A 529,051-nucleotide genomic window follows, 5' to 3' on the forward strand; every position below is an offset into this window, starting at 1 on the left:
TAACAGTCTACACTGCGTCACTAGATCCTTATACAGGGGTATAATGAGGCCTCACTGTACAGGAGAGACCGGAGCGAGGAGCAGGGGCCTGATCACAAGAGCTGACAATCTGAGGAGACAGCAATGCTGAATAACAGTCTACACTGCGTCACTAGATCCTTATACAGGGGTATAATGAGGCCTCACTGTACAGGAGAGACCGGAGCGAGGAGCAGGGGCCTGATCACAAGAGCTGACAATCTGAGGAAACAGCAATGCTGAATAACAGTCTACACTGCGTCACTAGATCCTTATACAGGGGTATAATGAGGCCTCACTGTACAGGAGAGACCGGAGTGAGGAGCCGGGACCTGATCACAAGAGCTGACAATCTGAGGAGACAGCAATGCTGAATAATAGTCTACACTGTGTCACTAGATCCTTATACAGGGGTATAATGAGGCCTCACTGTACAGGAGAGACCGGAGCGAGGAGCAGGGGCCTGATCACAAGAGCTGACAATCTGAGGAAGCAGCAATGCCGAATAACAGTCTACACTGCGTCACTAGATCCTTATACAGGGGTATAATGAGGCCTCACTGTACAGGAGAGACCGGAGCGAGGAGCAGGGGCCTGATCACAAGAGCTGACAATCTGAGGAGACAGCAATGCTGAATAACAGTCTACACTGCGTCACACAGGGGGAGAATGAGGCTCTCACTTCACAGGCAAAGACCTAGAACGAGGACTGTGGAAAACGGATTTCTATTTAAAAAAAGAGCCGTTTAAAGAGCTAAAAGAGCCGGCTCTTTATGGTGAGCGGAGCCGAATGAGCCGAATCACCAAAAAGAGCCGAACTTCCTATCAGTAGCAACCCAGGACCCCAGCGCTGCAGTGCTAACCACTGAGCCACCGTGTCGGGGGTGCTGTGAGGGGCATGATGATGTTGGTGGGCACCATACAGGTTCTGCTGGCATAGTTTGGGTGTCACTCTACATTTAGGCGTCGTGGGGGTGTAAACACTAACCAGCGCCACTAGGGGCGCTTCTTCTGGATTGGGACGTTGGCTCAGCGAAATACGGCCCTCTTTCCGGCTTGGAGGACTGCAAATACTACTCCTACCATGCTTTGCCAGCGACTCGCTGGTAGTTGTACTAACAGATGCAGCTTCACCCCTGGTGTATTGTGGCAGGGTGAAGTGTAGCCTTGTCCAGCAGGACCAGGGACATAATGTAGCCTAGTAAACTGAACTGCAGTGTGCATTAACAGCCCCCATTCCAAGACTGGCGCCTGCGCAGTATGAAAACGGGAAAGTAGGAGGAAGCGGGACTGACACCTGCGCAGTAAGGTCAGTCACTGCGCCTGCGCAGTAAGTCGGTAAGTGTGGCGGAGACTGGCGCCTGCGCAGTAAGTACTATGTCGTCGGTTGTGTGGGACTTGTAGTTGGTGTACTGCCTGTCTGTCCACACTGATGGTGGACGTTGTGATGTAGGTGGTCAGGAGGGAGCAGCTGGGGGTTATTGTACATGACAAGTTGGGCGCAGCATATGCGGACTATCTTTACAGGGGCACATGGTGGTATTGAGGGGCCCGCACACAGTTCAGTGTCTTGCAGTATTGGGGTGCACTGCACGCAGATCGGTGCCTTGTAGTATTGGGGTGCACTGCACACAGATCGGTGTCTTGCAGTATTGGGGTGCACAGCACACAGATCAGTGTCTTGTAGTATTGGGGTGCACAGCACACAGATCAGTGTCTTGTAGTATTGGGGTGCACAGCACGCAGATCGGTGCCTTGTAGTATTGGGGTGCACAGCACGCAGATCGGTGCCTTGTAGTATTGGGGTGCACAGCACACAGATCAGTGTCTTGTAGTATTGAGGGGCCCCGCACACAGTTCAGTGTCTTGCAGTATTGGGGTGCACTGCACGCAGATCGGTGCCTTGTAGTATTGGGGTGCACTGCACACAGATCGGTGTCTTGCAGTATTGGGGTGCACAGCACACAGATCAGTGTCTTGTAGTATTGGGGTGCACAGCACACAGATCAGTGTCTTGTAGTATTGGGGTGCACAGCACGCAGATCGGTGCCTTGTAGTATTGGGGTGCACAGCACGCAGATCGGTGCCTTGTAGTATTGGGGTGCACAGCACACAGATCAGTGTCTTGTAGTATTGAGGGGCCCCGCACACAGTTCAGTGTCTTGCAGTATTGGGGTGCACAGCACGCAGATCGGTGCCTTGTAGTATTGGGGTGCACTGCACGCAGATCGGTGCCTTGTAGTATTGGGGTGCACTGCACGCAGATCGGTGCCTTGTAGTATTGGGGTGCACTGCACACAGATCAGTGTCTTGCAGTATTGGGGTGCACAGCACACAGATCAGTGTCTTGTAGTATTGGGGTGCACAGCACACAGATCAGTGTCTTGTAGTATTGGGGTGCACAGCACACAGATCAGTGTCTTGTAGTATTGAGGGGCCCCGCACACAGTTCAGTGTCTTGCAGTATTGGGGTGCACAGCACGCAGATCGGTGCCTTGTAGTATTGGGGTGCACTGCACACAGATCAGTGTCTTGCAGTATTGGGGTGCACTGCACGCAGATCAGTGTCTTGCAGTATTGGGGTGCACTGCACGCAGATCGGTGCCTTGTAGTATTGGGGTGCACTGCACGCAGATCGGTGCCTTGTAGTATTGGGGTGCACTGCACGCAGATCGGTGCCTTGTAGTATTGGGGTGCACTGCACACAGATCGGTGCCTTGTAGTATTGGGGTGCACCGCACGCAGATCGGTGCCTTGTAGTATTGGGGTGCACCGCACGCAGATCGGTGCCTTGTAGTATTGGGGTGCACCGCACGCAGATCAGTGTCTTGCAGTATTGGGGTGCACTGCACGCAGATCGGTGCCTTGTAGTATTGGGGTGCACTGCACGCAGATCGGTGCCTTGTAGTATTGGGGTGCACTGCACACAGATCGGTGCCTTGTAGTATTGGGGTGCACTGCACGCAGATCGGTGCCTTGTAGTATTGGGGTGCACCGCACAAAGATCGGTGCCTTGTAGTATTGGGGTGCACCGCACGCAGATCGGTGCCTTGTAGTATTGGGGTGCACCGCACGCAGATCGGTGCCTTGTAGTATTGGGGTGCACAGCACGCAGATCAGTGCCTTGTATTGGGGTGCACAGCACGCAGATCGGTGCCTTGTAGTATTGGGGTGCACCGCACGCAGATCGGTGCCTTGTAGTATTGGGGTGCACAGCACGCAGATCGGTGCCTTGTAGTATTGGGGTGCACAGCACGCAGATCGGTGCCTTGTAGTATTGGGGTGCACCGCACGCAGATTGGTGCCTTGAAGTATTGGGGTGCACCGCACGCAGATCGGTGCCTTGCAGTATTGGGGTGCACAGCACGCAGATCGGTGCCTTGTAGTATTGGGGTGCACAGCACGCAGATCGGTGCCTTGTAGTATTGGGGTGCACAGCACGCAGATCGGTGCCTTGTAGTATTGGGGTGCACCGCACGCAGATCGGTGCCTTGTAGTATTGAGGTGCACTGCACGCAGATCGGTGCCTTGTAGTATTGAGGTGCACTGCACGCAGATTGGTGCCTTGCAGTATTGGGGTGCACCGCACGCAGATCGGTGCCTTGCAGTATTGGGGTGCACCGCACGCAGATTGGTGTCTTGCGGTATTGGGGTGCGCTTAATACTAGATACTGATGTACTGTTTGGGGTGTGCTATGTATAAGCCATACATTTGGGCTTGCTGTGTTTTGGGGTGCATTGTTATTAACCTATAGGGAGCGCTGTTTGATGATGAGCGCTCAGACACAACGAATGATTTATAGAAATAAAATTTATTACAGTTTTGCACCATTCTACTATTCCTTGTGTTTCACTCCCTGGTCATCTGCATGGTCTCTGCAGTCAGAGAGAAGAAACATTCTTGTTACCATCCATGACCTGTACAAAGCTGGTACTTGCCACAGCTGAGGGTCTGCTACAGTGTGCACCAACAAGAAACCGGCATTTACTGACTCCTGAAGAATGGGGGATCTCTGCCCAGCTCTGCTCTTTTCATTGTGTATGGCAATGGGGGGATGTCTGCCCCCCCTCTGCTCCACTCATTGCGTATGGGACTGGGGGATCTCTTCCCCCCTCCGCTCCATTCATTGCGTATGGGATTGGGGGATCTCTGCCCCCCTCCGCTCCATTCATTGCGTATGGGATTGGGGGATCTCTGCCCCCCTCCGCTCCATTCATTGCGTATGGGAATGGGGGATCTCTGCCCCCCTCCGCTCCATTCATTGCGTATGGGATTGGGGGATCTCTGCCCCCCTCCGCTCCATTCATTGTGTATGGGACTGGGCGATCTCTGCCCCCCTCCGCTCCATTCATTGTGTATGGGACTGAGGGATCTCTGCCCCCCCTCTGCTCCACTCATTGCGTATGGGACTGGGGGATCTCTGCCCCCCTCCGCTCCATTCATTGTGTATGGGAATGGGGGATCTCTGCCCCCCTCCGCTCCATTCATTGCGTATGGGATTGGGGGATCTCTGCCCCCCTCCGCTCCATTCATTGCGTATGGGATTGGGGGATCTCTGCCCCCCTCCGCTCCATTCATTGCGTATGGGATTGGGGGATCTCTGCCCCCCTCCGCTCCATTCATTGTGTATGGGACTGAGCGATCTCTGCCCCCCTCCGCTCCATTCATTGTGTATGGGACTGGGGGATCTCTGCCCCCCTCCGCTCCATTCATTGCGTATGGGATTGGGGGATCTCTGCCCCCCTCCGCTTTATTCATTGTGTATGGGACTGGGGGATCTCTGCCCCCTTCCGCTCCATTCATTGTGTATGGGACTGCACATGCCCACCTGCTGCTCCATTCTTTCCCCATGGGGATTGTGGGTGCTGCACACTTTGCTTTTTATGGCAGACGCATAGAGAATAGAATAAACGGAGCGGCGTGCAGCAGGGAGACAATCACACGACTGAGCTCAATATATGCAGGTTATGCGCCCGGATAATATGGATTGGGTGACAGTGCTGGGGCTTGTGACTTCCCTATATATATAATGTATGTATATGTCTCCTTTGCAGCACTTCTTAGTGCAGACTCCTCATCAGTTTCTTCTTGGAGCTTTCCTGCTGCAGGGCGAGCCAGCCGGGCAGTGCATTGTGGGTAATTCATGCTAATGAATGCAGATGGCAGGCCGCCCCTCCTCCAGCCGCACATTGCCAAGAGCTCTCGTTTGCTTCCTGCAATTTGCATACGGTGGCCCAGAATGCATCTCTGCTTCCCTTACAGTGAGAGAAGGTCCGTGTGTCAGGAAGCCTGCAGCTCGCTGAGCTCCAGCACCATGTCCGGGGCTGAAGACTTGGATGCAGCCAGAGACCAGATCCAGAGGGAAATCGAAGCCCTGGAAAGAAGTTTGGGTCCAGACGTTTCATCCATCGATGTGATCGTGTCCGGCAGTGACGACTCCGACGACGGTAGGCGGCTCGTATACTTTGTAGTCTCCTTTGTATAGAAAATCCCAAATAACCACCGATACTATTATATAATTATCCTTCGAACTTCCAGGGGCCATACGGCTGTGTATATATATGAGACCACCCCCCAGTGCGGACCTGCTGGGGCAGGAATGGGGGGCACCAAGGCATGGTTATGGTGATACCAAACTGATGTTTTTTTTCTCTTTTTTTTTTTTTTGTTCTACTAATTTAAAAGTAAAAATGTCGCAAAAATAATAACTCGCTTCAGTTGCCGTATTCTGAGAGCTATAACGTAGGTTTTTTTTTGTTTTCTTGTCTTTGTTTTTTTGGCCAATAACAATTTATCACTGCTGTTATTTGCAGTATGAGCTGTAATTTTTGTAATTAAAGTTTTGGAGTCCGTACAACTTTTTTTTATTTTTTTTTTTTACCATTTTTGGGATGCAAAGTGATTTAAAACAGCGATTCTGTCGGTTTACTTTTTTTTTTCTTTTTGCATTTTTGACAATCGCCGTATGGGATAAAATAAGAAAATAATTTAACGGTTTGGACAATTATGCATGCGGCGAATATTAAATAGTTCCTTTTTTCTCTTCAATATTTGCAATTTGAAAAAAGCAGAGTGAATTTTTTTTTTAAGTCCTGTTTGGGGGAGGGTCTATGGTATTTTTTCTTTTTTCATTTATTTTTTAGCAGTCCCCTTAGGGAACACTTGACCTCCCATATAATCCGCTGGTATTGCCGTCTGTTGTATCATCGCCAGTCTCCTGTATAGGTGGGCTCCATAATGGGCTAACATGACAGACATAGGGGCCTTCATTAGTGTGCAGGGCAATCATGTGGCATGTGTCAGAGCATCAATGATGGTGTTTTATAAAGTGATCCAACCAAATTTTTTTTTCTTTTTTTCTAGACTATTCTGACACTTTGGATGACGACTTTGAAGCTGTAAGTTTGCATTTTGGACCTGACCTATCTGATCAGCAAGTTAAACTTCGCTTGCACGTTACATTTTTTTTGCTATACTTGTTAATGATGATTTGTTTGATTTTATTTTTTATTTTTATTTGTATTTTTTTTCTGTAATTTTAGGATGAGTTGGTCCTGGAGGATGGCAGTCACAGAGCAGAGATGTGTCTGCAGATGAACCTGGTGTATCAGGCAGTTTTACAGGAGAAGCTCCAGGAGGTGGAACTTCTCATCTCCCAGAATAAAGTGCAGCAGGTACAGGGGAGGGGGTGACATTTACATCCCACCTCCCTGTAGTTCGGCAGGTTGGGGATGGTCACTTTCACCATTCTCATCTTTTTTAGGAAGAATTGCTCTGGGAACTTGCTGGTCGGAAAACTCAGCGGCTCGGATGCACAAAACCTTACCCTTCAAATCTGTCCACTGGCCATTTCTACAAGCCGTACTTTAAAGATAAAGTCACCGGAGTTGTAAGGGATTTTTCATTTTCAAAAAATAATTTCCACAATTTTGGGACACAGCCGCTTGGTATTGTTTTTCTGACCTTTTTATCTATTTATTTATTTTTTTTAGCTTTGTAATATTCCAAAAGTTTTTTCTATATATATATATATATATATATATATATATATATATATATATATATATATATTCACGTCCTCATTTAGTCGTCCCAGACGGAGCATGACACAAGGAAGTAGTCCCGGAGCTCCTGTGCGGTTGTTGTGACATGTGACCCCGGCGCTCAATCAGCGCTGGCGTCACTGTCTCCGCCTTCGGACAAATTGAACAGGAAGAGGAAGTCAGAGATCAGCTGCAGCCGGGACATTTTTTTTGACAGAAGGTGGAGACAGTGACGCCAGAGATGATTGGGCGCCGGGGTCATGTGTCATAATACCGCTTCACAGCCCCTAGGAGGGCGAGTGCCGACACCGCGGGAATGGCACCAGCATGGGAGCCAAGCGTGTGGTACGAGGAGTTGTCCAAGTTGGCATAACCTTTGGATTCAGAAGGGTTTTCCTAGTAGTGGACATCCCTATTAAGGAACACGAGACAGTTGTCATGCTGCCCCTCTTCAGGTTCACTGTTTGTTCCTTCCCTAGAGGGCTCCTTTAAACAGATCCAAAGTTCCCATCACTGTGAAACTAAAGGTCTGAATCTAGAGAACATGGTAAAAATATTGAGAATTCCTTTTTTTTTTTTTTTTTTTTGCAGGGGCCTCCAGCTAATCCGGAGATGATAGAGCGATCCTCTCATATTGTGAAAAGCTTTAAAGAATTAGCCAGTAGAAAATGTAAGTTGTCTGTGTCCAGTATATGGAAATATACAAACCTGGGCGAGTCTGATTCTAGTTTTCCTCCATCCTAGAGGCCACAGTGTCATTTGCCTCATGGATTACATTGTTGGCTATTTCTGTGGCTTCCACATACTGCTCTGCCGCTTCTCGGCCTTTTGGCTAACATCAGTTGTAGTATCTATTCTTATTGTCAGGTTTGGCTCTGCCTGCAGATTGTGGGGGCAAATGTACTAATGCACACTGAGTGGAAAATTTGGGGTGTACATAGGGTGGATCCTATTGTCATTCCATCAGGTGACCCCCAGGATTGGAGCCATTGAGCTAGTTTGAGAGCCAGGGGTGCAGAAGTGCTCTGGAGTGCCCTGAGGACTACTCGGGATGCAATTTCCTGAATGGTTTAGGAGGTGTTTGGGGTCATGAGGTCGTGCCTGCACCTGTGACCCCCTCACATGGACTAGACTGGCTGTCTGTTCCACTGCTTGGAGCAAGATGGACTTTCCAGAAACTTCAACAATCCCTGTCTCCCACCTTCTGTGCTGGGGGGACAAAAGGAGGGAGATTAAGGGATCATATTAAGGGCTTCTGTCCTTTTGGATCTCCTCTTTGTGCACTGTTTTTGTGTGGCAGCATAATCTCAATGTATAGGTGCATACCCTGCAGCCTGTCAATCACCGGCGTATAGGACGAGGGAGGCAGGTGGCGCGCTCTATAATATACAGTGTGTGTGTGTGTGTGTATATACATATATACAGCCTCGTACAGCGTCGGACTGGAGCACCTTGGGCCCACCAGAGAAAATCATTCTCGGGGCCCACTATGTAGCTGCATAGAAATAAATACAAGGCCACCAACTATGCGATATAACACGCGAATATCAGGGTATAACATAAGGTAGTACACGTCTTAATGATATAGCAGGGGTTGGCGCCCACATTTTGGTTCAAACGCAATGATAAATGTTCCCTGGTGTTTATTAACCACTAGGCCAATGTGCTATAGCACCAGTGTAGTGGAGGGGATTTTATGACATCTCATCTCATCTATACACTGAGAAAATCCACAGTGGGAATTGACCGATGCAGTTTTAAAGGGGATCTGTCACCCCATTTTAGCCCTATCAGCTGCCGGCCCGCCATCAGGGGCTTATCTACAGCATTCTGTAATGCTGTAGATAAGCCCCCGATGTAACATGAAAGATAAGAAAAAAGAGTTAGATTATACTCACCCTGGCGTTCGGTCCGGTCTGATGGGTGTCGCGGTCCGGTCCGGCGCCTCCCCATCTTCATACGATGATGTCCTCCTCCTTGCTTCTCCCTCGGCTCCTGCGCAGGCATACTTTCCCTGTTGATGGCAGAGCAGAATACTGCAGTGTGCAGGCGCTGGAACTCTCTGACCTTTCCCGCGGCCTGCGTACTGCAGTACTTTACTCTGCCCTCAACAGGGCAGATATAGTACGCCTGCGCAGGAGCCGAGGGAGAAGCAAGAAGGAGGACATCATCGTATGAAGATGGCGAGACGCCGGACCGCGACACCCACTGCCCCCGCCCCCCGGTGAGTATAATCTAACGTGTTTTTCTTATCTTTCAGGTTACATCGGGGGCTTATCTACAGCATTACAGAGTGCATTACAGAATGCTGTAGATAATCCCCTGATGGCGGTGGCCGCAGTTTAGCATTAAAGGGAATCTGTCACCCCATTTTAACAAATTCACCACCGATTTCATCCTTTGCAATACAAAGAATCAGGTCAGTGGTAAAGGTGCGACATTACATAGTAGTAAATGTAGCAATATCTGCACAATGTCTGTGTAGATGGTTTTGCTGTTAATTTGCTGTTTGATTTCTGCAGCAAATACATTATGTGAATGCCCCTTCTTCTAGTGGTGGGGGGTCCTAAATCACTTATATCTGACATTGGAGTAATATCAAAAGAGTTTTCCCTCACATCCCCCCATTTACTTTTTACAGAAATCTCTCTGCCACCTATAAGACCATAACGTTTTATGAAGAGCCTCAGTTTGTTAGTAGTAGGGAAAGAAAAGTTTTAGTCAGGGGTGATAAAGGAGGAGAGGGGCTCAATCAGGGTAATACAGGGGGAGCTGGCGCAGTCAGGGGTGATAAAGGGGGAGAGGGGCTCAATCAGGGTAATACAGGGGGAGGTGGCGCAGTCAGGGGTGATAAAGGGGGAGAGGGGCTCAATCAGGGTAATACAGGGGGAGGTGGCGCAGTCAGGGGTGATAAAGGGGGAGAGGGGCTCAATCAGGGTGATACAGGGGGAGGTGGTGCAGTCAGTCAGGGGTAATATAGTGAGAGGGGCTCAGTCAGGGTGATACAGAGTGAGGTGGTGCAGTCAGGGTGATATAAGGGGAGGTGGCGCAGTCAGGGTGATACAGAGGGAGGTGGCGCAGTCAGGGTGATACAGAGGGAGGTCGTGCAGTCAGGGTGATACAGAGGGAGGTGGCGCAGTCAGGGTGATACAGAGGGAGGTGGCGCAGTCAGGGTGATACAGAGGGAGGTCGTGCAGTCCGGGTGATACAGGGGGAGGTGGCGTAGTCAGAGTGATACAGGGGGAGGTGGTGCAGTCATGGTGATACAGGGGGAGGTGGTGCAGTCATGGTGATACAGAGGGAGGTGGTGCAGTCAAGGTGATACAGAGGGAGGTCGTGCAGTCCGGGTGATACAGGGGGAGGTGGCGTAGTCAGAGTGATACAGGGGGAGGTGGCGTAGTCAGAGTGATACAGGGGGAGGTGGCGCAGTCATGGTGATACAGAGGGAGGTGGTGCAGTCAGGAGTAATACAGTGAGTGAAAGCCTCAGTCAGTGTGATACAGGGGAGATGGTGCAGTCAGGGTGATACAGGGGGAGGTGGTGCAATCAGGATGATACAGGGGAAGGTGGCACAGTCAGGGTGATACAGGGGGAGGTGGCGCATACAGGGGGAGGTGGCGCATACAGGGAGATACAGGGGGAGGTGGCGCAGTCAGGGTGATACAGGGGGAGGTGGCGCAGTCAGGGTGATACAGGGGGAGGTGGCGCAGTCAGGGTGATACAGGGGGAGGTGGCGCAGTCAGGGTGATACAGAAGGAGGTGGCGCAGTCAGGGTGAGACAGAGGGATATGGCGCAGTCAGGGATATACAGGGGCGAGTGGGTGCAGTCAGGGGTGATTCCGGGGCGAGGGGATGCAGTCAGTGGTGATTTTGGGGCGAGGGGCTGCAGTCAGGGGTGGTTCCAGAGGAGGGGGTACAGTCAAGGTGATTCAGGGGTGATTCCGGGGCGAGGGGTGCAGTCGGGTGATTCCAGGGCGAGGGAGTGCAGTCAGGGGTGATTCCGGGGCAAGGGAGTGCAGTCAGGGGTGATTCCGTGGAGAGGGGGTACAGTCAGGGTGATTCAGGGGCGAGGGGGTGCAGTCATAGGTGATTCCGGGGCGAGGGGGTGCAGTCAGGGGTGATTTCGGGGAGAGGGGCTGCAGTCAGGGGTGATTCCGGGGGAGGGGGTACAGTCAAGGTGATTCAGGAGTGATTCTGGGGCGAGGGGGTGCAGTCAGGGTGATTTAGGGGCGAGGGGGTGCAGTCAGGGGTGATTCCGGGGTGAGGGGGTGCAGTCAGGGGTGATTCCGGGGTGAGGGGGTGCAGTCAGGGGTGATTCTGGGGCGAGAGGGTGCAGTCAGGGGTGATTCCGGGGAGAGGGGGTGCAGTCAGGGGTGATTCCGGGGGAGGAGGCACAGTCAGGGTGATTCAGGGGCGAGGGGGTGCAGTCAGGGGTGATTCCGGGGCAAGGGGGTGCAGTCAGGGGTGGTATAGAGTGAGGGGTGCAGTCAGTCAGGAGTGAAAGGAGAGATGATGTAATGGGGACCTGATTTATCCCTAAGTAACTTAGCCCATCCCCCTCTCTCTCCCCAGACTATCGGCCCCCCATTTACACTTACTTTTAGGCTGGCAGGGGGCCCTCATTCAACCATTGCAGCTGTAGTAGGGAGTCATCTATCTCCCTCTGCTGCTTACACTGTGGGGGAGGGGTGTTATTGATTACAGCAGCTCATTACCTGAGCTGTGCTGTACGGCTGGGGAGAAGAGGACACAAACTTAAGCTAACACTGATTAGCTGTGCTGCAGCCAATCAGTGTCAGCCTTGCCAAGAGCTGCTCCACTCTCTCTGCTTGCTCATCGCAGCGAAGAGCAGTAACACAAAAAGTCATCAGGACACAAGAGCGCTTACTACTTACAAATAGTGCTCCCCAGTCTGCAGCAGCCGAACATGTGACCCCGCCCGCACTGGTCTCTGAGCAGCTCTGAGCAGTGAGCTGGGAGTAGTGGTGGTGACGTCACGCTGGGAGGAGTCCTGCTCTGGGCTCCTCCCACAGAGCAGTGAATATTAATTTTTCTTTAGTAGCGGGGACAGCAGAAGCCGCCTTCTGATTCCTGGCACCCCCCGCTGCTCCGCTGGCACCGGGGGGGCCCCCATAGCAGCTGCCCACTGGCTGGGGGCCCCTGGACAACTGCTGGCCTGTATGCCAGCAGCTGCCTATGCTTGGGCCAGTCCGACCCTGGCCTCGTATACTATGTGTCCAGTCTATTCTTTGCACCTGTTAGCCAAATGTCTCAACATTTCTTTATTTTCTGCAATGTGACGTCGGAAAGATTTCTGTGTTTAATGCAGGACCCTAATCTAATATTTTGCCCACCATACAGGGAGGAGTACAGATCATGAAGAGTTAAGAAAAGCAGTTTTGAGTGATAGTTTAGAAAAGATCCTTCATCCCAAATTGTCCAAGTAAGTTCCTTCAGCTCTAGCCATCAAGTGTGCGAATTTCAGACCCATGTTGACTGTACGTGTAAAGGGGATTGTCCCATAAAAAACTTGGATTACTAGATGTATGACTAATTGGGGGTCCGACCCCAGGGACCCTCACTATTCACAAGAACAGTTCCAAAGCAGCCTGTATGTTTGGAAGGGTAATGACCATGTGTGACTGTCCATTCACTTTCTGTAGGAGTGGTGCTCGCACTTGCTCACTACTCCAAGCACTTCATGTGGATCGGTGGGGGTCCCAGTGCTTCGTCCATTGATCATACAGTCATCACCTTTCCTGTGGATTTTATGTAAGAGACAAATTATTTTTGTTTTCCTCACGCACTGACAGATATCGTCTCCAATCCCATTTATGATAATGTCCGTTTATGACTGTTCTGATTGGATTCTGATTAGCTGAAGGATTGAGGATTTGGGAATCCAAACTCATTTTTACAGCATGTTTTGTTACTTTATGTAACTGTTTCCTTTTAGGCTGGCATATCTGCAGCACAAGTGTGACACCGCAAAATGTGACACGGACAAAAAAATGATTACAAAGCAGATCCGGGAGGTGGAGCAGGAGATCAGTGCTGTCCAGTAAGTTACTTATTTTGCTAACATTTTTAGAGTTGCACAACTCTACATTTGTTTCGATTTTATACAAAATTCTACAACTCATCCAGCAAAAAACAAGGAATATAGATGTAAAAAATATACACATTATGACTGTCAGAATGCAGATTAGCTCGTCTTTATACAACTATTGAGGCTGCTCCAAAGGAACTGCACAATATGGAAAAAAGGATTAGTTATTGAGTTTGTTTTTTATTTGGCCCCATTGCCACCAGTGTATAACATCCGGTCCCTCGCCCCTGGTGTATAACCTCCGGCCCCCGCCATGCCGTCTGCCTTTACTAACATGTGACAGAATGGCTGGTGGTGCAGAGCTTACTGCTACCAGCGCGGTCCTGTAACAAGTCCGATCATGACATTTCTTTCGCCTAAATCTCCCCCATCACCTGTGAGTTCAAATTTCCTCTGGTATTAACATCAACATGAACACAGCGCCCCCATCGGGAGCTTCTTGGCAGAGCAGCTGCATGCAGCTTTACATCACCAAGCTCAATGCCAAGTGTCGGATGGAGTGGTATAAAGCTGCTACCAATGGACTCTGGACGAGACTTGTTCTGTACAATGACTGATCACACTTCTTTATCTGACGTCTGATGGACGAGTCTGTGTTTGGAGAATACTTTACAGATGGTGGAGGAGGATAACTCTAGGAGATTGTATTCAGGGGGCGGCCTCGGCCCCTTAGTTCCAGTCATAGGAAATCTTAATTCTTCAGCACAAGACACAAGGCTTCAGCTTTGTGGGAACAGTTTGGAGAAGACTCTTTTCTGTCCCCCATGACTGTGCCCAGTGCACAAGCTCCATACAGACATGGAGGGGGGAGTTTGGTGGAAGAACATGAGCGGCCGCACAGAGCCCGGACCTCATCCCCATCCAAGAGCAGAGATTGTGACCCTGGCCTCTCCCCCAACATCAGGGTCTGACCCCACAAATGCCCTTCTGGATGAAGGAGCAAAAATGCCCACAGACTCCTCCAATATCTTGTAGAAATCCTTCCCAGAAGAGCGGAAGCCGTTATACCTGCAGAGGGGCGACTCCATATTATATCTATGGATGTAGGAGGTGAGAAAAGCCCCTGTAGGTGCACAATATGGATTATAGGTGAAGGTGGGATGTGGGGGGCACTTTTTTTTCCATATAGTTATATGCAGTCAGTCACAACTTTGCTTTTTGAAACATTTTTAGGCACAGATGACTGAGCTGCTTTTCTGAACATAGCCTATGGGCAGTAGTGGCGCTGTTTCTGACTTAAAATATTCAAAAAGATTGTGTTCTGTGGTTTTCCGGCTCTGAGTCAGAGCTACCAGAGATGCCATACAAAGCCGGATCTTCAATGATAGGAAGCGTCAAACATTGCAAATTCCTTACATAGTGCTGTATTGGCGACATAGATATGTATTCCAAAATCCTTTTTTCTTTTGAGATCTTTTTTTATTAGATAAAAAAATTTTTCTTTTTTTTCAGCCAACTTCCAGAGGAAACGCTGATAGGGGAGAGAACCGACGATCACGACTGGGAGAAGATTTCTAATGTCAATGTAAGCGAGCCTGAGGCTTCTGTCCTTAGATGACCATCTTGGTAGTCGGTAAACCCTATTATACGCCTACGTCAGAGGAGAGATGGGTATATGTCAGAGTTGCCTGCTTGTGGGGACACATGAAACGGAGGCTAATAGGGAGGCAGACCTGTGAAGGGGGTTTCATCAGTGCTGGATGGGAATATACATCTGGGAATACCTTGTATTACTGCTTGTGATGGAGCACACTGAACTGTTTTGTTCTGTTGGACATTTGTGTAATCCAGGAGAATGAACGTGTCCGTCTTATAATTGGGGCACGTGGAGATCCAGTCACTTGTGTGGGCGACCGATTACTGCTCCGCAGTAGTGATGATCTGACATTATAACATCTCTCTTCTCAGTTTGAAGGCGTCCACAATGCGGATAGGCTTAGTAAGATGTGGAAGAACGATCTGCACCCACACATTAACAAGGCGGACTGGGGAGAAGTGGAAATAAAAAAGTTACAAGAAATTGCACAGGAACACAAATTTGTCCACTGGGAAGTAATAGCCGAGGAGCTCAGGGTGAGTGTGTTACCATCACATCCGGGTATGAGTCCAACATCTACAGTAGGTGCCTGCGTTCCCAGAAATGCGATAAAGCCCCATAGTACATGGACTGAACTTACATCGCAATACCTGACTCCACTGGCATATATATGTATAACTCTTTACATCCAAGAGGATAAATTTCAATGCTTGATTAGCAGTCCGTCAGACTGTTTAAAAAAAAAAAAAAAAAAGATTTAGGTTTTAGAAGTTGTCTGGTGTCTTTCACTGCCGCACAAATAGGTGAGGGACTCTGATGACATCACATTTGCACTCGCCTGCAGGGACGTATAGATGATCACCAGGTATCATGCAGCCATCCTATTCACTAGTACAAGACGTGCACAATACCTGGCGATCGTCCATATGTCACTGCAGGTACGCACTGACGTGACGTCATCAGAACCCTTCACCACCTGGTGCGGAAGTGATAACACCTGTAAAGTTACATAGACTACAAGTTTTTTTCTGATGCCTCATGTGTAACTTCTTGCAGACAGGGAGAACTGCCTTCCAGTGTCTACAGCAGTTCCAGCTCAACAATAAAGATTTCAAAAGGAAAGAGTTCATTAAGGAAGAAGATGAGGTGCTGACACATCTGGTGCAGAGGATGAGGGTGGGAACGCACATCCCTTACCACAAGAGTGAGTGTTTTACTCCTTTATCTCCATAAAGCCATGTAAACTCCAGTAATCTGGCATCCTTTGGGGTTCCAGGTTATCGGATATTCCTAATATACATAGTCAGTGGTGTGGTAGTATGGCTTCTGAAGAACATGCTGCTGGTTTTGATCACCATTAAACAAGCTGACCATCTAAACTCTATGGGGGGGGAGTTCCTGACTCTCTGAAGGAGCGGGATCTGGCATGCTTATATACAATACCATCCATTTGCTTTCCGAGGGTTCTGGCAGTGTTGGCGAGCCTTTTGTGCTTGTTTGCAGGGAAGCTGTATGGGCACATTAACATTAGAATGTGTGTATATTAATAATATGGGCATTCCTACCTTACATTGACCATAGGCATTAGATGGTTATTGTACAGCCAACAGCGATTTCTCCAAACTCCATCGTGTACAGGAACATTTGGCTTGACTAAGTGTTTTCAACAAAAAAAAGGAAAATGCCACTGCCATACGGCTGTAGGAGCTGCTTATCGCGCCTAAAAATAAAGTGATCTGGGATTCTTCCCTTCCTTACCTCCCGACATCATCTCTAGGGGTATAGTCATAAGGCTACATTGGATGGTCACCCCCAACTAATGTGTATAGAGGTCCTCTAGGCGGTAATTGGTATCTGATGATGTATTTTTTTTCAGTTGCCTATTTCATGGAAGGCAGGAACTCCATGCAGCTCCTTCATCGCTGGTCAAAATGTCTGGATCCCTCTCTGAAGAAGGGATACTGGAATAGAGAAGAGGATAAGGTGAGGCTCAAAACCTGGAAAAAGCTGGTTACAGCTTGAATATGTGAGATTGGCACCAAGGAGCCAGTATTTTATGCAGCATTACATCATTTATGAAATCTTTTCTGGTCTTAATATATTGACATTGGTTCCCACCATTGGAACCTGTCCTGGGCACGGGGTCCCATGGCGAGTTGCTCAACAGTGCAAAGGTGGCCGGGAATCCCATGCAAAAACGAGACCACCTCTCCACCGACAGAAGCACTTTTCAGAGCCCCATTCTTGAGATAGATGTTTGGATCCACATCTACTGTACATTGTCAGCATACCCCGTGGGTATGCCATTAATGTACGAGATGGGAATGCCTCGTTAATAATAATTTTCAATGGCTGGAAAACAGATATGCCACAACATTAGATGAGAATATAGGCTATGCTGTAACATGAGTATGGGGGGATCCCACCTAAGAGGCCCCTGAGACTCAAGGGGCTGAAATCTCGGAAGTAATTTAACTCCTTTTTATATTTACAATTTCTTTAGTTGTTATTAAAAGCTGTGGAGAAATATGGAGCGAAGGATTGGTACAAGATTCAACTAGAAGTTCCTGGAAGGAGTGATACTCAGTGTCGGGAAAGGTCAGTGTTCCTTTTTTTTAAAAAAACCCAAAATGAATTTTCCAATTGTTCGTTGAGAGGGTTCACAAATCTGTCTCTCATGGGTGGGATTGTGATATCTAAGAAGCATCTTCAATTGATGGACTGATCAGTAATAACCAGTCGTGGGTCTTGACCTGAGCTCATCAGCCCCATAGGTCCTAACAGATACTGGGTGGAAGCCACGAACAATAATACATTGGTGGTAACCTAGACCAATGATGTGAGCTCAATGGTGGTCCAGCGGGTCCCTTCACATCATGAGTTCTGGTTATCTGATTGTTCTTTCAGGTACGTTAAGACTCTTCGTAAAGATGTCAAAAAAGGCCATTGGAGCGAGGAAGAAAAGCAAAAACTCATTGAGTTGATTGAGAAGTACGGCGTAGGTGAGTTAGTGACCCTAACGGTCATACACTTGTATCTGCACCCGAACTTCATTTATTTATGTTTCTTTTTTTTGTCCTACAGGTCATTGGTCTAAAGTAAGCAAAGAGTTACACACTAACCGGACCGGGGCCCAGTGTCTGAGCAAATGGAAGTCTCTTACGGGGTATTTCAAGGTATTATATTTATAGGTCATTGAACCCCTTAGGTCTCCTCTGTTTTTTTTTTTTTCCCTCTCCTGACTACTGCTTATAAAAGCCTGTGGTTGTCACAGTGTGTCAGAAAGTTAAATGCTGCTGGCAGCAGTTCTTCCGTGCGAATCGTGGTTGCTGGCTTTAATAATTACACCCTTGAGGTTTTTTTCTTTTACTTTGGTATCAATTATTTACGTGCCTTTATGACTTTTTTTTTTTTCAGAGACTAAGACGAAAAAGACAGCAAAATAGAACAACACCAAAAAGAACAGCACCGCGGAAAAGGCCACAGAAAAAACCACAGGAAAGGCTGCAGAGTATGATTCAGCATGAAAGACCACAGTATACAGCACCAGAACAAAGACCACAGTACACGACACCAGAACAAATACCACAAATCATAACTCCTAAGATAAAAGAAGAGGAACTGAGTGAAGATGACTTCAGTGATATCAGCAGTGACACTATCAGCAGCTACATTAGCAGTAGTAATAGTAATACCACCAGCAGTAGTAGTAATGTTAGCAGCAGCGGGAGTAGTATTACCACCAGTAGTAGTAGTGAAGACGACGATGACTTGAACGACATGTCTGACGAGTCTGACATTGAAGAGCGAAGAGCAGCCACCAGATTTCTAGAGTCGATGCCTGATTTGGAATTATGGGTTCCCAGGAAAGAGAACCAAGACTTGCTTCCAAAAAAAGCCGCTCCCCATTCTGCTACTTCAAACTGTTTTAGAATACCCCGGTCTGCAATGCGTGGAAAACGAGGAAAATATCAGTTCAACACTATACTGAAGGGTATCGCTTACCCGCCATCCACAGACACCATCACAGAAAATCCTCAGAACATCCTCTTAGAGGTAGGTTTTTTATGGAAAGGCAATGTGGCCAGAAGGTTATTATTGAGCCAATAGTCCCAGCAGGGATCAACCAAATCCACCGCAATCTCATTGTATATTGTATTGGTGCAGTACACTATGGGTGTCAAATGCAGAGTCTGCTCCTGACACTTGCTACATCTTTCCCTCCACATCAGCCCTGATAAGTCTTTCTTTACTTGGCTGCAGAGCTGACGTGCCATCTACACGTGACCGCTGCAGGCAATCATATCAGCAATCTATCTCATGTAGACTGCACATCATCGCTGTGGCCATGATTGTGCACGCTTGTCATCTAGCACGTAACGTAACGTAGCGTCATCAGCACCGGATACGTTTTTGAACACTTGCTGCCTGGTCTTCATCTACAGACTGTAGTTTATTTCTTGGGGCTCCCAGCAGTTGTTTTTAGTGGAAACACAAAAATAATTTTCCATAACAGAGAGTGCTGCGGGGACACCAGGCGCTGGAGCATTGGGGGATATAAGTAGGTGCATATTTGTATTCTGCTCCATTTGAGACCTCTTAAAGAAAATGGAGACCTGGAAAATCCTTTGCACTTGTCTCCTGCTCACCACTGATTAGGTGATTATTGTAACCTCTCTGTGTGTCCGTGGGTCACTTAGCCCGTGATCGGTGAGTTTCATTGAGCCTCTCGTCTGCTTCCTTTTTCCTCAGGCGAAGAAGAGTGGCCACCACATACTGCAGATCAGCGAGGACGACGTCCGCCGAATTCTCCGATGGAATACCATACTCTGCCAAGGAAAACAGGTGCCAGATTCATTCATGGAAAGGATTGGCACGATAGGTGTAGAGCAATGCAGCTTAAAAAGGGTTGACCCAAAGTCTGAAAGTGTAATCTGTTATCAGCCACTTGAAGCTGGGGATCAAGCTAGCTGTAGTGTTCTTCTATGTAACTCCACATGCAAAATGTGATGAAGCCATTAATGCTGCTTGTATTGTGAGTAACTACTGGGACTTCCATGTGTACATAAAGAATACTATGTCTGGCCAGTAAATGCCTTCTCTCCTGCACCAGTTTTCCCCTGCAAGCTCTATCTCTGATTATCGGTTATCTCTGAACTGGTGGGTAGAGACTAGTTGCTATGATGTTTCCCATATACAGCACACACGGACATGAGGGATTCCTGTTCAGAAGTAGCAGCATGGAGGACATTATTTAGCAGTACTGAGCAGTGTAGCTGTAAATCCAGTAAGATAATAAGATAAACACCATAAAGCAGCAGCACCATCTGTTTCGATCACTTACTGTGACCCGAGTATCATTTAATTGGTACCTATGATTTTAATAAACTAATAAGCTTCTGACATGGTGGAAATGCAGTCACTGGGATCACTACCGATCATTAAAAAGAAGGGTTGGAAGTTATTTGCTAACCATTCATTTTGCTCTTGCTTGGCCATCCATAATTCAATGCATCTTCCCTTTTATTTGCAATCAGTCTGGCTCTCAGCGCCCAGATCTCCACACCAACGACAGACATTTGTTACATTCAGATATATCATGTAACTCTATGGCTGATGACTTAAGACCATTTCAATGTGTCATAGTCAATGGTTCCCATGCTTTGTGAGTGGTCTGATTAGATCTATAGTTAATGCTTCTTATCTTTCTAGGCTCAGCAGATAACGTCGAAGGGCGACATCTCAGAGAAATTACCTCTAAGGTCAAAACTGAGGAGGAAGCGTACCCCGGTGGACAGAAGCCTGCTGATCGCTGTTACTCCCTGGGTGGGCAATGTCTTTCTTCCTATACAAGTCCGCTACAAGTCACCGTGGGAAAATCAAATTTATGGTAAATTACGTTCGAGCGTCTGCTGTACTGACAGTGAATTATATGTGATGTATGGTCTAAAAAGTGATTTGCACAGGAAACTCACACAATGTAGGTGAGAAATATCCATATCCATCCAAACAATTGGGTGTGTTGTGCTCCACCATGGCCAATCATTGTTTCATCTGGCACCTGTCTTCCGGGGCCGCGTCGGGTGTCCCCCATGCAAGTTATATTTTTGGCTGATCCTGGTGGGGTTTGATATAATAATTGTGATCAAGTGTGAGTTGCTTATTACTGTGTTGAGGCTAATAAGTTTTTTCCCTTGTTTCTAGCTGATGTGATGACAAAGAAGATTTCTGCTCTGATTATAACCAGCACCCCCATTTTTACTTTGCTTATCCAGGTAATATGGCCAGTATTGCATTTTTTCAAACTGCTAAAAATGGGTTAAAAAAACATTTTAAGACTTTTTTTTTCCTTTCCCACATGACAGCACCACTGGATAGAGTACGCCCATCAGGGACAGGAACCTACTGAATTAAAGGGTGGAACCTCTCCGCCCCCATCAGTTGGTTTCCTGTCCTTGAGGGAACCTGTATTTGAAGAATCAGGTGCAGAAAGGAACTGAATAGCTTACCTGACTTGGCCCGGTTGCCTAAAAGAACAGTTTCTTGCTTGTAGCGCCGGTGTTGGGTTCTGGAGGGGCCGCCAGAAGTCCAGTGTGAGCTTGTGCGGACGCGAGCGGCAGAGGCTTTTCATGTGTCTGCCGGCTGCTGTGTCATCCAGTGTCTGCGCATGCGCTGGGAGTGGCGCGCCCTGATGACGAGTGTGTTGCTGACTTCTGACCCTGAACTGGTAACTTTACTTCCAGTGGTCCAGAGGAAGCACCAAGTGGGAGGAGATGCTGTGGCCGGTCCCTCATTTAAAATCGGGTCTGACCACCAAATAGAGAGTTTTCTCCAGATTTCCTTTCCACTGTGATTATGGAGGAGCATCAGGAACAAGTGCAGCACCAGCGTCAGAGTGGGCACAACAGTGGATGTCACATGAGTAACAGAAGAAGCAACCGTAAGGCCAGCCAGAGAAGCAGAGTGAACCGTGGATCCACAGCCTTAGGGGATAACAATTGTGTAATTTGATCCAGCCTCTTAATTTGGTACCCTTACTAAAGGAATGAGTGATCTTTATGAAAGTTCACCAGGATAATTAGGTCTTTTTTCTTGTTGTTTTAATTGCTAGGAAAGACCTAAGAAATGAGATGCAAAGCTTAAAAGTAAGGAGTGTGTGCTTTGAAGGCATATGTAACTCTGCTCATGGCAGAAGAATCTCTGCTCCGCATGTATCCAGAGAATATTTGTGAGGAATCCCCATGGTGAAATTTGAATTTAAGATCGGTTATTAGGGCAAAAGTTCAAGATTCCGTAAAGGCTCTAATCTGTAAAGTGATAGGAAGGGGAGAATGAAAACCAGAATGTTATCATTTGATTCGGATGAATCGGTTAAGATAGGAGGTGAATGTGGATCTGGTTATTCGTCCTCTTCGTACTTTAATGGCTGTACAAAAGATACACCATGTTTCCCTGTAGAAGGTCAGAGAAAAGAGGGAGACACAAAAGCGCAAATAGGGTCTTATCAAACGTTACACAGAGTTGCCCACCAAGAGAACTACTCACCTGGTGAGAGTGAAGGAAAGACATATATTAATGGTGGCTGCTGCAGGACCTGGTTGAAGCATACACTTAGGTAGGAAGGGAGGATCATCCCCGCGCTGCCGCAAGAAGAATTCCAAAAATTGTAGAGGTTTCAGTGTGGTTTATTCTACGCGTTTCAGGGTTCAGGTGACCCCTTCATCAGGACATACCACAAATATTGTACCAATATGGTACAATATTTGTGGTATGTCCTGATGAAGGGGTCACCTGAACCCTGAAACGCGTAGAATAAGCCACGCTGAAACCTCTACAATTTTTGGAATTCTTCTTGCGGCAGCGCGGGGATGATCCTTCTTTCCTACCTAAGTGTATCCCTGTAGAAGGCACAGACAGATTGGTCAAGGCTGTCATCATGGATGCTAAAACTCCCAAATCAACACAAGCTATTATGTTTGGAGGGATAGAGCAGAATAGGAGTACATTTCAGTTAAATGATAAAATTCAAGCTCATGTAAAAAAAAACCCCAGAAATTAAAGGTTCACTACCCTCGTCTTCAAAGAGAAGGTAGGTCTTTGATGAGTAGACAGCCCTGGGAGATAAATTTCCAAAGATAGATGTAGCAGTGGCCAAACTTGTCCACAAAATCTACTTTTCCCTTTGAAGTCAGGCGTATCCTGAAAGACCCTCTGGATATGAAGGCTGATGGATACCTAAGGCATATCTGGGAATCCTCGTTGGGAGCCCTGAAACCGGCTATCTCGGCAACCTGTATAGCCAGATCTATGATGACCTGGATGGACCTGGATGGAACAACTGGAAGGTCAACTTAGATAATGTTCAGAGAGAAAAGATTCTGGCCAATCTATCATTTATGTAGGGAGCAGAAGCCTTTCTTGCAGATGCCTCAGCAGACTCTCTGATATTGGCAGCCTGGTCCCCAGAACTCTCTAATGCCACTTGTAGGGCGCTATGTCTCAAATGTTGGCCTGGGAGATGACCAGTCTAAAACCAAGATATGTTCCATTCTGTGTGATGGAGAGTATTTCTATGGTCATGTTCTGGATGACATTCTGGACAAAGCTGGTGATAGTAGAAATGTCCCACTTTTTCCATCCTGGAGTATAAAAGGTCCTTTTGAAAGAAAAGTTATGGCTGAAAAATACCTCCCAGGTATCAAGAAAAATGGGAAGAATTAAAAGGGAAAAAAATAGAGGATTCATGTTTGGGGGTCCCTCCTTGGGAGGAAGGAAGTCTTTCCAGTGACACCATTCCCCAGGGAGGGGGAAAGCTTTCCCTTTTCCTCCATGCCTGGGCAATAATTTCATCCAATAGCTGGATTCTAGGCATAGTGGAATCAGGCCTGAGGTTGGAATTTCGGGCTGTTTCTCCATGAACATTCACAGTAACATCCCCCTGGAAAAGTTGGGAGGAACAGTTAGCTTTAGAAGCAGCAGTTTTGAATCTGGTTCAGAAACATGTTCTCATGGAGGTACCAGTGGAAGAAGAAAAAAGGTTATTCTACTCTCCCCTTTTCTTGACAAAGAAGCCAGATGGCACCTTCCAAACCATCGTCAGTTTGAAGAATCTGAACAAAATCCTGATTATATTCACCTTTCAAAATGGAGTCTGTAAAATCGGCTATAAAACTTCTGTTTCCAGAATGTTATTTGAGTGTGCTGGACCTGAAAGATGCATACTACCATGTTCTGGTCCAAGCAAAAGACCAGGGATTTCTAAGGGTGTCCTTATTCATAAACACAAAGGTCAGTTTCAGTTCAGGATCCTGCCCTTCTGTCTGTTCATGGCCCCGAGAGTATTTATGAAAATTATAGTGGAGACGATAGTGCATCTTCTGGAGGGGTATCCGCTAATAATTCCATACTTGGGATATTTCCTGATTGTTGACACATCGGTAGAACACTGCAACTTCCAGCAGAGGGGTCAGAGCCATCTTGGAGGACTTGGATTAGCTCCTGAACCTACAAAAATCAAAGCGAATTCCATCAAAAGTTCTAGTTTTATGTCTTACCTTAGATTCAGTGAGATAGACTTGTTTCCTACCAGAAGAGAAAATGCTCAAAGTGTCTGCCTTGGTAATATCGGAGGATCAAACAACAGTGGCTTACATCAACCATCAGGGGAAAACAAGATCTCACTCCCTGATTGCAGCAACTGAGGAAATTTTCCAGTTGGCAGAAAAGCATTTTGTCATTCCACACGCTGGATGTTAGGAGGTCATTAATAAATTACATGTCAGTAATGAAAAAATGGAGGAAGAGCCAGTCGTTTGTTGTCATTCCAGGAATCTAGGAAAGGCTTTAAAGTCTGGAGGGTCACCATAGGTAGATGGATTAGGGAAGCCATATCGTTGGCCTACTCCTCTAGCGGTGTATCGGTCCCAGAGAGTATAAAAGCTCATTCGACTCTTGCTATCGCATTCTCTATGGCAGAGAAGGTGGAGGTGTCTAATGACCAGATATGGAATGCAGCAACATGGTCCTCTCCTTCTATAAGCACTATAGGCTTGATCTGACTTCTCTGCTGATCTGTCCTTTGTGAGAAGAGTTCTACAAGAGGTAGTCCTCCTTAGGGTGTGTGCGCACGCTGCAGATTCTGCTACGGATCCGCAGCGGATTTGGCCCTGCGGATCTGCTGCGGTGTAAAGTACCATTAAAATCAATGAAAAACAAAAAACGCTGTGCACATGCTGCGGATTTTTCCGCACGGATTTGCTGCGGTTTCAAATCCACAGCATGTCACTTCTTTGTGCGGAATCCGCAGCGGTTTTACACCTGCTCCATGGTACAGGTGTCAAACCACAGGCTAATCCGCAGATAAACCGTAGGTCTTTTAACCTGGGGATTTATCTGCAGATTTTGCCAAATCCGCGCGGAAAAATCCGCAGCACAATCCGCAACGTGTGCACTTACCCTTAAGGTGGTTTTGGTTTCTCTGTAAGTCTCTCGTGTGGTGCTGTCATGGAACGGAAAGGACTAAATTTACTTACTGATAATGTTATTTTCCAGAGCCCATGAAAGTTCCTTTTATATTCCCGCAATTATGTTGCGCTAATAAATATTTAGGTGTATAGTCTAGAGGGTGTTGTAGTTGTCTGGTGACAGTATGTACATTTCTCATTCTCTGCAACCCTACTGATGCGGGGGGAGAGGTTCTGCTCTTTTATTCAGAAGGTTCCTATCCTTGATAGACGGATCCCCTCATATGGTCCTGTTATGGGCTCTGAAAATTACATTACCGGTAAGTAGTTTAGTCATTTTCATCTGTCTGTGGACTCAACCAGATTTGGCAGGTCCACCATTGGTGCTCGGTTCTCTTACTAGGTGAGAACAGGTTCAACGTGAGCAGATGTGAGAGAGTCTGGAGCTGCCGTGGTGAATGTTATATTGCCTGCAACCTCCTACATCATGGCTGGTCGGTCAGTGGATCAGTGATGGTGTAGGGAGACACATCCTTGTAGGGTTGCACAAACCTTCACGTGATAGTAAACGACACACCGACTGCTGTTGGGTACCAGGATTAAATCCTCATATGAAGAGATTACGTTGCTGCTGTAAGTCCTGGGATCCACCTGATGCAAGACCATGCCCGGCCTCATGTGGGCAGAGTGTTCAGACAGTTCCTGGTGATTAAAGCATTGATGTCATTGACAGTCCTTTATATTCCCCAGACCAGAGACCAAGTGAGAACCTCTGTGACAATCTGTATCCGTGCATCCAATGCCTCTTAAATAAATCAAATGATCAAAATCCAAAATGAAGAAAAAACGGATGGCACTCACCGGTAAAATTCACCTTTTTATTTCAATGATTAAAACATGTTTGTCGGGAGAATGGGAGCGGGAGTGCAGGAGACGACAGCCGTTTCGCGCTAGAGTTGCGCTTCTATGTGTGACCCGTAGAAGTGCAACGCCAACGCGAAACGGCCTTCGTCTCCTGCACTCCCATTCACCCGACGAACATGTTTTAATCTTTGAAATAAAAAAGTGATTTTTACTGGTGAGTGTCATCCGTTTTTTCTTCATTTTGGATTTTAGTCACGTAAATTAGACTAACTTATGATTTTAACGATCCCTCTGAGTCGATTGGACTGTAAATGAGCGCTGATCGGCTGGTCGATGTTCACTGGGCAGAAATCACTTTCTGTAACTTGGCCTTTACTCTGCAGACTATGATTGATTTTGGGTGTCTTTCTGTTGTTTTACTATTACTTTTTATACCATATTATTTTATTTCTTTTCCTTATTTTAGTTCTTTCAGATCAACACGGCAGGTTGTCTACAAATGATACGGCTACGAAAAGCGAGAGAATCCCAGCGCCTCCAAAATCGCAAACAGACGGTAGAACAGACCAAAGCCGTAAGAAAATATTGTTAAACCTACCAGTCCACCCACATGACGAATGCCTGAATATAGTTGCCTTTGATTACTTTATTCAGGTTTTTCTCCTTCATTGGGAATTAAAGAGGTTGTGCCAAGATTGGAAGTCTTAATTTCCTGATCGCTAGCGGTCTGAGTGCTGGGACCTCCTTCTATCCTGAGAATAGAGCTCTAAAGAGCCCGGAGTGAAGGTCGAGCATAAGCCACCTATGCTCTATTCATTTAATTTTTCATTTTATATTTAACTTGATCCAAATTTTGAGCCCACCCATGCACATGATGACCAGGGTGTGGGGTAGCTGAGCAAGCTAGGAGGTGGGGAAGAAGAAAGGGAGCAAGAAGAGCACATTACAATATGGGAATTGTAGTTTTGGGCTGAGGAAGTGTGAAAGTGCATCAAGCAGTGCCCACAGCAAATATTAGGCTCCAGTATAAAAAATAAAACTATTTAAGCCATTGCATGCGGGTGCTTTTTATTTCCTCCCTACAAGTATAATTTACTGTTTACTTCTTTATTTTATATACATAGGTTACTACGTCCTTGAAAAGAGTTCATGGTATGTATATATCATTATGGATATAAAAGTATAGCGTAAGCTCCTAGGATCCTATAGTGGTGGATGCAGGTAGCCGGAAATGGCTATGAAAGGGATTTTTGTTGTTGTTTTTTTTTGCCCTAAAATATTATGTTAAAGGGTTAGTGGTAGGGGTATCACTTGTCTCCTTCCCAACTTCTACAGTACATGTTGCCCTTGTATAAAGTCATCTTGGGAGCGGTGTTATACAACCTCCATCAGACTGTGACAGAGACAATCAGAGCTAGCTCCGATCACTGCTGTTTAACCACTCCAATGCTGCTGACCGCAGAATTTCAGTGGTGAGATACGATGTGGATATGTGTTCCACTGCCTATTGAACCCTTTCCATGACGTGACTGCAAGGTGCTGATGTGTTGCCTACAGAAGGTCTCTCCGCCCATCGCCTCCATCTTCTAGCAAGGTTGATCATTAGAGAGATCATTAATTTTGCTGTGTATTTTTGTGTGTTTAGCATAGTGTAAAAAAAAAAAAAAAAATGGTAAAGCTTAAAAAAAGTTTTTAAAAGCATAAGTTTGAATATCTTCCCTTTTGCAGATCTATGAAAATATTTATCTAATTAACCCGGCAAGAAAATAAATCGAAAATCCAGAATTGACATTTTTAAATAACTGCACCTTCTCCCAAAAATGCAATAAAGTAAAAAATCCATTGTATGTACCCCAAAATAATATCAATAAAAGCTACAGATCAACACATACCAAACAACAAATCTGCTGGAAAATTAGAAAGTTACAAATGTCAGAAAATGGCTTTTTTTGTTTTACAAGTACTTTTATTTTATAGTATTGAAGTATAAAAAAAATAATGTATAATTTCGGTATAGGAGTAATTGTACTGATAGGGAGGGTCATTTTTACTGCATAGCAAATGCCATAAAAATAAAAACTGGCAGAACTGTTTTTTTTTTGTTTTTTTTTTTCATCGTTTCACCACACAATTTTTTATTTCTATTTGTCAGTACATTTTGTGGTCAAATAAGTGCTGCCATTCAACACTACATCTTGTCTTGCAAAAAAATAAGTCCTCAAATGTCTAGATCGACAGAAGAAATAAAAAAATGTTGTGGCTCTTGGCAGAAAGGGAAGAAAAAACAAAACTGCAGAATGAGACTTGCAGGAAGTGGTAAAGTTTATGTGACATAAAGCAGGAGATTCAGAGGATGATCTGTACCATTTGACTTTAGAATAAATCGTAACATGGGTTAAGACCCATGTTACGATTTATTCTAAAGTCAAATGGTACAGATTATTTTTTTTGCCTAAAAATGAAATGTTTTAATAACTTTCCTCTTTCTGCAGCACCAGTCTCTAATGCTGGGCTATCACAACCAGCTAGTAGAGAGGATAAAACCAACAATGGACCTGGACCACAAGCCAAACATCCGTGCCCTCCAAGAGTCTTTGCACCAGTTTCAAAGCCGAAAACAGTATTTGAGTTGCTGAAAGAAAAAAGACTGAAGGAATCGAAAGCCCGTCGCGCTGCGGCCCAAAAGTCTGTCGTCGTTGCACCAAGCATTCTGATTTCCTCCCAGATAGTGGTCAACCAGACCCCTATGCCGGCAGGCGAGCCTGAAAATCCAGCCCCTCCTGTAGCCTCTAGCACTTCACAAAATAGTTTCTTACAAACTTTACCCTTTGTGGCATTGGCAACATGCCAAGGTATACCAACAAGCAGCATTGCTAGTGACCAGTTATCAACAGCGAGCAGCAGCCAGCAAGGAGCAGATACGGATCAGTCTGTAACCCCCACACAGGATGCAGAAGCCACCGATAAATGCAACAGTACATCAGCTGCTGCGTGCACTGTGCAGCCTACGCCAGGCATGGCTTCACCACAACTGCCGATACAGCAGTTGAGCACCCAGCAGTTGCTCAGTGCACTGAGCCCATTGGGTAACTCCACTACTTGGATTCTTACTCCACAAGGCTTGATCCAAATTCCAGTCCAAGCGTTGTTTCCTACTGCAACCCAGGCACTTGGGAATCAAGACCCAGGCAGTGTAAAAGCTGTGAACCCGTCAACAAATGAAGCCTTCAATATAGTCCCTGAAGTACCAAGTAGTACCGTGGTGCACCCACCAGTGCCCGAGCTTAGCAGGTCATCACCATCAGAAAATGCTGAAGATGAAGCGGTGCCGTGCGTTTCGCCTGCTCCTAGTCCACCCAACAAGTCTGTGCAAGTTACCCTTACACCCCCCAAAAAATATCCTGTTGTGAAAATAGCAAAAATCTTACCTCCCAATCAGATTAATGAAGATACATGCAATAGAGAAAATACTGAGACCCCTGCCCAAACCTCCACGAGTATCCCTAAGAGGAATTTTGGTGACCTGAGCCTTATCTCTTTGGAAGATGAGACCAGTGTGAAAGACTGGATGAAGGGTAAAGGCAGCGGGGAAACGCTGAAGAGAAGCATGGCTTATTTGCCACCATCTGCTTGCACCCTAAAGACCTTTTCACGGATCCTGTTGCAGAAGAAAAATTTAGAAGAGCGAGCTTTTAAGCTGGTACCTCCTGAAGCAGCAGGCGAGGGGGACACCAGTAAGAAGCAGGAGATCCTGAATGACCTGGTGGAGAAGAAGCTTGAAAACAATCCGGCATACAACCTCCTCAAGAAGCGATTCCTCTCCGCATTCACATTCTCGGGGTTACTTGCTGTTTTTCCAGCCCCAAATAGTGAGGGAACAAAGCCCTTGGTGAAGAGCGAGGTCAAAGATGAGGACAAGATGATGGAAATTAACATGTATAATAAGAATACAGATGACCGCACAGAAGGCGAATCCCCCGCAGAGTTACATCTACATGAGGTGAGAATGGGAAGCATATGTATATCTCACATCCAGAGCTGCACTCACAATCCTGCTACTTCATCGTCTGTATATGATCTGACATGCTGCAGTGTATCAAGCATTTATATAATTCACTGTGGAGTGATGAATGTAGGTACATCTGTCAAGAGAGATACTGGGGTCCTCGCCAATCGCCAGAATAAAGAGGTAGTAGCCACTTCGCCTTTTTTGTGCAGGAAAATGCAGCACCACTCAAAACGGGTGAACGGGGAGGTCTGATCTGTGCAGACCCCTTATTGCGAGGACCCCCATCAATCAGAAAGCGATTGCAGATACTAGTACAATGTTAGGCTGATTTTCAGGGACATGTTTCCGTCTTTAACTTTTTTGTACTGCTTTTTGTAAGGGAGAAATGATGGATCCTGACAACCACTGCTCTCCAATAACTTCTGAATGTGGCAGTGAAGCTGGGGCGTTTGGGATGCGACTAAGGAGCAAAAAGGTGTATAATCTCTGCGAGACATGAACAAACGGTATGTACGGCCAATAACTAGGGATCCTTCCATTCCTTCACACCTTCCTACAGTCATCCTGTTATCAGAGATCCATGGTCATAGTCACGGCTTTTGCTGCAAAGGACATAATGGCACTGTTACATAGGATTTCTGTGGTGATCTCCAAGTTCAGCATTACTAATATTAAAAGGGTTTTCTCATTGTATAAAGTGATGATATTTTATATTTAGAAAAGTATTGGACACGCATCATAGTCATTGAATTCTGGTTTGTCATTCAGCCCCACGTTCCCTGGTGTATAACATCTTGCTCCTCACCCCCAATGTATAAAATCCAACCCTTCACTCCTGGTTTATAACATCTGGCCCCTCACCCCCAGTGTATAACATCCTGCCCCTCAACCCCAGTGTATAACATCCATCCGCTCACCCTCAGTGTATACCATCTGGCCCATCACCCTCGGTGTCTAACATCCAGCCCTTCACTCCTAGTGTATAACATCCAGCCCCTCATCCCCCCAGTGTATAACATCCGGCCCCTCACCCCCCAGTGTATAACATCTGGCCGTTCACTCCCCAGTGGATAACACCCGGCCCCTCACCCCCAGTGTATAACACCCAGCCCATCTCCCCCCATTGTGTAACATCTGGCCCATTACCCCCAGTGTATAACATCCGGCCCCTCACCTCCAGTGTATAACACCCGGCCCATCTCCCCCCAGTTTGTAACATCTGGCCCATCACCCCCAGTGTATAACATCTGACACCTCACCCTAAGTTTATAGGTGAAATGTTGATGGGGAGAGGTGTGTTTCCAATAAAAAGCTATTAAACATCTTGCAGCCGTCAATATGTGTAGAAGAAGTGTAATAGTTCTGGAGGTTCTAGTGATGGGTCCAGATCAAAGACCTGTTTAATCAGAGTTTGTGCATTTGTCCAGGAGCAGTTCCTGAATGGGTGAAAGATAGATCCTCTGGACAAGGCACATCGCCAACACAAGGGAGAAATGAGTGGATCTAATGTATGTAGAAACTACAACATTTCGTCCATACTTAGCAATATCAAGCATTAGTCCGATTCTCCATAGGTTTGACGCTACATTTCTGTGTACTCGTGCAGCATTAATATATCTGTCCAACCAGGGCTGCCATAGTCTAGAATAAATCAAGCTTGTTTCTCTTAGTGTAGATACTCTTTTCAATTTGAATTACAGTGGAACTTTTCAACCTTTTCCCACATATCATGCTTCAAACATAAAGATACCATATGTAAATTTTTGGTGAAGAATCATCAACAAGTGGGACACAATTGTGAAGATGAACAAAATTTATTGGTTATTTTAAATTTTTGTGGAAATTCAAAAACTGAAAAGTGGGGCGTGCAATATTATTTGGCCCCTTTAACTTAATACTTTGTTGCGCCACCTTTTGCTGGGATTACAGCTGCAAGTCTACTTGTTGATTCTTCACCAAAAATTTACATTTGGTATCTTTATGTTTGAAGCATGATATGTGGGAAAAGGTTGAAAAGTTCCAGGGGACCGAATACTTTCGCAAGGCATTGTATATGGTCCATTTAGGCAATAAATTCACGCCTGGACGGAGGCTCCTCTCTAATCCAATGTTTTGCAATCAATTTCCTTGCAATAAACAATAATCTTGCAATTACTATTTTGGTTGTGTTGTCGGTTATTAGTTCTTCCACATACCCTAATATACATACCAGCGGATCCCTATTGACGACACACCCATACACCACACCAATACTGTTCAGCACTACAATCCAAAAGGATGACAAACTGGGACAATGCCAGAGCATATGTAGTATACCTGCCTGAGATTGTGAACATCTTGGGCAGTCGGAGTTGGACTTCATCCCGGCTTTAAATATCATATCCGGGTTTCTGTGCACCCTATGAATCACATGCAGTTGTGACATTCTCCCAGGTTCACTCATTTATATCTTAGATACATACTCTAGAATAGACTCCCACCTATCATCGTTTATCTCTCCCAAATCTGCCTCCCACTTCCTTCTAGCTTTGATAGGGTGATACCCCAGGAAAACGCGTAACAGGTCACTGCATTCTTCCGATATTGCCCTCTTTGTTCCATTGTTTTTAACTATAAAATCTAACATGAGATCCGTTTGAATTTCTATGGGCCCTCCTCTGTTGTGACTGAAATGCATGTTGAACCCATCTATACTAATAAAGATTTAGTCCTGTAGACTGAAATTCCTCCTGTAACATTTCGTACAATTTGAGCTTTCTCCGGTAAATCAACGGACCAATCAAAACAATGCTCACCTCCTTCCACACACCCTATCCCTTCATGTTACTGAACTCCTGAAAATAAATGTTATCCCAGATAGGCATAAACCTGGTGAAACATGTTACCCCCCCCCCCCCAATCTGTTTAATTTTCTGCCATACCTTGTGGATTAAATTAATAATATGGTACTGAGATCCCCATTTTTTGAACAGTCCGGCCTCCAGACCCATATTCAGCGGTAAAGTCCTTATTAAATACTCCAAACTACTAGGCAGCCATCCTTTCGCCGACGTCTCCCCCCAGCCTTTGAGGTGTTGGCATTGTGCAGATAAGAAATATATCCAGGGATTAAGGAGTGCATAACCTCCCTACTCCTTCGGCCTCTACAGTATTTCCTGTTTGAGTCTCGCGCTCTTCCTGCCCCTAGTTCACCAAATTTTTTATTATTATTATTCATTTTTATGGCGCCATTTATTCCATGGCGTTTTATATGTGAAAAAGGGGCATAGATAGACAGGTACAATAAACATGAGCAATACACGGCACACACAAGTACAGAGGGAGAGAGGGGACCCTGCCCGCGAGGGCTCACAGTCTACAGGGATGGGTGAGGATACACTAGGAGAGGGTAGAGCTGGTCGTGCGGCGGTTCAGTAGACTGAGGATCACTGCAGGCTGTAGACTTTCCAGAAGAGGTTGGTCTTCGGGGTCTTTTTGAAGGTTTCCGTGGTAGGGGAAAGACTGATGTGTTGGGGTAAAGAGTGCCAGAGTATGGGGGAAATACAGGAGAAGTCTTGTATGTGATTGTGGGAAGAGGAGATAAGAGGGAAGGAGATCTTGAGAGAGGATTGAAGGTTGCGTGTAGGTAAGTACCGAGAGACCATGTCACAGATGTATGGTGGAGACAGGTTGTGGATGGCTTTGTATGTCATAGTGAGGGTTTTGAACTGGAGCCTCTGGACAATAGGAAGCCAGTGAAGGGCTTGGCAGAGAGGAGAGGCTGGGGGAATAACGGGGAGATAGGTGGATTAGTCGGGCAGCAGAGTTTAGGATAGATTGGAGTGGTGCAAGTGATTTTATCTTGTGGAACTTACACAGTGGGAGCCAAACAGGGGAGTTATGCAGCACATATAGTGGCTGCGGCATCACAATCATTTTGAGGAGATTCACTCTGCCTACCACCTATAAATGTAACTTATTCCACACCGCAATTTTTGTATGTAATCTTTGTAGTGACGGGCCTAAGTTGAGTTCCTCAAGTCTCGTCAATGGGGAATACTTTAAATTGTTGGACCACCTTTAATTTAATATACACTTCCACCTCCCTGATATAGTCATTGTCTCAATCTGTCTGCAAAACACACGACTTATCCCAATTAATCTTCAGTCCCAAAATCTGTCCAAAACCCTCAATTATTGCCACTACATTTCTCAAAGTCTCCCTAGGATCCTCCAAGAAAAGCAAAATATCGTCAGCATATAGAGCCACCTTCTCCTCCATTGTTCCGTGCACAAATCCCTTCACCTTCTGTGGCCTTCTTATTCTAGCAACCAGTGGCTCCACAGCCAGGGCAAAAAGCAATGGAGACAACGGACACCCCTGTCTCATACTCCTAAACAGCGGAAAACTCTCCAACAGTTTATTCACTGTAATTTTAGCTGTTGAAGATGAGTACAGCAATTTTACCCACAAGATAAACACTGGCCCAAATCCAAAGCGATCCAGCACCGACCACAGGTAATTCCATTCCACACTGTCAAAGGCTTTGTGTGCATCTAAGGATAACACCACTCTCGTACCCGCATTTTCAGCTGGGATTTGTATATTCAAATACAGCCTCCTTAAATTGACAGCAGTGAATTTATTAGGCATGAAGCCAGATTGGTCAGAATGAACCATTTTATCTATTACCCAGATTAGTTTGTTCGCCAGGGCCTTTGCCAGTATCTTAAGGGGGTTTTACACATAGCGATATCACTATAACGTCACCGATTTTGTGACGTTATAGTGATATCGCTATGTGTGATACTTACCTCCGACCGGCTCCCCCGCTGTCCATCGCTGATCGCGCGAGAATGTCCGGCTCCATTTCTCGTCGGGTGCTTCCTGCTGGGCTTTCTGCTGGCGCCGACGAGCGACGCGTGGAGGCAGATGGGAGGACGTCAGGATCGCTGTGTGTGAATGGTAAGTATCGTGCGCTGCGTCGCTGCTGCATCGCTGTGAGGTCTGCCTGTGTGACAGCTCGCTAGCGATCATTTAGCGATGCACCAGCGATCCTGACCGGGTCGGATCGCTGGTGCATCGCTAAATGTAAAGGGGCCTTTAATGTCTGCTGTCAGGTGTGATATTGGTCTATATGACTTCGGCAGCTGTGGGTCTTTTTCCGCCTTCGGGATAACCATGACAATGGCCTCTCTCACAGATGCAATCAATACTCCCCTCTCCAACAATTCCTTGAATACCCCTAACAATTTAGTTATTAATTCCTCATTGAGGTTTTTGTATACCTCAGCTGGGATGTCATCTGCCCCCGGAGCCCTGTCCCCCGCCATGGACGCCAAAGCCACCCTCATTTCTTCCTCCAAGAGCATTTCATCCAACCAGTCCCTTTCTTCATTACTTAGTTTAGGTAAGTCATCCCCCCCCCTAGAAACCTATCCGTCTCTCCCGCCGTCTGCTGCACCTGCGAGGAGTATAAATTGCTGTTGAAACCCCCCAAAAATTCTAAAAATTTGTTCCCCTTGTGTGACTACATTATTATTTCTCTTTATAAGCGGTACAGGATGCCGACATGGCTGCTCTTCACCATACATATCTGCGATCAGCGTCACTCAGCGTTCTACCCAGATAACCTTCCCACTTGAGCATATACAGATTTCTAATCTGAGAATTTCAATCAGGGTTGTATATGATATTATATACATCAGAGATTTTACCTTTCATTGAGGGACCGTTTCGGCAGAACCTTTCAGAAGGTGTTGGGAGAGAAACCTGTAAACTCTGGAATAGGCGTGAGGCAAATGCCTGATCTTAATGTATTGGAATAACGAGAAAATAGGAACGGATCATTTAGATTTAATCTCACCATAAAGGAGAAAAGTTCTTTTATAGTTAGTTATGTTGGCAAAATGAAACGGACCAGTGTGAGTCTGTCAGTGAGGGAGTTGCACTTCCAGGGAAATTTGGCTGGAATAGGAAGGATGTAAGGGGGAAGTTGTGGATAATCACTTACATTTATTAGAGCAAGGCTTCCACATGTCTCTAGTGAGATTCACTGGGACCCAGCGTTTGTTTGCAGGGGGACTGGAAGACCCGTTCCATAGCAGGGTGGGCTGCAGCGAGCCAAAGTTTTTCAATTTCCATCCAATTTCCAGGTTTAGATGTCCAAGCTCGGATTCTGCGTAGGTGCGTAGCCCAGTAATAATAGATGAAGTGAGGGGCTCCCGGATCTTGCGTGTTTTCTCCATCCAGCAGGATGGGCTTTGAGATCCTGTGGCGTTTCTCTGCCCATATGAATTTCAGAGTGGCCAACTGCAGTGACCCCAAATCTCTAAATGGGATATGTATGGTAGGGTTTCAAACAATAGAAGAATGGTCCTTTTTGTTGCTAACATACTACCAAATAGAGATGGGGTAGAGACATCCATCTCATCAAGACGGAGCACATTTCTTTATATAGTGATGGGAAATTATTCTTAGAGAGTTGAAAATGAAGATGTGAGATTAATTCTGAAATATTTAAGAGTAATGTCTCTCCATTGGTATTTATAGTTATTACAGGGAAGATTCAACTGGGTATCTGGTATATTTATTGGAAAATCTTCTGTTTAGTTGTATTTGTTCTGTAATCTGTCCAGGTGCCAAACTCTGATAAAATGTACATTAGGGAGAGAAAGGTGAGGGTTGGCGAGAGTTAGAAGAATAGCACCTGCAAAAAGGGAAAGTATGAATTCTCTATCTTTGACCTGGACTCCTTTGATAAATAACTGGTAAATGAGCCACCAAAGTATTTTATTCTTATTTGTAGTATCCCTCCCCCCCAAAATACAATAATGTAATCCTATAAAAAAAAAAAACAGAGAACGCGACTTTAAAATAAATCAAACTTTATTGAGACAAAAAAAACAATACATAATAAAATCAAGTGTCATGATCCATGTTGGATCAGGACAGATAAAAAGCACAGGTAACCTTTTTTTTCCCTAAGCTGTGCTTAAGGTTGTTTTTTGCCCCCGGTGGCCATTAGGATTATTGCACTGTGGTGTCGTTTGTTCTAAGTTTGCCCCCGGTGGTGGTGAGCGTCTTTGCGCTCTAGTTTCGTTAGTTAAGTGCACATTATTATAATGCAGGTGTGATTGCTGGCTCTGCTATAAGAGTCACAGGTGATGCAATCAGTGTTGGTGATAGTGTTCATTTCAACCATCCTTGGTGGAGGAAGGAGCTGGAGAGCGTTCCTTGCAGCATTGTCTTAGCCCTGGTGTGGAAGGAATCATAGGGGATTTCCTTGTAGCTCTGACAGAGCTTGGTGGCAGCGATTCAGGAGGAGAGCTGCATGCTGGTGGTGGACTCTGTTGCCAGGAGCAAGTGCAACAGAGTAAAGCTAAGTGGTGTTTCCCTGTTTGTGTTTTTCCTTAGTGTGTATTAGTACAGAGATGGGGCCAGTGCATGCGCCACCCAGCTCCCTAGCAAGGGATAGGTGTAGGGTGTGCTAGGGCGACAGGTTCCTGATCGGCGCCCGATGCAGAACCGGCATAGGGAACATTAGGAGTGTTAGGGACACTGACTCAGGGGAGTGCAGGAGGTCTCCACGTCCCCTTTCCCTATCACAGGGCCCACCATTGTAACTGTTTCCCTTCCCTTTGTCTTGTTGTTTTAGTTACCGGCCTGTGAGCCATGTCACACAGCACAGTATCACATGCCACGTCTTGTTTTAGTTATCGGCCTGCTGGTCACGTCACACAGGACGGGTCCACGTGACATCAAGGCTACAAAGTGGTGCAATTCAGAATCATATTATGCTGCATGGCTGTAGATGAATGTAGTAGAGCTTCAATATATATCAATGATCATATATGAAATTTCATATAACATTATTAATAAAAAAGTGTGTATATATATATATATATATATATATATATATATATAATGGTAAACAAAATAAAAAGTGGAGTAACCATAAACCACCAAAATAGAGTAAAATACAAATTTGATCAGGAAAACATAATGAAAGAACGAAATCACAGTACAAAAGAGGTCTTTTGTAAAGGGAGGAACAACAAGAAGGAGGTGTTTCCTGTCCATCTAGAATGTCATCCATGGGGACATACTGTATGTCACCAAGTACCAAGTAAATACATAAGTAGTAAGTGACAAGTGTAGATGATGGTTGAATGTTTAACTACTAAGACATATGGATATTGTATTTCACAAAAGAGATCAAGAAAGTGGGGAAAAAAAAACATCAGAGACGGTAGCCATAGATGTACCTGTGTGCATAGAAACTACAAACTACTTAGGTTTTGTGAATTCACAATTAAATTTCAGACAGTGAAAAGGCAGAAGTGGCATCCATAGAAAGCAATCATAAATGTACCAGTGTCACTAAAAGCTGCAAATCAATAGTATAATCCAAAATTTACCCATGGTGTATGGAGATGGAATTCCCCACGCTGCCCCGACACGCGTTTCGCTTTCTCTTGGGTAATTTTAAACCCAAATGCAAAATGTAAAGCATGAAATTTAAAGCCTTTAGAAGAGTGTAGATTTTGTATGCAGGTGCCCCTGAACTCAAAAATTTGTTTAAAATTAATGGAGAAATGGATATCTGCACATTTACCTGTTTATATTAAAACATAGTGGGTAGTGGCTTATCCTGGAAGGTTTTGGTAGACCATCCGGTCACTGTGTTTCCCTATTTGGTAGATGGTGTATTATATCTTTGTGATATATCTGTGATATGAGCATTTAACGATGTAATTGTCTCTGTACGGAGCGTGGGTAAGTGGCAAGAATCCAGAAAGGAACTAATGAGATGATCCCTTATGGGGAAGTTAGATGGGGAAAGTAAAGTTGTGAGAAGTACTAGTGGTAATATCTGCTATCTCTTCTGTATCAGACATTATTTGTTTCCTTTTTTTTGTTACATAGAACATAGGGAGAAGACTTGTGATTTCAAAGTTGCTTAGGTGTTGGCTCTTTCATAGTACTGCTGGCATGTGTAAAGAAGTACCGTATGCGTGTGTAAAGAATTTGTCTATCTATTTGCTTTAGTGTCTTGCTTTTTAGCTGAGCTGTAACTTCTATGCATTTTCTAAGAATCTGTTTGGAAGCTCTGGAGAGCTTATTTTTTTAAGCTTATTGCCTATATTGTAGGGAAATCTTAATTCTTAAGCACAAGACATTGTGGATAATTGTAGCCTCCAGCTTTGTGGGAACAGTTTGGAGAAGATCCTTTATGTCCCCCATGACTGTGCCCAGTGCACAAGGACCATACAGACATGGAGGGAGAGTTTGATGGAAGCACACGAGAGGCCGCACAGAGCCCGGACCCCAACCTCATACAAGAACAGTGATTGTGACCCCGGCCTCTCCCCCAACATCAGGGTCTGACCCCGCAAATGTTCTTCTGGATGTAGGGGTTAAAATTCCCACAGACTCCTCCATAATCTTGTAGAAATCCTTCCCAGAAGAGCGGGAGCCGTTATACCTGCAGAGGGGCGACCCCATATTATGTCTATGGATGTAGGTGGTGAGGTGAGAAAAGCTCCAGAAGGTGGGATGTGGGGGGCACATACTTTTCTCCATATAGTGTCATTTCTCTAATGTATGGCATCTCTTTATCATTCTTTAGTCTGTTGTATAAACCAGTCGGATATTGGAAGTGACTTTAGTGCAGATTGAGCAGTGTGATCCCTTTATATATTTTTCCTGTCCCTCTTCCTGTGCCAAGCAGACTCCGTATTCCCAGCCGTGATGCACATGGCCGTATTACAGCTCCTGCTGACTCCTTAGGGTCTGTGAATAACCCATAACCCCAGCACTCAGGAAGACTTGCTGACTTACTAGCTGGGCAGGGGCTCCACCTATCGATTTATGTTTGGTTGAATGACCCCCATGAAGGACAGAATGCTTTTCTGTGTGCCAGTATTGGTTCCTCCATTGGTTTTTTTTTGATCCTATTTCATATCTGGGATCTATTATGTCTTATACAAATATACTCTTTTTTACTTCCTTTTGTTTTTTTGCATTGCAGACCGGTCGTGATGAAGTGTCCCGCTGCTGAAGCTTATGAAGAACATCACAAGCGCGTCAGACAGGAGCACACGGATCACACTGTTGCTAACCCGTCCAGTTAACTGATTGATTTGCGGGCCCGTATCACGTACTCCTAGTGGAGGGGACACATTTTTGGGACTAAAACTGTACCAAGAAGTATCCCTCCAAGTCATGTATAGATAACCTGCATCAGGTACATGTAAAAGTTGGAGCACAAACCGGACTGCAGGGGCATACCGGGTCTGGTGAATCGTGCATATATGGACTCTTCTACCATATTTTGTGATGTCACTTCCTAATATTTAAATTCCTTTTGTTTTCTGTATATGTCTATGCTCTTGTCTAATCTTGTACTCATCAATAGAGCCGGACCCCCTGGGCTGTGTTCTTAGAGTGTCAATGTAAATCTTCATCTCCATTAATCAGATAAAGTTTTGTTATGTGCACGGATGGCAGATGGACAAACCTATTTGAAACTATTCTTTAAAGAGAATTTAAAGATTTAAAATTACTATAGATGTGTAGGTGCTTGTCCCCCAATAAAAACGATACCTTTCATGTAGAGATCCGATGTACCAGTCCTGAGTAATGTAGTGTAGAAGCCATATTCAGATCAGGCTGAAAGTGCACTGTGGGCGTGTCAATGCTTTTTCCAAGTACATGGACATGCCCCCAGTGCACTTGCAGCCAGATTTGCATATGACTTCTACACTAGATTTCTCATGACTGAGATCATCTGATCTGTACAAGTGAGGTATCCTTTTTATTAGGAAACCAGTGCCTAGATCGCCATGCCGCTACTAATATACGTACAAATTTGCTTATGGGTTCCCTTAAATCAGGTTAGATTTTATTGTAGAGGAAGAAGGAAAATAAAAGCTGGTACAGTATGACTTATAGTCACCATGTATAGCCAGGTGTTCTGATTTAAAAGGGTTGTCCAATAAACATTTATCACCAATCCTCGATTACGGGGGGGGGGCCGACTGATCACAAGGACGGGGATCCCCATGTTTCGAGGGTGAATGGAGTGGTGTTGCACATGCATAACTACTGCACCACTCACTGTCTAGGAGAGTGGTAATCGCTCCATTACTATATACTAGAGCAGGGTCCCCCGTTATTATGATCAATGCTGGTCCCAGCACTTGGACTCTCATCGATCAACTCCTTTCATATAAAAGCTGCAGATCCTGAGACCCCCTGCTGGCAGCTGATTCTACAGAAGGAAGTTGCCATCTCTTTATTATTTCCTCGACAGCGACCTCTGCAGGGGAAAGTTAGTATGGCATGTGCCCTGTCAGAGGAGTCCACCAGGTGCTGCTCCTAGTTACCAACTTTCCACCCACATAGACTTGGTTCACAGGACGAGACCTTTTCTATGCTGTCTTTAGCCCCTAGTTGGGCTGTAGACCCCATAGCAATGCAATGTGTGCTCCCAGCCCATAGCACAGCTCGTCTGTCTATGTTAATATATTGTAAGTGTGGCCGGCGTCACCGAGCTGAAGATTTCTATATTTATTTTGTACACTTTTATATATATTTTTTTTTTTACCTGGAAAATGATATGATTAAAGGAGTCATTCTATTTTCTCACTTCCTCTCTGTTTTGCTTTTCATGTTCCCTTTTTCTTTTCCTGTTTCTCCCTTGCGTTAGTCCTTGTATTGCAGGTCTGGGAAAGTGATTTCCCGAACGTCACATCTGTTCGCCACCTTTTAGGATGAAGAGATTTAGGAGTGATTTCTTTTTTTTTTTTTTTTCTATAGGAAATGATGAGCGCTGGATGATTAATAAGGCTATGTGCACACTTAGTTTTAGAGCTGCTGATTTTTCCGCACGGATTTGTAAAATCCCACAGGTCAAAAGACCTGTGGTTTACCTGCGGATTAGCCTGCGGTTTCACACCTCTACAATGGAGAAGGTGTGAAACCGCAGCGGATTCCGCACAAAGAATTGACATGCTGCAGATTGTAACCCGCAGCAAATCAGCGCAGAAAAATCCGCAGCATGTGCACAGCGTATTTCATTTTACCATTGAAAACAATGGTACTGTACAACGCACCTAAATCTGCTGCGGGTCCGCAGAGCCTGATACGCTGCAGATCCGCAGCAGAATCCACAACGTGTGCACATGGCCTAAAGGTGAATGCATTCTATGTATATGGCTCACACACGCTGGCCGCCATGGTCTCAGATGGAGAAGGTAAAGCTGGATATGGACATGGGTTCTTTAAGGGGAACTCCACATAAAGGCATATTCACATCTCTATAATATGACTTCATATGGGAACGCTATATGTATCTCAGAACTTTTCCAAACTTTTCAGTGATTGCTTTCACCTACCTTCTGCAAGAAATGATTTGTTGTTGCATCCACCTGTTTTTTTTCCTATGAAAATCTCATCTGGGCTGTCACAATGCCGTCCATTGATAAAATATATGCTGCCATAAATAGCACCTGTATTGTGCCGAGGATGCCTGCTGGGCAGTGCGGCAGAGAGGAATTTCCATCTGGCTCTAGATGGCAAATTCCAACCAAGTAATTATAAGCAGACGCAATGAACCTCAAAACCATGGGATTATGAAAGGGATATTCCCATTACAGAAAGTGACGACATGCTGTTAGGATATGCCATCATTTTCGTTTTTTTTTTTGAGGCTCTGACACTTAGCTTAGATGAAAAGTGCAGGAAACTATTGGCAATGAAAGGGTTAATAGAGGGGACATGGTAAAAAAATAAATATATATGTATACCTAGAAGAAGAAAAGAACAGCAAATTTTAAGTGCTTTCCGTTCATACTTTATTGGGGGACGAAGGAATCATGGGTGACACTGAGATGGCACAAAGTCAGCTTCTCCTCCACAAGCTGCACCAAGCTAACACCACTTTAGTGTCACATAGGAGACACACAGATTAGTGTCACGTAGGAGGCAGACACAGATTTGGGTTTTTCAGATCTGTATTTACCTAGCATATATTTTTTTTTTCCTTTTATACCTCCCTTTAGGCTGCGAAACCGAGCAGGACGTCTCCATTTTGTTACCCCCCACTACAGAGAAGGGGAGCAGTGCTGAGTTAAACGGTCCCCCTCTAGTTTGAGTGGTAGGACCATAACCCTTGTCATTACATGTTTTTGCCTCTGCTCCTGCCTGCGCCCCGGAGTGTGAAACATGGCAGAGGGTGAAGACGTAGCTGCCAGTGTTCCAGCCTTCAGGACAGATGAGCATTCTTCCCTGCTGAGCGCCTTCACCTGCCCGCCTTCCTTCTAGCTGGGGCATCGGGACTGATTCCCTGTCTCCCAGGTGGTAATGTTAGGAGGGTTAAAGCGAACCTGTCATCTGTTTTGGCCGCTATAAGATGCGGCCACTGCCTTTCAGGGCTTATCTACAGCATTCTGTAATGCTGTTGATAAGCCCCTAATCAGACCCGAAAGATAAGATAAAAATAACTTTTATTATACTCACCCTGGGAGGGGGTTCCGGTCCGGTCTAATGGGTGTCACAGGTCCAGGTCCGGCGCCTCCCATCTTCTTGCAACGACGTCCTCCAGTTTGCTTCATCTCTCCCCAGCATCGCGCTCCTGCGCAGGCATACTTCTCTTCCCTGTTGAAGGCAGAGTAAAGTAGTACAGTGCGCAGGCGCTGGGCCTCTCTGACCTTTCCCGGCGCCTGCACACTGCAGTACTTTGATTCCTTGGTAACACTTTGTCCTTCCTTGCATTTTCCCTTCTCTTACATTGCTTCTCAGGCTTCTCAAGGCAGAAGGGTTTCCAGTCATCCTCATGGCTCCGTATTGGCCCAGAAGGTTCAACCTTCACAGATTGTCACAGATGTCTCCCAGATGGGTCAGACCTGATTTCCTAGAGTCTTCCCTTTCACTTGAGTTCACAGTCGCCAAATTCAATGGTTTACGGTGACTACTAAAAATCAGATCGCACGATACGATGCATATAATGGATGTGCCAGAGGCACAATAATACTATATTGGTTCCTGCACACATCACTGTGAATGCCACACTATATTTAGCTTTAAAACCACCTTTTCGTTTGTCTGCACATTAATCCGGCCAAGGGAAAACTGCTTAAGCTGTCTAAGAAGTTTCTTTTTTTAAATACCTTATTCTATTTTTAGTTGCAATAGTTTTTTTATCTGTTGCAGAATGTGGCATTGTTTCCATTAAAACTGATATTTTCAGCCTTTCTGCTTGACAATTGTGTCTAATTTTACACCTTTTGTCACAGGTTAACCACGACAGAGAGAGCCAGAAGACCGCAGCGTCTGATTTCTCATACTTCTGCATTGATTAGAAGCACTTCACCTTCATATTAAACGGTGCAAGTTTATTTTAGCAGTGCAGGGGTTAATCTCAGTTGAGAGCTCCTGGAAGCTTTCCTGCATTAAGGCTCTCAGCTGTGCACTGTTGGCCACTCCCATCTATATAATCTGGGAACTGGCTAGCACTCATTGTCAGAGCTAGCTTTTCCTTCTTGGCTGGAGGTTGTTAGTGGTTATTATTGGAGAAGGCGTTTGGTGGTTTTATCTGTGACTGTTGGTAGGTTTTGAGTGTGATAATCCCCTTTCCTTCTCCTAATTTGGTTTAACCCCATCCTCCACTCCCCGTTGCACTTCTCTGTTGTACAGTATGTGTGAGTATATTTGATTGAATGTTTGGTATTTTTCGTTATCCCTGTTCGTATTACCTTGTTAGTCTGGCAGGTTGATTACGGTACACTACTACTCCCCTCTTCCCTGGGTGGGAGAATGGTACAGACTGGGGGCGGATTCAGGAGCTAAAGCAAGGTACGTGGCCCCGGCACCTTCACCATCAGAAGTAATCTGGGGAACAACGCGAGCTAGGACACCCCTAGCATTAGGGATAGGGAGGGAGCATCTGGTCCCGGGACATCGGACAACAGAGTCGTGACACCTTTGGTGACCAAAGAGCCTTCCTTGCATAACTGTGGCAGTAGAACCCATAAGAGGCTGTGGTGTATACTGACGGCGGCATCTGAGGTATTACCAGTGTAAAACACTCACAGACTATAATGCTTTATCCCAATCACATTCTTCCTTCTTATAGATCCCCTCATAAGCAGATTTTAACTTGCTCCTAGTTTCAAAAATGGCACATGTGAGGGTGCCTCTCATACCCAGGAGCAGTATGCTATCAATAGTATCAGGACAGCCAGCTATGTAAAAGAATTGCACAGATTTACAGCAGCAACATCATGAAAATGTTAATGAAGACTTTTTTTTTCTTTTCTTTTTTTTTTTTGCATTTATGAATGGAAAAAAAACAATAAAAATGTAATATTCCATTTAAAAATGACAAACTTAAATTAGACATTAATTGTTAACTATTTTGGGTAGCATAATTGTCTGTTTTAAGGGTAGTTTTTTTGGGGGGTCAAATATTCTATAAATTAAAATTTTGTCATAAAAATAAACTCAATATATAGCAATAATATACAATGTGTTACAAAGGTATTAGCCGATGTACAATACAAAATAATATTGTGGTACCGTGTTAGCCAGAAAAATTGATGTAAATACTTATGTCCCAAAATATTGAGAAAAGTATTCAAGCAGTGATACCTTTATTGGCAAACCAGAGAAATTATATTTGCAAGCTTGCAGGGCTCAGGCGGCCCCTTCATCAGGCAATTACTGAGAAGAGATGGCATTTAAATAGGAATTATACAAGGACATGAGATGATGCCGGCTAGAGATAGGCCAAGGAAATCAAATTAAGGTTTTTGTTATATATGTAGATGAGGTGCAAGTGTTCTATTAGACATCTGAAGATCTTGTAGAGGTGTGAACTGGAAGTGTTCTGTTAGACATCTGGAGACCTTTTTGTGGAGGTGTGAACTGTGTCCATGTAGTGAGTCATGAATCCAGGTGTCAAGTTTAGTCCTATTGTTAGAGATTACAATTCTTATGGAACTAATTTATGGACTTCCATGCGCTGCTTGACAAAATACAGGATTCCAATTATGGTGGAAGATTAATCATTTATCCCAACGCGTTTCGAAGTAAGAACTACTTCTTCCTCAGGGGATGACATGTCATCCCCTGAGGAAGAAGTAGTTCTTACTTCGAAACGCGTTGGGAATAAATGATTAATCTTCCACTATAATTGGAATCCTGTATTTTGTCAAGCAGCGCATGGAAGTCCATAAATTAGTTCCATAAGAATTGTTTCATCAGCGGTCACTTTTTTGACCTTTGGACGTGCAGCAGCTGACTACTAATTGTACATGCCTGATCTCTCCTGCAATAGGTGACTGAATTTCTTTTATATTTTTTAATATTAACCCGGATAAGACCCTATTTGCGCTTTTTTGTTCCTACAGTGTACTATATTGTTAGAGATTTAAATATATTTATCAACTTGAACTCCCATATTTTTCTTTCTATGTCACTGTTAAAATACCCTTTCAATATTAGGACTTTTAGATCTGCCAAGCTGTGTCCAGGTCTAGAGTGTATCCATACAGGCGTGTCCAGCTCATTTTTTATTGCAATGTATGTCTATGCAGATTCATCCTTTGTTTGTAGTTTTTGCTTAGTTTCCCCGATGTATGTCCCTGCATTGCACCTTGTACACTGTATCATGTACACCACATGGGAGGATGTACATGAAAAAGTCCATGATCTTATAGTCCTGATTTGTGTTGGGTATGGGGACTTTATCTATTGGTGATATGTGGGTGCAGGTCTTGCATTTCTTACTGTTAGGCTGGAGTCACACTGCCGAATTTCTCGTGCGGGAATCGCATCACACTGCACGGACTGGCCGGCACCTCTCCTGACCTGAGCATGATCGTGTGATGGAACTATGCAGCTGTCAAGCTCAGGTCAGGAGAGCCGACAGCCAGTGTGAGTTTTACAATGCGATTCTCGCACGAGAAATGCGGCAGTGTGTCTCTGCCCTTACAGGGGACTTCAACAGATTTGGTGGATTACTGCGATCACAATTTTGGGGGTGGGGGGTGTCGGTAGGTTGCAAGTCCCTTTTGTCTCTGTCATTTTGTTCCTCCTATGAGTCCCTATGGAGACTAAAAAGAAGGCAAAATAGTAATGTAAGGAAGAGTTTTACAAAGTATAAAAAACACAAAATTTCCAACTTACCCACCATTTACCAAAAGAAATAAGAAAATATAACAATACTTAACCAGTGGAGTAAACAATAAAAAATAAATAAAAAAAACACCAAAATTACATATATATATATATATATATATATATATATATATATATATATATATATATATATATATATATAATATATATAGCATTTTTTTCTTTTTTTTTTTTTTTTTTTAAATAAGCAGTTAAAAAAAAATTTCAAGATGCCATATATAGCTCAAAGTGGCAACGATGAAAACTAGAGCTCACCCTGCAAAAATAATTCTCACGCAGTCGTGTCTCGGAAAATGGCGACACAAGCCAAATAGTTTTTTACACCATTCTGAAAGTTTTCTTATACGGCTGAAATGTAAAAAAAAAAAACAAAAAACTATACAAGTTTGGGAAGTTTCCCCAATCAGACTGACATGTAGAATCATGTTGTCAGGTCATTTTTACTGCACAATTAACACAGACACAAAAGAAAGCAAAAATAAAAGTAGGGATTAAATCTCCCCCACCCCCATCGTACTTGGAATTTTAAATTCACTTTTTTCAGCGCATAATATGGTAAAGTAAATGCTGTCATTCAAAACTCCAACTTGTCTTGCAAAGAAAACATCCTAATATGGCTGTGTACACAGAAAAGTAAAAACAAAGTTCTGGAAGAAGAGGTGGAGAGAAGGTAGGGGGGTCAAATGCAAAAATAAAAATTGATCCCATCAGTAAGGTGTTAAAGGAAGTGATCCAGAGGGCCTGATACAATGTGTTCAGGTTATTCCTATCTTGTCTGGTGCTTTTCTTTTCATGACTCAGGATGTAACCTGTATCGAACTATAGATAGCGTAAGACCGTATTCACACTGCAACATTATGGTAGCAGATCTGCTGCTTGCGCCCCAATCTGGATGATGCATTGCTCGGGTTGGTACTCCATAGGCCTGTGACTGCATGTTGTGTCCGTAGTGCCGCCGACAGAGGCTCAGTGTATTATGATGGCGGCGCTGTAAGAACGTGTACCGGTTATACAGGACTGACCTATTACTGTATGTGCAGGATAAGAACATCACACCCTTGTCTTTATGCCTTCCCTACAGATTATACTCATCTGTACCCTGTCCTGAATATGAAAGGTATTTATGTACAATGCTGTTCTTCTTTCTGGTGTTAAACATGACTGTCCTTCAAAAAACAGCGCCACACCTATCCACAGGCTGTGTCTGGTACTGCATTGTACGATTTGAGGTGTAATACCACGCACATCCCGTAGTCTGGAGTAGAGGGTTTTTTGGAAAAAAGGAAAAAAACAAACAGCCATGTTTTTTTCTAATCTTGGCCAACCCCTTTGTCAGAAAGAGATAATTGTCAATTAATTAAAGGGATTGTCCCCAAATGATTGTACACTTGTAGAATAACATACTATTAGGATACTCTCCCTCCTCTGGTCCAGTGCCAGCTCTTTCCTGCTGCTCCGGTCTCTTTGGCTGCAGTGATGATGTCATCTTGACAGCACACTTCACTGCTGCAGCCAATCACTGAGCTCAATGAAGTGCACTGTCCATGAGACGGCACGTGCCGCTGAGTTTGGCGATTGGCTGCAGCGGTGAGGTGCACAGTTGACGAGACAGCATGAGCCGCAGAGTTCGGCGACTGACAGCAGCGGTGAACTGTGCAGTCAACATGACGTAATCACTGCAGTCAAAACAATGAGAATGGGGACGGATCGGGGAAGGGTGAGTAGTACCTGAGGCTGCTGCTTGCAGAAGTGAGTGCTTCAGAACCGCGTAGTAAGTGAACAGTGGAGGTCTCAGGTCCTGGACCCCCACTCATTGATAGCACGTATAAGTATGTAGAATATATTTATAAATATACCCAAATGATAGGCACCCTTTTGAGGGAATTAGTGTGGGGGGGTTGCAGCTACCATATGTATGACCTATTAAAACTTTAACTATTTAAGGGGCTTTTTATTTTAAGTGGTCCCCTAAAGATTGCTGTTTGAAAACATGCCAGAAGAAGGTGGTAGTCCGGCGAAACGTGCTTTGTGAGTACATCCTGACCTATAGAATTATAAGGGCGGGATAGGATAACAACTACATTGTGCTGATACAGTGAGGGCAGATCCTGTAGGTCAGGATGTACTGCCAACGCACGTTTCGCCAGACTACTGACTTCTAGGTAGTCTGGCGAAACCTGCGCAATTACACTGTTACTTCTACAGTGTTCCTGTAGCGGTGAAGCAAAGAGCGTAGATGTGAAGTGATATAATACATGTTGGAATGCCAGTGGTATTGGTATAACGAGCACCGATCTTCTGTACATACGGGTAATGTTAGTGCCGCGTCTACAGTGCAGCATGTATGGTAATAGTGAATGGGACCTTGAAGCACAAACTGGGTGGTCATTGAATGAGGCCCGCTTGCCGTGTCGGCGTGCTGTTTATGCCGCCGTCAGTGTTTGTCAGTAGTATTTAACAGGCGATCATTCGCAGTCGGAGCTTCTGTCCAGCCACGGCTGTTGGGGGCAGATCCTGGCCATTTTCCGCCCGATATGGGGCAGACTCATCCCATGACCCCGCTCCATACACCCGCTAGCGACTTACGCCGTAAATGTACGTCAGATGTCGTTAAGGGGTTCAACTGCCCGATTGGCTTCCACTTACTAAGGTATTGTCTGGATGTAATACTGCATCACGGCCAGCTGTACCCGACACTATGGCCCCGACAACCCAAAGAAACGACACTATGGCCCCGACAACCCAAAGAAATGACACTATGGCCCTGACAACCCAAAGAAACGACACTATGGTCCTGCATTGAGCAGCGGCGCCTCGTGGCCGGTCCTGTGCCGTGAGCTTGTTGTTGTAGCGGGTCTCGGTAGAAAGTTTTCTAAGATCCCTTTGTTATTTCAGCCGCCGCTCACACTGCACATTGTCTTTATGGCCGCTGTGATAGAGAACATGAAAAACCTGTCTCTATTGATTCATTTTAGCTCACATTTTTTAGATTCTTGCTTTCGAGTGAATGCAGCAGTAAAGCCCATAAATTGGTGCTCGTGCATTATGGCTCCATACACGTCATAGGACGGCACCTATAGATTCCTACTGTGTCCCACAAGTCAACTATTTGCTCCATTGTCCGCATTATTACAGGGCACAGTATGGCGGCACGAGCAGACTCTCCCCAGGTCTCTGAGCTAACAGATATTTTTGTGTGTCCACTATTTAGTCGCTGATGACTTATTCTTTACCATAGGCCATCGATATCAGATTGGTGGGTGTCCAACACACAACTCCCCTACCCATCAGCTGTAATCCTCTCCTGCGGTGGCTGGATGCAAATGGCATAGACAGCTGTATACACTATAATATACAATCTGGGGTATGCTCATTAGTTCTGGAGCTTGTTGGACCCCCACTGATCTGATATCCCAGGCAGCAGTCTGCACTGTATAACTATTCCTTCCATCCCTCCATAGTTGTGCACACTTAGCTTGGTCTTTGCAATGGGGAGAGGGGTAGAAGTCACCGAAAGACGCTTCTGCTGGTGGCTTATCTCTTAAAAAAAAAAGGAAAAAAAGATCGGGCATGTAAAAGATTAACATGACCCATCCTGCCATAAAATGCCTTTGAGGGAAAGTCAGGAGACCCCCATACACATTAGATTGTCAAGTGATCCTATCGCAATCTGTACAGCCACCTGACAGGCCTCCATACACATTATAGCTGTCGATTATTTGGCAGGCAGCCATTGTTCCCAACTTTGCAATAAACGGGAACGCCCAGCCAGGTAGGCCTCTCCAGACTCCTCTAGCGGCAGTTTATCTCCTGAGATACAAAAGGATCCGCCATTGAAATACCAACAACCTGAGCCTTCTCTCCCCAACATCATCTGTGGTGGGAGATCCGGGCGGCCCGTGTACACATTCGATGCTGGGACGACACCAGCTCCTTGCTGAAAACATAACTAACCATGTTGTGCCCAATCCAATGATCTCAACACAACCTGGGTCCACGTTCCTTCCAACCTGTAACCCTGACATTTTGTGGCCTCCTTTGTTTGCAGAATTGTATCTGTACAGGCTTTTTGTAAATCGTAAGATCTCTGGAACAGAGGGAGAAACATCAGGGAGGTTCCTCTGGGATCCATGTAATCCACAGGTCTGAACTTGTCCCTATGTGTTTTTGCCTGTATTAGTCATTCCCATCATATTTTCCACCTCATTTTAGAAATGTGACTACTGCCATGACTAAGGGTGAGCAGAACCAGTCGTTCTTGATTCTGCATGTTCTGTTCAGGTTAAAGTCTAAATTATCTGGGGCGGATCTTACTAATGCCATCCACTAATTAGATAAACTTTAGACTAGACAGTCTGAAAATGTGCCATTTGTATCCTGGATGTCCAACATTGCACCATGTTACCTTACTATCGGCAACTTTTTTGCTCCTAAAGTTGTGTTTAAGCCACACCCATTTCCCTCTAAGCCACACCCCCTTGAAAAAAAATAAGATGCAAATGAGTCTAAAAATGAAATAAATCGAGGCGGAAATGTCGTTTGCAAGATCGGAATCTGGATGCTGGGCCTGCCGACAAGCAGTATATCATCACGGTGGTCTGGAAGTGGTCATTAATAATATTAAGCATCGTATTAAGTAGCGCTAACACTGTGGCGATGGCAGGAGTGGATTAAGCAAAAATGTGTAAGGTCTACCATCCATTATGTGAAGTAAAAATCAGAGTAATGCTGCAATAATGCCACTTATCTGATGTAATATGGAACCCAAAATAATACCGCCATACAGTGCCAACGTAATACAGTTGCTATACAGCATTCTACAGAAAAGTCATTTAATAATGGCCATATATTAAATATTACATGATTGTCCACGACTTGACACAAAAGTCTGCACACTTCTGAATTGTGACAAGTATGGACACACTGTCTAGATTCCTTGGTATTGTGGGTGTGAGTGAGTGGTCACCTGACTGCACGTATACACTTTGCATACACGGTCACATGCCGACTAGACGTGACTTGCTCAGCCTCCCAATAGAAGTGCATTGAGAGAAGCCAGATACGTCTAGTTGACTCTAGGAGAACAGGAAACGACAACAGTTGATGCTTTTCAAATTCTATGAAGAAGCTAGAGGTAGGCACAGATATTTTGCTCCCAGTTCTCCTGAAGCGACAGTTTCTGTTCTCCATAGAACTTTATGAGCACCAACTGTCTTTTCTTTCTAGGAAGACTGTTGGTTCGTGCATACATCAGGGATCTACTTTCAAAAATCCTCCCTTGTCTGTATGTCATCGTTATTAGTAGAAAATCTCACGCAGATGACTATACAGCTGAAAGAATTTATGTATGAAGTAACTTAATCTTATTTTGTAACTTTGTCGTCTTCCAAAAAATAGGGAAGAAGAAAGAGGATCTAAGATGATATGAGGACATCCGATATCCTGTGCTGGTCATGTCGGATTTGTCACCACGGATAAATATTTTGGTTTTGCGATGCCAATAGAGTCTGAATCTGCAAAGGCAGCCCTCCCCCCCCCCCCCCCACTGTGGTATGTAAGGCCAGGGTCAGACAGACCTATTTCATGGTCCATGTAGGGACTGCGCAGACCGTGGGCCCGCAGTCAGACTTGCGCATTGAAGCCCTGAGTAATAAACAACAGTTCTGTGTATAAAGCCGACACCTAGCGATCACCAGGATTGATACAGAAAGCTTCACTGGTGCGTCTTGCATTATATATACACCGCTTTGTGTTAGGGAGGGTCGCATGATGATCAGATGATTGCTGAGATCACAATGATCACGTGAAACCTGCCATCAAGTGTTCAATTTCCCTGCAGTGCCCCCACAGGGGATATGAAGTATTACACCCTTCTGATTGATCTCATTACTGTGTCTGTCTAATGAATAGGCATGATGGGCTCTACATTAGGAGACTTTGTAGCTGCTCTGATCAATTGATGACGGATCTCAGTGGGTTTTCTTACTAAATAATTAGGCCAGGTTCACATAGCGTAAATGCAGTCCGTTCAACGCATAGCGTTGGCAGACTGCGCTAACGCTACTCCCCTAATGTAATCGTGTTATGCGATCCCGCTAGCACAGATGCTCCATCTGCATTAGCAGTGACGGACCCTCGGACGCTGCAGACCGCGTCCGAGGGTCCGTCACAGAATGACGGCACATCGCTAGCGCATGCCGATTATGACATGCGTTAGCGATGCGCTCATCTATAGCATTCTATGGGTGCGTTAACACATCCGTTACATAGCGTTAATGCTGCTGTGTAACGGATGTGTTAAACGCACCCCCCTAATGCAATGTGAACCCTTAGAGTTAGGGATGTCATCCGGTCATCATCTTGTTGGACAAACCTGTGTGGGATCCTTTACAACCCTTCCTGACGCCCCCATACACTGCACACTTAGCCCGGCCAAGCGTGCATGTGTTTTCCATAGGTAGAGGAGAATAAGACGTTGACATGTCTGGCAGCAGATCAAGCACTTAAACTCAACATGCCCGATCCTCCTTTGCCCCAATATCCTCGCTAGCTGCACCTCTCATGGTGCCAGCGGGTACTTTTGTTTTCCTACTTTTTTTTTCTATTTTGTTCTGTTTTTGAGAGACAGATGATCCAGCTGCTGTGTGGAATGTGACCGCCTACAAGGAAGTGTGTGTGAGACTGCGCCAGCCCTGTCTATAACCTAACACCAAACTCTTCAGCTTCTCACATGGAAGAAGAGCGAACGTCTCTGAGCCCTACACCCTAAAGTCCATCAGGTCAGTCCCCAGCTCATTTCATACTCGCAGCACAATGCCTGAAGGTGAAATGCAGGTACCAGCACAGCAGAGCTCAGCTTGGCATTGGGCACTGCACCATATGGCCAGGTGTATTACCTGTGGTTTGTTATGTGGCTGCAGCTAAACCTGCTCCCATTATCTGCTTACCTGTGCCGGGAGGGAAAGAACACTTTCAGCTCTGCTACATCTAGATGATCCATCACACATTTCTTCCACTATGTTTCTGACTTATTTATAACTGACCCCCCGCGCCGGTCCCAGGCTAATGAGACCGTGAGACCCTCTTCACTTCCCATTTTATATCTCCGTCTATAGACCTCCTAGGGTCTATAACTTTTTCTTTATTTTCTGTTATTTTTATTTTAGGCTTTTTTTTTTTAATTTTCTAGCATTGCCATTTTAGGTTCCTTACAACTTTCTGATCTCTTATTGTTATAAATTTTTGTTATTTTTTGGGGGGTTGTGGGGGGGTTCAAAGTGACCCTAAAATGGTGATTCTGTCTTTGCATTTTTTTTTAAATTATTTTTTGAATTGTAGATATATTCTGATATTGTATTGACAGTTCCACGTGCGGCGACACTGCATATGTGAATTTTATTTTTATTCTTTTAGATAGTTTTTTAATCCTCCAGGTGATAGGAAAATCTTATTTGTTTTTCTTTTTATCGTTGTTTTTTCAACATTTTTGTTTGTCCCCCTCTGTATTATTGCAGTGTATTGTAAAATTACCAGTCTCTGAAGCCTCCTACCATTTAGGTGTACAAACATGGCAGTCACGGGGGACCTTCATCAGGCCCCTGGCTGCAGCACCCTACAGGCATGTTGCTGGGGGAAACGATGGGTGTCACTTCCCATTTCCAACCTCTTAATTGCCGCTGTCACAATGAGTGACACAGAAAAGTGCAACTTTATCTTCTGAGGCTACTGTACAAACATGAGCAGAGGATATATGATACGTCGCGGAGCTGCGGCTGTGAACGCCTCCGGTGATGGCACCTAGTTATGTAATAGTAGAGGCGTCACTTCCAGCGTCTGCTTTCTTCAGATCAGACACTGTTCACATTTACCCTGGAGTATGCGTAGGAAAATTGTGAACAAAATAATGCAGCAGGCTGGGCTATATGTAACGGTAAAATTGCATTTGCCGGAAAAAAAAACAAAGGATCCAATATGGAAGTTATAGGGAGGACTCTGGGATCACCCATTTTGGTTTTTCTGTTAAAGGGTCGATTAATGATAAGTTGCATTCGGACCGCGACTTGTGGACTGACCGAGGGTCTCCTGACCCAAAGTCAAGAGTTTCATAGGACGGCATTTCACAGATGAATTCAGCCTAATAGGGAAATGAACAGGTGGAAATGTGCAATTGCGGGGGGTCCGACTGCTGACCATCAATTCAAGAAAGTGAGAACGAGGGTCCTAAAATGATTGGTGAACATACATGACCTTGCCTCCGTCCACCTCATTAGAACCAATCCCTGCCAGTCCCAAAGAAGTGGACCGGTGATCATGTAAAGAGATGGACATACTGCCCACGTTCCCCCTTGAAAAAACAAGTTTATTGTTGCAACTGTTGCAATATGTTGTGTTCTGTAATGTGAATTGAGATATAAGTTAAAGGTGTTTGTAATGTTGATAGTGTGAGTAGTTTGACAGTAGGCATAGTGAGACTTAATGTTTGAGACTAGCCCAGACTGGGAAGGGATTTGTTGAAGGGAAAGTGACGGTTTCCTGTAGGAAGGCAGATAGGGCCTGGAGTGCATAGAAAAAGGAGCTAAGGTCTAATGTGAGCAGTACCGCATTCTGGGGTGTCTCAAAAGTGAGAGGAGACTGAAGGAAAGGGATAGCGAGATCCAAAGCCGAAGTGACTGAGAGACAGAGTAACCTTCCGGAGCTGGGTCATGGGAGAAGACACTTTTCGGCAAGACCCAGAGTTTATAACTCTTGAAGGTAACGGGCCTAAACAGGACTGAGTACAGGAGACGAGTAAACTGTCCAGGGCGAGCGTTCCAGAGCAGTCAGCATTAGAGGAGATAAGAAATTCCATACTGGCACCATAAGGGGAAAGGAGACGCAGGCCGAGTACATGACTCTTGCTAAGCAGGACTGTAGTGTCAAGATGGTTGTGGTGAAGTAGTGAGCAACAAGAACTGAAGAGGACAACTATAGAGAAAGCACAGAAAAGCTTACAGTTGTAGAAGCGTCCATAGACGGTGTACTCAATATCTCTTGTATATAATCCTTATCAAGTTCCCGTTTAGTAATAAATGTATTTATGGCTGATGGTCTCCCTCCATGAACTGTGAAACATCCGGTCCTGGCAACCTGCACAAGCATAGCGCCCTCACAGCACAAGTCCTCACACCCAGCCAGGACCTCCACCTTCATGCCGCGGGGCATATGAGAAGAGCCCCTCTCCCATGGCTACCGCACTGTGCCACGTTACATTCACGCAAGCACCCACCGTTCCATTCACACTAGGGCCTGTAGGATCCCTGTTCTTGTGATCGTTGATGGTCCCAGAAGTCGTGTGGGAGGTAAGAAATGCAGTCTGACCATCCACCGCGGTGCGATGATCCTGCACGATGGGTGGTACTTCTCACAGACAATAAATGGAACAGAGGCCGAGGTTGCGCACATCCACTCCGCAGAGCCAGTTTCCTGAGCTCTGTTATCGAAGTCGCTCGAGTTATTTCGTATTCCAGGCTTTTGCTAAAACCAGCTTGGGTCTAGACTAATACCGTGAGCAATCTGGGATGGGCGGATGACACATTGGGGGCCGCTTTGGGGGCCGCTTTGTTCGTACGAGAGCCCAAACTGTCAGGCTGTCACCATAGCTTGCAGTGATGTTGCTGCACCCTCCCATCTCGTGAGTACGCTCAGCAAATGTTTTCATAGCTGGTTTGTGCAGTGGCATCATACCCAGCAAAGGCTTTTTTTCGAATGATAAGTGCAAGTTGCATTATTCTCATGCATTGCAAAGGGTTAAATCGGTAGCATAATGTGACCTGACGCAGGTTTAATATCGGCTCCGCAGGTTGATTTCCGCAGCAGATTTTTTTTCTGATACTTGGTAAATATTGCTGCTAGATGGGATGGACAATCCGCGATGTATCCGGCCCGTGGGATCAGACTAGGAGGGCAGCCATGAATTTTTTGGGGGAAATTCTGGTGTTATGTCTAATGTCGAATTGCCATAATCGCCAGTGGAAGCCCATTTGGCTGTAAAGCACAGACACGGAGACGTGCACACGCTGGGATTTACGCTCGCTCCACTATTTGCCATTATCTCGAATTCCAGTCAATGTTATGAGAAATAACAATCTCGCCCCGGTGACCGCACTACATCTCCTCTTCAGATCTTCCATGCTGGAATGTAGCAGAATTAAGGATGTGTTATTGCTATACAGTGCACTTTGCATAGGACTGCACATATTGGGATGTGTATTAGACATTCCAAGTTCTGAGCACTTGAAGGGTATATTGGTGGGGTTCCGACTCCTAGTGTAAGGGGGTGAGATATGATCAGGGCCGGACTGGGACTAAAATTCAGCCCTGGCATTTGAAGTTACACAGGCCCACTAGTCACATGGTGACTATATAATATCTTTGTACACTTGTAGTTTACAAGAAGTGAGAAGAGATTAACACGACTATATAACATGTAGTCACAGCTGTGCCCAGTATTTCAGCTCAGTCCTATTTATTGCTTTTAGGTACAGTACTCCTCCCAAAGCTCTGTCCCCTTTTGTATGCATGATTACAGAATTCCTGGCAGAACTGCTCTCTATTGGGCAACCAGACCCCCTGGTTATAGCTGCCCCTATCATACCTCCCAACTTTTGAAGAAGGGAAAGATGGACAAAGACAGCAAATTTTGGCCACACCCGGCCACACCCATTTCGCAACTAGTCACACCCATGTCCACACCTAATCGCACCCATTTAGCACTGCTGATCACACTGACTGGTACTGAGGGCACAGTGGCTGGCATTATGGGCAAACTGACTGGCACTAAGGAAGAGAGAAAACAGAGAGAGAGGAAAGAAAGAACAGTGAGAGACAGAGAAAGAACAGTGAGAGACAGAGAAAGAACAGTGAGAGACAGAGAAAGAACAGAGAGAGAAAGAAAGAGGGGAAAGAAAGAAAGAACAGAGAGAGAAAGAAAGAAGTAAAGAAAAGAAAGAAAGAACAGAGACAGAGAGGAGAGAAAAAGAAAGAAAGAGGGGAAACAAAGAACAGAGAGAGAAAGAAAAAAGAAAGATTAGAGAGAGAAAGAAAGAACAGAGAGAGAAAGAAAATGAGGGAAAGACAAAACAGAGAATGAGAAAGAAAGAACAGAGAAAGAAAGAAAGATTCTATAAAGATACTATAGCAGCCCGGCTCACATTGTAGTGCCCACCTGAGCCTCCCGGTGCAGGACCTATCATGATCCGCTCACATGGCCGGCATCCCCGATTCCAAGGTGATCCTGCTGTCTGCGCTGTCGGAGGAGGACACGGTGATGGATCTGAAGCATTCCTGGTTCCGTCACAATCTCCTCAAGAAATTATCTCATTTCCGGTCAGCTTCCAGCACATCACTTCAGGTGGAACGTCATGTGTGTGTTTTAAAATGCTCCTCGGGGCTCCGCCGTGTACTCCTGTGTCCGTGGGAAAAGCCCGCTTTGTATGCTTTGTACACACTTGGCTCCGCTCCGTACATCCCGTACACATATGGCTCCACTCCGTACACACACGGCTCCACTCCGTCCACCTCATACACGCGCGGCTCCTCTCCGTACACCTCGTACACGCGCGGCTCCTCTCCGTACACCTTGTACACACACGGCTCCGCTCCGTACACCTCGTACACGCACGGCTCCTCTCCGTACACCTCGTACACGCACGGCTCCTCTCCGTACACCTCGTACATGCGCGGCTCCTCTCCGTACACCTCGTACACACGCGGCTCCGCTCCGTACACCTCGTACACGCACGGCTCTTCTCCGTACACCTCGTACACGCACGGCTCCTCTCCGTACACCTCGTACACGCGCGGCTCCTCTCCATACACCTCGTACACGCGCGGCTCCTCTCCGTACACCTCGTACACGCGCGGCTCCTCTCCGTACACCTCGTACACGCGCGGCTCCTCTCCGTACACCTCGTACACGCGCGGCTCCTCTCCGTACACCTCGTACACGCGCGGCTCCTCTCCGTAGACCTCGTACACGCGCGACTCCTCTCCGTAGACCTCGTACACGCGCGACTCCTCTCCGTAGACCTCGTACACGCGCGACTCCTCTCCGTACACCTCGTACACGCGCGACTCCTCTCCGTACACCTCGTACACGCGCGGCTCCTCTCCGTACACCTCGTACACGCGCGGCTCCGCTCCGTACACACGGCTCCGCTCCGTACACCTCGTACACACGACTCCGCTCCGTTCACCTCGTACACACGGCTCCGCTCCGTACACTTCGTACACGGCTCCGCTCCGTACACCTCGTACACACACGGCTCTGCTACATCCACACTGTAAATCCTGACCCCACACATACTTACCTCAACCAGCACCATGACAACAGCAAAGCAGAGTCTTGCAGACGCCAAGAGGCAAGCCTGAGCGCACAGGACCTGTGATGAGGTCACAGGGAGGGGCGGAGTCAGGGGTGACATGTCAGGGGTATGGACAAAGGATCCTGATCATTTGACCCCTGACTCCTCCCCTCCTGTGACCTCATCACAGGTCCTGCGAACAGAGAGAGCAGGCAAGCGAGTGCGACACTCTGAGTGGCTGCGGGGGGGAGGGGGTCTCATGCTAAGGCGAGGATGGGGTGCGTGGCAGCTTATCTCCCTGCAGTGCGGGAGGAACTTGAAAGTATCACCGCCGTGCTGCAGAGGGCCAGCGGCAGGAGCAACAGTGGCCGCAGCAGCTGGCAAGCGGCCAGATGATCGGGCGCTGCCGCCCGCGGCCCAAGTGACAGCGGCCCAGCGGGAAAATGCCCGGTTGGTTATATTGCCAATCCGGGCCTGGATATGATGTCTTTCATGTTTCCCTTCCCTCTGATTGTCTTCAGGTTCTTAATGTTTACAAATGTGTTTTATGATAATTGCCTACGGTACTGCTACATGTGTAACTGTATTACCGCTCATTGTTTATGGTATTTGCCACATTAATGTGTTACCATTTTATAGAATACTGTAATATATTGCTTTGTATTCCTGTATTATAGTATTACAGATATTATATGCCTTTTGTACATATACAGTTTGGGAAAGTTAGTGCATCCTTTCTTGGGAAATCAGAGGAGGGCACTCTTAATATGTAGTTTCCCCATAGACCTGGTAGATGTAATTATGTTGCGGGCCACTAGATGGGGGTATACTAGTGGGGCCAGATAGGAGGTTCATAAAGGGTTAATTGTAGGAAGGGCTGCTGTGAGATAAGGTTAGTGCTGAAGAGTAGTTTGGTCAAAAGGGGCCAGGGTGCCCAAGAGCCCACATGGGCTATTGGCCCGGACAGCTCGGCAGCCACGCAATGTTAAGCTGTTATAGCCCACGTTACCCTCGGCCACTGCGGATCTTAGCAGTGGGTCAGTACAGTAAAGGAAGATGTGGTGCCTTACCGCCTGGCCCAGTGCTTTTAGGGCAGAAGTTGGCTAGACTCAGGAGATGAAGGAAGTTGGAGCTTCGACGAGATCGGTACAGATGGGCCGGATGCTTCACCAGGGGCCACCAAACGTAGTGACTGATGAATTGTGTCTGTGGTGAAACAGGCTGAAGGAAATGTCTTTATAGTGAGGTCAGGCATGGAAGGAACTGGGGAGCAGTCTAGGGCGGTCCAGTCCGGGCGTGTACTGCACAGAAGTGACAACAAACAAGGGAAAGATGAGGAAACAAGCAAATGTTATACTGTACCAACTGTGGATGTAACGTGCGAAATCCTAAGTAAAGAAAGTGTTAAAGTTGTCTCGGCCTGTGTCTCCATTGATGGGGGTCGCCTAGAGGAGGGACCGTTATGGCCTGGGAAGTGCCCGAGTGAAGCTGAATCTGGAGGTGCAGGTATGCCGAGGAGAAGAGTATTGTTTGATGTAGGGGAAAGACTGGACACAGCGGCTACAGTAATACAGGTCACGACTACAGTCCTGTCCCTCCCTTACACTAGCATCCCCACCAGTCAGCTGTTATCTCTATCAGCTGATGTACACAGGGTATGGAGCCGGTACAGCACTGCTCTATACACCATGTAGTGGCCGTTCTTGGGTATTACAGCCCAGATCCTATAACAATGAATGTGATGTGAGCTGCAGTACCTGAGAACGACCACTACATGGCGTATAGAGCGGTGTTGTGGAACAGAGGACTCTTCTTTATTAACTTCCCCATTAGGGCATACAAACATAAGGTTCTAACCCCTTTAAAGGAACATTTGTCTACCTAGAAAATGTATCAGTAATTGATTGTGGATGGATTGGAATGATGGACTGGTTTCCTGGAGGTTCAACTAATGCCCTCCAGCGATCAGTTGTAAATGCTAGGGGGACATTGGCAGCAAGTATTCAATTTCCCTGCAGTGCCTCCAGAGGAGGAATAAGGAATTACAGCTTCCATTTGAAGTAGTGGGCTGTCTATGTCATGCGTAAACGTACTAAGTGCTAAACGGGATGGGATTCCTTCCAATAACCCGAGCTCTTTTCAGACAACCCTGTAATGTAAACTTTAAAAAAAAGATCATTACTTAAAATTTTTTTTACAATCCTCAAACCAGCGCATCGCGTTGTTAACCCTCTGCATTTCAGCCTCTGTAGATATGGCGGTTTGTAGTTTTGACATGCTGAGTGCAGCCCATGCTGGGCATATCTATGGCCGTGGTGTTTACCCAGTGCCGGCCGATGACGTAAAACACGTGCCTCCTGCTTCCCACAATAAAACTGTAATGACGTCTGCGGGTAAAGTCTGCAGAGGACGCTTTCATGAATGATAAGTAGATAGCGCAGGTGCACGGGAAACGATTACACCGTATTATTAATTAACTGCCCCGGCCGATAGAAGGTCAATGGCTGCAGCTCCGTATTTAAAGGGATTGTACATAAAGGCTTAGGACTCGGGGTATAGCAATGACGTGCATTACAATATACAGCACATGTGTCAACGTACCCTAAAATGGCCATAGGCTTGTTCTGTGGACAGCCATGCCCTTTCCCCATATGCATGCACGCGCCTCAAGTGCAATCGTTTGCACTTTTCTTTTTTCTCTTCCAAGAGCTAGAACTTTTTTAGTTTTTCCCCAGACACAGCTGCACAAGGGCTTGTTTTTTTTTTCTTCTCTTTTTTTGAAGGGTGGGTGGAGGGCGTACAAATTATCAAATGGAAAGAACATTTTTTACATTTATTATATGGACTAAATAATTGACAGTGTATTTTTATACATTGGACTTTTATAAACACAGTGGTATACAAAATGCTTGTTATTTTTTTAATTTTGGATGGATAAAATGGATTCAGGCTTTAATGATTTTTCTTTTGCCCTTTTTATCTACTTTTGAAAACATTTTTTATATTTTTTTACGTATTCCTAGTGAGCTTGCGATTGTTTGCTTGCTATATTACAGTTCATAGATCAAGCTGCATTTTTTTTTTGTTTTATGTGGGGTGTGGTGACGGCATAGATGCGCTACCAGGATTGTACCAATTTAATGCCACTACCACAGATTGGAAGTGGCGTTTAAGGGGTTAAACAGAGATAATCAGAGCTCGCTTCAGTACCTGCTGATAGGATCAGGTGCTGGGTAACACAACTGGCAGCGTCCCTGTGTGGAGCAGGTTCAGCTCCTGAGCCCGCTTTTTCGCCACAGCCTCCCCACCAATGTACTGTTACATCCTTGGAAGAGAAGGTGTGAAAGGGGAGGTAGCAAGGAGTCCTGCTTAAAAAAATAAAACGTAGTGCCCCCTTCACTTTCCATGGTCAACTGAGGCCCCTCTATTGTGTGCCCACCTTTAAGAAAAGATGCTCGAAAACCTCTGTGGGACTCATCATGGAGGTTGCGATGGTAAAACTACATCTTAAAGAGAAACAAGGATCATAAAATGAGCTATTGTTTAATTCAGGTTTTTATGATGCATGTATTTAAAAAAAATGCATTTTTTATATCCTGATCTTTTAAAAAAATAATAATTTTTAAATTTTCACAATACCAAGTGGGTTTTTGTTGCTTACATTTCCTGTACTTTCAGGAACATTTTTCAGCAGGCTCATTATCATCAGAGGCAGTATTACAATAAGTAACACAGCAGGTAAAACAGTATAAACTAATCACAATAAATAATGTCACAGCTCACCTCCTCCCTCTACTGCACAATGACTGATAACACACCATTCACAATAGATGTCACAGCTCATCTCCTCCTGTACAATGACTGTTAACACCTCCAAATACAGTAGATGACACAGGATCCACCATTCACAATAGATGATGTCACAGCTCACGTTCTCCTCCTGTACAATGACTGGTAACACCTCTATATACAGTAGATGACACAGGATCCACCATTCACAATAGGTGATGTCACAGCTCACCTCCTCCTGTACAATGACTGGTAACACCTCTATATACAGTAGATAACACAGAATCCACCATTCACAATAGGTGATGTCACAGCTCACCTCCTCCTGTACAATGACTGGTAACACCTCTATATACAGTAGATGACACCGGATGCACCATTCACAATAGGTGATGTCACAACTCACCTCCTCCTGTACAATAACTGATGACACCTCTATATACAGTAGATGACACAGGATCCCCTATTCACAATAGGTGATGACACAGCTCACCTCCTCCCATCACAATGACCTTTGTGGATAATCATTAATGTATTGGTGGATTTCTTGAAACAATCGGAAGTTATTGGTCTAAAAAAGCAAAAAAGCCCCACTGGCCAGTGTGAGAATTGCAAAATTTCTAATTTTTATTTCAATGCCTCCCTCCTTAAAAAAAAAATAATAATTTAACAAAAATATCTGATATAAACAATGTCATTCACTGATGATATATTCCCTTTAATGACTAATATATTTGAATGAAGGATGACTGCAACGGGCACATGCTTTGTAGAGTATCGCCCTCGATGTCATAGTAAAAGTGAGTCACCCTGATAACATCGTTATTATCGGATAATTGCTAATAATTCTAATCTTTACTACAAAGCTCCGGAGGTCATGTCCTCATAGTCTTTACAAGGAGGCAAAATCAGGAATATGGAAAAAGTCCCTAATTGCAAAACTGATCAAACCGAAACCGAGGTTCTTATTTGCTTGTTGGATTCTTTTTTTTGTTGCAGCATCTGAAGGTAGATAATCATGCTGAGGTTTGTGCATTTTGCCCTTTAGTTTGCAGAAGTCCGAGAAAGTTCAGTTTTTGTATCACAATTTTAGAATTTTAGTTTTATTCTCCGTTCTGATGAGTTTGATCTTTGTTTTTCCTGAAATGAAGCTGCAAACATTGCATGGACATACCGTAAAATCGTAAATGACAAAATTCTGACTGCCAGGAGCAGCCACTAGGGGGAGCATGTCAGATAACCGTTATTCTTATGCGCCCTGATTTTTGCTATAAACTGTAATAATGTAGATAGAACAAGATCATAGATCACAGATTCAAGAACCCTAAGGGGGACTAAAAAATAAACAAAAAAAGTTACAAAAAAAAAAGTTGCCAAGAGATTTAATAAAATAATTCTAATTGCCCAACTTTTTGTCCTTTAAAAATTAATTAAAAAAAAATTCAGTTTCACCACGTCTAAAAAAGTTAAATCTGTCCAAATACATAATTATTTATCTCCTACAGGAAAAACTGCAAAGCAAAACAATCTGAAACGCCCAAATTTCCTTTTTTTTTTTAGGTTACCACCCCTTCCTAAAAAATGCAATGAAAGAGATAAAACATTGTGTGTACCCCAAAATGGTACCAATAAAAACTGAAGCTTGGCACAAAAAAAAAAGCCCAAACTTAGGCCAATTAAGGAAATTAAAAAAAAAAATTCTGGCTCTTCAAACACAAGGAAATTGTAAATTTATTGATTTTATTTATTTATTTTTTTTTAGAATTTCTGATTTTTTTTTTCACCTCCTGAATAAAAAAAAATACAAGTTTTGGTATTGCCAAGTCATTTTTACTTCACAAATTAAAAAAAAAATGGCAAAATGTAAGTTGATTTTTTTTACCATTTCATCGTACTTGAAATATTTTCCCCGTTTTTTTTGTTTTTTTTCAGTACAAAATATGATAAAAATTAATAGCACTCGGCCTGCAAAAAAAAAACAAGCAAAAAAAAAAGAAGTTGCGGCTCTGACAAGAAGGAGAGGAAAAAATGAAATGGGAAAAGATGAAAAGGCTTAAACATGACTGGACGACCGCAGAATAATCTTTTTATTTTTCCTTTTATTTTTTTTAGTTTTTTGTTGCTTTTGACCTATTCCCATCATGTCTGAAGATGAAGATGAGGAGTGCTGGAATAAACTGGATTGTTACCGGGTTAAGCTGATTTCCATTATAGATCCTAACCGGATCACCCCATACCTGCGCCAGTGCCGCGTCATTAGCAGCGACGACGAAGAGAATGTGTTCAATGACCCCAACCTGGTCATCCGCAAGAGGAAAGTGGGTGAGTTTCAAGTCTATAACGAATCCTTTCCATCCCAGTGACTGTGGCGGGACAACTTGTGTTGAATAGTCTGATTTTAGCAAATTAATGCTTATTCATATTTGTCAAGACCTCTGCTTGCTGTCAATGAAAAATGAGGATGAATGACCTCATGGAGATCAACATCCAACACTGCGGAGACACCATCACGTTTCTCAAAGCAGTGATTCTAGAGCACTGCCCCCATCCCTTATGGGAAATATGTAAAATATGCAAAACAGAAGCCGCGGAGACACCATCACATGTGTCTCAACGCAAGCAATGACTAGCCAGGTCTTTCCCCGGGAAGGAACAACTACGGGAAGGGCAGTCTCCAATGAAGGTGGTGGTGTCTCCGCAGTGTTGGATGTTGATCTCCATGAGGTCATTCATCCTCATTTTTTCATAGTCTTTTACTAGGCATTGCTCCTACTGGCCAGTTTCCTACTCCACACTGATGAGGGGCAATACCCCGAAACAGCTGTCTGTGGATGGATACCATGTTTTGGCATAGGTGGTCTCCTTCATTGAAGACTGCCCTTCCCGTGGTTGTTCCTTCCCGGGGGAAAGACCTGGCTAGTCATTGCTTGCGTTGAGAAACATGTGATGGTGTCTCCGCGGCTTGTGTTTTGCTGTCAATGAAAGGCGTAATTTTCCCATCATGGTCATATGATGCTCATTACAAGATACAGCTCTAATGACTGTGCGCCTGACCATCATGTGACAAGGAGCGCATCGCTTCCTCTAGAAGGAAACAATGGAGTTTCTCCTTGAATAACTGCAAGCAGAGATCTTAAAGGATTATCTCCCATTTTAATTCATGGATATTGTTGGATAGAGCTTGTAAAAACAAGCAATTTTGCAATTTACTGCATCTTAAAATTTTCAGTACTTTTTAAGATACTAAGGGTGTGTGCACACGCTGCGGATTCTGCTGCGGTTCCGCAGCGGATTTGGCCACTGCGGATCCGCAGCAGTTTTTGCTGCGGTGTACAGTACCATAATATCCTATGGATATTAAAAACCGCAGTGCAGACGGTGCGGATTTTTCCGCGCGGTTTTCCTGCGGTTTCTAAACCACAGAAAGAATTGACATGTCAATTCTTTCTGCGGATTCCCCTGCGGTTTGCCATCTCTTCCATTGTGGAGATGAAAAACCGCAGGGCAAAACCGCAGCATATGCACATACCCTAACACTTTTCTTTTGTTTACAACTCGTCGCCTTAGAAACCGACCACCGCTGTCAGACAGCAGAACATGTGCAGCGCTTACAAGCTCTTCTCTATTGAGCTTACAAGCACAATTTTGAACATTGGAGAGTGATGTTGCCTTCAAATCCCAGACAGTTGCAGCGCAGAGCTTACAACTAGACTGCAGCGGTGGTTGGTCTCCTAGACAATGAGCTATAAACAAAAGAAAAATGTTAATATCTCAAGAACGGCTGCAAATTTTAACAATCAGTAAATTGCAAAAGTGCTCGTTTTTACAATCTCCATGCAACAATATCCAGCTATGACAGGAATAACCCTTTTAATTAAATGGGGAATTGATATTTAATGTTTATTAGAAAATTGTATAACTTTTTAAAACTTTTATTTGCTGCCTAAGGCACTTTGACAAGACACAGATCTGCACGCCAAATAGCCCCATTAAAAATAGTACAATACGTCATGTGTACCCCAAAATAGTACCAGTAAAACAACACAAATGAGCCCTTGTACAGCCCCAATGGTAGAACCATAAAACATTAGGGGTATTGTTATAAAGTTTTCCCATAGATGTGCCTGTATTACTAAGTCCGCACGTTTTCTCCGTACAGGCGTGTTGCTGGACATCCTCCAGAGAACCGGATATAAAGGATACGTCGCTTTCCTGGAAAGCCTAGAACTGTATTACCCTCACTTGTACAGGAAGATAACTGGAAAAGAGCCCACCCGCGTCTTCTCCATGATCATAGGTAGCGCTCGTGTCTCTGCTTGCCTTTTTTGTTGGCGTTCGTTCTGAGCCTCTTTTACAGAAACTGCGGCACTTGGCACACCCTAAATTACTAAGATTGCAAGCTCGATTTAAACTGTAAGGTAGTCATGGAGAGCCATGGTTTAGGCTGGGGCTTATTGGAAATTTGTGGTCGTGTAACATCAAGCTCATAAATATCGCAAAGAATGAAAGTCTATGTGGTCAAGCAGTGGTTCTAGTAGGGCTGAATTTCTGCTGACTGTCAGGACGCAGTGACGGCCACATTCACTATCATTAATTGCAATGTGACGGCGTCAGAAAGTTGCCTCATCTCCAAAGCCTAAAATATTTGGATCAAGATGGCACACGTGCAATGGGAACACTGCGCGGCAATAGATGTGTGACACATTCTGTCATTGCAGTTTTGTTGAAAACAGCTTAAAAGTATGAAGAGTGACGTATTACATATAAATTATATGTTTATTACAGCTGGGTATGATCAGGGACGTATTTTACAGTAGTCACCCGAAAACCGGTGCCTAGGGCGGCAGGTTGCCGTGGCGCCACCATGAATGAAGATTTAAAAAAAAATATATATATATTTTCTTAAATCTCCCTCTTTTTCTTACATCCACTGGACTGGGGAGGAAAACCACCATCTTTATTTTTTTGTTCCGGGGTGGAGGGGGGTGCATGGGCAGAGGAGCACCGATCAGCTCCTTTCCCCGATGGAAGAAGAAAAGTCATACGAGTGAAGGACTAGTGATGATATCATGTCCATGTGACTTAAAAGCAGAGCCATGCTTCAGATTAGTGATTTAGTGTTTTCCCGGGTAGGAAGAGACACTGGTGACAGGTAATTCGAGAACAGGGGTACATCATGGGATTGCAGGCTGTGTGTGGGGGTACATGAGGTGCAGGGTGCATATGCTGGTGCAGGCTATATGTGGCTGTACATGTTGGGGTGCAGGGGACATATAGTGGTGCAGGATACTTATGCTTATGTTACGTGCACACCGCTAGGTTCAGATAGGGGCGGAACAGGTCTCATGAATTCTTTGGAACTCTGGGGGCACCGTTACTCAGGGTGACCATGTACCGCAGCTTCCTCAGGCACAAGATGGATCCACTTGCTCACACAGATACAACTTATAGAGTCCTCATGAACATGAACAGTATAGTTTATTGTCACAGCACATTCAGTAGAATTCAAGTCTCTTAAGCACAGGCTTTATAACAGTACAGCTGCTTCTTAGAGGCACATTGACTAAAGGTACTGTGACACTTAGCGATACACCAGCAATCCCGACCAGTGATATGACGCGGTCAGGATCGCTGGTGCATCGCTAATTGATCGCTAGTGAGCTGCCACACAGGCAGATCTCACCAGCGAAATCGCTGGGGACGGGCGTCGCTACTTAGGCTTCTTTCACACTTCAGTTTTTTGTGTCAGTTAAAATCCGCCAAAAAGGAGGAAAAGCGGATCTGTTCCTAACTGATGCGAACGGATGGCACAGGATCCGTTTTGTGACGGAACCGCAGAATGAAGAATTTTAAAGGAACCGCTGTCCGGGAAGGAGAGAGAGAGAAAGATATCGCTTAGTGTGACAGTACCTTTACAGTCTTTTTTCTTAGCACAGTTCAAGACTCTACAAAGGCACAGCAGTACACAGCATTTCTTCTGGCACAGTGATATGGAGGGGGGGAGGGTTTGCTGAGGGAGATTATCCCTGTAACACAACTTCTTATCATGATAGACTTTCTCCAGTAGCAGTATAGGGATTTAAGCCCCCATTACACACTGCGATATCGCTAGCAATATCGCTGTAAAGTCACCGATTTTGTGACGTTGCAGCGATATTGCTAGCGATATCGCTGCATGTGATACTTACCTCCGACCGGCTCCCCCGCTGATTATAGCTGATCGCGCGAGAAGCTCCTGGACTGTTTCTCGTCGGCCACTTCCTGCGGCGCTTCCTGCTGTGACGACGAGTGACGCGTGGAGCCGGGCGGGAGGATGCAGGATCGCCTAGTGTGACAGGTAAGTAGCGATCCCCGTCCCCAGCGATGTCGCTGGTGAGATCTGCCTGTGTGGCAGCACACTAGCGACCACCTAGCGATGCACCAGCGATCCTGACCGCGTCATATCGCTGGTCGGGATCGCTGGTGCATCGCTAGGTGTGACGGTACCCTAAGGGATATAGTAATAGATTCATGCACATATAACCTCTAAATAATGAGGAGACAAAAAAAGGTGTCAAACTAAAACCTTGATACTTAAAGGTACAGTTACATCCAGACCATAATAATTAAAGTTATAAAAATACAAGAAAGCACAATTGCAGTAGTCCACAATAAATATTGCACTTAGCCCAACTGGTATTTAGGTGCTACCAGTGGTGGATTATAATGAGGTCAATCTGGGCAGTAGCCCAGGGCCCTGTGGTGTGGGGGTGGCCCACCAGCCCAGGGTAAATTGCCCCATTATAATCCGCCACTGGCTTCAGGACGTGCAACTTTACCGCTGACCTATACTGGTTACCTGGGACGCTGTCTCTTTAAATGAAAAAGCTGACACATTTAATCAAGCTGCACACTTTACGCATGCGTTGTTCCACACTGCCCAATTGCATTGCGGGAATTGTAGTCTCCTCTGCCTTGGAACCTTACTGCTTGGGACGTTCTGGGACACTACCGTTCCCATAGTGCTTTGCATCTCAGGTGGGCGGACCGTTGCTGTAGACAGTAGATACTAAACTTGAATGCAGCGGCGGGAAGGGATTGTAGTAATCGGGGAGGGAGATGTGTGATACTCAGTAGCTGCTCCGCACCCTTCACCGGCGCTCAGCGGAAGTGTAAGTATCTCACTGTGTCCATTGCTGGGGCTGTGGCTGCATGGCAGTCATCCTGTGTGATTGGGGTACATGGCCGCTTACTAGCGCTCTGCTGTGTGTCATAAGCCTGGTAAAGTTAGTGTATACAGTCACTGTGGTGTAATGCACACATTGCAGCTCTGGCTTCCATTTATTGCGAATACATGTGGTGCTGTATACCATGTGCCGCTGTCTGTATACCATGTGCCGCTGCCTGTATACCATGTGGTGCTGTATACCATTAGCCGCTGCCTGCATACCATGTGTTGCTGCCTGCATACCATGTGGTGCTGTATACCATTAGCCACTGCCTGCATACCATGTGCCACTGCCTGTATACCATGTGGTGCTGTGCTGTATACCATGAGGCTGTGTTATATACCATGGGGGGTACATTATGTTCTATGGGGGAGGCTGTGTTATTTAATATGGGGGGCTACATTATATTCTATTGGGAGGTGGGTTGTATTATATTCTATTCGGGGCTACATTATATTCTAATGGTGGCTGTTTTATATTTATTATATTCTATAGGGGGTAATTGCATCATACTCTATGAGAGGGCTACATTATATTCTGGGGGGGCTAGATTATATTGTATGGGGGCTTCATTATATGAGGAGGGCTACATTGTATTCTATGGAGGGGCTACATTATACTATATAAGGGGCTGCATTTTATTCTATGGGGGGGCTGTATTAACCTCTATGAGGAGGCTGCATTATATTCTATGGGGGGGTTACATTATATTCTGTGGGGTGGATGCATTATACTATAAGGGGTGGCTGCATTACACTATAAGAGGGGGTCTGCATTATATTCTATGGGGGTTACACTATATTGTATGGTTGGGCTGCATTATACTCTGTGGGGTAGCTGCATTATGCTCTATGGGGTGGCTGCATTATACTATATGTTGGCTGCATTATACTGTAATGAGGACTATGGGAAATACATTATACTATGTGAAGAACTATGGAAAGTGAATTCTACTACATGGATGACTGGTGGTGTATTATACTATAAGGAGTGTATTATTCTATATGGAGGACTGAGCAGTGTATTTTAACATATGGAGGACTATGAGGAGTATATTATACAATATGGAGCACATTTTATATGGAGGACTATAGGGAGTGTATTATACTATATGGAGGACTATGAGGAGTGTATTATACTATATGGAGGACTATGGAGCACATTATATTATATGGAGGACTATGGGGTGTAAACTGTTGATGTGCTGCTGATAACATGATACTGTATGGGGACAGATTGATCCATTAGTGATCATTCTGTCCCCATCATTCTTTCTCAGACGGTGGAAAGAGGCCAGGAAACAAGTGTTGAACGATTTCCTTATTGTCGATCACACTCGTTTAGCGGCCTGAACTCAGCGCTTGTAAATACAACTGAAATGCTTCTGTGTGATGTGCAATATGTTAGCATTTGGGGCCCCATTTTAAACTTTGCCTAAAACTGGCCCTGATTGTGATTTAGAGGAACCTGTTTTACCTTTATTGATTTATTGGGCTACTGGACCCCCATGTACTGGAAGAGACGCAGCTGATTGGGGGAGGGGTGGAGCCTTGCACATTGGAACAGGCTAATCCGATCGAGTGGGTGGCACCTGGTGCAATTTTTTTTTTTCTTCCTAACTGAAGGGTAAATTGACTAGATCAATGGATGTTTGACAGGTTATAGTTTCACTCACCAACTATTTTTCTGGAATAATCTGTTTCAGGTATATGATGACCCCGTCACATGACCGGGGGGCCCACAGAGTCTGAACAGCCTGGGGCCCTGGCTACCCTTAATCCACCCCTGGGTGCTACAGACAAAAAACAATAGAGGCAGGTGAATACCCAAATAGTAAATAATGCAATTGCACCAAATCTGCAAGGCCCTGTGCAATTGGCCCAGGAACACACTGAGGCTGTGTGCACACGATGCAGATTTGCTGCGGTTCCGCAGCGGATTTTACCGCACAGAAATGTTGCATATCCGCATTGTGATGTACAGTAGCCTTAAAATCAATGTAAAAAAAAACCACTGTGCAGACGCTGCGGATTTTTCCGCACGGTTTTCCCGCGGTACAAAATCCGCAGCAGGTTACTTCTTTTGTGCGGTTTTCTATCTCCCCTGTCACCAAATCCGCAGGGGGGAAACCGCGATGGAAAACCACACAAAAACCGCATGAAAACCGCGTGAAAAATGGAAGAAATCCGCAGGAAAAATGCAGGTCATTTGACCTGCGGATTTCTTCCATTCTGCGCGGAAAAATCCGCAGGGCCAAAGAGTACGTCTGCACTCAGCCTGAAGGTTTCAAGCACAAATATAGCTGAAAGAGAAAAATATTTGCTGGTTGTGAAACTAGTAACCACACCTAAAGAGAAAAACTGTGGAAAAAAGGAAAGAGGTTTGATTAGTGCTGAAGAATCTTAAATATTTCAATTGAGCAGTTCCTGTAAAAAAATGCCTATGAATGGTATTGAGTTAGTATATGAAAAAGGCAAACATAAGAAGAAAAGCCCGCTTAGATACAGGTGGTTCTGAATAACCCTTGTTCCTGTATGTAACAGGTGAATAGTTTCAGAATGGTAGGAGAAGAAGGGATTTAGTTCTAAAGTCTCATGAAACCTGCCCCGGCCGGTGGCAGTTCCTTCATATAAAACGGAATTGGCCCGTCAAGGACCTGTTGGTTAGGGTGGTTACCTTGTGCAATGTCAAAGGAAAAAGTCCACTCCTGTGGTAGTACAGACGACAATGAAGCCAGCTGGCGGTGGAGGAATCCCGGTAGCCGCGGTCGGTAACTGCGTCCTCGCTGTGTGCGATGGTAGGAGCAGGACCCGGCGTGACGCAGGGAGTCACTTGGTAACACGTGACCCAAGCTTGCTGCTGGCTGCAGGAAGGTACGGATAGCAGAAAGGACCCAGAAACATCCTACGCGTTTTGAAAACACGGTTTCCTTCGTCAGGCAGTTACCGACTGCGGCTTCTAGGATTCCTCCACCGCCAGCTGGCTTCATTGTCGTCTGTACTACCACAGAGAGCGGACTTTTTTCCTTTGACATTGCACAAGGTAACCATCCTAACCAACAGGTCCTTGACCGTGCCAATTCCGTTTTATATGAAGGAACTGCCACCGGCCGGGGCAGGTTCCATGAGCTTTTAGAACTAAATCCGTTCTACTCCTACCATTCTGAGACTATTCACCTGTTACATACAGGAACAAGGGTTATTCAGAACCACCTGTATCTATGTGGGCTTTTCTTCTTATGTTTGCCTTTTTCATATACTAACTCAATACCATTCATAGGCGTTTTTTACAGGAGCTGCTCAATTGAAATATTTAAGATTCTTCAGCACTAATCAAACCGCTTTCCTTTTTTCCACAGTTTTTCTCTTTAGGTGTGGTTACTAGTTTCACAACCAGCAAATATTTTTCTCTTTCAGCTATATTGTGCTTGAAGCCTTCAGTGTGGTCCTGGGCCAGTTGCACACGGCCTTGCGGATTTCGTGCAATTGCATTATTTACTCTTTAGGCATTTTCTCACCTGCCTCTATTGTTTTTTTGTCTGTAGCACCTAAATACCATTTGGGCTAATTGCAATATTTATTATGGGTTAATGCAATTGTGCTGTCTTGTATTCATATAACTTCAATTATTATGGTCTGGATGCAACTGTACCTTTAAGTATCAAGGTTTTAGATTGACACCTTTTCTTGTCTCCTCATTATTTAGAGGTTATATGTGTGCGAATCTATTACTATATCCCATATACCTTTGACAAACTTGTGGTCTTTGTCTAGCTTCGCTGCACTTGTACACCTCACTCCAGCGACGCTGAACTTCCTATCAGTGCAGGGATTAGCCCAGCTCCACTCTGTAATGAAAACCTGTGTCCCTATGGTTCACTTGCGTTAAGGTATTTTAGAGACAGATCATACACAACTCATCTTTGTTGCTGCCAGAATGTAAACAAGTTTCCCACAATCCCCCTGGGGCTCAGCTAACTACTCCATGTCTCCTGTGACTGTGTTAACCCCTCTAAATGCTGGATGCTTTTGAAGCAACAGCAGTTAGCACTATTTCTGCAATTCACACTTATGCAAGCTGTATGTGGGTACATATGTTGGTTCATGCTATATGTGGGAGTACATATGGGCATTCAGGGGACATATAGTGGTGCAGGATACATACAGTTGTTCTCAAAAGTTTACATACCCCAGCAGAATTGTTACTTTCTTGGCCTTTTTTCAGAGAATATGAATGATGACACCAAAACTTTTTCCCCACTCATGGTTAGTGATTGCGTGAAGTCATTTATTGTCAAACTACTGTGCTTTCTCTTTTTAAGGCTGGGTTCACACGTAGCGGAACTCTCGCGGAAATTACCGCGAGAATTCCGGAATTCCTTTCCGCGGAAAAATCGCATTTTAAATTCCCGCGATTTTCCCGCGGAAAAACTAGCATTTTGCAAGCGTAATTAGCTTGCAGAATTGCTAGCGTTTTCCAAGCGATCTGGAGTATCGCTTGGAGAACTGATTGCCAGGTTGGTCACACTCGTCAAACATAGTGTTTGACGAGTGTGACCAACTTTTTACTATTGAGGCCGCCTATGCGGCATCAATAGTAAAGATAGAATGTAAAAAATAATAATGAAAAGAAAAATATTGTTATTCTCACCTTCCGACGTCCTGCGCAGCCTTCCCGCCTCTCTCCACGCTCCTGGTCCCAGTAATCCTTTGCGACAATTACCACGATGACGTCTGTTCTCGCGTGATCGTGACATCTCGCGGTCATTTGCAATGACGCTGTGTGAATGAGCGCGAGACTTCGCGATCCCGCGAGAACGGACGTCATCGCTCGCAAAGGCATACTGGGACCGGGAGCGTGGAGAGAGGCGGGAAGGCTGCGCGGGACGCTGGAAGGTAAGAATAACAATATTTTTTATTTGAAATTCTATTTTTTACAGGGATATGGTACCCAAAGCCCGGAGGACAGTCTCCTCTCCTCCGGACCGTGGGTACCATCCACAAATGTTCTGCATACTTTTCGCATGGTGGGCACAGCCACATGCGGAAAGTAAGCAGAACAATGCATTCCTATGGGTGCGGGATCGCCGTGATTCCGCGAAATTAATGAGCATGCTGCGTTTTTTACCGCGAAGCGATTCCGCCGCGGTAAAAACCGCAGCATTGCGGAATCCCATAGGAATGCATGGGATGCTTATTTTTCGCGTTTTCGCGGCAAAATCGTACGGTTAAAACCGCTGCGGAAACGCAAAAAAAACGCCACATGTGAACTCAGCCTAAATCATAATGACAACCCAAAACATCCAAATAACACTGATCAAAGGTTCACATACCCGATTACTTAATATCGTGTATTGCCCCCTCTAACTTCAATGACAGCTTGATGTCTTTTATGAAAGTTGTGGATGAGGTTCTTTGTTTTCTCAGATGGTAAAGCTGCTCAATCTTCTTGGCTAAAAGCCTCCAGTTCCTGTAAATTCCTGGGCTTAGAGTGCCTAGGGCAACATAACCACCAAATACTGCCCTGCACTTCTGTATGACACACCAACTCCTCTAGGTGAAATTGCTGACTCTTAATGTAGTTACTCAGGATAAAAAAATTCTTCCAAAAACAGCACCACACCAGCTTACAGGTTGTATCTGGTATTACAGCACAGATTTTCATTTTTGTTTCTCATTTAGACACAGCAGGGGAATCCAGCCTGACCCAGCTCCTCATGAACGAAATGCTAAAACTTCAGCAGACTATTCAGGAGGAGAGACGAAAATACAAAGAGCTGCATACTTTAGCCCAGGAGAAAGATGATAACATTCGGCAAATGCAGGTCAAGGACAGCGAGCTGAAGAAACACCAGGAGAGGGTTCTTAAGATGAAAGAGGAGGTAGACAATTTAAACAAAGAACTTAAGAAGTGCAAGGATGAGAACTACGAACTGGCCATGAAGTATGCCCGGCAGAGTGACGAGAAAAACACTGCACTCATGAAAAACAGAGAGTTGCAGCTCGAGGTTGGTAGTAGTGTGCTAGTAGTAAACCATGTAGACATTATCTGCTTATATTTGTTGCTTGTTGTTTTTTTAAGTGCCCTCTGGCGGCTGGTTGTATTGTCTAGAACCCTCTGGCGGTTGGTTGTATTGTCCAGTGCCCTCTGGCGGCTGGTTGTATTGTCGCTTGCCCTCTGGCTGTTGGTTGTATTTTCCAGTGCCCTCTGGCGGCTGGTTGTATTTTCGCTTGCCCTCTGGCTGCTGGTTGTATTTTCCAGTGCCCTCTGGCGGCTGGTTGTATTGTCGAGTGCCCTCTGGCAGCTGCTTGTATTGTTGAGTGTCCTCTGGCGGCTGATTGCAGAGGATAGCACATTCTGGCAGATGATTGTATTTTTGGGTGCTCTGGTTGCAGAGGAGAGTGCCCTCTGGTGGCTGATTGTATTATCCAGTGCTCCCTGGTGGCTGCTTGCATTGTCGAGCATACTCAGGTGGCTGGTTGCAGAGGAGAACGCCCTCATGTGCCTGATTGTGTAGATTTGCTCTTGATCTATGTCCCTCTTGCAGAAAAGTATCTAAATAGTAGATGCGTATCTCAAAGAGAATTCTAGGTGGTCTCTCAATACAATCCTCAAACTATTTGTTCCCTTTTTTACCTGAACCACAGATCGAGAAACTGAAACACAACCTGATGAAGGCAGAGGATGACTGCAATCTGGTGAGGAAACAGACAATGAAGCTAAAGAACGCCATGAAAAAGCAGCCGAGTCAGGATATCATCTATGAGCTGCAGAGAGAAAACTATGTTCTAAAAGCCAGACTTCAGGAACAAGATAACACTCCTCTGCAGGTGGGGTGGACCTGATTGCTACACCTCCTTCATTAAGAGTCAGACAGGATGCCTTGTAGGATTTGTGATGTTTTGCTTTATGTGATGTTCGTCTTTGTGATGTTACTATTTTAGAATTCGTTGAAAGATGTGACGGTGGAGAAAACAAAGTTATACATCCAGGATCTAGAGAATGACCGCAGGCAGGCCTTGGAGCAGCATCAGGACTTGGTCAATAGCATCTACACCCTGAAGATGAGCCTGAGACAAGCTGAGGACCTCCGAGATAAGGTGGCTGATCGCTACATGTGAGCTCTACCCATCACACAGTACCCGACTGAAAGATCCCCTATCATAGGAATGATGCACTGTGTACAGGGGCATTTATACCGGTGGTGATTATGAAAAGGAAACTGCATATTGTGCTTACAGGCTGGCCAACAATATCTTCCCTTGCAGCTGAAGATATAATTTCTGCTGTGAAATAACAGCTATAGAGCTGTGATCTAGTAATCCATACAGTTTTAAAACTCCCCTGACTCACACAGTCCATACTATTTGTAAGTGTTGTGTCCCGAACCTTCAGATTTTGCCTGTCTCTGCCTCCTGCTTGTAAGAGCTGACCAAGGAAAACCTATCGCAAGCAGGAGGAAGAAGAGAGAGTTAAAAAATGCATCATATAGGATATAATGAAAACCTGTATGAAGATACATCACATAGGATAATATGAGATTCTGCAAGTGCAATCTGATGAGTACAAAGCTGAAGGCTGCATGAGAAATGTAGGTAGCTTTTGGTGAAGGGAAAATAAATACCATAACAAAACAAAATAGCTGGAGTGCTGCCTTCACTTTTTCTGCAAAGTGAGAACCATCCAATATATCCTTAGAGGGGAATCAAAAAATTGAGATATGAATGTATCTTGTATTCTCAGTACTTGGAAGAGAAGGAAGTTCTAGATCTGCAGTGTACCACACTAAAGAAAGACTCAAAGATGTACAAAGAACGCATAGAGGCCATACTACAGCAGCTGGAGGAGGTGTGCAGTGAGCGCAACCAGGTAAGAAGCTATCCCAGATCACACTCTCTTGTACTGTACTGATGGGGAACTATATAAAGCTATAGATGGGCCTGCGACTCCTGTGCCTGTTGCCTCTTCTAGATTGCATGATATTGAATCATTTTTTTAAAAGGATTTGTCATAATTTCATCATTAAATAAAGACGTGGTTGTAAAGCTGAGATATGGCAGCTGAAACCCTTGATGATCATTTGTTTATCTCCAGTAAGCAGCTGCATTATTCTTCTGCAGTGGCCACTACAGGAGAAATGTTGTATTACATGGCGCCTATTCAAATGACTGGTAATACATAGTCATATTGAGTCCTCCAGAGCAAAAATAAACTTACTTTGCAGCTGTATTCCACTATAAATTATTATAGGAGGGAGTCCTGGGAAATGGATCCTCTTGCATGACATCCATTTCTCCTGATGGGACATATGGGTGTTGGTTGTCCTATTAATGGTTCGGCAAGATGAAGTTGGTGTACTCTCTCTCTGCATTCGATCATATAAAGTCCATAATTTTCTGCTGCTGTTTTTTTTTGTCTTGTGTTAGGCCATTGCCACAAGAGAGCAGTTCTACGGGCAGTACACCAAGTGTCTTACAGAGAAAGACTTGTACAGAAAGCAGATCCGAGAACTAGGGGAGAAGTACGACGACCTTCAGATCCAGCTGTTCAGGAGCGAGGGGAGTCTGTTAGCTCTGGAAACTAAGCTGAAAAGGACAGATTCGCCAGCACTGGTACAGAATACCTAAACCTTCAGTAAAATTATTAGCATTTATTGGGGTCCATTATTTCAGTCTATTATTGCATTAATACTACAGCGGGTGGAAAGATGCAAATACCTGACTCGAAGGCACCTGACATATAAGGGTTACTTGCTAAGGACTGTGCAAAATACTGAGCATCCCTGATGCGGCTCCTGCGCTCCCTCTGCTCTTTCGGTACATGCTATTGCTCTTCTCTCCCCTGGCTGTGGATGGACAGACTGGGAGGTCTGGCCAGGGTGGAGCAGATGCAGCGTCTTGGGGGTCCTGGTGACCAGAGAGGAGTGGGGGCGACCAGTACGTTGACATCCTGACTAGGCTGTCTCACGATGTGATGTGCGGTGGCCGCCAGAACCAAAGGAGCGAGGAGAGGTGAGTAGTAATTAGTATTGGCCACTACCTATGGGTTGATTCAATGGGTGGTGGTCGATTTAAGACAGTCACGATCGAATATGAGACAGTTCCTTCTCTTATGACAACTAATGCACTTGCAGAACTTCCCCTAAAAAAGAGGTTCATCAGCAGCTGCCGTATGTATTATAAACACCAGTATAGCTAAGCAAGAGAATTATCACTCCTGCAGTATCCAAGACCCCCCACATTGGGAGATTGGAATATGTAGTCAGAGGATGACACCTGGCCCTGTACGTATATATCATTTATTACTAATGCAAATTTACTCTTGCTCCTCCTTGAAAACTATCAGCAAGCAGAACAGAATTCTAGAAATGTCCTATTCCTAGTATGTTTAGTACTTTGAGTTCCCAGGGGTGTTGTATTGTGGGGGTGATGTGGTTCATTACCCGCTGGTAATAAATACGTACCCATTGCTTATGTATGTTCATCCGAGCATTAGGATGCTAATGGGTTAATGAGCTAAGCCATAAGTTCTTTTTGCCGACTGTTTCCAGCAGGTAATTACAGATTTGTTAAACTGGAGAATAAGGTAATGGATACATTACTTTATAAGCACGTGATGTCTGAATACGGGTAGATTTCTGATATATAAGGTTGTCATCCATGTGATTCAGGGCTTTAGAGTTTTACTGTCCCGTGCTTTTTTTGCTTTATGATGTGAACTATTTTTACAAAGAGATGAATAAATGACTTTTTCCATATGTAGCACTACACATTACTTTCTTTTGTAAAGGCTACTTCTCTTGGTCCCATCTCTCAATAAAAAGAGAATATGTGCGCATCCCAAAAATATCAAGGGAAACCGTCAGTAAGTTTGGAGGCCGGAGCCCATCAGCAAGTCCTTATGTAATTGGGGTTTAGCTTTCCAGTCATGCCCATGTAAAAATGGCTTCAACATAACAAGTTCAGTTTTTATCTACCAAAAAGTTTTTACCATGGGCACGTTTAAAAAGTGAAATGTCCACTACATAACACGCTGATGGGAGATACTGCAGATCTGACCTGTGTATCTACGCAGGTAAAATCTGCTTAAAGAACTAGCCTGGTGGATGAGCAGAGATCTCCATATCCGCAGCATGACCATTTCGATTGCGGATTTTACCTCCTTTCAATGTTGCAGCGCTAAAATCCATCACGTCAGACATGTGGATTTTGCTGCGGAGCAGAGAAATGCTTCCCGTTCAGTCCTGGCCATACACTGCAGGGCGGCGAGCCGAGGATCAAACTGGAAAATCAAATCTGTGTCCGTAGAGGGAAATGGCAATAAAAAAAGCTGGTAAATTCTTAATTTCTCACCATGCACATCAATAGGGCACCGCTGGGAAATCAGCACAACTGTAAATGCAGCTCTGGTGGTGAGTGGTGTATAAACTGGGCATGGTATTCATGAGCCGACGAACTACGGGAGTGATAATCTGGTTGTACATGGGGCTGCGGATACAGCAAAATATCCCATATAATGGTACGTAATTAGGGGGATTTAGGAAACCTGGGCGTCTGCCACCAATATGGCTTTAGTGGCTGGACAGAAGCGGACATATACATATGTAGGTAATGACGGGAGGCTCTGCCATACTGTGGCTCCTAATGGTGAAGGTTTGGTATCTAGTAATAGGCCTATACACTGTATACAGGGTCCTATGTACTAACACATATGTCCGCACGGTCTACCACTACGCAGTCCTCCAGGCGTTATGTCTGCGTGCAGACACCAGGATGGCGCTGCTTTCATTAGATGCATTCCTGTGTGCAGACGATAGGGTGTTTATGGCTGCAGACGAGAAATAACTTGTCTCTTTCTGTCCCCTCCAGTCCTCTGATGCAGATGAACTTTCCTCGCGCAGTTCCCAGGAAGTAAGTAAACCCCATAGGGCATGTATAATGGAGGGGAGGCAGTTAGACTGGTTTCACATTACGTTAGGGGCAATGCGCTGACGGGATCCGTTACATAGCGGCACTACCACTATGCAACGGATGCGTTAACGCACCCATTTCCCGCAATGACAGTAGCGCATCCTAACGCATGCCAAAGTTGCATGTGTTAGCGATGATGCGTTACTTCATGACGCACCCTCGAACGTGGTCTTACAGCGTTTGGGGGTGCGTCGGGTCTGGCGCACAGTGAACAGACACGTTCGCTCTGCATAGAACTGTATGGCTAACACATGGTAGCGCATGGTAACAAACTGCTACCATGCGTTAGCGCATACGTTAGCGCTAGGGCACAAAAGATATCAAAATTGACATCAGCGTTAGCGCAGCCGTTAAACGGATGCCACTAAAGCAATGTGAACCTAGTCTTATTGGACATGCTTTTAAAGACCCCCTGCAACATGGGGATAATATCTCCCTTCTTACAGTCTCTCTCTTTGTACTTTATGAATGTGATCTGATGGCGACATATATACAGTCATGGCAGAAAGTGTTGGCACCCTTGATATTGTTCCAGAAAATGAAGTATCTCTCCCAGAAAATTACTACAATTACACATGTTTTCTTATACACATGTTTATTTCCTTGGTGTGTATTGCAACAACACAAAAAACAGTGAAAAAAAAGGTAAATTGGACATAATTTCACACATAACCTCCCAAAATGGGCTAAACAAAATTGTAATATTTCTTCAATCAATCAATCAATCAATCAATCAAATTTATTATCGCCAAGTACATATTACATATATACAAGGAATTCTTTGTGGCAAAGAGGCAACATAATATATAACAACAGATACAACAAGTAACATCTAACAAGACAGATACAGTATATAGTCTACACATGACGATTTAATTGTTGAAATTGTTTAATTTCTTATCAGGAATCTGCTTCTTTATCCTGGACTGATTTTTTATTCTCAATTCAGGAGTAAAATCTGTATTTAGTGAAGAGAGGTTATCACATTACTGAGATAGGAGATGACAGTTGGTGCTTATAAAGTTCTATGGAGCGTGGAGTAGCTCGAGGCTGATGCAGACATTCTGCTGCAATATTAAACGTGTCCCTGGCAGAGATTGTCCCCGTGCAGAACAGGCAGGTAGATAGAATCAAGAATGTTAGAGTTGGAAAAGACCTCCAGGGTCATCGTGTCCAACCCTCTGCTCAATGCAGGATTCACTAAACCATCTCAGACAGATGTCTGTCCAGCCTCTGATTGAAAACTTCAAGCCTTCTTAGCCCCATGCACAAAAATAATAACAGTCCTGAATAGCCCCTTTAGTGGGGCGTATCCGCGCTTAGAGCCTGGGTCTGCGTGAGCGATCAATATGGCCTTGTTTGTGACCACAGGAATGTGGAGATCCGGCATTGTTACCTATTTGGCCGCTGCTCAGTAACCGCAGGAAGAAATGATTTATTACGGCCCTAATGAAAATAATGTAGGAAATGATATATATAACAAAAAAAATCCATGTGGTGCCAAAACCGCTGCAGTGTAATAGCAGGTGAAGGGTATGACGGCTGTAACATGACACATATTTACTACAGGAACTGTTGGTAGAAATCTGAGGCTGGCATTAGGGTTCCTGCTGCAGGGTATGAGCGCCGCGGGGCATACCTGTGTGTTATAAGATGGCCGTCTCTCGGTGCCTTCTTAGGATAGGCAGCGACTTGTTTAGGACAGCCCTGTAACGGGGACAGTGAATCACTAATGTTCTTCTTTGTCTTTAAGATTAAGGTTTTCCAAGACGAGCAGCCGTCACCAACCGATCATAGTAAGTAGCGACGTCAAATTGGATGAATTGTGGACCTGGTGAAACAAAAATGACTCGACTTTTTAGCAGGATGTGTGTTTTATAAGGGTTGGGGGTGGTGCTCAAGTAGGGTCCCTAGCCGGTAATAGTGAAAAAGAGACTCGGCACCCAACTTTTATGACGAAATGAGAGATATTTTTAATGCAGCCAAATAAATTGTACAAAATCAAGACGTTTTGGTCTAATAATGACCTTCATCAGTGTACTGACAATAGAAATAAAATGCAATGCAAATTTAGAGAAAATACAAATTAAAGACATTCCAAAAGAAAACAATGTAAATCAATTTCCAATAGGAAACCAAAGGATACATAATATCTAAATTTGCATGGTCATCATTTCTGCACTTTACAGCAGACGGGTAGGTTCCCTCCCTTTGTTTCCTATCCCCCCTTTGTCTTAACCACCATATATACCATCTGTTTTTTTTCCCCAAAAAATTTATTTAACATTAAGTCACATGTGCTTGAGGGATAAGTATCCCCCATGTAATTAATTGATTTACATTGTTTTGTTTTGGAATGTCTTTGATTTGTATTTTCTCTAAATTTGCGTTGCATTTTATTTCTATTGTCAGTACACTGATGAAGGTCACTATCAGACTGAAACATCTGGATTTTGTACCACAATTTAGTTGGCTGCATTAAAAATGTCTCGCATTTCTTCATAAAAGTTGAGTGCCAAGGTTCTTTTTCACTGTTTTATAAGGGTTGTCATTTTGAATAAAGCCAGAGTTCACAAACCAGCGAAGTTAGGCTAAGTGCACACGTAGCAGAAAATTTCTGCTGAAAAACCTGACTCCCTTCCCAGAAACCGCACGTTTTTTTTCTGCGCGTTTTTTTGCGCAGAAAACGTGCGGTTTTTATGCTTTTTTTCCCGAGTGTTTTCAAAACGCATAGAAATAGCCAGAAACGCAGAAAAATCAATGAGCATGCTGCGTTTTTACCGCGGTAAAAAACGCATCAGTATGCATAAAAAGTGCAAAATGCATAGAAATGAATGGGAAGCTAATTTTTAGCGGTTTTATAGTGGTTTTAGGCTGTGTTCACACACAGCGGTTTTTTTAGCGGTATTTTTAGCGTTTTTCCTATAAAACCGCTAAAAATAAGCTTCCCATTCATTTCTATGCATTTTGCACTTTTTATGCATACTGATGCATTTTTTACCGCGGTAAAAACGCAGCATGCTCATTAATTTCGCTGATTTTTCTATGCGTTTTGAAAACGCGCGGAAAAAAACGCATAAAAACTGCACGTTTTCTGCACAAAAACCATGCAGAAAAAAACGCGCGATTTCTGGGAAGGGAGTCAGGTTTTTCAGCAGAAATTTTCTGCTGCATGTGCACTTAGCCTTATTGGAAAAACCGCTAAAAAAAGTGTGTGTGAACACAGCCTTAGACCGCTGCGCAGTTTGGCCACGACAAAGCTAGTGGCTGTCAGGGCATGCTTGGGGTTGTAGTTTTCCAGCAGCTGATGAGCCGCAGGTTGGTGACCACCGATTTATACATTGAGACTATTGAGTGCTGTTTTGAGTTTTCCCTTGGGGGTGGACTTAAAGGGGTTTTCTCAGCTTCTATCTTCTGGAGCGCACAACTTCCATGCCGCCCGGCTTCCCACTTTTCTGGGGGGCGGGGCGCTCCTGAAGATCTGACCGTGTGCTCTGTCCTATGCAGTAAGTCTACGCAACTTCAGAGAAGTGCTTGAAAACCCATACACTTAGGCTACTTTCACACTTGCGTTTTTTTTGCGGTGCGCTTTTTGCGTACACAAACGCATGAAAAAAAACGCGTCATGAGTTTGTGTGCGTTTTTTTGCGGGTTTTGGTGCGTTTTTTTGTATGTGCACCCATAGACTATAATGGGTGTTTTGCTGTAAAAAAAACGCATTGCGTGCGCATGCGTTTTTTGGGGGCAAGTCGGACTCACAAAAAATGCAACAGGATGCATTTTGTGCGCCCGAGCACACACTACAAAAAAAACGCATGCACATACAAACGCGTACAAACGCATGTGTATGCGCACCTAAAAGATAGGGGAAAAAACGCATGCTTTTTTTGCGCTAAAAAACAGCGCAAAAAAACGCAAATGTGAAACCAGCCTAACATAGGAAACCAACCACCTTTGATATACTGCAGAGGTGGCAGATTATCTCTGGTACATGCAGTTGATAATATAATTAAATATCTTAGGTTCTTGAGAACAAAGAGGAACTTTAATGACATGTAAACTGCATAATTACAATGCTACAATTTTACCCATTTAGGAAGATGAGATAACCCTTTTAAAATATTTGGAACAGTGTGCGCAATAATTGCCCCCCATCCTCACTAGGGCCCCTGCCAAGCGTTATTACGTTATCTGCATCATGTATTATCTCTTGTGTGCACACAGAAGGTCCACCCGGAGAGGGCCACCATAAGGAAGACCGTGATGAATCCTCGCTGACACAGGATGAGGTAAGTCCTGGTTTGCAGGTATCTAAAGGTACTGTCACACTTAGCGATGTACCAGCGATCCCGACCAGCGATATGACGCGGTCAGGATCACTGGTACATTGCTAAGTGGTCGCTAGTGAGCTGCCACACAGGCAGATCTCACCAGCGACATCGCTGGGGACGGGGATCGCTACTTACCTGTCACACTAGGCGATCCTGCGTCCTCCTGCCCGGCTCCACGCGTCGCTCGTCTCTCCACAGGAAGCCCAGCAGGAAGCTGACGACGAGAAACGGTCCAGGACGTTCTCGCACGATCAGCGATTACCAGCGGGGGAGCCGGTCGGAGGTAAGTATCACACACAGAGATATCGCTAGCAATATCGCTATAACGTCACAAGTTATAGCGATATTGCTAGCGATATCTCTTAGTGTGACAGTACCTTAAGTTTTTCATCAGGAATGTATAAAAGGCGCAAACACTGTGTGCACAGAGCTGTAGACACTGCAGTCTCCAGGATAAACACCAAAGAAACAACAAAGTATATTTCCAAATAAAAAATCAAAAATTTATTGAACATTTTTCCTTTAAAATTATGATAGTACAGAGTCTACTAAGCACAACAAGTGGAACACAATGACTGAGATAAATAACACTGATCTAAAAGAATGCCAGATTATAAAAATCACTTTAAGTACAAAAAAGCCTAATTTACATACTCTGAATAGTTCAGTATAAACAATGGCCATACAAAAGGTGACAAGTGATCACGATTACGGTAATTCTAAAAGGCATTAAACTGACCTACAACTAATCAGTGCATATTCATAGACGCCAAAATTGCATATAGAAAAGCGAACATAATACTTACAAAATTTAACAACTCAATCAGAGTGCTCGACCTCACCTCAACGCATGTTTCGTTAGCTACTTCATCAGGAGGTATATGGGAGGTGAAGGAGAGATTGGTGTCAAACGAAGCGCCCAGACAGCGCGCCTGCTGCCGGGGTGCTATTATGGTGCCACCCACGGAGAGGGAAATGTCAGGTTTGGGGAGGTTAGTAGATGGCGGCAGCAAAAGAAGTTCAGTTTTGGAGAGGTTGAGTTTCAGATAGAGAGCGGACATGATGTTAGAGACTGCGGACAGACAGTCACTGGCGTTCTGAAGTACAGCGGGGGTAAGGTCGGGGATTGACGTTTATATAGTTTCGTGTCATCAGCATAAAGATGGTACTGAAAGCCAAATCTGCTGATGGTCTGTCCAATTGGGGCCGTGTAGAGAGAGAAGAGAAGGGGGCCAAGGACTGAGCCCTGAGGTACCCCGACAGTGAGAGGAGGAGGAGATGAAGTGGAGCCAGCAAACATAACACTGAAGGGGTGGTCAGAAAGATAGGAAGAGAACCAGGAGAGGGCAGTGTCCTTAATGCCTAGTGACTGGAGCCTAGAAAGTAGGAGACAGTGGTCAACAGTGTCGAAAGCTGCAGAGAGGTCGAGAAGAATGAGCAGAGAGTGGTCACCGTTACACTTTGCTGTCGGAAGGTCATTGGTCACTTTGATGAGTGCAGTTTCTGTCGAATGTAGGGGGCGGAAGGGCGGAAGCCGGACTCTAAATGAGTGGAGAGGTAATGGGTAAGGCGGGAGTAAACCAGTCACTCCAAGAGTTTAGAGATGAAGGGGAGATTGGAGACTGGTCTGTAGTTGTTTGTGCAGGATGGGTTGAGGGCGGGTTTCTTTAATAATGGAGTAATAATGGCGTGTTTGAAGGAGGATGGGAAAATGCAAGAGGTGAGGGACAAATTAAAGATTGTAGTTAGGTGAGTTGTGATGACTGGAGAGAGAGACTGGTGAAGATGTGAGAGAATGGGGTCAGTAGTGCATGTAGTCGGACAAGAAGAAAAGAGGAGCCTGGAGACTTCTTCTTCTGTGATGGGAACAAATATGGAGCGTGAGCCAGGGGAAATGCAGGGAGGGATGGGAGTCACTGCACTTGGTGGCTGGGAGGGGATTTCCTGACGGATACTATTTTCTCTATAAAGTGGGAGGCCAGATCATCAGCACAAATGTCTGTGATAGGGGCTTGTGCTTTTGGCCTGAGGAGGGAGTGATAGGTGTTGAAAGTTTCTTGGGGTTGTTGGACAGTGAAGAGATCAGGGTGGTGTAGTAGGTCTGTTTGGCAAGGTAGAGGGCAGAGTTATAGGTTCTTAACATAAATTTGAAGTGAGTGAAGTCTTCTGGTGTGCGAGTTTTCTTTCATAAGTGTTCAGCAGTCCTAGAGAATCGCTGGAAAAGTTGAGTTTGCAATGTGAGCCAGGGCTGTTTTACTCTGTGCTGGGAGGTTCTGAGGGTGAGGGGAGCTACTTGGTCAAGGGTGTTTCTGAGAGTGTCATTGTAGTGGTGTACAAGTCAGATCAGGACAGGAAAAAGAGGAGATTGGGGACAGTGATGAGTGTAAGGAGTCTGAAAATGTTTGAGGGTTAATGTCATGTAGATTTCTGAATGTGTGCTAGGTAGGCATGTGCTGGGGTAGGTGAAGAATTGTGAGCGTGAAGGAGAGCATTTTGTGTTCAGAGAGGGGAAGCAGTGAGCTATCTAGGTAGGAGATTGAACAGAGACGCACAAAGACCAGGTCAATGGTGTAACTATCCTTTTGTGTCACAGAGGTTGAGAGCTGTGAGAGGCCTAGAGAAGTGGTTAGTGATGGAAGCTGGGATGCAGATGTGGAAGTGGGGCTGTTAATGGGGATGTTGAAGTCTTCCAGGATAAGGGTTGGTAGTTCTGAGGCCATGAAGTGCGGCAGCCAGGCCGAGAAATGATTAAGAAATTGGGTGGGTGAGCCTGGGGGCTGATATATGACCGCTACTTTGAGGGAGAGGGGAAGGAAGAGCCTGATGGTGTGGACCTCAAAAGAAGGGAATGAGAGTGATGGACCTGGGGGGATGACCTGGAAGGTGCATTGTGGGTACAGTAGTATGCCAACTCCACCACCTGGTCTGTTTGTGGGTCTTGGGGAATGGGAGAATTGTAAGCCACCATGGGAAATGGCAGCAGGGGAGACAGAATCCTGAATCCAGGTTTCAGTGAGGGCCAACAGATTAAGAGAGTTGGTCATAAAGTAGTTGTGCTAGAAAGGAAGTTTGTTACATACAGTCCGTGGATTCCAGAGGGCACAGTTAAAAGAAGGAAATGGAGTGCAACAAATGTTAATTAGGTTAGTAAGGTTTCGATGTGAGGTAGGGTAGGGGTTGAGGTTGGGGGATGGTGGGCCAGGGTTGGGGGAGATGTCCCCTGAAATCAGTAGGAGTAGGAAGATAAAGAGCAAGTAGTTTTTGGAATTTTGAGAAGTTTTTTTTGTACAATGTGTTTGGGCAAGATGGGCTGAGATTTTTCAGGAAGGTGAGAAGTGCATGGGAGCTGTACATGGGAGAGGGAAGTATAGAGGGGCTGATGTGTAGTAGTGATGTTGGAGGGGGGATGGGGCGGTGAATGTGTATGGCAAGGGAACACAGGAGGATAGAAATAACGCACATGGCTAAAAGGGCGAGCAAAGTGTGGGTTACCTGTCTCCCGCCCAGATTAACTGCCATGGCTTAACTGCTTTTCTTGATTTTTCTTAACTTAGGCCACTTTTCTGTGTTTTCTAAATTTGCCAGGCCACTTTTGACCACACCCTCCACTTAGCTCTGCCCACTTACCCAAAAATTACTGGAGCCGATGTAAAAACACCAAAGGACACAAAATTTGTGCATAGCAACGTTGCAACATTTCACATAATTTACTCCAGATTTCTGGCTCTGTTTGATGAATTAGCCCTTAAGAATTAGCTAAAATGGAGGTTTAATGCATATAGAATCTAGAACAATGAAGGGAGGATGTATAAAGAATCCAGAATGATGGTGGGCAGAAGCATGGATCTAGAACAATGGAGGAAGGATGCATAAATCTGAAAGGATGGTGGGCAGGTACATAAAAGATTTAGAACAATGGAAGGAGGATACAAAAAAGATCTAGAATGATGATAGGCTGATGCATAAAACATCTAGAACAATGGAGGAGGATGTATAAAGGTTATAAAACAATTGTGGTCGGATGTATAAAAAAAAATCTAGAATGAAGGTGGATGGATGCATAAAGCATATCGTACAATGGTAGGCGGATGCATGAGAGTCTAGAACTATGGTAAAATGCCTGAGAAATCTAAAATGATGGTGGTCAGATGTATAAAGGATCTAGAACCACAATGGTGTTTTGATACATGCAAAATCTAGAACCATAGTATTACAATACATGCATAATTTTAGAACAATAAAGAGTCTCTCATACATAGAGAATCTAGAACGCTGGCTGGAGACTTCCAGATCTTAGCATAGTATCTCCCAGGCAGTTGTTGAGCGTAGACCCGTAGCATTATTATCCTGCTCTGATCTCTTCACTTCCATTGTTCTGGAATGGAAGCCTCGTTGAGCCGCCACTGCTCCTCTAAGTAGTGAGTAATGCTGATGAAGACGATCTGGCTACAGGACACATTTCCCACCATGACAATATCCTCCCATATGGGGGCTGTTTCTTCTGCTTTTATATTTACGGAACACTGAGATCCTTTTGATAGATTTTGGGGCTTTGATTGGAAACCTTTGATTTAGAATGCATCTCCTTAATCATAAAATGTCCGGACATGTTCCTCTAACGCCCTCCCATCCTGTCCAGGCGCACGGTCTTGTGAACGGAGAGTTGGCTCTCAAAGCAAAAAGGAAAGTGTATACCAGCACGGATCGAAGCCGCAGGTAACTTATAGTACCCGTCTGCCCTGTGTGCTGTATATTAGTCACCCTTGCACGGTGATATGGCAGCCTTTCATTTTTATCTTTCAGACAAGGTGCCCTGAGGATAAAGAAATCACACCCAGAAGTAGAAGACTACACCTCAGGAAGTGAGACAGACGGGACGCCATAGCACCCGCTCCACCCTCAGTATATAGCATGATTCTTGGATGAAGGACAATGGTGTCAGATCTGTTTGGAGGCTACCAAATCTTGTTTTCCTCCTGACTTGTGCCACTAGGAAAAGTGGCAGGACCAGGATAACGCATGGTTCAAATATGTGTGGAAAGCTTCCCACCCAACCAATGCCATCATCTCCTCGGAGAGAAACCTACACATTATCCCGATACCTCATTGTGATTCACTGCCAGACTGTCACTTGAACAGTCATGCATGAGAGCCTAGGGCACAGCTGCCATAATTGCCCGCTATTTGGTTCCCACATACTGATCGAAGACTATTTTAAAACTTTTTCCATGCTATATTTCTGTAGGACCTCAGTTACATAAGGGCCCATTTCTATATATTTGGACAGTTTTGTTTTTTTTTTGTCCCTTCTGGCATCATAGTGAAATGTCATAACCGATTCCATAAATTTCCTTTGTGCACCAGTCATCACCTAAGGATCAAAAAATGTTGCATGTGCCACTTTTAAGCCAGTTATGGACCTGTCAGACCAGTGTACTTACTATGAGGCTGTAACTTCAATAGTCAGGAGCCCCGCTGTCAGTCTAGGCATGGAGTTATTTATAGGGTCTGTCTGAACCTGGCCTATATGTGTTTTTACAAAAATCTGGTGAGGTGGTTAGACCACTGAGTTTGGTGGGATCTGTCAACTCTCTTATATTTATAGAGCTCTCTTGCAGTTGTTGGGGGAAGGAGTATTGGACATGTTGGATTTCAACATGCCTGATCATTTGTTTTCTTCAGAGGTGTGTAGCAGCGGCTTATTCCTCTATTCTCATTAAAAAAATACATGTACAGTCAACCAATCTGAGCAGGCATGTGTATGGGGGTCAGGAGTAAGAGCTCGCAGTTAAATGGTATGGTCATTTTTTTTGAGAAAAGCTTCATTTGTGTGTTACTTAGCCCCCTTGCCCTCAGGTCAGTGGTAATTCTGCCTCGCTTGCTGCAGGTCGCAATGCAACACCAGGATCCCAATGTCGTGTGATACATGATATTGTGGGATCCAGCCTTAGGCCAGGTTTGAAGTGGCTATATTGGAAATCGGTCTTGTCGCTGGGGCCTCGTCAGCATTGTAGTCTGGTGCTGGATCTGCCGTTACATTATTCTGGTCCATAAAACAGATGTTAGATGGTGCATGCTGCAATCAGCCATGTGGCTATCATGAGTCCATGGCGCACACGGAGCCATTTTACGATCGTCAGAACGAGCCCTTAAATGAATGTCCATCCATGTAACATACGGACGCCAGAGACTGTTCTAACTCAAAGAGGGTGGTCCGGAGCCGGGGATCGCCCGTCTGTTTGTAAGGTCTAGCACTCCTAATGGTGTCCTGGGAGATAGGTCACTTTTTCATTATTTGCCTGTTTTTACATCACATATTATGACCTGGAGTATTATGGGGGCGACACATGGTTGGGGGGTAGGAACATAAGTGTTATGAGTGTGCTTTTTTTGGGACAGTGGCAGATCCTCTGTACAGGACCTGGACACCGATGTCCTGGTCGTATAAAGTGTTTCATATTTTTATACTCTATTTTTATAGTAAAACTAATCTGTACTACAGAGAATAAATCCTTCCTTATGCAGCCGTGTTCTGGAGCTTCACACCACAAATGGGAAAATAAACTGTACCATAAAGGAACACTCTGACTACTGCAGGCAATGAGGGGGTGAAGCACCAGATGAGTGTCCGAGAGAAGCCTTGTATACAGGTCATCTTCCCCGAACAACCTGCTTATTATATATGTCCCTATATCAGGCCTGCATAAAGGGGGTATTCCATATCTTGGATAGGTGATAAGTGTTTGGTGCAGGACCCCACTAAGCGCCAGTGGGAAGAGTGACCCGACCAGGAGGACTTTATAGGGCAGCCGAGGTCATATATGCCCCTATGGCGCTGATGTCCAAGCGCAGAGCTGTACAGTCCTGGATGGCTAGAAGATTCAGTCCAGTAATCATCACATCTCAGTGTTCTTGATGGAGAGTGGGGTGGTCCCTGATGTATTGCTGCCATATACGAGGGTGCAGTGCATTGTCACACACCATGGTCATTGACTCCAGTTATGGGTGCACTGTTATACGACCACTTTGGCCGGGACACAGGTCAAATTACATAAAATGGCTACATATCTGAACATAATACAATTGAATGAGTGTGTCAGAGGGCAACCAGAAAAAAATCAAAGTGGCCCTGAGACGCTGCTCACCTGCATTACGCTGCAATATTTGGCCGGGTGACAGGTGTAGTACCAACCGTAAGAAGCGTTACCCGGGGGGGCGCCATCTGTGACATGGGCACTTCATGCTCTCCAGACCATAGGGGGCAGGAGTCTGCTGGGGGTCCTGATGTATCAGTGCATGGTATGGTGGGTGTTAGGGCAGGGCGGCTGCTTCTGGAGGCTCTGGGACAACGCTGTCACCTCTATATGTCCTCACCACTTTATCTGTCATTTATGGGAAATTATACGGATGCTGTTACTTACAAGAGGATCCCGGCTGTCAGCGAAATCACGCGTGATTGTGTAAGCAGGTTGCGGGATGCAGTGATGCAAGAGAGGCAGAGCAAGGGTTAGCAGTTTAATTGGAACAATAAAGGAACTCCTTGCAGGGAGAGAACAGAGAACAGTTAATTTGAAAAGAGAAATAGCAATGTAACAACAGTCCAGTTATCAAACTTATCATGTCTTTAGGTTCCTCAGCCGCCGATGATCCGTTGGGTGTTGCAGTCCCGGCAACCGCCAGTGTAGTATCCTCAGATGGGGTCCCACAACTAACGGTCCAACTTTTGGCTGCAACAGGCGGTCTCCGGTTTTGCCCGCTGAGCCCTTGGTCCATAAGCTCGTGCAGCTAAAGTAAAGAGAGCTGCAGAAATCCCGGTATCAAGCGTGGGCTGATGCGCACTGGCCAGCAGAGGACACTGCAACCTAGTATCCTGTAGCCGGCCCAAGTCTCCCTGCACAAGCGCACTTACTTTTAGCTGGGCGCACGGCGCCCTCCACTCTCACAGTCCTGCTGGAGTGCTCAGGAGATGTCGGCCGCAGTACATTGTGGTGCTGATGCTCGGGGTGCGGAGCGCGCTGTTCAACCTCCTGTACTCTCCCTGAAACTCACTGCTTTGCGCGCTTTCGTCTCTGTTTCCAGTTTAAACATGCCCCTGCTTCCGGGTCATGGGTCTGTCCGGTCCACTATTCCTTCCCCCGGGCAACATGGGATGCAGCCTCGACAGTTCCGGACCCGGCTCAATACAGGTACCCACAGCCCGGTCCTCCTCATTACACTCCTCCTCTCCTTTAGGTCGCCATTCCACGGGCGAGAGTTCCTTCAGCAGACGTTGACACACTTTCATTTCTCTGACAATTCGCTGCCAAAGAAACTGGTCTTGTTCATAACGAGTGGGAGTTATTCCAGCTGTCGTCCACTCAGTGTGGCATAGTTCAGGTAGAGTCGGGTTGGGTGGTAGAAGATGGGATCATGTCCGGGTCCAATGGAGCAGCCATCTCTGGAGTTTCAGGACTACGTACTTCCCTTGGACTGGCAGACTTTAAGATTTTTGGCAGACTGACAGATTTTAAGGGATTCAGAAAGAGAATTGGAGGGATCCAATGGCTGGATATCTTTAAAGACAAAAATGTCCAGGAAGGATGGGAAATCTTGAAAAATGAAATTCTCAAAGCACAGTTGTTAACAATTCCGAAAAGAGGGAAGAATAGGAAGCATTTAAGGAAACCAGGATGGATGAACACAGAACTTAAGCACATGCTAAAAAGGAAGAAAAAAATGTTTATAAAATGGAAAGAGGGAGGCATATCTAAAGAAGAATATAATGCTGTCTGCAGAACCTGCAGGGCACAAATCAGATTATCTAAAGCTGAAAATGAATTGAGGCTTGCAAGAGATGTCAAAAGAAATAATAAAGGATTTTGGGGATATGTCAAAAGTAAAAGAAAAGTCAAAGATGCTATAGGATTTTTACAGGATGAAAATGATGAAATGGTAAGACAGGATGTTGAGAAGGCTGAACTTTTAAATTCCTATTTTGCATCTGTTTTCTCTCAGAAAGGAAATGTAACATCAACTGTTATTCACTGTCCTATTAAGGGAATAGAAGAATCCAGGATATCTATAAACAGAAAGATAGTGAGGAAACACTTAGCTAACCTAAATGAATTCAAGTCTCCAGGTCCAGATGAATTACACCCCAGAGTACTGAAGGAGATAGCAGAAGAAATTTTTGAACCCCTCTCCATAATCTTTGAAAATTCTTGGAGAACTGGAGAAGTGCCAGAAGACTGGAGAAGAGCAAATGTTGTTCCTATCTTCAAAAAGGGGAAGAAGGTGGACCCAGGCAACTATAGGCCGGTGAGTCTGACTTCTATACCAGGAAAGATCTTTGAACAAATTATTAAACAACATGTATGTCAATACCTGGATAAGAATGAAGTGATTAAACAGAGTCAGCATGGGTTTGTAACTAATAAGTCATGTCAGACTAACTTAATTTCCTTCTATGATGGTATCACTGATTGGGTGGATCAAGGAAATGCTGTAGATATAGTATATCTTGACTTCAGCAAAGCATTTGACAAAGTCTCTCATACAATCCTTATTGAAAAAATGACTAAGTATGGAATGGACAAGGCAACTGTTAGGTGGATTCATAACTGGCTTAGTGATCGGACCCAAAGAGTGGTCGTAAATGGCTGCACATCCAGTTGGAAGAATGTCTCAAGTGGGGTACCACAGGGCTCTGTCCTGGGCCCTGTATTGTTCAACATCTTTATCAATGATTTAGATGAAGGAATTGAGGGTAAACTGATTAAATTTGCTGATGACACAAAGCTAGGAGGGATAGCTAATACTAGAGAAGAGAGAGAGAGGATTCAAAAAGATTTAAATAAACTGGAGAAGTGGGCAGCAACTAACAGAATGGTTTTTAACAGGGAGAAATGCAAAGTACTACATCTGGGCAATAAAAATGAAAAAAGCAAATATAGAATGGGAGGAATAGGGCTAAGTGACAGCACATGTGAAAAAGACTTGGGTATACTAACAGATCACAGACTGAATATGAGTCAACAGTGTGATGCAGCAGCAAAAAAGGCAAATGCAATTCTAGGATGTATTAACAGAAGCATACAGACTAGATCATGTGAAGTCATTATTTCCCTCTACTCCTCTTTGGTCAGACCTCATCTGGAATATTGTGTCCAGTTTTGGGCACCACATTTTAAAAAAGACATCAACAAACTGGAGCAAGTTCAGAAAAGAGCGACCAGAATGGTGACCGGTCTGCATACCCTGTCTTATGAGGAAAGGTTGCAGGATTTGGGAATGTTTAGTTTGCAAAAGAGAAGACTGAGAGGAGACTTAATAGCTGTCTACAAATATCTAAAGGGCTGTCACATTGTAGAAGGATCAACTTTATTCTCATTTGCACAAGGAAAGACTAGAAGCAATGGGATGAAACTGAATGGGAGGAGACACAGATTAGATATTAGAAAAAACTTTTTGACAGTTAGAGTGATCAATGAGTGGAACAGGCTGCCACGAGAAGTGGTGAGTTCTCCTTCAATGGAAGTCTTCAAACAGAGGCTGGACAGACATCTGACTGGGATGATTTAGCGAATCCTGCTTTGAGCAGGGGGTTGGACCAGATGGCCCAGGAGGTCCCTTCCAACTCTACGATTCTATGATTCTATGACTATCCAAGTCTGAGAATTTGGCCAGTGGTTCTTCATCATCACAGTCGAGAACCGTGGGAGTAAGCGTTTCGGTGGCTCCTGACTCTCTCTCTTCCTCCCGTGACAGACAAGGACGCAACATGTTACAGTGGACTATTCGGGTAGGCGATCCTTCTCCTTCGGGTTGAACTTCATACACTGGCTCATTGGCTCTAACTCAGCGCTTTACCCAATACCGAGTTTTTTCCCATCAATGTTCTAACTTGCCCCGAGGTTGCTTGTCTCGGACGAACACTCGATCTCCGGCCTTGAGAGCTGTACCTCGAATGGGTGTCGCTTCATGATGTTCGCTTTCCCAGAACTTAGTCTGCACCAGCCGGTGGAGCGTGTGCAGCCAATGTCGATGTTCGCTGACCCAGGAAGGCACCACCATCCGTGGGTAGTCTTCTTCTGGATCCAATTCCAGCTCTGTAATCTCCCGTCCTTTTCGCCCGAACAGCAAGGTATCCGTATACCTTGCTGTACGGAGTGTATAAGGTTGTACTGTGCACTCGCTTGTTGTACACCCAGACCAATTCAGCCACGTACTCAGGCCATCGTACTTTCCGATCTTCTTCCAGTGTTCTTAGCATCTGAATTAGCATCCAGTTGAAAGTTCACAGGCTCCATCCCCCTGAGGATGATAGGGCGTCGTTCTTGATTTCTCAGTCTGGTACAGACGGTGTAACTCCTCCATCACTCGACCTTGAAAACAAGCGCCTTGGTCGGAATGGATCCTCTTCGGCAACCATGCACCCGGATGAAGTCTCGGCAGATAGCCTGCGCAGCTGACTCAGCAGTCTGATCCTGAGTCGGAGTCACCACAGAGAACTTGGTAAAGTGGTCGGTCATCCCCAGACAATGTTTGTACCCGAGATGAGCTGGACCCATGGTCAAGTAGTCGATCATCAATAACTCAAATGAGGCAGAAGTCACGATGGTCTGTGTGGGGGCTCTCTGCTCTGGAGGTTTAGCCAGTTCACAGCTCCGACATCGTTGACAGGCCTCCTCTACTGCAGTCTTCAATCGAGGGTGATATGTCAGCTTCTGTAATCACTGGAACGTCTTCTCCTGACCAAAGTGCACTTCTCATTGGCCTCTGTAACCTCTGCACAGATCAACTTCTCTGGGAGCACCACTTGCCAGGTGATCCCCAACTCCCGTACCAACTGCACTTTTCCATACAGCAAGCCGTCCTTTAATTGGAGCCCTTCCCACTGCCTGAGAATCTGCAGAGTCCCCGGGGACAGAGCATCTCTTTCACTCCGGCTGGGTAGTCGCTTCAACAATACGCACTGTCTCATTTGGGCAAGTTCCTAATCTTCCGGTTGGAGTTGCACTCAGTCACCCGAGGTTGTCCCAGCACCTGATCTCCAGACGCGTCTCCGATCTGTCCCTGCATCGCCGTCAACGACCTGGCGAGGTCCTGGAAGCCAGGAATCTCTTCTGCCTCCAATTCTTCATCTCGTTCGCATCCAGGTCGCTCATGGGTCACTCTGGACAGAGCATCAGCATGCGTGTTCTCGGCTCCTGCCCGATATGCGATCTTGTATCAATACTTCAGCATGCGGGCCACCCATCTTTGCTCCAAGGCCCCAAGTTTCACATTTTCCAGGTAAGCCAGGGGATTGTTGTCGGTGCGCACTAAGACTTCGGACCCTGACAAGTATTCGGTGAACTTTTCGGTCATCGCCCACACTAATGCCAGCAAATCCAACTTGAAGGAACTGTAATTGTCTGGGTTCTGTTCCGAGTCGTGGAGGGACCGGCTCGCGTAGGCAATCATTCGTTCTTTCCCTTCCTGCATTTGCGACAGCACGGCCCCCACACCATGGAGACTTCCATCAGTGTGTAGAATGAAGGGCTGGAAGAAGTCTGCGTAGGCAAGTATTGGGGCCTCATACAAGGCCATCTTCAAGGCTCAGAAGGCTTCCTCTTGGCTATTTCCCCACTAAATAGTCCATTTTTTTGCACCAGATGGCACTCCTTTTAATAGTTCCAGCAGCAGATTAGCGATGCGAGTGAAAATCTTCACGAACCTTCGGTAGTATCCAGTAAGCCCCAGAAAGGCCCGAACGTCCTTCACTGTCTTCAGGGTGGGCCAGTCCTGTACCGCCGCTATCTTCTCACGTGCAGATCTCACCCCTTCAGCAGATACAATGTGTCCCAGGTACTCAATATGCTTAAGGAAAAGGTGACATTTTTGGGGCTTCTCTTTCAGGCCATGCTTCTGTAGTCCACTCAACACTTGCTCCAATAGCTGGAGGTATTCTTTAAAGGTGGCTTCATAGACAATGATATCGTCCAAATAGATGAGTGTAGCTTCAAAGTTCAGATCCCCCGAACATCTTTCCATCAATCGCTGAAATGTCCCAGGAGCATTAGTCAGGCCGAAGGGCATCCGATTGAATTAAAATAACTCCATGGCCAGTATGAAAGCTGTCTTCGGCCAATCATGTTCAGCCATGGGCACCTGCCAATATCCGCTGGCCAGATCCAGAGATGAGAAATACTTTGCCTTCACCAAGGCAGACAATGACTCCTCAATTCTAGGTAGGGCGTAGGAGTCTTGCACTGTACAGGCATTCAGTCGCCTATAGTCGACACAAAAATGCAGGGTCTCGTCCTTCTTTCGAACTAGAACGATGGTAGCTGCCCACAGGCTCTGACTCTCCCGTATGACTCTACTCTGCAGCATGTATTCCAACATCTCTTTCACCTCCTTGTACATCTGAGGCAGGATCTGCCGATGTCTTCCGGATCGGTGCGGTGCTTCCTGTAGGTATCTCGTGGGTTATGGCTGTAGTGCACCCGAAGTCATCTTCATGACAGGCAAAGACATCCTGGTAACGATCCAATACAGTTCCCACCTGTTGCGGTGAGAGTCCCGTCAATTCAGCCCGCATCTGTTCCAAGATTCAACGCCCCTCCTTTATGCTTCTAGATGGGTGCTCCGGGGTCATGGTAATGGCTACAGTCCATGAGTCTCCTTGTTTTATTGCTAATTGGACAGCCTCCGGTGTTAGGCGTCGGGTTCCTGCCTCTGCACAGGAGGAATCTCGAGCCTTGCCTTCTGCGGTCTCCCATTCCTCGTTCCTGGCGTCTTGCTCAGTCAACTACTGTTGGCTTGGTTACTGCTGCCAATCAGGGTTCAGCTATAGTAACCTGCAATAGCTAGCAGCGAGCAGCTCTTGGGAATAAGTCCTTCTTTCGGCCTACTGAGCTTGCCCGTGGGAAGTCCTCTCATTGGAGGTCTGAGGTCACATGCTCAGGTCCTATTGCTGCTCCCATTGGACCACTAGGATGGTCCCGGAAGGACGCTGCTATAAAAGAGTCACATGGCCACACGGCCATGCCCTAGTATAGACTCTTATAGTATAAAGTTGTGGTATGTGTGATGATGGATGCATGAAACTGGTGAATGACTTATTAGGAAACTCCTATCCTTGGTACGCATGTGTTGTGTAGCCTAGCCTGTCCAGCGCCCAGGCTTAGGGTAGGTAGTTGGTGGAGTCAGTGCCGAGGGGTGGCACTGCATAGCGCCGCAGTGCTCCCAACTCCTCTCACACGTTATGCCAGAGAGTGTCATCTGCAAGAGACAACTCTGTGCCGCATACGCCGCAGTGTCCGTCTCAGCGGTGCCGTGCGCAGTTACTGCGCTTTCCAGCGCTAAGCTTAGGCTGGCTAGTGGCATCCGCCAGGGCGGCGCTGTATGCACGCAGTGCGGTAACACAACTGTCGGCTGCACCCTGTGACTGCTAACGGCACAGCGTTTCTCTAGGGTTAATCCCTGGCGCCGCAGTAGCGGTTCCCTAAGCTGTAGTCTGTGAGGTAACAGGCTTCGGAGTCTACTTCTGTGGCTCTGTGCTGTAACAGAGTTTGCTCCTGCGCACACCGGGTCAGCGGTTACCCCGCTGGTGTTCAGTTAATGTCCGCCATTACCGAGCAGCAGTTTACCATCTCTGCACGGTGGACTCCGGATTGCGATCGCACTTCCTTATATTTTATATTTAGCGCGATCCGCAACCCTAACATCCGGTTGCATCAATTCTTCCGGCGTGCTCAGCACCTGTGACACTTCACTCTTGGGCGAGAGAGTAAGATGGTCCTCTCCCAGGTTGTCGAACCGCACCACTACGTTACCGTCATGGACGGTGGCTAATGTCCGGGCAACGAGGAGTCCCGAGGGCATTTGGTCCGTTGGGATTGGCTCCACCTGGATTTCCACCTCTTCAAGTGGCGTACAAACTTGTACAGGCAGCATGAGCACAGTCTGACCAGGTGGTAGAACGAGTTTAGCAGCGGCAGGGACTATCACTTTTCGCAAACTTTCCTTTTACTCGACGTTTCTTGAGCCTGGGCAACTCGTATCAATTGTTGAAACACCTTCCTCTGGGGGGTTCGTGGCTTCATCGGTCCAGAAAAGCATCTGGTGACTCGCTGATCAAGAGAGTACATTCATCCCCAAAGTCACTGCTGGGCCGTTGCGAGCATCTCTGGCGATCAACATGACTCTTTTCCGGCCCACATCTTTGCCACACACTGTAATTTGCATCCAGACCACACCGGCTGTTAACTTAATCACTGGTCCCCACTCTGGCCACATCGTCTCAGGAAAATTACGTCTAAAATACGTTTCTGGCATGGTGGTCACCTAAGAACCGTTATCAACTAGGCAGTGGATGTCTCAACCATCCATTTCAGCCCATATGAGGGGGCTCACAGAAATTAAACTTTCTCTCCTCCTTGTCTTCTTAGGCTCCGAGCGACGTCCCCAGCCACAGAGCCCACTAGTTTAACGGCTGCCGGGTAAGAGGCCACCCCGCCTTGCACATCCTCAGGCAAAGTGTCCAATGTCCCCACACTTGAAGCAAGTCAGATGTCTCTCTGCTCGGGATTGCCCTGACGGTGGGAAACGCACTGCTGCTTTGAGCGCTTCCGGCTCTGTTTCCGGTTTAAACACACCCCCTCTTCCCGGGTCATGGAGTCTGTCCGGTCGCTTATTCCTTCCCCCCGGGCAACATGGGATGCAGCCTCGACAGTTCCAGACCCGGCTCAATACAGGTATCCGCAGCCCGGGCCTCCTCCTTGCAATCGCATCCGAATTAGAAGACAATTCCAGTTAGTGGTCGTGTGTCATCACACGTTACTGCCATAGCATAATTAGAGTTGTAGCATAGCTCCCAAGTGTCCCGGATATGGCCGGACAGTCCCGTTTTTAACTGTCTTTCCCGCTGTCCCGAGCGGGACTTTTTTTCCTGCACTGCACTGAGCCGTCACGCCCCCCCATGCAGCGACCCCATCCTCACGCTTCACGCTCAGAGAAACCCCCCGCAGTGCCCCCCACAGCCAGCGATTACATGCTAGTCTGTTGCTTCTGTGGGGCACAGGACCTGTGATGAGGTCACAGGAGGGGAGGAGTCAGTGGTCACATGATCAGGGGCTCGGTCTTGGTGTGTGCAGGACTCTGCTGTGCTGGTTGTCATGATGCTGGTGAGGTCAGGAGGGGTTTACAGGGTGGATGTAGCAGACCTGTGTGTGTATGAGGTGTACAGAGCGGAGCCGTGTGTGTACGAGGTATACGGAGCGGAGCCTTGTGTGTACGAGGTGTACGGAGCGGAGCCATGTGTGTGTACGAGGTATACGGAGCGGAGCCACGTGTGTATGGTGCGGAGCCATGTGTATGTATGAGGTATACGGAGCGGAGCCACGTGTGTATGGTGTGGAGCCGTGTGTGTGTACGAGGTATACGGAGCGGAGCCACGTGTGTATGGTGCGGAGCCATGTGTGTGTGCGCGCGAGGTATACGGAGCGGAGCCACGTGTGTATGGTGCGGAGCCATGTGTGTGTGCGAGGTATGTGTTAGGAGTGGCGGAAGGCACTAAATAAAAATATAAATAAAGTGCCTTCGCCACTCGGGGTCCACCGTGCAGAGGATGTAATAACTGCTGCTAGGTGACGACAGAGCAATCTGGCGGTAGTGTGCACAGGGTTAACTGCACCCAATGTGCACTGCACAGACTCTGTTGTACTCAGAGTCCTAGAAACAACAATAAACGCAAAAATGCTGAGTCTGTTTAGGACACAGAACTACAGCGCTGCACCCGCGGTATCTGGTCACAGGAGTAGCACTAGATGGCGGTACTTACTCCGTCTAGACCTACCGACAAGGATCGGGTGTAGAGCGTCGCAACCGCGAATGCAGGCAGAGCTGCAACTGCAGCGCGGCAAGAACAGAGCCGCTGCAAAGACACTGCTAACTAGCAGGCGCAATGCTGATACTAGGCTGCTGAGGCAATGGAGCAAAAGCGCGCTGGCGCTGATACTGGCAATAACTCAGGCACTCTCACAGACGTAGTATCAGAGGGTAGGAGTTTCCAATGAGTCATTCACCAGTCCATGCATCCATCAACAAACATACAGCAGCAGTATGGCTATAATAGCGCATGGCGGAACAGCCATGCGCGCTATTTATAGCGACCGGGACCTTCCGCAAATCTCCAGGTCTCCAAGAGGAGCCAATGGGATCCGACACAGGACCTGAACACCTGACTCCCGAACTCCAATGGGAGTTCGTCCCATGAGCATGCTCAGTCGCAGGAGTAGAGGACTTAGCCTCTGGAGAGAGTTGCCGCAAGGCAATCTCCTCTGCAGTCTCCTCTACAGCAGATGAGGAGCAGGAGACTGCAGAATGTGAGGATCTAGATTTCAGCAAAGGAGAGGCAGAAATCTGACTCCTAACAGTATGAGGTATATGGAGCGGAGCCGTGTGTGTATGAGGTGTTACAGAGCGGAGCCGTGTGTGTGTGTGTACCCTCCATACACCTCGTACACACACGGCTCCGCTCTGTACACCTCATACACACACGGCTCCGCTCCGTACACCATACACACGTGGTTCCGCTCCGTATACCTCGGAGCCGCGTGTGCATGAGGTGTATGGAGCGGAGCCGCGAGTGTACGAGGTGTATGGAGCGGAGCCGCGCGTGTACGAGGTGTATGGAGCGGAGCCGCGCGTGTACGAGGTGTATGGAGCGGAGCCGCGCGTGTACGAGGTGTATGGAGCGGAGCCGCGCGTGTACGAGGTGTATGGAGCGGAGCCGCGCGTGTACGAGCTGTATGGAGCGGAGCCGCGCGTGTACGAGGTGTACCGAGCGGAGCCCTGTGTGTGTATGAGGTGTGCGGAGCGGAGCCGTGTGCGTACGTGGTGTACGGAGCAGAGCCATGTGTGTACGAGGTGTATGGAGCAAAGCCGCTTGTGTACAAGGTTTACGGAGTGGAGACATTTGTGTACAGAGCCTGGCCGCCTGTGTATGAGGTTTACGGAGTGGAGCCATGTGTGTGTGAGGTGTACGGAGCGGAGCCGTGTGTGTATGAGGTGTGCGGAGCCATGCATCTACAAGGTGTATGGTGGGGAGCATTCATACCTCCCAACCATTCCGGATCCAGCAGGACAGTCCCGATTTTGAGAGAGAGAGTCTGTCCCGGCCGGGAGCTTACTTTTCCTGCGGACACAGGAGTACACAGCGGAGCCCCAAGGAGCACTTTAAAATTCGCATGTGATGTTCCACCGGAAGTGACGTGCTAGAAGCTGACCGGAAATGAGGTAATTTCGGGAGGAGGTTGTGAGGGAACCATGGAGGCACTTCAGGGAATGCTTCAGATCCATTACAGTGTCCTCCTCCGACACCGCGGACAGCGGGATCGCCTTGGAATCGGGGATGCCAGCCATATGAGCGGATCATGATATGTCCTGCATCGGGAGGTTTAGGTGGGCATTACAATGGGAGCCGGGCTGCTATAGTATCTTTATAGAATCTTTCTTTCTCTCTTTGTTTCTTTCTCTCTCTCTGTTCTTTCTTTCTTTCTCTCACTCTCTAATCTTTCTTTTTTTTCTCTCTCTGTTCTTTCTTTCCTCTCTTTCTCTCTTCTTTCTTTCTTTCCCCTCTTTCTTTCTCTCTCTGTTCTTTCTTTCTCTCTTATTTCTTTTTCTTTCTTTCTCTCACTCTCTTCTATCTTTATTTCCCATCTTTCTTTCTCTCTCTGTTCTTTCTTTCCCTCTCTGTTCTTTCTTTCCCCTCTTTCTTTCTCTCTCTGTTCTTTCTTTCTCTCTTATTTCTTTTTCTCTTTCTTTCTCTCACTCTCTTCTATCTTTATTTCCCATCTTTCTTTCTCTCTCTGTTCTTTCTTTCCCTCTCTGTTCTTTCTTTCCCCTCTTTCTTTCTCTCTCTGTTCTTTATTTCTTTCCCCTCTTTCTTTCTTTCTCTCTCCCTCTCTGTTCTTTGCTTCCCCTCTTTGTTTTTTTTTCTCTCTCTGTTCTTTTTTTCTGTCTACTCTTTCTTTCCCCTCTTTCTTTTTCTTTCTCTGTTCTTTATTTCTTTTCTTTCTTTCTTTCTCTTTTCTTTTTCTCTGTTCTTTCTTTTTTCCCCTCTTTCTCTATGTTCTTTCTTTACCCTTTCTTTCTCTCTGTTCTTTCATTCCCCTTTCTTTCTCTGTCTCCTTTCTTTCTTTCTTTTGCTCTGTTCTTTCTTTCCCCTCTTTCTTTCTTTTCTTTCTCTCTGTTCTTTTTTCTTTCCCCTTTCTCTCTCTCCGTTCTTTCTTTCTGTTCTTTCTTTTGTTCTCTTCTTTCTTTCTTTTTCTTTCTCTAATCTTTCTTTCCCCTCTTTCTTTTTCTTTCCCATCTTTCTTTCTCTCTATCCTTTCTTTCCCCTCTTTCTTTCTTTCCCATCTTTCTTTCTAGGCTCATTCACATGTCAGTATTTGGTCAGTATTTTGCATCAGTGTTTGTATGCCAAAGCCAGAAATGGAACCTACCAAGAAAAAAATATAATTGAAAGACTGATGTCTGTTCTTTGTTTTGGAGACACTCCTGGTTTTGGCATACAAATACTGATGAAATACTGATCAAAAATACTGATGTGTGAAAGAGGCCTCTTTCTGTTCTTTATTTCTTTCCCCTCATTCTTTCTTTTTATCGCTGTTCTTTCTCTTTTTCGTTCTTTCCCCTCTTTCTTTCTCTGTTCTTTCTTTCCCCTTTCTTTCTCTGTTCTTTCTTTCCACTTTCTTTCTCTCTCCCTCTCTGTTCTTTCTTTCTTTCTTTCTTTCTTTCTAGGTTCTCTCTTTCTTTCCCCGCTTTCTTTCTAGGTTCTCGCTTTCTTTCTCTCTCTGTTCTTTCTTTCTTTCCACGCTTTTTTTCTATCTCCTTTTTTTTCTCTCTTTCTCTCTGTTCTTTCTTTTTTTCCCCTATTTCTCTGGGTGTGGTTGGGGCATGGACATGGGTGTGACTAGTTCTGAAATGGGTGTGGTCACGGCGTGACCTAAAATTAGCTCTGCTGTAAATGCCCAGTTATAGCTTGTCTATACATAGAACATTATTATTATAGACACAGAGCAATTCTCTACAGCATAAACATGGGACTGTCCAGCCAGGGAAGGGTTAAGCGACTAAGGATTCTGTGCCCTTGACAAAGATGGCGTATTTGTACTTCCGCCCATAGAGCGGCAACATCCGGTCACGTGCTGATAACATTGCTAGAGTCATGCTGACAGCCAGAAGTTGGAACTTGGTGGTCGGCTGCGGAGTGGCAGCTACCCGTGTCGGGAGGAGGCTGGGGCGGACATTCATGGGGGCGCGCACAGGAAAGTGTCTCCTCCGCCCTCCATTACCTGTCTACGGGCACCGCCAGGCTGCAACATGGAGAAGTCTCTGTACTCAGGGAGCTGCCCCCGGCGCCCAGTGTGTGGGGAGAGTCCAGATCTCCCATTATCAGCTAGTATACACCTGCAAGGTAGGTACAGAGCGCCCCCTGTAGAAAGGGGCCTAACAGAGAGCGCCACTGCAAAATAATACCACACGAACAGCGTTGCCCAATGGGAGGTGCTCTCTCCCCTTTAGGCACTCATCTGCAGAGGGCGCCCCTACAGGAAGGTGGCGGATAGACTGCACACCCCCCCTCACACACACAGGACGGTGGTGGATAGACTGCGCCCAGACAGGATGGTGGCGGATAGGCTGCGCCCCCCCCCCCACACACACACACACACACACAGGACGGTGTCGGATAGACTGCACACCCCCCTCACACACACAGGACGGTGGTGGATAGACTGCGCCCAGACAGGATGGTGGCGGATAGGCTGCGCCCCCCCCCCCCCCCACACACACACACAGGACGGTGTTGGATAGACTGCACACCCCCTCACACACACACACACACAGGACGGTGGTGGATAGACTGCACCCAGACAGGATGGTGGCGGATAGGCTGCGCCCCCCCCACACACACACACACACACACACACACACACACACACACGACGGTGTCGGATAGACTGCACACCCCCCTCACACACAGGACGGTGGTGGATAGACTGCGCCCAGACAGGATGGTGGCGGATAGGCTGCGCCACACACACACACACACACACACACACACGATGGTGGCGGATAGGCTGCGCCCCCCCCACCCACACACACACAGGACGGTGGTGGATAGACTGTGCCCAGACAGGATGGTGGCGGATAGGCTGCGCGCACACACACACACACACACACACCGGTGTCGGATAGACTGCACACCTCCTCACACACAGGACGGTGGTGAATAGACTGCGCCCACACAGGACGGTGGTGGATAGGCTGCGTCTTACACACACATACACACACACACACACACACGACGATGGCCGATAGACTGCGCTCACACAGGACGATGGCGGATAGGCTGCCCCCCCCACACACACACACACACACACACACACACACAGGACGGTGTCGGATAGACTGCACACCCCCTCACACACACACAGGACGGTGGTGGATAGACTGCGCCCAGACAGGATGGTGGCGGATAGGCTGCGCGCCCCCCCCCCACACACACACAGGACGGTGTCGGATAGACTGCACACCCCCTCACACACAGGACGGTGGTGGATAGACTGCGCCCAGACAGGATGGTGGCGGATAGGCTGCGCCCCCCCCCCACACACACACAGGACGGTGTCGGATAGACTGCACACCCCCCTCACACACACAGGACGGTGGTGGATAGACTGCGCCCAGACAGGATGGTGGCGGATAGGCTGCGCCCCCCCCCCCACAGACACACACACACAGGACGGTGTTGGATAGACTGCACACCCCCTCACACACACACACACACACACACACAGGACGGTGGTGGATAGACTGCACCCAGACAGGATGGTGGCGGATAGGCTGCGCCCCCCCCCACACACACACACACACACACACACCGGTGTCGGATAGACTGCACACCCCCCTCACACACACAGGACGGTGGTGGATAGACTGCGCCCAGACAGGATGGTGGCGGTTAGGCTGCGCCCCACACACACACACACACACACACACACACAACGGTGTCGGATAGACTGCACACCCCCCTCACACACACAGGACGGTACACACACACAGGACGGTGGTGGATAGACTGTGCCCAGACAGGATGGTGGCGGATAGGCTGCGCACACACACACACACCGGTGTCGGATAGACTGCACACCTCCTCACACACAGGACGGTGGTGAATAGACTGCGCCCACACAGGACGGTGGCGGATAGGCTGCGTCTTACACACACACACACACGACGATGGCCGATAGACTGCGCTCACACAGGACGATGGCGGATAGGCTGCGCCCCCCCCACACACACACACACACACACACACACACACAGGACGGTGTCGGATAGACTGCACACCCCCTCACACACACACAGGACGGTGGTGGATAGACTGCGCCCAGACAGGATGGTGGCGGATAGGCTGCGCGCCCCCCCCCACACACACACACACAGGACGGTGTCGGATAGACTGCACACCCCCTCACACACACACACAGGACGGTGGTGGATAGACTGCGCCCAGACAGGATGGTGGCGGATAGGCTGCGCCCCCCCCCCCCCACACACACACACACACACACACGACGGTGTCGTATAGACTGCACACCTCCTCACACACACAGGACGGTGGTGAATAGACTGCACCCACACAGGACGGTGGCGGATAGACTGCACGCGCCCCCTTCCCCATACACAGGACGGTGGCGGATAGACTGCGCGCCCCCCCCACCACCACCACACAGGACGGTGGCGGATAGACTGCGCGCCCCCCCACCACCACCACACAGGACGGTGGTTGATAGACTGCACGCCCCCCCACCACACAGGACGGTGGTGGATAGACTGCGCCCCCCCCCCCCCCACCACACAGGACGGTGGTGGATAGACTGCGCCCCCCCCCCCCACACACACAGGACGGTGGTGGATAGACTGCGCGCCCCCCCCCACACACAGGACGGTGGTGGATAGACTGCGCGCGCCCCCCCCCCCACACAGGACGGTGGTGGATAGACTGCGCGCGCCCCCCCCCCCCACACAGGACGGTGGTGGATAGACTGCGCGCGCCCCCCCCCCCCACACAGGACGGTGGTGGATAGACTGCGCGCGCCCCCCCCCCCCCACACAGGACGGTGGTGGATAGACTGCGCGCGCCCCCCCCCCCCCACACAGGACGGTGGTGGATAGACTGCGCGCGCCCCCCCCCCCCCCCACACAGGACGGTGGTGGATAGACTGCGCGCGCCCCCCCCCCCACACAGGACGGTGGTGGATAGACTGCGCGCGCCCCCCCCCCCACACAGGACGGTGGTGGATAGACTGCGCGCGCCCCCCCCCCCACACAGGACGGTGGTGGATAGACTGCGCGCGCCCCCCCCCCACACAGGACGGTGGTGGATAGACTGCGCGCGCCCCCCCCCCCACACAGGACGGTGGTGGATAGACTGCGCGCCCCCCCACACAGGACGGTGGTGGATAGACTGCGCGCCCCCCCACACAGGACGGTGGTGGATAGACTGCGCGCCCCCCCCCCCCCACACAGGACGGTGGTGGATAGACTGCGCGCCCCCCCCCCCCCACACAGGACGGTGGTGGATAGACTGCGCGCCCCCCCCCACACAGGACGGTGGTGGATAGACTGCGCGCCCCCCCCCCACACAGGACGGTGGTGGATAGACTGCGCGCCCCCCCCCACACAGGACGGTGGTGGATAGACTGCGCGCCCCCCCCCACACAGGACGGTGGTGGATAGACTGCGCGCCCCCCCCCACACAGGACGGTGGTGGATAGACTGCGCGCCCCCCCCCCCACACAGGACGGTGGTGGATAGACTGCGCGCCCCCCCCCACACAGGACGGTGGTGGATAGACTGCGCGCCCCCCCCCACACAGGACGGTGGTGGATAGACTGCGCGCCCCCCCCCACACAGGACGGTGGTGGGTAGACTGCGCGCCCCCCCCCCACACAGGACGGTGGTGGGTAGACTGCGCGCCCCCCCCCACACAGGACGGTGGTGGATAGACTGCGCGCCCCCCCCCAACCCGGACGGTGGTGGATAGACTGCGCGCCCCCCCCCAACCCGGACGGTGGTGGATAGACTGCGCGCCCCCACACACACGACGGTGGTGGATAGACTGCGCGCCCCCACACACACAGGACGGTGGTGGATAGACTGCTCGCCCCCACACACACAGGACGGTGGTGGATAGACTGCTCCCCCCCCCACACACACAGGACGGTGGTGGATAGACTGCGCGCCCCCCCACACACAGGGCGGTGGCGGATAGACTGCGCCCCCCCCCCACACACACACACAGGGCGGTGGCGGATAGACTGCGTGCCCCCCCTACCCACACACAGGGCGGTGGCGGATAGACTGCGTGCCCCCCCTACCCACACACAGAATGGTGGCGGATAGACTGCGCGCCCCCCTCCCCATACACACAGGACGGTGGCGGATAGACTGCGCGCCCCCCTCCCCACACACACAGGACGGTGGTGGATAGACTGCGCCCCCCCATCACATAGGATGGTGCATTATGAACAACTCCCCCTCCCCACAGGACAGTGGTAGACTGTGCACACCCTGCAGTACAGATCTTGTCTATTATTTTTTTTATTCAGGTTTGTTCAACAAGATCCATGAAACAGATCTCGAAGTTGGCGTATCAGAGTGGCGTGGTGATTGTGAGGTGCCCCGGCTGCCAGAACCACCACATCATCGCTGATAATCTAGGCTGGTTCTCCGACCTGGACGGGAAGAGGTAAGTTGTGTGGTGCCTCATATTACTGCACATAAACAGGGTTCCCACCTAGGGTATTAGTCACATTGCCCCCTATTATAGGGGTTTTTCCACTTTTAGATGTGCGCATCCCAACCGTCCTGAGTATTTAAAAATTAAATTATCTCTTGCTGGGTTGAGCGCTGGTTCTTCCCCACTGCTCCAGTCTAATTTTTTTTGGCTGCATTTTTTTTTTTAGGTTTTAAAGTGGAACACCCCCCCCCCCCCCCCCCTCCCCTCTGTTAAAGTCTTACTTCTATGTCCGTGTGTTAATTGTGCTGTGATAATGCACTGGATTTACCACAAAGGCCTCGGAGCCCGGACAAAATAATTGACATACAGAACTAAAATATGATTTCTCCACAAGACCGAATGATGAGGCATACAGGTAGAGCTAGTGTAACATTTCTATCACCTGTATGCCCTTAATAGGTTATACACTTGCCGAGGCGTGACAGATTCCCTCTAAAGGGAATCTGTCACCCATTTTTAGTGATATTATGTAAAGATATCACCCAATTGTGCGTCCCATAAGGATTCTATTAGGACTTTTGATTCCCCCCGACCCCGCACCTTTGATGCATAAATACCTTTTTTTTATCTTGGTGGAGATGTATGGAAATCGCCGCGGTCCGCTTCAATGGGCGGGGCTTATTCGCCGCCTTCACCCCCCCCCCACTCGACTTGCTGAACGTAATCTTCATCTGTGAATATCACATACCGTAGTTTTTCGCGCTTCCGCACTGAAAAGGCCACCGGCACTTGCGCAGTATGCTTTGCCCAACTGTGGGCAAAGCATATAATCGGTACTGCGCATGCGCCGGTATTTTTCAGCGTGGTCTATGCCCCAGAAGTGTGTCCTGCATGCGAAGACTTTCGGGGCATAGACCGCGCTGAAAAATACTGGCGCATGCGCAGTACCAAATATATGCTTTGCCCATGGTTGGGCAAAGCATACTGCGCAAGCGCCAGATGCCTTTTCAATGCGCAAGTGCGGAAAACTACAGTATCTGTGATATTCACAGATGAAGATTACGTTCAGCAAGCCGAGGAGGGGGGGAGAAGGCGAATAAGCCCCGCCCATCGGACCGGACCACGGCGATTTCCATACATCTCCACCAAGATAAAAAAAAAAAAAGGTATTTATGCATTAAAGGTGCGGGGTTGGGGGGAATCAAAAGTCCTAATATGATCCTTATGGGACGCACAATTGGGTGATATCTTTACATGATATCACTAAAAATGGGTGACAGATTCCCTTTAAACTGTTAGTATGTTTATTTGCAGACACTATGGTTATTTTTTATAGACAACAGCACCACCTAGAGGATAAAATGTGAAATGACTACTGCTAATACTATGTAAAGCAGGGGTGCATAGCCCATTAGTCTGAGGTCTCACACTCTTAGATAATCACAAGGGCCACAGTAAAATTAAATTTACATATACATGTGCCCTGAATATTGGGCCCCTTATTGCATATGGTGTGGCAGGAGCTTTCTTGTGATGTGTTCTTTTTAGCTCATGTTAATATGTATTCATCATTCTGCACTGAAGGAATATTGAGGAAATCTTGGCAGCAAAAGGAGAGAAGGTTCGTCGGCTGGTCGGTGAAGAGTCGCTGGAACTAGTGCTGGACGATGGTATAACGGGATGACACAGGCCTGTCTGAGGATCAGGACAAATCGGCGTCTCCTGCTCCCTGCGAGAAGACAGTGACTTGACAACGAGGAGGCTGTAGACATTTATTTTTATATAGACACACTATAATATGGTATCATGGCAGAGAAGATATTGCTTCTGTACACGTCATTTCTCACATTACTGCACAATGACAGTCTCTGCCGCAAGACTACAAGCTGTATTATCCGGATACACTTTTTTTGTAATGTTACATGGGAACTGATTCTTACAATCTTGCTGGCCCCCCTATGTCTCTATATGAAGCTGGAATTTGTGAGAGGTGCTACACCAGAATACCACTGGGGGGGGGCACTGTAATAAAGTGATAATTAAGTTTTATCAATTAGCAAAGTGAATGAACAAAAGAGGAATCTAAATCCCTTCAATGTTTGGTGTCTGCACTTTGCCTTCATCACTTTTTCTTGGTCACTTATGCATGGTCTTTGAAGGAACTCAGCAGGAGATTGTTCCCAACATCTTGGAGAACTGACCCCAGATCTTCTGTGGATGTCACTTGTGGAAATCCTTCTGTCTCTTCATGTGATCCCAGACAGACTGGATGATGTGAAAATGTGAGATCAGGGGGCTGGATTATTACTTCCTGTAATCCTTGATCTTAATGACATTGGCTGGATGTTTGAGGTCGTCCTGCTGCAGAAAAAAATTGGAGCCAATAATCTACTACGATTAGTGAGGTGTCAGGCTGCAAATTTATTCCACAGCAGAACCCAAACATCGAGCCAATGTCATTAAGAACGAGAAGTCCTGGAAGTGTTGGAGCCCTGATCTCGCATCATCCAGTCTGTCTGGGATCACATGAAGAAGACACGAGAATTTGCATAAGTGACATCCACAGAAGATCTGTGGTCAGTTCTCTAAGATGTTTGGAAAACCTCCTGCCGAGTTCCTTCAAAACCTGTGCTCATGTCTACATAGAAGAAATAGAAATCTGGAAGGAGATGGCACTCATGCGCTGCTGAGCATGTATCCACGAGACATCAAACAGAAGGAAGATTATGACATTACTGGTTGACACAGTCAATGCGTTTTGAGGCCACGCAGGACCTCTTCATCAGGGTAGAAACCTCTGACGCTTCTGTCCTGATAACGAGGTCCTGCGTGGCCTCAAAACGCATTGACTGTGTCAACCAGTAATGTCATAATCTTCCTTCTGTTTGATGTCTCGTGGATACATGCTCAGCAGCGCATGAGTGACATCTCTTTCCAGATTTCTACTGTTCTGTCTTTCCAATGACTGGTGTCCTTGCAGCGGCTGACATATATTTAATTCTATTCTAGTTACAAGTTTCTTTTAACAACCAAACCAGGTGAGTGGATTCTGTCCCTGTCATTTCCATTTTTATCATTTTAGACCCTATTTCGCTTTCTTTTGTTCCCAGTCTCATCTGCATGTTCCTAGAAGAAATAACACTTCTATTTTGGAAAACATTCTTGCGTTTCAGCATTTCTTTTACAATGGTCTAAAACGTTTGTACAGTACTATATTATACATATATTTATTATATTCCCTTTAATGTCATGTAATAAAAGGTTGATTATTCAAATAAAGGTTTTGTTAAGTCATTTTTTACAGGATGGTAATTACCTATTGTCTATTCCTGGCTGTTAGTGGGTTATACAGTCAGGACTTACTGTATTAATAATAATAATAATCTTTATTTATATAGCGCCAACATATTCCGCAGCGCTTTACAGTTTAACAGTTTCAAAACACAAGTCATAAGTAACAACGCTAACAATGCAATAATTAAAGCAAAATAAGACGAAATAAGACGACCTTGCTCGTGAGAGCGTACAATCTACAATGAGGTGAGGGAGATACAGAGTACAGGTGTGTATTTACAATGGTGTATTTACAATGAAGGTCCATCCATCTTGCAGGAGTGAAGGATGGATGGAGATAGTGAATGGGCTACGCACTCACACTTACACAGAGAATGACTTTGATTAGTGAATGTGATAGGCCGCTCTGAACAGGTGTGTTTTGAGGGAGCGCCTAAAACTATGCAAATTGTGGATAGTCCTGATTTCTTGGGGTAGAGCATTCCAGAGGATAGGAGCAGCACGGGAGAAGTCTTGGAGTCGGGAGTGGGAGGTACGGATTAGTGCAGAGGTTAGTCGAAAGTCGTTTGCAGAGCGCAGCGATCGGCTAGGCCGATAGACAGAAATGAGAGAAGAGATGTAAGGGGGTGCCGCACTGTGGAGAGCTTTGTGGGTGAGAACAAGTAACAAGTATTAGTGACATTTCCACGTGATGGGTCGCCAATATCAGGTTGGTGCGGTCAGACCTCCTGCATCTTCACTCATCAGCTGTGGCCACAGACCCCTCTCATGGAATGGGCTGTGCTAATAGATGTTTCTCATTTCATGACCTTTCTCATAAGTTATCTCTATGTTCTATTCTGGCCAACTGCTATAGAAGGGTTGTTCAAGTTTTCTAATGTTTGGTGTTAAAACAATTTTTGTAATTGGGTTTCTATTAAAAAAAAAAAAAAAGTGTCCCTGTTTGCCTTTTATAAGCTCTTTGTTGCACTGTCTATTGTAGGCTGCAGATAAGATTTCCTGTGATTCCGTCAGTGAGCTCATATCTGACCGTCTGACTGGGAGTCTATAACTCTTGTCAGATTTTTTTTTTTCTGAGCTCTCCTTAGGCTGTGTGCCCACGTAAGCGTTTTTACCAGCAAAAAACGCTTACAAGAAGCATCCCATTCATTTTAATGAATTCTGCACTTTTTGTGCATATTAATGCATTTTTTTTCCGCGGAAAAATCCGCATTTCTATCTATTTGCTATGAGACTGGGGACGCTCCGGAAAAAAACGCATAAATGCGCGTTTTCTGGGATGGAGTCCGGTTTTCAGTAAGGAATTTTCTGCATACGTGTGCACATACCCTTACGTGATTTATGACCACAGACCACATGAAAGTTAAATGAGCAGGAAAACAAAACGCCTGTAGAAACCAGACAGTGGAAAATATTCAATGACACACAATTGTAAAAATCACTTTTGTAAGCTCCAAATACATGCAGTTTAAAAAAAAGTCTGTAAAAGTGGACAAAACATTTTAAGTGTCAGTATGAGAAAGGTGAGGGCTCTGTTCACATCATATATACTTGTGGTGTATTTATAAAGGCTCCATTCATCCAATGGAGGCCAAAATGGAGCCCTTTGTCAGTCCAGTTATACTTTGTGCCCTTTTTTCACCTTCCGATGCACTTACGTGTGTATATATTAATATGAATGAGCCTACAGATGACTGTACCTCAGGATACCCACTGGAAATAAGGGGTCCGCACTGCTGTAAAGTGAGTGCCCAGAAGGATAATAGATTAGCCACTTATCTGGTGCCAGATAGACACCAGTGTTTCGGCTCTTTTGGCCTTTATCAAGGTTATCTGTACAAAACCTGAAAAATGTGAAAACTAAATGTAATGAAAAATAACATATGTCTCCGAATTGGAAACAGGATGACAAATGACATATAACAAAAATATAGATGGCACAAACACTGTTTCTTGTTTATAGGAAACTCAGGTAAATTTCGACAGTGGGATAATTAATCTCAAGTAAATATACCCTGTAAAACAAGAGAAAATGTCTGGAGTGATACTCAATATATGAAGCGATACATACACATCTGTGTGTATACACTCGCTAAGTAACGGTCAGATTACCACTGATATCAGGGAGCATACATCTCAATTCAGGAAAAAACATACAGGATACTCCGGAGAGCTAAGGAGAGACAAAAGCAAGTTACAGAAAGGCCTGTGCAGCCTATGTGAAATGTATCATTCAGGAGTGAATTACCTGTCCGAGTGCTCATCAGCGGGTAAGGGATGTCTGTGGAGATGGATATAAGAGAGTCAAAGAGGGAAGGGAAAGAGTTTTACAAACCACAAGATGCAACAAAGTCTGAAAGTATATGTGGAAACATCCACAGTAAATGCCTAGAGTTACGTGTCCTATTATTTATCAAGTGTATGGGGAACCAGTGTGACATAGCACGCTATTGTGTGTCTCTGGGGATAGAGGCTGCGGTATAATAGGATGGGGTGGGGAATAGGGCACGTCAACCATCGAGATCAGCTTTGCGATGGTGACACGCTGAGCATGCGGCATGCATGTGTGGATTCGCTCACGGCGAGGAACCAGCGTCATGTGAAGTACTGCGCATAAAAGACACTCAGGGCGTATGCGCCGGGGTTCAACAGGACCGAGAAGGCAATAGAGAACAAACAGCAAAGGAGACATGCGCATTGGAGTATATGGAGAAAACAGAAATGGACAGGCTACAAAACATCCACAGAACAAAAAATAGGAATACTAACGGAATGAATGAAATTGAAAGCCAATAATAAAGAAAGGGAAGGGGGTAGTGGAGAAGCATAAGAGAATTGAAAAATCCTGGCCCCAGTGTTGTTCAACATTTTTATAAATGATCTAGATAAGGGAACTGAAGTTAAACTGATCAAATTTGCAGACTATTCAAAGCCAGGAAGGGTAGCTAACATGAGAGAGGATTCAGAAGGATCTAGATAAGCTTGAACAATGGGCAGCAACTAATAAAATGATATTTAACGGAGAAATGCAAGATTCTACATCTGGGGAAGAAAAATGAAAATTACATCTACAGAATGGGAGGAATAGAACTAAGCAACAGCACGTGTGAAAAAGACTTGGGTATACTAATAGATAACAGACTGCATGAGTCAACAGTGTGATGCAGCAGCAAAAAAGGCAAACAATTCTAGGATGTATTAAGAGAAGCATACAGTCTAGATCACATGAAGTAATTACCCTGCTCTACTCGTTGGTCAGGTCGCATCTGGAATACTGTGTCCAGGTCTGGGCACCACGTTTTAAAAAAACATTGAAAACCTGGAGCACGTTCAGAGAAAATCTACCAGGATAATGAGCGGATTGCAAAGTATGTCCTACAAGGAACGGTTAAAGGATCTGGGAATGTTTAGCTTGCAAAAAAGAAGGATAAGAGGAGACTTAATAGCTGTCTACAAATATCTGAAGGGATGTCACAGTGTAGAGGGAGCATCATTCTCATTTGCACATGGAAACAAGAAGCAATGGAATTAAATTGAAAGGGAGAGGATACTGATTAGATTAAAACTTTTTGGCTGGGAGGGTGATCAATGAGTGGAACAGGCTGCCATGAAAGGTGGTGGGTTCTCCTTCAATGGAAGTCTCAAACAGAGGCTGGACAGACATCTGTCTGAGATGGTTTAGTGAATCGTGCATTGAGCAGGGGGTTGGACACAATGACCCTGGAGGTCCCATCCAACTCTAACATTCTATGGTTCTATGAAAAGGAAGGAGAAAAGGAACAAAGAAGGAAGAAGAGGGAAAATTATTTGAGTTATGTTCAAAACCTGGTGGAACCCTAGGTGACCTGTAACAGCAAGATGTAAATAAAAATGAGCAGGTGAATCACTGGTATTGGTAAGACACAGTAGGTACAGTGGATACAGAGGAAACCAGACATACTCAAAATCACAGTAATAATAAAGATTTCAATCAATAAAAGATTTCATTCTCTGTTAAAGGGAACCGGTCAGGTCCTCAGTGCCCCCAGTACCACCAACAGTTGTCTGGTTGTTGTGATGCCATTTTCCTGGGGATAAATTGAAAGTGCAAGACCTTTTAATTGTAACCAAAATGATTTTATAATATAGGTATGATCATTTAATGACAGAAAACTGACTGCCAAAATTAATTGCTTACAGTGCCATAACTTAGTATTTTGTAGCATAACCTCAAGCTTTAATTACTGGACCACACCGAACATGCATTGAAACCGCTTGGGTATAAGACATCCTGAGTGATCTTGCTCCATTCTGTTTGCAAATCTGAAAACAATTCATCTTTATTGCTATGGGTACGGGCCCCAACTCGTCACCCTAACTCACCCGAAAGGTGCTCTATAGGGTGTAAATCAGGTGATTGGCTTGGCCATTGCAATAGGCGAACATTTTTCTTTGCTATCCAATATTTTACTAAATTGGATGTGTGCTTAGGTCATTGTCTTGCTGCACTTTCCAGCCCCTTCCTATTTTGGTTTCACCATGTGGCATCATTACATTCTCCAGTATATCCTTGTACATGGTAGCATTCATATTTCCATCAGTTCTATGAAAAGGGCCAATGACGCATGCAGAAAACCAGCCCCAAAGCATGACATTGCCACCACCATGTTGCACAGTAGGTGTTTGGTACCTTACATCATTACGTTTTTGAAGTGGGCGGTATATATAGTACTTGCTATCACTACCAAACAGATTGAACTTGCATTCATCCAACCAAAACACCTTAGACCAGTCAATTTCTTTCCATAGGACGTGTTCTTTGGTAAACTCAATCGGACCTTCTGAATGTTTGCAGAGATGAAAGGCTTCTTGACTGGAACTCGTGCATTGAACCCTACTACTCTTACCTGTCGCCCCATAGTTTGGTGACTCACTTTGACTCCATATTCTTTGTTCATTTTGCTCCAAATCTGTACAGCACTTCTATGGATATCAGATACTGTTTCTTAAAGGGAACTTGCCAGCAGTTTTGGCCGATCTAAGATACGGCCACCACCTTTCAGGGCTTATCTACAGCATTCTATGATGCTGTAGATAAGCCCCTGGCCTGAAAGATAATAACAATAAGTTTTATTATACATACCCGGGGGGCAGTCCGGTCCGATGGGTGTCGCAGGTCTGGGTCCGGCGCCTTCCATCTTCTTGCAATGCCGCCCTCCTGCTTGCTTCATGGCTCCCAGGCATCGCGCTCCTGCGCAGGCGTACTTCTCTGCCCTGTTGAGGGCAGAGCAGATTCCTGCAGTGTGCAGGTGCCGGGAAATGTCAGAGAGGCTCAGCGCCTGCGCACTGCAGTAATTTGCTCTGCCCTCAACAGGGCAGAGAAGTACGCCTGCGCAGAAGCGAGATGCCGATAAAGCAAGCAGGAGGGCGACATCGCAAGAAGATGGGACGCACCGGACCCGGATCTTTCAGGTCGGATCGGGGGTTTTAACTACAGCATTATAGAATCCTGAAGATAAGCCCTTATATCGGCCAAACCTGATGACAGGTTCCCTTTAATGTGATCAATTTTGGAGGGAGTTTTCTGTGGACACCTCTAGGTTTGTCAGCTGTTCCATAACCTTCTTTTTCTCTGTTTATTATACGTGACACTTGACTCTGAGAGCAGGTGAATTCCATAGCTTCCTCTTTTTGGATTTTGCCTGACAAATTTAGTTTTGTCTTTGCCATGTTTTAACCTCAAATACCAAAAAAAAATACAAATTTTAGGTAAAATTCGACTACCCATGAAAAAATATGCAAATCATTTGGCCCAGCAAATGTTGAAACCTAACACTAAAGGGATTAAACCATGTTAAACACCATTCTCATCCATATAGCTGACAACCATTTGCCTCCAGTTTACTAAAATCACCAGGAAAATGGCATCACAACAACCAGACAGATGTAATCACACGTTAAAAAAAAAAAGCAAAACTTTTGATCCCTACTGTATGTAAATGAGGCTTTTAACTAGTTGATGGGACATTAGTGTCCCCAGACTAGTCGGCCCACTTAGATGTTATAACACGCCCCTATGGGCATGAAAACGTAACTTACAAGCGTAGGCATCATCGCTAGTGCTGTACTTACGTTGCACATGTGCATGCCTTCTTTCCCTCACTGCATTCATTCTCTATAGCCGGGTGCATGCGTGCTGTCTTTAGAGAGGCGCACTGCGTATGACTGGCAGTTTTCTGCATTTCTTATCATCTGCAGAGTGACTATGCGTGTCTATGAAGACGACACGCATGAACCCGGCTATTTTGTGCTATTTTTGATCAAAAACAGTGTTTCTAAAAACCCTATGTTATTTAAATGCTCTTTTGCTTTTTACTTACTTAGTTACAGCAGAGTTTATGTTCATTTTGTTCTTGTAGGTTTTGTCTCTTTCATGGCCAATGTGAACATGCGTTTAAATGTTGCATGTATTCCAACTCAAACTCCATCTCAATGTGTGTTTTTTCTTAGATTTTTGCATTTTGTGCAAGTGACGGTGTGGCCTCCCCTCCTTCAACAGGACATGACATTTATAAAGCTTCCCAAGGCTGAGATGTCCAGAGTTCGAGACCCAGTCCTTTGTCTGACCTTATTCACACAGGTCACTTCTGACACATGGTAAGGTTTTTAATATTAGACAGTGTAGGACTTTCTCAAATAAGGTCACCTTGCCATGGTGGCATGGCTTTTATGCTATTTTTGATCAAAAACTGTTACTAAGGCTGGTTTCACACTTGCGTTTTTTTGTGGGTTTTTTTGCGCAAAAAAACGCATGCGTTTTTTTTCCTATACTTTACATGGGTGCGCATACACTTGCGTTTGTACACGTTTGTATGCGCATGCGTTTTTTTGTAGTGTGCGCTCGGGCGCACAAAATGCATCCTGTTGCATTTTTTGTGCGTTTGACTTGTCCCAAAAAAACGCATTCAAACGCAATGCGTTTTGTTTTCACCCAGCCACCCATTATAGTCTATGGGTGCGCTGACGTGCGCATGGTAATGCGCACGTCAGCGCAAAAAAAGCATACTTTTTAAAAAAAAAACGCGCACAAAAACGCATGATGCGTTTGTTATGTGCGTTTGCACTGTGCACAGTGCGCAGCGCAAAAAAACGCAAGTGTGAAAGTAGCCTAAGAGCCCTATGTCATTTAAATGCACTTTTGCTTTTTACTTATTAAGTTTTGAATGTTCAAATATAACAAAGGATGATTATTTCACACATCCCAGGTCAGGCAAGAAGTTCCCCATCAAGTGTTACTTCACGTGCGACTCCTTACATGTGATTTATCTGACCAAGTGCCCATGTGGTCTCGGATATGTTGGTGAAACCACTACAACAATCCAAGGAAAAAAGACCATGCTGTCCATTCCGTAACACTTTGTCTGCAGGACATAGCGTGACAACTCCGATTCCAGGTTTTAGACTCAATCCTGTTGACCAGACGAGGCGGCAATACAGTCCTTAAGTAAAAAGAGAGAGGCCTCCTGGATTTATAGGCTACAAACTTTAGACCCTTTTGGGCTCAACAGAGTATTAAATCTTTTATTGATTGAAATCATTTATTGATTGTATTATTACTGTGATTTTAAGTAGGTTTTGGTCTCCTCTGTATTCACTGTACCTACTGTGTCTTACCATTACCAGTGATTCACCTACTCATTTTTATGTGTTGTTACAGGTCACCTCGGGTCCCACCAGGTATCGAGCATTTCAACTCAAATAATTTTCCCTCTTCTTCCTTCTTTGTTCTCTTTTTATTTCTTTTCTCCTTCCTTTTCATTTTATTTTTTTTTTTTAAATTGCCCCTTCATTCCCCCTTCTCTTATGCTTCTCCACTACCCACTGCTTCCTTTCTTTATTATTGGATTTTAATTTAATTCATCCCTTTATTATTTCACACTTTGTTGCATCTTGTGGTTTGTAAAACTCTTTCCCTTCCCTCTTTGACTCTCTTATATCCATCTCCACAGACATCCCTTACCCGCTGATGAGCACTCGGACAGGTAATTCACTCCTGAATGATACGTTTCACATAGGCTGCACAGGCCTTTCTGTAACTTGCTTTTGTCTCTCCTTAGCGCTCCGGAGTATCCTGTATGTTTTTCCCTGAATTGAGATGTATGCTCCCTGATACCAGTGGTAATCTGACCGTTAATGGATGCGTATGTATCGCTTCATATATTGAGTATCACTCCAGACATTTTCTCTTGTTTTACAGGTGTACATGTCCTTCAAATAATATAGCATCCCACTGTTTACATTTCCTTGAGTTTCCTATGAACAAGAAATGGCATTTGTGCCATCTTTATTTTTTGCTATATTCCTATATATAATTTGTCGTCCTGTTTCCAATTCTGAGACGTATCTGTTATTTTTCATTATATTTGTTTTTCACATATTTCATGTTTTGTACAGATAACCTTGATAAAGGCCAAAAAAGCCGAAACGTTGGTTGCAATCTGTGTCACAAGAGTTGGCTTTATTAATATAGATATTCAACATTCAGTTCTTATGTGGTGCCAAAGGTTTTTTCTATATGTACCTCACGCTACTTTACAGCCGTCTGTCATCGGTATATATTTGGAGATCCTCCGGGCATGGCTCTAAACGTGATGTGAACAGAGCCCGAGTGTTTCGCCTCCCTGAGAATCATTACGGAAGGTGTCTCCTGCCCCACCTAATTGTGATCTGTACATGTTCATACTCTCGTTTCATGGCCCATAAACCAGGGACCGCTCGCTGACCAGTACTAACACCAATATAACGTAACAGAGGGACAGCTTGGGTGCCATTATCGCTTAGTAATGACAGATTTGTCAATCAGGGTTCCTGGACAGCTGGTTGGGAGCTCTTGGGCAGCCTTATTGTTGCTCATCTGGCTTTCTATGGTATAGAAATAAGAAAAAAAAAACAGTGCAACAACCCCAGAAAGTATATGTAATGTAACCTTATCTGCGATCTAGTATTGGAAGCAAGGCCTAATATGAGAACATCAAGCAGACTTGGGGTAGATCTGTTGCCCATGGCAACCAATCAGGTCACTGCTTTCATTTTCCAAAGGGCCTGTGAAAAATGAGAGCTGGAATCTCTGATTGGTTGCCGTGGACATCTCTTATCCCCTAGGAATTAGAATATGTCCAACACTATTGTCTCTATGGTAGTGATTACACAGGAAAAGTAATGTTCTGGCAATTGGAGTTGTAGAAAATGGAGATGGGGGCTACGGGCAGCTGTATATATGTAGCACACAAAAGCATTAGCCTCCCCTGTATGTTACATGTCAGGGCTGGAGTATAATAGCCCCATGTGTCTCATATAATAAGATCACTTAGTCCTGCTGACAGTCAAACCGTCTAAATCCGTAAGAGACTCATGAAAAAGAGATGGTGGAAATGGAAGCGGCGAATGCTGTGTCAGCACCCCACCGCTCTCATCTTGCGTCTTGTAAACCTCCTGAGTGGAAGACCACGTTAAAAACGTCCTGGAAGTGTATCTTTAATGGAGGTGGACACCCCACCAGCATCTCATTATTTCATTTACTAATCCCAGCAGCCTCCTAAGGATCAATGAGCGAGAGACGGACAGCATTCTGGACAGAGGTGGAAAGATGGCCGCCTGCGGAGGAAGGGCATCTCCATCTTGGCCTCATTGACCCTTACTTAGGTAGGAAGAGAGCAGGATCAGGCTGCACAGAGACGTAAGATAATATATACACCAGCTCATCCATCTACGGCTATGGGCTCCACGGTAATGGCAATCCAAAGATCAGCGGTCAGACCACACTTTGGTAAAAGCAGGCTTATCTGACATAGCAAGATCTGAGGAAAACATCCCACAAAACACTGTTCTGGTTGACACATTTCGAAGTAACACTCCTTAGGCCTGTTTCACACTTCCGTTTGTCACCATCAGTCAAAATCCGCTGTTTTGCCAAAAAAAAGGATTTGCCATTTTTCTTTGCGGATCCGTTTTTTTACCTATTGACTTGCATTGTCGGCGGATTTTGACTGATGATCGTCCGTTGTGTCCGTATTTGTGCGGATCCGCCAAAATTTTGGTGTCCGCTGAGATCACAGAACGGAGCCTGTAACGTTTTTTTGCTCTGCGGATCCACATTTTCCCTTTTTAACCCTGAATCTTGTCTGGCTGCTGGAAGAAAATCTCTCTCTCTCTCCGATACCTGCGGGAATGTCGTCCACCAGGTATACACCGATACCTCCGTGCGAAATCCCGCGATGATACCTGCGGGAATTACGCTCTCCCTACTCCCGCGATGACGCTCCCGGGATCCCGCGATAGAGGCAGCGATGGATGACGTCTCGGCTCCTTTAAATTTTTCAGGCCGCGGATCTGTGAACCATAGCGGACCGGTGGCACACAATGTAATCCGCACCCAGGCGGATCCGTTTTCCGCCATTTTAGCTGATTTCAACGGCCACCAAAAAGGTAAGTGTGAAACAGGCCTTAGTCGTAATCTCAGGCCAAAGGGAAATCTCAGCATGATAAAAAGGAGGTCCTGCTGTTGTGGAAATCTTAATATATTAATCTTTGAAAGCTTAATATAATAGAATCTTCTATAAAGTCTATATTCATTATTTTACTGACATGTAAGATAACCTTGTGTGGTGATGTATTTTTCCAGAATGTCTGTGTGGGATGTTCAAGGCCAGGAAATGTTCTTACTCCAAGACGTGGATGGTTTATTAAAACAATGTACTCATTGAAAATATAATTAACTTGTGAGGAAAAGTTTCCCTTGTAGAAATGTTTCAAATGTATGTAACTTGCATAACAACGTCCTTCAATGTTGATTATAACAATAGATGTAACCCCAGAAGAGGGAGACACTCTGCCTTATCCTTTCTGAGGTGATTTTTTAAACTGTCCCCTCATATATGAGAAATAAACCTGGGTGTTGATTCGACCTCAGCCGTCTCCGGCCATTTCATTCCAGAGAAAGGAGACTTTCCTGATACCTGCCATCTTTGGATTTGAGAGAAACCTAGGCCTGCATGGGACCGTAAACAAAGAAACGGCAGATTTTTTTTTTTTAAAGCCAATGCATTTACAGAGTTGAATCTAATTATTACTACAATAAGTCATAGTGAACCTTTACTACAACTTCCATCATGCTGTGACAGCCTGCATCTCTCACGACGTGCTGGCTGGTAGCTTGCTGATCTCTGCTACTGATGGTGCACTAACCCTGCTCTACAGATGAGCGACTTGTAGCCTCCATAGACATCATCTTCACTCGGGCTGTGTTTTTTTTCTCTTTTTGTTTTCTTTTTCCTGATTTCCCTTGATGTTGGCGGCGTCGGTGTGCCCTGAAGTGCTGCCCGTAATAAGTTGAGCATGGCAGTCACCCCTTGAGTGGCGGAGACGGCCGTCAAGTGTTTACATTCAGTGCTTCAGGTGCGGAGTGGACCCGTCAGCACCAGATACTTCTGTGTATGGAGAAGGGGACACTGATCTTCAGTCTTAGTCATTGAATGTAATGTTTATTATCCGATTATTTTCGTGCAATTAAACAGGCTTTTTTTAATATTTTAAGAATATAATATGCAACCAGAAACTGATGAGGTGATTCTGGGGTCCTGCAGCTCCTGGAGACCCCAGCAATCTGCAATCCTTAGTCATCATTTCATACTTTATGATTTTATATCCAGTGAGTGGAAATTTCTGAATTGCAAGACAGATTTTATTGTACATAACCCATTCACTGTGCAAAACTCATATTTGATGGCAGCGTTTTTCTACCCAGTAATGAAGTGTGATTTTATCAGTGATGATTCGGCAGCAGCAGAATGATGGGGGTTTGAATACACAGAGAGGCAAAGACAATGGTGTCTGGTTTAAGGGGGAACGTAAGTAAAAATGTATTGTAATCTGTCATTAGAGATTCTTCCAGATTCTCCATATCGGCTTGAGACATTTTCCTTGTTGTCCTTGGAGGCAGTCAGCAGTCAGACTATAACTACATGGTGGCGTCTCGTAGTGAGAAATTCTTGCCATGGGTTTGTGGTAAGATGGGACCAGCACTGAAACAAGGAACATAAGGTGACTAACGTTTTTGTTTTATGTTTTTTTTTGTATGATTTATTATTATTACTATTATTATTTTATTTGGAAAACATGAGCAAGCTGCTGTTGTTGGATCTGCTTCCTCCGTTTAGTAATGTAAGGCCGGGGTCACACTAACCGACACAAAATACGGTCCGTAGTTTACATGCGTAATACGGATGAATGACCCCTAAATAGTGCTCCGTATGTAATCCGTAAGCAAGGTGTGGTTGCGTATTTTGCGCATGTCAGCATCCGTATGGCATCCGTATGGCGAGATTTTCTCGCCGCCTTGCAAAATGGACATATAATGGAGCCCTATGACAGGGTTTATAACAGAAACCAAAGAATAGATATAGACACATAGAATGCATATATATATATATACACACAAATCATTGAGATAAACATATACATATATTTCGCAGAGTTCTTCATAGCAGAATAGCCGCTATTTCAATTGTCGGCTTCTATCAAATCCTTCCCCAACCCGACATGAAATGACACATGGTTTACATTCAGTAAAGCATTTCATTTCATGTTTTTTTATATGTCCTTGACTAATAATTAGATGAGGGTTTGTGTGCACAATTTGGGAGTTGTAGTTGTTATTTTAAGGGATTAATTCGTTGTTAAAAAATGCGTGGGCTTCCCATTGCCCTGTAGTGGTGGCGAATGGGTTAATCTTACAAAGGGTTAATGTCACCTTACAATCGAATGGTGACATTAACCCTTTGTTAGATTAACCCAAATCAAACAATAACAAAAAAAAATAACAACTACAATTCCCAAATTTTGCACACAAACACTCATCTAATTATTAGTCAAGGACATATAAAAAAACATGAAATGAAATGCTTTACTGAATGTAAACCATGTGTCATTTCATGTCGGGTTGGGGAATAATTTGATAGAAGCCGGCAATTGAAATAGCGGCTATTCTGCTATGAAGAACTCTGTGAAATATAAATATATATATATGTTTGTCACAATGACATGTATGTATATATATATATGTATATTCTATGTGTATATATCTATTGTTTCGTTTCTTTATTAACCCCTTAACGACCGCCGATACGCCTTTTAACGGCGGTAATTAAGGGTACTAAAACCACAGCGCCGTTAATTCACGGCGCTGTGATTTAAGTGAATAGCGCCCCCCAGTGTCGGATTTTCTCCGGGGTCTCGGCTGCCAGGGGTAGCCGAGACCCCAGAGAACATGAATCGGTCGGTTTTTACCGACCCCCGCTTTTGCGATCGCCGTTATTAACCCTATAACGGCGACCGCAAAAAAAAAAAAGCCTACGATAAACGATCATAGTGATCAAAATAAAAAAAATAGTACATAACCCCCCCGTTTATCACTCCCTTATATAGGCCAATATAATGAAATAAAGAAAATATTTTTCTTTTCAGTTTTCCATTAGGGTTAGGGTTAGGGTTGGGCTAGGGCTAGGGTAGGGTTAGGGTAGGGTTAGGGCTAGGGTTAGGGCTAGGGTTAGGGTAGGGTTAGGGTTGGGCTAGGGTTAGGGTTGGGCTAGGGTTAGGGTTGGGCTAGGGTTAGGGCTAGGGTTAGGCTAGGGTTAGGCTAGGGTTAGGGTTAGGGTTGTGCTAGGGCTAGGGGGTTAGGGCTCGGGTCACGACTAGGGTTAGAATTAGGGTTAGGGCGAACTAGAATTAGGGTTAGGATTAGGGTTGGGATTAGGGTTAGGGTTGGGATTAGGGGTGTGTTGGGGTTAGGGTTGGAGCAAGAATTGAGGGGTTTCCACTATTTGCCAACTTTGGGGGGTCTAAAAATTGGGGTCTAAAAAAATCACTTTTGTGGAAATAAAAAAAGACTTTTTATTTTCACGGCTCTGCGTTTATAAACTTTTGTGAAGCGCTTGGGGGTTCAAAGTGCTCACCACACATCTAGATAAGTTCCTTAGGGGGTCTAATTTCCAAAATGGGGTCACTTGTGGGGGGTTTCCACTGTTTAGGCCCATCAGGGGATCTGCAAGCGCAACATGATGCCCGCAGACCATTCCATCAAAGTCTGCATTCCAAAATGGCACTCCTTCCCTTCCGAGCTCTCCCATGCGCCCAAACAGTGGTTCCCCCCCACATATGGGGTATCGGCGTACTCAGGACAAATCGCATAACAACTGTGCGGGTATGATTTCTCCTGTTACCCTTGTAAAAATAAAAATTTGGGGGCGAAAAGATCATTTTTGTGGAAAAAAAATGGATTTTTTATTTTCACGGCTCTACGTTATAAACTTCTGTGAAGCACTTGAAGGTTCAAAGTGCTCACCACACATCTAGATAAGTTCCTTAATGGGTCTAGTTTCCAAAATGGGGTCACTTGTGGGGGGGTTTCCACTGTTTAGGCCCATCAGGGGCTCCGCAAGCGCAACATGATGCCCGCAGACCATTCCATCAAAGTCTGCATTCCAAAATGGCACTCCTTCCCTTCCGAGCTCTCCCATGCGCCCAAACAGTGGTTCCCCCCCACATATGGGGTATCGGCGTACTCAGGACAAATCGCATAACAACTGTGCCGGTATGATTTCTCCTGTTACTCTTGTAAAAATAAAAATTTGGGGGCGAAAAGATCATTTTTGTGGAAAAAAATGGATTTTTTATTTTCACAGCTCTACGTTATAAACTTCTGTGAAGCACTTGAAGGTTCAAAGTGCTCACCACACATCTAGATAAGTTCCTTAATGGGTCTAGTTTCCAAAATGGGGTCATTTGTGGGGGGTTTCCACTGTTTAGGCCCATCAGGGGCTATGCAAGCGCAACATACACAGTCACTGTAAACAATGTTTCTGTTAGTTTTCATTTTTACCCCAATAATCCTTCACTTTCTGCTAATTCCCCTAATCCCTACTCCTAGTAAGGAACTGTTCATCTCTTCTTCAATCCTCCCCATCCACCTCACCTCCGCCTCAAAACTGTTCCTTAACATACAATCCTCTGTCTCCAAACACAGACAGCCCCCTCATGCCCTCTCCTGCTCCCACCTGCTAACACTTTCTCTGCTCCTTCTCACTGCTGGTGATATCTCTCCAAATCCTGGTCCTCCTCACCACATTCCCACAGTCATTTCTACCTCCCATCCACGCTCTATCACAACCTTCCGTAACCTCTCCAACCTTATACCCATTCACCCAGCCCCCGCTTCCCCAGTCCCATTAACAGGAGCTCTGTGGAACGCTCGCTCTGTCTGCAACAAGCTTTCCTACATCCATGATCTTTTTGTCACTACCAAACTTTCCTTCCTCGCCATCACCGAAACCTGGCTCACCCCTTCTGACACAGCCTCTCCTGCTGCACTTTCGTATGGCGGCTTCCACCTTTCTCACACCCCCCGCCCCAGCAGCAAACATGGTGGAGGAGTTGGTTTTCTCCTGTCAGATACCTGCTCCTTCACCCCAATCCCACTGCCACCCTCTGTTACCCTCCCTTCCTTTGAAGTGCACTCTGTGCGCATCTACTCCCCCTCCAACCTCCAACTGGCTGTCATCTACCGCCCCCCAGGGCCAGCCACCACCTTCTTTGACCACTTCACCACCTGGTTACTTCATTTCCTTTCCGCGGACATCCCTACTATCATCATGGGCGACTTCAACATCCCCATTGACACTTCCCTCTCAGCTGCCACTAAACTTCTATCTCTCACTTCCTCCTTCGGCCTCACTCAATGGTCTTCTACATCCACCCATAAAGATGGCCACACACTGGACCTCATCTTCACCCGCCTCTGCTCCCTATCTAACCTCTCTAACTCACCTCTTCCTCTCTCTGACCACAACCTGCTCACATTCTCTTCCCTCTTCACTCCATGTCTACAATCCCCACCCCACAAACTTTCACACCCTCGCAGGAATCTTAAACACCTTGACCTACACTCATTCTCTGAATCCCTCCTCCCTCTCACAGATATAAGTTCCTTACACAATGCAGATGACGCTGCTGCTCTATATAACACCACAATAGCTGTAGCTTTGGAATCCGCTGTCCCACTTACACATACCAAAACTCGCAAAATCAACAGACAGCCCTGGCACACCAGCCTGACCAAAGAGCTGAGGCGAGCTTCCAGGGCTGCTGAGCGCAGATGGAAAAGATCCCACTCCAACGAGCACTTCATCGCATTCAAACAGTCCCTCACTACTTTCAAGACCACACTCGCCACAGCCAAACAAACCTACTTCTCATCTCACATATCCTCCCTGTCTCACAACCCTAAACAGTTATTCAACACCTTCAATTCTCTCCTCCGCCCCCCAGCACCTCCTCCCTCCCCACTCATCTCAGCTGAAGACTTTGCCTCATTTTTCAAGCAGAAAATTGATAACATCAGGGACAGTTTTGGTCAACAACCCCCAGAGCCCTTCCTCCTGACTTCCCAGCCCTCCACCTTCAAAACCAACTTCTCCACCATTACAGAAGATCGACTCTCCACTCTACTCTCAAGATCACATCTCACCACCTGTGCACTCGACCCGATCCCATCCCACTTCATACCAAACCTCACCACAGTCTTCATCCCAACCCTAACCCATCTCTTCAACCTATCACTAACAACTGGTGTTTTCCCCTCAAGCTTTAAACATGCCTCCATCACACCTATCCTCAAAAAGCCCTCTCTTGACCCATCCTCTGTATCTAGCTATCGCCCTATATCACTTCTCCCCTACGCCTCCAAGCTACTGGAACAACACGTCTACCTTGAACTGTCCTCCCATCTCTCTTCTTGCTCCCTCTTCGACCGCTTACAATCTGGCTTCCGGTCACACCACTCCACTGAAACTGCCCTTACTAAGGTCACCAATGACTTCTTAACCGCCAAGAGCAAGCGACACTACTCTGTCCTCCTCCTCCTGGACCTGTCGGCTGCCTTTGACACAGTTGACCATTCCCTATTATTACAGACCCTCTCATCCCTCGGCATCACAGACTTGGCCCTATCCTGGATCTCATCATACCTAACAGACCGGACATTCAGCGTCTCCCACTCACACACCACCTCCTCACCTCGCCCCCTATCTGTCGGAGTCCCACAAGGTTCAGTTCTTGGGCCCCTGCTGTTCTCCATTTACACCTTTGGCCTGGGACAGCTCATAGAATCTCATGGCTTTCAGTATCATCTTTACGCTGATGACACACAGATCTACATCTCTGGACCAGATATCACCTCCCTACTAAACAGAATCCCTCAATGTCTGTACACTATTTCATCCTTCTTCTCCGCTAGATTTCTGAAACTCAACATGGACAAAACAGAATTCATCATCTTTCCCCCATCTCACGTGACCCCCCCTACGAACCTATCAATTACAGTAAATGACTGCCCACTCTCCCCAGTCACACAAGCTCGCTGCCTCGGAGTAATCCTTGACGCTGATCTCTCCTTCAAACCACATATCCAAGCCCTTTCCACTTCCTGCCGACTTCAACTCAAAAATATTTCACGAATCCGTTCATTCCTCACCCAAGAATCTGCAAAAACCCTAGTCCATGTCCTCATCATCTCTCGCCTTGACTACTGCAACCTCATGCTCTGTGGCCTCCCCTCAAACACTCTCGCACCCCTCCAATCTATTCTAAACTCTGCTGCCCGACTAATCCACCTGTCCCCCCGCTATTCCCCAGCTTCTCCCCTCTGTCAATCCCTTCACTGGCTCCCAATTGCCCAGAGACTCCATTACAAAACCCTAACCATGACATACAAAGCCATCCACAACCTGTCTCCTCCATACATCTGTGACCTCGTCTCCCGGTACTTTCCCGCACGCAACCTCCGATCCTCACAAGATCTCCTTCTCTACTCCCCTCTTATCTCCTCTTCCCACAATCGCATACAAGATTTCTCTCGCGCATCACCCCTACTCTGGAACTCTCTACCACAACATATCAGACTCTCACCTACCATCGAAACCTTCAAAAAGAGCCTGAAGACCCACCTCTCCCGACAAGCCTACAACCTGCAGTAACCACCGATCGACCAAACCGCTGCACGACCAGCTCTACCCTCGCCTACTGTATTATCACCCATCCCTTGAAGATTGTGAGCCCTCGCGGGCAGGGTCCTCTCTCCTCCTGTACCAGTTATGACTTGTATTGTTTAAGATTATTGTACTTGTTTTTATGTATACTCCTTACATGTAAAGCGCCATGCAATAAATGGCGCTATAACAATAAATAATAATAATAATAATATGATGTCCGCAGACCATTCCATCAAAGTCTGCATTCCAAAATGGCACTCCTTCCCTTCCGAGCTCTCCCATGCGCCCAAACAGTGGTTCCCCCCCACATATGGGGTATCGGCGTACTCAGGACAAATCGCATAACAACTGTGCGGGTATGATTTCTCCTGTTACCCTTGTAAAAAATAAAAATTTGGGGGCGAAAAGATCATCTTTGTGGAAAAAAATAGATTTCTTATTTTCACGGCTCTACGTTATAAACTTCTGTGAAGCCCTTGGGGGTTCAAAGTGCTCACCACACATCTAGATAAGTTCCTTAATGGGTCTAGTTTCCAAAATGGGGTCACTTGTTGGAGGTTTCCACTGTTTAGGCACATTAAGGGCTCTCCGAGCGCAACATGGCATCCGATCTCAATTCCAGCCAATTCTGCGTTAAAAAAGTCAAACGGCGCTCCATCCCTTGCAAGCTCTGCCGTGTGCTGAAATAGTGGTTTACCCCCACATATAGGGTATCGGCGTATTCAGGAGAAATTGTACAACAAATTTTGTGGTTGATTTTCTCTTTTAACACTTGTGAAAATAAAAAAAATTGGTTCTGAAGTAAATTTTTTGCAAAAAAAGTTAAATATTAATTTTTTCCTTCCACATTGCTTTAGTTCCTGTGAAGCACTTAAAGGGTTAATAAACTTCTTGAATGTGGTTTTGAGCACCTTGAGGGGTCTAGTGTTTAGAATGGTGCCACTTTTGGGTATTTTCTGTCATGTACACCCCTCAAAATGACTTTAAATATGATGTGGTCCCTAAAAAAAATGGTTTTGTAAATTTTGTTGTAAAAATGAGAAATCGCTGGTCAACTTTTAACCCTTATAACTTCCTAACAAAAAAAAATGTTGCTTCCAAAATTGTGCTGATGTAAAGTAGACATGTGGGAAATGTTATTTATTAAGAAATTTGTGTGACACATCTCTCTGATTTGAGGGCATAAAAATTTAAAGTTTTAAAATTGCAAAATTTTCAAAATTTTCGCCATATTTCCATTTTTTTCATAAATAAACACAAGACTTATCGAAGAAATGTTACCACTAACATGAAGTACAATATGTCACGAAAAAACAGTCTTAGAATCAGCGGGATCCATTAAAGCGTTCCAGAGTTATAACCTCATAAAGGGACAGTGGTCAGAATTGTAAAAATTGGCCTGGTCATTAAGCTGCAAACTGGCTCTGTCGCTAAGGGGTTAAACCTGTCAGTGTGAGTTTACCGTATAGCGCACTGAATTGCCGGCTTTTCTAAAAGACACCGGGTGCGTATTTCTCGCAAGTCACATGTGTGGTCCGTGTGTAATGCGTATTTTTAGAGCAACCATAGACTTGCATTGGCGGATTACGGGCGTAGTACACTGACAATCGCAGCATGCTGCGATTGGCACGGACCATAGAATACGGACGAGAAATATACGGCTGTTGGGAGCAAACCCATAGAGAATCATTGGTCCGTGTGTAATGCGTGATTTTAACGCCTCTCACTCGTCCGTATTCCTCTCTAGTGTGACCCTGGCCATAGTTGCTGAGTTTTCGGAGCAGCTTTGCGTCTAATTGGACCAGGTGCGATGGCGAATGGGCACGTGCACAAGTTTGCCGGTAAAACACATGATATTGACTTGGATGCCGCCTCTGGAGATCGCAGCATGGTTGTATACATGTGAGTGTCAGTGATGGGCAGGCATGAGAACATTGTCTAGGACTGTGTGATGGCCATAGAGGAGATGTGTAGGATGATGATTGTACATGGGCGCCACAGCCTGTCCTATAAAACCCACACAGCCGTCACATATGGCTCAATTACAAACCAGCGCGGGATTTAATAACATTTACAAATGGCCCCCAGCCTTCCCGCCCGCACATAATACATTTCTGACACCAAGTTTTCTGGCACTTGTAATGAAAACGATCTCTCGCTGACATTGAAGTTCAACCAGCTGAAGCAGGAAGATTAATACTGCTTGACAGAGCGTCCTCTGCCCTTTATCAGAGAATACAATTCTGCAGAAACTTCAAGGTAAATCCCTGGATAGAGGACGAGGTTAACCCCTTCACAGCATATTCAATATAGCAGTGCAAGCCGTAACCAACTTTACCAGGTTGGGGTATCTGGTGTCAATTGGTTATGGGGTGTCTCATAGAAGTAGCATCCTCTGGTCCCTGGTTTCAGTAGATGTAGTGTCCTCCGATACCTGGTGTCAGTAGATGTAGCATCCTCTGGTCCCTAGTATCAGTAGATGTAGTGTCATCTGGTCCCTGGTGTCAGTAGATGTAGCGTCCTCTGGTCCCTAGTATCAGTAGATGTGTCATCTGGTCCCTGGTGTCAGTAGATATAGCGTCCTCTGGTCCCTAGTATCAGTAGATGTAGTGTCATCTGGTCCCTGGTGTCAGTAGATGTAGCATCCTCTGGTCCCTAGTATCAGTAGATGTAGTGTCATCTGGTCCCTGGTGTCAGTAGATGTAGTGTCATCTGGTTCCTGGTGTCAGTAGATGTAGTGTCATCTGGTCCCTGGTGTCAGTAGATGTAGGGTCCACTGGTCCCTGTTATCTAGTGGATGTAACGTCCTCTGGTCCATAGTGTCTAGTGTATTTAGTGTCCCCCTGTACCTGGTGTCTAGTGAATGTAGCGTCCTCCGGTCCTTGGTGTCTAGTGGAAGTAGCGTCCTCCGGTCCCTGGTGTCAGTAGATGTAGTATCTTCTGGTCCCTGGTTTCTTTCTAGTGGATATAGCGTCTTCTGGTGTCTAGTGGATGAAGCGTCCTCTGGTCAATAGTGTCTAATGTATGTAGTGTTCCCCTGTACCTGGTGTTTAGTGAATGTAGCATCCTTTAGTTCTTGTTGTCTAGTGGATGTAGGGTCCTCCGGTCCTTGGTGTCTAGTGGATGTGGCGTCCTTGGTGTCTAGTGAATGTAAGGTCCTTGGTGTTTAGTGGATGTAGCTTCCTCAGTGTCTAGTGGATGTAGCGTCCTAGGTGTCTAGTGGATGTAGCATTCTCCAGTCCCTGGTGTCTGGTGGATGTAGGGTCCTCCGATCCCTGATGTCTAGTGGGTGTAGTGTCCTCCGGTCCTTGGTGTCTAGTGGATGTAGCGTCCTTGGTGTCTAGTGAATGTAAGGTCCTTGGTGTTTAGTGGATGTAGCTTCCTCAGTGTCTAGTGGATGTAGCGTCCTTGGTGTCTAGTGGATGTAGCATTCTCCAGTCCCTGGTGTCTGGTGGATGTAGGGTCCTCCGGTCCCTGGTGTCTAGTGGGTGTAGTGTCCTCCGGTCCTTGGTGTCTAGTGGATGTAGCGTCCTTGGTGTCTAGTGGATGTAGCGTCCTTCGGTCCTTGGTGTCTAGTGGATGTAAGGTCCTCCGGTCCATAGTGTCTAGTGCAGATTTCCCCAAACTTTCTGACCTTGAGAGTCATATTCATCTATGAAAAAGGGTCATGAGCCACATTTTGCCCTACTCACAGCAGTGACAACCAGAGCCCCCATTACTGGTATAATTACAGTCAAAGCTTTTCCACTGAAATCACACCAAGGCAGAATGCCAAGCTTCAGGGTTTCCTATCTTACCCCCACTCAGATCTGTGCTTCTGTGCAGGGCTACACACAAAAGTTACCATCTGGAGATCTGCTCTTAACAGCTGTTTGCTACACCTGGTGATAGTGCACCAAGCTGGCAGACAGTCGCGAGCCACACATCACGGACCTGCGAGCCACATGTGGCTCCTGAGCTACGGGTTGGGGACCCCTGCCCTAGGGTCTAGTGGTTGTAGCACATCCTAGTTCCTGGAGTCTAGTGGATGTAGGGCATCCTAGTCCTTGGCGTCTAGTTGGGTGTAGGGCATCCTAGTCCCTGGCGGCTAGTGGTTGTAGCACCCTTCCAAGGCCCAAGTGGGTGAAGCGCAATGTAGTGCCTGGTATCTAGTGGGTGTAGCATATCCTAGTCCTTGGTTGTAGCCCCCTTTAGTCCCTGGCGGCTAGTGGGTGTGGCACCCCCTTAGTCCTTTGCGGCTAGTGGGTGTAGCACCCCCCTTGTCCCTGACAGGTGTAGCATCATTTGCTCTCTGGTATCTAGTGGGTATAGCGCTCCCTTGCCACTGGTGCCTGCTAGTCCCTAGTGGGTAACACAGCCACCAAACTCTGTTGCATCCAGTAGGTAAAGGGCGACTATCTCTGAAGTGGGTATAGGGACTTCCATCCAGTCGCTGCCAATTTGTGGGTGCAATACTCCCAAGTCTTTCGTTGAATGGTCCCCAGTTTTTTTGGGGGGTGAGTAGTTGGAGTACTACCAGATCTCTAATAGATTTTGTCATCTGAGCTTTCCCGCCTCATGACCTTTCTGCAGCCCCAAAGCTTCTTGGAGTCAGTCAGAACCTGATGCAGGGAATGAAGCCGCTGTAATGTGACAGACGTTTTCCTCTGATCTGTGTCTGTATATACATGGACTGTGTCGGGGACTGGGGGGGTACTTGGTTAATGCCACTCTGTATAGCTTGGCACCACTTTACAGACAGCGCTATGATTAGGCAGCCATTGCCCGGCAGGGTACAGCTTCAATAGATAGTCTCTATTATAGTGGAAGATAACATCTTTCGAATATTGTATAGACTTTATATACAGTAAGAAATGGAGTCCAGTGAAGGAACGTGAGTGTGGCGCACCTGGGGGGCGATGAGTAGAGGCACAAGGTAAAACTGACCATATGTTCTGGGCTTTATTCAGCTGCCTGATGCATGTCCTACTTTTAATTTTGCAATTTATGGTAATTTTCTGTATGTTCATCCTACAAGAGTTTTTCTAATGTTCCCTAGACTGAATATATGTATACAAATATCCAGAGCTGAGTGTATCACCGAGCTCTGGGTGAGTAGCCCCAAAATGTCATCAATTCAGGGATCACGTAGCGATCTGCTAGGCATAGGTGATTAATACAAACGACTGGCACACAATGTATTAATTACAAAGAAACAGAACATTCTTTACATGTGGATGTAAAGTGATTCTGGCATCTAAATAGGAAAGGGTTTTTTACAGTTAGAGCAGTCAGACTGTGGAATGCCGCCCACAAGAGGTAGTAATGGCAGATCTTATATCAGCATTTATAAAAGGGCTGACTGCTTTTCTTACCACAGATAGCATTGTGGGTTATAAATGATGCAGCGATAGAGAATGTAGAACTGGTGGAGAAAGCGGATAAAGGGAAGCCCAGTGTCCGCCCCATGGTACAGCGCCAGCAGTGATCTGTTTTGGTGCCGTCTCATGGTCAGTTGCAGGTATATGAGAACGTGTACAGGACACAATGATGATTGCATGCTCCAAGACCCACTATCACTGCACCACGTAAGCTCTCTGACATGAAGCACACAGTCCACGCCATTAGACCACAAAATATGTTTTATTAATTAAGCATAAAAGAACAAAGTCTTTAGATATTTGGCAGATGTCAGGAAAAAGTCAAGTACCGTAATATTATTTAATTCTTGTTACAAATCAAACTTTGAAAAAAAAACCTCTGCAAATGCACATTGGAAAATAAATAGCTTTATTACATTCAAGTATGTGGCATTTCCGCTGTATTTAGAGTCCAGCGCCTACTTCCAGTTTTGGACTGAGTGCTCGCCTACTGCCCCTCATGTCATTTAGCAGAGGCTACTCTGGTTTATTGCAATCTGTCTCGTGTGTTGCAGTGTTTGGTCTCGTACCATAGACAGAGAAGGGGCTCGTGTGTGGGACGTGGTCACCTTCTGTACTGATTGCCTGGCCCGGTCGATGGTAGCTTACGCTTTACTGTGCTTGTCTTAACATAATCGACTTCAGTGACGTCTCGTGGGCTATAGAGAGATGGTGCTGTGCCTCTCATTCCCACATGGAGAGCTGAGAGACACTGCTGAATGCTGGCTTCCATAATTGCAGAGGTCACCGTTTAATACCTGGGGGTAAATCATGCACACATCCTATTAATTAAAATATGGTGCATGCATGATACCCGCCAGGTGTCCAGTGGTTGCCTCTGCAATGTTCTTGCTCAGCGATCACTATCCCTGTAACCTGCACACATTGAGGCCTATTTAAAGTTTTTAGTTTCAAGGCCTTTTCCTTTTCTCTATTATGGGGATATTAAAGAGCGCCGTTCTCCACTAGGGACGCTCCTCCTCGCTAAGAGCCAATCATTGGGATGGCCAACATCTAATGCTACATGTATAGAAATGTGCTGCCTAATTTGGCCCAAACCTTGGCGTAGCCTGGAATATTCTGCTATATTACTACCAACCAGTAAATGTTATTGTGTTCGACCCAAACATAAGCGCAAATCACAGAGGACGTGGCTCCTTACATATAATGGCTCTGTGCTATAGAATACACCAGGACCTTGGAAATCTATATTCCCAGTCTGGTAGAAGGGACGACCGCTCACAATCACAGGAACCGGAAATATTTTTGCTCAACTCTAAATCCATCTCATGATGTAATAATTGAACGTGATACTTGCATGGTAATGGACTGAATATTATATGTTTATAACCAGAGAATTGTGACCTCATGTCAATATTATTGTGATTAAACTGTAAGGCCGGCGGCCGTCTTTGTAGAACACTACAAAACTCTTTAGTGGACGTTATAGGGGTCTTCTGATATTGGATGGGATCGTCCATAAATGTCTGATAGGCGAGGAGCCCTGTGATAAAGGGTGATGGGCAGATGGCTTCCAGTACCATTCGCAGCGACTGCACAATATACAGTGGCTGTCCCAGGGTTGGGGCACCTGTAATCAGCTGATCCTTACCAGAAGTCAGACTCCCAGCAATACGTTTTTTTTTTTTTTTTTTAAACTGCTTTGTTAGTGAATAGAAACATTCGTGTTTATGCAGGAACCCTGTCCAGGCCCGCTACTTCTCACAGCTGAGGGGTTGCTACAATAGATACTGCTTATCCTCTGCAATCTGAATCCATCCACAGTGGAGATGGAAGCAATTCTGACCCCTTTATTCTGTGTGTGTCCTGTTGTCATCAATTTAGAACACATCCAGTATAAAAGAAAGATCTGTTTACAAGTTGAGCAAAAATGGATGCCTGATTTAGTTTTACTTTTGCATCTGTTTTTCTTCTGTTTCACTGATCACCTCCAGTACCCCAGGCGTACGGATGTGTTAACAGTTGATAACACATGACAATCCGTTTCCCATAGACTGATGTAAAAAAAAAAAAAAACAAATCTGATCCAGTAGTTGATCTTTTTTTTTGGCTGAACAGAAGACAATTCAGGACACTTCTGTTCCTGTTCACATGAATGGATCCTGGACTGGAATATTTTTTTCCATTTTTTGTCATCCCAAAACAAATAGAACTATTGGACATTTCCTAAAATCAGGGATGGGGAGTCTTTTCTTCTGCTCTTTGGATAGTTATACCATCCTTCCGGGGGGGGCAGACAAATTGTGCACTAATTCCACCCACAAAGTACGTCCTGGCACTGGTGTCAGGTTGTAATCTTTCATTGCATTCGCCTCCGCTCTCAGTAGTGAACACTGCATGCTCACAGAGAAGGAAGGAATTAATGGGCTGATGATCACCATACAGCTGCCTGCGGGCGTGAGGTTCCCCACCCCTGCCTTAAATTAAGGATGGCTCTAATAAATAACTAGGATGCTAAAAATCAAGAGTAAAGAAGCATCAAAAATACTTGATATAAATATTCACGATTAATGCTTAATGCCAACCTAGTAAAGTAGATACGGATTAGATATTCGTCCCTTAGTGGGTCAGTGATCATGGCCTCCAACCGTTAAGAGATTGGGGACACAACAGAAGTAAAATGAGTCTGGGCAAAGTATTGGGTCTGCACAGGTCTTCAGCCCCCTGACATAAACTGGAATGTTTCCGTTCACTGTGAGAAAGCAGAGGTTTTGAACATTTTCAGTTGATCAGTTCTGTAATACCCTGTGAATGAAAAGCAGATCTTTTGCTCTAGGGTGCACAAGGCGGCATAGCGCAGACCCCTGATTTCCTAGCGTTGTGAATAGAGGAGACCCTGTGGGACAGACAGATTGCTCCAGTGTGCTGGCAGTTTGTAGCTTGTGATCTCTAGGCCTCATTCACTGAAGGGCAGTAAATCTAGGTCAGCGCCTGCCAGCTGCCTGGGGTATTGTTGCTAGAACGCTCACAGTAGTACCTGCTAACCTGGTCCCTGCCAGGTTCAACCCACACGTTCTAGGTTTTACGCTCTCGTTCCTTACGGGCGTCACGTACAGGTTTTTGTTCTTTAAAATCCATAAATAATATATTACAAAAAAAAAAAATCTGAACTCTACAAAATCTAATTATTGCCATTTAGTGAATAAGGCCCTTGTGAGCTGGTCCGGAGTAACCCTTGCTGTGATTCTTACCCGCGTACAATATACAGTAGTAACACCATCATCTCCCATTAGACTCCTGTCGGGGGTCTTGGCTGCAACACCCCCCATCTGTGACACTTGCACAGAAGTCTGCGTGTGCTGTAAATATCGTCCATCTTAAATCCGCACCTCTGTTACTACTTTTCCTGCTTTTGGCAGATTCTGCCTGGTGCTGCCTACTACAAATAAAAAAGTCCTAGAAAAATGGAAGGTCCTTGTCATTTACTAATTGTCCGAAGACACTCGGATATGTCACATACGGTAACGATGCGCCTCAGCTATGCAAATACACGGGTTTCTAATTCAAAAGTCGTTGTTCTCTGCTTTCAGATACTACGTGGAGTCGCATCCTCAGGGGCTCACCTCCTAAAGGCAGGCTTTTCTATGGGCAGAAGAGCTAATACTTAGCTATTGTTTGGCCTCTGTTGATTACTATGATGTTCACCATCTTCTTGGCTGGACCCGATATCTACTCGCTGTTCATCCATCCTCTTAGCCTGGACTCTCTGGATGAGGCTGAAGAAGTCTTCGTCTGGCATTGTGGGTCCTCTGGGCGTAGGGTCCGGCGGGGCGCATCTTTGGTCGTCTATCCGTGAAGACTACAGAAAAAGGTGAACAACAAAATGTGAACTTAGAAAGAACTTACAATGACAAGGTTCAAGAAAGTGTTCCAAGCCCTTGGGCGCAGCACAGAGATTTCTGAAAATCTCACAATATTATAAGTAAACTGGCTCGGTGGGCAGAAGATACTCTGCTAACACCCTGCTAGATTCTGCTAATACCCTGCTTAGGCTCTTACCAAGTGTCAATATTGTAGTGTAAATCATTAATAAATGTGCTTTCTTGTAAGACTCCACATTTCTAGTCACTTTTAACATTTCACCAAGTCTGCCCCAATGTGTCTAGATGGCGGTAAGAGAAATCTCGGCACAGTATTTGCTAGATCAGTGTCCGGCAAACATCCTCAAACCTACGTGCATCCCCGGTGCCTCTTCTGATTACTTTGCACAGCGTAATGTCATGTTCACGTCGGTGTATGGGGCCTACTAATCAGATGCTGTCGGCAGGTACTGTAAGGTTCGTAGGGCTCGGGTCTGAGATGCTTGACCAGGATCCTGCAAATCTTTTGCTCTACTCTTATCCCTTTTTTTTAAATCTTAGTTGCCAGCATTGACCTTAAAAAATTGAGGACTATCATCATTTTTTTCTGGAGGGGACACCTACATTAATCAGAAATGGCTGCTGCACTGTCTTTGCACGGCTCAATCCGCATACACTGCCTGAATATAGGAACATCAAAATGGAAGGAAGGCAAATGTGAGGTCATCGAAAAGGACAACAAGTTCACCCTTGTCATAAATTTCAATGCCGGTGGGGTGCCATCCAAATTTCAGCTTAATCAAAACCTCAAAAATATTGTCCTGCGGCCAGTGGGGGGAAAACAGTCACGACTTCTGCTTACTATGAAAGATTCCAGTTCTCTCACTATTGACAAGGTCCCAAGCAAAGAGGCCGAGCAGCTGAAGCATCTCTTGGAGTTCATCAACCATGAAAAGCCACAAACTGTGAAACCCACACAAGGGTCTGCAAGCTTTGGGGGCATCCTGGTTAACAGAAGTATTCACAGAGAGAGCATCAGATCACTGACTAACAACAGAAGCCAGACTCCAACCAAGAGAGTGAGCTTTGATGGCAAAGATGAAACTCTAGTAAAAAAGCCGCTCAACAGTAATGGAAGAATCCCAGGAAAAACCTCACCAAAGAGCATAACTCCGAGCCGAAATACGCCCATGACCTCGACTCCACACAGGACAGGCTTAATGGAAACCAGGAAACAAAGCCTTAAATCCACAAGCAACATCACCATTTACTTAGATTCTGAGAGTGAGGACGAGGTCCTGAAGAGAAGCGTCATAAACCAGAGAGCAATAAGCTGTGCAGTTAAAGATCAGTCGTCTGAAGACCCAGACAAGAAATCAAACTTGGAAAATCTGAAGTGTCCGGATCTGTCCGATATAAGCTTTGACGAAATGAATGATGATGAAATGATGGCGGCCGTGCTGGAAATGACCAGAAAGGAGGAATCTCTCCATGTGCACAATGAGCATGAAGAGGAGAAGCTTGCCAGCAGCCCAGATACTGGGTTTGGTGGGGATGATGACATGCACGAAACTGCGGAGACTATAGAGGAAGAGAAATCAAAGGCAGCGAAGGAATCCGGTGCCGGGCAGTATAGTCACCTGACCAAAGACTTTGATGAAAACAAAGAAAATAAGACCCCAAATGGCTCCCAGAACGACACAGATTGGATGCAGTATGAGCTGGAGAGGGAACGTGAGGAGCAGGAGCTGCAGCAAGCTTTGGCTCAGTCGCTCCAAGAACACGAGGCTCGAGAATTATCGGAAGATGACGACCTGAAAAGAGCAACAGAGCTTAGCTTGCAAGAGTTTAACAGCTCATTTTTGGACGGAGCGATGTCTGATGAGGATTCTGGAAATGAAGATATGCTAGACATGGAGTATACAGAGGAGGAAGCCGAGGAGCTGAAGAAGAATGCGGAGAGCGGCGAGCTGCCGCACTCCTATCGCCTGGTCAGTGTCGTCAGCCATATTGGAAGCTCTTCCTCCTCTGGCCACTATATCAGCGATGCGTACGATACCAAGAAGCAATCGTGGTTTACGTATAATGACCTGGCGGTGTCGCGGACACACGAGACCACTGTTCAGAATGAGCGGGATCGTAGCGGTTACATATTTTTCTACATGCACAAAGAGATATTTGATGAAATGATTGAAGAGGAGAAAAAAGCACAAACCACAAGCAATGACCCAAACAGATCGTCATCCAGACCCCAAATGTGACTTTCCACCTCCCTGGTGCCCAGGCTTCCTTAGTCTTGAACTGAACGTGGATACTTTTGCCTTTGTGAGGGGTTTCCTGCAGCCGATTTGTAGTCAGCGCAATAGCAGGTTTTCGTTGCAAGTTCTGTAGGTTGCTGCCATGCAATCCTGGGATCTTGGCACAAACTGAAAACTGCCGACGTCACCGCTTCTAAATTTATTTTTTTTTTTAACATTTGTCGACGGGATGGCAAAGCTTTCGTCACCTTGTCATTTTCTTGCAGCAATAAGCTTTTTCTGTCCGAGTAGGACCTAAAGGCCTGAGTGACACTACATAACTGCAGTTCTTCTTGCTTAATATGAAGGCTACTGGACTTTTTGGACTTGTATTTTTTTTTTCCATTTGCATACTGGTAATTTGGTTAGAAAACCAATGTTGATCATATCCCAATCTAAAGACAGCGTCTGTCTAAATTCCTGATGGCTCTGACCACTATCGATCCTAATAATGGGACTGTCTGAAGCATGTGCAGCTCCTCTCCTTTCATAGTCTATGCTGGAGGAAGCTGAGTATAAGGCTCCATTATTTCCAGCAGTCCCATAGACAACAATGGAGATGACTGAGCATGTGCACCTTCACTCAAAGCCCCCAGTTCCTGGATTGGCTGTGGTTTCCAGCAAGTTAAAGGATGATTTGCAATTATTGGAATACCTTGCTTTAGTTCAAAGGGGCACTATATTGTTTTCTGTTGTTCAGTTACCAGCTATTTCAGGCTGTTTGTAACGAAACAAATTGCTAGAAATCTCAAAATCTCTCCATCACCATAAATGCAGCATATCTGCATCCAGATTTGTCGCTCCTCTTTATAAGCTACATTACATTTTTTGGGTTTGGTGGCCCTTTATGGCTGCATTTTTTTTTTTTGGGGGGGGCGACTTTATAGGGGAGCTCTAGCCTTTGCTAATACTTTGTACAGGGGCATCGCTTATTTCCCTGATCCTGCAGGATCATAGCAATACGATGGTGCGGTAAAACACAGAAGGACATGCACGCTGTCCCGGGAAGGTGTACGTGGCACGGATGCCGGGCACTGACGACAATCAGCCGCGGAGGTGACAATACTTTTTAACAGTTTCTATGTAAGCATATCTGGTCCATGACTACTTCTTTTTATATACGTGGGCATTTATTCTGGGGTTTTTTTTGTTTGTTTGGTTTTTTTTTGGAGCTTGGATCCATTTTTCTCATTTTTGAAGGTTTATTTCTCGATTTTCGTTTACCATCAGGACTGAAAACACTTTACTTGTTGTCCCGGCCTGGGCGGTTTGCAGCCGGTAATTTGGGCCCTCATGTTGCCATTTTCGCCTTCCAAAATGCAGTTTTGTGTAAAATTTTTTGTACCATCGTATCCAATTATCTCCCGCATTCCTGATATGTCAGGTAAAGTGTATTTTGATTTTGTTGTATATATTCTATGGTATTTAAGTATTTTAGGCTTTTGTTTTTATGTTTAGTCTTTGTTCTGTATGAAAAAAGACATAAAGAAGTTCAATAAGTAAAAAAAAAAAAAAATTGGGGACTATCTTGGCAAATTCAGGACCATTGCCAACTACACATCAGGTATTTTACTGGGTTCTTGTGGTGGGTGATGCAAGAGCTCCATGCGTCTCCACAATCTCCTGTATGCATTTTATAGAGTTATTCCAGAATTAGAAAAAAAAAAAAAAAAACTTGGACATAATATATACTCTTCCATTCTAGCATCTCCGGCTATAACAGTAGTCACCTCTAATAGAGTGCAATAATGAAAACCTGCGTGTGCTCTGGATCCAACACTTACTGGAAAATGATCCTTCCTGGGCAGTAATGTGAGGATTTCACAGAAATCCTCACAATGCAGGAACCCGATCATTAGATGGCAAAGGAAAATCTGTGCGAAGAGTACGACTTATACCAAACAAGTGTGGACACTAGAGGGCGCTGTCCAATAGGAATCTATGTCATATGCCCTATAGGAGAAAAGTATCGGACACACGTCTTAATTATTGAGTTCAAATTTTCACTCAGGGGGATAACACTATGGGATTGTTATCAGAGGTCGGCCTCGGCCCCTTAGTCCCAGTGAAGGGAAATCTTAACTCTTCTGCACAAGACATTGTGGACAATTGTAGCCTTCAGCTTTGTGGGAACAGTTTGGGGAAGATCCTTTTCTGTTCCCCATGACTGTGACCAGTGCACAAGGACCATACAGACATGAAGGTGAGTTTGGTGGAAGAAACATGAGCGGCCGCACAGAGCCTGGATCTCAGCCCCATCCAAGAGCAAAGTTTTTAACCCCGGCCTCCCCCCAACATCAGGGTCTGACCCCACAAATGCTTTTTTGGATGAAAGGAGCAAAAATGCCCACAGACTCCTCCAAAATCTTGTAGAACTCCTTCCCAGAAGAGCAGGAGCCGTTATACCTGCATATTATGTCTTTGGATGTAGGAGGGGAGCTGAGAACGTTTCTGAAGAGTAATGTGGAGGGCACATACTTCTCTACATATAGTGTGTGTTCGTTGGCTGCTGACTTTCATATTGACAGGTTAAAGTGTCCTCTCAGACCTTAATACCACAGTAAACCTCCCAGTACCAAGTTGTTTTGCAGACACCCACCTGGCATTTCATCAGCATGTTAAAGAACTCGTCCCCGGGCTCGTGTTGGTCTCCTTCTACTCTCAGATGTCCCATGTTGTTGTGCGTTAATCGTAGCCCGGGCAGATTGCCCACACTCGCCCGCTGGTCGTCCAGACGTCTGCTCTGTGAGCTGGCTATCAGGTCAAAAAATTCTTCTGTCTGAGGTGAGGCCATTAATGACGATGCAGCTGGAAAGGTAAAGGAATAAGGGGTTAACGATGCTGCAGTTTCCTGTACTATGGAGGGGATCAGTATTTATCTGCGAGGCAGTCTCGTCATCTCTTCACCACAGAAGTGTTGGGAGAATGTGGCGTCACGTTTGTAAAAGTCATTTAGATGGGCAGAAAATTGGGAAATGAGAGTTTGTAGTAATGCTTGTTCCCTAGTATTGGACCGTGTAAACAGGCCGGCAACAAACAAACGTAAAAATCTTCGCTCTCGGCAGCACAGTGACCTGTGTAAACAGGAGATGTGCTGCCGATAACATTATATACTATGCGTGCAGAATGATCGAACTACGCACTTGGGAGTGCGGCTGATCGCCTATTTAGTGGCTGTGCTAGCCCGCCATTATCACCCTCTGCCGGTGTCGGTACAGGCCGTACAATGCTTCGTTGTTGCATGCTCTCGCAATCCCCTGGTGCGGCTTCTTCTATATCCTCTCATTAGTTTTGTGAGTGATGTAAACTGCTCCTGTCCCACATAATGACGCCCCACGGCTGAGCGATCGTGTGAAGGGCATAATTGGAGCGGCCCTCCTCCCGGCTGTATATGGCGATGTGTGACACATAACACCAATGATTACTACTCAGTACGCTGCTCTCTAATGGCGGTATTGCCGGGCAGTGACCGGTACTAACACGTTCAGATGCCGTCACTGCAGTATAATCACACATTACAGCACAACCTCTAATAATCCGCTACTGAGGTGACAACATGAAACCTTACATTATAGGAAGGTGGATAATGATGGGAATAGCACAATGGTGCCTATAATTTATCCTGTAGGTGGCGCTATAACTTCCCCATGGTGGAGCTCAGATCTCCATATGTGCTTCTTCTCTTTGCTACACGGCCATAGAGGGGCAGAGAAGAAGAGTCTGCTTCTACCATCCAGACTAATGTGTCCCATCTGCCAGGATACTGGCTGCGACAGGGACGTTCAAATCTACAGATTTTGCTGCTAACCTGCTGCTAAATGTGCACGAGGATTTGCTGCTATCGATCGTGATGACAGGATATCATGGTGACCCCCCAAAAAAGTTATGGCTCTTGAAAAGCATGGAGATTCTAACGAAAAGTGGGGTTATTACTTCTGGTGCCTTATATGACAGGGTCTTTGTACCCCCACAGGCAGCAAGGCTCCGGTGTGTAACAGCTACTTTTCCACCTCCTCTGGTGTCACACTTCACTGTAACCAGGGGAAGAGTCTTGAGGAGATCATTTGCATATTCCCAGTGCTTTCTGGGATAAGTGAAGAGTCTCCGCGAGCTCAACGATCACTGGGTTTTGGCCGTTGCAGCTGAAAAGAGGAAATCGGAAAAACTTTGGCTCATCTTTCATCGTTTTTAAGAAATCTCAAGATGGAAGAGGCCAGGAGCCATTTGGTGAGCTGCATTTCTTGCTACATGTTCACAGATTTACCAGTGGAAAAGCCAAACTTCACATGCCACAAATGCAAGCTTGTGTCCCTGTTGGAGGAAAAGTTGCAAAATCTCGAAGAGAGGTTAGCTACATTGAAGATCATTAAGGAAGGTGAAGAGTTCTTGGACAGAGCAGAATTATCTCTTCATGTTACAGAAAGAGAAGAAATTCGAAGTGCACCTGAAGAAACAGAGGAATGGAGACATGTGACCCAGAGAAGCAGGAGGATCAGGAGGCAGTCAGCACCCATACTGCTCAGAAACCAGTACCAGGCTCTCACGCAGGAAAACGATGAAGAAATACATCATGATAAGACTTTGCCAACAAACAGCAACCTTGTACGCCCTCAGAGTCCTCCTGGATGGAGAAAGAAAAATGTTGTGAAGAAGAAACGGAGAGTGGTGGTCATGGGGGATTCCCTGCTGAGAGGAACAGAGGCCGCTATCTGCAGACCGGATATAACTACAAGAGAAATGTGCTGTCTTCCAGGTGCAAAAATTAAAGATGTGTCTGACAGGATATCAGGACTCTTCAGACCTACAGATGACTACCCATTCCTGCTACTACATGTGGGGACAAATGACACCGCAAGAAACGACCTGGAAATCATCTGCAGAGACTTTGAAGACTTAGGCAAGAAAGTGAAAGAACTGGGAGCGCAGGTGGTCTTCTCTTCCATCCTCCCAGTGGATGGCCATGGAACAAGGAGGTGGAATAAGATTCTGCAGGTGAACAACTGGCTACGTCGATGGTGCCGTCAGCAACGATTTGGATTTCTGGATCACGGAGTGAACTACTTATACGATGGACTACTTGCTAGAGATGGGGTGCACCTTACGAAGACTGGAAAGCATGTATTTGGAAGTCGCCTTGCTACACTTGTAAGGAGAGCTTTAAACTAGAACAACATGGGAAGGGAAGCAAAAGACCAGAAAAAGCCATACACCTGACAAATGCTATTGAGAACTCTGCTATTAGAAGTGGAAAGGAAGAACAAAGACGAAAGAATCTAATTAATAAAAATATTGGAGAAAGAGAAACCAATCACAAACTAAAATGTTTCTATACTAATGCACAAAGCATGGGCAACAAACAAGGAGAATTGGAACTACTAACACAGGAAAAGAAATATGATGTAATTGGAATCACTGAAACTTGGTGGGACAATACACATGATTGGAATACAAGACTAGAAGGATACAACTTATTTGCAAGAAACAGACTTGATAAACGAGGAGGGGGTGTCGCATTGTATGTTCGAAACGTGTATATCTGCACAGAGATTGAAGCTTCAGAGACTGGGAGTTCTGTGGAAACTGTTTGGGTAAGAATACAAGGACAGAACAATGGAAAGGACACCATTGTAGGCATTTACTACAGGCCGCCTGTGCAAGCCGAAGATATAGATGAACTCTTTATGCATCAGATGGCCAAGTTCTCCAAAAAATATGACATAGTTGTCATGGGAGATTTCAACTATCCAGACATTTGTTGGGAATCTCTCTCAGGCAAAACTAACAGGTCAAGGAAATTCTTATCCTCTCTTGCTGACAACTTTATCTTCCAAAAGGTAAGGGAGAAAACAAGGGGAACTGCTACCTTGGATCTAATCCTTATAAACAGGGAGGAAATGGTTGAGGTGGTAAAAGTGGCTGGGACCCTAGGAGGTAGCGACCATGCTATTTTAGAATTTTGGATAACTAGAGGTGGAAGACCTGTGAAGACTCAGACGTCAAGGTTAGATTTCAGAAAGGCAGATTTTAAGGGATTCAGAAAGAGAATTGGAGGGATCCAATGGCTGGATATCCTTAAAGACAAAAATGTCCAGGAAGGATGGGAAATCTTGAAAAATGAAATTCTCAAAGCACAGTTGTTAACAATTCCGAAAAGAGGGAAGAATAGGAAGCATTTAAGGAAACCAGGATGGATGAACACAGAACTTAAGCACATGCTAAAAAGGAAGAAAAAAATGTTTATAAAATGGAAAGAGGGAGGCATATCTAAAGAAGAATATAATGCTGTCTGCAGAACCTGCAGGGCACAAATCAGATTAGCTAAAGCTGAAAATGAACTGAGGCTTGCAAGAGATGTCAAAAGCAATAATAAAGGATTTTGGGGATATGTCAAAAGTAAAAGAAAAGTCAAAGATGCTATAGGATTTTTACAGGATGAAAATGATGAAATGGTAAGACAGGATGTTGAGAAGGCTGAACTTTTAAATTCCTATTTTGCATCTGTTTTCTCTCAGAAAGGAAATGCAACATCAACTGTTATTCACTGTCCTATTAAGGGAATAGAAGAATCCAGGATATCTATAAACAGAAAGATAGTGAGGAAACACTTAGCTAACCTAAATGAATTCAAGTCTCCAGGTCCAGATGAATTACACCCCAGAGTACTGAAGGAGATAGCAGAAGAAATTTTTGAACCCCTCTCCATAATCTTTGAAAATTCTTGGAGAACAGGAGAAGTGCCAGAAGACTGGAGAAGAGCAAATGTTGTTCCTATCTTCAAAAAGGGGAAGAAGGTGGACCCAGGCAACTATAGGCCGGTGAGTCTGACTTCTATACCAGGAAAGATCTTTGAACAAATTATTAAACAACATGTATGTCAATACCTGGATAAGAATGAAGTGATTAAACAGAGTCAGCATGGGTTTCTAACTAATAAGTCATGTCAGACTAACTTAATTTCCTTCTATGACGGTATCACTGATTGGGTGGATCAAGGAAATGCTGTAGATATAGTATATCTTGACTTCAGCAAAGCATTTGACAAAGTCTCTCATACAATCCTTATTGAAAAAATGACTAAGTATGGAATGGACAAGGCAACTGTTAGGTGGATTCATAACTGGCTTAGTGATCGGACCCAAAGAGTGGTCGTAAATGGCTGCACATCCAGTTGGAAGAATGTCTCAAGTGGGGTACCACAGGGCTCTGTCCTGGGCCCTGTATTGTTCAACATCTTTATCAACGATTTAGATGAAGGAATTGAGGGTAAACTGATTAAATTTGCTGATGACACAAAGCTAGGAGGGATAGCTAATACTAGAGAAGAGAGAGAGAGGATTCAAAAAGATTTAAATAAACTGGAGAAGTGGGCAGCAACTAACAGAATGGTTTTTAACAGGGAGAAATGCAAAGTACTACATCTGGGCAATAAAAATGAAAAAAGCATATATAGAATGGGAGGAATAGGGCTAAGTGACAGCACATGTGAAAAAGACTTGGGTATACTAATAGATCACAGACTGAATATGAGTCAACAGTGTGATGCAGCAGCAAAAAAGGCAAATGCAATTCTAGGATGTATTAACAGAAGCATACAGTCTAGATCACGTGAAGTCATTATTTCCCTCTACTCCTCTTTGGTCAGACCTCATCTGGAATATTGTGTCCAGTTTTGGGCACCACATTTTAAAAAAGACATCAACAAACTGGAGCAAGTTCAGAAAAGAGCGACCAGAATGGTGACCGGTCTGCAAACCCTGTCTTATGAGGAAAGGTTGCAGGATTTGGGAATGTTTAGTTTGCAAAAGAGAAGACTGAGAGGAGACTTAATAGCTGTCTACAAATATCTAAAGGGCTGTCACATTGTAGAAGGATCAACTTTATTCTCATTTGCACAAGGAAAGACTAGAAGCAATGGGATGAAACTGAATGGGAAGAGACACAGATTAGATATTAGAAAAAACTTTTTGACAGTTAGAGTGATCAATGAGTGGAACAGGCTGCCACGAGAAGTGGTGAGTTCTCCTTCAATGGAAGTCTTCAAACAGAGGCTGGACAGACATCTGACTGGGATGATTTAGCGAATCCTGCTTTGAGCAGGGGGTTGGACCAGATGGCCCAGGAGGTCCCTTCCAACTCTACGATTCTATGATTCTATGATTCTATGATAACCCCTTCTTGGTGTCCACCTCTCCCTTGTTTCAGTAGTTAAGGGGTTAAGCTAACCAAATGGTATAATTGTGGGAGAATGGGGGCAAACGTGACAATAGCCAGAGCAGCCATTACAATTGCCCTTTACAGTGATACAAAACCATTGCTGGGCTGGGGAATGTAATATATTGTCCCACTTTTGTCTAAAGATGAAAGAACCAGTCCCCAACATTGGGATTCATTGAGTGAATTGGATTGTCACTGGCGGCTGAAGGGATAATAGTGCACTACTACTTTCTATTAACTTTTCCAAACATTTTATTAGGATATTATAATAATAACATAGCAGACTCATTGCCTGCATAATGTGGGAGAGGTGTGTTGGGGGGGGAAGGGAAGGGATGGAGGAAAGAGGGATACTACTTTCTATTAACAACATTTTATTTGGTAAATAGTAAAATTAATACTCATTGTAAAAGTCACAAAACAGAGATAGACGGTGCAAAAAATAGCTACCAGCGATAGGTCACTCAGAACAAGACTTTGGGAAAAGAGTGCAATAGTTAGGTGCACTAGATATACATCCTCATTTCATATGCAGTTACAATGACATCATATCTATTATCTTGAGTAGCTGTGCACTACTCAAAAATAAAGATGATTAAAATTATTGCCAAGTTTGTGAATATCTGTCTTGGTTGGTTGCCAGACAAAGGGCTAAATGAGAATAGGCTGCCACAAAGAAAAATTTTTTTTAATAGTCTCTATTTATTGTCCAAAATGCACAAGAACATAAACGGAATATAAGGCTTAAAAATGGATGTCAAATATATGCAGACCCTAAAGTGCAAAGTGCAGAGTGTATGCAAATATATGTCTCTTACAGGGGTAATTATATCTCCATATGAGAAATTAATACAAAGACTATATATATATTGTGGTGTAGTTACCACTATGTCAGCTAGGGGGCGCTGTGTGGGTGTCCCAGGAAGGGTGTACAGGCACATTCAGTGTGGTAACAGGAGCAGGGTCCTAAATGACCATTATGGGTCTCAAGGTGGGTGGCCTTGGGATGCAGGCTCCAGGGTGTATTGATCAGCAGAGGTACTGCTGATCTTTGTGTTACACTGTGTCAGGAAAGCCTGTGTGTGTCTATACAACCTTTAGTGATGTCATAGCCATGTGATCACCTGTGGGTGTGGTTACAGGGCTATGTAATTGAGGTGTTTGGCACATGTGAGAGAGTGTGAGAGTGAGTCTGTCTGAGTGTGGACAGACTTCCATGTGTCCAGGTGGGACACTACAGAGAGTGTATATGGGGAGGACTACAGCTCCCAGCATGTGCTGAGACTCTCAGTCCGAGTCTGAAGCCACGGACGTTTATGTTCTTTTGTGCCTAAGCTAGAGGCTATTTTGGTGATACGCTGATTTATGGTTTATGGAGCAAATAAACCTCATGAACTTTGGGAAGAACCTGCCTCATAATTGTCTCCCGCTGCACCTGAGCGAGTCACATCCCTACAATTGGTGACAGACTGCGGGCAGCGACTCCCAGAAGCACGTGTGGCAGCGCTGGCGGTTCTGAGCCAGGAGAGCAGACTGTCTGACAACCATGAGTAATACTGACCGAGGTCAGAGAAAGTGACTGTATTAATATTTGTGGGATACCTCTGAGGAGAAGAGGCGTCCAGGAACCTGTGTGGCCGACACAGGTAACAGACAGGAGTCTGTGTTGCACTGACCAGGGTCAGTGAGAGACTGTGTTCCTGGATTGGTTCAGTGAGCAAGGTCCTGGAGGGTCAGTGTTGGGAGGTTCTGGGAGAGGAATCGGATCCCTGGAACACGTGATATGACCTTGGACCTGGTGAGGCGTGTGTTGGGCAGTCTCAGGCGGAGACGGATGTCCTGAAGAGCACCCGCTGAGCCCCTGGACCTGGTGAGGCCAGTGTGTTGGGAGACCCTGGGAGGAGGGCTGCTCCCTGAATAGCACCCGGTGCGCCCTGTGTGGTGGACGGTCTCAGGCGGAGACGGTACGTCCTGAGTGGCACACGAACAGGACACGTGAGAGACTGTGCATGTGTTTTTTTTTTCCTTTTCCTCGTTTTCTCTGCAAAAACCTGAAAGTGCTTGCTGTGGCTCAGTGGGGTCATGAAGGTCTCGCAGCACAGGGACCTGGTGTTTTTCCTGGGAGCATTGGTAGCAGACGCTGTCTGTCTACACCATCCTGCTGCAGCTTTAATGCATGTGACTAAGCGGATACAGTAGTTGTGGCTTTACACAACTATTAAGGGTGAGTACCCTGTATTATTGCTTCATAACCCATTATACCTGCACTGGTAAGGCCCTATGGACGCACTTTTGTGGTTTTTATCTTTGAGGGTGACAAGCGGTTTCCGGTAACCCGGCGGGGTTAAGAAGGGGACAAGCGGCTTCTGGTGGATCGGTGGGTCCACGAAGACTGCGCAGCAGGAGCTGCAGTGACACCAGCCGCTGTGCGTGTGTGAACAGCAGCCGGAGGTGCCGGTGATCAGTGACAGCAGGAGCTGTGGTGGTGCCAACAAAGACTTGTGTGGTATCGTTAAAAGACAAACTGTACTGTGTGAACTGTGGCATAAGAAGTTCTGCAGAACGGACATGGGGAAATCCCAAAAGGGGGCGGTGACCCAAAAGGGAGTGGTAACCAAAAAAGGGGTGGAGTCCCAAAAGGGGGCGGTGACACAAAGTGGAGTGGTAACCCAAAAAGGGGTGGAGTCACAAAAGGGGGCGGTGACCCAAATTGGAGTGGTAACCCAAAAAGGGGTGGGGTCCCAAAAGGGGGCGGTGACCCAAATTGGAGTGGCAACCCAAAGTGGGGTGGTGGTCCAGAAAGTGGCCAAGTGTGAAGAAGTGACAGCACTGGGTGACTCAGTAGGTATGTCTGGAGTACCGCAGTGTATGTGCAGGTCTTTTTCAGAATGTGGAATATTCTTTCCGGGTAGTAATGATGGGCCACAGATGTGTACAGTGATGCTGCACCGGGAAGGAGCCTTTGGTGGGCTGGAATCAGAGAGTCAGGTGACTCTGACAGGAACTCCTCTCGTTTTCTCTCTGACCGAGAAAAACATCAGGGTTCGCTGTAAACATGGGGTCACGGTGAACTACGCAGTAGACAGAGTAGTGTTTGAGGGGACCAAAGGTGGTGAGTGCCAAGGTAGAGGGATACCACGGGACTTAATCTATGCCTGGGAGAGGGGCCGGGACTTTCTTTTGTTTGATGACATTTGGTCGGATGATGGAGATGCTTCGACTGTGGGGCCAGCGGACACTGAGACAGTGACGGCTCCTGACATGGACAGGTCAGAGGTAGAACTGACCAGAGGAAGAAGTACATCTGCCCAACTGACGGACCTGACGTCTCGTGATAAGACAGATGGTGGGCTGGGAGATAAGACGACTGGACTAGACACATTGGTGCTGGACGGTAACTGGAGGGTTCACTCGACTGGGGTGACTGACCCAGTGGTACCCTTTAACGATATAATTAAAGAGGTAGTAGTGAGACACGTGATGGACAAAAGAGAGCAGGATCGTGAGATACAGCTGATAAAGGAGACTGTAACAGAACATGTCGAACGGGAAAGAGTCCTAAGCAGGCCCGGATTGGTAATATACCGAACCGGGCAGATTCCCGGTGGGCCGGTGGCTCTGAACTAGGAAATGGGCCGCTGGCCCTTTAAAACCTTTGACTAGGCTCTGTGTGCGCGCTCCCTCTCATCGCATGCGCTGACAAGGGCCGCATCTGCCGGCGTCAGTGCGTGAGCGTGCCCCACGTCCGTGACTGTGCGCCGCTGCTGCCCTCCTCAGTGCAGGCAAGCGGGAGAGCTCGCTCCGCACACTGGACATTGTCAGAAGTTTGAAAAGGCCGCCGCAGCAGCAGCACGCACAGGACTCCTGCCTCTCTGTCTGATGCTGGAAAGTACCAGCATCAGAGAACAGTGGAGAGAGCCAGCAGCACGCAGGATTAAAGGTAGTACCTGCCTGTGAGTGCTGTGCTTCCAGGGAGAGCTAGGGAAGCAGCTCAAGCCAGCACGGTGACATCGTCTTCTGCTCTGATCTGCATCGGGGGAGGTGAGGGGACAGAGCTGCTGTGAGCACTAGAACCTGAGGAGCTGCATATGGACATCAGCCTCCTCTGCACCACAGAAGAGAGAGTGTGTGTAAGTAATACTTGTGTGTGGTATCTGTAGTATGTAAGTGTGTAATGCTTGTCTGTGCGGTATCTGTAGTGTGTGTGTGTGTGCTGTAGCTGTAGTGTGTGTGTGCGGTATCTGTAGTGTGTGTGTGTGTGTGTGCGGTATCTGTAGTGTGTGTGTGTGTGTGTGCGGTATCTGTAGTGTGTGTGTGTGTGTGTGTGTGCGGTATCTGTAGTGTGTGTGTGTGCGGTATCTGTAGTGTGTGTGTGTGCGGTATCTGTAGTGTGTGTGTGTGTGCGGTATCTGTAGTGTGTGTGTGTGCGGTATCTGTAGTGTGTGTGTGTGTGCGGTATCTGTAGTGTGTGTGTGTGTGTGTGTGTGTGTGTGTGTGTGTGTGTGTGTGTGTGCGGTATCTGTAGTGTGTGTGTGTGTGTGTGTGTGTGCGGTATCTGTAGTGTGTGTGTGTGTGTGCGGTATCTGTAGTGTGTGTGTGTGTGTGCGGTATCTGTAGTGTGTGTGTGTGTGTGCGGTATCTGTAGTGTGTGTGTGTGTGTGCGGTATCTGTAGTGTGTGTGTGTGTGTGTGTGCGGTATCTGTAGTGTGTGTGTGTGTGTGTGTGCGGTATCTGTAGTGTGTGCGGTATCTGTAGTGTGTGCGGTATCTGTAGTGTGTGTGTGTGTGCGGTATCTGTAGTGTGTGTGTGTGTGTGTGTGCGGTATCTGTAGTGTGTGTGTGTGTGTGCGGTATCTGTAGTGTGTGTGTGTGTGTGTGTGTGTGGTATCTGTAGTGTGTGTGTGTGTGCGGTATCTGTAGTGTGTGTGTGTGTGTGTGTGTGCGGTATCTGTAGTGTGTGTGTGTGTGTGTGTGGTATCTGTAGTGTGTGTGTGTGCGGTATCTCGTGTGTGCGCAGTAGCTGTAGTGTGTGTGTGTGTGCGGTATCTGTAGTGTGTGTGCGCGGTAGCTGTAGTGTGTGTGTGTGTGTGTGCTGTAACTGTAGTGTGTGTGTGTGTGTGCGCGGTAGCTGTAGTGTGTGTGTGCTGTAACTGTAGTGTGTGTGTGTGTGTGTGCTGTAACTGTAGTGTGTGTGTGTGTGTGTGTGTGCTGTAACTGTAGTGTGTGTGTGTGTGTGCTGTAACTGTAGTGTGTGTGTGTGTGTGTGCGGTAGCTGTAGTGTGTGTGTGTGTGTGCGGTAGCTGTAGTGTGTGTGTGTGTGCGGTAGCTGTAGTGTGTGTGTGTGTGCGGTAGCTGTAGTGTGTGTGTGTGTGCGGTAGCTGTAGTGTGTGTGTGTGTGTGTGCGGTAGCTGTAGTGTGTGTGTGTGTGTGTGCGGTAGCTGTAGTGTGTGTGTGTGTGTGTGTGCGGTAGCTGTAGTGTGTGTGTGTGTGTGTGCGGTAGCTGTAGTGTGTGTGTGTGTGCGGTAGCTGTAGTGTGTGTGTGTGTGTGCGGTAGCTGTAGTGTGTGTGTGTGTGTGTGTGCGGTAGCTGTAGTGTGTGTGTGTGTGTGTGTGCGGTAGCTGTAGTGTGTGTGTGTGTGCGGTAGCTGTAGTGTGTGTGTGTGTGCGGTAGCTGTAGTGTGTGTGCGGTAGCTGTAGTGTGTGTGTGTGTGTGTGCGGTAGCTGTAGTGTGTGTGCGGTAGCTGTAGTGTGTGTGTGTGCGGTATCTGTAGTGTGTGTGTGCGGTATCTGTAGTGTGTGTGTGTGTGTGCGGTATCTGTAGTGTGTGTGTGTGTGTGTGTGCGGTATCTGTAGTGTGTGTGTGTGTGTGCGGTATCTGTAGTGTGTGTGTGTGTGTGTGTGCGGTATCTGTAGTGTGTGTGTGTGCGCGGTATCTGTAGTGTGTGTGTGTGTGGTATCTGTAGTGTGTGTGTGTGTGCGGTATCTGTAGTGTGTGTGTGTGCGGTATCTGTAGTGTGTGTGTGTGTGTGCGGTATCTGTAGTGTGTGTGTGTGTGTGTGCGGTATCTGTAGTGTGTGTGTGTGTGTGCGGTATCTGTAGTGTGTGTGTGTGTGTGTGTGCGGTATCTGTAGTGTGTGTGTGTGTGTGTGTGTGTGCTGTAACTGTAGTGTGTGTGTGTGTTGTAACTGTAGTGTGTGTGTGTGTGCTGTAACTGTAGTGTGTGTGTGTGTGCTGTAACTGTAGTGTGTGTGTGTGCTGTAACTGTAGTGTGTGTGTGTGTGGTATCTGTAGTGTGTGTGTGTGTGTGTGTGCGGTATCTGTAGTGTGTGTGTGTGTGTGTGTGTGCTGTAACTGTAGTGTGTGTGTGTGTGCTGTAACTGTAGTGTGTGTGTGTGTGCTGTAACTGTAGTGTGTGTGTGTGTGTGTGCTGTAACTGTAGTGTGTGTGTGTGCTGTAACTGTAGTGTGTGTGTGTGTGTGTGTGTGCTGTAACTGTAGTGTGTGTGTGTGTGCTGTAACTGTAGTGTGTGTGTGTGTGTGCTGTAACTGTAGTGTGTGTGCGCTGTAACTGTAGTGTGTGTGCGCTGTAACTGTAGTGTGTGTGCGCTGTAACTGTAGTGTGTGTGCGTGTGCGGTATCTGTAGTGTGTGTGCGTGTGCGGTATCTGTAGTGTGTGTGTGTGTGCGGTATCTGTAGTGTGTGTGTGTGTGTGCGGTATCTGTAGTGTGTGTGTGCTGTAACTGTAGTGTGTGTGCGTGTGCGGTATCTGTAGTGTGTGTGCAGTATCTGTAGTGTGTGTGTGTGCGCGGTATCTGTAGTGTGTGTGTGTGTGTGTGTGTGTGTGTGTGTGCGCGGTATCTGTAGTGTGTGTGTGCGGTATCTGTAGTGTGTGTGTGCGGTATCTGTAGTGTGTGTGTGCGGTATCTGTAGTGTGTGTGTGCGGTATCTGTAGTGTGTGTGTGCGGTATCTGTAGTGTGTGTGTGTGTGTGCGGTATCTGTAGTGTGTGTGTGTGTGTGCGGTATCTGTAGTGTGTGTGTGTGCGGTATCTGTAGTGTGTGTGTGTGTGTGCGGTATCTGTAGTGTGTGTGTGTGTGTGCGGTATCTGTAGTGTGTGTGTGTGTGTGCGGTATCTGTAGTGTGTGTGTGTGTGTGTGTGTGCGGTATCTGTAGTGTGTGTGTGTGCGCGGTATCTGTAGTGTGTGTGTGTGCGCGGTATCTGTAGTGTGTGTGTGTGCGCGGTATCTGTAGTGTGTGTGTGTGCGGTATCTGTAGTGTGTGTGTGTGTGCGGTATCTGTAGTGTGTGTGTGTGCGGTATCTGTAGTGTGTGTGTGTGTGTGTGCGGTATCTGTAGTGTGTGTGTGTGTGTGCGGTATCTGTAGTGTGTGTGTGTGTGTGCGGTATCTGTAGTGTGTGTGTGTGTGTGCGGTATCTGTAGTGTGTGTGTGTGTGTGCGGTATCTGTAGTGTGTGTGTGTGTGTGCGGTATCTGTAGTGTGTGTGTGTGCGGTATCTGTAGTGTGTGTGTGTGCGGTATCTGTAGTGTGTGTGTGTGTGTGTGTGTGCTGTAACTGTAGTGTGTGTGTGTGCTGTAACTGTAGTGTGTGTGTGTGTGCTGTAACTGTAGTGTGTGTGTGTGTGCTGTAACTGTAGTGTGTGTGTGTGTGCTGTAACTGTAGTGTGTGTGTGTGCTGTAACTGTAGTGTGTGTGTGTGTGTGTGTGCTGTAACTGTAGTGTGTGTGTGTGTGCGGTATCTGTAGTGTGTGTGTGTGTGTGTGTGCTGTAACTGTAGTGTGTGTGTGTGTGCGGTATCTGTAGTGTGTGTGTGTGTGTGTGTGTGTGCTGTAACTGTAGTGTGTGTGTGTGTGCTGTAACTGTAGTGTGTGTGTGTGTGCTGTAACTGTAGTGTGTGTGTGTGTGTGTGTGTGTGTGCTGTAACTGTAGTGTGTGTGTGTGTGCGGTATCTGTAGTGTGTGTGTGTGTGTGCTGTAACTGTAGTGTGTGTGTGTGTGCTGTAACTGTAGTGTGTGTGTGTGTGCTGTAACTGTAGTGTGTGTGTGCTGTAACTGTAGTGTGTGTGCGCTGTAACTGTAGTGTGTGTGCGCTGTAACTGTAGTGTGTGTGCGTGTGCGGTATCTGTAGTGCGTGTGCGGTATCTGTAGTGTGTGTGCGGTATCTGTAGTGTGTGTGTGCTGTAACTGTAGTGTGTGTGCGTGTGCGGTATCTGTAGTGTGTGTGCAGTATCTGTAGTGTGAGTGTGCGCGGTATCTGTAGTGTGTGTGTGTGTGTGTGTGTGTGTGTGTGCGCGGTATCTGTAGTGTGTGTGTGTGTGTGTGTGTGTGTGCGCTGTAGCTGTAGTGTGTGTGTGTGCGGTAGTGTGTGTGTGCGCTGTAGCTGTAGTGTGTGTGTGTGCGGTAGTGTGTGTGTGCGGTATCTGTAGTGTGTGAGTGTGTAATGTGTGTGCAGTGAGGACATTCATTGTATGTGGGCTGGTGAATTTTTTTCGTGCCAGGGCTGCTTTTTGGTCCCAGTCCGGCCCTGGTCCTAAGGCAAGCAGCTGAGCTCAGAGGTCACCTGTCAGCGTGTAAAACCATGAACAAGACCCTGTTGGAAGATATGGAGGTGCTCAGAGAGGCCCAAGAGAAGCATCAACAGGAGATTCTCAGGAGAGAGGATGAGCGTCGCTACCTGGCAGAGGAGAAAGATAAAGTTCTGCAAGAACTCAGTGGAGTAGTAAAAGGTCTTCTGCAGGAGAAGTGGATGGGCGAAGACGTACAGCGGCCTTGCCCGACTGATAGCAAGGCAGAACTGCCAAAGCCCATCTTGGAAAAGGGTCCTGAAGACTGTAAATCTCAGGAAGATGGTGAGCCAAGAGCTGCACAAGACAGTCACCCGGTCTTGGCAGATACCTTGAGGGAAGTGTCCGTGGGGAACCCAGAGCCATCTGTCCAGGATGAGAGCAAGTCCATGACCTTCAAGTGCGTGATGGAGGTACCCGAAGACGTGCGAGAAGCGTGTGCCAGCGAAGGTGTGCATGAGACCTTTAAAAAGGCAGTAAAGGCCTATAGTGTGAGCTGGGCACCAGAAACAGACCAGTTGGTGATACTGGCAGAAACGGAAGACACAGAGAGAAGGGTGGCTGTCCTGAAGGAGATGCACCTACAATGTCTCCGCACGAAACAGATGCTCGTGGAGCATAATAGGAAAGCCGATCGACGTCTGGAGCTTGCAAGGGAAGCGCAAAGTCGGCTGGGCTTTGTGGAAGACATAATTCCGGTACCCAAAAATCTGGTGGGGAAAGTTGTTGGCAGACTTGGAAAGGTAATGCAGGAGATGGTGAATCGATCCAGTGTGAAGAGAGTGAGGATCCCACCTGCTGCTGAAATCCAAGTCGCTGTTGAAGATGACATGGTTCCTGTCATTGTGGTTGGTTCGGTGGAAAGCATTGGGAAGCTTCGCATGCTCCTGGAATATCGGGTAGCGTACCTGAAGGAGATTGAGCAGCTAAGACAGGATCGACTGCAGGTGAATAAGCATATACAGAATGTCAGGTGGCGTCCCCCTCCAACCCAAGGTGTAAGGACCCGAAGGGATCCTCCAAGGAATGAAAGGACAGGTAGTCGAAGGCAAGAACGTCGAGAGTCCGCAAGTGGCCGTTCTAATCTTAGTAACATAGGCACGAGACTCGGTGGTGGACATAGCGACAGAGGGTCAGACTCAGACCAGCCAGTTGGCCCAGCTGGACGTGGGACTCATGACCGTGCGAACTGGGAGAGCCAGCCAGTGAGAGAAAGGTCGCGTGATGAAGCACACTGCAGACAGGTGGAGACTAAAGAGTGTCTGGTCACACTGACGGACGTTGACGGGAAGGCCAAAGCCCAAGGCCGAGATACTGACCGCTGGGGGCAGGGGAGGCCTAACGTAAATATGCAGTATGACTACCGAAACAGACGGAGATGGTCCTCCCGACTGGTAGGGCAAGGTGACATGGGTGCCAGGTCTCAAGATCCCTGGGTGATGTCATGTGTTCAACCCCACAAGTTTGAACAGAGGGGGGAGGTATGTGGTGTAGTTACCACTATGTCAGCTAGGGGGCGCTGTGTGGGTGTCCCAGGATGGGTGTACAGGCACATTCAGTGTGGTAACAGGAGCAGGGTCCTAAATGACCATTATGGGTCTCAAGGTGGGTGGCCTTGGGATGCAGGCTCCAGGGTGTATTGATCAGCAGAGGTACTGCTGATCTTTCTGTTACACTGTGTCAGGGAAGCCTGTGTGTGTCTATACAACCTTTAGTGATGTCATAGCCATGTGATCACCTGTGGGTGTGGTTACAGGGCTATGTAATTGAGGTGTTTGGCACATGTGAGAGAGTGTGGAGGGAGTCTGTCTGAGTGTGGACAGACTTCCATGTGTCCAGGGGGGACACTACAGAGAGTGTATATGGGGAGGACTACAGCTCCCAGCATGTGCTGAGACTCTCAGTCCGAGTCTGAAGCCACGGACGTTTATGTTCTTTTGTGCCTAAGCTAGAGGCTATTTTGGTGATACGCTGATTTATGGTTTATGGAGCAAATAAACCTCATGAACTTTGGGAAGAACCTGCCTCATAATTGTCTCCCGCTGCACCTGAGCGAGTCACATCCCTACAATATATATACACTCACTGGCCACTTTATTAGGTACACCTGTCCAACTGTGTGTTAAGACTTAATTTCTAATCAGCCAATCACATGGCGGCAACTCAGTGCATTTAGGCATGTAGACATGGTCAAGACAATCTCCTGCAGTTCAAACCGAGCATCAGTATGGGGAAGAAAGGTGATTTGAGTGCCTTTGAACGTGGCATGATTGTTGGTGCCAGAAGGGCTGGTCTGAGTATTTCAGAAACTGCTGATCTACTGGGATTTTCACGCACAACCATCTCTAGGGTTTACAGAGAATGGTCCGAAAAAGAAAAAAAATCCAGTGAGCGGCAGTTCTGTGGCCGGAAATGCCTTGTTGATGCCAGAGGTCAGAGGAGAATGGGCATACTGGTTCGAGCTGATAGAAAGGCAACAGTGACTCAAATTGCCACCCGTTACAACCAAGGTAGGCAGAAGAGCATCTCTGAACGCACAGTGCGTCGAACTTTGAGGCAGATGGGCTACAGCAGCAGAAGACCACACTGGGTACCACTCCTCTCAGCTAAGAACAGGCATCTGATGGCTACTTTCAGCAGGATAATGCGCCATGTCATAAAGCTCGAATCATCTCAGATTGGTTTCTTGAACATGACAATGAGTTCACTGTACTCAAATGGCCTCCTCAGTCACCAGATCTCAATCCAATAGAGCATCTTTGGGATGTGGTGGAACGGGAGATTCGCATCAGGGATGTGCAGCCGACAAATCTGCGCCAACTGTGTGATGCCATCATGTCAATATGGTCCAAAATCTCTGAGGAATGCTTCCAGCACCTTGTTGAATCTCTGCCACGAAGAATTGAGGCAGTTCTGAAGGCAAAAGGGGGTCCAACCCGTTACTAGCATGGTGTACCTAATAAAGTGGCCAGTGAGTGTATATATATATATATATATATATATATATTACCATGTGGTAGACATGTGTATAGAGCCCTAGATTTGGGTAACTGAGTCACATCCGTATATTAGCAATAGTGCTTGTTGTGCAGAGTAGACCCCCTATTGAAGAAGCTTACGCGAAACGTGCATCGGGGAGCCTTTGCCACCAGCAGGTCAGGTACCTTTGATTCAGCCGCCATGTTTACTTTCAGTTTTGGTTTCTCTTTCTACTAATGGGTCTTCACTGCACAACAAGCACTATTGCTAATATACTGATGTGACTCAGTTACCAAAATCTAGGGCTTTATACACATGTCTACCACATGGTAATATATACAGTCATATGTTAAAGTTTGGGCACCCCTATTAATGTTAACCTTTTTTCTTTATAACAATTTTGGTTTTTACAACAGCTATTTCAGTTTCATATATCTAATAACTGATGGACTCAGTTATATTTCTGGATTCAAATGAGGTTTATTGTACTAACAGAAAATGTGCAATCTGCATTTAAACAAAATTTGACCGGTGCAAAAGTATGGGCACCCTTATCATTTTCTTGATTTGAACACTCCTAACTACTTTTTACTGACTTCCTGAAGCACTAAATTGGTTTTGTAACCTCATTGAGCTTTGAACTTCATAGCCAGGTGTATCAAATCATGAGAAAAGGTATTTAAGGTGGCCACTTGCAAGTAGTTCTCCTATTTGATTCTCCTATGAAGAGTGGCATCATGGGCTCCTCAAAACAACTCTCAAATGATCTGAAAACAAAGATTATTCAACATAGCTTTTCAGGGGAAGGATACAAAAAGTTGTCTCGGATTTAACCTGTCAGTTTCCACTGTGAGGAACATAGTAAGGAAATGGAAGAACACAGGTACAGTTCTTAAGCCCAGAAGTGGGAGGCCAAGAAAAATATCAGAAAGGCAGAGAAGAATGGTGAGAACAGTCAAGGACAATCCACAGACCACCTCCAAAGACCTGCAGCATCATCTTGCTGCAGATGGTGTCACTGTGCATCGGTCAACAATACAGCGCACTTTGCACAATGAGAAGCGGTATGGGAGAGTGATGCGAAAGAAGCGGTTTCTGCAAGCACGCCACAAACAGTCGCCTGAGGTATGCAAAAGCACATTTGGACAAGCCAGTTACATTTTGGAAGAAGGTCCTGTGGACTGATGAAACAAAGATTGAGTTGTTTGGTCATACAAAAAGGCGTTATGCATGGAGGCTAAAAAACACAGCATTCCAAGAAAAACACTTGCTACCCACAGTAAAATTTGGTGGAGGTTCCATCATGCTTTGGGGCTGTGTGGCCAATGCCGGCACCGGGAATCTTGTTAAAGTTGAGGGTCGCATGGATTCAACTCAGTATCAGCAGATTCTTGACAATAATGTGCAAGAATCAGTGACGAACTCGAAGTTACGCAGGGGATGGATATTTCAGCAAGACAATGATCCAAAACACCGCTCCAAATCTACTCAGGCATTCATGCAGAGGAACAATTACAATGTTCTGGAATGGCCATCCCAGTCCCCAGACCTGAATATCATTGAACATCTGTGGTATGATTTGAAGCGGGCTCTCCATGCTCGGCGACCATCAAACTTAACTGAACTGGAATTGTTTTGTAAACAGGAATAGTCACAAATACCTTCATCCAGGATCCAGGAACTCATTAATAGCTACAGGAAGCAACTAGAGGCTGTTATTTTTGCAAAAGGAGGATCTACAAAATATTAATGTCACTTTTATGTTGAGGTGCCCATACTTTTGCACCAGTCAAATTTTGTTTAAATGCAGATTGCACATTTTCTGTTAGAACAATAAACCTCATTTGAATCCAGAAATATAACTGAGTCCATCAGTTATTAGATATATGAAACTGAAATAGCTGTTGCAAAAACCAAAATAGTTATAAAGAAAAAAGGTTAACATTAATAGGGGTGCCCAAACTTTAACATATGACTGTATATGTATGTATATATATATATATATATATATTCTTTGTATTAATTTCACATATGGAGATATAATTACCCCTGTAAGAGACATATATTTGCATACACTCTGCACTTTGCACTTTAGGGTCTGCATATATTTTACAGCCATTTTTAAGCCTTATATTCTGTTTATGTTCTTGTGCATTTTGGACAATAAATAGAGACTATTAAAAAAAATTTTCTTTGTGGCAGCCTATTCTCAGTTAGCCCTTTGTCTGGCAACCAACCAAGACAGATATTCACAAACTTGGGAATAATTTTAATCATCTTTATTTTTGAGTAGTGCACAGCTACTCAAGATAATAGATATGATGTCATTGTAACTGCATATGAAATGAGGGTGTATATCTAGTGCACCTAACTATTGCACTCTTTTCCCAAAGTCTTGTTCTGAGTGACCTATCGCTGGTAGCTATTTTTTGCACCGTGTATCTCTGTTTTGTGACTTTTACAATGAGTATTAATTTTACTATTTACCAAATAAAATGTTGGTTTTAACAAAATAAAATGTCTATCATTCATATGGTATATACTTCCCCCCTTCTTTGTTTGAATTTGCTGTTGATAGTAAGTAATTATTAGGCCTTAGTGCATGGTTTACTTTCTATTAACCCCCAGCGTTGGCTTCCTCTGTGAGGCCGAGGGACCCAATGATACCCTGGTCACTGCTGCAGAATGTGACAGCCGGTGGTAGGTCTCAGCTGGTCGTGTCTCTGCCGCCTCGGGGCCCCACGCTGCGTAAGGTTTATTAGTGATTAGACTGCTTTGTCCCCAGACATGACAGAGGAGTGAGCTGGTGGGGAAGAGACACCCGGCCATGTCTCTGTGGTAAGCTAATGATCTGCTCTGATGTGACAGTCACCGCTGGTGCGAATACATCGCTGGAATCCCCCAAATGGCTGTCACATAGCGGCATCTGATCACACGAAGCCTGCGGGAGAAAAGCTGACAAGTAATACTGAGAAGTGCTGTGCCTGTGGCCATTGTCCAGCACCAACCCCCGTGGGCTTATATACCTGGGAGTGGGCACTTACTTCAATGGAAACTTTCTGTGACCAGTATACTTTATGTTCAAGATCTCTGTTTGCTGTAAAAAAAAATGAATATTCTTGTCTGCATCTAAAAGCAGAATCCCACACAGCCCCTGGTACCCAATGTACGCGCTACAATAGTTTCTAGACCGTCCTCTGCAAGCCCGACAGACTGCACAGAGATACATCAGGAGAGTGGTCACGGAGGATTGTCTGAAGCGGTGTCAGTGGTGAGGCGGACAAGGTGCATTCAGCCTCTGGATGGAAGAATGCACCTATTTACCAACAACAAGCAGATATTTATAGGTGTATAAGCTCCATTCGTTTTCCTTATACATTTATTAAAGGGGTATTTCCATCTTACAAAGTGATAGAATATGTTGTGATCATTGTGGTCTGACACTTGAGACCCTCAAAGTTCCTAAGAATGAAGGAGTTGTAGAGCTGACGCAGTGCTACGTACTCGTCCATTGTTTTCCACTGTGTGGCGGTGCGCCTGAACACCTGATGTGCAGTCAGTTGCCAATAAACGGAATGGTGATATGTTGCAGTTCCCTGCACAGCCAAGTGTCGGGAGGACCACCGCACAGGGAAACACAGCGACGAGTATGTACAGTGGGTACGGAAAGTATTCAGACCCCTTTAAATTTTTCACTCTTTGTTTCATTGCAGCCATTTGGTACATTGAAAAAAGTTCATTTTTTTCCTCCTTAATGTACACTCTGCACCCCATTTTGACTGAAAAAAAAACAAATGTAGAAATTTTTGCAAATATATTAAAAAATAAAAACTGAAATATCACATGGTCATAAGTATTCAGACCCTTTGCTCAGACACTCTTATTTAAGTCACATGCTGTCTATTTCCTTGTGATCCTCCTTGAGATGGTTCTACTCCTTCACTGGAGTCCAGCTGTGTTTAATTAAACAGATAGGACTTGATTTGTAAAGGCACACACCTGTCTATATAAGACCTCACAGCTCACAGTGCATGTCAGACCAAATGAGAATCATGAGGTCAAAGGAACTGGTCAAGGAGCTCAGAGACAGAATTGTGGCAAGACACACATCTGGCCAAGGTTACAAAAGAATTTCTGCAATACTCAAGGTTCCTAAGAGCACAGTGGCCTCCATAATCCTTAAATGGAAGAAGTTTGGGACCACCAGAAGTCTTCCTAGACCTGGCCGTCCAGCCAAACTGAGCATTCGTGGGAGAAGAGCCTTGGTGAGAGAGGTAAAGAAGAAACCCAAGATCACTGTGGCTGAGCTCCACAGATGCAGTAGGGAGATGGGAGAAAGTTCCACAAAGTCAACTATCACTGCAGCCCGCCACCAGTCGGGCCTTTATGGCAGAGTGGCCTGACGGAAGCCTCTCCTCAGTGCTAGACATATGAAAGCCTGCATAGAGCTTGCTAAAAAACACATGAAGGACTCCCAGACTATGAGAAATAAGATTCTCTGGTCTGATGAAACGAAGATAGAACTTTTTGCTCATCACCTGCGCAATACAATCCCAATAGTGAAACATGGTGGTGGCAGCATCATGCTATGGGGGTGTTTTTCAGCTGCAGGGACAGGATGACTGGTTGCAATTGAAGGAAACATGAATGCGGGCAAGTACAGAGAAATCTTGGATGAAACTTCTTCCAGAGTGCTCTGGACCTCAGACTTGGCCGAAGGTTCACCTTCCAACAAGACAATAACCCTAAACACACAGCTAAAATAACAAAGGAGTGGCTTCAGAACAACTCTGTGACCATTCTTGATTGGCCCAGCCAGAGCCCTGACCTAACCCCAATTGAGCATCTCTGGAGAGACCTGAAAATGGCTGTCCACCAACGTTCACCATCCAACCTGAAGGAACTGGAGGATCTGTAAGGAAGAGTGGCAGAGGATCTCTAAATCCAGGTGTGAAAAACTTGTTGCATTATTCCCAAGAAGACTCATGGCTGTACTAGCTCAAAAAGATGCTTCTACTCAATACTGAGGAAAGAGTCTGAATACTTATGACCATGTGATATTTCAGTTTTTCTTTTTTAATACATTTGCAAAAATTTCTGTTTTTTTTCAGTCAAGATGGGGTGCAGAGTGTACATTAATGAGAAAAAAATGAACTTTTTTGAATTTACCAAATGGCTGCAATGAAACAAAAAGTGAAAAATGTAATCAATAGATCTTGGAATAATAATTTCCACAATTGGATGTGTTTAAATAAAATGTTCTTGTGCTGAGATAATCTTATATATGTGCCCCTGCTGTGTATGAAGTAATGGCTGTGTCTGACTGTACAGGAACATGGTCTGATCATACCACATCTCCTAGGCAGGAGAGGAATGAACTGAGTATACAGACAGTATTATTGTTATTATTTTGCTTTCTCCCCTGCCCAGGAGCTGTGGTATGATCAGACCATGTCCCTGTACGGTCAGACACAGCAGGGGCACATATATATGATTTTCTCAGCACAGGAACATTTTATTTAAACAGATACAATTGTGGAAATTATTATTATTCCAAGATCTATTGATTAAAATGCACTGTTGTTCATGGGAAAACTCCTTTAAGCTTTATTTATGTAAATCACTTTTGGTAGTCTTCCTGCAGAGCAGTAGTTTTCCTCGTGGTCGGCAACCAGTGGCTTTACCACAAATTACTAAAAAAAATTTTTTATAAGTGGCTGGACGGTTCTAGATTACAGAATTGGTGTATTTGCCTCACTCCGTCTAAATCAGGTGATTTCTCTGCTTTGTGGCAACTCACAGAACATCTCGTCTCTAGAAGAACATTTTTGTCTTCCTAATGACAGAACATTAGTTGTGACTTTTGCGCGGCAGAACAATGGCAGCGCTGTGCTTCTGACTCACATATCCGGTCATCCAGTGCGGGCACAGGTGTCTCTGTCGGCTCCGGTCCTCCGCTCTGACTTTCTTCTAACGTACACCTTTGATCATCCATCCGGTTACTCTGAAATTTACTTAAGAGGTCAAAGAAGCATTCTTCATCAGAAGGAGCCCGATTGATTTTCTGCAAAACAATCCAGAGAAGCTAATTTAATACGGATTTCCTTGGCACTTCCAGCTTCTTGGGGCTATTTCTACAGCGATCAAGTCCGCGTGCGACTTTCCCTTACAGTAACTATTGATTGGAGACGGGCGTGCACCTCACATTAGTCTATGGCACACAGGACCACTTCATTAAAAAAATAAAACATAAAACAAAAAAAAAACCCACACTTTTTTCATGCAATGACCAATACTTCTCTCTCTCCCCCCCGCCCCCATCCAAATCAGCTGTCAGGGGAGAGTAGATACAACCCAAACACATCAGTTATCTGCTGTGATTGGTAGGATGGGCCGACGTCTGTGAAATGTGTGCGGCCTATCCTATGATTGTGCAGTAAGCGGACAGACCTAAAACCTTCAGATGCGGATGGCAGATCATTTTCTGACCTGTACACGGTGGATTAACAGAACTCAGATCTAATGTCGGTTCTCTGACATCCCCTCATGTTAGTAGATGTCATAAATCTCATCTGTTTACCGGAGATCTCACCACGTACACATTTATTACGGATTTATCTTATAGGTTCCTGTTTCTCTCCCAAGTGACGAATGTACCAGTGAATTATCTGAGCACAGTCCGTAATCTGATTACGTTTTCACTCCACCTGGAGATGCCCATGTCGGAGACACTTCTGCATGAAACACCTAAAATACTGGAATACTTTCCCTGCACCCAGTGGGGTAACAAGACTGTGGACTGTGCTGATGAGAAATGGATGCCTACAGCCAAAGATGGCTGAACATTTGCTCAGCTGAAAACTACCGGTATTCCTCATAGAATGAATAGGTAGAAGACATATTAATGTGGAGGCCGGATAATCAGTGATTAAACGGCCATGGAAAAATGATCAATAATATATATTGTATATCATGATCCACATATTTAAGACTAAACAATGTAAGGAACACTGCACATTTAATAGAAACTACCCAAACAGAAAACAGCAGTCAAAATTCCATAAAATACAACATTTATTGGATAATATTTAAAAAAATTATTATAGTAAAGGACATACAGTGCATGGCTGGGGAGAGACAGAAAATATGACATCATGGTCAAAAGGACCAGCCAAACTGCGAGCACCGCATCAGGGAGTAAAAATGTGTAGGATGTAAGCAGATTACCGATAATCAGTCAGGGAAGAAATAACAACCATTTATGGCAAGGAGTGTACAAAGACATCACTATGTAGCCAAAGGCTACTGCCCTTTCAAATAAAAGAATACCCTGACCATAGAGTGTACTCAACATACATAACCGATGCTATGTAAAGCATCAAAGATGGAAGCTAATAGCTACATTCCTGTACCTGGAAGCAGTGGTGGCAGTGAGGTCGATCCAGTCCCTGACGCGCGTTTCGGAGCCTCTGAAACGCGCGTCGGGGACTGGATCGACCTCACTGCCACCACTGCTTCCAGGTACAGGAATGTAGCTATTAGCTTCCATCTTTGATGCTTTACATAGCATCGGTTATGTATGTTGAGTACACTCTATGGTCAGGGTATTCTTTTATTTGAAAGGGCAGTAGCCTTTGGCTACATAGTGATGTCTTTGTACACTCCTTGCCATAAATGGTTGTTATTTCTTCCCTGACTGATTATCGGTAATCTGCTTACATCCTACACATTTTTACTCCCTGATGCGGTGCTCGCAGTTTGGCTGGTCCTTTTGACCATGATGTCATATTTTCTGTCTCTCCCCAGCCATGCACTGTATGTCCTTTACTATAATAATTTTTTTAAATATTATCCAATAAATTTTGTATTTTATGGAATTTTGACTGCTGTTTTCTGTTTGGGCGGTATTCCTCATGACTACTCTACACATGAATGTCTGACTTGTCCTCCTGTTCAGTGCATGTTTCCAATGTGGAATGAGAAGTAACCCTCTCTCAGATGCCTCTAGCAGCGGTCCAGGCAGCATTCATCCCCTGTGTATGTGCAGGAGCACCTGGGGCCTGTGCAGCAGAGCATTAGGCACTCCATGTGCCAATGGTGTAATTTATTCGCACCGTCCCTTGTGAGACCGGGATTCACACATCTGACTTTCGAAGTACAAGTTTACATATCGATGTCCAGAGTTGCTGCGCGTCACATATGAAGCTGCCAAGTTCAGCTGGGCCTTACTCTTATCGAGAAAGTCAAAGATATAAACCCAGCCCTACGGGGTTCTTTCCTGGAAGCAATACTGCTGAAGGAGAATATCTAATTAATGTGGCATCTAATAGAAGACGAAGATATATGAAATTGAAGGTAGCTGCAGTTGTGCCCCCAAAACCCACATGATTCATTCACCGTATCCTAGTAAAAAACAACTTCCTGATATATGGCAGCCATACGTATTGGAAATATTCATCCCATGTTATAAGAAGAGAAATATTTATTCTGAGTCCTCCATAAATATGGACTCCTTGTCAGCTGCTCTCTGGGCCCCTCTAATTCTCAATTTGAAGGGTCCTTCGGGCAAATTACCACACCCCTTATATAAGAGACAAGATCCATCTGAGCAAAACAAGACGTTTCCTTCTCATGTTATACTTTGCAGGAGACCTAATGCCTGCACAATTTGGCTCCTGGTGGTGCGGCCACTCTTCATTACATGGGCTGAATTGGAAGCTGCTGATCCACACAAATGTAGGATTGTACAGTCATCCCCCATCTACTAAGCACATGATGAATTGGTAATGAGAGCCTTGGGATGGTGTCCTCCGGGGAGTCATGTACAAGTCATGTCTGTATGGAGGATGCAGAGGTAGCCACCTCCACCTAAAAGTGGCCATACACCTTAGAGTACAAATATACGGTACTTCCTCAGTATGTGAATTTTACTGCATAGGATATGGGGGTCAAACATAGGTAATAGCAGCAAAGTGTGAACGGAACCTTACTGGGAGGTGACGGCCAGCTCCAACAGTATTCTTCTGAATCCCCAGTTGACATACGGCAGATGGACACAGCTCCCCTACATTGTACCGTATACAGTTTTCTGGTATGTTTTTACATTGCACTTTTTTTTTTTTTTACAGGTGAAAAGCATAAAATGAAGAAAAAAAACAGCTCCATGTTCACCACCAGTATAGGTGAATACATGGAAGTTTCTGCAGACGCTGGAGGCTTTTATTGGTTCTCCACCATATACAGTATATCTAGTGTACCTGGAATAAAGGTGGTTTGTTTTCCTTTTTTTAGTAAATTACCAAATTTTACAAAAAGTCTCTCAGCTCTTGACATACAGGTGTGTGAAAAAGTATTTGCCCCCTTCCTGATTTCCTATTCTTTTGCATGTTTGTCACACTGAAATGCTTCCTATCACCAAGCAAATGTAAATATTAGACAACGATAACACAAGTAATCACAAAACGCAGTTTATAAATGAAGGTCTTTATTATTAAAGAAAAAAGAAATCCAAACCTACATGGCCCTGTGTGAGAAAGTGATTGCCCCTTTCCCTTAAAACATAGATTAACTGTTGCTTGTCATATCTTTGGGAAGCTGAGTTATCATTCCCTAGCCACACTCAGGCCTGATTAGACCTGTTCTCAATCAAGAAATCACTTAAATATACCATGCCTGACAAAGTGAAATGGACCAAAAGACCTCAAAAGCTAGACATCATGCCACGATCCAAAGAAATTCTGGAACAAATGAGAAACAAAGTAATTGAGAGCTATCAGTCTGGAGAAGGTTATAGAGCCATTTCTCAAGCTTTGGGGCTCCAGTGAACCACAGTGAGAGCCATTATCCACAAATGGCAAAAACATGGAACAGTGGAGTGGACGACAGACCAAAATTACCCCAAGAGTGCAAAGATGACTCATCCAAGAGGTCACAAGAGACCCCACAACAACATCCAAAGAACTGCAGGCCTCACTTGCCTCAGTTAAGGTCAGTGTTCATGACTCCACCATAAGAAAGAGACTGGGCAAAATGACTCGCATGAGAGTTCCAAGACTAAAACTACTGCTGAGCAATAAGAACATAAAGGCTCATCTCAGTTTTGCCAGAAAACATTTTGATGATCCCCAAGACTTTTGGGAGAATATTCTGTGGACTGATGAGACAAACGTTGATCTTTTTGGAAGGTGAATGTCCCATTACATCTGGTATAGAAGTAACACAGCATTTCAGAAACGGAACATCATACCAACAGTAAAATATGGTGGTAGTAGTGTGATGGTCTGGGCCTGTTTTACTGCTTCAGGACCTGGAAGACTTGCTTTTGTAAATGAAACCAAGAATTCTGTCTACCAAAAAATCCCGAAGAAGAATGTATGGCCATCAGTTTGTAACCTCAAACTGAAGCGCATTTGGATCATTGCCCTGCTGCATAACCCAAAACAAACATGCAAGTCCACCTATGAATGGCTTAAGAAAAACAAAATTAAGACTTTGGCAAGGCTTAGTCAAAGTCCTGAACTTAATCTGATTGAGATGCTGTGGCATGACCTTAAAAAGGTGGTTCATGCTTGGAAACTCTCCAATGTGGATGAATTAAAACAATTCTGCAAATATGAGTGGGCCAAAACTCCTTCAGTGCATTGTAAAAAGCTCATTTCCAATTATCCCAAATGCTTGATTGCAGCAGTTGCTGCTAAGAGCGGTCCAACCAGTTTTTTGGTTTTGGGGGCAATCACTTTTTCACACAGGACCCTATAGGGTTGGATTTCTTTTTCCTTTAATAATAAAGACCTTCATTTAAAAACTGCATTTTGTGTTTACTTGTGTTATCTGTGTCTAATATTTAAATGTTGTTTGGTGATCTGAAACATTTAAGTGTGACACACATGCAAAAGAACAAGAAATCAGGAAGGGGCAACCACTTTTTCCCACAACTGTATGTCTGTAGCACTACAGGCTGTGCCATAACAGGTATTGTTTCAGGTCTGACATGTTATCCTCACTATCCAAGTCAGTATGAAAAATGACATTCGCTGTTCTAAGACGTTTAGAAATATCTTGCATGATGGCGCTGAAAATAAATCCAAGTGTCAAGAAATGTTTCATATTTGTCAAATGGCAGAGATGAGAGCCTACAAGGGACTCTCCTTCCTATCACTGGTAAATCTGCCCCAGTGTCCCCTTCTGCTATTCATAGATACAAGGGGACTGAATCATTGGTGACGCTAGCGTATTATTGACATAGCACCAGGACTCTTGTAAAGTTCAACGTTTGGTTCGCAGGAAACTGAGACCATAATACAGACACCATTATGAAGCCCCATTACAACAAAGAGGAACCAGTCTTCCCAAAAAGGGTGAAAAAAAATACATTAATATTCTATATAACCCATTTGATTAATGCACCTAGGGTAGCCATATTCGTTTCCCCCAAATTGGGTGGAAATGGCTGACGACCCTCTGTGTGTGGATGCCTCCACTCATCTCACTCTCAGGAAAGAAGGATCGGGCTGTTGGATTTAAATATGTCCAATCTTTTGTTCTCAAGGGAGATACGTTTCTACAATATACCTATAGCAGAAGCCCCCAACTGAGAAGACATGGACCATGTGCAAACCCATTTACACTGGCTGATTTCTGCCCATAAATGTGCTTTGATCAAGTATAAATAATTAGATCTGCGCTTGTTTAATGGCCGGTACAACAATATGGAGACAGAAAGGTCATGAATATGATTGTTCTGCTCCCATATAGCGTGCATGTTGTCGGCAGCACATCCCTTGATCAGATCGGCCGATGGGCTGCTAACAATATTCTAATGGTCTGCATGAACGAGCATTTTGAGGGGTAACATGTTTACATGGGGAGATGATCAAATGTGGCTGGATGTAATTCCTGCGGTTTGACGTTGTCCCTGGCACAATCTCGGTCGGTACAATGGCGATCAGCCACGTTACATCACACAAATGGAGGACACTGATGGGCGACAGCGCTCATAACCCACACACCACGTCCTTTACCCCAAACAAATGTGTACCAAGGAAAATCATACAATTCCACTACTAGAAGTGGAAATGGAGAGAGAAGAAGTGAACATTGCTGGTTCCTGACCACGGATGGCGGCATTTTCAGGTTGCTTGGAGGCTGAAGGTTTGAAAATATATAAGAATCTCACTGATGAAATGTAAACCATAGCCGTGTGAGCGGTATAATGAGGGATAGATACAGAACTCATTTCTGCATCTCTGGGCGGTGGGAGGGTCACATGGTCAGGTTGGCAGCGGTAATCACCAGTCCTCTGTGCCACTGACATCCCGTCCCTCAATCTTCCCTGTGTGACTGATGGCAGCTCTCTGTTACCAGTGTTTTTTCATGGAAAGAGATGTTCCTCCTGGCTGCGATGCGCTGCTAGCATTTGGCTGCAATTTCATGTGAGCATAGCTGACTTTCCACCGGGATGCACGGCCAATTACCGTAAAAGAAAAACTTGGGTTTTGTTTCAAGGCAAAGCATTAATCCTTTGTTCTTCCGAAATGAACCATCTACAGCAGGGTTCCCCAACTCCAGTCCTCAAGGCCCACCAACAGATCATGTTTTCCGGATTTCCTTAGTATTGCTCAGGTGATAATTGCTTCACCTGTACAATACAAGGGAAATCCTGAAAACATGATCTGTTGGTGGGCCTGGAGGACTGGAGTTGGGGAACCCTGATCTAGAGATATGTGGCGGCCTCCATATTGGCGCAGGCGGCATCAGAGGAGCAGCCGCCACCAAAGAAAGCAGATAATAATCAGCCCCCCCTGCAACGTGTCATCTGCTGGTAACGTCTGGGCCTTCGCTAACATTGGGAATCAGTTTTTGTAGATATTTCTTCCTATTTTCTTCACCCGTACACATTAGTGGTCGCCCTTGTAAACAGAAATTAATTAGAGGGGGTTGTCCATCTTTGGGGCACTTGTTATGACAAATGCATGTATTTTGGGCCAAAATTCATTTTTGCAATTGAGTCTCATTAAATATTTTCACCGTTTGTTTTTTACAAACACATAGTTTCCCGACCCATCCAACTTTGATGTGATATGTGGCCATAAATCAGCTGAGGAGAGCTCAGAGAAAGATAGATAATGGGGTTAGAAACACTCCCTTCAGACCAACAGAAGGAGCTCACTGACGGATTCTCAGTTATCTCATTCTGCAGCCAGTAATTGACAGTGCAATGCAGAGGCCATGTAAGGCAAATGGAGCAAAGTTTTAACTGAAATGTAACTGCAAAAAAATATTTTAGCCCCACCAAATTCATGCATTAAAGTTTAAAAAAAAAAAGAATAAATTGGCCTCAAAGGTGGACAAGTCCTTTAAGATGTACCCCAGTATAAGAAATGTGACCACTGAATCAGTTATTATTGTCTGAGATGTTATGTTACCAGGACAGAGACCAGATAGCTCACTGACCTGATGAAATAATAGCTGCGGAGCTCCTTTTCTTACAGCACTTTGCTGTGCTGATCCTCTGTTATTCCCACTAGAAATGTATAAATGAATGGACAACTGGAAGGTCCTTGTGGGGGCTGTTCAATCAGCGCAGACTATGTATGGACACATCGCTTTGGAAAGGGGAAGGGTAATGCCTAGTTATTAGTTGATCCATACAATTCCAGAAGACAAAATAGAAGAATGATATAATGCAAAGTCATGAAGAAGACATCAGTGTTTGGTTAAATTTGTGGGTGGCTCAACACTCCGATGCAAATTTCCCCAGTGTACCCCCAAACAAATCATCTATAGTGTTGGTGAACATAGAGTCACAACAGTCCTCATGTGCCTGAGACTCCTGTAATAGGGCCTCATCTTACATGGGCCAGAGAGAGGAAGGAACCTGTCGACACCTTTTCATATGTTAGTAGTGGTACGTCTTTAAAGGTGCTTGTCCCCCAAAATAAATGATGCCATTTCTGTAAAGAACCAATGTACCAGTCATGAGAAATCGAGTGTAGAAGTCATATGCAAATCAGTCTGGAAGCGTACTGGGGCCGTGTCAATGCGCTTCGAATGTTTCTTCCAAGTGCATTGACATGCCCCACTGCACTTCCACTCTGATTTGCATATGACTGCTACACTCGATTTCTCATGACGGATACCTTTATTCTTTTTTGTAGACATCCAGCGTATCATTATTATTGAGGGAAAAGCACCTACACAGTCATACTACTACTGCCATGTGTACTAACCTGCCTTTAAGTTCCATCTTACTTTAAGGGTAAAGCAGACCTCGCTGTAAAGGACTCCTGTCTTTTGTATCCACTCCTTTGTTTGCCTACAAAAAGGCATCAAAAACTGTACATGTAAATCCAGTCTTATGGTTGTAGATTAGCAAGTGCAACACTCTAACGTATTTCCATGATTTCTTTATCATTGCATTAAATAGTTTTGTAGGGGGTCATTCCTTGCCAAGAACTGAATTACATTTTGACTTTGAGAGACGATGCTTCCTTCTGATTTGTGTGCACTTGGACTAGTCCTCCCCCCCTTGAGTTTGCTGTGTGTTGGTTTGAACTAGAAGCAGGAAGTGAAGGGGCAGACTGGTGCCTGTGAGAGAGACAGGACAATAAGTGTGTTCAAACACTGAGAGTCTGGAAAATGAACTATCAGGTTCAAGGGACAAGCTATTGCCTGGTTACCACAGGCTCAATCACCAGGACCTTGTCAGAAGGAAAGAGTCGCATTGCACAGCCAAAGTGGTTTTTCCTGAGCACCTGTAACCTGAAAGAGAAAACAATGCTGTGGTACCTGTAATCCCTCAACATTGAAAGTGGAAGCAAAACTTGCCTGAATCTGGAAGAAGACTTATCTGGTAATCGGAAGGAAGAGCTCAACACAACAAACTCTACTCTACTACATCAGGACCAAGCAGCAGCTACTAAACTTTCTCCTAAGAGCTACAGAACTGAGTGAGACACCGATGTTCAACTGTGTTAGGGTGTAGAGCAGGTTTCTTTAGCTAGGGCACTGTAGCAGCGCGGCCCAAATATCGGAAGCCAGGTAGGACATTAGAAGAGAGTAGTTTGAAGAAATTGTTTATACTATTTGTATTGCACTTTGCATTGCCACAGCTTGTGTGACACGTTCCAGCTATTTCTCCTTGTATCTATTATTTGCTATTATCATTGTTGGCCTTATTTTCCAGCAAATAATCCTGTGTCTTTCAATAAAGTCGATGTTTTGTTTCTGCCTCGTCTACTGTACCGTATTTTATCCCTGTCATTCAGGCACCGCTAGTTTCTCAATTATTCCTCTTGGAAATGTATAATTGAACTGACAACTCCTCGTTAAAGGGATATTCACAATCACAGCACTGTTCTGCTAGTGTCAGACTTTATGAAAACGCCCTGAACTAGTACCTCCTAGTGGTCATTTTGCGCCTAAATTTCCAAAAAGAGTAACATAGGGAGAGAGATATCATGTCCTCTTTAAAAGTAAAGAAAAAAAGGCTCCATTCTTGCATCACTAGCCGGTTTTATTAATTTGGTGCCTTAACATTCTCTAAAAAATATTCGGTGTCCATCATCAAACACGTTTACACCCCAGACCTGGTAATTTCTTCATATTTGATACAGTATATCTGGGAATTCCATATCTCCGAGTCCCAGGAATACATTTACTGTTAGATATCATTACCAGGAATACAGGCCCCTCAGCAGCGTTGGCAAACAGCCACATGAGAGGTCTTCATGGCTTATAAGGGTGAACCGATCTGTAATATGTAGATTTATCTATCAGGAGACGTGAATGATCTGCAGATCTCTGGAGACAATGACGAGCCATTTCAGGAGGAGTCTATACATTCTAGAAATACTCACACATCACAAATAAGTGGGAAATAGATTTCTACTCATCCTGCTGCCTCTGGTGCATGGAAAGTCACTGATTTAAATCTATCAGATAACGAGGGCTGTTATAGCGGAGTCCCAGGAGCACCGAGTTGGCGCAAGTCGGTAGGGCATGTGACGGGCAGACAGTATAAGACCGCATGTAGAAGTGATGCCATACTGGACATTTTCTTCAGAACTGTTGCGCTCCTTGTTAACAGGTCAGAACCTTTAATTAGAGGCGGCGGTGGCTGATGCTCTGAGAAGGTTGCAATAAATGTTAAATGAAGAATGAAGGGGCAATGAAGCTTGGAAGTGCCGGGCCCCAGATACGAGCTGCAGACAAAGAACATGTACTTCAATTTGACAAACATCCCAGAAGGATTTTAATTTGCTCATGGCGATCAGACAGCGGCTTTCAGAGCTTCAAAATCCACAGGCAGAACACAGACCACTGCCCGCCCTGAGCTGTCATTGGTATCACAGGCGAGGGAGGGCAAGGGCACATGGATACGGCCATTATGTACTTCAACCCTCCAGAACTAGCTGCACAAGAAGACACCCAACCACACGACCTCCTACAGACTGGAGTCACCTTCCACTGTCAATATTAAATATTTTATCCCATGGTTTCCTGGAGAAACTGACAACCAATATGGCTGCTATTACAGCTTCTACAGTGCAGCTATGACTGTTAATAGAATATATATTGTGGCTGCAACGCTGTCATTGAAGAAAACTCTTTAAAGGGGTTGTTCAGTTAACACAGAGTATCACCTATGCACAGCACTGGCGGGGGTCTGGGGCAACTTTTCCCTGTTAGAATGGAGCGGCAGTGAATGTGCTCAACCGCTGCTCCAATCATTCCCCATGGGGCTGGCGACTGCTGTACTTGCTGTTTCTGGCAGCCCCACAGAGCATAAATGGAGTCTGCTGTGCCACCTGGTAACAGTGAGAAAAGTTCCCTGATTTACCGATTAGTGTGAGGTCATGTCGTGGAACCCCCAAGGATCAGCAAGTTATCTCCTATTCTGTGGACAGGCGATTACTTATTTTAACCAGACATCTCCTTCAGGACTGGTTTTATGAGCAGCATTTTTCTGAAAAATTATACTTTTGTCAGAGTTTTTAACCTTTTTTTTCTGATGTTGCACGTGTTTTGTTTTTGTGGCATCTTTACAGCCAGTGGCCTTTTTTGTTCTGTATATGGCTTTTTTTTTTTTTGCCCATTTTTATATATAAAAAAAAAACACATTCATGTTACAAGTGTGACAAAACATAAACTGCTACCATAAAGGCTTATAAGAACACTACGAAAAATACTTGAAACACACAGTGCTCATCACAAATGCTGGGAAATAAAGTCTGTAAAGGAGACCTAAAAGGGTTACATAGGATTAGTGAAAAAGGATTATTTTTTTTTCCAGAAACAGCACCACACTTGGTGCTGTAATTCTAACTTATTCACCTCCATGTGGATGAGTGGGAGTATCAGGCCATGTGCACACGCTGCAGTTTTGCTGCGGTTCTGCTGCGGTTTTGGCCCTGCAGAACTGCAGCAGTTCCGCAGACATGGTACTTCACCACGTTAGCCTATGGGTTTTCAAAACCGCAGTGCTCACGCTGCGGTTTTTTACCTGCGGAAAAGCTGTGGGGTTTTTTCCGCAGCATGTCAATTGTTTCTGCGGATTCTGCTGCGGTTTCACACCTTTAACATAGTAGAGGTGTGAAACCGCAGGGCAAAACCGCAGGCCAAACCGCAGCAAAACCGCAGGTCACTTTACCTGCGGTTTTACCTGCGTTTCCGCGGGGAAAAAACCCGCAGGTGAATCCGCAGCGTGTGCACATAGCCTCACACGGTTTCTGGACAAGAGTGGGAACCTCAGGTGAAATATTGTCTATTGGGGTCTACACACCGCTCTCCTAACCCTATGAACATGTTCGCTTGGGCAAGTGTTCAAGGAAGAGTGTGGAGTAACACTAACAGACTCTTCTGGTGGCGACTTCTCTTGGCTGGGAAGTAAAACGTTGTTGCAATTTTACGATATGTCAGATCTTGCTCTTCTCTAATATTATCGGTTGGGAGGCTGCTGTAGATGGTTGGCCGGTCCAATCAAAATAATTTGTTATCTAGCGTGAAAGAGCCTATAGATGTGGGTGACCATTGTCTATCAGAGCCGCTGATAGCGCCTTAGTACTGGCTCGTAGGGGGGAAAATTGCACCCTATGGGTACATGCACACGCTGCGGAATGCTCTGCGGATTTGGCAGCGCGGATTTTGTAAAATCCGCAGGTAAATCTGCAGGTCAAAAGACCTGCGGTTTTACCTGCGGATTAGCCTGCGGTTTAGCCCTGCGGATCCGCAGCAGAATCCGCAGCGTGTGCACATAGCCTATATCAGATTTGTATTCTCAGTTTGACCACTAGGCCTCTTTGTAAGAGCAGACCAAAGCTCATTTTAGGTTTAGGGAGTTCATCTCTTCTTTTCTGCCAGCAATTATTAAAATCAATGGGCGTCTCAAAGTTTGAATGGATGGCTCCAGTCTCTGCCATCTAGCTGATGGAGAAAGAGGTTCTGCGGATCACATGGAGAGGGGTGGTCTTCCACACAGGGATCTGCAGGTCGGACTGCTCGGTAATGTAATGATTAGATGCCACTTACAGATGATCACTTCAGTTGCTCTAGTTGTGTCTCCCCATCCAGTGCAAGCCATTTAATATCTCGGCCCAGCGGCTGTATCTTCCCACAATTCAAACACATAATATCAGTTCAGCTCAGCTGGATGAGGAAACTGCCTGGAAAAGACTTGTGTAAATCAGTAAGTGCTGCACAAGAAATAATGACTGCAGCAGCAGGAAGGAGCGAACGTGGCCATTTCCCAATCTCCTGCCAGGCTTCATGCCCCAGAAATAAGCAGGGCATGACCAAGGCTGCCTTGTAATTGGGAGACTCTGTACAGGCTGCCGGGTGACTGATTATAATAACAGGGACGGCTAATTAACAAGGAATCTCACAAAGAGAGAAATAAAGGTTGACAGAGACAATATAAGAAGCAGACGATGACCTTGACAATGTTCTGCTGGGAGATTGATGACTTGTAGAGAGACTTTCCTGAACATACAAGGCTCCATTATGATCATCAGTACAGATTCTGCAGCTCTGGAAGGGAATGAGGTTTCCATTCACTGACAAGAAGCTGAAATATTGAAAATGGCAAGAAGATCTCAGCAGGTAACTCTTCTATTTATCATAGAACAGGCAATATTTCCAGACGTATGAAGGATATGAATATGGAACTTGTAATTTCTCATAAGAGACACTTGTCTGCACAATCAATCACACTCCAACCTCTTCAGCATGGCCAAAGAGCTGTCTAAGGACACCAGGGACAAAACTGTATACCTGCACAAGGTTGGGATGGGCTACAAGGCAATAGGCAAGCAGCTTGGTGAGAAGGCAACAACTGTTGGCACAATTATTAGAAAATGGAAGAAACACAAAATGACGGTCAATCTTCTTCGGTCTGGGGCTCCATGCAGGATCTCGCCTCGTGGAGTAAAGATGATTCTGAGAGAGGTCAGGAATCAGTCCAGGGCTACACAGGAGGACCCGGGTCAATAACCTGAAGAAAGCTGGGACCACATTACCGTTAGTAACACACTACACTGTCATGGATTAAAATCCTGCAAGGTACGCAAGGTCCTCCTGCTCACACCAGCTCATGGACAAGGCCCGTTTGAAGTTCAATGACCATCTGGATGATCCAAAGGAGGCATGGGAGAAGGTCATGTAGTCAGATGAGACCAAAATAGAACCTTTTAATATTGACTCCACTTGCCATGTTTGGAGGAAGAAGAAGGATGACTACAACCCCAAGAACACTGTTCCAACCGTGAAGCATGGTGAAGGAAACATCATACTTTTGGGGTGCTTTTATGCAAAGGTGACGACTGCATCATATTGAAGGCAGGATGAATGGAGTCATGTACTGTGACAATTTGATAAGTAAGATCAATGAAGATGGGTCGTGGCTGAGACTGCCACCATGACAATGACCCGAAACACAGCCAGGGCAACTAAAAAGTGGCTCCATAAAAAGCATTTCAAGGTTCTGGAGTGGTCTAGCCAGTCTCCAGACCCAAACAAAATAGAAGATCTTTGGAGGGAGCTGAAATTCAATGTTGCCCTGCGACAGCCCTGAAACCTCAAAGATGATCTGGATAAGGTCTGTATGGAGGAGTAGCCCAAAATCCCTGTTGCAAAATCTTTGGAGGGAGTTGAAATTCAATGTTGCCCTCTGGCAGCCCTGGAACCTGAAAGATCAGGAGGAGTGGGCCAAAATCCCTGCTGCAGTGTGTGCAACTTTGGTCAAGGAAACAGGAAATGTCTAACCTCTGTAATTGCAAACAAAGGTTTCTGTACCAAATATTCAGTTCTGTTTTTCTATTGTATCAAATTGTTATTTTGTGGAATAAAATGCAAATTAATTAGGTGAAAATCCTACATTATAATTTTCTTTATTTTTTTTTTAAGATTCTGTCTCTCACAGTCTCACAGTTTTGTATCAACAAAAAAAATTACAGATCTCTCCATTCTTTGTAGGTGGGAAAACTTGCAAAATCGATTGGGAACCCTTGGAGATGTGTGCTCAGACCATTTTGACCAAGTTTTCAGGCCTTAATTAACCTGTTAGGGTTACAGCTTGTTCACCATCATCATTAGGAAAGGCCAGGTGACGCAAATTTCCTAGATTTATAGAAATCCAGCCTCCTCTAACCTTGTGCCAAAAACAGCTGCCATGGCTTCTTCTAAGCAGCTGCCTAGCACTCTAAGGCTCTGTGCCCACTTTGCATTTTTGTAAGCGTTTCCGCAGCGTTTGTGCCGGATCAGACGCTGCAGAAACGCTTACAAGATGCTTCCAATTAATTTGCATGCATTTTTGGCTTTTTGTGCCAATGCATGCGTTTTTAACCGCTCAGGAATCACTTAGCGGCTAAAAACGCAGCATGCTCATTAATTTCCGCATAGCTGAGCGTTTTTAGCATTCCCCCAATGTTTCCAGAAAACGCGTGTCAAAAAACGCGTCAAAAACGCGCGGCTTTTTGGCAAAAACGGCACAAGAATCGCACAGAAAAAGATGTGCGTTTTCTGGGAAAGGGGATGCGATTCCTGAGCGTTTAAAAACGCTAGCGTGGGCACATAGCCTTAAAATAAAAATAGTGAAGGCTCACAAAGCAGGAGAAGGCTATAAGAAGATAGCAACACGTTTTCAAGTTGCCCTTTCCTCAGTTCGAAATATAAGACATTCCAATTAACAGGAATAGTGGAGGTCAAGATAAAGTCTGGAAGACCAAGCAAAATTTCAGTGAGATCTGCTCATAGGATTGCTAGAGAGGGCAATCAGAACCTACACTTGAATGCAAAAGAACTTCAGAAAGATTTAGCAGACTCTGGAGTTGTGGTTGTTCTACTGTTCAGAGACACCTGCACAAATATGGCCTTCATAGAAGAGTCATCAAAAGAAAACCTCTCCTGCGTCCTCACCATAAAATTCAGTGCCAGAAGTATACAAAAGAACATCTAAACAAGCCTGATGCATTTTGGAAACAAGACTGGACTGATGAGGATCAAATAAAACTCTTTAGCCACAATGATCAAAGGTATGTATGAAGAAAAAAAGGGCACAGAATTTCAGGAAAAAAACATCTCGCCACCCATTAAGCATGGGGGAGAATCAGTCATGCTTTAAGGTTGTGTTGCAGCCAATGGCAAGGGGAACAATTCGCAAGTAGAGTGAAGAATAGATTCAATGCCAATTTCAACAAATTCTTGATGCAAATATAACACCATCTGTAAAAAAGCTGAAGTTGAAAAGACGATGGCTTCTATGAAATGGATAACGATCCTAACACTATTAAAATCAACAATAGATTACCTCAGAAGGCGCAAGCTGAAGGTTTTAAGGATTTTACAATGGCCTTCACAGTTCCTTGATCTCTACATCATTGAAAATCTGTGGAGAGACCTCAAAATAGCAGTGCATACAAGACAACCCAGGAATCTCTCACAGAACTGAACGAATTTTCCAAGGAAGAATGGATGAAAATCCCTCAAAGAAGAATTGAAAGACTCATGGCTGGCTACAAAAAGCGTTTACAAAATAAAAAGTATAGGACACACGTCGTAATCACTGAATTCAGGTTACTCAATCAGCCACTCACTCCCAATGTATAATATTTGACCCATTGCACCACAATATATAATATCAGGCCCCATTGCCTCCTGGTGTATAATATCTGACCCACTACACCCCAGTGTAAAACATCTGGCCCTTCGCCTCCCTAGTGTATAATATCCGAGCCACCAGGGTAACAAGCGCGTTCATGATGTTTCTTTCTCTTAAATCTTCTACCACCACCTATCAGTGATATTATTGTGAAATGGAAAGAACCCCAGCAACTCAGCCACAGTGGAGACCCCATAACGTTGCAGAGTGGGGTCACTGAGTGATGAGGAGCAGAGGACAGAAAAGTCCATAACTCCATAAAGCGCAAAATTCGCCCCCGCCGGGAGCTTCATGACCGAGCAGCTGCATGCAGCCTTAAATTACCGAGCACAATGCTGAGCGTTGGATGGAGTGGTGTAAAGCCGCCACCACTGGACTCTGGAGGAGACGTGTTCTGTGCGGTGACGGATCACACTTCTCTGTCCGGCGTCTGATGGAGGAGTCTGGGTTTGGTGAATGCCAGGAAAATGTTTCCCCCTGACTGCATTGTGCCCGCTGTACAGATGGTGGAGGAGGATAATGCTATGGGCTTGCCATCAAGGGGCGGCCTCGACCTCTTAGTTACAGTTAAAGGAAATCTCAATACTTCAGCACAAGACATTGTGGACAATTGTAGCTTCCAGCTTTGTGGGAACAGTTTGAGGAAGGCCCTTTTCTGTCCCCCATGACTGTGCTCAGTGCAGAGGGTCAATAAAGAAATAGTTTGGAGTTTCGTTTGGAAGAGTATGAGTGAACGCACAGAGCCCAGTCCCATCCAAGAACAGAGATTGTGAGCCCGGCCTCTCCCCAACTTCAGGGTCTGATGGCACAAATGCTGTTCTGGATGAAGGGGCAAAAATTCCCACAGACACAGCTAAAATCTTGAGAAATCCTTCCCAGAAGAGCGGAAGCTTTTTTTTTTTTTAAGCTACAAAGGGGGGGACTAACTCCATATTAATGTCTATGGATGTACAATTGTAGGTCAGAAACGCCCTTTTGTGTATTATGTGGAGGGAGGTATAACAACACTTTATTCCATATACATAAACTGCTCCCGACATGGTAACACACAACTGATCATTTTGCGCCATATGGGAACTTTCTAGTCAAGTGGAGAGGTAAAGGAGGACATATCTGTACATGGTTTAGGACCACCATCATAGTGAACCCCGTAAATATAAAAGCCGCTGCTCCAATAGGTCTGGCTGCTGAGACTTTCTATAGATATTCCTATTTACCCAGCATAGGCCAAGAGAGTATCGTTTTGACGTCCATTTTAACTTGGGCCTTACTTGGATAGACAGTGTCCTCCAGGGCAGAAGCCGCATCATTGTAGCATCTCTCTGATCTAACATAAAGATCCCCCTCAGAGACATCCATTTGCTTTGATAGATGAGCGTCAGGACATAAGAGAGCACTCTGGGACTGTGTTCAGGCTGTAGTTTGTCTCCATTTTGTTCCCCCTTGCAGAGGCAGCAGTTCTTTTAATATAATGTAATATGTTGGCGCTATAGAAATAAAATTATTACTCACTGAATTGTCCCCAAATCTTATCAATGTAGAAACAAATCCTCTTCTTCGTGGTCACTATTCCTCTTCCTAAGCTGGGAGTAGATGAGGAGAGGAAGTTACTTTGATATAGTCACAGAGTCAGCACATGCACTGCCGACATAGCTGGAGGCAACGGGACCCAAAACAACAAGCCAACAATAGCCGGCTCCAGGGAATCCACAGATCCGCTCCTGCTACAGAACAAGGAACTGTGTATGGAAAAGCCACGGAAAAGTTACATAAGCAATGAGGACGTTTTCACAGTCAGAAATAGACAAGTGCCGTACGCAGTCCGCACATTCACAAGGGACTGAATTTAATTCTCAGAAAACATTTTCCCCTAGAAGTAAAAATTCCGACGGTAATAATAAAGACGCTCTCTTCTGTTCAGTCACAACGCTGTACAGCTGTACTGTTCAGGCGTCTACAACCAACATGGCAGTCATTGCATCCCCCCGTAGATATACTGCTTATCTGGACAAGTCTAAGAATCCAAGCACCTCGCTGAGCAGCTCAGAAGATTGCGTTAAATGGGTCTTTGGAATGACGATAAATATGTATGTTTTTACCTGGTGTAATTGTTGCCGTTCTCCTGGATGGCCTCATCTTCTCTTCATATCAAGTGAATGCTTTTATCTAAGTGGGGGTCAGCTTGAGGACCACACCCACTTGGATAATAAGGGCTTTATTTACACAAAAGAAAGAGAGGGCCATACCTTAGGACCAAAAGGGAGCAGGACAAAAGAAAAACAATGCTGGATTCAGGAGAACAGCGCCATTTACACCAAGCAAAAACACATATTTATGGCAAGTGACAGGTCCCCTTTAATATTGTTAGGATAGCACATCCATACCAGCTTGAGGGGGGCTTAACCCCTGTAAACCCATTCTTCAGCTGACTGAAGGGTCCCTGGTGCACCAGAATTGGCACAGACAGTACTACAGTTCTCTCATATGCACCTGATCCTCTGGATGCAAATCGTACACAACTTTGCCCCCATAGAATTGAATGAAAAAGTGTGGGATTGCAAGGTAACGGTATATGATTTGGCTATTTTTTTTTGCCAGTTTTATAAGAATGGTTACCCAGCAAGTCACAGGACCAAAGTCGTAATGTAGCCCTAGGCTTAAGTCAAAAGTAAGAGTACCGCTTTAATCAATGTACAACCCTATACAATCAGAGCTTCAGTTTTATATGAATCAGTAAATAATGTGTGATGATCATTTTTAACCATTTCATACACTTTGGGGGGGACATTTACATAAGGCTAGTTTCACATTAGCGCTTTTGAGCGCAGCCATGGCCTGCGCACGGCCGCCGCTAAGCCCCGCCCCATGCCGCGCCTCCGCCGCTGCATGCGTCCTGCGTCCCCTATCTTTATCACTGGGGGCGCAGGCCGTGCGCAGTATGCGTTTGGCGGCGCATGCATCCTTTTGACGGTGCGCCGACCTGCGCCAAACGCAACCTGCTGCTGCAGTCAAAAAGGCGCATGCGCCGCCAAACGCATACTGCGCACGGCCTGCGCCCCCAGTGATAAAGATAGGGGACTCAGGACGCATGCAGCGTCATGCGCTGGTAGGCGGAGCTACCGGCGGAGGCGCGGCAGGGGGCGGGGCTTAGCGGCGGCCGTGCGCAGGCCGTCGCTGCGCTCAAAAGCGCTAGTGTGAAACTAGCAAAAGACCGACATTCCAAATACCAATCAATGTAACCAGCGCTGGAGTGAGATATACCAAACTTAGTAAGAAGCACCGACTTTCTGACGCATTTTATGTAGCCTGTGCACCACAGTCCAAAATCGACGCCAGCTATGAACTGGTTGACACTTCCGCTATAAATCAGTTTTTAGTGAAAATTATGAAATTAAGGAAAGAGAGCGCACATAGGGCGATAAAAGTGATATTTTGGGAGACAATACACAGTTAGGCTGTGTGCCCACGATGCGATTTTTAAGCGTTTTGCCGCAATTTTCGGCGCGAAAACGCTGCCAGAACGTTTAAAAAACTCATACAGAATGCACCCTATGCATTCCTATGGCATTCCGCACATGCTGTGCTAATGCTGCGCTTTTTTCCGGGGCGGAATCACATCACGGAAAAAAACGCAGCATGCTCATTCTTTTTTGCGGAATCGCAAAGAATTGCCGCGATTCCGCACCCATAGGAATGCATGAAAACCGCTTACTTCCCGCATGTGGCTCTGCCCACCATGCGGGAAGTTAAGCGTCTCATGTGCGGTTGGTACCCACGGTGTGGAGGAGACTGTCCTCCAGGTCCTGGGTACCATCCCCCTGTAAAAAAAAGAATAAAAAATAAAAAATCGGGGTATATTTACCTTCCGACGTCCTGCGCTGCATTCCCGGGCCTCAGCGTTCCCAGTAATGCCTTGCGGCAAGGTCCTGTGATGACGTAGTCTCGCGTGACTCTAGCGGTCTCGCGAGATCGCTATGGCAACGCGAGACCAACATCATCACAGGTCTCGCAATGTATCGCTGGGAACGGGAGCATCGCTGAGACTGCGCGGGACGTCGGAAGGTAAATATACCCCGATTTTTTATTTTTTTATCATTTTTAACACTCTATCTTTTACTATTGAGGCCGCATAGGCGGCCTCAATAGTAAAAAGCTGCTCACACTTGCCAAACACTATGTTTGACGAGTGTGACCAACCTGTCAATCACTTTCCAAGCGATGCTTCAAATCGCTTGGAAAGTGCTTGAATATCGCACGTGAAAATCTCGAACATAAACGCAGTAAAATAGCGCGGAAAAAAACGCGCGATTTCTGGGAAGGAGTCCGGTTTTGAGTGTCCAGATTAAAGCGCAACGTGGGCCCATAGCCTTAGTGCACTCACCTTTACAGGTTGTGAACAGTCACAACCCCTTGCAGAATGTAAAAGGAACCAGTGGTCGCTGCAGACTCCCGTAGATACCAATGTCACAAAGTAGGAAAGAAAAAGACCTGGTTTTTCATTGTATCCGCGCTGACCACACAAGGACAGAAATATTCTTCAAAGCTTTATTGTGCCGACGCGTTTCCTGGCAAATCTGCCACTTCCTCAGGGCCAAAAAAGGTGGCAGATTTGCCACGAAACGCGTCGGCACAATAAAGCTTTGAAGAATAATCCTGTCCTTGTGTGGTCAGCGCGGATACATTGAAAAACCAGGTCTTTTTCTTTCCTCATTTGTGACATTAGTGAAAATTATAGTATATTTGTCAGGCAGTGGACGGACCTACATTCTCTGGCTAAACCATGCCCACTTTAGAAAAGTGTTGCGGGAATGGGTCAAAAAGTTGGACATTTTAGTGCAATCTACTTTTTAATGCCACACAACGGCTGCAAGGCCTTTCATACTTTTTTTTGTTTCCATTTCTTGCCCAAATTTCTGCTTGCTGTCAGTGGATTAAACATTTTTTCCCAGCAGAGCCTGAAATCTGCATATGTGAGGCTGGCGATGTTGGGCCAGGAGATCTATTGCCGATCTGGATAGCACGGTTGGTACTTGACCCGTGAATGATGGAAGCGTGATACCAACCGTAGCTGGACAGCCAGGACTCCAGACTGATTGATAAATTCGTCTGCGCTGATACACTGCAACAAAACCTTAGGACAGCCGAGATTCACAATACTTCACACCTGAAAAAGGAGTAGTTACTGAAAACGCAGACCCAAAGTCCACTACTTTACAGAAAGCTCCATATTCATCAGCAGATGAGCAGGACCCCGTCCCCCCTCCATTCTCCGGAAGCAAGGACAGAGAGGAGCAGGTGAAAGTCAAGCGTTCCTATAGATCCTGAATCAATTCCAGCTCCAGATAATGGACAGCGGGGGTTAATTTATCCTGATGGATTAGTGATTGGCCTTTAATCTGGCAGCGTTATGTACAAGACAGATCGAGTGCAGAATTATTAAAGCAAACATAATCCACAATCTCTGCACCTAATGAAGCAGCTGCACAAAGCAACAAGACTAAAGTGTAACCTTGTAACCAATTATTAATGTACAGGCAAAAGAATAACAATATTTTATCTAAATGTGCAAAAAAAAAGAAACAAACAAAACACAATTGAAAATGTCAAGATTATAGCTGTCATTTAAAGGGACAGTAACATAGCTTGGGTGGCTATCAAAATGAATAGCAAAACAGATTTCACAAGGTTTTTTTCTGGACTTCTGAATGCAGCGATGTTGGGGGGCGGGTATCTGCACAGATTTGCCATTCTGGGGTCTGGGAAAGCAGAGTACTGAATCCTGAGAGATGAGTAATTCAAGCAGCTGAATAGAAATATTTCACAAGAAGAAGCTGTCTAGTGTTCTCTGTTGTCACCCATCTGAGACGAGACTATAGCCCAGATAATGCCCTATATGCAACTAGTTCATCTCATGTCAGAGTTTTGCCCATATGTACTCTATACTTTAGGTGCAATGGTCCCTTTAAATCCCTACATGAAAAGTCTTTCAATGAAGCAATCGATGCTCCCTACAAAACGCCATGTGGCAGCCGCAATAGGTGAGAATTAAATATCTATCCGGTGGACTCTCACAGACACACACTGATCTCGTCGCCATCGGCTGAACTTGTCCTCGGTGATAAATTGTCCATTACCGCTCAGCAGAATACTTGAGTTGCCGGAGACAGGCATTTCATGTTCAGTCAAATCTCCGTCAAGTCATGCAAGAAGCGCAGAGCCGGCTAGCGCTAAAATAAAAGTCCCTTTCTTAAAAGATTTAGTAGTATGTTAACCCATTGCTGCCTGCTTCCATCTGCCTCCAATCGACGTCCGTATTAGCTTGAAGTGCAAAGTTTAATTTACCATTTTCTCCCCCCCCAAATATAAAATAAATTAAAATACATAATAATACTAATTAAAATGCAAAGCAAAAACCCAAATGTGACATCCAAGAGGAGGCTAAGGATGCGCAATTCTTAAAGATCTCATCTTGTGCTGTAAAAGTGGGCTAATAAGTGGTACTTACATTATTAGGGGCTTCCAGAGTCTTGGGGTGAGAAGTAGAGAATGTCCCCTGTGATGTGCAGCTCTGCACAGGGACACTCAGCTCCTGCTATATTCCTCTGCAGCAGCATCCAGCCATGTGGAAAACACAGACAGTGACCTGCTATATACCCAGCCTGGGCTTAAAGAGACGGCCTCCGCTGTACAGGCTGTGGGGATGAGGAGGATACCACAACTTAAGGGAGAAAATAATACAAGGATATTGGTGGCTGAGGTACCAACCCACCAAGTAAATAATCCACACACCCTCCGGCACTCCTACTCCTGGCTGGCAGGCTGGGCAAAGAAAAGAAGCCACATGCAGGGTTTATATAGAGCAGGTAGGAGGTTTAGCCCCTTTAGGAAAGGAATAAGTGGCAGAGACATAAAGTGAGCTATATATTATATATATTCATCCTCCCTCTACTGGGTTGTATTGTGGGAAACACTGTATCCTTAAACTACTAAAGAAGGCCACCATCATCATGGTCAGTGGTCAGACCCCCAGTGATCCCAAAAATGGGGCACTGAAATGCCTGGTTGGCATGGAGCGGTGGTCACGCATGTGCATGAACGGTCCACTCGTGAGGCTGCCAGCGAAAGCCGAGTACAAAGCTGTAATAGGGGCATCTCGCACCCGGGCAGAATCCCATCCTCTGAAAATAAACACTGGAGGTCCCGTCAATGCCAGAAAATTTTTCTCACGTCACAAAACGTAACTAATTATTTAATAAACGTGTCTTCTCTGCCAGTGACAGACACTTATGGAAGTTACCCTTTAAAATGAATCTGTTACCAGATTTCACAATACAATCTGCATAGATTATTAAATAGATATTTGAGTCCTATTTAGGCTACTGTACTTTAAAATTTAGGTCAAAATGGTTGCCTAAACGTTTATAAAGGTTTATCTCAATCTTCACACTCCTTGCATGATTGAAGATTCCTCAGTGTCCCTCCTCCATGCTGCTGAACCTTCACCCACCTATTCTGATTAAGAGCTCAACAATGTCTTTGCTGCTAAAGAATCTCTGCAGCCTAGCCGCATTATCTGCTCAGTATTCATCCTATCTGCTGCTGCTAAATCTCTGCACTAGCATCATTATCTGCTCAGTATTCCCCCTCTCTGCTGTTGCTGAGTCTCTGCAGCTTAGCCTCACTGTCTGCTCAGTATTCCTCCTCTCTGCTGCTGCTGAATCTCTGCAGCCTAGCCTCATTGTCTGCTCAATATTCCTCCTCTCCGCTGCTGCTGAATCTCTGCAGCCTAGCCTCACTATCTGCCCAATATTACACCTCACTGCTGCTGAATCTCTGCAGCTTAGCCTCATTGTCTGCTATCAATATTCCTCCTCTCCACTGCTGCTGAATCTCTGCAGCCTAGCCTTATTGTCTGCTCAGTATTCCCCCTCTCTGCTGTTGCTGAATATCTGCAGCCTAGCCTCACTATCTGCCCAATATTACACCTCACTGCTGCTGAATCTCTGCAGCTTAGCCTCATTGTCTGCTATCAATATTCCTCCTCTCCACTGCTGCTGAATCTCTGCAGCCTAGCCTCATTGTCTGCTCAGTATTCCCCCTCTCTGCTGTTGCTGAATATCTGCAGCCTAGCCTCATTATCTGCCCAATATTACACCTCACTGCTGCTGAATCTCTGCAGCCTAGCCTCATTGTCTGCTCAATATTCTTCCTCCCTGCTGCTGCTGAGTCTCTGCAGCTTAGCCTCATTGTCTGCTCAGTATTCCTTCTCTCTGCTGCTGCTGAATCTCTGCAGCCTAGCCTCATTGTCTGCTCAATATTCCTCCTCTCCGCTACTGCTGAATCTCTGTAGCCTAGCCTCATTGTCTGCTCAGTATTCCCCCTCTCTGCTGTTGCTGAATATCTGCAGCCTAGCCTCATTATCTGCCCAATATTACACCTCACTGCTGCTGAATCTCTGCAGCCTAGCCTCATTGTCTGCTCAATATTCCTCCTCCCTGCTGCTGCTGAGTCTCTGCAGCTTAGCCTCATTGTCTGCTCAGTATTCCTCCTCTCTGATGCTGCTGAATCTCTGCAGCCTAGCCTCATTATCTGCTCAATATTACCCCTCACTGCTGCTGAATCTCTGCAGCTTAGCCTCATTTTCTGCCCACTATTACTCCTCACTGCTGCTGAATCTCTGCTGCCTAGCATCATTGTCTGCTCAATATTCCTCCTCTATGCTGCTGAATCTCTGCAGCCTAGCCTCATTGTCTGCTCAGTATTCCTCCTCTCTGCTGCTGTTGAATCTCTGCAGCCTAGCCTCATTGTCTGCTCAGTATTCCTCCTCTCTGCTGCGGAATCTCTGCAGCCTAGCCTCATTGTCTACTTAGTATTCCTCCTCTCTGCTGCTGCTGAATCTCTGCAGCCGAGCGTCATTATCTGCCCAATATTACACCTCACTGCTGCTGAATCTCTGCAGCTTAGCCTCATTTTCTGCCCACTATTACTCCTCACTGCTGCTGAATCTCTGCTGCCTAGCATCATTGTCTGCTCAATATTCCTCCTCTATGCTGCTGAATCTCTGCAGCCTAGCCTCATTGTCTGCTCAGTATTCCTCCTCTCTGCTGCTGTTGAATCTCTGCAGCCTAGCCTCATTGTCTGCTCAGTATTCCTCCTCTCTGCTGCGGAATCTCTGCAGCCTAGCCTCATTGTCTACTTAGTATTCCTCCTCTCTGCTGCTGCTGAATCTCTGCAGCCTAGCGTCATTATCTGCCCAATATTACACCTCACTGCTGCTGAATCTCTGCAGCCTAGCCTCATTATCTGCCCAATATAACTCCTCACTGCTGCTGAATCTCTGCAGCCAAGCCTCATTGTCTGCTGAATCTCTGCAGCCTAGCCTGATTATCTGCTCAGTATTCCCACTCTCTGCTGCTGCTGCTGCTGCTGAATCTCTGCAGCCTAGCCTCATTATCTGCCCAGTATTCCCCCTCTCTGCTGCTGCTGAATCTCTGCTGCATAGCCTCATTATCTGCCCAATATTACACCTCACTGCTGCTGAATCTCTGCAGCCTAGCCTCATTGTCTGCTCAATGTTCTTCCTCTCTGCTGCTGCTGAGTCTCTGCAGCTTAGCCTCATTATCTGCTCAATATTCCCACTCTCTGCTCCTGCTGAATCTCTGCAGCGTAGCCTCATTATCTGCTCAGTATTCCCCCTCTCTGCTGCTGCTGCTGAATCTCTGCTGCCTAGCCTCATTATCTGCCCAATATTACACCTCACTGCTGCTGAATCTCTGCAGCCTAGCCTCATTGTCTGCTCAATGTTCTTCCTCTCTGCTGCTGCTGAGTCTCTGCAGTTTAGCCTCATTGTCTGCTCAGTATTCCTCCTCTCTGCTGCTGCTGAGTCTCTGCAGCTTAGCCTCATTGTCTGTTCAGTATTCCTCCTCTCTGCTGCTGCCGAATCTCTGCAGCCTAGCCTCATTGTCTGCTCAGTATTCCTCCTCTCTGTTGCTGAATCTCTGCAGCCTAGCCTCATTGTCTGCTCAGTATTCCTCCTCTCTGCAGCTGCTCAATCTCTGCAGCCTAGCCTTATTATCTGGCCAATATTACACCTCACTGCTGCTCAATCTCTGCAACCTAGCCTCATTATCCGCCCAATATTACACCTCACTGCTGCTCAATCTCTGCAGCCTAGCCTCATTATCTGCCCAATATTACTCCTCACTGCTGCTGAATCTCTGCAGTCTACCCTCATTATCTGCTTAATATTCCTCCTCTCTGCTGCTGCTGAATCTCTGCAGCCTAGCCTCATTGTCTGCTCAGTATTCCTCCTCTCTGCTGCTGCTGAATCTCTGCATCCTAGCTTCATTATCTGCTCAGTATTCCCACTCTCTGCTGCCTAGCCTCATTATCTGCTCAATATTACACCTCACTGCTGCTGAATCTCTGCAGCCTAGCCTCATTGTCTGCTCAATGTTCTTCCTCTATGCTGCTGAGTCTCTGCAGCTTAGCCTCATTATCTGCTCAGTATTCCTCCTCTCTGCTGCTGAATCTCTGCAGCCTAGCCTCATTGTCTGCTCAGTATTCCTCCTCTCTGCTGCTGAATCTCTGCAGCCTAGCCTCATTGTCTGGTCAGTAATCCTCCTCTCTGCTGCTGCTGAATCTCTGCAGCCAAGCCTCATTATCTGCCCAATATTACAACTCACTGCTGCTGAATCTCTGCAGCCTAGCCTCATTGTCTGCTCAATATTCCTCCTCTCTGCTGCTGAGTCTCTGCAGCTTAGCCTCATTATCTGCTCAGTATTCCTCCTCTCTGCTGCTGCTGAGTCTCTGCAGCTTAGCCTCATTGTCTGCTCAGTATTCCTCCTCTCTGCTGCTGCTGAATCTCTGCAGACTAGCCTAATTGTCTGCTCAGTATTCCTCCTCTCTGCTGCTGCTGAATCTCTGCAGCCTAGCCTCATTATCTGCCCAATATTACACCTCACTGCTGCTGAATCTCTGCAGCCTAGCCTCATTGTCTGCTTAATATTCCTCCTCTCTGCAGCTTAGCCTCGTTATCTGCTCAGTATTCCTCCTCTCTGCTGCTGCTGCTGAATCTCTGCAGCCTAGCCTCATTGTCAGCTCAGTATTCCTCCTCTCTGCTGCTGCTGAATCCCTGCAGCCTAGCCTCATTATCTGCCCAATATTACACCTCACTGCTGCTGAATCTCTGCAGCCTAGCCTCATTGTCTACTTAATATTCCTCCTCTCTGCTGCTGAGTCTCTGCAGCTTAGCCTCATTATCTGCTCAGTATTCATCCTCTCTGCTGCTGCTGAATCTCTGCAGCCTAGCCTCATTGTCTGCTCAGTATTCCTCCTCTCTGCTGCTGCTGAATCTCTGCAGCCTAGCCTCATTATCTGCCCAATATTACACCTCACTGCTGCTGAATCTCTGCAGCCTAGCCTCATTGTCTGCTCAGTATTCCTCCTCTCTGCTGCTGAGTCTCTGCAGCTTAGCCTCATTATCTGCTCAGTATTCCTCCTCTCTGCTGCTGCTGAATCTCTGCAGCCTAGTCTCATTGTCTGCTCAGTATTCCTCCTCTCTGCTGCTGCTGAATCTCTGCAGCCTAGCCTCATTATCTGCTCAGTATTCCTCCTCTCTGCTGCTGCTGAATCTCTGCAGCCTAGCCTCATTGTCTGCTCAGTATTCTTCCTCTCTGCTGCTGAATCTCTGCAGCCTAGCCTCATTATCTGCTCAATATTCCTCTTCTCTGCTGCTGAGTCTCTGCAGCTTAGCCTCATTGTCTGCTCAGTATTCCTCCTCCCTGCTGCTGAATCTCTGCAGCCTAGCCTCATTATCTGCTCAATATTCCTCTTCTCTGCTGCTGAGTCTCTGCAGCTTAGCCTCATTGTCTGCTCAGTATTCCTCCTCCCTGCTGCTGATGCTGAATCTCTGCAGCCTAGCCTCATTGTCTGCTCAGTATTCCTCCTGTCTGCTGCTGCTGAATCTCTGCAGCCTAGCCTCATTGTCTGCTCAGTATTCCTCCTCTCTGCTGCTGCTCAATCTCTGCAGCTTAGCCTCATTGTCTGCTCAATATTCCTCTTCTTTGCTGATGCTGAATCTCTGCAGCCTAGCCTCGTTTTCTGCTCAGTGTTCCTCCTCTCTGCTGCTGAGTCTCTGCAGCTTAGCCTCATTGTCTGCTCAGTATTCCTCCTTCCTGCTGCTGATGCTGAATCTCTGCAGCCTAGCCTCATTGTCTGCTCAGTATTCCTCCTCTCTGCTGCTGCTGAATCTCTGCAGCCTAGCCTCATTGTCTGCTCAGTATTCCTCCTCTCTGCTGCTGCTGAATCTCTGCAGCCTAGCCTTATTATCTGCCCAATATTACACCTCACTGCTGCTGAATCTCTGCAGCCTAGCCTCATTGTCTGCTTAATATTCCTCCTCTCTGCTGCTGAGTCTCTGCAGCTTAGCCTCATTATCTGCTCAGTATTCCTCCTCTCTGCTGCTGCTGAATCTCTGCAGCCTAGCCTCATTGTCTGCTCAGTATTCCTCCTCTCTGCTGCTGCTGAATCTCTGCAGCCTAGCCTTATTATCTGCCCAATATTACACCTCACTGCTGCTGTATCTCTGCGGCCTAGCCTCATTATCTGCTCAATATTCCTCTTCTCTGCTGCTGAGTCTCTGCAGCTTAGCCTCATTGTCTGCTCAGTATTCCTCCTCCCTGCTGCTGATGCTAAATCTCTGCAGCCCAGCCTCATTGTCTGCTTAGTATTCCTCCTGTCTGCTGCTGCTGAATTTCTGCAGCCTAGCCTCACTATCTGCCCAATATTACACCTCACTGCTGCTGAATCTCTGCAGCCTAGCCTCATTGTCTGCTTAATATTCCTCCTCTCTGCTGCTGAATCTCTGCAGCCTAGCCTCATTGTCTGCTCAGTATTCCTCCTCTCTGCTGCTGCTGCTGCTGAATCTCTGCAGCCTAGCCTCATTATCTGCTCAGTATTCCTCCTCTCTGCTGCTGCTGAATCTCTGCAGCCTAGCCTCATTGTCTGCTCAGTATTCCTCCTCTCTGCTGCTGAATCTCTGCAGCCTAGCCTCATTATCTGCTCAATATTCCTCTTCTCTGCTGCTGAGTCTCTGCAGCTTAGCCTCATTGTCTGCTCAGTATTCCTCCTCCCTGCTGCTGATGCTGAATCTCTGCAGCCTAGCCTCATTGTCTGCTCAGGTATTCCTCCTCTCTGCTGCTGCTGAATCTCTGCAGCCCAGCCTCATTGTCTGCTCAGTATTCCTCCTGTCTGCTGCTGCTGAATTTCTGCAGCCTAGCTTCATTGTCTGCTCAGTATTCCTCCTCTCTGCTGCTGCTCAATCTCTGCAGCTTAGCCTCATTGTCTGCTCAATATTCCTCTTCTTTGCTGATGCTGAATCTCTGCAGCCTAGCCTCATTTTCTGCTCAGTGTTCCTCCTCTCTGCTGCTGAGTTTCTGCAGCTTAGCCTCATTGTCTGCTCAGTATTCCTCCTCCCTGCTGCTGATGCTGAATCTCTGCAGCCTAGCCTCATTGTCTGCTCATTATTCCTCCTCTCTGCTGCTGAATCTCTGCAGCTTAGCCTGGTTATCTGCTCACTACAGCCTCTCTCATACTACTTAAAACACTGATGAAAAGAAACAATAACTGTGTCACTATTTCTAATACGACGTCATTATGTAGCCAAATATTGCTAAGGTTATTGTAATTAAATCTTTAAATTCTCCTCCGATAGCCATACAGAATCATCCTTAGGTTATGTTCACACGTTGCGTTTTTGTTGCATTTTTTTTCCATATGCAAAACCTGCTCTTTTGGCAGGTGCATGTTTTTTTCAGCGTCTTTCTTCTCTTGAGCATGCTGATAAAGTTTAGTGCCCCCCTAAAAAAAATCATGATTCAACTTCCTAAAAATTTTTGCACCAATAACACAGCAAACCCTGATACCTGCGTTTTTTGCTTGCGCTTTTGTACTTACCTAGTACCCAGTGAAAAAAGCACTGCAAAAATGCTGAAATAAGTGAATTACTGCAGTTTGCAAAAACTCAGCATTTTTCCTTAATCAGTCAGGAAAAAAAACAATATGTTTGCAAAAGATTTCTGAAATCTAACAGCTTTTGCTGGTATTGTAAAACGCAGTTCAAAATTTGCATTAAAAAAGGGCAGCAAAAATGCAACGTCTGAACATAGCTTTAGGCCAAACTAAAACTATCACCCCCCATTCCCTGTAGTTTCTCAAAAACGACATCATCTTACAGCGCTCTTAAAGGTGCCCATACACCGTAGAAAGTGGTGTCAGCCAAACAAGCCCTCTCTTGGCTACCCTCCATACACACATCTGACTTACATGAGCGCGCATATGTTTTCAGATAGGAAAGGAGAGTAGGCTCGAGGGATACAAATTTCAGGCCCCCGATTCATCAGTTTTTGTCGGAATTAGAAAGAAAAATGGTTTGAAAATGATTTATGCTAGAATTTAGCAACTTTTAGCGTTTGTACACTAATCCATGACAACTCCAACAACTTTTTCAAAAGTAGATGGAGCTGAGCTGAGAGGTGGAGGGGAATTTGGTCCAAGATAGCCGACAGATTCACTAAAATTTACATTTCATATGCAGTTGAAAGATGCGCCAAATTCATTAAAAGGAGTACAGCCCTTGATGAATTTTGTGCAAAGTTCTCCAGTGTGTTCCTCAAAACATCATTCTTAGACATAGTGGAGGCATAGTTTGGACTTTCCTTGTTTGCCCATGCCTCTGTGATGACCATTTTGGAGAAAAAGACGAGCTGCCTATATTACAGAGAGGCAGCGGCCGCAGAACAGGCATAGTATTTAGGTTCAGGGATGGAGGGTAGCCAAGTTCAGCTCTGAGAATCCATGCATTTCAATCATAAATCAGACCCTAGAATGTGGACACGTTTCTTCTGGTCATAGGCTGGTGTGGTACACAGCGTTGATATCCATCAGGACTGCGCTGGTCCAAATGTCCTACCCTTGAGCTGCTGTATTCCATACATTTGGTCTGTTAGATATTAACATGAAACACGTAATTATTCTCTCCACACAAGGTCAGGGGCAGAGAAACGAGAACATACAGCTCGGCGGTGAGGCCTCACTGACTAATGAAATGTAATTTATCTAATTAAAACACTTATTATATCACTCAGACACCAGGAGGTAAGAAATTAGCAGCATTCCCAACACTATCCCGAGAGCTAGAACTCCAAGGCAGGCTAATGTCTATATATATATAAGATAATTGCCTACTTCCCGGCCATAAATTAAATTAACTGTTTAGAACCAGGTACCTCACCTGCTAAGCATGTAGTAATGCTATAGAGGAAACCATTAAGTCTTCACATCGGCAATTTAAACATTTCTCTTTTGTTGCCCACCTCTCATAGTAATCTTTTTTCCCTATTAGAGGTTTATTTATTTCTTCCGCATTGAAAGAAAAACCCAGGTGTAAAATAAGCTGCTAGACCTGAGAGATTCCTGCTTTCCTGTCTTATATAATGTCCTCCATGCTTCCGAACACAGCGGTACTGAGCAATGTAGCTGTTAATCCAGCACTGAGGTGAGATAAATCACTTACTAGAAAGTTGCACACGGCCTGCACCACTAGAAAACGGTCTCCCTCTTCTCTCTCCTTCCTCTAGTCTTCGACAGTCTGATCCCTCAGTGAGTTGACAGTACATCTTGCTTTGATCACGACATTTTTTAGCTGTTTTCTGATCAGATAAATGACCAATTTTCCTGTGCTCGCTTGTATTATTGATTTATGCAAATTATGCTGAAAGCACAGAGACCCTGTAAGCAGGTCATGTATCCTGCTTGCCTCATTCACTTGTTTGGATATATAATACCTCTTCCTTCCTGAGCAACTGATTTCTGAAGCACTTGTTGTTTGAGGGTGGTCTCTGATGGCTGTCGGGTTGGACGACTATGCCATAAGTAAGGCTACAGATCAGGTCCATGATCTGTGTCCTGGTCTTGTCATAAGAATCAAAACAACACGGAAAATCAACTTCTCTTCAGGATTCTCTCAAATCAGCATTGTATGGTCACAAAGGTGGACAATGATGCTGACCGTCCCATAAATTGAGAAAAGTAGGTGGAGCTTCCACAGAAGTGCATTTCTATGTTACTGCTGGTCCCCAGAGCCGGGGTATGGGTATATACCAGTATGGGAATGCGGTAGTGACTTGTAACATGGCCGTCTAACAACCCTGTTCCCCTTAGGAAAAGAAGCCCCTGGGGATTTTATCATCGAGTACCCCAAATACTCTATTGTCACATTTTAGTTCCTAACATAAAATATTCAGGGCATATAAAGTATAGAAGGAATAGAGAATCCCAGATAGTAGAATAGTAATCCTGCCCTGTAATTATGAGCCACTCAGAGGCTTGTACAATGGTATAATCAGCCGAGAAGCCAGGTATTAAGCTTGCCTCTGCGAGTGAGCGTCTCTGTGCAGTGACAGCGCAGGATCTGCTCAGATTACAATGGTTAACTTGCTTTTATTCTTAAGAGTCAATTATCTGCTCCTGTGAAGTGTTGACAATATCGCTCTGGGGATGGGATTAGCCACCAATAACCAGAGAGCGAATCGTCCCCCACCGACAAAACAACACAATGGAAATGGTAAATAATGTGCAACTACAAGGAGTCGTAACAAAAGACATGTACTTGGGGGATAAAGACATATGTGCTCAATATTATAAATCATATTTACTGACTAATGACACGGTCCCTAGCAGGGCCGGACTGGCCATCTGGCAATTCTGGCAAATACCAGAAGGGCCTGCCTGGTCGTGGACTGCCTTGTCTGCTACATTGTTAACAGAATCCATGTTCTCAAGACACCCATACTGTTAAGAGTTGTGACGGAGTACAAAGTTGATGACTCTGTCACTTACCCCAGCAGATCACGGGTATCATTAGAAATATTGGTCTTGTAGAAAATCTTCCTTTCCTCCATCCAGGGTAATATTAGTAATATATCCCCATCTGGTTCATGGGGACGGGGACAACATGGGCCTGTGTGATTTCAAATGCCAGGGCTGAATTTCAGCCCCAGTCCGTACTTGTTCCCTAGTATATGGCATGGTAACACTTCCCAACCCTAGCCATGGTTGCCTTCTCAATGACAACGTAACTTGTAGCAGTGCAGATCTGCTCACTGCAAAAATTGAAAGCCAGAAGCCTCTGAAGCCAATAAACAGCTTAGAAAGGAGCTCAAACCCTTTATAAAAAGCGGAGCAACTTTAAGTTAAGGCCTGCTTTATAATCCAGAGCTATATTCATAATCCTTGCTGGATGAGTGTCTGCGTAGTAATCTGTGTGGACTGGCCCACCAGAGAACCGGCGAATGGGCCCTAGCTTCCTCTTTAGGAGAGTTCATAGTGCAAACCTTGCAGCTGCCATGGGACTCTTGAGTGGGGGAGAAAGGTGGGCCCCTGGAATCAAATCCTTTGGTGGGCCCAATGTTTTTCAGTCTGACACTGTGTGTGACCTGTTCCCTGCATTAAAAAGATATCAACCATCCATGTCACCACCAGTCACTGCAGCGGCTTATAGGCACGGAGCCTTGCAGGTAACGTTAAGGGGATGGACATGGAAGAAGGAGAAGCCACAAATGATTGAATGCAGAACATAGACCAAGGAAGAGACAACAAGATCCAGAAGACAGAGCAATGACTATCGTAATTATAAGCTTTCCATTTCCTAAAAGCGAATATGTCAGAAGAATTACACCCCAAAATTATTTATATGCCCATGTAGCTCTTTCAAAGACAAGTCCAGCAATAAATTTACATGGTGAGTCCATTCCTCCATCACGGAGAAATCAGCGTTTGAATATGTAAATGAGGCTGAAAGGCTATTGTAAATCTGAAGCCTCTGTAACTCCAGCTCTACTTCCTGCCCAGCGCCACCTACTCCTGCTTGATGGGTAGCCTCTACTCTACTGTGTAACTTCAGGCAAGCAGAGGGATGCAGCGTTGAGCGGGAAATAGAGCTGGGCTGACAGAGGCTTCAGATCTATCATAGCTCTTCATCCTCGTTTGCATTCCAATTCAAATGCTGATTTCTTAGTAATGGTGGAACAGACTGAACATGTAAAGGTATTGCTGGACTTGCATTCACATAAAAATAGTTTAGGGTGTGAAAATCCTGCTGACAGATTCACTTTAAACATGAGTGCAGCTCTGTAGTATAATACAGGAGGTAACTCAGGATCAGTACAGGATTAGTAATGTAATGTATGTACACAGTGTCTGCACCAGCAGAATAGTGAGTGCAGCTCTGGAGTATAATACAGGATGTAACTCAGGATCAGTACAGGATCAGTAATGTAATGTATGTACACTGTGACAGCACCAGCAGAATAGTGAGTGCAGCTCTGGAGTATAATACAGGACGTAACTCAGGATCACTAATGTAATTTATGTACACGGTGACTGCACCAGCAGAATAGTGAGTGTAGCTCTGGAGTATAATACAGGATGTAACTCAGGATCAGTACAGGATCAGTAATGTAATGTATGTACACAGTGACTGCACCAGCAGAATAGTGAGTGCAGCTCTGGGGTATAATACAGGATGTAACTCAGGATCAGTACAGGATCAGTAATGTAATGTATGTACACAGTGACTGTACCAGCAGAATAGTGAGTGCAGCTCTGGAGTATAATACAGGATGTAACTCAGGATCAGTAATGTAATGTATGTACACAGTGACTGCACCAGCAGAATAGTGAGTGCAGCTCTGGAGTATAATACAGGATGTAACTCAGGATCAGTACAGGATCAGTAATGTAATGTATGTACACTGTGACAGCACCAGCAGAATAGTGAGTGCAGCTCTGGAGTATAATACAGGACGTAACTCAGGATCACTAATGTAATTTATGTACACGGTGACTGCACCAGCAGAATAGTGAGTGTAGCTCTGGAGTATAATACAGGATGTAACTCAGGATCAGTACAGGATCAGTAATGTAATGTATGTACACAGTGACTGTACCAGCAGAATAGTGAGTGCAGCTCTGGAGTATAATACAGGATGTAACTCAGGATCAGTACAGGATCAGTAATGTAATGTATGTACACAGTGATTGCACCAGCAGAATAGTGAGTGCAGCTCTGGAGTATAATACAGAATGTAACTCAGGATCAGTACAGGATCAGTAATGTAATGTATGTACACAGTGATTGCACCAGCAGAATAGTGAGTGCAGCTCTGGAGTATAATACAAGATATAACTCAGGATCAGTAATGTAATGTACAGCAGAATAGTGAGTGCAGCTCTGGCGTATAATACAGGATGTAATTGAGGATTTGTATGGGATAATCCAATATACTTACAAGGTTACTCAGGTCTTTACACAGATTATTTCTGAGCGTAGTTTAAAGCCTACGGGCACTCAATATTGCCAGACTGTGTTTATGAATAGAGTTAGCAACATAAAATCCGGTACCTCCCCTATTTCTACAAATGCGGCTCTTGTAATATATTTCATGATGTGTCGGTGACACAATCCCCAGACAGAAATATACTATAAACTGTGAGTAATTCAGTGCCGGCAATCTGTGGTTTATAAAGTGATGGGACTTGCACGCAGCTCTGTCTATTTTATTGGTGTTGACACCCTACAGGCACTTTCACTTGTATCACCATTAATGGAGCAGATTAACCCTTGCAATGAATTGTGGTTGGTCTGACTGAGCGGCGCTGACAGCATCCTCGCTTTACAAGGTGCTTACAGGAACAGCTGCGTTCAAGTAAAAGGATCCGTCATTTAATGTGGTGGCAAAAACACGACAAGGTTCATATTTCCCATGAGTATTCGTCCCTGTTTTATGTCATAAGGATCACATTCCCCCATCAGTCAAATTATACAAACAGACGAGACGAGAAAGGGAAGAAGCTTGGAAATTATCAGTGACCTTGAGAAATGTAATGTTCCAAGGTCGTCTCCCATAAAAATGCAGAGGAGGCTGCGGCTGTCACGTGGCCTCCATCTGAACATTATCATACATTATTATGGACAATGGTGCTGGATCTGAGCAATGCGTTACCCCCGCCTCACAGCTACTCACACAGGACATTAGGGAACTGCGTAAGGAGCAATTTCCCATTATATTTCTATTAGCAGCACCGTTCCAGATTTACAAATGCTTCTCCTTGTTCTCAGATCACTTCTACGACTGATATTAACATTTCTTCTATTTTCAATGTGATTATACAGTTTGTGCTTTATCTAAATTGGTTGAAAATTTGGGCAGATTAAATTTTGATAAAGCACCAAATCCCTTGTGTAGATGTGTCACTTTATATGTGTCACCTTCTCTGCAGGAGCAAGCAGGTTATAGAGCGGGAGAAGAGGACCAGATTGATAGTTTTATCGTTAAAGATTCAGTACAACTGGTATTTTATTAATTGAAATACCTTCATTTTCTGTCTTAAGAGTCCAGTGGGAGGTCCTAATCACTGATTGACAGGATCAGTAAGAACAGATGCTTCAGAAGTGGCTGGATAAAGAATTGGGTCCCACATCTTAACGGAATTTAGGTTTTTCATTAAGCCCCTTGCACCCAGTGTATAACAAACATTAGGCCTGGTTGTAGGTCTTGAGAAGAAGAGAAAGTTGAACCTCCAGGTTTGGAGCCTGGAAGGTGTCACATGAGGTCCTGCTCTGGGTCACATCTTGAACCAAACTCCTCAGGGAACCTTCCAGAACCCTGTCTTGTCTCCATAGAGACTGGAGATAGCTCCTCCCATTGAACCTTGGTGACAGGGTCACCGACCAATAGGATAACTCTCAATTCTTGGGTCAGGCTTCACATTGTGAGATTAATATATAAATCTTGAATATATGAGATTAGTGAGTAATGGATTCATTTAAACCATATAACAGTAAAAGGATTACTTAGGGGTGAGCTGAAGTGTACAAAAGCTACTCACGGTCCAGAGTTACTTAAAGAGACATACCCAGTCTGGACCAGGTCACTACAGGAGAGTCCGGGAAGTATTGACCCAGTGAGACTGGATCATAAGGCTTGTAGGGAAGTATATGTGTATTTTGATGGGCCGTTGGGTTGCCATTTAAAACCGGAGGTGAAGGAGAAGATATGGAGGGATGAATATGTGGAGATTTTTTTCCGTTTTTGCCATTGGAGAAGTTTAATTTAGACAGGGTGAAGTTGACGGAGAGTAAAAAAGAGGAAGAGGAAAGGCGTAGGTATCGGTTGATTCCACGAACTTTTGGGCTGCAAGTGTTCTCTATATTGGCTAGTGTGGTGGGGTAAAAGGCCCCGGAAAAGTGTTCTTCTCTTTTTTGCTATCAGGATAGCATCGGGGAGCAATGTCGTACGTATGGTGAAAATGGGTGGTTGCGATATGACGAACAGTTTAGGTAAAGAAGGCGGTTTGTCCTAGTTTGCGGTGGGATAATAAGGACATAAGTTTGTGGATGCGTTTAATGTCGGCACCAAGAGCGTCATCGTCTTCCTTTCTTGGGGTCATCGGGGTACTTGCTAGTTCAGGGGCACCACCGGCGGGAACAAAGAAGAGTTTGTGTTGGAGCTTTAATGAGAAGGAATGTACTTTTACGTCCTGTAGGTTTAAGCACGAATGTTCCGGTTGTGGGGGGACACCACAGCTTCACAAAGTGTTTTAAGAGAGGAAAGGGAAAGCCTGGGGAAGCTGTGGGTAAGAGGGACGACTCCGGTGAGGGTAGAGCGGATGGAGCAGTATTTAGATAATTACCCTAATAGGGAGGCAGCATGTTTGTTGGAGAAGAGTTTTCATTTTGGTTTCAAGATCCCTTCGGTTGTGAAGCAAGTATCGGTTTTGGATCCGAATTTGAGGTCTGCTATGGAGCAACCGGAGTTAGTTGGTCAAAAATTGGGTAAAGAAGTGGAGATGAGAAGGATGGCTGGTGCATTTTGGAAATTACCATTACTGTGTTTAGCCCCTTAAGCCCCAAGGGTGGTTTGCACGTTCATGACCGGGCCAATTTTTACAAATCTGACCACTGTCCCTTTATGAGGTAATAACTCTGAAACGCTTCCATGGATCCTGGTGATTCTGACAATGTTTTCTCGTGACATATTGTACTTCAAGTTAGTGTGTAAAAATTTCATTCAAATAACTTGCGTTTATTTGTGAAAAAAACGGAAATTTGGCGAAAATTTTGAAAATTTCGCAATTTTCCAACTTTGAATTTTTATGCCCTTAAATCACAGAGATACGGCACACAAAAAACTTGATAAGTAACATTTCCCACATGTTTACTTTACATCAGCACAATTTTGGAACCAAAATTTTTTTATGCTAGGAAGGTGTAAGGGTTAAAAATTGACCAGCGATTTCTCATTTTTGCAACACCATTTTATTTTTACGGACCACATCACATTTGAAGCCACTTTGAGGGGTCTATATGATAGAAAATACCCAAAAGTGACACCATTCTAAAAACTGCACCCCTTAAGGTGCTCAAAACCACATTCAAGAAGTTTATTAACCCTTTAGGTGTGTCACAGGAATTTTTTGAATATTTAAAAAAATGAACATTTAACTTTTTTTCACAAAAAAAATAGTTCAAGTTCAATTTTTTTTATTTTACCAAGGGTAACAGGAGAAATTGGACTACAAAAGTTATTGTGCAATTTGTCCTGAGTACGCCGATACCTAATATGTGGGGGGGAACCACTGTTTCGGCGCATGGCAGAGCTCAGAAGGGAGGGAGCGCCGTTTGACTTTTTCAATGCAAAATTGGCTGGAATTCAGATCGGACGCCATGTCGCGTTTGGAGAGCCCCTGATGTACCTAAACAGTGGAAACCCCCCACAAGTGACCCCATTTTGGAAACTAGACCCCCCAAGAAACTTATCTAGATATGTGATGAGAACTTTGAACCCACAAGGGCTTCACAGAAGTTTATAACGTACAGCGGTACAATTAAAAAATCATATTTTTTCCACAAAAATGATCTTTTCACCCCCAATTTTTATTTTCCCAAGGGTAACAGGACACTAAAAGTTATTGTGCAATTTGTCCTGAGTACGCTGATACCCCACATGTGGGGGTAAACCACTATTTGGGCGCATGGCAGAGCTCGGAAAGGAAGCAGCGCCATTTGACGTTTTTGGCTGGAATTGAGATCGGACACTATGTCGCGATTGGAAAACCCCTGATGTACCAAAACAGTGGAAACCCCCCACAAATGACACCATTTTGGAAACTAGACCCCCCAAGGAACTTATCTAGATGTGTGGTGAGAACTTTGAACCCCCAAGGGCTTCACAGAAGTTTATAATGCCTGGGCGTGAAAATAAAAATATCGTATTTTTTCCACAAACATGATCTTTTAGTCACCAATTTTTTTATTTTCCCAAGGATACCAGGAGAAATTGGACCCCAAAAGTTGTTGTCCAATTTGTCCTGAGTACGCTGATACCCCATATGTGGGAGAAAACTACTGTATGGGCCCACGTCGGGGCTCGGAAGGGAAGTAGTGACGTTTTCGAATGCAGACTTTGATGGAATGGTCTGCGGGTGTCATGTGCGTTTGGAGAGCCCCTGATGTACCTAAACTATTGAAACGTCCCACAAGTGACCCCATTTTGGAAACTAGACCCCCCACGGAACTTATCTAGATGTGTGGTGAGCACTTTGAACCCCCAAGTGCTTCACAGAAGTTTATAACGCCCGGGCGTGAAAATAAAAAAAATCATTTTTTTTCCACAAAAATGATATTTTTGCCCCCAATTTTTTATTTTCCTAAGGGTAACAGGAGAAATTGTACCCCAAAAGTTGTTTTACAATTTGTCCTGAGTTGGCTGATACCCCATATGTGGGGCTAAAACACTGTTTGGGCGCATGGCAGAGCTTGGAAGGGAAGGAGCACCATTTGACTTTTTCAATGCAGAATTGGCTGAAATTGAGATCCGACGCCATGTTGCATTTGGAGAGCCCCTGATGTGCCCAAAGAGTGGAAACCCCCAATTCTAACTCCAATCCTAACCCCAACACACCCCTAACCCTAATCTCAGCCCTAACCCTAGCCCTAACCAGAAAATGGAAATAAATACATTTTCTTTTAATTTTATTATTTTTCCCTAACTAAGGGGGTGATAACGGGGGGTTTGATTTACTATTTATGGCGGGTTTTTTTTTTGGCAGCTGTCACACGCTAAAAGACCCTTTTTATTGTAAAAAGTTTTTGCATCACCACATATTGAGAGCTATAATTTTTCCATATTTTGACCCACCGAGTCATGTTAGGTCTTATTTTTTGCGGGACAAGTTGACGTTTTTATTGGTACCATTTTCGGGCACGTAACATTTTTTGATCGCTTTTTATTCTGATTTTTGGGACGCAGAATCAACAAAAACCAGCGTTTCATGAATTTCTTTTGGGGGGTGCGTTTACACTGTTCCACGTGCGGTAAAATTGATAAAGCGCTTTTATTCTTCGGGTCAGTACGGTTACAGCGATACCTCATTTATGTCTTTTTATGTTTTGGCGGTTTTATGCAATGAAAACTATTTTATATAAAAAATAATTATTTTTGCATCGCTTTATTCTGCGAGCTATAACTTTTTTATTCTTTCGCTGATGATGCTGTATGGCAGCTCGTTTTTTGCGGGACAAGATGACGTTTTCAGCGGTACCATGGATATTTATATGCGTCTTTTTGATCGCGCGTTATTGCCCTTTTTGTTCGGCGGTATGATAATAAATCATTATTTTTTGCTTCGTTTTTTATTTTTATTTTTTAAGGGGTTCGCTAAAGGGGTTATCTAATGGGACAGTTTTATAGGGCGGGTCATTACGGACGCGGCAATACCAAATATGCGTACTTTATAGTTTTTTTCATTTTTTATTTCTAAAAAATTAATTTATTGGGGAATATTTTTTTTTCTAATTTATTTAGCGATTTTTTAAAAATTATTTTTACACTTTTTTTTTAGCTTTATTAGGTTGTCCCAGGGGGGACATCACTGTCCTGTGACAGATCGCTGATCTGTCACATCACAGATCACTGTGACAGATCAGCGATCTGTCACAGGCATAGAAGCAGACTTCCTCATGCCTGCGCAGGCACTGAGGAAGTCAGCTCCCTACAGGCTCCCGAAGGTCTCCGTCGCCATCTTGGATCCCGGGACCTGTAGGGAAAGAGACCCCAGCAGCAGCGCTGCACATTGCGCTGCTGTGGAGGGCTCAGGGAAGCACGGAGGAAGCCCCCTCCCTGCCGATGCTTCCCTTTAACCCCCGGTACACCGCGATCGTGTTTGATTGCGGTGTGCAAGGGGTTAACATGTCGGGGGCGGTCCGTGACCGCCCCTGACACATTGTGCCGGGTGTCAGCTGTGATAATTAGCTGACACCCGGCCGCGATCAGCGGCGCTCACCACGTGGGCGCCGCTGATCGCTATGACGTACTATCCCGTCCCTAGGAATTAAGTCCCAGGGCACATGGATGGGATAGTACGTCATATGCGATTAAGGGGTTAAAGACTTCTCTGTTGGGTTTGGTCCCAAAGAAGGAACCAAATAAGTATCAGTTGATACACCATTTATCGTACCCAGAGGGGGATTCGGTCAATGATGGCACTGATCCAGAGTCGGTCTCAATGTATTACGTGTCATTCGATAAGGCAGTGGAGTGGGTAAGGGGCAGCGTGGTCATGGTGCACTGTTGGCCAAGCTCGACATAGAGGCGTTACCTTTCCACGCAGGACTCCAGTTTTTATGATACAAGCTTAACATAGTAATAATATTGTAAAAATTAAACTGTATGTTATGATGTATGACAAGTATGTATAAGACTTTATACAACTTAATTTTGATTTGTTTGTTTGTTTTTTGCAAAGAATGTTCGTATCAAAATTTTTCAGATTACAAAAACACATAACGTATCTAAACAACGAAAATAGAGTAATAAATGGTTGGACAAAAAACCCTAAACTCTCGAGTGGTGCTTTAACAGTGACGTCAAATGAGTGGCAATAACAACGAGAATTATAGTGATTGCAAAGGAACTAGTAGTAGAGAATCTTTAATTTTTTTATTTTATTCTAGAGAGTCATCTCTGATAAATACTTATGTGTAGGTCTACAAGTTGTAAAATTAGGGGATTCTTGTCCGCAAAACTGACAACTACACTTTCACTGACACCCCTCACTAAGCTTTCTGTACCTATGAACATTACTCAGCATAATTAAGGCTCAGATCAGTAATTATTGCACTTTCCACCCCGTGTCTCATGAAAGGATGGACACTAACTCCAGGGAGGGTCAGTATGGGAAGAACACAAGATATATTACATAGGTGGCAGGTTACACTCCACCCTATGACACAGAAGAAGAAGAAAAAGATAAATGGCTGCCCCACTCCAGCCAAATTATAAGAAGGATGCCGGCAGCATATCGGTGTGAGAATACACAGACATAAGGAGCTGATCTATATCTGCAGAAATACCACCCCGGGCTATAGCAGTCTGAGTCTAGGAGCACCCATCTGATGCTGCAGGGTATTTTCCAGGGCAGATGCCTTAGCAGACCCTTATGCAGCGTCATACGGAGAATTGCTGGAAGTCAAAGTTATGCCTCGAGCCCCCCATTAGCACAGTGCACGTTGTTTAATGCTTCTAAGAAATCCCAGCTAACATAATCCAAACATAAGGGATCAGATGAAACATTCAGAAGAGAAGGGGTTGCTGAAATTAGACAACAAAAAAAGAACAACCTGAAAACATTGTTCCCCCAATAAATGTCCGCTCCCCAATAATCTATTGTTTTTATGTGAAGAGGTGATGTAGTACAATATATATGGTGACAGCCATAGCCAATCACAGACTTCAGCATAAGTGTCACTAGACTGCTTTTGCTAGTGATGTATGTGAGGTCATCACTGCAGCAATCTCAATAACGACCCTCTGGGACCACAATAGTGGTTGAAGTCATGATTCCTCCTGCTCTCATCCTAGACGTTCATGGCTATGCACAGAATATGTCATATGTCTGGTAGATGTATGTCCATTGCCAGTAGAGAGGTGACCGCGCATGCACAGCTCTCTCCATTAGTTTCTATGAGACAAGGCACATTTGCCTTGTCCCATAGAGTCAGTGCAGAGAGCAGTGCATGTGCAGCTGCGGTACCAGGAAAGGGGACCTCGGTCACAACATAAGCACAGATCCTATTGTTGGGACACGCATCGATCAGACGTTTATGGCATATCCTCAGGAGTAGCACATGCACAGTACAGTTCTAAAAAAATATATTTCGTGGGCGATATATGTATCCGCTCAGAAAGACGTATCAGCAGAGCCAACAGGTCCGACCATAAACACGAGGTGGCCATTTTTGCAGGCATAACAAGTTCCCACCTGCTGAGCACTTACAGTCTCTTGTCAGTCTTCTGAAATGATCGTGATAGATTGGGGTCTGGAGACCTCGGCGATATTTATGGCGTGTTCTGAATGTACCCAGATGGTATAATCAGAGGCACATAACAAAACACTGGCCAATTTCTTACAAAGATAGTCATAAACTCGTTAGAAAAAAAAGGACAGGCTTATCAGCAGACAGCAGATTATATTCACGCTCAGCCAAAAAAAGAAAAAAAAAAAGTAACCAAGAAGAAAATTGCTAGAAAAACGGAGATAAACACAGGTCTGAGCTAAGAATAAGCCATTAATGTACAAAATGGGCAGACGGCATGTATCAATTAGCCTTTATCTGCCAACAACATTCAGACTTTCTGTATAACAAATGGACTGACTGGATGAGACGTTCTTGTTATCAACTTACCAAACGGCAATTTCTGAATATTTACTGTGAAGAATGTGTGGCCATTGCCTAATTTAATATTTATGGATATTTTGCCTTAAATATCTAGCATTATTTTTATATTTCCTATACTCCAGTCACATCCAGGGCTGCATTTTGGAATGTTCCTGTCTTTCTGTTAGCGCTCAGGCTGCATACACTGAAATAGGACAGCAGCCACTAACAAGTGCAACGTCTCCAGAAGGCATCGTCTACGCTCCATCCACAGTTATAGATGCTGTACGAGTTCTTAGGAGCATTGGATTTTTAGACTAAGAAGCGATAGGTGTGCAAGTGGCGATGAGCTCCGGGGCGAATTAGATCAATAGTTCTGACCTTGGGTGAGCAGCAGGAAAGCATTGATCCCATGGGACACTCTGCATATTCACAATAGATAAACAAGATGCAATTACTGATGGAGGCTCTGAAAGCCAAACCAGGCTGATCTTTAATTGTTATAGCCCCAACCTTTCCCTTTCTGAGCTCTCTCCGGGTTATGCCAAGGATGAACAGTAGATACACAGGCAGAGTAGTCCTCATAGATGACTGTGTAATTTCCACATGTGACTGTGTAGAGATCTATTGCCTTATGCACACAGCAGAGCCATGGGCAAGAAGTTCCTTTTGCCACCTAATTGCCACTGTACCCATGAACGTCCGTTACGCAGTGTATTGAGCGGTGCTATTGTGGCTCCATATAAGGTTTACATTCAGCTAACACGAGAGCTGAAAACCTCTGATCACCAGAGATAAAAGCTCTGGCACCCCACCAATCTGATAGGTAATCAAAATTATAAGTCTGGAAAACATCTTTACTGGGGAAAGGGTTAAAAGCTGCTGCCAAACATCTTTTATTTCATAGGATGAGGCATGTTGATATTTACCAGTCCCATCCCTTCCCTCCTTCTGCCACCAGGCATTCCACAAAAGACAAAAATGGTTTTGGTACAGTTTTAGCCAATTTAAAAAAAAGATTGAATGCCCCTGATAAGAAAAACAAAATGATAATCTTCTAGGTATGATATCAAAAGGTTTGATATCTCCAAGATTATCATTTTGAATGAAAATTTATTTCATGATAACCTTCAGTGGACAGGATAAATCACAAAACATCGGGTGAAATTATCTTTTGTGCTGCACAGAAGATCATAGTCTTTGGCAGAACATCGAACTGTGTAAACAGGACCTGCGTTACCAACCACGATGACAGCCTACGAGCAGTGAACGATCTATCACATATCGTCCAGTGCGAATTGATAAAGAGGTCCGCCTGAGTAACTAAGCTATTAAACGACAGACAATCAAAAGCAGTTTATCGCCGCCAATTATTGTAGTTTGTTTTTTACCGAGAGCAATCAAGAAATCCTTGTTCTCATTAGATGGACTGCAGGTTCAGCCAAATTGAAAGTGTTTGGCCAACGTTTGTCTACTATATATTGTCACCTTAGGCCGAGTTCATATGAGCGAATGAAAAATTGCCTATTTTTCGTTCAACGGATTATGTGGTTTTCCACATTTGTAACTCATTTTCACAACTGTACTTGATGAAAAGCAATGATCTACAAGGCATATTCCTGTGTTGGGCACAGTGGAGAAACGTTGACCACTGGGAGCTTCTATCGAGCTACATTGTCCCCATGCAAAGAACTGAGCGCTTTGGACTCCACATCTTGCGTTGACATCTTTCTGTCCATTTCTATGCACCATGACTGATCCTTGATATGCTTTTTGTACAGCGTCCAAAAGATGATGGAACTCGCCCGTTTCGAGCATCATCTTTGAGATTTGGTTTTTCCTGTATTGCGTTTCTAGTGACTGTTTATATCTTGTGAATAAGAAATCAATAAAACGCCGGACCGCCACACATTAGCACTCCCACATTCAGGGGAGATTTTCCTTTCAAGAGTCGTTGAGTTTTTGTTCTATTTTTTGACCACTTCCTGGAGCAATGAGCAGAAATGTAAATGCTGACATACAGATGAGCGGAGAGAAGGATACATCTCAAAGTTTCAGAGCAGCTGAGGAGGGATTACGGTACAATCTTCTGCATTATATAATTTTGCTCTAAAAGTTCTACATAAAGTTTGAATGTCTTTGTGAACATCTTTGTGAATACATCGTTTAGCTTAATTGCTAGTGATTCTGAGTTGCAGGACTAACATGAAACCTAATGCTTTAAATTCATATTTTATTTAAATCATTAAAAATCAACACATCAACAAATACTAATTTATGCCTACAACCGTCAGATCAGTCAACACACAAGATAGTGGTGAAGATTACAAAAATTCCCTATATGACCCTAATACACCCTTAGTGCATCCCTTCCTTGCCGCGGAGGTTGGCACCCTAACTTGGACGCAATGTGGCGCCTCCGCTCACCATCGGCTCTCCCTGGATCCCAGTTAGAAGACCCTAGCTACATAAGTGAACCCCATAAATGACAACAGCAACCAGTGCTCAAGAATGTGTCGCGGTGTCAGGAAGGAAGACACAGGTATTCTTCAAGGGTAGATTAATCATCAATGATATTTGTGAAAAAAACATGGTGGTCTCAGATGAAACAACCATTGGTTAGTTGTTCATTTAACCCCCTAGGGGGCTACTGACTCTATTCCAAAAATCCACTGAGATTCCTTTTGTAATAGTAGCCTATCCCAGTCACCTTGTCTACCATTCTGTTTGACAACTTCCAAAACACAGAAATTAAGGACATCTCCATTTCCCTGATGGCAATCCCAAACATGTCTAGCTACGATGGTGTCCATTCCTCACATCACCCAAGTGCTTGCCTATCCTTTTCCTTAAATCCCTTCTGTTTTTTCCTATATAATTCTTAGGGCACAAACACGTTGCCATATAGATAACCCCTGTTGTTTTACAGTTGGCCAAGTCCCTTAAGAAAAACCGTTTGCCAGCTGAGGCACTATGAAAGCTTTTACAAGGTGCAATCGTTTTGCAAAATGAACAATTGCCAGGTTCCTTCTGGTCTTGGTCTCGTGTAGTGACTATGCACTAAATGGTCCTTAAGGGATCTTCCCTTGCAAAAGGTAATTCGCAGTTGGTTGGGAATTATACCTTCAAGTATATTGTCTGTCTCTAGGATTCGCCAGTGTTTTTAAGGATCCTAAAAACTTGAAGTGCTTGAATGTCAAAGGTCCCGATAACCTTTGAGACTCTTCACATTACTACAATTTCTGATAAGTTTGAGCCGTCTTCACCACCTCCTACTATCCTCATTCTACATTGCGTAATAGAGAGCTGGAAGGGTTAGCGTTGAGGGGAAGCGAGGGTTAGCCGAAGTTGAGCGGGGGGGCGCCACTTTGCGTACTAATTTAGGGTGCCAACCTCTGTGGCAAGGTAGGAACAACTGACCAGGGTGATTGGAGGGTGAGTTATCTAAGCACAAACCCTGTCATCAACCCCCTACGCATATTTTATTAATTCTTGTTATCGCTTTTGCATTTGTCTGGGTATCCGGTGGATAATTCAGAATTTGATATTTTGTTATTTGGATGGAGTTGATTACACGGGCTCCTAAGGGGTTAAGTTTTGTGTTTTTGGCTATTGCTGTTGCTTAGACTACCCTCTTTTTTGATCCAGTCTTATTTATTGGTGTTTAAACATGACAAACAAAAACTGACATAAAAAACATCAGTGCTACAACATTAGCACATAATATGACAGAAGAAGACATAAGCATTAACATACAGTAAATGTCTTGCATTAGGCCGCGGTCACACTGGCGAGGAATACGGCCGAGTGAGAGGCGCTAAAAGCACGCATTAGATACGGACAAATGATTCTCTATGGGGTCCCTCGCACCAGGCGTATATTTCTCATCCGTATTCGCATGCTGCGATTGTCAGCGTACTACGGCCGTAGTACGCCAATGCAAGTCTATGGGTGCGCAAAAAATACGGATTACACACGGACCACACGTGTGACCTGCGAGCAATACGCACCAGGTGTCTTTTAGCAAAGCCGGCAATTCAGTGCGTTATACAGTAAACTCACACTGACAGGTTTAATAAAGAAAGAATAGATATATACACATAGAATACATATATATATATATATATATATATGCATTCTATGTGTCTATATCTATTCTTTGGTTTCTGTTAGAAACCCTGTCATAGGGCTCCATTATATGTCCATTTTGCAAGCCTGCGAGAAAATCTCACTATACGGATGCCATACGGATAATTACATGCGCAAAATACGCGACCACACCTTGATTACGGATGACATACGGAGCACTGTTTAGGGGCCATTCATCCGTATTACGCATGTAAAATACTGACCGTATTTTGCGTTGGTTAGTGTGACCCCGGCCTTAAAATTAAAACAGGAAGAAAAAAAAAACTCAGGCTTATCTCCCGGAATGATAGTGTAATAAGTCTCTTGCCATCGGATGTTTTTCAAAGGTAGGACCCAAACTCCACACACAAACAGTAGAACCAGTTTTCAAACGTATGTTATACATCACATGACCTCGACACATTTGAATACCGGCTTTGCAGCCAGGGATCCCATATACACTGAGTCTTCTTTTTTGCAGAGGCTGTTTGTGTAAGGGCTAATTCATGCTCACAGTGAAAGTTAATTTTTTCAACTACTTCTGTAATGGTCGGAACTGTAGCACATTTCCATTTAGCCGCCACTAGCAATCTAACTGCTATCAGTATGTGAGATAAGGCCCCCTTAATCATATGCGGAAAACTCCTCTGTTCCAATATGTAAAATTACCAGGCTAGGAGACAGCATCAGGCCTACCCCAAGGACTTCTAGTATTAATCTGGCAATGTCCTTCCATAGATTATTCAGAGCTGGACAGTCCCACCACATGTGTTCTAGTGTCCCCGGAAGCCCACATCTCCTCCAACATAATGGCGATTGGTCCGGGCCAAAGTGAGCCACTTGTACCGGAAACCTATACCAATGAAGATGAATTTTTTTCAATTGTTCAAGATGGTTAAGACATGATGAGACCCGTAACACCTCTCCCAGTGCATCTCTCCAAGCCCCTGGCTCCAGGGATATACCCAGTGAACGATCCCAGAGAGACATATAAGTAAGTTTTGTATCCACATCTGGATCATTCAGAGTCTTGTATAAGATGGACAATCCTTTGGGGCTGGATTCTGATGTTAAGAAATATCCATTAGCTCTGCGATCTATTTTGGAGTTAAAAAAAAGGGTGATTCCGGTGAAGTTGACAAAAGATGGCGTATCTGTAAGTACTGATAGAAATATCTGCGTATACCTGGGTGTTTGGATGCTAAGTGATCAAAGGGCAGAATCCCCGAGCTCCCCATCAAGTCCTGAAGGTTCCTAATCCCCGCCGTTATCCAGACTTGTAAGTCTATATATGGAATATGTGCCTCAACAGCTCTCTGAGACACAATACTTAGGGGAATTTTAATTAGGGACGGGGCTAATTTTCTCCAATACTGTAATGCGGCTACCATTGTTGGCAAACCTGGTGTATACTGGCTAATCTTAATAGCTTCAGCTTTCAAAACTAGGCGAAGAGAGTTCCTTTTAGCATAGAATATTTCAATTTGAAGCCATCTGTGGTCCCTGTCCATATACCACCAGTCCCTGAGTCCAGTTAGAACAGATGCTCTGTGATATGCCAAGAGGTTCGGCATGCCCATCCCTCCAAGATCATATGGATAATATAATAGGTTACTCGCTATCCTTGGCTGTTTATGTGCCCAGATATAACGAGTGGCCATTCGTTGAAGTAACAGGATATTCCTATTAGGGATTTTAAAAGGGATGCACCTAAAGAAATAGATAATTTTGGGAAGTATTATCATTTTAAAAATATTGATTCTCCCCATCCATGAGGTCATAATATTATGAAGTTTATCTAACTCTGATTTAATAGGTTTAGCTAGATTAGAGAAGTTATTATCCACTCATTTTGGGAGCTTGTTAGTGTAATTCCTAAGTATGGGATACCGTCTGGCATCCACTTAAAGGGGAATCTATTCTCAAAAGATCTGCGCAGTGCATCTGGGACTGCAACTGGATATATCAAGGATTTCGTAGGGTTTAGTTTGTAATATATTTTACCAAATTCCTCCAGCACGGACATGACAGCTGAGAACGATGGCCCAATATTCACACACGAGATTATGACATCGTCTGCATAAAGTCCCACTTTATGTGTTACCGGGCCCACTGTGATCCCCGAGATATTGGAATGTAATCTTATGAGCTCAGCCAACGGTTCCATACATAGTGCATATATAATGGGGGATAGGGGGCAGCCTTGTCGTGTTCCGTTTGTTATTTGGAAAATTCCAGACAAGAAACCCGACGACAGTACCCTAGCACAGGGAGGCGAATACATTGAACTAATTGCTGAAAAGTTGGGACCCACAAAGCCAAATTTAGTCAAGACAGCCCGTAAATATCCCCAGTGCACCCTGTCAAACGCTTTTTCAGCATCCAGTGACAGGAATGCACTGGGGACACCAGAAAGCTCCGCTACCCCTATCAAATCCAGCATTCTCCTTGTACCATCTTTTGCTTCGTGTCCAACCACAAACCCTACCTGGTCCGGAGAGATCAGTGATAGAATAATCAATTTCAAACGTGACGCTAGAATCTTTGTGAATAGCTTGACATCACAGTTCAAAAGTGCTATAGCTCTAAAATTGCCTGGGACTGTGGGGGACTTCCCCGGTTTAGGGAGGGTAGTGATCGTAGCCTCCAACCCGGGCGTAGACACTTTGCCCGTTTCTCTCCACGCTGTAAATAGACGTAATAGAAAGGGAATCAAATTTTGTTGAAAACATCGGTAATAGACATTTGAGAATCCATCAGGACCAGGGGCCCCATATCGTTTAGTATGGTTTATAGCGAACTGAACTTCTTCCTCAGTGAAAGGGGCATTCAAAAGCGTTAATTGATCTGGGGAAATATGGGGCAGATTGATTGATTGAAGATATTTGTCTATTTCTTGTTGATCAGTTTGCGGAGAAGATGTATCGTCTTTTAACCCCTTCACCCCCAAGGGTGGTTTGCACGTTCATGACCGGGCCAATTTTTACAATTCTGACCACTGTACCTTTATGAGGTCATAACTCTGGAACGCTTCCATGGATCCCGGTGATTCTGACATTGTTTTCTCGTGACATATTGTACTTCATGTTAGTGGTAAAATTTCATTCAAATAACTTGCGTTTATTTGTGAGAAAAACGGAAATTTGGCGAAAATTTTGAATTTTTATGCCCTTAAATCACAGAGATACGGCACACAAAAAACTTGATAACTAACATTTCCCACATGTTTACTTTACATTAGCACAATTTTGGAACCAAAATTTTTTTTTGTTAGGAAGTTATAAGGGTTAAAAGTTGACCAGCGATTTCTCATTTTTACAACACCATTTTATTTTTAGGACCACATCACATTTGAAGCCACTTTGAGGGGTCTATATGATAGAAAATACCCAAAAGTGACACCATTCTAAAAACTGCACCCCTTAAGGTGCTCAAAACCACATTCAAGAAGTTTAGTAACCCTTTAGGTGCGTCACAGGAATTTTTTTGAATATTTAGAAAAAAAATGAACATCTAACTTTTTTTCATAAAAAAAATACTTCAGGTTCAATTTTTTTTATTTTACCAAGGGTAGCAGGAGAAATTGGACTGCAAAAGTTATTGTGCAATTTGTCCTGAGTACGCTGATACCTGATATGTGGGGGGGAACGACTGTTTCGGCGCATGGCAGAGCTCAGAATGGAAGGAGCGCCGTTTGACTTTTTCAATGCAAAATTGGCTGGAATTCAGATTGGACGCCATGTCACGTTTGGAGAGTCCCTGATGTACCTAATCAGTGGAAACCCCCTACAAGTGACCCCATTTTGGAAACTAGACCCCCAAGGAACTTATCTAGATATGTGGTGAGAACTTTGAACCCACAAGGGCTTTACAGAAGTTTATAACGTACAGCGGTACAATTAAAAAATCATATTTTTTCCACAAAAATGATCTTTTCACCCCAATTTTTATTTTCCCAAGGGTAACAGGACCCTAAAAGTTATTGTGCAATTTGTCCTGAGTACGCTGATACCCCACATGTGGGGGTAAACCACTATTTGGGCGCATGGCAGAGCTCGGAAGGGAAGCAGCGCCATTTGACGTTTTTGGCTGGAATTGAGATCGGACATCATGTCGCGATTGGAAAACCCCTGATGTACCAAAACAGTGGAAACCCCCCACAAATGACACCATTTTGGAAACTAGACTCCCTAAGGAACTTATCTAGATGTGTGGTGAGCACTTTGAACCCCCCAGTGCTTCACAGAAGTTTATAACGCCCGGGCGTGAAAATAAAAAATTTGTATTTTTTCCACAAACATGATTTTTAGTCACCATTTTTTTATTTTCCCAAGGGTACCAGGAGAAATTGGACCCCAAAAGTTGTTGTCCAATTTGTCCTGAGTATGCTGATACCCCATATGTGGGAGAAAACTACTGTATGGGCACACGTCGGGGCTCGGAAGGGAAGTAGTGACGTTTTGGAATGCAGACTTTGATGGAATGGTCTGCGGGTGTCATGTTGCCTTTGGAGAGCCCCTAATGTACCTAAACAGTGGAAACCCCCACAAATGACCCCATTTTGGAAACGAGACCCCCTAAGGAACTTATCTAGATGTGTGGTGAGCACTTTGAACCCCCCAAGGGCTTCACAGAAGTTTATAATGCCCGGGCATGAAAATAAAAAAATCGTATTTTTTCCACAAACATGATCAATTAGTCCCCAATTTTTTCATTTTCCCAAGGGTAACAGGAGAAATTGGACCCCAAAAGTTGTTGTCCAATTTGTCCTGAGTACGTTGACACCCCATATGTGGGAGAAAACTACTGTATGGACACACGTCGGGGCTCAGAAGGGAAGCAGTGACGTTTTGGAATGCAGACTTTGATGGAATGGTCTGCGGGTGTCATGTGCGTTTGGAGAGCCCCTGATGTACCTAAACTATTGAAACTCCCCACAAGTGACCCCATTTTGGACACTAGACCCCCCACGGAACTTATCTAGATGTGTGGTGAGCACTTTGAACCCCCAAGTGCTTCACAGAAGTTTATAACACTCGGACGTGAAAATAAAAAAATCATTTTTTTCCACAAAAATGATATTTTTGCCCCCAATTTTTTATTTTCCTAAGGGTAACAGGAGAAATTGGACCCCAAAAATTGTTTTGCAATTTGTCCTGAGTAGGCTTATACCCTACATGTGGGGGTAAAACACTGTTTGAGCGCATGGCAGAGCTTGGAAGGGAAGGAGCACCATTTGACTTTTTCAACTCAGAATTGGCTGGAATTGAGATCAGACGCCATGTTGCATTTGGAGAGCCCCTGATGTGCCCAAGCAGTGGAAACCCCCAATTCTAACTCCAACCCGAACCCCAACACACCCCTAACCCTAATCTCAGCCCTAACCCTAACCCTAGCCCTAACCGTAACCCTAGCCCTAACCCTAGCCCTAATGGAAAAATGGAAATAAATACATTTTTTTTATTTTATTATTTTTCCCTAACTAAGAGGGTGATAACGGGGGGTTTGATTTACTATTTATGGCGGTTTTTATGTTTGGCAGCTGTCGCACGCTAAAAGACGCTTTTTATTGTAAAAATAGTTTTTGCATCACCACATATTGAGAGCTATAATTTTTCCGTATTTTGACACACCAAGTCATGTGAGGTCTTATTTTTTGCGGGACGAGTTGACGTTTTTATTGGTACCATTTTCGGGCACGTGACATTTTTTGATCGCTTTTTATTTCGATTTTTGGGACGCAGAATGAACAAAAACCAGCGTTTCATGAATTTCTTTTGGGGGGGGTGCGTTTACACCGTTCCGCGTGCGGTAAAATTGATAAAGCACTTTTATTCTTCGGGTCAGTACGGTTACAGTGATACCTCATTTAGGTCGTTTTTTTATGTTTTGTCGGTTTTATGCAATGAAAACTATTTTATATAAAAAATAATTATTTTTGCATCGCTTTATTCTGCGAGCTATAATTTTTTTATTTTTTAGCTGATGATGCTGTATGGCGGCTCTTATTTTCGGGACAAGATGACGTTTTCAGCGGTACCATGGATATTTATATATGTCTTTTTGATCGCGCATTATTACACTTTTTGTTTGGCGGTATGATAATAAATCATTATTTTTTGCTTCTTTTTTTATTTTTATTTTTTAAGGGGTTCGCTAAAGGGGTTAACTAATGGGACAGTTTTATAGGGCGGGTCGTTGCGGACGCGGCGATACCTAATACGTGTACTTTTATTGTTTTGGGGGTTTTTTCCAAAAAATGGATTTATTGGGGGAATTTTTTTTTTTTTTTTCTAATTTATTTGGCGATTTTTTTTTAATTATTTTAACACTTTTTTTTATTTTTTTTTTAACTTTATTAAATAGTCCCAGGTGGGACATCACTGTCCTGTGACAGATCGCTGATCTGTCACATCACAGATCACTGTGACAGATCAGCGATCTGTCACAGGCAGTGCAGAAGGCTTCCTCATGCCTGCGCTTTGCAGGCACTGAGGAAGCCAGCTTCCTGCAGGCCCCCGTCGCCATCTTGGATTCGGGGGCCTGCAGGAAAGGAGCCCCCCGCAGCAGCGCTGCACATTGCGCTGCCGTGGGGGGCTCAGGGAAGCACGGAGGGAGCCCCCTCCCTGCCGATGCTTCCCTTTAACCCCCGGTACACCGCGATCATGTTTGATCGCGGTGTGCAAGGGGTTAACGTGTCGGGGGCGGTCCGTGACCGCCCCTGACACATTGTGCCGGGTGTCAACTGTGATAATCAGCTGACACCCGGCCGCGATCAGCGGCGCTCACCACGTGGGCGCCGCTGATCGCAGTAGACGTACTATCCCGTCCATGGGCATAGGGGCCTGTGTCCCATGGACGGGATAGTATGTCGGATGGCAGGAAGGGGTTAAATTCTAAAGATGGGTATAGTATTTGGAAAATACTTCTACAATTTCAATCGGATTTCTAATAAGCCGTCCGTCAGAATCCACTAAATATTCCACTCTAGATTTCACTTCCCTATGGCGAACTCTACGAGCTAGCAGAGCACCCGCCCTATCACCTGTGCCATATAATTTAGTTCTAAATTTCTTTCGATTCTGGGCATATATAGACATAAAAGTTTCACATAGTTTAAATCTAATCTGGAAAATTTCTTTTGAAACAGCAAGAGAAGGATTAGACTTATTTGTGGACTCTAAATGGTGTAAGCGGGATATAAGGTCATTTCTGCTTTTTTCCCTTTTACGTTTTAAAAAGGACGCCTGTTGTAAAATTCCCCTAATCACCGCTTTGTGAGCGGCCCATAGCCTCATCAGTGATCTCTTTGGAGTCATTTGTCTGGAAGTAGTGCTTCAGTTCAGATTTAACCTTTGCAACTACCCCATCATTCAGTAATAACGACTCATTCAATCGCCACCTGAAGGCTGAGCTAACCTGATGAGAGAGTGCTAGTTGTAGAGAAATAGGCGCGTGGTCAGACCATGTGATTAGGCCTATGTCTGCAGATATACACCTCCTGAGGACAACACTGTCTATCAAGAAATGATCAATCCTGCTGTATGTACGATGTCGGAAGGAATAGAATGTATAGTCCCTTTCACTCGCATGGGAGTATCTCCAGAAATCGTGATAGTGATATTCATGTGCTAGCAATCTTAGCTCCCTCCGACTTCGCCTTTTTCCTTGTGAACAATCCAAATTTTTATCCATAGGGAGATTAAAATCCCCACATACTATTTTCCCCCCTTGTTCCAATTCGGAAATTTTTTTTTAAACTTTCCTCAGAAAAGAATGTTGTCCCTCATTAGGAGCATAAACAGCCGTTATAGTGTGAGGTTCACCATTAAGGTGCATACAAAAATCAGAAATCTACCCGCCGGGTCTGCACATCTCTGCATGCATTTAAAGGCCACTGTATGTTTCACCATAATACACCCCCCCGCCTTCTTATTAGAGTTATTGGTGAAAAATATATTTGTGGGAAATGAGGATGTGAACCCTACAATTATCCTTCTCTACCAAATGTGTCTCCTGCAGACAAACGATGTAAGCCCGAGATTTCCTTACTTCCCTCCACAACATGGATCGTTTACCAGGGGCGTTTAGCCCTTTAACATTTAACGATAAGAGCTGCACACTCATGGTTGTAAACGTGGGTGAAATACTTTTGCATAAATGTATATATTAATTTTGCCTCAGAGGGGTATATACTGGCTGTCACATAATTATATCCTATAAGCATATATTCCATCACACATAAGCTACCAAAGTAGACGCGCCTGAAAAAAACCCAAAAAAAACATAGACAAATAAAAAGAGAAAAAAGGAAAAAATTGTAACACATAACCATGAACCGGGTCCTGGCGGACACTGGGTAATGACCGACATAGGTCGGATGTGGCGCAGAATCAAAATCTGCAAAGGGCAATGTGAAACAGTCACAGTCCAGGAGTCCAAACAGAGAAAAGACCCATCAGTGAGCTCCGGTCATCCCGACCACGACCCTTCCCTCATTTGAAGCCGGAGTCCAGTCTGGAACAATTCTTTTCTCCCCTGCAGGCGGCTGTCTAGGTGGCAGTGGAATCTTCCAACTTGTCAGCTTATCATCTGCTTGTTTAGGAGATGAACATGTCACCGTGTGACCTCCATACATGATGATCAATTTTACAGGATTAAATCCCCATTTATACTTAATGTTGCCATCTCTGAGGGTCTTGCATATATAAGCGTATTCCCGTCTTTTGGCCAAAGTTGCTGCTGATAGATCTGGGAATACCTGCAGATTGTTTAGTTCAGTAGGTAATTCAGGAGGTTTCCTCATCTGCTGTATAAATGCATCCTTAGTAGAGAAGAAATGGATACGGGCTAAGGTGTCTCTAGGCAGAGCATGATCTATGTGCCTGGGTTGTAGAATTCTATGAATCCTGTCAATCAGGAGATCCCTTGGAGACAGTGTGGGAAGTACAGCTTGTATAAACTTATGCATGAAGGCGGCTAGGTCTTTATCAGCTACCTCTTCTGGTATACCCCATATACGAACGTTATTTCTCCTGGATCTGTCTTCCAGGTCATGCAATTTGTCAAGCACATGAACTAGTTCCCCCTTAAGTGCCTCATTTTCATCCACCAGGGCATTAATGGATGTAGCATATTCCACCATTTTGTTTTCAACATGTGAAGTACGTTCTCCCAGGGAGCGTATGTCCCGTCTTATTTCTTTTAACGTGGAGTGCATGTCCTCTTTTAGGGAGGAACGGATGGAGGCTAAGAATTCCCTCATATCCCCTTTAGTCATTGGGGTAGAGCTGCTATGCCTGTCCCCCTCTGCGTTCATACCTCTTCCAGAGCCTTGTGAGGACATGGAGGACCCGGAGGGGGATGCAGCCACCATCTTCCCTGAAGCATGTGCAGTCTGTTCCTTAGGAAATAAATCGGGCAGCCGTAGCGGGGAGCTTCTTTTCTGCGTCCTACCGCGTGTCATCATGAGCCCAGATATGTGAGGCAGCCGGCAGTTACTTTTTTGAAGGTCGGGTGCACCGTGGAGAGCTGATATGTGCTGCTTTCTGTCGGTAGGTGCTGGAGCTCTGGCTCTAAGCAGCCATCACAGTCTGCATGTAGGCCACGCCCCCCATAGACTACCCTCTTGAAGGTTGTACTCCCCTTAGGTTCACCTAATTGATTCATTACCCATACCCTCCTCTCTTCCTGGCACCTTGGCACATTCTTGAGCACTGGTTGCTGTTATCATTTATGGTGTTCACTTATATAGCTATGGTCCTATAGTTGGGATCCAGGGAGAGCCGACGGTCAGCGGGGGAGACACATTGCATCCAAATTAGGGCACCAACCTCCGCGGCAAGGAAGGGGTGCACTAGGGTGTATTAGGGTCATATAGGGTATTTTTGTAATCCTCACCACTATCTAGTGTGTTGACTGATCTGCCGGTGATAGGCATAAATTACTATATGTTGATGTGTTGATTTTTAATGATTTAAATAAGATATAATTTTAAGGTATTAGGTTTCATGTTAGCCCTTTGAGTTACTATACCCTAGTATCTTTAGTTTATTCTCTGATTCTGGGTTGCAGCCTGTATTATACTCCAGCACTGCATTCATAATGCTGGTCTAATACAAAATATCCAGCAGTTATCTAACCAAACTTAAGGGCCTGTCACACTAAAGGTACTGTCACACTTAGCGATGTACCAGCGATCCAGACCAGCGATATGACGCGGTCAGGATCGCTGGTGCATCGCTAAGTGGTCGCTAGTGAGCTGCCACACAGGCAGATCTCACTAGCGACATCGCTGGGGACGGGGGTCGCCACTTACCTGTCAGACCAGGCGATCCTGACGTCCTCCCGCCCGGCTCCACGCGTCGCTCGTCGTCACAGCAGGAAGCGCCGCAGGAAGCTGACGACGAAAAACAGTCCTGGACGTTCTCGCGCGATCAGCGATAACCAGCGGGGGAGCGGGTTGTAGGTAAGTATCACACACAGAGATATCGCTAGCAATATCGCTATAACGTCACAAGTTATAGCGATATTGCTAGCGATATCACTTAGTGTGACAGGCCCTTAAGCGATATCGCTAGCAATATCGCTATATCGTCACTGTTTTTTGTGATGTAGCAGCGATATTGCTAGCGATATCGCTATGTCTGATACTTACCTCCGACCGGCTCCCCCGCTGGCTATCGCTGATCGCGCGAGAACGTCCTGGATCGTTTCTCGTCGTCAGCTTCCTGCTGGGCTTCCTGTGGTGCAGACGAGCGACGCGTGGACGCAGGCGGGAGGACGTCAGGATCGCCTCGTCTGACAGGTAAGTAGTGACCCCCGACCGCTGCGATGTCGCTGGTGAGATCTGCCTGTGTGGCAGCTCACTAGCGACCACTTAGCGATGCACCAGCGATCCTGACCGCGTCATATCGCTGGTTGGGATCGCTGGTGCATCGCTAAGTGTGACAGTACCTTTACTGTATCTAAATATCTTGACCAGTGGCTTTTTGGCACCCCCTGGCACTAAGCACTTAGGACACCTGCCCTGACTGTCTCCCTCTGGTATTGCCCTGAGGGTGATGTACAGCTGCATACCAAACTTTAAGATTGAGTTAGTTTGCTAAGAACAAATGCTGCCCGGCCAAAGTTCACTGTAGGATAATGCTACCACGCCATAATTAAAGTGAATGTGGTCAAGTTGCCACCCACCAGTTGCACGAAATTGGGTTTAGGGTTCTTTTCAAACTTGTGTTGTGACCAAAGTCGCCATGTAGCCCCAGCAACTAATGAAAAAAAGATACTTGCATGATCCTGGAGATCGTGCCGCTATGTGTGGGTTCGTAACATCAGTGGCATCAATGTGGACGTGAGCAGCTCGGAATGGGGCCACTTTAATCTCCTAAGTCTTGCATCATAAAGTTAATTTGCCATTCGCAGGTCAGGGACAGCCAGCTCATAGCCTGTCCATAATCCTTAATGGTGGTCAGATTGGTTGTCACTGAGCTACTCCCAAACAATAATAACATAAAAGTGAACATGACAAATTTATAGGAGAATTGTTTGATTTCAGGGGAAAATGACGTATAAGAAAAGCAGTTACCTGCCAATAACACCACAAACAGCAGAAGGTCACATTGACAACGCTGAAAGCAACAAGCAATGAGGGATACGATATAATGAAACATGGCATGTCAGTCCGTCCTTGGCAACCACTTCCAATTTGCAAAACATATTCAGGAGCCGCGAATGAATGATAATAGAAGAACTGCTGGAGGTTGGGATGTCAGGAGAAAGTTTATATTTTAAATTGGTCGGCACTGGTGTTTTATTTATTGCCTTTTTTGTGCGTTTTTTTTTTTTTTTTGCATCTTTTGTCGTTGTTTTCAATACTCACACAATTGCATAATTTTACTCTTCATCTCGGACCCCCTTTGCCTGCCCAAAGTGGTACTTTTGATTTATTTGCAATTGAGTTTTTTTTTTTACCTTTTCCCATCAATTTCTGTTATACAAAGCAAGGCATAATTCTTAACTTACACAATGCACTAAAGCACAAAACTGCATGGGGGCAGCAGTTTGTTTTTTTTTAAAGTCGGTCTCCAGCTTTATGGAAATTAGAATTGGTAATACAGATGAAAAGTTATGCAATTTTCTAAAATATTCATCCTTAATTTTAAGATCACTGTATTCTTCCTGCATTCACTGTCCTGATGATACCCTGCGGGAGTTCTAAAACTATGTTAGCGCGTTGCGAAAATACAGTGGATTTTCCACTGTGTAATCATTCGTGGAAGGTTCCCTGTGTTTTACAACACCAGCATAGTGCATGTCATTTTAAGTAAACTCATGCGCATGCTGAAAAAAATACCAATAAGTATAAACGGGCAAGAGCTGTAGATCAACATAAAATCACCAAAATCCTTCCATCCACTTAGGTCGTATCATGTAACCAGATTATTTTGTTTTTTTGCTGACCTTATTACCCTTTGCTTCCTAGAGTCCTGCACTACCACCATCCTAACATGCTACTATCACAGTACATTACCCCCTCTAGTGATTTCACTGACGGCCTGTAAACACAGGAATTTCTGCGGATCATTACACAATTACAATGCGAATCCTCCCCATGGAACTTACCGAGGTGAGAGTACTACTACTCACATCATCTGTGTTCTTCCTTCCTTGGTTTAATCCACCTGGGCAGCCCAACCCTTGTCGTACAGTAAAGAAGGAAGATGATGCAGATGGTGGTCTCGTTGCTATGGCAGCTAGCTAGGAGGTAGCCTAGGAGAAGGCCCCTATATGTCTCAGAATGTAGAGACTTATTTTCGTCCATTCGCCTGTGAATTTAATAAGTCAATACAATAGGAGGAAAATCTGCCTCATTCACCACGGTAATGTGAAATTCATTCGGCTCCAAAACCTCCACACAAAAAAACGCTTCAAAAATGCTTGGAAAACTCTTCCTATTTACTGGACATACGAGGAGCTTTTCGAGCGCTTTTATTTTCCCTGAAAATGTTTTGAATAATGCCTAGTGGAAAGAATAAAAACCCACATGTCATGTGTTTGCAGCCGATCCTAATGGATTCTGGTCCAAATTAACCACTGTACAATCAGAAGGCTACAAAGAATATTTTAGGGGAAAAAAATATAAAATATGTCATTACGCGTGTATCCGGTGACCGTAATGATAGAATTGGCATTGTCTGCTACTTTGCAGACCGGTCCTCTTTGTCCTTCACACCCCTGAATCCACAGTATGTTTACTTCCCTCCTTACACACAGGAACGATAATTGTTGTCTTTGATAGAGATCTGACAATAATCGTCTCATTTTCTGAATAATTAAGGCTGCGTTCACACGTAGCGGTTTTTTGCGTTTTCGCGGCGTTTTTTAACTCGCGATTTTGCCGCAAAAACACAAAAAAAAGCATCCCATGCAATCCTATGGCATTCCGCACATGCTGTGCTGCTAATGCTGTGTATTTTTCCACGGCGGAATCGCATCGTGGAAAAATATGCAGCAGGCTCATTCTTTGTGCAGAATCGCGGGAATTCCGCACACATAGGAAAGCATTGTTCCGCTTACTTTCCGTATGTGGCTATGGCCACCATGTGCAAAGTAAGCGGAAAATGTGCGGATGGTACCCAGGGTCTGGAGGAGAGGAGACTGTCCTCCAGGCTCTGGGTACCATAATCCTGTAAAAAATAGAATTAAAATAAAAAATGGTGTTTTTCTCTCACCTTCCGGCGTCCCCGCAGCGTCCTCAGTGATGCTCCAGGCAACTCCCGTTCCCAGTGATGCCTTGCGACAATGACCTGTGATGACGTAGCATCTCGCAAGACCACTACGTCATCAAAGGTCATTGTCGCAAGGCATCGCTGGGAACGGGAGTTGCCTGGAGCTTCGCTGAGGCCTGAGGACGCTGCGGGGACGCCGGAAGGTGAGAAAAACACCATTTTTTATTTTTTTAATTATTTTTAACTTTATATCTTTTTACTACTGATGCTGCATAGGCAGCCTCATAATAAAAATTGGGTCACACTAGTCAAACATTATGTTTGACGAGTGTGACCAACCTGTCAATCAGTTTTCCAAGCGCTGCTACAGATCGCTTGGAAAGCGTTAGTTAAAACACGGGAAATACGCGGAATTACAAATGCGGAAGGGATTTTGAACAGGACAAAGATCCGGACAGTGAGAACAAAGAGTTGGACCAAGAGGGCAATGATTAGGAGACCTGCTGTGAAAACCGGTGATTTATAACTGCATCTCTTCAGAAGATGAGAGGGAGAAGGAAGGAGGTGAGCTGCTGTAACTTCTGTATAGAAATCAATGGGCTTAGAGAGGTGACTGTGATGTTAAAGGGAATCTGTCACCCCTTTTTTGAGATATCATATAATGATATCATTCAATTGTGTGTGACATAAGGATTCTCTTAGTACTTTTGCTTCCCCCTGACCCCGCACCTTTCATGTATAAATACCTTTTTTATATCGGTTCAGATGTATGTAAACTGCCACAGTCCGGTCCGGTGGGCGGGGCTTATTCAACTGCTCCTCCCCTGTCTTGCTCTACACAAGAAGAAATGAGTAGAGCAAGACAGGGAGGAGGGGGCAGGTGAATAAGCCCCGCCCAGCGGACCGGACAGCGGCAGTTTACCAGCCGTAAACTGAACCACAAAAACAACTAAATTGGAGATAGGACAACTTAGAGCCTTAACATCCTACAATCACGTCCCCTCCTGTATAGGGCACAAAGGCGAGCTGCTCTGTACAAGCCAATTGCCCCAGGGGTTGCATGGCCTTTAGGACAACACCTCTTTAACTTGTAAGAAGGAGCAAAACTAGACGTCACTGCACCCTCTCCAGCCTAGAAGAGTTACAGTTCCCCAAAAAGACATTGACAAAATCTGGAAAACTTGAGCTCTATTCACATTGTCAGATTTATAAACCCTCCTTTTCTAGCCCATCCGGGCTGGTGTCAGTACTTGAACTTTGCTTTTACTCTGTCAAAAGAAGTATCTAGTTTCTGTGAGGCCAACACACAAACCGGTCACTATGGTGGCTCTTGGTTCAGGTCCTCAACTATCGCTGAGGCTTCTCGCACTCATCTGGACAGTCCACTTCTGAAGACTCGGTTGACCAGACCCTCTGTCACAGATCCCGCAGCTGGTACCCTGCCGATTCATTCATATCACACATTTCTAATTTAGGTCATGTACTAATTTAGTGCCCGAGGGTAAACCTCAAGGACGATGGCTACCCATTGTTATTTGCATGTGCTTTGTTTAAAGACACAAGCCTTTTATTAGGTACTGAAGCCGTACATGATACAGGTATATACATAACAGTCATTATACATTTATATAACAAGTCACATCTGCTGCACAAAGACGTGGTTTAGGCTTCGACCTCACATGACCCCCAATATTCACCTATAATCGGTCTGTTAGCTCACAAGCAACTGTGCAATTTCCTGCAGCGCCAGCACATATGAAGTGAAGCATTACACCTTTCTCATTGAAAGCAACCAGCTGTCTGTGTAATGCATGGATGTGCCGGGTCATCCACAGTAAGAGGTGTTCTTTTTAGCTAATGGATGTGATTCCTAGACAGGGACTCCCCTATTCTAGAAAAACTAAAAATGCCTTGAAAGAGCACTTAAAAGAGAATCCCACAATTGAAATATTTCTACAAAGCACAGTATCTGCATAACAAATGTTAATATACAGTACAACTCAACACCTTTGTATCTTATTTTTATCTCCTTCTGACCTTCCATGCATTCAACTTCATAGAGCAGAAGTCATATTTATATCTGTGGAAACTACATTTCCGAGCAGCACCGCTCCCTCTGGTCACTTTGTGCTTTCTGATAGACATACATCTCAACCGTGGCAATTTTTATTTATATGGATGAAGTGACCATTGATGCTTATGAATGTAGTGACCGAAACCAATCATTAATATTTACAAACTTCACATTAAATCGGTGGTTAATGGGGATCTTTAGATCATGATTTCCGCTGCGGTTACAGCAGAGCTGAGTATAGAATAGCTGAGCCATACTACAACATGGCTGCCAGGGCAATGAGGATGCCATGAAAGTATCTTGGGATGTTTTATAAAACAGGGACATAGGTGCATTTGTTTTTCATGAATTACACCCGGTCATTAGGTATAAATGCAGCTGGTATCTGTGGAATCCTCAGCATAGCTTAGCTGTGCCATGTTGCAAGCCAGCAGTCAGATGTTTTTTTTACACAGGGTCATGAGGTGCATTGAGCATGCTCAACCGACAGCATTAGAGCTGCTGGAGGATCTATCAAGTGGGAGGGTAAAGAGAACCCTGGAGGTGACGGAGGGTAAAGAGCCCTGGGGGGACCTAGGGTAAAGCGAGCAATGGTGGGGGGGATGGAGGGTAAAGAGAGCCCTGGTGGGGACAGAGGGTAAAGAGAGCCCTGGTGGAGATAGAGAGTAAAGAGAGCCCTGGTGGGGACAAAGAGTAAAGAGAGCCCTGATGGGGACAAAGGGTAAAGAGAGCCCTGATGGGGACAAAGGGTAAAGAGAGCCCTGGTGGGGACAGAGGGCAAAGAGAGCCCTAGTGGGGACAGAGGGTGAGGAGAGCCCTGGGGAGAGGGAGGGTGAAGAGAGCCCTGGGGAGAGGGAGGGTGAAGAGAGCCCTGGGGAGACGGAGGGTGAAGAAAGTCCTGGGGAGACGGAGGGTAAAGAGAGTTCCAGGGGGACTTAGGGTAAAGAAAGCCCTGGGGGGATGGAGGGTAAAAAAAAAACCCTGAGGTGAGGGAACAGAGAGTAGAGAGAGCCCTGAGGGGGGACGGAGTGTAAAAAGAACCTTGGGGGGACGGAGGGAAACGAGAAATCTAGAGGAACATAAGGTAAAGAGAGGCTATTGGCATACATGATTAATTCTGTATTTACAGAAAGTTGAGACCACATTATGATTTTGCGAATAACTCTTTCAAAATCAGTTTTCTGGATCAGATAACCCTATGATTAGGCAAAGTAAAGCGCCACTAAAAAGAGCAGCCCTTTATCGGCGGGACCTGTCGCCTGTGTGTACTACAGAGAAACCCCCATTATATTAACCAATTTGCAATAAATGGTATATAAACCCCATAACAATAATCTCATCATGTTAGGAACATGCCAGTATGCCATCATAGCATACACTTGAAACATGAGGCCGCGCACAGCTCCCCATTTACCCAATGAAAATGTAATCTCACCTAATCACACCAAGTTCTGCTTAACTGACAGCTATAAAAGCTTAAAAGCTGTTTACACCTGCACACATAATTTATGTATTGTTCATGTGCTTCCTTAATTAAGTTAAGCAAGTTTCTAAATGGTCTAAATATTTCCAGCAGAGTGTCTGTAAGTCCTTTATCTAATCGGACAGAACACTAGTTTCTGACAGCTCTCTGCTCCCCTACCTTCTCTTAGTGTTAGATATAACAGCAGGGAGAGGAGGGGGCAAGCACAGACTTTCCCTCTGTGAAAAGGGAGAAAAGTATCTACAGTTTCATGGAGAGCAGAAAAAAACCACAGGTTATAAACAAGGAGGAAATCGCATGGACAGAAAATAAGTGCAGGATAGAAGCTGTGCTGATATATTATCTAATGAAGACAGCAACACCCTGGATACACACAGACATCACATCCAGCACGTATTGCTAGGATAATCACTCCTAAAAGAGAAAACTCTGAAACTTGGATTAGGCTAATCAAAAAAATATGAGGGGCTTTAAAACAACAGGGTCACAACTAAAGTAGGTCTTTAATAGCATTAATAGTATTGGCTATGCCACATGGGTCAAAGGGAGCGTTTGGGTCCTCATGATCCCAGGTTTAACCTCAGCCTTTGCACCCACTAAATTTTTCCCCTGAAAACACCAACCGTGAGATGGACATGTTTGCAGAATTAATCAACCATCGCATCAGCAAGAACCGTATATCTCTGTATATGTCGAAAGTCATCTGTAATCATCTAAACCCAACTCCTGTTTTTTTCCATCACCCCTACAGCCATGTCAGACCATTTTCCTTGCATTACATTACATCTATTTCTGTTTATGCCCTTGCAGGAGCATTCAAATCCACCAATATCCAATGGTGTTGGCTTAAGGGAAAAGTGACCAAGGCCTGCAGGATGTGATTGATTTGACATCTCGTCCACAGGCAAAGCTGAGGGCACATGGGCCAAGGATAGAAGAGGTGAAAGTAATTCTAACTCTATCTGCTATTAAACAAATCAAAAATGTAAAAAAATTATGTTTACACCGTAATATGCAAGATAAAATACATATGTCATCTATAGAGATCAAGGAGTTATGTCATAATAATAAGAACAATAAATGTTATTTCTATAGCGCCGACATATTCCGCAGCACTTTACATTTCAGAGGGGGTTTGTACAGACAATAGACATTACAGCATAACAATAATCACATAGATCATAACAGATACCAAGAGGAATGAGGGCCCTGCTCGCAAGCTTACAGTCTATGAGGAAAGAGGTAGACACGAAAGGTGGGTGGTAACAGTTACCCTGATTGTATGGACAGCCATAATGTTAAGTGTGTAACAGTACGGACACAGAGGGCTAAAGGATGCATAAAGCATGTGGGAGAATGATGCGGGGAACATGATTATGGTAAAACTTTTGGCTGTGCCACACAGGGATAGATTAGGTTAATGTGTTGAGGCGATAGGCCAGTCTGAATAAATGCGTTTTCAGGGCACACTTAAAATTTCCATGTCATCAATTCTTGTGGCCAGCAAAGCATCACTAAATGTGGCGGTGATCTAAGGGCTTGTGGACGGTCAAGTGCAGGGGTCCAATTGGACAGATTTCCATTGGCAAACTTTTTATAAAAGTTCAACTCACCCCCCAACACTTTTTTTTTGCAGAACGTAAACAAAATAGAAATAATTGACTTATCTAGTATTGCCACATGGGCAATAAAGAAAATAACAGAATATTTAGCTCTTACCTTCAGTAAGGGTACCGTTACACCTAGCGATGCACCAGCGATCCCGACCAGCGATATGACGCGGTCAGGATCGCTGGTGCATCGCTAAGTGGTCGCTAGTGAGCTGCCACACTGGCAGATCTCACCAGCGACATCGAAGTGGTCGGGTGTCGCTCCTTACCTGTCAGACGCGGCGATCCTGCGTCCTCCCGCCCGGCTCCACGCGTCGCTCGTCAGCGCCACAGGAAGCCCAGCAGGAAGTGACCGACGAGGAATGGTCCAGGACGTTCTCGCGCGATCAGCGATAACCAGCGGGGGAGCCGGTCGGAGGTAAGTATCACATGTAGCGATATCGCTAGCAGTATCACTGCAACGTCACAAAATCGGTGACTTTACAGTGTGTAACGGGGGCTTTAGTAGTAAAACAAAGAAATCGCATAAATGTGGTATTACCATAATCTTAGTGTCAGATAAAACAAAGCTATCAGCTAGTTTATAAAAACAGTGGAATTTTTTCCTGTTTTTCAGTACATTATACCAGGGTTCCCCAACTCCAGTCCTCAAGGCCCACCAACAGATCATGTTTTCAGGATTTCCTTTGTATTGCACAGGTGAAGCAATTATCACCTGAGCAATACTAAGGAAATCCTGAAAACATGATCTGTTGGTGGGCCTTGAGGACTGGAGTTGGGGAACCCTGCATTATACAATCAAATGAATAGTGTCCCTAGAAACTGAAAAAAATCAAAAGTGAAGAGGGGTTGATTGAGACTGTTGTCCACATAAACGTGGAGCCTGTATGGGTTAATATTATGCCTTAAAGTTTGAGATCTTGTTTTAAATATTTATCTGGCAATTACTGTTATGATTTCTAAGGCGCCACCTCCAGATGGAGCCGAGAGGCTGCCCTAATGTAAACCCCTTTAAAAAGTGCCACTGACCCCTTCAAAGCTATCCAAATTAATGGGGGCTGTGAGGAGCTACATCATTACTGCTCAGAAATTAGTACAAGTAGTGAGAGGATGTGGATATTAATGTGGATGCTTATTTGGATCCATATATAATCACTAGGGCAATAAAGTAACTTTTTAAACTCAGTTGATACTTGATTTACCGGTATATTACAGAATATAATTAGTTTCAACTTGAAGGCAGATTGTGGCATTCAATTACATATACAGTGGGTACGGAAAGTATTCAGACCCCTTTAAATTGTTTACTCTTTGTTTCATTGCAGCCATTTGGTACATTAAAAAAAAGTTCATTTTTTTTCTCATTAATGTACACTAGGGTGACCGGATCTCATATGGGGGGGAAAAAATGTCAGAATCTTGTTCGTCTGGACCCCACAAAACGATTCCCCTTTCCAGATATTGAGATAGCCAAAATTTGAGCTCGATCAAACGACGTTAACCCGTGCCGCTCGTCGCTCAAAGTTTGAAAAAATCCAAATTGAGGTATTTTAAGATTTAGGTATTTTGCATAGTCTGTTAGACTATAAAGAATGTGACAACAACATTGCAGAAATAGCCCTGACCAAATTTTCCAACCATTTGTGGTATTTGAATGCAGAGTTGGTGGGATTATCGTTTTTTGATCCCACCATTACAGACAATGAAAAGTTGTTAATGGCTAATAAATTGCTCAGTAGCACAGATGAACCATCAGAGCACGCTAACCTACATGAGTTGATAATTTTACATAGATATCTAACCTATTCTAGAGCTTTTGTTAAAGTAGTTTTTGAAACGTTAGAATATAATGCTCGGCATTTGCTTACAACTTGCAGGACATATTGCTTTTGTTCTTCATCTTTTGTCAGAAGGTCGTTAAAGTCGGTTACTTCCTACCTCTTTTAATTTTTCTTTCCTAACTTTTGGATTTACAACCCTAGCGTGCTCTGATGGTTCATCTGTGCTACTGAGCAATTTATTAGCCATTAACAACTTTTCATTGTCTGTAATGGTGGGATCAAAAAACGATAATCCCACCAACTCTGCATTCAAATACCACAAATGGTTGGAAAATTTGGTCAGGGCTATTTCTGCAATGTTGTTGTCACATTCTTTATAGTCTAACAGACTATGCAAAATACCTAAATCTTAAAATACCTCAATTTGGATTTTTTCAAACTTTGAGCGACGAGCGGCACGGGTTAACGTCGTTTGATCGAGCTCAAATTTTGGCTCTCTCAATATTTGGAAAGGGGAATCGTTTTGTGGGGTCCAGACAGACAAAATTCCGACATCGATTTTTTTGCGGTCACCCTAATGTACACTCTGCACCCCATCTTGACTGAAAAACAGAAATGTAGAAATTTGTGCAAATTTATCAAAATAGAAAAACTGAAATATCACATGGTTATATATATATATATATATATATATATATATATAGTTGAGTGTATGTGTGTGGGTGTGCCAAGCCATTCCCATTCCACATAGCCCCACCCACTCTGCATAGCCACACTCAAAGCCCTGTATAATAAATATCTAATATTTATACATATTATAGATAGATAGATAGATAGATAGATAGATAGATAGATAGATATTTCATAGGCACATCTTCTTGGCCACAACAGGTTTCATTGCCTGTGTTGCCCATAGCAACCAATCACTAAGCATCTTTCATTTCACCAGAGCTGTTTGAAAGATGAAAGCTGAGCTGTGATTGGTTGCTATGAGCAACAGTTTTCCTGCTCCACAACACCTCAGCAGACACTGACATGGTGGGAGAAATCCTGCATCCCTAGGAACATAAGCTTCCAGCCATTGTCTGCCCCCCAGAAAGGAGCAGAGAGCACATGACCGAAATGAATCACCCCCTCCTCTATTACTGCCAGGTTCTATTATTACCAGCGTAGAAAATTGCATTATCAGCAGCCGCACACAGAGCCACACTGCCAGGTTACTTAATAGCACATCTCCAAGAACTTCCTGCTCAGCGCCACCAGGCTTGAACTATGTGATAGAGGATGTGTGATAGGTATATGGGCACGGGACTATGGGATGGAGGATAAGTATGATAGGTATATGGGCACGGGACTATGGGATGGAGGATGTGTTATGGGTATATGGGCACAGGACTATGGGATAGAGGATGGGTGATGGTACATGGGCACTGGACTATGGGATGGAGGATGTGTGATGGGTATATGGGCACTGGACTGGGTGGTAGAAATCTAGCATCCCCGGGAACATAAGCTCCCAGCCATTGTCTGCCCCCCAGAAAGGAGCAGAGAGCACATGACAGAAATGAATCACCCCCTCCTCTATTACTGCCAGGTTCTATTATTACCAGCGTAAGAAAATCGCATCATCAGCGGCTGCACAGAGAGCCGCACACAGAGCCACACTGCCAGGTTACATAACAGCACATCTCCAGGAACTTCCTGCTCAGTGCCACCAGGCTCGGGACTATGGGATAGAGGATGTGTGATGGGTATATGGGCACGGGACTATGGGATAGAGGATATGTGTGATGGGTATATGGGCACGGGACCATGGGATGGAGGATATGTATGATGGGTATATGGGCAAGGGACCATGGGATAGAGGATGTGTGATGGGTATATGGGCACTGAACTTTGAGATAGAGGATGTGTGATGGGTATATGGGCACTGGACTATGGGATGATGTGTGATAGGTATATGGGCACTGGACTATGGGATGGAGGATATGTGATGGGTATATGGGCACGGGACTATGGGAAGGAGCATATGAATGATGGGTATATGGGCACTGGACTACGGGATGGAGGATAATCATTATAATTTGTTATAACTAACCACAGTTAGTTACTATGCCCGGGCAACGCCGGGCTCTTCAGCTAGTATATATACACACAGACACCCTACTTAACATTGAAATTGCAACACCAGGAAGGAAAAGTCGTGGAGTTATGAAAATCACATGGTCGACATTTCTCCAAAGTGTCCCAGAAGCCTTTTTTCAATACGACAACACCAGGCAGCATGTTGCTTGTGCTACTATGAGCTGCATGAGTCGCCTAAACGAGGCTGTGTCATCTCCGGACTTGGCTCCCATTAAGCACATTTGGGACGTCAGTGCACAGGAGATACGAGCAGCGGATCTTGATGATTTTCGTGCCAAGTGTATTCAGCTGTAGAGCAGCCCTCAGAAGACTTAGTAAGCTCACTGATAGCAGCCATGGCTGTAAGTGCTGGGCTTTCTGCATGTGGTGCTTATACTCCAGACTGAATACATCAAGATTTTTGAACATTTTGTTTCCATATTTTCATCATTTGCATATCATTACAATGTGTACCCATCCTATGATTTCCATAACTCCTCGACTTTTCCTTTTTTTGTTGTTGCAATTTCAGTCCTGAGGAGTGTAGATATTATATGCATACACACATTTATTTTTTAATTGACACCCTGATGACATGCCACGATATGGCACAGTGTCATACTTCAGGCCCTTACATTTGCTGTGAGATTTCCTCAGCATATACTTGGATTATAAAAGGCAAAACATGACGAGAACACAGAAGGGAAATAAATATGCAGGATGGAAATAACGCCTGAGACAATATATTTGCATTGATAGCAATCTAACAAATTAGTATTACACATGAATATCATAATATAAAATCTGTTTTCTAAACTATACCAACAAAAATAAAAACAGACAGTCACTGACATTTAAAAAAAACAAAACAAAAAACAATCCAAATGTACAGTGGAATGTAAAAGTCTTGGCACCCCTGGTCAAAATTCCTGTTATTGAGAACAGTTAAGCAAGTTGAAAATGAAATGTTCTCTAAAAGTCCTAAAGTTAAAGATGACACATTTCCATTATATTTTAGGCAAAAAAAAAAAATAAAAATCAATATTTTCCTCTTTTACATTATAAAAATTACAAAAAAGAGACTGGGCCGGTGCAAAAGTTTGGGCACCCAGCATGGTTAGTACCTAGTAGCACCTCCTTTTGAAAGTATCACAGCTCCAAAATGCTTTTTGTAGCCAGCCAAGAGTCTTTCAATTCTTGTTCGAGGAAGTTTCATCCATTCTTCCTTGGAAAGTTCTTTCCAGTTCTGTGAGCTTCCTGGGTCATCTTGCATACTCTGCTATTTTGAGGTCTAGCAACAGATTTTCAATGATGTTCATATCAGGGGACTGTGAGGTCCATTGTAAAACATTCAGCCTGCATCTTTTGAGGTCATCCATTGTGAATTTTGACGTGTTGTTAGGATCATTATCCATTTGTAGAAGCCATCCTCTTTTCTACTTCAGCTTTTTTACAGATGGTGTTATGTTTACATCAAGAATTTGTTAGAATTTCATTGAATCCATTCTTCCCTCTACCCTTGAAATGTTCCTCATGCCATTGCCTGCAACACAACCACTTAGCATGATTGATCTACCCCCATGCTTATTGGTTGTGAGATGTTCTTTTCCTGAAATTCTGTGCCATTTTTCTCAACACACACCTTTGATCATTGTGGCCACAAAGTTCTATTTTATCCTCATTGGTCCACAAGACTTGTCTCTAAAACGCATCAGCTTGTTTAGATGTTCTTTTGCATACTTCTGACTCTGAATTTTATGGTGAGGACACAGGAGAGGTTTTCTTTTGATGACTCTTCCATGAAGGCCATATTTGCGCAGGTGTCTCTGAACAGAAGAACAATGTACCACAACTCCAGATTCTGCTAAATCTTTCTGAAGGTCCTTTTCAGTCAAGAGGCACCGTGGGCAGCACGATGGCTCAGTGGATAGCACTGCAGCCTTGCAGTGCTGGAGTCCTGGGTTCAAATCCCATCAAGGACAACATCTGCAAGGAGTTTGAATGTTATCCCCGTGTTTGTGTGGGTTTCCTCTGGGTACTCCGGTTTCCTCCCACATTCCAAAGACATACTAATAGAGAATTTAGATTGTGAGCCCCATCGTGGATGATGATGTGTGCAAACTGTAAAGCGCTGCGGAATATGTTAGTGCTATATAAAAATAAAGATTATTATTATTATTATTAAGCGGGGGTTCCAATTTGCCTCTCTAGCAATCCTACGAGCAACTCTCACTGAAATTTTGCTTGGTCTTCCAGATGTTATCTTGACCTCCACTGTTCTTGTTAACTGGCATCTCTTAATTACATTTCGAACTGAGGATATTATAAATTGAAAAAACGCTTTGCTATTTTCTAACAGTCTTCTCCTGCTTTGTGAGTCTCCATCATTTTCATTTTCAGAGTGCTAGTCAGCAGCTTAGAAGAACCCATGACTGCTGTTTTTTTGGCACAAAGTTAGAGGAGGCTGGGTTTTTATAAAGCTGGGAAATTTGCATCACCTGGCCTTTCCTAACAATTATAGTGAACAAGCCATAATCCTAACAGGTTAATTAAGGTCTGAAACCTTGGTCAAATTTATCTGATCAGACAAGGGTGCCTAAATTTTTGCATTGGACCATTTTCCTTTATGTAATTTTTAAAACTGAAAAAATGACAATATGTATACTTTTTTTGCCCAAAATACAAAGGAAATGCACCATCTTTAACATAAGGCCTTTTTAGAGATCATTTCATCTTCAACTTGCTTAACTGTTCACAATAACAGTAATTTTGACCAAGGGTAGCCAATTTTGCATGCCACTGTATGAGCAACCAACTAGTATACAGCACATTGGTTTTATGAGCATAGCATATTCTGTACTTGGACAATATTACTGCCATTACCCCCTACCATCATGTTACTGACAGACATGTTGTCGCTGTGAAAGTAATGTCACCGGCAGCTACAGATTGTTTGACCCTTTATAATTTATTGTTAAATTGTGTTATTCCCGATACCTTCACCTTCTATTACAGTTCCTTTCACTATCCGTGTTCATCGCGTAATCTGGAATTTTATACTTTTTTCTAATTTTACAGTAGATAATTATTTGTAATAATGGTTTCTTACCAGATGAGGCATTTGGACTCTAACATCCAGTCCATCTACCGGGGTCCCCTCCTGTGTTTTGGAGTCTGCAGAACACTGATTTTCTTTGTATTTTTTACTCCTCGCAGGTTTTGTAGAGAAGTCCTTTTTTACACCTGGGGTGTGATGACTGTCACCATTTTGCGTCTAAGAAAAAAAATATATTTCTTAAGCCTCAATTTACATAAACCTCTTCACACAAATGTTATACAAAGATTTCTGAAAGCAGAATAAGCAGCTAGCAGATATCTCTGACAGCAATTTCTCTCCTTTGGGAACAAAGGATTGTGCATGTTGAAATCCAACATGCCCGATTCCTCTTTTCCCCGTCTCCCCCTAACATCTCTGTGCTGCTTTGGATGTCAGTAGGCTCACCTTTTCTGAAGGAAACTTTATTAGGTCTAAGCTGTCCATACTTGTCCGATGCTGCCTTTTAGGTCTGGCTCCTACAATGAAAAATGAAAAGGCACATTACACTTTGCTTGGTATCTCATCAGACACCTTATTTTCATTATATTATTTCAGAACATATATAAATTTCAACAGTGTTAGCAGTGACAGACCAGGAACATTTTTTGAAGGTTTATTGCTTCACATTCGGAAAATGGAGACCTGTTAAGGATCCTTTTGATCCTCAAAGAAAGTCTGTAATTTTTGCTTCAAAGTCCTTGTGAGTCGCCCTCCCAGGGCTGTGGGGTACTCGGTACTGGGCCGGTGTCAGCGGGATGTGTCACGGCGGCTTTGACCCGGTCCGTGGCCCTGGGCGCCCAAATCAATGGTGGTTTGTGATATAGTTTATGTGATAGTTCGTGACGCCACCTGTGATGTTTGGCAAGCAAGATGTTAAGCCAACGCTGCGTGCAGATCCTCTGGGGCTGATGATGTGCTGCAGCATAGATGGTGCAGCTCCCCACAGGTGAAGCTGTAACCCCAGGGCAGTGAATAGGCGCAGGCGGTGTGAGGAATGTTGGTACCCAGATGTAGCAGTGCTGACGGTGCTGGCGCACAAATGAATGGAAGACACCAGGACTTGCAGTTCCAAAGCTTTACTCACAGTTCGTGGTACACACTGGTGCCTGCCTCCGTGCCGTGTCCTCCAGGGCAGAGACTCAATCAACCTCCCGGGCAAGTCAGAATTCTCCTCTCCAACACTCCGCCAACATGTGCCTTTCCTGAACGACTCCTCTATTGCGCCTTTTAGTGTGAAGAACTCCAGTACCGTTTTTACTCTGAAGTTCCTCCTGTCAGATGTTCCTAACAACTCTACTTGTATGACAGACAGCTGTTGCCTCTCTCGGGGACTCCCTTCTCCGGAGTCCTGGCTCTCTATTCAGTTGCTGTTGTGCCCCAAGTCTTAGATGGGAGTAGTGCATTTACAGCCAACTACTACACCGGTGTCTGCTGCAGAACCATACGTGTCCATACAACCTCGGGGACCGGGCCCCGGCCTTGCGCTGAGAACCTATAAGCAGGGTTCCTCTTCCAACCCACAACTCCTCTCTGTTCTCCTACTCCTTCGTTCCGCACTATTCCTTCTCTCTTATGGAAGCTTAGGTTGCAGTTCTACGTCTTTCTCCTTCTGTTCCTTTCCCGTGCCAGCTGGCTCAGGTCACTGAGGCAGCTGCAGCACTCATTCCTCCATCCCTTCCTCCAGGGATCCCCACTCCTCCCGAGTGGCTTCCTTCCTCTCTGACCCTCTGTCAGACTGAACCTCGACTGACCTGAACTTCTACACTTTCCCACTCTTTTATATATCTCAACTCCACCCACCTCCCAGCACATCTCGTGTTACGAAGCAAGGACCCACGAAAGGTGCTCTGCTACCCTCTAAGCATGGAGCCGCAATGGGGTCCTGCTGAACTATCCTGCGTGTGGGGTGCAGGTTTTGGAGTGTGGAAAGGAGTTCCCAACTTACCTAGGTGGTGGTGCACTACACCTTAGGAGAAGGTGCAGTACCTCTGTGGCGACTGAGCCTCAGGGGCGCCACACTTGTAGGGCACTCTGTACTAAGCAAAACTTTGGGTCTCTTTTAAAAAGCTGCAAGATCGTTTTTGCAAACATTTTCTTTTTGTCCATATGCAAATGAGGAATTAAGTGCATTGTGGGCAGGGCCACACAATTCGATGCACCATCTCTGCGAATGTTTTACTGACTTTTTATTACCCCCTCCTCCTAATGTATTGATTGAAAACATTTGATTCACTCGAGTCTCTGCGGCCTCCTCTGAAATCCTGCACAGGCATCGATCACGTATCATTGTTAAAAACAATCCTGCCAAATCTTAAAAGGTTTCTATTGCAAGGTTTCCTACAAGGACCTGTGCTTACTTTGATTCCGGTTTTGGAGATAAAAGACTCCTTTTTAGTAGTGCATGTTCAACTAAATATTTCATACAGTTTGGTAATGCTTTATCATTTTTTAATTTCATGAAAATGTATAAAAAATGGAGGAAGACTGTGTAATGATTAGTGAGGGGGCCATGACATTGTTCCCTTAGGCCTTGCATTAGATATACCATGTCACGATGGACATGTGTAATATGGGAAGATTTATACATGATCTTGTGAGAACTTGTAATCTCAGCATATATAATACCTCCATATAGTCCTAAAATTAGAGTGCTGTATAATCAGTATCCAATTAACACTCCTTCACATATTCCTACAATTCACTTTCTAAATGCCAACATAATTGATCACTAAATAATATTGGTTGTTCCTGGATATATCAATCTCTGGGCCTCAGGCATTTGCCCAGGTTGCCTAAACTTTGCCTACTCAGTGGATGACAACTATCCATATATACCAACTCTTATAAAGAAGGCTGTCAGTCATGGACTCCCTCCACCTAATGGTACTCACTTCCACCATAGTGATACATGCAGAGCGGTTTCTGACTGCTGAAAAGCATGTTTTTTTTTCTAGGACACTTTTACAGCATGTTTTTTTTGCAGTGCATGAATTAAAATGTTACACACTGCTTGCTATGATGAAGCTTTCTGGCATATTACTTTTGTAGCTTGGTGTAGCCATTTTTTTAAAGACTTGCAATATAGACTTTGATCCGACACATGGATCAAGTTTTGGTCATGTTTCCGTGATTTTGCACGAAAATAAAAATGGGATGATAAAAATACTAGATGCAAGTTCTATCCATGAAAAACAAGAATACAGCTTGAACACAAAAAACGGACATCTGATCCAGCCCTTATAGACATTGAGCACAAACACATGCTTGCCAAAAACCCTAATTTTGCTCCCCCGAACAGTCTGGCAAAGTGGACCAAAAGAAGAAAAAAATGGATGTGGTTTGGCAAATCCATACCCAAAAATGAGTGCGGGCCTTAAAATATAAGTAAACTTGTAAACATTTTTTCATATGTTACAGGTCCTTATGAGTCAAGTTGATAATGGGGGCCCCGACCCGGAGACCCCATCTGATTGCTCAATATATGAGTGCACCTACAGCATTGTACTGATGACTGGCCGTCTTTTAATCCCTTACATCGCTATGTGTTCACTAATGTCATATCTAGGTGCTTCTACCTTTAATTTGAACAATAATGGGGGTCTCAGGACTCTCCCCTATAAACAAGACATAGAAAGAGCATTATACGTTTAGCTGCCTTTTAAATGTATTGAAATTTATGTTGTACATGTTGGCAAATACTAACCATAAGATATACAAGCAATATGGCCACCACTGCTTCGATTAGGATGCTCACCAACATCTTATCCAACAACACAAGAGAGGTGTAACTGGAGAGATCTGCCATTTATTAAAATAATAAAAAAGCTGGGTGACATCGCTTACAGGATCTGTAATGGCAGCCATATTGGTTGTCACCAGATTTCCATATAAAGAAATTTAAAAAAATTGCTAAATAGGTTATTTTTTAACAACTTGACAGATTTGTGGGAGAACACTAAATGTAATAACCAGTCTTTAGTCTACAAATTAGGTTTATATACTCCTTTAAGAGAACATTAAACTCATTAACAACGGACATGGAAAAAAGGAAGCCTACAATAAGGTCCTGTATCTTCCAGATGATGAGATAGTCTAGACAGCCGCCCATCCACCATTAAATAGCCTTAGATCAAAGTCTTTGGAGAAGTATGACATCCGTTGATGAAAACTTTGCTCTACAGGCCAGGAAATGCGCTCATCTAATATTTTGCTTAGGGCTTTCATGCTCTTAGGCTCTTGTATGTGATTTACGGCACCTTTCTTGTGAACCGAAAAAAGGTATTGGCCCACATTTTATAATGATCGTAGAGGATAGCTATTAATGAGCACTCAAGATATTTTGCCGATGCTTAGGTAATTATCTCAGGATATAAAGCCGTTGTGAAAAATGACTCGGCGACTGTCCTTCTCATCCAAACAGCCAATGCTTTATATAGGGCGAGTCTAAAGTCAGAAGAAGACCTACTTACAATCTAAAATATTTACAACCTAGTCAAGATGGGGACTTTCGAGCCGGTGAACAAATGGGCTCCCACACAACAGATTGCTGCTGGCCAAAGGTCCCCGACACCCCCACCCCTGTAATTGTGACCGCTCATGTGTTTTCAACTGGGAGAGGGGAGAAAGCCGCTGTCACAATCCATGTCCACTGGCTTATCTCCTCGGAAAGGAAAAGGATTGGCTGAAATTCCTACAAGTCGAATTCTTCTCTTCTCCGATATCATCTGTAGGGAAGAGGCCCCCACACATCAACTGGAGGGTCAACCCAACTGTTATTTAATGTGCATGAGGACCTTTAGGCGCAGGAGGGAAGCTATTTGGAAAATTTGGCTGTGACACACCTTGCATGGCCAAAGATCACGCTTTACAGATGCTACGTCACACAATAATGAAAGAGAACATGGTTTGGTTACTAATCTCAAGGTAGCACTACCATACTGTAGAGTTTTTCCATGTGTTCTCTGTAGCCCTGGCTTTAGGGTACAAAAATGGCATAAACACACCAAAAAGGGTTTTTTTTAGAGAACATTAACCTGTTTTGCCATTTTAAGACAGTTTTTTTCTAGTTTCACCTTGTCGTGCCAAGGTAATGCTGCCATACAGTGTTCTAATAATAATCACCTTAATAACAATGCCCAATGAAAATACTGAATTGTGTTAAGGTCCCCATATTTGGCTGACAGCTATCTCCCCCGACTCCTCCATACACAGCAATGCTCTGCTCAGGGATGAAAACGTTTGGCTATTGGATATCCAACAGGCCAGATGCTTCCCTCCCAAGACATCATGTGATGGGGAGAGTCGGGAGGCCCCAGAAAAATCAGACTGTAAGCCAATCCTGCCGTTATAGGCAAGTTCAATCATCTGTAGCCTCATGTGTATGGGGGCGATTAGCAAGAAAAAGCTACATAAGGTTAAATACACGTGTGAAAAAAAGACAATGTATAACTGGACTTACACCTTTATTGCCGAATGACAAAAATGACAATTGCAAACTTTCAGAGGCCCCTTCATATTGTCATATATTTGCCACATTATACTAGTAAAAGAAGCACAAGGTCGTCTTATGACCTCTTAAAAGAAAAAAAAAAGTTAACTTTCGTTTTTTCTAAGTTCCATTTCATTGTAGGCATTAAATCCTTGTTTTAAATAAAAAAAAAATGCCATTTAGCCTTTTCTTTAGCATGTTAATAGTTTTGGCCCCCATCATGCCCCATTCTGTGTTTCAGAATTGAGTCGCTACTAATGAGAAAGGGTCATCTTATACCCCCCTGCAGATTTAATTAGAATACTTACAGTTTTAACTACTTAGGCCCATGTTAATAGTCACATTTAGGGTAAGTTGTTGCCTGACGGAGCCTGGTGCTAATGGTGGTGAATGAAGGAGCTGGTGGCGCTGCAGTGTCCTGTCATCCGTTGCCCGTTCTCCTTCCAGCTCGCAGCAGCTTCTGAATCTAAATTCTGTCTTGGATACTTTGCAATGCATCCACCCTCCCTTAAAGTATTTATTGCAGCGATTGCCAAGCTGAGAGTAGACTAACGGAAATCCTCGGGGTATTTCTAAATGCTCTCTCTGTCTAAATGCGCTCTCTGTCTTGTAGTTTTTTTACAGTGATCTCAGAAAAAGGTTTTTTATTTGCATTGAAAGAACTGGCCAAGATTTCAGGAGACGATCCACTGTCGGGGCGTGTTTCTGAAGAAAAGATCCTTGGCAAGAGGTTAAAAAATAAAAGTGAACAGTCACCAAGCTTGGATGGTTTGGATTCCGGATGCTTGGAGCTTTCGCCGTGTGGTTTACATAGAAATTATTTTAGATACATTTAACATTCACTGAACTGCTCCCATTTTAGTTCATTGGCTCTGCACAGCAAAAAAAACAAGAGAGGAGCTGCATGTGGGTCAAGTGGATTGGCACAATGAGTGGTGCGCCGTTTACCCAAGGGGTCTGAAACCACGAAGAATGGCACTGCAGACCTAGATGGCCAAAAGACTTTTTAATTCCTTTTTAATACAGTGCAAGAGATTAAAAGAAAAAAGTTTGCACTCCTGAGGTTAGATTACTTTGAACCTTAGAGAATCACTAAATCCGAGGCAAAATTTTATTGCTCATGCTTTATAATACCTAATTTATGATCCTGAATTTGCACCCACCATAGGTGATATTAGTAAAGTATTTAAATATTGATTATTATGCTGACTGATGAGAATAGGGGGTATATATGGTATATATGTAAGTACCCGGCCACGGTCATTATGGAGTTGATAGAGCTGTGTAGCTCTGTGACCGAGCACTTGCACCCAATATCAGTACCAGGAACAGTTGATTGCCTGGGGTATTGCACCTTCATCAATCAGATATTAATCATATATCGGAAGGATGGGCCATCAACGTAAAAGTCCAGTATAATCATGATAACCTGAATTACTTCTGCTGCAAGTGCCAAAGTCCTTCAGCAGAATGTGGCCAGCTCCAGTCCGCTATAAAGCCAGTCAGCGGAACCTGGGCCGCCTGTGTCTGAACTGCATTTTCAATCATACTTGACACGTTTTTAAGATGGATATTAAGTGCGGCACACATCCTTTTTGAAGGTCTTATCACCTTCCATAACCCAATTAACACCTTGTTCGAAAGCTCGATTGAATTCCTGGGTTTCATCTAACCACAGTTCATCCCAATGTCAGGCACAGTACACCATTCTTGAACATTTCCAGGAGGAAGAGGTTAGGTATTGCCAGGAAAATTTGCCAACCTCCCCGGGAGCCTCCCAGATGTTTCAAGAGAGTTGGCAAATATGTCTTAAATAAAAAAACAAACTAAAAGATGGATAAAAACTAATGTAAAAAACACTCTTAACAACCAAACCCCACTCCTTCACTCATTTGCACCAGCTTTGATATAGCACAATATCTTGCTGAGGGGTCTTGGAAGACTAGAAAAGGAGGACCTCAAATTCCCTAAAAGGAATTAATCAAATAATTAAATTGTATTGGGAATTTCATCGGATCGTTGGATTATTTTTCCATGTAAATAGAGAGCGATCATTGTTCTCTCTAAAATATAATTCCAGAATTGGGTCATTGCCTAATTTAATATTTATAATAATAAATAATAATAAAAATCATAATAATAAAATGTCCCTTTGTATAACTTTACTCCTAAAAATGACTGCTCCACAATGGCCACTTGCAGCAAACACATTTCCAATTTAGTATCCCATATAACAATAGCTGTATTCAGACAGTAGGAAAGCTTCCTCCATATCTATATATAATGGTCAACATTCCTTCAGCTACTAGTACATGTCTTCCACCTGCTGAGAGTAATTACTGTCAAGTCTCCTGTGGTCATTAAATCCTGTATCTCTGGAAGTTCAAAGCCTGTTCCTCAGCAATGTTCTTCCTTCAGGATCAAGAGAACTGCCTTGTTTCTAGGCCTCTATGATAAGCATACACCAAGAAGCTGAGAGAAGCCTCACACGGGCTGAGGAAGATGGCGAACAATACTCCGCGGCCGGGATTAGATGCCTCTGGAGAAATAACTAGGGCACTGTAAGTGATCATGTAAAAGATTTCTTTGGCCTGCTCATTTGGCCAGCTGTGTTGGTATTGAAGAGGGGCGGGCGTGCGGTTTATATGTGCCCATGCTGGTGAACCTTTTCAGGTAATGAGATACCTTGAATATACTACAGTGCTGATCTGTATTGTACAATTTTTCATTAGCTTGGTATGCACTTATTGATTTCAGCCGATAGGTACCGTATATGAATATTTCCTCACTAGTATCTCATCCTGACACCATATTGAAGGTGGTCTCTCATGTAACCTTCATTTAGGATTATACCTATATTTAGAAAAGATGGTGCACGTTAGGTTAACCGTATGGGATACCATCAGCTCATATTGTCTGATGCGCTCCATGCATACAAAGCAGTGTGCTTGTCCACATGTTCTTTACCCACGCCTATTCATGCCTGATAAAAATATTTACTTTTTCGCTCACTATACTATGGACTTTGTGATGATTTTTGGGGTCTTTTCCCTCCCTTTCGTTGGTATTTAAGAGGTTGAACCCTTTGGACAGTCCCTATTTGTTAGGCTGGTCTCACATTTGCGTATCTGTGCGCAGTGTTTGGTCAGCATAGATCCGCATGCGTACATGTCTTTAATATGGTGTACGCAGGAACAAGCGTTTGCATGTGTTCGATTGCGGATGTGTACACATGCGCCGTTTCGAGGTGTGCGGCGAACACAACATGTTGCATTTTTTTGAGGCGTCAAATATGCGCAGCCATACGCATGCGGATGATTGCGGATGAAGTGCACCAAAACAACTCATTACTGTCTATGGGAACACATTGGTACGCAAGGAAATGCGTACGCATGCGTTCTTCAGAATGAGCAGGTCCAGGAAGTGTTAAATTAAACATAATTTTTAGTAACAAAAATAAAAACTTTTTTCACAATCCCTGTCTCCCTGTGTTTTCTTTATCTCTTTATTTAGACATGTGTGTATTGTTGAGTGAAGTATTAACGGGTGTTACAGTCAAGGTGTTTAGTATTTAAGTTACAGTGAAGGTGTTATTAAAGTCAAACATTACAGGTACATTTTACTTATTAGCGGCTTAAACCATTTCGTCTTGCCATGCCACATGTCCAATATCAGAAGCAAAGTAGGCAGCAAATTTATCCCTCATTTGGGCAACGTCCACTGTAGTCTTCAGTGGGTGATCTTGGTAATCTTGCAATGTGGTAGCAATAGGTTTATCAAGTTCTAAGCTGGGTCGCTCTTTTGCCAGGATGTAATTGTACAGAACAACACACGCTTTCACAACCTCATCAACTGTATACATTTTAAGATTGATGGGTGTTCCCAAAATGCGCCATTTAGATACCAGCAATCCAAAGGCACACTCCACAGTTCTTTATGCCCTTGTCAGTCGGTAGTTGTAAATCCTTTTGGTGTGATTCAAGTCCCGAGTACGGTTTTATGAGGTTGGCACACATTTGAACACCTCATCCTCAACCACAACAAATGGCATTGGCGGTCCTTCAGTGTTCGAAAGAGGTCATGTCAGAGTTTTTGAAAGTCTGTGAGTTATTTCCTCGTCCAAATGAGCCAACGTCCACGGCGACAAATTGACAGTCAGCATCTGCAATCGCCATGAGAACAATAGAAAAATATTTTTTGTAATTGAAATACTCGGATCTACTTCCAGCAGGTTTCAGAATCCAAATGTGTTTGCCGTCCACAGCCCCAAACAGTTAGGAAAATTACAAATGTCGTGGAATTTTGCAGCATTTTCCAGCCAGAGTTCAGTTGTGGGTTGGGGTAGGAATTCTTCACGCAGGACGTCAAATAAAGCACGGCCGGTGTCTCCAACAATCCCAGAAAGCGTGGACACTCCAATCTGGAATTGAAAATGTAGAAATGATAAGGTCTCTCCGGTAGCCAAGAATCTACAGAACAGAAAATGGGAAAAAAAAAAATCAGTACATGGCTTTTATAACATTAATGACTGGTGTTTTCAAAATTACGTACTTTAGGGTTGCTCAGCAGAGTTGCTCGACGTAGCTGTGTGTCCTGCCTGGTGATGGATCCTTGGACACGTTGCAGAAAGTAATTGAAGCTCTGTTCTGACATCCTTGTGTAGTCGAAAAGCTTCTGAGGGTTTGCACGCAGCTCAGTGTACAACAAGTGGTAGGCTCCATGGCTCTCTCATTCTTCAACGATGGGGTGTTGCCAGTAGCGACGACAACGTCTTCTCCATCTTTCTCTTATTCTTTCTTCTTCACAAGCCACAGCAAAGGCAACAGCCAATTTCAAGTCCAAATCCAGATTATGATAGACGCTCTCCATGCAAAGATCCATCTTTCAGCTGGATACAGCAGCAAACATTGAGGATTTCATGAGGATTTCATCTGTACAAGGGTCTATATACAGAACTTCCATGAGACACGCCCATTGGACGTGGCTTGTGTCAAGGAAATTCTCCTGGAAAAGAATTGTCCTATCGAACGCATGAGCATAAATAACGCAAACGCAGCATAAACACATGCAAACACCGCGTTTTTTGGTGTCATGCGTAAGCTGATGCGGATAAAAAAAAGCTGTGTTAGCATGCATTTTGGCATGCGTTTGCGCATGCAGATGATACGCTGCGCACATATACGCAAATATGAACTTAGCCTTAGACGGGTCCTTTGACAATGAGCTGATCACAGATTATTTGACTTCTGTGATTCCCAGGGAAGCTGTCATCTGGGTCACGCACAGCATGAAAACTACTCGAGTTCCCAAATTTATATAAAAAAATGTTTTATAGTGAAATGTTCTGAAGGAAAAAATAGCTTGAAAAACAAGCCGGGCTAGATGAGAAATGTCTGCAGAGTGGCTTTCTGCTTCTGCGACTTCATCCTGCCCAGCTCGGTTTGACTGACAGGTCTCCTATTCCCTGGGAAACGCAGAAGAGAGCTGCCCTAAGAACTTTTCTCCCCTCCAAGAAAGTCCGTCTGTATTTCATACCACCAGTGATTTGGGCAGCATGAAAAATCCAACGGCTTTCCTTTGATCCCGAGGGAAACTAGTCAATAAATATCCAAACATCACCCTCGCTGGAGGTCACATCTACTGCTACAGCTAAGCTATCATAAGAAAATGATCTAGTGTTAAAATTAGATTTGTTTGTTACATTTTTTGGGGCAATTTTTAAAAAAAAAATTTCATAGACCACAATCTAGGAAATTTTCACATGGCCACTTTTTTTTTTTTTTTTTTTTTTTAGACAATTTTACAACACAGATACGTAGCCACAATAATCAGACCTCAACTCTATCTTTTTTAATGAAGTGTTTAATGAACATGTGCAAGGTCACTGTACAGGGAGGCGGAGCCGGGTCAGCTGTGACATCAGCTGTGTGAAGAGGTAATACCTGTCATTGTAATACTACCTCTGATAATTTGGAACAATGCTGTAAACTTTTCTTGAAAGGACAGAAAGTATGAGTCTAAAAAAGACTTAGTGGCCAGTGTGAAAATTACAAGATTACCTTTGTTTTCCATGATATGAAAAAAATAAAAAATAATATGTTAACACAAAAGACTGATTTTAAACAGATTATTTTCTGATGATAGCTTCCTTTTAAAAATGTCCTGTTGCATACTCCATAAAGCAGGGTTCTATGAGGGGACGTTTCTTCTCTTAGAGAGTGCCAAGCGTAAGGAGACTTATAGGCCATTCAATGCTCCTTTGCGAATTTAAATAGCCTCTTCAGAGAGGAAGAGGACTTGAGCTTTAGTGCCACCTATTGGATGTAGCAATCCTAAAAGTCAATATTGACACTTTAACCGGCCTAGAAACAGGATAAGAAGCCAAACCAGAAACTCCATTTTAAAACACACGTTTCAGGACGTTTGCCGCTCCTTAGTGCAAAGCACAAAATGTGATTTGGCTGCAAGAGACGCCTCTGACTGGGGTTCTAAAGGGAACCTATCTCCTTTCAGAGAACGCTAAGCCGCCGTAAGGAGACTTATAGGCCATGCAATACTCCCCGTGGAATTTAACCAGCACAAGTCTATTCTCCTTTGTATTCAATTTCTGCTTTGACTAATATAATTGAGAATCCTGATAAAAATCCCTCAGTTTTTGGCCTATTTATATGGCACAATATTACTCCTGTTATAAAGTTGCCCATAATTTTTGCAATGATGAAAAATTGTCCCAGGATGGAGAGGGATAACTCCATTTAACTTTTGCTACGCGGTTCCACGCTTATATATACTCACAAAGGCATTATAGACTTTACAGCAAATCTTGAGTAAAACATGGCGCAACTGAAGCTGCCAGTTTGATATTCAACTTCGAATGACATTTACATTTGAAAAACAAAACTTATTTTGCAAACTTTCACTGAGAAAGCAGCTGAAAGAAAATATGTATTCAACAATACATCTCTCTTTAAACTCATGCATGCGACTTAAAGACACAATGAAAGAATACCATGTGTCAACAGATCGGATAATGAGTCTGCTTTCAGAACTCGGCTTGAATGGGAAAGCAGAAATGTTTTGTAACAGATGTATTTCTTCAGCCGACTATTGTAAAATTTCGCTGAGCGTTTCTCGCTGTAGACCATTCTGAATCTCTCGGCAGCCTACACGCTCCTTTGTGCTGGATTCGATCCTCGTGACTTTCGGATTCAGATAGCCGCTGAAGATTTTTTTTTCCATTTTACAACCTGGCAGTAAGTTTTCAACCGCCTTGAGTCACAATAATAAGGGGAAAAGGATCTAAGGTTTACAAAAACCGCCTTAATATATCTCCAAAAACCTCCACACAAATCCCACAAAATAGTGCTATTCAGAACCCAAATATTACCATAGTACAATGCACAAATAATACCGCCAGTAATCCCATATAACACTTTTGTATATTTTCCACATAATAAACAGTATCACCGTACAATGCCCAAATATGAGAGCTCTGTGCGGCGGGCAACCAAAATGGTAAGTAATGCATATTAAATATAGTCTTTTCGCCATATCGCTGTTCCCCTTCTAAATTTAGCTGATGCATGTGAGACATTTCTGAAGGGACCGCCACTGATGTTACAGACCGCTTCTCTCCAAATGGAGTATTTTATATACTTTAATGCATCTTATTACTGGCCTGAACAAATTGATACAAAGAGGAAGTAGTATAGAATATATATGTATATATTGTATATACAGTAGGAGCAGCATTATAGTAATTATATTCTTTTACATTGGGGCAGTAGTAGTTATATTGTTTTACATAAGAGTAGTATTATAGTAGTCATATCCTTGTACATTGGGGCAGTATTATAGTAGTTATATTCTTGTACATAGGAGCAGTATTATAGTAGTTATATTCTTGTACATTGGGGCAGCAGTATTATAGTAGTTATATTCTTGTACATAGGAGCAGTATTATAGTAGTTATATTCTTGTACATTGGGGCAGCAGTATTATAGTAGTTATATTCTTGTACATAGGAGCAGTATTATAGTAGTTATATTCTTTTACATAGGGGCAGTATTATTAGTAGCTATATTGTTTTACATAAGAGCAGTATTATATTAGTTATGTTTTTGTACATAGGAGCAGTATTATAGTAGTTATATCCTTGTACATTGGGGCAGTATTATAGTAGTTACTGTATATTCTTGTACATAGGAGGAAGTATTATAGTAGTTATATTCTTGTACATGGGGGGGGCAGTATTATAGCCATGGGCGGACACACCGCATGTGCAGCTGCACTGGGCCCAGAGGCTCCAGGGACCCCTACAGGGCGGCTAATAATGAGGGCAATCTGGCCTGTTCATCCAGCCCCGAGGCTCCGCCCTCATGTGCGGCAGGCAGGGAGAGATCCCTGCAGCTCCGCTGCCTACAAGAGAAAATGGCAGCAGAGATGCAGCGATACGTCCTGCTCATTGGCCGCGCTTCCTGTCTCACAGCAGTCGGCGCGGCTGGATGACGTAATCAATCAGCGCGCGGCTGACGACTGTGCCAGAGCGGAAGATGCCGGCGAAGGTGACGCTGCGGGAGAGCGTGCAGAGAGGTGTGTATGTGTGTGTGGAGGAGAGGGGAATGATGGGGTGTGTGTGTGTAGGAGATGGTAATGATGGGGGTGAGGAGAAGGCAATAATGGGGGTGGTGGGGAGAAAGCAATGATGCAGGTGGTGGAAAGGACAATGATGGGGGTGGTGATTGCTAAGAAGGCAATGATGCAGGTGGTGGAAAGGACAATGATGGGGTGGTGATTGCGGAGAAGGCAATGATAGGGGTGGTGGGGGAGAAAGCAATGATGCAGGTGGTGGAAAGGACAATGATGGGGTGGTGATTGCGGAGAAGGCAATGATGGGGGTGGTGGGAGAAAAAGCAATGATGCAGGTGGTGGAAAGGACAATAATGGAGGTGGTTGAAAGGGTAATAATGGGGATGGTGGGGAGGAGGAAATGATGGAGGTGGAATGAGCAATGATGGGGTGGTGGGGAAAAGGCAATGATGGTTGTGGTGGAAGGGCAATATTTGGGGTGGTGGGGAGCTATAAATGTTGGAATTGGTGGAATGGGCAATGATGGGGGTGGTGGGGAAAAGGCAATGATGGTGGTAGTGGAAAGGACAATGATGGTGGAAAGGGCAATGATGGGGGTTTAGGGGAGGAGGAAATGATGGAGGTGGTAGAAAGGACAATGATGGGGGTGGGGGAGAGGACAATAATGGGATGCAGGGTAGGAGGACAATGAGGGGTGTGGGGGATTGGGATGGGAGGAAGGGGGATTTATAATGGATTTAGGAACAGAGGGAGGTGGAGGAAGACGTTATTATCGCTTATTATTTTTAAAGGGAACCTGTCATCTGTTTTGGCCGCTATAAGATGTGTCCGCTGCCTTTCAGGGCTTATCTACAGCATTCTGTAATGTGGTAGATAAGCCCCCATCCCACCTGCAAGATAAGAAAAATAAGATTTATTATACTCACCAAGGGGGGCGGTCCGATCCGGTCCGGTCCGAAGGGTGTCGCAGGTCCGGCACCTCTCATCTTCCTGCGATACATAGTCTGCTCTCTTTTTAGATATAAAATGACTGCTGATGGAGGAGTCGGTGACCAGACTACCAGTCCATTATCTCCTCCATTAGAAAAGTAGCTTTCCCATGCTCCATCAGCCATCATTGCATTATATATCTAACGAGAGAGGACAGAATGTAATGTAATAAAAAAACAGGGCTCTATATAATTCAGTATGTAAGGGACAGTGCTGTACATGGCAAGAGAGGGCACTGTATAAGGGACGGCAATATACATAATAAAGGAATATAAAGGAGACTATGTAATAAATATACATGTATGTGTGGCTATATATATATATATATATATATATATATATATATATATAATATCTTGTCGCCATAAGTAGCCATAAATGGAGGGAGGCCCAGACATTTCTTGTGCAGGGGCCCCAAGGTGTCAGTATCCGCCCCTGATTATAGTAGTTATATTCTTGTACATAGGGGGCAGTAATATAGTAGTTATATTCTTTTACATAGGGGCAGTAATATTCGTAGTTATATTCTTGTATGTAGGGGCAGTATTAGAGTAGTTACATTCTTGTATATAGGGAGCAGTATTATTTGTAGTTAACTTCTTTTACATAGGGGCAGTATTATTGTAGTTATATTCTTGTACAGAGAAGCAGTATTATAGTAGTTCTAGTCTTGTATATAGGGGCAGTATTATAGTAGTATCATAGAATCGTAAAGTTGGAAGGGACCTCCTGGGCCATCTGGTCCAACCCCCTGCTCAAAGCAGGATTCGCTAAATCATCCCAGACAGATGTCTGTCCAGCCTTTGTTTGAAGACTTCTATTGAAGGAGAACTCACCACTTCTCGTGGCAGCCTGTTCCACTCATTGATCACTCTGTCAAAAAGTTTTTTCTAATATCCAATCTGTGTCTCCTCCTATTCAGTTTCATCCCATTGCTTCTAGTCATTCCTTGTACAAATGACTAGTTATATTCTTGTACATAGGAACAATATAGTAGTTATATTCTTGTACACAGGGGGGGAGAATTATAGTAGTTATACTGTAGATGGGGCAGTATTATAGTAGTTCTATTCTTGCACATACGGGGCAGTATTATAGTAGTTGTATTCTTGTACATAGGGGGCAGTATTATAGTAGTTATATTCTTGTACATAGGGGCAGTATTATAGTAGTTCTATTCTTGCACATACGGGGCAGTATTATAGTAGTTATATTCTTGTAAATAGGGGCAGTATTATAGTAGTTATATTCTTGTACATAGGGGCAGTATTATAGTAGTTATATTCTTGTACATAGGGGCAGTATTATAGTAGTTGTAATCTTGTACATGAGGGCAGTATTATAGTAATTATATTCTTGTACATAGGGGGCAGTATTATAGTAGTTGTAATCTTGTACATGAGGGCAGTATTATAGTAGTTATATTCTTGTACATAGGGGCAGTATTATAGTAGTTATATTCTTGTACATAGGGGCAGTATTATAGTAGTTATATTCTTGTACATAGGGGCAGTATTATAGTAGTTGTAATCTTGTACATGAGGGCAGTATTATAGTAATTATACTCTTGTACATAGGGGCAGTATTATAGTAGTTCTATTCTTGCACATACGGGGCAGTATTATAGTAGTTCTATTCTTGCACATACGGGGCAGTATTATAGTAGTTATATTCTTGTACATAGGGGCAGTATTATAGTAGTTATATTCTTGTACATAGGGGCAGTATTATAGTAGTTGTAATCTTGTACATGAGGGCAGTATTATAGTAATTATATTCTTGTACATAGGGGCAGTATTATAATAGTTCTATTTTTGTACATGGAGGTTACAGTATTTTAGCTATATTTTTGTCCATTGGAGACTAAGTAAAAGTAGTTGTATTTGTGCATGTAGGGAGCGTTAGTTTTATATTTTTCTATGTAAAAAAAGCAGTAGCATAGTAATATTATAGTAGTTGTTATGGCTAGGCAGGTCAATCAGAATGATGAGTTTATCTATTATTCTTATATACACGCATTTAAAGTTGGTGACTAAAAATTTATTCGGCTCCTATATTTTAATCTGAAATATTGCCAAACAGCTTGTTTATCGGGAGAGGGGCAGAAGTTTAGACCCTAAGCAACTGCTAAACTTGCAATCCCCTGAAACCTGTATAACACTACAAGATACGATTCCCCTATATGAATGAATAAAACTTGCATTTTATGATACAATATAAAATGTGAAGCATGTATTTTTTTCCACATAATAAATTATATATTCTCATGAAATAAGCTCAAAGGTTAATGATAATTATTTTTGTAAACTCCAGACTATATACAATGTGTCTCAGGAATCATTTTCCATCAACATGTTTCCATAAATCAACCATACGGCGGAATGCAGTGATTTAACGCGGATCCGTTCACCTTCCCAAGTGTTTGTTGTGAAAGGTAAATACATTTTCATGATATAATTTGTGCACCGTCACTTTCTTTGCATTTATTTAATGAAACCTGAGAGCAAAGTTACACTAAGAAACCCATTGGACAACCATGTACAGACTGGCTTGACTAGTTCAGGGTTAAACCGCTTTGGCTCAATGTAGCCTGTGCATCATAAATTTAAAGGGGGGGAAATAAGAAAAGCTGAAAGTTGAGATAAATAACGGTGTTTGTGAGTTAATGCTGCGGACGAAAAGCACTGATCACATTATAACTCATTATTTTTTGACTGTGAGAGCAGCACATAACAAATTAATAACCTATATGGTGACATTACAGGGCTGGTAAAGGGTTCTCGGTGGCCATGAACCCAATTAAAACTCCAGTGAATAAATCAATGTAAGTATATTAGCCATGGACAGTTTCCATGGAGTGTTTTATACCAGCTCTGGGTAGCATTTGTAACACTGTCAGAGATTTAGCAAATACCTATGAAACGCAGACACTGTCGCTGGCTAATAGTGGACATTAAGAATAAATAAAGAAATAAATACAGAAGAAAAGGAAATAAATACCCTATACAATCTTGGAACAACATACATTCGGGCAGCAGGCTGTCTTGGTGGGTATTTTTGCATGATATCTCCACCATGCTTGCTTTCATTTCCTTTAAGACCACCAGAGGAGATGAGACCCAGTTACACAGAACAGGTGCGTGACCCCACTGGACCTCACAGGTTCTTTGGTAATGAAACTTATAATTATTTGAGGACTTGGATTCTCCTCAGTCCAGTCCAATGATTGGTCAGTCCAAACTTGGCTCCAAAACTCTGAAAATAAAGCCAATTGGCTTCCTATTACATTGGCTTCTGTGCATTTGTATATTTGCATCTGTATGATTTCTTACTAGTGTGCACAACGTACTAACGAGCCCTTGAAATCACAAATGCGTCTAGATATTTTTTTAAGCTCCTGGAGGTGAACAGAGAAGTGGTCTGCACCTACGGAAATTCTCTGCATAGTGTACAGAGCTATCTCTTAGACCTATTGAGGCTGGTGTACCTACAGTTAAAACCTGAAGTTTCCATACACTATATAAAAAGACACATCTGCATGTTTTTCTCAATCTCTGACATGGAAATCAGAATAAACCTTTCCCGTTTTAGGTCAATTAGGATTACCATAATTATTTGTCAAATGCCACAATAATGAGAGAGAGAGAGAATGTTTTAAGGCATTTTTATTACTTACTGAAAAGTCAAAAGTTTACATACACTAAGATTACTAATACTATGACTTTTAACAATTCTGGACCGCCCATATGATGATGTCATGTGTTTGGAGACTTCGCATAGGTTTTTTGGCGACATCTGAGGTAACTAGAGACACACCTGTGGATGTATTTTAATGCACACCTGAAACACACTGCTTTGTGTAGCATCATGGGAAAGTGTAAAGAAATCAGCCAAGATATCAGGAAGTGAATTGTGGACTTGTACAAGTCTGGCTCACCCTTGAATACAATTTCAAGATACCCAAAGGTGCCTCGTTCATCTTTGCAAACAATTATAAGCAAGTACAAACAAGATGGGAATGTCCAGCCATCATACCGCTCAGGAAGGAGATGGGTTCTGCGTCCCAGAGATGAACATGCTTTGGTCCGACATGTGCATATCAACCCAAGGACAAAAGCAAAAGACCTTGTGAAGATGATGGTGGAAGCTGGTAGGATTGTGTCAGTATCCACAGTGAAAAAAGTACTGTATCAACATGAGTTGAAAAGCCACTCTGCCAGGAAGAAGCCATTACTCCAAAGAAACATAAAAAAATCCTGATTAATGTTTGCAAATGCACACAGGAACAAAGACCTTAATTTTTGGATACATGTCTTGTGGTCTGATGAAATTAAAAGTGAACTTTTTGGGCATAATGAGCATTGGTGCATTTGGAGGAAAAAGGGAGAAGCTTGGAAGCCTTAGAACACCATCCCAACTGTGAAACACGGCGGTGGCAGCATCATTTTGTGGGGTTGTTTTGCTGTAGATGGGAATGGTGCACGTCACAAAATAGATGGCATCATGAGAAAAGAAGATTATGTGGCAATACTGAAGCAACATCTCAAGACATCAGGAAGTTAAAGCTTGGGCTGAAATGGATCTTCCAAATGGACAATGACCTGAAACATACTGCCATAATAAGAATAACAAAGTCAATGTTTTGGAGCGGCCATCACAAAGTCCTGATCTCAATCCTATTGAAAATTTATGGGCAAAGCTGAAAAGGCAGGTGCGAGCAAGGAGACCTGCAAACCTGGATCAGTTACCCCAGTTTTGTCAGGAGGAATGGATCCAAATTCTGACCAACTATTGTGAGAAGCTTGTGGAAGGAGATCCTAAACGTTTCACCCAAGTCACTCAGTTTAAGAGCAATGGTACCAAATACTAATGAAATGTATGTCAACTTTTGACTTTGCAGTAAGTAATAAACATGCCTTCAAACATTCTCTCTCTCATTATTCTGGCATTTGGCAAATATTAATCACTAGCTGAAGAGCCCGGCGCTGCCCGGGCATAGTAACAAGCTACGGTTAGTTATAACAAATTATAATGATTATTTCTATATATATATATAAAGCTGAGTGTACAGCCCCGCCCATTCCGCATAGCCATATTCACTATAATATGTGGGATATTATCATCATTATCATTATTATCATCCCATCAGCCAGAGCCACCGGACAACTACCACTAATATCCCACATCATTCCATCAGCCAGAGCTACCGGACCACTACCCATTATATCCTACATCATCCCGTCAGCCAGAGCCACCGGACAACTACCACTAATATCCCACATCATCCCGTCAGCCAGAGCTACTGGACTATTACCCATAATATCCCACATCATCCCGTCAGCCAGAGCCACTGGACTACTACTCCTAATATTCCACATCATTCCATCAGCCAGAGCCACCGTACAACTACCACCAATATCCCACATCATCCCGTCAGCCTGGAGTCAGAACCAGAGCGCTGAGTGGAACGGTCCTAACTTCCATACTGGGGATCCCTTTAAGAGAGGCCTGCCATCAGAACCAGAGCGCTGAGTGGATTTGCCCTGACTGCCATACCAATGATCCCTTTAATAGAAGCCTGGGGTGAGAATCAGAGCGCTGAGGGATTTACCCTAACTTCCATACTGGAGATCCCTTTAAGAGAGGCCTGGGGTCAGTATCAAAGCGCAGAGTGGATTTTCCCTCACTTCCGCACCGAGGATCCCTTTAAGAGGGGACTTGGCTCAGAACCAGAGCGCTGAGTGGATTTGCCCTAACTTCCATACCGGGGTTCCCTTTAAGAGAGCCTGGGATCAGAACCAGAGCGCTGAGTGGATTTGTCCTGACTTGCATACCAATGATCCCTTTAATAGAACACTGGGGTCAGAATCAGTGCACCAAGGGATTTGCTCTAACTTCCATACAGGAGATCCCTTTAAGAGAGCCTGGGGTCAGTACCAGAGCATTTGAAGGCAATTGCCCTGACTTCCATACCGGAGATCCCTTTAAGAAAGGCCTGGGGTCAGTACCAAAGCGCAGAGTGGATTTGCCCTAAATTCCATTCCAATGATCCCTTTAAGAGACCCTGGGGTCAGAATCACAGAGCTGAGTGGAACTGTCCTAACTTCCATACCGGGGATCCCTTTAAGAGAGGCCTGGGGTCAAAACCAAAGCGCTGGATGGATTTGCTCTGACTTCCATACCAATTATCCCTTTAAGAGGGAAGATGTGCCTACGGGATGGAGCATGTGTGATGTGTATATGGGCACGGGAGGGGGGATTCATTTCTGTCATGTGCTCTCTGCTCCTTTCAGGGGGGCAGACATTGGCTGGGAGCTTATGTTCCCAGGGATGCTATATTTCTCCCACCATGTCAGTGTCTGCTGAGGTGTTGTCAAGTGGGAAAACTGTTGGTCATAGCAACCAATCACAGCTCAGCTTCTTTTAACCAGCTCTGGTGAAATGAGAGATGCTTGGTGATTGTTTGCAAGGAAAACTGTTGCTCATAGCAACCAATCACAGCTCAGCTTCTTTTGAACAGCTCTGTTGAAATGAAAGATGCTTTGTGATTGGTTGGTGATACACACACATTCATTTTTATATATATAGAGATTATGGTAATCCTAATTGACCTAAAACGGGAAAGGTTTTTCTGATTTCATGTCAGATAGTGAGAAAACATGCAGATGTGTCTTTTGATATAGTGTATGGAAACTTCTGGTTTCAACTGTATATTGGAAATCCATGTCAGTATTAATTATTGGACATTTTATAAGTCATCTAAAGAGTGGGAGAACTCATGTATTCAGTCACCATACATCCTGACTGACAGCTGCAGCATGTACTGAGCTGTGTGAAAGGTCAGTATGAAGGAGGGACCATGAGGAAATGGCAATGAGGCTAAGAGAGCAAATATTCAAAAGCAGCAGGGAGGAGGAACGCTGAGAAGCTGTAAATATCACTAGGTCAGCAAAAATTCAAAAGAAACAGGGAGGAGGGACACTGATGAATTGTCAATCAGGCTAGAAGCAGCAGGGACGAGGAATGCTGAGATGTCAATATGGCTAGGTGAGCGAAAATTCAGAAGCAGCAGGGAGGAGGGACACTGGGGAACTGTCAATATGGCTAGGTGAGCGAAAGTTCAGAAGCACAGTGGAAAGACACTGAGGAGTTGTCAATATGGCTAGGTCAGCAGAGATTCAGAAGCAGCAGGGAGGAGGGACATTGAGGAGTTGTCAAACAGGCTAGGTGGGCAGAAATGAGTTTACACTTTTTTCAGTTGAATTATACAGCCATTCTGACATGAATCTTCAAAGTAACTACACCAGCTTCATAAGAATTGTGAAATCTAGACAGATTCACTTTTAATAAATTTTTCGGGGTTAACAATAAACTACCCATGCAATTTTCATCTAATACTGTACACTTCTGGGCTGTTATCTCGGACTCTGATTCAGTTTCACAGATTTAGAAATTTCTTCCTGTTTTGCTGCTTCACACCAGACTTAACACTTAATTTTTCTATCATAATTTGAAAAGAAAAAAAAATTCTTACACCTTATAATACTGAATCTCAGCTCGCAGGCATCTCTTGAGAAGCAGCACTTCACTTATTCTGATGTGCGTCTCCTAAAAATCTCCATGTAAATTGTCATTCCATGGCCCAATTCAGCACATTAGTCTACGTAGACATGATAAATGGAAGCAGCAGAAGACTAGTGCTCGGAAGAGCAACCATGGACATCACTATCATTACGGAATAGAAAATGTGGCATGCATAGGTTTCTATAATTTCAAGGTAAACTCACAGCAACATAACTTTGGCACCTCTAGACACATTGAGGCCTTTAGTTAGTGTCTTAGGACTCGATTTTGTTGCAGGGGGATCAGAGTTCTGCCCACAGTTTCTAAGAGATGAGCTCCTCCTTGCCCCAGATTACTCAGCCATACTGATAGGACACACTAACTGAAGGGCCCCATAGACAAGACCTAGCTGCTGGCTGAACGATCGATCGACTGATAGCTACCATCCCATACACAGGAGCGATCCGATGGTTGAGCGCTTGTGAACTGAAATTCAACAAACCAGATCCCAACATCATTATCAGTGCAGAGTTGGGAGGCCTCCGTTCAAATTAGATGATTTTAGGGTTCACATGACTTTTTACCTAATCTGTATGTGGGAATGCTTAGAGCTGGAATAAGGATTGCCATAAGTAGTCACTGGGTATCCAATACCAACACTTTCCGTTCTTGAGCCACAATCAGTTCTCTTCCTTGTCAGATAAAAATACCGTACATAAAAGTCTGAGTTTTCCGATTAACTTCAGCTGATGGGCAATTAGTTTGAAGCAGTATCATTTCTTTTTTTTTTCTCTGCAAATGAAAAGCACACTTGACCTTCATGGTTGCAATTAACAGCTACTGGCAGAAAACTACATCTGATGTCAATGGTACTCAGTGTTCGTGTCTTTTCCATCTTTTACAAGGGAAAAAACAAACAAAAACCGTTCGAAGGAAAGTCATAGCAAATATATAAAGCATAATGGAGTGTAGAGCCTGCATGCTCCTGTCTATGGCAGAGATGAAGATAGCCAAGCAATGTTTCCCTTCTAGAGAGAGAACAGAGGACAGAAGTTATCTACTGTATTCTGATGATCTTTAGGGTCCCAAAAGGGGCATCCACCCTGATCACTAATCCTGAGATAGATGATATCTTGTTTAGCCTGGTATACCCCTTTGAACATTGCTTTGTGGTAGCCTGACAACAATCCATGGTACAGCCGAGTTTCCTTGGTGCATCACATTAACATAGCCCTTTTTACCCAATTCTGGCAGTACAGTGTGCAAGCTCTTCCAATACAGTGTGCTGCACGGTTGTAAGTCCTAAGAATCCTGCAGAAGACAACCCTATTTAAGGTTGATTTGGATCCCGATCACTATATTGTCTTGCAATATATTCACATGCAGCAGATTTTTTGCAGAAATTTCTGCACCTGTCCCAGTAATCTGAATACAGCTTGCAGAACTGTATGCACTTGCTCATTAAACAAGAATTTATAGACCGACCCCAAATACAAAGCTTCATTGTTAGCTACAGTTTACGCTTAGCCAAGAGCAGATACATCATCTACTTCCGTGGCATGGAACATTTTCTCGAAGCTTGGTGTCCTGCAACTCTTGACTGGCACATTATTTTGCAATTTCAGGAAGGTCCAGTAATTGGAAAAGTAGGCATTACCCAATACTGGTTTTATTCCACCGTCCTTTCCTGAATGCTGGAAGAATCTGCGTGCGTCTCTCGCTTCCTGGGCTGATCCTAGGGATCTGTATTAATTGGCATGCAGCAAGGACTCGGCTGAGTAAATATCGTTGAACGTAATAAGAAAATGTAAAAAAATCTGCCCAGTTTAACCTGTTTATTTTCTCTGGAAACTTTCTGGCTGTGCAGGACCCATCTGAAAAGTTTTCTTTTCTAGAAACTTACTGGACTGGTCTGAGAAGCAAAAGTAGAATTATGATCATAAGGTTGGTTAGAGGCATATCTGCCTCTTCTATCTGCACGAATTGTGTGCTCCCAACTAAGGCCTCATTCAGACTTTGGTTTCAAGTAAATGTTTTAACTATGTGTTTTGCAAGTAGAACAAATACCCATTATAGTCTATAAGCATGTTCACATGTACTTGTAAAAATAAAAAAAAATGTTCACTTTTTATTGGATTCAAGGATCAAACTAACCAACACAAGTCAATTGGTCTTTGGCAAAAAAAAAAAAATAAGCAACACATTGAAAGGTGTTTTGCATCTGGGTACAAACCCTTGAGAATGTGGTTTGTGGTCAACTTCTCTGTCAGCCAAGCCACAGCAGATACACCTTTTCTCCAGGTATTTAGTTTCAGTTATCCTTGCTTCAGTCTTTTTAGAGCAACAGGTGTTTTCATTCACTAATTTGTCTGCCCTATCACCTTTCAGGTGAGGCTTTATATTCTTTTCCCTGCTGGTATTTGCTCCTGGTAATAGTCTAATTAGGATGTCCAGACATACTGCTGTAGTTTATTCAATGTTAGTGAAGGACCAGCTAGAGTTTATCTCTCTGCTGTTTATGTTATTTACCCCGCACCTATCTTCTGTTTCTTTTCAGGAAGTAGGCGGCATATTTTCTAAGCCTTTATTTTGTATTTTGTGGTTTGTTTTATTCATTCTGGAATCTCTTTCTTTTTCAGCACACTTTCCCTTCTGTATGAAATGTGCACTCTGCTCTTCCCTCTGATTCTTTAGTAGGAACATGAAGCGCCTGACAACCTTTCAGGCAACATAGGTCCGAGTTGCCATCACCTAGTCTGTGGATAGGGCTAGCTCAGCTCACATAGGAACCATTAGAGACTGCAGGGTCAGGATCTCTAGTCTGTGCAGGAATCAGCAGGGGCAGTTGCAGTTTTTAGCCTGTTATCTATTTTCCCAAGTGATTTGCTACACTATCATAACACCAGGTTTGAACTATGTGCTGTCCACTTGTTTACTGTTTAATGGAAAGTCTTGAAAAATGTTTTTATTTGTTTTTTAGTGTATAAGAAATGAATGCCGCGTTGATGGAAAAACGAATGGACGGACCAAAAATGGGTGAAAATTGCAGACAGTGGACACAGCAGATTGATGAAAAGCGGTAAAAAAACCCGTAAATAACATACATAATGTGAGATATCCACAACCTTAGATATTAGAATTTCAGATACACACATGGATTAGCCCCATTCAAAACGGATAACCCAAGCGTAGCAAACCTACTTAATAATTGATCTGTCACAAATATTTTTTTTATAATTTGAGCCCAAAGAATAAGCATCGTGTCAATAAGAGGTGGATTTTAAGAACGAAATCTGCAGGAAATATTTATCTTGCATCACTAACCAGTTTCCTCCATAAGAGTAGACTATAATGTCATAACGGATAGGACGAAAGTAAATATGATAATTGAAGGAATGACATTGGTCTGTCTGCACATAATGCCCACCATCCCCACCATCACTGAGCCTGTGCGCTTATCTGGATGCGGCTACACGGCACACATTATGTGTGGCTGAAGCCGTCTTGATAAAACTAATTAAAGAATGTTTTAAGAAGATGACTAATTCCCTTTATCTTATCCGGCTCTGTTAATTGGACGTATATCACAGGCTGTTTACTTTATCACAGAAAGGTGGAGCTGGCTATGCTGGAAGGATAAGGTCATTTGGTGTGGTCTGGTCGGGAGCAGTTAAACGTTAAACAAATATTCTTCTATGTTAAAAGAACCTCAATTACAAACAAGCGGCTAAGCCGCAAAGGAAAAAAAAACATTAAATGAAGCTACTTTTGTCTGATACATTATCCAGACTACTCTTATGGTGTGTCTGAAGTACAATAATTAAAGGGAAGGAATATGTGACCATGATTATGTTCATGTCCAGGTGATCGCGGCCAGAAAACAAGTGTGAAATTAAGATAAAGAGGGTTTAATTCACCGCCGATCAATGAGATAAAAGTCAAGAGCTGTGTTTCTGAAATTGGGGAAGATGGAAAGTGGGCAAAAGAGGATGAAGGCTGGTTTAGGACATTTTGACACACAAGATGCTTCATTCCAAAAGGAACCATTCTACACGTTTGATACATTAGATAAGTCAAACACTTATCTCCATGAGGCTAAGGTGACCTAAGGAAGCCACTATTTCACCAGCCTGAAGATAGCAGATTGCCCTCTCTCCTATTCAATATTTTATCCAAACTTGGGAGAACTCACAGATTTTTGCAAGAGGAGGCAAATCTTCTGGGCGCCAACAAAACTTTCTAGAAATCAGTGTTTCTACATGGCATCTTGGGTGTGACACTGGATGCTTCTTTATTAAATTGGAGCCATGGAATCCAATGGCACATCAGGGAGTGAGAAATAGGATGTGAAGGGTGAATGAAGGGGCATTGCATATGGGAAAAATGTTCAACGGTGTGCTATGCACTAGCAGGGCCTCTTGGAGAACCATCTGTAATGGTTGCAGCCTGGCTGTACATGTGGTGGCACCTAGCGGTCTTTTTTACCAGCTGTATACCGTATATAACTAGGGTACTGATCCTTTGGTTTTCCTCTCTCAATGCAACGTAAAGATAAGAGTCTAAAAGATAAACCTTTCTCTGCTTACATTAATTTCTACAAAAGTCCTGCAGTTTAAAGAAAGAAAGAAAGAAGCATGGTGTACGTATTGTCAAGAAACCATGACCATGTAACAATGCCAATTCAAGTTTTGTGACACAACAGCGATCTCACCAGCGAGATCGCTGTGTGTGACAGCGATCAGCGACCGGCCCCCCTGCCGGTATCGCTGATCACTGCAGGAAAGCCTAGGACATTTCTTTGGTCGCTGGGCTCCCGCTGGCCAGCACGCATCGCTGCGTGTGACCGGCGGGAGCCCAGCGATCAGCTGGTAACTAATGTACACATCGGGTATCCAAGGGACGTGCGTCCCTTGGACACCCGATGTGTACATTAGTTACCAAGCGTGCTGATGCAGTCCTGGCGGGCAGGTTATGACTTCTGTTCCCTCTGCAGTGCGCGGAGGATTGTGGGAGGATCGTTCAGTTAGTTACCAAGCGCACTGATGCAGGTACCTGGTAACTAACGTACACATCGGGTATCCAAGGGATGCACGTCCCTTGGATACCCGATGTGTACGTTAGTTACCAGCTGCCTGCATCAGCGCGCTGGTAACTAACAGAACACAGCGATGCCGCGCGCTCTGCATCGCTGTGCTAATCGCTGGTGAAGCTGTCTGTTCGACAGCTCACCAGCGATCACATAGCGACTTACCAGCGATCCTGACACGTTGATATCGTTGTTGGGATTGCTGGTAAATCGTCATGTGTGACGGGGCCTTTACCTAGGCTGTAGTCCCAAGTAAATGCACTACCCGACAACCAGTGTGAGAAAGGAATCACCATACAGGGAGAAATAGTACAATTTCAGTAAGACACCTGCCTATTCTCAGTAGTGAACATGACTTTAAACGAAGACTGGATATATGATTAAAGGGGTCTTTTCATCTCGTTAAACTGGTAACACCGTAAAGTGCTTTTAAAAATAGGCAACTTTGCAATCTACATCTTATTAAAAATCTTCTCTGCTCTCAAGAAAGGAGGGATTTTTTTCATCCTTTAGTTTTCTGCACATTACCTGAATTACCGGCCACCTCTGCAGGCTATCAGTAGAGGCTGGTTTCCTAAGCAAGTGCTGCTCTGTATCGGTTGGATAACTGGATATTGGTTAAGCTTCTCTGATGCTGTAGAGGCAAAGCTACATCTTTGTGCAGCATGGGAGAGTACACAGTTCGGGCTAGTGGAGTAATCAATCCACCGGCCCAAACTGTCAAGCATTACTTGGCAATGCCACCCCCCCTTCCCCACACACGCAAACATACACACCAGCACCAGCAAAGGTAAATGCCAAAAAGTCAGGTACTTGTTTAGTGGCTAAATGAGAGGCCTTTCTAAGTGTGCATCCTATCACCAGTACTGGAAAAGCAGGCTATAAATACCTCCAGAAATCATGCCAAAATGTCAGATTGATAAAATTGCACTTAACTCTTGGGCTCTTATCGGGTTTTGTTTGTATTGTTATAGTTAAAATGCCTTGAAACTAACTTTATCAGAATCCCATGTCCTTGGAAGCTGATGAACCGTGTTCCCGAAACACAGAACAAGGGCACATTCATTCCACAAGTGGATGAGCCGAAAGGTCCAGCCTTGTCCTCAGGATCCCCACCTACACCATTAGCCGAGCCAGTAACACTGATACTGCTGCTTATTACAAACCCATCTACATGCTTCAACCAGACATAGGTGCTGGAGCGCTTGGACTTATTTTAGTTTTGTTTAGTGTGGGAGGTCCAATTCAAAAATTATGTTTACATGTGGCAAAAGTATAAATATATAAAACTTACTGGTAAGTTTGAAAAGAGTTTGTCAGCACAAAATGACGGTTCAAACCAAGCACAGGCGCTCAGTGCACCCTTGGCATGACAAAAAAGTTCAGTTCATTCGTCTCCACCCTCCTTTTCCTTGATTGACATCTCTGGATTTTTCAGGAGTCAAAAGAGGGCAGATATTGATTGAAGACAATAGGTGGGAAGGAACACCAAACTGGTTGGCCATGCCAACGGTGCACTGACAGCCTGTGCGTGGTTTGAAAAGTAATTTCCAATAAACAGATATCAGCAGCTGTCCTGGCAGCTCCACATCTGACTTGGGCTCGACTCAGGAGACAATTTCTTGTGTTGGAACGTGACCAGTCTTGTACTGAACATAATATTTTGCAAGACCACAAAAACGAGGCGCTGAATAGCGCACCTAGTTGGACATGAGCAGTGCCATCCAATGTACTCCCATAGACAATGAATGGATCAGGGTGAATGTGGAACTGGTGGATTAATTCAGCTCCTCCTTGCCATGGTCCTATGGCCAGTGGAGAAAATAGGACACAAGTGTCTTTGGCTATAGTGATCAACGGGGGTCCTTCTCACATGAATACAACCTGCCCAATGGATAGGTGGTCCTTTTTGCAGACTAGAATACTCCTTTAATGACCGGGCTTGCTGCCTTTATCCTATTTGATCATGCTTAAAGTGAGTGTTAAAGTTTATCTGAAGGAAACCACCAAGATAACATAGGGAGATTTATAGGCCATGCAATACTTCCTGGGAAAAAAAGTATGCAAATAGCCTCTTCAAAGAGGAAGAGAACAGGTTCTCTTGTGCCACCAACTGGAAGTAACAATCCTAGAAGTCAATATCGACCCTTTAAAATAGCTTTGCCATATGACCTGGGATAAAAACCAAACCAGAATCTTCTGTAAAATGAAAAGACCTCCAATTGCAGAGAGCTGTTTTGGAGGTTATTACCCCTCATCAGTGCAAAGTTGGACAAAGCTGTACAGTGCAAAGTTGGCTGGGTGTGAATCCTTTAAAGGAAGATCTAGTAGGTGGATATAGAGACCTCGTTCTCTTCCCCTGAGAAGAGGCTAGAAACAGAGAGGCCAACAATATTTGCCCATCAGGCACCGCAATTAATAAATTGGAGATCTTAAGGTCACAAAATAATTGAAGCGATGTAATTCGGTTCTCTGCTTGTAGATATTGTTGACAAAGATAGGCAAGTCTGATCTCAAAATTTTTCGCATGACCCAGCACTACAACCCCACTTGCCTTTACAGACAGTCAAGGGTTAATCTCAATCCTTTCACTGTTTATGGAACACCAAGAAACTAGAAAGCATCTGTATGAAGCACAGTAATTTTCCATTGTCACGGGTCTACTTTGTTTCAATATGCAGCGTTTCTGATTATATGGAACGCAAACAGCTTGTAGTTTTGCAAATTAAGCTTTCTTCAATCCTTCCACCTCCCCTTTCCAGCCTCTGATTTGTCTTATTCTTTCCATGTCAGCGCTCATCCACACTTGCTTCCTTCGTCTTCTATTCCTGTCTTGTAAATGTTTATTTTCTGCCAAACTGTTTTCTCCATCAAAATGACATTTGTGGCCTTTTTGCTTTGTCGGAAAGACTTTTTTCTCCCCCTCCCCAGTATAGCACGTGAGTATTTTCTTCATGCGTGCAATAGTTGGGCATCGTGCTTAAACTACGTCCGTTTTCATAATATTTTGACACAGGGCACTATCGTGTGGTCTTCTATGTAATGCACAATGTCACCAACTAGTGGCTAAAGTATTAGGAAACGTAGAAAAAAATGCTAACACTTCTAAAGATGCAATTGTTTAGTGTTCAGAATGTGAATATGTCAAAAATGTATAACTCTTGCCTATAAAATAAAAAACCCTGACCGGTGAATAGTATTCTTTTACAACAATTTCTGCATCTGTCAAAGATTTATTATTATTATTATTATTATTGAAGACAATTGGGTAAATGGCCAGATAGCAAGGAGACTGGGTCCAAGAATCTCCAAAATGGCCAGTTCTTGAGGGGTGTTCCTGATATACAACGGGTCTGGTGGGGTGTTTCTAGGATACAAAGGGTCTATTGAGTTGTTGCTAGTATACAGTAGATCTAGTGGTGTGCTACTGTCTTATGGCACGTGTTATTGGAGTGTTTCTGGAATGCTGTAGGGCTTGTCTGGGGTTCCGAGTATACAGCAAGTCTTATGGGGTGTTCCTTGTATAAGGTGAGTCATGTGGGGTTTTCCTGACATATGACGGGTCTGGTGAGATGTTCCTGGCATATGACAGGTACGGTGAGGTGTTACTGGCATTTGATGGGTCTGGTGAGGTGTTGCTGTCATTTGTCAGGTCTGGGAAGGTGTTGCTGGCATATAACAGGTCTGTTGAGGTGTTGCTGGCATATAACGGGTCTGGTGAGGTGTCACTGGGATTTGACAGGTCTGGTGAGGTGTTGCTGGCATATGACGGGTCTGGTGAGGTGTTGCTGGCATATGACAGGTCTGGTGAGGTGTTGCTGGCATATGACGGGTCTGTTGAGGTGTTGCTGGCATATAACGGGTCTGGTGAGGTGTCACTTGGATTTGACAGGTCTGTTGAGGTGTTGCTGGCATATAACGGGTCTGGTGAGGTGTCACTTGGATTTGACAGGTCTGGTGAGGTGTTGCTGGCATATGACGGGTCTGGTGAGGTGTTGCTGGTATACTACAGGTCTGGTGAGGTGTTACCGGCATATGACGGGTCTGGTGAGGTGTTGCTAATATACTACGGGTAGAGATGGGCGAACTCGAACAGTAAAGTTCGATGTCTGTACCGAACACCTACTATTCGGGCACCGAACACAGACTTCTCCAGAAGTTCATGTTACTGTTCGGGTTCGGCTACCCAAACACCGGGTGTTAGTTGCCCTGTCATGTGCTTGGCAGCGCGGCAAACACTGCTTCTGATCGGCGGTGAAATCATCCCTGCCAGTCAGAAAGCCTCCATTCCCACGCTGTCAAATAAATAATTAAAAAAAAAACGTTGTGGGTTCCCCTGTAAATAACCAGCGAGGCAAAACTCAAATCTGGGGGCTGCAACCCTCAGTTGTCAGCTTTAACAAGGCGGGTTATCAAGAATAAAGGGGTCCCCACGCATTTGTTGTTTTTTTTATTTTATTTAAATAAATAATTAAAAAAAAATGTCGTGGGGTCCCCACCGTTTTGACATCCAGCCTTGCCAAAGCAGACAGCCGGGGGCTGGTATTCTCAGGATGGTAAGACACCTATCCATTAAGACACCTATCCATTGCTAATCCTATAGTTGTATGGTATATAAAGACATGGCCAGAATAAAGTCCTTTATTAGAAATAAAACAAAATATAGTTTTCCATTTTGTTTAAAAATAACAAACACAGTTATACTCACCAAACGCATATTCCACCGAAGCCCTCATTCTCCTGTAATAAAAATAAAATAAAAAACAACAATATACCATACCTTATTACAAGAAAACGAGGGCTTCAGTGGCATAGGCGTTTGGTGAGTATAAAGGCCCCGTCACACTAAGCGATATCGCTAGCAATATCGCTATAGCGTCACTGGTTTTTGTGACGCAGCAGCGATATCGCTAGCGATATCGCTATGTGTGATACTTACCTCCGACCGGCTCCCCCGCTGGTTATCGCTGATCGTGCGAGAACGTCCTGGACCGTTTCTCGTCGTCAGCTTCCTGCTGGGCTTCCTGCTGTGGAGACGAGCGACGCGTGGACGCGGGCGGGAGGAAGTCTTCATCGCCTCGTCTGACAGGTAAGTAGTGACCGCTGCTATGTCGCTGGTGAGATCTGCCTGTGTGGCAGCTCACTAGCAACCACTTAGCAATGCACCAGCGATCCTGACCTGATCATATAGTTGTCGGGATCGCTGCTGCATCACTAAGTGTGACGGTACCTTAACTGTGTTTGTTGTTTTTAAATAAAAAAGTAAAAGTGTGTTTGGTTTTATTTCTAATAAAGGAATTTATTCTGGCTGTGTGTGTATTTACCATGCAACTATAGGATTAGTAATGGATAGGTGTCATATAGACGCCTCTCCATTACTAAGCCGTGGGCTTGATGTCACCTGACAATACAAAGGTGACATCAACCCCACAAATATGAACCCCACTTGCCACTGCTACAGGGCAAAGTGTCAGAATTGGCGCATCTAATTGACGTGCCTTTTCTGGGCAGCTGCGTGCTGCTATTTTTAGGCTGGGGGGGCAATATCTATGGCCCCTTACCAGCCTTAGAATACCAGCCCTCAGCTGTCTGCTTTAGCAAGGCTGGTTGTCAAAAATGGGGGGGAACCCACGCTGGTTTTTTTTTAATTATTCATTTAAATAATTAAAAAAACAGTGTGGGGACCCGTCTATTCTTCATAACCAGCCTTGTTGAAGCTGACAGCTGAGGGTTGCAGCCTCCAGCTGTGAGCTTTGCCTGGCTGGTTATCAAAAACACAGGGGAACCCATGCTGTTTTTTTTTTTAAATTATTTATTTATAGCATAGAAGCCAGCTAATGAATACATCCATCAGCCGCTCCTGCCCTCACTGTTATTAGTGGCAGCATGCGTCGGATGATGAGATCAGCCTTGAGGTGTTGCTGGTATATGATTGGTCTTATTGGGTGGTCCCAGTATGCAGTGGTTACTACCTACCAAAAGTGGTTCATAGAAGAATAACTCGGAAACAGGGTCATGGGTATTCAAGGGTTATTGATGAACGTAAAAGAAATAATTATCTACAGTTTTATCCAATCCCACAGAAAAGCTACTGTAGCCCAAAGTGTCAGAACACACAGAGCATGGGAGCTTTCTCTCTATAGATTTTTGTAGCAGCAGACTGGTGAGGTCGCCCATGCTGACCCAAGACGACCACAAAAGCAACTATAATGCGCAAGTGAGCATCAAAACTGGAACAGGTTATCAGGAATGGAGAAAGGTTTGAGGAACCTGAAAAAGATAAAGGTGATGACTTGTCTCCAAATTTTTCAGATCTCAATTCAATCAATCGCCTGTAGGATGTTTTGAAAAACAAGCGAGATCCATGGAGGCCTCACAAAGCATATGACAGGACGTAAAGAGACCTGCCTGTGCTTGATTTGAAAAGTCATTTTGTGTTGACAGACTCCCTTTACCAGAAATGTCCCTATCTCCAGATATCCCAGACAGTCCTACCACCCCTCCACTTGGTGCCAGGTACCATGGGGCACCTTCAGGTCTTAGAAGTCCATGACTCAATGGGTCAGAGAGATATGTATTTGCCATCAGATGTTCTCAAATGTGATATCTCTGTCAGTCCTGTAGGGAATATATGAAGTCGAGGTGTGCACGCTCGACCATAGCTCCATTCAGACAGCGCTCTATAGCATCAGTAGTCGAACCTCCCACGAACAATTAGTTAAGCCTTACTGTATGTTATTGATGAGGGATGTCAAACCCTTTAAAAGTGGGGTGCATGGTTCGTGGGAGTCAAACAACACCAAAAAGAGTTTTACTTTCTCATGTTCGGCCCCCTTGGGCCTAGCATCTGGAAATAATTCTGCTCAGTGTGTTGCAGAATTTTTACTTAGCCAAGTATCACACTGTGATGGTGTGCCAGGGGGAATAAAGACTCTCTCCTTTCAAACCTTTGTGGTGAGAAAGTTGATGTTCTTGCTCCGGTAATAGGCATTCACAATAGACAGCCAATGCACATGCCGGAGGAAAGACGACTGCGCAGCAGTGTTAAGCCCTGACAGCTTGCTTAATTATGTCACTGAAGTAAAACGAGAGCGGGGACATGTTGTTGTTGTTGTCCACCCGTGCAGAGCCTGATAATTTAGTTTGCCGCGCAGCCTCCTCTGTGTCAGTGTCATTTTGTCGTCTATGATAAACACGTTCCGCCGGCAGCGCTTTTTACCCTTAAGGTTTCTCGGTTGTTATTGGCCTTCATCTCGGGGCTGAGATGTGGAATTAGTAAAATATTTTTCCATGCTGCAGAACATGTCTGTGTCATCGCTTAAGTCAGTCCTGACACTTCCTAAGGTAGGGGGGACAATAAACTGATGGAGGTAGCGTCTGCCTTTCCTTGGGGAAAATGTCATAAATCACACACTACACAATATTTCGCGTGAAGCTTTGATTTAACGCTTTATTTTTGTCAGTGATACTTTTCGGAGAATATTACCTCCCAGTCTTTAAGCCGGGGATTCATTAGAAAGTGTAGCAAGTCCTTCTGGAGGAGAGAGGGGGAAATGTTCTGGGTGGGAAAACGACAATTATACATTTCAAAATGCAAGTATAAAAAAAAAGAGAATCCCGTTCTACAGCTTTGGTCAACCATCGGCCATACAACGGCTCTGTGTAGCTGGACGCATTAGGGAAAATATCTGCAGATGGCCCAAAATATAGAATGGGGACCAATGTTACATCCCACTCATTCTCAAGATCTAGCAGTGTCCCAGAAATCGGACCTCCACCTATCATAAAGTGATGGCATATCCTAGCCATGTATATTATCAATTTGCAATAATAATCCTTTAAATGGCGTCTGTCAGTTTTTTTATGCTATGTAACCAGCATGATGTAGGGGTCAAGCGCCTAATTCCAGTGATGTGTTACTTAATAGTCTATGTGTTTCAATAAATTCGGTCTAATATTAGCAGGAGATTATTACTACAGGATTAGGTGTCTTGTGTCTCCTGGTCTCCCTACTCTGTGTAACTCCGCTCCGACCACTGATTAGCATCTTTATGCCTATGCACAGTGTACAGAGAAATCAGTGGTGTGAGCACGATTATACAGGGCTCAGCATTCCAAGCTCTGCTAGATCTGCACTGTGATTGTATCAACATGACAGCAAGAACAGTAAGTGACACATTGCTGGAATGAGGATCTCTGCCCCTACATCATGCAATGCTCAGATTACATAGCAAAATCCTCTAGATTCCCTTTAATGCTTGACCATTGGTGACACATTGTCCAAGATAATATTCATCATTTATAGATAAACACATTTTTTGTCATATGTCAATATTAACGAAAAATGTGTAGAATAGAAGAAGGAAACAAGAGCAAAGAACAACATTTAGACAATTATAAGCCATTTCCAATCTTCTTGGGAAAGAAAACGAGTTGGAAGGATTCACCTCTATTCTACATCTCCGCTGACTTTGAATGCCTTCTATGACTCTCAGCCACATTCCGGGCACAGCAGAGAGAGGCCATTAATTATCCTACAAGTGGCGGCTGTCCAACCCTGGTAAAAGCTCCAAGAACCCCATCAGGCAGGAAGAGCGAGGGGTGCCTCGGAGCACTGAATGTCATTGGCTCGCTGGCAGATGACACATTCACATGTAAATTTTTTCGGCTAACTTTGAGAAGTTGGATGTGCTTAGTCAAAGAGGGAAAAATATTCTACAGCCTTCTATTTAAAGAAAAATGAGTGTTTATATGAACACCAAGAAGAAGAGACAGTTTTGGAATTTTCCTTTGTGTATAAAAAAAATAAATAAATAAAAACAAGAAAAAAAATTAAAACAAAGAAATATTTCCTTCATCACCCGAAAAGAAAATGTAATAAGACTTTACCTCTCCACTTTAAATGGAACTTGACAGCTGATATAAAGTGCCCGATCCACATGCAGCATGTATCAGACACTGGCCGCATGCTTCCAGCCGCGTACACTTGACTCTGAAATGCTGCAGCGTTTCAGAGTAAAACATACTTTAAAAGCCGGGGCTGAGCCACACAGGAGACTAGTCGGACATGCGAGTCCCCGCGGCTTCTCTCCACCCAATGCCACTGACTGACATGTCTCTCCCTATACATATACGCAGAGAGAGACCGGTCACTCCAGGGCAGCGGCTGGTGAGACACTACCGGCGACCCACCTGTCCGACTTGTCTCCTGTGTGGCTCCGTCCCCAGCAAGTTTGAAAGTATGACTTTCTCTGAAATGCCGCAGAGTTAAACATGGCCGGAAACATGAAGTGTATGAGGCATCGTGCCCATGTATCCTTTTAATATCTGCTTTCCTATTGCATGGCCAGTTTTACATTTCAGCTGAAAAATGTTTAATGAATGGACTGGCCAGTCCTACTGATAAAATGGTGGACTTGTGTTGGGCTTGAATGGAGCAACAGTCACATGAGCACTGTGGCTCCATTCATTCTCTATAGGATTTGCTAAAATTATATCCAAGACATATGCCAAACTTGCGTGCTTGACTTTAACCTTGTATATAAGACTACACTCTGAAAGCATGCACAAGACATAGTGTCTTTAAGGCCACAATCACATGTTCAGTATTTGGTCAATATTTTACATCAGTATCTGTAAGCCAAAACCAAGACAGGAACAATCAGAGGAAAAGTATAATAGAAACACGTCACCACTTCTGTATTTTTACCCCACTCCTGGTTTTGGCATACAAGTGGCAATTTTACTCAGCAACAACATATTTACAGTCATTTTGTAGAAACTTTTCCAAAGCAGACCTAATCTGATAATTTCACCATATCAGGACTCCTAACCATGGGACCCCTAACTGTGGGCTGGGTCCTCCGCTAGAAGTGAGACTCTGTCTCACAATCATCTTCTTCTGGGCTTTGACTAGTCCACTCCAAAACATTTACTTAGATTCCTCTTAAACCACTCAAGTGTTGCTTTAGCAGTATGCTTTGGGTCATTGTCTTGTTGGAAGGTGAACCTCCATCCCAGTCTCAATTCACTGATAGACTGAAACAGGTTTTTGCTCAAGAATATCCCTGTATTTCACATCATCCATCCTTCCCTTGATTAGGACCATTGTCCATGCCCCTGCTACTGAAAAACATCCCCACAGCATGATGCTGCCACCAACATGTTTCACTGTGGGGATAGTGTTCATGGGGTGATGAGCTTTGTTGGTTTGGTGCCAAGCATAGCGTTTACCTCAGTGACCAAAAAGATCAATTTTGGTCTTATCTAACCAGATCAACTTGATCCATACATTTAAGGAGTCTCTCATAGGTCTTTTGGCAAACTCCAAACGAGCCTTACAATTTTTGTTCTTAAATAAAGGCATCTTTCTTCAAACTCTTCCATAAGGCCACCTCTATGGAGTGTATGTCTTATTGTGGTTGTATGGATAGATACTCCAGTCTCTGCTAGGGAGAACTGCAGCTCCTTCAGTGTTACCTCTGGTCTCTGTGCTGCCTCTCCAATTAATGCCCTCCTTGCCTGAGCTGAGAATTTTGGTGGATGGCCCCTGTCCATTCCATTTGATGATAATGGATTTGATGGGGATCAGCAGAGAATGGGAATATTTTAATAACCAAACCCTGACTTGTACTTCTCAGTAACTTTGTCCCTGACTTGTTTGGCGATCTCCTTGGTCTTCATGGTGTTTGGTTAGTGGAGCCTCTTGTTAACGGTGTTGCAGCCTCTGTGGCCTTTCAGAAAAGGTAAAGTGTATATACTGACAGACATGTGACACTTAGATTGCACACAGGTGGACGACCTGTCACTAAGCATGTTACTTATGAAGGAAATTGCTTGCGCCAGAATTTTTAGGGCTTCATAGCAAAGAGGTGAATATATATCCACACGCCAATTTTTAGCTATTTGATCCCATAAATTTAATTTCTGCCCATATTTTTCTCACTTCACCAACTTAGACTATTTAGTGCTGAGGCATTATGTAAAAAGCCAAGAGGGGTAAATACTTTTGCAAGCCTCTGTACACCTAATTGCTCTTATCCCTTCAGTAGCTATCTTGTCACTCACACTAAGGTCACTCCTGAGCTGCAACTCTTCTTGTCACTTTCACTCCTTTGCTCCTCCATTCGCCACACTCTCCTTGCGACTACACATCCCTGCCTCCTCATAAGTCAGCTTCTCCTCACCCTATCTCAATGCTTCAACTCTCTACCACCAGGACACAACTGCAGGCATCTATTCTCCCATGACAATGGACGGGATACCAGGGATGTCTCGTAATGACCACCTCTGCCCAGTACTATCACCGACAATCTTCTCTCCATAACCTTGGGTGACACACAACTCCTTCAGATAATCCATCATCTCATTTACAAGGCTCAGGCTGTATTGGGCACTATTGCTACTACCTCTGCAAATGACCCCAATTGGAGGGACGCTTGTCCTTCAATAACCTCTCCTACTATCGCTCGCACAACAATCTTAAAGGGGTTGTCCGGTGTACACTCAGTCTAATCCACACAACGAATTGCAGACGCAGGTCGGATGCCCGAGAGCAGCTCCATTCATTCTTTTATTAGACTGCCAGAAAAAGCCAAGCGCAGCTTTCGGCAGCCCCATAGGAAATGAAAGTAGCAGCGATCCAGCGTTTGTACTGCTTGCTCCATGCTGACGGGGATAAAGATGTCTAGTTCTGCCAATCGGCGTGAGTCCTGAAGGTTGCACCACCGCCAAACAACAAGTTATTACCTTCCTGTGAATAACTCCTTTAGCTCCTAACCTACTGGGCTGTTGTCGTGTCAGCAAGACTCAACACTTTCCAAAGACGAAAATGAACAGACAGTAAAACATAAACAAGTGCACTGAGCATGAGACCAGGTAGGGAGATCATAGCACACAAACTAAAAGGGGGTTGAACAGTCATTTTCATCCTCATACCTATAGGTACTGAATGAAGAGGCAGCGTACATGTTCAACCACTGCAGTAAAACAGGGGAGACACAAGCCCTCAAGTTTGGCAATCAGTGGGTGGTTTCAGATTTGGAGCCCCACTGATCTACTAATAATGACCTATCCTATGGATAGCTAATATCTGGCTATAATAACCCTATTCAATCACTAGATGTCCATGTACAAATAATCTAATCACTGGTATAAGAAACAGCAGTCATCCTGGACACAGGGCTTCTCAGTGTGAGGCTGCGATGCCCACAGTGCTCCGTCTGTTACTCCCCGGTTCGTACTAGGGCACTGTAAATAAAGACACATTTACCTGACGGACGTGGTGATCAATGTCACAAAGTTCTAAGCCCGGGAACGATGTGAAATCTTCAGTACAGATGTATGATAAAAACCTAACAAATTGCTCTATTTTGCAGAGAGTCCTGTGATGTGTAATTGGATCAAGTAATGTCTTTAAATACAGTGAAAAGAGCAAGCGACCTATCCGCACACCAAGCAAAACTACATAATAGCGGCTCTCACTTCAAGGACACAACAATAAAGGTAGGTTCATTTATCACTAAGGCTTCTGTAGGACAGACACAAAGTAAAAGGAATGTATCTCCAGAAAATAACCTAATTATTTATGCAAAATATATTTATTAAGAATTATTGGTGATTAAATTTTGAGCAATATAGAATATATACAGAGCCATATAATGGGCTGTCATTTTCTATCCTGTACAGATCACTTCTCAGCAGTCTCATTATCACAGACAGGATAACATTTACTGAAAAGCAACACACAGAAGAGAGAGAAAGAAACCACAATTAACAATAGGTGATTTCACAGCTCACCTCCTCCCCCTCTTGTACAATGACTGATAACCCTTCTATTTACAGCAGATAACACAGGATCCACCATTCTTACTAGGAGATATCCCAGGTCAACTCCTCCTGTATAATGACTGATAACCTCTATATACAGCAGATAACACAGGATCAACCATTCTCACTAGGAGGTATCACAGTCCACCTCTTCCCTCTCCTGTACAATGACAGATAACACTTCTATATAGAGTAGATACACAGGATTCACCATTCACAATAGGTGATGCCACAACTCACCTCCTCCCCTGTACAATGGCTGTTGTATATTTGTATAAAGAAGTGATATCACAGTATATGCCATTCACAATATGAGAGATCACAACTCCTGTCCTCACCCTCCTGCACAATGACTGATAACTTAGAATCTATCATTCACAATAGGTGATGCCACAGTTCACCTCCTCCCCCTGTACAATGACTGATAACACCTCTATATACAGCAAACAACACAGAATCCACCATTCACAATAGGTGATATCACAGCTCACCTCCTCCCTCTTCTGCACAATGACTGATAACACCTCTGTATTCAGTAGATAACACAGGATCTACCATTCACATTAAGTGATATTACAGCTCACCTCCTCCCTCTCCTGCACAATGACTGATAACACAGGACCCATCATTCACAATATGAGCTTGGCTCTAATGACAGTATTTACTAGGGTCTGAATCATTCTATTGCTATAAATCTCCATGTGCTCAACAAGAAGTAAGAGTCTAATAATAGTCATAGTGGCCAATGTGAAAATCGCAAGATTTTAGATATTTTTTTATGTTTTGATGACACATTCCCTAAAAGCATGTAAGACAGTGAAGGCTCAACTGGTGAAATACAGATCCATAGTCGAGGCTTTATGGGTTGATGCGGAAATTCACCAAAAGAACAAATTTTTCCAGACTGACTTATCTTCGTTTGCAAGTTATTTTCCATGCTCCTGACTGGTGCCCTGAAGGCTGTTTACTTCCAAACTGACCACTATCTCATTCTCCATTTATTGGGAAGATTTTGGTTGTACGTAGAAAGAAATATATGAAATGTACTACAGTCGGCATGGGTAGTTTTGTTTCATACTTTCGGTATTTATTTTTCTATATGTAGCCTGTTGTATGTACAGTGTTTTTTTTCTTGTATTTTATGGCAGGCTTCTCTATAAATGCCTGCATAACAATCATGTTTGTTTAACAGTGGCATAGTGGGGCCACAGAGGTGGTTGCCCTGGGTGTAAGGCTGTGTGCACACGTTGCAGATTCTGCTGTGGAATTTTCCGCGCAGATTTTGCTAAATCCACAGGTAAAATGACCTGCGTTTTACCTGCAGATTTAGTGCAGTTTTTGTGCGGATTTCCCCTGCAGTTTTCCACCTGCGGATTTCTACCATGGAGCAGATGTAAAACTACAGCAGAACTGCACAAAAGAAGTGACATGCTGCAGTTTTAAATCCGCACCAAATCTGCGCAGAAAAATCTGCAGCATGCGCACAACGTTTTTGTTTTGCATAGCCTTAAATGGTACTGTACATCACTTGCAGTTCTGCAGGGACAAATCTGCTGCAGAAGAATCCGCACCGTGTGCACATACCCTAAAATTGTTAGGGTCCCAAATTTCAAAAGAAAAAAAAAAAAGTACTATTTTTTTTTTATATTGAAATATTGTGCCCCTAAGTAGTGGTGAAGATCTTGGTGGCCGAGTACCCTGGATTCTCTACAGGCGAGGATGCTATGGACCCCCAATCATCAACAGGCCACTTGTGTCATCCTGCTGGTAACTCAGGCAGCACAAATGGTTTAATTAAAAAAAAAGTAATGAAAGTTTGTAAAAAATGCACAAAAATTATTTTTCCTTTTATAATTAAGAAGAAGAAAAAAAAAAGAGTGGCTGCGATAATAAAAGAAGGTTGTACATCCAAGACGAAACATACTGATTAACAATGTCTGGGTATTAGATAAAGGGGTTTTTTTAAGTTGAGAAATATCCTGGCCTCAGCAGGTCTTGTGGCTGTACAGTGCTCTGGCGATAATCAATGTATATAAATAAAAACAGATCCCATTTGGAAATTGCACAATTTCCAGTCCATCAAAAGTGGAGGTAACTTGGTTATATTAATAAACTGAATTTTTTTCGATTTTTCTGACACTACAGCTCTGCACATTTCATATAAATCTGCTCACACATAAATCACGCCGTAAGGATAGAGAAAAGCACAAATACCCACAGATTCATCCATCCCTTCCATAAAGCAAACACGGGATTTACCTTTATTCCCAGCCATGTCTATGCAGAACCCTCTTTCTCGAGAGCACTTTTTATGCAGTTTTCCCCGAGAAATGGAATGTAATAAGGGATGTCTTCCCTTCTCAGGCTGGATAAACACTCCGCAATGAGAACACGCTGTACTTGTGTTTAGAGCAACCAAGACCTTGGAAACCCTGTCAATGCTGAAAGCTAATCAATGAGGTCATTATAAAAGGTGTACGAAGCAAACACACCCTGGAAATTATCACATTATGTATGCCACACTACTTGCTGCAGAATGAGTAAAGGTGCTGTCACACTTAGTGATGCACCAGCGATCCCGGCCAGCGATATGACGCGGTCAGGATCGCTGGTACATCGCTAAGTGGTCGCTAGTGAGCTGCCACACAGGCAGATCTCACCAGCGACATCGCTGGGGACGGGGGTCGCTACTTACCTGTCACACTAGGCGATCCTGACGTCCTCCCGCCCGGCTCCACGCGTCGCTCATCTCCACAGCAGGAAGCTGACGACGAGAAACGGTCCAGCGATCACCAGCGGGGGAGCGGTCGGAGGTAAGTATCAGACATAGCGATATCGCTAGCAATATCGCTGCTGCGTCACAAAACCAGTGACGTTATAGCGATATTGCTAGCGATATCGCTTAGTGTGACAGGCCCTTTAACTAAGACCTGTTTCACACTTCAGTTGTATGACGTCAGTTGCAAACCATCAAAATGTGAAATAACGGATCCGTTTCTGCTTTGCAAAATAACGGATGCACCCGATCCGTTTTCTGGACGGATCAGCTGTAGCCGCTAAGTGCATGAAATTTAAAGGGACAGAGGTCTGGAAAAGGGGAGAGAGAGAAGAGAAGAAAAGAGAGAGAGAGAGAGAGAATTTTTTCGCCGCTTCCAGAACGCTGTATAGGGTTAAAATGCATGAAAGGAAACATCTTCCGGGCATGTGTAGTTTAAAATAGCGGTCCGAGATGAAAAAAAACATTCCTTTCTCCATCTATTCCAGCTGGCGAACGCTAAAATTCAAACGGATCCGTCAAAAAACGGATGCAACGGACGACCATCAGTCATAATCCGCCAGCAAATGCAAGTCTATGGGTAAAAATACCCGGCGGATCTGCTTTTTTATAAAAACGGCGGATTTTGACTGAAGTCAACAACTGAATTGTGAAAGAGGCCTAAGGAACCCATCAGTCAGCTTGTTCGGACAAGAAAACGTTGCAACTCTTATCTATCTATCTATTTTTTAGCTCCTTTCTGCTGTTTTATGACACAGACCGCCCGTATGACAGTTGATTGCTCAAGGAAAGAGAATGCTTGTAAAAGTAAGACAGCAAAAAATTGTTATTAGAACCCAACAGCAAATATTAATTTTAGCCCGAAATATATTAAAATAAAAAACTGTCCCCAAAATGAGGACAATCTCTTTAAAAAGCTTCCTGGCTCCTTTGGTTTATTCTGTTACGGTCTCGACCCTATACACATTAGTCATTTTGTTTGGGGGCCTCCCGACTGTTCCCCAGTGACAGATCATGTTGGTGGTAAAAGAAATGTCAACACTCAATTCTTTTTTTTCACGAGAGATAAGCCTCTGACAGAAGAGTTCGGCTGCGGCTTTCACCTCTCTGCCCATTGAAAACGAATGAATACAGGACACAGTGCGTATCATGGGATTAGAGCAGTCATAGACTAGCGCTAAAGCATGAGGTTTTCAGCTTATTAATGTACACAATGTTATAAAAACTGGGCACTTTTCAGCTTAATTACCTAAAAAATATTTTTGTTATTAAAGCACATAAAGGACAAGGAAAGGAAATAGATAAATGAAGAGTAAGAACTTGGCTGCAGAAGGAACAGGATCTGTGATGTGCTTGGATGATTCTAGGTCAAGATCTCCCCAAAGCAATCTATATTCCCTGTCTCCCAAGGGGGAAGAATGGATACGAACATGAAAACCCTCATTATGGCCTTTAACCCCCTCTACATTTTGCGGTTTGCCTTCCTTACCCGTGCTATCTTAACATGTCATAAAATGCTGAACAAGACCTGACTATTTACCTACCTCTCACCAAAGTAGAGCAATGCTGCAACATAATATTACTTACTACATACTGATTTAGCGTTACCTCCTGTATTAGCTTATTTTCACACTGGACATTTTTGCAGCTTTTCATGCTAATTTTCAGCTGCATTTGACAGTACCAGCTATGTGTATGAGATTTCAGATATCTCATGCACACAGCTTGAATTTTGTAACCAGGATTTTGTGCTTTGCTGCATTTTTTGGACATAGAGCATGTCACTTCTTTCAGCGTTATTCACCCATTGAATTGAACAGTAAAAACACATGAAAAAACGCACCAAAAACGCAGCAAAACCTGTCTTTTGCCACAGCTTCTTTCCTGCCAAGCACTCAGCAGAAAAAATGCCCAGTGTGAACTTAGCCTTATACTCCAGAGCTGAACTCACTATTCTGCTGGTACGGTCACTCTGTACATACATTACTGATCCTGTACTGATCCTGAGTTACATCCTGTATTATACTCCAGAGCTGCACTCACTATTCTGCTGGTGCAGTCAGTGTGTACATACATTACATTACTGATCCTGTACTGATCCTGAGTTACATCCTATATTATACTCCAGAGCTTCACTCACTATTCTGCTAGTGCAGTCACTGTGTACATACATTACTGATCCTGAGTCACCTCCTGTATTATACCCCAGAGCTGCACTCACTATTCTGCTGGTGCAGTCACTGTGTACATACATTACATTACTGATCCTGTACTGATCCTAAGTTACATCCTGTATTATACCCCAGAGCTACACTCACTATTCTGCAGGTGCAGTCACTGTGTACATACATTACATTACTGATCCTGAGTTACATCCTGTATTATCCTCCAGAGTTGCACTCACTATTCTGCTGGTGCAGTCAGTGTGTACATACATTACATTACTGATCCTGTACTGATCCTGAGTTACATCCTGTATTATACTCCAGAGCTGCACTCACTATTCTGCTGGTGCAGTCACTGTGTACATACACTACATTACTTATCCTGTACTGATCCTGAGTTCCATCCTGTATTATACTCCAGAGCTGCACTCACTATTCTGCTGGTGCAGTCACTGTGTACATACATTACATGACTGACCCTGTACTGATCCTGAGTTACATCCTGTATTATACTCCAGAGCTGCACTCACTATTCTGCTGGTGCCCTGTGTACACACATTACATTACTTATTCTGTACTGACCACCACTCCCTGAGGAAGCATTGGGAATCCTGTCTTGGAGGGTGAGGTGGAGAACAAGAAGTGCACTTTGATGTTATGGGTTTGTTAATCCTTTTATTATTCTTATATTTATGTGATCCCTCATCTATGAACTTTTTATACCTTTAGGTGATTTTTTTTTTGGTATTCCATAATTCATTACGATTTGAACTCTACATTACTATGAATTAAATGGTGCATGATTTTATTGTGCACTGGCACTTTATTTTTTGTATTTATACATTCATATTTTTGCACTCTGCACTTTCTTTGACTACTATATTCATACAGCTGTGGCCAAAAGTATTGACACCCCTACAATTCTGTCAGATAATACTCAGTTTCTTCCTGAAAATGATTGCAAACACAAATTCTTTGTTATTATTATCTTCATTTAATTTGTCTTAAATGAAAAAACACAAAAAATTCCACACTAAACATAAAAAGAGGGTGGACAAAAGTATTGGCACTGTTCGAAAAATCATGTGATGCTTCTCTAATTTGTGTAATTAACAGCACCTGTAACTTACCTGTGGCACCTAACAGGTGTTGGCAATAACTAAATCACACTTGCAGCCAGTTGACATGGATTAAAGTTGACTCAACCTCTGTCCTGTGTCCTTGTGTGTACCACATTGAGCATGGAGAAAATAAAGAAGACCAAAGAACTGTCTGAGGACTTGAGAAACCAAATTGTGAGGAAGCATGAGCAATCTCAAGGCTACAAGTCCATCTCCAAAGACCTGAATGCTCCTGTGTCTACCGTGCGCAGTGTCATCAAGACGTTTAAAGCCCATGGCACTGTGGCTAACCTCCCTAGATGTGGACGGAAAAGAAAAATTGACAAGAGATTTCAACGCAAGATTGTGCGGATGTTGGATAAAGAACCTCGACTAACATCCAAACAAGTTCAAGCTGCCCTGCAGTCCGAGGGTACAACAGTGTCAACCCGTACTATCCGTCAGCGTCTGAATGAAAAGGGACTGTATGGTAGGAGACCCAGGAAGACCCCACTTCTTACCCCGAGACATAAAAAAGCCAGGCTGGAGTTTGCCAAAACTTACCTGAAAAGCCTAAAACATTTTGGAAGAATGTTCTCTGGTCAGATGAGACAAAAGTAGAGCTTTTTGGGCAAAGGCATCAACATAGAGTTTACAGGAGAAAAAAAGAGGCATTCAAAGAAAAAAACACGGTCCCTACAGTCAAACATGGCGGAGGATCCCTGATGTTTTGGGGTTGCTTTGCTGCCTCTGGCACTGGACTGCTTGACCGTGTGCATGGCATTATGAAGTCTGAAGACTACCAACAAATTTTGCAGCATAATGTAGGGCCCAGTGTGAGAAAGCTGGGTCTCCCTCAGAGGTCATGGGTCTTCCAGCAGGACAATGACCCAAAACACACTTCAAAAAGCACTAGAAAATGGTTTGAGAGAAAGCACTGGAGACTTCTAAGGTGGCCAGCAATGAGTCCAGACCTGAATCCCATAGAACACCTGTGGAGAGATCTAAAAATGGCAGTTTGGAGAAGGCACCCTTCTAATATCAGGGACCTGGAGCAGTTTGCCAAAGAAGAATGGTCTAAAATTCCAGCAGAGCATTGTAAGAAACTCATTGATAGTTACCGGAAGCGGTTGGTCGCAGTTATTTTGGCTAAAGGTTGTGCAATCAAGTATTAGGCTGAGGGTGCCAATACTTTTGTCTGGCCCATTTTTGGAGTTTTGTGCAAAATGATCAATGTTTTGCTTTTTGCTTCATTCTCTTTTGTGTTTTTCCATTTAAGACAAATTAAATGAAGACAATAATACCAAAGAAATTGTGTTTGCAATCATCTTCAGGAAGAAACTGAGTATTATCTCACAGAATTGCAGTGGTGTCAATACTTTTGGCCACAACTGTAGATAGGGATATCAAGAACCAAGCACTTTTCGCTTCTGTAGGTGTTACTATATCCTGTATTATACTACAGAGCTGCACTCACTATTCTGCTGGCTGCCATTGATGACAATCTTGTCGACGCAGTCTGTCGTAAAGATGGATATTCCCAGAATGCAAATTATTCCTGTGAATTATGTAAAATATGCCCTTTATATATCAGTTCTGTTCTGGTACCCATCAGGAGTTTTTTTACTTTATTACTTAGAAAGCAAAGACTTCAATAATCAAGAAATAAATAAAAAAAAAAGGCACAAGATAAAGAAGCCTAGAGGTAAATCTGTATGAGTGCACAGGACTTCACCATGAATAATTCACAGCATGTGATCCATATATTGTGTTATTCTGATATTTACATTACATGAACATACTTTGCATTATTTAACATCATGCTTGTACTTTTCTTACAGCGCATTTTGCTTCTGATTAGAAATCATAATGTAAAGGCAATGGCTGATTTCCTTACATAAGTGACAGGTTTATGCAACCATTGTGTAAATTAAGGCCGGGATCACACTACCATGCAGCCGCAGCTCCGGTCCCGAGTGCCGGCGGCAGTGCCAGGTGTTGATGCGAGAGACTCGTGCGAGTTTCTTGCATCACACACGGTAGTGTGATCCCAGCCTCATCCCCCCCAGCTCCTGTCCGACCCTTCACGGTCAGTACCGGTCTCTAATTCTTGTTTCTATTTTAATACACTGGAAACAGGTAGTAATACCTGCTCAGCCAATCAGTGGTCACAACAGCTACCCGCCCTAGCCAGTGAATGGCTGAGCCAACATTTCCACACCCTTTCTGGAGGGACCAGAAAGCAGAGACCAGAGGGGAACAGGTAAGCACCAAAACAGGAACATTGAGGGCAAATATCTCATCCTTTATTCATATTAATCAGTCTAGGCACACTTTTAAAATAATAGTTTTTCTGTTTTGTTTTTTTTTGCAGTAAAATTGTTTAAAATAAGAATTAGAAATGTGCACATTTTTACAACAGTCTCTGTACAGAGCTATCTACAGTTTCCTGGCCACTAACAGAAGCATATTTCACACCACCTTAGGGCACAATTTATGGAGTAATTGGCAGATTCCCTGTCGTGGGAGCGTTCTGTTCTGAGCCATAGTGGACAATCACCAGTAGGTTTGTCCCCCTACATAAGTTCAGGACTTAGACGGCATACAGGGCATATTATACTACTAGACGCTCTGTTGTGGAGGTAAATACACATTTAAAGGAGAATGCCTGGACTATGGCGAGAATTCGAGCACCATATGGCGGCATTCAGAGACTCAATACCTCCGTAACACAGAGGGAAACCGTGTAAACTTTGTAAAGATGCTGTGAAGAACAATCGATGCCCCTGAGGACTTATAGAAGCGTGGGATATATAAACTGTCTCATTATTATAAATTCTGCCACCCTTAACTCTGACGGAGATGTTTATTTCTATGCAGATAGGATCTCGGTGTTACATTCAGGAACCTGGCACATCTAATATTTACCCAGTTACACCCTAAAGATCAACACGTCTTGTCAATATATACACACGTAGTGTTACTTTCCTCAAACGGTGACGATTATCTACTGATTAGCAGCAAAGCTGCACTTCCCAAACACTGCAAAAGCGATCATGCCTGATTTCCATCATCGGTCACATTTATGAACAATGTGCGGTGAAATACAGCAAAACATAAACCCGCCGGGTGCTGGTGATTTATCGCACTCGTATCAGTTTTCCTTATGCTATTTTGGGGACAGGGAAACATAAACTTTAATGATAATGCACAAGATCCTGGAAAGATCCTGGACAATTAAGGCTATGTGCCCACGTAGCGATTCTGAAGCAGAATATTCCTGAGCAGAATCGCACACCCTGCTCCCGGGAAAACGCGCTTTTGTAAGCGTTTGTCAAGCGTTTTGCATGCGTTTTCCTAAGCGTTTTTGGCCATATAATTGATGGTATGAGGAATCACGTGCGATTCCGCAAAATTAATGAACATGCTGCGTTTTTAATCGCTAAGCAATTCCGCAGCGGTTAAAAACGTACCATTGGCACAACATGTGCGTTTTTCATAAAAAATCCATTGGATGCTTTTCTTAAGCGTTTCTGCAGCAGAATCGCTTGTCTAAAAGCGCTGCAGAAACGCTTAAAAAACTCTATGTGGGCACACAGCCTAAAGAGCAATTCCAGTTTTAGGTTAATAATTATATAATTTGGAGTTTAGTGACTTTTTAATATATTTTGTTTTTCAACTGATTGCAGTTTTAGAAGATCTCTGCTTGCGGGCATTGAATAGGACCACTACCATACATCCAGAGGTTGAAAATCTAATATTGCTCATCACTGCCTGTTTATTATAATGTGCCAAGCAGTCTAGATAGCAGACTTCAAGCTTAGGCTCTGTTCACATTGGTACCTTTGCATCTGTCCATTCAGCATGAATGGTTGAGTTTTCTAATAACCCTTTAAAATGGACCCCCGAAAAAAAGAGGGGACGCTACAAACTGCAGCATACCTTGTGCTTCATATCCATCGCATTGAGAAGAGTCTCCGTCATCTTCCCCGACCCCGATGCCGAGTGCAGACTGCAGCTGTGTTACATTCATACGAGCCGTCAGCTCTCCATTTCGGTCACCAATCTACAATAGCAAACAGGGAGATTCAGTAATAAAAAATATATATATACGTCGCCAAGTCCCAGGTTCAATAGCTACCTCTGAAACCCCCATTAGTTATGTGCTGGAGACCACAAACACGAGAGGGGATAATTTATCAACAAAAAAAATTATAAGTCTTGTTATCCACTGGCTGCAACACCGCAGCAAGAAGGAGTTGAATGAGCGGCTGGTACACGAATAGAATCATAGAATCATAGAATCGTAGAGTTGGAAGGGACCTCCTGGGCCATCTGGTCCAACCCCCTGCTCAAAGCAGGATTCGCTAAATCATCCCAGTCAGATGTCTGTCCAGCCTCTGTTTGAAGACTTCCATTGACGGAGAACTCACCACTTCTCGTGGCAGCTTGTTTCACTCATTGATCACTCTAACTGTCAAAAAGTTTTTTCTAATATCTAATCTGTGTCTCCTCCCATTCAGTTTCATCCCATTGCTTCTAGTCTTTCCTTGTGCAAATGAGAAAAAAGTTGATCCTTCTACAATGTGACAGCCCTTTAGATATTTGTAGACAGCTATTAAGTCTCCTCTCAGTCTTCTCTTTTGCAAACTAAACATTCCCAAATCCTGCAACCTTTCCTCATAAGACAGGGTATGCAGACCGGTCACCATTCTGGTCGCTCTTTTCTGAACTTGCTCTAGTTTGTTGATGTCTTTTTTAAAATGTGGTGCCCAAAACTGGACGCAATATTCCAGATGAGGTCTGACCAAAGAGGAGTAGAGGGAAATAATGACTTCACGTGATCTAGACTGTATGCTTCTGTTAATACATCCTAGAATTGCATTTGCCTTTTTTGCTGCTGCATCACACTGTTGACTCATATTCAGTCTGTGATCTATTAGTATACCCAAGTCTTTTTCACATGTGCTGTTGCTTAGCCCTATTCCTCCCATTCTGTATATGCTTTTTTCATTTTTATTGCCCAGATGTAGTACTTTGCATTTTTCCCTGTTAAAAACCATTCTGTTATTTGCTGCCCACTTCTCCAGTTTATTTATATCTTTTTGAATCCTCTCTCTCTCTTCTCTAGTATTAGCTATCCCTCCTAGCTTTGTGTCATCAGCAAATTTAATCAGTTTACCCGCAATTCCTTCATCTAAATCATTGATAAAGATGTTTAACAATACAGAGCCCAGGACAGAGCCCTGTGGTACCCCACTTGAGACATTCTTCCAACTGGATGTGCAGCCATTTACGACCACTCTTTGGGTCCGATCACTAAGCCAGTTATGAATCCACCTAACAGTTGCCTTGTCCATTCCATACTTAGTCATTTTTTCAATAAGGATTGTATGAGATACTTTGTCAAATGCTTTGCTGAAGTCAAGATATACTATATCTACCGCATTTCCTTGATCCACCCAATCAGTGATTCCGTCATAGAAGGAAATTAAGTTAGTCTGACATGACTTATTAGTTACAAACCCATGCTGACTCTGTTTAATCACTTCATTCTTATCCAGGTACTGACATACATGTTGTTTAATAATTTGTTCAAAGATCTTTCCTGGTATAGAAGTCAGACTCACCGGCCTATAGTTGCCTGGGTCCACCTTCTTCCCCTTTTTGAAGATAGGAACAACATTTGCTCTTCTCCAGTCTTCTGGGACTTCTCATGTTCTCCAAGAATTTTCAAAGATTATGGAGAGGGGTTCAAAAATTTCTTCTGCTATCTCCTTCAGTACTCTGGGGTGTAATTCATCTGGACCTGGAGACTTGAATTCATTTAGGTTAGCTAAGTGTTTCCTCACTATCTTTCTGTTTATAGATATCCTGGATTCTTCTATACCCTTAATAGGACAGTGAAGAACAGTTGATGTTACGTTTCCTTTCTGAGAGAAAACAGATGCAAAATAGGAATTTAAAAGTTCGGCCTTCTCAACATCCTGTCTTACCATTTCATCATTTTCATCCTCTAAAAATCCTATAGCATCTTTGATTTTTCTTTTACTTTTGACATATCCCCAAAATCCTTTATTATTGCTCTTGACATCTCTTGTAAGCCTCAATTCATTTTCAGCTTTAGATAATCTGATTTGTGCCCTGCAGGTTCTGCAGACAGCATTATACTCTTCTTTAGATATGCCTCCCTCTTTCCATTTTATAAACATTTTTTTCTTCCTTTTTAGCATGTGCTTAAGTTCTGTGTTCATCCATCCTGGTTTCCTTAAATGCTTCCTATTCTTCCCTCTTTTCGGAATTGTTAACAATTGTGCTTTGAGAATTTCATTTTTCAAGATTTCCCATCCTTCCTGGACATTTTTGTATTTAAGGATATCCAGCCATTGGATCCCTCCAATTCTCTTTCTAAATCCCTTAAAATCTGCCTTTCTGAAATCTAACCTTGACGTCTGAGTCTTCACAGGTCTTCCTCCTCTAGTTATCCAAAATTCTAAAATAGCATGGTCGCTACCTCCTAGGGTCCCAGCCACTTTTACCTCCTCAACCATTTCCTCCCTGTTTATAAGGATTAGATCCAAGGTAGCAGTTCCCCTTGTTTTCTCCCCTACCTTTTGGAAGATAAAGTTGTCAGCAAGAGAGGATAAGAATTTCCTTGACCTGTTAGTTTTGCCTGAGAGAGATTCCCAACAAATGTCTGGATAGTTGAAATCTCCCATGACAACTATGTCATATTTTTTGGAGAACTTGGCCATTTGATGCATAAAGAGTTCATCCATATCTTCAGCTTGCACAGACGGCCTGTAGTAAATGCCTACAATCGTGTCCTTTCCATTGTTCTGTCCTTGTATTCTTACCCAAACAGTTTCCACAGAACTCCCAGTCTCTGAAGCTTCAATCTCTGTGCAGATATACACTTTTCTAACATACAATGAGACACCTCCTCCTCGTTTATCAAGTCTGTTTCTTGCAAATAAGTTGTATCCTTCTAGTCTTGTATTCCAATCATGTGTATCGTCCCACCAAATTTCAGTGATTCCAGTGACATCATATTTCTTTTCCTGTGTTAGTAGTTCCAATTCTCCTTGTTTGTTGCCCATGCTTTGTGCATTAGTATAGAAACATTTTAGTTTGTGATTGGTTTCTCTTTCTCCAATTTTTTTATTAATTAGATTCTTTTGTCTTTGTTCTTCCTTTCCATTTCTAATAGCAGAGTTCTCAATAGCATTTGTCAGGTGTATGGCTTTTTCTGGTCTTTTGCTTCCCTTCCCACGTTGTTCTAGTTTAAAGCTCTCCTTACAAGTGTAGCAAGGCGACTTCAAAATACATGTTTTCCAGTCTTCGTAAGGTGCACCCCATCTCTAGCAAGTAGTCCATCGTAAAGGTAATTCACTCCGTGATCCATGAATCCAAATCGTTGCTGACGGCACCATCGACGTAGCCAGTTGTTCACCTGCAGAATCTTATTCCACCTCCTTGTTCCATGGCCATCCACTGGGAGGATGGAAGAGAAGACCACCTGCGCTCCCAGTTCTTTCACTTTCTTGCCTAAGTCTTCAAAGTCTCTGCAGATGGTTTCCAGGTCGTTTCTTGCGGTGTCATTTGTCCCCTCATGTAGTAGCAGGAATGGGTAGTCATCTGCAGGTCTGAAGAGTCCTGATATCCTGTCAGACACATCTTTAATTTTTGCACCTGGAAGACAGCACATTTCTCTTGAAGTTATATCCAGTCTGCAGATGGCGGCCTCTGTTCCTCTCAACAGGGAATCCCCCATGACCACCACTCTCCGTTTCTTCTTCACAACATTTTTCTTTCTCCATCCAGGAGGACTCTGAAGGCGTACAAGGTTGCTGTTTGTGGGCAAAGTCTTATCCTGATGTATTTCTTTATCGTTTTCTTACGAGTGATATATACGCAGTGGGAGATCCCAAGGATTGCCCTGCAGATCCACTTTCAGCTTAGGTTTGTCACAGTAGAGAGTGAATGATGTTAGTAAGTCATCAGTGCAGTTTGTGAAGGGGGCTGGCTCCGGCTGACTGGGACATTTTAATAGGCAAGGTATAACCCTTCTCCATCTATGTATCAGCCATCTATTGAAATGAAATGGTCAGCCAATCCCCTTCACACACAGAAAGATCTCTCGTGTTGAACCCTAGCCAAAAGAGGAGCTGCCGAGACTGGCGCTGATATCTTAAGGTTTCCTTACACAATTTATGCAATGCAACCTTCTTACCTCACACGAGATTTCCATGTGCTTCCTTGCATAGCGCAGGGCTTCCTCATGGTTTCCTAAAGACACATAAGCATTTCCCAAACTCCAGCACGCCCTCCCTTCTCCAACCCTGCAAGAAAAAAACAAAAAGTGGTCAATAGGTGATGTACACTGTCACAACACACAAGAGAAAGCAAGTTATGCGTAAAGAAACCAATCATTTTGACCAATTGATATTTTTATTTTTGCTAAGAACTCAGAACAAACAGGAGCATATCCAATCAAAACAAAGTGGGAAATGCAAAGAAGAAATGCCCCCTAAGCATGGTCCAAAACAGGCTACGTGACCCCTCCTAAAAAACCTGACATCCACAGATAGAGTCTTTGTGATGTAGACATGACTTCATACACAAGACACAAATACATACAGTATAGTGGTTCAGGCTGACAAGAATAACCTGAGGAGGTGGAAAGTGAAGATATGCCTCAGAACCTAGGATGAGGAGATGTAGAAGGTGTGAATAATGGAGTAATGACTGGGATTCAGGCAGAGACTGGTGAGCAGCCGAGGGTTTCATCTAAAGTGTCACATGGCGGAAACTGTATAGATAGGGGAATTATCCTCCTTGCCGTAGACGAGGCACGATTGTTGTGGAGCATGAATGAACACTTTACCAAAGGAAAAAAAAAATAATGGATTTTCAAAATGATATTGACATAATTATCAAGAAGAATAAATTGCAGTCATCGACTTGATGAATGGGGACAGCATAAGAATATCAAGACAATATCATAGGTGTGAGGTGTTGCAGGCTGTCAGGAAAGTGCTAGAGCTGGCAGCCTCCATCATGCGAAAGCCTGGGCTGACAGCTGCCATCCTTGAAGCCCTGGGGCTGGCAGGTGCCATCCTTGGAGACCTGGGGCTGGCAGGTGCCATCCTTGGAGCCCTGGGGCTGGCAGTTACCATCCTTGGAGCCCTGGGGCTGGCAGGTGTAGAGATGGGCGAACCTGAATAGTAAAGTTTGGAGTTCATATGCAACACCTACTATTTGGGCATGGACACCGAATACAGACGTCACCAGGATGTCCACGTTACTGTTCAGGTTCACCCCCAAAAACATCAGGTGGCAAACACTGCTTCTGATCGGTGATAAAATCATTACCGCCAAGTCAAAAAGCCACGGTTCCCATGCTGTCAAATGATAGCATGAGCCCGCAGCTGTAATCGGAGGTATAAACTTTACCTCCAGTCACTGGCGGCTGATGGGATTACTGATCCCATTAGCCTACGCCTGCTAGAGCAGGTGGGGGCTGTTGGGAGTATTCATCAGCCGGCGCTCTAAATAAATAAGTGGAAAAAAAAAAACAACATGGTTTCCCTGTATTTTTGAAAACTAGCCAGGAAAAACTGAACAGCTGTGGGCTGCAACCCTCAGATATCAGCTTGAGCAAGGCTCGTTATCAAGAATAGAGGGGTCCTCATGCTGTTTTTTTTTTAATTCTTTAGTTAAATAATTTAATAAAACTGTGTGGGGTCCCCCCTCTTTTTGACTACCAGCCTTGCTAAAGCAGACAGCTGGGGGCTAGTATACTCAGGCTGGTAAGGGGCCATAGATATTGCACCCCCCAGACTAAAAATAGCAGCCCGCAGCCACCCAGAAAAGGCGCATCTATTAGATGACCCAATTCTGGCACTTTGCCCAGCTCTTCCCACTTGTCCTGTAGCGGTGGCAAGTGAGGTTTATATTTGTGGGATTGATATCACCTTTGTATTGTCTATAAAACGCTTATGCATTATTAATCCTATAGTTATATTGTAAATAAACACACAGCAAGAATAAGGTCTTTTATTTTAAATAAAAACAAAACACACTTTTCCTTTTTTTATTTAAAATAACATGTCTAGGGATTAATAGTTTTCAACCTGGACAGTGCCAAGATGGGACTGTCCAGGCTGAGAACCACTGATGAATGAGCTGCTGCGAACGACATGGGCGTTAGATGAGTATAACTGTGTTTGTTATTTTTAAATAAAAAAAGGAAAAGTGTTTTCTGCTTTTATTTCAAATAAAAGATTTTATACTTGCTGTGTGTTTATTAACAATATAATAGGATTAGTAATGGATAGGTGTCTTATATACGCCTCAACATTATTTATCAATGGGCTTGATGTCATCGGACAATACAAAGGTGACATCAACCCTACAAATATGAACCACTCTTGCCACCGCCACATGGCAAGTGGGAAGAGCTGGACAAAGCGCAATAATTGGCATATCTAATAGCTGTGCATTTTCTGGGCGACTGCAGCCTGCTGTTTTTAGGCTGGGGGCAGCAGTACTCCCATCAGCTGACGCCAGTGTCTGGAGGTAAACTTTTTACCTCTGATCACAGCTGCATTTGACAGCATGGGAACTGCGGCTGTCTGACCAGCGGTAATGATTTTACCGCTGATCAGAAGCTGTGTTTGCCACGATGCCTCATTTTTCAAGCAGAAGATTGATAACATCAGAGACAGTTTTGGTCAACAACCCCCAGAGCCCTTCCTCCCGACTTCCCAGCCCTCCACCTTCAAAACCAACTTCTCCACCATTACAGAAGATCGACTCTCCACTCTACTCTCAAGATCACATCTCACCACCTGTGCACTCGACCCGATCCCATCCCACTTCATACCAAACCTCACCACAGTCTTCATCCCAACCCTAACCCATCTCTTCAACCTATCACTAACAACTGGTGTTTTCCCCTCAAGCTTTAAACATGCCTCCATCACACCTATCCTCAAAAAGCCCTCTCTTGACCCATCCTCTGTATCTAGCTATCGCCCTATATCACTTCTCCCCTATGCCTCCAAGCTCCTGGAACAACACGTCTTGAACTGTCCTCCCATCTCTCTTCTTGCTCCCTCTTCGACCGCTTACAATCTGGCTTACGGTCACACCACTCCACTGAAACTGCCCTTACTAAGGTCACCAATGACCTCTTAACCGCCAAGAGCAAGCGACACTACTCTGTCCTCCTCCTCCTGGACCTGTCGGCTGCCTTTGACACAGTGGACCATTCCCTATTATTACAGACTCTCTCATCCCTCGGCATCACAGACTTGGCCCTATGCTGGATCTCCTTATACCTAACAGACCGGAAATTCAGCGTCTACCACTCACACACCACCTCCCCACCTCGCCCCCTATCTGTCGGAGTCCCACAAGGTTCAGTCCTTGGGCCCCTGCTGTTCTCTATTTACACCTTTGGCCTGGGACAGCTCATAGAATCTCATGGCTTTCAGTATCATCTCTACGCTGATGACACACAGATCTACATCTCTGGACCAGATATCACCTCCCTACTAACCAGAATCCCTCAATGTCTGTCCACTATTTCATCCTTCTTCTCCGCTAGATTTCTGAAACTCAACATGGACAAAACAGAGTTCATCATCTTTCCCCCATCTCACGTGACCCCCCCCAACGAACCTATCCATTACAGTAAATGGCTGCCCACTCTCCCCAGTCCCACAAGCTCGCTGCCTCGGGGTAAGGAATGAATGGATTCGTGAAATATTTATCCTTGACGCTGATCTCTCCTTCAAACCACATATCCAAGCCCTTTCCACTTCCTGCCGACTTCAACTCAAAAATATTTCACGAATCCATTCATTCCTCACCCAAGAATCTGCAAAAACCCTAGTCCATGCCCTCATCATCTCTCGCCTTGACTACTGCAACCTCCTGCTCTGTGGCCTCCCCTCAAACACTCTCGCACCCCTCCAATCTATTCTTAACTCTGCTGCCCGACTAATCCACCTGTCCCCCCGCTATTCCCCAGCTTCTACCCTCTGTCAATCCCTTCACTGGCTCCCCATTGCCCAGAGACTCCATTACAAAACCCTAACCATGACATACAAAGCCATCCACAACCTGTCTCCTCCATACATCTGTGACCTCGTCTCCCGGTACTTTCCCGCATGTAACCTCCGATCCTCACAAGATCTCCTTCTCTACTCCCCTCTTATCTCCTCTTCCCACAATCGCATACAAGATTTCTCTCGCGCATCACCCCTACTCTGGAACTCTCTACCACAACATATCAGACTCTCACCTACCATCGAAACCTTCAAAAAGAGCCTGAAGTCCCACCTCTTCCGACAAGCCTATAACCTGCAGTAACCACCAATCGACCAAACCGCTGCACGACCAGCTCTACCCTCGCCTACTGTATTATCACCCATCCCTTGTAGATTGTGAGCCTTCGCGGGCAGGGTCCTCTCTCCTCCTGTACCAGTTATGACTTGTATTGTTTAAGATTATTGTGCTTGTTTTTATTATGTATACCCCTCCTTACATGTAAAGCTCCATGGAATAAATGGCGCTATAACAATAAATAATAATAATAATGTCATGCACAAGTATGGATCGAAATATCGGGGACCACCTGCGCATCTCCTGACCTGAACTCAATAGCCTGGTATATGCCTATGAATCTGCTTACATTGGCTCAGAAAATTCACAGCTGGTCCAGACACTGCACTTCGACTGTGAATATCAAATGCTTTAAATCGGCCTAAGGTGTATGGTCAGCTAAAGACTATCTCATATACAACAATGCTATGTAACTCTTGATAAAACGAGCTTTAGATCTATGAATATTTTAATGATCTGCCCGTTAAACGTGAGACTACGCAAGTCAAAAACCAATGCAGCTTGACAAGCATATTGAACATTTTCGTTAGCTAGATAATCTGTGGATGTCACATAGACCTGCACTCGCATGTACAGTATGTTACTATCATCAGTCTGACTCCGGTTTTCTTTTATATGGTGAATGTGATGTTATAGCGCCCTCCAGTGGCTACACGAGGCATAACATCAGCTGAAGATGAACATTAGAAATACATCTGCCAAACTGGCCGACTTCAGTACAAGCTTCCGACCTTCTGATCTAATGTATGTCGTGGTGGTGTCACCACTATTCCCTCTGGCAACAGATATCAGGTTGACAGGTATAGGGCAATTGGATTTCAACCATCTTACCCTTTTATTCCTGTGGAGGAAAGTGAACGCCAGAAGTGTCTGGCAGTTGCTTCAGGCCCCCATATACAGAAAAGTCATGTGAACCCTCCAATTTCAGCAGGAACAGACGACCATCTAAAAGAAGGATCCAGATGTTGGTATTTCAATGGCCGATCCTTTTGTTTGGCATGTAGACAAGCCAGGTGATTCTGGCAGCAGCTCTCATGTATAAAGTAAGGACAGGCATGTTCTGCTAAGTGTTCTTGTGTATGGGAGAGTCAGGAGAAATAGCTGTAGACTGAACGATCGATCAGCCAACAGCTTTCTAATATATATGGCCAGCTGTATTCTGCTCTTCCTACAGAAAACACATCAGGTTTACAATGACACCCTGACAATATGAAAAAAGAAGAATGTTCTTGGTAGCAGAAGCAGCCAAAAAAAATGCAACAAGTTCAGAATCATCCATAGGCACTTACCGGTCACCTAGTTCCTGGGCGATAGACAGATGCTTAAGATGGTATTCTATAGCTCGTTCATAGTCCTGGAGTAGTGTGAACGTGTTCCCTAGACTGTAACAAGCCTGTGCTTCCACCGCCTGATCCTTCAGCTGTCGGGAGAGTTGCAGCGTCTTCCTGGAATAAAAAAGAAAATTCAAGTTAGTGATATAGATTTCTATTATATTTGTCAGTCTTTGTATAGAAATTAATTCTTATTTCTGGACATTAATGCAAAGCAATAGATTCAAGATGGGATTTATGAAGTGTGGTTTATGAACTGAACAAGGTAGTGGATCTGTCAGGGGGACAATGGAATTTAGGAGATATAGTCCATGTATATAGAATGGTAAAATATAAATTAATAGAGCATATATAAAATACACATTAATAAGATAGACAGATAGATTGACAGATAGAAAAGACAAAAACAGCATCGGCAATTGTAGGGTGCAGAGCCTCCGAGGTAAATACCAGTCCTTTAAATACAATCCCCAAACAAATAGAGGCAGCACACCAAATAGGTAGCTAGATATGCTCTATTAATGTTTTCATACTTCATGTAAACTCAAATATAACTTACAGCATAAGGTTGAGATCAAAAAAGTTTTAAGGATATAAAAAGTTTGGGCAGAACACATTCTAGAGGTCTCAAAATTTGTTTCAGTCACTAGGTGGCAGCATAGAGCCTTCTATCCATAATGGCATTGTGCAGTGGCCTCCAATAGTCGGGGGTTGTAGATCAATACTCTGTATCAGGGCTGGACTGGACATGATGGAAGTTTAACATTAGTCCTACAAGGGGATTTACAAGCCTACATAATACAAATGCAGTCTACATGCTTCCTCATAGGCTTCCATACATGGCTGACGGGGAGACCATCTCTGGCCGGCATGGCATCCCATCATCACATCACAATGGGGGCGATCACTGCAGTCACTATTGACTGTAAATGACCTGGATCGTTGGATTCTCTGATTTTGGTCATTACACAGCCAAGGACCTCCATACCTGGTACATAAGTCCAAACAGATGTTTATTAGAGGAGAGGTCTATTCCTAATACAGTCTAACAATGTGTGACTAGTGAGGGTCGTATCACTTTAATGGGGCAACACCAGATCACTGTAGCCCTTTTGAACAGCGGATTGGACCCACACTAATAGCCTAGATATCTAAAGCATAGTGCATCAATGTTACATGGCATGAAGTTGATAAATATGGAGATACTGTACATGACTGATGTAAATTGGCATGAAAATAAGAGGATCCCTACATATATAAACCCTTCCCCTTTCTATATGCACCCATACAATGAACTTCTACTGCTTTTCACTCTCTTAGGAATTCATTAGTTTTGCCTGAGTTGCTCCATTATTTATTGTCATGATCCAGCGTGGATCTGACAGATTAAATGGATAAGTGAACTTTTTTTCCTTTGGCTAGGTGCCAAAGTGATGTGATTGCCCCCGGTGGCCATTAGAATTAATACACGTGGTGTCGTTCATTCTAAGTTGCCCCGGTGGTGGTGAGCGGTAGTGCACTTTAGTTTCTTTGGTTTAGTGCATGTAATTATAAATCAGGTGTGAGGCTCTATAAAAGAGAGCCAGGTGTGTTCAATCACTGTGGGTGATATTGTGTGTTAGTCATTCACAAGGAAGCCTGGGTGAAAGAAGGAGCTGAACATGAGTCCTGCGCAGCCCAGCCAGAGGGGACGAGTGGCAGCTATGTGGTCTGCAGGAAGGACTGGCATGGCGTGGTGGAGTCGCAGTTTACGGTGTGAGCAGGAGGTGATTGCATGGCTTGGTGGAGTGGCGACGATGGTGAGAGTTGCACTCAGCATCCTGGACTTGGTTGCTGAAAACTGGACTCAAGCATTCTGGACTTTTTGGCAGAAGCTGGACTCATCTTTGGGACTCTGTTTACTGGGCAGCTGCAACTGGTGGTGGACTCTGCTCCAAGGCTGCACCATGGTGAAGGATCCAGTTATGGTGATGGAACCAGGTGGAGGAGAAGATGCACACTGGTGGTGGGCTCTGTTGCTAGGAGCGTACGCAACAGAGCAAAGCTAAGTGGTGTTTCCCCTGTATTGTCATTTTCCCTCATGTGTGTTTAGTGCAGTGGTGGGATTAGTTTCCGCACCGACCAATTCCCTAGGGAGGGTTTAGGTCCAGGGCGAGCTAGGGTTTTTAGGTTTCTGTGCGTCGCCCGGTGCGGAACCGGCATAGGGAACACGTTAGGAGTGCAGGGACACTGGCTCAGGGGAGTACAGGAGGTCTCCACTTCCCCATTCCCTATTGCAGGGCCCACCATTGTTAATGTTACCCAGGTTCCCCTTTATTATTTAAATTCGCCTTACTGGAGGCGGGGTTTCCAGACTACTTTATATATACGTGTAATACCTAAATTCGCCAGTCGGAGGCAGCGTATCCAGCTGCACGTGTTATTATTTAAATTCGCCCCACTGGAGGCGGTGTATCCAGGGTCACGTGTGTCGTATGGATTCGCCTTGCGGTACTCGCTGCGTCCAGACACACGTGACCGTGACATTTATATTTTGTGATACATAAGATATGAGTTTATTCAATTAGATGGATCTGTCCAACCAAAAACACATCAGTATCTGTCCCAAACATCCCTCTGATGTTAAGAAACCCCTGTGGGGCACGTCAGCAGACTTAGGCTCAAATCAGATAATATAGGGGCTATAGTTTACTTAACAGGATGCTCCACGGAGTGCGTTCCTATCTTGTACATTTGTGACATATCCACGGGACAGGTCAATGGGACCTGCATCTATTTCGAGAATGGGGCCCTGACGCATGCCGCAGTCGGTGGAAAGGTAGATTTACTCTTCACTATAATAGAAACACGTCACCACTTCTGTATTATCACCCACTCCTGGTTTTGGCTTACTAATACTGATGTAAAATACTGACCAAACACTGAACATGTGAACGTGGCCTAAAAGTCAGTCTCGACCCTTTAACAAGCTTTGCTACATAATTTAGGATAAAAATCAAACCAGAATCGTAATTTGCAGACACGTGTTTTCAGATGTTGCCCCTATCAGTGCAAAGCACGAGATCTGATTTCTTTGAATCAGAGGCCTCTGACTAGAGTCTGAGGGGGAACATCTTTCTTTGTGGAGAGTGACATGCCTGAAATGCCAGTGTAAGAAGACTTATAGGCCATGCAGTGGTCCTCTGGGACATTAAATATGCATACAGCCATATTTCGTAAGGAGAATAATGTTACACAGGTTCTTACCACCCAGGTGCAGAAGACCCCATGGCAAGCACAATCTTTGCATTTCTATTACCTACTCTCTTGCAGATCAGTGTCAGACTGGCAATAGAAGATATAGCTTTGATCCAAACAATAATTTGACAGGCTGCCATCTCTCTCGTCTCTCCCATACATGAGCGCTTGGCTCAACTCAGAGGAAAAAAACGCAGCTAGACACCTCCAACAGTGGCTTTTCTCCTCTGAAGACAAGAACGTCTGGCTTTGAAATTTTAATGGACGGATAGTTCTCTCCACGTTTACACCAACAGTCTGGGGAGATTGAGGAGGCCCCCATACACATCAGATGGCCTAAATCTATCTTTAAGTAGTAGAGAAAGGCATTTTAAATGGATAGGAGGTATTAGCTTTTTTCATTTCTCTCCCCAAACCGCAGCATGACCTTTCCTTAGCATATTGAGAACATGTGTGGTATTTTTCCTTAATGATTTCAATATGGAAACATTCTGTAATCTGCTTTTTTTTTTTTTTTTTTACAGGTGACTGTTCAATTGTGGTTTTCCAAAAACCGCTATTAATGTGGTTTATACACTGTATATTTCTGTACTACAGGTGTGGTGGTCTCTTGCCAAACATAAATGTGGTGTGTATATTCCAAATATCTGTGCAGTAACCAGTGTGCAAATCCATGGCGCTCATCAGCCCCAACTGCAGAGCAATCTCCAGGACTGCGTAATGCACATCGACATCAGAGTTAAATCAATCTAATTACAGATCAGTCGGCAGAAATGAACTAGAAAATAATGCAGCTGTGCAGAGGCGACAGTGCAGCTGAGAAATGCTATATCAGGCAGACCTAGGAGGAATGAGGCCGGCACATGCGGCCCTGATGTAAAATAAGGGCAATGGGAAGAAGGACTGAAGACTGGACCAAGATCTGAAAAACAGATAAATGAGGAGTGGATCTGTATAGCATTAACCAATTGATGGTATGGTTGGAAAATGCTGAATGGGGGAAAGAATAGTAAAAGTAAAGGAAAAAAACATAAAAGTGGTAATCCCATCCAGGGATATGTCCACCCTTCGGGAGCTTCACCAGTCCTGAGAAGGTCCGGGACGCAGTGCTGTTCACTGCATGGCCGGGTGGTCTCTGTGCAGATTACACATCGGCCCCTTCGTGCTCAGGACCAATAGTGTCCCAGTGACAACAAAGAGATGGCATAACCCTAGCAATAGGTCATGATTTTTAAGCTTCAATAAATATTTGATAGATGTCTAGGATAAAGTGACAGCGGCACTAAACAGGTTGTGCCAGTTTAGTCCACGAGACCTGTCAAAAAAAAAAAAGGAGAGCAGGACCTGAAATGACACATTGCTTTATTAGTTCACCTAACACTCAGTTTTAGCGAAAAGTCGGGACCCCCAAAGATTGGACACGTATGGCTTACACTAGCAATATGTCATGAATACCCAAGAAAGTGGGAATTTCCTATGACACTGATTAAAAAAATATCGGTTCTAAATGGATCCTGTAGATCTGCGGGTGATGTCATGTATATGGCGGATATTGAGGGGTCCAGTTTAGTTAGCCACAGACATGAGATAGTTGTCTGCCGAATGAACATTCAGCCTACAGCTACCTCTCCCAGGTTGAACAGCATCAATACATTCTCACCAGAGAGAGGTAAAACCTTCTGCAGACTCCTCCGGAGGCAGCATTTCTTTCCAGAAAACAATAGGATTTACTATTGAAGTTCGATACTTCTCTTACCCGACATCATCTGTGAGGAAAAAGCTGGGAGGCCCCCATACACATCAGAAGGTCAACTAGTTGCACCAAAATCATTACGTTCAACTGACTTTCATCTAATATATATGGGGGCCTTTAGAAACGCACACAGTGGGTTGTATTGTGCTGTGTAAAAAAAAATTATGTTACAAGATTCTGAGCCTCAAACAAATCTAGACTAAAATAAAAGACAATGAAGAGCCTTATGGCACTCACTTGTAATACTCTGCCGAAGCATCGAACTTGCCGAGGAATATGTGAGCATTGCCCAGGTTGCTGTAGGCTCTTCGCTCAGCGGCTTTATCGCCAAACTCCTTAGCAATGGATAATCGCTGAGGAAAAGGACAAGATTAAGCCAATGTACCTGACATACTCGAGTCAATAAGTTTTTCCAGTTTTCCGTGGCAAAATTAGGTGCCTCGGCTTATAATCGGGTCAGCTTATACACGAGTATATACAGTATTTAGGTGTCAAGCAAAAACTAATATAATTTGCCTTACCTCTTTATGAAAAGCAATGGCCTCATTAAAGTTGCCTAAGAGGTAGTGTGTGTTACCAAGATTTCCGTAAGCTCGGCCCTGAGCAGCCCTGTCTCCCAGCTCTTTTACCAGGGCTAAATTTCTCCTAGAAGATAAGAAGGTCGGCGGTTATCAAAATGTCATGGTTTCTCTGGCATCTTTAAGCTAATATCTAAGCCAGAATTCATACATGGCCAACTACAGACTGCGTTTTCAGTACTGACTGTGGATCTCCTTAACCAATCTCAATAGACTCATAGGCATCCACGATGATGTTGAGTTAGGCCCACGACCATTCCTGAAGTTGTGATCCGTGCTTGGACTATGATATATGGACATCTGAATTTGGTCTAATGTGTATAAGGAGTTTCTTGATAGAGGTCAGAAGCTGTGTTTCAACATGCCCTATCATATTCTTCTTAATCTTCAAATCATCAGGATCCTCCTGCTGCCAGCACCCTGTGCAACTGAAAACAAATTATGTTCCAGATGTGGTCGATGGGAAAAGAGTCCAAAGATGCTGCAGGCCATGGGAGCACGTTTAGGTCACACAGGCTGCTCAAAGTAACACAAACAACATGTGTCTTGGACAAGTCTTGTTGATAAATAGCTCCTGGGATACTTTGATGTTCCCTTGTGAAGGCCTCTTTATGGCATTGCCTTTGGAACACATCTGGAATGTCATTGGTCGGTGATTACACAGGAGATGCCATCAGCGGATCTTGATGATTTGCCCAAGTGCATTCAGTGGCAGAATCTTCCTCAGACAACCATTATTAGCCTCAGTGATAGTAGCCACGGCTATAAGTGCAGGGATTTCTGCACGTGGTGCTCATGCTCCAGATTGAATAAATCGAGATGTTTTCAAAAAATGTTTTCCATTTTTTCACCATTCACAGATCAGTAGCCTGTCTATCCATCCTGCCATTTCCATAACTCCATGACTTTTCCTACTTAGTGCTGCAGTTTCAATGTTCAGGAGTGTAGATTGTCATTTATGGGCACAATGGGACAATCGGATGGTTCAATACTCACTCATAATAGTTGGTGGCGTTCAGCAGGGTTTCTTTGACTTCCTCCGACAGATCTCCTGGGATTTGAGGCATGTTCCATGACAACTGCTTTCCTTTTGCATGGTAAACATTTCCAGCATTGTACAGCGCCCGAGCTTCACCCACCTGCAGTCATGGGGAAAAGTGCCATTAATTGGTTGACTCTAAGGCCAGCCATACACAATAGATAGATTGTTTGTCTGACAGCTATCTCCCAACTCCTCCATACATAGGAACTTAGTGCTACTATGTTCTCTATCAGTTTGCCAATCCAACACTCCTCTGGCAATGACTTATTTCCCCGCTAGAGAGAAGGATTGGCTATTAAAATTATGGTAAACAGGCAGGATCCACCTGTCAAGGGAGAGTCGGGATGTCCTCATACACATTAGATGATTGGCCAATTACGCCAAAATTCTGGTTTACTGTATATAGAGGCCTTAAGTCTAATCTATAAACTAGTAAGGTGTTCCAGCATCCAATATAACTAGAAGCCAGAACGTTGATGTGAACAGAGACTTGGATCAATACCAAAATTAGGGAATATAAATCCTCAATAAGCGTAAGCCAAAAATACACTACTTTGTACCTTGTCTGCCTGCTCCAGAGAAATGTCCAGATGCCTCTGACAGCAAGCAATGGCTTCATCATACTGACCAAGTATTTTCAGCGTGTTCCCAAGATTCCCACTTGCTTTTGCTTCCCCAATGCGATCTCCAATGGACCTGCAAATAGCAAAGACTGCATTGTACCGGGACGGTGTATGTGGTCAATAAACCACGGACAATTTTGAGAAAAAAATGCTATAAAATGACCACGTAACTGGGATCTATTCACACTGCAATTGTAGTGTATCTCGGAGGTATACACTGGGTGGATTTCCTGATATATCCCTCCAATGAACATTTCCGTCACATGCCACTGTAAAGGCATACGTCACCCAGAGGCTCCCATGTTGGATAGGTGAGAACAGTTAATGTTGGGAAGAAGACTTAAAATAATAATGTTGCACATTTACATAGATAATTGATGAACATATAGTCAGGCTATAGTTCCATACGCATTCATGTTATAAGTCTAGGATAAAATCTAATATTTTTTAACCAATCAGCAGTTTGTTAATGTAAAAAACTGATTCCAAGTGTGATAGTGGTAGTAGTGTCAGGTCGGTGCATTTATACTAATTACAATGCTACCTGGATGATGAAATCAGTCTTGTGGTTGTTGTTTAATCTTTATTTTCAGTTTTGAGTTAATGATATGCTCGTGTTTCGTGGCGGCCTGGGGGGGGACTTCATGTGGAGCTCTGATTAGGTATTCCTGTGTATGGCTGAACCCTCACTAACCTGCCCCCTTGTTTACATTATGAATATTATATGTACATACTGAAAAAAAAACCTTCTGCAGGCAGGCGCCAGCTATGACACCTTCGCTGCAGCATAAAGGGCATATGTACTGTGTTTATAATAAATGTAGTTGAGATTATCCTGATTTAAAAAAAATAATAATTTGAAAATGGTGCTCCTGTGCAGTAGCAGCTATCAGTGTATATAGAGGTGATCCAATAGCTGCTATTGTGCAGGCAGCACCATCTTGGTGGAGAAAAAAAAAATCCTCCTCCAAGATGGCACCGCAGGCGCCAGCGCAATAGCAGCTAATGGCGATCGCCAATAGCCGGTATTGTGCAGGCGCCAGCGGCGCGTTCTTAGAGGACTTTTTTTTTCTCTATCAAAATGGCCCAACTGGCGCCAGCACAATAGAAGCTAACGGATCATTTTCAAATGGATATATATATATATATATATATATATATGTATATATATATATTTATTTTTTAAATATCAGTATAACCTCAACCACATTTATTATTAACACAGTAAACTTGTGATTATGCTTCAGCGAAGGAGCTACGGCTGGCACCTGCCGGCAGAAGGGTTTTTTTCCCCAGTATCTACTACTGTATATAATCGTCTTATTCTTTCTGTCTGTCTGTCTGTAACCGAAATCCCACGTCGCTGATCGCAGGCCGCGACCAATCAGCGACAGGCGCAGATGTTTGTAACGGTAAGCTGCTCCTGTCGCTGATTGGTCACGGCCGACCAATCAGCGACAGGCGCAGTCGGGAGCAGCGCTCAATGTGCGGATGGTACCCAGGGTCCAGAGGAGAGGAGACTCTCCTCCAGGCCCTGGGTAGCATAAACCTGTAAAAAATAGAATTAAAATAAAAAATAGTGATATACTCACCTTCCGAAGGCCCCCGGACTCTTTCCCTCCTCTCACCACGTGCCCGGCACCTTCCGATCCCAGTAATGCTTTGCGCGAAACAGGAGAGCACGACGTCATTAGCGGTGTTTCGCACACAGCATTACTGGGACCGGAAGATGCTGGGCGCGTGGAGTGGAGATTGGGGGCCGTCGGAAGGTGAGAATATGTAAAAAAATAGAACTAAAATAAAAAATAGTTATATACTCACCTTCCGACGCCCCCGATCTCTGCTCCACGCGCCCGGCACCTTCCGGTCCCAGTAATGCTTTGCGCGAAGGGCCAGAGATGACGTCACTCTCGCGAGAGTGCAACGTCATCAGCGGTGTTTCGCACAAAGCATTACTGGGACCGGAAGATGCCGGGCACGTGGAGCGTGGAGTGGAGATCGGGGGCAGTCGGAAGGTGAGTATATAACTTTTTTTTTATTGTAACAGAGACTCTAGAATATCCGATGCGATAAAATTGGGCCACCATCTACACTCCCTGACAGAAGTTTTGTCGCTTATCCATGTTATGTAAATAAAAGCTTATAACCTGATGTTAAATTCATCCATTGGTTGTATAAATTATTCTTTTGAAAGCTGAAACCCTCCGAAATGTGGCTTAGGTTAAGAAAATAAATTGTCATCAATGCAGAAATATTGATCATTTATTGGACACAGAATGGTCAGATTTTTGTCAAGTTTTGTCGCCTGGTCATATAATGCACCCAATCCTAGTTTACATCCTCACCTGTGCTCAGTAAATGATTGGTTAAATAGTGGGTGTGTATAAAAAGAAACCCAGTACTCCAGACCTTCACTTGAGCTGCAACTTGAGCTCTGACAACATGCCAAAAATCCACCCTGCAACCAAAGCCTGGATTATCAAGAGGCTGAAGACCAGATCCACTACAGAGGTGGCTAGCACCTTTTAATGTGTCTCAGCGTCAAGTAGAAAGTATTAAAAAAAGAATCGAAGAGACTGGAGATGTGTTTGACAAGCCCAGGTCCGGCAGTCCCCACAAGACAACTGCTCAGGAGGAACGTTTGTTGGTTAAGAAATCCAAAACAAGCCCCTCTTCCACTGCAGCAGAGCTCCAACAGGCCTGGTCACCTCAAGTCCCTGTGTCAACTAGAACAGTTTGTAGGATTCTGTCTCGAAATGGCCTCCATGGTCGAATCAGTGCCCAGAAGCCAGCACTAAACGAAAGTCAAATAAAAAAACGTGTGGCATTTGCAAAGTTCCACAGCCTGCTAAACAGATGGACGCTGGAAAAATGGCAGAAGGTGGATTTCTCTGACTGATGAATCTTCAGTAGAATTGCACCAATGCCGCTGAAAAAACTGCAGGAGACCTACTTTAGCCCGTATGGATCCAAAATACACCCAGAAAACAGTTAAATTTGGTGGTGGAAAGATCATGGTCTGGGGTTACATTCAGTATGGGGGTGTGCAAAACATTTGCAAGGTGGAAGACAATATCAATAGCCTAAAATATCAAGAAGTATTAACTACCTCTTATATTCCAAATCATAAAAGGGGTCAAATTCTGCAGCAGGATGGTGCTCCATCTCATACATCCATCTCTACAACAAAGTTCCTCCAGGCAGAAAAGATCAAGGTGCTCAAGGACTGGCCAGCCCAGTCACCAGACATGAACATCATTGAGCATGTTTGGGGTAGGATGAAAGAGGAAGCTTGGAAGACAAAACCAAAGAATCTAGAACTCTGGGAGGCATGTAAGACTGCATTCTTTGCTATCCTGATGACTTCATTAATAAATTGTATGAATCATTGTTGAACCGCATGGATGCAGTCCTTCAAGCTCATGGAAGTCACACAATATATTAAATATGACTTTAATAGCACCACACCTTCATTCACCAATGTTATGCAACACATATTTGTATTTTAAGTTAATTATTTGTTTGAATATCACATTACTTTCTGTGGCCGACAAAACTTTTGTCTTGCCAAAATCTGACCATTCTGTGTCCATTACATGATCAATATTTCTACATTGATGGCAATTTATTTTCTTAACCTAAACCACATTTCGGAGGGTTTCAGCTTTCAAAAGAATAATTTATACAACCAATGGATGAATTTAACATCAGATTATAAGCTTTTATTTACATAACATGGATAAGCGACATAACTTCTGTCAGGGAGTGTAGTGTACGTATAATATTCAGTATGTAAACTAGGGGGCAGGTCAGTAAGGAATCAGTGACCTGTCAGTAGTCTTTATTATGAATACCTAATCAGAGCACCACATGAAGACCCCCACAGGCCGCCCTGGAGCACGAGCATATCAATAACTCAAAACTTAAAATAAAGATTAAACAAGAACAACAAGGTGGATTTCATCACCCAAGGTATCATTTTAATCAGTATAAAGGCACCGACCTGACACTCTGTGTAGGTTAATGTGTACAATCCTGCTGACAAGCTCCCTTTAAATGTTTCAGATCACCAAACAAATGTAAATATAAGGGTACGTGCCCACGGTCAGTAAACGCTGCGGGTTGGATGCTGCGCACATCCTCAGCGTCCAACCCGCAGCGTTCAGATGTTACAGCATATTAGATGGGATTTCAAGAAAGCTCATGCCTACTATGCGTGCACCGACGCCTGCGGATTACTTGCGGAGACAGACATGCATTGCATCTTTCCAGACCGCAGCATGTCTATTTATCTTGCAGAGACGCAAGTCTCCGCAAGATAAATTTCACCCATACAATGTATTGGACGCGGTGATTCCGCACGGTTCAATGAACACCTGCATTCAAAAGTCAGCAGCGCTTTGGACACAAAGGACATGTGCTGCTGCCAAAGCGCTGCCAATTACTGACCGTGTGCCCCCGGCCTTAGACAAAGATAACACAAGTAAACACAAAATGCAGTTTTTAAATGAAGGTCTTTATTATTAAGGAAAAAATAAATCCAATCTTAAAGGGCCATATGTGAAAAAGTGATTGCCTCCTAAATCTAATAACTAGTTGGGCCACCCTGAGCAGCAACAACTGTAATCAAGCGTTTGCGATAACTGGCAATGAGTCTTTTACAACGCTCTGGAGGAATTTTGGCCCACTCATCTCTGCAGAATTGTTGTAATTCAGCAATATTGGAGAGTTTCCAAGCATGAACCACCTTTATAAGGTCATGCCACATCATCTCAATCGAATTAAAGTCAGTACTTTGCCTTGGCCACTCCAAAGTCTTAATTTCATTTTTCTTAAGCCATTCAGAGGTGGACTTGCTGGTGTGTTTTGGTTCATTGTCCTGCTGCATAACCCAAGTACGCTTCAGCTTGAGGTTACAAACAGATAGCCAGACATTCCCCTTCAGCATTTTTTGGTAGACAGCAGAATTCATGGTTTAATTATCCACAGCAAGTCTTCCAGGTCCTGAAGCAGCAAAAGAGACTATTACTGTTAGGAATCTGGGTTCTATAATGCCTATGCGGGAATCCAGATTCACACATTTGTCTCCAGAGGCTAAGTCCTTTGTCCCAGCTTCTGAGCATGCTCACGGGACTAGCTCTCATTGGAGTTCAGGAGTCAGGTGCTCAGGTCCTGCTCCTGATTTGATTGGTTATGCTCAGGGCTCTGGAGATTCCCGGCAGGTCCCGTACGCTATAAAAAGTGCGCATGGCCGCTATGCCATGCGCTAGTATTTTCATACTGCTGCTGTATGTATGGTGATGGATGCTTGGACCGGTGACTGACTTATTATGAAACCCCTTTCCTCTGATATTACGATTGTGTGAGTGATTGGGCAGCCGCCAGTAGCAGCGCTAGCGTCAGCGCGCTCCAGCTATACTTTTCCAGCAGCTAGCGTCCTGCATCGCGCCAGCGAGTTTGCGGTGTCTCCTCTGTGGCTCCGTGCACACCGCGCTGCGGTTGCAGTCTGTCGGACGTTTGCAGTTGCGACGTTCTGCATCTTTTGTTACGGTAGGTCTAGACGGAGTAGTCCTGCGGTTTAAGGCTACTCCTGTGACCTTAAATACCGTATCTGTGTTGCTGTCAGTCTGTGACATAGAACAGACTCAGCGTTATTGTATACTCTGTGCGTGCAGCTCTTTGTGTGAACAGAGCTTGCCTCAGTGCATATTGGGTGCAGTTATACCCAGTGCACACTACCGCCGTAGTGCTCTGCCTCTGTTAGCAGCGGTCTTTCCATCTGCCGCACGGTGGACCCCGGGCGGCGAGCACGCTTATTTATATTTTTTTTAAGCTTGTTCCGCCGCCGTAACAATTACACTACCACCATATTTTACTGTTGGTATGATGTTCCTTTTCTAAAATGTGCTGTGTTACTTCTACGCCAGATGTAATGGGACATACATATACCTTCTAAAAAGTTCAACTTTGTCTTGTCAGTCCACAGAGTATTCTCCCAAAAGTCGTAGGTCATCAAAATGTTTTCTAGCAAAACTTAGATGAGCCTTTATGTTCTTATTGCTCAGCAGTAGTTTTTGTCTTGGAACTCTACCATGAAGGTCATTTTTGCCCAGTCTCTTTATCTTATGGTGCAGTTATGAACACTGACCTTAACTGAGGCAATTGAGGCCTGCAGGTCTTTGGATGTTGTTGTGGGGTCTTTTATGACCTCTTGGATGGGTTGTCTCTGTGGTCTTGGAGCAATTTTGGTCAGCCAGTCACTCCTGGGAAAGTTCACCATTGTTCAATGATTTCGCATTTGTGGATAATGGCTTTCATTGTGGTTCACTGGAGTCCCAAAAGCTTTATAATTAGTTTTATAACATTTTCCAGAGTGATAGATTTAAATTACTTTGTTTCTCATTTGTTCCAGAATTTCTTTGGATTGCGGCATTATTTCTAGCTTTTGAGATTCTTTTTTGGTCTACTTCACTTTGTCAGGCAGATTCTATTTAAGTGATTTCTTGATTGAGACCAGGTGTGGCAGTAATCAAGGCTGAGTGTGGCTAGGGAATGTTAACTAAGCTTTCTAAAGATGTGATAAACCACAATTAATTTATGTTTTAAAGGGGGTCAGGCAATCACTTTTTCACATAGGACCCTGTAGGTTTGGATTTCTTTTTCCCTTAATAATAATAAAGACCTTCAATTAAAGACTGAATTTTTTGATTACTTATGTTATCTTCGTCTTATGTTGAAATCTGTATGGTGATCTGAAACATTTAAGTGTGACAAACATTCAAAAGAACAGGAAATTAGGAAGGGGGTTTACACTTTTTCACACAACTGGACATTACATTTTACACACACATATACACACAATGGCTTGCTAGTCACCCCTCCTTGGCATGTGTCCTGTTTTGCTACCTTACAACATGGAATTTCACTGTTTATTTTTTAGGGCTTGGATCAGTTCATTTAAAGAACATGCCTACAACCAGGGTCGGACTGGCCTGGCGGGGTGACAAGGAAATCCCCAGTGGGCCCTTTGCTGTGTGAAGGAGAGGAGATGGAAAAAAAGTCTGCAGATTTTAGGGGGTCGGGCCCTTTAAAAGCGCAAGCAGAGTATGGTATGTGCAGGGATGCGTGCACGCAGCGGTCATCACCTGAACTGCCGCGGTGCACGTCCTGGTCCATACTGAAGAGTGTGCGCTCGTTGTCACCGGCATATGATGTCAGTGTCATGCGCCGAATGCGACAGGCGCACACATTCACCGACGGCCTCTGCTATGTCGGCAGCCGGACCTGCAGAGGAGGAGGAGAAAGCCGCCGGGAGCGCAGGCACGTAAGAGGAATCTTTTTTTTTCACCTCTCTGTGTGTGTGTGCATGAAGTCAGGACAAGGGGCCTGGATGGATACACATGGGGGCCTGGATGGATACACATGGGGGGGCCTGGATGGATACACATGGGGGGCCAGGATGGATACACATGGGGGGCCAGGATGGACACACATGTGGGGCAGGATAGATACACATGGGGGGCGTGGATGGATACACATCGGGGGGGCAGGATGGATACACATGGGGGACCAGGATGGATACACATGGGGACCAGGATGGATACACATGGGGGACCAGGATGGATACACATGGGGGACAGGATAGATGCACATGGTGGGGCAGGATAGATACACATGGTGGGGCAGGATAGATACACATGGGGGGCCAGGATAGATACACATGGGGGGCCAGGAGATACACATGGGGGGCCTGGATGGATGCACATCGGGGGGCAGGATGGATACACATGGGGGGCCAGGATGGGTACACATGGGGGGCTAGGATGGATACACATGGGGGCCAGGATAGATACAGATGGGGGGCTAGGATGGATACACATGGGGGCCAGGATAGATACAGATGGGGGGCCAGGATAGATACCCATGGGGTGGGCTAGGATGGATACATATGGGGGAACAGGATGGATACATATGGGGGGCCAGGATGGATATATGGGGGGGGCAGGACAAGGGGCCAGGAAGGATATGTGGGGGAGGACAAAGGGCCAGGATGGATACATATGGGGGGCCAGGATGGATATATGGGGGGCAGGACAAGGGGCCAGGATGGATACATATGGGAGTCCAAGATGGATACATATGGGGGGGAAAAATGGATATATGGGGGTGGCAGGACAAGGGACCAGGGTGGATATATGGGGTGTCAAGATGGATATATGGGGGATCCAGGATGCATATGTATGGAGGAGCCAGGATGCATATATATGGGGTGCCAGGATGGATTTATGGGGGGCAGGACAAGGGACCAGAATGCATATATATGGGGGGCAGGATGCATATATATGGCGTATATGAGGCGGCCAGAATGGATATATGCGGAGGCAGAATGGATATATAAGGGGGGCCAGGATGGATATATGGGGGGGGCAGGACAAGGGACCAGGATGGATATGTGGGGAGCCAGGATGCATATATATGGTACAGCCAGGATACATATATATATGGGGGGGTAAGGTGGATTTATGAGGGAGGGGGACAGGGCAAGAAATCAAGATGCATATATATGGCGGGACAGGATGCATATATGGGGAGGGGCCAGAATGGATATATATGGGGGGCAGGTTGCATACATGTGGGGCAAGGATGGATATATGGGGGGTGGGCAGGACAAGAAACCAGGAAGCATATATATGGGGGGGCAGGATGCATAAATATGGGGGGAGCAGGACAAGGGACCAGGAGGGATATATGGGGGTTGAGGAGAGACATATAGGGGGCAGGACAAGGGACATATCAGGGCCAGTATGTATAGCTGGGGGGGGGCAGGATGAATATCTGGGGGCAAGGCTGGGGCATATTATAAAATAAAGGGGGCCAGGCTGGGCGAGATTATTAAATAACGGGGGCCAGGATGAGGGACTTAATTACTGTTAGAGGGCCAAAATGAGGAACATGCTATATTAGTTTGTGGTGACAAGTGGGAAACATAATTTCTTTAGGGCCCAATTAGGGACATTATTACGACAGTAATATACCGGTTATTTACTTTTTAGGAAACGGTGTTCCATGGAGGGAACAAAAGGGTGGTCCTGTTACTGTGCAGGGCGGCACTACGTCGTTTTTTTTCTTCATATGACGTAGTGTAGAAGTCAGAGAAAGAGTGGTGAAAGTGCTCTGGAAGCGATCAGCTATTGATGACTGTGTGTTATTTTTTGCAGAGACGAGTCCTGGCTGGAAGAAGTGATGGCGGTCTGTGATGGTTGAAGAAGAAAAGTGAAGACAAAGGACTTTAACTACAGATGTCACTGGTGAGTCAATGTATCACATGTACACGCACACTATACACTATATACTGTGTACAGAACTCCTGGGTATAATGTCACTGGTGATCCCTGTATTTCCTGTACACTGACACTATATACAGAGCTCCTGTGTATAATGTCACTAGTGATCACTGTATTATCTGTACACCGACACTATATACCGAGCTCCGTTGTATAATGTCACTGCCACTGGTGATCCTTGCATTACCTGTACATTGACACTATATACAGTTCCTGAGTATAATGTCACTGGTAATCATTGTATTACCTGTACACTGACATTATATACAGAGTTCTTGTGTATAATGTCACTGGTGATCACTGTATTACCTGTACACTGACAGTGTTGTTAGTATTGTGGTTTGTATTCATGATCAGTATTGTAGTATTCAGTCACTATGGTGGTAATTTGTGGTCTGGTCATGGTGTGGCAGTATTTCTCCTTGCATGTGTATTATTTTGTCCCTATATGCCGGAAATATGTCATTTTATTCGGTCACTATGCGGTGGTAATATGTGGTCTGGTCATTGTGTGGCAGAATCTGTCCCTTGTATGTAGTATTATTCGGTCACTATGTGGTCTGGTCATGGTGTGGTGGTATTTCTTCCCTGTATGTGGAAGTATTGGTCTTGGTATAGGGGATTGTGTTGTGTATGGTGGTCATTTCTTCTGGCGGGGGTCTGTACGGGCCTGCCGGGGGCTTGTGCCAGCTGCCGGGGGTCTGTACGGGCCTGCCGGGGGCTTGTGCCGGCTGCCGGGGGTCTGTACGGGCCTGCCCGGGGCTTGTGCCGGCTGCCGGGGGTCTGTACGGGCCTGCCGGGTGCCTGTGCCGTCTGGCGGGGGTCTGTACGGGCCTACCGGGGCTTGTGCCGGCTGCCGGGGGCTTGTGCCGGCTGCGGGTGGTCTGTGCGGGCCTGCTGGGGGTCTTGTGTGTGTGCAGGCATCGTCCGATGGGACTACAACTCCCATCGGGCGATGCCTGCTACAATGACAGTGATTGACACATTAGCCAATGATGGGACAGTATCCGGCTAATGTGTTGAATGTAAAAAAATAAATAAATAAATATATATATATATATATATATACATACATACTACATTCATACAACATACATACTACATATATACTACATTCATACATACTACATACTTACTACATACATCATGCTACAGACTTACAACATACATACTACATTCATACAACATACATATTACATACATATATACTACATTCATACAACATACATACTACATACTACATATATACTACATTCGTACAACATACATACTTACTACATACATACAACATGCTACAGACATACAACATACATACTACATTCATACTTCATATATACTACATTCATACAACATACATACTGTGAGGTGCCAAGGGGAGAGGTACTAGAAAACAGGTATATTTCTCCCCGTTTCATTTCATATGTCTCCCTGTACTGATGATGAAGCCAGTTTATTTCACTGTAATCCAGTCCGGGTTTCCTTAGTGATCAGCATGGAAAGGACTGGTAGTTCCCCCTCCACTTATTCAATCCAGGTTTTGCTTCCTGACTGGTCCAGCTGATATAATCAGGAGGAGCTGGGATCTCTCAGTCTGTCTGCTGAGCTGGGAGCTGACACAGTAAGATTACATGGACTTGTTTGCTGTTATATAGGTTTATTTTGTAGTTAGCCTGCTACTGTTAAGGCCCCGTCTCACTAAGCAATCTCGGTAGCGAGATCGCTGCTGAGTCACAACTTTTGTGACGTAACAGCGATCTCACCAGCGAGATCACTATGTGTGACAGCGATCAGCGAGCGGCCCCCCTGCCGGTATCGCTGATCGCTGCAAGAAACCTCTGGACATTTCTTTGGTCGCTGGTCTCCCGCTGGCCAGCACGCATCGCTGTGTGTGACAGGCGGGAGACCAGCGATCAGGTGTAAAAAATAATAAAAAAAATATAGTTATTCTCACCTTCCGACGTCCCGTTTAGCCATCCTGCCTCTCTCCACGCTCCGGTCCCAGTGATCCTTTGCATGAATGACCGCGAGACTTTGTTATCCCGCGAGACTGTGACATCTCGCGGTCATTCGTGCAAAGGATCACTGGGACCGGAGCGTGGAGAGAGGCAGGATGGCTGAACGGGACGTCGGAAGGTGAGAATAATATATTTTTTATTTTGATTCTATTTTTTACAGGATGGCCAGCGATGCCGGGCGCTCGGCATCGCTGTGCTGATCGCTGGTGAAGCTGTCTGTGTGACAGCTCACCAGCAATCACATAGCGACTTACTAGCGATCCTGACACCTTGATATCGGTGTCGGGATCGCTGGTAAGTCGCTAAGTGTGACGGGGCCTTTAGTTAGTGGCCAGACGGCCTAAGATGTTTTATTTCATGTTTGGCATGTGTAACATTGAATAACAAGTGTGCACAATAAATATGCCGTGTCCATATTCATGTGGAAATTGCTAGTCTGCTGAAGTGACTTCAGAGCCACACGCTTGAGCCAAAGCAAAGATCCCAGCTGAGCTATCTATCCCCACAATACATACTACATATATACTACATTCATACAACATACATACATACTACATATATACTACATACATACAACATGCTACATACAACATATATACTACATTCATACAACATACATACTACATACTTACTACATACAACATGCAACAGACATACAACATACATACACGATACATACTACATTCATACTTCATATATACTACATTGATACAACATACATTCATACATACATTCATACATACATACTACATACATACTACATACATACTACATTCATACAACATACATACATACTACATGCTACAGACATACAACATACATACTACATTCATACTACATATATACTACATTCATACAACATACATACTACATACTTACTACATACATCATGCTAAAGACTTACAACATACATACTACATTCATACAACATATATACTACATTCATACAACATATATACTACATTCATACAACATACATACTTACTATATACATACAACATACATACATACAACATACTACATTCATACTTCATATATACTACATTCATACAACATACATACATACTACATATATACTACATATTGTAGGGATTTGACTCGCTTAGGTGCAGCGGGAGACAAACATGAGGCACGTTCCTTTAAAATTTCACCAGGTTTATTACTCCATAAACCATAGACAGCATAACACTGAAATGTAACCTTCACTTCAGGCAAAGGAACAGAAATGTCCGTGGCTTCAGACTCGGACTGAGAGTCTCAGCACATGCTGGGAGATGTAGTCCTCCACATATACACTCTCTGTAGTGTCCCACCTGGACACCTGGAAGTCTGTCCACACTCAGACAGACTCCCTCCACTCTCTCTCACATGTGCCAAACACCTCAATTACATAGCCCTGTAACCACACCCACAGGTGATCACATGGCTATGACATCACTAAAGGTTGTATAGACACACACAGGTTTCCCTGACACAGTGTAACAGAAAGATCAGCAGTACCTCTGCTGATCAATACACCCTGGAGCCTGCATCCCAAGGCCACCCACCTTGAGACCCATAATGGTCATTTAGGACCCTGCTCCTGTTGCCACACTGAATGTGCCTGTACACCCGTCCTGGGACACCCACACAGCGCCCCCTAGCTGACATAGTGGTAACTACACCACATACCTCCCCCCTCTGTTCAAACTTGTGGGGTTGAACACATGACATCACCCAGGGATCTTGAGACCGGGCACTCATGTCACCTTGCCCTACCAATCGAGAGGACCGTCTCCATCTGTTTCGGCAGTCATACTGCATCATATTTACGTTAGGCCTCCCCCGCCCCCAGCGGTCAGTATCTCGGCCTTGGGCTTTGGCCTTCCCGTCAAAGTCCGTCAGGGTGACCAGGCACTCTTTAGTCTCCATCTGTCTGCAGTGCGCTCCATCACCCGACCTTTCTCTCACTAGCTGACTCTCCCGGCTCATACGGTCATGAGTCCCACGTCCAGTTGAGCTAACTGACTGGTATGAGTCTGACCCTCTGTCGCTACGTCCACCACCGGGTCTCGTGCCTATGCTACAAAGATTAGAACTGCCACTTGCGGACTCTCGACGTTCTTGTCTTCGACTACCTGTCCTTTCATTCTTTGGAGGATCCCTTCGGGTCTTTACAACTTGGGTTGGAGGTGGACGCCACCTGACGTTCTGTATCTGCTTATTCATCTGCAGCCGATCCTGACTTAGCTGCTCAATCTCCTTCAGGTACGCTACCCGATATTCCAGGAGCAAGCGAAGCTTCCCAATGCTTTCCACCGAACCAACCACAATGACAGGAACCATGTCATCTTCAATAACGACTTGGATTTCACCAGCAGGTGGGATCCTCACTCTCTTCACACAGGATCGATTCACCATCTCCTGCATCACCTTTCCAAGTCTGCCAACGACTTTCCCCACCAGATTTCTGGGTACCGGAATTATGTCTTCCACAAAGCCCAGCCGACTTTGTGCTTCCCTTGCAAGCTCCAGACGTCGAGCGGCTTTCCTATTACGCTCCACGAGCATCTGTTTCGTGCGGAGACATTGTAGGTGCATCTCCTTCAGGATAGCCACCCTTCTCTCTGTGTCTTCCGTTTCTGCCAGTATCACCAACTGGTCTGTTTCTGGTGCCCAGCTCACACTATAGGCCTTTACTGCCTTTTTAAAGGTCTCATGCACACCTTCGCTGGCACACGCTTCTCGCACGTCTTCGGGTACCTCCATCACGCACTTGAAGGTCATGGACTTGCTCTCATCCTGGACAGATGGCTCTGGGTTCCCCACGGACACTTCCCTCAAGGTATCTGCCAAGACCGGGTGACTGTCTTGTGCAGCTCTTGGCTCACCATCTTCCTGAGATTTACAGTCTTCAGGACCCTTTTCCAAGATGGGCTTTGGCAGTTCTGCCTTGCTATCAGTTGGGCACGGCCGCTGTACGTCTTCGCCCATCCACTTCTTCTGCAGAAGACCTTTTACTACTCCACTGAGTTCTTGCAGAACTTTATCTCGCTCCTCTGCCAGGTAGCGATGCTGATCCTCTCTCCTGAGAATCTCCTGTTGATGCTTCTCTTGGGCCTCTCTGAGCACCTCCATATCTTCCAACAGGGTCTTGTTCATGGTTTTACATGCTGACAGGTGACCTCTGAGCTCAGAGACTTCCTTCTCCAGCTCATCCACTCTGTGCTCAGCTGCTTGCCTTAGGACTCTTTCCCGTTCGACATGTTCTGTTACAGTCTCCTTTATCAGCTGTATCTCATGATCTTGTTCTCTTTTGGCCAGCACGTGTCTCACCACTACCTCTTTAATTATATCATCAAAGGGTACCACTGGGTCAGTCACACCAGTCGAGTGAACCCTCCAGTTACCGTCCAGCACCAATGTGTCTAGTCCAGTAGTCTCATCTCCCAGCCCACCATCTGTCTTATCACGAGACGTCAGGTCCGTCAGTTGGGCAGATGTACTTCTTCCTCTGGTCAGTTCTACCTCTGACCTGTCCATGTCAGGAGCCGTCACTGTCTCAGTGTCCGCTGGCCCCACAGTCGAAGCATCTCCATCATCCGACCAAATGTCATCAAACAAAAGAAAGTCCCGGCCCCTCTCCCAGGCATAGACTAAGTCCCGTGCTATTCCTCTACCTTGGCACTCACCACCTTTGGTCCCCTCAAACACTACTGTGTCTACTGCGTAGTTCACCGTGACCCCGTGTTTACAGCGAACCCTGACGTTTTTCTCGGTCAGAGAGAAAACGAGAGGCGTTCCTGTCAGAGTCACCTGACTCTCTGAGTCCAGCCGACCAAAGGCTCCTTCCCGGTGCAGCATCACTGTACACATCTGTGGCCCGTCATTACAACCTGGAAAGGATATTCCACATTCTGAAAAAGACCTGCACATACACTGCGGTACTCCAGACGTACCTACTGAGTCACCTAGTGCTGTCACTTCTTCAAACTTGGCCCCTTTCTGGACCACCACCCCGCTTTGGGTTGCCACTCCAATTTGGGTCACCGCCCCCTTTTGGGACTCCACCCCCTTTTGGGTTACCACTCCAATTTGGGTCACCTCCCCCTTTTGTGACTCCACCCCTTTTTGGGTTACCACTCTAATTTGGGTCACCGCCCCCTTTTGGGACTCCACCCCTTTTTTGGTTACCACTCCCTTTTGGGTCACCGCCCCCTTTTGGGATTTCCCCATGTCCGTTCTGCAGAACTTCTTATGCCACAGTTCACACAGTACAGTTTGTCTCTCACGATACCACACAAGTCTTTGTTGGCACCACCACAGCTCCTGCTGTCACTGATCACCGGCACCTCCGGCTGCTGTTCACACACACACACACACAGCGGCTGGTGTCACTGCAGCTCCTGCTGCGCCATCTTCGTGGACACGCCGATCCACCGGAAGCCGCTTGTCACCTTCATAACCCCGCCGGGTTACTGGAAGCGGCTTGTCACCCTCAAAGATAAAAAAGCCACAAAAGTGCGCCCATAGGGCCTTACCAGTGCAGGTATAATGGGTTATGCAGCAATAATACAGGGTACTCACCCTTAATAGTTGTGTAAAGCCACAACTGCTGTATCCGCTTAGTCACATGCAATAAAGCTGCAGCAGGATGGCGTAGACAGACAGCGTCTGCTACCAATGCTCCCAGGGCAGATCCCTTAAAGAAAACACCAGGTCCCTGTGCTGCGAGACCTTCGTGAGCGTACTGAGCCACAGCAAGCACTTTCAGGTTTTGCAGAGGAAAAGAAAAAAAAAAAAAAAAAAAAACACATGCACAGTCTCTCACATGTCCTGTTCGTGTGCCACTCAGGACGTACCGTCTCCACCTGAGACCGTCCAACACACAGGGCACACCGGGTGCTATTCAGGGAGCCGACCCTCCTCCCAGGGTCTCCCAACACACCAGCCTCACCAGGTCCAGGGGCTCAGCGGGTGCTCTTCAGGACATCCGTCTCCGCCTGAGACTGCCCAACACACGCCTCACCAGGTCCAAGGTCATATCATGTGTTCCAGGGATCCGATTCCTCTCCCAGAACCTCCCAACACTGACCCTCCAGGACCTTGCTCACTGACCCCTCCAGGAACACAGTCTCTCACTGACCCTGGTCAGTGCAACACAGACTCCTGTCTGTTATCTGTGTTGGCCACACAGGTTCCTGGACGCCTCTTCTCCTCAGAGGTATCCCACAAATATTAATACAGTCACTTTCTCTGACCTCGGTCAGTATTACTCACGGTTGTCAGACCGTCTGCTCTCCTGGCTCAGAATCGCCAGCGCTGCCACACGTGCTTCTGGGAACCTCTGCCCGCAGTCTGTCACCAATTGTAGGGATGTGACTCGCTTAGGTGCAGCGGGAGACAAACATGAGGCACGTTCCTTTAAAATTTCACCAGGTTTATTACTCCATAAACCATAGACAGCATAACACTGAAATGTAACCTTCACTTCAGGCAAAGGAACAGAAATGTCCGTGGCTTCAGACTCAGACTGAGAGTCTCAGCACATGCTGGGAGATGTAGTCCTCCCCATATACACTCTCTGTAGTGTCCCACCTGGACACATGGAAGTCTGTCCACACTCAGACAGACTCCCTCCACTCTCTCTCACATGTGCCAAACACCTCAATTACATAGCCCTGTAACCACACCCAAAGGGGATCACATGGCTATGACATCACCAAAGGTTGTATAGACACACAGGCTTCCCTGATACAGTGTAACAGAAAGATCAGCAGTACCTCTGCTGATCAATACACCCTGGAGCCTGCATCCCAAGGCCACCCACCTTGAGACCCACAATGGTCATTTAGGACCCTGCTCCTGTTGCCACACTGAATGTGCCTGTACACCCGTCCTGGGACACCCACACAGCGCCCCCTAGCTGACATAGTGGTAACTACACCACAATATATACTACATTCATACAACATACATACATACTACATATATACTACATTCATACAACATACATACATACAACATACAACATACATACAACATGCAACAGACATACACTATACATACTACATTCATACTTCATATATACTACATTGATACAACATACATACTACATACATACTACATATATACTAAATTCATACAACATACATACATACTACATGCTACAGACATACAACATTCATACTACATATATACTACATTCATACAACATACATACTTACTACATACATACAACATGCTACATACATACAACATACATACAACATATATACTACATTCATACAACATACATACATACTACATATATACTACATTCATACAACATACATACTACATATATACAACATACATACTACATACTTACTACATACATACAACATACTACATACATACAACATACATACTACATATATACTACATTCATACATACATACATACATACATACAACATGCAACAGACATACTACATTCATACTTCATATATACTACATTGATACTACATACATATATACTACATTCATACAACATACATACAGTACATACTACATACATACATACTATATATATATTACATTCATACAACATACATACATACTACATACTTATGCTATAGACATACAACATACATACTACATTCATACTACATATATACTACTTTCATACAACATACATACATACATACTACATACATATATACTACATTCATAGTCTCATAGTCTAGTCTCACTTTTGGCATTGCTGTGTGAAAAAGTTCCCATGCAGCTTTTGCCATAAAGTGAGACCAGGGACTATTTTTTTACAGTGGCGGAGGAATACAGTGCGGAAGGATACCTACCTCCCGTCATTGGATTCCTGGAGCCCCGTAGAGAGCGGTCGCATCAGCTGATGCTGCTGTTCTCCACGGGAAATCGGCGTGGGACACGTGGATTTCTGCGGATCAGGGAGTATATGACTTGTTTGTTATTTTCATATTTTTTCATAGATGACACTGGCTTCGGGGAACAATGTGACAAATGATGGTGAGTATGTACTCTATGTTATATGTACTGTTCGCTTCTTTCCTCTCCTATGTATAGCACTCATGCTCTTTTCACATTGTTAAATTGCACAGATCCAGCCAGTCCCACCATTCAACACCAGAGACGCTCTCACAAATCACTTAACCATCTGCTCACTCTTTCTATCCTCCTTCTCCTAGTTGCAGGAGACATTGCTCCCAACCCTGGTCCCCCATGTTATAGAAAGTCAAACCCCCCCCCACTGCTACACTCAGAAACCCCTCTAATCTTATTAATATTCCCTGCATGCCATCTGTCTCTCTTAATTGTGCACTTTGGAATTCTCGCTCAGTGTGTAACAAACTCTCCTTCATTCATGACTTCTTCCTTTCTAATTCTCTTAACCTCCTGGCTCTTACTGAAACCTGGATCCAGCAGTCAGATACTACCGCTGCTGCTGCTCTTTCATACGGGGGGCTACACTTCTCTCATACCCCAAGATCAGACAAGAGAGTAGGTGGAGGCGTTGGTCTGCTCCTATCACCAAAATGTGCCTTTCAGGTTATCCCTCAAGTACCCTCACTTGTCTTCCCTTCTTTTGAGGTCCATGCCGTCAGACTCTACACCCCCTTCTCCATGCGAGTGGCGGTGGTGTATCGTCCTCCCGGCCCCTCCCATCAGTTCCTGGATCATTTTGCCACTTGGCTTCCACATTTTCTCTCCTGTGACATCCCTACCCTCATCATGGGAGATTTCAACATCCCCATTGCTCTTCCCCTCTCCCCATCTGCTACTCACCTTTTATCTCTAACCTCCTCATTTGGCCTTTCGCAGCTTACTAATTCTCCAACGCATGAAGACGGAAACTCCCTCGACTTGGTCTTCTCTCGGCTTTGTGCAGTGGATGATTTTGCAAACTCCCCTCTCCCGCTCTCTGACCACAATCTTCTTTCATTCTCTATAAAGAACTGCCAGGCTGCTCAGGTCACCCCCACTGTCCAGACTTATAGAAACATACAGGCCATTAACACCCAGAAACTTCTGAAGAACTTGCAGTCTTCATTGGCCCCTATCTCCTCCCTCTCATGTCCTGATTCTGCATTGAAGCATTACAATGAAACACTTCAAAGTGCCCTGGATGAATTTGCACCCCCTATAAATAGAACACCACAACGCAGACGGCGACAACCCTGGCACACGGTGCAAACACGTTTCCTGCAGCGGTGCTCCAGGTGCGCCGAACGTCTGTGGAGAAAATCCAATCTACACGAAGATTTCATCCATTTTAAGTTTATGCTTAGAACATACAACACTGCCCTTCACCTCTCCAAACAAACCTATTTCAACACCCTCATCATCTCACTGTCCAATAACCCGAAACGTCTCTTTGACACTTTTCATTCTCTACTCAATCCAAGAGTACAGGCCCCAACCACGGAGCTCCGAGCTGACGATCTGGCCAATTACTTCAAAGAAAAAATTGACCAGATCCGACAGGAAATTATCTCCAAATCCCCTCATACCATGCACTGTCCTCCCTCCCCCACTGCATCTAACTCACTCTCTGATTTTGAACCAGTCACAGAAGAAGAAGTAAGCAGGCTCCTTGCATCTTCTCGCCCAACTACTTGCACCAGTGACCCATTTCCGTCACATCTCCTCCAGTCCCTTTCCCCTGCTGTCACCCCTCACATAACTAAAATATTTAACCTCTCTCTCTCTTCTGGTATTTTTCCCTCCTCATTTAAGCATGCCATCATACATCCACTACTTAAAAAACCATCCCTCGACCAAAACTGTGCCGCTAACTATAGACCTGTCTCTAATCTTCCCTTCATCTCTAAACTCCTGGAACGCCTGGTCCACTCCCGTCTTATCCGCTATCTCTCAGAAAACTCTGTTCTCGACCCTCTCCAATCCGGTTTCCGCTCTTTACACTCCACTGAAACTGCCCTCACTAAAGTCTCTAATGATCTGCTAACAGCTAAATCAAATGGTCATTACTCCATGCTAATTCTCTTGGATCTCTCTGCAGCATTCGACACTGTGGATCATCAGCTCCTCCTCACTATGCTCCATTCCATTGGCCTCAAGGACACCGTTCTCTCCTGGTTCTCCTCCTATCTCTCCGACCGCTCCTTTACTGTTTCTTTTGCCGGTTCCTCCTCCTCTCACCTTCCCCTTACTGTTGGGGTTCCTCAAGGATCGGTTCTAGGCCCCCTCCTCTTCTCCTTGTACACTGCCCCTATTGGTCAAACAATCAGTAGATTTGGTTTCCAGAACCATCTCTATGCTGATGACACCCAATTATACGCTTCTTCTCCTGACATCACGCCAGCCTTTCTAGAAAACACAGGCGATTGTCTAAACGCTGTGTCTAATATCATGTCCTCACTATATCTGAAACTGAACCTGTCAAAGACTGAACTCCTTGTGTTTCCTCCCGCTACTAATGTACCTACACCCGACATTGCCATTTCCGTCTGTGGTTCCACTATTACTCCCCAGCAACATGCCCGCTGTCTTGGGGTCATACTTGATTCCGAGCTTTCCTTTGCCCCCCACATTCGATCACTGGCTCGCTCTTGTCATCTGCACCTCAAAAACATTTCTAGAATTCGACCTTTTCTTACTTTTGACTCTGCAAAAACTCTTACTGTTTCTCTTATTCATTCTCGTCTCGACTATTGTAACTCTCTTCTAATCGGTCTCCCTCTTACAAAACTCTCCCCTCTCCAATCTGTCTTGAATGCTGCAGCCAGGATCATATTCCTCACCAATCGTTACACCGATGCCTCTACCTTGTGCCAGTCATTACACTGGCTACCCATCCACTCCAGAATTCAGTATAAACTTATTACCCTCACCCACAAAGCCCTCCATGGCTCAGCACCACCCTACATCTCCTCCCTTGTTTCAGTATACCACCCTACCCGCGCCCTCCGTTCTGCTGATGACCTGAGGTTAGTATCCTCAATAGTCAGAACCTCCCACTCCCGTCTCCAAGACTTTACACGTGCCGCGCCAATTCTTTGGAATGCACTTCCCAGGTCAATACGATTAGTCCCCAATCCCCACAATTTTAAGCGTGTCCTGAAAACGCATTTATTCAGACTGGCCTATCGCCTCAACACATTAACCTAACCTATCCCTGTGTGGCAGAGCCAAAAGTTTTACCATAACCAGGTTCCCAGCATCATGTTCCCACATGCTTTATGCATCCATTAGCCCTCTGTGTCTGTACTGTTACACACTTAACATTATGGCTGGTCCATACAATCAGGGCAACTGTTACCACCCACCTTTCGTGTCTACCTCTTTCCTCATAGACTGTAAGCTTGCGAGCAGGGCCCTCACTCCTCTTGGTATTTGTTATAATCTACTGTATGTGATTATTGTTATGCTGTAATGTCTATTGTCTGTACAAATCCCCTCTGAAATGTAAAGTGCTGCGGAATATGTCGGCGCTATAAAAATAAAATTTATTATTATACTGTATGTCTATGTGTATGTATTGTATGAATGTATTGTATGTAGTATGTATGTATTTATTGTATGAATGTATGTATGTTGTATGTATGTTGTATGTTATGAATGTAGTATATATGTAGTATGTATGTAGTATGTACTGTAAGTCTGTAGCATGTTGTATGTATGTAGTATGTATGCAGTATGAATGTAGTATATATGTAGTATGTATGTTGTATGAATGTAGTGTATATGCAGCATGTATGTAGCATGAATGTAGTATGAATGTAGTATGTATGTATGTATGTTGTAAGTATGTAGTATGTATTTATGTATGTAGTATGAATGTAGTATATATGTAGTATGTACTGTATGTATGTAGTATGTATGTATTATATATAGCATGTATGTAGTATGTATATATATATATTTTTTTGTTTTACATTCAACACATTAGCCAGATGATGGGACTACTACTGTCCCATCATTGGCTAATGTGTCAATCAGTGTCATTGTAGCAGGCAGGCCCGCACAGACCCCCTGCAGGCCCGCACAGACCCCCTGCAGGCCCGCACAGACCCCCGGCAGCCGGCACAAGCCCCCGGCAGGCCCGTACAGACCCCCGGCAGCCGACACAGGCCCCCGGCAGGCCCGTACAGACCCCCGGCAGCCGACACAGGCCCCCGGCAGGCCCGTACAGAACCCCGACAGCCGGCCCAAGCCCCCGGCAGGCCCATACAGACCCCCAGCAGCCGGCACAAGCCCCTGGCAGGCCCGTAAAGACCCCCGACAGCTGGCACAGGCCCCCGGCAGGCCCGTACAGGCCCCCGCAGTCGGTACAGACCCCCGGCAGGCCCGCACAGACCGCGCATCATGAGGACATCATTTCAGCAGCCAATCACAGCCACAACAGTGGCTCATTACATTATGGGGACTTCCGATTCCGGTATCCGATATTGAAAAAATAATCGGTACTCGGTATCGGAATTCCGATACAGCGAATATCGGCCGATACCCGATATTTGCAGTATCGGAATGCTCAACACTAGTAATCACCTATCCACAGGATAAGTGATAACGTATTGATTGGTGGTAGTCTGACTACTTGAACCCATTCAGCAAAATGAGGAACTTTTTATCCCCATTAGACTGGAGTGGCATGTCCAAATTGACCAGTGATCCATTCATTCCCTCAGTGGCTGCACTTGGTTTTTTTTTGGAAGCCACAAAGAAAATGAATGGAGTTGCGGTCAGACATCCCACCTGCCACTCCATTTTAAAATGGGGATAAGTGCCCTATCAAAGATAAAACTTCCTCATTCTTCTGATCAGTGTAGTTTCTAATGGTAGGACATAAGTGATCACCTATCCTGTGGAGCACATGGATCGGTGATAAATTGTTTTAACCAAAGAACCCCATTAATATAAACTACCGTAATTATACATCCCAGTTGTTTTACAGCCGATGCTCCACTATAATGGGGATAATGACTGACAGATAATTGCATATAGCTGTAGGGTGGGCCTCTAAAGTCCATTCCCCCTGTGGGACCCAGACACACCAGTCTGACCCTCCCTACAACTGAGAACATTTGGATTTGTTTTTGTTTTTATTGCTTTTAAAATAACTGAAAACTTCAGTGTGCATGATCTTTCACAACCTAAAGTCAGTACTTTGTAGAGCCTCCTTTTGCCGCAATTACAGCTGCAAGTCGCTTTGGATAAGTCTTTATGAGCTTTTCACATCTTGCCCCTGGGATTTTTGCCTATTCCTCAAGGCAAAACTGTTTCAGCACCTTCAAGTTAGATGGTTTCCTCTGATGAACAGCAATCTTCAAGTCTGACCAAAGATTCTCAATTGGATTAAGGTCTGGGCTATGACTAGGCAACTCCAAAACATTTACATGTTTCCCCTTAAATCACTAGAATGTTGCTTTAGCAGTATGCTTTGGGTCATTGTCTTAATAGAAGGTGAACCTCCGTCCCCGTTTCAAATCACTGACAGACTGAAACAGGTTTTACTCAATTATTAACAAATTGGAGAGAACCCCAAATAAACCCTCACTATCAAGCCTTAAAATGTAACTTTTATTATTATATTAATGTTAAAAATTACTTTCGGGTATAAAAAATTAGGTCCCTAATCTGCCTAAATTTATTGTCATTAAAGTGCTCGATGCTCAATTTCTTATACTTAATGGGTAACACCTATTTGGCAGAATAGGACATACAAATTTATCGCCCTAGTCACCCCCAACATGTTTCACCGCATTTGTGGCGTCATCAGGGGATAGGAAACTGGCTTGAATCAAGGTTTTGCTCAAGAAAATCCCTGTATTTCGCACAATACCACGTCCTGTCGACTCTGACAATTTTCCCTTTCGCTGCTGCTTAAAAACATCCCCACAGCATATTGCTGCCACCACGTTGTTTCACTGTGGGGATGGTGTTTTTGGGGTGATGATCTGTGTTGTTTTGGTGCCAGAGATAGCGTTTTCCTTGGTGGCCAAAAAGTTTCATTTTGGTCTCATATGACCACAGCACCTTCCTCCATACATTTGGGGAATCTCCCACATGTTTTTTGGCAAACTCAAAATCTGACATACAAATTTTTGTGAAAGTAAAGGCTTTTTAATGCCCACTCTTCCATGAAGGTGTTGTTTGGTTAGTGGTGCCTCTTGCTCAATGGTGTTGCAGCCTCTTTGGCCTTTCAGAAAAGGTAAAGTTTATATAATGACAGATATGTAGACTGTGAGCCCTCGCGGGCAGGGTCCTCTCTCCTTCTGTACTTGTATGTCCCTTGTCTTAGACATGTTTATTGTACTTATCTATATTTACCTTTTCATATGTAAAGCACCATGGAATAAATGAAGCTATATAAATGTATAATAATAATATGTGACAATTAGATTGCACACAGGTGGACGTCCTGTCACTAACATTTTGACTTATGAAGGAAATAGCTTGCCCCAGAAATTTTTACTGGCTTCATCGCAAAAGGGGTGAATACATATACACATGCCAATTTTTAGTTATTTGATCCCATAAATTTAATTTATGCCTATATTTTCTTACTTCACCAATTTAGACTACGTAAGGCTGATGCATCACACACAAATCAGATTACAAAAATAATTAAACACAGGTTGTATTGGAAAAAAATATGGTAGGTAAAGTGTGAATACTTTCACAAGCCACTGTATACATATATATCACTAAAAACTATTCTCACCTGGCAAGTGTAAGGTCATGCTTGTGATATTCCAGAGCCTTTGAGTATTCCTTCAGATAGAAATATGCATTTCCCAGCTGACTGTAGATGGCACTAAGTGTCTTCAGATCCTCGGTCCCGACCTGTACAGCAGCTTCAAAGAAGGCAGTACCAGCCTTGAAATCCCCGGCTTTGCAGAGTCTTTCCCCCTCAAGTGCTAGCTCCAGACAGGAGGCTTCCATCCTACAACACACAGACAAATACCACAAAGTGCATCAAGATTTTCTTCATTTTCAAGTTCAATGCCATTTTTGCTACTTATTTTAAATATATGAAAAAGTTTGGAAAACTTAAAGGTAATATAACATTATCACATCTCCCTGCTAGGGTCAGTAGAGAAAGCTCATCCTTTGTCGCAGTAGAATCAGTTGTCGATACTGCAATCCTCTCACTCTGTGGCATAGTGTAAGTGATCCGCACTTACACTAGATTGACCCTTTTGGATATTGATCAAGTCTTGTATTGTTAATGTCTGTAAATTACATCCAGATATTTTATTGAATTCCCTCAATTGAATAAGATTAATCATACCCATCTATTCCTGACGATCGAGTCTAAGTTTACGCCATCTATACGCAAACTTGCCAAATCTCTTTGGGTGCAACTTAGATGTCGCAGTGGCTTTGGTAACACTAAAAACAGATATTGACTTCGCATCGGCGCAATATGGAGGAAGAGTGACCACAAAATGCAGTGGCTACAAAGAAAAACTTTTCAGCAGAGAGAGAACCGTGACACGATCCATTTACTCCCAAAGTTGGCAAGCAAATATCTATAAGAAATGTAAACCAAAAAGTTTAAAGGACAATGTAACTTCCCTCGCCCTCACTTCAGACGTGAACGTCCCTCTTTTAATGACCATTATGCTTGAAATTTGGCTTAGATAAAACATGTTTAATGGTATTCCAAAAACACAACATAAAACAGCTTTGGAGTGAAGGCACACAGTAATCACACATATAGCACTGGCCAGTGTGAAATGCATAGAAAACTGGACCCGAATGTAACCTGAAAGATAAAAAAAACGAGTTATATTATACTCACCCAGGGGCTGTCCGATTTTGGTCCGATGGGTGTCACGGTCCAGTCGGGCGCCTCCCATCTTCTAATGATGACGTCCTCTTCTTTGCTTCCCGTCACGGCTCCTGCGCAATCGCACTGCTCTGCCCTGTTGAGGGCAGAGCAGAGTCCTGCAGTGCGCAGGCGCCGGGAAAGGTCAAAGAGGTCCAGCGCACACTGTGAAGCACTTGAAGGGTTAATAAACTTCTTGAATGTGGTTTTGAGCACCTTGAGGGGTGCAGTTTTTAGAATGGTGTCACTTTGGGGTATTTTCTATCATATAGACCCCTCAAAGTGACTTCAAATATGATGTGGTTCCTAAAAAAAAAAAAAATGGTGTTGCAAAAAGAGAAATTGCTGGTCAAGTTTTAACCCTTATAATTTCCTAACAAAAATAAATTTTGGTTCCAAAATTGTGCTAATGTAAAGTAGACATGTGGGAAATGTTATTTATTAAAAAATTCAAAGTTGGAAAATTGCTAAATTTTTGCCAATTTACTTTTTTTTTCACAAATAAACGCAAGTCATATCGAAGAAATTTTACCACTATCATGAAGTACAACATGTCACGAGAAAACAATTTAAGAATCACCGGGATCCATGTAAGCATTCAAGAGTTATTACCTCATAAAGGGACAGTGGTCAGAATCTACTATATAATTGTCTAACTCTGTCTGCAACGGAAATCCCGCTGGCTGATTGGTCGCGCCCGTCGGGGCGCGATCAATCAGCACATTCAAACGACACACGCCTCCATCGGGAGGCGCGGGGGAGAGAGAGACTAGAATACCCGATGCCTTAGAATCAGGCCACCATCTAGTTGTAAATATTGGCCTGGTCATTAATATGCAAACCACCCTTGGGGGTAAAGGGGTTAAGCTGCCCTAATCTCAGTAATTAAGAAATGCCAGAAAACAAGAACAGTGGAAGTCAATCTAAGGTCTGGGAGACCAAGGGAAATTTCAGTGAGAACTGCTGGTAGAACTGCTAAAGAGGCAAATCAAAACCATCGCTTGACTGTAAAAGACCTGCAGAAAGATTTATCAGATTCTGGAGTTGTGGTATATTGTTCTACTGTTCAGAGATACCTGTGTTCTCACCATAAAAATCAACGTCATAAGTAAGCAAAAGAACATCTAAACAAGCCTGCTGCATTTTGGAAACAAATCCTGTTGATCGATGAAGTTAAAATAGAACACTTTGGCCACAATTATCAAAGGTATGTGTGGACAAATAGGGCACAGAATTTCAGGAAAAGAACATCTCGCTAACCATTAAGCATGGGGGAAGATCAGTCATGCTTTGGGGCTGTGTTGCAGCCAATGGCACGGGGAACATTTCATGGGTAGAGGGAAAACATTTATTCAATTAAATTTCAACAAATTCTTGATGCAAACAAAACACCATCTGTAAAAAATATGAAGTAGAAAAGAGGATGGCTTCTACAAATGGATAATTATCCTAAACACACGTCAAAATCCACAATAGACTACGACAAAATGTGCAAGCTGAAGGTTTTACAATGGCCCTCACAGTTCCCTGATCTGTATATCATTGAAAATCTGTGACTAGACCTCAAAATAGCAGAGGATGAAAGATGGCCCAGAAATCTCACATAACTGAAAGAATTTTCCATGGAAGAATGGATGAAAATCTCTCAAACAAGAATTGAAAGACTCTTGTCAGGCTACAAAAAGCATTTACAAGTTGTGATACTTTCAAAAAGCGAGTGCTACTAGGCACTAACTATACAGGGTGCTGAAACTTTTGCATGGGCCCATTTTCCTTTTTGTAAGTTTTAAGATATAAAAGATGACAGTATATATTTTTATCCTAAAATACAAAGGAAATGTGTCATCTTTAACTTTAGGACTTTTAGAGATAATTTAATCTTCAGCTTGCTTAACTGTTCACAATAACAGGAATTTTGACAACGGGTGCCCAAACTTTTAAATACCAGTAAAATTTTTTTTATTTTTTTTTTTGGTCAATGCAGCTGCTAAATTGTACAATACAACTGAAGCTCACTTCCAGAGCGAGGTTCCCATTATATTATGCTTGAGCTCCATTTACCTGACAGAGCAGGGGCGGACAGACAGAAGAGACTCCTGTGCAAGAACAGTATATGGCCCTTTGCAGCCCAAGAGCTTTGTAGGTGGATGTGGTCCCCAGGTTGCATCAAAGGCATGTCCTGTGACAGAGGCTTAAAGAACGTCTTTTATCAAAACATTGAAGTGACAGATTCCAATTCTTTTATTTGACTACACCCTGATGCTGAGTCATAAGCCACTGTTTGCCTATACATTACCATATGCTCCAAGCCCTTTCCACTTCCTTCCGACTTCAACTCAAAAATATTTCATGGATTCCCAAATTCCTCAACCTAGAATCTGCAAAAACTCTAGTGCATGCCCTCATCATCTCCCGCCTTGACTACTGCAACCTCCTGCTCTATGGCCTCCACTCTAACACTTTCAAGCCCTTTTAATCTATCCTAGACTCTGCTGCCCGACTAATCCATCTGTCCCCCCTCTATTCCCCAGCCTCTCCTCTCTGTCAATCCCTTCCCTGGCTCCCCAATACCCAGAGACTCCATTTCAAAACCCTAGCCATGGCATACAGAGCCATTCACAACCTGTCTCCTCCATACATCTGTGACCTTGTCTCCCAATACTTACCTGCACGTAACCTCCGATCCTTACAAGATCTCCTTCTCTATTCCCTTCATTTTCTCTTCCCACAATCGCATACAAGCTTTCTCCCACTCATCCCCCATTCATCCTACTCTCTACCCCAACATATCAGATTTTTGCCTAGCCTTGGAAACCTTCAAAAAGGAACCTGAAGACCTACCTCTTCTGACAAGCCTACAACCTGCAGTAGCCACGATCCACCAAACCACTGCACGATCAGCTCTGCCCTCACCTACTGTGTCCTCACCCATCCCTTGTAGATTGTGAGCCCTTGCGGGCAGGGTCTTCTCTCATCCTGTACCAGTCGTGACTTGTAATGCTTAAGATTATTGTACTTGTTTTTTTAAATTATGGGTACCCCTTTTCACATGTAATGCTCCATGGAATAAATGGCGCTATAAAATAAATAATACTATCAATATGTCAGTCTTCTGTCAAAAGTACACATTGGCAATGATATGTAGAAGTGACTTATAGAAGCTGGGTAATAGTCAAAGTGCTGAGGATTGATTACAGTAAAGCTATGATTTGCCTTATTGGTCAGTTAAGGGTCAAGAAGTGAGGTATTGTCCAGTGTGTGGGCTGTTTTGTATTTTTCATGCTACTTAAATGCTGAATAAAGTAATCTTCTTTGGCTTGCCATTAGCTTATACACCATCTATTTCACACTAAGCACCACAAACTACTCTGAAGTTCAGAAGGTGCTACCTTTAATGCAAATTTGACTGACCAAATAGTGGAAAATGCGGGCATAATAGGATTCAGTTAAATCCTGGAAATCAAACAAATGTGGAATGGGGCCAGCAGCTGGAACATGAGTCTGATTTCAAGACAAAAACCCAAGGAAGGATTTGGTTAAGTCCTTTTCAACCCTGGTTTTGAGTTGCTCCCCAGTACCCTCGAGCTTTATACCCTTTCTGGACTTTGGTTAATCACATCCCAGTCATGAACTGCCCTAGTCAGGTGCTGCTGTGGTTTTCAAATTGTTTATTAAACAATTATTTGATTTTGCAGAGGGAGATTTTGCAGAGGGAGATTTGGCAGAAGGGGCAGCTGTTTCACTCACAAAACTATATATTATAATAATCGGCCACAGTTTTGGGGGCAGTTTTGACTATAAAATCAAATGATTGTTTAATATGCAATTTAAAAATCAATGGCACATGGCCACATCAAAGTCACATCATGAATTGGTTGTATCCTTTTAGTACCTGTTACCAATTAGCAATCAGCTGCAATAGTAAGAAATTCATATAGGATGCTAAATTAAACCAGATAGATTTAAAACACTGGTTAACCATCTAGAATAAGAAAGCTCCACTATAAACTACTCCTCATTAGCGAATGTAATAATGCTCTGTCACTAATAAATCTTCACTTTTTTTTTAAGCTACAAGACCCTGTAATTGAGCACAAAGGAAGCCTGGGACAAAATGCCAAGATCCATTTATAAAACATCTTTCTGAGACCATAGATTTAAGAAGACATCGTTCTGTAAGGTGTATTATTGTAACCGTGGCTGATCCAGAGGCCAAAGCTGTAAACTGCTATCTGCTCTGCTCACATGGATTAAAGAGAATTTTCCATAAATTTGCATGGACTTATTACATTCCTGTTTGTTGGCTAGCCACCAAAATGACTGATTACACTTAAGTCGCGGCTTGATTACATTTAGAATTAGGAAGTCCTCAAATAAATAAGTCTCTGGACGCACATTCAATGTACGACAATAGTATAAGGCACAGTTACATTGCCATGAATTGTGCTTTAGTGTTCACTTTTATTTATAATAGGTATGTCCAACTATAGGTAAAATGCCACCATTTTTCACCTTCATATTGTGTTTTGCTCATGTGCTCAGTTACCGTGGGTGACTGCAGTGCTGTGTACGCTGTAGGTGCCAGTCTCTTGAGCTGCTCTGGCTCTGCTTGTCCGTGTTGCCTCCCACAGATGGAGCACCGCATAGCTGACTGCTTTGTCCTCTAACACACACCAGACTGACTCTGGCCCTGACACACACAAACTCTATACTGCAGGGTATTTGGTCAGATGTTATCGCTGTTTATTAGTATAAAGGGAGAACAATATAAAGTTTCATTTCATAATAAAATCCAGTCTCGGCTGGACAAGTCGTGCTCATTTAAATTACATGGCTAATACGTCTGCTGTGACAGCACCAATGTGGTCAAGAAGGTTTGCTTTTCACTGCAAGGACAGAAGAGGTACAAACTAATATAGAGAAAAAAAACATTACAAATGTGGGACTAAGGCTAGTTTCACACTAGTGTTTTTTAGCGCTGCGCTTCGTGCGCAATAGAATCACATGCAAAAAAAAGCATCATGTGTTTTGAAAGTGTTTGCTTTTTTTCAGGCGCATGCGTTTTAACCAGTTTCTAGCCATGTTAACTCTTAAAACGCATGCGATTTTAAACGCAGGTGTGCGCATGCCTGCGTTCCCATAGACTGTAATGTGATTTTTTTTGCGCATTCTGTGCGCAAGCGTTTTTTTGAGACAGGTCGGACCGACCAAAAATGTAACAGGTTGCGTCCGGCGCGCCTAGGCGCACACTACAAAAAAAAGCATGCGAACGAAAACGCATACGAACGCATGCATACGCTAGACCATACGCCCCAATGTTAAAGATAGGAGCGCAGGACGCATGCGCATGGAGGCACACGAAGTGCAGCACTAAAAAACGCTAGTGTGAAACCAGCTTTACAAACAAAGAATAAATACCTTGAAATTATATGATAAGAATTTTACTAGATAATTCATTGTATAGGGCTAAATTGTCCCTACCTAATCCTATTGATAAATCCTGTCTAGCAGCGGAGGATGGCACCCTATTAAGTAATGATAATCGCTTCCCCGCTCCTCTATGGCTATCCCTAAAGTTCCCTGTGTCACTAACATTTGAGATATACGGTATAAGACAGTAAGTGTCTATAACATCATGCGACCTATACAGGGGCGTAACTAGAACTGATTGGGCCCCATAGCAAACTTTGGGCCCCCTCAAAGACATCCCCCCTTCAAGACATCCCCCCTTCAAGACACCCCCCCTTCAAGACACCCCCCCTTCAAGACACCCCCCCTTCAAGACACACCCCCTTCAAGACACACCCCCTTCAAGACACACCCCCTTCAAGACACACCCCCTTCAAGACACAGTGTGAAATCATTCATAGTGTACATTTTTTTCCGCTGGGGCCCCAGATCCCCTACACCAGTGGCCCCCAACCTTTTTTGCACCAGGGACTGGCTTCAAGCAAGACCATTCTTCCATGGCCCAGCAGGGCAGGGATGGAGGTGTGACAGGGGCGGGGCTTTGGTCATAAGGGGGTGGGGCTATGGACGCGGTTGTAGTTTAGCTGTGCATACTTACAGTCATATGTAAAAGTTTGGGCACCCCTATTAATGTTAACCTTTTTTCTTTATAACAATTTTGTTTTTTGCAACAGCTATTTCAGTTTCATATATCTAATAACTGATGGACTCAGTTATATTTCTGGATTCAAATGAGGTTTATTGTACTAACAGAAAATGTGCAATCTGCATTTAAACAAAATTTGACCGGTGCAAAAGTATGGGCACCCTTATCATTTTCTTGATTTGAACACTCCTAACTACTTTTTACTGACTTCCTGAAGCACTAAATTGGTTTTGTAACCTCATTGAGCTTTGAACTTCATAGCCAGGTATATCAAATCATGAGAAAAGGTATTTAAAGTGGCCACTTGCAAGTAGTTCTCCTATTTGATTCTCCTATGAAGAGTGGCATCATGGGCTCCTCAAATCAACTCTCAAATGATCTGAAAACAAAGATTATTCAACATAGCTTTTCAGGGGAAGGATACAAAAAGTTGTCTCAGAGATTTAACCTGTCAGTTTCCACTGTGAGGAACATAGTAAGGAAATGGAAGAACACAGGTACAGTTCTTGTTAAGCCCAGAAGTGGCAGGCCAAGAAAAATATCAGAAAGGCAGAGAAGAAGAATGGTGAGAACAGTCAAGGACAATCCACAGACCACCTCCAAAGACCTGCATCATCTTGCTGCAGATGGTGTCACTGTGCATCGGTCAACAATACAGCGCATGCATAACGCCTTTTTGTATGACCAAACAACTCAATCTTTGTTTCATCAGTCCACAGGACCTTCTTCCAAAATGTAACTGGCTTGTCCAAATGTGCTTTTGCATACCTCAGGCGACTCTGTTTGTGGCGTGCTTGCAGAAACGGCTTCTTTTGCATCACTCTCCCATACAGCTTCTCCTTGTGCAAAGTGTGCTGTATTGTTGACCGATGCACAGTGACACCATCTGCAGCAAGATGATGCTGCAGGTCTTTGGAGGTGGTCTGTGGATTGTCCTTGACTGTTCTCACCATTCTTCTTCTCTGCCTTTCTGATATTTTTCTTGGCCTGCCACTTCTGGGCTTAACAAGAACTGTACCTGTGTTCTTCCATTTCCTTACTATGTTCCTCACAGTGGAAACTGACAGGTTAAATCTCTGAGAAAACTTTTTGTATCCTTCCCCTGAAAAGCTATGTTGAATAATCTTTGTTTTCAGATCATTTGAGAGTTGTTTTGAGGAGCCCATGATGCCACTCTTCATAGGAGAATCTAATAGGAGAACTACTTGCAAGTGGCCACTTTAAATACCTTTTCTCATGATTTGATACACCTGGCTATGAAGTTCAAAGCTTAATGAGGATACAAAACCAATTTAGTGCTTCAGGAAGTCAGTAAAAAGTAGTTAGGACTGTTCAAATCAAGAAAATGATAAGGGTGCCCATACTTTTGCACCGGTCAAATTTTGTTTAAATGCAGATTGCACATTTTCTGTTAGTACAATAAACCTCATTTGAATCCAGAAATATAACTGAGTCCATCAGTTATTAGATATATGAAACTGAAATAGCTGTTGCAAAAAACAAAATTGTTATAAAGAAAAAAGGTTAACATTAATAGGGGTGCCCAAACTTTTACATATGACTGTATCATTTAATTATAACATTTATAATGTGACTCAACTCACCATAGGTTTTGAATGAGTGGGAGCGCCTGGCTTGTTTCTCTGTTTCAGTGGGAGCACTGGGCTACTTCTACTGATGACCGTCACTGCTAATGATGATTGGTGTTACGGTTGCTGTAGCAATAGGAACGTAGAGGCAACCCGGAAGTGGACCCTCTGGGTCACGGCTCCAGAACCCCCGAGGGCGAGCGCTCAGGTGAGAACCACCCCCTACATAATACAGGGAGTGTTAGGGGCAGACCCCCAGGGGATAGAACCGCGACAGCCGGAACCAAAGGGACAACTGCACTTAGACAGGAGAGGAGGCACAGGCGAATCCGTACAGGGAGCCCAGGGGAACACAGAGGCCGTGGAGAACAGGCAGAGCGCAGGACCGAAGCGCAGTGGGTGGCAAAAGCTGGAGGCTGCAAAAGAGGAAGTACTGATAAAAAACAAAGCGGGAGGATGGAAGGAGCAGGACAGGGAAGGAGTAAGGACTCAACAGAGGGTACCGTATAGCAGGAGTGCAGAGGGAGAGCTGACGAAGGCAGCGGAGGCAAAGGGAGAGGGAACTGAAGATACAGCGAAGGCAGAGGCAAGAATAGAGGTACTTAAGAGCAGGAAAACTGCGCAGACAGAGGCAGGGTAGAAGGGGCCTGTAACACAGAGAACGCTGCTATGAGACAGCGTCACCGCATTAGTAGAACAGGCGTCTTACCTGTCCAGACGCTGGGCATAAGTAGCGCTGGGCGCCGCCATGTTGGAGGCGGGGCCAGCGTGTTATACTACCCAGGGGGCTGCGCGCCAGGAGGGAGTCAGTGCGCAGGCGCCTGACGCCGAGGGAGCCGGAGGCCGGGTGCGGGGACGCACCGGGGAGCAGGAGCGCGTCGGGAAGCGCGTGCAGCAAGGTAAGTGGAACCCGGGGCCGTGACAGTATCCCCCCTTTACGTCCCCCTCTCCTAACGCTGGAGAGAAATCGTCTCATAATTGGAGGAGCATCAATATTCTCTCGGGGTTCCCATGATCTCTCCTCAGGACCAAAACCCTTCCAATCCACCAGAAACAGAGTCTTTCCCTTAACTGTCTTCATAGCCAATATATCCCGTACCTCAAAGGTGTTATCCGAGCTACAAGGTTGGGAGGTTTGGGAAGGCGCTGAGTGGAATTGGTTAAATACTGCAGGTTTGAGGAGAGATACATGAAAGGTATTGGGAATCCTTAGTGAGGTGGGCAATTTCAACTTGTAGGCCACGTCGTTGATGCGACTTCAGACCTCAAAGGGGCCAATGTAACGTGGACCTAACTTATAGGACGGAATCTTTAACCTGATATGCAGAGAAGATAACCAAACTTTATCCCCTGGGTGATACGGAGGTGCGTCTAGCCGTTTTTTGTCGGCATACCTCTTCATCCTGAGGCTGGCACTCTCGAGGGCTACTTTGGTCTCCCTCCAAATCCGAGAGAAGTCCACAGACAAGGAGTCCGCTGCCGGTACACCCGAGGTAGGGGACACAGGAAAGGGAATGCCGGGGTGTTGACCAAAAACCACAAAAAAGGGGGATTTAGAGGAGGCTTCACTTGGATGGTTGTTATACGCGAACTCAGCCCAAGGAATAAGTGAGACCCAATCATCTTGGTGCGCATTGGAAAAATGCCGAGGATAGGATGTTAGTGCCTGGTTGAACCGCTCGACTTGACCATTAGACTGGGGGTGGTAGGCTGAGGAAAAATCCAAAGTTATCTTCAGCAACCCGCAGAGAGCTCGCCAAAAACGGGAGGTGAATTGGACTCCTCGATCCGAGACAATATGCTGAGGAGAACCATGGAGGCGAAAGACATGGAGCAGGATGATCTTTGCCAACTCGGGAGCGGTAGGCAGGCCAGGTAGAGCGATGAAGTGGGCCATTTTGGAAAATCGATCCACGACCACCAATATAACCGTACATTTAGAAGAAGGAGGAAAATCGGTGACGAAATCCATTGCAATATGAGTCCATGGATTGGCAGGTACAGGTAATGGATGTAGGAGTCCGGAAGGAAGATGTCGAGGTACCTTGTTGCGGGCACAAGAAGGGCAGGAGGCGATGAAATCCTGGACGTCTCTGCGAAGCGAAGGCCACCAATAATGGCGGGAGGCGAGCGAGAGAGTCTTTTTACCTCCTGAATGTCCTGAAAATTTTGACGAGTGGCTCCAACGTAGAACCTTCAGTCTATCTCCACTCCGAACAAAGGTTTTACCAGATGGTGGGGAGACCAGGCTTAGTGGGGCCACGGTAAGGATTTTGGCGGGGACGATGAGTTGTGCTGGACCCTCCTCCTTATCCACTGACAGGAATGACCGTGACAGGGCATCCGCCTTGATGTTCTTATCCCCGGGTCGGAAGTTAAGTTCGAAGTCAAAGCGTTCGAAGAACAAAGACCATCTGGCCTGCCGTGGGTTGAGCCTTTGGGCGGACTGAAGATAGGCCAAATTTTTGTGATCCATAAAAACGATGAACGGATGGAGAGCACCCTCGAGAAGATGGCTCCACTCTTCGAGAGCCATTTTTATGGCCAAAAGTTCTCTATCTCCAACGGCATAGTTGCGTTCGGGAGCGGAGAAAGCCTTCAAAAAGAATCCGCAGGTGACAGCATGGCCTGAGGAGGTTTTCTGCAGAAGAACTGCTCCTGCTCCCACCGAAGAGGCGTCAACCTCAAGAATGAATGGTCTGCTGGTATTCGGACGATGGAGTACAGGAGTCTTTGCGAACTCTTGTTTCAGGGCTTCAAAGGCAGCTTCAGCATCAGAGGGCCAATGATTGGGATCGGCCCCTTTGCGGACAAGAGCCAAGATGGGTTTAGTCAATGAAGAAACGTGGGGAATAAATTGCCTGTAATAACTGGCAAACCCCAAAAACCGCTGAATAGCCTTTACTTCGAGGGGACGCGGCCACTTGAGAACTGCCGAGACTTTCTCAGGGTCCATCTCTAACCCCGAGTTCGAGACGATGTAACCAAGAAACGGCAATGAAGTTTGCTCAAAGAGGCACTTCTCCAACTTGGCAAAAAGATGGTTCTCCCTAAGACGTTGGATGACTTGGCGAACGTCTCGGCGATGTGTGGCCAGATCTCGAGAGAAGACTAAGATGTCGTCAAGGTAGACTACGACACAGGAGTAGAGGAGATCTCGAAAGACATCATTAACGAGTTCCTGGAATACTGCAGGTGCGTTGCAGAGCCCAAACGGCATAACTAAATACTCGCAGTGCCCGTCTCGTGTGTTGAATGCCATCTTCCACTCGTCTCCAGAACGTATGCGAACCAGATTGTAGGCCCCTCATAGATCAAGCTTCGTAAACACACGTGCTCCTTTCAGATGATCAAAGAGCTCAGAGATGAGTGGCAGTGGATATTTGTTCTTCACAGTGATGCGATTCAGGCCACGATAATCGATGCACGGACGCAATGACCCATCTTTCTTCTTTACAAAAAAGAAGCTTGCTCCTGCAGGGGACGAAGACTTGCGAATGAAGCCCCTGGCCAGGTTGTCTTGGATGTATTCAGACATGGCTTTGATTTCCGCCAAGGAGAGAGGATAAATCCTTCCACGAGGAGGAGTGGTGCCGGGAACGAGCTCAATGGGGCAGTCGTAGGGTCGGTGCGGCGGTAGAGTCTCAGCCTCTTTCTTATCAAAAACTTCCACAAAGGCTCTATAAGCCGACGGTAATCCAGAGGGAACAGGAGAAGGAAGAGAGGTACCCACAGGACGCACCGGCAGCAGACACCGAGCCCGACAAAACTCCCCCCAGCGCAAGACGTTGCCGCTATGCCAATCTAAGGTGGGCTCTTGGAGCCGCAGCCAAGGAAGACCGAGTAGGATTGGATGGGAAATACCTGCCAAGACATAAAACATAATTTTCTCCTTGTGCAGGGCTCCTACCTGCAACTCTACCTCATGAGTGACATGGGTAACTGTCTCTAGCAGGGGTCGACCATCTACGGAAGCGAGACTTTGAGGGTTCTCTAAGGGCCTCACAGGAACAGAAAATTTGTTGACCTCCTCAAGCCTAATAAAATTTCCGGTGGCACCCGAGTCCACATAGGCCACCAGAGAAGCCCGCTTCCCATCAACATGCAAGAGGACAGACAAAGTGAGGGGTAGAGAGGTATCACAAACGCCCAGGAAGGCCTCTCTTACCTGGCCTAGGCGGAGTTTTCCGGACGGTCGGGACACGTTCGGAGCAAATGGGAGCCGCTACCGCAGTAGAAACAAAGACCCTGGAGGGTTCTCTCCCTATGACGCTGGTCAGAGCGCTTCAGGCGGTCCACCTGCATAGGTTCGGGAGCAGAGGCAGAGGAGAGGATCCTGGGTCGGGGACTGGGTGGTCTGCGAAGAGAAGATAAAGGACTAGAAACCCTTCTCTCTCCCTGGCCCGTTCCTGAAACCGGAGATCTATCCGTGTGGCCAGGGAAATCAAATCCTCCAGAGCTGTGGGGGTATCACGACCAGCGAGCTCACCTTTAATACGACCCGAGAGACCTCGCCAGAAAGCGCCCACCAACGCCTCGTTATTCCAACCTAAATCGGCGGACAGGGTCCTGAACTCTATGACGTACTGGCCCACGGTTAGAGAACCTTGGCAGAGGCTAAACAAAGCCTCAGTGGTGGAGGCTAACCGACCCGGTTAATCAAAAACCCGACGGAAAGTGTCCATAAAAACGGATAACTGGGTAACCACAGGGTCATCACGCTCCCAGAGGGATTGACCCAAGTCAGAGCGTCCCCCTCTAGGTGAGAAATGATGAAGGCCACTTTGGCTCGGTCTGTGGGGTACTGCTGGGGCAGTAATTCAAAATGAAGGCGGCACTGATTTAGAAAACCCCGACATAATTTGGCGTCACCGCTATACCGGGGTGGTTTGGCCAATCGCGGAGGAGGATGGGAACCCGCAGCAGGAGGAGCAGAGGCGGTCAACTGCAAGGCAAGCAACCGACCTTCTACCGAAGTCATATACAGTTGTGGCCAAAAGTATTGACACCCCTGCAATTCTGTCAGATAATACTCAGTTTCTTCCTGAAAATGATTGCAAACACAAATTATTTGGTATTATTATCTTCATTTAACTTGTCTTAAATGAAAAAACACAAAAAGAATTGTCCTAAAGCCAAATTGGATATAATTCCACACCAAACATAAAAAAGAGGGTGGACAAAAGTATTGGCACTGTTCGAAAAATCATGTGATGTTTCTCTAATTTGTGTAATTAACAGCACCTATAACTTACCTGTGGCACCTAACAGGTGTTGGCAATAACTAAATCACACTTGCAGCCAGTTGACATGGATTAAAGTTGACTCAACCTCTGTCCTGTGTCCTTGTGTGTACCACATTGAGCATGGAGAAAAGAAAGAAGACCAAAGAACTGTCTGAGGACTTGAGAAACCAAATTGTGAGGAAGCATGAGCAATCTCAAGGCTACAAGTCCATCTCCAAAGACCTGAATGTTCCTGTGTCTACCGTGCGCAGTGTCATCAAGAAGTTTAAAGCCCATGGCACTGTGGCTAACCTCCCTAGATGTGGACATAAAAGAAAAATTGACAAGAGATTTTAACGCAAGATTGTGCGGATGTTGGATAAAGAACCTCGACTAACATCCAAACAAGTTCAAGCTGCCCTGCAGTCCGAGGGTACAACAGTGTCAACCCGTACTATCCGTCAGCGTCTGAATGAAAAGGGACTGTATGGTAGGAGACCCAGGAAGACCCCACTTCTTACCCCAAGACATAAAAAAGCCAGGCTGGAGTTTGCCAAAACTTACCTGAAAAAGCCTAAAACGTTTTGGAAGAATATTCTCTGGTCAGATGAGACAAAAGTAGAGCTTTTTGGGCAAAGGCATCAACATAGAGTTTACAGGAGAAAAAAAGAGGCATTCAAAGAAAAGAACACGGTCCCTACAGTCAAACATGGCGGAGATTCCCTGATGTTTTGGGGTTGCTTTGCTGCCTCTGGCACTGGACTGCTTGACCGTGTACATGGCATTATGAAGTCAGAAGACTACCAACAAATTTTGCAGCATAAGGTAGGGCCCAGTGTGAGAAAGCTGGGTCTCCCTCAGAGGTCATGGGTCTTCCAGCAGGATAATGACCCAAAACACACTTCAAAAAGCACTAGAAAATGGTTTGAGAGAAAGCACTGGAGACTTCTAAGGTGGCCAGCAATGAGTCCAGACCTGAATCCCATAGAAATCCTGTGGAGAGATCTAAAAATGGCAGTTTGGAGAAGGCACCCTTCAAATATCAGGGACCTGGAGCAGCTTGCCAAAGAAGAATGGTTTAAAATTCCAGCAGAGCATTGTAAGAAACTCATTGATGGTTACCGGAAGCGGTTGGTCGCAGTTATTTTGGCTAAAGGTTGTGCAACCAAATATTAGGCTGAGGGTGCCAATACTTTTGTCTGGCCCATTTTTGGAGTTTTGTGTGAAATGATCAATGTTTTGCTTTTTGCTTCACTCTCTTTTGTGTTTTTTCATTTAAGACAAATTAAATGAAGATAATAATACCAAAGAATTTGTGTTTGCAATAATTTTCAGGAAGAAACTGAGTATTATCTGACAAAATTGCAGGGGTGTCAATACTTTTGGCCACAACTGTAGCTGAGCATATGTGACTGGGTGTCACGCTGCTGCGCCAATTCTTGTTGTAAGTCAGCCAACTGGGTGGTGTTACCAGGGTCAGAGGATTGGAGAGCAGAAAGACGCGAGTCCATAGTTTTCATAAAGGACGTCATGCGCGTCTGGCTTTCCCGAAGGAAAACCAACTCTTTTTGGGCAGCCGTGGCTCCAGCGGGGTCCATGGCCTGTTCTAACTGTTACGGTTGCTGTAGCAAGAGGAACGTAGAGGCAACCCGGAAGTGGACCCTCTGGGTCACGGCTCCAGAGCCCCCGAGGGCGAGCGCCCAGGTGAGAACCACCCCCTATACAGGGAGTGCTAGGGGCAGACCCCCAGGGGATAGAACCGCGACAGCCGGAACCAAAGGGACGACTGCGCTTAGACAGGAGAGGAGGCACAGGCGAATCCGTACAGGGAGCCCAGGGGAACACAGAGGCCGTGGAGAACGGGCAGAGCGCAGGACCAGAGCGCAGCGGGTGGCAATAGCTGGAGGCTGCAAAAGAGGAAGTACTGATAAAACACAAAGCGGGAGGATGGAAGGAGCAGGACAGGGAAGGAGTAAGGACCAACAGAGGGTACCGTATAGCAGGAGTGCAGAGGGAGAGCTGACGGAGGCAGCGCAGGCGGAGGCAAAGTGAGAGGGAACTGAAGATACAGCACACAGCGAAGGCAGAGGCAAGAATAGAGGTACTTAAGACCAGGAAAACTGCGCAGACAGAGGCAGGGTAGAAGGGGCCTGTAACACAGCGAAAACTGCTATGAGTCAGCGTCACTGCATTAGTAGAACAGGCGTGTTACCTGTCCAGACGCCGGGCATAAGTAGCGCTGGGCGCCGCCATGTTGGAGACGGGGCCAGGGCGTCATACTACCCAGGGGGCTGCGCGCCAGGAGAGAGGCAGTGCGCAGGTGCCCGACGCCGAGGGAGCCGGAGCGGGGACGCGCTGGGGAGCAGGAGCGCGCCAGGAAGCGCGTGCAGCAAGGTAAGTGGAACCCGGGGCTGTGACAATTGGAACCTACAAGGAAATGGAGCATTGAGCACTTAAGAAAAATTGTACTGGCGTACTGTACATGCTGATTATTTTCTAATCATCAGAAAATGTATGTGTGGTTTCCCCCGTCCTGTCCAGCTCTGTGTGGCTCCCCCTGTTGTATGCATGGCTCCCCAGTCACCATCCTTGTATACATGGCTCTGCTCCCATCCTCCCATCCTTGTATACATGGCTACGCTCCCACGCTCCCATCCTGTATACATGGCTTCCCTGTCCCATCCTGTATGCATGGCTCCTCTCCCACCCTCCCTCCATTGTATACATGGCTACGCTCCCACCCTCCCATCCTGTATACATGGCTTCCCTGTCCCATCCTGTATGCATGGCTCCTCTCCCACCCTCCCTCCCTTGTATATATGGCTCTGCTTCCACTCTCCCTCCCTTGTATATATGGCTCCTCTCCCACCCTCCATCCCTTGTATATATGGCTCTGCTCCCACTCTCCCTCCCTTGTATATATGGCTCCGCTCCCACTCTCCCTTTCCTTGTATTTATGGCTCCCTCCCATATATTTATGGCTTCGCTCCCACTCTCCCTCCCTTGTATTTATGGCTCTGCTCCCATGTATTTATGGCTCCGCTCCCACTCTCCCTCCCTTGTATTTATGGCTCCGCTCCCATGTATTTATGGCTCTGCTCCCACTCTCCCTCCCTTGTATTTATGGCTCCGCTCCCATGTATTTATGGCTCTGCTCCCACTCTCCCTCCCATGTATTTATGGCTCCGCTCCCATGTATTTATGGCTCTGCTCCCACTCTCCCTCCCTTGTGTTTATGGCTCCCTCCCATCATATTTATGGCTCCGCTCCCACTCTCCCTCCCTCGTATTTATGGCTCCCTCCCATGTATTTATGGCTTCGTTCCCACTCTCCCTCCCATGTATTTATGGCTCTGCTCCCATGTATTTATGGCTTCGCTCCCACTCTCCCTCCCATGTATTTATGGCTCCGGTCCCGCACCCCCTCCCATGTATTTATGGCTCCGCTCCCGCTCTCCCTCCCAGGTATTTATGGCTCCGCTCCCGCTCTCCCTCCCAGGTATTTATGGCTCCGCTCCCACTCTCCCTCCCTTGTATTTATGACTCTGCTTCCAACCGGGTATGTATGGCTGGGCTCCCCCATCCTCCCCCATCATACTTACCCCTCATGTTGCTGTCGCTGAACTTCCTTTCCGTCGCTGCACGTCCCTGCATCTCGTGGCGCTTCAGCTTCTTCCTGTTCGGAGCGGTAATGTGCTCATTAAGGTCCATGAACATGGACTCCACGCCTATGGGAGATGAGTGGCGTCCATATTCATGACCTTAAATGAGCGGTAGCACGTGACCGCTCAGCGCTGGATGAAACCGCCGCGCCGACAGGGATGACAGGGTGAGTATCAGCTGCTACACCACAGCCGCCGGCTCCCCTTGTGTCCGCGGACCGGCAAGAGCACCGTAACGGACCGGTGCTGGGCCGCGGACTGGTGTTTGGGCCAGTAATGTACTTAATTGCACTACCGGGTAGCGCCGATCGGAGCCGGGAACCCGGGCCCCGCTTCGGCTGCTACCCCGGTAGTTACACCAGTGGACCTATACATGATACATCATGCATTGCCAATATTCTTCATATCACATCTGGCATCCCTCGACTATGACACCATATCGGCATCCTGATGAACCATTTGGCGAAACGCATTGAGGCAGGCTCTAAGGCCATGTTTTGATAAGTATCTAAAGTACATACTTTTATCACCTTTTTCTCCTGAAATTTTGCATCCTTTGAATACTCAACATTTTTGAGGAATATTGTCAATGCATATTTATTAGGGTGCCAACGTCCATAAAAATGTTTTTTGTTTTTCTGTTAGACTGTAACTAATTTTACCTGAGTCAATCCTTTTTGTTACAAGGACAGAAAAGGTCCAGACTGTACAACCCATATAAATGTGATAATATGAAGATTATTTACACACATATAGAATTAAGAGATATAATGTGTAATGTTACAGCCCCAGATGTATCCATCGGGCGGTGCTGTAAAGTAAATGCACTTATCTACATTGTCATTGCACACCCATATCACACCCGACATGTATACTGTGGCAACAGGAGAGCGTTATGCATCTGTATCCCACAGGGTATCTCTCACTGTTGTCATGGTTACTTGTCGGAAAGAACGAGAAAAACAATAGATCCAATCACAGCCGTCATCTGTACTTGTACAGACCCCCTGTGTGCCGCAGTCTCATCAGCCTAGCATAAGCTCATTGGGATCAATCATTTTCCAATGTTGCGAGGACAGTAATATATAAGGTATCACCCAGTTATTCCACTTAAAAGGAATTGATCGAGATATTTGAACTACTGAAACTAGTGACATGGCTGTATAGGTCTTAGAACAACAAGAAAAATGATACCTATTTTGTAGTAATCTGATTTGTCAGCGTTGAGAAATCATGCTTTGAAGACACATCTATATTAAACTGGAAGTGCCCTGGGGGCGTGTCACTACACCAAGTTACATCGACACGCCCATAGTGTCATTCCTTTGTAAAAGCAGCAGGGGGAGCTCTCCTGTCAGACTAGGACTACCAAGTGCTATTTTAGAGTAACTTTGCTACTAGAGTATAAAATGGTATTACTTGTTAAAAACCTGGGATAATATAGAAGGTGGTTCTCTAAGGCTCAGGTACGCGACAGCACAATGTAAAAATAATGTAAGTCCCCCAATGGGGAAACTATTTGTAAGTGACCTTGACAAGCAACAGTTCATATATGATCACTTTCCAGAAAACATTTTGTAAAAGGTCATAATTTTCTGGGCCAATGATCATTGTTGATGTTGGACCACTAATAGTTCTTTGTGTGTGGTCATTTTACGGGTTAATCTCATGTACAGACATTGTTATAATTGCATAGCGCTTGAAAAACAGGCAAATTTGCAATTTACTTATTAAAAATCCTCTTCATTCTAAAGAACTACTCAGTGCCCAGGTTACTGGCCACCTCTGCAGTCTAATCAGCAGTGGCTGAACGTGAGAAATGCTTACAAGCACTCTTCTTTTGAGCTAGTAAGCGTTGCAGCATGAAAAGTTCAAATCAGTGGAACGATCATGCCCCTGGTCCTAACGATCAAACAGCGGCGCAACTCTCACCAAGCAGGAAGCATGCTTCTGGGTTGCAGTGCAAAGACCATGTTATTTCTTTATATATTCCAGGAGGATTAATTCAGGGAAGGCATGACTTAGAAATTGGAAAAGATGCTCCAGAATCAGTCACACAACTCTTCTGGAGCATCGAGGAGGTTTCCGAAAAAAAAAAGGTAGAGACCTGCTCAGCTGACAAGTTGGAACATTCTGCTGCAGGAGCCTCCTGGAAAACATGTCCCCGTGAGAGTTTCCTGCATACGATGTCAGTATCAAACTGAGCCAAGGTATCCAGTGGAAGGGAATGGGACAGAAGAAAAAGTCATGATCATGAAAATTAGGTGTGCTTACGCAAAAAAAATTTGGTAGCACACATCATGACCTCTTCTTACCAGAAGAGAATTTCTAAAATTTGGCATGTACAATTTAAGTATTTACTAACTCAGACATTAGAAGAACTGACAGGTCCTCCTTACTGGAGTTGTACGAGAAGAAAAGCAGGTATTAGAATGTCATCCCAAGTCTTTTTATCGGATTGTAATTTTTCTAGTAAATCAGATGATGTGACCGTGCACTTGTGCTTAGCCAGCAGATGGAGGCAAATATGCTGACGCAGTAGATCTTTAGGAATACAAAGCACTTTTTGTTATTTTCTTATTGCAGCAGAGATCTCATTATCAGAGACGTGACTATGGGCAGATTGAAGGCAACATAGTCACATCTGAAGGTTCAAGGAAGGAGAACGACCACATTATGGAACCTGGTTTCTGAAAGTGTCAGCAAGTTCCCAGACAACATCCCTTAAAAAAAAAACTGGGCCCAGTAACTTATTCGTGGACCCCGAAAGATCAGAGTGACAGTTTAGATTTGGCCAAATGTCTCTCATGAGTTGTCATTTTGCCGCCCTCCTCTTCACGGTATATACTGTATATCCCAGTCAATGCACCTATTTATTTGCATTGCTAGTTTTGTCAAGGTCAAAGTTTTCTGTGGCACGCCCCTACTACCAGGTTGCCTTCTTACATATATCATTCTGATGGTCTTCTGAAAGTTTCTAGTCATGCCTTAAAAACATAGATCAAAGCTACCTAGAAGCCATTCTCTGCCAGACAGTTAACATGACCTTGGACCCATTTTGATATAGTAGAAAATGTGGCAAATGGCACTGGATGTGGGTCCTGCAAAACAGCAGGTTGAAATAATCAATGTGTAGGACCTGTTTTTATTTATGTGTAGGGCTCTGGTTTTTGTTCTTAATTGACAGTATTGAACCCTCTAGGGTAATAAATCTACAGTAGGGCATCCCAGGGATAGCCACCGTGGAGCAGTGGTCGTCATATCCGTTGACAAGTAGGGTGCCAACCTCCACTGTTTAGGCAGGTGTCCAGCTTGTAGGAGACAGTCGTGGGTCCGGTCTTGTTTGAGTCATCTATATTGTTATCTTGGTGTATCAGTAAAATGCACTTAGATCTATCAATTCCAGCAATTGATCACATTTACAAAACTTTACCTATTGCTATAGTCTGTCCTCTTGCTATGTTTTTTTTTTTTCTGTGATTAACTCCATGATTGTGTGCTTGCCATCACTTACACAGGGCTTCCCAGGGCAGAGAGGGACAGCCGCCGAGGTCCACCAATTGCATGGTATTGATTGAGGGTGCCAACCTCCACTGGTAGGCAGGAATTAAGGCTAGGATATATTTTATAGGGTTGACCTAGAGTGCACTTTTAAGTGCTGTGCTTGTGTTTTTTGGTTTTGTAGTTGTTGTTAGTCTTTTTTAATTATCCTTATTAAAAGTTACATTTTATTACAATACACACACGTGGTCAAAATTGTTGGTACCCCTCGTTTAATAACAGAAAAACCCACAATGGTCACAGAAATAACTTGAATCTGATAAAAGTAATAATAAATAAAAAATCTATGAAAATGAACAAATGAAAGTCAGACATTGCTTTTCAACCATGCTTCCACAGAATTTAAAAAAAATAAAATAAAACTCATGAAATAGGCCTGGACAGAAATGATGGTATCCCTGAAAATAATGTGACAAAAGGGACATGTTAAATCAAGGTGTGTCCACTAAATAGCATCACAGGTGTCTACAATCTTGGAATCAGTGAGTGGGCCTGTATAGAGGGCTACAGATACTCACTGTGCTGTTTGGTGACATGGTGTGTGTCACACTCAACATTGACCAGAGGAAGTGAAGAAAGAGGTGCCTCAGGAAATTAGAAAGAAAATTATAGACAAACATGTTAAAGGTAAAAGTTATAGGACCATGTCCAAGCAGCTTGATGTTCCTGTGACTACAGTTGCACATATTATTCAGAAATTTAAGCTCCATGGGACTGTAGCCAACCTCCCTGGATGTGGCCACAGGAGGAAAACTGATGACAAATCAAAGAGACGGATAATACGAATAGTAACAAAACAGAAAAACTTCTAAACAGATTAAATAAAGGTGAACTTCAAGCTCAAGGAACATCAGTGTCAGATCGCACGATCCGTCGTGGACTTTATGGGAGACAACCAAGGAGGACACCATTGTTGAAAAAAAATCATAAAAAAGTCAGACTGGAATATGCCAACCTACATGTTGACAAGCCACAAAGCTTCTGGGAAAATGTCCTATGGACAGATGAGACAAGAATGGAACTTTTTGGCAAGGCGCATCAGCTCTATGTTCACAGATGGAAAAATGAAGCATATCAAGAAAAGAACTGTCCCTACTGTGAAACATGGAGGAGACTCTGTAATGTTCTGGGGCTGCTTTGCTGCATCTGGCACAGGGTGTCTAGAATCTGTGCAGGTTACAATGAAATCTCAAGACTATCAAGGGATTCTAGAGAGAAATGTGCTTCCCAGTGTCAGAAAGCTTGGTCTCAGTCGCAGGTCATGGGTCTTGCAACAGGATAATGACCCAAAATACACAGCTAAAAATACCCAAGAATGGCTAAGAGGAAAACATTGGACTATTCTGAAGTGGCCTTCTATGAGCCCTGACCTAGATCATATTGAACATCTTTGGAAAGAGCTGAAACATGTTGTCTGGAAAAGGCAACCTTCAAACATGAGACAACTGGAGCAGTTTGCTCTTGAGGAGTGGGCCAAAATACCTGTCGAGAGTTGTAGAAGTCTCATTGACAGTTACAGGAATCATTTGATTGCAGCGATTGCCTCAAAAGTTTGTGCAACAAAATATTAAGTTAAGGGTACCATCATTTCTGTCCAGGCCTATTTCATGAGTTTTATTTTTTTTTAAATTCTGTCAAAGCATGGTTGGAAAGCAATGTCTGACTTTCATTTGTTCATTTTCATAGATTTTTGATTATTACTTTTGGCAGAGTCAAGTTATTTCTGTCACCATTGTGTTTTTTTCTGTCATTAAAAGAGGGGTACCAACAATTTTGACTATGTGTGTAATTGTCTCGTCGTTCTGTCTGTATTTGCTTGTCGGCGTGACAATGCATGTGTTTGCTTTAACCCCTTACTCCTTTCCCCCTAATTGAGCTGGGATACTGCTGGAAAGTTACCTGTATGGAGCCTGCTCAGTTCCCGGCTCTGCTGCGTAGCTGCACATGTGGTGTTAGGTCTATGCTCTGCTGCTTGACCATTCGCATGTGCGGTCCCTGGTCGCCGCTGTGGAAGCTGTCCGCGGGTTGTGAGGTAATTTGCAGCTGGTGCATGACTGTCCACGTGTGTCTAGGCTTGCAGACGATGCCAGGTGCTCTAAGCTGCAGTTCCTGCACTGATTGTGCTGCAATGGTTTCTGTGTGTGCTTAGGGCGTGCGCAGCCACACCTTCCCTGCTTTTATCAGGGTTAGTGTGTGTACTTGAAATGCTGTCCCCAGCCAATTGCTGAGGGGCAGCTCCTTTATAAACTTACCCTGCCCTATGGGCGGGGCCAGAGCTACTCACAAAGCTCCTGGACTTTGCCATGTGTGTCTCGTGTCTGTGTCTCTGGACCTCGTCTGTCTCGGTTATGGAACCAAAGTCCCTGCCTTGATTCCTGCTTTGTCCTGTACCCTCGCCCTGCCCCGGAGGCGGTATATCCGGGCCTGAATCCCTGATCCTGTACCTGTCATGTACCTGACCCTGTCTAAATTCGCCCTGGCCTGGAGGCAGTGTATCCAGGCTTGAATCCTTGATCCTGTACCTATCCCTTACCTGACTATGTCTGAACTGTCTGCTGTGTTATGTTCCTGGAATACCTCTGTGTTTGGAGCCCCGCACCCAGTGACTCTGAGACTCTTGTAACCGGTGTTCCTGCTGAGCATCTACTATGCTGTGCTCTGACTACCATGCGGTGCTAGCTCCATGCAGGCCCAGCAATCCTGCGGTGTTAGCACCATCACGCTTGAGTTCCTTCCTAGGTCCGATGCCCGGAGCCTGACGACCGCAGTCTGGAACCTGATGACAGCTGCCACAGAATCCCGGTCACTGCCCTTCCCTAGTTCGGGTATTCCCTGGTCCCCCTCTGTGGTATAAAGGGTCCATATTGCGTCCCCGGGGGGATGCCCGCCCCTCACCATTGGCGTGGAGGTGCCTGCTGGGCCGCGTCTGCGGCTGCAGTCATGACAGTAATAATTTCTTTGGGTTCCTTCCAAGTTAGCAGTTACTATTCTGAACCTATTAAATTCCATTTAGATCCTGCAAAACAAGTTACAACAGCCTGTGTCTGCAAGGAAGAATACCGACTGCAATAAACAGCTCTTTTCCCTGCTGATGGAGTACGGAGGCTAAAAGCAGTCTATATAAAACATAGAATTATTTAAATCAATGCAATTCCCATAAAAAATAATTTAGAGGTGCATACCCCATTTTTCAACAGACATCCTTGCAGTTTTTCTCTCATTGGATTCAGGAGAGCTGATGTGGAGTTATAGTTACAATATTCCATGCACACCATTTGTATGGCCCACGATAAGGAATAGTAGCGTATTTGTACCAGTGTATTTTTTGCTGCACCCAAAACGCTGCGTTCTAATTACCGCACTTGTGTTTCGGTACATGTAGATTTAACTCATGAAATGAGATTCTATTGTTGAAAATACAGTGTCTCCGCTACAGAAATTGCCATGCTGCAGCTCGTGAACCCGCACCGGGGATGAGTTTACACAGCATCAAATAGAAGCACAATGGGCAGGAGATTTCTGTAACTCCCATCCACTGTGCTTGTAATGTAGAACGCAGCGTTTTGGACGCAGCAAAAATACACTGAGTCCAAAACGCTGCTATTCCTGATCAATGGCACGTAGTGTAAGGGCATGCATAGGCACAGGGTGTACACCACCTCTGTAACAGTTTATGAACCCTTTTGGAATATACTTTCTGAAAAATACTTTCGGCCCTTTGAGACAGAATATAAAATACTGAAGCAAAGGGACACAACAGCCAGAAAAGTGTTTGACACTTTCTTCTAATCTAGACCATACCAAAACAGAGAAACTTCTTCAAAAGGTAGGAATAGAAATGCAGCACTTGCCCATATCCTTTGAATTAAAAGTCCTTGATTCCACACACATATAAATGGACATTAACATGTCGCCCCCGCTCGGCGTAGACTGACCCTATTGGCCCTATCTATTGAGTCCATTTCTAGTGGTGTCACTCCACTAACTGCCCATTCAAAAATAACACAACCGTGTCAAAGGCACACTTAAAGTGAAAAAAGCCAAACAGGTGAGAAAGGAGATACAGATAGCTCTCTGGGGCCTAGACACACTCCTATGCCTGTCAGCGGAGGTTGACACCATAATTTAAATTCCCACCCCCACTCTTCCTTGGGTGATCCTATTAATCCCTGTAAGGCCCTTTTGAAAAAGTGGGCCAACCAGAAGGGACAGGTAAAAACTACAAATCGCCTTAGATACTATGACACCACATCACCACTCCAAATCTATTAATACAGATGAGAAGCACCAAAAATAGAGATAATGTCTCCAAAAAATGAAAATGAAAATAGACTGGCCCTTTAAAATTTTAATTGAGGTGTACAGATGTTAGGGACTCAGGGTATGTTCCCACGGTCAAACGCTGCGGGTTGGACGCTGCGTACATCCGCAGTGCCCAACCCGTAGCAGCCACATGTTACAGCATAGTGGATGGGATTTGCTTTGGTCGCAGCGGATATGTGCTGCGTCCAAAGCACTGCCGATTACTGACTGTGTGAACGTAGCCTCATTGTAGTCCTTCTATCGACATAAGCATATAGTAGTAATTACAGCTCTTATGCAGGATCCAAAATCCTTTGGTGCACACTGGAGCACCTCTCTCTATTTCTGACCATCATCCCCTGAAGAACCCCTAAAATAAGGAAAGGGGGAAATGAGTCAGGATTTGGTTCCTGGGCAAGATGAAAGATAAGTTATTACCCTTGTTTAAATGTTCATTTTATTGAAGTTAATGCATAGTTATCTATTCTATTATTTCTAAACACTGTTTTTCGGTGATTACTTTGTATCTCCATTCATACTGCACCCACACACACAAATGATACACCATTTGAAAGGTAAACTTGCCCCTTCAGCAAGAAAATAGCCAAACAAACCACACATCCACGATTTGATCACAAAATACAGTTTAAACATTAATTTTCATAAACCTGCAGTAAGGAAAAATGACCTGCAGGTGGCACCACAGTACCCCAAAGCACACTACCACAAAGCTGCTTACAGACATCACAAACAAATACAAACATTAGACTTGGGGTCTTTCCAGCTTGCTCAAGTGCTTGCCCAGACTATTTCAGACACATTGGAGGATTGCACACTTCACTGCAGGTGAGTCACATATGCAAACACATTTGTATACGTGCACTGCTTTTTCGGTGATTACTACGGCCCACACACACAAATGATGACACACATATTCAAACACAATTGTAAACATGCACTGCTTTTTCGCTGATTACTTCGCCCCACACACACAAATGATACACCATTTGAAAGGTAAACTTGCTCCCTTCAGCAAGAAAAGAGCCAAACAAACCACACATTCACAATTTTATCACTAAATACAGTTTAAACATTCATTTTCATAAACCTGCAGAAAGACACAATGACCTGCAGGTGGCACCTCAACCGGAAGACATTTTTTGGCCTCTACTTATCAAACCAATTTATTGTATTACCAATCTACATATAGAAATATCTGTCTGTGTTCATCATCTCATGAAATACATTTACATGTGACAAGCTTGCTTTTTCTATAATTGCCTGCGCCCCCGACGACCAATGTGCGAAAATTTCGCACGGGCCAATCTAGTATGAAATAATAGAAAGGATGTTGAGAGCTCTGATGACTGCTATATGTACACTTCAAGTGTGTCTTTGACACATTGATGTTTTTGAGGCGGCATTTAGTGGAGTGACACCACTAGAAATGGACTCCAACTCAGGCTTAATTGAGGACACTGGGATAAGTATGGCCAATACAGTCAGTCTACACTGAGCAGGGGGACGCCATGTTGATTGAGAACAATGGGGATAGGCGAAAATATGTGTAGGTGGGTTAAGAGCTGGCTCAGGGATGAAATTACGGGGACTCCCTGCAGCCTCAGTGACGTCAGCAGGAGTCCCTGCAATTTAATACAACGAATTAACCCCTTAAATTAACCCCTACAACTCCAAAATTTAACCCACAAACACTCTTCAAATTAATAGTGATAGACATACCCAAAAAAAACATGAAATGAAATGGTTAACTATATGTAAACCATGTGTCATTTCATGTCGGGCAGGAGAATAAATATCCAAAATCCGGCAAATGTTTCAATGGCTATTCTGCTTTGATGAACTGTATGAATTAGAAATATATGCATAAATGTGTCTCTATGACATGTATAAAATATATATATATATATATATATATATATATATATATATATATATGTGTGTGTCTAGATCTATTAATTCATTTGTGTGGGGAAACCTGTCATTGGGCTCCATTATTTGTCCATTTTGCTATCCTGCGAGAAAATCTCGCCAGACGGATGTCAAAAGGATGCTTACATGCGATTAAAATTGCATCAATGAAGAAAAATCGCATCAAAAACGCATCACTGGTTAAGATACCTTTGTGCGATTTCGGACCGTTAAAATGGGACCGATTTTTTATTCGTTGTGTGACTCCAGCCTTAGACCTGTGACAGGGACAAGGGGGCATCCTCTACGTCTGGAGGAAAGAAGGTTTCAGCATAATCACAGACGCGGATTCTTTACTGTAAGAGCAGTGAGACTATGGAACTCTCTGCCATATGATGCTGTAATGAGTGATTCCCTAATAAAATTTAAGAAGGGACTGGATGCCTTTCTTGATAAGTATAATGTTACAGGGTATATATATATATACTAGATTCCTTGATAGGGCGTTGATCCAGGGAACTAGTCTGATTGCCGTATGTCGAGTCGGGAAAAATAAATTTTTCCCCAATGTGGAGCTTACTGTTTGCTGTATGGATTTTTTTTTTTACTTCCTCTGGATCAACATATTAGGGCATGTTAGGTTAGGATATGGGTTGAACTAGATGGACTTAGGCTGGGTTCACATTGCGTCTTGGCAGTCCGTTAGACAGCATAACGCGGTGTAACACAGTCCGTTAACGCTGCCATTGCCGTCCATTGTCAGGCGCATTGCGACGCATATCGTAAAGCGGCACGTGTTCGTGATGTGCCGTCATTCAGTGACGGAGCCTCGGACACGTGCTGCAGCGTCTAAGGCTCCGTCACCGCTAGCGCAGATGGAGCATCTGCGCTAGCGGTACAGCATAACGCATATCGCGTTATGCTATAGTGTTAACGCAGCCCGTCAACGCTATGCGTTAAAAGGGCTGTGTTAACACAATGTGAACCTGGCCTTAAAGTCTTCCTTCAACCTTAAATACTATGTTACTATGATTAAATTTTAGGGTGCCAACCTCTGGTGACATGCAGGGGCAAGAATAGGGTTCCTTTTAGGGACCTCAGAGTATATTATTTTTCCCTGGTAATTTTTTAATTTAATGTTTATCTGTGTGGTGTTATTATTTTAAATTTTAAGAGTACTCTGATAAAGAAGCATTTTAGAGGGGTGATGTCACAGCTCACCTCCTCCCCCCTCCTGAATAATGACTAAAAACACATCTACGTACAGTAGATAACAGAGGATCGTCAACCACAATCTTTGACAAAATTAGCGCATGTTCAGATAACACTTCGATTAGGTATAAATTAGTCCATTGCTACTAATGTCCATACGATGAACAGGATATATAATTCTAGTATTAGATCTAAAATTGCAAGATTTTCTATTTTATTTTTAATAAAGATTGTGACATGAAAAATAACTACTCACATACATTAAGGCTATGTGCACACGTTCAGAATTGCCGTGGAAATTTCCGCGGCAATTCCGCAACTCCCTGGTGCGGGAAATACGCATGACCCCCAGATGCGACAATGAGCACAGATGACGTAGCATCAAGCGAGACCGCTACATCATCAGAGGTCATTGCTGCAAGGCATCACTGGGAACGGGAGTTGCCGGGAGCATCGGTAAGGACCGGGATGGGTGCGGGGGCCGCCAAATGGTGAGTATAACACTATTTTTTATTTTAATTCTTTTTGTTAACAGGGATATGGTACCCAGGGCCTGGAGGACAGTCTCCTCTCCTTCAGACCCTGGGTACCATCCGCACATGATCTGCTTACTTTGCGCATGGTGGGCATAGCCACATGTGGAAAGTAAGCGGATCAATGCACTCCCATGATCGCGAAATCGCCACGATTCTGCACAAAGAATGAGCATGCTGCGTATTTCTCTGTGACGCGATTCCACCGCGGAAAAATATGCAGCATTGCGGAATGCAATTGAATTCAATGGGTTGTGTTGTGTAAGCGTTTGTGGTGAAAAAAAGTAGCAAAAACGCTTACAATCTGCAACGTGGGCACATAGCCTTAACATTACAACATGATTTAAACAATAGGACAATAATAATTAATAACTTATATAACTGTGCTTGAACAGCATAAAAAGTAATCTCTTAAAGTAATGTTTTGATATTAACTCCAAAGACATACTAATAGGGAATTTAGATTGTGAGCCCCATCGGGGACAGTGATGATAATGTGTGCAAACTGTAAAGCGCTGCGGAATATGTTAGCGCTATATAAAAATAAAGATTATTATTATTATTAATTCACTTTGAACCCGGGGTGATCTGATAACAACCCAAGAAGAGAAGCAAAGCAGAATGATGCTGGAAGCATTCATGAACGCCTTATGTAATGGAGATTCAGTGGAAACATGGATCACTTAATAAGGTGATAAACATGACCTCTACAAAGTATTATCTGCCTCAACCTGGCTCTGATCATAGGGCTCACTAGGCCCATAATCTGAGACTCCAGTGATCGCTGTTTCTGAAGACCTGTAACTATGGCACTAAAAATTGAGCACAATTACTTTTAATGAGCTGCTGTTATCACTTGTCTCTTAATTGCTGTTTGTTACAAGACAGGAGGAAGTTTAGAGTATGGGGGAGAAAATTGTAAAACTCTGTTGCGAATCCACCTGTGCATTTCATTGCAGTCTGATGTGGCGTAGATTTAAATGGTCGCTGTCATTTCAACAGTCATTCCAAGACACTTTTACATCTAAAAATGAGCCAAATTTATCAAAATAACTTGCAATACACTTTGATAAACTGGGTGCAAATTACAAAAGAAGCAAAACAGAATTAGAAAAATTCACCTTACAGTGTTTTTAGGGAAAAAATCCAGACTTTTTTTTTTTTTTTTTTAAGATGTTTGCTGGCAGTCAATAAGGATGTATGAAACATAATACAAATATTGCATTTTTGCGGCTATTTTTATGTTTTTGCATTTTTTGCTTATTTTATTACATAGTATTCATTTGTCCATTAATTTCTGTATAGAAAATTTAAAAAAAAATTCACGGCACATTTTACAAGCATCAATACAAAAAAAAAAAAAAGCCACAAAAAAGTTGAAAGTAGCCTCAGAAAGCAAGACTGACCAGTTTGTATGGTTGTAAACTAATAATCCCCGTAGGATACTGGTTTGCTGACCCTACAGTAGTATGGTCTCACCTTTTCTTTTGCATGCTCCTGGTTTTCTGCACATAAAGCCACAGCTCCAAGGCCATAGGAAGCAAAAGGACCCTAGGACGTGGCCCGCAGTAAACAATCCGACACACTGCCTTCTCCCCGAGGCTTAAGCTGGATCCAGCACGTTCTACATCTGATTCAGGCATTTTAGAGAACTTTCACCTTACGTTGGGGAAAGAGCAGTTTTCCTAATGTCTTCTTCAGCAGCACGCACAGTCAGATCTATGGGCCTGTAAATTTACATGACATTTCTTCCACAATTTCTAAATGAAAAAAGAAGTGATCATTGATCATCGAGGACTCTTTATTCTCCATCGCTCGCTCTTAGCAGGTGCGCAGGAAGTCTGCCCCCCAGTTGACTGCAGGCATGAATACGTTCTCCCTCATTAACTGGTGGGGATGGTGAACAGCGAAGACTGATGAAAGGACAGATCAAGTCTCTGTGTGCAGAATATTGTCATTTTTTGCCGAGATGAGTTTTTCCTTTCACCAAGTAAGCTGGGCCTCTCGTCAAAGTATTCCAACCCTGTCACAAATTTGTGTTGATCCTCTGTGGCATCCTCCACCTCAGCTGTCAGAAGAAATACCCCGCTCCAGTCGAGGCTTCCTATAGCTGGTCGTTCCAGTTTAATATTGACAGCTGATGGGACTCAGTATTGTCCCAAGGCAAGGTTGCTGCTTTCAGTATCACTTTCCAGAAAACTCCTGGGTCTCCTTTAGTCTTCTCCAACTGATTTTTTACGCCCCTTTGTAAAGTAATTAGGACCCTACCCAGGAGGAGCTCAGACGTGGCCGTTCACCCACAACATACTGGGCTCGTCTAGCTGTAAAGAACTGAATCCGCTCTGATCCTTCAAATCTCTGATATCAGAGAGGATCTATGCAAGGCTGAACATATGTTGTCATTAAAAAGCCGATCTCAAAAGCATCTGGAACGATGGGTCACATAATTGAAGCGCCTGTGATTTTCACACAATGGGTTTCTAGAGTTTTCAGCACCGCTGTACCTACCCTGCATTCAGGACTGTGCTCTATAAACGCTGCCTTATATAAAGACTACCGAGTCACCTGCTAGTGAAAAAGTCTGTCGATACAGGAGAATCATAAGCTTGTTTTCTGTGTATTTTAGTTTGGGTCTTCTCTGAGGGATCAAAAGATAGCTAGCTACCTACTGAAGTCTAAGGAGAGGACAGGTTAGAAGAGGAGGAAGGAGCAGAAACACAAACATCATGCTGCTCCTTTCTAGTAAGTGTTTTATCTCCCTCTAGTGCTGTATTCACAGCTACAAAGCTCACACACATCCACTTTAAAGTTATTTACAGTGCCTTGCGAAAGTATTCGGCCCCCTGGAACTTTTCAACCTTTTCCCACATATCATGCTTCAAACATAAAGATACCAAATGTAAATTTTTGGTGAAGACTCAACAACAAGTAGGACACAAATTGTGAAGTTGAACGAAATTTATTGGTTATTTTAAATTTTTGTGGAAATACAAAATACTTTCGCAAGGCACTGTATAATATTCCAAAGTATTATCCCTGAGCTTGTAATGGCCAGCTTAGTTGGAAGGCTTATGGTCAGGCCATAATATGAAAGCTATAATGTGCCCAAAATATGGCCATTAGGATAAAGGATGAGGCCTCAATGCTCACTATCGCTTCAACAAATTTTTGCATAAATCAATAGTATAAGCAAAAAAAACAACAATGCTACTTTCTCTGCTTATAACTTTTCCGCTCTCTGTCTTCTGAATGCGCTCATTTACTCTGAAATACAGCTAAAATCCATCTGGATTAAAACAAGATAGAATGTGAAATCACTAAGGGATTAGATTAAGCTACTTATTGAATTCTATTGAGAAGGAATGGTGTAAGACGAGGAAAGAGCAGAGAGGGAGAGAAAGGCACATACATACTAGAAAGCAGCATGGTCTGTGTAATTGTTTTATCTCAATCCAGTGCTGGATTCACAGGTACATAGCTCACACATTTTCACTTTAAAAGTATTTTTAACTAGCTGAAGAGCCCGGCGTTGCACGGGCATAGTACTTAACTGTGGGTCCCGCTGTCTTCCTTAACAGCCCCGCTCTCCACCCACCATCACGCTCTCTCCTTCCGCAGCCCCGCTCTCCACCCACCGTCCCGTTCTAGCCCTCCGCAGCCACGCTCTACATCCTAGTCCCGGTGTCCCTCCACAGCCCCGCTGTCTTTCTTCCTCCACATCCCCGCTCTCCATGCACCACACGCGGTGACGCCGGAACCAGGAGAGAGAGGTGCGCAGATTGTTAGTTCGGCTGGAGGACTTTGGAATGCTCGCTCCATCTGCAACAAGCTCCATGTGATCCACAACCTGTTTACCTCCCGCAACCTTTCCTTCCTGGCCCTCACTGAGACCTGGCTGACACCCCGACACGGCCTCCCCGGCCGCACCGAGTTATGTCCGCCTCCACTTTACCCACACTCCTCGACCTGGCAACAGACATGGTGGAGGAGTGGGTTTTCTCCTTTCTAAAAACTGCTCCTTCAACCCTATCCAACCCCCACCCTCCCTTATCCTCCCTTCTTTAGAGGTTCACTCTGTCCGTATCTACTCTCCCTCTAATCTCCAAATGGCTGTCATATACCGACCACCGGGCTCAGCCACTACCTTCATCGACCAATTTTCCACCTGGCTCCTCCACTTTCTCTCTGCTGACATCCCCACTATCATCATGGGGGACTTCAACATCCCCATTGACACCCACCAGCCAGCAGCCTCCAAACTCCTGTCACTTACCTCATCCTTTGGACTTACTCAGTGGTCCTCCACAGCCACCCACACAAATGGACATACATTAGACCTCATCTTCACCTGCCTCTGTTCCCTATCTAATCTCACAACCTCTACCTTCCCCCTATCTGACCAACATCTACTCACCTTCTCATCCTTGTCCTTCTCACCTACCCCCCATATCCAGCCACTAGCACATCCTCGCAGAAACCACGCACACCTAGACATTCACAGACTCTCTTCTACCTCTGTCCTCCATATCTTCACTCCACAACACGGACAGTGCCACCGCTTTCTACAACGCCACCCTCACATCAGCCATAGACTCAGTCGCCCCTCTCATGCATGGCAAAGTGCGACAAACCAATAGGCAATCCTGGCACAACAACCTCACCAAAAAACTTCGACAAGCATCCAGGATCGCAGAGCGGCGTTGGAAGAAAACATGCCTGCCAGACGACTTCACTGCTTTCAATCAAGCTACACTTGCCTTTAAATCAGCCCTCACCTCTGCTTAACAGACCTATTTCACAAACCTTGTATCTTCACTATCCCACAACCCAAAACAACTGTTCAGCACATTCAACTCTCTCCTCCATCCACCACTGCCACCTCCAACTCCCCTCATCTCTGCTGAGGACTTTGCCACCTACTTCAAAAACAAGATTGACCAAACAAGGCAAACTTTTACAGTTCCACCACCCCAACCGCTCCACATACCAGACCTCTGCCCTTCCCTAATAACCTCCCTCTCCAACATCACTGAAGGAGAGCTTACTCATCTCCTTTCCAAATCACGCCTCACCACCTGTGCACTTGACCTCATCCCTTCCCACCTGCTCCCCAACCTCACTAACATGATCATTCCAGCCCTAACCCATCTCTTCAACCCATCCCTAACTTCTGGTACCTTCCCCTCTGCCTTCAAACATGCCACCATAACACCCATCCTTAAAAAATCAAACCTTGACCCAACTGCTCTGCCCAGCTATCGCCCCATATCACTGCTCCCGTTTGCTTCCAAACTCCTCGAACAGCATGTCCATGCTCAACTTTCCTCCCACCTCTCATCTAACACCCTCCTTGACATCCTACAATCTGGCTTCCGCCCCCACCACTCCACTGAAACTGCCCTGACCAAAATTACTAATGACTTACTCACAGCCAAAGCTAACAGACAGTTCTCCATCCTCCTCCTTCTTGACCTGTCCTCTGCCTTTGACACAGTTGACCACTGCCTACTGCTATAGATTCTTTCTTCCCTTGGCATAAAAGACCTCGCCCTGACCTGGATTTCCTCATCCCTTTCTGACCGCACATTCAGTGTTTCCCACTCCCACACTACCTCCTTATCCCGCCCCCTCTCTGTTAGAGTCCCCCAAGGCTCTGTCCTAGGGCCCCTACTTTTTTCCATCTTTACTCTTGGCCTAGGACAACTCATAAAGTCCCATGGCTTCCAGTACCACCTGTATGCAGATGACACTCAGATCTACCTCTCTGGCCCAGATGTCACCTCTTTGCTGTCCAGAATCCCGGAGTGTCTATCAGCCATATCCTCCTTTTTCACCTCTCGCTTACTAAAACTCAACGTAGACAAAACTGAACTCATTATCTTTCCTTCCATCTCACGTATCTTCCCTACCCGATTTATTTATTATGGTAAATGGCATCATGCTCTCTCCCGTACCTGAAATCCGCTGCCTTGGAGTAACTCTCGACTCTGCCCTGTCCTTCAAACCACACGTCCAATCTCTTGCCACCTCCTGTCGCCTCCAACTCAAAAATATTTCCAGAATCCGCCCCTTCCTCAGTCCTCAATCTACTAAAACTCTTGTACATGCCCTCATCTCCCGCCTTGACTACTGCAACACCCTCCTCTGTGGCATGCCTGCTAACTCTCTTGCACCACTCCACTCTGTCCTCAATTCTGCTGCCCGACTAATCCACCTCTCTCCTTGCTACTCCCCTGTCTCTCCCCTCTGCAAATCCCTCCATTGGCTCCCAATTTCCCAACGAATCCAGTTCAAAATACTAACACTGACCTACAAAGCCATCCACAACCTTTGCCCTCCCTATATCTCTGAACTAATCTTCCAATATCTTCCCTCACGTACTCTTCGTTCCTCCCAAGACCTCCTACTCTCCTCCACACTTATTCGTTCCTCATACAACCGCCTCCAAGATTTCTCCCGAATATCCCCTATCCTCTGGAATGCCATGCCTCAACACGTCCGATTATCCACCACACTCGGATCCTTCAAACGGAACCAAAAAACCCATCTTTTCAGGAAAGCTTACAGACTGCATTAACCATTCTGCTGCCTCACCACCGCCTGAGCTGCCGCATCATCAAACACCAGAGATGCTGCACCCCCGACCTTCTGTCTTTTCCCCGCTATCCCGTAGAATGTAAGTCTGCAAAGACAGGGTCATCTGCCCTCTGTACCTGTCTGTCATTGTAAATTTGTTGTGGAAACTTGTTTACTGTTAACAATATCTATAACTTTGTATGTAACCCCCCCCTTCTCATGTACAGGACCATGGAATTAATGGCGCTATATAAATAAATAATAATAATAATAATTACTACTTTCATAGTTTTTTTAAGGTTAAAACAGGATGCATTACTAGTTTCATGCATTCACTAGTTTTAAGGTTAAAAAAAAAAAAAAGATATAAATCCATCGAGTTTAAATCTATAACCTAACATTCATGGGATTAATGGGACGACGAAAAAAAAAAGGAGGCAGATGCTAGTTGTCTCATTTTAGAGGAAAAATTCCTTCCTGACTCCAAATACGGCAATCAGATTAGCTCCCTGGATCAACGCCCCATCACAGAATTTAGTGCCCTCCATATGTATGTAAACCAGGAAAAAGGAGGGAAAAGTCAGAATAGCCAACATTTTCCAGAAAGCTCCGATGCACATGGTTTGTGTGTAATCTATCTTATCAAGTTCATTTCAGCAGGAAATCGCATTCGCATTATAAAACACATTATATTTAATTGTAGGTGCACTTAAATCAGAAGATCCATTAGGGGGGTAAAGGAAAGAGGATATAAGAGGTACATCAGGGACAGGGGAAAGGCATCCGGTTTCTGCATACAACAGCTGTGCAAACTTTCATCTGGTAACACAAATCACAAAGGGAATTTATATTATTCTATCTCACATTGTTTTTAGGTCCAATATTCTCTGCGGATTTATTTCTTAAATGTATTATCGTGGTCGAATGTTTATTTTTCTGATACAGAGCTCAAAATACATGTTCATACAAGTGCAACATAGAAGTGTGGATTTGTGAATTAATCCAGAATTGAACCAGAAGGGAACTGAAGGTAAATGAATACATAGTCATAGTAAATAATGTTTGTTTTCACGCTCACCCCTAAAATCCTTCACTTTCCACTAACCCCCCATATCCCTACACCTAGTAAGGAACTTGTCATCTCTCCCTCCATCCTCCCCATCCATCTCGCCTCCTCAGAACTTTTCTTCAACATATAATCCTCTGTCTCCAAACACAGACAGCTCCCTCATGCCCTCTCCTGCTCCCACCTGTTAACACTTTCTCTGCTCCTCCTCACTGCTGGCGATATTTCTCTAAATCCTGGTCCTCCTCACCACATCCCCACAGTCACTTCTACCTCCCATCCATGATCTGTCACAACTTTCTGTAACCTTTCTAACCTTATACCCATTTGCCCAGCCCCCACTTCCCTAGTCCCACTAACAGGAGCTCTATGGAACACTTGTTGTCTGCAACAAACTTTCCTACATCCATGATCTTTTCATAAGTAACAAACTTTCCTTCCTCGCCACCACCGAAACCTGACTCACCCCCTCTGACACAGCCTCTCCAGCTGCACTTTTGTATGGTGGATTCCACCCTTCCTACACTCCTCGTTCCAGCAGCAAGCATGGCGGAGGAGTTGGTTTTCTCCTGTCAGATAACTGCTCCTTCACCCAAATCCCATTGCCACCCTCTGTTACCCTCCCTTCCTTTGAGGTGCACTCTGTACATATCTACTCCTCCTCCAACTAGCAGTCATTTACCACCCCCCTGGGCCAGCCACCACCTTCTTCGACCACTTCATCACCTGGCTACTTCATTTCCTCTCCGCTGACACATCCCCACTATTATCATGGGTGACTTCAACATCCCCACTGTTCCCTATCTAACCTCTTTAACTCACCTCTCCTTTTTTCTGACCACATCCTTCTTACATTCTCTTCCCTCTCCTCTCCAGGTCCACAATCCCCACTCCACAAACTTGCACACCCTCTCAGACATCTTAAACACCTCGTTCCACACTCACTCTCTGAAACCCTTCTCCCTCTTACAGACATAAGTTCCTTACACAATGTGGACGCTGCTGCCACTTTTTACAACACCACAATAGCTGTAGCTCTGGAATTGGTCGCCCCTCTCTCACACACCAAAGCTCGCAAAATCAACAGACAACCCTGGCACACCAGCCTGACCAAAGAACTGAGGTGGGCTTCCAGGGCTGCTGAGCAGAGATGGAAAAGATCCCTCTCCAACAAGCACTACATCGCATTCAAACAGTCCCTCACTGTTATGAATGAGTCACCGGAGGAGGAGAAAACAAAAATACAAGCTAAGTCCAGAAAACCGGAGAGGTTGGTAGCTATCGGATTGCAGACCCCTGATCCTATTCACCACAACTAACAGTAGCCGTGGGGGGTTCCTACGGTGCCCTAGACCCCTCGTCACAGCCGGAGACCTACATAAGCCTAAAGAAAGAAAGGGGAAATCTAAACTGCCCCAGAGCAGACCCCAAAGCAACAGACAGCCCCCAACATGTATTGTCGGTGAAAGACATGAAAACACAGACAGAAAGACAGGCTGAGCAAACGATGGGGCCCAACTAACTAGATAGGACAGGACAGAAAAGATGCTGGCTGCAATCCGCAAAAAACCCTACAAAAATGTCCCAACCGTCTGATAGGAAAAAAGGCCCTGAAGTCGCTAGACTTCAAAATCACTATATCAGCACTCAGGTATATTCTGAAAACAGAGCAAAGAGATCAACTGATCAGAGACAAAAATGGAATTCAGCCAGTCCCAACCAGGACTGGCTGAATACAAACACTAAGGAAACCAGACAAAATCTCATGGAATAATAGCAGGGCAAAAACTTAGCTTTTAGTAGACAGGAACTAAAACTGGATGCCAGAGCTCAGAGCAGAAAGGATCACCAGCAAACCCTGCAGGGCGTCGGCTGCTTTATATCCACTCAGAAATTCCAGATGTCCAATCACACTCCGTCTGTTCAGATGACAGGTTCTTCCCATCCCAATCAATTTCACTACCTCTCTTCACCAGCAGAGGGAGTTCATCAGACATCAAAGGTGAAGGGGAAAATGAAGTCACAACAGCTCACTACTTTCAAGGCCACACTCGCTGCAGCAAAACAAACATACTTCTTATCTCTCATATCCTCCCTGTCTCACAACCCTAAACGGCTATTCCAACATTTTCAATTCTCTCCTCCATCCCCCAGCACAGCCTCCCTTTCCACTAATCTCAGCTGAAGAGTTTGCCTCATTCTTCAAGCAGAAGATTGATAAGATCAGAGAAAGCTTTCGCTCACAACCCCTCTTCCTAACTACTTAGCCCTCCTCCTCCAAAACCAATTTATCCACCATTACAGAAGATCAACTCTCAGCTATACTCTCAAGATCACATTTCACCACCTGCGCACTTGACTTGATCCCATCCCACTTTATTCCAAACCTCACCACAATTTTCATCCCAACCCTAACCCATCACAACAACCTATCACTAACTGGTGTTTTCCCCTCGTGCTTCAAATATGCATCAATCACACCCATTCTAAAAAAGCCCTCTCTTGACCCATCCTCTGTATCTAACTATCGCCCCATATCGCTTCTCCCCTATGCCTCAAAACTACTGGAGGTGGGAAGACGTCCATTTCAAATTGTCCTCCCACCTCTCTTCCTGCTCCCTTCTTTGATCCCTTGCAATTTGGCTTCCGACCACACCACTCCACTGAAACTGCCCTGACTAAAGTCACCAATGACCTACTAAACACCAAAGCCAAATGACACTACTTTGTCCTCCTCTTCCTGGACCTGTCCTCTGCCTTTGACACACTGAACCATTCCCCATTACTATAGACACTCATCTCTTGGCATCACAGACTTGGCCCTATCTTGGATCTCGTCATACCTAACAGACCGAATATTCAGTGTTTTCCACTCACACACCACCTCCTCACCTCGCCCCCTATCTGTCAGAGTCCCGCAAGGTTCGGTGCTAGGAACCCTGCTCTTCTCCATTTACACCTTCGGCTTTGGAAAGCTCATAGAATCTTACAGCTTACAGTATCACCTCTATGCTGATGACACACAGATCTACCTCTCTGGACCATATATTACCTCCCTACTAATCAGAATCCAACAATGTCTGTCTGCTATTTTATCATCCTTCTTCTACGTTAGATTTCTAAAACTTAATATGGACAAAAGAGAATTCATTATCTTTCCCCCATCTCACTCGACCTCTCTAACAGTGTCACTGTCAAGTATAGCGTGGAGAGGTTCCCGCTGGATTGCTGAAGCAATTTGCCTGTAGAAAATGTCTGTACTTAGACCGGTAGCAAAAGGCCCGTATGGGGCATATAATAGTAGCTTGCAGGTGTACAGGTGAGACCGGCAGCCTAAGGCTAATATGGGGCTTATAGAAGTAGGTTGCAAGTGTGCAGGGCTGAACGTGGTATCCACCTTCAGCAATCCAGCGGGATCCTCTCCTCATTTCCTTATGGAATATTGCATCTAATTGAATTACCCGCACAGCACACCTTAAGGGTAGCTGGAAGCCTCCTATATGCCTACACCATATTTGGAAGCAGGAACTTACAAAAAAATTATTTTGCTTGTGGACATACATTTGTTCATACTACATAGACAGCAGTCGGACTGACGAAGGCCAAGTGTAGGCCGAAACGTCTTTTTGTAGGACTGCACATAAATAAAAACTTCACTTAAAAAGGACAATTCAGTTGAGTGCCAAGTTACTTTATTATTATTCGACCTCTCTAACAGACCTATCCATTAAAGTAAATGGCTGCTCACTCTCCTCAGTCCCATAAGCTTGCTGCCTTGGGGGAATTCATGACTCTGATCTCTCCTTCAAACCACATATCCAAGCCCTTTCCACTTCCACCAGACTTCAACTCAAAAATATTGCACGAATCCATATATTCCTCAACAAAGAATCTGCAAAAACACTAGGCTATGCATTCATCAGCTCCCGCCTTGACTACTGCAACCTCCTACTTTGTGGCCTCCCTGCTAAAACTCTCGCGCCCCTCCAATCTATTCAAAACTTTGCTGCCAGACTAATCCACTTATACTCCAGCTATTCCCTGGCCTCTCCCCTCTGTTGATTGGTGACTTAGGCTATGTGCACACAGAGTTTTTTGGATCTGCGGATTTTGAAGTGAAAACTGCAGATAAATCTGCAGGACTAAAGTCCTGCGGTTTATCTGCGGTTTTGCCCTGCGGTTTTGCGTTTCTGCACTAAAGAATTGACATGCTGCAGATTGTAAACCGCAGCAAAACCGCTCAGAAAAATCCACAGCCTTTGCACTGCGTTTTTTTTTTTTACATAGAAAATAAAGGTACTGTACAACGCAGCAAAATCTGCTGCGGACCTGCAGAGCCAAAACCGCTGCGGATCTGCAGCAGATTCCACAGCGTGTGCACATACCCTTAGTCTCTCGGTACTTACCTGCACGCAACCTCTGATTCTCACAGGATCTAGTTCTCTACTCCCCTCTTATCTCCTCTTCCCACAATCACATACAAAATTTCTCCTGCGCATGCCCCTTACTCTGGAACTCTTTACCCTAACATATCGGACTCTCGCCTACCATGGAAACCTTCAAAAGGAACCTGAACACCTACCTCTTTTGACAAGCCTACACCCTGCAGTAACCACCAAACTGCTGCACTACCAGCTCTACCCTCACCTACTGTATCCTCACCCATCCCTTGTAGATTGTGAGCCTTCACGGGCAGGGTCCTCTTTCCTCCTGTACCAGTCGTGACTTGTATTGTTTAAGATTATTGTACTTGTTTTTTATTACGTATACCCCTTTTCACATGTAAACTGGCATGGAATAAATGCACTATAATAAAATAATAATAATAATTGTAAAACTCCAGATACCTGCAGCAACCGCTAGGGGGAAGTTATGAGCTTTCTGTGTTATGACTGAGATCAACATGTACGTTGTATGCAGTGTGCTCCCTCTAGTGGTGGCAGTAGACAGATAGAATTGTACTGTTAAAGTAGTCACTGTACATGTAGACAACTTGATCACCTTTGACACAATGTTGGCAAATCACATTATTATAAAATTATGTTATGGTCTGTAGGTGTCTTATCTCTAACCAGTTTGCTGTCCACTGTATGCTGTCAGGATTACAGGATGTACTGGGGGGGGGGTTTGGAAGGTGGTATTTCTATCACTTCTGCTCTATTGTCTACACCAAATACTGGCGAGAGGTTGGCATTCCGTTAAAAGTTATAGTGGTGGCAGAGTGCTGGAAGGGGGAATAGGGTAAGTTATGCAACAAGAGAATTGAGACAGCTTCTGGATATATTAGACTGATGTGTGCTCCGACTGCAGCTTTAACTTATCGTTGTTTGAAATGGTAGAAAGAATACACATTCTACAGGTTTTATATGAAAGGAGCGACACACTTTAGCTACAAGTCTATGCAGAAGATTTGCAACCTTGTATAAGAGAACCCCTGTTATTTAAAGATGGCCATACACACGAGATGACAATCGAACAATGAAAGATCATTTGTTGTTTGTATGAATCTTTGCACAACTGCACCATACACATTGTACAAATATCATTTAGATGAGGCCAAACACTTCTGATGAATATCGAACAAAACATTCCATAATAAGTGGGTTGGAGCTAATGAAGTAAAGTTTCCTGAACGCTAAGCACATACACATTATGCCATGCACAATAGTCGTACGAAAATACAGGACATGCCTGATCGATTGTTCAGTCAACTACAATAGTTCGTATCTCAAAAGTCGATCGCTTGCCACCTAACAAGCATACAACAAATGATCGATTTGGTTGAAATCGTGTATGAGGACCTTATGGATAGACATTTCAATCTGACACAATTGCAGCTGAAATCTGCCTGATTGGGATCCGGTGCCCTGTATTGCTCATTTTTTTAGGACCTTGTAGGAAGATAAGCATGCTTTTAATTGCAAAAAATTATTGTACTTATTAATTGCCCCACATCTAATATATAAAGTTCAATGTGGGTGTGTATGTATGTATGTATGTATAAACACAATAGCAACGGTATGACGTTGCATCCTGTATGTCACAAATTGACACACAGGTGCAGCAGAAACCGGACCATCAAGGATCAATCGCTATAACTTATAATGTGAGGAATGTGGAAACCACAGAAAAAGATGCGACCATAGATCCATAATATTAAAGTATTAAATGTCTTTATTAGATAATGGACAAAAAAGGACAACTGGAGGACATGTGCAAATAGCGACCAAAGTGCAAATAGTGCAAAAGTGCAAAACGAGCAGTCCAGCCACAGTCAAACCCAGTTATAAAATAAACCGTTACTCATATTCAAAATTTCAGAGAATAAAGAGGTATATAGCACGCCTAAAAGGACTTATCAATGATTAGGGGGTATGAAAAATAGGCTGTCCTATGTATTGGACTGACTGCGCATGTTAAATCCATATACAACAATAACTATAATAGGAAAAATAGTGCCCATATCCATTACCCATATGTGCTCTATAAATCAAGTAATCAGATCCCACTCAAATACTGCCACAAAGCAGAAACAACTGTGTTACTAGAGCACACATGTGGGAATAGAAGGGAGATTCCCAGCACTGTCAAACATGCACACAACCTACCCTAAAAGGGTTACTTCCCCGAAATAGCATTACCTCACTGAAAGGTTCAGGATGACCGGGCGGACTGCTCGTCTCCCCGACGCGCGTTTCGGAGCTCTAGGGCTCCTTCCTCAGGGGGAAGCCTGCTCGTCTTCCGAAACGCACGTCGGGGAGACGAGCAGTCCGCCCGGTCATCCTGAACCTTTCAGTGAGGTAATGCTATTTCGGGGAAGTAACCCTTTTAGGGTAGGTTGTGTGCATGTTTGACAGTGCTGGGAATCTCCCTTCTATTCCCACATGTGTGCTCTAGTAACACAGTTGTTTCTGCTTTGTGGCAGTATTTGAGTGGGATCTGATTACTTGATTTATAGAGCACATATGGGTAATGGATATGGGCACTATTTTTCCTATTATAGTTATTGTTGTATATGGATTTAACATGCGCAGTCAGTCCAATACATAGGACAGCCTATTTTTCATACCCCCTAATCATTGATAAGTCCTTTTAGGCGTGCTATATACCTCTTTATTCTCTGAAATTTTGAATATGAGTAACGGTTTATTTTATAACTGGGTTTGACTGTGGCTGGACTGCTCGTTTTGCACTTTTGCACTATTTGCACTTTGGTCGCTATTTGCACATGTCCTCCAGTTGTCCTTTTTTGTCCATTATCTAATAAAGACATTTAATACTTTAATATTATGGATCTATGGTCGCATCTTTTTCTGTGGTTTCCACATTCCTCACATGTATGTATGTATGTATGTCCGGGATTGGCATCCGCACCGTCGCAGCTACAGCCACAAAATTTTGCACAGTCACACGTCTGGAACCCGAGAGCGTCATAGGCTATGTTGTGAGGCAAAATTTTATCCCCGCGCGTTCCAATTCACCAAACAATTTTGCCCCTATCTACATAATGGGGAAAAAGTGAAAGGAAAAGTGTTGGAGGCAAATTGACAGCTGCCAGATGTGAACAAGGGGGACTTAAAGAATGAGAGCGATGGCGCCAAAGAATATATACTGTACAGTTGCTAAGGTGGGGCCCTGACATGGGATACTCACCACACATGGGGAAATGAACACACAAAATGCGCCACACACTACCACGTGCTTCAACACATATACCACCCTCAGCACACATTTAACCACACATACAGCAACCTCGCCACATAAAGGTCGAAACACAAAAGTCGCCACTCAAAACTCGCCACGCTGTCCCAGAGCTGTTTAAAAGATGAAAAATGAGCTGTGATTGGTTGCTATCAGCAACAGTTCTCTTTGTAGACAGTTGTGGTAACTGAGGCCTGTTATTCTTATCATTTCTATGGTGTTATCGTCCTTCTGTAAAGCTGGAAATAACACAATTTATTACCATGCCAACACAACACAGACCACCCTCTGACACAGACTGCAGGGGGAGCCCAGTATCACACAGGATAGGATTAGATACATGGCTCAGCAGTCAGTATCACACAGGAGAGGATTAGACACATGGCTCAGCAGTCAGTATCACACAGGATAGGATTAGATACACAGCTCAGCAGGCAGTATCACACAGGATAGGATTAGATACACAGCTCAGCAGGCAGTATCACACAGGAGAGGATTAGATACACAGCTCAGCAGTCAGTATCACACAGGAGAGGATTAGACACATGGCTCAGCAGTCAGTATCACACAGGATAGGATTAGATACACAGCTCAGCAGTCAGTATCACACAGGAGAGGATTAGATACACGGCTCAGCAGTCAGTATCACACAGGATAGGAATAGATACACAGCTCAGCAGGCAGTATCACACAGGATAGGATTAGATACGCAGCTCAGCAGACAGTATCACACAGGATAGGATTAGATACACAGCTCAGCAGACAGTATCACACAGAATAGGATTAGATACACAGCTCAGCAGTCAGTATCACACAGGATAGGATTAGATACGCAGCTCAGCAGACAGTATCACACAGGATAGGATTAGATACACGGCTCAGCAGACAGTATCACACAGAATAGGATTAGATACACAGCTCAGCAGTCAGTATCACACAGGATTGGATTAGATGCATGGTTTTTATGGGCAATATAATCATTATAATTTGTTATAACTAACCACACACAGTTGGTTACTATGCCCAGGCAACGCCGGGCTCTTCAGCTAGTTATCAGTAAAAACGTAAATGCTACAACAATGTCCATTCATTTAATAAGAGACAGAGTGCTATGCAGACGGAAATAACATGAATTTCTGAATATATAGTGCACATGTCACCAACAGAAGTATTATTGGTGAGGACTTTGTATTAAGTGACACAAGAGAAATAAAATGAGCTCATTTGTCCGCAGGCCCTTGAGATAGTTGGGTTTTTGTTCTCACCTGCTAAGGATCAGATTGCACTAAGAGGATTTGCTGGGGAAGCAGTAAAGTATTAAACTCGGCAGCGCATTTAGTAGCTTTACCATAGATTCTTATTAAAGGAAGCCCGTCAGCAGTTTTAACCCTGGAGAATGGCTGACAGCGCTATAGATAGGAGACCCGGAGTGCAATTTAGTCAGTTTTATTAATATCACTGAGAAAGTTTTAATCTGGCGCAATAATCTCAAAGGTTGGTCACTAATGGCAAAATGTTCTCCTGTCTTTGCAGTATGCAGGAGCTTTTTTTCTAAGAGAATTTAGAGGAAAAAAAATGCATGCAACCTGGTTGCCGATGATGAAAATGTAGAAAATGCCGTTATGGTAAAGCAATGCTGCAAACACAAAATCGGTGCCAATTAAGCTTTAAAAAAAAAAAAAGAGAGAAAAGATTAAAAATAGCAATAAAACTGCACTATTCACCAATCAAAACAGAGAAATCAGGAAACAGAGGAAGTGTATGAGCGAGAGGCCGGTATAAACACAGACTTGTTTTCCTTCTGTCATTAAATATCACTAAGGCAAATTTCATTCGTTAGGAATAGACTGGCAGCTAACAACCATCTGATGGCAACAAAGACTTCCTTCCTTCCTCCATGCAGGCAAATTAAGAGACGTGGGTAGTAAAGAGGAGTCTGAACATTACACAAAGAGCTTCCTCCGAAGAATTTAATTACAAGCTCATCCCGGCCATAGGATCCAGGCATACCGTGCTCCTATCATCCAGTGGACAGAACAGGACTACAAGAAAGAGCAAATTTAGGGTCACTGAACAAATGTTTACAGATTTATCAGTCTCTTTTTTTAATTCTTTATTATATCACAGGTCTACAAAAAAATATTTTTGTAATCATCGCAGGTGACTTTGTATTTTTCTGAATCATCTTTTTGTCCTGATTTAAAAAATGTATATAGTTTTTCTATAGCACGTATAGTTCCCATGGAGCAGCATCATTATTATAAGGTATAGGAAATATACTGGCGACATTAAGAAAACAGTAATCTACATATCAGAAATAAATGCTTCACCTTACAAAACAGTTTTTATTGAACCAAAATAATTTCACAGGCAAAATAGAAACCAAAATATGCGTATGAGCAGAAATTAAAAGTGCTTGACATTAGACTGTCGTTGATAAGGTTTTTCAGGGTTGTCCCTATATAACATCCAATAGTAATCTGCCATCATTGAGTCATTCCAAAAACCCTGGTAGCGGTAGGTTCTAATACTTTAATGTCCTGGTGAAACAGCTCGCCTTGTTCATCACTTAAATCCCCAAGATTTTGAGGGAAGAAATCTAAATGTGAATGCAAAAAGTGACACGCGACATCCAAGACACTGGTATGCATTTAGCCGTTCCTGAACACCTTCAACATATTCTGGAGATTTTTGTTTTCCTAAGACGTTTTCACAGATCCACTTGAAACTTTTCCAAGATCTCAGTTCCTTATCATTTACAGTTCCTTCAAACACATCATCTCTCACAAGCTCTCTGGTTCCTTCAAACACATCATCTCTCACAAGCTCTCTGATCTGAGGACCAATAAATACCCCTTCCTTCAGTTTTGCTGGTGAAATGCTGTAGAATTTCTGTGAAATGTACTGGAACCCTTGCGAATTTGTCTTTGCCATGGCTTTCACAAAGTTTTTAATCAATCCCACCTTTATATGTAGTGGAGGAAGAAACATTTTTGTTGGAGCAACTAAAGGAATATGCTGAACATTGTCTCTACCTGGAGCATAGATGTTTCTCTGTCCCCAATCAACGATGAACATAATGCTCTACTGTATTTCTACCGTCCCATAAACACAAGAAGCAACAATATTTTGTGAAACCTCCTTGCATTCCCATTAGCAGACCAATCACTTTCAAATCTCCACAGATATTCCATTGATGATGCTTATATTGTATAGCATCCAAAGCAAATGGCAGGTTTTCATAACTTTCCTTTAGATGACATGAGTGAGCAATAGGGATTGATTGTTTCATATTTCCATTGTGAAGCAACACTGCCTTCAAACTTCTCTGGGATGAGTCAATAAACAATCGCCAATCTGCAACAAAATGCTCTTGATTCAGTTCTTCAAAGAGGCCGCTCACTTTGTTACAGTACAACATTGGTCCAACAACTGTGAAAAATTGTGTTAAAGTGTTACTTCTGTTTCAGTAATAACACACTTTGACATCAACATGAAGATTCTTCTGTTTCAACCTAGATGCAAGAAGTTCAGTTTTATCTTTTGACAATGAAAGGTCTCTGATGAGATCATTTAATTCATGTTGAGTAAAGCGTTCCGGCTGCTCGGCTGCTCCATCAGGTACATACTCATCTTGACTTGAGGTCTCCATGTCTTCACCAGTAGCTTCAGCTCCATAATCTTCATATTCTACTTCATTTTCATCCAGTCCAGACAACGGTGGTACAGGAACTGGCAAGGTACCGTCATGTGGAACTGGCCTAATGGCAGATTCAAGTTCAGGGTAATTAATCTTATGTTTGCTCTTTGTAGAAAAGCGCTTCAGTTTGACAAAACAAAAGTAAGATTAGGATCTCTAGGATTTTTTGGTTTTTTCTCCAAATCATGGGAACAGCAAATGGCATAGCCACTTTCCTCATATTCAATCAATCACGAAGACCATTTGAACAACTTGAGCATATCACATGAGGAGCCCAGCTTTTGTCTTGATCACCAAGTGGACACTTAAGGTACATCTGGTTCATCTTATTAATATCATGAGTGATTGAACATACTTGGCCTTTTGGTGTAAAAGAACTACACACATAGCAGGATCTGTTCAGATGATTGATACACTGTCAGGGTATTTTTCTCCATTAAATCAGATGAAACAGTAGAGTAAGTTCAGTTCAATGGTGGTGACAAACTAAAAAAAAATGCGAATATCCAACCGACTATATGTAGATCAGGGGCATAACTACCACGGTCGCAGGAGTCGCCACTGCGACCGGGCCCGGGGGGAATCAGGGGCGCGGCAGGCATATCTCCCAATCATCCCGATTCTCAAGGGACAGTCTCATTTTTTACCTCCCCCACCCGCGTCCCGCACTGCACTGGGCCGCCACGCCCCCCCATGCACCCCATCCTCGCCCTCCCACAGAGACCCACTGCACTGATAGCAGCCCGTCGCTAGGCTGTTTTCTCCAATGTGCGCACAGGACCTGTGATTAGGTCTGCTCTGCACACACAGCTCCACTCTGTACACACACCTTAGCTCCGTACACCTCGTACACACACAGTTCTGCTACATCCACCCTGTAAACCCCCCCGACCCCACATAGAAACTTTACCTCATCCAGCACCATGACAACCAGCACAGCAGAGTCCTACAGACAATGAGGCCCCTGATCATGTGACCCCTGACTCCTCCCCTCCTGTGACCTCATCACAGGTCCTGTGTGCACAGAAAAGGACTTCATTGCAGGCTGCGGTGGGTCTATATGGGAGGGCGATAATGGGGTGCATGGGGAAACGGGACTGTCCCGCAAGAATCGGCACGGTTGGGAGATAACATGGTCTGACCTGCGGACCCCTGACTCCCCCCGGGCCCGGTCGCAGTAGCGACCGCTACGACCGTGGTAGTTACACCCCTGCGTGTACGTGTGAGCGGAGCCATCTGTATGAGGTGTACGGAGTGGAGCCGTGTGTACGAGATGTACGGAGCGGATCCGTGTGCGTACGAGGTGTACAGAGCGGAGCCGTGTGTTTAATGACGTGTACGGAGCAGAGCCGTGTGTGTACAGAGCAGAGTCGTGTGTGTACAAAGTGTATGGAGCGCAGCCGTGTGTGTACGATGTGTACGGAGCAGAGCCGCACGTGTACGAGGTGTACGGAGCAGAGCCGCGCGTGTACGAGGTGTACGGAGCAGAGCCGCGCTTGTACGAGGTGTACGGAGCAGAGCCGCGCGTGTACGAGGTGTATGGAGCAGAGCCGCGCATGTACGATGTGTATCGAGCAGAGCCGCGCGTGTACGAGGTGTACGGAGCAGAGCCGCGCATGTACGAGGTGTACGGAGCAGAACCGTGTATGTACAAGGTGTACGGAGCAGAGCTGCGCGTGTACAAGGTGTACAGAGTGGAGCGTGTATGAGGTGTACGGAGCAGAGATGTGCGTGTATTTTGGCATTGGGGGGGCCCCATTTGAAAGATTGCACTGGGGCCCATAACTTTGTAGTTACACCACTGATGTAGATATTACCCCAGAGATGACAGAGGCAGCTTGTATATAGAACTGATTTTACTGGAGGTAATCTAGTAAATAACTATATACAGTTGTGAGATAAATGGGTCGGCCTATTCCTTACAGATGAACATTTGCAGACAGGCAGTTTCTCAGTGTGATATTGGCTGCTTTCATGTTCTCTCTCTGTGTGGAGACCCTCACTCAGTTACACCTCAGTGGCTGAGCTGCGTCCTTCCCTCTCAGGTGATTCCCAGAAATGCAGTGACAATCCTCTCACAATGGCGGCTGTCCGCTGCCTTCCCTTCTATCTCCCTGTGGCAGAGCTCAGATCCCTGTAGAGACCTGTCTCCTGTCAGAGTCTCACATACCAGTCCTTGCTGCCATCACCATCCTTTTCTGACTCAAATCTTACCGCCTCATAACAGTTAGCTCCTCCCCACAACATGTGACATTCTGAGAAGCAGTCATTGGCTGACTGCACTGTAAATACTCCTTCCCATAAAGCTCACTAAAACCTTTACTGATGTTGTCCCAGTAAGAAAATTCAAAATTAAGTAAAATAAGCAAAGAAAGGGCATAACATAGGAAAAACCACATACATTTAAAATGCAGAAATAACGTAATAACAGAAATACTTCTATCTCAGAAACTTTATGTGATAGAGCAAAACTAAGCATATTTTTGGAATCAGCACATCAAACTTCATAAAACAGACATATTGCCTTTGCTGATGACTTTGTGTTGACCAGTGATTCTGTGATACCTAGATTGCAATAAACTAAATACAGAAGTGAGCGGTCACCCACATTTCCTACAGTCGTGAGTGAGCAGTCACCCACATTTCCTACAGTCCAAATTCAGCAGTCACCCACATTTCCTACAGTCTAAAGTGAGCGGTCACCCACATTTCCTACAGTGTAAAGTGAGCGGTCAGCCACATTTCCTACAGTCGTGAGTGAGCAGTCACCCACATTTCCTACAGTCCAAATTCAGCAGTCACCCACATTTCCTACAGTCTTGAGTGAGGGGTCACCCACATTTCCTACAGTCGTGAGAGAGCAGTCACCCACATTTCCTACAGTCGTGAGAGAGCAGTCACCCACATTTCCTACAGTCCAAATTCAGCGGTCACCCACATTTCCTACAGTCCAAATTCAGCAGTCACCCACATTTCCTACAGTCTTGAGTGAGGGGTCACCCACATTTCCTACAGTCGTGAGAGAGCAGTCACCCACATTTCCTACAGTCGTGAGAGAGCAGTCACCCACATTTCCTACAGTCCAAATTCAGCGGTCACCCACATTTCCTACAGTCCAAATTCAGCACTCACCCACATTTCCTACAGTCTAAAGTGAGCGGTCACCCACATTTCCTACAGTCCTGAGTGAGGGGTCACCCACATTTCCTACAGTCCTGAGTGAGGGGTCACCCACATTTCCTACAGTCCTGAGTGAGCAGTCACCCACATTTCCTACAGTTCTGAGGGAGCAGTCACCCAGATTTCCTACAGTCCTGAGTGAGCAGTCACCCACATTTCTTACAGTCCTGAGTTAGCAGTCACCCATATTTCCTACATTCCTGAGTGAGCAGTCACCCACATTTCCTACAGTTATGAGGGAGCAGTCACCCAGATTTCCTACAGTTCTGAGGGAGCAGTCACCCACATTTCTTACAGTACTGAGTTAGCAGTCACCCATATTTCCTACATTCCTGAGTGAGCAGTCACCCACATTTCCTACAGTTATGAGGGAGCAGTCACCCAGATTTCCTACAGTCCTAAGTGAGCAGTCACCCATATTTCCTACAGTCCTGAGTGAGCAGTCACCTACATTTCCTACAATCCTGAGTTAGCGGTCGGCCACATTTCCTACAGTCCTGAGTGAGGGGTCACCCACATTTCCTACAGTCCTGATTGAGCAGTCACCCACATTTCCTACATTACTGAGTGAGCGGTCACCCACATTTCCTACAGTCGTGAGTGAACAGTCACCCACATTACTTCAGTCCTGAGTGAGCGGTCACCTACATTTCCTACAGTCCTGAGTGAGTGGTCACCCACATCTCCTACAGTCCTGAGTGAGCAGTCACCCACATTTCCTACAGTCGTGAGTGAGCAGTCACCCACATTTCCTACAGTCCAAATTCAGCAGTCACCCACATTTCCTACAGTCTAAAGTGAGCGGTCACCCACATTTCCTACAGTGTAAAGTGAGCGGTCAGCCACATTTCCTACAGTCGTGAGTGAGCAGTCACCCACATTTCCTACAGTCCAAATTCAGCAGTCACCCACATTTCCTACAGTCTTGAGTGAGGGGTCACCCACATTTCCTACAGTCGTGAGAGAGCAGTCACCCACATTTCCTACAGTCGTGAGAGAGCAGTCACCCACATTTCCTACAGTCCAAATTCAGCGGTCACCCACATTTCCTACAGTCCAAATTCAGCAGTCACCCACATTTCCTACAGTCTTGAGTGAGGGGTCACCCACATTTCCTACAGTCGTGAGAGAGCAGTCACCCACATTTCCTACAGTCGTGAGAGAGCAGTCACCCACATTTCCTACAGTCCAAATTCAGCGGTCACCCACATTTCCTACAGTCCAAATTCAGCAGTCACCCACATTTCCTACAGTCTAAAGTGAGCGGTCACCCACATTTCCTACAGTCCTGAGTGAGGGGTCACCCACATTTCCTACAGTCCTGAGTGAGGGGTCACCCACATTTCCTACAGTCCTGAGTGAGCAGTCACCCACATTTCCTACAGTTCTGAGGGAGCAGTCACCCAGATTTCCTACAGTCCTGAGTGAGCAGTCACCCACATTTCTTACAGTCCTGAGTTAGCAGTCACCCATATTTCCTACATTCCTGAGTGAGCAGTCACCCACATTTCCTACAGTTATGAGGGAGCAGTCACCCAGATTTCCTACAGTTCTGAGGGAGCAGTCACCCACATTTCTTACAGTACTGAGTTAGCAGTCACCCATATTTCCTACATTCCTGAGTGAGCAGTCACCCACATTTCCTACAGTTATGAGGGAGCAGTCACCCAGATTTCCTACAGTCCTAAGTGAGCAGTCACCCATATTTCCTACAGTCCTGAGTGAGCAGTCACCTACATTTCCTACAATCCTGAGTTAGCGGTCGGCCACATTTCCTACAGTCCTGAGTGAGGGGTCACCCACATTTCCTACAGTCCTGATTGAGCAGTCACCCACATTTCCTACATTACTGAGTGAGCGGTCACCCACATTTCCTAGTCCTGAGTGAGCGGTCACCCACATTTCCTACAGTCGTGAGTGAACAGTCACCCACATTACTTCAGTCCTGAGTGAGCGGTCACCTACATTTCCTACAGTCCTGAGTGAGTGGTCACCCACATCTCCTACAGTCCTGAGTGAGCAGTCACCCACATTTCCTACAGTCCTGAGTGAGCAGTCACCCACATTTCTTACAGTCCTGAGTTAGTAGTCACCCATATTTCCTACATTCCTGAGTGAGCAGTCACCAACATTTCCTACAGTCCTGAGTGAGCAGTCACCCACATTTCCTACAGTCCTGAGTGAGCAGTCACCCACATTTCCTACAGTTCTGAGGGATCAGTCACCCGTATTTCCTACAGTCCTGAGTGAGCAGTCACCCACATTTCCTACAGTCCTAAGTGAGCAGTCACCCATATTTCCTACAGTCCTGAGTGAGCAGTCACCCACATTTCCTACAGTCCTGAGGGAGCAGCCACCCAGATTTCCTACAACTAATAATAATGATAATAAATTTTATTTCTATAGCGCCAACATATTCCGCAGCACTTTACATTTCAGAGGGGACTTGTACAGACAATAGACATTACAGCATAACAATAATCACATAGATCATAACAGATACCAAGAGGAATGAGGGCCCTGCTCGCAAGCTTACAGTCTATGAGATTCCTACAGTCCTGAGTGAGTAGTCACCCACATTTCCTACAGTCGTGAGTGAGCAGTCACCCACATTTCCTACAGTCCAAATTCAGCGGTCACCCGCATTTCCTACAGTCCAAATTCAGCAGTCACCCACATTTCCTACAGTCTAAAGTGAGCGGTCAGCCACATTTCCTACAGTCGTGAGTGAGCAGTCACCCACATTTCCTACAGTCCAAATTCAGCAGTCACCCACATTTCCTACAGTCTAAAGTGAGCGGTCACCCACATTTCCTACAGTCCTGAGTGAGGGGTCACCCACATTTCCTACAGTCCTGATTGAGTAGTCACCCACATTTCCTACAGTACTGAGTGAGCGGTCACCCACATTTCCTAGTCCTGAGTGAGCGATCACCCACATTTCCTACAGTCGTGAGTGAACAGTCACCCACATTACTTCAGTCCTGAGTGAGCGGTCACCTACATTTCCTACAGTCCTGAGTGAGTGGTCACCCACATCTCCTACAGTCCTGAGTGAGCAATCACCCACATTTCTTACAGTCCTGAGTTAGCAGTCACCCATATTTCCTACATTCCTGAGTGAGCAGTCACCCACATTTCCTACAGTTCTGAGGGAGCAGTCACCCACATTTCCTACAGTCCTAAGTGAGCAGTCACCCATATTTCCTACAGTCCTGAGTGAGCAGTCACCCACATTTCCTACAGTCTAAAGTGAGCGGTCACCCACATTTCCTACAGTCCTGAGTGAGGGGTCACCCACATTTCCTACAGTCCTGATTGAGTAGTCACCCACATTTCCTACAGTACTGAGTGAGCGGTCACCCACATTTCCTAGTCCTGAGTGAGCGGTCACCCACATTTCCTACAGTCTAAAGTGAGCAGTCAGCCACATTTCCTACAGTCATGAGTGAGCAGTCACCCACATTTCCTACAGTCCAAATTCAGCAGTCACCCACATTTCCTACAGTCCAAATTCAGCAGTCACCCACATTTCCTACAGTCTAAAGTGAGCGGTCACCCACATTTCCTACAGTCCTGAGTGAGGGGTCACCCACATTTCCTACAGTAGTGAGTGAGCAGTCACCCACATTTCCTACAGTCCAAATTCAGCGGTCACCCGCATTTCCTACAGTCCAAATTCAGCAGCCACCCACATTTCCTACAGTCTAAAGTGAGCGGTCAGCCACATTTCCTACAGTCGTGAGTGAGCAGTCACCCACATTTCCTACAGTCCAAATTCAGCAGTCACCCACATTTCCTACAGTCTAAAGTGAGCGGTCACCCACATTTCCTACAGTCCTGAGTGAGGGGTCACCCACATTTCCTACAGTCCTGATTGAGTAGTCACCCACATTTCCTACAGTACTGAGTGAGCGGTCACCCACATTTCCTAGTCCTGAGTGAGCGGTCACCCACATTTCCTACAGTCGTGAGTGAACAGTCACCCACATTACTTCAGTCCTGAGTGAGCGGTCACCTACATTTCCTACAGTCCTGAGTGAGTGGTCACCCACATCTCCTACAGTCCTGAGTGAGCAGTCACCCACATTTCTTACAGTCCTGAGTTAGCAGTCACCCATATTTCCTACATTCCTGAGTGAGCAGTCACCCACATTTCCTACAGTTATGAGGGAGCAGTCACCCAGATTTCCTACAGTTCTGAGGGAGCAGTCACCCACATTTCCTACAGTCCTAAGTGAGCAGTCACCCATATTTCCTACAGTCCTGAGTGAGCAGTCACCTACATTTCCTACAATCCTGAGTTAGCGGTCGGCCACATTTCCTACAGTCCTGAGTGAGGGGTCACCCACATTTCCTACAGTCCTGATTGAGCAGTCACCCACATTTCCTACAGTACTGAGTGAGCGGTCACCCACATTTCCTAGTCCTGAGTGAGCGGTCACCCACATTTCCTACAGTCGTGAGTGAACAGTCACCCACATTACTTCAGTCCTGAGTGAGCGGTCACCTACATCTCCTACAGTCCTGAGTGAGCAGTCACCCACATTTCCTACAGTCCTGAGTGAGCAGTCACCCACATTTCTTACAGTCCTGAGTTAGCAGTCACCCATATTTCCTACATTCCTGAGTGAGCAGTCACCAACATTTCCTACAGTCCTGAGTGAGCAGTCACCCACATTTCCTACAGTCCTGAGTGAGCAGTCACCCACATTTCCTACAGTTCTGAGGGAGCAGTCACCCACATTTCCTACAGTTCTGAGGGAGCAGTCACCCACATTTCCTACAGTCCTAAGTGAGCAGTCACCCATATTTCCTACAGTCCTGAGTGAGCAGTCACCCACATTTCCTACAGTCCTAAGTGAGCAGTCACCCATATTTCCAACAGTCCTGAGTGAGGGGTCACCCACATTTCCTACAGTCCTGATTGAGCAGTCACCCACATTTCCTACAGTACTGAGTGAGCGGTCACCCACATTTCCTAGTCCTGAGTGAGCGGTCACCCACATTTCCTACAGTCGTGAGTGAACAGTCACCCACATTACTTCAGTCCTGAGTGAGCGGTCACCTACATTTCCTACAGTCCTGAGTGAGTGGTCACCCACATCTCCTACAGTTCTGAGTGAGCAGTCACCCACATTTCCTACAGTCCTGAGTGAGCAGTCACCCACATTACTTCAGTCCTGAGTGAGCGGTCACCTACATTTCCTACAGTCCTGAGTGAGTGGTCACCCACATCTCCTACAGTCCTGAGTGAGCAGTCACCCACATTTCCTACAGTCCTGAGTGAGCAGTCACCCACATTTCCTACAGTCCTGAGTGAGCAGTCACCCACATTTCTTACAGTCCTGAGTTAGCAGTCACCCATATTTCCTACATTCCTGAGTGAGCAGTCACCAACATTTCCTACAGTCCTGAGTGAGCAGTCACCCACATTTCCTACAGTCCTGAGTGAGCAGTCACCCACATTTCCTACAGTTCTGAGGGAGCAGTCACCCAGATTTCCTACAGTTCTGAGGGAGCAGTCACCCACATTTCCTACAGTCCTAAGTGAGCAGTCACCCATATTTCCTACAGTCCTAAGTGAGCAGTCACCCACATTTCCTACAGTCCTAAGTGAGCAGTCACCCATATTTCCTACAGTCCTGAGTGAGCAGTCACCCACATTTCCTACAGTCCTAAGTGAGCAGTCACCCATATTTCCTACAGTCCTGAGTGAGCAGTCACCTACATTTCCTACAATCCTGAGTTAGCGGTCGGCCACATTTCCTACAGTCCTGAGTGAGCAGTAACCCACATTTCTTACAGTCCTGAGTTAGCAGTCACCCACATTTTCTACATTCCTGAGTGAGCAGTCACCCACATTTCCTGCAGTCCTGAGGGAGCAGCCACACAGATTTCCTACAGTCCTGAGGGAGCAGCCACCCAGATTTCCTACTACTAATAATAATGATAATAAATTTTATTTCTATAGCGCCAACATATTCCGCAGCACTTTACATTTCAGAGGGGACTTGTACAGACAATAGACATTACAGCATAACAATAATCACATAGATCATAACAGATACCAAGAGGAATGAGGGCCCTGCTCGCAAGCTTACAGTCTATGAGATTCCTACAGTCCTGAGTGAGTAGTCACCCACATTTCCTACAGTCGTGAGTGAGCAGTCACCCACATTTCCTACAGTCCAAATTCAGCGGTCACCCGCATTTCCTACAGTCCAAATTCAGCAGTCACCCACATTTCCTACAGTCTAAAGTGAGCGGTCAGCCACATTTCCTACAGTCGTGAGTGAGCAGTCACCCACATTTCCTACAGTCCAAATTCAGCAGTCACCCACATTTCCTACAGTCTAAAGTGAGCGGTCAGCCACATTTCCTACAGTCGTGAGTGAGCAGTCACCCACATTTCCTACAGCCCAAATTCAGCAGTCACCCACATTTCCTACAGTCTAAAGTGAGCGGTCACCCACATTTCCTACAGTCCTGAGTGAGGGGTCACCCACATTTCCTACAGTCCTGATTGAGTAGTCACCCACATTTCCTACAGTACTGAGTGAGCGGTCACCCACATTTCCTAGTCCTGAGTGAGCGGTCACCCACATTTCCTACAGTCTAAAGTGAGCAGTCAGCCACATTTCCTACAGTCATGAGTGAGCAGTCAATCACATTTCCTACAGTCCAAATTCAGCAGTCACCCACATTTCCTACAGTCCAAATTCAGCAGTCACCCACATTTCCTACAGTCTAAAGTGAGCGGTCACCCACATTTCCTACAGTCCTGAGTGAGGGGTCACCCACATTTCCTACAGTAGTGAGTGAGCAGTCACCCACATTTCCTACAGTCCAAATTCAGCGGTCACCCGCATTTCCTACAGTCCAAATTCAGCAGCAACCCACATTTCCTACAGTCTAAAGTGAGCGGTCAGCCACATTTCCTACAGTCGTGAGTGAGCAGTCACCCACATTTCCTACAGTCCAAATTCAGCAGTCACCCACATTTCCTACAGTCTAAAGTGAGCGGTCACCCACATTTCCTACAGTCCTGAGTGAGGGGTCACCCACATTTCCTACAGTCCTGATTGAGTAGTCACCCACATTTCCTACAGTACTGAGTGAGCGGTCACCCACATTTCCTAGTCCTGAGTGAGCGGTCACCCACATTTCCTACAGTCGTGAGTGAACAGTCACCCACATTACTTCAGTCCTGAGTGAGCGGTCACCTACATTTCCTACAGTCCTGAGTGAGTGGTCACCCACATCTCCTACAGTCCTGAGTGAGCAGTCACCCACATTTCTTACAGTCCTGAGATAGCAGTCACCCATATTTCCTACATTCCTGAGTGAGCAGTCACCCACATTTCCTACAGTTATGAGGGAGCAGTCACCCAGATTTCCTACAGTTCTGAGGGAGCAGTCACCCACATTTCCTACAGTCCTAAGTGAGCAGTCACCCATATTTCCTACAGTCCTGAGTGAGCAGTCACCTACATTTCCTACAATCCTGAGTTAGCGGTCGGCCACATTTCCTACAGTCCTGAGTGAGGGGTCACCCACATTTCCTACAGTACTGAGTGAGCGGTCACCCACATTTCCTAGTCCTGAGTGAGCGGTCACCCACATTTCCTACAGTCGTGAGTGAACAGTCACCCACATTACTTCAGTCCTGAGTGAGCGGTCACCTACATCTCCTACAGTCCTGAGTGAGCAGTCACCCACATTTCCTACAGTCCTGAGTGAGCAGTCACCCACATTTCTTACAGTCCTGAGTTAGCAGTCACCCATATTTCCTACATTCCTGAGTGAGCAGTCACCAACATTTCCTACAGTCCTGAGTGAGCAGTCACCCACATTTCCTACAGTCCTGAGTGAGCAGTCACCCACATTTCCTACAGTTCTGAGGGAGCAGTCACCCAGATTTCCTACAGTTCTGAGGGAGCAGTCACCCACATTTCCTACAGTCCTAAGTGAGCAGTCACCCATATTTCCTACAGTCCTGAGTGAGCAGTCACCCACATTTCCTACAGTCCTAAGTGAGCAGTCACCCATATTTCCAACAGTCCTGAGTGAGGGGTCACCCACATTTCCTACAGTCCTGATTGAGCAGTCACCCACATTTCCTACAGTCCTGATTGAGCAGTCACCCACATTTCCTACAGTACTGAGTGAGCGGTCACCCACATTTCCTAGTCCTGAGTGAGGGGTCACCCACATTTCCTACAGTCCTGATTGAGTAGTCACCCACATTTCCTACAGTACTGAGTGAGCGGTCACCCACATTTCCTAGTCCTGAGTGAGCGGTCACCCACATTTCCTACAGTCGTGAGTGAACAGTCACCCACATTACTTCAGTCCTGAGTGAGCGGTCACCTACATTTCCTACAGTCCTGAGTGAGTGGTCACCCACATCTCCTACAGTCCTGAGTGAGCAGTCACCCACATTTCCTACAGTCCTGAGTGAGCAGTCACCCACATTACTTCAGTCCTGAGTGAGCGGTCACCTACATTTCCTACAGTCCTGAGTGAGTGGTCACCCACATCTCCTACAGTCCTGAGTGAGCAGTCACCCACATTTCCTACAGTCCTGAGTGAGCAGTCACCCACATTTCTTACAGTCCTGAGTTAGCAGTCACCCATATTTCCTACATTCCTGAGTGAGCAGTCACCAACATTTCCTACAGTCCTGAGTGAGCAGTCACCCACATTTCCTACAGTCCTGAGTGAGCAGTCACCCACATTTCCTACAGTTCTGAGGGAGCAGTCACCCAGATTTCCTACAGTTCTGAGGGAGCAGTCACCCACATTTCCTACAGTCCTAAGTGAGCAGTCACCCATATTTCCTACAGTCCTAAGTGAGCAGTCACCCACATTTCCTACAGTCCTAAGTGAGCAGTCACCCATATTTCCTACAGTCCTGAGTGAGCAGTCACCCACATTTCCTACAGTCCTAAGTGAGCAGTCACCCACATTTCCTACAGTCCTAAGTGAGCAGTCACCCATATTTCCTACAGTCCTGAGTGAGCAGTCACCTACATTTCCTACAATCCTGAGTTAGCGGTCGGCCACATTTCCTACAGTCCTGAGTGAGCAGTCACCCACATTTCTTACAGTCCTGAGTTAGCAGTCACCCACATTTTCTACATTCCTGAGTGAGCAGTCACCCACATTTCCTGCAGTCCTGAGGGAGCAGCCACACAGATTTCCTACAGTCCTGAGGGAGCAGCCACCCAGATTTCCTACTACTAATAATAATGATAATAAATTTTATTTCTATAGCGCCAACATATTCCGCAGCACTATACATTTCAGAGGGGACTTGTACAGACAATAGACATTACAGCATAACAATAATCACATAGATCATAACAGATACCAAGAGGAATGAGGGCCCTGCTCGCAAGCTTACAGTCTATGAGATTCCTACAGTCCTGAGTGAGTAGTCACCCACATTTCCTACAGTCGTGAGTGAGCAGTCACCCACATTTCCTACAGTCCAAATTCAGCGGTCACCCGCATTTCCTACAGTCCAAATTCAGCAGTCACCCACATTTCCTACAGTCTAAAGTGAGCGGTCAGCCACATTTCCTACAGTCGTGAGTGAGCAGTCACCCATATTTCCTACAGTCCAAATTCAGCAGTCACCCACATTTCCTACAGTCCAAATTCAGCAGTCACCCACATTTCCTACAGTCTAAAGTGAGGGGTCACCCACATTTCCTACAGTCCTGAGTGAGGGGTCACCCACATTTCCTACAGTCCTGAGTGAGGGGTCACCCACATTTCCTACAGTCCTGATTGAGTAGTCACCCACATTTCCTAAAGTACTGAGTGAGCGGTCACCCACATTTCCTAGTCCTGAGTGAGCGGTCACCCACATTTCCTACAGTCTAAAGTGAGCAGTCAGCCACATTTCCTACAGTCGTGAGTGAGCAGTCACCCACATTTCCTACAGTCCAAATTCAGCAGTCACCCACATTTCCTACAGTCCAAATTCAGCAGTCACCCACATTTCCTACAGTCTAAAGTGAGCGGTCACCCACATTTCCTACAGTCCTGAGTGAGGGGTCACCCACATTTCCTACAGTCCAAATTCAGCAGTCACCCACATTTCCTACAGTCTAAAGTGAGCGGTCAGCCACATTTCCTACAGTCGTGAGTGAGGGGTCACCCACATTTCCTACAGTCCAAATTCAGCAGTCACCCACATTTCCTACAGTCCAAATTCAGCAGTCACCCACATTTCCTACAGTCTAAAGTGAGCGGTCACCCACATTTCCTACAGTCCTGAGTGAGGGGTCACCCACATTTCCTACAGTCCAAATTCAGCAGTCACCCACATTTCCTACAGTCCAAATTCAGCAGTCACCCACATTTCCTACAGTCCTGAGTGAGGGGTCACCCACATTTCCTACAGTCGTGAGTGAGCAGTCACCCGCATTTCCTACAGTCCAAATTCAGCAGTCACCCACATTTCCTACAGTCTAAAGTGAGCGGTCAGCCACATTTCCTACAGTCGTGAGTGAGCAGTCACCCACATTTCCTACAGTCCAAATTCAGCGGTCACCCACATTTCCTACAGTCCTGAGTGAGGGGTCACCCACATTTCCTACAGTCCTGAGTGAGGGGTCACCCACATTTCCTACAGTCCAAATTCAGCAGTCACCCACATTTCCTACAGTCTAAAGTGAGCGGTCAGCCACATTTCCTACAGTCGTGAGTGAGCAGTCACCCACATTTCCTACAGTCCAAATTCAGCGGTCACCCACATTTCCTACAGTCCTGAGTGAGGGGTCACCCACATTTCCTACAGTCCTGAGTGAGGGGTCACCCACATTTCCTACAGTCCTGAGTGAGGGGTCACCCACATTTCCTACAGTCCTGAGTGAGGGGTCACCCACATTTCCTACAGTCCAAAGTCAGCAGTCACCCACATTTCCTACAGTCTAAAGTGAGGGGTCACCCACATTTCCTACAGTCCTGAGTGAGGGGTCACCCACATTTCCTACAGTCCAAATTCAGCAGTCACCCACATTTCCTACAGTCCAAATTCAGCAGTCACCCACATTTCCTACAGTCTAAAGTGAGCGGTCACCCACATTTCCTACAGTCCTGAGTGAGGGGTCACCCACATTTCCTACAGTACTGAGTGAGCGGTCACCCACATTTCCTAATCCTGAGTGAGCGGTCACCCACATTTCCTACAGTCTAAAGTGAGCAGTCAGCCACATTTCCTACAGTCGTGAGTGAGCAGTCACCCACATTTCCTACAGTCCAAATTCAGCAGTCACCCACATTTCCTACAGTCCAAATTCAGCAGTCACCCACATTTCCTACAGTCTAAAGTGAGCGGTCACCCACATTTCCTACAGTGTAAAGTGAGCGGTCAGCCACATTTCCTACAGTCGTGAGTGAGCAGTCACCCACATTTCCTACAGTCCAAATTCAGCGGTCACCCACATTTCCTACAGTCCTGAGTGAGGGGTCACCCACATTTCCTACAGTCCTGAGTGAGGGGTCACCCACATTTCCTACAGTCCTGAGTGAGCGGTCACCCACATTTCCTAGTCCTGAGTGAGCGGTCACCCACATTTCCTACAGTTGTGAGTGAACAGTTACCCACATTACTTCAGTCCTGAGTGAGCGGTCACCTACATTTCCTACAGTCCTGAGTGAGTGGTCACCCACATCTCCTACAGTCCTGAGTGAGCAGTCACCCACATTTCTTACAGTCCTGAGTGAGCAGTCACCCATATTTCCTACATTCCTGAGTGAGCAGTCACCCACATTTCCTACAGTTATGAGGGAGCAGTCACCCAGATTTCCTACAGTTCTGAGGGAGCAGTCACCCACATTTCCTACAGTCCTAAGTGAGCAGTCACCCATATTTCCTACAGTCCTGAGTGAGCAGTCACCTACATTTCCTACAATCCTGAGTTAGCGGTCGGCCACATTTCCTACAGTCTTGAGTGAGGGGTCACCCACATTTTCTACAGTCCTGATTGAGCAGTCACCCACATTTCCTACAGTACTGAGTGAGCGGTCACCCACATTTCCTAGTCCTGAGTGAGCGGTCACCCACATTTCCTACAGTCGTGAGTGAAGAGTCACACACATTACTTCAGTCCTGAGTGAGCGGTCACCTACATCTCCTACAGTCCTGAGTGAGCAGTCACCCACATTTCCTACAGTCCTGAGTGAGCAGTCACCCACATTTCTTACAGTCCTGAGTTAGCAGTCACCCATATTTCCTACATTCCTGAGTGAGCAGTCACCAACATTTCCTACAGTCCTGAGTGAGCAGTCACCCACATTTCCTACAGTCCTGAGTGAGCAGTCACCCACATTTCCTACAGTTCTGAGGGAGCAGTCACCCACATTTCCTACAGTTCTGAGGGAGCAGTCACCCACATTTCCTACAGTCCTGAGTGAGCAGTCACCCACATTTCCTACAGTCCTAAGTGAGCAGTCACCCATATTTCCTACAGTCCTGAGTGAGCAGTCACCTACATTTCCTACAATCCTGAGTTAGCGGTCGGCCACATTTCCTACAGTCCTGAGTGAGCAGTCACCCACATTTCTTACAGTCCTGAGTTAGCAGTCACCCACATTTTCTACATTCCTGAGTGAGCAGTCACCCACATTTCCTACAGTCCTGAGGGAGCAGCTACCCAGATTTCCTACAGTCCTGAGGGAGCAGCCACCCAGATTTCCTACTACTAATAATAATGATAATAAATTTTATTTCTATAGCTCCAACATATTCCGCAGCACTTTACATTTCAGAGGGGACTTGTACAGACAATAGACATTACAGCATAACAATAATCACATAGATCATAACAGATACCAAGAGGAATGAGGGCCCTGCTTGCAAGCTTACAGTCTATGAGATTCCTACAGTCCTGAGTGAGTAGTTACCCACATTTCCTACAGTCCTGAGTGAGCAGTCACCCACATTTCCTACAGTCCAGAGTGAGCAGTCACCCACATTTCCTACAGTCCAGAGTGAGCAGTCACCCACATTTCCTACAGTCCTGAGAGAGCAGTCACCTACATTTCCTACAGTCAAGAGTGAGCGGTCATCCACATTTCCTATAGTGGGCTCAACCCATCCAGGCATTACAGGAATGGTCATTCATATAAATGGCTGCCAAATATGCTACAGTTCTTTTACAGAAGCACAGATTACTGGCGGTATATAAACCAGACCGGTGAAAATCAGCATTTCCTCGCTGTTAATGCTATTCTGTCTCGTTACCATTAAAACTGAGAAAAATATGTATAAAAAAAACTTCCCTGTATATCTCAGGAGCTCAGTAAAGTCTCCCACCTTCTCTTTACAGACCTGTAAGACAACTAGCTGCAGCAGGAACCTCCCCCCTCTGCGCTTTTTGCAGAAGGACAAAAGACTGCTAAGCCGTACCCCTCTGAAAAGGAGGCAGTCCCACCAGATCAAGTTTAACTTCCATGTTTTCAATTAAATAGCGCTGACCAGACAGCACGAAAGTGAAATCCAGTCCTGCAAATACACATTCACATCTCCTCCACTTGCTTCACAAACGCTTCTTTGAAATGTTTGGATCAGGTATGAATTACCGTACTAACATAACACAGTGGATTAAATGGTTTTATATCCACGCTTCAGTAACATTTGGATCTGTCTGGCAGCCAGGGGAAGATCAAGACATGTGGGTATACGTGGGTGGTAGCTGATGAGAGCCTCACCATATGCTTCTCTGGCTCTCACAAACCCACTGTTTGCATGTGCGGCTAAATATAACGGGCACAGTGGTTTTTAATTTCACAAGAGCTCAGATATCAGCATTTCACACCGTTATTAACTGTTATGGAAGTATTATGACTGCAAAATGGAAATTTGTGTTTTTTGTTTTTTTTTCGTGAATGCAAAGTAGTCTGCCAGTCCACTTCTTGCACAAGAGAATTCACAATAACTTATAAAGAAGAACTGCTAACTGATGATGAGTGGTTTTATAAATGGCTGCATTAACAAGAAAGGAAATGCACAATTATCAGGACTCATTGAGACGTCCATTCACACACGTGGCCCTCAAAAAAATCGAAAACAAAAAAAGAGAGATGTCTTTTCTTTTATAGGAGCCACAAAAACACATGCTGGCTGTTCTTAACATTCTAGTGAGTAGATGTTTTGCAATTTTTTTTAAACATATGAGAAATTTACTGATGAAACACTGCTTTTAAAAACTAATGCACTGACCAAATGCTGATAAGAATCTGATCCAAAACTCTGATGAAAGTCAGTCCATTTTTCATGCGTATGAGAAACATCAATGAAGTCTGAATAAGGCCTTAGTGGTGATAATTGGCAGTCACATGATGGACAGCTCAGGAGAAAACTGGAACCGAAGTGCTGGAAGCGAGTATTGGTTATTTTATTAGTTTACAACATTTCTTGGCTGTTTGAAAAAAAAATAAAAAAATATTTGTATAAAAGGTAAAGGTTCTTAAAAGTAAAGGTCCAGGACTACTTTTTTTTATTTTTACTATGGGCATAAAAACTAACAGGCAGGTGCCAATGAAGGCAACTACCTGCCTGTACTATGAGGCGCCAGCTCAGAGCGGTCACTGATCGCTCTTGCCAGCGATTGAGCTGCTTCATGTTGACAGAGTAGCAACTTTCCTGCTCTGTTGACAGGGCGTGACTCCTGAGGTCATGCTGATTGATAGCCGGCTTCCAGCAGTTAGGCAGGAGCAGAGTTGAAGAGAAGCCACTGCCCTGACGACGTAATGTTAACGGAAGCCAATGAATCGCTGGCAGAGGTAGTCAGTGTCGGCAGACATTGCCACTGAGCACAACAGGAAGGTAGTTATCAATGACCTGCCATTTAGTTCTTAGGCCCATAGCAAAAAAAAAATTAAGTAGTCCTGAATAACCCCTTTAAGGGTGTATTCATCTGGAGTCTTTTTGCTGACTTTTTTTTAGTGGACACTAGAGAAAATCATCAAAAACCTGGAGTTTCCACAAAAAAAAAAAAAAAAAAAAATCGGCAAAAAAAAAAACTCCACGTGAACACACTGTTAAGGGATTTGTCGCAATTAGAAAATTGAATTCTCAAATACTCTTTGAAATCAGATAAATCATTCAAAACGATCATCAATTAGCCAGATATTATTTACAAAAAAAAGTCTGTCCATGGAGGAGCCAGGAAAACATGCACTACACAGAAAAATCATTGATTTCACCATGCAATACCCACTTCCCCCTGCGGCTGTGCTGCAGCAGAAATAAACACTTGTTATCGAGCTCCCCTGCAGATAACAACTAATCACTCATACTCGTGATCAAGTTATTTTGGGGGAAGCAAATCTAAGATCGCCCAAGGCATACAACATTTCTCCTATGGTAAACATCAAAGATCTGGTAGCGGTGAATATAACAAGTACGCTCTTAATTCAATGTCCTCAGCTAGTAAAAATGTCTACTCTTTGGTGGCCCTTTAACAAGCAAACATTACTTTCTCAGGGTTTTATTTTAGGCTAAATTTGCTAATTCAGATGCCCCGACTGTGCTTGCAATGAAAACTATTTTCCAATTGAAAGGCATTTTATGAAAGCCCCTGCGGGTGTGAGTGTAACTTCTCAGCCCCCGCCGATGACACACAGCTGCAGTAGGGAGCGCGGGTTCTCTGCTCCGAACCTTCAACATTAAAAATCACAAAGCCTGCAGATCTGATTTTGCTGACTTGTGAAAGATGAGAAGAGCTTTGCCTCCGTGAGCGTGGGCACTCAGGGCGCTCTCTATTTTTTGTAGAACTCCATTTAAATATGGTCTTACAAAGTTTCTTTGCTCGCCCAGATACAACCCAGAGGGAAAGGGTTTATTCTGTGAAATGCACCGGTGTATCGAGAGATATTGAAAAGCTTATAGATACTAAAGTGCACATTTCTGTCATTATATATGTGGAAAAAAAAATAATGGATATGGTTGTCAAAATTTTCTAATATTTTTTTTCTCCAAGTGCATCCAAAGGACTCTAGTAACTAGCTCATCACAGGCTGGTACTCATCCTCCATGAGTGCATTACTGGGGTCCTGGTCCTGGTGACCATCATTAATTTTTCTCTAAAATAGAAAAAAAGTTTCTGCAGCTGCTGGATGAGAACTAGTATGCCAGCTATTACCACTACTACATCATATATTCAGCATGTCTGTCATTTACTTAGCAGCTTGCTAGTTTCACTACAAGCAGTGTTTCATCAGCAGGAGAGTATCACTACAGGACTAGAGGTCACGTGCCAAGCAGTCCAGCTAATCTGTATACCCGACCACTTAGCAGCTTGATGAAAAAGTTCAAAGTACAGAGGGAGCTGTCTATCATTACTTTCAGCGGGGTTATACAGAGCTCAGCATTCAGAGAACTGCTAGATCTGCAGCAGAGAAAACTGTGATTCTATCAGGACTGCACCCAGCAGCCCAGTAAGTTATACATTGCTGGAATCAGAGTCTCTGCCCCTACATCATGCTGCTCTCAATTACATGCAAAAACCTGCTGACATTTTCACTTTAAGGCCGGGGTCACACTAACCTGCGCAAAATACGGTCAGTATTTTACAGGCGTAATACGGATGAATGGCCCCTAAACAGTGCTCCGTATGTCATCCGTAATCAAGGTGTGGTCGCGTATTTTGCGCATGTCAGCATCCGTATGTAATCCGTATGGCGAGATTTTCTCGCAGGCTTGCAAAATGGACATATAATGGAGCCCTATGACAGTTTTAATAAAGAAATGAAAGAATAGATATAGACACATAGAATGCGTGTATATATATATATATATATATATATGTGTATTCTATGTGTCTATATCTATTCTTTCGTTTCTTTATTAAACCTGTCAGTGTGAGTTTACTGTATCGCGCACTGAATTGCCGGCTTTTCTAAAAGACACGGGGTGCGTATTTCTCGCAGGTCACATGTGTGGTCTGTGTGTAATCCGTATTTTTTGCGCACCCATAGACTTGCATTGGCGTACTACGGCCGTAGTACGCTGACAATCGCAGCATGCTGCGATTGGCACGGAGCGTAGAATACGGATGAGAAATATACGGCTGGTGCGAGTGACCCCATAGAGAATCATTGGTCCATGTGTAATGCGTGCTTTTAGCGCCGCTCACTCGGCCGTATTCCTCTCTAGTGTGACCCCGGCCTAACTGCTCATTCTTAGTAATCAAATTACTCGACTTTATCCTCCATTTATCTTCATTCTATATCCAACATTTACTAAGTTTTAGGACCACACATGCGCTGTTGTCCTATCCACAGAGACCCCCCCCCCGTCATAACGTTTTGCAATAATACACCCTTGCATAATCTCTTCCCACCTGAGCAATTTTTAATTTTTGCGCCTTCATTTTTTTTCCCTTATTCCAAGAGCCATAACTTATTTATTTCTCCATTGACGTAGACTTACGAGGGCTTATCTTTTGCAGGATGACTTGTGGTTTTGAATGACACTATTAATTTTACCATATAACGTATTGAAAAAAAAAAATCCAATGTGGGGTAAAATGGTAAATAAAAAATTAAAGCAATTCATCCATTGGTTCTTTTTTTTTGGGGGGGGGTTGGCTTTCATAGTGTGGTAAAAATGAGCTGGCGAAATGATTCTTTAGGTCAGTACAATTACGGTGACACTAAACATATAGGGTTTTAGTTTATATTAGTTAAAAATAATTCAGAAGAAAAAAAATTTGGCTTTGTGTCGCCATATTCTACTTTTTTATTTTACATCGATGAAGCTGTGTGAAGGCCTGCTTTTACGTGCAGAGATGTTGTTTTTATTTATATTATTTTGAGTTATATATTATGCTTTGATCATTTTTTATTAGATTTTTTTAGATGGATGGGGTGTGAAGGGAAGTGTAACGAATGGAGAATAACAAGTCTATATTTGCAATTTTCTTATTTCCGGCATTTACCGTATGGGTTAAATAAACTTAGATTTTGAAAGATTGGACTTCTAACTTGACAATATCAAACATGTTTATTTAATTAGGAAAAGGAGGATGATTTAAACTTTTAATTTGTTATTTTTTATTTAAATTTATACTTTACTCTTTGGTTCCCTATGGAGTGTTCAACCTACCATTGCTTGATCAATTGTATTATAACCTGCAATTCTTTGAGTGGTTCAGTATACAGTTGACTTACTGATCCCTTCCTAGGAGCACCAAGATGGTGGCGATGTTAGCCTGCAGACACCGAGTGGGCACCAGAACTATTGCACCTTACATTCGTTCCATTCAAATGCCACTGTTGGAGACTGACTAAGGCATTTAAATGGTTAAACAGCATCAATCAGCGCTAGCTCTGGTTGCTTCTGTAAGGCTAGTTTCACACTAGCGTTCTCGGGCACAGCACAGGGCCGCCGCTTATCTCCGCCCCCGGCCGCGCCCACTCCGGTCAGCTCCTCCTAGGATCGCATGACGCTGCATACGATCAGCGTACCGTATATTTATCGTTGGGTACGCTGACTGTGCACTGGCCGTGCGCTGGTCTGATTTTGCTGGCGCTGCGCCCTTTTGGGGCTGCGCCTAGCGCACAAAAACGTGCTGTGCTGCATTTTCGTGCGCAGCAAAATCAGACCAGCGCACGGTCAGCGTACCCAACGCTAAATATACGGTACGCTGATCGCATGCAGCGTCATGCGATCCTAGGAGGAGCTGACCGGAGAGGGCACGGCCGGGGGCGGAGATAAGCGGCGGCCCTGTGCTGTGCCCGAGAACGCTAGTGTTGACGGGTTGCATTAACGCAACTGTCATATTGTGACCGCGTTTAGCGATCACGCTAGCGCAGCTTCCCTATCTGCGCTAGCAGTGACGGACCCTCGGACGTGGTCTGCAGCGTCACAGAATGACGGCACATCGCTAACACATGCCGATTATATGGCATGCGTTAGCTATGCGCTTGTCTATAGAAGTCTATGGGTGCGTTAACGCATCCGTTATATAGTATTAATGCCGCTATGTAACAGATGCATTAAACGTACACCATTAACGCAATGTGGACCCAGCCTTAGTGGCATGTGCTGGATGTATAAACACAGTCACCATCTGCTGAGTACGGAATGGGTTCAACTTCTGAGCTTGCTCAGTACACACATTGGAAGGGGTTAAGGTGGCCATACGAAAAACATCAGTATAATAAATGGTACATAGCAATAGGGGGTCCTGTTACCAATTCTGTATTGGAGTCCGAATGCCAACTAGGCCCATTTCCTAAAAAAATTGTTGCATAAATCAGCTAAGCATCATAGGAAAATATTAGATAAAGCTACTGCATTCCCTTACCTGTACATGCACATAGCCTCTTTTGCAGAATCAAAGCACCTACAAAGCCTCCATTGCCATTTCATATGTTTAAAGCCCCTACGAGTCCAAAACAGAGGCATCCTGCAGACAACCGCATTGGGTGAAGCATTGGCGGCATATGCTGCATTTGAAATTCCAAGTTCCGCCTATGGAAGTTGGATTGAATAGCAGAACGCCTTCCAGTGAGATCATATCTGCAGGTCAGGACAATTACCTCCTTTCTACATCTATAATTTGCTGGAGGGAGAGGTGCCACTAGCAGGTGTGTCGCCCAAACTGTTTCGAGCACACAATGTATAGTATTGTGGCACTGTAGTGTATTGCATAGCGAGGATCTGGTAAACGTAGATTCAAGGTCCCCTAAAACAATGAATAAAAAATCTAAATAAACATAATACCGTATATAAAAACTTCAAAATTTAAAACACCTAACGTTACTTACCCTCAACGTAAATAGCAAAATGTAAAAAAAAAAATAAGGCAACATAATTGGTAATGCACCTGTGCAACTGCCTGTGCTAATTAAAAATAAAAAATATTTATCCAATAAGGTGAGCGCCAAAAACAAACAAAAAAAATTGCTGCAATCATACTGATGCAGAGAGAGATGTTACGTCAATTTTATTGCACATTGAATGCCATAAAAACAACCTCACGAATAAAAAACAATAGTGGGATTAAGTTTTTTTTTCACCTTTGTACAAGTTTATTTTTTTTTTATTTTGAATTATTATTATATTACGGTATATGGAGAAATAAAAAATATAAAAGTTGTAGCTCTTGGAAGAAGAGGAAGAAAAAAAAAACAGCAAAAAGACCTCTCAGGCCTTAAGAGGTTAAAGCTCGGGAGATTTCTATACAGAATTCAGTGTGTCACTAATAATGACATACAAGTCTAGCTTTGTAATGTGTTGTCACAGGATCCAAGAATAACGTACATTTATTACTTCATATCTCAAGATGTAGGTTGTAAAGTTTTAAAAGCGTAGCGCTATCCTGACAGAGGGCTTTGGCCTCGAGGTCCCTCTGTGGCGGGTTATTAAGCCATGCAGCCTTTTCCTGCCCTGTCTCACCAATATAACAGCTGTCCGTCCCTGTAGACTTCAATGTTGGAGAGGAGATCTGATCCTCTGGCAGCAAGTGACAGACAGAAGCTATTTAAATACAGATCTTAAGTCATTTTCTCTCTCCTAGGTGCAAAATCGCAACTGCTTTTCAAGTACTTCTGTTCTAGAGTGACAGGGCCAAAGAGAATACAGTCGTAAAGTAATGCAAAGATACAGTTTTTTTGCAGGACATCTATGAGAAAAAAACACAAGCTGTTTATTTTCCTGTTTTGGACAATGTGATAACATCTCTAGAAACTAGATTTGTTTTTGATCCCTTAGTGACAGAGCCAATTTGGGACTTAATGACCGGGCCAATTTTTACAGTTCTGACAACTGTCACTTTATGAGGTTATAGCTCTAGAACGCTTCAAGGTATCCCACTGATTCTGAGAATGTTCTTTCCTGATATATTTTACTTCATGTTAGTGGTAACATTTCTTCTATATAACTCACATTTATTTATGGAAAAAAAAACGCAAATTTGGCAAAAACTTTGAAAAATTTTGCAATTTTCAAACTTTTAAGTTTTGTACCCTTAAAGCAGAGAGTGGCGTCACATAAAATAGCTAATAAATAACATTTCCCACATGTCAACTTAACATCAGCACAATTTTAGAAACAATTTTTTTTTTTTCGTTATAAGGGTTAAAAGTTGACCAGCGATTTCTCATTTTTCAAACAAAATTTACAAAACCATTTTTTGTAGGGACCACCTTCACATATGAAGTGAGTTTGGGGGGTAAATATAACAGAGAATACCCAAAAGTGACACCATTCTAAAAACTTCACCCCTCAAGGTGTGCTAAACCACATTCAGGAAGTTTATTAACCCTTCAGGTGCTTCACAAGAACTAAAGCAATGTGGAAGGAAAAAATGAACATTTTACTTTTTTCATAAAAAATTTACTTCGGAATCATTTTTTTTTTTATTTTCACAAGGGTATCAGGAGAAAATGGACCACAAAATTTGTTGTGCAATTTCTCCTGAGTAAGCCAATACCCTGTATGTGGGGGAATGCTACATGGCGGGACTTGACGCAAAATTGGCTGGAATCAACGGTGGCGCCATGTCGTGTTTGGGGACCCCCTGATGTACCTGAAAAGTGGAACCTCCCTTCCCAATGCTAACGCCAACCCTAGCCCCGACAAACCTCTTACCCTAATCCCAACCACAACCCTAACCCCAACACACCCCTAACCCTAATCCCAACCCTAACTTTAGCCCAACTCTAACCCAAATTTTAGCCAAACTCTAACCTTAACTTTAGCCAAACTCTAACCCTAATGGAAAAATGGAAATAAATACATTATTTATTTTATTATTTTTACCTAACTAAGGGGGTGATAAAAGGGAGTTTGATTTACTATTTGTTTTATTTTTATCACTGTGATAGGGTCCGGCAGATCTCAGCGGGGGCACTGCGCATTCGCCCACCATTTTCTTCCTGGAAGAAGACGCCGGCGGCAGGGAGACTTCACAGGGGGATGCAGGTACACTAGAGGGGGGAATCAGGGGACCCCATTTCTCCCTCCTCCGATGTGCGATCACATCAGAGGAGAGAAATTAAATGAGAAATCCACTTTTTTTATGCGGTCACCATTATTCTGTAAATAACGGTGATTGCAACACCCAGGTCAGTAAAAACCGACCCGAATCATGTTCTCTGGGGTCTCGGCTACCCCCCGGAGACATTTCGACTCTGGGGGGGGCGCTATACACTTTTATTTCTCAGCGCCGTTAAAAAGCAGCACTGAGGCATAAGTACCCTTAGCTGCCGCCGTTATCACTGTTTGGGGTTAAAGAGAAAACATATAAAAGGAGTTATCTTGTCTCTTAAAATGGGTACAACTGAAAATTGCTGGTAAAAAAAATCAAGAAACTTTTTAACTTACTTATTAAATATGTTTCACTGTTCTCATCAACTGAGGGATTTTTAATTCTACTGTTGGTTGCTGGCTACCTCAGCGATCAATCACGATGCCGCTCGTTGCCAGCTACCTCTGCGATCTATCAGCGTTCCAGTCTACCTTTGCAATCAGCGATCCCGCTCGTTGCCGGCTACCTCTGCGATCTATCAGCGTTACAGTCTACCTTTGCAATCTATCAGCAATGCCGCTCATTGATGGCTATCTCTGCAATCTATAGCGATGCTGGTCTGGACTGTCAATCAAGTAGCCCTCCGTCCCTTGTCAAGCAATAAGAAGGGCAGCAAAAGAGTGGTATGCTCCTGAAAACACAAAATTAGACAGCCCCTTTACTGAAGTACTCTACTAAAAAATCACAAACAATCCATTTAAGAAAGTTGCAGAAAATAGCATATGATAAAAAAAAATGCTCACTTCTTAAATTCCCCTATGCTATGGTCAGATCCTGGAGTATAAACATGTCATACAACATTTGTGTGTCTGCTACATTCAATCTCTGGCCTCATCGGTTACATGCCAGCATCACTGCTGAGAGAAGAGATTGGCTGCAGAGGTCATATAATTAATATACGCCACATAATTACTGTAGGAATAAATGAACAGAGAACGGCCAAGGCCACCAAAGTGGAAAAGAATTACAAAGGAGAATATAGGGTTGTTGATTTAATTTGATTAACCCATTCCCTGCACTGTTCCTTTTTTTTTCTGTAAATCCCCTTTCAGCTGACCACATGCTAAGCATGCATGTTTATGGTGGAGCGGAGTAAAACGATCATCTGCTGAACATTTATAGAAATGTTGTGGAGAGGATGAGCTCACAAATTGCCCTTTTCTGCTGTGCAATCATTTTACAAAGAGATGGCAAGTGAAATCTATAATTATAGACGCGAATGCCAACCATAAAACAGAACAGGAACAATCTCCGTCTCGTGAGAATTGGTCGTAACTGGCAAATGTAAGATTTGCTTTTTTTTCCATCTTTAACAAATGCTCTATTGTCTGTGTAGAAAACATCCAGACCGTGTGGTATGTGGCAAATGTGCCAAAGGCTCTGTGCACGCTGCACTTACCCCCTCGCTCCTCTCTGATGGCCTCTTGCTAAATTTTCTATAATGGAAAGATCACAGGGTGTTATAGGACGCTCTTCTAGGATAAGAAAAACAAGAGGTTGGAATAGGAGAAACCTTCTGGTTTTGTGTGGTCACAATGTCACTTTGACACTAAGGTCAGATATGTAACAAACAAAGGTAAAAAGCACATGATAATATTTAGCACAGAGAGAGAGGTATTGTCTGCAGCAACTGCCCTGTCCGAGAGAGTTACGAGTGGGTGGCAGGAAGACAACCAGCGAGACTGGCTAGAAAAAGGAGCCGCCTCATGGGAGTCGATATACCTGTCAGCTCCTTCCTGTCCAATAAACAGGAAGGCAGGAGCACAAATGCCGGAGAAAGTCTAAATATAATTGCACTTGTGATTTTTCAAACAACAAAAAAAAAAGGCAGAGTGATCCCAAATTTTTGGTCTCAAAAAGAATAAAAAACATACACAAGGTTGTGTTACAGCTACAGTCCATACAACCTCCAAATTATCCAAAGCTGTAATACAGAGCAGATAGAAGTGATGAGAATTATAGAAGACAGAGTCTCCAAAATGTAGCATCACAGTGAGCACCGTACCCGACCTACGACTCTGGAATGTGACTGCAGTACGAAGGCCTAGGGTCATTTTTATTTCCTGTAAATGCAGGACTCATCTGTTCACAAATTCTGATTGCCCCCATACAAATATGTACCTGCTCTCTATAATACAATAAGTGGGTATTAGTCACTGTCTTCATTCCTGACATGCTCCCCTACTGAATTAATAAATGTAAGACTTTTCCCAAAACTGCAGTAAAAAAAGATTTTTGCCTCCAGAATACTTTTAATTTATTTTTCCGACAATGAAGACATTCATCCCTGCTGTATAAGAGCTCAGAGCCTTTGTGTTGTCTAAAAGGGTTCATCCTAATTTTGTTTTTGCATTCCATCATACGAACAAAAGGAAATTAAAAAATACTCTTGTGTGAAATCACAAACTTGCAATCTCTGACTGCTGGAAGGCTTTGCAATCATACATTGATGGAGGGGGCTAAAAGCTGTATCAAGAACATAAATGGTAAAAAAAAAAAACAAGATAACTTGCAGATTGCTGGTTGTCTGACCTGAATGGAGTATATGAGACTGATGGAAATAGCAGAGCACTCTTCTCCCCAGCGCCATAGACAATGAATGAAGTGGAGGCTGAGTATTCGCATCTCCACTCCATTCTGGATCACCAGGGGGTTCCAATAGTTTGACCCAAACCCAACTGCCAAATAGGCATATTGGAGGCTGTCAAGTTTGCCAGGACACCCACAGCCAGTCGGGGATCCAGGCTATGGGGCTGTATGATACCAGCCTCAGCAGTTTAGATATTCACGAACAGAGGTTGCTCTTTAGTACAGGCGATATGGTAGAATAATGCAATACTACAGATAAAAAGCTTCACTTTACTACAATTTTAGGGTTCCTCGGTAATTATGGGACATCAAAAATGTACATTAATTGGAATCATTGGTAAATTACAAATTAAATGAGATCCAGGAAGAAGTTTCATAGAAATTGTTCCAGACGTATAATGCTTCAAATCCAAGGCGACAATTGCAGTTTAATTGTGTGTCATGCTTTCAGCTCCTATCAGACATTAATTAGAGCATTAATAATCAATCCTGACAAGTAAATATAACCATAGAGGAGATTATTGGCATAAACAACCATTAAAGTGTCTGCTCTCAATCTTGCCAAGATAACGGTGGTCATTTTCATTAGTGATATTAGCAAAATGCTGCAGACTTGACCTAAACAACGAGGGGATGAGACGCTCCCTGGTTCCCGCCTTCTGGTGATCTACAAGGTCCGACAGTATGATTCCCATCACTGAAAATCAATGTTCTCCGCTTTAATATGCCATCAATATCAAAGTCCTGAAAAATAGCTAGTAACAGCCCTGTATCAATATGTTTATGACCGCATCAGATTTCAGCATAAAGGGGTATGCGCTATCCCTTAAATTGCAATCCATTCTGATCTAGAGGTAGGGGACTAGGTGCTGTGATCTCTGAAATACACAACACACACAGATTGACTGTTGCTCTTACTCCCTTTTTTAGCACACAGATAGAAACAAAAGGGCAGGGAGGACATTATACTAAAATACTGAGATGTGTGGATGTGAATCAAGCTCTGATGTGAGGTAAAAGACTTGTTAGAAAGCTTGTGTCGCCTTCTCTGCTTGTTTCCTCCTTCTGCTCCTCTGTCCTCTTCACAGAGTATATTGGGCTGTGTCATATAACACCACAGTCGAATGGTATTTCATCTTCGGATTTGAGATGGTTTTTCAGAGTGGATGATAAGTTCAGCAGGGAGGAGAAGAAGAGACGGATAATTGGGAATTGAATCAGATTTATCTAATAAAATATATTACAAAGTTTCTTAGAATAGCCTGTGATATTGATTTATTCACAGTTTGTTAAAGGTTCAGTTTCACATTTCCTTAATATCCTCCTGTCCTTTCTACTTTCATATAAGGGTATGTTCACACTAAGTTTTTGGTGCATATTTTCTGCATGAAAAATGTACACTATGGCCAAAAAACCATAGCAGAAATTATGTGCATTTTTTAAGCGTTTATTTTTGTTATTTACCGTATGTGCCTTTAGAGCATTTGTTGTAACTAACTCAATGTGGGAAAAATGCTGAAATTGACTTGATTGAATTGACTTTTGCCTTTTTCTATAAAATTCAGCACAAATCAGAAATCAAAGGGGAAAAAAGCACTATGTTAATGAGAGTTTAGAAATTTTGTTTATTTTGCTGTTACTGTAAACTGCTGCACTTTTTCTGCATGAAAAAAAACAGCTTAAAAAAGTAACATTCTTCAGAAAACACACATACGGTAATTCAGATTAGACCTGGGTCTGGCCGTTATGCAGCTGATATGTGGTCAAAAGTTTACATACCCCAGCAGAATTTTTGCTTTCTTGGCCTTTTTTCAGAGAAAATGAATGATAACACCACTCATGGTTAGTGGTTGAAGCCATTTATTGTCAAACTACTGTTTTCTCTTTATAAATCATAATGACAAACCAAAATATCCAAATGACCCTTATCAAAAGTTTACAAACCTGGTGATTTTGGCCTGATAACATGCACAGAAGCTGACACAAATGTGATTGACTGGCTACTAAAGGTATCATCCTCACCTGTGACCTGTTTGCTTGTAATCAGAGTGTGTGCATAAAAGCTGAGTGAGTTTCTGGGATCCAGACAGACTCTTGCATCTTTCATCCAGCCCCTGATGTTTCTGGATTGAGTCATGGGGAAAGCAAAAGAACGGTCAACAGATCTACGGGAAAACGTAGTTGAACTGTATAAAACAGGAAAGATATCCAAGGATATCCAAGATATGCCAGTAAGCAGCATTCAAACTGTGATTAAATGGAAAATCAGGGGCTCTGCAAAAACAAAACCACAGTCAGGTAGACTAACAAAAATTTCGACCACAACTGCCAAATTGTTTGGGATGTAAAGAAAAACCCACAAATAACATCAGCTGAAATACTGGACTCTCTGAAAACTAGCAGTGTGGCTGTTTCAAGATGCACAATAAGGAGGCACTTGAAGAAAAATGGGCTGCATGGTCGAGTCGCCAAAAGAAAGCCATTACTGCGCAAATACCACAAAGTATCTCGCCTACAATACGCAAAACAGCACAGAGACAAGCCTCAAAGCTTCTGGAACAAGGTAATTTGGAGTGATGAGACCAAAATTGAACTTTTTAGCCACAACCTTAAGGCTATGTGCACAAGTCCGGAATTCCCGCAGATTTTATGAGTTTTTGCCACGTTTTTTTCGCTGAAAAAACGCATAAAATAAGCAGCCCATTGGATTCAATGGCATTCCGCACATGCTGTGCTAATGCTGCGTATTTTTCCATGGCAAAATCGCATCGTGGAAAAATATGCAGCATGCCCATTCCTTGTGCGGAATCGCGGGAATTCTGCACACATAGGAATGCATTGTTCCGCTTACTTTCTTCATGTGGCTAAGCCCACCACGCGCAAAGTAAGCGGAAAATGTATGGATGGTACCCAGGGTCTGGAGTAGAGGAGATTCTCCTCCAGGCACTGGGTACCATTATCCCTGTAAAAAAACGAATTAAAATAAAAATGGTGTTATTCTCACTTTCCGGCGGCGCCCTGAGCGTCCCCAGGCCTCAGTGATGCTTCCGCCAACTCCCGTTCCCAGTGATGCCTTGCGACAATGACCTTTGATAAAATCACGCTACGTCATCAAAGGTCATTGTCGCAAGGCCTCGTTGGGAACGGGACTTGCCGGGAGCATCACGAGGATCGGGAACGCTGCGCGGGACACCGAAAGGTGAGAAAAACAACATTTTTTATTCTTATTATTTTTAACTTTATATCTTTTTACTACTGATGCTGCATAGGCAGCCTCAATAGTGAAAAGTTGGTCACACTAGTCAAATACTATGTTTGACAAGTGTGACCAACCTGTCAGTTTTCCAAGCGATGCTACAGACCGCTTGGAAAACGCTAGCATTCTGCAAGCTAAAACGTGGGAAATACGCGGGAATTACACATGCGGAATTCTAGCGTATTTCCCGCGGCAGGGAGTTGCGGATTCCCGTGGGAATTTCCACGGCAATTCCGCAACGTGTGCACATAGCCTCAACGTTACAATTGGAGAGAGGTCAACAAGGCCTATGATGAAAGGAACACCATTCCTACTGTAAAACACTGAGGCGGATCACTGATATTTTGGGGACGTGTGAGCTACAAAGGCACAGGAAACTTAATCAAAGTTGAAGGAAAGATGAATGCAGCACGTTATAAGCAAATACTGGAGGCAAATTTACAATCATCAGCCTGGAAGCTGCGCATTGGACGTACTTGGACGTTCCAACATGACAACAATCCAAAACACAAGGCCAAGTCGACCTGTCACTGGCTACAGCAGAACAAAGTGAAGGTTCTGGAGTGGCCATCTCAGTCTCCTGACCTCAATATCATTGAGTCACTCTGGGGAGATGTCAAGCAATCTCCAGTTCATGCTAGACAGCCCAGGAATTTACAGGAACTGGAGACTTTTTGCCAAGAAGAGTGGGCAGTTTTACCAACTGAGAAAATAAGGAACCTCATCCACAACTACCACAAAAGACTTCAAGCAGTCATTGATGTTATAGGGGGCAATACATGGTATTAAGAAATGGGGTATGTGAACTTTTGATCAGGGTCATTTGGATGTTTTGGGTTGTCATTATGATTTAAAAAGAGAAAACACAGTAGTTTGACAATAAATTGCTTCACCCAAACACTAACCATGAGTGGAGAAAAAGTTTTGCTGTTATTATTCATATTCTCTGAAAAAAAACTTCAGCAGAAGCTATTCTTGACTACAATTTTTCCACCACGAGACCAGGCGTGGTAAAGTTATACACTGTGCCCTGTGAAGCTCTGCCCCATTTAGCAATCAGACTGTCAAAGCAAAACAAATAAAATAAAGTTAGAAGGATCCCTTTGCAACAGGCGAATCACAAAGTGTCCCCGTGTTGGAATCCCCAGTTATCAGCTGTTATGTATGGAGAAAGCTGGTAGCACCTGTTCAATTTTCTGGCAGGAACACTACAGGGAGACGTAAGGTATTACACTGTGCCCATTTACCATAAATCAAAGGGTTATTGCCTGTGTAATGCTGGATGGGACGGTCCTGGAGAGAGAGATCTTCTTGTAACTGCGCTGTTTTGTGGCCAAGAAATAAAGATTCTAAACAGAAGACCCCCTATCCCCTCGATAAACTCAAAATTACTTAATAGGGTATATAAAATGGGTTTTCTAAAGTGGACAGGCCCTTTAACCCCGTGGCTATATGTTAGTCTGCAGGTGCTACCAATGCTCTAGCTTTCTTCTGTATACGCTCATTCATTTCTGAGTTTATAGTTCCTATATTGCTGCTAACAATGAACTCATTGTATGTGCAGTAGAGCTGGGAAGACGAGTAGCTGAGTGGCTCTATTGCAGCTTATTTCTAGGGGTCCATTGCATCAGACAGGAAAAATGGGTTTCTTTCATCAAACAAAAATAGCTTAGGAACATATCACTCGAATATGTCTGAGCAAAAATACCAAAACACAACCCACGGACATTAGTGGCGTCATTTCTAAAATATGTAAGGCAATTACAGCATATTTGCATGGACACATGCAGATACGAAGTAATACGTATCTGATGCAACTAAATTTCTTTAAGATTTACAGATATATGCAGTAGGAAAACTTTTATTACGTCTGTATCGGTTAATCTGTGCAAAGTGATATTCTAGTCATATGAGAAGGAAAAAACGGTATGATCTACAAGCTATGGTCCAAGGTTGACGCTCAAGTTTGGTCTTTCCACAATTGGCATTTATCTCCTATCAGCTGGCATAAGTGAGACACTTCATTTATAGGATTAGTCCCATCTCAGCATTTCATGGTTGCAACAAGAACATTCAGCTCCCACCAGTGCAGATGGACCAACGGAAACAATCGAAAGCGGACAAGTTACGGCGAGACTCCCATTGAAACAATGTACATCAGCTGCTCTTCAGCTGTTTCTGTAGCTCCATATTAATATTGATGCCTGTGATCATCGTAGTCAGTGGATGATGCAGGACTCCTGTCATAGCGATAGGTGATAAATGTCTGATCACTGGGCACTCAGACAAGACAGGTGATCGATGTCCAACCCCTTTAAAGTGCCTCCAAGCCTAACCATAAGAAAGCATATATTTCTTCTTGAATGTCGTTTTGAGAAAAAGTATCTACTCCAAACAACCAACACTTCCTTCGAAAAAAAAAAAAAAAAAAAATTAAATGCTCAGAGGACCTTGGTTTCCTGTATTGGCTGAAGAACGTAGCGTAACAGACATGTCTACCCTGTAATTTCTTTCACTTTGAGCAAATGACAAGCTTAAGTTTCACATAGTTACATATTTGGTCTTGTGTAGCAAAGTTCCTGGAGGAGAGGAGTCGGGGGTGAGGAACGCCTTCCTCCAATCCTTAAGAACATTACTTCCTTTTAATCTCAAACTCCCCACTGAGCTAAAAGTAAAATGACTTTCTAGAAGTCGGCCTTGCAAAACCAACGATCTCTGAAAGACACAATACATCCAGAGTTACTGCCTCTTTGTTACAGACATTCTTCCTTTGGTTATAGTCGTCACCTTGGAGTCTATTGACATTTTATAGATGTTTTGCATTTTACATGCTAACTTAGTAAATTGTATTCCCAGAGAGTGGATTTGACATTATGGGGCAATTTACATGCAAATAATAATGAGTTACGGTATATTCACAGGTAGTGGGTGTGAAAAAAACAAAAAAAACAAAGTAAAGTGGATACAATTTTAACAACTTCCATGCACTCTTGAAGGAAAACTTTCAGTGCCTAAATTGAGCTGCAGAGTGGATCTTAAATTCGCAGCAATATCAATTCTTTCTGCAGATTTTCTCTATGGATTTTACTATTTGCAATGCAGTAAAGTCTGCAACAAAATAAACATTTTCCATACCCTAAAAAAAAGCAACGAGCATGACAGGAACTCAACAAACCAAAGTGACAGTGTCTTCTTAAGGCCCTGAGGGGTGAGTGCATGACACAGGGATTTTCTCTTTGATTATCCTGATTCTCTGTATCATGTTTCATCCTCCATGAAAGATAAACAAGAATGTCTAAGGGTGTGTGCACAGGCTGCGGATTCTGCTGCGGTTCCGCAGCGGATTTGGCTGCGGTGTACAGTACCATAATATCCTATGGATATTAAAAACCACAGTGCAGATGGTGCGGTTTTCCTGCGGTTTCTAAACCGCAGAAAGAATTGACATGTCAATTCTTTCTGCGGATTCCGCTGCGGTTTGCCATCTCCTCCATTGTGGAGATGAAAAACCGCAGGCCAATCCGCAGGTGAAACTGCAGGTCTTTTGACCTGCAGATTTACCTGCGGATTTTACAAAATCCGCGTGGCCAAATCCGCATCCCAATCCGCAGCATGTGCACGTACCCTTAAGCCCCGTCACACACAGCGAGATCGCTGCATGTGGAAGGCGGGAGACCAGCGATCAGCGAGATGGAATCCAAGGCAAACCGCTCCCTGCACCAGCATGCTTGTAACTAAGGTACACAGCGGGTAACTAAGCGACGTGCGCGCTAGTTACCCGCGTCGTCGCTGTCCTGATCGCTGCTGAGATTTGCCTGTTTGGCAGCTCACCAGCGATCATGTAGCAACACACCAGCGATCCTAACAAGGTCATATCGTTGTCAGGATCGCTGGTGCATCGCTATGTGTGACGGGGGCCTTACCCAGAGTGTTTCTGTGGCCTTCCTGGCACCTCTCTAGTCTATCCTTTACTCCGCAGCCTGACTAATCCACCTCTCAGCACACTACTTCTTTGATTGTCCCCTCTGAAAAGCTTTTCATTACCTCCCAATTCCCCAACATATCCAGTACAAACTACTAACAGTGACCTACAAAGCCATACAAAATCTGTCTCCTCCATATACAGTATCTCCGAACTAATCTCCCATTAATTTCCAACAGGTAATCTCCAGTCCTCTCAAGAACTTCTTCTCCCCTCCACTCTCCACTTGTTGCCAAAACTTCTCCATATTGTCCCTTACCCTCTGGAATTCTGTGCCCCAACACATCCGATTATCCACGACATTCAGAACTTTCAGATGGCACTTGAAAACCCATCTCTTCATGAACGCTTAAAGGGAACCTGTCACCCCCCAGGGCATTTTTCAGTAAAGCCCCCATCACACATAGCGATCTCGCTTGCTGAGTCACAAGTTTTGTGACGCAACAGCGATCTCACCAGCGAGATCGCTGTGTGTGACAGCGATCAGTGACCACCCCCCTGCCGGGTATTGTTGATTGCTGTGGAAACCTCTGGACATTTTTGGGGTCGCTGGTCTCCCGCTGGCCAGCACGCATCGCTGCGTGTGACAGGCGGGAGACCAGCGAGCAGCAGCTGGTAACCAAGGTACACATCGGGTTTCTAAGGGGCGCGCGGCACTTAGAAACCCGATGTGTACCTTAGTTACCAGCGCGCTGATGCAGGGAGCTGGTAACCCAGGTACACATCGGGTTTCTAAGTGCCGCGCGCCCCTTAGAAACCCGATGTGTACCTTGGTTACCAGCTCCCTGCATCAGCACGCTGGTAACTAAGGGTACACAGCGACGAGCGCGCTCGTCGTCGCTGCGCTGATCGCTGGTGAAGCTGCCTGTTTGGCAGCTCACCAGTGATCCTGACACGTTCATATCGTTGTCGGGATCGCTGGTTAGTCGCTATGTGTGACGGGGCCCTTAAAGAGCCACCTTCAGCAGCACTAAGGCTGTATTCTGTGAAGGTGGCTCTTCTTTTTCTGACTCCTAGTATCGCTGAAGTATCGACTTTTATAAATAGGTCCTCATACCTGTAATGTGTCCAATAGGTATGGTGTGTCCCCCTGTATCAGCCGCCTACCATCCGTCCATCATGCCTGTCCGGTGTCTCAGCGCCACCCACCACTGTGTCCATCATAATTCCCCTGTGCGTCGCTGTGACAAGTTTTCGGGCATGCGCAGAGCGCGCTGCCTGAGAACCGACATCAGGCTATTGCGCCTGCGCATTGTGGAGGCCCCAGATCCCGCCCGGCAGTGTGTTATGATGTATTCACACTGCAGGGCTGGGGCCTCCGCAACATGCAGGCGCAATAGCCTGATGTCGGTTCTCAGGCAGCGCGCTCTGCGCATGCCTGAAAACTTGTCACAGCGCAGGCGCCGGCATTCAAAACAGAAGGAGGCAGCGACGCACAGGGGAATTATGATGGACCGATGGTGGGTGGCGCCGAGACACCGGACAGGCATGATGAACGGATGGTAGGCAGCCGATACAGGGGGACACACCATACCTATGGGACTCATTACAGGTATGAGGACCTATTTATAAAAGTCGATATTTCAGCGTTACTAGGGGTCAGAAAAAGAGCCACCTTCACAGAATGCAGCCTTAGTGGCTCTTTAACTGAAAAACGCCCTGGGGGGTGACAGGTTCCCTTTAAAGCCTGTAATAAACCCCTGCCACCTCACCACTACTCGAGCTGCCGCAGCCCCGCTGACTTACTGTCTCCTTCCCTCTTATCCTGTAAAGGGCCTGTCACACTAAGCGATATCGCTAGCAATATAGCTATAACCTGTGACGTGCTAGCGATATCGCTATGTCTGATACTTACCTACAACCCGCTCCCCCGCTGGTTATCGCTGATCGCGCGAGAACCTCCAGGACTATTTCTCGTTGTCAGCTTCCTGCTGTGATGACGAGCGACGCGTGGAGCCGGGCGGGAGGACGCAGGATCGCCTCGTCTGACAGGTAAGTAGCGACCCCCGACCTCTGCGATGTCGCTGGTGAGATCTGCCTGTGTGGCAGCTCACTAGCGACCACTTAGCGATGCACCAGCGATCCTGACCGCGTCATATCGCTGGTCGGGATCGCTGGTACAACGCTAAGTGTGACAGTACCTTAAGCCTGTAAGGGCAGGGCCCTCTCCTCTCTTTACCAGTTGGTCACTGTTAGCTATGTATATACCAATATCACAGGTTGCATGGAGGAGGGGGAACAATTAAAAATAGAATACCTGTGTGTGCCAAGTAGGTTTCATTACCAAGTACAATCATGAATAGTCCTGAAAAAGTGTGGGTTTATTTTTGCTAAATCCATCATGTAGAAGAGAGAGAATTATGTACCGTAATAATTTTCTTTACAAGATTACGGTAATTAAATAAATGCTATCTATTTAAAGAAAATCCCTGTGAAGTTAAAGGCAGAGGCTTCTGGCGAGCAGCACGAGGTTCCTCCATGCCCAGAGTCAGAGAGTTGTATAAAAGTACTCCCAGCAGCTGGCTGAGATACTATGTAATTCTGCCAAATTTTGGCTAAAAGCTGAATTTCTAATAGAAAGCGCAAGTTGCCGTCCAGAGAATGGCAGCCGACCTGTGTCACCTCAGAGCTGGACACAGTTGACAATAGTCAGATACCCTCAAAGCAATCCCATTAATGTCTACAATACAGAACACTATAAAGGTTTCGCCCCGCAGGAAGGGAACCTGCAGACTGATGGAAATTCAGCCAAGAACGGCCCATCTCTATTGTGACTGTCAAAATGCAGAGCAAAGTCAGAAAACCGGTTCAAGTGATTTACTGACAGAAAAGCGAGCCAGATGCTGGAAAAAGGAAATCACAAAGTCAACGCCCAATGCAGTTCACACGGTTATAAACAGAGCACAAGGGGGACCTAGGACCACTATTAAAGCTCCCACAATGCACAAAGATATTTTAGATGTCTAAAAAAAAAAAAAAAAAAAAGCAGCTGAGATATGGAGACAGATGACATGAAGTGGGGGCGGGGCTGCCTCTTTAGAAGAAGTGGGGGCGGGGCTCTCTTTAGAAGAAGTGGGGGCGGGGCTGTCTCTTTAGAGGAAGTGGGGGCGGGGCTGTTGCTTTAGAGGAAGTGGGGGGCGGTGGGGTCTTTTTCTCTGCTCCTATGAAATTAGACTTAGGCATAACAGCACCAGTGTTTCAGTTCAGGGCAGGTAAGGCTTTGAACAATGGCAGTAGCAACACGTGCTAGGAAGTAAAAGAAAGCAAGCATTATATGACCAATAATGCTGGCAGAAAGCTGTTGAAGAGGAACACCCAGCTGAAAAAGTCTAAAGGCCCCGCTACATTTAGCGATGCACCAGCGATCCCGACCACGATATGACCCGGTCAGGATCGCTGGTGCATCGCTAAATGGTCGCTAGTGAGCTGCCACACAGGCAGATCTCACTAGCGATGCAGCAGCGGTCGGCGGTCGCACTCACCTGTCAGAGGCGGCGAGGGTGACCGTCTTCCGCCTGCGTCCATGGCTCGCTCGTCGGCGCCAGCAGGAAGCCAACGACGAGAAATGGACCAGGCCAATCTCGCGCGATCAGCGATAGCCAGCGGGGGAGCCGGTCGGAGGTAAGTATCACATGTAGCGATATCGCTAGTGATATCGCTGCTGCGTCACAAAATCGGTGACGCTTTAGCAATATCGCTAGCGATATCGCTATGTGTAAAGGACCCTTAAGGCAAGTTACAGAGTACTGTATAAAAGTTGGGACAGTCCTGGATGTATTAAACTTGTATGTACACCAAAGGCAAATTTTACTTGTTTTTCTACAGGCTTAGTTCTAACTACAATCAATACCCAAGCGCCGATATAAATTCCAATGTGGTGTGGCATATAAAGGTTAACTATACTTTTAAATACCTTTTCAGCCATTTAATAATTCCATGGTGCTTTACATGTGAGGAGGGGTATACATAATAAAAAACAAGTACAGTAATCTTAAACAATAAAAGTCACGACTGGTACAGGAGAGGTCCCTGCCCGCGAGGGCTCAATCTACAAGGGATGGGTGAGGATACAGTAGGCGAGGGTAGAGCTGGTCGTGCAGTGGTTTGGTGGATCGGTGGTTATTGCAGGTTGTAGGCTTGTCGGAAGAGGTAGGTTCCTTTTGAAGGTTTGAAGGCTCCCATGGTAGGCGAGAGTCTGATAGAGAGTAGATAGAGAGTTCCAGAGTAGGGGGGAAGAGGAGATAAGAGGGGAGTAGAGAAGATCTTGTGAGGATCGGAGGTTGCGTGCAGGTACCGTAAATAGGTCATAGATGTATGGAGGAGACAGGTTGTGGATGGCGTTGTATGCCATGGTTTAGGTTTTGAACTAGAGTCTCTGGGTAATGGGGAGCCAGTGAAGGGACTGACAGAGGGGAGAGCGGGAAGATAAATGGATTAGTTGGGCAGCAGAGTTTAGAATAAATTGGAGTATGATTTGTATCCTGCATTTTCACCAGTTGGTCGCTCTGTCAGCTCTACCTCTTAATTGGCAGTTGACACTTAGCTGGTGGGATGAGACTAGCTATGATGTCTCCCATACACAGAACATAACATAACAGACAAAAGGAACAACAGCGTGGAGGACATTACACAGCAGTACTAAGCAGTGTACATGTGATTCCATCTTTAGAGTGAAGTGGGGAAGATGTGGCTAATAACTGGACAAAAAAAAGATATGTTACAAGTGTCGTATATTCAATTTAAAAGGGGCAGACAATATTGATGACCTATCCTTAGAATATGTCTTTAATATGAGATAATGGAGGCCCACACCAATCAGTTAAGGCTGCTGGAGGTAATCACAGCGCCATTCAATGTGTAGTGCCAGATGACAAGTCATCACTAAATGACAAAAGTAAGTGGAGACGGACCCAATTGACCAACAAGTACGGTAAATTCAGAGAAACTAAGACGTAAGACTCCATTAATGTGAAATTGCATGCTTGTGTCAAGAATCGTTAGTATAAGAACGATCAAAAAAATGACCTACCATTTAGGTAATTTTCTCTGCTTATACATGTAAACGCATTACATCTAAATTGCCCTGCAATTAGCACAACTGCTAGGATTCACACAGAAGCTATCATTGCAGCATTATAATGTTTCTAATGGAACAGCGGGTAAAGAGCTAATTGGATTGGATGTTTTCCCAGTGTGTAATTCTCAATATATATTATATTGGGGTATATGGGTTCAACCATAACTCCCAAGCAGCATGCCCGCTGTCTTGGGGTCATATTCCACACTGAACTTTCCTTTACTCCCTATATCCGATCATCACTCGCTCTTGTCACCTGCATCTTAAAAACATCTCCAGAATCCGACCTTTTCTCACCTTTGAAACTGCTAAGGCCTCTTTCACACTTCAGTTTTTTGCATCAGTTGAAATCCGCCAAAAAGTCAGACAAGCGGATCCGTTCTCAACTGAAAATGGTTAAATGAGTGTCTGGAGGATCCGCCAGAGAAAAAAACGTTGCAAGCTCCGTTTTGAAATCTTTGAGGATGGTGATGGACAGCAACTTTTGGCGGATCCTCAAAAAAAACAGATGCAACAGACGGCAATCCGTCACAATCCGCCATTAATGGAAGTCAATGGGGGAAAAAAACGGATCCTCAAAAGAAAGTTGAGGATCCGTTTTTTTCAAAACCTGGCGGATTGTGACTGATTGTAAAAAACTGAAGTGTGAAAGAGGCCTAAGACTCTTACTGTCGCTCTTATTCATTCTCGTCTGGACTACTGCAACTCTCTTCTGATCGGTCTCCCACTTACCAAACTTTCTCCTCTCCAATCCATCTTGAATGCGGCAGCCAGGGTCATATTTCTGTCCAGCCGCTTCACCGATGCCTCCATCTTGTGCCAGTCATTATACTGGCTACCTATTCGCTACAGGGTCCAGTATAAACTCATCTCTCTCACCCACAAAGCTCTTCACTGTTCTGCACCGCCTTATATCTCCTCTCTCATCTCTGTCTATCGCCCTACACGTGCCCTCCGTTCTACAAATGACCTAAGACTAACATCCCCCGTAATACGAACCTCGCACTTCCCCAGACGATCAGACTGATACCTAGCCCCGACCTATTCAAGCGCGCTTTGAAAACCCATCTCTTCAAACAAGCCTACCACATCAACTACTCAGTAAACTAACTTTGCCCTGTTCCCTTCTTCCAAATATTATTCTGAATCTGCACCCTACTATTCATCTGTCTCCACACCCTCCATGCACACGAGAACTGCACTTGATACTTGTCTATTGCACTTAAACACACGGGCTGATGACCAGATCATGCAGCTTTATATAAAAATCCCTATTTATTTTAATTGCCAGACCTGAATTAACAAGCACTTTTCACCTACTGTGTCCCCCCCATTTCCTTGTAGATTGTAAGCGTGCGGGCAAGGACCCCACTCCTAAAATCACTGTTTAAATTGTCTTAACTTGTATTGAGTTTATTGTCTGTACATGTCCCCGCTTAATTGTAAAGTGCTGAGGAATATGTTGGCGCTATATAAATAAAAATTATTATATTATATATATATATATATATATATATATATATATACATATATATATATATACACTCACTGGCCACTTTATTAGGTACACCTGTCCAACTGTGTGTTAAGACTTAATTTCTAATCAGCCAATCACATGGCGGCAACTCAGTGCATTTAGGCATGTAGACATGGTCAAGACAATCTCCTGCAGTTCAAACCGAGCATCAGTATGGGGAAGAAAGGTGATTTGAGTGCCTTTGAACGTGGCATGATTGTTGGTGCCAGAAGGGCTGGTCTGAGTATTTCAGAAACTGCTGATCTACTGGGATTTTCACGCACAACCATCTCTAGGGTTTACAGAGAATGGTCCGAAAAAGAAAAAAAAATCCAGTGAGCGGCAGTTCTGTGGGCGGAAATGCCTTGTTGATGCCAGAGGTCAGAGGAGAATGGGCATACTGGTTCGAGCTGATAGAAAGGCAACAGTGACTCAAATTGCCACCCGTTACAACCAAGGTAGGCAGAAGAGCATCTCTGAACGCACAGTGCGTCGAACTTTGAGGCAGATGGGCTACAGCAGCAGAAGACCACACCGGGTACCACTCCTCTCAGCTAAGAACAGGAAACTGAGGCTACAATTTGCACAAGCTCATCGAAATTGGACAGTAGAAGATTGGAAAAACGTTGCCTGGTCTGATGAGTCTCGATTTCTGCTGCGACATTCGGATGGTAGGGTCAGAATTTGGCGTAAACAACATGAAAGCATGGATCCATCCAGCCTTGTATCAACGGTTCAGGCTGGTGGTGGTGGTGTCATGGTGTGGGGAATTTTTTCTTGGCACTCTTTGGGCCCCTTGTTACCAATTGAGCATCGTTGCAACGCCACAGCCTACCTGAGTATTGTTGCTGACCATGTCCATCCCTTTATGACCACAATGTACCCAACATCTGATGGCTACTTTCAGCAGGATAATGCGCCATATCATAAAGCTCGAATCATCTCAGATTGGTTTCTTGAACATGACAATGAGTTCACTGTACTCAAATGGCCTCCTCAGTCACCAGATCTCAATCCAATAGAGCATCTTTGGGATGTGGTGGAACGGGAGATTCGCATCAGGGATGTGCAGCCGACAAATCTGCGCCAACTGTGTGATGCCATCATGTCAATATGGTCCAAAATCTCTGAGGAATGCTTCCAGCACCTTGTTGAATCTCTGCCACGAAGAATTGAGGCAGTTCTGAAGGCAAAAGGGGGTCCAACCCGTTACTAGCATGGTGTACCTAATAAAGTGGCCAGTGAGTGTATATATATATATATATATATATATATATACACACACACACCACCGTTCAAAAGTCACCCAGACAATTTTGTGTTTTCCATGAAAACTCATACCTTTATTAATTAAATGAGTAGCCAGATGAATTTAAAATCTAGTTCAGGCATTAACAAGGTTCAAAAAAAAGATTTTTATTTAAAATAATGTTCTCCTCCAAACTTTGCTTTCGTCAAAGAATACTCCCTTTGCAGCAATTACAGCATTGCAGACCTTTGGCATTCTAGCAGTTAATTTGCTGAGGTAATCTGGAGAAATTTCACCCCATGCTTCCAGAAGCCCCTCCCACAAGTTGGTTTGGCTTGATGGGCACTTTTTGCGTACCATACGGTCAAGCTGCTCCCACAACAGCTCAATGGGGTTGAGATCTGGTGAATGCGCTGACCACTCCATTACAGATAGAATACCAGCTGCCTGCTTCTTCCCTAAATAGTTCGTGAATAATTTGGAGGTGTGCATTGGGACATTGTCCTGTTGTAGGATGAAATTGGCTCCAATCAAGCGCTGTCCACAGGGTATGGCATGACGTTGCAAAATGGAGTGATAGCCTTCCTTATTCAAAATCCCTTTTACCTTGTACAAATCTCCCACTTTACCAGAACCAAAGCAACCCCAGACCATCACATTACCTCCACCATGCTTGACAGGTGGCGTCAGGCACTCTTCTAGCATCTTTTCAGTTGTTCTGCGTCTCACAAATGTCTTCTGTGTGATCCAAAGACCTCAAACTTGGATTTGTCTGTCCATAAAACTTTTTTCCAATCTTCCTCTGTCCAATGTCTGTGTTCTTTTGACTATATTAATCTTTTCCTTTTATTAGACAGTCTCAGATATGGCTTTTTCTTTGCAACTCTGCCCTGAAGGCCAGCATCCCGGAGTCGCCTCTTCACTGTAGACGTTGACACTGGAGTTTTGCGCGTATTATTTAACCCCTAAACGACCAAGCCATTTTGTAGGTTAATGACCAGGCCTTTATTTTGAAATCAGACCACTGTCACTTTATGTGCTTATAACTCTGGAACGCTTCATTGGATCCCGCTGATTCTGAGACTGTTTATTCGTGACATATTGTACTTCATGTTAGTGGTAAAATTTCTTCGATATGACTTGCATTTATTTATGAAAGAAATGGAAATATGACAAATTTTTACAATTTTTCAAACTTTTAATTTTATGCCCTTAAATCAGAGAGATATGTCACAAAAAATAGTTAATAAATAACATTTCCCACATGTCTACTTTACATCAGCACAATTTTGGAACCCAAATTTTTTTTTGTTGTTAGGAAGTTATAAGGGTTAAAATTTGACCAGCGATATCTCATTGTTCCAACAAAATTTACAAAACCATTCTTTTAGGGACCATATCACATTTGAAGTCACTTTGAGGGGTCAATATGACAGAAAATATCCAAAAGTGACACCATTATAAAAAATGCACCCCTCAAGATATTCAAAACCACATTCAAGAAGTTTATTAACCCATTAGGTACTTCACAAGAATTGAAGCAATGTGGAAGGAAAAAATTAACATTTAACTTTTTTTCCCCAAAATCTATCTTTGGACACAATTTTTTTTATTTTGTCAAGGGTTTCAGGAGAAAATGAACCACAATATTTGTTGTGCAATTTCTCCTGAGTACACTGATACCGCATGTGTGGAGGAAGACCAATCTTTAGGCGCACTGCAGTGCTCAGAAGGGAAGGAGCATCATTTGAGATTTTGAATGTCAAATTGAGTGGAAATGAGAGCGGACGCCATGTTGCGTTTGGAGAGCCCCTGATGTACCTAAACAGTGGAAACCCCACATAAGTGACCCCATTTTGGAAACTATTCCCCCCAAGGAACTTATCTAAATGTGTGGTGAGCACTTTGAATCCCCAAGGGCTTCACAGAAGGTTATAACGTAGAGCCGTAAAATTAAAAGATCATTTTTTCCACAAAAATGATCTTTTCACCCCCAATTTTTATTTTCCCAAGGGTAACAGGACCCCAACAGTTATTGGGCACTTTGTCCTGAGTAAGCGGATACCCCATATGTGGGGGTAAACCACTATTTGGGCACATGGCAGAGCTCAGAAGGGAAGTAGCGCCACTTTTTTGGTTGGAATTGAGATCGGATGCCATATCACATTTGGAGAGCCCCTGATGTGCCTGTACAGTGGAAACCCCCCACAAGTGACCCTATTTTGGAAACTAGACCCCCCCCAAGGAGCTTATGTAGATGTGTGGTGAGCACTTTGAACCCCCAAGTGCTTCACAGAAGTTTATAACGTAGAGCCGTGAAAATAAAATAATCATATTTTTTTTCCACAAAAATGATCTTTTTGCCCACAAATTTTTATTTTTACAAGGGTAACAGGAGAAATAGGACCCCAAAAGTTGTTGTGCAATTTGTCCTGAGTACGCTGATACCCCATATGTGGGGGGAACCACTGTTTGGGTGCATGGCAGAGCTCAGAAGGGAAGGAGCGCCGTTTTGGAATGCAGACTTTGATGGAATGGTCTGCGGGCGTCATGTTGCGTTTGCAGAGCCCCTGCTGTGCCTAAACTGTGGAAACCCCCCACAAGTGACACCATTTTTGAAACTAGACCCCACAAGGAGCTTATCTAGATGTGTGGTAAGCACTTTGAACCCCCAAGTGCTTCACAGAAGTTTATAACTTAGAACCATGAAAATAAAAAAAATCATTTTTTTTCCACAAAAATAAACTTTTTGCCCCCAAAAGTTGTTGTGCAATTTGTCCTGAGTACGCCGATACCCCATATGTGAGGGTAAACCACTGTGATCGCCTTACTGCGATCCTTGAGAGGCAGAATGCACAAATCAACAAAAGGTGAAGAATTGGTATTATTTTTTTGGTTCCCTGAAAATTGCCCAGGCGGAAAATTGCCCACGCGGAAAATTGCCCATTTCAGCATCACAAAGTTTCAGATCTATATTTGAGGTGCAAGGTGTGCTACTCTCTGTCCTGCAGAGCATCTCACCTATAACTCGCTACTGTTTTCCTGTGGGTATTCATGTCTGTGGGCAATTTTCTGTGGGCATTTTCACATATCATGTGAACATCCTCACCTTGCACCTCAAATATAGATCTGAAACTTTGTGATGATGCAATTGGCAATTTTCTGTGTGGGCAATTTTCCGTGTGGGCAATTTTCCGTGAAGGCAGTTTTCCATGTGGGCAGTTTTCCGTGTGGGCAATTTTCCGTGTGGGCAATTTTCCATGTGGGCAATTTTCCGTGTGGGCAATTTTCTTGTGGGCATTTTTCCTGTGGGCATTTTTCTGGTCACTTATTTTTTTACGCCATTCCTCATGCCGGATTAATGATTAGGCAACTTTATTCTTCGGGTCGGTGCGATTACAGCAATACCAGATTTATATCCTTTTTTCGTGTTTAGTTTCTGTCACACACTGAGGCTATGTGCCCACGGTGCGTGTTAATATGCACACCAAAAACCGGACTCCTTCCCAGAAATCGCGCGTTTTTTTCCCGCGCGATTTCACCGCGATTTTATCGCGATTTTCGTGTACGATATTCAAGCACTTTCCAAGCGATTTGAAGCATCGCTTGGAAAGTGATTGACAGGTTGGTCACACTCGTCAAACATAGTGTTTGACAAGTGTGACCAGGTTTTTACTATTGAGGCCGCCTATGCGGCCTCAATAGTAAAAGATAGAATGTTAAAATGCTAAAAAAAATAAAAAAATCGGTGTATATTTACCTTCCGGCGTCCTGCGCTGCATTCCCGGGCCACAGCGTTCCCAGTAATGCCTTGCGAGACCTGTGATGACGTAGTCTCGCGTTGCTATAGCGATCTCGCGAGACCACGTCATCACTGGACCTTGCCGCAAGGCATTACTGGGAACGCTTAGGCCGGGAATGCAGCGCGGGACGCCGGAAGGTAAATATACCCCGATTTTTTATTTTTTATTCTTTTTTTACAGGGGGATGGTACCCAGGGCCTGGAGGACAGTCTCCTCTCCTCCACACCGTGGGTACCAACCGCACATGAGACGCTTCACTTCCCGCATAGTGGGCATAGCCACATGTGGGAAGTAAGCGATTCTCATGCATTCCTATGGGTGCGGAATCGCGGCAATTCTTTGCGATTCCGCACAAAAGAATGAGCATGCTGCGATTTTTTCCGCGTTGCGATTCCGCCACGGAAGAAAGCGCAGCATTAGCACAGCATGTGCGGAATGCCATAGGAATGCATGGGGGGCGTTCTGTGCACGATTTTAAACGTTTTCGCGCCGAAAATCGCGGCAAAAACGCTTAAAAATCGCTACGTGGGCACACAGCCTAAAAGACGCTTTTTTTTGTAAGCTTTTCTGGTAAGAAATTTTTGCATCGCCTCATTTTGAGAGCTATAATTTTTCCATATTCCGGCCGACAGTGTCATGGGCGGGCTTTGTTTTTTTGTGGGACGACCTGACATTTTTATTGGTACCATTTTCGGGCACATGACGTTTTTTGATTGCTTTCTATTCCAATTTTTGTGGAGGCAGAATGAACAAAAAACAGCAATTCAGGAATTGTTTGTTTTTTTTTTCATCGTTCTGCGTGTGGTAAAATTAGAATGGCAGCTTTATTCTTCGGGTAACTACGATTACAGCGATACCTCATTTATATCGTTTTTTAAGTTTTGGTGTTTTTTTACACAATTAAAACTTTTATAGAAAAAATAATTGTTTTTGCATCACTTTATTTTGCGAGCTATAACTTTTTTATTTTTCCGCTGATGACGCTGTATGGTGGCTCATTTTTTGTGGGACAAGATGACGTTTTCAGCGTTAACATGTTTATTTATATCCGTCTTTTTGATCGCGTGTAATTCCACTTTTTCCAAGCGGTGTGATGATACCGCTTGGAAATAGTATAATTTGCTACTTTTTTGTGTGTTTTTTTTTTTTTAACGGCGTTCACTGAAGGGGTTAACTAGGGTGGTGCTTTTATAGATGGGATTTTTACGGATGCGGCGATACCAAATATGTGTATTTTTTTGTTTATTTTTTTACATAAAATGTGTATTTTTAGGGGAATTTTTAGGGGATTTTTTATCCATTTTTAATATTTTTTTTTACATTTTTAAATTTATTTATTTTTTTTTTTACCTTGTTCCTTTATGGGACTTTCACTTTCGGTATAATACATTACAATGCTCCAGCATTGTAATGCATTATACCTTTGGAGAAAGCTGTTGAGTCCATACTGTGAGCATGGTCTTTGCAGCTCTCCGTAGGTGAATGACCCGGAGGTTGTCATGACACCTCCGGGTCATCATGGCACAGGTCAAGCAGAGGGAGCCCCCTACCCTCTGCCTACCCCTTCTAAACGCTGCGATCGAGCTCGATCGCAGCAGTGAGGGGGTTAACAGCCAGGGGCGGCGGGGACTCTGCTCCTAGCTGTCAGTGCAGAAGCTCAGCCACTACAGCGCTGAGCTCCTGCACGGAGATCGGGCAGGAGACGCTGAAATTTCAGCCTCTCCTGCCCGATCGCTGCTGTGTTTGGTCAGCCAGATTGAGTCTAAGAAAAATAAGTTTTATCATACTCACCCGGGGGTGGTCCGGTCCAATGGATGTCGCAGGTCCGGGTCTGGCGCTTCCCATCTTCTTGCGATGACGCCCTCCTGCTTGCTTCTTGGCTCCCCAACATCGCGCTCCTGCGCAGGCGTACTTATCTGCCCTGTTGAGGGAAGAGCAAATTCCTGCAGTGCGCAGGCGCTGGGCCACGCTAACCTTTCCCAGCACAGGCACACTGCAGTACTTTGCTCTGCCCTCAACAGGGCAGAGAAGTTCGCCTGCGCAGGAAAGCGATGCCGGGGAGCCTGTGTAGATGACGCAGAGACAAGTCATCCACACGAAGTAAGCAGGAGGGCGGCATCGCAACAAGATGGCAGGCACCGGACCAAGACTTGTGACACCCATCAAATGGACAGCTCCAAGGTGAGTATAATAAAAGTTATTTTTCTTCTCATACAGCTCAGATCGGGGGTTTATCTACAGCATTACAGAATGCTGTAGATAAGCCCTGAAAGTCGGTGGCCGTAACTCGTATAGGTCAAACCTGGTGACAGGTTCCTTTTAAGGATAGGCAATCCATGTATAAATCTCAGAAAACCCTTTGATTGTGTATTACCTAAATATTGGCTTTCTGGCTAAAAAAAAAATCCACATCCTAAAAATTAATTAAAAAAAATAAATAAATTGCAACACCTAGGTGATGTATTATATAGATACAATGTGACACACACACACACACACACAACGTTGCATCAAGCCGGCTAATGAAAAGAGTAGCTGAAGATGCCGGCAGGGCTCCCGGACCAGGGTCCTGCAAATTTAGTCATTAATTTCTAGTATTTCCCCACAATACAAAACTTATTCAGAAAGTATTTGAAGTGGGATTTTTTATGTGGATTTTGGAACAAATGCCTCTTCAAAATCCATGTAAAAAAAATAAACATGAGAGCCCTGTCATATCCAGAGTTTTTATGTGGAATTTCAGAATTTTCCACCATGGAAAAAAATAACTGGAAGAATGTTGCTGCTTTTTCTACATGTTAAAAAAAGCACTACAGGCAGGTTTTTTTCCTTTGAAATTAACAGGAAGCTTATTCAGAAAGTACCCTACATGAATTTTTTGTGAATAATCTGCACAATAATCCACATAAAAAAACCTTAGTTTGAACATACGGTAATACAGCTGTGCATGAGGTGTCCATCTGCCTATCTGTAGCAAAGAAGACAACGGGAATCAGAAGACTGATTCCTGCTTTAAATTGATATACGGTATATGAAATGCAAAGTACTGCCTGATCCATTGGTTGGCCCGACAAACTAGAAAATTTGTAAACTTACCTACAGAAACATGTCAGCACACAGCTGCATTTCTAAGCATGCTACGCTATGTCATTTACTGCATGTGTTGCTGGGGTGACCTTGGAGACAAAAGAGATTTAATAAAACGGAACAAAGGGGTGTACAAGTGCTTGAAGTGTTCAGCTCTTCAGCATGTGCTTGTTTCCAGGCTGCAATAACCAGTATATACACTGCTCAAAAAAATAAAGGCAACACTCAAATAACACATCCTAGATCTGAATGAATGAAATACTCTCATTGAATACTTTGTTCTGTACAAAGTTGAATGTGCTGACAACAAAATTACACAAAAATCATCAATGGAAATCAAATTCATTAACCAATGGAGGCCTGGATTTGGAGTCACACACAAAATTAAAGTGGAATGTAATGTCCTTAAAACAAGTCACAATGAGGCTCAGTATTGTGTGTGGCCTCCACGTGCCTGTATGACCTCCCTACTGTATAACGCCTGGGCATGCTCCTGATGAGGTTGCGGCTGGTCTCCTGAGGGACCTCCTCCAAGACCTGGACTAAAGCATCCGCCAACTCCTGGACAGTCTGTGGTGCAACGTGACGTTGGTGGATGGAGCGAGACATGATGTCCCAGATGTGCTCAATCGGATTCAGGTCTGGGGAACGGGTGAGCCAGTCCATAGCTTCAATGCCTTCATCTTGCAGGAAGGAACTGCAGACACTCCAGCCACATGAGGTCTGGCATTGTCCTGCATTAGGAGGAACCCAGGGCCAACCGCACCAGCATATGGTCTCACAAGGGATCTGAGGATCTCATCTCGGTACCTAATGGCAGTCAGGCTACCTCTGGGGATCACATGGAGGGCTGTGCGGCCCTCCAAAGAAATGCCACCCCACACCATTACTGACCCACTGCCAAACCGGTCATGCTGATGGATGTTGCCGGCAGCAGATCGCTCTCCACGGCATCTCCAGACTCTGTCACATGTGCTCAGTGTGAACCTGCTTTCATCTGGAAGAGCACAGGGCGCCAGTGGCGCATTTGCCAATCCTGGTGTTCTGTGGCAAATGCCAAGCGTCCTTCGCGGTGTTAGTCTGTGAGCACAACCCCCCCCATCTGTGGATGTCGGGCCCTCAAACCATCCTTATGGAGTCGGTTTCTAACCGTTTGTGCAGACACATGCACATTTGTGGCCTGCTGGAGGTCATTTTGCAGGGCTCTGGCAGTGCTCCTTCTGTTCCTCCTTGCACAAAGGCGGAGGTAGCGGTCCTGCTGCTGGGTTGTTGCCCTCCTACGGCCCCCTCCACGTCTCCTGGTGTACTGGCCTGTCTCCTGGTAGCGCCTCCAGCCTCTGGACACTTCGCTCACAGACGCAGCTAACTTTCTTGCCAAAGCTTGCACTGATGTGTTATCCTGGATGAGCTGCACTACGCTGCACTACCTGAGCCACTTGTGTTGATTGTAGAGTCCATCTCATGCTACCAATAGTGTGAAAGCACAACCAACATTCAAAGTGACCAAAACGTCAGCCAGAACGCATTGGTACTGAGATGTGGTCTGTGGTTCCCACCTGCAGAACCACTCCTTTATTGAATGTGTCTTGATAATTGCCAATAATTTCCATCTGTTGTCTATTCCATTTGCACAACAGCAAGTGAAATTGATTGTCAATCAGTGTTGCTTCCTAAATAGACAGTTTGATTTCACAGAAGTTTGATTTACTTGGAGTTATATTCTGCTGTTTAAGTGTTCCCTTTATGTTTTGAGCAGTGCATAATAGTCAGTGACTAGAACCAACTCCTTGTGCAGGTCATGTCTACAACATTCAACCATGCAGGCTGAATACGTCCATCATCCAATATCACTTATAAGGGATGGGGCTGCAATACCAGCCACATCCTATGAAAAAGGGTGGCGCCATTTCTGAAATAATGTGACCATGGAGCGCCCTCACATTGCTTTACAAGGCCCAATTTGTAACTACTAATGCTTCAATGGCGTTAGGTAACGACTTTCACGCTGATTCTTTTACGCAAACACTCAAAATCCTCAAACATAGCCACCCAGTGTCTTAAAGAGAGCACAAAAACACATTATGACAGGTCCTTTTGCTAAAAATAAAAAAAATTGTGCCCAGAATCCATCTGTCCAGTCTGATTCAGACTTTGCTTTAGGGCTCACTCACATAAGTGTATACATTGGGCGAGTGCTGTCGGTAGTTTTATCAGGCAGCACTCGGTCCAATGTTATTCTATGGGATAGTGCTGATCAGCGCTTTTTGTTTTCTCATAGCGGCGTAAGAAAAAAAAAAAAAACATAGCATGATGCGAGTAGCTCCACAATTTGGCTCCCACTCACCCAATCAAGTCTATGGGAGCGTGGAGACCATCAAACTGCACTCAAATTAAATCTGATTTACGCAGACACACAGAATGGAGAAGATGAAACAATGTTTTTCTCCATCTTCTGTTCACCTGTGCTCATACTAAGCTGACGCTCAGATCAGAGTTTGAAGGGAGTGTCATTACTATAATCAGTCAGGTTGTCTCGGAGAGGAGAATATATGCTTGTGTGACACTGGCCTTAAAGGGATGTTCTCATTCCAGTCCAACAGCATAGCCCTGTCTCGCATCGCTGTGAATGAAAAGGTGGCTACACGTGTATGGCTCTTTCCATTCTCTTCTATAAGAGTTCCAAAATGTAGCTGAGCAAGTGTGCTTGGTATTATTAAAGCCTAAAAAAGAAATTACTTGGACAGGTAAAATATAGAAAGAACCAGAGTGAATAGTAAATTACCTTTATTTATATTGGTAGACTGTATATTGGTAAAAGTACTATCAATGGAAAGTGCTCGCATAAAATAAATACGGTATGTGGTGCAGTGACCGCTGTGACAGCTAGGGGGCGCTGTATGGGTCATGCACACAGGCATATCCATTGTGGTAATGGATATAGGATGAACGGCAGGATGCTAAATGACCATTATGTATCCCAGAGTGGGTGGCCCTGGGATGGGAGCTTGAACATGTGCTATCAGCAGAGGTACTGCTGAGGTTTTGTTACACTGTATCAGGGAGAAGCTTCCAGGTGGCTGGTTAGACGGGTGGGACCAGTCACCTACAAACCCACCCAGGGGCGTGTGGCTAAACGCCCATAGTAAGCATGTATACATGTGTGTATGACTGGGTGTTTGAGATAGGACCTGCGATGAGGTCATAGCCATGTGATCCGGTGGGCATGGCTACGGACCATATAAGGCAGGGGTGGGGAATCTTTTTTCTGCCAAGGGCCATTTGGATATTTATACCATCCTTCGGGGGCCATACAAACTCTGCCCACAAAGTACATCCTGACTCTGGCACTGGTTTCATGACTTAATCTTTCATTTCATGCCCTTCAATGTTCAGTAGTGAACACTGCGTGTGTGTGCTAACAGAGCAAGAAGAAATTAATGAGATTGTGGCAATCAAAATACAGTTCCCTGCCAAAGAATGCAGTCCCTGAGAATCTGCTCGGGGGCCTGATAAAAGGTCATTGAGGGCTGTAAATGGCCCTAGGGCCTGAGGTTCCCCACCCCTGATATAAGGTGACCAGAGTAGGTCACATGAGTGGGTGCCTGGATCCGATTGGAGCACGTGTGGAAGGTCCAGGAAGGCCGACGTGCTAGAGGGTCTGCTGCCCTCCTGAACAGCACATGCTGAGGCTGCGGACCTGGGAGGCCTGTTTATATTGGCCTGTTTGTGTGGGACAGTCCCCAGGAAGGAATGGACATCCTGAATGAGAAAGCAACTAAGAAGGTAAGCCGGACAGGGTGAACTAACTGTGTTTTAGGCGAGAGCCTGCGTACCGGACATAGCACAGCCTGTGTGACCACAGGTTTAACAGAGCGGAGCTCTGTCATGAACATTATACTGTTTGATATAAGCCTGTTGCTGTTTATGGTTTATGCTGCCTAATAAACCACATGGACTGATTTGTGTTGAAAAACCTGTGCCGGCCCTGGTCTACCTGCAGCCAAGTGAGTGTCCCCCAATACCCTCAGTGAGCGCTACCTTATAGGTAGTATAGAATTAAAATTTATTTAGCTTATATAACACCACCTCAGGAAAAGTCATTTGTCTAGCAAATTCCTAACCACCAATTAAAGCAGCAATATAGGGCAGGATAAAGTGACAAGTGCAAAATCAAGTGTGCCGCTAAGTGCACAAATATAGGATTGTGTGTGCTGTTCACAAGGACAACACACCAAACATAGTAAGCAAAAAAATATAAAATATAATAAATAATTAATGGTGAAAAATAATCACTAAATAATAAAGTGCTGAAGGTGGAGAGATAACAATACATGCACAACCACATTAATTGCAGTGCTGAAAAGTGCCAATGGTATGATAAAGAACAAGAAAAGATAATATATGCCCCAATAGTGCAAATAAGCAATAGGATCAATAAAATAACGCTAAATTGCATTGACCAATGGCAGGTGAAGGGATTCCAAATAAGTCATATAGCATATATTACCTGAGGGGTGATACATAGCAGATGCAGAGCGCACCCCGACGTGCGTTTCGGTAACTCCTTTGTCAGGGGGTGATTACCGCATGAACACCGGCGACATGAATAGCAGCCGGACTATGCACGTGAGAGAGGGCCCGTGGCATGGGAATCTGGAAGCTTGTGGCCCCAGCGTCAGGTGACCAATGACGTTGGGTACACGTAATCGCGTAGTCCTGGGAACCATGGAGACGCCAGAAGACAAGAGTGACCAGACCAGCCAAGCTTCCACAGTGTCACGACTAGAGTTGAGCAAAAAAATTTGCAGGACCCTGGTTCAGCGGTCACGTCGGTAGTTCACAGCCTCTTTACCAGGGCACTGCGAATCCTCTCCTTCCTGCTCGTATCACTTCCGATTACTAGGCCAGGTGTGATGTCATGCGGAAATGATGAAGACGTTTCTCAAAACCTACAAATCAGAAGAGGTGAGAAATATACTTGAGGGTAGGAGGAAGATCAGAGGGCCCTTGTCAGGCAGCCAATATTCTGGCTGCTGGACCTGGGTCCTGTGAATCTTTTTGCTCCATTCTTGTCATGGCCTTCAATTAGCTGTTGAAAGTGAGTCTACCCCAGATCTGATATTGAAAGCCTACCCCAAGGACGGGCTATCAATATTAAAAGTCTAAGAAACAAACGTTAGTACTTATTCTATGCTATGGATATGGAGCTCTGTTTATTTTCATACATTTGCACTTTATGGTCTGTGTACAGACTATGGTTTCCAGAGGCTTTTAGTTCAAGTCAAGAGGCCTGCAGATGGTCGAAAGCAGACCATAAAGTGCGGACCTGTAAGGGCAGTCATAGAAAAAAAAAAGAGCTCTGAGCATTGGTGACATTCATTCTCAAGTCAGCAGGGTGCCATCAGAAATTCGACCCCAGGCTCTCTCTAGGAAAATGGTGGCCATTCCTCAGAGTTGCTAGGTGAAAGAATGAAAGGCTTTTCCCGCTGTACATCACTCAGGGAAGTGATTCTAGCAAGTCTTGGCCCCCTTATTACCGATGTCACCATTTTTTATGCTGTATCTGACTGAATGATGGGACAACCTCTTACTGAGTAAACATTATACAAATGGTACTGTTTATGAATGTACAGCATCCTGACATATATATTACCATATATCACAGCGATGCTTGCCATTTCAAGAGTGAAAAGCTGTCTACAGAGTTTTATGCACGGACTGATGGCTTTGGAAGGAACTTTATCAGAATAGATCAGCCAATATAAGAAAGACATTTATATATGTGATCATTTCTATCTCCACTATGGAGGCAGGGGATGTAAAAGTGATTGTACTGCTGCCGACGGCTCTTTAACACATGTAAACTGGAGTTACCATAGTAACAGTCCGACGTGTAACAGCCTACAAAGTTATGGCCTATGTCCATCTTTATAACCAGATTTTGGTATTGTATCTCAAATGAAGCAACTATGCAAATATTCATTTTCCTTAAATAAAATTACAGTTTTGTGTCAGCAGCTCTTGCATGTGTCTCCATAGTGACAGGTTATAAACCAAACTGATCCTACAAGTAGGTTAGTAGGATATAGGAGACATGAGGAAGTATCATTAAAAGATCAGGCTACACAGGACTTTTTTGTTGTCTGTTATCATGGAGAAACAGGAAATCGACTATAATCATAGATAATGATGGAATCTTGAGGATTTTTTTTTTTTTCTCCTTGCGTGCAATATATGATCCACCCTGCTAACTTGCAGGCACATTATTTGTTTTTTTTTAACCCTAGCAAGGGTCCTGCAGTACTAAAGGATGGTCGCGCTTTTCTTCTTTTTCCAATGTCTCCCCCATAGCCCAACACACAAACTTTAGGGCTAAGTGATATTTGAATTTTAAAGACCTTGAGAATTGATCTACAACTTCCTCCCAACCACGTGAGAGCAGGTACAGACCATATGGACCAAGCGTGCACAATCTTCCCTACTGCGTGGCCAGCAATCATCTGTCCTGAGACCCACCCTGAACAGAACTTTTGGAGTTCTATATACTCTGTATATGATAAACATTTTGGATCTTCTTTGGTCCGTATTTATCGATACTTTCCCTTTTGCTTCTAAAATATCATCACACTTCTCTGAAGTAATTTGTCCCTTATCCTCCACCCACCTGGATTTAACTACAGCCATAGGGTTGCCCATGAATATTTAGTAATTAGAAGTTATACATGAAGGATATAAAGACCTTTAGTATTTTTTGCATTTACCACAGTGTCCAACACCCTATTTAAGGAGATGGACAGACCAGAGATAGACCCCTTAGCTCTAACAGCGTGCTGTATTTGTAGATACTTGAAGAATTACACAAATTAAAAGTCTGTTTTAAATGCTCAAAAAATAACACTCCTTATATAATTGATGCAAGTATCTGAATCCTCACCTTTTCCATTTCCAAAATCTTCCAAATGTTGTAATTCCCTCAAACAGGGGTTAATCCAGATAGGGGTGAACTTGGAATAATCTCTCATTCCCAACCATTTCTTACATGCCCACCAAATTTTATGGACAAGATTGAAAGTCGGGAAGCATCCAGCCTTGAACCTAAACCTGCATGACTCTAGTAGTTCTACTAAATTACCTACCCCTCAAGAAATTATAGCACTTTGACGCCTGCCCCCTATACTTCTTTCAAAGCCATTCTTCTAAAATGTTGAAATGGACAGGCTAAAAATGAACCCCAAGTATGTGGCAAGGCCAAACTATCCACATTTCTGGGCAACTGTACTTTCTTCATCTTTATCCTGGGTACAGCCCTTTTCCAAACCAAGTTCCTAAAAATGTTATGCATAACCAATATTTGGGAATCCAAGAGAGAGAATTAAGCAGTACATAAAGAATGATAGGCATTAGGCACATTTTGACAGAATTCGTCCTTCCCAAGGCTGAAAGCCGCAATTTTCCCCATTCTTTAACTTTATTTCTGGAACTTACCAATGGTCTCAGGTTTAGAGGGATATAATTTTTTGCCTCTCTTGTAATATATATATATATATATATATATATTATAATGTGGAGACTACTGGGACCATGAAACAACTTCTTAGTCCTCAGATGTCTTTATTGTCCAAGAGAAGCAGAGCAGACTTTGCCCAATTTATGGTCAATCCCAAGAAAAACCCAAATCTCTCTATAAATCCCATTATAATTGGAAGCAAAGTGTTAATATTATTGACAAATAAGGGATCATCTGCAGACAGAGCAATCTTGTCTTCACAATTACCAATATTTAAAACTCACTAGTATGTCTAGTAGGTAATGGTTCAAAAAGTAAGGGTGACATTGGGCAGCCCTGTTTCATTCCCCTGTGAAGCTCAAGGTTTCCAGAAACATAACTGTTTGCTCTTATTTTAGCAGTTGGTGCTTTATACATCAGCATAACCCATTTTATAAAGTTAGGGCCAAGACCAATTATTTTTTTTAAACTGCCCAAATACAACCCCATTTGACAATTTCAACTACTTTGGTGGCATCTAAGGACAAGACATCCTTCCGACTAGAATCCACCTGTGGCGCCTGCAAATTAAACAAAACCTACGTACTGTAGGGTTACAGCAGTTTACTTAGAGGGCATAAAGCCAGCCTGATCTGGATGAATTACTGATTCAATAACCGTACTCAGTCGGGAGGCTAGAATTTTAGCCAATATCTTAAAATCTGTCATCAGCAATGAGATAGACAACTACCTGACTTACAGGCCTATTTTTTTACATCCTTGTGCAGAACAACTGTTATCGCCTTATATAATGACTTGGGTAACTGCCCTGATAAAAATGCATTATTAATCATTTCCAGGTAGCTCGGTAATATTTTGTCCTCAAAAAGTTTATAGATTTCTAGTGGAAGGCCATCCAATCCAGGGGCCTTATTATTAGTCTGAAGAACTTCTTTCAAGCGAATTGGCTGATCTAGAAAAAAAAAACACGATCTTTAGCCTCCAGACAATGGACAGTTCTCCCCGAGAGGTAATCCAACAAATCATCTTGTGAGTAATTGACCTTAGACAAATATAGATTAGAATACAAGCAATGTAATATCTTTAGTATTTCCGGGGTCCTGATGACCATATTGCCCTCTACATCCCTCAATTGATATATAATAGCATTTTCCTTTTGGACCTCAGCCATCTTTGCAAGTATCCAACCCGTGGTCTCTCCTTTGTCATAGAATTGCTGTTTTATAAACATATGTTAAGTATCGTCCTGCTCTAGTTGGAATGCCCAAAGCTGTTTTTCCGGTTCCTTCCACAGTGATAGCTTTTCAGGGCTATTATGAATAAACAACAATTCAGTATCCCAAACTCTCTGTTTTTCAGGTGTACCCCTCTCTCTTGTGAGCTATCCTTAACTGACTTTATTTCTCTTATTATCACACCCATCAAGAAGGCCTTTGTTGCATTCTATTACACGCTTATGTGCGACGAGCCGAAAGTAGAGGAAAAAAAATTCCGATAGTTGTCCCCTGACATTGCTACAGTCAATAATTTTAAGCCAAAATGGTTTAAGCCTCCAGCCTTGAGTGCGGAAAGTAAGCAGAACAATGCATTCTTATGTGTGCGGATTTTCCCGCGATTCTGCACAAAGAATGAGCATGCTGCGTATTTTTCCGCGATGCAATTCTGGCGCGGAAAAATCCGCTGCATTAGCACTGCATGTACAGAATGCCATAGGATTGCATGGGATGCTTTTTTTTTGCGTTTTCGCGGCAAAAATCGCACGTTTAAAATCGCCGCGAAAACGCAAAAAAAAAAAATGCTACGTGTGAACACAACCTAAGTCTTCCCAAGGTTGGCATACACTGTGGGTCATATGTTGGCCCATTCCTCCATGCAGATCTCCTCTAGAGCAGTGATGTTTTGGGCCTGCTACTGGGCAACACAGACATTCAAATCCCTCCAAAGGTTTTCTATGGGGTTTAGATCTGCAGACTGACTAGGCCACTCCAGGACCTTTATATTCTTCTTATGAAGCCACTCCTTTGTAGTACTGGCGGTGTGCTTGAGATCATTATCAGGCAGAAAGACCCATCCACATTTTGTCTTCAATGCCCTTGCTGATGGAAGGAGGTTAACACTAAAAATCTCACGATACATGGCCCCATTCATTCTTTCATGTACATGGATCATTTGTCCTGGTCCCTTTGCAGAGAAGAAGTCCCAAAGCATGATGTTGCCACCCCATGCTTCACATTAGGTATGGTGTTCTTTGAATGAAACTCAGCATTCTGTCTCCTCCAAACACGACAAGTTTTGTTTCTACCAAACAGTTTCTACATTAGTTTTATTAAACCATATGACATTCTCCCAATACTCTTCTGGATAATCCAATTGCTCTCTAGAAAACTTCAGACGGGCCCGGACATGTACTGGCTTAAGCAGGGGGACACGCCTGGCACTGCTGGATGAGTCTCTGGTGGTGTAGTGTGCTACAAATGGTAGCCTTTCTTTCTGTGGTCCCAGCTCTTTGCAGGTCATTCACTAGGTCCCCCCCGTGTGGTTCTGGTACTTTTGCTCACCATTCTTGTGATCATTTTGACCCCACGGGTGAGATCTTGCAAGGAGCCCCAGATCAAGGGAGATTATCGGTGGTCTTGTATGTCTTCCATTTACTTATTATTACATCCACAGTTGATTTCATCACACCAAGCTCCTTGCCTATTGCAGATTCAGTCTTTCCAGCCAGGTGCAGGGCTACAATTACAGTTTCTGGTGTCTTTCGACAGCTCTTTGGTCTTCACCATAATAGAGATTGGAGTGTGACTGATTGAGGTTGTGGACAGGTGTCTGTTATACTGATAACAAGTTCAAACAGGTGCCATTAGTACAGGTAATAAGTGGAGGACAGAGGAGCCTCTTAAAAAAGTTACAGGTTTGTGAGGGCCAGAAATGTTGCATGTTTTTAGGTGACCAAATACTTATGTTCCACCATAATTTGCAAAATAAATCTTGCCAAATCAGACAAGGTGATTTTCTAGATTTGTTTTCTCATTTTGACTCTCATAGCTGTGGTCTACCTATGATGTCAATTATAAGCCTCTCTCATCTTTTTAAGTGGGAGAACTTGCGCAATTGGTGGCTGACTAAACACTTTTTCCCCCACTGTATGTCCCATTACATCTGGTGTAGAAGTTACACAGCACTTCAGAAAAGGAACATCATAGCAAAAGTAAAATACGGTGGTGGTAGTGTGATGGTCTGAAGCTGTTTTCTGCTTCAGGACCTGGAAAACTTGCTGTGGTAAATGGAACCACGAATTCAGCGCACATCGCTGCGTGTGGCAGCGAGAGACCAGCGATCAGCGACGCTGGTTTCTAATGTAAACAGCGGGGATCCAGGAGTCGCGTGGCTCTTAGATATTCGATGTTTACCTTGGAAACTAGCGTGTACGCCGGTTTCCAAGGTAAACAGCGGGTATCCAGGAGCCGCGGCTCCTTTATACCCGATGTTTACATTAGAAACCAGTGTCCAGCGTCGCTGGTCCTGATCGCTGGAGGGGCTGTCTATGTGACAGCTCACCAGCAATCAGCCTAACAATGTCCCAGTGATCCTATCATGTCGGATGGTTGGTGGGATCGCTGGGACATCGTTATGTGTAACGGGGGCTTAAGGAAGAGGAACATACACTACAACAAAGGCACATTCAAAATGAGAAATTAAGCAATGGACACCTGCAAACCTCCCTTCATCATCTCTGAAGGTGCTTGTGCATTTAAAGGGAATACTTATGCACTATAAAACTGGCTTCCCTAGAGTAGTTGGAATAGAAAGAGTGCAGGCCAAACCCCATCCAGGACATAGGCATTAAATTAATAAGATCTTCTGTCATATGCGACTCATGTAGCCCTATTATTGCTGGGTTGATCATTTTTACATATTCAAATATTGCCTGTCTTTTGGAATTGTTCCTCAAACCTCATATTCCAAGATATAAAATTAACTGATACACCCATTTACTAAATTAGTGAATAAATGCAGGAAAGATATACAGTTGTGGCCAAAAGTATTGACACACCTGCAATTCTGTCAGATAATGCTCAGTTTCTTCCTGAAAATGATTGCAAACACAAATTCTTTGGTATTATTATCTTCATTTAATTTGTCTTAAATGAAAAAAACACAAAAGAGAATGAAGCAAAAAGCAAAACATTGATCATTTCACACAAAACTCCAAAAATGGGCCAGACAAAAGTATTGGCACCCTCAGCATAATACTTGGTTGCACAACCTTTCGCCAAAATAACTGCGACCAACCGCTTCCGGTAACCATCAATTAGTTTCTCACAATGCTCTGCTGGAATTTTAGACCATTCTTCTTTGGCAAACTGCTCCAGGTCCCTGATATTTGAAGGGTGCCTTCTCCAAACTGCCATTTTTAGATCTCTCCACAGGTGTTCTGTGGGATTCAGGTCTGGACTCATTGCTGGCCACCTTAGAAGTCTCCAGTGCTTTCTCTCAAACCATTTTCTAGTGCTTTTTGAAGTGTGTTTTGGGTCATTGTCCTGCTGGAAGACCCATGACCTCTGAGGGAGACCCAGCTTTCTCACACTGGGCCCTGCATTATGCTGCAAAATTTGTTGGTAGTCTTCTGACTTCATAATGCATGCACACGGTCAAGCAGTCCAGTGCCAGAGGCAGCAAAGCAACCCCAAAACATCAGGGAACCTCTGCCATGTTTGACTGTAGGGACCGTGTTCTTTTCTTTGAATGCGTCTTTTTTTCTCCTGTAAACTCTATGTTGATGCCTTTGCCCATAAAGCTCTACTTTTGTCTCATCTGACCAGAGAACATTCTTCCAAAACGTTTTAGGCTTTTTCAGGTAAGTTTTGGCAAACTCCAGCCTGGCTTTTTTATGTCTCGGTCTTCCTTGGTCTCCTACCATACAGTCCCTTTTCATTCAGACGCCGACGGATAGTACGGGTTGACACTGTTGTACCCTCGGACTGCAGGGCAGCTTGAACATGTTTGGATGTTAGTCGAGGTTCTTTATCCAACATACGCACAATCTTGCGTTGAAATCTCTTGTCAATTTTTCTTTTCCGGCCACATCTAGGGAGGTTAGCCACAGTGCCATGGGCTTTAAACTTCTTGATGACACTGCGCACGGTAGACACAGGAACATTCAGGTCTATGGAGATGGACTTGTAGCCTTGAGATTGCTCATGCTTCCTCACAATTTGGTTTCTCAAGTCCTCAGACAGTTCTTTGGTCTTCTTTCTTTTCTCCATGCGCAATGTGGTACACACAAGGACACAGGTTGAGTCAACTTTAATCCATGTCAACTGGCTGCAAGTGTGATTTAGTTATTGCCAACACCTGTTAGGTGCCACAGGTAAGTTACAGGTGCTGTTAATTACACAAATTAGAGAAGCATCACATGATTTTTCGAACAGTGACAATACTTTTGTCCACCCTCTTTTTTATGTTTGGTGTGGAATTATATCCAATTTGGCTTTAGGACAATTCTTTTTGTGTTTTTTTCATTTAAGACAAATTAAATGAAGATAATAATACCAAAGAATTTGTGTTTGCAATCATTTTCAGGAAGAAACTGAGCATTATCTGACAGAATTGCAGGGTGTCAATACTTTTGGCCACAACTGTATATCTTTGTACCGTGTTAGCCAGTAGATAGAAGCTTGCAATTTGTTACCATCTTTTCAGTTAGCCATTAAAAGGTATCAACCACTGAGGACTCTCAATTCTAAATATTCTTTGAATAAATGCCAACATTCTTGTCAATGTCACCCATTTCAGATATTTTACCCCCCCCCATATAATCCAGACTTCAGCAGGTTTGCGCAGCAGATAGGGTTCCCCCCCCCCTCAACCCAGCTAACAAGTATCACCTACCTTTCCCTCCCTTAAACACTATGAACCTTCCCTTACCCATTAGGGATGCAGCCAAAAGCAGCTCACAACCACTCGGTGAATGCTTAAAAGAAAAAAAAAAAAAGACCCTAAAATAAAATATCCTTTATCAATTGTCTCCTACATAGAGCCTGTAGCACTAGAGATAAACCATATAACTTGCATATATGTGTAATTAACCATAACACACTACTACTTGCAACTTCCACATTGAACCAATCAAGGAGAAAGCATATGTGACAGACTTTAATCACCCCACGTTTAGTCACGAAAACCACCAGTGTTATCAAGAATTTTAAGAATTTCAGCCCCTTTTAGCTTGCGGAGCCTCCTGTTGGATCTGCCATTTGTAAAAGTTCAGCCATCTTAAAGCGTCTTTGGGAGATTCAAAGAAAGAGGTGGAACCCAGTGCAATCATTTTCAGTTTCACTGGGTAAATCATGGAATATTGCAACCAAAGTGATCTCATTCTTCTTTTAATGCCTATGTACAGGGATCTTTTACGCTGGACTTCCACAGAGAAGTCTGAAAAAAGGATACTTTGCGGTTTTTCCTGTGCCTTCCTCAGTATGATATCCCGGTCTTTATAACGTAAGATTTTAACTAGGATAGGCCTAGCACATTTGCCCTCTGGGTTGGGTCTCTTGGGAACCCTGCAGACAGAGGAGTGAGGACTTTTTGAAAGAAGGCATCTACCAGCCACTTAAAAAAAAAAAGCCATCGGAGTCTCTCCATTCCACCTTCTCAGGAACACCCACTAGCCCAATAGTATTACGCCGCGTGTGGTTTTCCAACATATCATTCTTGGCCATTAAAGTAGCAACTGCTTGCTTTGACTCTGAATGTCTTTGTGGATAGGTGGGAGGGCGTCTTACAGTTCCCCGACTCCCCCCTTCACAGCAGTTGTGCTCTCCGCCATTTTCGGCGTATCGTGCCAGATTTTCAGAATGGCCTCCTGTATATAGCCTGTCCTTTTAGCGTGGACTGTGTGGAATTACATTTGTTAACAGTGTTTAGTTTAAGACATCCATTAAAGATGGGGATCCCCCTAAGGATTTTACACCAGGGGTGCTCTCTGCGTGCTTGGAAGTCAGCTCTACATTATTGTGCACCTGGGAGTGTGATGCTGTGTCGTGGGGGATATTATCCTCCTCCTCATGAACGAATACAGCAAATCTAGATCCTTTTGGGGATATTGTGATGTTCTCCTGTGTGCCAGTCACTGATCTCCATTTCTGTGGGCGGTGCGCAATGCTCTTTGAGCGAATTGCTACAGTCTGGCTGCTGCATCTCAGTCTACATCTCTCTGCCTCTGGCCACAGGATGTGGGGGCACCATCTTGGATGTCTGATGGCTCCGCTCCAACCTCCCTGCTGATCTTTCTGCTTCGGGTCACCTTCACCACCAAAAAAAGCACCTCCAGCCTCCAGGACCCGTCAGCCACCAAGTAGAAGTCTTTAATTCCAGAAATTGTGCCTCAGGACGTGTCTTACAGGATGAATGCAGCAGGAGCACTCTGGAGACACGTCCTCACCGCATGCATGCTACGCTATTCCCCTATGGTTGCTTTTTTCAGAGGTGTATGAGGGTCTCTCCTCTTAAAGACTTGTGGTATATACTATTTTGTTTAGCCCGGTGTAAGTTGCGCTTTCTCCTGAATCTGGTGTTGTGTTTCTTTTGTTCCTGCTCCTCTCAGTTCTTGAGATATGGCCCCCTCTGACCTGTATAAAAATCTAGTTGTCTTATTAGTCAACTGGATGCAGGCTCGGACTGGCCCATAGGGTAACAGGGCAATCCCCCGGTGGGCCCCTGTGCAGATCTGAGCCCCTAACCCCACTGTATGAGAAGTACTTGGCATAATTCAATTGATTCTGTATAGAAAAAGGCAGAATCTCATCATTCATTAATCAAACTACCCAGCTTCTTATTATATAGAGATATAGGTAAATTTGTGAACGAGGGTAATGTAATATTTGTATGCATGTGGGCCACCAAAGTCAGTGTTACTGGTGGGCCCTTGGCACCCCAGTCCGACACTGACTGGATGTGTTCACATGAACACTCCCACAAACTATCTGATGACCATGCTCTCTTGGCTAACAAAACTAGATACAGAGAAAAAGGACGCCATATGCATTTTAGTGTGCTTACACTGCAGAAACGCAAAAAAAATGCATGTATTCCGCACATGACTATCAATAAAGTTTTTCCAAAACTAAGGCTAGATTCACATTGCGTTAGGGAATCCGTTAAACGGATGCGCTAACGCTGATGTCATTTTTGACATCTTTAGTGACCTACCGCTATTGGTATGCGTTAACGCTAGGTAGCGCTAAGGTACCATGCGCTACCTAGCGTTAGCCCATACAGTGCTATGCACAGCGAACGGGTCCGTTCGCTGTGCGTTACTGCCAACGCACCCAAAAACGCTGCAAGCAGCGTTCGAGGGTGCGTCATGAATTAACGCATACTTTCTAACGCATGCCGATTTTGGTATGCGTTAGTATGCGTTAGTGTCATTGCGGCCAATGGGTGCGTTAACGGACCCGTTACATAACGTCAGCGCATTGCCCCCTAACGAAGTGTGAACCCAGCCTAAGGAACAGGTAATATTCAAAATAAAGCAGTTTTATTTAAAACATGAATATACCAACAGGGGGCCAAAAAAGACAGCTAAACAAAAAAAAAATGGAATAAAAAACGCATGTAAAAAAAAACAAACAAAAGTAACCATATTTAGCTAATTGGTGCAGAAATACTCATCATGGAAACTTAGCCTTAGTTCTAATATATAACGTCCAATTTCACTTGAAGTACACAATGGGTTAATCATGGACCTAGCGGTACGGCCATTTCTCCAATTTGTAACAGGCTGCATGTTGCTCATGCTACTGTGAGCAGCCAAAACATGCTCCCATGGCTGCAGTGTCTCTGGACTTGTCTTCTATTGCACACATCTGAGATGTCATTGATCGGCATTTGCAAAGGGAGCTGCCAGCAACGGATATTGATGATTTCCGTGCCCAAGTACAATCAGCGCTGCAGAACAATCCTCAAAAGACCATTAGTAACCTTTATTATGGCAGCCAAGGTTGTAAGCGTGCAATTAGTCACTGCATGGTGTGGCTATTTGTACACATTTCTAGAACTGGTTTACCGTACAGAGCGTCATTAAATGTATCGTTGGCCCCAACAAAACCAATGTGTAAAAGGGTTTGGACCAAGCCAAGATGGTATCATGGATCATCCATGTCATAAAAGCAGCCCTTGAATTTGCGCCCATGAAAAGATTATCTTGCCAGGATTCCAAGCAGGGTGCCTTTATGAAACAAACAAAAAAAAAAGTACTCGAACAGACAGTATATTACCATATATATTAGGTGACCATAGTGTCACATGAAAATCCAAGATTGCCATTGATTATGTCCTTTGCCTGTTATTGACTGTGACAATTACATATCACTGGAACAATATTCGTGACACGAGGAGACAGAAAATGCATCACGTATATAGTAGAACACGTCACAGAAGAAAGTTCATTTTCACATGATCATCGCCTTATACCTTCATTACCTATCTTGTACTAGGTATGCTATACAAAGAAGGTCCTTTGTCCCGTGGCTTCAGAGCAGCCAGTCTAGCAGGATATTGTAAGAAGAAACATTTATTGCTGTAAGTTAATGAATTGCATGGCTCGGGGCCTACTGGCCAATTAAACCCTCTTGTGCCCGTTTTCAGGTATGCCATGCCTATCTCAGAGTCTAAAGAGGTGATTTATAACTCACGCATTATCTCTTTCAGGTGCAGCAAAGTGTGTAATTTTAAGTATTAAAGTTACACCAAAATTCAAACAGAATAAAAAGTGGTATTCCCATGATCAAAAGTTTGCTGAGACCTCCAGGAGACCCAAGAACCAGCCTAGAAGTGGTCAACCTACCCTCCATTCATTGTCAATGGCCTTCTAAGGATATCAGAGTATAGTGCTCTGCTTTTTCCGCCAGTACCATAAAAAATAAATGGAGCGGATTTTGAGCCTGCACACCTCAACTCCATTTAGGGCAGAGCCCAGATCTTGAGTGCAAGATCCCCATTCTCAGGATCACCGAAGAGCCCAGTGGTCGGACTCCCACGGTTCAGTAAAATATAGGAGAGAGGATACGGTAACTTAAATTCTGTGAATACCCTTGAGGGAATGTCTGACTGCTGAACACAAAGCAAAGCAATAACTGTACCCACACTGCTGTATTTTACTATTACACAGCACCCTTATAAGTGTCCTCCAGCTTTTCCAAGCAAGCAGCCCTTCTCTTTATCCATTCTCTTTAATAAGACATGTAGACAACCCCTTTAAATATACTGGTTTACATGATCTCAGATGGACATATAGAAACTTTCTCATCATTATTTCTTTAACAACCACGTACAAAGTCATAAACATAAAATATGCTGAAACTAAAGGGGTTATTCCCTTGTAGATTGTGAGCCCTCGCGGGCAGGGTCCTGTCTCCTCCTGTACCAGTCGTGACTTGTATTGTTTAAGATTACTTTACTCGTTTTTATTATGTATACCCCTCCTCACATGTAAAGCGCCATGGATTAAATGGCGCAATAATAATAAATAATAATCATAATTCCCAAAATAGCAAGTTGCCTCTTATCCTGATCACTGGGAGCCTGACAGCTGGGATCCCCAATGACCAGGACCCTGCCTGTGCCCAATGCACGTCCTCTGCTCCATTCATAGTCAATGGGATGGCCGGAAAAAGAAGAGTAGAATGTGCTACTACTTCCCAATTTTTACTCATTGCTTGGCATAGCATTTCCAACATGTATGATTTAAAGGGCCACTAAACCTTAATATACAACTTTCTTAATATATCCAAGGTTTAACACTATTATAGTTGGAAAAGTTTTAGTTGAGTCATTAAAGAGGTTTTACAAGATTTGTGATTGGACTGGGGGCCCGTAAGTCTCCTCTGTCAATGGAGAAGTGATATGGGTGCTCAACCGTAGCTCCATTCTCTTCTATTAAATGGCAATGCACTAAACAGTGAATAGCGTAGTGCTACACCCAGGATGTTCAAACCGATCTTCCTGTGCATTGGTGATAAAATATATTTTGTGGGAAATCTCTTTAAAAGTTGTCATGTACATCTGTATGAAAATCAGAAATTCCGGATGCTGTCCCATTGATTCTTAGGCTAAGTGCACACGTACCGGAACTCTCGCGGAAATTACCGCGAGAATTCCAAAATTCCATTCCACGGGAAAATCGCATTTTAAATTCCCTCGATTTTCCCGCGGAAAAACTAGTGATTTCCAAGCGTAATTAGCCTGCAAAATGCTAGCGTTCTCCAAGCGATCTGTAGCATCGCTTGGAGAACTGATTGACAGGTTGGTCACACTCGTCAAACATAGTGTTTGACAAGTGTGACCAACTTTTTACTACTGAGGCCACCTATGCGGCATCAGTAGTAAAAGATAGAATGTAAAAAAAAAATAAAAAATAGTGTTATTCTTACCTTCCGGCGTCCCGCGCAGGCGTTCCCAGTAATCCTTTGCGAAAATGCCCGCGATGACGTCCGTTCTCGCGGGATCGCGATGTCTCGCGGTAATTTGCGATGACGTCGCGCGAATGACCGCGAGACTTCGCGATCCCGCGAGAACGGACGCCATCGCGGGCATTTTCGCAAAGGATTACTGGGACCGGGAGCGTGGAGAGAGGCAGGAAGGCTGCGCGGGACACCGGAAGGTGAGAATAACAATATTTTTTATTTTAAATTCTATTTTTTTCAGGGATATGGTACCCAAAGCCCGGAGGACAGTCTCCTCTCCTCCGGACCGTGGGTACCATCCGCAATTGTTCTGCTTACTTTCCGCATGGTGTGCACAGCCACATGCGGGATGTAAGCGGAACAATGCATTCCTATGGGTGCGGGATCGCCATGATTCCGCAAATTAATGAGCATGCTGTGGCTTTTACCGCGAAGCGATTCCGCCGCGGTAAAAACCGCAGCATTAGCACAGCATTGCGGAATCCCATAGGAATGCATGGGATGCTTATTTTTCGCGTTTTCGCTGCAAAATCGCGCGGTTAAAACCGCCGCGGAAACGCGAAAAAAACGCCACGTGTGAACTCAGCCTTAAGAATACTTTTTAGGATATATCTATGTCATTGTAGGACATATGCAATAGATCCATGGTGAACAAACTTAGTGAAAAAAAATATGTATATATTTCAATGTTTTTGCCTTCTGGATGTTCATTATTGCACGGCTAATCCCAAAATAAGAAAACATCTGGTATCGGATGTGTTAGAATTATAGAATGGTAGAGTTGGAAGGGACCTCCTGGGCCATCTGGTCCAACCCCCTGCTCAAAGCAGGATTCACTAAATCATCCCAGTCAGATGTCTGTCCAGCCTCTGTTTGAAGACTTCTATTGAAGGAGAACTCACCACTTCTCGTGGCAGTCTGTTCCACTCATTGATCAACCTCACTGTCAAAAAGTTTTTTCTAATACCTAATCTGTGTCTCCTCCCATTCAGTTTCATCCCATTGCTTCTAGTCAGGGCCGGTTTTAGGCAAAGTGGGGCCCTAGGCAAAGTTTAAAATGGGGTCCCAAATGCTAATATATTGCACATCACAGAAGCATTTCGATTGTATTTACATGCGCTGAGCTCAGGCCGCTAAATGAGTGAGATCGACAAAATTGAAGAAGTCGTTCAACACTTGTTTCCCGGCCTCTTTCCACCGTCTGAGAAAGAATGATGGGGACAGAACAATCACTAATGGATCACTAAGGGTGTGTGCACACATTGCGGTTTTTGCTGCGGATCCGCAGCGGATTTGGTCCTGCGGATCCGCAGCAGTTTCCATGCGGTTTACAGTACCATGTATACCTATGGAAAACCAAATCCGCCGTGCACATGCTGCGGAAAAAAAAAAACACTCCTCACCTTCCCCTTGTGCCCGCGCTGCTGGCTGCTCCTGTCTCCTCCTGCTCTGTCTGGCACACAGTGATAGCGCGATGACGTCATCGCGCTCCAGCTGTGTCAGAGGCAGAGCGGGGAATGATGGGAGAGGGAGCGTCAGCTTACGCTCTCTCCTCCATCACTGCCTCTTTCAATGCGGCAGCGGGAGTCGGCGCTGGGGGCAGGCGGGCCCCCTTGCCTCACAGGGGCCCCATAGTGGCTGTGTGATGTGCCGCTGGCTGGGGGCCCCTGAAGGAGCGGGGGCCCTAGGCAGCTGCCTGGTCTGCCTGCCCCTAACACCGGCCCTGCTTCTAGTTGTTCCAGCACAGGAAACCTGCTGTACATAGGCAAAAACTTCTCCGTTCCTGTGCATAACACAATATCTTCCCCCTACCATGCTGCCAACATACAACATAGAATTAGTTCTGGTAGAAGTAAACATAAATCAATGTGCAGCCAATGTCAGTGGTGTCACCTGTCCTGTACACACCTGTTCTAGGACTGCGGTTCAGGCAATGAGATTCTGCTCACATCCTCATTGTTGCATGCCCTTGGCTAAGGGTATCAATGTGCCTGACAACCCGGCAGCTCCTGAATGCAATCATAATCCAGCCACAGTTCTGGAGATATACACAATAGGTGAAGTCCCCTCCTCCCTCCCCATTATTACTGTATGCAATGTACACAGGGCATGTCTCCGCTACATACCTTGAATACACTCTCCTGGCTGGAGGATGGGGCAATCCATTGTTAGGTAGGAAAGCCATGTATTGGCGGTGCAGGTCATGCAATCAAGGCAATTGGGTCCAACATCCAGCTAGACGGTGAAGGCAGAGGGAGGCTGTGCAGCCAGGGTGCCCCCTTCAGAGTATGGCAGCTAGGAAGTGATGTATGTTACACACAAAGTCTACAGGAGCCACAAATCACTCCCCCTCCATGTGATGTCATCCAATGCTGGTATTGTCAGGGTCTCGTTGTCCTCCTTCTTCTGCACTGTGACCCTGCCGCCCTCCCCCTTTTGTCTCTATTTCTCTTGCTATCACCCAATGTCTGGATGCAGCAGGCTGCTTCCTGCAGAATTGGTCCAAGGAAGGAGAATAGCAGATTAACCTCTTCCTGGCTGGAGAGCAGTCCTCATCGCTAGCACCGCCGGGCTGGAGAAAAGCGATAAACCTTGCCGAAGAGTTGTGCTAGCAAGGTCCTCCAGAGCCGATGTCTGATTGTCTGTGCTTCCTATCAGGACACTGAAAAGGAAAGAGTTTGTTACAAGTGGCAGGAGACCATGAATCACTTCCTTGTCAGGACACTGGAAGGTTTAACCCCTTTCAAGCCAAAGTTAGAAAAGACAAAGACATAGTATCGAAAAATAATGAATATTTTCTTGTCATTAGTGTACATTTATCATTAAATAATCCTCAGAAAACTATATAACATGTTTATGGAATAGTTTTAATTTATCAAGTGTTATAGCTTCCTGTATATCAGGGATCAGCAATCTGCAGCTCTTCAGCAGTTAAAGTGTTATTTCAGCCCCTCACCCCCAAATGAAGACGTTTTGCTCTCTCCACATAATGGGAGAAGCTTACCAATAGCTCAGAGCCCCATCACTAAGACCCTACCAGCAATTCTGAGATAGGGACTGAGGAGGAGGTGAGCTGTGACATCACCTATTGTGAATGGTGCATCCTGTGTTATCTACTGTATATAGAGGTGTTATCAGTCATAATACAGGGGGAGGAGGTGAGCTGTGACATCACCTAATGTGAATGGTGGATTCTGTGTTATCTACTGCATATAGCAGTGTTATCAGTCATTATACAGGAGGAGGAGGTGAGCTGTGACATCACCTATTGTGAATGGTGCATCCTGTGTTATCTACTGTATATAGAGGTGTTATCAGACATTATACAGGAGGTGAGCTGTGACATCACCTATTGTGAATGGTGCATCCTGTGTTATCTACTGTATATAGAGGTGTTATCAGTCATAATACAGGGGGAGGAGGTGAGCTGTGACATCACCTATTGTGAATGGTGGATTCTGTGTTATCTACTGCATATAGAGGTGTTATCAGTCATTATACAGGAGGAGGAGGTGAGCTGTGACATCACCTATTGTGAATGGTGCATCCTGTGTTATCTACTGTATATAGAGGTGTTATCAGACATTATACAGGAGGTGAGCTGTGACATCACCTATTGTGAATGGTGCGTCCTGTGTTATCTACTGTATATAGAGGTGTTATCAGACATTGTACAGGGGGAGGAGGTGAGCTGTGACATCACCTATTGTGAATGGTGGATTCTGTGTTATCTACTGTATATAGAGGTGTTATCAGACATTATACAGGAGGAGGTGATCTGTGACATCGCCTTTTGTGAATGGTGATTCCTGCATAATCTGCTGTATATTCGGAGGTGTTATCAGTCATTGTACAGGAGGAAGAAGTGATCTGTGACATCACCTATTGTGAATGGTGGATCCTGTGTTACAGGGGCGGACACAGACTGTAGTGGGCCCCTGTGCAAGAAATTTGTCGCCCCCCCCATCCTTCATAGGGCAAAGTTATGTAAACATATAGATAGGTAATATATATAGGCACCCCCGTTTCCCTTTGTTTCATAATGCTCTCCCCCATATGCAGTCTAGTTTTGGCATAGTGCTTCTCACCCTATGTGGCCCCCCCAGTTTATGTTGCTTCTCCACCTATGTGGGCCGCCCGATTCATGTTTCTTCTCCCCCCCCATGAGCCATCCCATTCATGAGCAGCCAAGCATCTCCCCCAGGGGCCCCCCATTCATGAGCAGTCATGCTTCTCTCCAGGGGCCCCCCCATTCATGAGCAGCCATGCTTCTCCCCAGGGCCCCCCCCATTCATGAGCAGCCAATGCCATGCTTCCCTTCTCCCCAGGCCAGGGACCCCCCATTCATGAGCAGCCAGGCCATCATGCTTCAGTTCTCCCCCAGGACGGAGCCCCCCAAAATTATACCTGCAATGTTCATTTCTCCCCCACCCCAGGAGCCCCTCAAAATCATGCCTGCGCCTCGATCCCAGTCCCTCAGTCCTGCTTAGCTCTGGTAGTACTCTTACCTGGAGCAGGCAGGGCAGGTCAGACCAAGAGGATCCATCCATTCCACAATGTCCAGTGTCCGCACTCCGCACATTCCTGAACTGCTACAGCATATGGACAGAGGCAGGGCTGCCACTAGGAATTTCGGGGCCCCATTCTGGGAAAATTTTCGGGGCTCCCGTAAGACTCCGCCCAGGCTCCACCCCAGCCTCGCCTCCACCCTTCAAACTGTCCACAGTCCCACCGCCCTCTCTTGGAAAACTCCACTTCTCACCAATCACACATCAACAGTTCCCATCACCAGATCACACATATAATCGGCAGATTTTTTTTTTTCGCCAAAATATTTTTTAAGCCGCCATCACAACACTGTAGACACTTTTGGCCGAGCTCTACTGTACTGTAAACGATTAAATATTTGTTAAAATATGCAATACAATTTAGGTACATTTGTATTTATTTTTCAGTTTTTAAAATGACCATTAATATCACATAAATGGACAAATACCACCGCACCATGACCAGACACAATATTACCACCACATAGTGACCTATAATTAATACCACATACAAGGAACAAATACCGCCACACCAGGACCAGGCTATATATTACTACCACAGTGACCGAATAATATCACATACAAGGAACAAATACCACCGCACCATGACCAGACCACATATTACCACCACAAAGTGACCAAATAATAGCACATACAAGGGACAAATACAGCAACATCATGCCCAGACCATATATTACCACCAAATAGTGACTGAATACTACAATACTGATCAGTAATAAAAAAAAAAATACTATCGCCATAAGTGCCATCATACACAGGGGATCTGTTGTGAAAGCATTTTCTGGTCTGCCTCTGGTTTCTGGCGAGGGAGCTGGTTGTGCTGACAGAGGAGTTGTGAGTTCTCTTTCCAGGCTCCCTCTGGTGGTGGCAGGAGGTAGTGAAGCTGATCTAATTAACAGAGACCTGCCACCTGATAATGAGGAAGAGGAGTGGACATCTGGAGTCTCAGACTGGATTTAAGACAGCTGACTCCCTATTCCCATGCTGGTGATTTTTTCCTGCCTCCTGAGCTCTTAGTTTCCAACTCAGTTCCTCCTTCTCAAGGTAAATTGTCTTTGCTAATGTTCACATTTGATTTGGTTTGGTCTATTCAGTTTTTTGTGTGGTCAGCCAGCCCCGGCTGGGGCTGTGCTGAATTTCCACTCTTATGTCACTGTATGTGCCAGCTTGCTTTTTGTCCCTTATTAGATTGGCCTCTTTTTGCTCTGTTCTCAGAATATACCAGAGTGCTGATATAGTGGGAGAAGTCTAGTGACTTCAGGGTATTTTTTTGCTATCAGAAGTGTTGGACATTTTTGCAGGTTTTTTTGGCGTGATTGCAGACAGTATCTTTCCTCTCCTGTCCTTTCTAGCTAGTGTGGGCCCCATCGTTTGCTCAGCCTATTTTCCTACCTGTGTTCGTGTTTTCATCTTGTCTCACCGTCAATACGTGTGGGGGCTTTCTATTCCTTTGGGGTCTGCTCTGGGGCAGTTTTAGATTTTCCCTTTTCTTGCTTTAGGCTTATTTAGTCCTCCGGCTGTGACAAGGCGTCTAGAATCATCGTAGGTATGCTCCACGGCTGCTGTTAGTTGTGTGGTTAGGATCAGGGGTCTGCAATCCGCGTAGTTACCAACCTCTCTGGTTTTCTGTGACTTGGCTTAGTCTTGTTTTCCTCCTCGGTGACCCATTCATAACAGGGATCTGTACTTACTATCCAGTGTTTGTGTACTGGTAATACAGTGATTAATGACATTATACACAGGAGCTCTGTATATAACGTACAGGTAATATAGTGATCACTGGTGACATTATACACAGGACCTCTGTATATTGTATACAGTATATAGTGTCAGTGTATAGGTAACACAATAACTCATCAGTAACGTCTCTAGGTAAAGTCCTTCATCCTAGCTTTTCATGTTTCATCCAGCACAGATCGCCATCACTTCTTCCAGCCAGGGCTCGTCTCTGCAGGAAATAACACAGTTATCTAGAGCTCCACTTGCAGAACACATTTTTTTCCCAACTTCTACATTACATCACATGAAGAAAAAAAGGCAACATAGTAACACTCTACACAGTAACAGGACTGCCCCCCCATTTAAAACAGTATACTTAAAAAATAAAATAAATACATCACTGCAGTAATAATATAATTTAATTAGCCCCTATGGTAATAATATCCCCCATCCTGGCCCCTGTGTGTCTCATTCCTGGCTTTAGCCATATGTTCTCCCATCCCACCCTCATGAGTATCCATTGTGCCCCATATGATCTCCCCATCTGTCTCCATCGTATCCATCCTGCCCCATGATCCTGCCTCATCTGTCTCCAATCCTTCCCCATGTCTCCATTTTGCCCTGTTTCCAATCATGCCCCTTGTGTCTTTCATCCTGCCCCCTTTGTCTCCAATCATGCCCCCTGTACCTGCAATCTTGCCCCCATGTCTTTCATCCTGCCCCCTTTGTCTCTATTCATGCCCCCTGTACCTGCAATCCTGCCCCCCGTGTCTCCAGTCCTGCCCCCATGTCTCCAGTCCTGCCCCTTGTGTCTGCCATACTGCCCCCCAGTGTCTCCAATCCTGCCCCCTGTAGCTCAAATCCTGCCCCCTGTATCCAATCCTGCCCCGTCTCCACCCTGCCCCCAATCCTGCCTCAATGTTTCCATCCTGCCCCTATGTCTCCATCCTGCCCCCGATGTCTCCAATCCTGCCCCATCTCCACCCTGCCCCCAATCCTGCCCCAATGTTTCCATCCTGCCCCCAATGTCTCCAATCCTGCCCTGTCTCCATCTTGCCCCCAATGTCTCCAATCCTGCCCCGTCTCCATCCTACCCCATCTCTATCCTGCCCCCAATGACTCCAGTCCTGCCCTGTCTCCATCTTGCCCCGTCTCCATCCTGCCCCATCTCCAATCCTGCCCCCGTCTCCAATCCTGCCGTTTCCAATCCTGCCCCCAATGTCTACAATCCTGCCCCATTTCCATCCTGCCCCGGCTCCATCCTGCCCCCGTCTCCATTCCTGCCCCGTCTACAATCCTGCCCCCATCCTTTCCCGTCTCCAATCCTGCCCCATCTCCATCTTGCCCCAATGTCTCCAATCCTGTCCCCAATGTCTCCATCCTGCCCCATCTCCATATTGCCCCATCTCCATCCTGCCCCATCGTCTCCAATCCTGCCCCCAATGTCTCCAATCCTGACCCCATCTGCATCCTGCCCCCGTCTCCATCCTGCCCCATCTCCATCCTGCCCCATCTCCATCCTGCCCCATCTCCATCCTGCCCCGTCTCCAACATCTCCATCCTGCCTCCATCTCCATCCTGCCTCCATCTCCATCCTGCCTCCATCTCCATCCTGCCACCAATGTCTCCAATCATGCCCCGTCTCCAATTCTGCCCCGTCTCCATCCTGCCGTTGCCTCCAAACCTGCCCCATCTCCATCCTGACCCGTCTCCATCCTGCCCCATCTCCAATCCTGCCCCCGTCTCCAATCCTGCCGTTTCCAATCCTGCCCCCCAATGTCTACAATCCTGCCCCATTTCCATCCTGCCCCGGCTCCATCCTGCCCCCGTCTCCATTCCTGCCCCTGTCTACAATCCTGCCCCCATCCTTTCCCGTCTCCAATCCTGCCCCATCTCCATCTTGCCCCAATGTCTCCAATCCTGTCCCCAATGTCTCCATCCTGCCCCATCTCCATATTGCCCCAATGTCTCCAATCCTGCCCCCAATGTCTCTATCCTGCCCCATCTCCATCCTGCCCCATCGTCTCCAATCCTGCCCCCAATGTCTCCAATCCTGACCCCAATGTCTCCATCCTGCCCCATCTCCATCCTGCCCCATCGTCTCCAATCCTGCCCCCAATGTCTCCATCCTGCCCCCAGTCTCCATCCTGCCCCATCTCCATCCTGCCCCGTCTCCAATCCTGCCATCTCCATCCTGCCTCCATCTCCATCCTGCCTCCATCTCCATCCTGCCCCATCTCCATTCTGCCCCATCACCATCCTGCCCCCAATGTCTCCAATCATGCCCCGTCTCCAATTCTGCCCCGTCTCCATCCTGCCGTTGCCTCCAAACCTGCCCCATCTCCATCCTGACCCGTCTCCATCCTGACCCCAATGTCTCCAATCCTACCCCCATCTCTAATCCTGCCCGTCTTCATCTTGCCTCCCCCGTCTCCAATCTGCCCTGGCAGGATGGAGACACATGGTCCATGTGTCTCCATCCTGCGGGGAAACATAATAATTAAATAAAAAAACAACTTTCTTCTTACCTGGTCGCGTTCCTGCTGGAAGATGCAGCTCCTGTGTGAGCTCAGCTAAAGGACCTGTGGTGATGCCATCGTCACGTGATCAGGGGGCGGAGCTGATCAATGGTGAAGGCCTGTGATAAGCTCCGCCCCTGATCACATGACGATGACATCACCACAGGTCCTCCAATGCTTCAGCGCTGCTCTCCTCTCCTCCTGCGCTCCACATGGCTAATTTGAAAATTGAATAATTAGACATGCGGTGCAGGAGGCTGGAGGGGCCCCCCTCTCCCCTGGGGCCCCGTTCAATGAACCGGCTGCACGGGCAGTAGGTCCACCCCTGCTGTGTTATCTACTGTATATAGACGTGTTATCAGTCATTATACAGGAGGAGGAGGTGAGCTGTGACATCACCTATTGTGAATGGTGGATCCTGTGTTCCCTACTGAAGATAGAGGTGCTATCATTAGCATCAATTTGCAGGGCTCTGGTCCAGCAGCCAGGTCAATATTCCATAGCTAATGGATGGGAACCCTGAGAACCACCTCCTACCTGCCAGCATCTCTGACTTCTCAATTGATCAGCTATCTTCATGCGACTCAATATCAAAAGAGGAACTGACAGGTAGTATGTGATTTGCAGAGTTCCCATTCAGTGGCAATGGATAACTGAACTAGCCACTAGACCATTGTCATCACTGTTCAGCCCATTTTGTGCAGCTAGATATTTTTAAGTGCTGTTCCAGTTATCTCCAGTAGGTGTCATAAGTTGCCCTTGTCCTTTTATTCCTGTGTTTGGAATTTTCTGTTCCCCGAATGGTTAATTGTTCAGAACCGCCCCTTCTTCTAGCCTTGGCCAACAACATGTAACCATTTTCCAGTGTCTCCTGAGCAGCCCACATGTGTGTAGCTCAGCTCTTGGAAAACCATTGCAATAACAAGCGGATTCCGGTAAGGATAATGCAATTATGAGTAATTCATCTGTGTTAGAAGCCATAATGCAGCCCCCCATGATGTTTGCAATGCATGCTCAGCTCCTGTGACGTTATTTCACTGTATGTTTGTTATAAGCATTCTCTAGTCATGCATCCTCTGTTCAGTGAGTGTAAAGCTGGCAGCGACTAGTTGTGTTAGATATTTCTTTCTCCTTTGCTGCTGTGTATGTTATATTGCTCAGCTCTTATATAATGCACGATAACAGCATCCTGTATCATTGCTACTGTTGTGTTAATACCCTGCATTGCTATTACCTGCCAATATTCGTGTATTGTATACTGTCTACTAGTACTGACCTGCTGTATTCTGTCTTTTGTAGTTTTTACCTGAATCAACCACATTTTGTACAACAATCTGCTGAATTATCCATCTGTTATCATCTCCCATCGTTGTCCATATCATCCCAATAAATAATAGACTTAGGCACCCATACAGTCTTGTTTCTGGGAGTGGATGAAAGGTTAAGCCGTGTGCTGGAATCCACACAACGTCATACGTGGAAGAAGGCAGAACAATCACTATATATTAGTCATTGTACAGGAAGAGGTGAACAGTGACGTCTATTGTGAATGGTGTAGCCTGTGTTTTCGATTGTATATAGAGCTATTCAAGTGTGAACCTAGCCTCTCTGCTGCCTTAGGCAAACTGCAAAATGGCTCCCCCCCCCGTAGCAAAATCAGTACAAATAAATGTGGCTTACTCTTTACTAGCCTAACCTAACGCACATGTAAAATACATACACTTTTAAATAGGAATATATTTGAAACATCGATCTTTACACTTCTTCAGGGTCTCAATGCCACCTGAGGCGAAGTGATCAACTTGCTTCATTATACGTGCGTCTCTGGCCGGGGAACAGTGCTTACTGTAGCACTTCTTCCCCGGCGGCCGTCCGTGTGGTACTGATGCGGCAGTTGCCACACGTATTACACACACGGACATCTCCAGTACCGGTTTTTCCAGAACCGGAAATATCAGTATGTGTGAAACCAGCCTAAAGCCACATTCACACGGTCAGTATTTGGTCAGTATTTTACATCAGTATTTGTAAGCAAATCAGGAGTGGGTGAGAAATCCAGAAGTGGTGACATGTTTCTATTATACTTTTCCTCTGTTCCTCTCCTGGTTTTGGCTTACAAATACTGAGGTAACATACTGAACATGTGAACGTGGCCTGATAGCGTGTTTTTATTACTTCTGACTTCCCGCAGACAGAAGTTGCAGTCACAAGATGGCGCCGATAATAGGTGAAGACGGCAGCAGGGAGTATAGGAGCAGGGCAGGGACCTTAGGTTAGAAGCACTACTCCAGGGCAACCCCCCCATAAAAACAAAGTGGTGCTTAGAGTGCAGAAGCCCAGCATTAAATCTACACCCAAAATACATACACTGGGAAACCTAACAAACACAGCAATGACCCAATAATCGGATCAGATTGTTAACAACAAAAAATATATATATTAAAGACGAACTGTGGAAAACCGCAGTGTTTCTGCATTTAGGCGCTTTATCCTCCCTTGAAGAAGCCACACAGAACGTGGCGATATGCGTGGTGCTTTGCTCCCCCTACTCCTTTACCCCACAGGTTATTCCCAGCACTCATCCGGCACTTTATTTATCTGCAAAGCTGAACAGCTCTTTGCTCTTTTTGCACTTGCCGGTTCTGGAGTCATTAACCTCTTATTCCCATGGTCAGGCATTTTACATCTTGGGTTTTTGAATAATTTATTTTGGAGGTCTGTGATTCTGAGGCTTACATATTCTTAGCCTCCCTCTTTTTGGTTCACATGGTGCTGTGAATAGCGTTTTTATTACTGCTTTAATCAGGCCCCTTATTTGTCTATGACTATATTGTCTTATGTACATTATCTGTGATTATTTATATATTTGAGGTGGTCTGTTTGTTATCCATCGCTGCTACAAGGGGTTGTTATGGGAGAGTCAATTTATCATTACCTTATGATTTTGATTGCATTGTTTTGCATTTTTAATAGTTTTTAATGTCTTGCTGTGTTGTGTATGTGTCATGAGTTAATCAATAAAATTTACCTTTTTGATATATTGTGGAGTTCCCAAATCAAGATATACGGCTTTCCTTTTTTCTTTTCATGTGTGTTTTTGAGTATATCATTGGTGAACCCCTTATAAATAATTTTTTCTTCCATTAATTCAGCTGTGCCCTCCGTTCTCTTATATTTCACTGCATTTAGGACCATGGCACAGGGGGCAGACAACCTGGATATGTCGGCAGTACCCAGGGTGTATGATTTGGGGCCATTTTGCTGACACAAATTACTTGTGAATAAAACGTGATAAATCTTATAAATTAGTGCTTAGTAATAGTGTAACAAATGCTGTAAGAACAATGGAGATTCCTCCTGCTTTGTCCCGTCTCACCACCTTCCTGGGAGCAAACATTACCCGTCTGCACACAGATAGGGCTGCCACTAGGAATTTCGGGGCCCCATATTGACAAAATTTTCAGGGCCCCCTTGAGACTCTGCCCAGGCTCCACCCAAGCCCCACCTCCACCCCTCGAAATGTCCACAGTCCCACTGCCCTCTCTTGGAAAAACTGCACTACTCACCAGTCACACATTAACAGTTCACATCACCAGATCACACATATAGCCAGCAGCTTTTGTTTTGACCAAAATATTGTTTAAGCCGCCACCGCGACAAGGCAGACTCTTTTGGCCGGGCCCTACTCTACTCTAACCTATTAAACATTTGTTAAAATATCCAATACAATTTAGGCATATTTTTATTTATTTTTTAATTTTTAAAATGATCAGTAATATCATATACAGGGGACAAATACCACCACACCATGACCAAACCATATATTACCATCACATAGTGACCTATAATACCACATACAAGGAACAAATACCACCACACCATGACCAGACCACATATTACCACCACATGGTGACCAAATAATAACACATACAAGGAACAAATATCGCCACACCATAGCCGACCAACATATTACCAACACATACTGTCACGATCCATTTTTGGATCTGTCAGAGCCTGGATTCTCTTTTATAAACCTTTTTCCTTTCAGGCCCGCAGGGGTTAATATGGGTTGTTGCCCCCGGTGGCCGCTGGTGTTACTCCAACTATAGTTGGTCTGCTGATGGCTTTTTACCCCCCAGTGGTTGCTGGTGTTACTGCATGGTGATTAATTATATATGCAGGTGGTGACTACACCCACTTCCCTTTATAAGGCCACCTGGTGCTGCAGATCACTGTTGGTAATACGGGTCATTTGGAAGCCAACCTTTCTGAAGAGAGAAGCTATCTTGAACAGTGGTGTTTCCAGCAGATCTGGAGCAGTGGTTTTCCTGCTGGAAGCTGTGTTTGGGTGCCTTACTCTGCGGTCCAGTGCATGACTGCAGAGCAAGCTAAGTGTTGTTTGTTTTTCCCTGTCTGTTATTTTCCTTATTGTCTTATTAGTACAGCGGTGGGACCAGTGTCCGCAATTGCCAGTTCCCTAGTAAGGGATAGGTGCAGGGCAAGTGAGGGACCTAGGTATCCTGGTCGGTGACAGGTTCAAAAACCTGTATAGGGAACGTGAGGAGAGTTCATGGCTCTTTCCTAGGGGAGTGCAGGAGGTGTCCACTTCCTCGTTCCCTATTGCAGGGCCCACCGTTGTAATTGTTTCCCCGGTGTCCCCTTGTTTGTCTGTGTTGGTTTGTGACCGACCAATTGTCGGGTCGCATCACGCAAGGCCAGTCGCCTCGTGACATTATTACCAACCGCCCATTTTTTTTTCTAGTGAGCCATGGCCCAAATGCAGACCAAACCAATTGCTGCAGACCCTCACTGAGGAGCATGGGGTGCTGAGTGGTGTGGTGGAGCAGCAGCTACAGCAGTTGGTGGGGTTCAGGGCCTCAGCTCAGGTGCAGGTTCAACCAGAACCCCAGTTATCTCTCCCAGATAGGTTTTCTGGAGGGAGAGATATTTTTTGGTTTTTCAGGAGGCCTGCAAGCTACACTTCAGGCTCCGCCCTCGTTCATTAGGGAGTGAGGAACAGTGGGTGGGATTCATCATGTCTCTCCTTAAAGGTGATCCCCAATCCTGGGCCTTCTCCCTGCCAGCCGATTCACCATCTCTACGGTCGGTGGACGAGTTTTTTGTGGTTTTGGCGAATATGCCCCCTGTAGTCCTTGCTAAGGAGGAGGACTCATTGGTGCAGTCGGACGAGCCCAGGCAGGTGGGATGAGTTGGTTACCCAATGGTGCTGCCTGCGGTTCATCGTAGATTGGGGGCATGTTTTAGCTGTGGGCAGACTGGTCATTTTATCAGGGTCTGCCCGGCTCGCGCCAAAACTTCCGTACCATTTAAGAAGCCGCGTCCCCCTGGTCGTGTGGAGGGAGGCGACCATGGAGTGTATATTTCCTCTATTTTGCCCACTCAATGTACTTTGTTAGCAGAAGTTGTGGTTGGCGGAGTACCTGAAGGCATACTGGTGTTTGTGGACTGTGGAGTGGGAGTCAATCTGGTGGAAGCTCACTTTGTCCAGACCCATGGCCTGAGGTGTCGGACGCTGGCCAAACCCCTAAGCGTCCAGGCCATTGACTCTGTCCCACCGAGCCAGGGGAGTTTGACCCAAGTCGTGGAAAATATACATCTGCGTATAGGGACTCATCATGAAGAGTCCCTGTCATGCTGCGTCTTGGGGGGAATGCCATCACCTATCGTTTTAGGCCTCCCTTGGTTGGAAAAACACAACCCGGTCATAGATTGGCAGTCTAGGGAAGTAGTCAGCTGGGATCAGTCATGTGAGGGTTGTTGCCTGGGAGCTACTGTCTCTGCCACCTTTCTACAACCTTCCCCTTCTTCTCCAGTGGGGGCAACAGAGTTGCTGCCTGGGAGTAGGGGCAAGTCTCAACCCTCGCAATTAGCCAACCCTGAGAGGCGGAGTCCTCGTAGGAGCAGGGGTCGGAGGAGGGTGGTGGATCCCTCTCTGAATTGTGGGGGTGTGAGTGTTGTGACACAGGGGGACGCCTCTGTTGTCAGTTCTGTGAACAGTTCACCGTCTTGTGGCAAACGTGTATTTGGCAATAAACGTTCAGGTCCGGACCTGTGTGTGAATGAGTACGTATGGGTGTCCACCAAAAACATCCAGTGGAAGTGTGCTGCTGGGGTCTAGAGTTCTCGGGTTATCGGCCCGTATCAGGTATCGGCCATTCTTGGCCTGGGGAGTTACCAGTTTGAGTTACCCCCAATTATGCCCATACACAACTCGTTCCCCAGGTCGGTGCTATGGAAACTTGTGGTGCCTCCGGAGCATACATTTGCCACTTCCATCTGCCCACATTTGCAATAAACCTGAAAGTCAGGTAGTTACTGAAGTGAACTCTGGTGGATCTAGACGTCCTCACTGTAGGTGGTTTTCCGGTGAGGTGTGGTGTTGAGGGTCCAGAGGCCCCTCATTGAAGGAGGGGTACTATCACGATCCATTTTTGGATCTGTGTCAGAGCCTGGATTCTCTATTATAAACCTTTTTCCTTTAATATGGGTTTTTGCCCCCAGTGGCCGCTGGTGTCACTACAACTGTAGTTGGTCTGCTGATGGGTTTTTCCTCCTGGTGGCTGCTGGTGTTACTGCATGGTGATTAATTATCTATGCAGGTGGTGACTACTCCCACTTCCCTTTATAAGGCCACTTGGTGCTGCAGATCACTGTTGGTAATACAGGTCATTTGGAAGAGAGAAGCTATCTTGAACAGTAGTGTTTGCAGCAGATCTGGAGCAGTGGTTTTCCTGCTGGAAGCTGTGTTTGGGTGCCTTACTCTGCAGTCCAGTGCATGACTGCAGAGCAAGCTAAATGTTGTTTGTTTTTCCCTGTCTGTTATTTTCCTTATTGTATTATTAGTACAGCGGTGGGACCAGTGTCCACACTTGCCAGTTCCCTAGTAAGGAATAGGTGCATGGCAAGTGTCTTTGTTGGTTTGTGACCGACCAATCGTCGGGTCGCATCATGCAGAGCCAGTTGCCCCGTGACACATAGTGACTGAATACTACAATACTGATCATTAACAAAAAACACTATACTAATATCACCTTAAGCGCCATTATACACAGGAGATCTGTACTTAGTATGCAGTGTCTGTGTACAGGTAATACAGTGATCATCGGTGACATTATACACAGGAGCTCTGTATACAATGTCAATGTACAGGTAATATAGTGATCACCGGTGACATTATACACAGGAGCTCTGTATATAGTGTATAGTGTACAGGTAATACAGTGATCACCAGTGACATACACAGGAGAGCTGTATATAGTGTCAGTATACAGGTAATACAGTGATCACCGGTGACATTATACACAGGAGCTCCGTATACATTGTCAGTGTACAGGTAATACAGTGATCACCGGTGACATACACCAGACCGCTATATATAGTATACAGTGTATAGTTTCAGTATACACACTAACTCACCAGTGATGTCTCTAGGTGAAGTCCTTCATTTTTGCTTTTCATCTTTCATCCAGCACAGACCGCCATCACGTCTTCCAGCCAGGGCTCGTCTCTGCAGGAAATAACACAGTTATCTAGAGCACCTCTTGCAGAACACATTACTTAATTTTATCCCAAATTCTAGACTACACCAGATGAAGAACAAAAGCGACAGTGTCACTCTGCACAGTAACAGGACCGCCTCCCCCATTTAAAACAGTATCCTCAAAAAATAACATATACATGACTGCAGTAATAATATCCCTTAATTAGCATATAAAGCAGGAATAGAACAATCCACAAAATAGATTATCTGTGTAGCAAGGTGGATATTAAAACGTAACCTTTATTAGGTAAAATTGTAAAAAGCCAAATTAGTCAAACAAAAACAAAGGGGTACCACAGTGAAGGAAGTGCCCTATAACCAACGAACAGAAAAAAAGGGGGGGTTGTTAAAAAGGTACTACTGGCCTCTCAGATCCTCAATATTAATCTGATCTGATTGCAAAATGACTATAGTCATATTTAATATCCACCTTGCTACACAGATAATACCTTAATTAGCCCCTATGGTTTATCCTGGCCCCCGTGTGTCAAATTCCTGCTCCATTCATATGTTCTCCCATCCTGCACTCATGAGTATCCATTCTGCCCCCATGTGATGCCCCATCTGTCTCCATCGTATCCTACCTGTCCCATGATCCTGCCCCATTTGTCTCCCTCATATCCATCCTGCCCCATCTGTCTCCATCCTGCCCCATCTGTCTCTAATCCTGCCCCATGATCCTTTCCCCTGCATCTCCAATCCTGCCTCCTGCATTTCCATTCTTGCCCCCGTGCTCCATTATGCCCCCCCATGCTCCATTCTGCCCCCCATGCTCCATTCTGCCCCCGTGTCTCCATTCTGCCGGTGAAACACATTGAGGTTTGTCGTTTCAATTAAAAGAAAAAAAACTTTTTCCTTACCTGGCTGCGCTCTTGCGGTGATGCTCCCGGCCTCCAGGCTTTTCAAGCGCGCACTCGCCGGCGAATGACAATGACAACATACGCTGGCGACGTGCGCGCTGACGTCAGCTGCCAGCCTCCGATTGTCTGGCAGCTTTAACCATTGCCATGGCAATAGAGTAGTAACTGAACCTGCATCTGCGACGCAAGTTGTTACTACACCAGAAAAATCTGCCGCCCACTCTCTTCAGGGACGCACCGCCGCCTGAGCAAAGTGCTCAACTTGCCTCATGGTAGGTGCGCCTATGGAGCTATTACCCTTCATCCTTTTGTAATGACAAAGACTGCTGAAAACACATCTGTACAGAGCTGGATATAGGAGTCTAGTGTAAGGCCTAGTATCTAGTGTAAAAAAATACTAAATTCTATATCTGTCAAAATAAATAAATAAATAAAAGGAAAAAAATACATTTAACATAAAACCCTGATTTAAACAATAGTTTATTTGGTCATTTTCTGATGACACTTTCCCCCTTAAACAGTACTATTGCATATTATCCTTTTTAGTTTAGAGCATCAATCTTATTTTGAATTTTGCAGGGTGGTATGGTACTCTTGGTCCATGAGGCTCCATCCTGAAAAATGGCCTCATAACCACACTAGAAAAGAGTTAGCAAATGCAGAGTAAAATGTGTACCCCACCTTATGTGATATCATACTCTCTGATATTATTATCACAGTGTTGATCTGATTAGGGGCAAAATCATTTGCTTGCGGAGCCAGCTTATATACAAAGTCAGTCTTTTAGTCAACCATACAGTCAGGTTTGAGGAGGCTAGCCAAACAAACCCCCTTTGGCACAGCAATGGGCCTGTACTAAAAGGACTTGATCTAAGGGGTAACTTCTCACTTTGTGGAGAATGACTTACTGGTGTGAAAAGTCTCATAGATCATGCAATGCTCCTTTGGGAAATTAAATATGAAATTTGCTTCTTAAGAGAGTAAGTAGATTTGAACTCTAGCGCCAGCTATTGGAAGTAGAAATGCTTAAAGTCACTATTGACCCTTTAACTAGCCTTGCAACATTACTTAAAAAGGAAAAAACAGAAGCTTTATTTGCAGACACGTGTTTCGGGGTGTTTGCCCCTCATCAGTGCAAAGCAAGAGATCTAATTACGAGACTTGAAGAATAAATCAAGTCACTGAATTTGCTGTCAATGAGCTGTGCATCTGAAGTGCTGCTGAAGACATGACTACAGTGGTGGCATCTTGTCAATGCTTGTCACCACTGTGGTCAATGATTTGGCTCAGAGGTCTCATGCCATCTCTGTCAACATGGGCTCGGGAGAACCCCTTAAAGATCTGTTGCTTTTTTTAATGTGTGATTAAAGGGAATCTGTCACCCCTTTTTTGAGATATCATATAATGATATCATTCAATTGTGTGTCACATAAGGATTCTCTTAGTACTTTTGCTTCCCCCTGACCCTGCACCTTTCATGCATAAATACCTTTTTTATATCGGTTCAGATGTATGTAAACTGCCGCTGTTCGGTCCGCTGGGCGGGGCTTATTCACCTGCTCCCCCCCTCCCTGTCTTGCTCTACGCATTTACATCTGAACCGATATAAAAGCTATTTATGCATGAAAGGTGCGGGGTCAGGGGGAAGCAAAAGTACTAAGAGAATCCTTATGTGACACACAATTGAATATCATTATATGATATCTCAAAAAAGGGGTGACAGATTCCCTTCAAATTGTAAGTTGGATGCACAATATATTAAGTAGAAAAAAAAACTTTTGATGAGTATCGGTAAATGGAAAACTTCCATTGTGTAGAGATCATTCTGTTAGAACAGCTTACAGACAGCAGCTGGACAGCTGAGAAAGTATATAAAAAAACAACAACAGTAATTTGTTTATTACAATGAGACACAGAGTAACAGAATTTAACACAGATGGAGCAGCATTAATGTGGTACTTTGTATACAAGGTCAGTTTTATAATCCTTAACCCTGTTACTAGTGTTGAAATTTATGTCATTAAAATTCTAAATCCAAAGCTCTGCATGAACAGTGGGGTGAGCATACACTTTTGGGTATCCTTGCCATGTGTCTAAGGATAAGATCTGAACACAACATTGAAGGAAAGTATAGTGTTTTCTTCTAAATATATTTTATGCTTTTCAGTTATTTTTTTTGCTAATTTTTTTAACCCCTTCACTACCAAGGGTGGTTTGCACGTTAACTACCGGGCCAATTTTTACAATTCTGACCACTGTACCTTTATGAGGTCATAACTCTGGAACGCTTCCATGGATCCCGGTGATTCTGACATTGTTTTCTCGTGACATATTGTACTTCATGTTAGTGGTAAAATTTCATTCAAATAACTTGCATTTATTTGTGAAAAAAACGGAAATTTGGCGAAAATTTTGAAAATTTCGCAATTTTCCAACTTTGAATTTTTATGCCCTTAAATCACAGCGATACGGCACACAAAAAACTTAATACATAACATTTCCCACATGCTTACTTTACATCAGCACAATTTTGGAACCAACATTTTTTTTTGTTAGGAAGTTATAAGGGTTAAAAATTGACCAGCGATTTCTCATTTTTGCAACACCATTTTATTTTTAGGGACCACTTCACATTTGAAGCCACTTTGAGGGGTCTATATGATAGAAAATACCCAAAAGTGACACCATTCTAAAAACTGCACCCCTTAAGATGCTTAAAACCACATTCAATAAGTTTATTAACCCTTTAGGTGCGTCACAGGAATTTTTTGAATATTAAAAAAAAATGAACATTTAACTTTTTTTCACAAAAAAAATACTTCAGGTTCAATTTTCTTTATTTTACCAAGGGTAACAGGAGAAATTGGACTGCAAAAGTTATTGTGCAATTTGTCCTGAGTACGCTGATACCTGATATGTGGGGGGGGGAACCACTGTTTCGGCGCATGGCAGACCTCAGTAGGGAAGGAGTGCCGTTTGACTTTTTCAATGCAAAATTGGCTGGAATTCAGATCGGACGCCATGTCGCGTTTGGAGAGCCCCTGATGTACCTAAACAGTGGAAACCCCCCAAGTGACCCCATTTTGGAAACTAGACCCCCCAAGGAACTTATCTAGATATGTGGTGAGAACTTTGAACCCACAAGGGCTTCACAGAAGTTTATAACGTACAGCGGTACAATTAAAAAATCATATTTTTTCCACAAAAATGATCTTTTCACCCTCAATTCTTATTTTTCCAAAAGTAACAGGACCCTAAAAGATATTGTGCAATTTATACTGAGTACGCTGATACCCCACATGTGGGGGTAAACCACTATTTGGGCGCATGGCAGAGCTCGGAAGGGAAGCAGCGCCATTTGACGTTTTTGGCTGGAATTGAGATCGGACACCATGTCGCATTAGGAAAGCCCCTGATGTACCAAAACAGTAGAAACCCCCCACAAATGACACCATTTTGGAAACTAGACCCCCCAAGGAACTTATCTAGATGTGTGGTGAGCACTTTGAACCCCCCAGTGCTTCACTGAAGTTTATAACGTCCGGGCGTGAAAATAAAAAAATCGTATTTTTTCCACAAACATCATCTTTTAGTCCCCATTTTTTTATTTTCCCAAGGGTAACAGGAGAAATTGGACCCCAAAAGTTGTCCAATTTGTCCTGAGTACGCTGACACCCCATATGTGGGAGAAAACTACTGTATGGGCACACGTCAGGGCTCGGAAGGGAAGTAGTGACGTTTTGGAATGCAGACTTTGATGGAATGGTCTGTGGGTGTCATGTTGCCTTTGGAGAGCCCCTAATGTACCTAAACAGTGGAAACCCCCCACAAATGATCCCATTTTGGAAACTAGACCCCCTGAGGAACTTATCTAGATGTGTGGTGAGCACTTTGAACCCCCAAGGGCTTCACAGAAGTTTATAATGCCCGGGCATGAAAATAAAAAAATCGTATTTTTTCCACAAACATGATCAATTAGTCCCCAATTTTTTTATTTTCCCAAGGGTAACAGGAGAAATTGAACCCCAAAAGTTGTTGTCCAATTTGTCCTGAGTACGCTGATACCTCATATGTGGGAGAAAACTACTGTATGGGCACACGTCGGGGCTCGGAAGGGAAGTAGTGACGTTTTGGAATGCAGACTTTGATGGATTGGTCTGTGGGTGTCATGTGCGTTTGGAGAGCCCCTGATGTACCTAAACTATTGAAACTCTCCACAAGTGACCCCATTTTGGAAACTAGACCCCCCACGGAGCTTATCTAGATGTGTGGAGAGCACTTTGAACCCCCAAGTGCTTCACAGAAGTTTATAACGCCTGGGCGTGAAAATAAAAAAAACATTTTTTTCCGCAAAATTATATTTTTGCCCCCAATTTTTTATTTTCCTAAGGGTAACAGGAGAAATTGGACCCCAAAAGTTGTTTTGTAATTTGTCCTGAGTAGGCTGATATCCTACATGTGGGGGTAAAACACTGTTTGGGCGCATGGCAGAGCTTGGAAGGGAAGGAGCACCATTTGACTTTTTCAACGCAGAATTGGCTGGAATTGAGATCAGACGCCATGTTGCCTTTGGAGAGCACCTGATGTGCCCAAACAGTGGAAACCCCCCAATTATAACTCCAACCCTAACCTCAACACACCCCTAACCCTAATCTGAGCCCTAGCCCTAACCCTAGCCCTAACCCTAGCCCTAACCCTAGCCCTAACCCTAACCCTACCCTAACCCTAACCCTAGCGGGAAAATGGCAATAAATACATCTTCTTTTAGTTTTATTATTTTTCCCTAACTAAGGGGGTGATAACGGGGGGGTTTGATTTACGATTTATGGCGGTTTTTATGTTTGGTGGCTGTCGCACGCTAAAAGACGCTTTTTATTGTAAAAATAGTTTTTTCATCACCACATATTGAGAGCTATAATTTTTCCGTATTTTGACCCACCGAGTCATGTGAGGTCTTATTTTTTGCGGGACGAGTTGACGTTTTTATTGGTACCATTTTCGGGCACGTGACATTTTTTGATCGCTTTTTATTTAGATTTTTGGGACGCAGAATGAACAAAAACCAGCGTTTCATGAATTTCTTTTGGGGGGGGTGCGTTTACACAGTTCCGCGTGCGGTAAAATTGATAAAGCGGTTTTATTCTTCGGGTCAGTACGGTTACAGCGATACCTCATTTAGGTCGTTTTTTTATGTTTTGTCGGTTTTTTGCAATGAAAACAATTTTATATAAAAAATAATTATTTTTGCTTCGCTTTATTCTGCCAGCTATAACTTTTTTATTTTTTTGCGGATGATGCTGTATGGCGGCTCATTTTTTGCGGGACAAGATGACGTTTTCAGCGGTACCATGGATATTTATATGTGTCTTTTTGATCGCGCGTTATTGCACTTTTTGTTCGGTGGTATGATAATAAATCATTATTTTTTGCTTTGTTTTTTATTTTTATTTTTTAAGGGGTTCGCTAAAGGGGTTAACTAATGGGACAGTTTTATAGGGCAGGTCATTACGGACGCGGCGATACCAAATATGTGTACTTTTATTGTTTTTATTTTTATTTTGAAAAAATGGATTTATTGGGGAATATTTTTTTTTTTTTTTACTAATTTATTTAGCGATTTTTTTTTAACACTTTTTTTTTTTTTTTTTAACTTTATTACCTTGTCCCAGGTGGGACATCACTGTCCTGTGACAGATCGCTGATCTGTCACATCACAGATCACTGTGACAGATCAGCGATCTGTCACAGGCACTGCTGCAGACTTCCTCATGCCTGCGCTTTGCAGGCACTGAGGAAGCCAGCTTCCTCAGGCCCCCGAAGGCCCCCGTCGCCATCTTGGATCCGGGGGCCTGGAGGAAAGGAGCCCCCCGCAGCAGCGCTGCACATTGCGCTGCCGTGGGGGGCTCAGGGAAGCACGGAGGGAGCCCCCTCCCTGCCGATGCTTCCCTTTAACCCCCGGTACACCGCGATCGCGTTTGATCGCGGTGTGCAAGGGGTTAACGTGTCGGGGGCGGTCCGTGACCGCCCCTGACACATTGTGCCGGGTGTCAGCTATGATAATTAGCTGACACTCGGCCGCGATCAGCGGCGCTCACCAAGTGGGCGCCGCTGATCGCGATGACGTAATATTCCGTCCATGGTAATTAGGTCCATGGTCACATGGACGGAATATTACGTCAATTGTAGGTAAGGGGTTAAAGCTATTAACAGATGTAATACAGAGTTACCATATCGTGTCAATATCCACAATTGTTTTACACAATTTGTTGCATATTCTCTCCCCACTGCCCTCACCGCAATTTGTCTCAAAAAAAAAAAATGCCATGCATTTGTTTTCAGCGAACATATCCTAAAATGAGAAAAAGCAGATTTTGCTTAGTTTTTCCTGCGTTTCTGTCATGGTTCATTTGTCTCTTGAGCATTTTGATAAAGTTTAGTGCAAAAGAAAAATCTGATTCTACTTCATAAGGTTTTGACACAAAAAACGCAGCAAAAAAACAATACCTTCGTTTTTTCACTACCCACTACTTTCAATGGGTGAAAAACGCTGAAAGAATTGACATGCTACATTCTGCAAAACCCACGGTTTTGCACAAAAGACAAAAAAAAAACTATGTACATGACATTTCTGAAATCTCAGACTTTGCTGGAACTGTAACACACAACTGAAAATATGCATTAAAAAAAAAAAAAAAGAAAAAAAAAAGAAAATGTGTGAACATAGCCTTACCAAAAATGTTGCCAAAATTGTTTGCAGATAATAGGTTACTCCCACCTTATTAGAGCACATTTTCTTTGCGGAAATGTTCTTGTTGTTCACTAGGATTATTTAATACCTATGTAATAGCATTGAAAAAATATTTAGTATTCTATAAGACAATGATAAATAATAATCTAGAAGCAGCCCATGGGCAAGAAATACTTGGCAAAGCAGAGTCTTGTATAGGTCAGCATTGCTGCCAAGGCTACATGACAAATGATCTGTAGCTGCCGTTAGAGAGCTGCATTATACAACTCCACACAGGAGCAAATAAAGTTATTGGATTCTCCCTCCCTAGGATCTGGGTTATTTCTTATACACAAATTCTAAAGAGAAAATATAAGGCTATGTGCCCCTGTATGCAGAAAATTTCTGCATGAAACCCGGACTCCTTCCGTTTTTTGTGCAAAAAACGTGCGTTTTTTAAGCATTTTTTTTCTGCGCGTCCCCAGTCTCATAGAAAATAGCAAAAACGCGGACTTTTCTGCAAATTAATGAGCATGGTGCGATTTTTACCGCGATGCGTTTTTCACTGAAAAAAATGCATCAATATGCACAAAAAGTGCAAAATGCATTAAAATGAATAGCATGCTTCTTTTAAGCGATTTTTAAGCGTTTTTGCCAGTAAAAACACTTAAAAAATACTTAAAAACCTCTTAAGGCTGTGTGCCAACGTAAGCGTTTTTTACGCGTTTTTAAAGTGTTTGTCCCAGTCAAAACGCTTCAAAAACGCATAAAAGAAGCAACCTATTCATTTTAAATGAATTCCGCACTTTGTGCACATTGATGAGTTTTTTTCCGCTCAAAAAACACTTAGTGGCCAAAAAAGCAGCATGCTCATTAATTTTGCGGAAAAGTCAGCGTTTTTGCTATTTTCTACGAGACTGGGGACGCGCGGAAAAACCGCATAAAAAAACGCACGTTTTTTAACCCCTTCCTGACATGAGACGTACTATCCCGTCCATGGGACCTGGGCCCCTATGCCCATGGACGGGATAGTACGTCTAGTGCGATCAGCGGCGCCCACGTGATGAGCGCCACTGATCGCGGCCAAGTGTCAGCTGATTATCACAGCTGACACCTGGCACTGTGTCAGGGGCGGTCACGGACCGCCCCCGACACGTTAACCCCTTGCACACCACGATCAAACACGATCGCGGTGTACCGGGGGTTAAAGGGAAGCATCGGCAGGGAGGGGGCTCCCCCCGTGCTTCCCTGAGCCCGCCACAGCAGCGCAATGTGCAGCGCTGCTGCGGGGGGCTCTTTCCCTGCAGGCCCCCCCGGATCCAAGATGGCGACGGGGACCTTCGGGGGCCTGCAGGGAGCTGGCTTCCTCAGTGCCTGCAAAGCGCAGGCAAGAGGAAGTCTTCTTCAATGCCTGTGACAGATTGCTGATCTGTCACAGTGATCTGTGATGTGACAGATCAGCGATCTGTCACAGGACAGTGATGTTCCACCTGGGACAACCTAATAAAGTTAAAAAAAAGGTGTAAAAATAATTTAAAAAAAAAATCGCTAAATAAATGAAAAAAAAAAATATTCCCCAATAAATTCATTTTTTGGAAAGAAAAAAAAACCCAAAACAATAAAAGTACACATATTTGGTATCGCCACGTCCGTAACGACCTGCCCTATAAAACTGTCCCACATTAGTTAACCCCTTTAGCGAACCCCTTAAAAAATAAAAAAAAACGAAGCAAAAAATAATGATTTATTATCATACCGCCGAACAAAAAGTGCAATAACACGCGATCAAAAAGACGCATATAAATATCCATGGTACCGCTGAAAACGTCATCTTGTCCCGGAAAAAAAGCTGCCACACAGCATCATCAGATAAAAAATAAAAAAGTTATAGCTCGCAGAATAAAGCGATTGCATAAAAGCGCCAAAACATAAAAAAATGACATGAGGTATCGCTGTAACCGTACTGACCCGAAGAATAAAAACGCTTTATCAATTTTACCGCACGCGGAACGGTGTAAACGCACCCCCCCAAAAGAAATTCATGAAACGCTGGTTTTTGTTCAATCTGGGCCCAAAAATCGGAATAAAAAGCGATAAAAAAAGTTACGTTCCCGAACATGATACCAATAAAAACGTCAACTCGTCCTGCAAAAAATAAGACCTCACATGACTCAGTGGGTCAAAATACGGAAAAATTATAGCTCTGAATATGTGATGATGCAAAAACTATTTTTACAATAAAAAGTGTCTTCAAGGCTGGTTTCACATTTGCGTTTTTTTTCGCGGTAATTTAGCGCTAAATAGCGCATGCGTTTTTTTTCCCTATACTTTGCATGGGATGCGCTTATGTGCGCATACACATGCGTTTGTACGCGTTTTACCGCGCATGCGTTTTTTTGCGGTATGCGCTCGGGCGCACAAAATGCAACTTGTTGCATTTTTTGTGCGTCCGATTTGCCTCAAAAAAACGCATGCGCGCGCAATGCGTTTTTTTACAGCAAGACACCCATTATAAGTCTATGGTGAGCATATGTGCGCATTGGCATGCTTATGTATGCGTTTTTTTGCACATGCGTTTTTTTTTTTTACCATTAGTTTAGACAATGGAATTTAGGGGTTTGGGTAAAGTTAGGGTTAGTTAAGGGGGTTTAGGGTTAGGGTTAGGGTCAGGGTTAGGGTTAGGGTCAGGGTTAGGGTTAAGTATGGTTTGGTTAAGGGTTAGGGTCAGGGTTAGGGTTAGGGTCAGGGTTAGGGTTAAGTATGGTTTGGTTAAGGGTTAGGGTCAGGGTTAGGGTTAGGGTCAGGGTTAGGGTCAGGGTTAAGGTTAAGTATGGTTTGGTTAAGGGTTAGGGTCAGGGTTAGGGTTAGGGTTAAGGTTAAGTATGGTTTGGTTAAGGGTTAGGGTCAGGGTTAGGGTTAAGTATGGTTTGGTTAAGGGTTAGGGTTAGGGTCAGGGTTAGGGTTAGGGTTAAGGTTAGTTAGGGTTTGGGTTAGGGTTAAGTATGGTTTGGTTAAGGGTTAGGGTCAGGGTTAGGGTTAAGTATGGTTTGGTTAAGGGTTAGGGTTAGGGTCAGGGTTAGGGTTAGAGTTAGGGTCAGGGTTAGGGTTAGTAAAGTCATGGTTTGGGTTAGTGTGAGGGGCCACCTAATGTTGGAAAAAAATGCAAACGCGGTAAAAACGCACTAAAAACGCATACAAACGCATAAAAACGCTGCGTTTTTTTCATGCATGCTCATAAAAATGCTTGAAAAAAACGCAGCAGTTGTATGCTTTTGTATGCGTTTTTCAATGCGTTTTTTTGCGGGAAAAACGCGCTGCAAATAAAAGCAAGTGTGAAACAGGCCTTAGGGTGTGACAGCTGCCAAACATAAAAACCGCCATAAATAGTAAATCAAACCCCCCGTTATCACCCCCTTAGTTAGGGAAAAATAATAAAATAAAAAAAAGTATTTATTTCCATTTTCCCATTAGGGTTAGGGCTAGGGTTAGGGCTAGGGTTGGGGCTGAGATTAGGGTTAGGGGTGTGTTGGGGTTCGGGTTGGAGTTAGAATTGGGGGGTTTCCACTGTTTGGGCACATCAGGTGCTCTCCAAATGCAACATGGCGTCTGATCTCAATTCCAGCCAATTCTGCGTTGAAAAAGTCAAATGGTGCTCCTTCCCTTCCAAGCTCTGCCATGCGCCCAAACAGTGTTTTACCCCCACATATGGGGTATCAGCCTACTCAGGACAAATTGCAAAACAACTTTTGGGGTCCTATTTCTCCTGTTACCCTTAGGAAAATAAAAAATTGGGGGCAAAAATATCATATTTTCACTCCCGGGCGTTACAAACTTCTGTGAAGCCCTTAGGGGTTCAAAGTGCTCACCACACATCTAGATAAGTTCTGTGGGGGGGGTCTAGTTTCCAAAATGGGGTCACTTGTGGGGAGTTTCCACTGTTTAGGTACATTAGGGGCTCTCCAAAGGCAATATGACACCAGCAGACCATTCCATCAAAGTCTGCTTTCCAAAACGTCACTACTTCCCTTCCGAGCCCCGACGTGGGCCCATACAGTAGTTTTCTCCCACATATGGGGTATCAGGGTACTCAGGACAAATTGGACAACAACTTTTGGGGTCCATTTTCTCCTGGTACCCTTGGGAAAATAAAAAAATGGGGACTAAATGATCATGTTTGTGGGAAAAATACGATTTTTTTATTTTCACGCCCGGGCGTTATAAACTTCTGTGAAGCACTGGGGGAGTTCAAAGTGCTCACCACACATCTAGATAAATTCCTTGGGGGGTCTAGTTTCCAAAATGGTGTCACTTGTGGGGGTATTCCACTGTTTAGGTACATCAGGGGCTTTCCAAACGCGACATGGTGTCCGATCTCAATTCCAGCCAAAAAAGTCAAATGGCGCTGTTTCCCTTTCGAGCTCTGCCAGGCGCCCAAATAGTTGTTTACACCCACATATGGGGTATCAGTGTACTCAGGACAAATTGCACAATAACTTTTAGGGTCCTGTTACCCTTGGGAAAATAAAAATTGGGAGTGAAAAGATCATTTTTGTAGAAAAAATATGATTCTTTAATTGTACCGCTGTACGTTATAAACTTCTGTGAAGCCCTGGTGGGTTCAAAGTTCTCACCACATATCTAGATAAGTTCCTTGGGGGGTCTAGTTTCCAAAATGGGGTCACTTGTGGGGGGTTTCCACTGTTTAGGCACATCAGGGGCTCTCCAAACGTGACATGGCGTCCGATCAGAATTCCAGCCAATTTTGCATTGAAAAAGTCAAACGGCACTCCTTCCCTTCTGAGCTCTGCCATGCACCGAAACAGTGGTCCCCCCCCACATGTCAGGTATCAGCGTACTCAGGACAAATTGCACAATAGCTTTTCCAGTCCAATTTCTCCTTTTACCCTTGGTAAAATAAAAAAAAATTGAACCTGAATTATTCTTTTTGTGAAAAAAAGTTAAATGTTCATTTTTTTTTAAATATTCAAAAAATTCCTGTGAAGCACCTGAAGGGTTAATAAACTTCTTGAATGTGGTTTTGAGCACCTTAAGGGGTGCAGTTTTTAGAATGGTGTCACTTTTGGGTATTTTCTATCATATAGACCCCTCAAAGTGGCTTGAAATGTGATGTGGTCCGTAAAAATAAAATGGTGATGTAAAAACGAGAAATCGCTGGTCAACTTTTAACCATTATAACTTCCTAACAAAAAAAAAAATGTTGGTTCCAAAATTGTGCTGATGTAAAGTAAACATGTGGGAAATGTTACTTATTAAGTTTTTTGTGTGCCGTATCTCTGTGATTTAAGGGCATAAAAATTCAAAGTTGGAAAATTGCAAAATTTTTAAAATGTTTGCCAAATTTCCGTTTTTTTCACAAATAAACGTAAGTTATATGAATGAAATTTTACCACTAACACGAAGTACAATATGTCACGAGAAAACAATGTCAGAATCATCGGGATCCATGGAAGCGTTTCAGAGTTATTACCTCATAAAGGGACAGTGGTCAGGATTGTAAAAATTGGCCCGGTTATGAACGTGCAAACCACCCTTGGGGGTGAAGGGGTTAAGCAAAAACCGCACGGAAAACGCACAAAAAAGCGCAGAAATAAAACACGCGTTTTCTGGGAAGGTGTCCGGTTTTGAAGCAGAAATTTTCTGCATATGTGGGCACATAGCCTAAACATCAAGCGGGAAATTAAAAGGCTTTAGCTTAAAAGTGTGTTGCCAACCCAAAGTTGAATTAAAATACAGAATTTTTTTTATATTTTTACTCTGGCACCTAGTGATATTCATTGAAAATGTCCACAAATATAGTAGAAACTTATACCGGATCATGGTGCAGACTGCAGTGATCTCTGGATGAAGACTGACGTACACAAAGCAGGCCAATAATGACAAATTTCCTACTAAGGGTCATGTTCACAATTAGCAGATATGCTGATGATTTTACAGCCAGATTTTCAGATGGAAATACCAACAGTGTATTATGATAGCAGAAAAGTGGACGAAAATTTTACAATGTCACATCCAAAATCCAGCACGGAAATTGATTTGTGGTGCGGATTTAACCCCTTAATGACCAGGGGTATTTTTGGTTTTGCATTTTCATTTTTTCTTCCCCTTCTTTCCAGAGCCATAACTTTTTTATTTTTCCATCAATATGGCCATGTGAGGGCTTGTTTTTTTGCGGGACGAGATGTACTTTTGAACGACACCATTCGTTTTACCATGTCGTGTACTACAAAACGGGAAAAAAAATCCAAGTGCGGTCAAATTGCAAAAAAAGTGCAATCCCACACTTGTTTTTTGTTTGGCTTTTTTGCTAGGTTCACTAAATGCTAAAACCGACCTGCCATTATGATTCTCCAGGTCATAATGGTTCATCGACACCAAACATGTCTAGGTTCTTTTTTATCTAAGTGGTGAAAAAAAAATCCAAAGTTTGCTAAAAAAAAAAATGCGCCATTTTCCGAGACCCGTAGCGTCACCATTTTTCGTGATCTTGGGTTGGGCGCGGGCTTATATTTTGCGGGCCGAACTTATGTTTTTAATGATAGCACCTTTGGGCAGATACATTCTTTTGATTGCCCGTTACTGCATTTTAATGCAATGTCACAGCGACCAAAAAAAATTGTAATTCTGGCGTTTTGATTTTTTTTCTTGCTACGCCGTTTAGCGATCAGGTTAATGCTTTTTTTTATTGGTAGATCGGGCGATTCTGAAAGCAGTGATACCTAAAATGTGTATGTGTGATTTTTTTTTTAATTGTTTTATTTTGAATGAGGCGAAAGGAGGGCGATTTAAACTTTTATATTTTTTTTTATTTTTTTCGTATTTAAAACATTTTTTTTATTTTTGGCATGCTTCAATAGTCTTCATGGGAGGCTAGAAGAGTCCCATACTTGACTGGATCTGCTACATATAGGCGATGAGCAGATCGCCTATATGTAGCAGAGTTACTACATTGTTATGAGCGCGGACCACAGGGTGGCGCTCATAGCAATGCGGCATCAACAACCATAGAGGTCTCCAGGAGACCTCTGGTTGTTATGCCAACGCATCGCTGACCCCCGATCACATGACGGGGGTCAGCGATGCGAGCATTTCCAGCCCCGCTTGTTAAATGCTGCTGTCAGCATTTGAATGCGGCGTTTAACAAGTTGATAGACGCAGGTGGATCGCGATTCCACTTGCGCCTATTGCGGGCACATGTCAGCTGTTCAAAACAGCTGACATGTCCCTGCTTTGATGCGGGCTCACCACTGGAGCCCTCATCAAAGCAGGGGAGGCGTCCAATGACGGGCTATGCCCGTCATTGGACGTTAAGGAGTTAAAGGGGATCTGATTCATGCTGCCCAAGCACCACGATCGCAGCCAGGTATATATTTCCCGCTGACTACCGAAGTTTTGTCCCTGGCTATCTCTTCCCACCGCCGAGCCAGGAGATTGACAGGTCCATATATGCACGAGTGATAAACCTGTCAATCATGTGCAGCAGCGCTGGTAAGAGCAGGCTGGCTGCGGAGCTGGACTAGTCTCGTCTCTGGCTTTGGTCCCCAGCTGGATGGAGCATTTCAGAAAAATATATACTGAGCTGCAATCATGCAGCCAAGATCTGATTCACGATGCCTCCGATATTGTCAGCGTGAATCAGATGATAGGATCTCTTCAGGCTAATTTCACATTAGCGTTTTTTTGCGCAGAGCATTGTGCGTAATAGAAACGCATGCAAAAAACGCATCATGTGTTTTTGCATGCTTTTGCGTTTTTTATGCGTATTCGTTCTCTAGTGGTTAAAATCAGTGTCTACACATTTTTACACCAAAAACGCATGCGCACGAAAACGAAGACAAACGCATGTCCATGCGCATGCCTGCGTCCCATAGACTGAAGTGTGGTTTTTTTTTTACACCTTTCGGTGGACCCAAAAATGCAAGACGTTGCATCTGGCGAGCCTAGGCGCACACTTTGAAAAGCGCATGCGCTCAAAAACGCATACAAACGCACGCCAACGCAAGACCATGCGCAAGCCATGTTAAACATAGGTACGCATAACGCATGCGCATGGACACGCACGATGCGCTGCGCAAAAAAATGCTAATGTGAAACCAGCCTTATAATCTGCAAAATGGATTTTACTCTCTTTACTTTCTAGGGTGAAATCCAAAAAGAAGCCGCAGCAAAATCTGCATGAGATACATTAAATCTACAACATATTTTTTTGCGTCACAAGTGGATGTATGTCAACGCTGATGCATTGCAAAACTTCAGACCTAAATTATGAGTCAGGACTCAGTTCTTAGAGGGATTTGGCACTGAAAGAGAGATGTCTTTTTTTTTTTTCGTCTGCTGTAATCTGTTCAGATGGCTGTAGCCCATATTATGCACATGGTATTTGCAGCAAATTTCAGTCTAATGATCTGTTTATTTCCCAGGAGTGGAAACTGCTTCTTCGTTCTGTTCATTGTTGATACCACAACAGGCAAACTACCAACGCTGAAGCTGCCCATGGATTATATCATCTGTAAAGACAGCATGGCCAAGGAGAGGAGAAAACACAAAATATGTAGACGCACTCTGAAGGCGCTAATATCAAGAAGCTTTGCTTCTAGGGACTGTGGTTGCATTTTGTAGATATGCTTATAAATGCCTGAGCGCTTATGCAGGTGGTCCAAGCACGGACGATCTGCGGTCTCCCAACCCATGCAAGACAGCCTCACAGATATATACGAAGCTGTCACGCTCAGGTCTTGAGAGCAGCGACCAGTCAGTGCAAAAATAAAACAAAACACAGTCATGTCCTAGTTTGATCTGAATGTCATCTGTGATGTGAAAGGACAGAACAGTGGTGATGTGGATGCATCTGTGTGTGGTCTAACACCACTCGGCCTCATTTAGACGTTCGGGTTTTATGTGCATCAAAAAAACAAATTGAGTTTCAGAGTTTGGTTACAGAGTTTCACAGGTTTTTTTCATTCTAGAAATCCGCAGTTGGAAAACCGTACAAAACATGCAGTAAAACCGCACAAGAAATGCACTAAATCCACAGGAAAAATGCAGTTCATTTAACCGGCGGATTTAGTGAAATCTGCGCAGAAAATTGCTAAGGCCTGTTTCACACTTCCGTTTTTGACCATCAGTCAAAATCCGCCGTTTTGAAAAAAAAAACGGATCCGCCATTTTTTTTGGCGGATCAGTTTTTTTCCTCATTGATTTGCATTACCGGCGGATCTTGACGGATGGCCATCCGTTGGATCCGGTTTTTTGCGGATCCGTCAATTTATTTGTGTCCGCCGACATGCCTGGACGGACCATGCAACGTTTTTTTTTGCTGCAGGATCCGCATTTTATAGTACGCATGCCCGGAGGAAAGAAGTCAGCCGGGGATTTAACCCTGAAATCCTTTCTGGCGAACAGAAAAATCTCTTTCTCTCTCCTCCCTGGGCTATGGTCCCTTTAAAATTCTTCATTCATCGGATCCGTCAAAAAAACGGTCCGGTGACATCCGTTCACATCAGTTAGCAACGGATCCGCTTTCCGCCATTTTGGCGGATTTTGACTGAAACAAAAAACTGAAGTGTGAATCAGGCCTAAGCAGAATACGCACCGTGCGCACATTGCCTAATAATCAGCAAACACGGCTACATCATGCGAGCACCTGAGGGCGCCACCTGCTGTCCTAGGAGAGCGAATACATGACATTATTTGCAGCAGATGCAAGGACAGAAAGGCATCATCTTGTATCTCAGGCTCTGTGCGCACAGACATGTTTTAGTTTCTTCAGGTGCTCCACTCCCACCAAAACACCTGAAAAATAACAAAAAAATTGCTTGTAAGATTATTTCTATCCTCGTTGCTAGTCATATGTTCAGTGTTTTGAGATTCAGGGAAAAAAAATCCCTCCAGAAAACCACAGCATTTCATGAAGTCGTTTTAGCTTAGAAAACTTAACGAATTTGTCCTCCTCAAAAAACTGTGTGAACAATGGCCTAACTAGAGGGCAAACTGCCATCATCTTCTACTGAAAAGCAGATGCGAAACCACAACCCCCAGCAATCACACCAGCTTTCATTACCACCTGCTGGGAGTAGTAGTTTCATCACAGATTACTGACGGCATGCTGGGAGTAGTAGTTTTAGGCCGGGGACACACTAGAGAGGAATACGGCCGAGAGAGAGGCGCTAAAAGCACGCATGACACGGACAAATGATTCTCTATGGGCCAGCTCCCAACAGCCGTATATTTGTCATCCGTATTCTATGGTCCGTGCCAATCGCAGCATGCTGTTATTGTCAGCGTACTACGGCCGTAATCCGCCAATGCAAGTCTATGGGGGCGCAAAAAATACGGATTACACACGGAACACACATGTAACTTGCGAGAAATACGCACCCGGTGTCTTTTAGAAAAGCCGGCAATTCAGTGCGCTATACAGTAAACTCACACTGTCAGGTTTAATAAAGAAACGAAAGAATAGATATAGACACATAGAATACATATATACAGTATATATATATATATATATATATATATACATACATGTCATTGTGACAAACATATATATATATATATATTTCGCAGAGTTCTTCATAGCAGAATAGCCGCTAATTAAATTGCCGGCTTCTATCAAATCCTTCCCCAACCCGACATGAAATGACACATGGTTTACATTCAGTAAAGCATTTCATTTCATGTTTTTTATATGTCCCTGACTAATAATTAGATGAGGGTTTGTGTGCAAACTTTGGGAGTTGTAGTTGTTATTTTAAGGGGTTAATTCGTTGTTAAAAAATGCGTGGTCTTCCCATATGTCCATTTTGCAAGGCGGCAAGAAAATCTCACCATACGGGTTGCATACGGATGCCATACGGATTACATACGGATGCTGACATGCGCAAAATACGCGACCACACCTTGATTACGGATGACATACGGAGCACTGTTTAGGGGTCTGTCATCCGTTTAACGCATGTAAACTACGGACCGTATTTTGCGCTGGTTAGTGTGACCCCGGCCTTACCGCAGATTACTGATACAGCATGCTGGGAGTAGTAGTTTTACCACAGATTACTGACACAGCATGCTGGGAGTAGTAGTATTACCACAGATTACTGACACAGCATGCTGGGAGTAGTAGTATTACCACAGATTACTGACACAGCATGCTGGGAGTAGTAGTATTACCACAGATTACTGACAGCATGCTGGGAGAAGTAGTATTACCACAGATTACTGATACAGCATGCTGGGAGTAGTAGTTTCATCACAGATTACTGACACAGCATGCTGGGAGTAGTAGTTTTACCACAGATTACTGATACAGCATGCTGGGAGTAGTAGTTTCATCACAGATTACTGATACAGCATCCTGGGAGTAGTAGTATTACCACACATTACTGATACAGCATGCTGGGAGTAGTAGCATTACCACAGATTACTGATACAGCATGCTGGGAGTAGTAGTTTCATCACAGATTACTGACACAGTATGCTGGGAGTAGTAGTTTTACCACAGATTACTGATACAGCATGCTGAGAGTAGTAGTTTTACCACAGATTACTGATACAGCATGCTGGGAGTAGTAGTTTTACCACAGATTACTGACACAGCATGCTGGGAGTAGTAGTTTTGGGTTGCCCTCCCAGGGCCGTGGGGTACTCGGCACTGGGCCGGTACCAGCGGGACGTGTCACAGTGGCGGTGAACCAGACCGTGGCCCTGGGCGCCCAAGAAATAGGGGAAGTTGTGAATGGTGGAATGTAGTTAGATGAATAGTTCGAGACGCCACCTGTGGTGTTCAGCAAGAGAGGGGTTAGGCCGACGCTGCAGACAGATCCTCTGGGACAGATGGTGTGGTGCAGCAATGATGGTATAGCCCTCCACAGGCAGGGCTGTTGTCCCAGGGCAGTGTAGATGTGGAGACACTTAGATGGTGTAGTGTTTCGCGCAGGGGATGTAGCAGTGCCAGGCGGATGGACGCAGGAAGGAATGGAGGACACCAGGGCATGTAGTTCCAATGCTTTACTCACAGTCTGTAGTTCCCGCTTCTGTGCCGTGTCCTCCGGGTCAGGGACTCAGTCAACATCCAGGCAAGATGGAATGCTCCCTTCCACGCTCCGCCAACTTATGTGCCTTTTCTGAACATCTCCTCTATAGCGCCTTTAAGTGTGAAGATCTCCTAGTACTGAGTTACACTGGAGTTCCTCATGACAGATGTTCCCAAGAACTCTACTTGCACGGCAGACAGCTGTAGACTGCTTCGGGGACTCTCTACTCCTAAGTTCCGGCTCTCTATCCATGTTGCTGTTGTGCCCTCAAGTCTTAGATGGGAGTAGTGCATTTACAGCCCACTACTCCGCCGGTGTCTGCTGCAGAACCATTAGTGTTCATACAACCTCGGGGACCGGGCCCCGGCCTTGCGCTTAGAACTTCTAGGCAGGGTTCTTCCTCTAACCCACGTCCTCTGTGTTCCCTTTTACTCCTACGTTCCGTAATTGTCTTTTCCCTTCTAAGGAAGCTCAGGCTTCGGTTCAATGTCCTTCTCCTTCTTTCCTGTGCCAGCTGACTCAGGTCACTGAGGCAGCTGCAGCACTCCTTCCTCCATCCCTCTTCCAGGGATCCCCACTCCTCTCCAAGTGGCTTCCTCTCTCAGCCTCACTCACTGACTGACTGACTGACCTCTAATCCTAAACCATCCCGCTCTTTTATGTATTCTCAACTCCACCCACCTCCCAGCACGTCTAGTGTTCCAAGCAGGGAACCACCAAAGGTGCTCTGCTTCTCTGTAAGCAAGGAGCCGCAATGTGGTTTTGCTGAACTACTCTATTGTGTAGGGTGCGAGTGTTGGAGCGTGGTCAGGAGCCTCCAACTTACCTGGATGGTAGGGCACCACACCTTAGGAGAAGGTGCAATACCTCTGTGGCAACTGAGCCTCAGGGACGCCACATACCCCCCCGTTAAACACAGCACGTCCGCGGGCTGCAAGGCAAACAAAGTTGACAACACAGGATCATACAAATTTTTGTAATGCTGAATATTTCTTATACTAAACTTCCCAATGTGAGAGGCACTCATTCTTGAACGTTACAAACAATTCTTAATTAGCTATCTAAAATCCTAAGTTCAAAATGCAATTTTCCATACAATACTTAATTCACAGTGCTATTGTCTGTTACTCACTACCACGTCAGTATTCTTCATCTTTCTATCTCTAGTGCACATTTTCTACTTTCTTTCAACTCTGAGCAACAACCGTGGTGCATCTACATTTTCATTTCTTTATTCAAATCTCTCTGTCCAAATCTCTTATCTCTTTATCAAAGCATTCTTAATTCTATATAAAAGCCATTTCCTAGTTACCAATACTCTCATAAAACACATCATTATCAAATACTTCACATTAAAACTTTCAATAATTCTTGTAAGTGCTGGACACCGCTCCCATCCGGGATATCTTGCAGTGTCCTTTGGAGTCATGCTCCAAATGAGGTAGATGTTATCTTCGCAAAGTGTCCTATGTAAAACCAAGAGAGGGCACCTAAAGAGGTGCAAACTATTTACAATAACAGTTCTGGACCATTCAGAGTTCATGATCTCTGCAGTTCAATTGGAAAAGGCTGCCAACAAAACAGGGCAACTCTGGAAAAACAAAACTAAAACATAATGCAAAAACAAAGCACAACTGTGCAAATACCCTCCTGGGTAACGAGAGTTAGTTTACTGCAAGTTACTAATGCTGGTCCCCTCCTGGGGTTCTGGAAGCTGGTGACTGGGAACTGCTACCAGATGTGATAGTTTGGGTGTCTTCATCCTGTTGCTGGTTGCTTGCTAGTTCCGGTGCTCTGGTGCGTGGCCTAGCACCGAGGGATGCCGCGGCTTGTTGGCGCTGATAGGTGACTACATGGGGACTCGGCAGCCAAGGGATCCCGAGATCACTATCCCACAGTGACCTAGATTCCTCCAATCCCTGAAGATGCCGAATCGTGCGCACCTGTTCCAGCCGTACCCTTCTCAGTAGGGACCTCCTCCACCTCCCCATTTCCGACAGTCCAGTGCTCCCAGCTGACTCTTCCAACTGCCCCATTTCGAGTTCCCGCAAGCCAGCCTCTGACAACGTGAAATCAGGGGGCAACCCATTAGGAGGGCCGGGGTATATACCTGGTGCCTCCCGGCGGTGCGGTCTCTGCTCAGCTGCGGGCGTAGTGGCAGTGGGCGCTGCCCGGTGGGACACCGGGGACGACGGTGGAGCTAACAGTGGCTCCAGGTCCGCTGGGGTCTCTGTAGGGACCTGCGCAGCCACGTCAGGTCCGGACGGGGGCTTCTCTTCCTCCGCTTCAGCTCCCTGTGCTGTGTACAACTCCTCCGGTAGTAGCGGCAGGGAGGGAACAAGGTACGCTGCCGGTGGCATGGCAGCGGTTTCAGACTCCACAGGGTCTGCCTGGAAGAGGTCCGGTGCAGCAGCGGCGGGTACCAGTGTCGCGGGTACTGCAGGTGTAATCCCCTCCTGGGCGCGCTGCAGATTCAATGTCCATAGCGTTTCCTGCCTCAGTCGCAGGCGGCGCGTCAGCTGGGCAACCTCGTCCTCCAGCCGCTGGCGGTTCATCTCAGCTACTGGGTCGGAGCCTTCAGCCATGGCGTCAGGGAGATGCACTTCCCCGCGCTCCGCAGGCCTCCTCCCGTCTCTCTCCAAGATGGCGTTCTGGCGTTCTTCTCCCTCCTCTCTCGGCCCCTTTCCCGCCACTGGCTTCTTCTTCCAGCGCCTCCATACCAAGCCAGTATACGAACCCCTCGGGGGGTGGGCCATGTTGCTGTCACATAGTAATTCAGGCAGGGGAGGCCCAAGACTGTTTGCGGTCTTTTCCTAGGACCTCCCATCTTGTCACGCCCTTCTTCTCCACGCCAACAACCATTTTTAATGTTCATTTTACAGCCTATTAAATCGGGTCTTCTGCACATTCTCAAAAGTTTTAAGTCCAACAAATCTTAGGCACACAGAACCCGATGGCATTGGGTCTCGTCATCCTGTTCGATGGCATCGGGTCTCGTCATCCTGTTCATGACGCCAAGTTGGGTCGCCCTCCCAGGGCCGTGGGGTACTCGGTACCGGGCCGGTATCAGCGGGACGTGTCACAGTGGCGGTGACCCGGGCCGTGGCCTTGGGCGCCCAAGTAATAGGGGAAGTTGTGAACGGTGGAATGTAGTTAGATGAATAGCTCATGACGCCACCTGTGGTGTTCGGCAAGGGAGGTGTTAAACCCCCGCTGAAGCGACAATTTTGTGACGCAACAGCGACATCGCTAGCGATCTCGCTAAGTGTGACACGCGGAGACGACCGGCTCCCTGCTGCAATGTCGCTGATCGTGCGCGAACGTTCAGGATCATGTTTTGATCGCTGGCGTCACGCTGACCAGCATGCATCGCTGTGTTTGACACCCCTTATCAACGACGAGCGACCTCGTTGGCGACTCCGAACTCATATAGATAGCGCTGAAGGACGCCTATTCAAAGTCTGAATCGCTATTATAGACAGTGTGTGACTAGGTACCAACGATCGCCGTGGTCGTTAGTGACATCGCTGATGTGTCGTTATTAAGATCGGCTTGTATGACTGCTTACTAGCGATGCACAAACGATCTTAGCCAGATCGTATCGTTGTTGGAATCGTTGGTGCGTCGCTACGTGTAACAGTACCCTTAAGCCGACGCTGCAAACAGAGCCTCCGGGACAGATGGTGTGGTGCAGCAATGATGTTATAGCCCTCCACAGGCAGGGCTGTTGTCCCAGGGCAGTGTAGATGTGGAGACACTTAGATGGTGTAGAGTTTGGCGCAGGGGATGTAGCAGTGCCAGGCGGACGGATGCAGGAAGGAATGGAGGACACCAGGGCATGTAGTTCCAAAGCTTTACTCACAGTCTGTAGTGCCCGCTTCTGTGCCGTGTCCTCCGGGTCAAGGACTCAGTCAACCTCCAGGCAAGATGGAATGCTCCCTTCCATGCTCCGCCAACTTATGTGCCTTTTCTGAATGTCTCCTCTATAGCGCCTTTAAGTGTGACGATCTCCTAGTACTGAGTTACACTGGAGTTCCTCATGACAGATGTTCCCAAGAACTCTACTTGCACGGCAGACAGCTGTAGCCTGCTTCGGGGACTCTCTACTCCTAAGTCCCGGCTCTCTATCCGTGTTGCTGTTGTGCCCTCAAGTCTTAGATGGGAGTAGTGCATTTACAGCCCACTACTCCACCGGTGTCTGCTGCAGAACCATTAGTGTCCATACAACCTCGGGGACCGGGCCCCGGCCTTGCGCTTAGAACTTAGAACAAGACAGAGCTTGCTGGGAGTAGTAATTTCATCACAGATTACTGACAGAGCATGCTGGGAGTAGTAGTTTCATCACAGATTACTGACGGCATGCTGGGAGTAGTAGTTTCATCACAGATTACTGACAGAGCTTGCTGGGAGTAGTAGTTTCATCACAGATTACTGACAGAGCTTGCTGGGAGTAGTAGTTTCATCACAGATTACTGACAGAGCATGCTGGGAGTAGTAGTTTCATCACAGATTACTGACAGAGCATGCTGGGAGTAGTAGTTTTATCACAGATTACTGACGGCATGCTGGGAGTAGTAGTTTCATCAAAGATTACTGACAGAGCTTGCTGGGAGTAGTAGTTTCATCACAGATTACTGACGGCATGCTGGGAGTAGTAGTTTCATCACAGATTACTGATACAGCATGCTGGGAGTAGTAGTTTCATCACAGATTACTGATACACATGCTGGGAGTAGTAGTTTCATCACAGATTACTGACGGCATTCTGGGAGTAGTGGTTTCATCACAGATTACTGATACAGCATGCTGGGAGTAGTAGTTTTACCACAGATTACTGATACAGCATGCTGGGAGTAGTAGTTTCATCACAGATTACTGACGGCATGCTGGGAGTAGTGGTTTCATCACAGATTACTGATACACAAACTGGGAGTAGTAGTTTTACCACAGATTACTGATACAGCATGCTGGGAGTAGTAGTTTTACCACAGATTACTGATACAGCATGCTGGGAGTAGTAGTTTTACCACAGATTACTGACACAGCAAGCTGAGAGTAGTAGTTTTACCACAGATTACTGACACAGCATGCTGGGAGTAGTAGTTTCATCACAGATTACTGATGGCATGCTGGGAGTAGTAGTTTCATCACAGATTACTGACGACATGCTGGGAGTAGCAATTTCATCACAGATTACTGACAGCATGCTGGGAGTAGTAGTTTCATCACAGGTTACTGACAGAGCATGCTGGGAGTAGTAGTTTCATCACAGATTACTGACGACATGCTGGGAGTAGTAGTTTCATCACAGATTACTGACACAGCATGCTGGGAGTAGTAGTTTCATCACAGATTACTGACACAGCATGCTGGGAGTAGTAGTTTCATCACAGATTACTGACAGAGCATGCTGGGAGTAGTAGTTTCATCACAGATTACTGACAGAGCTTGCTGGGAGTAGTAGTTTCATCACAGATTACTGACAGAGCTTGCTGGGAGTAGTAGTTTCATCACAGATTACTGACGGCATGCTGGGAGTAGTAGTTTCATCACAGATTACTGACAGAGCTTGCTGGGAGTAGTAGTTTAATCACAGATTATTGACAGAGCATGCTGGGAGTAGTAGTTTCATCACAGATTACTGACAGAGCGTGCTGGGAGTAGTAGTTTCATCACAGATTACTGACGGCATGCTGGGAGTAGTAGTTTCATCTCAGATTACTGACAGAGCTTGCTGGGAGTAGTAGTTTCATCACAGATTACTGACAGAGCTTGCTGGGAGTAGTAGTTTCATCACAGATTACTGACAGAGCATGCTGGGAGTAGTAGTTTCATCACAGATTACTGACAGAGCATGCTGGGAGTAGTAGTTTCATCACAGATTACTGACGGCATGCTGGGAGTAGTAGTTTCATCACAGATTACTGACAGAGCTTGCTGGGAGTAGTAGTTTCATCACAGATTACTGACGGCATGCTGGGAGTAGTAGTTTCATCACAGATTACTGATACAGCATGCTGGGAATAGTAGTTTCATCACAGATTACTGATACACATGCTGGGAGTAGTAGTTTCATCACAGATTACTGACGGCATGCTGGGAGTAGTGGTTTCATCACAGATTACTGATACAGCATGCTGGGAGTAGTAGTTTTACCACAGATTACTGATACAGCATGCTGGGAGTAGTAGTTTCATCACAGATTACTGACGGCATGCTGGGAGTAGTGGTTTCATCACAGATTACTGATACACATGCTGGGAGTAGTAGTTTCATCACAGATTACTGACGGCTTGCTGGGAGTAGTGGTTTCATCACAGATTACTGATACACATGCTGGGAGTAGTAGTTTCATCACAGATTACTGACAGCTTGCTGGGAGTAGTAGTTTCATCACAGATTACTGACGGCATGCTGGGAGTAGAAGTTTCATCACAGATTACTGACAGAGCTTGCTGGGAGTAGTAGTTTCATCACAGATTACTGACAGAGCTTGCTGGGAGTAGTAGTTTCATCACAGATTACTGACAGAGCTTGCTGGGAGTAGTAGTTTAATCACAGATTACTGACAGAGCATGCTGGGAGTAGTAGTTTCATCACAGATTACTGACAGAGCATGCTGGGAGTAGTAGTTTCATCACAGATTACTGACGGCATGCTGGGAGTAGTAGTTTCATCACAGATTACTGACAGAGCTTGCTGGGAGTAGTAGTTTCATCACAGATTACTGACAGCTTGCTGGGAATAGTAGTTTCATCACAGATTACTGACAGAGCATGCTGGGAGTAGTAGTTTCATCACAGATTACTGACAGAGCATGCTGGGAGTAGTAGTTTCATCACAGATTACTGACGGCATGCTGGGAGTAGTAGTTTCATCACAGATTACTGACAGAGCTTGCTGGGAGTAGTAGTTTCATCACAGATTACTGACGGCATGCTGGGAGTAGTAGTTTCATCACAGATTACTGATACAGCATGCTGGGAGTAGTAGTTTCATCACAGATTACTGACAGAGCTTGCTGGGAGTAGTAGTTTCATCACAGATTACTGACAGAGCATGCTGGGAGTAGTAGTTTCATCACAGATTACTGACAGAGCTTGCTGGGAGTAGTAGTTTCATCACAGATTACTGACAGAGCTTGCTGGGAGTAGTAGTTTCATCACAGATTACTGACGGCATGCTGGGAGTAGTAGTTTCATCACAGATTACTGACAGAGCTTGCTGGGAGTAGTAGTTTAATCACAGATTATTGACAGAGCATGCTGGGAGTAGTAGTTTCATCACAGATTACTGACAGAGCGTGCTGGGAGTAGTAGTTTCATCACAGATTACTGACGGCATGCTGGGAGTAGTAGTTTCATCACAGATTACTGACAGAGCTTGCTGGGAGTAGTAGTTTCATCACAGATTACTGACAGAGCTTGCTGGGAGTAGTAGTTTCATCACAGATTACTGACAGAGCATGCTGGGAGTAGTAGTTTCATCACAGATTACTGACAGAGCATGCTGGGAGTAGTAGTTTCATCACAGATTACTGACGGCATGCTGGGAGTAGTAGTTTCATCACAGATTACTGACAGAGCTTGCTGGGAGTTGTAGTTTCATCACAGATTACTGACGGCATGCTGGGAGTAGTAGTTTCATCACAGATTACTGACAGAGCTTGCTGGGAGTAGTAGTTTCATCACAGATTACTGACAGAGCTTGCTGGGAGTAGTAGTTTCATCACAGATTACTGACAGAGCATGCTGGGAGTAGTAGTTTCATCACAGATTACTGACAGAGCTTGCTGGGAGTAGTAGTTAAATCACAGATTATTGACAGAGCATGCTGGGAGTAGTAGTTTCATCACAGATTACTGACAGAGCGTGCTGGGAGTAGTAGTTTCATCACAGATTACTGACGGCATGCTGGGAGTAGTAGTTTCATCACAGATTACTGACAGAGCTTGCTGGGAGTAGTAGTTTCATCACAGATTACTGACAGAGCTTGCTGGGAGTAGTAGTTTCATCACAGATTACTGACAGAGCATGCTGGGAGTAGTAGTTTCATCACAGATTACTGACAGAGCATGCTGGGAGTAGTAGTTTCATCACAGATTACTGACGGCATGCTGGGAGTAGTAGTTTCATCACAGATTACTGACAGAGCTTGCTGGGAGTTGTAGTTTCATCACAGATTACTGACGGCATGCTGGGAGTAGTAGTTTCATCACAGATTACTGATACAGCATGCTGGGAGTAGTAGTTTCATCACAGATTACTGATACACATGCTGGGAGTAGTGGTTTCATCACAGATTACTGATACAGCATGCTGGGAGTAGTAGTTTTACCACAGATTACTGATACAGCATGCTGGGAGTAGTAGTTTCATCACAGATTACTGACGGCATGCTGGGAGTAGTGGTTTCATCACAGATTACTGATACACATGCTGGGAGTAGTAGTTTCATCACAGATTACTGACGGCTTGCTGGGAGTAGTGGTTTCATCACAGATTACTGATACACATGCTGGGAGTAGTAGTTTCATCACAGATTACTGACAGAGCTTGCTGGGAGTAGTAGTTTCATCACAGATTACTGACGGCATGCTGGGATTAGAAGTTTCATCACAGATTACTGACAGAGCTTGCTGGGAGTAGTAGTTTCATCACAGATTACTGACAGAGCTTGCTGGGAGTAGTAGTTTCATCACAGATTACTGACAGAGCTTGCTGGGAGTAGTAGTTTCATCACAGATTACTGACAGAGCATGCTGGGAGTAGTAGTTTCATCACAGATTACTGACAGAGCATGCTGGGAGTAGTAGTTTCATCACAGATTACTGACGGCATGCTGGGAGTAGTAGTTTCATCACAGATTACTGACAGAGCTTGCTGGGAGTAGTAGTTTCATCACAGATTACAGACAGAGCTTGCTGGGAATAGTAGTTTCATCACAGATTACTGACAGAGCATGCTGGGAGTAGTAGTTTCATCACAGATTACTGACAGAGCATGCTGGGAGTAGTAGTTTCATCACAGATTACTGACGGCATGCTGGGAGTTGTGGTTTCATCACAGGTTACTGACAGAGCATGCTGGGAGGTGTAGTTTCATAACAGATTACTGACAGAGCATGCTGGGAGTAGTAGTTTCATCACAGATTACTGACGGCATGCTGGGAGTAGTAGTTTCATCACAGATTACTGATACAGCATGCTGGGAGTAGTAGTTTCATCACAGATTACTGATACACATGCTGGGAGTAGTAGTTTCATCACAGATTACTGACAGAGCTTGCTGGGAGTAGTAGTTTCATCACAGATTACTGACAGAGATTGCTGGGAATAGTAGTTTCATCACAGATTACTGACAGAGCATGCTGGGAGTAGTAGTTTCATCACAGATTACTGACAGAGCATGCTGGGAGTAGCAGTTTCATCACAGATTACTGACGGCATGCTGGGAGTAGTAGTTTCATCACAGATTACTGACAGAGCTTGCTGGGAGTAGTAGTTTCATCACAGATTACTGACGGCATGCTGGGAGTAGTAGTTTCATCACAGATTACTGACAGAGCTTGCTGGGAGTAGTAGTTTCATCACAGATTACTGACAGCTTGCTGGGAGTAGTAGTTTCATCACAGATTACTGACAGAGCTTGCTGGGAGTAGTAGTTTAATCACAGATTACTGACAGAGCATGCTGGGAGTAGTAGTTTCATCACAGATTACTGACAGAGCATGCTGGGAGTAGTAGTTTCATCACAGATTACTGACGGCATGCTGGGAGTAGTAGTTTCATCACAGATTACTGACAGAGCTTGCTGGGAGTAGTAGTTTCATCACAGATTACTGACAGAGCTTGCTGGGAATAGTAGTTTCATCACAGATTACTGACAGAGCATGCTGGGAGTAGTAGTTTCATCACAGATTACTGACAGAGCATGCTGGGAGTAGTAGTTTCATCACAGATTACTGACGGCATGCTGGGAGTAGTAGTTTCATCACAGATTACTGACAGAGCTTGCTGGGAGTAGTAGTTTCATCACAGATTACTGACGGCATGCTGAGAGTAGTAGTTTCATTACAGATTACTGATACACATGCTGGGAGTAGTAGTTTCATCACAGATTACTGACGGCATGCTGGGAGTAGTGGTTTCATCACAGATTACTGATACAGCATGCTGGGAGTAGTAGTTTTACCACAGATTACTGATACAGCATGTTGGGAGTAGTAGTTTCATCACAGATTACTGACGGTATGCTGGGAGTAGTGGTTTCATCACAGATTACTGACAGAGCATGCTGGGAGTAGTAGTTTCATCACAGATTACTGATGGCATGCTGGGAGTAGTGGTTTCATCACAGATTACTGACAGAGCATGCTGGGAGTAGTAGTTTCATCACAGATTACTGACAGCATGCTGGGAGTAGTAGTTTCATCACAGATTACTGACGGCATGCTGGGAGTAGTGGTTTCATCACAGATTACTGATACAGCATGGTGGGAGTAGTAGTTTCATCACAGATTACTGATACACATGCTGGGAGTAGTAGTTTCATCACAGATTACTGATGGCATGCTGGGAGTAGTAGTTTCATCACAGATTACTGACAGAGCATGCTGGGAGTAGTAGTTTCATCACAGATTACTGACGGCATGCTGGGAGTAGTGGTTTCATCACAGATTACTGACAGAGCATGCTGGGAGTAGTAGTTTCATCACAGATTACTGACAGAGCATGCTGGGAGTAGTAGTTTCATCACAGATTACTGACGGCATGCTGGGAGTAGTGGTTTCATCACAGATTACTGATACAGCATGCTGGGAGTAGTAGTTTCATCACAGATTACTGATACACATGCTGGGAGTAGTAGTTTCATCACAGATTACTGACGGCATGCTGGGAGTAGTAGTTTCATCACAGATTACTGACAGAGCATGCTGGGAGTAGTAGTTTCATCACAGATTACTGACGGCATGCTGGGAGTAGTGGTTTCATCACAGATTACTGACAGAGCATGCTGGGAGTAGTAGTTTCATCACAGATTACTGACAGAGCATGCTGGGAGTAGTAGTTTCATCACAGATTACTGACGGCATGCTGGGAGTAGTGGTTTCATCACAGATTACTGATACAGCATGCTGGGAGTAGTAGTTTCATCACAGATTACTGATACACATGCTGGGAGTAGTAGTTTCATCACAGATTACTGACGGCATGCTGGGAGTAGTAGTTTCATCACAGATTACTGACAAAGCATGCTGGGAGTAGTAGTTTCATCACAGATTACTGACGGCATGCTGGGAGTAGTGGTTTCATCACAGATTACTGACAGAGCATGCTGGGAGTAGTAGTTTCATCACAGATTACTGACGGCATGCTGGGAGTTGTGGTTTCATCACAGATTACTGACAGAGCATGCTGGGAGTAGTAGTTTCATCACAGATTACTGACAGAGCATGCTGGGAGTAGTAGTTTCATCACAGATTACTGACGGCATGCTGGGAGTAGTAGTTTCATCACAGATTACTGACGGCATGCTGGGAGTAGTGGTTTCATCACAGATTACTGACGGCATGCTGGGAGTAGTGGTTTCATCACAGATTACTGACAGAGCATGCTGGGAGTAGTAGTTTCATCACAGATTACTGACAGAGCTTGCTGGGAGTAGTAGTTTCATCACAGATTACTGACGGCATGCTGGGAGTTGTGGTTTCATCACAGGTTACTGACAGAGCATGCTGGGAGTTGTAGTTTCATCACAGATTACTGACAGAGCATGCTGGGAGTAGTAGTTTCATCACAGATTACTGACGGCATGCTGGGAGTAGTAGTTTCATCACAGATTACTGACGGCATGCTGGGAGTAGTAGTTTCATCACAGATTACTAACGGCATGCTGGGAGTAGTGGTTTCATCACAGATTACTGACAGAGCATGCTGGGAGTAGTAGTTTCATCACAGATTACTGACAGAGCTTGCTGGGAGTAGTAGTTTCATCACAGATTACTGACGGCATGCTGGGAGTAGTGGTTTCATCACAGATTACTGACAGAGCATGCTGGGAGTAGTAGTTTCATCACAGATTACTGACGGCATGCTGGGAGTAGTGGTTTCATCAAAGATTACTGATACAGCATGCTGGGAGTAGTAGTATCATCACAGATTACTGATACACATGCTGGGAGTAGTAGTTTCATCACAGATTACTGACGGCATGCTGGGAGTAGTAGTTTCATCACAGATTACTGACAGAGCATGCTGGGAATAGTAGTTTCATCACAGATTACTGACGGCATGCTGGGAGTAGTGGTTTCATCACAGATTACTGACAGAGCATGCTTGGAGTAGTAGTTTCATCACAGATTACTGACAGAGCATGCTGGGAGTAGTAGTTTCATCACAGATTACTGACGGCATGCTGGGAGTAGTGGTTTCATCACAGATTACTGATACAGCATGGTGGGAGTAGCAGTTTCATCACAGATTACTGATACACATGCTGGGAGTAGTAGTTTCATCACAGATTACTGATGGCATGCTGGGAGTAGTAGTTTCATCACAGATTACTGACAGAGCATGCTGGGAGTAGTAGTTTCATCACAGATTACTGACGGCATGCTGGGAGTAGTGGTTTCATCACAGATTACTGACAGAGCATGCTGGGAGTAGTAGTTTCATCACAGATTACTGACAGAGCATGCTGGGAGTAGTAGTTTCATCACAGATTACTGACGGCATGCTGGGAGTAGTGGTTTCATCACAGATTACTGATACAGCATGCTGGGAGTAGTAGTTTCATCACAGATTACTGATACACATGCTGGGAGTAGTAGTTTCATCACAGATTACTGACGGCATGCTGGGAGTAGTAGTTTCATCACAGATTACTGACAGAGCATGCTGGGAGTAGTAGTTTCATCACAGATTACTGACGGCATGCTGGGAGTAGTGGTTTCATCACAGATTACTGACAGAGCATGCTGGGAGTAGTAGTTTCATCACAGATTACTGACAGAGCATGCTGGGAGTAGTAGTTTCATCACAGATTACTGACGGCATGCTGGGAGTAGTGGTTTCATCACAGATTACTGATACAGCATGCTGGGAGTAGTAGTTTCATCACAGATTACTGATACACATGCTGGGAGTAGTAGTTTCATCACAGATTACTGACGGCATGCTGGGAGTAGTAGTTTCATCACAGATTACTGACAAAGCATGCTGGGAGTAGTAGTTTCATCACAGATTACTGACGGCATGCTGGGAGTAGTGGTTTCATCACAGATTACTGACAGAGCATGCTGGGAGTAGTAGTTTCATCACAGATTACTGACGGCATGCTGGGAGTTGTGGTTTCATCACAGATTACTGACAGAGCATGCTGGGAGTAGTAGTTTCATCACAGATTACTGACAGAGCATGCTGGGAGTAGTAGTTTCATCACAGATTACTGACGGCATGCTGGGAGTAGTAGTTTCATCACAGATTACTGACGGCATGCTGGGAGTAGTGGTTTCATCACAGATTACTGACGGCATGCTGGGAGTAGTGGTTTCATCACAGATTACTGACAGAGCATGCTGGGAGTAGTAGTTTCATCACAGATTACTGACAGAGCTTGCTGGGAGTAGTAGTTTCATCACAGATTACTGACGGCATGCTGGGAGTTGTGGTTTCATCACAGGTTACTGACAGAGCATGCTGGGAGTTGTAGTTTCATCACAGATTACTGACAGAGCATGCTGGGAGTAGTAGTTTCATCACAGATTACTGACGGCATGCTGGGAGTAGTAGTTTCATCACAGATTACTGACGGCATGCTGGGAGTAGTAGTTTCATCACAGATTACTAACGGCATGCTGGGAGTAGTGGTTTCATCACAGATTACTGACAGAGCATGCTGGGAGTAGTAGTTTCATCACAGATTACTGACAGAGCTTGCTGGGAGTAGTAGTTTCATCACAGATTACTGACGGCATGCTGGGAGTAGTGGTTTCATCACAGATTACTGACAGAGCATGCTGGGAGTAGTAGTTTCATCACAGATTACTGACGGCATGCTGGGAGTAGTGGTTTCATCAAAGATTACTGATACAGCATGCTGGGAGTAGTAGTATCATCACAGATTACTGATACACATGCTGGGAGTAGTAGTTTCATCACAGATTACTGACGGCATGCTGGGAGTAGTAGTTTCATCACAGATTACTGACAGAGCATGCTGGGAATAGTAGTTTCATCACAGATTACTGACGGCATGCTGGGAGTAGTGGTTTCATCACAGATTACTGACAGAGCATGCTTGGAGTAGTAGTTTCATCACAGATTACTGACAGAGCATGCTGGGAGTAGTAGTTTCATCACAGATTACTGACTGCATGCTGGGAGTAGTGGTTTCATCACAGATTACTGATATAGCATGCTAGGAGTAGTAGTTTCATCACAGATTACTGATACACATGCTGGGAGTAGTAGTTTCATCACAGATTACTGACGGCATGCTGGGAGTAGTAGTTTCATCACAGATTACTGACAGAGCATGCTGGGAGTAGTAGTTTCATCACAGATTACTGACGGCATGCTGGGAGTAGTGGTTTCATCACAGATTACTGACAGAGAATGCTGGGAGTAGTAGTTTCATCACAGATTACTGACAGAGCATGCTGGGAGTAGTAGTTTCATCACAGATTACTGACGGCATGCTGGGAGTAGTGGTTTCATCACAGATTACTGATACAGCATGCTGGGAGTAGTAGTTTCATCACAGATTACTGATACACATGCTGGGAGTAGTAGTTTCATCACAGATTACTGACGGCATGCTGGGAGTAGTAGTTTCATCACAGATTACTGACAGAGCATGCTGGGAGTAGTAGTTTCATCACAGATTACAGACGGCATGCTGGGAGTAGTGGTTTCATCACAGATTACTGATACAGCATGCTGGGAGTAGTAGTTTCATCACAGATTACTGATACATATGCTGGGAGTAGTACTTTCATCACAGATTACTGACGGCATGCTGGGAGTAGTAGTTTCATCACAGATTACTGACGGCATGCTGGGAGTAGTGGTTTCATCACAGATTACTGATACAGCATGCTGGGAGTAGTAGTTTCATCACAGATTACTGATACATATGCTGGGAGTAGTAGTTTCATCACAGATTACTGACAGAGCTTGCTGGGAGTAGTAGTTTCATCACAGATTACTGACGGCATGCTGGGAGTAGTGGTTTCATCACAGATTACTGACAGAGCATGCTGGGAGTAGTAGTTTCATCACAGATTACTGACGGCATGCTGGGAGTAGTGGTTTCATCAAAGATTACTGATACAGCATGCTGGGAGTAGTAGTATCATCACAGATTACTGATACACATGCTGGGAGTAGTAGTTTCATCACAGATTACTGACGGCATGCTGGGAGTAGTAGTTTCATCACAGATTACTGACAGAGCATGCTGGGAATAGTAGTTTCATCACAGATTACTGACGGCATGCTGGGAGTAGTGGTTTCATCACAGATTACTGACAGAGCATGCTTGGAGTAGTAGTTTCATCACAGATTACTGACAGAGCATGCTGGGAGTAGTAGTTTCATCACAGATTACTGACTGCATGCTGGGAGTAGTGGTTTCATCACAGATTACTGATATAGCATGCTAGGAGTAGTAGTTTCATCACAGATTACTGATACACATGCTGGGAGTAGTAGTTTCATCACAGATTACTGACGGCATGCTGGGAGTAGTAGTTTCATCACAGATTACTGACAGAGCATGCTGGGAGTAGTAGTTTCATCACAGATTACTGACGGCATGCTGGGAGTAGTGGTTTCATCACAGATTACTGACAGAGAATGCTGGGAGTAGTAGTTTCATCACAGATTACTGACAGAGCATGCTGGGAGTAGTAGTTTCATCACAGATTACTGACGGCATGCTGGGAGTAGTGGTTTCATCACAGATTACTGATACAGCATGCTGGGAGTAGTAGTTTCATCACAGATTACTGATACACATGCTGGGAGTAGTAGTTTCATCACAGATTACTGACGGCATGCTGGGAGTAGTAGTTTCATCACAGATTACTGACAGAGCATGCTGGGAGTAGTAGTTTCATCACAGATTACAGACGGCATGCTGGGAGTAGTGGTTTCATCACAGATTACTGATACAGCATGCTGGGAGTAGTAGTTTCATCACAGATTACTGATACATATGCTGGGAGTAGTACTTTCATCACAGATTACTGACGGCATGCTGGGAGTAGTAGTTTCATCACAGATTACTGACGGCATGCTGGGAGTAGTGGTTTCATCACAGATTACTGATACAGCATGCTGGGAGTAGTAGTTTCATCACAGATTACTGATACATATGCTGGGAGTAGTAGTTTCATCACAGATTACTGACGGCATGCTGGGAGTAGTAGTTTCATCACAGATTACTGACAGAGCATGCTGGGAGTAGCAGTTTCATCACAGATTACTGACGGCATGCTGGGAGTAGTAGTTTCATCACAGATTACTGACAGAGCATGCTGGGAGTAGTAGTTTCATCACAGATTACTGACAGAGCATGCTGGGAGTAGTAGTTTCATCACAGATTACTGACTGCATGCTGGGAGTAGTGGTTTCATCACAGATTACTGATATAGCATGCTAGGAGTAGTAGTTTCATCACAGATTACTGATACACATGCTGGGAGTAGTAGTTTCATCACAGATTACTGACGGCATGCTGGGAGTAGTAGTTTCATCACAGATTACTGACAGAGCATGCTGGGAGTAGTAGTTTCATCACAGATTACTGACGGCATGCTGGGAGTAGTGGTTTCATCACAGATTACTGACAGAGAATGCTGGGAGTAGTAGTTTCATCACAGATTACTGACAGAGCATGCTGGGAGTAGTAGTTTCATCACAGATTACTGACGGCATGCTGGGAGTAGTGGTTTCATCACAGATTACTGATACAGCATGCTGGGAGTAGTAGTTTCATCACAGATTACTGATACACATGCTGGGAGTAGTAGTTTCATCACAGATTACTGACGGCATGCTGGGAGTAGTAGTTTCATCACAGATTACTGACAGAGCATGCTGGGAGTAGTAGTTTCATCACAGATTACAGACGGCATGCTGGGAGTAGTGGTTTCATCACAGATTACTGATACAGCATGCTGGGAGTAGTAGTTTCATCACAGATTACTGATACATATGCTGGGAGTAGTAGTTTCATCACAGATTACTGACGGCATGCTGGGAGTAGTAGTTTCATCACAGATTACTGACGGCATGCTGGGAGTAGTGGTTTCATCACAGATTACTGATACAGCATGCTGGGAGTAGTAGTTTCATCACAGATTACTGATACATATGCTGGGAGCAGTAGTTTCATCACAGATTACTGACGGCATGCTGGGAGTAGTAGTTTCATCACAGATTACTGACAGAGCATGCTGGGAGTAGCAGTTTCATCACAGATTACTGACGGCATGCTGGGAGTAGTAGTTTCATCACAGATTACTGACAGAGCATGCTGGGAGTAGTAGTTTCATCACAGATTACTGACGGCATGCTGGGAGTAGTGGTTTCATCACAGATTACTGACAGAGCATGCTGGGAGTAGTAGTTTCATCGCAGATTACTGACGGCATGCTGGGAGTTGTGGTTTCATCACAGATTACTGACAGAGCATGCTGGGAGTAGTAGTTTCATCACAGATTACTGACAGAGCATGCTGGGAGTAGCAGTTTCATCACAGATTACTGACGGCATGCTGGGAGTAGCAGTTTCATCACAGATTACTGACGGCATGCTGGGAGTAGTGGATTCATCACAGATTACTGACGGCATGCTGGGAGTAGTGGTTTCATCACAGATTACTGACAGAGCATGCTGGGAGTAGTAGTTTCATCACAGATTACTGACGGCATGCTGGGAGTTGTGGTTTCATCACAGGTTACTGACAGAGCATGCTGGGAGTTGTAGTTTCATCACAGATTACTGACAGAGCATGCTGGGAGTAGTAGTTTCATCACAGATTACTGACGGCATGCTGGGAGTAGTAGTTTCATCACAGATTACTGACGGCATGCTGGGAGTAGTAGTTTCATCACAGATTACTGACGGCATGCTGGGAGTAGTGGTTTCATCACAGATTACTGACAGAGCATGCTGGGAGTAGTAGTTTCATCACAGATTACTGACAGAGCATGCTGGGAGTAGTAGTTTCATCACAGATTACTGACGGCATGCTGGGAGTAGTAGTTTCATCACAGATTACTGACGGCATGCTGGGAGTAGTGGTTTCATCACAGATTACTGACGGCATGCTGGGAGTAGTGGTTTCATCACAGATTACTGACAGAGCATGCTGGGAGTAGTAGTTTCATCACAGATTACTGACAGAGCTTGCTGGGAGTAGTAGTTTCATCACAGATTACTGACGGCATGCTGGGAGTTGTGGTTTCATCACAGGTTACTGACAGAGCATGCTGGGAGGTGTAGTTTCATAACAGATTACTGACAGAGCATGCTGGGAGTAGTAGTTTCATCACAGATTACTGACGGCATGCTGGGAGTAGTAGTTTCATCACAGATTACTGACGGCATGCTGGGAGTAGTGGTTTCATCACAGATTACTGATACAGCATGCTGGGAGTAGTAGTTTCATCACAGATTACTGACGGCATGCTGGGAGTAGTAGTTTCACCACAGATTACTGACAGAGCATGCTGGGAGTAGTAGTTTCATCACAGATTACTGACGGCATGCTGGGAGTAGTGGTTTCATTACAGATTACTGACAGAGCATGCTGGGAGTAGTAGTTTCATCACAGATTACTGACAGAGCATGCTGGGAGTAGTAGTTTCATCACAGATTACTGACGGCATGCTGGGAGTAGTGGTTTCACCACAGATTACTGATACAGCATGCTGGGAGTAGTAGTTTCATCACAGATTACTGATACACATGCTGGGAGTAGTAGTTTCATCACAGATTACTGACAGCATGCTGGGAGTAGTAGTTTCATCACAGACTACTGACAGAGCATGCTGGGAGTAGTAGTTTCATCACAGATTACTGACGGCATGCTGGGAGTAGTGGTTTCATCACAGATTACTGACAGAGCATGCTGGGAGTAGTAGTTTCATCACAGATTACTGACAGAGCATGCTGGGAGTAGTAGTTTCATCACAGATTACTGACGGCATGCTGGGAGTAGTGGTTTCATCACAGATTACTGATACAGCATGCTGGGAGTAGTAGTTTCATCACAGATTACTGATACACATGCTGGGAGTAGTAGTTTCATCACAGATTACTGACGGCATGCTGGGTGTAGTAGTTTCATCACAGATTACTGACAGAGCATGCTGGGAGTAGTAGTTTCATCACAGATTACTGACGGCATGCTGGGAGTAGTGGTTTCATCACAGATTACTGACAGAGCATGCTGGGAGTAGTAGTTTCATCACAGATTACTGACGGCATGCTGGGAGTTGTGGTTTCATCACAGATTACTGACAGAGCATGCTGGGAGTAGTAGTTTCATCACAGATTACTGACAGAGCATGCTGGGAGTAGTAGTTTCATCACAGATTACTGACGGCATGCTGGGAGTAGTAGTTTCATCACAGATTACTGACGGCATGCTGGGAGTAGTGGTTTCATCACAGATTACTGACGGCATGCTGGGAGTAGTGGTTTCATCACAGATTACTGACAGAGCATGCTGGGAGTAGTAGTTTCATCACAGATTACTGACGGCATGCTGGGAGTAGTAGTTTCATCACAGATTACTGACGGCATGCTGGGAGTAGTGGTTTCATCACAGATTACTGACGGCATGCTGGGAGTAGTGGTTTCATCACAGATTACTGACAGAGCATGCTGGGAGTAGTAGTTTCATCACAGATTACTGACAGAGCTTGCTGGGAGTAGTAGTTTCATCACAGATTACTGACGGCATGCTGGGAGTTGTGGTTTCATCACAGGTTACTGACAGAGCATGCTGGGAGTTGTAGTTTCATCACAGATTACTGACAGAGCATGCTGGGAGTAGTAGTTTCATCACAGATTACTGACGGCATGCTGGGAGTAGTAGTTTCATCACAGATTACTGACGGCATGCTGGGAGTAGTAGTTTCATCACAGATTACTGACGGCATGCTGGGAGTAGTGGTTTCATCACAGATTACTGACAGAGCATGCTGGGAGTAGTAGTTTCATCACAGATTACTGACAGAGCTTGCTGGGAGTAGTAGTTTCATCACAGATTACTGACGGCATGCTGGGAGTAGTGGTTTCATCACAGATTACTGACAGAGCATGCTGGGAGTAGTAGTTTCATCACAGATTACTGACAGAGCATGCTGGGAGTAGTAGTTTCATCACAGATTACTGACGGCATGCTGGGAGTAGTGGTTTCATCACAAATTACTGATACAGCATGCTGGGAGTAGTAGTTTCATCACAGATTACTGATACACATGCTGGGAGTAGTAGTTTAATCACAGATTACTGACGGCATGCTGGGAGTAGTAGTTTCACCACAGATTACTGAAAGAGCATGCTGGGAGTAGTAGTTTCATCACAGATTACTGACGGCATGCTGGGAGTAGTGGTTTCTTTACAGATTACTGACAGAGCATGCTGGGAGTAGTAGTTTCATCACAGATTACTGACAGAGCATGCTGGGAGTAGTAGTTTCATCACAGATTACTGACGGCATGCTGGGAGTAGTGGTTTCATCACAGATTACTGACGGCATGCTGGGAGTAGTGGTTTCATCACAGATTACTGACAGAGCATGCTGGGAGTAGTAGTTTCATCACAGATTACTGACAGAGCTTGCTGGGAGTAGTAGTTTCATCACAGATTACTGACGGCATGCTGGGAGTTGTGGTTTCATCACAGGTTACTGACAGAGCATGCTGGGAGTTGTAGTTTCATCACAGATTACTGACAGAGCATGCTGGGAGTAGTAGTTTCATCACAGATTACTGACGGCATGCTGGGAGTAGTAGTTTCATCACAGATTACTGACGGCATGCTGGGAGTAGTAGTTTCATCACAGATTACTGACGGCATGCTGGGAGTAGTGGTTTCATCACAGATTACTGACAGAGCATGCTGGGAGTAGTAGTTTCATCACAGATTACTGACAGAGCTTGCTGGGAGTAGTAGTTTCATCACAGATTACTGACGGCATGCTGGGAGTAGTGGTTTCATCACAGATTACTGACAGAGCATGCTGGGAGTAGTAGTTTCATCACAGATTACTGACAGAGCATGCTGGGAGTAGTAGTTTCATCACAGATTACTGACGGCATGCTGGGAGTAGTGGTTTCATCACAAATTACTGATACAGCATGCTGGGAGTAGTAGTTTCATCACAGATTACTGATACACATGCTGGGAGTAGTAGTTTAATCACAGATTACTGACGGCATGCTGGGAGTAGTAGTTTCACCACAGATTACTGAAAGAGCATGCTGGGAGTAGTAGTTTCATCACAGATTACTGACGGCATGCTGGGAGTAGTGGTTTCTTTACAGATTACTGACAGAGCATGCTGGGAGTAGTAGTTTCATCACAGATTACTGACAGAGCATGCTGGGAGTAGTAGTTTCATCACAGATTACTGACGGCATGCTGGGAGTAGTGGTTTCATCACAGATTACTGATACAGCATGCTGGGAGTAGTAGTTTCATCACAGATTACTGATACACATGCTGGGAGTAGTAGTTTCATCACAGATTACTGACGGCATGCTGGGTGTAGTAGTTTCTTCACAGATTACTGACAGAGCATGCTGGGAGTAGTAGTTTCATCACAGATTACTGACGGCATGCTGGGAGTAGTGGTTTCATCACAGATTACTGACAGAGCATGCTGGGAGTAGTAGTTTCATCACAGATTACTGACGGCATGCTGGGAGTTGTGGTTTCATCACAGATTACTGACAGAGCATGCTGGGAGTAGTAGTTTCATCACAGATTACTGACAGAGCATGCTGGGAGTAGTAGTTTCATCACAGATTACTGACGGCATGCTGGGAGTAGTAGTTTCATCACAGATTACTGACGGCATGCTGGGAGTAGTGGTTTCATCACAGATTACTGACGGCATGCTGGGAGTAGTGGTTTCATCACAGATTACTGACAGAGCATGCTGGGAGTAGTAGTTTCATCACAGATTACTGACAGAGCTTGCTGGGAGTAGTAGTTTCATCACAGATTACTGACGGCATGCTGGGAGTTGTGGTTTCATCACAGGTTACTGACAGAGCATGCTGGGAGGTGTAGTTTCATAACAGATTACTGACAGAGCATGCTGGGAGTAGTAGTTTCATCACAGATTACTGACGGCATGCTGGGAGTAGTAGTTTCATCACAGATTACTGACGGCATGCTGGGAGTAGTGGTTTCATCACAGATTACTGATACAGCATGCTGGGAGTAGTAGTTTCATCACAGATTACTGACGGCATGCTGGGAGTAGTAGTTTCACCACAGATTACTGACAGAGCATGCTGGGAGTAGTAGTTTCATCACAGATTACTGACGGCATGCTGGGAGTAGTGGTTTCATTACAGATTACTGACAGAGCATGCTGGGAGTAGTAGTTTCATCACAGATTACTGACAGCATGCTGGGAGTAGTAGTTTCATCACAGATTACTGACGGCATGCTGGGAGTAGTGGTTTCACCACAGATTACTGATACAGCATGCTGGGAGTAGTAGTTTCATCACAGATTACTGATACACATGCTGGGAGTAGTAGTTTCATCACAGATTACTGACGGCATGCTGGGAGTAGTAGTTTCATCACAGACTACTGACAGAGCATGCTGGGAGTAGTAGTTTCATCACAGATTACTGACGGCATGCTGGGAGTAGTGGTTTCATCACAGATTACTGACAGAGCATGCTGGGAGTAGTAGTTTCATCACAGATTACTGACAGCATGCTGGGAGTAGTAGTTTCATCACAGATTACTGACGGCATGCTGGGAGTAGTGGTTTCATCACAGATTACTGATACAGCATGCTGGGAGTAGTAGTTTCATCACAGATTACTGATACACATGCTGGGAGTAGTAGTTTCATCACAGATTACTGACGGCATGCTGGGTGTAGTAGTTTCATCACAGATTACTGACAGAGCATGCTGGGAGTAGTAGTTTCATCACAGATTACTGACGGCATGCTGGGAGTAGTGGTTTCATCACAGATTACTGACAGAGCATGCTGGGAGTAGTAGTTTCATCACAGATTACTGACGGCATGCTGGGAGTTGTGGTTTCATCACAGATTACTGACAGAGCATGCTGGGAGTAGTAGTTTCATCACAGATTACTGACAGAGCATGCTGGGAGTAGTAGTTTCATCACAGATTACTGACGGCATGCTGGGAGTAGTAGTTTCATCACAGATTACTGACGGCATGCTGGGAGTAGTGGTTTCATCACAGATTACTGACGGCATGCTGGGAGTAGTGGTTTCATCACAGATTACTGACAGAGCATGCTGGGAGTAGTAGTTTCATCACAGATTACTGACAGAGCTTGCTGGGAGTAGTAGTTTCATCACAGATTACTGACGGCATGCTGGGAGTTGTGGTTTCATCACAGGTTACTGACAGAGCATGCTGGGAGGTGTAGTTTCATAACAGATTACTGACAGAGCATGCTGGGAGTAGTAGTTTCATCACAGATTACTGACGGCATGCTGGGAGTAGTAGTTTCATCACAGATTACTGACGGCATGCTGGGAGTAGTAGTTTCATCACAGATTACTGACGGCATGCTGGGAGTAGTGGTTTCATCACAGATTACTGACAGAGCATGGTGGGAGTAGTAGTTTCATCACAGGTTACTGACAGAGATTGCTGGGAGTAGTAGTTTCATCACAGATTACTGACGGCATGCTGGGAGTAGTGGTTTCATCACAGATTACTGACAGAGCATGCTGGGAGTAGTAGTTTCATCACAGATTACTGACGGCATGCTGGGAGTAGTAGTTTCATCACAGATTACTGACAGAGCATGCTGGGAGTAGTAGTTTCATCACAGATTACTGACGGCATGCTGGGAGTAGTGGTTTCATCACAGATTACTGACAGAGCATGCTGGGAGTAGTAGTTTCATCACAGATTACTGACAGAGCATGCTGGGAGTAGTAGTTTCATCACAGATTACTGACGGCATGCTGGGAGTAGTGGTTTCATCACAGATTACTGATACAGCATGCTGGGAGTAGTAGTTTCATCACAGATTACTGATACACATGCTGGGAGTAGTAGTTTCATCACAGATTACTGACGGCATGCTGGGAGTAGTAGTTTCATCACAGATTACTGACAGAGCATGCTGGGAATAGTAGTTTCATCACAGATTACTGACGGCATGCTGGGAGTAGTGGTTTCATCACAGATTACTGACAGAGCATGCTGGGAGTAGTAGTTTCATCACAGATTACTGACGGCATGCTGGGAGTAGTGGTTTCATCACAGATTACTGACAGAGCATGCTGGGAGTAGTAGTTTCATCACAGATTACTGACGGCATGCTGGGAGTTGTGGTTTCATCACAGATTACTGACAGAGCATGCTGGGAGTAGCAGTTTCATCATAGATTACTGACTGCATGCTGGGAGTAGTAGTTTCATCACAGATTACTGACGGCATGTTGGGAGTAGTGGTTTCATCACAGATTACTGACGGCATGCTGGGAGTAGTGGTTTCATCACAGATTACTGACAGAGCATGCTGGGAGTAGTAGTTTCATCACAGATTACTGACAGAGCCTGCTGGCAGTAGTAGTTTCATCACAGATTACTGACGGCATGCTGGGAGTTGTGGTTTCATCACAGGTTACTGACAGAGCATGCTGGGAGTTGTAGTTTCATCACAGATTACTGACAGAGCATGCTGGGAGTAGTAGTTTCATCACAGATTACTGACGGCATGCTGGGAGTAGTAGTTTCATCACAGATTACTGACGGCATGCTGGGAGTCGTAGTTTCATCACAGATTACTGACGGCATGCTGGGAGTAGTGGTTTCATCACAGATTACTGACAGAGCATGCTGGGAGTAGTAGTTTCATCACAGATTACTGACAGAGCTTGCTGGGAGTAGTAGTTTCATCACAGATTACTGACGGCATGCTGGGAGTAGTGGTTTCATCACAGATTACTGACAGAGCATGCTGGGAGTAGTAGTTTCATCACAGATTACTGACAGAGCATGCTGGGAGTAGTAGTTTCATCACAGATTACTGACGGCATGCTGGGAGTAGTGGTTTCATCACAGATTACTGATACAGCATGCTGGGAGTAGTAGTTTCATCACAGATTAGTGATACACATGCTGGGAGTAGTAGTTTCATCACAGATTACTGACGGCATGCTGGGAGTAGTAGTTTCATCACAGATTACTGACAGAGCATGCTGGGAGTAGTAGTTTCATCACAGATTACTGTCGGCATGCTGGGAGTAGTGGTTTCATCACAGATTACTGACAGAGCATGCTGGAAGTAGTAGTTTCATCACAGATTACTGACAGAGCATGCTGGGAGTAGTAGTTTCATCACAGATTACTGACGGCATGCTGGGAGTAGTGGTTTCATCACAGATTACTGATACACGTGCTGGGAGTAGTAGTTTCATCACAGATTACTGACGGCATGCTGGGAGTAGTAGTTTCATCACAGATTACTGACAGAGCATGCTGGGAGTAGTAGTTTCATCACAGATTACTGACGGCATGCTGGGAGTAGTGGTTTCATCACAGATTACTGACAGAGCATGCTGGGAGTAGTAGTTTCATCACAGATTACTGACAGAGCATGCTGGGAGTAGTAGTTTCATCACAGATTACTGACGGCATGCTGGGAGTAGTGGTTTCATCACAGATTACTGATACAGCATGCTGGGAGTAGTAGTTTCATCACAGATTACTGATACACATGCTGGGAGTAGTAGTTTCATCACAGATTACTGACAGAGCATGCTGGGAGTAGTAGTTTCATCACAGATTACTGACAGAGCATGCTGGGAGTAGTAGTTTCATCACAGATTACTGACGGCATGCTGGGAGTAGTGGTTTCATCACAGATTACTGACAGAGCATACTGGGAGTAGTAGTTTCATCACAGATTACTGACGGCATGCTGGGAGTTGTGGTTTCATCACAGATTACTGACAGAGCATGCTGGGAGTAGTAGTTTCATCACAGATTACTGACAGAGCATGCTGGGAGTAGTAGTTTCATCACAGATTACTGACGGCATGCTGGGAGTAGTGGTTTCATCACAGATTACTGACGGCATGCTGGGAGTAGTGGTTTCATCACAGATTACTGACGGCATGCTGGGAGTAGTGGTTTCATCACAGATTACTGACAGAGCATGCTGGGAGTAGTAGTTTCATCACAGATTACTGACAAAGCTTGCTGGGAGTAGTAGTTTCATCACAGATTATTGACGGCATGCTGGGAGTTGTGGTTTCATCACAGGTTACTGACAGAGCATGCTGGGAGTTGTAGTTTCATCACAGATTACTGACAGAGCATGCTGGGAGTAGTAGTTTCATCACAGATTACTGACGGCATGCTGGGAGTAGTAGTTTCATCACAGATTACTGACGGCATGCTGGGAGTAGTAGTTTCATCACAGAATACTGACGGCATGCTGCGAGTAGTGGTTTCATCACAGATTACTGACAGAGCATGCTGGGAGTAGTAGTTTCATCACAGATTACTGACAGACAGAGCTTGCTGGGAGTAGTAGTTTCATCACAGATTACTGACGGCATGCTGGGAGTAGTGGTTTCATCACAGATTACTGACAGAGCATGCTGGGAGTAGTAGTTTCATCACAGATTACTGACAGAGCATGCTGGGAGTAGTAGTTTCATCACAGATTACTGACAGAGCATGCTGGGAGTAGTAGTTTCATCACAGATTACTGACGGCATGCTGGGAGTTGTGGTTTCCTCACAGGTTACTGACAGAGCATGCTGGGAGTAGTAGTTTCATCACAGATTACTGACAGAGCATGCTGGGAGTAGTAGTTTCATCACAGATTACTGACGGCATGCTGGGAGTAGTAGTTTCATCACAGATTACTGACGGCATGCTGGGAGTAGTAGTTTCATCACAGAATACTGACGGCATGCTGGGAGTAGTAGTTTCATCACAGATTACTGACGGCATGCTGGGAGTAGTGGTTTCATCACAGATTACTGACAGAGCATGCTGGGAGTAGTAGTTTCATCACAGATTACTGACAGAGCATGCTGGGAGTAGTAGTTTCATCACAGATTACTGACGGCATGCTGGGAGTAGTAGTTTCATCACAGATTACTGATGGCATGCTGGGAGTAGTAGTTTCATCACAGAATACTGACGGCATGCTGGGAGTAGTGGTTTCATCACAGATTACTGACAGAGCATGCTGGGAGTAGTAGTTTCATCACAGATTACTGACAGAGCTTGCTGGGAGTAGTAGTTTCATCACAGATTACTGACGGCATGCTGGGAGTAGTGGTTTCATCACAGATTACTGACAGAGCATGCTGGGAGTAGTAGTTTCATCACAGATTACTGACAGAGCATGCTGGGAGTAGTAGTTTCATCACAGATTACTGACGGCATGCTGGGAGTAGTGGTTTCATCACAGATTACTGATACAGCATGCTGGGAGTAGTAGTTTCATCACAGATTACTGATACACATGCTGGGAGTAGTAGTTTCATCACAGATTACTGACGGCATGCTGGGAGTAGTAGTTTCATCACAGATTACTGACAGAGCATGCTGGGAGTAGTAGTTTCATCACAGATTACTGACAGAGCATGCTGGGAGTAGTAGTTTCATCACAGATTACTGACAGAGCTTGCTCGGAGTAGTAGTTTCATCACAGATTACTGACGGCATGCTGGGAGTTGTGGTTTCATCACAGGTTACTGACAGAGCATGCTGGGAGTAGTAGTTTCATCACAGATTACTGACAGAGCATGCTGGGAGTAGTAGTTTCATCACAGATTACTGACGGCATGCTGGGAGTAGTAGTTTCATCACAGATTACTGACGGCATGCTGGGAGTAGTAGTTTCATCACAGAATACTGACGGCATGCTGGGAGTAGTGGTTTCATCACAGATTACTGACAGAGCATGCTGGGAGTAGTAGTTTCATCACAGATTACTGACAGAGCTTGCTGGGAGTAGTAGTTTCATCACAGATTACTGACGGCATGCTGGGAGTAGTGGTTTCATCACAGATTACTGACAGAGCATGCTGGGAGTAGTAGTTTCATCACAGATTACTGACAGAGCATGCTGGGAGTAGTAGTTTCATCACAGATTACTGACGGCATGCTGGGAGTAGTGGTTTCATCACAGATTACTGATACAGCATGCTGGGAGTAGTAGTTTCATCACAGATTACTGATACACATGCTGGGAGTAGTAGTTTCATCACAGATTACTGACGGCATGCTGGGAGTAGTAGTTTCATCACAGATTACTGACAGAGCATGCTGGGAATAGTAGTTTCATCACAGATTACTGACGGCATGCTGGGAGTAGTGGTTTCATCACAGATTACTGACAGAGCATGCTGGGAGTAGTAGTTTCATCACAGATTACTGACGGCATGCTGGGAGTAGTGGTTTCATCACAGATTACTGACAGAGCATGCTGGGAGTAGTAGTTTCATCACAGATTACTGACGGCATGCTGGGAGTTGTGGTTTCATCACAGATTACTGACAGAGCATGCTGGGAGTAGTAGTTTCATCACAGATTACTGACAGAGCATGCTGGGAGTAGTAGTTTCATCACAGATTACTGACTGCATGCTGGGAGTAGTAGTTTCATCACAGATTACTGACGGCATGTTGGGAGTAGTGGTTTCATCACAGATTACTGACGGCATGCTGGGAGTAGTGGTTTCATCACAGATTACTGACAGAGCATGCTGGGAGTAGTAGTTTCATCACAGATTACTGACGGCATGCTGGGAGTTGTGGTTTCATCACAGATTACTGACAGAGCATGCTGGGAGTAGTAGTTTCATCACAGATTACTGACAGAGCATGCTGGGAGTAGTAGTTTCATCACAGATTACTGACTGCATGCTGGGAGTAGTAGTTTCATCACAGATTACTGACGGCATGTTGGGAGTAGTGGTTTCATCACAGATTACTGACGGCATGCTGGGAGTAGTGGTTTCATCACAGATTACTGACAGAGCATGCTGGGAGTAGTAGTTTCATCACAGATTACTGACAGAGCTTGCTGGCAGTAGTAGTTTCATCACAGATTACTGACGGCATGCTGGGAGTTGTGGTTTCATCACAGGTTACTGACAGAGCATGCTGGGAGTTGTAGTTTCATCACAGATTACTGACAGAGCATGCTGGGAGTAGTAGTTTCATCACAGATTACTGACGGCATGCTGGGAGTAGTAGTTTCATCACAGATTACTGACGGCATGCTGGGAGTAGTAGTTTCATCACAGATTACTGACGGCATGCTGGGAGTAGTGGTTTCATCACAGATTACTGACAGAGCATGCTGGGAGTAGTAGTTTCATCACAGATTACTGACAGAGCTTGCTGGGAGTAGTAGTTTCATCACAGATTACTGACGGCATGCTGGGAGTAGTGGTTTCATCACAGATTACTGACAGAGCATGCTGGGAGTAGTAGTTTCATCACAGATTACTGACAGAGCATGCTGGGAGTAGTAGTTTCATCACAGATTACTGACGGCATGCTGGGAGTAGTGGTTTCATCACAGATTACTGATACAGCATGCTGGGAGTAGTAGTTTCATCACAGATTAGTGATACACATGCTGGGAGTAGTAGTTTCATCACAGATTACTGACGGCATGCTGGGAGTAGTAGTTTCATCACAGATTACTGACAGAGCATGCTGGGAGTAGTAGTTTCATCACAGATTACTGTCGGCATGCTGGGAGTAGTGGTTTCATCACAGATTACTGACAGAGCATGCTGTAAGTAGTAGTTTCATCACAGATTACTGACAGAGCATGCTGGGAGTAGTAGTTTCATCACAGATTACTGACGGCATGCTGGGAGTAGTGGTTTCATCACAGATTACTGATACAGCATGCTGGGAGTAGTAGTTTCATCACAGATTACTGATACACGTGCTGGGAGTAGTAGTTTCATCACAGATTACTGACGGCATGCTGGGAGTAGTAGTTTCATCACAGATTACTGACAGAGCATGCTGGGAGTAGTAGTTTCATCACAGATTACTGACGGCATGCTGGGAGTAGTGGTTTCATCACAGATTACTGACAGAGCATGCTGGGAGTAGTAGTTTCATCACAGATTACTGACAGAGCATGCTGGGAGTAGTAGTTTCATCACAGATTACTGACGGCATGCTGGGAGTAGTGGTTTCATCACAGATTACTGATACAGCATGCTGGGAGTAGTAGTTTCATCACAGATTACTGATACACATGCTGGGAGTAGTAGTTTCATCACAGATTACTGACGGCATGCTGGGAGTAGTAGTTTCATCACAGATTACTGACAGAGCATGCTGGGAGTAGTAGTTTCATCACAGATTACTGACGGCATGCTGGGAGTAGTGGTTTCATCACAGATTACTGACAGAGCATACTGGGAGTAGTAGTTTCATCACAGATTACTGACGGCATGCTGGGAGTTGTGGTTTCATCACAGATTACTGACAGAGCATGCTGGGAGTAGTAGTTTCATCACAGATTACTGACAGAGCATGCTGGGAGTAGTAGTTTCATCACAGATTACTGACGGCATGCTGGGAGTAGTGGTTTCATCACAGATTACTGACGGCATGCTGGGAGTAGTGGTTTCATCACAGATTACTGACGGCATGCTGGGAGTAGTGGTTTCATCACAGATTACTGACAGAGCATGCTGGGAGTAGTAGTTTCATCACAGATTACTGACAGAGCTTGCTGGGAGTAGTAGTTTCATCACAGATTATTGACGGCATGCTGGGAGTTGTGGTTTCATCACAGGTTACTGACAGAGCATGCTGGGAGTTGTAGTTTCATCACAGATTACTGACAGAGCATGCTGGGAGTAGTAGTTTCATCACAGATTACTGACGGCATGCTGGGAGTAGTAGTTTCATCACAGATTACTGACGGCATGCTGGGAGTAGTAGTTTCATCACAGAATACTGACGGCATGCTGGGAGTAGTGGTTTCATCACAGATTACTGACAGAGCATGCTGGGAGTAGTAGTTTCATCACAGATTACTGACAGACAGAGCTTGCTGGGAGTAGTAGTTTCATCACAGATTACTGACGGCATGCTGGGAGTAGTGGTTTCATCACAGATTACTGACAGAGCATGCTGGGAGTAGTAGTTTCATCACAGATTACTGACAGAGCATGCTGGGAGTAGTAGTTTCATCACAGATTACTGACAGAGCATGCTGGGAGTAGTAGTTTCATCACAGATTACTGACAGAGCTTGCTGGGAGTAGTAGTTTCATCACAGATTACTGACGGCATGCTGGGAGTTGTGGTTTCATCACAGGTTACTGACAGAGCATGCTGGGAGTAGTAGTTTCATCACAGATTACTGACAGAGCATGCTGGGAGTAGTAGTTTCATCACAGATTACTGACGGCATGCTGGGAGTAGTAGTTTCATCACAGATTACTGACGACATGCTGGGAGTAGTAGTTTCATCACAGAATACTGACGGCATGCTGGGAGTAGTAGTTTCATCACAGATTACTGACGGCATGCTGGGAGTATTGGTTTCATCACAGATTACTGACAGAGCATGCTGGGAGTAGTAGTTTCATCACAGATTACTGACAGAGCATGCTGGGAGTAGTAGTTTCATCACAGATTACTGACGGCATGCTGGGAGTAGTAGTTTCATCACAGATTACTGACGGCATGCTGGGAGTAGTAGTTTCATCACAGAATACTGACGGCATGCTGGGAGTAGTGGTTTCATCACAGATTACTGACAGAGCATGCTGGGAGTAGTAGTTTCATCACAGATTACTGACAGAGCTTGCTGGGAGTAGTAGTTTCATCACAGATTACTGACGGCATGCTGGGAGTAGTGGTTTCATCACAGATTACTGACAGAGCATGCTGGGAGTAGTAGTTTCATCACAGATTACTGACAGAGCATGCTGGGAGTAGTAGTTTCATCACAGATTACTGACGGCATGCTGGGAGTAGTGGTTTCATCACAGATTACTGATACAGCATGCTGGGAGTAGTAGTTTCATCACAGATTACTGATACACATGCTGGGAGTAGTAGTTTCATCACAGATTACTGACGGCATGCTGGGAGTAGTAGTTTCATCACAGATTACTGACAGAGCATGCTGGGAGTAGTAGTTTCATCACAGATTACTGACAGAGCATGCTGGGAGTAGTAGTTTCATCACAGATTACTGACAGAGCTTGCTGGGAGTAGTAGTTTCATCACAGATTACTGACGGCATGCTGGGAGTTGTGGTTTCATCACAGGTTACTGACAGAGCATGCTGGGAGTAGTAGTTTCATCACAGATTACTGACAGAGCATGCTGGGAGTAGTAGTTTCATCACAGATTACTGACGGCATGCTGGGAGTAGTAGTTTCATCACAGATTACTGACGGCATGCTGGGAGTAGTAGTTTCATCACAGAATACGGACGGCATGCTGGGAGTAGTGGTTTCATCACAGATTACTGACAGAGCATGCTGGGAGTAGTAGTTTCATCACAGATTACTGACAGAGCTTGCTGGGAGTAGTAGTTTCATCACAGATTACTGACGGCATGCTGGGAGTAGTAGTTTCATCACAGATTACTGACAGAGCATGCTGGGAGTAGTAGTTTCATCACAGATTACTGACAGAGCATGCTGGGAGTAGTACTTTAGACAACATGGAGGAAGATAATAATATTTGCCAGATTACTGACATGTAGCACCCCTCCCTATGTTTGCTGTGTCAATTTTCCTAATTACCACTGGGTTTAGTAGATTTTCTACAGACAACAGACAGCCTCTGCTGGCAGTAGTGGTTTTATACCAGATTACAGACAGGATGCTGGGAGTAGTAATTTAATCACAGATTACTGACGGCATGCTGGGAGTAGTGGTTTCATCACAGATTACTGATACAGCATGCTGGGAGTAGTAGTTTCATCACAGATTACTGATACACGTGCTGGGAGTAGTAGTTTCATCACAGATTACTGACGGCATGCTGGGAGTAGTAGTTTCATCACAGATTACTGACAGAGCATGCTGGGAGTAGTAGTTTCATCACAGATTACTGACGGCATGCTGGGAGTAGTGGTTTCATCACAGATTACTGACAGAGCATGCTGGGAGTAGTAGTTTCATCACAGATTACTGACAGAGCATGCTGGGAGTAGTAGTTTCATCACAGATTACTGACGGCATGCTGGGAGTAGTGGTTTCATCACAGATTACTGATACAGCATGCTGGGAGTAGTAGTTTCATCACAGATTACTGATACACATGCTGGGAGTAGTAGTTTCATCACAGATTACTGACGGCATGCTGGGAGTAGTAGTTTCATCACAGATTACTGACAGAGCATGCTGGGAGTAGTAGTTTCATCACAGATTACTGACGGCATGCTGGGAGTAGTGGTTTCATCACAGATTACTGACAGAGCATACTGGGAGTAGTAGTTTCATCACAGATTACTGACGTCATGCTGGGAGTTGTGGTTTCATCACAGATTACTGACAGAGCATGCTGGGAGTAGTAGTTTCATCACAGATTACTGACAGAGCATGCTGGGAGTAGTAGTTTCATCACAGATTACTGACGGCATGCTGGGAGTAGTGGTTTCATCACAGATTACTGACGGCATGCTGGGAGTAGTGGTTTCATCACAGATTACTGACGGCATGCTGGGAGTAGTGGTTTCATCACAGATTACTGACAGAGCATGCTGGGAGTAGTAGTTTCATCACAGATTACTGACAGAGCTTGCTGGGAGTAGTAGTTTCATCACAGATTATTGACGGCATGCTGGGAGTTGTGGTTTCATCACAGGTTACTGACAGAGCATGCTGGGAGTTGTAGTTTCATCACAGATTACTGACAGAGCATGCTGGGAGTAGTAGTTTCATCACAGATTACTGACGGCATGCTGGGAGTAGTAGTTTCATCACAGATTACTGACGGCATGCTGGGAGTAGTAGTTTCATCACAGAATACTGACGGCATGCTGGGAGTAGTGGTTTCATCACAGATTACTGACAGAGCATGCTGGGAGTAGTAGTTTCATCACAGATTACTGACAGAGCATGCTGGGAGTAGTAGTTTCATCACAGATTACTGACAGAGCATGCTGGGAGTAGTAGTTTCATCACAGATTACTGACAGAGCTTGCTGGGAGTAGTAGTTTCATCACAGATTACTGACGGCATGCTGGGAGTTGTGGTTTCATCACAGGTTACTGACAGAGCATGCTGGGAGTAGTAGTTTCATCACAGATTACTGACAGAGCATGCTGGGAGTAGTAGTTTCATCACAGATTACTGACGGCATGCTGGGAGTAGTAGTTTCATCACAGATTACTGACGGCATGCTGGGAGTAGTAGTTTCATCACAGAATACTGACGGCATGCTGGGAGTAGTAGTTTCATCACAGATTACTGACGGCATGCTGGGAGTATTGGTTTCATCACAGATTACTGACAGAGCATGCTGGGAGTAGTAGTTTCATCACAGATTACTGACAGAGCATGCTGGGAGTAGTAGTTTCATCACAGATTACTGACGGCATGCTGGGAGTAGTAGTTTCATCACAGATTACTGACGGCATGCTGGGAGTAGTAGTTTCATCACAGAATACTGACGGCATGCTGGGAGTAGTGGTTTCATCACAGATTACTGACAGAGCATGCTGGGAGTAGTAGTTTCATCACAGATTACTGACAGAGCTTGCTGGGAGTAGTAGTTTCATCACAGATTACTGACGGCATGCTGGGAGTAGTGGTTTCATCACAGATTACTGACAGAGCATGCTGGGAGTAGTAGTTTCATCACAGATTACTGACAGAGCATGCTGGGAGTAGTAGTTTCATCACAGATTACTGACGGCATGCTGGGAGTAGTGGTTTCATCACAGATTACTGATACAGCATGCTGGGAGTAGTAGTTTCATCACAGATTACTGATACACATGCTGGGAGTAGTAGTTTCATCACAGATTACTGACGGCATGCTGGGAGTAGTAGTTTCATCACAGATTACTGACAGAGCATGCTGGGAGTAGTAGTTTCATCACAGATTACTGACAGAGCATGCTGGGAGTAGTAGTTTCATCACAGATTACTGACAGAGCTTGCTGGGAGTAGTAGTTTCATCACAGATTACTGACGGCATGCTGGGAGTTGTGGTTTCATCACAGGTTACTGACAGAGCATGCTGGGAGTAGTAGTTTCATCACAGATTACTGACAGAGCATGCTGGGAGTAGTAGTTTCATCACAGATTACTGACGGCATGCTGGGAGTAGTAGTTTCATCACAGATTACTGACGGCATGCTGGGAGTAGTAGTTTCATCACAGAATACGGACGGCATGCTGGGAGTAGTGGTTTCATCACAGATTACTGACAGAGCATGCTGGGAGTAGTAGTTTCATCACAGATTACTGACAGAGCTTGCTGGGAGTAGTAGTTTCATCACAGATTACTGACGGCATGCTGGGAGTAGTAGTTTCATCACAGATTACTGACAGAGCATGCTGGGAGTAGTAGTTTCATCACAGATTACTGACAGAGCATGCTGGGAGTAGTACTTTAGACAACATGGAGGAAGATAATAATATTTGCCAGATTACTGACATGTAGCACCCCTCCCTATGTTTGCTGTGTCAATTTTCCTAATTACCACTGGGTTTAGTAGATTTTCTACAGACAACAGACAGCCTCTGCTGGCAGTAGTGGTTTTATACCAGATTACAGACAGGATGCTGGGAGTAGTAATTTAATCACGCATCACTGACATTGCCATACTTGGAGTAGTGGTTTTACCACAAATTACTGAGTGCATGCTGGCACTGGAGTAGTAGTTTTATAAAAGATCAATGACTCAGCATGCTGGGAGTAGTAGTTTCATCACAGATTACTGACAGAGCATGCTGGGAGTAGTAGTTTCATCACAGATTACTGACGGCATGCTGGGAGTAGTGGTTTCATCACAGATTACTGATACAGCTTGCTGGGAGTAGTAGTTTCATCACAGATTACTGATACACATGCTGGGAGTAGTAGTTTCATCACAGATTACTGACGGCATGCTGGGAGTAGTAGTTTCATCACAGATTACTGATAGAGCATGCTGGGAGTAGTAGTTTCATCACAGATTACTGACAGAGCATGCTGGGAGTAGTAGTTTCATCACAGATTACTGACAGAACTTGCTGGGAGTAGTAGTTTCATCACAGATTACTGACGGCATGCTGGGAGTTGTGGTTTCATCACAGGTTACTGACAGAGCATGCTGGGAGTAGTAGTTTCATCACAGATTACTGACAGAGCATGCTGGGAGTAGTAGTTTCATCACAGATTACTGACGGCATGCTGGGAGTAGTAGTTTCATCACAGATTACTGACGGCATGCTGGGAGTAGTAGTTTCATCACAGAATACGGACGGCATGCTGGGAGTAGTGGTTTCATCACAGATTACTGACAGAGCATGCTGGGAGTAGTAGTTTCATCACAGATTACTGACAGAGCTTGCTGGGAGTAGTAGTTTCATCACAGATTACTGACGGCATGCTGGGAGTAGTAGTTTCATCACAGATTACTGACAGAGCATGCTGGGAGTAGTAGTTTCATCACAGATTACTGACAGAGCATGCTGGGAGTAGTACTTTAGACAACATGGAGGAAGATAATAATATTTGCCAGATTACTGACATGTAGCACCCCTCCCTATGTTTGCTGTGTCAATTTTCCTAATTACCACTGGGTTTAGTAGATTTTCTACAGACAACAGACAGCCTCTGCTGGCAGTAGTGGTTTTATACCAGATTACAGACAGGATGCTGGGAGTAGTAATTTAATCACGCATCACTGACATTGCCATACTTGGAGTAGTGGTTTTACCACAAATTACTGAGTGCATGCTGGCACTGGAGTAGTAGTTTTATAAAAGATCAATGACTCAGCATGCTGGGAGTAGTAGTTTCATCACAGATTACTGACAGAGCATGCTGGGAGTAGTAGTTTCATCACAGATTACTGACGGCATGCTGGGAGTAGTGGTTTCATCACAGATTACTGATACAGCATGCTGGGAGTAGTAGTTTCATCACAGATTACTGATACACATGCTGGGAGTAGTAGTTTCATCACAGATTACTGACGGCATGCTGGGAGTAGTAGTTTCATCACAGATTACTGATACAGCATGCTGGGAGTAGTAGTTTCATCACAGATTACTGACAGAGCATGCTGGGAGTAGTAGTTTCATCACAGATTACTGACGGCATGCTGGGAGTAGTGGTTTCATCACAGATTACTGATACAGCATGCTGGGAGTAGTAGTTTCATCACAGATTACTGATACACATGCTGGGAGTAGTAGTTTCATCACAGATTACTGACGGCATGCTGGGAGTAGTAGTTTCATCACAGATTACTGACAGAGCATGCTGGGAGTAGTAGTTTCATCACAGATTACTGACAGAGCATGCTGGGAGTAGTAGTTTCATCACAGATTACTGACAGAGCTTGCTGGGAGTAGTAGTTTCATCACAGATTACTGACGGCATGCTGGGAGTTGTGGTTTCATCACAGGTTACTGACAGAGCATGCTGGGAGTAGTAGTTTCATCACAGATTACTGACAGAGCATGCTGGGAGTAGTAGTTTCATCACAGATTACTGACGGCATGCTGGGAGTAGTAGTTTCATCACAGATTACTGACAGAGCATGCTGGGAGTAGTAGTTTCATCACAGATTACTGACGGCATGCTGGGAGTAGTAGTTTCATCACAGATTACTGACAGAGCTTGCTGGGAGTAGTAGTTTCATCACAGATTACTGACGGCATGCTGGGAGTAGTAGTTTCATCACAGATTACTGACAGAGCATGCTGGGAGTAGTAGTTTCATCACAGATTACTGACAGAGCATGCTGGGAGTAGTACTTTAGACAACATGGAGGAAGATAATAATATTTGCCAGATTACTGACATGTAGCACCCCTCCCTATGTTTGCTGTGTCAATTTTCCTAATTACCACTGGGTTTAGTAGATTTTCTACAGACAACAGACAGCCTCTGCTGGCAGTAGTGGTTTTATACCAGATTACAGACAGGATGCTGGGAGTAGTAATTTAATCACGCATCACTGACATTGCCATACTTGGAGTAGTGGTTTTACCACAAATTACTGAGTGCATGCTGGCACTGGAGTAGTAGTTTTATAAAAGATCAATGACTCAGCATGCTGGGAGTAGTAGTTTCATCACAGATTACTGACAGAGCATGCTGGGAGTAGTAGTTTCATCACAGATTACTGACGGCATGCTGGGAGTAGTGGTTTCATCACAGATTACTGATACAGCATGCTGGGAGTAGTAGTTTCATCACAGATTACTGACGGCATGCTGGGAGTTGTGGTTTCATCACAGGTTACTGACAGAGCATGCTGGGAGTAGTAGTTTCATCACAGATTACTGACAGAGCATGCTGGGAGTAGTAGTTTCATCACAGATTACTGACGGCATGCTGGGAGTAGTAGTTTCATCACAGATTACTGACGGCATGCTGGGAGTAGTAGTTTCATCACAGAATACGGACGGCATGCTGGGAGTAGTGGTTTCATCACAGATTACTGACAGAGCATGCTGGGAGTAGTAGTTTCATCACAGATTACTGACAGAGCTTGCTGGGAGTAGTAGTTTCATCACAGATTACTGACGGCATGCTGGGAGTAGTAGTTTCATCACAGATTACTGACAGAGCATGCTGGGAGTAGTAGTTTCATCACAGATTACTGACAGAGCATGCTGGGAGTAGTACTTTAGACAACATGGAGGAAGATAATAATATTTGCCAGATTACTGACATGTAGCACCCCTCCCTATGTTTGCTGTGTCAATTTTCCTAATTACCACTGGGTTTAGTAGATTTTCTACAGACAACAGACAGCCTCTGCTGGCAGTAGTGGTTTTATACCAGATTACAGACAGGATGCTGGGAGTAGTAATTTAATCACGCATCACTGACATTGCCATACTTGGAGTAGTGGTTTTACCACAAATTACTGAGTGCATGCTGGCACTGGAGTAGTAGTTTTATAAAAGATCAATGACTCAGCATGCTGGGAGTAGTAGTTTCATCACAGATTACTGACAGAGCATGCTGGGAGTAGTAGTTTCATCACAGATTACTGACGGCATGCTGGGAGTAGTGGTTTCATCACAGATTACTGATACAGCATGCTGGGAGTAGTAGTTTCATCACAGATTACTGACGGCATGCTGGGAGTTGTGGTTTCATCACAGGTTACTGACAGAGCATGCTGGGAGTAGTAGTTTCATCACAGATTACTGACAGAGCATGCTGGGAGTAGTAGTTTCATCACAGATTACTGACGGCATGCTGGGAGTAGTAGTTTCATCACAGATTACTGATACACATGCTGGGAGTAGTAGTTTCATCACAGATTACTGACGGCATGCTGGGAGTAGTAGTTTCATCACAGATTACTGATACAGCATGCTGGGAGTAGTAGTTTCATCACAGATTACTGACAGAGCATGCTGGGAGTAGTAGTTTCATCACAGATTACTGACGGCATGCTGGGAGTAGTGGTTTCATCACAGATTACTGATACAGCATGCTGGGAGTAGTAGTTTCATCACAGATTACTGATACACATGCTGGGAGTAGTAGTTTCATCACAGATTACTGACGGCATGCTGGGAGTAGTAGTTTCATCACAGATTACTGACAGAGCATGCTGGGAGTAGTAGTTTCATCACAGATTACTGACAGAGCATGCTGGGAGTAGTAGTTTCATCACAGATTACTGACAGAGCTTGCTGGGAGTAGTAGTTTCATCACA

General features: G+C 44.6%; 5 protein-coding genes and 1 long non-coding RNA gene across 11 annotated transcripts; 5 read left to right on the plus strand and 1 right to left on the minus strand.

The window, feature by feature from the left end:
- Positions 1-827: 827 nt before the first annotated feature.
- SNAPC4 (small nuclear RNA activating complex polypeptide 4) lies at positions 828-40,530 on the plus strand. 5 transcript variants are annotated; one of them, XM_073541036.1, is made up of 24 exons: positions 828-928; positions 5,282-5,466; positions 6,383-6,417; positions 6,562-6,693; positions 6,783-6,908; positions 7,654-7,732; positions 12,424-12,505; positions 13,019-13,123; positions 14,624-14,696; positions 15,080-15,244; positions 15,765-15,912; positions 16,585-16,691; positions 17,212-17,306; positions 17,616-17,710; positions 17,793-17,884; positions 18,126-18,764; positions 19,461-19,553; positions 20,421-20,598; positions 20,913-20,983; positions 26,502-26,609; positions 27,160-27,187; positions 28,528-30,035; positions 30,424-30,550; positions 40,058-40,530. In XM_073541036.1, exons 2-23 carry the CDS (start codon positions 5,334-5,336, stop codon positions 30,541-30,543), a joined length of 4,212 nt encoding a protein of 1,403 aa, XP_073397137.1. In that variant the 5' UTR covers positions 828-928; positions 5,282-5,333; the 3' UTR covers positions 30,544-30,550; positions 40,058-40,530. The 5 variants fall into 5 exon arrangements, with proteins under 5 accessions (XP_073397137.1, XP_073397135.1, XP_073397136.1 ...); XM_073541034.1 differs by having other exon boundaries at positions 872-1,356; XM_073541035.1 differs by having other exon boundaries at positions 872-1,327.
- A 13,356-nt stretch (positions 40,531-53,886) lies between these two features.
- Positions 53,887-92,448, plus strand: CARD9 (caspase recruitment domain family member 9). Its single transcript, XM_073541038.1, has 13 exons — positions 53,887-54,008; positions 65,472-65,681; positions 67,519-67,656; positions 76,249-76,574; positions 77,215-77,397; positions 77,512-77,667; positions 78,311-78,436; positions 78,994-79,179; positions 81,436-81,477; positions 83,291-83,333; positions 85,762-85,826; positions 90,508-90,584; positions 90,672-92,448. The coding sequence occupies exons 2-13, from the start codon at positions 65,501-65,503 to the stop codon at positions 90,751-90,753; spliced, it is 1,605 nt and encodes a 534-aa protein (XP_073397139.1). The 5' UTR covers positions 53,887-54,008; positions 65,472-65,500; the 3' UTR covers positions 90,754-92,448.
- A 13,573-nt stretch (positions 92,449-106,021) lies between these two features.
- On the plus strand, positions 106,022-113,440 carry DNLZ (DNL-type zinc finger). The gene is given in 4 exon segments (XM_073541039.1): positions 106,022-106,314; positions 110,516-110,655; positions 112,231-112,323; positions 112,325-113,440. Coding segments are annotated over 4 exon segments (555 nt in total). The 5' UTR covers positions 106,022-106,065; the 3' UTR covers positions 112,398-113,440.
- A 24,183-nt stretch (positions 113,441-137,623) lies between these two features.
- Positions 137,624-455,569, minus strand: GPSM1 (G protein signaling modulator 1). Of its 2 annotated transcripts, none has more exons than XM_073541041.1 (14): positions 455,041-455,569; positions 335,866-336,087; positions 310,761-310,896; positions 310,155-310,297; positions 309,102-309,225; positions 308,818-308,933; positions 303,549-303,704; positions 298,079-298,187; positions 293,788-293,911; positions 243,666-243,736; positions 243,273-243,437; positions 169,210-169,369; positions 146,137-146,345; positions 137,624-141,239 (listed from the first exon to the last, which is right to left on the minus strand). In XM_073541041.1, exons 1-14 carry the CDS (start codon positions 455,097-455,099, stop codon positions 141,045-141,047), a joined length of 1,989 nt encoding a protein of 662 aa, XP_073397142.1. In that variant the 5' UTR covers positions 455,100-455,569; the 3' UTR covers positions 137,624-141,044. The 2 variants fall into 2 exon arrangements, with proteins under 2 accessions (XP_073397142.1, XP_073397141.1); XM_073541040.1 differs by lacking the exon at positions 455,041-455,569 and adding an exon at positions 406,657-406,838.
- LOC141046575 (ubiquitin carboxyl-terminal hydrolase 37-like) lies at positions 141,847-143,685 on the plus strand. Its single transcript, XM_073541043.1, has one exon. The coding sequence runs from the start codon at positions 141,876-141,878 to the stop codon at positions 143,499-143,501; it is 1,626 nt and encodes a 541-aa protein (XP_073397144.1). The 5' UTR covers positions 141,847-141,875; the 3' UTR covers positions 143,502-143,685.
- Positions 455,570-484,260: 28,691 nt separating the features above from the next.
- Positions 484,261-485,672, plus strand: LOC141046775 (uncharacterized). The gene is made up of 2 exons (XR_012219655.1): positions 484,261-484,374; positions 485,307-485,672. It is a non-coding gene; the product is annotated as an uncharacterized lncRNA (long non-coding RNA).
- The last annotated feature ends 43,379 nt before the right edge of the window (positions 485,673-529,051 follow it).

The sequence above is a fragment of the Dendrobates tinctorius genome, unplaced genomic scaffold, assembly GCF_039654945.1.
Source record: "Dendrobates tinctorius isolate UK_male_01 unplaced genomic scaffold, ASM3965494v1 ptg000120l, whole genome shotgun sequence".
Lineage (NCBI taxonomy): Eukaryota > Metazoa > Chordata > Amphibia > Anura > Dendrobatidae > Dendrobates > Dendrobates tinctorius.

What these genes read in the sequence shown, in the direction of transcription:
- LOC141046575 (XM_073541043.1), top strand. Translation starts at nt 141,876, where the DNA reads ATGGCTGCTGCACTGTCTTTGCACGGCTCAATCCGCATACACTGCCTG.
- GPSM1 (XM_073541040.1), bottom strand. Translation starts at nt 406,757, where the DNA reads ATGCCTCTGTTTTGGACTCGTAGGGGCTTTAAACATATGAAATGGCAA. An exon ending in GCTTCGGCAGAGTATTACAA is followed by an intron (nt 303,705 to 308,817) that starts GTGAGTGCCATA and finishes TTTTTATTCCAG; the next exon opens with GAAGACGCTGCAACTCTCCC. An exon ending in CGCACTGGATGACCGGATAT is followed by an intron (nt 146,346 to 169,209) that starts GTGAGTCAGAAG and finishes TTACCTTTCCAG; the next exon opens with CTGCATCGTCATTAATGGCC.
- CARD9 (XM_073541038.1), top strand. Translation starts at nt 65,501, where the DNA reads ATGTCTGAAGATGAAGATGAGGAGTGCTGGAATAAACTGGATTGTTAC. An exon ending in CATCCGCAAGAGGAAAGTGG is followed by an intron (nt 65,682 to 67,518) that starts GTGAGTTTCAAG and finishes TTCTCCGTACAG; the next exon opens with GCGTGTTGCTGGACATCCTC. An exon ending in CTGAGGACCTCCGAGATAAG is followed by an intron (nt 77,668 to 78,310) that starts GTGGCTGATCGC and finishes TTGTATTCTCAG; the next exon opens with TACTTGGAAGAGAAGGAAGT.
- SNAPC4 (XM_073541033.1), top strand. An exon ending in TGGATGACGACTTTGAAGCT is followed by an intron (nt 6,418 to 6,561) that starts GTAAGTTTGCAT and finishes CTGTAATTTTAG; the next exon opens with GATGAGTTGGTCCTGGAGGA. An exon ending in CGGTAGAACAGACCAAAGCC is followed by an intron (nt 26,610 to 27,159) that starts GTAAGAAAATAT and finishes TTATATACATAG; the next exon opens with GTTACTACGTCCTTGAAAAG.